Consider the following 457,063-nt stretch of genomic DNA (forward strand, 5'->3'; position numbering starts at 1 on the left):
AACCTGATAACGCACAAAAGGGATTTGGCATCTTTGCTTTGTAGTGCGAACTGTGTTATTGTTATGGGCCATCCAAAATGTGAGTCAGCCTGTGGGGATACGGCAGTACAACACACCAAGCAGCCAGAGCTGGTGTGGGCTGAAGCAGCTTGGTTCAGCTCTGCCTGCAGATGTGCTGCTCTCCCTGCAGATGTGCTCTCCTGCTGGCGCTGGCTGCGACTCTTGCCTTTCACTTGTCCTCCTCTTTCGGAAGGACAAGCCATTCAGAAATGGCATTTGTGCTGCTTTCAGAACGACATATACCCTGTTGTACAGCAATTGGTTAAAGTTATGTGGCATAACATAATGGTTTCATTCAGCTGATTTGGACTGTGCTGCAAAAGTCAGGCACACCCTGGCCTGACGGGAATCACGAATCCCCTTCTCAGCCAAAGACGCTCAAGCAAACATAAAACAGACTGGGAACCAAAAGGCCAATGGACTCTTCCTTTCAAAGCTCCCGAGACCCTTAATCCCCACGTATCCTTTTTCCAGATGCCCGATTGAAGCCCAAGTGATCGAACCCCAATTAGCAGAGGGAGGGGAACGTCCAAGCACTGAGATCAGGATGCCTGTTCGTGTCACACATGAAGTCATTCACATGGAAACAGCGAGTCAGGATCTTAAGAGCCCCTTGAACTGATATATCTACAGAAAGCAGAAGGGACAAGGCCAGCAAGAAAGCCCAGAGAAAAGCTGGTTGCACAGACAGACCAAAGGAGGAAGAAATGGAGAGGTTTTAAGAGAGAAGTTGGTTTGAAAGTGTCTCGACTTGGGGAGGTCTGGTCCGCTGGGGCTTCAGGACAGCTGTGGCGAATCTGGTGGAGTGTGTTTAACATGGACATTGTTTTACCAGTGGGACCCTATGTTGCAATGCTATTCTCTTTAGAACAGTTAAAAACGCCAGAAAAATAAGATTTTTACGGTGACATTTCTCAGGCAATTTCCCATGTCCTCAGAACGCGGCTGGAGACTGGACACCGGGTAGAGCCCATTTCCTCCGGCATCGCAGGGGGCATGGCTCATCTTACGTCAGGAAGCAGTGACGCTCCCCTGCTCCCATGGGGACAGGACCCACGTCTGGGTCTCACCAGAAATACACTCTGTAGGACGGCCTTTCTGACCTTTGCACAGTGAGGTTTTCCAGGGACATTATTCCGTAAGATGTGATCCCAACATTGACTCAACAGTGGATGCTCATCTGGGAGTCAGTCACTCAATAGCAATGTTTAAGTCACATTTACTTGGAAAACAGGCAGGAGAGAGGTGAAGGAAACAGCAGACTGCAAACACAGTTGCTGTATCTCCACTTACCTGACCTGTGAAGTCCTGGGCTAACTGGGACACTTCTGTGATTGACAGCCCTGCACCTTCACCACGCAGTCCCAGCGATGCCCATGAGCATTGCCAGGCAGGCGGTGCAGCCGGGACCCCCAGCAGGGTTGTTCCAATGGTGCAGGTGGGCAACACATGGGACCTCAAGCCTGGTGTCAGGGAACAGCCACACAGCCACTCAGCCCTCCTACCTGCCCCCTGCCCCTGCGCACGCAGGAGAGGACACCGAGCAAGACACACCAAAATTCATCGAAATGAAGACACGGCACAGAATTTTTAAATAATTTTATAATTTCCTGATGAACTTAGTCTGTGAATAAAAAAAGAAGAAAAAAAAATGAACAAAGTGTTTATATTATCAAGGCAAAGTTGAATATAACACATTTTCTTTGCAATTTCATTATTCTGTCAGTAACATGACTCCAGCAATAAAACACATACAAGTTGAAGGCAGCGTGCGCACTTGCATCACAGACATCAATGTCTCCCGCTGCTGTTATTTCAAAAAGGAATTCAAGTACACTAGATCCCATCCCCAAAGCCTGTCTGCCCCTCTGCTAAAGTGCAACATGTCTCTTCCAAAGCAAATGAGGGATCTGACTCTGTGGAGTGGATGGAGCAACCCACAGGCTTTTTTAACCCCACAAATGATTTGCGAACCGTGTGTGGCTCTCCTCATTTACTGACTTGGAGGGAAACGGCAGTTTTAGTTTAGTGGGCTTGGAGCAGCATGTTGAGCTAGCACAGAAATTATTCCCCTGTTTGTGGTCCCGTTTGATTCAACCTCTTTCAGCATCTGAACAGATAAAGGCATCTGCCACTAAAGCATCCCCAGATACACTGTAATGAGTGTGTCAGTAAGGGCCAAATGCAGCTGCCCCTGGGCAGGCAGGGAGGACAGAGACTTGGCCATGTCCACGGAGAGCTGGGAAGATGGGGTGGATTAAAGAAGCGATGTCTACCTGTAAAATCTGGCTCAAATTTGGCTTTTAGAGAACCACATTTTATAACAAATACGAGTACACATGACTGATAGAACCGTTTGTTGCCAGTTTCCAAATGGAAAAACAATGTTTTGAACAAAAAACCCCACCAAAACACCGAGAACCTAAGTGGAAATATCTGTTAAAAGCAAAACTAATTGGCTTGATTTTCAAGATCCAAACTAGAAGTGCAAAGCAGGGACAAACAGCGTATGATAAATTTAATATAATACATTCATTTAATGAAATTCTTTACCTAGTCTCATAGGTAAAGCGATTTGTGTGGGGTTTTTTGCTTATGTTACATGCCAGTTTAGCCTCATGTTGTTCCTCTGAAGCACTGCAAGCTGTTGATGCAACCGCAGCAGAAGGTGGCTGCTAGTTTTTTCCTGTACCACAACCTGCTGAGCTGTGTGACCGATACTGGACACAAAGAAATGAAACTTTAATAATGGAACTACACACAACTACCTGCACCAGCCGATCTGCACTTGCATGTGTCCCTGGTATTGACCAGTGTGACTGAGAAGACAGGGAAAATTTGGCCAAAGCATTTGGCCCATTTACATCAGTGGTTCCTGTCTTAAGGGACACCTGGTGTTGATAACTGTGACCAGAGAAGATTGATTTCCAAAATACTGTGTCATTCTGCCCATTTCTGTATTATACGTGTACAGTATAAACCTGGGAAAGCAGGAATTTATACAGGGTTTGTAACATTTCCTAAGAGGCCAAACTGCCTTGGACCTCAAAAGCCTGTGAAAGGCAACTGTTTATAAGCCCACAAATCCTTTTCCATACAATCCCGAGAGGAGGAGTCATGGCTTTGTTGCGCCTTTACTTGAATTCCTTTTGATGAAATTTATTTTTATATATTTTTTAAAACACATCTTTTTCAGTTCTACTACTATCTTTTTTAATCCGACGACAGACACACATCGTTGGTAACTGCCCCAGCCTTAGGACCACACAGACAATATCGACAAGCAGAAAACAAAACAGGAAAAAAACACCCCTGAAAAAGTCAGGAGAGATACTGATGACGGGGTTACAGCACTCACCACACACACTGGAAAAAGTCAGGATTTCTGTGTTTATGCTTTTGACACTAAAAAGTTTTGAAAGAGTTTTTCTTTTTTTTTTTTCTTTTTTTAAAAATAGTCAACAGACACAGCCATTTTGTTCAGAAGGATCTGCTGTTGTGTAAGGTTCCTTCCATTTATGTGGAAAAAACAATTAAAAACATTATTTCATTTAAACCCCCCCCCCCCAACACTCCTTTTCCTCGCTGTGCTGACAAGAGGGGCTGGCAGAGCTGGCCTCGCCAGGCGCGATGCCCCACGACGCCCCGTGCCCAGCCCTCCCCACCCCGCCAGCTTCGCTGGGGCAGTGTTAGTTATCCGCAGCCTTCTGCGCCCTCTCCAGCTCCCCTTTCAGTGCAGGCGTTGAGCTGAGTAAAGGCTTCCTTTAAATATCAGACGCCTTGATTGTACTATTTCCCTTTTACATTTCATCGCAGTCATTTGAGGAATACATGTGTTACTTACGTAGTGAAATTTTTGCTTTAAAATGGTATCAGTGCGTGACTGCTCTACATCCTTTGTAAAGATCCCACCAGTGGAAACGATTGGCAATTAGTACAGCAGTGGGGACTTAACCCTGTCAACCTTTATCAGATGTCAAAATTTCCCAACAAATGGAGCACTAGCAGCAGAATGGGTGGGAATTACAGGGCGAAAGAAAAGAGGTTCCCCTTTTGCTTCAAAAACCAGGGTTATGTCTACGAGATTTATGACATAACTGCTCCCTTGTGCAAAATACCGAGAGCCCCAAAGTACCAGAAAATTTGCTAGAGAAGGGATATTCCAGCCATGCAACCAGAAACGGCACACACAGTTTTGTGCATCACGTCAGACCTTCACCTTCTGTCCCCCGGACTTGGCAAAAATCAGATACTCCAAAGAGGGTTTGGCATTTTCTAGAGGGAAAACTGGTTAGAGGCAGTCAAAATGAGAGAGAACACTAGAAGCTTAGAGCTTCATTTGGGAGCATGCCAGGCAATTCTTCTTCCAATCACAAACAGTGTTCATGCCCTCGCCCTGCAATTTTAGTGTTGTAACATCCTTTTAGTGTTTTACATGAGGCTGGATTCAGAGGAAAATATATACTTGAACTCATGGATATCATGAACAAGCGTGGTTGGGGTGTCAGCTTTTACACTGTACATGGGCTTCAGGCTTCAGTTGGTTTTTAGCCCAAACCCAGCTAAAATGATCTATTTAATTTTCTACAGACAGCTCCTTAAGTCCTTACATCTTTCAGTTTCTCTACAGATGACAGCTTGAAAGAAAAAACTTTCACAGCTCCCATGGCAAACAGAACTTCATTCACCAGGAGAAGAAAAAGCAAGTTTCCCCGGGCTCTCTGGGAAGGGCCCCTGATTTCCGAGAGCTGCTGCATTGCAGGACCACTGTGCTAGGAAACTGCATCTGCCTGGCCGCTGACACTCGGGTATAAGGTTTTAAAAGAGCAGTGGTGGGTCAGGTGACTGGATGAGCATCGCAGTATGTGCACAGATACAGCCCTTCTGCCATGTGTCTGATAAACAATTTCATGATGGGTTATGATAGCAAAATGCCTTTGTTGCCCTAAGGCCCATGGTGCGGCACTCCATACAAGCAAAAAGAAAAAGCTTTCGCTGGTCGCGTTCAGCATTACGCTGTGGCCAGCAGCACCTCCCAAATCTCATAGTTCCTCCAGCTATTCACCACGACAAGACCTCGGTCGACACAGGATCAGCGATATTGCCTGCAACAGTTCAATGGAGATCAAGTCGGATCAAGTCTGTTCCTAAATGAGATCTGCTCTCTCCCTGAAAGCACTTTATTGAGGTCTAAGATTGATGTTTAAGATGGGAAGCCTAGAAGACCTAGAAGATAACAGCTGTTAACGAGAAAAATTGCAAAGGCCCAACAACCCAGATGGGAGGAACAGCAGGTGTGTGGCCGGGAGATAAAAGACCAAATGGCCAGCATGAAAACTAGCCAGGCTTCACAAATCCTCTCAGGGAAGAGGCCGGGAGATGTGTAAACAGGGAGATTCACCTGGCTGCTGACGCATGGATGCTGCACATGCTGTCATGACAGCACCGTGTCTTTGGCTGGGGCATTTTCCACTCTAGAAACGCAGCCACAGGCTGAGTTAAAGACAGAAGAACCAGCACTTTCCTGCCCTGTGTGGGCAATGCAGTAAACCAAGGGAACTGAAGTGATAGCCTGAAGTGGCCACTCCTCGTTCCCATCCCCTCCCCCTGCCTGCAGCAGAAACGCTATCAAGGAGCATCTCAGTGAGAGGTTTACAAGCAGGAGTCATTTGAACCATCGATAAGGGGAATTCCACAGCTTCTCACAGAGGAGGGATTGTTTTACAGCAGGGAACCAGGGCAGCTGGAGATTTGACCATATAAGTTAATGAGATAGTCAGGAGTGGTGGCAGTGGTGTGATGATGTTAGGCTGATGGCTCTGATGCTTTTACAGGTGGCATTAAATTCCTTGAGTGAGTAATTAGGGGTGATGAAGAAAAAGCAAGAGGAAAGATTTCAAAACAACAGCTCCTATCGAAATGTGCTGACTCAAATAATGGGACCAAAGGGGTGGTTCTGGGGTGAGGCACGGCTCAGTGGTACGTACAGTCACTGTCTACGCGCCTTCCGGCGTTCCCCCCTTGCACACATTCGGGTTCCCATTACTCTCCTCACCCATGACAAAAAAAGCTTCAGGCACAGACTGCTACCACAGCAAGAACTAAAGCTACATTTCCTGATTTGCAAAGCACTGGCAGTTCAAAACATGGAAAAGGCGTGAGTCACCTCTTCTTTGGAGACGTACATACTTCTTCCTAGTGATCGCCACGGTTATGGGTCTAGTTCATTCGGCTGAATCATTACGGTAGAATGAATTGGGATGTGATTTTTTTAAAAATCAGATCATTTTCAACAGTCTACAGGTATTTAAGGTTTCAGTTTTACCCCATTTTCAGTGCTTGTTTGAAAAAAAGATGGTACATTTCCCTTAAACTTTTGCTGATTTCCCTTCTACTGGAAGCAATTGGTCACTTCTAAAGATAAAAATAAGGCATGAAAGACCTACAGGGGAGCTGTGCTACAGATTTGAAAGGTGTAAGAAATGCAGTTTTCCTGAAAGTGCTTGGAACATTTTCCTTAGCATAACAGTTTAGGGACTGAGCTCAAAATGTAGTAAGTCACTGCAGGCTCTGAATGGGAGGTTTACTGAGAGAATTCATAATTAGCTAGTGACTAGAAAACTAAGTTTTCTTCCACTGCTGTGTTGATATTTGGTCTCCTTTCACCCTCCCCTCATCTCTTAAGTAATATGAGAAAGCTGAAGGGGAACAACTCCTTTAAGGAGCACATGGGGACGTGTTAAAGGGTTCTGTCCTGCAGATGCCCCCAGACACACATAACCAATGGTAGCCAGGAAAAAACGTGTCTCCCCATTAATGCATAGTCCAAGAACGAACACCCAAGTCCTACTCATAAAATAGGATTCTGACTTTCTACCACAACGACAAACTGACCTGCTATTTCAGGTCATACTACCTATCAGCAGGGGCTTTAACGAGTGTCAAAGATGGATGGGAATGAGACTAAGGCCTCTCATATACATGTAAGAATTGCACTGGTTTAACTAAAGCTGTGATTTTATACCTATCAACTCAGCTGGGTGCCAACTCCAGCAGAGATGCTCTCTTTATAAGAATGGGTTATTGCTCTCAACTCAAATTCATTCTTCGTCAACCTAAGCTAAACCAAAATAAATTAAATTATCATTATAGTAAGAACTATATTACCAATTTACCTAACAGCTTTAAAATCACACTTTCAAGCTAAATGATGCAATTTTTTCATTTACAAAATGGCTAAGACTACTCTGGTGGCAGCTAGTGTTCACGAAGCTATGGCTTGAAAAGTTGGCAATGGACAAGCTATACAAGTTAAAGCTGGAAGCTGACCTGTTGACCACACCTGCTCGAAGGGAGAGAGCTCTCTATAAAAATGAGAAACAGAACTATGATGAGAAACCTCAGCTAAAAAGTCCAAGAAACCAACAGATGAAAACAGTTACCTGAAAAAATGCTCCACTCAGCACTTCAGAGTCAGATCAGTGAACAATAAAAATCAAAGTAAACAGAAAGTACCAGTATGCCTACCTTGTTTCCCAGCTGCTAGATGAAGCGACAAACAGGAAGAAATAGGGAAACTTTCCCCTCTCTCTGTTATTTAAGAACGTAAGAAACATTGAGACAGATAGCAAGACCTGAGCTAGCTAGCTGATGCTGGCCAGGCATAAGTCATTATCAGAGCACACTCAAGTTTGCTTTTAGCACTATGAAATTCAGGATTTCAGCTTTGGGAGGTGGGGTGGGGAGAGAGAAAAAAGCAATAAATGAATGAAAGGCAAGGGCTACCCTACTGCAACCTCGTGGAGAACTAATGCTGCTTGTGTTCAGTGGATCCCCTCTTCTTTGCTCAGTAGACTTGGAAGAGCTCTGCTTAGCTGTATCCAAATGTCACCACCAACAAAGTCAATAGGGAATTGGATTCTAAAGTAAAAGGCAGTGAGAAATTGAATGAAAACATGACTGATTAATCATAGTCTGGAAGAACCTAGAGAGCATCTAGTTTTTAGAGGTTTTTTTTTTTTTTCTTTTGTTTTCTTTGTAAAAGGTGCACCAGAAATTTCTATTCCATTTTTTGTCTTTCACATTCCTCTCCCCTCTCATGGCTCCTTGGACTGACTGGGCTTGGCCACTGGTGGGCTGCTCCGGTGGGGCTAGTGGCCGAGGTCATGATGACTCCTCAAGTGCATTGACGACTTGCTCCAGGATGTCCGGGCAGTGATCTGCTATCTGCTGTAAGATGGCATTGGCAAACTCCTGCAGCTCTGCACTTTCCTTCTCGCCCTTTTCTAACTCATCACGAAGCTGCAAGAAACACACAGAGACATGGTCATTCTTTGCTATTAAATGTGTTCACTGTGTAACAAAGTCTGCCCAGCAGGCTCTGCGCTAAGATAAACCACCACTTTTTGAAAGGGAGTTTGCAGAGGTGAAACATGCTGGGCAGTTCCACGATCAGCACCTTCCCTTGGTGATTCCCTCACCAGAAACTGAATGCTCTCCTCTCTCTTTATTTCACTTCTTCATTCTACATGACCAGGCTTGTGACCTTCCCAGTCAAGGCCATGTCTACATGGGAAAACTAACTGGCTTACCTACTCCTGCATAAGTTGTTCTATGACAAATATAAGAAAAACTTCTGTAGAATGCTTTTCTGAAAGCAACTGTATTCCAGAAGCGCTACAGCATTTTGCCAGTATGTTAACTACTTTGACCTTTATTCATGAACAACAGGATGTTTCACAGGTCATTACTTCAGAATTATCTCCTATACAAAATCAGTAGGAATATTATATAATTATACATAATACACCCAGTGAACCAGAATTCTGATTTTTCTGTGGAATTATTAATTTTCAGAAACTGTGCTTCCTAACTCAGTCGTAAGATGACTATACACCATTATGGTGGAACCTACACAATTTTTGTTTACTAACTCTGCATTTCCTGTTGGATCATTCTTTGGTTAGATTACTATAATCGGCTCAGAACAGGACATGGAACTTCAAAACTTTATCTTATTCACTCTGTCTACAGTCTATTAACTGTTTTTCCAACAAGTGTTACAAACCATGCCACGCAACATTTTGGAGTGTATGTGAACATAGTCTTTAGGTCCAAGCCTAATGCCATTGCCAGAATTAGGGGCCCACTGAGTCTTAATGAAGACCAGGAAACATCTGCCTTCAGTAACCTGTTTATTCGTCCAGCAACCGATAAAATCCATGCTAGCCTGTGAACTGTGCAGAATCTCAAGTAAGGCTGTAATTTGTGCAAACATTTTAGGGATTACTGTACTCACAGTGGTCTAAAGAACTAACAGAACAAGAAGAAGCAGCATCTCTTACTAGACAGATGACATAGCTATGCAGATTGGATAAGCTTTCAAGCAGATAACTCTTTCACATACTATATAATCAAAAAACTCTTTCTGTTTTTCCAATGATATGATTTTCTTCAAATAAATTATATACCCTATGAATATGACAAGCATATCTGTAGCACGTACATACGCTTAGATGGATTCTGAAGTTTATTGCAAGCTTCTGCATCCAAAGTTCTTTGTCACTGTGAGCAGCTGTAGCAACTAGCTTATCTACACTCGAACCTTCTTCTAAATTTGGTTTTTTTTCCAGTATTATGTCAGTCCTGTAACATTTCTCATTCTTAAGTGATTAATATTTTTATTGGAACTCTACTGTGTTGATATATGATATGGAAAGAATGTCAAATTGGCATTTTTTGTCCCTGAAGAGATAACTGGTCATCACTATACACATTTCTTGATCTGTATTTCGTACTTCTGTAACACTGCTCGTTGTAGATTTTAAAAAGAGAGAACTGTCAGGCAGCTGGACAACAGGGATTATTTCACCACTGTAAGAGCACAGCACAGTGGGAAAGGTTATACTTCTACAATCAGAATTCTAATCAGATACAACAGTATGTCTCTGTTTAGTGATGGCATCAAGCAAAGCATAGGAGATTGTTACTGCAAGAAATACTGTGTAAAACCAAACAGCCCAAGAATCACTAAAGAATAAATATAAATGCTTTTTAAGGAAGTTATGGTACAGACTTCTGTAGACAAAAGTGAGAGAAAGGAAATTAAAAGGGTAAGCCTGCTACACTATTCCCTTTACTAGGCAGGGTAGCATATAGTAAATTATTTGGGCTTTGCGTGCTGAATGTTAGTTTAATGTGTTCTTATGTGCTTTGTTCCTACTGGCTGCCATACTCACAGAACAGCTATACGAATCTGAGAGGGGCTCATGCCAAGAATCACAATACAAAAGCAACCTGATCCTGCTCTGCGGAGCCGGGGAAGTGGGGAAAACGAGAGGGAGGGGAGCACTCCAGGCTCTGTAAGGGCTCTCGGGGGAGAAGGGGGGGAATTCAACAGTAACCCATAATGGTTCAGGAACAGCACGCTGTGGATAGGCGATTAGCCTGGTTCCAACAGCCTAGCAGAGTTATTAGTTGGAAACTTGCAATGGATGGATAAGCCTAAAGCAGGACTGAAAGAGTCAGCACAGCCAGCTAGGAGCAGTGCTGGATTAAAAACCAGGAGAGTGGGTTTCAGGGACTACTTCTGACTCTCCGGTTGCTCAGCCTAGCGAAACCCCAGCGGTTCAGGCAGCCTGCAAAGCCCCTAACCGCAGGTACATTCACAGGACTGGTTTAAGCATTGAATCCTGAGGCAGGGCTGCCTGGCTTCTCGGGCCAGCGCAAAGACTTCACGGTGCCGTTCATCAGAAGGGTGGGAGGTCGTGGGGGCCGGGAGAGACAGCACAGCAAGTAACGGGAGAAGAAGCCAACGATGTCATTCTGCTTTTCTTCATCCGGCTCCTGCAAGGGGCCGCGCTCCCGGCCCAGAGGAGAACCAGGAGAGGGCAGTGTTAGCAGGGAAAGCAGGGCCCGGCTCCCTGCCGGTCCCGCACCACCACCTGCCCGGCCAGCGTCCCTCCAACAGCATCCCTCCTCCCGGCGTTCCAGCCAAATGCTCCAGCTGAAGCTCCAGGAAAGGACAAAGCAATTAAATAATCCAACATAGAAGCAGCTCAAAGAGATTAATCTTCAAAACTGAAAGGAGGTTGGTGGACGAGGGAGAATCCTGCAGGATGTTGTCTTCAGCAGGGCAGTAATGCAAAGTCGGTGATGTCCCAGTTTCTCGCTGCACTACTCAGCATTTATGTATTTATAAGATTCCTTATAAAATCAAGGTAAGCCCAACAAAATAAGCCCATGCCAAAGCTAAAATAAATGACATGCAATCAAAGAAAAGTAGCCAACTTAACCAGATGAAGACAACATTTCCAAGAAATAAGTTTTTGACCATCAAGAGCCCAAAACGAGACAGCTCTGAATGCTGAAGGCCAGCAGTGCTTTGCAAATTAGTGCAGACAGAAAGTCTACACAGCTGGCTGGCAGATGTCTGTGATGAAATGTCTGAAAAAAAGTAGCAATGATAGCCTTGTGTTGAGTTTGCTAGCTTCAGAACATCTAGGTTTAATAATGTGATTTCTACTTAAACAAAGACATCTTAATTGACTATGTGGCTGGTTGCAGCATTTCTGTATCATGTATGTCATCTCCGTTCACGTCATTCCTTTCAGAAACAGCTGTGACCAGCATACGTCACTCCTCATTCAGACAAGCTCCTTAATGGGGAACATCCCGTTCACCATGGTTTAACTTGATTCACCTAGATGTTTGGCAGTCCAAATTTTAGGGAAGTTTCTTCAAAAGTATTACTATCAATTCTGCTCCTGGTTTCCCGTATTTTCTTCTTCTTAATGTAAATGAAAATGGTGTTATCTTCCCTGTGCCGTTTTTATAAAAAAATGGAGGAGTTTTAACAGTCCTTTTTTTGTTGGCACTTTCAGCTGAGGATATGAGGAGATTCATGCACTTGCCTCATAGAAATGACCAAAAAAGAGAAGGCAAGGCCAGATATATTTGCCTGGCCGATGACAAGTAAAAGCAGACAGCTCAGAAAGTAAAGGACAGTAAGGACCTCAGAAGTGCTTCATAGTATTCATACTTTATCTTTCAAAAGAAGAACAGAAAGGACCTTCAGCATCTCAGGGGAATGGAAGATTGCAGATAACCTGCAGTAGATTCAGACACCTTTCAACACTGCTGCCTTCCTTCCTGGGTTTAGAGTAAGTCACGATAGAAATACTTTTCCATTTATAGTTAAACTCCATCAGTGAAAAAAAATCTCAAGTGGTTCACCATGAAGGTAGCTGGCATTGTGCTTCTCTAGTCCAAGATATTCTAGAACTTATTTAAAGATTAATTGATGTTCAGAGGGAAGATAACTTCATTGTTAATAGGATGCTATGGTTTTATATGCACACTAGGTGAACTGTGGTGCTGTTCCACAGAAGCTTTGTGGCCTTTGCTTATGCCATAATGTAAACAAGGAAATATTAAGCTAAGATCCTTTAAAACTTATTTAAATGGAGGAGGCTTACTCCCCAAAGTGTTATTTTCCTGTCATTAACAATTCCACAAAAACAGTGATGAAAAAAGGCAAACAAAAATAAAGTAGTGTTTAATCTCAGGCTATGGACAGTAAAACTGAAAAAAGAATATGAGAGCAGCACCAAAAAAAAAGAAGTTAACTGCAGGACTTCTACAAGGCTACAACACTGGGATCTGGAATTACATTTTTACAAAGTTTAGGGGTTTCTGGATCAGGCTATGGTTAATCTGAAAAATACATTTAGTAACACAAATAAGCATCAAAAAAATTCATCTGATTTAATCTTAACCTTTGTTTTGTCTCAAGTTAAACTACACTGTATCTCAGGCAAATGGTTAAGAGCTTTTGCATCTTCCCAGACCAAGCAGCGTAAACGTGCGTTTTTGAAGTAGTGACAGCCAATTACATACAAACCTTTATTTCTAATTACAGACTTATAAAAGGTCCAAAAGAAAGGGTTAGGAATATGGAAATCCCAGTCTGCCAAGCTTCAAACAAACAAACAAAAATTATGTAGACCCTTAAATAGTTTTGCTCTATCTGGAAATTTTTGGTTTTATGTTAGCTTTTCCAAAATATTTAAAAACACATGCATTTAAAAATTAAAGTAAAATTTCAGATTAAACATTCTGTCTTGTCTTTTAAAATAATGTAAACTTTAAAAATATTTTAAAATATATTCAAATGCATTTGGATAGATTTTACAATCACTTTTGAAAAAACCCTGAAAAAAATTGTTGAGGGCTCTTGCACCATGTATTTGAAATAACTTTGCACATGGGATTTACCTGGCATTCCTGAGCATCTCTAAGCTTTGTGAATAGCAGAAATATTATTATTTCTTTGGTAATGAATGAACTTCAGAATTATATAAATGAGAGGAAGGAACAAAGTAAATGCCAGTAAGTTGTACTTTGCGTTTGAATGGAGATATTTTCCTGCAAATCCTGCACTTGCAGATAATATGTCCATCCTCCAGCAACAGCAGCAGTCATTTCAGTCAGAGGATGGTTTTCTGTTCATGTAAATTGTGGTGTACATTATACAATGAAAATTCATGCTGCTATAGTGTATGAAAGTTGTTATACTGTGGCTAAGCAGAACAAATAATAATCACTGGCTGTAACACAGGGCTACCTGCTAGGGCCAGGCCCCACTGACCTAAGCATGCACAATAATGGCAAACCCCACAACCCTAATCCATACCAACCCACAATTCTGCACCTGAAAGGGACTGTGAAAAAGAGTCAGGCAGCTACTTCTTCTAGTTTCAGCCGCAATGCATTAACCAAGGTGTCAGTTTACTCTCTCGAAGCCGGACTGCTAGATGCTGCCAGAATTACTCTGATGCACACCTCATGCTGGGCTTGTACGTTGCCCTTTGCTTTCTCTGCTGATGTACCAAACCTCTGTGTCCCCACAGGGACTCTGCCCGTTCAGTCAAGGCAGTACCCCATTGCCACAAACACAGGGAAAATTCACCTGTCTACAAGGCAAATCTTAAATACCTCCCTTACATGTCCTAGCTGATGAGTTTCAAAAATTTTAAACTGTTGGGACAGAGAGTAGGCAGGCAGCTGTGGTTTTGTACCTGCACAGCACAAAACAGAGAAGAAAGGCCAGCGCAGGAAGTACTTCAATGACGTGATGAAGTTACACGCATCCAGCTATTTCAAGATCAGAGCTGGAGCCCTGTCTACTCTTTCCACATTACTTACTTCTCTTCAAGAGAAATTTCTGTTAGTTTTCTTTATTACGAAGTCATGGAGAATCCTGTTAGTGCTGAAATTGCTGTCAGATATTCCAGGAAAGAAATTTCCATGGAATATTTTGGTAATAACTCAGGTTGGTACACCATCTGTTTGTAGGAACTGCTTGAAATGAGACATATCACACACACAAAATCCACTTGACCATGTCCTGAAAGCCATGTTTTCCCCTTTATATTGCTTTTCAAGTTAGGAATAGTTAGTATTACTGATTGATACTATACATTTTAATTAAAATTAGCAATTCCATGCACAAATAATAATGGATAGTTGCATTATGGATATGGTCAATTTATGGATAATGTTTGTGACCTCATCCAGTATTTAAAAACTATGACACTGATCCTAAGTTCTCATCTTCACCCAAAACATTAATTTAATATAAAAGTTTGATAAATTGTAATAATTTTAGAGAGTCCCTATATCCATTACTGTCTCAACTAAACTCAGGAAATACATTTGCACACGAAGGATATCAATTGTTGCAATCGTTATTTCTAATTTCTAACAGAGACCAGAAGTGGGCTGTTTAACTTTAAATACATTATGCATTCCCGTAAGATTACAAATTAAAAATAAATGACATAAATCAGGTGGGGAAGATAACAAGCTAATGGAAGAGCAGTCAGAGAAGGAAGACAGGGTAAACTCTGAAGTAATAGAGTAATTTAGAATGACTAAATGCAAAACATGGCAGAGAATTTCTTTACAGAAACTAAATGAGTAATTTCGCATAGATGATACAGAAGCGAGAGCACAAGTGGAATCTGAATAAAGTAGGACACAGGATGTTTATAAAATCACTATTTGTAATTTAGAGTAAACTTTATACCACTTACGGTATTGTTTGTATAACAAACCAAAATGTGTTTTTAATACTTTCAAAATTCAGCAAGCATATATGCAATTTTACAATGGAATTTGAAAGCTATATACATGTCCTTTCATACAAAAAGCTCAACATTAACTTTGCCGAGAGTAAAATGTGAATTATGTGTGATGTAAGTTATGCTCCTTGGAACCAAGCCATGACTATTTAGCTGATCCAGCAGGTTGGAGTGATACAGTGAAGCAACATTATCACCTTTTTCCTTCCTCTGCTGTGAGCAGTTGAGCAGAAGAAACATTCCTGGTTTCTTGGGAGAGGATTAGTAAGCAGGAATCCCTAGATGGCCTGTGCTTTGGCTGAAGCTGCTACACAGGGAGAGGGAAGACAACTTTTCTTTACTACAAAGGCTCTTCTATGACTATAAAGATTTTTCCAAAGCGCCTCTCTGTGTAACTCACAGCCAAAGCAGTCGAAGGTGCAACACTGTGTTAGCAGTGGGGTGAGACAACCTCCCACAGCAGGTGTTTTCTGAGAGAGTATCTCATGGAAATGTATCTGCCCAGGTCTCTAAGGCTGCTGTTGATGCCCAGGTCACAATGTAAATGTGGCTAGAAACACCTCTGGGGAAAAAGGAACTTATCAGCTGTGCGGGGAAAAAATGGTGCTTGCCAGCCAGCAGAACTGGCAGGACCCTCAGTAGCCTGGATGAAGCCAGGACATGCTGGACATGGCTGGGAAGAGCCACTGACAGCTGGGAGCCAGGGAGCAAAATGCCTTCTCCTCCTCCTCTGACGGTTAAGAAAATTATTTTAATCAGATAGGTCCTCTTCTGTTGGAAGAAATACTTTTTCAGAATGACTGTCACTGTAGGACCCATTGCAAATAAGAAGCTCTCCATAATATGAGGTTCTGCATATTTTAGAGCTGGATTTGAAGCAGTAAGAAACATTTGTAATAGTGCTTAAGCTATTAATGGAATGCTGTTGCCTACTACTAATATCTGGTTGTTCTGTTTTGTTGTCTTTTTTTTATTTTCTTGTATTGCTGCCTTCCAACCACACCACAGAACACCACTACCACCATACTTAAATGATTTTCAGCAAGTACCTGTTTCAACTCCATTTTTTCCTTTTGTAAAGGTAAGAGAAAAACAAAAACCAAACTATAAATAAATATGGGGACCATATCATTATGTTCTTAATGTCATTTCCTTTCATACAGAAATAAAATCCCTCACTGAAAGGCAACTATCTGAAATGTGAAATGTTGCAGTAGTTCTACAGAGCCCAAGAATATTAACATAATGATACGTTTAAGACAAAGTGAAAGAAAATATTGTATTTAATAGAAATTGCTAGGATAAGGCAGTTATTTGTGATGAATGAATGGAGTTTTTATTTCTCAGTGTTGAGACTTGGAACATTCTTCCTTCCTTCTGGTAACTTCAATTTTTTAATAAGAAAGGTTGAACAGGACATGAACCGGTCAAAGAAGGACAGTTCCAGAAACACTGCTGGTTAACTTCTTTGAGGACACTGGGTCAGAACTACTGACCCAAAAGAATATTTTCCACCACATGAATAACTTAATGACATGGTTCCAAGCACTGTAGATACTTTATTGTCCAAAACTTAAGTCTAGTATACTAGTTTAGATTAGGTTTTGAGATACCATATACTCATAGAATACTGGCTTCAGGCCTTCATTACAAATGGACCAAAATTTTATTACAGCAAGTCAGCTTCACAAAATGTCTTTGATAAAATGCCAGCAAAGAATGGTATAGCATCTTGGCCCCATATTCTGATTAAAATCAACTGAAGTCACTAAGGGCTATAGCTGAATTTAATGGTAGCATAAAGAAACTATTATACATGAGAGGTATCAATTATCAGTCAAACTCTGAGAGTCCACAAAATTATTTATGTGGCAATACATTCTCCTTAGAACCATGATGTTGATGCTGGCAGATGCTTTTCAAACAACTTGTACATTAGTTTCTGTCGGTCACTGTGGATGTGCTGGAAGAGTGAAAAGCTTACATTTACTTCATACACTAGTTTTACCTACCAGAAGAAGCCACAGAAAACTCCTACTATGTGCAACTGAGCCTCCCCAGCAGGTCTGAGACACCTACACAGTATATTTGCTATGATGAAACACAGCAGGATCAACCTTTGCCAGTAATAGTTGCTGCAGTGAGAAATCACAGCTCCAAAAGCAGCAGTATGAAAATGATTTCTCAACTATTTATCAAAAAACCCACCAAACCGAAGTAAATAATCTCATTGGTGAGAAATGGATACATTGGCATCATTCTTAAATATTATTGGTGTTCAGTGAAATGTATCCTCCCTAATCATGTTAGCACTTCTTAACACTCAAGAGGATTAATTTTTTCCCACTGAGGCTTGTGAAGCATTATCTACAGAAGATCATATTAGAAGGGACAGGAGTGAATTTAATGCACTGGATTTGAAGTAATTTACAAAACTCATTAAAATTCCAAAGATGCAAAATGAGTATTCTGTGATGGGCTTCTGCGAATCTGGAGTGCTGATTCCCACCCCCCATGGGAATCCTTTAAGCACAAAGGAAATTCCACAGTTAGAAACAGAAAAGCTCCACGACTTAAATGAAAAATCTGCTTTGTAAATTGAAATATATCATTAGTTTGTGTTTTCAACTGAAGCTTGCTAAATACAATCTAAGTGAGTATGGGAAAGCAGAAGAGACTGCTACATTTTATTTTAGCAGATGCTAGTTATGCATGGGAATCACAAATGGAGTAGCAAATTTAAAAAACTGTGGCGACAGCAATGCAGAATTAAGACAATAATGGGAGGGGATGGAAAAATACATTTTTTCCTCTTCTCCAGGACAACTTAGATAATACTTTTTGTCACAATTTATACTTAAATGCTTTCTTTACTCTGTAATCCATAAATGTTGCTAATGAACTAGCAAAGTTTGAATTAGCAATATTATATTTTTTTTAGACCAGTAAACAGAACTGGAAAAAACAGATGCTCTTTTGGGCTGATTGTCTATTCAGAAGAACCTGCCAAAGAAAGCCTTTTCTGTTTTCTTTACCTACATCTCTTGATAAAATAGAAGACATCACCTACCCTCACAGGTCCTGATTATATTCAAAGACCATCACAGCTATAACAAACCAGTTAGTTTATTTCAGGGATATCCAAGCTTTGTCCACATCCAGCCTCTACTTTTGTTTCCAGAGGTGCCTCCCATATGTACTACAGGGTTTGTCATCCACTGCTTCATCCCAATCTGACAAATATAGAGATCAACTGTCCTTTACCATCAAGGCCCTGTTACAGGCATATTTACCTCCAGAGGTCTGCTCTTCTTTCTGAATTGTTACACATGCTTCTGTTGGCTTCCAGTAATTTGGCTGCTGAGCTGCTCTCTCCAAGTTTTGGATTAAAATTGGCTCAAGACGGTGTTCACTGACCTGCAAATGCACTTTTAACTATATAGGCCTTAGACTAGTTTGTGTGCATGCTGGATAGAGTTTGGTATAGACATATGAAAGTGAATAATTCAGTGAAAGAATTGGCATTATAATCCAAAGTCAGGGTCAAAAAGACAAAGTCAGTCACATTTATTTCTGGTACAAGTTCCTTACAGTAGTGTAACTAAAAAAAAACAAGCTCAAAAGCATTCAATAATATAGGAGTAAAATTTAAAAAACCTGAAATGAGAAATAAGAAGAAATGAGAAAAAAAGGGTTGTGGGGAATGATGAATTATAGTCCAAAATCAAGAGATAAAAACAACCAGCAAAGGGAATAAGGAAGGCAGGACATCACTAGAGCTGGGAAAAAGGAAGATTATTTCAGTAGTTGTTCAGTGGCTAGATTAACGGTCTCTGTAGAGACTTTATCGGACAAGCTTTTATTAAACCTTTTCAATTCTGTATTCCAGATTTCCTGGAAATACAGTATTGGACTTCTGAAATCACTGTGTGTGTGTCTATGTGTGCATAAGCGTGGGGGTATTGCATCTAGTACACTGGGTCCAAATCTTGATTTAGGTATCCAGATAAGGTGGTAAGCAGAAAAAATTACTGGCAGAACTTACTGTAACAGAAGATAAGGACATCGTATTCATTTACATGAAGTCACTCATAAAAATGTGCTAATTAAAATATAAATGGTTACTGTCATTAAAAAAATATTTAAGACCTCTGTGACTACAGTAAGTTATAGAGAGCAGCTAAAATTTGTTAACAGGTAAAACATGGCAAAAGTGGTATCTTGCAGTTTGATTTCCCACGAGTGTGTAGATGCATGGCCTCAAATACAGCTAAAAGAACAGATCAGATTCCATAATAAGTGTCAGTGATACAAAAAATTACTGACTCCTCCGATCAGCTCAAGAGTGGAACATTGCTACCTGTTTTCACCACTTACAGAATGGTTTCCCAACGTTTCGGTGTGGCACATCAGTAAGACCTACATCAACAGTTCAGGCCCTTGTTCAGAACTTCAGATGACACACTCACCTGCTCTGGGGTCATCTTCTGCAGCTCTTTTTCCCAAGCTGCCCGGTCATCATCCAGGTGGTAGGAAGCAGGTGGGGTGAGTCCACGCAGAATCAGGGGATCACGGTCATGGCAGAGGGCTGTCAGATGTCCAATGTACAACTTCAACTTGCTGCGATTCTGATCAAGTTCTAAGAGGGGTTGAATTATCTGCAATAAGAGAACAGAAACAGTGAGGAACAGCCTGAGACCCAAGCATTGGTGAAGGCAAAGACCAGTCTCTAAATTACAATCTTGTTCAGCTTCATACTGGAAGGAACTTGAACACCCTCTCTCCCTCCCAGTACTGCCATCCCATGACCCAGCAACCATCTAGCTGAAGCAGAAAGAAACCAAGCACACTAGGGGAAGGAGGTGTGGTGATGACAGCTGTCCGATTAATATAGGAAATAATGATGATATGGGTGAAAAATGAAACAATATTAAATTGAATGCATTAACTCTTCTGACTATCCAGCAGTGCTTCAGTCAATTATTTCAACTCCCTGCTTTAGGGAAAATTAATTTTTCTGATAACAGGTGTCTGTCCACAACTAAGGCAATGGCAATGTAGATTTTAACTCATTTTGCCAACAAACATTTCATTGTAACTTAAGTATGCAATAAACATGTTCTTACTAAAGAGAATGGTTTAAAATGATGCCAAGATGTGGCACTTAGGGACATGGTTTTGTGGAGGACTTGGCAGTGCTGTGTTAATGGCTGGACTCCGTGATCTTAAAGGTCTTTTCAAATCTAAACAATTCTGTTATCCTATGATTCTACTTTCTAAGATGAATGTACCTCTACTGTAGAAATTGGATAGAGACATATCTTCACCAGAAAGTTAACATACAGTTTTCTATAATCTTTTCTAAAGTTAAGATATAGTCTTCTGTAATTTTGAAAAGGCGATGACCTTCATTTATTATACAAACCAGGTTCTATACAATAGACTACAAAACTAAAATCAAAGGACTTTAATAAGTACTATTTCATTTTCTTATACTTTACCCAATCCGCATCTAATCCTTGTTCAATGCTATCCAAACTGAAGTCATCCAGTTCTCATAAAAAGTGTCTGAAGAGCCATTTTTCATTTGTTTTACAAAAATACAGAGCTCAAGTGCATAAATACATACCAGGAATCCCTCACTATGCCCTCCCACAAGAATACTGCTTCATATTGTTCTAGGTGCTTGTGGGCATATATTCAAAACCGCAGTAATACAAATCTCAAGGGTTTACGGTTGATGAAAAATTAAGGAAGAATTGGGCTTAGTGCCTCTGTTCCATAAAATGAGGTGCTGAAGCCACAGGCACTGATGTGCACCAGCTAGGAGAGCTGGAAAGCGTTGCCACAATAGTGGCAACTTGTCTGTGTTCCTGGGCAGGGGCTGCACCTGCTGTTTGTTAGTGGGCCAGGGATATCTTTTCAATGGGACACCTCTGACCCTGCTAATGAATAAGGAGTGAGATAATCTCTGAGTCAACAGAAGCAGGGTGCTGGCGCTACTTTCAACAAAGACTCTGGCTTCGACCCCTTTTAATAAGGCTGTCAGGGCTCACTTATTTTGCTTCTAACACTGTTCTATGTAGATTCATTTCTGTAGAGTGAGAGGATCTGAGAGCCATGGCTAAGCAGCTAACTAATGTCAGGCTCCTTGTCCTCCACTCAGCAGCCTACAGCAGAACATCAGCGTGGCAGCAGCTACAAAAAGCCACATCAACATGGCAGCCACGGTAGAGGAGACAGACAAGAAACCTGCAGAGAGAGTGAGCTCATGGGCCTTATTAAAATCCCTGTTGCTATGTGCAGCCTTGGGGCAACATCTATTTGCAGATATAAATACACATATCAAAACAATGGTTCGATGTATGAAGATTGCAAACTGCAGAAGGGAAGAATAGCCTGCTCTCCTGCATACAGGGCAATAGGAAGGGATACTTCAGTAGCACCAACACACTAAGCACACTGTATTTAGCCTATTACATCCCAGCAGCTTTGGTTGTTTGCTGAATTGTGCTGTTTACCCCTATTTCTTATAATCTGAGTTACCTAGGTTACAATCTGAAAGTGAACCACCTGTGCAGGTGAAGAAAACTGGTGATTCTAATTTAACTGATGTCTTTCCTATCTGTCTTACTATTCAGTTTGGCCACAGAGGGTACAGTGATGTAATATCACATCTTAAAAAAATACTGTTTTGTAAAAATGTGAAAATTAAGGAGTCAACGTCTAATAACTAGCTGCCTGATCAATGCAGTAGCTGCCTTGTATTCTTTTCAGATACTGCAGTGTATCAAATATCCACCAGATGTGCAAATTCCAGTCTGAAAAGAATCTGACTTGCAAACCTTCCTGGTTATTCTTTGTGAACAGAAACCCTCCCCGATAAAGCAGCACTATCTAGCAAGAAACGATGGAAGATTTTCATATAACAGTGGAATTGGACTGCCCAGGGACAAGTCCCCTTTTGAAACACATTCCTCCTGTACCCTTCCCCCTTACCTCAAGCTGGAAACAGGCCAAATGAGGCGTGTGAAAGTTCTTAACTAGCAGCCTTCCCAAAGCTGTTCACAGAGCAATCATTCCTCTCACTTGGGATCCATTAAACCCTGCCAGTCAAGTAGGAAATGCCCTTATATCTGCGTTCCTGCCATATCTAATTTGAACTAGCCACTTAGCAAGGGGCACTGTGCTTCCCACACAGCAGAGCTGCCACTGCCTTATCTCAAGAGGGTGTAAGAGCATTTGCTAAGTGGAAAGGCAGGGCAGTGCTGGATTCATAAACCACATCGAGTTCTCATGATCAGCTCAGAGCTGCAGAGCTTTCTAGGAAAACAACGGGTAAGCAGACCAAATCCAGGAATATCTTCTAAAGCAGCCCTGATTCATTAATTGCCCTGATAGGTTTAGGTCATCCTCATCAATGCGTGGAATGAAGTCTGCTTAATGTACCCTCAAGTTCAGAATATTGTTAATGGCCAGCTAAGTTTGACAACGTGTTTCACTAAAAAAGGCAATCACTACAACTCTGAAGCAGAAACATGAAATGCCTGACAAATCTCTGATACAAACCCAAACCATCTCCACCAACTGATAAAGACATTTGGGAACATATTCCAAAACACATTCAACTTGGAAACAACATGTTCTGGTTTCTTGAGATTTCACAGATATATTTTTTTTTTATCTTTGAGCATGACAAACATGAATCTAATTGTAGTTTTGCAAGTCACTGGGGCAAAAAAATGCTTTAGAATGAAATCAATACTGCTTCTTCAGTGACAGCCCTGCTGTTGCTGTACAATGGTCAGCTGAAATATGAGTAACTGTATTTAGAAGTTTTTTTATGATAAAGAGTCGGCATTTAAATATGTATATATATGCTGCATAGATAAGAAAAGGTCCTTGTAATGGAATGCAGTTTCTATCTAAATGTTTGGTCACTTTCCCTGTGAAAGATGAATACACAGAGACGGTGGTGTCCAAAAGTTTGTCTGAGCAGTGTCTAATGTAAATACACAAAAACATGTAGGTGGTTATATGAAAAAGAAAACCAGCGAATGGGTGGTATAAGTGCAGCAGCGTTGATCTGAGACAAATGTAATATTGACTTTCCATAGATGTCTGCAGAATAAAGTATGGTTTTAATCAATGTGTAATAGGAGTCATTCACCACAACCACCAACTTTAAATTATGGGTTCTCCAGGCAGAAGGGCTCATGACCTGGTCACCTTTCTCCCTGCTAAAACTTCCTTCTTCTCTGAAGGAAGCAACCACTTTTCTTTTGCAGAATCAAATAATTAGCTTGACTTAGTTAATTTCTGAGAATACTTTCAAATTTCTATTTAGTAATAAAGCTGCAGCTCCCGTTTTGAAGAAAGTCTTACATGCACCCCTAAAAGCTAGTCTGTTTTTCCAGCTACATCAGCTGATCTTGTAAAAGTTAGCTTCTTACACAACTTGCCTTACTTATCAGAATCATGCATCAACATGCATGTTGATCGTGGATGAACAGCAGTGATCTTATTCTTACAGATAGGTGCCCGTGCTTTCTCTGAGCAAGCAAAAAAAAAGGAGAAAGAAGCATCTTCTTGACACAGCAATATAGATACAAAGTACCATATGTACACTTGGTACTGGCTTGACTGCTGTCATACTCTCCTATTAGCTTGACTGTCCTGCTGCACATATGCTGCATGTATATATTCACTACATAATGCTAAACAGCAGTCATGCAGATAAGTGGTCTTCATTCTGCAATCAAATAATTTAGTAGATTATCCTCAACTTACGCATAAATCTTTAAATATTTAAGAAAAATCCGTGAAAGAACAGTTACATCAAGAAGAAAATAAAAAAGAACTGACAAGTGGTGCTGGGGTCAAAGTAAATAATGAGGTCAAATTTTCACTGGTTTTGTATCAAAAGTGTTACAAAGAAATGTAATCTGAATGAATCTGAAAGCTTCCAAAGAATTATCTGATTTGGGAAATGCTCTAGCTTTCTAGACTGGTCTATGAACCTTGAGTGTTCTTTGTAGATCCTGCAAAGGCACAAAAAAAATTTACAGAATTCTGAAAAAAAACCCAACCAAAACCTGAAAACACCACCAAAGATCCCCTCAAAACTTCAGACTGGACATAATAAGTATGCCTGGAAAACAAGTTAAATGTTTATCTCCCATCAATCACATTTTCCATGTGAGTGTGGAAAATTACTTTCGAACTTCGTTACATACAGATGCAACTATGCTACCCAACAAAACCTACTTCCCAAACTACCACTGCATAGGAGAAGATTGGCTTGAAGTCTGGGCAAATATATAAGTTTTTTAAAAAGTAATTATTCCAAGGAGGACCTGACAAATCTAACAAAAGATGAAGTGGATCATAGTGGGTCCTCAGATGCCTCCCTGAATCTGGGTTTTACTACAGATGTTACTAGACAAGAAAATTTTGCCTATACAGCAAAATATCTTGTATCAGGAGATATGGAAATAAACTAAGATACCAAATGATACAGTCTGGAAGTATTTGCATGGCAAGTGAATTACGCCTTCTTGCTCGGACCATTTGTATGTGTTTGGCAACAAACACAAGGGTTCAACTACAATCATCTTGTAACCATTGAATGCAATGCAGTTTTATGAGGCATGAATTTGGCTCAGACAGTGCAAAGCTTTCCCAAATTCAGAACAATTTATCACTGATGTCTTCCCTTCATTATTTTAAATGGAAACAGAAGAAAGTTCTCAAAAAGACACAGCCTGACCTCAGTTCAGTTCAGCTCAGTTCACTTCTGCACAGAGATACTTGGTTTCTTCAGAAGACCACAACACAAAAGCTCAGGGACAGGCTCAGTTTCCTTTACATTTGTTTCAAAGACAAAAAATTGGATTTACATCTAACCTTTATCATTTTCTCCTCATAAACCAAACCAAAACAAAACAACATGCGTGAGGAGCTGAAAGAGATTCTGGCTGTTTTGACAGAGCTGTCTTACTCAGTTCATTTCTGACAGAATCAATTAGGAAATAATTTTTACATAGCAAATTCTTTTTGAATTTTTTATACACCATGAACAAATCCCTTGGATTAATCATTTCCAGAGTTCACCCTCTTCACCTTGGGAAAAATCCAGACCAGAAAAAAAAGAACAGAGAAAACACAAAACAGGGAAAGTAGTTTTGTCATTAGTTCCCTCTGTTTAAATAAAATCTTTTCCCCATAATGTAGATGAAGCAAAGAATTGCAGTGGGTTGGTAGGATTCCTAAAGCACTGAAAATAAGTGAGTAGTTAAAAAATATTTTTACACATAATGAATCCAGAAGTGCTTTTTCATGACACTGGCAACTTTTGCTTACATGGGCTGTGGAGCAAAAGCTTGCGGGGAAGCATGTGCGGAATAGCAGGGACTGCTGTAGCTGAGAACTGAAATACACTGGGGGGACTGTGAGAAGGCTGTAACTGGACCACGGGGGAATACAAACGTTCAGGAATGAGGTACCTCAGCACAGCTAAAGAGGGTTGTCTACATACAGCTTGAATTTTACCTGTTTCATCAATCCCTTACTTGCAAAAAACATAGCTAACTGCACTGTGCACGCATCGCATCATTTTATTCTGTAAGAGTCCGTCCATATGCCTCTCTCTTAGCTGAGGTGAAGGAGAGAAATCTGGCTTAACTGCAAGATGAGAATCAGAATATAAAACTGAAATGCTGTTTTATTTGCCTAAGTTTTCTTTTGTCTTCAAGACTCCTTGGGAATCCAGCAGTCCAGAAGCTTAGTTCTGGAGCAGAACAGGGTGGGGAAAGTAGGGTGAGGTCTACAGAGAACCTAAAACCTTCCACTTCAATATATTAAATCTCCTTCATTTAAGAATTTTGTTTCTGTAAGTTTTGTTAGTTATCAGGCTAACATTTTAAATAATAAATTATAGAAAACTATGAAACAGTGTAGTCAGACTTAGGATATTGAAAATTAGTGTATCATCAAGAAGAAAAAAATATCCCCACAGCAAGTGAAAATAGATTAACAACTGTCTGCAGCTTGTACATAACACTGTGGATTTAAATAGCATCCTCCTGATCAAACTTTTGTGTGATTAGGCAAGCTTTGATTTCACAGAATCCACCAGATTTTATGCTGCTTCCCTCTCTACAAGAACATAGCAGCTTGAGAATAAGAACAACCTGCTTATATTTTTAATCCATTCAAGCTTTCTAGCACTTGCTATCTATATAACAGCGAACAAGAGAGCACCCACACTCCTTGCTGTACTGTATTTTGTCTATTGCTTCTTCCTGTTACAAGGGATAAAAGGAAACGGTGGCTAATATGCTTATGTTTGAAAGCAGATCATTGCAGCACATATGCTGGGAGAGTGTGTCCATGGGAATGCTTATGTATCAGTGACTGCATTCTTCTGTCTCCCTGCTGTCTGTTCCATTGCTAATAGAAAACAGAAGGTATTTCTTAAGTAGTCTACCAGAGAACACAATCAGTGCTTTTCCTGTTCAGATGAACTATAACCTCCCTGTCTGCAGGTGACAGAAATCTTTCTCTCGTTGTTCTCTCACAGTGGGTCTTCGTTCTGCTGTTCTAGCTCTTTACCTGCTACATGAGACTTTCAAAGCAAAGCCACACAAAGCCACCAAATGCCTGGTTTATCTGTCTTTAGGAGTTCTCTGGAAAGTTGTTTGCTCTACATTCAAATGCAAGATCCTGTTAATAAACACACCTATTTATATATACATGTGTGTATCTATATATATATTAAAAAAAATATACAAATTCTTATCTATATGTCGCATTGAACAATCAGATGTAGCTGACTGCCTGTGGTGAGCCTACTATGGGTTGGAACTGTAAATCCTGACATCTCCATCAGAAATTATGAACTTTACCAGCCAGGAAAATACAGCATCTAGATTGGCTACGTGCCCTTATCAGTTTTTATTTTAGTCATATTTCTCTTGAGCTTATTTTCATAGTTAATATGTTGGAAAGGAGGTTTGGGCTTGATTCTTTCTCTACTCTAATGTTCATTTCTCCCCTCCCTCAGTTTCTTTGCTCCTAACTGACAACTAAAAGGTGCTGGCAGCGACACCCCAAGCCTGGCTGCAGCTATTCCTCTTCTGTCTCTATCCTGTGAGGGCCAGGTCTCAGCTCCCCTCTTCTTTATGCCACCAACAGGGTGTTCATAGTTTGCAGAAGCCTTTGGCCTTGCATGATTGCATTCTGAGGTGTGGATGAGTGCTGTAAGAAACCTAAATGGCAGAGCAATTGGGAGACAGTACAGACTATCATACAAGCTGTAAGGAACAACTCCCCTGGAAGTGGTCAGAAACAAAAATGTTTGCGTACAGAGTTCCTACTAGCTACAAAGATAAAGTCACTAGTACAAGATCACATTCAGCTGCACATCAAAAAAGAAAATAAGACACAGACCTAGAATAATCTCATTTGGTAGAAATGAATGATGGCCTTTTTGCAATTGTTTTGCTGAAAAGCACAAATCTCTACAAAAAGAAACTGGCCATCTGTTTTGAATGTTTTAAAATACAAGTATCTTCTTTGATCTGTAAGAATAATAGGAAGACAGTGATACGATCCAGTTACACCTCTGTTGTGAGTACTTAATTCATCCCAGAGCTCAGATTACAAAATTCCATCTGGAAATCTTAAGTCTTATCATTCTGGGATCAGAAAGAAGACCAACAGTGTATCAAGATCAGTTATTTTGTGCTCATAGATACAACATTCTTAGACAGAGAATATATTCTTCAAACACAACATAATTATGAAGATAGCAAAATAATAGATTTTTAAAAAACCCACCACAACAAAACCAAACTAAAAAACAAGTTATCAAGAGAACGCTTTGCAGAAACAGGGGAAGGACCAGGAGCAGAAGTTGACATAACTTTAAGGACAGCGTTCCTCTCTAGGCTGGCCCATCTCGGTCTAACAGTACTTACTGGATAAAAGATTACATGCCAGTATGGGTATAGAATAAGACAGAAGGTGGAAAGGCATGGTTTCAAATTGGAATGGTAGAAAATTAATCATAAAATAAAATATTAAGCATTACTTAAGTTGTTCACTCCACCGTAACAGATCCGTTACTTACGCTAAAGTGTGAAGGTCACTACAAAAGGCTCTCCATTATTCAGTTACTACAGCCAAAGGAGAAAAGGTTATTCTCTGAAAAAAGGCAAAGCTTGAAAAGGCTTGAAAAGAATGGGTAATTGTATGATAGCTAAAGATAACTGTATGGTAGCTAAACAAGGATTTTGAATTGCACTTCCTCAGAGCAGTAATTGTCAGTCCATGAACTCTGTGTCTTCTTGCCTGAACTTGACAGCACAGGAGTCTTTTAGTTTCGTAATTAACAACGACGCCCACATAAGCAGGGCTCCAGAAAAGCAGGATGGAAAGCAGGTCCTGTGTTTAACTGGGACAACTGTATTCAAAGTGCTGCCCTTGTAATGATTAATTAATTACATCACCTTACTTGAGTACACCACATTATGGTTCTTACTAAAGGACTACCCATCTGGAAAGTGGGAGTGAGGAGTCCTGACTGTCACCAGTATGACAAAACAAATCTGGCATCTTATCTCTCAGTCAGGCCAAGTGATAATGTTTAATTAAGTAAGATTATTTCATGTCGCTGCCTTCAAATTCTGCACAGGGTATGTCTTTAAGGCAGGCATAAGACATTCTTTCACAGTATTTTTACACATATGAATGAAGAACTGTAACAGACATATTATAACACATTATTATACTCTACACAACTAGGTTGTAGATATTTGGAGAGAGGAAGAAATGGCTCTTCCAGAGGACAAAAGATAACAGTGAAGAAGATGCAGCAGTCTAAAGCACTTCGTTCAGCATGCTGGAATGGCAGCTCCTTGAAATGTTTAACATATGGGTTATTTTCCCTTTTTTTGGAACGAATAGGATCTTGGAAGGAAAAACAAGACGTATTAATAAATTGAATCAAATACACATCTAACATAATTTTGGGAACAAATTCAAAATAGGTACTAGAATCACCATCATATCCCTGTAACAAAAATTTTAGAATACTGTGTAATAATATTACTTAGCACTTACATAGCACTTTTCCCAAGCAGAACTTCCACTTTACAAAAACTGCAGCTCATTTTACAATTAGAGAATTTGAGACAGGGAGAAAGAGAACAAGTGAGCGGTTGGAGATGATGCCAGGAAGGAATTTATCTTCTGAATCGTGATCTAGTACTGTGTCCAGCAAATTACATTGTAATATGAGCCAGGCATGAAAGCTGGGTGTTTTTGACCATTCTGCATGATCTAACAATTAAAAAGACCATATTGAAAATAAATTTATTTAAAAGGCTTATGAGGTCACAGTGTAATAAGTGACAATACTGAGCTAAAAGAAAATACTAGAAGTGTGATAGTAGGATGAGCAGCTCTCTACATGTTGCAAGCGTAAAATGTGTCTCACGGAAAGATCACATTCATGCAGTGAATGAATGCCCACATAATCATTTGAAAATGGAACTCACTGTGAATAAGATATTTACTTTACTAGAAGAAATCAGTGTATTAACCAAGCACTAAATAATGTAGGAAACCCCCCAATATTCTTCTCAAACTTCCCAAAGCATAGACACTTTTAGTTCTCTAGTGATCTTGATGAAAAGTTCATGGGGTCTGACAGCTGTGGCAAAGGTTAAATGAAGTCCTGAGATGTCCTGTCCTCAGTGTCATTATTTCTGTTCCTCTTAATCCACCATCACAGTAGTCACAGTTCTTCAGGCTGTTGCCTGTCACCTACTTCTGCAGCTTTCCTCTAAATCTCTTTGAATAGCTATTTATGCTGGCTGACCAGGTGTGCATTCATTGTGCATTTCTTTTTAGCCGTAAAATGGAATAATAAATACCCTCTCCACAACAAAAAGGAAATTGTGAATGCTCATCCTGGGCATTCCTAGGGGTGAGACAAAATTGCTCTGCAGATAGAAGTTAGAAACACATGGCTTACAAGCTTGAGCATTCAATTGGCTTTTGTGTATACCTCTACTAGAATTAACTTCTCTGTGAGTTTTAATTGTTTCTATCATTACTGTAATCCTGTTTAATATCTTTGTCCCAATAAATGTAATACAGAAATGTCATTTTAGTTCCATTACCCTTTAATAATCACAAATGGCTACTTAGAATGAGCCTGGTTTTGGGAATGATATATTAATTAAAGATGACCTTTAGAATATTACAAGCTCTTGATTAAAAACTACAGTTAAAAAATCCAAATGGAATTCATTAAACATTCCTCTTATTGACGACTTTCCCTTTGTTTCAGGTCTTAAGTTTAGATGACTCTTGTCCACCAAAAAAACTCTTGGCAAAGTCAAATTACAACATTAAAAATGTAGCCTTTGGTACACAATGCGTACTTGTAATCTGGTGATGTTGCAAATTACATTTTATACTGGTTTTGACAAGGAGTGTATGACATTTACTGGAATTGACTGTTTTTCAGTTCTTAAGAACGATTCAGGTATTTCCCTGTGATGACTTACTCCTTTTCCCACTACAGACATCACCTCTGAAATCTTAAGAGATGTGATAAATTATGCTAGTGTCTTCAGCAGTCAACTCACAATACTTGCTGCTTCTGTGTTAAAATTTGTCAAACTCAAGTATTAAAGAAAAATGTCACAAATAAGAGGCTTTTAGTCTTGCAATATTTTTATGGTAATAGGAACTTGCCAATATTTTTATAATTTTGAAAGATCCCCATTTTTATGCACTCTAGTTCAATGCTAGCTCTTTGACCATTCCACTGTTACTCTAACAAACATAAAATTAATTTTCAGATTCTGTTCCTGGAATTCAAGCACAGCAAAACCAAATGTCTTGCTCCTTAGCAGGCATATCTGTGATCGTTAATAGAAAATGCTTCCACGGAACGATTTCAAAAAGCTTGTCTAGTGCAAGCACCTGCTAGGCTCCAACTCCTACTGCAAGCCAGAGCCATGGAAGTTGGGCAGAAAAAGGCTCTACAACAGCATGTGTACTTCAAACACATACAGTATGTATAAATTACATACCAGGATAAATCTGTCAGTTCTCGGAGTTTTAGTTTTGCTCTTCCTCTGTTCTTGCCCTTAGCACTTTTATTCTGTCTTTGCTTTTCCCTGTGTCCTTGCACTCTTTCAACTGTTTTTTTGTGATCCTGTGCCCACTATACCCATTCAACAAAAGCAGTCCTCTTCATTTCTGATGGGCAGAGGTGACACAAGCAGATTTCTGAATCACACCTGCACTTTCTCACATTGTAGGTAGCATGGCTGTGCTTCACAAGAAAACTCTATGAATTGAGTTAGCTTGGAAAGTTTATGTATGGAAGCTTTGCTGCTTCTTTCCCTGGTATAGCACGTACATGGCACATATTTACAAGATACACACACACACAAATCCTTTCATACATACTGGGTATCATAAAGTGTAAATTCATATTATTTTTTATAAAAGTGGATAATAACTAATTAAGCCATTGGCCAGTCCATTTTAGTATTTGAGAAAGACAAAAGGACATCCTAATGAGAAAGGACATTGGAATACGCTTGGATAAAGAGGGGGATAAGAAATTCAGACAACAAGGAAACAAGCCCAGAGAAGAAGGCTAGGAAAGACTATTTCAGGATGAAAGATGGTATTTACATTGAACTGTAAACTGAAAATGTAAACTACCATTCCTGAAACTACAGGAAGGGCGCATATGTTTAGAAACAGTGCTCCATTTCAAGGGAGTTATATCTGATAATGCTGTCATATACAGAACTGGGATAATTAAATATTCAATTCAGTCAATTCCAGAATGCTGGAGGGGAAAAGCTTTAATCCCCAAAACATACAAATAAAATAATGCAGTTTGCTATTCTACATATTTTTTACATATTTTATCTTCGGTATTGATCAGAGGTGATTACATCCTCAGACCTAAAGGAACTTTAAAAAACAAAGTTATCGCCAAGTCCTATGCTATTAGTTGCTTTTTAATAATTGTAATACGTACATTTAATTTAACAAGCAGGTCAGGGACTCTGTGACTTACATCATCTTTACTTTTATCTTAATGTAACTGGAATATCATGCTAAAAACATGTACTTTGTTGGGAGTAACTGGCTTGGGAGGCATCAATCATCTTTATACTTTCCCTGTTGCTGTATGCAAGACAACCTTTAGGCTGACATGTTTCTCAGATGAAATGCATGTAAAGCAAGGATGCTGGCTGCCTCATTATTTTGTCTAGGATGTACTGTAACATGCTTTCCTGAAGAAAATGCCTCAAGTATGAAGTGGAGAGATAAGCTGTATTTAATGTGAACCGGCCATTAATTCAGTGAACTAAGAGAAACCAGACTCTTTGCAGAGTCGCACTCATAAATGTATCAGCAGATGGGAAAAAAAAAGCGAAAGATCTTTCTATTAGTGTTTTCTACGCAACCTCCATATTTGCTCTAGAATAAAAATCAGAATTATTCCTACCTTCATGGTGAGCATCTTCTTCCTTTTCATCCTTTACTTACCTGATCTTTCCTGTTTAATTGCTGTGCTTCAGCAGATCTTTACAAGCATTATCTCTAAAACTTTCAACATCATGTACTAACACACAACCATTGCAAGAGTGGTGATTCAAAAAGAATGTGAAATCAACAGTGAGTGTAAATTAATGAGGCACTTTATCAATTTTTCCACTAAAGAGATTTTCTCAGTTCAAACCCCAAGGCATGAAATTCAAGTTTGACACTGCCACAGTTGGATTAATTTTTTCAAATGGTTGACTTGAAAAGATGGATCTGCTCTACAGTCAGACAGACATGTAAGTCTGCAGTTAACTGAGCAAGTGTGAAGAGATCAGAGAGTAGCTTATTTTTTCAAGAATATTTTACAAATCTAATACAAAGTTATAATTTTCAGAAATGCAAGGCTTAAAAATTTCTGTAGAAATTTTCAGAAGAGTTTCCTTTCAAATAATTGATAGGGAAAAATCAAACTCACTGCAGAGAAACTAATGTGAAATTTTTTTCTTAAAAGGGTAAGTGAAGAAGGAGTTTCATATAAATTTTTAAAATACTGTCTCAAGGCTCCCGGTCCATAAAGGATATTTTCTTTGGTAGAGAACTGGCGGGAGGAGAAGGGCTCTGGCCTGTGTTCAGCCTACTCTTCCGGAAATGGGGGTTGTTGTGTAGACAATTTGATGGCAGAAAAGAGGAATTTGAGAATGCAGATGTAAGAGAAACAAAAGGTACTTCAAATGACAAACAGCTACCAATTTCTGCCCTATTGTTTTGAGAGAACGAGGGAGATAGAGGGGAGAAGGGAAGGTTAAGAGGATATTCCTTTTTTTTTATTTACAGAAAATTTCCATTCCTAGTCCATTATCAGGAATCATCTATTCTGAGCTGATAAATATCTGTGGCTAGTTAGGTCAGCATGCATGGCAGCAATCTTGGCAGCAGATCTCAGCACGCTTAAAACCTTCAGGAGGAACATTATCTCTGAGCAAATTCTTTACTAACTAGAATTGAAAAACCATACATAGATTTGGCTACAGTGCAAACTGCTTTGAAAGAGAATCCGACTGAAAACATTTCCTCCATGAAGTCAATGATAAATGATATGAGAGACATTTCCTCCTTTCTCACACATTAAGAGTTTGCTTTGCATAGAAACTCAATTACATGCCCTGGAAAGTTCTCCCCGCAACATCATGAAACAATGACATGATGGTTAGAAGAAGAAAATCACAAACTACACATAAACACACGAGAAACACCCTCATGCAGAGACTACGCAAGCAAGGGGGAAGGAGCACAACCAGGTTTCACAAAGCATATGAGAGCGAGACGTGAGAGTGACTGTTGGAAACTCTTCTACTGGCCAGAAAAGCTGATTCTCACCGTTCTGAACAAAATGGCTGAACTAAGAGCATCTGACTGGTTATGCCCAAATACCCTCCTCCTCATCCTAGCGGTGCAGAGGTGGCAATGGGAGAAAAGCCCCAGAGCAGCGTGGGAATGAAAGAAAGAGTTGGTTAGTATTTAAAAGCACATATGTAAGTACAAATAGTAGTATAAAGTGTTTAATTCCTTATGCGATATTCTGGGCCACCCTGAGGTACAGCTTTCTTTGCTGTCTTGTAGGCTTTGTCAGCTTTTAAAATGCCCCCAGGCAAAGGGAAAGCGCAATCAGACCCTCCTCCCAAACCCTCCTCCCTATTGCCCTCCTCTGTGAGTTTTTTGCAAAAATTTCCTTAAATGTTTAGATTTTATCTTTTCTTTACATTTTACCTTCTCATTTAATCTGTGAATGCTGTGCTGCATTCCTTTGCGTGTACTACAGTTACGTTCTGGAAATGGCTTCCTTTCTCTATACACCTGGGTGCAGAAACAACAGATATTCTAACATTTCCTCCAAACTTTAGGAAAGCCATGTAATTTGCAGTATTAACAACTGCACTCTCCTGAAGAAGGTAAGACCAACGTCTTCCAAAAACACTGCAGAAAATTCAAGCCAGTCAATTTACAGTGGAGTTGGGCATTAAAACAAGATGCGATAGGAAGTTGCTTTGAAAATGCTATTTTCTGTTTGTCTCTTTTTATATACCTCTTATTGTCTTCTGATACAGACATGAAAAGAGATTTTTAAAGTTCTGTTCTTATAAGGTGAATACGTAATTGCTTTTTGCCATTTTCCTCTTGTACCTTACTCATCATTTCTGCATATCACTAGGCTGGTGCTTAAAGGTGAGATGCCTTCCTTCAGATCTCAACAATTTCTAGATGAGCCAGAGGGCAAAGAGGAGTGCCAAACGTTCCTTCATTTTTTCAAGGCAGTGATTAATGATTGCTAATATTTTAATTAAACTGGAATGGATGAGATTACAACATGGGATATGCAATTATGTTGGCATTTTCTGTGCTACCCAAGGGACAGGTAATCTCTCTGATAGTTATCAAGCACATGACTGTGCTTTGTAAATGACACAGGAGGCTTCTCACTGCCTTGGAGATGGTAAATTGATTTTCCTTCAGTTCACGGCTCGCTGAGTTTGTGAAGGAGCAGTCTGTGCTCATTTGGCACAGAGGCTGGGATTTCCTCATGGGAAATGAAGGGAACTGCTCATATGTAAACCATAGATCAGAAAGCTGATCCTGGAGCATCATTTCATGCTACTGAAGACAAGAAACAGTCCTGGACACTCCACACACTCAAGCAGTAAACTTGAGTTACTATAATCTGAATATTCCAGACAGGACTCCAGTCTTGCATTTGAACAGAGTAACATTTCTTTCTTCCCTTTCATTGTCTGCCCCCTCTTCTTCACCCACTTAGTAACAGCTTGGTACCAGGAACTGTTTGTTCACATTTCAGGAGTTTTCAGTGAAGCTGACATAACCACAACATCCCTTTCTGGTTTATAACTGCACACCGGAATGCTATTTTTGTTTCATGGTACTGCAGGAATGTCAGGGAAAATTACACAAGACTCAAAATAATCAGCCTCCATAGTAAAAATTACTTTAAAACAAAAGAGACACACACATTACCTGGTCAGGGGAGGGCTTGTGGTTGGTTTGGTTGGAATGGGATGAGGATTTGAGGTGGTCATCCTCATAGTTGTCAGCCATCAGCTTCATACGGTTCTGAGTCTATTAAAAAAAAAAAGAAAGAATCTCAGTCTACCTTCTAATGTGATGATCACAGGGACTACAAGGAATAGGGTATTTATGCTATCCTGTGTATCCAAAATCTACACATGGAAAAAAATAGGACACACGCATGTAGAGAGATAAAAAAACCTGGGAGACACATTCCAACCACTTCACTTTGAGTTTTGTAATTAAGAGGCTCATCTGACTTGTACCTTACTATAACTTTGTACATGTGTGTACAAAGAAATAAATTTCTTCTTATAGACCCTCGGAGTTAAGGTTCAAACACCAACCTGGAGAGCAATTAAATGAAGATGTCCCCAAGTCAGTTAAAAAAAGCCAACAAAAGCAGAAATAAGTTTAAAAAACAAAAAGTAAACAGGCTGAAAATAGGTTATTACTTAAGAAGTCCATCCAGTTTCAATATGCCAATCAGTTTTCAACTGACATACCAAAGAGTAGGAAAATTCTGAGACTAGTCAGAAAAACGTGAATTATAGAAAAGCTTTCCTGTGAGGAAATGAAAACATTAATAAATAAGTCTTTGGGAAGAACAGGTGACATAATAAATATTTAGAAAATTAGAAACTGCTTACAGTCAAGCAAAGAAGAAGATACGAAACAAGTTTCTTAGCTTTTCTTCAACTTATCAGAAAAATTCAAGTTCCGGAGGATATTTAATGTTTAAAAACACAAAATATAAAATAAATTGTGTAAGAATAAATGGAATACCTTACCTTAACATTACCATTCTAGTTAAGCAATTGTGATGAATGTTAAAATACACTACTATATGCCTGTGTCTGCAAAGGACAGCGTTTGAGAGATCAAGACCTTTTAAAATACTATGCTGTAATGAGGTCCCCAGGCACCTACAAACACACACACACACACACACACACACACACACACACACGCACATGTGCATGCACACTAACAAGGAAAGAAGAAAGAAGTCCCCGTGGGCAAAACGTCCCACCTCCCAGCAGGGCTTGCAAAGACCATTCAGGCAGCAATGACACTCCAGCAGTAGCCTGGAGGGGACTACAAAACAGCTGGGTCTGGGGTCCTGCAGAGTGAACTGCTTTCCCGGAGTCAGCTGCTTCACTTCAGGTTATCTGGGAGCCACTTTCACTGGGCACCCACACCTGGAGCAGATCCCAAATGGAACGGCAGCATCTTTCCTCCCAGCTCATAAGGTAGACAAAGCCCTGTTTTGAGCTTTATGAAATCCAAAAAAAAAAAAAGGCTTAGGCAGACCTATGTTCGGTATGATAGACAGTAAATTATGCACAGCTAGATATATCAAATCATCAGAGGTGCACTAAACCAAAATGTCTTAAATGAAAGCTCTAAGCTCATTGTAGAAATGCCAGCTGTTGATTCAATCCCTTCACAACTGTGTGGTTTCTTACTGAAAACTCTAATTTTAATGAGCATCTCAAGGCTAGAGAATGCAGATTCTATTTGGCTGTACTCGAATCACTACAGAAAAAGTCCAGGGTTTGAATCTGGATTTAATTTTCTTTTGGATTAATTTAACAAAAGCTAATAGTAAATTGAGCTTAAGCAATAAGCAATTTAATCACACAAAATCTTTATATTGTTTGCTCTGTTTTGTCAAACAAGTTTTGAATTCCAAGTCTGACTCATCATTCATAAATCACTACTTGAAACAATGTGCATCAATACTTAAACAACCAGTTTACTGTAAAGGTGCTTTCTCCTCGTTTATTACTTTATTAAATTTAAGGTTGGCTCTTTAACAATTTCTTCTTTACAATGAGAGGTACTGATTTTAAATGATTTCATATTTCTTTGGAAATTTTTGGTTTTGATAAGAAATAATAACTTCTTACATACCTTTCAGCATGTATGTAGAAAAAAATCTATTAAACCCCAGATGTTTAGCAGAAGTTAGTACAGCACATTAACTTCTCTGAGAGACAAAGTAGCTCTTCCCAGAGAAAGGCAGCATGTTTTACAATACTGTATGAACCCCCCCCATGTTCGCACTAATACAGGAAGAGAAGAATATAAAGATCTAAACATTCAAAGCACAGTATCCCTCACAGAAAATTCTGAAGTGGAACTGAAGAAGTTGTGTACTTCTGTTACTTCAAGTAGAACAACCTACTATTACTGGGCAGGAGGTATGAAAAGAAGCTGAGAGAACTGGGCTGGTTTAGCCTGAAAAAGAGAAGGCTTCTTTAGTTACTTGATAAGAGGAAACAGAGAAGATGAAGACACACTCCTCCTGGAGAGGATGGGACAGGAGACAATGGATATAAATCAGAACACACAAAATTCTCATTAGAGATCAGGAATGTTTTTTTCGTAATGAGGCTGATCAAACACCAGAATGGGCTGCCAACAGGCTGTGGCATCTCCATCCTTCCAGAGAGCAAACCTGTGACTGGACAAGGCCTTGAGCAAACTGCTCTAGCCAGTGATGCTCTCAGCAGGTGGTTGGACGCAGAGGTCCACTCCAATCTAAAATATGCTGCAATACCCTATTATTTGGACCTTTAATCTTCAGATAATTTTCCAGCTATCAAGGCTGGAGTTTTCAAGAGGGAGCTAAGTTCTAAAATTCCTCCTACTTGTTAAATATGATTTAGCTGCTTAGCTTCATTACTACCTGTTGACCATTTTAACCCAGAACAATTTCTGCAGCATCCTGATGATTATAATCACACAGCATCAGTTCACCAAGAAGAACCTTTTCTGTGTTCCCCTTTTAATCCAGCCTGACCTTCCACTGCTTCTGCTGTTAATATAAGAGTGCATGTTTGTGATATACAAGCCTTGGCAAGAAACCCCCCAGATCAGTATTGTGATTTCACTACAGGAACTAATCTATGCATGTATCATTGGAATTATGCAAAAATCAAGAGATGGAAGAAAAGTAGTTTATTTCCTGACAATACCACCAAAAAATATTTTCCAACATTAAAATTCTAAGCAGTGTTGCAAATATAATATAGTATAATATTTTTCTAATTCTCTTTATGTCAAACAGAAATAAAAAGCTTCTACTTAGGACTGGAATACTAACTGATGAACTTCTAATTGGAAGTTTTTAAAATAACTGGAAATATATGAACTCAGTTTTTCTCCCACTGCTCCTCTCCAGAAAAAAATGTTCAAAAGGATGGAAATTTCTAGAGCATATGGCTGTTGCAATGATTTTAAAACAAACCGTTTACTTTACTGTGGGGAACCACTCCAACATCCTGCAGTCCTGAACTGCTTTGTCATGGCACTGTTATACAAACCTCTCCCACCTTATGAGGTTATGGCTCAGATCCTAGGGCAAACATTTCTACATCACTGTAAAAAGTATGAACAACAAAGTGGTTTAACCACAGTGTCCTATGAGAAAATAAATGAGCAGTGCAGACAAATCGGTTGTGTCAGGAGTGCTTTTGTCTAAAACCTCCAGAGCTTGTAAGCAGAACTAGTGATGATAAGAACTGGACATCAGATCCAAATTTTTGCTTAAAAAATAACATGCACCATTACAGGTACCTTCTCCATGCATGTGAAGATAAAATGCTATAACGCAAAAAGCAAGACAAAACTCCACAACTGAATAGTTTCTTGATTTTTTTTTTTCCCCAGAACGTTTCTTGTTGGTTGTTTTTTTTTAACAGAACAGATTTTGTAACCTTATTCCTTGCCCTCCAATCACTGCCCTCTCCCCTGCCGAACCCCCACACCTTGTCAAAGCCCTTAACAATGCTCTTAACAAGTCTCCCAATAATCACTGTGCAAAAGAACAGTCCCAAACCCTTCAGACTACTGTCAACTCTCAAAATTACTAAAGAGCCATCCCACACTCTCAAGCTCCTAACTGAAAGCCGGGAATGACTGTGGAGAACTTGCCACATAAGGTCTGTGAACCACAGGTCTAAAGCACAACATTTGCAAGGGCACTGTATCTAAAAAAACCCCAACTTTCTCTGGTTATATATTAGGCTATACTCCAGTGTTATCAGATCTTGCTCACCATCCCTCTTTTTCATCCCAGAACTTCTGCAATTGTCCTTTTGCCTCTCTGATATACTTATTCTTAATGCCCTTCTTGCTTCTTGTCATTATTCAACCCTGGCCTCTGCCCTATCCCTTGCTACAGCAGGCAGTTATATTAAAAGAAAAAAACACCAGAGAAAGTATGAGATAAACTTGTTTTAATCTTAAATGTGACTGGTCAGCATCAGCACTTCTTTTAAACATGCTCTCTTTTCTTTTGCTGTTTCATGGTCCTGCAGGGATTTCACAATATTTTCACCATGCTTTTTCTAGTTATCATACAGTTTATTTCTGCCTGTATTGTATAATCACTAAATGTTTGGGTAAACAAGGAAATTGCCATGGAGTAGACTATTTCTAACGCAACCAACACCTGAAAACCTTCATTCCAAACAACACATGTATAATATTTTAGCTGCCAAAACTGTAGCCATGGTGAATTTTGTTTAAGCAGCACTAAGTTCCTCCTTCATGGATGTACTCCTTCCAAGCACACTCTCACCTGTAGGTTCCTACAAGTACGTTATTTTATGTTCACTGCAGGCTATACCCGTACCTTGTTTGTGCACCTCCACCCTAAAGACCAAATTAATAGATCTTATCACACTTAAATTGCTACATAAGAAAAACCAGAACTGATACTGATCCACAAAGTGTAGGGGAAAGTCAGAGGCATAGTCTGGAATATAGCCGGTAAAACCTAGAGGAGTCCTGCCCAGGTCTGACAAACTCTTTAGAATGGAATTCCACATATAAATTTGAAACCCATGGATTTAACTACAGGCAATATTTATAATATATTTTAGAGAATGTTTTTATTTGAAAGCTTGCACTAAGGTGTATGTTATAATGAGAATACATACCTTTCTTAAGCATTTCTGCAGGATAGCTAGTATTCTGGTAACCGTTACCCTGGCAAGTTTTTGAAACTAAATTTTATTTGTAGGCATCACACATTTCTGTATCGCTTAGGCAAGCCCTCTAATAAACAGCAGACACTAGTTCATAAGCTGTGCATTTGCTATATTAATCTAGTCTGCTTCACCCTCTCATTACAGTAACTTACTCAAAGAGTTCACATCAAATCTGTTTCTCCCCCACGCAACACAGCAGAAACCATGACATCAGTGGCTACTTTCTCATTTTTTGTAAAATATTTGCGTAGGGTAATTTCTGGCTTTGCCAACCAGTCTAAACAAGCTGTATTAATCCTTTAATGTAGAGTTTAAAAAGACCCGCATTAAGTAAACATTAATATAATGATTGTACTTGTGACAAATGGATATGTGGTGGAGACAGTATGTCAGTAAGTTAAAGGAGTCATCCCATTTCAATCTGAGTTGAGTGTTTCACTGGACGCACACACATGCAAATGAAACAGTTTAGAAACCTTTTACCACTATTAACATAGAAATATAATGGAGAAACTCAGGCGATTTTGTTTTTCAAAGTCGCATGCCAAATTCAGTATCTCTGAAAATTACGTTCTTGCAAAGAAATTCAGGTAGTGCTTTTCTATTTGCTGAAAACACACAGTGAAGCCATACTCCCTGTAAATATCTAACCAGCTCCCTGCTGGAATCTGGCTGTCAGAAACACAGGAAGAATAATCCCTCCTGGCCTGTTATTAGAATGTGATGCCCTGCGTAACTACCTTGAGTATATCTATACCTACCTTGAATACACACCTAACCTGAGCTTCTACCTTGAGCACAGGGTCTCTGAAAGATTTAAAGTATTTTACTTGACACCCCCTTCCCATTCATGCTACCCGGAGACATTTTTCAAATTTGTGAAGGGATGGTACATGCTGCATTGTCATTTTTGTTTGTAAGGTTTAAAAGACCCATCATTAGTTTGGTCTGACTTTCCTTTTAGGAACTGAGATTCCTCTATCAGCAGCGAACAAACACAATGTTCAGTTGCATACAAATGAAAACCATTCCCATTACTACAGTTCTGAACATCCTGGAGCCGGTGTTTTTGTGAGCCAAACAAAGGGCGCATGCAATGCGCAGCTGCTGGGATTTGTCAAAGCCTGCAGGATTTAACACAGATTCTACCTGAGATACTGGCTTCTGCATGAACTGTTGGCAAAGTTACAGCAATATTACATTGTAAAGTGAAACACTTTATCAGTCCAGTTAATTTCTATGTTTAATGATTTCATTTTTCTGCTCATCTCCCCATGTGATAATTACAGAGAAAGTAATTCTGGGGAATTCATATTCAAAACCCCATGAACTACACTAAAAGAGGCATATAATGAATATATGGAATTCTTTCAAAGGCTTGAAATATGTAGGTATATGTGTATGGATTTAAAAACCTTAGGAGGTGAACAAATAGTTAACTATGGGTTTGCCTGATAACAAAGTTTATTGAAATCTATTGCTCTGATTCCTGTATAAAAAAACCCACAAACAACAACACAAAAGACAATCCAGATCTTGTGTTTGGGATTCCTTATTGTGTTACACCACATAAACATTACAGTATATGTTCCTGTAGCTCTCTTGTACTCTCTTCAGAGATACCTCAGGCTGCGTTTAAGATCGACCAATCAGTGGTAACAGAACTACCTTTCTCAATTATTTGCTTCATAACAGCTGGAATCTGCCCAGTCCCAGCTTTAAAAGAAAACTAAAAATCTTCTTCTCTCATGGTTAACTACTCGGGAGAAAAAACCAACTATGTTAGTTCTTTGGCATCCTTCCACTGCATGTAAGGCTCTTAGGCAGAAACATTATTAAGGTGTGTTTTCCTGTACCTCAAAGATATCTGAGCAAGGGCTGGAGTCTGACAAAGTTTACCACCATATTGTAAACCTAATTTATACTGACTCTGTGGCCTATGCATCAAAAAAACCTTTCAGGCAGGATCAAAAGGACAAATGGTGTCCTGTGACAACGTATTCAAAGAATCCTGGATCCCTCACACCACACAAAACTGACAAAATTATTTAATGAAATTTAATCAAATGATCTGAAGATAGAAACAGCAAGCAAAATGAGCTGCTGTTTTAATTCTTAGGATGAAATAAGAGAACTGGTTATATTCACATTCCAGTAGTGAGCATATAAAATTACATACTGTAGGTTTAAAGCAAGCAGGTAAGTATTTTTTTTTGTGTTACAAGCCTGCCCTATGGTGCAGTTTGTTAGGGCAAATCTGACCTCGGTTCCATGCCATGGCAAAGAAGGGCCTTACTGCAGAATTTCCTGCCAGAGAATATACGATCAGTATTCTTTGCTGCCACATGCCCTGAAAGCAGAAAAGACTCATTTATTTAAATTAGCTTAACAGCAACTGCTTTTTGCTAAATCATGCTGCTACATCCACTCTCCATCTATTGTGCTGCCTTCATTACTTCTTTAATCAATTAAGAACTGATTTCTTTGGCAGACAGCATGGCTACCCTTGAAGAGCATAGAAGTCCACTTTATTACCCACTTTATGCTGGCTAATGAAATCTGTGTGCTTTGGATTTGTATTCTACATCTAAGCATGGCCTTCAACCCTACAATAATTTCTTTCTCTAGCCTGCCTCCCCCATGGTGTCTCCAGGCAAGAGTCAGCTGGAACCAGTGCGAAAGTATGTCCTGAATGGCCAGCCATATGTGTATGCTACTGCCAAACAAAATATAGCACAGCTCAATTCTTCTTGCCTTTCTCTGTGTGGGAGCACTACTTCAGGTTTTTTCACCTCTACACAGCTGTGGATGTTAACTAACTTCCTGTAAGTTACACAGTCTTTGAGATTTCTTTCCCTCTGTAAAATTTGGTTGAAAATGGTCAATAAACTGAAAAGTCACTTGGTGGGAACTACAGCTCAACTAAGCAGGTGGCTAGCACTGTCCGTTAAACTCTTCTTTGGAAGACTCTAGGATAAAAGCTGGTCCAAACAAGCATGTTTTGTTCAAGTTGTAAGGGTTTGGATGCAGTCTCTCAATATATCCTTGCACTAAATGTCACATAGAAGTAGAATTTTCCGATACCATGCTCCATGCCTTTCTCTAAGATTCTGGGAGGCTGAATTGCTACAAATTCCCAAGTGAACAGCAACAAGTCTCTCATGTTTAGTCCATGTGTCTGCTAGAACGTTTAATATCTACAGTTTATCTAGTCTCTTTAACCTGCTTTAATACATACAACCAAAGATAACTCACTTGAACAAAAAAGTGAAATGTTACTTCTGTAATAACATGAAAGGAAGTACCAGTCTTTGTCATGGTCCTCATTACCCAAACTGGTGAAAATTCCTGACTACTTCTCCCCTTGCTCATTTTTCCCCTCTCATGGTGTGTTTGTGGATCCAAGCTAAAAATGTCATCTTATATTTTATCAATTGAGAGAAAACCAAAGACAAAAAACCAGCAAGGAAAAAAAAAGCTCAAATGTACTTTGGAGCATAAATACTCCCTAAAGACTTTGATAGGCTGGTGATACATGTGTTTTACAAAGCAAAACGTAAAAGATATCTCAGGTTATGTTAAGGTTGGAAATGCATTCCAACATAATAATGATCCTGTGATTACCTTAAACTTGTGCAGTTTAAGCACCAACAACACCAAGCATCGGAGGCAAGGTTAGTCTTATAAATATATAAATATCTGAAGGCAAAATCCCTAAATTACCTATGCTGTATCCCATTGAACAGACAAATACTTCTATCAAAAATAGAACAACCTTTGTTTGACATAAGTTGACAGGATTCCTGTTTTGTTATGACTACTTACTCAAAATTTCTCCTTCCCTTTTCACTTCAGGTTCACTCCACACCCTGCTCATCTTACTCTTGTCTACCTTACTCTGCTCCTCTTTCCTTTGTTATTCTATTTGGTTCTCCTTTCCAAAATCAATCCACTTGCATATGCTCAATTTCACAAACCTTCCTGTATAACACAACTGCCTTAGTCACTCTGCTTTTTCTTTTAGTCTTTCTCTTAGTCTGAAATCAGAAAGTTTCTCTGTTCACTCATACCTATGAAAACTGATTGGCAAAATCTCATCCAGGAATTTATATACAAGATGCATGCTACCGTAAAATCTTAAAACCTAATCATCATCCCCTGCTTTGACAAAAACATTTGCAGGCCATCTGCTCACGTGTATCTACATATTCTTTTCCTAGTTAAAGTAATCTGGAAGTTTTCAATACTTTGTCTGCTGTGACGGTGTCTTTAGAATAAACATAATAAAAACATTCCTTTATCCAGGTATTTTTACTTTTGGAAGGTATATACCAGTGTTTTTACCACAGGTCTTTTAGCCTTACCTATTTTTATTGTTAAATGACTTACCACTTCAACTGCATGTGCCTGCAGCTTCAAAGAGTTGTTAATAGTAGCCCCCCTCTATACATGCTGTTCTTAGCAAAAAAAGTAGTTATGTACAGATACAAATTCCTAGATGCTAAAGTGATGTGAGCTGCTCAGTATCATCTCAACACAGACTGTCTGTAACTGCCCAGAACCCAGCTCTGGGTGTATACATGAATGTGTCTGTGTCTACATGATATAAACAGTGTTGATAGCAACTTAAAAAAAACAACCCAACCCAAAAAACAAAACCACAATGAAACCTCAAGACTATTTATGCTTGTCCTGAAATTAATTTTAAAAGCTGTTGTGTAGAAAAGAAAAAGACACCCAATATTATTCTTTTTCTGCCTCACATTCATCTTTGAATCTAGGCAAAATCCTTCACGGTAACTGCTGGAGGGAAGAGTTGAAAGGGTATTTCCTTTGACAACCAAAAGAGCTTTGCTACCCCAAACTAAATTAAAGCTAAAGAACTTTCTCTGTACGGCCAATTATTAGGGTTGACATCCACGTAGAAGAGCCCTGCCTCATAAGTTCCATACAAACATGCAGACATTACATTCCTGTCTGTCCACACCATCTGCGCGTGTGGTCTGCAGACACAGGATTCCTGTCCATCCACACTGTCCCTGTGTTTGGTCCACAGAGGCAGGATTCCTGCCCAAGCACACAGCAACACATGTGCAGTACAGAGCTGGACAGATGATTCCTGTCCATTTGCCCTGCTCTTGCTCGCAGTACAGAAGCAAGGAGGATCATAATAAACCAACTTTTTTTTTCTTTTTCTTTCCGCAGAGGTTGATTTTTCCCATTAAGTCTGCATCAAAGCTTAGATAACAGCACTAGCTGGAAAGACTGAAGAAACATTCAGATTTTCTGCTGCATTTGTACCAAAATCAATCTTACCAAGGAAAGAAGTTCTTTTGCTTTCTACTAAATTCATGGCACACAATGGGTAGACATGTGTCAGTTTGGTCAGATGAATTTCTCTAAGGTGTCTGCATTTCAGACAGTATTCCCATCATTGCCTGCTCTATTCCTGATCTGTTGTCCTTTTGTGATTTACATTATATTACACCATTACACTTGAGTAGAGGCCCACCCAATGGGTACCATAAAGCACACTGTTAAACTTACAAAAAAATCTTAGAAAATTCCATCTCTGCTATAGAACCACCAAAGAAAAAGGTGTGTGGAACAAGATGAAAAAACAGCTAGTCATACCTCTGGTGTTTTCCCCTTAATCCTCTTACTGCAAAGTCATTAAACTTTGTAAATGACTTTGTAAACTTTGTAAAGACAGGTGATGCCACACATTAAAGAGCCCTGACAAAGCAGATGAAGAAATAGAGATGAATGAACAGCACAGGGGCAATCTCAACTGATTTATTTGCAACCAGCAGACTTAGAAGGAAACAAGGAAGCCTTCCTATTTTTTAAGCCCTCTTTGTATCATAAACCAGATTGTTGGCTGACAATGGAGAAGGACTAGCTACTCTGGGTAATCAGGAAGAGGGGGAAGAAAGGAGGAAGAGACATCAAGAAATCTTTTCATCGTCTGACAGTGATGAAAAGGATAGGGATGGACAATAAGCAACTAGTCTTAGTCTGCACTTCCCAGTCTGTAGATCCTTCCCTCAAAATCAGTGAATCCTCTTTCCAGTCCTGAAGAACATTCTGATACCTTGCCTGTGTCTCCATGAGATATGGAAGAGACTTGAAAGGTGCACAAAATGAAGATCTGTGTGTATAAATAAATATATTTTCCCTTAATAAAAAAGAAAAAAAGAAAAAACCTACAATGAGAAGGTACAGTAATTATTACTTCCACAAAACAAATAAACCCATGCAGTCTTCGAATTTTAAACAACTTAGGTATGTGTGTGTTCTTAAGGATCACTACATTGCTTTTATTATTTTTTCAACACCATTAATATCAGCAGTTGGCAGAAGTTTGGGTTGCTAGCTCTAATAAAGAAGGCGAAGCCAAGATTATATCTACTAGTGTTTTGGAGATGGAGGGCACATTGGCTTGGTATCAGAAATTACAGTTACATTTCAGGTTTATGTGAAAAAAGTGAGAAATGTAATTTCTTAAAGTATTAAAAGGATTAAGTGTGATACAGTGGTGAAATTGAATGTTTAAAAGAGTAAAGTTTCCCCCCTCCAAATAAAAATCCACTGTAAAAACAAGAAATACCTGGGTTATTCAGATCCTAAGAAGAACTTGGCTGGAGTCAGCTGTGAGAGCTCCCTTTTTTTTTTTGTTTACTCAACTACAGGAAATATTTGTATTCACACTAAGACAGACAGGAATTGGCAGTAAACAGAAAGAGAATAAAAGCCTAAGTTCTGTGACTGTAAAGTTGTGCTCAAAGAGAACAAACACCCTAATAAAATGGCTACTCCTTAACCTGGGCTGTATGTGACACAAAAGACAATTACTTCCCACAGGCACCAATACTGTGATCAGAGTTCAATACATATTTGGAGACTAAAGCTTTATGGTAGCTTTTCTATGGTACTATTCACCTATACTACTGGCAACCTAAAATTATGCAACATGTTCTTGCAAAGGTGAATTTACTCATATTGGAAACCAGCAAATTGATCTTATATCCACATGATAAATGTTTGATTATGCTAAGTAAAATCAATCAGCAATGTTTTGATAACTGAGTTTGAGACTTATTTTGTCTTTATGCACAATCTTGGGCTAATCCCTGAAAGCATTTCTTGGTACTGAAAAGACTCAAAACCTTTGGTACCACATTTAAGGCAAAGAATGGCAGACAGAAACAGATCCGTTCAGAGACAGCAGAACACAACTGCTCTAAAGATGATCTGCCAGATATCACTACCTCGTATTTGACGGCCTCATTTGCAGATCCCCGCTCAAGGGAGGGCCTGGAAGCAGGATCTCCATCAGTATCAACTTTCTCATCTTGTATCTTTCAGAGCTGGCAGCTGTTACCAGACTCCTCACAGCTTCCCAAGTTAGCAGCCAGCAGAAAAATAGCCACCCCCTTCCTACACACATTCACAAATACCAAGTGGCAAAAACATTACCTCTAGGGAAAAACTACACATTTTTTCTTTGGTTGTGAATATTTTCTCATCTTAGAAAAGGAGCGCAGAAAACAGCATGTACTTATCAAGGAGTAAAATGCATAATTTATTCAGCACCAAAACATGAATAGTAATTTTTTTAAGACTTGTATTCTTTAGAACACAACAACATGAATTTAACAGAACTGAAGGCAATCTGCAGCCATCAGCACCTGTCCATTGCAGAAGCTATCACAAGTAACTGATGCCTAATTTCATAAATCTATGTCTCCTTTTGATAAATGCAATATACTAGCCTATCAATTTCCACATCTTGATATGTAAATTACTGAAGGGTTAGTATCAAGAAACTAGTCCTAACTGACAGCACATATCTTGTATTTCCAACTGCAACATGAAACTTCTATTTTCCCCTGCATTACCTATTCATTAGCCTGAGATATGGTGTACTGGACTAGGCTTAATCAGACTGTTTCAAAAAGGGAAATTATTTTCAGAATTAGAAGGATCTTAATACAGTGGATGAGAAAAAAAGTATCTGTAGACTGAGAGGTATTTCAGTATATAAGCTCAAAAATACCTGAGACCACTGTTCATCAACAGCTCACTATTTACTGAAGCTGAAGTTCATTCTGTACAGTTAAGATTTAATTGTTTCATTATCCAGTTTTAAGATGGTGGGGATTAAAATTCTCTGTTGCAGAGACTGTATTTTTCTCTTCTCAAGCAAAGCAAGCACTGATTTATTATGTCATCCCCAAAATAACACAGTGAAATCCCAAACATGCAATACATTCTATCTTATATGTCATTAATTTTCATTACATATTTCTAGATGCACAATCCTTTCCATCATTGCTCCTACAAGTAAAGAACACATCACTGACATATTAAGTCATACAACTGTTCATCTGTAATCTACTTCAAACTTCCTACATATTTAGCTTATGAAACCATCAGTCACCTCATATCTCTGACTTCACCTTCTCCTTACATGTTTTTGGAACACACTTGCATCATATAACACCTTGCCAGTTACAGATCTTAACAAGTTAAAACCAACACTGAAGCTGGTTAAAATACCTTTCAGCTTTCTGCCACTACCTTTCTACTGACTATCAACGTGTGAATTGCTTTTTATGTAAGATATTTGTTAAAGTCACATGTTCTTTAGGCTTCTCATCCAAAGAGAAGTAACCATAAATAAAGTCTTACTTCATTGCTTCAGTGTGAAACTGTTCAGTGTCTTGTGTGTTCCCTGGGGAATAGTGCCAATAAATGTAGGAACAGATAAGCATAAAGTACCAAGTTGGCACATTTTGGATGGAGATGCGGTAAAGGGATATGTGTGTCTTCTAGACAATTGCCAGTTCCAGGTAAAACAGCCCAAACAAATGGGAATAATTTAATACAGAAAAAGTAGTATCCAATCAATGAAATATCAGTAAAGATGATTACACATTCATCTTGGAAAACCACAGTATTTTTACTGCATTCAAGGAAGTAATTCAAAATCTTCTTGCATCTGAAATTTCGATGTGAAATTCCTGTTTCTTCAAACAAAATATATTCACAGGTTTATCTCATCAAGATTACTTACATGTTTAAGTGGAATCCTCTCTGTCACCAAAACTTCAGAGTTCCCTGAACAATGTGTCTACATGACAAGATTAAATGTAATCATAAACTGACTGTATTTTCCGGTCAGCCTTCAAACATCATCAATTCAAATACCAAAAGAGTGATGCCAAACCAACCCAGCCACAAGAACCGATTGTCGTGAAGTCTCAAATATTTTACCCCTGAGGCACATCCTGCCACTGGACAACAAACAGGGAGTAGTCATGTACGGGTCCTTCCCAACCACCCCACAAACCGTAGAAGTTAAGCAAAAGAAGATGCACCCATAATTTTATTCTGTGAATGAACAGCTATTGGCAATCTTGAGCTCTTCTAAAATGTTCTTTCCGAGCTTTTGCATCTCTCTCACAAACTCACCAGCTAACACAAAGCTGTCAGAAACTGAGGATAAAATTTGGAGCACAGAACTCTTGCAGAAATAAATACCTAAATGCTCAGTTGGAGGTATGTATTAAAAAGACCTGTTTTAATATATTCTCTTTATTTAACTGAAAACCAGTGCCTGTCAGATCAGCAGTTTGTGCCACAATAAACTATGGAAAATCACCACCATGCAGTACAACTGTGATGTGAAATGACAGTGACTGTATTTACATTTCACTAATGTCCAGAAATACTATTCACAGACAAAGGAATTATTATTTTTTAGGCCCAAAATTAGATTTCCTAATGCAGCCTTCTGGAGAAACTCAAAATTACCCAGTGTACTTAACTCTTTAATGCCACTAACAAGCCTGGTCCTCCTAGTGTAGGCTTAACAATTATAACTGATATACCAAACACCAGCAGAGTGGTTGTCACTTACAGAAATGGGATATAGCGTCTCTTAACTGCTAACCTAGACTTGTCCAGCAATCCTGATTTTCTACTCAGGGACAACACTGCTTAAACATAGTATAGGGGTTCATAATCCTGAATGAGAGATACTGTAAATGTGTCAGTAGACGCTGTCAGCAACTATCCAATAATTTACATTTATTTGTGTCAAGTTTTAGTGAATCGCAAAGCTGTAAAACTGTAATATGAATATCTTAATATATTCAATAAATGGAGGAATATTTCTAATAGAATGAAACCGGTTTTTGAAAACTGAGATTGAACTTGGGAAGTAATAGTCCACAGAATACTTTTTAAAATGTAACAAATGCCTAGAAAGAAAAGGTAGGAGGTACTGTATTGTCATTTGAAGTCCAAAGTACTTTTATTAATCTTAAAGCTCAATCTCTCAGTGAGGCAAACAACCTTCCCCTTCAAGCAAACCTGCATAGCTGCCATTGCCATGTCCTGAAAACTACCAGCTGAGACATGAGTGAAGGCACAAAGAGAAAGCAGACGTGGCTGTCTACAGAAGGGCCAACAGGCAGTTCCCTTCTCTGGCACCGTGAGGCCAGTGACCGCAAGAGGCTCACTTGAACATACATTATTATTTAGTAATACAAGAGGCAGAGGGTAAAAAAGGTAAAAGGAGGAGGGAGAGGGGAATGAGAGTGTAAGTAATACCAAGGGAAGATGAAATGCTGCCCTAGAAAAGACTGTTGACGCTGCACCGAGTGCTGTTACTGTGGTAATCTATGATTAAAAATGATGGGAAAAAAGTCTGGAGAACATTACATGGAGAAGGTGATTTCTTTTAATCTGTGAGGGCTTCTTGTGCTGCGCTTCAGGAAGCAGTGTTCAAGGACATGACAAAGCCTGGCTTTTTCTGTGCCTGTTTGGCTGCTGTCAGGGTGCTGGGGTCTGCTCCTGGCAGAGATCCCCCTTTGACAGAAACAATTACTGAGGAGCAAAGCCTGGCAAAACAAGCAGCACTATGATTGATAATCTGGGTGGATTACAGGCCTTCGACAAAAGCCACGATGCTTAAATTTGACAGCTGGCAATGCTTGATGAGAGCCAATTAGTGGATATATATTCACTTCACTCAGAAACTTCTCCTGTTTCTAGTCCAATAGCTTCCTGAATAGGAACTGTACAGTGATTTCCCCCACTTCTGCCCGCTCACATTTATGCCAGCTAGACTGTCAGTATAGCTAAGAATATACTACAAAACCTATATATTTTGGCACCTTTGTATATTAAAGCCAGTAGATTCAAATTTCATAAATCTGCATTTGACCCTACAGGCAGTGATGGGTACAAGAACCTGAAAAAATAGGCCTCTGTACTGAGTCTACATACCACCAGTGTGTAAATGAGGCTGCGACTGCACTCTTTATGTAACAAGTCTACTACAGGTGACAATAGTTCTCCAAATGCTTCATTATTCCTTGAACATTTCCTGACAAAGTATGTTAATCTGTCTGTTGCTGTTTCAAATAAGTTAACCTGACATCCAGAGAATACCAGAATTCACAGAGCACCTTCTGTTCCGCCTAATACATGCAGGAACCTCTGATATTCAAGTCCCATTCAAACTCATCTGCCTGTTCTAAAATTTCTTATCACATAGGTTTTCTTTCCCCGCTTTTGCATCTATTTCCACTTTTGCTAGTGCAAGTATGTGGGTACTGTGGTGAAGGGATCAATAAACAAAGATGGATTCAAGTGTCTTGAATCTCATAATTTGTTTCAAACATTAACTTTTACTTTGCTTTCTCAGCTATAACGAAGACAACACCACCCCCCTCAGACAACTTAAATACATCTTCCTAGATTTCTTAGGTCCCCTTCAGACAGTGGTTTGAGAGGTATCTCTGCTTATTAAACTTCCGTGGGCACCATCACACTGCCGGGGCCTCTCAGATGCCTTCAGAGAACAACGGTAGCTCTGTCACAGAAACAGCACTACATCAGCAATTACCTGCCGTGATTGTTTCCATGTCACCTGAAGAGGAAATTCATTTGCTAATAGGGTAATCACTCTCATCAGACATGGTTTCAAATCAGGGCAGCTAAGGCAAAGCAAAGACTAACTGCATGCCTCACAGAATCTGTATTATTTCATCAGGCAGGGTGGTAATAAAAACTGCCAGAAGTGTGGTCATGCTGATACAGCTCTGCGGCAGTAAGAGGAAAATGCTTGCCTGTCAGTCTCCTTTGACCTGTTTTACATTCTCCTGTTACAAAGAGAAATGACTCCAACCAGTGGAACTTCACTTTGGAAAAGTTCACAGCAGAGGAGTGTCAGGTGTCAGTGTGCTGGGTTTCCAGGGAAACCAGTAACAGTGGAAAAATAGCATTTTCAGGGGGCGAAGCTATTCTGGAATCTAAAATTCTTTCCTTTTCCTCATGATCCTATGAACCACCACGTTTACTTGAGAAACACATCTCTGCAGTACCTTGAGCTCATAAGGAAAGCCAGCCAAAATCTTTGCAGGGAAGAAGCACGAAGTAGCACAGAGAAAACAGCTTTGGGACTTGCATCACTGGATGAAATACATATTAAATATTGCATAAATGCTAACTATTAATACTACTAGTCATCACCAAATAATTCCTCTCAATTTATGAGAATGGTGAATAACAGCCCCTCAAATTCATGCTGGCCCAAAGAGGAAGGAATGATCTTGATGAGGATATAGAGTAGAAGGGAATGACAGTTATTAAAGATTCCTCTGAATAGTAAGCAAGCTAACTCCATAACTCATACTTTCAGCGGCATGAGGTTTCTTATCTCCCTTCACTAAAATAGAAAGGAGCTCTTTTCACTAAGTTAAGTATAAGCAAATAGCAAGAGTGTATGTGGCAAGAACAGGAAAGGTGATGGAAGTACTAATGGAGAAAAAGTACACATTAGAATGAAAAGAAAGCTGAAGACAAAGGTTAATCTACTCAGTCAAAAGCGAAAGCCATCAAAAAATAAAGTCAAGAAGCTCAAAGTGCTCGTGTCTTTTCTGTGTCAAGTCTTCACTAAAAACTGTACTTTAGGTGACTAACAAAAATTATTTCCATTCCCAGAGAACATAATTTTAGGTCAGAAAAAGAAAAGAACAAATGAGATGGTACTCAAAAAAAATCAGATGTCTTCCAATTTTCTAGCTCTGACTACACTATACTATACTATACCATACTATACTATGCTATGCTATACCATACCATACTATACTAGGGAAGAGTTTATCTACTATAACGAAAGCTATTAATGGTTATTTTGGGGAACCTGTGGGAACTGGGCAGGTTTTAGAAGACTCCGTTAAGGTTCCTAACACTCTCACATGACATGTTCATGACAAGTTCGGCTAAGGAAAGGCCTCATTTTGAGCTTTGTCAGTTTCAGATATCACACAAATCAAATCAAATCTAATCTAAAAAAGAACAACTGGAATGATCAGATATCTAGAAAACAAGACACATGAAAACTAGAAGAACTGAGTCTACCCAGTTTAGAGAGTAACACATAGGAGATACCTCTGTGTAAACCAAAATGGCTGCTAAAAAGTGCAAAGAAATAGTCTATACCCACAACAGATAGAAAAAGTAGTAATGAGCTTAAATTGCAGTAAGGGATATTATAGATGCACAACGACATTATAAGGATAAAGACAGATGAGCCACAGAAAAGACTTCCCAAGACTGAAGGTCTCCTTCACTAACAGTCTTTCAGAACAGATTACAGGCATAGCTGAATAAATCAAGTGGGTTACATGGAACTCTGTCCTGAGCCCAGTACTATTCATTATTTTTCATTAAAAATCTGTGTGGTAGAAGAAAAGTATATTCGTGAAATATGTGGAGAAAGCTTATGCTGGGTGGTTCTGTGAGCATGCTGAAATGGAGGATCAAAACTCAACATGTTCTTAAAGACTGAGGAACCGATCTGTAAATTACTTTTATTTAGAACAAGACAGCATAATAACAACATGTCCAGTGTTAATCTAACCTAGAGTCACACCACTTCAAATAAAAATTTTGAGATCCCATCATCGGTAACACCGATTCAAGCTGGTTCCTGGTAACTTCTGCTATAGTATATTATAAAACAATCTAGAATAATTACAAAACATTACATAATAATACAAGAGAATACAGCAATCTACAAACTACTCAATTGAATAATACTCCAAAGTCTCAGAAAACGGACACCAATAAGGTTCAGAGCCTACTAAAAATTGCACCACTATTACTTAACATTTATGGCATAGTAGTGCCTAGGGATGTTGGTCAAGTCAGGCTCCCACTGTGTGAGACACTGTACAAACACAGAAAATGACAACCTTTCCTCCAAACAGCTCCTACTAGAAAACCCCAACCATTTAAGACTCAAAGCCCACAGACAGGAAAACCTCAGCCCATTCAGACATGCCTTCCCTTTGCAACTCGATGCTACAGATCAGCGCTTCACCCTGTTACAAAATAAATATATCCTGATGGTTAAAACTTGGCTTGACAAGGAAAGGCATAAATGGCAAACAGGCTACTTTCTAACAGATGAGCAGTGGACGTGCTGCCCCGATGCAGGCCAAAGCTCCTTGGGTCTCCGTCAATTCCAGTGTGACATACATCGTGGGGGCTTCTGTATGGTGCATAATGTGAGCACGCTGGCTGGCGCTCACCACGCTACATCTGGACTTTGTTAGCCACCCTTCAGCTCTGTTCTCTTGCATCAGCCCCGGCCCCCTCTGGTGAAGCAGCCTCCCAACCCACTGCTTCTCCATGAACTACTCACGGAGACAAAGTACTCTGGGAGGAAGTAAATTGGGACCACATTAGCTGGTGACCCTTGCCCTGCAATTGGCCTGCCTTTCCGATGACAGAGAAAATCCCTCATGCAAACTGACAAGCAATATGAAACAGGCAGCTCCATTTACTGGAAAGCTTGGTCAATGCCGAGTGCCTCATTAGGAAATGGCCTCTATATTGAGGCACATTCCTGCAATTCAGAGCCCAGAAACTCTAAATTAAAACAACATTGATGCCATATCCTCTTTCCGAAATGCCTCTCTTCATCCAAATTTTAATACACATACTTAAAGAAATTAAAGAACCAAAATGTCTTTGGCAGGACTCTTTCCCTCTCTTTCGCAGTAATACCCTTCCTGTGCGAGCGACCAGGAATGGGACAGTGTTGGGAAGGGAGAAAGGAGACTTAAAGCAAGGAATAACTGCAGAGTCCTCCAAAATCTATACCACCTTTCCTCAAGGAATCCATGTGTCTTCACCAATATTTTTAAATAAATAAAAATCACCTGAATTTGCAGGGCTGAAGAAGCTGATATTTATTTCTTTTTAAGAAGTAAATCAAGGCTCATCAGTAAAATGAGGTTTTGTTTTGTGAGTGAGTTTTATCTTTGTACACTCTAAGAAAGGTCAATTAACAGTAAGCCAGTTTGCTAACAGTGGTAACTACTGTAGCAACTCAACAGTAACCAGCACAAGCAATGAAAAGGCATAATCCGAATCCTGTCATACACACTTGGGTCCATTCACACACACTACTGCAGTGTAATCAAAAAGCTCCTTTCCCAAAGAGCTCTCTCTGTCAGAGGCTCTCTCCAGTTTGCAATGAGATTTAGCAATCAGGTCTATGGTACCCACCACAGCATGCATAACTCTTTGCACAAATCACCCCCTTCTGATATTGCTCAGCACTTCTTTTTGCATCCTACATACGTGGAAATGGAAATGTTTTAGTCAACTGTGCCTGCCGGTCAACTGAAAACGCTGTTTTCCCACCATGAAGGCTAGGCGTTTACTAGAAATGGGATGGACTGAAATACCACATACTTATCAGGAAGTTCAACAGCTCTGAAACAGTGTTAAAGGTGGAAGGAATTACTGAGGTCAGGATCCCAGCTTTGGATTTGAAGGGTTGAATTTACTTTTTAGGCTCCAGAAATGTTTTTGAAAGCCTTCTAGAAGATCTTGATTAACTGGCATCTTGAACAGCTGTGTTCAATACATCTGAGTCTCAAAGGTTTTTCAGCAACAGTTTCTACTGTAAATTCAGGAATTGCAGCTAAACTTTCAGAAAGTTCCTGAAATGCTATGTAGTTCTGTGGAGGCTGGCAAACACAGATGGACCTGTGTTCTCAAGATACAGAAAAGGGTCCACATAGAGAAAGCTTAAATTGATGAAGCAGCAGTTCTTGGAAAATACGAGGCTGGTGACCTGTAATAACTGAAGAGGACCGCAAGGGCCAAGCACAGAGATTATTTGCAAAGCATGCGGAAAAATGAGATTCCCTTTGACTATATTGGTAATGATCCTGTAAAATCTCATAGCCTTCTCTTCTGACCCATGTCTTATTTCCGGAGCTGTCACAGTTGGTATCATTTGAATTGATGCAGAAAAAGTAGATACCAAAACTATTGGTACTGAAAAAACATAAATGCTATTTCAGATCCCCTGCAACTTATAGAGGTGGTGAGTATTACTGTCCCATGACAAATAACTTTGAGAGCTTTCCTTCCAATGTGTTGAAAGCTGCACACAAAAAAGGATAAAAGATTAAACATCCTTAAGATGTATGATAGATTTTAGGGAGGATGTGTCAAATTTCTATTAGGTCAAATAAATATTTCTCAGGTATGGTTCAAATATAGTTTCGATTGTTTATATATAAACATATATTCTGCCTTGGGGATTTGGGATGCACTGGAGAATACCTTGAAGCCCTATTATCTGTGATTTTATATTTATACTTATACTACCTATATATAGCTTCTATTCATACTACTCATAGCACAGATACGTTGAAGAGATTACTTTCTGCTTTCTTCTTTTTTTTTTTTTTTTTTTGAGATGACAGTCTTAAACCATCTTAAAAAATGATAAGACTTTATAGCCGATGCCAGTTTTGGAACAAAAAACTTCAAAAGGCATTTGGATATGTCAATGAATCTTCTGAAAAAGGACTATTGCTCCAACATCAGCTCAGAACTGGTCTCACTTAATAGCAAGAAGAATTTCAAATTAATCTCCTTTGCGATTTTAGTGTATCTGGGAAATGAAGTATCCCACACCTATACAGAAAAGCACTTAGAATCCTTAAAGGAAATGGCCATGTCCTTTCAGGAACACACATGGTATTGTAAGACTTGCCAGTACTGAAAAATAATGATATGAACAACAACTTTGTTAAAAAAATGACCTAAATGAAACCTAAGGCATTACATATAATCACAACCTTAACACAGAATTGAATATACACAAATTCTCAGCAGAAAAAAACCCACCACAAAACACTAAAGATTGTTCCATCTGTCCACAAAGGATAATCAGAAGGAAACTGGGAAGGGCAAGGGGCATGAAAGTGCTAGATTTTAAACTCGGGACAACAAGAACTGACAATAAAGTTCCTATTTCTCTTGGAATGCATAGTAATATATATTAAGGCTGTTATACCTACAGCCAATTACATGAAGAAAATAAGTACTCTATACTGCTGTGACTGCTTCTGAATCCTGTTCTAGGGGGATGCCATCTGGCTGACGAGTAATTACTACTGTCGCTCAAAAGTAAATAATACAAAACTGTAAACTATACTTCTTGCTCATTTTGAATCTGGTGTAACAATAAAAATCACTGTTCTTAAATTAAACCTTAAATAATTGTTATCTTCAAAATACATGGCCAATAACCTACTTGTGCCTCCTAAGGAAGAAGGACTGAGAGAAATCCCTTATCGGAAAGCAGAACAGGTTTTGTCTTACTGTCTTTGACAGCAACAGAAATCACCTGGTTGACAGATGAAATGTTGCATGTAAAACTTTGTGAAGATGGAAACGGTGGCACTGAAGAAGTTGATACTGGATTGGCAGCAGCATATGTGCTATTACTATGTATGTGGCAAGGGAGTAACTCAGAAAAATCCACCAGAAGTGCTGAAGAAAAACCTACAGATTTTTCAGATCCTAAATCTGTTATTGCCAGAGATGCCTTTTGCTTCCTCTGTGTTTTAATGGCAGTGTATTTTTTGCATTGCATTCAATACTGAAACACAGTATTAAATGCTTGAATGGAAACACACTTTTTCTGATTGTTGTGTCAACACAAAAAGATCTTAGCAATGGGAGAGGCCAGAAACAGGAAAGGACCAATCTTCTCACAAGCACAAGGCTTCCCAAATTCTACTTTAGTAGCTGCTGTTTGCATATGGTCCTCCTGTCACAGATTAGAAATCACACAGTAGAGACTGTGTGGTGTAACACATTCATATTTGAGCAAGGAGAATTCTCTTCCATGTATGCTTCTTCCCCAACAAGGCAAATACAGACCATCAAGAGAGGTATCACTACATTTCCCTGAATCTGTGGTTATTTGTGACTGCAGAAAATAATAATCAATGTCCTTCTCATTCACAGCTTCCTATATATTCTATCAAACATTTACTACTCAGGCAGTGACACAAAAAAACTTCCTTCAGCATTGAGACTCCTTCTTTCCCCACCTCGTTTTGCAGGCTTCATGACTGGAAGCTGGTTTGAAATCATTATTTATGTACTTTCTATCCACATACAACAGGATTATACTTATTAGTTCCATAAACCAAGATAATAATCTCACACCAGTTTATTAACCAGCTTCCTTCATAGCCCTCCTCTACCCACCTGCTGCTTGAGCTGTTGCACAAGACGGTCTTTCTCTCGTTTCAGTGCAGCCACTTCATCTTGGGTCTTCTTCTTAGAGGATGAAAGTTCTAGCAGAGCAATATTGGCATCTTTTTCACTAATGGCAGCAAGAAGGGCTTCCTGTCTGAAAAAAACATTAATACATTATTAACCTGCAAAACTTAGAAGAAGCCTCTACAAAGCATTGAACCATAAATGCTGTAGCAGCATGCAGCTCTGAAGAGCAGCAATAAGTAGGTTTGTCACGGTCATATGTCTGCTGGTGGAGCAGGAAGCCAAGACCCACCTGCCTCCCCCTAAATGACTGTGCCGATACCATATTATTGCTTATAGGATAAGAAAAAAAAATTATAATGTGTTATAGTTCTGCACTCAGCTTCCTAGTTTTTAATAACTACCATTTATTGTTACTTTGGTGGAACATTTTCTTTATAATGTTTTAAACACTTCCAGAACAGAATTTTGATAATACATGCAAAAATACTGGACTAATCATAAGACTTCTGTGTTAAATTATATTACGTTATACTGCCTATTCATGCAGCTATTTTAGAAGGAAGGTGGCATGTGACAAGTTTATTGAAATCACTTGAACAATACAGTGTATTCCCAGAAGGGAATGATGACACAGACACTTTTGTGCTACACAACAGACGTTGAAACAGATGCCTTCAAGAATGCTTGAGCTATTCTTTGGCTTTTTTTGCGAGTAACCGATATAATGAGCTTGTTGGATGCATGTCCTGAGTAATTAAGACAAAGGTAAGCCTGCCTTCATCACAAACCTTTTGTAGCCTTGCAGAAATGGTGTAAGCAAGAATACGCTGTAGCAAGATCTTGAGGGCCAAGCACTATAATAACTAGATATAGAAACACAACCTTGCCATACTCTTTCCCACTAACAAAAAACAAATTGAGTTCGGAAGCATTTTATAGATACTAGGATGAGAGAAGACAAAGACAACAGCCCTGACCATAAAATGGTAGTTCTCAAATGAACTGAAAGGCCTGCTCTATGTTAGGGAAAACAACTATTTCTGTCCTTTGACCTTAATACTCACCTTAACTGGTGTGGCCAAATCAGGACATACAACAGAACATAAAAGAAAACTTTGGCCTTATTGCCCGATAGGGGTGGCTTGTCCCACCTCTCACCACCTTGCAAAGAATAAATAAAATGAGGTCCTAATCGTTTGTGGTGGTGTGGAAGATAGCATCATGTAGGAGTGATGATGAAATACAAACTCTGAATACTACAGATTTCCTAGCTACCTTTCATCTGAAAATTCAGTTACAAATGCAGCTAAAGTAGTAAAAATATCAAATTCCCAAATAATCCAAGATTTTACCTGTGCTAGTTTATAAAAAAAGGCATATTAATATTGCTGATTTCAGAGAATGATTTTTAAAAAAATATCAATGTGTTTAAACTATCCTGCTAATCAGTCAATAGTAATTATTACGCTATTGCTGTAACACTTATTTTACACCTTTCATTAAAGATATAAGAAAAGTTAGAGAAGCTTAATGCAAAGCATTAAGATTGCTTTTAATTATACCAATGTATCTTTCTGTTTGTTAACAAGATCTTTTTTAATAAAGACCCATCACAATCTGGTGACTTAGGACCACACTGGCAAACTGTTGAGCATAGCAGTGGCACTAAATCTGCTTTTTCTAATTCACCTGTTACCCCTCCTTGAGCAGACTTTATTTGTAGTAAAACATCTTTCTCTTTTTCTTCCACTATCTTCTTTCTAAACAACTAACTTAATCTTACAAATTTGTAATTGTGGCTACAGATACTTGCTGCAAAAAGTACTCTTTCAGCTCCATGTGAAAGAATACATGACTGAGAAAATTTGAGAACAGGACACATGGACAACACTTTTATTTAATATTGATGTTTTGAACATACACATCTAACATACTGGACTTTTAAACCAAAGTCTTCAAAAGGGAAATGACTGGTACTACCAGAGTACAGAAATTTTTACCTGTTAAAATACTGAAAATTTTATGACCTTGGTGAGCATGAAAAAGTGTATTTAATATACTAATGTTTCTGAGGACAGAGCATGAAATAGCTTCATCAGGTACTTCAGTGCTTAGATCAAGGGTGTGGGGAGATGCATACCTAAATATGTAGGATGTAGTCAGATAACTTGCATTGGCTGCAGCTCAGCAGCACAAAGAACTTACTGTCCTGGGTACTTACTTAGTCATCCCTTCTCCAATCTGTAAGAATAACTGCATATATATTTGCTTCTTGAACAATACTGTTTTGACTCTTAATAAAACCCCCTCAACACAGTATTTTAATAGAATGGGACCAGGAATGACTACGTGTGCAGTCCTGTTGACAGATCTGAGTAGATGGTAGCCTCTAAGCAGCAGGTCAGGGCTACAACATTTTAACCCAGCTTGGCAGTAGCCCGCACACCACTTTTGCTCACAGAGTTATGTGAAGGGCATGCTGTCTCCACAGCCCCGGAGCAGAAACCACCAGGTTCTGAGGTTGTTCCTTTTTGAGAGTTGTATGGGTGAGACAACACATTTAAAAAGCTCTTGTGATTTTTTCCAGGTGGGAAAAAACCAAAGAAACTGCTCTCACTTGAAAGGCGTGAAGTTTTGCTAAGACAATAGGTGGAAATTGATTCAGTGATGAACAAGTCCACAACCACTTTCAGATGAACGATAGCTGGGGTGGAAGAACAACTTTTTCTTACGTATTACAGGTTTAAGTGAGAAGAGGGCGACTCATTTATGACCTGGCTTCTTCTGGTCCCAGTCAGTGACAGAGCTCTTGGAAATATTTATGCCAGTGAAAGCTTAAGACTTCTACCACTGCACAGCAGAAGAAACTAGCACATAAAAAACCCACTGCTAAGATGTGATCTTTGTTCATCTCCTCAGTTACTCCAATGAATTCTAGAGTTTTGCTGAAGCTACCCATACACAGAAGTTTGCTCTTATAAGGATCTCAGCTGAAACCATATATACTGTATCAAAAAATGTGAAAGAAACATCTATTTCAAGAGGAAAAGGTGTGTTTCAATAGACAGAACTATTCACCATCTGACAGCAGAAGGGACTCACACAACAGACTTTCTGTGGGTCAAATTTATCTCTGGATTTATATGGTGTTTCTTGTACAAGTATGCAAGCTTCAAGTAAGTTTGCTTTAAGAGGACTATCAGCATATCAAAAATCTGACAGATCCAGTTTAGAGAGTACTTGGATCCTGCCTTGACCATATAGAGAAAAACTAGCACCTTAAATTATTCCTTGTCTTTCAAGACACAATACCACAAAGTTAGGCAATTTTTTTAGACACTGTAGGATAACAAAACAATACTCTAAATACATTTATACTATGAAGCAATATAAATATTCTCATGATTTAATGGAGCAGAAGAAAGGAAAAGATGCACATCAGGTTCTCAGTTGTAGCGTCAAAATGGCAGGTGTGGGAACGACCAATAATAGGTGCATTATTGTTGCCACATCGGTTCTGTTGCTTTTGCTTTATACAAAAGTATCCAATTTTGGATGTCTGCCTGAAACATGAAAAATATCAATAAGAGTGAAGTGACAGAACATGATCCATGACCTCTGCTTTTTTCTAGCTATCGGTATCCTGGGAAAGACAGGCTGGCTTAGAGCTCTGGTCATTTTCACTTGCTTTAGAGTAATCTGTTTTGATTCTAAAGAAACACTTATTCTTTTAATAGTAAACCCACAATCCTTGCTGATGATTCAGGACCAGAGCCAAGAATATCCCTGTAACAGTATCTATATAGCCGTTACTCTGGTATGGAAATTAGAGGTGCCTCAAACAGCATGTAAAGCATGCCTTCTGCAATCAAATCCTTTGTTGCCCACCTCTACTTCTTAAGTGAACAGTCCAGGACCAGGACAGTGAGATATGGGTAGCAGACCATTCCTTGTTTTTTTTCTGATTTAACTTCGCCACCATGCCTTAGAAAAAAATATCCCAATGGCCAAATCTTCAGTGCTACATTGTATGTGAGGCAGGGTGCTGGTCAAGAAGTGGTGTGAAAGGTGGTGTGGCTTTCTGACTGTTTTCTGGAACTGACCCAAAGTAAGAAAAAAATACGATGATGTGATACATTCGTTGTAGCTGCATTTTTGAATTCTGCAAGCTAAACGTATACTATTTCATAAGGGAGAAGTGCAGGTGTCACTGCCAACTCTGCTGGAAGGAGACATGTCTGCAATGGTGCACTACTGCTCTCAACAGAGCTTGGTATTGCTAAAATGATTCTAAAAGACGACAAAAAGCAAGTCTCACGAAGCAGAAGACAAAAATTGTGATTGAAGAGCACTACAAAACTGACTTGTTTCTCTTCTTGAGAGCTGTTATCCCCAGGGAGACCAGAAGAACATGCTGTAAGGCAGGTAAGGCGGCAAGAAGGAGAAAATGGGCTGCTGCATGAATGGTGCTGGTAGCACATGAACAAACCATCTGTCAGGAGAGCTGCAGTCAGTTGTAAAAGCACAGCTTCAGTTTAAGTAACAGTGACACAGGCTTAAGCTTCTTCAGAAAAACTGCATGTGTCTTCAGTTCATAACACTGGTGGTCCTGAAATATTCTGCTAGGCGGGCAAAGCATGTACTTGCTGCACAACCCAAGATGGCTGAGCTTTTACAATGCTAGCTAACGCCAGAGTTACTACAGAAACATAGCTCACTTAGTTCTGGTATTTCAGATACGGGCAGTGGTGTAGTTGTGGCAACAGCAGCTCAGCAGAGGGGAAACTGCCTATTTATCTCTCCATTTGGGGAGGTTCTATAGCCTGAACTGAGCTGTATGGCAGGTCACAAAAGGTAAGCAGATTTTAAACCAGACTGAATAATACCAAGAAAAACCTGAAGAGGCAATAGCGTAGAAAATCTAGTGAAAAGAGGGTTAGGATTAACTCTGAATTGGATAAAAAGAGGAAGATTTCTTTTCCCTTCTATTTATGCTGAAGCCTTTCACTGAATGTGGCTCATGATCACCACAGACCTGAGTGGTACCAAGACCAGTAGGTTCAATTCCTAACAGATGATAGCAGATATAATCTGAAGATCAAGATCAACATTATTTGCTCTGTTTGCAGTCTTAAAAAAAAAAATGCAAAGAAAGATGCGTGTACCTTTTTAAAAATAGATAGCTACAGAATAGAGTTAGAGCTGCCTTTAGAGTACTTGTGATTCATCCATGGTCTCCGTTCTGTTTGCAGTTCAGCTGGGACTGAGAGTTCGTATAGCCGATGCCAACGACACAGTGATAATGAGTGACTCCAACTCTGAGATACGGACAGATCCAGAGGACTGAAATGTCTTAGGAAGGGCAGCAAGGACTGCAGAGCCGAGAAGCCACTGAAAACAGCCATAACTGAATTCCCCTGACGCCAAATATCGTGAGCTTTTGAAGCATTCCTGATGAGGTTGTCCTGTTGCATTTACTGGCCATCCTAATACTTTTGTCAACACACAACAAAGAATAGTGTGCAAAGGCACATCTCCTTCAGACCTTGAATGGAAATGTCTGATTTTGGGAAGATAACTGGACAAGATGGCAACAGTTTAAACTGCAGTTTGGTTTTCAGTACAGGCCTTCAATCAAGGCAAAGCTTTAAGAATATCCCTCAGCCACAGAAACTGTTTGGTTTTTTTAAATGAAAGCTTAAAAATCAGAACAATGTACTATTATACTGCTACATATTACTAATAATACAAACTGTAGAAATAAAAGGCATCCAGCAAAGCAGTATTTTCTAAAAATCTTTCTCTAGCACACAGGGCTTAAAGAATTGTACATCATTTAACCTCAAATGCTAAACAATATTTTTCTTAGAAAATATTTCAGCTGCAGTGACTTTATTAAAAATGTCAGGTGCTAGTATCTCATACACATGCTTACAGAAGCCCTAGAAAAAGACATACACAGCACAGATGTGATTTCTTGTATAGACTTGGGGTGAAGATAAAGAAGTGATTTGGTAGTTTGAGTGACCAAGTATTGAATGAACCTAGAAAATAAGGAACTACAGCTCATATAGATTCAGTTACTAAGTCCCATTAGCACCAAAACACCCTAGTGTGCAGTGAAAACTGTAACACATCTCCCTGGAGTACTGCAGACATCAGTCTTGTTTCTTTCCTCTTTTTCCTCTTTGGTGAAACAGAGCATATTTTTGAAAATGGGGACATGAGATTTTCTAACTACTCAGTAACCCTCAGCACTGCAGGACTAATGTGCTGTAGCCCGGATAACAAGCTGTAGCAGGATAAGTCCAATAAGTAGTAATAAAAAAGGTTCATCCACAACACTAAGAATGTTTTAACTACCAGGGTTGCCAAGTTTGTCCTCTGGCTTACAAATACTAACAGAAACAAGATGTCTTTAAATGATTCTCTATAGTACTTGGTTTCACGAGACTGTAATTCTTTCACAGCTCCTTCCTATTAAAGGAGAGGAATCCTTCTGGTAAAGCATGAATTTTAAAAAGCACTTTAGTACTTTGCAGCACAGTTCTCAGGGTCATAGTGCTGGAATATTTATCAGCTGTATGATTAGAAAGAACAACAGGCTGCAAACAGTGCCAAATTAATGACGCTTTAAAACATAAAAAAAATACATAGTAAAAGAATATGCTTACATATGTCAGAAAGAACACAAATTACATATAGAAATGTTATAAATACATTGTTCTACATATTTTTTCTTCAAATTATGAGATTCCTTCCTATCTGAAGTGTTTCTGAAAGTGTGGATGAGAAAATACAAAAGCAATTTTGGGATCAGCAGCAGCTCTGACTTTAATGTCACTGAGGAACTGGGATAATTCCATCAGGCTTAGTTTCATTATAGGGATCAAATCTGCTTTCCTTCCAACTGGCATTGAACTACAACATTTAGGGGTCTGGACACAAATTTGGAGAGCTCAGGTAACTACAAGCTCTTAGCAATCCAGTCAGTTCCTTCAACAGAGACTGTTGCACTTCCATGAGAGATGACTGACCTGTCAGAGTTTTCAATCTCGCATATTAAGATAAACTGTAATTATGGATGTTATGCCTTTAATACACAAGGCTTCAAACTGGGGAGGTTCTGCTGTTTCATAGACTGCTTACTCTCACCAGTGGTAAGGGCATCAGTCACCACAGAAGGAAAGCGCTGCTCCTTGCTCAGTACTTGCTTCAGTTCTCTGATTTTTATCCACTGCGTTTAATCAAAGCCTACAGAAAATACTGATAAAAGCTTTTAATGCTTTTCTATCACAGACATTTGTAAGACTTACCATGGTGAATCACCGTTACAATAAGAACTGGATTATTTGCATGTGAATTAAAAAAAAACATCCCATGAAGTGACAACAACATAAAGAACTAGCAGGCAAAGAGACTCAGTGAAAGTATTGCAGTATTATGAGAGCTAGACAGACACTTCGGTGACAGCTTAGAACATAAGTGTGTTAGGACATGGTATTTAGTAATTTCATGAGTTTGGTAGAATGAAAATGTTTGGGTGGGTCACACGTGATGAACTCTCAAGAAGTAATTAGTAATGCAACACACCAAAGAGCTGATCCAATGGGACAGTTTCCCTGTCATCATAAACTGTGTCAACACATCTACAGTGGTAGTTCCAAACTTAGTATTTTTTTTCCTACTTTTTTTTTTTTTTTTTTTTTGCTGGTTATAGACCATCCATATAGAACATAGAAACTCTGAACTGTTTGAACTACATGAAGAGTAGATTTCTGTTTCTAACACCCTGAAATCCCAGCAGTTAACAGTCACCAGCCTGTCAGTGAACCTGCAGTACCTCACAGCGAGGAGGCAGTCCTTGCAGAGCTCTAGGCATCAGAATTTGGTTTCTAAAAGTAACTTCGAAAAATACTGGCAGTCAGACCAGAGAACATAATTTCAAGATGCCAACAGACCAGTGCCTCAATACACAAGTTGCCAAATTCTGCAGCAGCTACAATTTCTGCAGTAATTGAGATTCAGCTAAATGAAAAGCACAAAGTATCCTAAAGAGAGCAAAATATTTATACAAAAGAAACAGCAGCAAGCTCTCCCTGCAAGACGGTGGGGAAAAAAATGAACCTTGGCAATAAGTACTGCCTGCTCTTTCAAGTACAACTGGGAATAACAAAACCTCAGGCTGCAAATTAACTTTGCAAACACAGTCTTACACCCTCAGTCAAAAGGGGTAACACCACTCCTATTCCTGTACTTGCTTCCCGAATCAGCATGTTACCTTTGCCCTGTCTGGATGGTACATCAGCAGTCTTTCTCACCCCTGATCTACACTCTCACAGCTACCGAAAAAGGATTTGCAAATTCAAGCAAACCAAGTGAGAAGAAAATAAAAAGTTGTTTGTCATCAGTAAATTGAAGCCTCCTGAGTTTACACCTTTTCACTGTTCGTTTCAATGTCATTACATACAAGTGACCACAACTGGAAAGCAAGAGACAAAAATATAAATTCTTTGTGAATAGAGTTGTGTGGTCACAAAAAAGGTGTCCCTTTAATTTTCCACTGTATGAATGGTGTGATAATAATCAATGTTGATTTCAGACACAGGAAGCATTATCACTTGTGCTGTCCTTTTTTAAAAAATCCCAAACAGATACTGACAGCATATTTAGACCCTCCTATACACATTTTCTCTAACATCCTAAATGTCCAGAATCACAGAAGCATCATTTCTTACAAAGATTGATAAGCAATGCTTTTCAAAGTCCTTTCCCTCAACATATTTGATACAGTCACAAGTAATCCTATAAACATTTTATATTACCTTTCCCATCAATTTTTAGCCCTTCATTTACTTCAGCTTTCCATCTTAGTTTTACCACTTGAGGTAGAGTTTTGGCACTGCAGGCAAAGATTTGCAATTCCTAGTCCTTCTTATTTCTCAGCTCTGAGCACTCAGAATTGCAGTACAGCTCTAGATTGTGTCTGCCAGCATGTCCAGAAAAAAAAAATACCTAAAAAGCTTTTGCAGAAGGACTTTCCAACCCACAACTAATTTCCTGAACTATTTTTATTGATTAATTCCTCCAGTGAAAGAGTGGCTGCTGCATATCACAGCTGCTAAACTGATAGTCCATGGGCCTTACCTACCTGCCTGTAAAGAGTGGGAGTTCTTGAAGATGGCACAATTTAGAAGGAACCTTCAATCCTGGAACCTCATGTTACAGGAGATTTGTCCCTATAAGGAGGAGGGTTTGGGATTTTGTTAAGACAGCTTTCCTTGTTTTACCAGCCTTTGGTGCAGAAGCTGGATGAGAGACAGAAGTACTCACAAGGCTTTAAAGTTCCACGGAGCTGGCTTTCCTGAGCAGGAAGTCCTGAAATTTGCACTGTCTTTCTTCATCTGCAGTTTAACAGCAGTGCAAATAGAGCACAAACTTAAGGCATAATTTTCATCCAGGCAATACATGTCACCAGAATACATCCACCAGATTTTGAAAAATGACCTTATAAGAAAAGCAGCTCTAGTTTCTTTTCCTGAGACACCGCTGAGTACAAGTTGACCTTTAACTTAGCACGTGGTTTCAGAGTTGGCTTAAGCTGACACAAGACAGGGCTCTTGCTGAAAGAGATGGTTCTACCCACCCATTTTCAGGTTCCTGCCCCCTCCCCGGTGTCAGCACGTGTATCACTGCAGCCTGGCAATCCAGTTAAAACCTAGCACTGAATAGACACGAGGAACCCACATCTGTCCACAGGTTCCCTATCCCTAGAGGAACTGCAGTTCTTCAAGATGCTCTGACAATGTTAAACCTTTAGTTGTTAAAGCCAGCGCTGCCAAAACATAAGAATGGAAAGCAAATTACGGAATTCACATTGATTGTAACATATCAAACAACCACAACTACTAGTGTAAGAACAATCGTTCTTTAATTATACCTTCATGAATCAGACCTCAGGTGGAAGATGGTAGAAAGAAATTTCAGCCATATCAGTCAAACGATGACAGCAATATTGCAGTCTTCGTATGGTTTCTGATTATGTGAAAAACCAAAGTCATATTTTATAACATAACTGCTTTCAGGAAACTATCCAACCTTTAGACTGGAATCAAATATACAAACTGATAAGAGAACCCACCTCCTTGCCAAATGACTATCATGACATGTTATTTCTGGTTAGTATAATTCATCCCTCTTCTTTCTGCATCTATCTTCTTTCCAAGCTTGACATACTTATTCTGATAGGTCATCATACCTTCCTTCCTTTATATTTTATCTGTCTGCTCACTGAAAACCAAGGCAAATGCATTAATTTGATTTTGGGACCATATGCATACTATTGCTAATCTCAGCCCTGTCCTCAGTGCATTATGGTTCCACTTCTTTTCTCAATCTTTTTATATCTATGCCTATATAATGTTTTATTATTTGCTTTTATTTCCCTTGGAAGGTCTAATTCAGCAGGAGTTTTCACAGTTCTCAATTTATTCGTGTAATTTCTGCCTCCCAGAAACATCCCTCTCTCTTGACCAATATTTAAAACTGCTGCTAATTTCCTTTTGGATGCAGATATACAGCCACTTAAGTTTGTAACTGTTCCTTAAAGTTTTTCTTCTTTGTCTGGAATCAAAAGATCTCATAGTTTTGGACTTTAGATTGAAATAAATTCCCTGCTTCCTCTACACTAGAATCTCTGTGTGCTTCTGTCCAATTTACTTGCTACCTAATACTCTTTTAATTTTTCAGTTTACTACTTTGAAATTGAAAACTTTACTTGTATAGCATAGTTTTTTTTTAATTTAAACATGTGTACCCAATTTGTGGTCACTACAACTGAAGATGGTTTGTGTGATGATTTCTTGTCTAGTATCATCAACACCTATTACAATCCTAAAGTCTTAAACCAACATTACTTCTCGGTCATCTACTGAGTTAAAAAGTCCAGCAGTTTCTTTTATTTGTATCCAATAAATAGATGTCTCCCATAACAACACATTTCTCCACTGTTATTTACATATACCACAACTCTACACCTAAAATCCATAGCAGACTACCATCTACTCTCTTTGTATAACTCCTTTTATGGTCCTTACATTATTTCGACTCAAAGTAACGCTATTTAATTTATGCAATCACTTCTTTATTTCCTCAGAATCACCAGTATCATTAATATACACCACCTGTACTTTCCTGAACAACTTGTACCCACATTCCAGCTGTGAATATTATTCTATTTCCCATTAATTGCCATTATCCCTGTGACATTTGGTTTCACGTTACATACCAGATGTGCAGAGCTACTTCATTTTGTTGTTCTTTTACAAACACCTCAATTTTCTTCTGCATTTCAACAAATTTTCTCGCTAGTTACAGACTGCTTTCATTATTTATTGTCTTTCTGACTAGCAACCTGCATGTGTCTTACCTGACTTCCTTCTCCCTCTGGTCTGAGGGTTCTTTTGTATGATTGTGCACGCCTCTCTCCCAAAGCCCCCTTGTCTGATTTCTAAAGAGATGTATTTCCTATAAGGTCAGACAGTATATGTGACTGTTTGCATTAATTCTGCAAAGGATGGCTTAGGGTTTGGTTGAACAACAGCAGCACTAGTGCTGACATCTGTTCCAGCCTAATCCTAACACTTACTACCTGTATTTCAGTCTTTTCTGTTTGCTGCTGTTGCCCAGAAGATGGATTGAAAAGGGAGCACAAGAAACGCCAAGTGTCTGGATAAAGCCAGGAATAGCAGCCTCAGGGGAAAAAGAGGATGGAAGCAATTTCATTCAGCACTGAGGCATCACTTTGCTTCCTGCTCCTGGTAGCTTCAATGACCGCTGGTTAAGTAGTGGCAAAAAAGTGTTTCTAAGCAAACAGAAGTTGTTGAAAGGGTTGAGGACAGGAATGAAGCAGGTGTCAGGGGCTATGGATAAAATTTGGATATATTTAGTTCCACAATTGCAGCAGAAGGGGCCTGAGAGGTTTCATTTAATTTCCTTTTTCAGATCTGGGTCTGAAAGTAGGTGTAGCTACTTGCAGCCTCTTACTGCAGAGGACTGTTTGAATTGGCACTACAGTATATTCTGATGAGCTCTGAAGATAAACAGCTTTCCAGATGCTTAAAGCAACGGGCATTCTACAGTAAGCAGGGAGCATCCTACCATCTTCTTTTCTGTTATCTCCATGCAGTTCCTGTTCTTCATGGGAAGAAACTGGAACTGCATGCTGTAAAAACAGTTTAGGAGACTGAGCATGTACCGTGCTCCAGGACAAGCACTGTTAAGCCTGATCTAAACCATGGAAACAGACCCCTGAAAACCCTTCACTATCAGATCCCTGCTAAGCATAATGATGACTTCTGTTTCTTTTTTCATGCATAGATTCAGAGTTTTATATAAAAAAAAAATGGAGCTCAACAGTAAGCTGTAATGGATCTCAAAGTAAGCTGTTACCGCCCATTTTGTAATGAGACACAAATTAAGTGAACCTTAAGCAACATGTTGAGAAAGCAAGTCATTCATACGTGAGGGAACTGGAAGAACCTCATATTAGCATACTGCAGCTACCAACACCTTTTCAACTGAATAAATTTGAAGCTGTTTTTATCCTGTAGTTCAAACAAAACTTCCACCAACACTGCCATATTGAGGAAACATCACCACATGTTAATTTTCAGATATAACTCTAGTATCTTAGAAAAAGTAAAAAACTCTGATTTCAAGGATGTGAAATAGAAGAAACAAACTTAAAGCAGCTTGTATCACACAGAGAGACTGGCTCATGAAAACCTGTCCACACTACAGATAAATGCAAGTTCCCATACTTTCTTGTAAGTAACTTTTTGCTTCTTTTGATATAGTTGCCCTTGAATTGGTTGTACCACTGTTAAGAAGTATAATTTGGCATCTACTTAGGTATTGAGACTTGTGGCAAGATTAATTTATTGTGACAAAATTTCTTGGTAAATTTAAAGATGTTTAAACTTTACCTACTTTATGGAAAAACCATGCATGTTTTCCAAGGCAGACTTCAGGATGAGAACTTCAAGGCAGAAACTCAAGCGTGTTGCAAGGAAGAAGACTGCTTTATAGGTTACAGCTTCTTCATTCTAACAGTATTATTTACAAACTATTAGAGGAAAAATGGCTTCTTCTGTCAGTTCCCTGTAACATCTACACTATTGAAAACAATTAGATTAAAGGAGACAAATGGCAAGAATTTGTCTGTACTGTATGTCCATACTGAACTGTATGGAGATTCACATGGGATGGCGCAGAAAACTGTGAGGCAGGGGGAACTTGAGTGAACTGGACAACTTCTAATCCTGAAACTGTCCTTAAGAAACAGGTATTTTGCACGTCAACAAAAATTCTGAGCATTTTCTGAAGGGTACGTACCTATGAATTTACAGGAAAATATAAGGATGCTTCATGCAGAATAAACCTTTTTAAAAACTGAGACGGAAAGACCACCAACGAAGAAAAGCGCTAGATTTTTAATACTAACAACTGCTAACTGCAAAACTTGTAAAGAAACATAGTCAGTTGAAATAGAACCATGGCTAAGTGGAGCTCAGAGTCAGGATCTACTCTTGGTCCCTGTCACTTGTGGTTTGACTAAAAACATGTCATTTAACAACCTCTGTAAATGCAAATGCTATTTACTTAAGAGAAGAATTGTATGAGTACATCTGGTAAAGTGTGTAAATCAGTGACATCCTGAGCTGAAAACAGTCAGGTTTCTTTTTTAATTTTTTTTTTTTATTGTTAACTTAAAGGAAAAAGGGGATTACCAAAATCTTGCACACTGCATACTGCCTCATTTTTGCAAAGAGTACCACGATTGCACCAAGATTTTTCACTTCTTCACACAAGAAACTCAAGTTGCTACAAGGCCCCAAAACTATGAAGGAAACACCTGAGAAGCAAGAGGATTCCCCCACCACCAAACCCCCAGCAGACACACAGCAGAGAGCTCTTGGGCGAGACAAGTGTAACTGCCAGCTCTGAGCAAACCTGCATTTATGGATTTATGGCAGCCTCCCAGTTAAAGGCCCATCTGGGTTGGAGGGGGGGGCAAGCTGGGAAGACCATGCACCGGTTACATTTTTGCCATTCCTGCTGCGGTATGGCGTGAATAAATCACAGGGCTGAGGTCAGAACAGCCAGCCCATAAAGTGATTCATGGGCCCAGCAGCACATTCCCCCAGGACTATGTACTTTATTACAGTAAACCTCAGAACAAGATACAATTTCCTGTCTCAAGGAGCAGCCTCTAAATCAGGACACCTGGACAGCCCTGCAACCGCTTAGAGAAACAATAGGTCCCAGCCCCACTGCTGCTCGCCTCGCCGGCCCGCGCTGCCCGGGGCCCGCTGCCTTTCACGCCAAATACCACCTCTAGAAACGACCTCCTCCTGCAGCAGATTACTGTGGTGACAAGACCCTGCAGTCAACGTACTGATATAATCCTATTCTTCAGACATAGCTCCCCAACCAAAACATAAATATTCTCCGCCTGTCGTTTTTCATTCCATTTTAGCTTTTAGGTCTCTTCTGCACTGTAAAAATTTGATCCAAAACATTAAGGCAATCGAGGAACTGAAAGGTAACTCATTGGTTTCTCTGTTTGCAAGCAGATCCTTCACGAAGAGGTGGGGTTTTTTTGCAAGCTGAAGAACCTGCCACGCAATTTAGGTTATAATACAGATTTTTCACTGTGATCAACAACTGTGATCTGAGCTTCGGGTTTGGCATCTGGGAAGAAACTGAGGTGGTGACAAAGATGATGGTATTGTCAGACCCCTGCTCCTCAGCCACCGGTTACATTTTTAGGAGAAAGAATAGAAAACTCATTTTAAGCCATGAAACAAAGTGGTGGGTATTTTCTGCTCCAAATATTCTGGGGAGCCTTATCTCTAAACACTTAAATCACACAGACCTTCTGGGCTGCAAGGAGCAACCTGCCGTGAGTGCCTCATATTCTAGTTGTGCCTCAGATGAAGGTGAGGCATGTGCTGAACATACTTCTGCTGTTCTTCCTGGAAGCAAGAGGACACTTTTCAAATAGAGGCTCCCCGTGTTCACACAAAGTGGGACAGAAGAAAAACTTGCTTTGCCTCCTTCAGATACATAAAGGATCACTGGAATGAGAGTTTCATTCAGGTGTATCTTTTCACATCCATCATTCATCACATACATCATTCAACAATGAGGATCATGAATAAGAAAAGGGAAGGAAGCTTCCCTTTCAGCATTTATTGGCAAAAGGCAAGACCTTCCTGTGGTTTTGCTGACAGTAAGTCGTTCTGTACAATCACTATGCAAGCAGTGGAAGAGATCCTGATTATTTTCACTCTTCAAAGTTGTTTTGAATCTTAAAACTATAGACTTAACAAGGTAAAATGTCCCTGGGAAGCTGCTTCATGGAAAACATTGCTAGGTATAAAAGGCTTACATGTACTGAGACACACCTGAAAAACTTTCAGAGGACAAGAACATAAGAGAAAGTGATAGAGGAGGGGAAGTCTGGGGGAAATTTAGGAGAGAATTCATCAAACACTTAAAGTTAAGAATGCTACTGAACTGCTCAAAGTGAAAAACAAATCTAGGTAAGGAAAGAGGAAAAACGAAGGACTGATAAAACAGATGTAAGTAACGCTAAACCCATCAGATTTGTCCAAGACTGAACCCTCCTGAAGCTCTTTCTTTCATGATTACTTTTCCTACAAGCAAAAACGGTTATGTGGAAAACTAACTCTTCCACCTACTTATTTTGTTTTATCCTATTTAAAGGATCTACTTCACTTTTGTGGATTGTTTCAGAGCTTAGAGTAGGCAGAATCAAGGCTTATTCATTGATTTTATCCAGTCTGATTTCCTGTACAGAACAAATACTTGCATCATATCCAGTTGCTCGCATTGAAGCCAGTTACTTATTCTGGGGGGTAGGGAAAGGACATCCACTTGTGACTGAAAGCCATGAGGAACCGGCTGCTATCCTTGTGAGTTTGTCCCAGTGGTTAAGAAATTTCACTGTCAGAAAGTCGTAAGTCTTTCTAATCCTAATTTTTCTGTCAGTTTCTGGATAATGATCCTTGTTTCAGCTGTCTCTACTGGAATAAACAGTGGTTTAATATCACTGTTATTTAATTTTCTAGATATTAGAACTATACAGAGTATTGTGACAACTGTATCAACTATCCTTTAAAACAGAAGTAAAATCCTCATTCTGTTTGCTCATTAACCCCACTTTTATGTAGCCAAAGTCCTTCTGCCGCCAACATCACACTGCTCTTTTCCATAAAATTGCTGCATCTTTTCCAAGTCATTCCTTTCAAAATAATGTACAATAGACTCCATATTATTCTAATTTATATGTCTAATGTTCAGATGCACTTTGTGAAAATGAGTTCACACGAAGCAGCAATTTAAATTGCCCTACATGATTGTTCTCACCATTGGGTAACACTATGCCATTTTCTTTATCACTTGCATGTTCCACTGACTGTCATTTTATACTTACTTCCAGCTCAGTGATAAAATGATTATTAGCATCAAGCCTAGTACCAAAATCTATGAAGCTCAAATATAAATATCACTGTTCAGTTTAATTGTAATTGGTAAATGCTGACAGATAATGCTCCCTTTAAGCACATTGTCTATATAGCATTATTACATAATGTTGGGAATTAGTCATTTACAGACGTCTCCTATTTAATGCAGAAAAATATTCCTACTAAACAAGTTTTTTTTAAACAAAACTTTGGAGATAGTCAAGGCATCATATCACATTTTTTTGAGATTATATATCTTATACAAATTGAATTGACTGGTATTAATTAAAAGCCTATTCTTCAATTTTTACATTACCAGAATCTTTTATAAGCTTATTCATTACTTTGCTCACAAATTGTAACAGTTCATAGCAATTTAGTCATCCGGCCTGCTATTCTGCAAGACTTCCAGAACTTTAGCATTTCCATAACTTCTAGAATTTCAACAGAATTCCAGTATTTATTAAACTTTCAAGAAGCCAAAATTCCCTTCAGCCAACTTCTTGTAGTGTTCTGAGACACCAGAAATCTTGGCGTGACACGCCCAACACATGTATAACATCTTCAGCAGTTTCTTAGATTGAAAAGAAAGAGATACGGAATGCCACCGTGCCTTTTTAAGAAGAGAGGCAAAACCATTTCTGTTCAATTCCTGAGTGATTCAAATTAATAATGAAGGATGTCACACACTAGTAAAATAATACATTAGGCATACTGCAAATACCTCAAATGGCTTAATGAACTGAAGAAAAAAAAAAAAGGAATACATCTTTATTGACTTTGTTTTTTCAGTAAATCTAATTATGCTGGCTATTTTACTACTGACAGAAACCAGCAAATTTTTATAATTGAACAGGTTTTTAATAATTTCAATGCTGGCATTAAGAAAACCAGTAGCCATTTCATCACCACCACGGCAAATACAAATGGTGTCCTCTCTGAAACCAAAGATGAAATTCCCACTGACTTCATCTGAGAGCTGTATTAAGGGACCTGATTGCCTCTGCCTTCTAAATGGCTTTAAATATTCATTAAATATTCCTGAAAAAAACTTTCAGCATTTCATCTACCTATTTAAAAATACAGATAGAATCATAGTTAATCAAAAAAAAAAAGATTGCAAAGCAGAATTTGTGGAAGTTGAGAAATGTAATCATTATCTACTTGTGGGGATGCTTTATGCTGTCTTAGTCTTTTATTAAATGAACATATATATGTTTGACTAAATAACCTACACATCATTTCATCTTGAAAAGCTTATTTACACATGACAGTAATACATCCAGGGATAACGGCAGGAGAGCACCTCAAGCTGCTTGGCAAAATCACCTTCAGATAAAATAGAATTTAGCACCAGCAGATCCCTAAGAAGTGACATAGAGGATATGACTTCAAGAGTGGAGTGGAAGAGCAAGTTTTGATTTTTAGGTTTTACGTACAATGTGTAATCCCCCAATCCCATTTTCAAATACTCTGACAGGTAATGTTTTATTATTAATGTGATTTCAATGCAAAACAATGTAGAGAAGCAAAAGGAAATATAAGCTGTATTATTTTTTTCCCCCTCACACATATTGCTTTTTTACTTACTGGTGTGATAGGGACAAAGGGAAGATACTGGTAACTGAGTAGAATAAATAGTAGAAATGAGAATGATCTCTGTCCTCTCCACTTGATGGTGGTACTCTGTATAATCTTCTATTCAAATGTAACAACATCACTTCTGTGTCAATCAAGACATCTGTTTGTGGTGTTCAAACCTCAGAGCTAGTCTGTGCAACAATACCAAACATGCCAGAGATGCCATGAAAAGTTCAGTAATGTGCCAGACTCTCTAGGTTTTCCAGGTGATATTTTTAGGTTACAGCAAATAGCAAGGGAACATTCTTCTTCCTTCCCTCCAGATGAGCGTGTCCTATGAAAGGACCCGTGGTGTAGCAGGGTAACCAAAGTCTACCACAAGCCATGGCAAGGGGATTAACACTGCCAGCTTTGATGTGGCTCTAGAGCTGTCACTGCACCCCTTAGAGAGATCAGCGCCTTTTCGACTGGCTGCAAAGGGAACAGTGTGTTCAGGGATGTATGAAAGCCCCTCTTCCCCATCAGGATGCTGACTGAGGCCAGCAAATGTTCATAGCAGAGGTCACTCTGAGGGGAGGAAAGCAATAACAACCTGACTGGAACAGACACCTTCTTCACTGAAAAGTCAGCCATTTACGTTTTTGGTCTTGTACACCTCACTGCAAAAGATTTTGAAGCAGTTCATTTAAAAATAGTGCAGGGAGTCTGCTCTCAAAGCAGAAATAAAGTACACACACTAAATATAACCTATTCCAGCCTTCAGAAAATACTGCTGAGAGGAATGGCCCAAAAGATTCTCTGGGAAAAAGAATGTTTTAGAACAAGAAGGCTATCACACTGTAATAGCTTTACAACATTAAAGTTAATAGCAGTTTTTCATTAATACGGCTAGTCAGTATTATTTTGTTTAAATTAGCATTTCACCATTTTCTGATGTCTCAAGTTAGCTACCTAATTGTAGACATTTTCTCTTCCTTCTTCTCTAGTCGGGACTACTGAAAAGAGTGAAAGACTGCTACCTACAGCAGAATTCTTAATTTCTATTAAACCCTTTCAGAGTAAGGAGTGATGTAGGCATAAACCAAAGCAGTGGAAGAAAAAAAGGGCAGCTGAGGACTGCGACCTCAGACTGTGCATTGCTTCCTCTCAAAAAAATGCAATTTAGGACCAATGAGCAATTTAACCATGAGAAACAAGATCAGACAATTTGCTTCCCCAAAGGACACAGACCAAAGTTGTGTTTATATTAATTGACATCCTCTCCTTAATTTTCCATGCAGTTGGATCACTCCAAGCCCTCATACATTCTGCAGAGTTCTCACAATCATGAAAAAACGAATTCAAATCCATGAACGTAAAATGAGTGTATGTGACACCCACCCACACATGTACAGGACTTCAAACAAGCCCACCTGAGTAACAGTGACTCTCCCTAACTATAAATGTCGTCTTCTTACAAAGTCTGAGAACTTTCTCAGATTCAGAATACGTGATGGAGGAACGTCCATGCTACACTCGGTAATTTTGGGAGGGGAGGGTGTGGGTAGAGAAGAAGGGGTTTTTTCAGTGCAATTTGGTTAAAAAGCTTGTTTGCACAGGGCTCTGCTGGCCTCATGGTGACTATTCATAAGAGATCCCCTGAAGAGCTGTAAAGTCTGCCTATAGCCCAGGTGCTATAATTGCTGTCTGTCAAAACAGAGCTGTTTTCTCAGTAAACATTTAAGAATGCCCAATGGTAAGTTGATTAGTTTGGGGTTTTCTGGGGAGGAGTAGAAGGATGATGGCTGAGAGACAGAGTAAAATTGATGACTTGGAGAAAAAACTTTGATTTCATTAAAACACTCCAGAGAGCATTTAATTTTTCAGTTAAAAGACAATTCCTATCCTTGGAAAGGAAGGAGAGAGTAGGAGGGAGTTATTACCAATAACGTCCAATTCCCAACTGTAAGAAACATGGATCTGTTCAAGGACCAGAGAACTGTTATCAGTATAGAAACTGGCTCAGCTGCCCCTTCAGCGTAGCTGTTCATACAGCAAGATAATTCTCACGTCGCAGAGATGGCTCCCTTTCAGTACACACTGCAGCCAGTGCCAAGAGGTCTCTCTCTCGGTGAGTTTCTGAGGCTTCTCCTGTGCACAAAAGCTTTGAGAACCTCCATCTTCACAGCAAGCCTATTTCAAATCCAGCCTGCTCTGTGTTGGTAATATGGAGAGACAGACCCAGTTCCCTCAAGTGCCGGCAGCAGCACTGACCACACAGAGCCTATTCAAACCATTTCATGAGATCATCTGCTGGATTTGTACACAGGCTGAGCCTGTGCAGGTCCCAGACACCTGAGTATGTGAACTCTATAAAAAACACTTCTTGCATGAAGCCGCACACAGAAATGTCAGGGTGGGAAAGGGGGATAGCAAGCGGAGCTGGCACGAGGAAAAAAGGAAGGAAATTAGGAGCATATAACAGAGCAAGGCTTCAGCCATCTTTTGCAATTAAAGAAACTCTTCACAGACCCTTAAAGTGGCAGAAGGCATTAGCTGTGCATTTAGGCTGTGACTTACAACTTCCTACCTCTATAGCATGGTTAAGAAAGGCAACGCAGATATAAGTAATTGACAACCATAGCAGCCCCTTACAAACCCCTTTAGGAAGGAGTTGGTGAAGCAAATTCATAATGGCTCTTCCTGTACATTATCTGCACTTCTGTATTTTCCATCAGTAATCATTGCTCCTGAACATCCATAGTATTAAAGCGATTTCATTTGTACTGCTCAGGTTACATCAATGTCAACGCTTACTTGAAGTCCCAGGGTTTTAGGGGTTTGGAATTTTGCCATCAAAACTCATTCCAGGCTGAAACGTGGCAAAGTGGGGCTCTGTTCCTCCTCATTTCCCAGGCAGTTTCATGTAAGTCTTTTTTTTTACAAAAAACCCTCCACAAACACTTAAGATACTTTTGTTTTTCTCAAACTAGAAAGGTCTTAAATTATTACTATTATTATTGTATTTGACAAAAGTTAATTGTGACATCTCAAAATGTACATTAAAAGTTCTAACTAAAACCAAACACCTTGTTAAATGTGCAGCGTATGTTCTTACTCAATTGAAATACTTGATACATCTGAAGACTACAGAGGGTATGACAATGGGTAATTACAAGGGTAGCTCAAAAAGTACAGGCAATAAGTAATAACATTTTATGATTATTCAGAAAAAATATTGAACTGGTAACTGCTTAGGCATTGCAGTAATTTTAATAAAAATTCTAATAATGCAATGGACTGATTTAACAGTTTCTGCAATTTAATACTGATCAGCTAATTTAATGATTTTTAACAACACCCAGAGAAATACTAAGCTAATATTATTACTAGATTTTTTCCAAGCTAATGGTCATTATATAGCACTCTGGGAATGCACCTGTGAAGCAGACATCATGCCAAAGGCCTTCAGCAAGCTCTCTGGCCCACTTAAAAAGGCATTTATTTATGTTATCACTCTCAGCATTGCCTCAAACCAGGCACTTGAATTACAAGTAGAATTTACCACCCAGTATTACATGCACAGGCTCTATTTGCAGCTAATGAGGAAAGTCACGCACGTCATAGTAGAACTGATGTCATGCAACAAAACGGACGACTATGTTAATCAACTGGAGAGAGAGAATTTGTTTTGGTCCCAGTTTCAGGAATTAAACCTATAGCCATGGGGGGTTCTATCTGTAAAAGTGGGATGCACAGCCCACAAGTGCCCTGACGATACATGTCTAAAACAGGCATTTGCATACAACTGATTGCATCATTTACAGAATATAAGTGAGAACTGAATGATGACAGAGGAAGGACATGGTAGTGACCACATTATCTACAGCAATCTGTTTTTTATAACACTGCCCAGGAACTGTGAAATTTTCAGTCTCTGAAAGTTCAAACCCACACTGTAGGACAGCTGCTGGAATAACCAGGCAATATAATGTATTCTATGATGATTTTTCATTTCCTATGCAGAAGGAAATAGAAAACTGGGGATCATTACTGGCAATACTTAGTAAGGTTCCTTACTTCATATTCAGCTATTTTAAATAGTATTTTATTTTTTTTATTCTTTTGATGGTGCACTTACGATCTTTATACTGTTAAACAAGCTCATACCAGGTAAACAGCGTGTCCTCCTTAAGAAAGTATAGAAGACAGTTTTACATTTAAGAACGATAAAAGCACAGATGGACTTTGCAAAGTCTCCTTTGCATGTTCAACCAAAGGAGAAGTTTGAAAGTTAGCCCTCTGCACTCTGAAAACAAATGCATTACATATAAGGAATTGCCGCTGTTCCACCCAGCTCCAGAAGGATCACAATCGGCCTCTGAAATACCACACAGGTGAGTCTGGACTGCAATGATGTAGCAAACCAAGCACTGATGAAAGCTGGAGCCAATGCCACTAAAAAGATGAACGATCTGAAGAGTAGTCAAGTTGTCAGCCAGCACAGTAGACTTTATAAAATGCCAAAGAACATTTTTGCAACAGGATAGGAGATTCTTTATTGCAAATGCAACTCAATATGGAAAAAAGGATCCATTTATAAATACAGAATTGTATTAGATAAGATTTTAGGAAGTCTTGAAGAGCTATAGTCTAACATGCTGATTTCCATTCTAGAATTTGGTTTTCTTCTAGCTAACCTGCATGCAGACATTTCTCTTTTTGAATCAAGAAAAGGTTGGTGCCTGCAGCACCAACTAATTTTAGGTACTAAAACTGAATAAATTCAGGATTGGGCTCCAGTCAGTTCTGTAGCCCTTCTAGTATCATGGTTATAAATTCTCATGTTCTTACACTTCAGCAGATGAAAGGACCTCTGTGATAACCTTTCCCACCCTAAAGATGTTTTTTTAGATACAATTCAAATTGCTTTTTGTAAACACACGGACAGTAGCAAATGGGATATGGTGGGGAAAGTTCACCCTGCAAAAGCTGAGATGCCTCATTGCTGTAGCCATAAGACAATAAAAGAGACTGGTTGAGTTTTTTACAAGTTCTGACGGCCAATTCCACTACTGCTGGCTGGCTCATAGGATTTAAATATCTGCATCTCAAGTTTTATAACTTGCCTCCCTAAGGAATTACTAAGCTTCTTTCCAGAGTCTGTTTAGAAGGGAAACCATTCACTTTGGAAAAGACAGGACTAATGCCCGTACTCTGGGGGCTCTGGTTTTGGCTTAGTCCGCTCTGTTCCCTGTCAGACACAACAAGAGTGAACCTGATTGCTGTGAGTCAACAATTCTAATCCATAAAGTTCAAACATCAGGATGCCAAGGACCAGGCTTCACTCGCAAGCATTACCATGTCAGGCTCTTATTTCCTGAAATTAATGGAAAAATCTGAGGTAAAGCAAGATAAAGTTACAACAAGGAGGAATGAAAACAGAGATTGCAATTGTAGCAAAAAGGAATCAGATAGGTATTTCCATTATAGGAAAGCTAAAGCAAACATAATTTTTAGGTTAAAAAGAACCACTGTGTGATCAAACTGCTTAAAAACTATTTGTAGGCATTTCTGAAGAAACTCCAAATCTGCTTCCTCCAATCAAGTCTTGTTATTTTTTACTAATGATTAGGATAATTGAAGTGATCTCAACTCCAACTAACCACTTAGATCTGATCCACTTCGACACATGTTAATACACAGAAGCATTGCAGAAAGAGGCATTCTTAAGAGAAGCAGGATTAAAGCCATACGACAAAAAGATCTGAAGATTTTTAGTGTTATAGCACACTCACCTATGGCAGAAAAATAATCCTGCTGCTTGTCTTTTCAGGTAAAACCCCTTGATTTCCTCAGCATCTTCCTTAAACCATACCAGTGATTCCAAATTCATTTGGGCTCAACGCTGTCTCCTTAATTTCAGTACCTACAGGGATCTACTTCAGCTTTCCCACGAATTTGGTCTCTATTTGTTAACTTCACATGATGTAACACAAAAGTTACTTTCACCGTCTAAAATGTTGTTCTGACTAATTCAGGTCCTGCTCCTTAAACAGACTAATCTTCCCTCATTGCCTGCATCTCTGGTTCTCCTCCTATTTGCTATATTCCTCTTTAGATCTTTTTGGCATTCTTTATATTGGCATTAGTTAATCTGGGTACCAAAAAGAGAGACACATACAATGATTTTTTTTTTTTTCCACAAGCTTTTACAATCCCTCAGTGCTCTCCAGAATACTTGTAATTGCAGCTTTTCAGACCTCACCATCAGGCTTTTCTCTTGGTGGCACTTTCTCAGTTCTAATATAATCTAATGTAGCCTATTGGTCTATTCATCTCATATTCTACCCGCACTGAAAACGACAGTATTACGGACATTATAGAGCACATGCCTGACTAATTCATTCTAATATCCACTTACAGACCTATTGTCTATGAATCTGTCTAAGCCACGTTTGATCCTGCTAACACTGTCTCTACAGCTGTGTGTGGCCACAAAGCCTCATTACCTGATGCATAATTAAGTGCTTTTACATGTTTTAAAGTGATCTCTAGTTTCACCAAGGAAAGCCCAATTCTATTGCAATGAAATGCAGCGTCACCCATGAGAAAGATCATCTGAGCAGAAAACAGGCAATGCTCATCTTCCTCTCAGTCCTCCAATTAGCAGAAGAGTACAGCCTCCCCACAGCAGCCCTGTCCTCCTGTACAAGCAGCCTTATCTACATCCATGCAAGAGTTAAAAGTCCAACATGATAAATACATTCCTTCTTCCCATGAAGAAAACATTCTTTTTCACTCAGCAAGTGGCACAGTGCTGCATTAGCAAGCATTGTTATAGTGTCACAACTTCTCCTCTAAATAAAATTTAAAAAATCATTCGATACACTATTGGGTGTCCATGACGAGGTGTTAGCAGCAGCGGGATTGCAGGAGCCTGTGTAAGAAGCGACCAGGGCTGCCTTCTGCTGGACACAGCCGGTTCCTGATGGCTCCAAATGGACCCACTGCAGGGCACAGCTGAGCCCCTCAGCCAAGTTGGTGGCACCTCTGCGAAAACACATTTTAGAAAGGGCAAAACTGGCCACACAGGCAGAGAAAGGGAGTGGGGAGGCGAGAAGAGAGTAAGAAACAGCAGTGGGAACAGCAAGGTCAGAGGAGGAGGTGGAAGAGGTGCTCCAGGTGCCGAAGTACACACCTGCTGCAGCACTTGCTGGAGCAGATCCAGCTATCCAGATCTGCTGCAGTCCTCTGAGAGCCCATGCTGGAGCAGATTTTTTCCCAAATAACTGCAGCCCCATGGCAGAACCCGTGCTAGAGCAAGGGAAAAGTGTGAGAGGGAAGGAGCAGCAGAGAGAAACTATGTACTGATCACAGCCACCCCACGCCTCCACGCACCACTCAGAGTTGAGTAGAGGAGTCTGGAGTGATGGAGTGAAGTTGAGTATGGGAAACAGGGGAGAAAAGGTGGTTTATTGTTTGACTTTGTTTCTCACTACCCAAATCAATTCTAATTGGCAAGAATTTAATTTTCCCCACTTGAATTTGTTTTGCCCTTGACAGTAACTAGTAAGCAATCTCCCTGTCTTTATCATGATACATGAGCCTTCTTGTTCTATTTTCTCTCCCTATTGTGTTGAGGAGGGGGAGTGAGAGAGTGGCTGGGTGAGAGTTTGGCCCTTATTCAAAATTAACCTACCATAGACATATTTTTCTGTTCAAACACTACCTTTGAAACACACTTTTTAAATGACTTCTTATTGGAAGTAAGCTTGCACATTCACATTCCAGAGGTGGCTTTTAAAGCTGTAGACAAACTTCTAGCTACAAATCAAGGCTCAAAGTGGATGTGCTTAACTTTTCAGTCTAGAGGAGAAAAAGATGAGCTTTCATAAAAAGAGACCAATTGCAGTCATGGGTATCATGACTAGTGGACCCAGTCTTGGCAAGGACACTTGGCCTAGCGGAAGGTGTCCCTGCCCATGGCAGGGGGGTTAGAACTAGATCATCTTTAAGGTCCCTTCCAACCCAAACCATTCTATGATTCTATGATCATGGAATGTGAAGAAATGAAAGAACTGCTACCATGCACCCTGGCACGGAAAGAAAACTGCACTGGATCAAGCCAGATGCAGCTGAGCCAGTAGGAAACATCAGGGGCACCTGCTCTCCAAAATGAAACTCCCAAGAAGCAGTGAACCATAGCAGGGAAGTGCACTCAGTTTATTTTTTACCCAGTCTATGTATTCAGCAAGGAAACACTGTTCTTTAAATGCTGCCTCACCCAGAACTTCTGCCATGAAATGTACTAAAAATTACGGTGGTAAAAAATTAGCTTCATTTCTTATACGATTCAAAGATACAGCAATCAACTTTTCAGTCTTAACAAGGAGTCCTTTTTTTTTTCTGCCAAAACCATCTTCATGCTGTCTTTTCTCCTACTCAGCCAAAAGCAACAGTGATTTTGGCTCTCTGCCATCACTGTAATCAGTGATACCAAGAAACTTAATCACAATGGCAGCAATGTTAATAAAGCCCTGGAAGAAGTCGAAGAAGTTTCTGTACAGCCATATTCAAAAGGAAATGTTTCCTAGGCTAAAGTGCTTCTATTTCGCTCTACACAACACCATGAAACATGCTCTCACACTATTCACATACCTCCTGTGGACAAGCAGCCACCTTGGTTTATGAGGATGATCCTTCCAGGAGGAGAGAAACATCCATTAAACAGTAGTAAGAAACTAGAGCAGATTAGAATGATTACTGGGCAGTATCAGCAACTCTAACACAGCCTGACTTGTGAGTATAATCAACAAAAACAGGGGCTAAAAAAAAAAAGGGGGGTGGGGGAAGGAGTGAATGAAAAATCCTTTCTGGGCAGATAATTACTTGGTATTTTCTAACCCATAATCAAGTTTAAAAACAGCGCACTATGGTTTCCTTGACAGAAAAAAATATGGGAAGCTAAATATGAATGCACTGTGAAAACGTGGTGGTAGTCATCAATGTAAGTTGCTACCTAGAGCTCTAAGAAACACTTTTAATCAAGATACATCTGTTTTTCTACTTAATTTTTTGTTACAATATATAGCTCTTCTAATTCTTCCAAGAATTAGAACACCTTACCTGGAGGCTATAAACCCACAAAATACTGAAAACAGAAAGAGACATTAGCTAGAAGATAAAGCTGATTGCCTTTATACCCAAGTCCTGTATAGAAGAAATCTGGAGATGACTTCTGATTTTTTATGCAGGGGCTCCAGTTTCCAGAGTCCGTTTCCTCACAGACCTTGTTCAAAGAGAGAGGAAGGAGAAGACAAGACTCATAAAGTTAATGTGAACAAGAGGAGATCAGTGTAATTCTGAAGTGTACAGGAACAGCTGTTTTTCTATGGCAAAAAAATCTTTTGTATTCCCTGTATCAAAATGTTTTATATTTTAGGTATGAATAATAGGCACATACCACAACTGAACAAATGGTCATAACAGAAAATAAAACAATAAAAGAGCAGTGACGTGTCCTTACTATGTAATTATATATAACAGATGATAAGTTTTTAAGTCTGTTCAGACAGGAACATTTGAACCTGTTGCTCTAAATTATTTTGGGAGAAATTCTGACAAAACTCACCTGACATAAAAACAAAAAAAAGTCCTTTACTGTGCACGATTCAATAATGCAATTTGATTGCCTTCCATCCATTCTATTAGAAGAAAAGGAACACTTAAAGATAGTATGGCCAGAAGATTATTAGAAGCTCTACTCAACACCATTGCTGGCCTTATTTGAGGGAGACTCTTGAGAAAAGGTTGCAAGTACACAATACTTTCTAAGATTCATTAGTGGGCAGTTATCAACCATATCTCATTTTATCCTGACCCTTTATTTTGAACAAATACCCTGCCCCTCCAAAATACAAGAATAAGAAAACACATATATTAATTTAATTAATTTGAAAACTATGAACTACAACCTTAACAAGTATAAAAGGGACTGTTGTTTGGGGTTTTTTTGCTAGTCATATATCATAATCCATGATGCCAACTCCTTGCTACCTCTTCCAAATATACCAGGTTAAAAATAATTCCTTCCCCTTCTGAATCACAACATTCATGTTACAAATGAGGGATTGTGAAAAGAGGCATTCCTTTGGTAGCAATGAAAGTCGTTAGAGCCCTGACTGGATACCATATAACGTGAACTGGTACAGCTAACAAAGCAGAATAGTGCGCCAATTAAGAAAGGACAGATGTAGTCTGAAAGTTGTTAGTTGCTTTGACTGTATAAGCAGGACTGTTTTCCCTGTGTTTTCCCAACATTGCTGAAGGTCTACATGAACAAGGCTGATAATACAAGAATTTCTGAAATTCCTAAATTTCTTCCTGTGAATGGAAAGGGCATATAAAGACACCGAGTAAGTTGTACAAAAATATGTACTTCAATCTGTCTGACTGCTAACAATTAAATAAGCAAATGAGTTTTTTATAAGGTCTTTACATGTTTCCCAACATCCCTAACATCCAATACCACTCATTAGAGTTGCCTTTTCTCAAAGTTGAAGTTACTAATTTTTCTTTTTTGGACTGGTTTGTCCATACAAAATGTATCACTACAATTGACATATGCAACCCTATGAATGCAGACATTGTTATAGTCATATAGACATACATATGCACAGACAATTTGGGCCTACTGGCTTAGGAAAAGAAGCTATATCAATGTAAGTCATATTTATAATGACAAAATTGCATTCAGTCTAAGGGTTGTACTAACAATTGTGCTGAGTTAGCCCTTTCTGTTAGGACCAAAAAGGGGGGTAGGGGAAGAAACACCTTTTACCAAAATAGTTAAAATGCTATAAAAAAGTCTGTGTATGCAGCCCAGGTCTTATAAGGAAGTGTTCTTAAACATTTATTTCTCGAAACACAAGGTTTCAATCAACAGCCACCGGAGACACCGGGGTCATGATCTTCCCTGTACACAACCCCCTCAATGTTCTGCATAAAGGTCAGAGAGGTTTACCCCCTATGAATGAAGTTGCCTTCCAAACACTTTGACGATGGAATAAACAGTTTCTAACCCAGCTTACTAAACTCCGCATTGTTTTCTAAGAAAAAGACAAACCCTTCCTAGGATATTTCATATCCATACTCTGTAGACTTTACAGTTAAAGACCTGTAAAATCTTGAACCTTTATTAAGTCTGTCAGCAACAAGTAAGTTGAGAAGAACACCGTATGTTAATTTAAGAAGCCCATTGAGTGCCTACATTGTATTCCTCAGCTATTCGTCCACCTAAAGTGCTTCTTATACCTTGATATGCTAGTATATCCATACTGTGTTAGTATGTACATATAACGAACACTCATGCTTGGCATTAGCTGGACTTGTGTCAAAAGTAAAATACTGTGAGGTTACATGGAATCTGGAATATGTTCTGATGAAAGACAGAGGTTTAAAGAAGAAGTAAGAAAAATAACACTTTGTAGCTCCCATAGCAAGGATGCAAAACACAAAACAATGTCTTTAGGATGTATCTGCAAATCCTGATTTGAATACCTTAAGAATTAATTGATAGGGTTAAGATTTGTTAGTAAGTGCCACCAAAAGTCAGAACTTCCAACGCTACAGGCTTGGGGAAAAGTGGCTGGAAAACTGCTGGGCAGAGAAGGACCTTGGGGTGCTGATTGATGGCCAGCTGAACATGAGCCAGCAGTGTGCCCAGGTGGCCAAGAAGGCTGACAGCATCCTGGCTTGGATCAGAAATAGCGTGGCCAGCAGGACTAGGGCAGTGATCATCCCCCTGTGCTCAGCACTGGTGAGGCCACACTTCGAATACTGCGTTCAGTTTTGGGCTGCTTACTTCAAGAGGGATGCTGAGGTGCTGGAGTGTGTCCAGAGAAGGGCAACAAAGCTGGTGAAGGGTCTGGAGGACAAGGCTTATGAGGAGCAGCCGAGGGAACTGGGGTTGTTTAGCATGAAGAGGAGGAGACTCAGTGGGGACGTTATTGCTTTCTACAGCTGTCTGAAAGGAGGCTGTAGTGAGGTGGGTGTTGGTCTCTTCTCCCAGGTAACAAGCAACAGGACAAGAGGAAAATGCCTCAAGTTGCGCCAGGGGAGGTTTATATTGGATATTAGGAAAAATTTCTTCACAAAAGGGTGGTCAAGCATTGGAACAGGCTGCCCAGGGAGGTGCTGGAATCACCGTGCCTGGAGGTGTTTAAAAAACACATAGATGCAATGCTTAGGACATGGTTTAGTGATGGACTTGGCAGTCCTGGGTTAACATTTGGACTTGATGATCTCAAAAAGTCTTTTCAACCTAAATGATTCTGATTCTACTCTATGAAAACGGAAGAGTTACCTTCTGCAGAACTTCAGATGATGTTTTAAAATAAGTTATTTTGCATTTGATAAACTTTCTTGTTTCTGCCATTGCTCCTATTTGATCAGGCTGTCTGGTGCCTGAACCCAACAGAACTGCCATGCTACATATTTCTTTCATATCCACCAGTGATAAGTTACGTTTACTGAATTTTGTCCAGGAAAGTATACCTGTTAATTTTGCTTTGGATGGATTCTATTAAAATGTGAAAATCTTGGCAAGAACAGGGCTGAGACTTGCCCACTGTCTGGGTCCCTTTCCCACCCAGCCAACAGGGCAGACTTTTTAGTTCATTATCACCTCATCAGTGCTCCCTCAGCTGCCAGCAGCAGAAAGGACTAAGTCACTCACTAATTCCTGGCCCTCCCCCCTCCATTGAAGCAGCAGTAAATCCAGAACAGATGGATGCTCTTTAACCCTCTCAATCCAGACACCTACTTTAATCAGTCTAATCAACCCACTCAGCTCAGAACAAGGAATGACTGACAGAGGCAGAACGATGAAGGGACCAAAGTATTGCAGCTCAGAGCCTTAACAGAAAACACTGCTGCTGGTAAGGGAGGCAGCTGGCCAAAGGCAGCAGGGCTGTTAGGTCCAGAGTAGGATAGACCTTCTACTGAAGAGGAAGAAGCAGCAGAAGAAGGGATTATGAAGCAGGAGATTATGAAACATAAAGATCTCATCACAAGAAATCTCACCACGCTACACAAGCTATGAATGAAGACCAGAAGGCATGCACTCCATGCAGAGGTGGCTTGTGGTTTTGCAACCGAAGTTGCAGTTCAAGCCAATCTAACAGCTTGCTGTCACAGTCTTTTCTTTCCCAGGACACACGATGTAATTTTCAAACCTTGCCTTGTGTTGTCTGAGACTTACGGATTGCCATTTCAGTGCACTAAGCCAGCAGAAAGCTAACTTCAGAAAAATGTGAACATTTTATTGCTAGGTTAGTGTGCTGAATTAGTTCAGTGGAGTTTTGTGAGTGCCAGACACAGCGTAAAGGAGGAACGGGGAGGAGGGAGCAGGACCAGATGGGTCAGTATCTGCCTGCTGTGCAGTCAGAAGACAGCTGCTCATGTTCCCCAAAACATATTTTCAGTCCTTGCCTGTACACTGCAGAGCTCAGCTTCATTCATACAATAAGGTAGACTCAGAAATTGCATGTTAAGTTTAAAATGCTTCTTAAAGGGGATTTTACTGAATCGTAACACCAAGAGGAACTCTTCTGTTTATTTTCATACTTGTATACTTCAGCAAGGCCTAAACAACTGTGCAGAGAATATGGCTAATTATACTATGCAGAAAGAAACAATGATTTTATTTTTTTTAAATTCTTTGTATGATTTTGTTTTCCTTGACCAGCTGCAGAAGGCACGACTAAAGAAACAGTATTATAGTGCTCTAGCATCTCAAATAGCTTTACATACTTGAAGGCTTACAGAAAACCTTCACTGAGTTATGAGGAAAATGTAAGAGAAAAAGTAGTTGTATATTCATTTTAGAGCTCAGAAACTTTATAAAGTGACTTGGCTAAGGTAAAATTGCACAACTAGAAAAATTTATGAATGCTGTTTAGAACAACTACCTTTCAGTCTTGCCAATCTGGAGCATCTCATTTATAAAAAAGAAAGAACAAACAGGAACAAATTCAAAGAGCAGTAACAAAATGACAGTATATTTGTAAAACCAGTCTAAACCTGGGAAAAATTCCAGAGTGGTGGCTCTGAATACAGATCAGCACATGGCATGAATTATTAGGAGCATCAACACAACTTAATCATCCTCCCACTCAGGTTGCTTTTTAACCCCAGAACTCTTATGTGATTGCAGCTTCTCTCTTTCGTACCTTTTCTACGTGTATATGAAATCCTGTTGTAAGGAGCAAGATAATAAAGAGGAGAAATGGAAGAGTCAGTCAGCATCTCACCATTTACCATGAATTAATACCTCCTGTTTACCTAAGGGACTAACTGAAACCAGTTTGCTGAACCTAGGAGAGGTTGACAAGCATGATATGGAAGACAAAGCTTTAAAAAAAGTAAGAGAAAGATTTAATTTCACCACTTCTACAAATATTCTTGATTAAACAGTATAAAAACCATCCTGTTGCTGCATCTCTGATAAGAAAACTATGCCCTTCTCTTAGCATTTCAATTTTTCGATTGGAAGCCATGCACTCAAATTTTAAGCTAAATCTCTGTAAGTTTCTGCATTACTTTTATAATTGACAACTTCAAAAGTTATAGATGAGGAATATATATCACGACAGCCCATTTATTCACTATCACAGTGTATTTAGCGCACATCTTCATTCACAAAACTGTCTTTCCACGTACCATTTGTTAAAATACATAGTTCTGCTCCTTAGCTAACACTGACCAAAATCTACAGGATTAGAAGGTGGTTCTGGCCAGCCTTGAGTGAGCAGGAGAAAGACTGTTTTGGCAATTGGCCAATGAAACCAGAACTTTCCCCCAAATAGCTCTAAAGACAACTACAAAGCTTAGTAACTACAGAAAAATTCATTCAAAGCTAGCTTTTTCTTAAGGATGACTACAGTAACAACTAAAAAGACAAAAAGCATAGATGAGTTTTGTAACTATGAAAAAGAGTGGGAAAATACTTGTGTATGTGCTTGTCATAACTGAATTTTCACTGAAAAGACAATCAAGGACAGTAAAATTATCTAGCAAACCCAGAAAAAATGTAGAATGACATTAAGAATCTACTATTCTTTGTTAAATAATAATGTACTTAAATTCCAAAAGAACAAAGTTTCTGTGTTTTTTTAATTTTTTTTTATTTTTTTAATTTTTTTTTTTTTAAAGTAGCATAGTGCAGTCATGGAATGAGCTATCAAATACATTGCAGCATCTTCGAAGCTGAAGGTGAAAGTTAAGAGTCAGGTACTAGCAATGTTTCAGGAATAAATTATTCGTCCACAGTATGAAAAAGAAATAACTCATTAAAAGACCCTTTCAGCCTCAGTGATTATGACTAACCTATGGTGTGGAAGTGGCTTCACTGTGTGTGTTTTGGAACTAATCATTTCAAAGCTTTTAGGGAAGTATGTGATCTGAAATGTCATTGAGAACAATAACCCCTAATCCCAATGAGTCGGGGAAGCAATGTGGTCCTGAGTAAGAAGCACAGGACCTTGACTGAGAACACGACTCCTTAGAGTGGCCAAAAGACATGCTAGAAGTTCCACTGAAACGATGAGGTCTTGCAACACTGAGTATGTTTACAATGTCAAATTTAGGGATCTTAGGACATTCAGCATCACTTAAGATGACCCTGTCAGTGCTGAGAAGCTGTCTGACCAGACTGCAGCCTCGTCTCTAACCGATGCTGACAGGCATCATGATGATTCAGTTGTTCTTGGTACGCTGCCCAAATAATGGTGTCTAATGCCACGTTAGCTGTTCTAGCAATGTAACACAGATTATATGGAAGATCCATGCCTTTGGAGAGGCACCTGGAGGTCCAGTGGGATAATCTAGTGCACATGAAATGGCAACAGACTCCTAGATTCAGACAATGCAGTTGCTGTTCTCCTTAGAACCAACAACTAAGTGATCAATAGGTTTCTCAGAGCTAGAAATGGACTCCTTTCTCATCCTATGTATGCATATCTTGTGTGTAGAATGGCATAAATCTCGAAAAATATTTCTTGGAGTCAAACATAAATCAGAGATGGTCACGGGTAGGCAGAGAACGAGGGTCTGAAGGCCAACCAAACAAAGAGGAAAAAATGAAGACTTGAGGAAGAGAGAAGATGGGAAAGAACTTAGCTGCGTATCTCCTAGTCTCTGTCCTATCCAAAACAATTTTCTATCATGAACAAGAAAACTAATTTTAATATTGCCCTTTAATCAATACTTCAATAACTGTCCTTTATTAATTTGCAATGGAATATAAATGTATTTATGGCAAAATAAAAAAATAAATCGAATTCCCTAACAAAGATACAGTTACATGACTTCAGTGTGATCTGGAGGTCACTACTACAAGCAATCCAGACCATTTTTTCAGGCCATTTAAATTTTCCTGTGCTGACTTTTCCTTATCCCTAAATAAGGTAAATACTTATTTTTTCAAAGAGGTATTTTGAGAATTAACATACCATTTGTAACTGCTTTAACAATCACAGATGGAAAGTGCTACATAATGTGAAGTATCATGATGAGAACTGAATGCCACAGCATAAATTGAAATCATAGAAGGCTGCATAATTTAAAAAAAAAATCTATTCCTAGAAGTATTTTAAGGTCATGTGGAGACAAGGTATTGTGTCCCATTTTGAACAGTAAACTCCTCTTGCTTATTAAAGGTGTAGGTGTGTATTTCCAAGTCCCAGCCGACTGCCACCAAGTTCTGCTGGAAGAGCTGAGAAGTTAGATAATGAAATACTTCCACTAGACTATCCTAACTCTTACCTCAAATCAAAACACATAGTTAAGACATAAACTAGAGGACTGTGCAGTGCACGGACTGCAAACAGGAATGTGATTTTTTTTTTTGGTTCCTTCAGTTAATATTTTAAAAATACTTTTTCTAAGACTTGTAGGATTTCCTTGGGAACAGAGCAACTGAAAAAGGTAGATTTTGTCCTTCACAATGCATGTTCCAGACCAGCCATATCACTATTTAGAATGGGGGTGAAAGTTTAACTGAAAATCTGTAACTGTTGGTCATGAGGAGTCAAATTTTCCATCTTTTCCAAGCAGGCATTTCCTGATGATGGTCTGCTGATTAATGTGCAACTGCTTCAAAAATGACTTGGCAGTGGGAATAGGAGGTACGGCAGCTCTGAGAGAAGAGTTGAGGGTTTTATTCAATGCCTCAGATTATAACCTGATGGTTCTTAAGTATTCCTACCTTGTAAATATATTAAATTATCATTAAATCACTCACCTGCTAAGAAACTTAGAGTTCATCAGAAGCTACAAAAAGTTAACTGTATTTATTTATAAAATAAAAATGACCCATACTCTTGGCAGAAAGTAAACAGAAGCGATGCATGCACTTTACACACTTGTGAGTTTCAGCACCAGGAAAAAGTGTAACAGCAATTGAGCTATACTAGGTGTACACTAAAAAGCATGTATTTCATTGTTAGGACTCACTGGTGTGAATAAAGCATAACTTATTACACTATTTACATATTAATTCCACATTGCTATTTTATCAGTTAGCAAAACAGAAAATGAAACCAGAACAGATATCTATTAAAAGATAATGCATCTCTCATGTGTGGGTAAAGCTTTTATGTTATTCGTATCACTGAGATGAAAACCATACAATTGCCCAGTGTAACTTCTGTCTCTGTAAAATTATTTTCATTAAAGGTCTACAAGTTCTGTTTCAGAAAGAGGTAACAAAAGAAGAATTTCTTGCACTTGTATTTAAGTTGCAATAAGCGCATATTTGTTCATAAAATGGAACAAGAAATTCTGTAAATAATGTACTTGAGACAATGGAGATGTATCCATACACATCCCAAAGTCACCTGGAGCACTCCCCAGAATGAGGGCACAAAATGTATAAGGAAAGGTATTGTCAGCTACAGTGTCTCTAGGTCTCCCTGACTGCACTTTTCAACTTCCCAGACAGAGGAAGTGCTACTCACATGCTCCATGTTGTAAGGGAGGCAAAAGCTACAGCAGCTGAGACCACCGGAGTTGCCTTGGTGAGAAGTTGCTTGAAGCAGCTGTGCATGACTACAGTGCATGACTCCAGTCCACAAACTTCTTTTGTCTGGGCCAAATGCAACATCGACACACTCTGCAGCTCAGCACCAACACCTTTTCCATTCTCCAACAGTTTACTTGCATTTCTGCGTAAGTGCTGGTTTCTTTTGGCTCCAATGACAGCTTCACCTGCAGGGTTTCATTTTTCTGTTTGACACCTTGCTGTTGATTTTCCCTTACTACACAAAAGAACTTGCTCCTTTGCCTCTTCCCTTGTAGTAAATGAAAGCCTTAATAATTGCATTTTGAATGTAGAGCTGATTAATTTTGACTTTGTTCAATTTGTAACCTTTGCTGAGATATTTAGGGCTGGGAATTAGAAAGCACACTGTACCACTGTACTTTGGACATTGTGGGTTTGCCAATTTGTTGCGTGCCTCATTTGTCACAAAACCTATGAAACTGTCATCCAAAGTCAGCTTCATATTTTTCAAGGCAAGGCAAAAATGTATTTGGCTTTGTTTTAAATTAACATCTCCTGGCTAAATTCGCTTAGTTTTTCAAACTCCAAACCAAAGCCCTCACTAATAATGGGAATCTAGCAAGCAAGACGAATCAAATCAACTTAGCAAAAGTGAACAGATTGCTTCTCTCCAATTACAGCACTGAAGTGCTAAGATAAGCATACTCAATTTTAGGTATAGTCATAAAGAAAAAATGAGGATGTAGAAAGAATCTGTACGAGAACACACTAGAAGAGAGAAATAAATGAAGAAGTATGTACTTTACATGCCCATTTCCTACTAGATATTTGTGTTACAAATACTCAGATATTAAAAAACATACAAACTAGTATTTTCACATCTGAATTCCTGACATCACTGAAGTTCTGTGGCTATAGGTGAACAAGTCATTTCATGTTTATGTTTTCAGTTTACTCCTTTAAGGAACAACAATTTCTCCATTTCTGTGTTTTTATAAAAAGGAAGACTTTGACATGTAAGCTCTTTCAATGAAAAGAACTAAACTGCAAAGTACCACTATTAATACTTGCGTTACTGGTATTTTTGAAGAAAATGTGGCTAGTTGAGTTCACAAAGGCTTTCTCCAAATACCAGAAGATATCCTTGCTATCCTTTATAACCTAACCAGACCTGATCCTTTCAGATTTCCTGTCTACTTAGGAAAGCCAGCAAGAATTTTGCAGCTACCTTGAACCAAGAAACTGAATGATTAATTCTTTGAACAAAAAAAAAAAAGTTTCCTTGGCATGAAGAATACTCAAACTGGATTACCTACAAGTGCAAAATTTCTCTTTAGAAATTGAATCTGCAAGCTGAAGTCAGTATTAACAGAGAGAACTGAACCCCCATAATATGTAGAACAAGTTCACGCATATAATACATCTATTTTTACAAGATACATTTTTGATTCTTAAAGACATTCATTAAAGGAAGTACATGACCTGTGCTGAAGAATCACAAAACCTGCAAGATAACACCCTCTCTAGCCTCAGTTTAATCTAGACTACCCCCAAAGCACATTCAACTATATTTAAGATATTTGTGATATGTTGGTGTAATTTGTCTGTAAAAACCTCCAGGGAACAGTATTCTACATCCTCCCTAGAACCCCCCTCCGCTATATCAAGATAATTTTGAATCCTCATCTTGTTCTTCAAAATGCCTGAACACCCACTGTGGCATTTTAGCAAGAGTTGTCCTTTGGCTTGTCACGGACATTTTGAACATTTGTTAACGGACATTTTGAACAGTGCCAAACCTGGGAGAGACCTTTAAGGAAACCATGTAACCCAGTTTTCCATTTTGATAATGAAGTACTAATTATTCCTTTCCAGCCACTTATTATTCGCTTTATAGTAGTTTAATCAGGAATATAATCCCTACCTTGTTGATGAGAGAGCTCTGTTAGACAATGACAGAAATCCTCCTGAGATCAAAATAAATCACATCTACTCTATTACCAAAACTACAACTTGGCATATGGGGACACCTGGTTATCTGTCAGGATTTAGCCTCAGCAAATTTAGGTTCTCTGTTACCTAATACTCTACGATTTTCTAAACATTTACAAATAATATTTTTGATCACTTATTCTAGTAACTTCCTAGTAACTGAAGGTAGGCTGATGAAATCCTTGGCTGCTCCAAGCTACTTGCAGTAATTATCTTTTCACAAAAGTATCAGTGGCCTTAAATCTTTATTCATGAAACTAAACTAAATGATCAAACTAGTTGATTCTTAGATTGTATAGCAAATAACAGTTGCATTATTTAGTTTAACCTCGTATGCAAAGCCTGATTCCTAGATTTCATAGTGGAAATAAACCAGTGTGATTGTTCAGCTTTCAGTGTTTTCTTGACAACAGTTTTCAAGTTTTAAAATGCTAGCAGACTGAAAAAGAACTATAGGTTTACAGACAACTATAGCCATATCTATTTAGTGCTTGAGGAAAGGCTATAAAAGGACCTTTAGGGAAAACCAAGTATGACATTGTGTCAAATCCTTTTTCAGTCTTCCCTACAAACCTGTAGGCACTAGCTCCTAGTACCAGAAAAGACAGGTCTCTCTATCCTGTAATCTGCACACACTAACACTGGATATTGGACTGGGAAGTGACTCAACAGCAATGACAGCATTATACCTTGAAGAAAGACACTTTTATGGTGCTTAGTGTCATCTTTTAGGACTCCTAAATTAACAGTCTGGTCACTTTTCATGCTTTTAACTCCTGTTACATGTAGTCACTTGCACTGCAGACAAGACACCACCGGACAAATCAACAGCTCCCAAATCCTCTCACTATGGAGCTTACTCAGAAATTCCATAGACTTGCAGATGGTGTTTTGTATTTTGCCTGAAAGAACTCAAAAGTACTGTTTCAGAAGGGAGGAAACCAAAAAGATATATTGAATATTCCTCTACAGTACAAAAGATTGTAGGGACTGCCAACAACTTGACGTATTTCTCCAGTTTTTTTTTAACACAACTCCCACTTGTTGTCCTCCAGGATTGCAGGGAAGCAATTACTTGCTTCAGAGGTTATTTCTGTAATTAAAGCAAATTGACCTGACTTTCAAAAAAGGAATTTCTGTTTAAACTCCAGAAAACAGTCTGAAGTTAGACACTGCCTTACCTACACCCTGCAAAGCCACGCTGTTATTTTAAAAACAATAAAAGAGTGACTCGCATATGCACAGTGGCCATATGAGCGCATCTAACCTTTGAGATTTTCCTCCTTGTATTTTGAACTATGTTGATGGTGTCCGGATGGGATTTACAATAGCTCAAAGCTACTATTGTTCACACTACATTAAATCTACAATATATGCAATGAGATACCACAATATTTTCACTTGGAACTTCTATTAACCCACAACTTGACTGTATTTAATGAAATATGTAGTGCTCACAGAGTTGATTTATATGCATCACTATTTACAGTGCAGGTTTATAAAAGAGGAAAAAGCACCCCAAGGAACTCACAGTTCTTTTGACTTTAACAGAAAATAAAAAGTGCCTGATTTGGTTTAGCTCAGTAACACCCCTGGAAGCCCCAGAATCTTATAGCTGGATTAGGGATGGCGACAGGAATCACTGATGCAGCTGAAATAGCCAGCATAGGAAACGTACTATTGCTACTAATCCTGAGCCAAAACACTCCTGCATATTTTAAAACAAAAATCACAGTTCTATTTATAGTCTTATTTATGTTTGTTGTGTATAGAAGTATACAGAAACAATAAAAAAGTCACGCTGAAGACCTGGAAATCTGTTTTGGTCAATGTTGTTCTAGAAATGTCTAGTGGACAATTCATACACCCATGGGAAAATCACACAGATTCTCTTGAACAGATAAACCTTTACTTCTGACAGAACTTCTGAATGTATTTAATTATACAAGGCATACATTAGAAGTTAGAATATAGTAGAAGAGCAGTGTTTTGTACTGGAAAAGGCATACAGAATTAGCTAGCAGAAGGCAGTATATTGGTGCCCTTACAGCTATCTTACAAGCAACATGTTCTACAGGTTAGTAAAAATAAAACCATTGCTCTCTCCATTCCTCTACTAGTTTAACATTGGGTTAGCTGAGTAATTATTTCCAGAAAAAAAGCATAATTCTTGTTATTCTTTTAGATGAGATGATCTGCATGCAGGTTATGGTAAAAACAAGCTTTTCCCAAAGCAACATCCTCTGGGCAGTAAAGAACATGGTGCACTAATGACTTCCAAGAGATTATTTTGTGCTGCACCTGCTCTCTAAGTGTGTTCGCAATAATGAACTAGCAAGCTGAGAAAAGACAAGAAGGGCATTCATTCACTAGTGCTAGGATTGTGTAAGCCTGAAAAACTTACACATTTTAGTACTCTCTGTACGTACGCCAAGATGCCTACTGATGAGATCTTTCATGGCAATTCCTGTAAGAATGCTGGAATCTATTAATAGAAAAAAAAACCACCAAACAACCAACAACAAAACCTGTGCATTCTTAACACTGAAGCTATATGGTACATTTTTCACATTCTCCCTTGAAAGAGGTCTCATTTCCTTTTGTCATCTAGAAAACTATGTTCCAAGAACTACCAAAGGGATCACTTACACTAAACCCAGTCCCCGGAAAACATATCCAGAAGAAAAAAAAAATCTTCTGTGGAAAGGCATGGAAACAAGAGCACAGTGTAGCTAATTTCTCAGAAGTTAATGACTGGACCTCCTTTTCCCAACTCCTCCCTACAACATTAATAGTCTTAGAAATTACCAAGTGGAACAAAACCCTTTAACACCACCTGGTGTACTTTTCAGCAGTTGGTCTTGCTTCCAGGCCTGTCATGGCTCATTAAGATAGTATAGTACTTTCTCTCTGCAAGACTGTTCTTGGGGACCATAGAATTCAAGATAAAATGCGATATGGAGGTTATATCGCAAGACAGAAGAGGACTGTGACATATTGTGCCAAGATTTTATTATCTGAAAAAGCCACAGAAGAAAAAGTGTTTTGGAGGCAGGTGAAGAGCAAAACCAAACCAGTTACAAAAGATAAATGTAACTTCCCAATACTTAAACAGAGTAAACCACAACAATGTAATTCAGTGTATGCTCATATGGGGCTCCTTATTTATGTAGGCTTTGCTAAAGGTTACCTTCCTTGCTTTGCTGTTTGTCTTTCTGTGAAGCTTCAAGATTTGAGTTTAATAGCTCTCTCACTTGTGTGAATCATTTGACCAAACAGTCTTGCACTGCTGCCCGTAAACGGGTTAAGCTTTTCTCCTCATTTCCATGATTCAGGACATCTACTGTGGCTTGCACTGCAAAGGACACGGCAGGCTGTCTAATGCTGCCACAGCACTGAGGGTCTCCGAGTGCTCAAAGGCTCACGGATAACGCAGAAGGACAGAAAGGGTAACCGGCTTCATTCCTTAATTGCCAAGAGAAAAGAAGTGCAAGAGATGATGTTTTCTCTCAAGCTTTCACCTGAATTAAAAAATAACAGCAGAAGCCACTGAATTTGAAGGTATCCAAGATCTACAATTAGATTTATGAGAAGCCTAACGTTTCACTACAGTAAGGAGAAGTGTAGAGTTTAAAAAAAAAAAAATATTTCTGGCCTTTCAATAAACTTTAGCCTTAACAGACACAAAATACATCTGCATGCTGTATTTCAGCCTTCCTATCTGATTCTGTGTGATTCACTTGGAGATTAACGGCAGTTCCAGGGTTAGTTTATTTCCAGTTATTTAAATGTCACGTCTGTATTGTTCAGTAATTAGAAATGGATAATTTTTCACTTTTCAGACTACTACAACTGAACTTCTGATAACTTAAACTCAAAATGTAACTGGGGGACCATATATAATTAAAAGAAACATATATAATAATTATATATAATTTATACTTGAAAATTAAAAAGGAAAAAACAATGGTAATAGGATATTGTTGCGTTCATTTCCACTGTGTGCCCTGAATAAATATTTTAAAGAAAAAAACCACCCATAAGCTTATAGAAAAAAAAGAAAAAGTGACTGACACAGATGCACTTGTTCAGCTTTGCCCCAGACAGTAAATCATATGGACCTGGAGTGCCCCCTGTGGGATTTTAGCTTATTTAATTTCACACTGACTAATTATAAGAGGCATTTTGGTACCATTGTTGCAATCACATGACAGCCTGATACACCAAGTGGCCAACAGACATTATAGCCCAGTTCAATATGATGAAGAGTCTGCACTGGGCCTAGCAAGCCATACCTCGCAGGTGCAAGGTTAAGATGTTACTGCTTTGCAGCACTGACAACAAATGCAAAGTGACTTCAAACTACTGACACAGTTGTTTATACATGTAGAACATGTATGTACTTCTGCAGCTAGGAATCACTTCTCCTCTGGAGAACTGCTGTTAAACCACAGGCATAAACCATAATTTCTCTAATGACAAAAAAGAGAAAAAAAATTCTTTCATTTCCAACAGGACAATTTCTGATGAGCTGACAATTTATTATTGGATGGATATTGATAAGTGGTGGGTTTTTTGTGCGCTGGTTCTGTTCACCATGGGTACACATAACCTGAAATATTTTTGTTTGGTTGAACTTCGAAATTACTTCATACCTCATTTTGGACCAACTGAAATACTTTTCTGGCAAATAAACCGTGTGCCAATTAATCAGTTTCTTTTGGACTACTTTCAATTTCAACTCATACTCTACCTCCAGATAATACTGCTTTATTGCTGAGAGGATGAACTCTTAAAAGACAAACAACCTCAACTTCCACTGGCTTAATTTTTAGTTGTGAGTGTTCATGTGTATTTTTCTTATCTGATAGCCAGAAAATGAACATGTGGACTTATCAACCATCTACCAAATATTTTTAAGTGTCTTGCATATCATGCAGGAAAACTGTAGCAGAGATAAGGATGAACAGTCTTCCTGCACAAAACTGCCCAGGTTGGCATTTTATTTTGAATAGTAGCCCTCATGTAGCTCTCAGCAGGCCTTCCAAGTCTGAGATGAAATAAGGAAGGAATACAATAAACAGCTTCATTAAGTTACACAGGCCTGGTTCATCTCTGATCACCGCTTACACTCTGGTTCAAACAAAACAGTATCTGTGGGATGTATCCATGTAATTAGAGACTACTGTGATAAATATTCAAAAGACCACTCATGTAAAGTCACATAAGAAATCAAAAGAATTTTTTTGACAGCTTGATTTTGAATCATAAATTATGTTCTGTTATAACAATTCATTCGTCTGTAATATCCTTGATTACTTTTAAAGAAAAAAGACGATAGTAAATTATTCTCTGACAAGTAATAATCTTTCTGTTGTGTGCCAGCAGGATGAAGGATTCAACTCTGAAGCGCCAACTACATTATGTAAGTCTGCATCCCTTGAATTATAGGGCTAGCAGCAATTGCAATTAGCAAGAGAAGGCATAATTCAGGAAAGGGCTGTTGGACAGTTTTCCAGGTCTGAAAGAACAGATTGAGAAATGCTCCAACTGGGACTATTCAACGCCAAAGCAGATGACTAGGAAGAACCTTCTGGTCCTTCTGACCATAACAAAAGGCCTAGTAAAAAAAAAAAAGTAAAAGTAAAAACCATCTCTGCTCTACATGCAGACACAGTGTCTGTTCCCCTTCCCTATAAGTGCAGTGTCTGGTGCTACAGTTTTGGCAATTGCATGAGCTCGGCCCTAGATTAGACTGTTTGTGCTCAGTTATTTTCACACACTGCCAAAATTCGCTGACAACACCAGGAGAAAAAAAAAGGAAAGGAAAACTGGTGATTTTCAACAGTTTATAACTCAGCTCAGCCTAAGCAGGTTTTTATAGGACAAAGAACAGAGATTTCTCTGTAGACAGCACTTTATTCCTGCCTAATTTAAAAGATTTGCTGTGAATGATGGAAACATTAGAACTTCTTAAAAGAAAACATAACAAAACAAAAATCCTAGCAGTTCACTAGTACTTTTTTACAGTAGATCAGGTTTGGTGATATAAATAGAGAGACCATTATCTACCTCTCTCATAATTATTTACAACAAAGTGTTTTTTTAAAGAAAATGAAAATATTAGACTTAAAGGAAGAGGGCTTCAAAATTCATAGTATTTCTTTAAGGAGTAAAGTTTCTTCCTTGGAATAATTCACACTTGAGCTATTCTAGTGCCACAGTATTCCCTAAGGAGTGTGAAATGATCTTCTCAGGGTTACAGAGTCAGTAGTAAACATAAGTTCTACTCTAAGAAACAGTATTTTAAATACATACTTTCACTAACATGATATCTAACAACTTCCTATTAAAACCCAGAGTTAACTTTCTGGAGTCCTCTTGTTGCTTTAACACTTTCCTTCAGTCCATATCTAGGAACTCCTAACTCAGCATTTCCTAAGCTATTTTACCCGTATGCTCCCCCGCTCCATTAGCTGACTGCAGGGCCCAGGCTGTTAGACTTACACCTCTATCAAATCTCAAATTTGACCAGTGCTGCTCTTGAGTCCCTCAAATTTTTCCCAGTGAAGCATGCCCTAAAACTTGGGAAACAATACTGCTTTACTGTATCTTTGAACAGTATATGTACAACAGCTATTGTTTTCTGTTAATAATATCAAAACCTGCATCACAAAATTGACCACACATTCAATTAATGTTGTTTTTCAGTTCAACAGTAGGAAATGTTTTAACAACAGTTTTGCAAAACTAGAGAACAGATGACAAGAGTGCTTTTCATAAAAGGCATAGGCTGGAAAAGTAGGGCAACAGAGAATATACTGGAATTTCTGTACATAAATACAAGATATTTAATTGACTGGGAGTGCTCAGTAGAGACTTGTTTGCAACAGAGCCTCATGGTGACAGTGAGTTTTTGAAGTTTGGATGCCTTTGGCAGCTTTATAGAACTTTAAGACAGACCAACTATGACTAAAACATGCTCAGCTAGTTAACTATACGGATGTAATGTTTTTTCCATCTTTCTCCCCGTGTGCTGACAGCGTTACCATTCTCTCCAGTGTTCTTCTTCCTTCTGAAGTACAATGGCTCTACCAGTTTATGCAGTTCCTGATACTACATTTCAGTACAACAACTTTCCAACAATAACTTACTCAGCTAAGCGAGATCATCATTTAGAAGTGAGCAGTTACATTAAAGGCTCTAGAGCTACACAATTCCAAATATACTTCAGGATATACTGTACACTACGTGTATATTTTAATGAGAAGGCTTGGCAGAGCAGTTTGGCAGAAGAAAGCACTGCCAAGTGATTGGATATGGGATATATCTCCAGTTGCTTTGGATTCCCACATCACCTTAAGAGCTATTCTTCCCATCCCCCAATACACCAACTCTTAAGGCAGTCAAATTTATAGCTCAATAAAATTTTTTTATTAAAAATAAAAAGTGTGGCTTTTAAGTACTGCAGTCTTCCAACATCCTTATGCCAGGTCTAGATCAGACTGTTGTAGCTGAATATAAAGCTAGGGAGGCTTGGCCCACTTTATACAGCACGCCTAAGTTAGAGTTTCAAGATCTAAGCCACCTCTCTTTCCATTTTGTAACAGCTGTTTTTCTACCCTTTCATATAAAAAAAAAAAAAAAAAAAAGGAAAGAGACTAGTGTAGAAAAGTTAAATAAATAAATAATAGCTCACAAAACCACAGTGGAGGAACCACTGCTGGTCCTGCCAATAAAAATGTTCCTTCTCTTCAGGGCTGGCTAAACAACTGAAAGTGTTTCTAATGAACTGCTGGCAGCGCTATCCATCATTGCACTAAATGGATTCACGTCTTCCTAAACAAAGGATAACTATTTATCTATAATGTACGGTCAGAAATTAGGAAGTATTTAAGCCTCAGAAGTCTAATTCCTCACTTTTCCTCACCTCCTCAAAGCTGCTTTTTGTTCAGGCCTCCCTCCTTCAGCAAAGATGATGAGAGAAATCTGACTGATAGAGAACTTCAGACTCTGTTCCACTGTTAATGAATCATTTGCATAAGTTTGAAAAATACTTTAGCAGACGAGACATATGCAGTCTGACTTCAGCACTACAACCAACTGACGTTATGTTTATCTTGTCCCCCATTTTTTTTTTTTTGGTCATGTTACACCGACTTGTGTCTTACCTTAAGGTAGATAATAGACTACTCAAAGCAAGATGGCACATTCATAAGACAGGCAAAACAATGTCCCAGTAATTGTTAGGATCTTTGAAGATGCTATTGTGCAAATAATAGTAAGGAATCAGAAGGAAGAAATGTTGCTGAGTTCTAACAAAAGCATGAAAGTCATGTAGGTAATCCCTGGTCAGAAGTCACTTCTGAAGGTATATAGATATCTACCACCTGTAGAGATGTATTCAAGCAGTGGCTGTCTTCAGAACACCAGGGATCAGGGGCGAACTCAGAGATATCAATAAAACATGCCTACAAATAAGGTAAAGAAACACTTACTTCATTTCCAGAACTTCCTCCAAATGTTTCCTTCTTTCAGCTCGTAGGTTGGTCAAATGGGTTTCCTTCTCAGCCAAAGACTGTTGTGTAGAGGACAATTTTGCTTTCATTGACTCCAGCTCCTGCTTAACCTTCTCCATGGCCATCATCAGCTCTTCTACCTAAAACATTTGGGGGAAGACAGGAGGAGAGAAAAACAGTGTAATCAACTGGAACTTAATAAATGTCACAACTAAATTGGAGCACAAAGGTTACCAGTGTATGTACACTGCGTAACACTTCTGTAGACTGGAAACACCATCTAGTGCCGGGGACAGTACCTCAGTGCTTAATTGAAGTAACATTACAGTCTGTGAGTTATCATAAGTCTGGTCACTGGAACATTACCATTATAATACCAAATCAAAAATCTCCAACTCTTTGGTATTTCTATTTTAGAAAACGTACCACAAAGATAAAAGGATGGCCTGTATGTGTTAGAATTAGCCCACAAAAACACTAGGTATTAAAGAAAATACATTGATAATACACCAAATGGATAAAAAACTTTCTCTGTAAATGATGCCTAGTGAGAAACTACATAGGCACTTTAAGAATGAAGGCAAGCTTTCCAAAACAGGGAGAGGACTGGATTCCCATGAAGATGTAAGTAAGGTTACCTCCCTCAAAGTATCAGTTGAAAATACTTATAGGAATGTTTTGTGATTTAGAAACATAAAAGACATTCAAAGTGTTGCTGATGGCAGACAAGTACAGCAGAAAAATGCTCATATCTTTGGCAAATGGGAAAGGTTCAGAATTAACACGATTGTACATTCTAGTATAGATATTACACAGATGAACACGGTCATATTTTATTTTGCACTCAGAGCAGGTTCTGTATCAGTTAAAATTTATCACTAATTAACATGCAAAACCACAATGAATGCTCAAGTATAGCTACATGTAAAATACAAAAACCTCTGGGTATTAATTTAATAATTTTATAGTAATGCTCAATGGTACACATTACTTTTACTGACTTCTTCCATACAGATTTTGTCTTTCTATCACAATCAAGTGTTCATTAACAGCCTTATAATGTGCTTCAAATGGGAGAAACTCAGATGCTACTGTTGCCACAGATGCTACTGCTCAGATGCTACATAATCAAACATTTGTATAAATTTAGTATGAAAATACAGCACTGCATTGCATTTATATTCCTGCATAACAATCAACCTGTGTTTGACCCTGGAAATGAATTACTGAAATTATATTAAGCTCAATTTGTACTTAACATGATTTTACAAAAAGAGCTGGGTACATCACTCGCTATACAGGTGCTGGAGGATGGAAGGTATGGGACATACCACCCCTTGCTTTAATAAATCCTGTACTCCTAAAGGCAGAGCTAATGACTCAGGACAGAGATGGATAGTAAGATTGGTTTTCATCCTCAATCAGTGACAGAGCAAGAAACACTGCAATTCAGAATTAGCAGATTTATAAAAATCTAGCATAGTCATTATGCAGTGTTTACTGCAGAAATTCCATCTACCTCCACTGAAATGCAGCTGACAAGCACTCTTCTTATACCCAGCAAAGTAAGAAAAATTTTAAATATGTAATTATCAAAAGCTATTCAAAACATACAGCCAAGAATTCATCCAGTAATCAAAAAACCAAAGGAAAATCTCAGTGACACACAGGCCCAACTGGCTAGCTTGCATATAATCACCAAACTTTTCCTGTCTTATTAGTGTTTAGTGTGCAAAACAAGATCAGAAACCCTGTCAGCTATTAAAACAAAGAGAAAACTCCATAAAACGAAACAGAGAAATGTATCAGAAAAGAATGCAAAGAAAAACCTGCAGAAACAATGAATAGCAAAAAATACTACTAGGATGGGAACTGATCCCTAGAAAGAGAAAAAAAGCAACATGTTGGGGAAGTGAAGGTGTACTAGTGTATCAGCTTCCAGTATATCAGCTTCTACTTCCTTTAGGATCAGAATTACCTACATAAACATTTCCTTTATAACAGAATAAAAGAGGCACAACAACCACAAAAGCCCTTTGCTTATAACAGAAAACAACCTCAAATAAACAAGCCCTCAGCCAACTGCAACAATCAAAACAGCCTGCGTCAATCTGTCAGTTGCCAAGATAAAACCATCTTTGAAGCAACATTTTTCTATAATCAGGTTTGAAAAACTTTTGACATCCTTCATTCCATCCCCAGTCGCCAAGACTTGTGATGCTAACACTAAAGGACTGGTTTGCTTGATGCAGATCTGCAGCGTAACAGCTCCATGCTGTTTAGAAGACACGAGGCTAAAGGCCAAAGCTCCTAGTACTAGGTGGCCAGATCTAACTCTGCAGGAGAACTTTGTAGTAGCGTAGCAGTTACTGCCGGTACTTAACCTTCTTCTCATTGCTCTGTTTCCTAATTCTTTTAATTCTGAGGTTATGTTCTGTATTTTTCCAGGTTAACATAAAATTGATCTAATCATGGATTAGAATGGCTGGAATGCAAGTGGCTTTTAAACTGCGCCAACAACTTAGTTTACAGAATTATCATTACCTTCCATCCTCTCCAGCAAGTATCATTTGTCATGCAATTTACTAAAGACAAAATCCACCAAAACACTGATGACTGTATTCACAATAAAGACTTCATTGTTCAGATTCATCAAGTTATAGATATTCCATGGGATCATTTCAATTAAACTTCTACAAAAGAAAACATTTTATTTGGCAGTTGATGAATCTTAGTGCAGACCTGTCTGTGTATGTCCCAGTAGGCAGTCCCGTGAGAAATGATACAGGAATATTCACTGGAAGCAAACTGCTTGCAAAGCACATTTAAATTAGCCAATACAAAAAACTTCAAATCTACCCTTGATTTTTTTTCCCCTGAGAGCAGCTGATTACATAATAAAGAAAAAATATTTGCCAAGGACCTGAGTTGATGGCACACTGAGATGTTTACAGAGACATATTGTTGACATTTTCTGAGGTAAGCTTGTGCCCTGCCAGTTAAAACTACAAAGTTTCCATTTTAGAAGGTGTAGAGTTGCTTGCTTCTCTTCTGTCTCTGCTCAAATGGTAGTATAATAAAGCAGAGTGTATCTTTGACTATCCATGACTTACCCGTGATTCATTTTTCTGTAGGCAAACCTGAAAGATCTTCATGTATTCTAAGCAGGATGAATCTGCAGAGAACTTAAATGGAGACCATTTTTTTCATTGTTCTTAGGTCTTACGTGACCTGACCGGGTGACAGCTTATCTTTAAGGAATAACATAAAGCTGAATGAAGTTTCCATTCAAGGACAGAGCTCCTGAGAGATTGAACAAACTATGTGAAAGACTGTAAACTATGTCCATTAGATCAGTATGGAACTCACAGCAGCAGCAAAGGGTAATGTCAACATCGGACAAAGCTTTTACACAGCATGAACATCTCCTTAGAAATTATAAAAGCAAGGTGGCAATACAACTGGAATTCATCTACCATGTCAATGGCAGCCTGTAAAGAAATAGAAGAAATGACAATACCAAAAAAGTGAAGCCTTTTTCAGGAGCCTATCTAACATCTCTAATCTCCCTGCTCCTAAAAACTCTAATTTCAGGCTCCTCTGATGCAACTGTACATCAGAAACCAGGCTGTTGCACAGACATACAGGCATCACATTATCTCCAAGTATGTGGTGTTTCCAGTAAGCTTTTCTGGCCATTGGGTAATGTGAAGCCAGGGACTTCCAAAGAGCTTGGTCAAGTTCCCCAAAAGTCAGTGAAAATATGCAAAATATTAATGAGAATGGGGATCCTACTAACCTCCATACTAGCTCCTGAAAAGATTACTGATGATCAGGCTAGGTAAGCTCAAACTCCCACCTCTAACGTAAGGAGAACTGAAAATTTCTGAGACGTAGTAGATGTGGCATGCCAGGAAGAAGGCTACATCAACTGATGTGGTTAGCTTTCTCTTAAAATCAGCACCCAGGGACTCCAACACCTGAGGTCAATGCAGACAGGCAGGCTAAAGCAGCCTCAAAATCCCCATGTGCTTCAGTGTGTTAAAACAACAACGTAGTGGCAACTACCTTTTTCTTCCCATTGTGAACTTCTTCCTCAGTGACAAAGGATCACCTGAAGAGACCTTTTCTACTGCACAGAAAATTGAAAAAGGCCTCCATAATCCTCTCAAAAAGACAGTTCTGGAGCTTAATCTATTGCTTACACTTTTTCAGAGAAGCAGAGCAATTTTGGGTCATCATCCAAGCAACAAATGCATCATGAACGCTGGTAACATGATGTAATTCACTACAGTGGTACTATGCAAATGAAGAGAGGCAATGGACAAGTCATCAATATGGAAAAAAAAAAAAAAGGAAAATGCTATGCACTTGAAAAAACTCTTGCACGGGCAGAGGACCTACTCTGAAATGGTGACCAATGCAATCCATGTTTACGTGCTGTGTGCATATCAAGAACAAGGAAAAGGCTAAAGAACACCCTCCACAGACACTACAAAGGAAAATTTTCCAGTCTCAAGTGACAGGATATGAATCCATCCATAGTTCAAATGTATATGACTGGCTTAAATAATATTTATTAAGGATAGCAAATCACTGGTAAACTATATAAAAATATTTTATGTTATTGTTAGATAAGGCTTTTCCCTACCTGTAGATTAATAATCTTTGCAGAAGAGACTGCATTTCTCTCTGTTATTCATTTCTTCATAGAGTAGTTTGTGTTGGAAGGGATCTTAAAGATCACCTAGTTTCAGCTTCCCTGCCATGGCAGGGACACCTTCCACTAGACGAGGTTGCTCAGAGTCCCATCCAGCCTGGCCCTGAACACTTCCAACGATGGGGTATCCACAGCGTCTCAGAGGAACCTGTTCCTCACCATGCTCATTGTAAAGAATTTCTTTCTTATGTCCAGTCTAAACGTACCCCTCTTTCAGGTTAAAACCTTTGCCCCTTGTCCTGTCACTACAGGCCTTGGTAAAAAGTCTCTCTCTGTCCATCTTTTAAGTCCCCTTTATATACTGCAAGGTTGTAATAAAGTGTCTCCAGAGCCTTCTCTTCTCTGGGCTGAACAACTTAAATTCTCAGCATTTTGTCAGAGAAGAGGTGTTCCAGCCCTCTGGATCACTTTTGTGGCCCTCCTCTGGACCTGCTCTAACAGGTCCATGTCTTTCTTGTGCTGGGGACCCCAGAGCTGGATCCAGTGCTCCAGGTGGGGTCTCACCAGAGCAGGGTAGAGCGGGAGAATCACCTCCACACTGAATACAAAATGATGAGATTTTAGAAAATACAGATACAAATAGCAACACAAAAAAGTAATTTTCCATGATCACTATATAAATCAATCACTAGAGATTTTATTTTCAAAACCACCTCAGCAGGCTAACTTGTATATTTGAAATGATTGGCTTTCTAAACATAGACCCTTCTTGTATAAAAAAGAAATTACCATTACAAGACAAAATGTACTTGAAATCTGTACTTTTTTCTCAAAATGAATTAGGCCAGCAAAACAAAAGGTCTTGCAATTACAAGTCAGTAGTAAGAACAGTACAAGGACTGAAAAAAACACAATTAACATTTCTTAAAGTGTCACTCACTCTCTCAGAGGACAGTTTCCTACTTCTCTACAGCTCTTGAGTTTTTAAACTATTTTTCATTTCACTGTGTACATTACTGAAATGATAAAGGGTCTGCAAATTTCTGCATTAGCTTTTACTTAGTTGAACTGATTAGACCACAGGACAGAGAGAATGAAAAGAAAGAGACAGAAAAAAAAAAGACAAAGACAAGAGTTCTGGCTCCATGCAAACTTGTTTGGATCCCAGAAAAATTTCCCAGAACAGATGTTAAGACATGGAAAAAGCACAGGCCAGACTTGGGACTTAAGCATGTAATTTAACTGCCTCAAGTAACATATTACAGAGAGAAAGCATTGAGTCTGACATAACTTGGATTGCCAGCAGGACCAGATGGTTTGCTTAAATCACAAGCTAATAAACCTTTACACAAAATAAGAGGGAAATGAATTATGGTTTCATCATAGCCCCATTTTCGTTAAAGCAGTAGGGTGGCTTTAGGTACTCTTAAAGACTATATCCAAGACACTTAACTAAATTCTTGGCTATTCTGAATTAAGGGAACAAATTCTTGTAGATATTGGGAAAGCTGTTAGGCATAGCTTCTTGAGAGCTAAAAATATCAGAGAAACAAGTAAGCAGTAAGAAGAAACACCACCATCACCCCCACTCCCTGCCCCGATAAAATTAAAACGTAATTTCTGGTCTGTAAGGTAAGGACAGTTCTCAAGTAGAAAAGATGAAAGCTCTGCCACACTGACAGCAGCAGGGTATAAAGCAGAATGGCTCTGCCTCACCACACAGGCTGGAGGCTCTGGCTCCCGTTCAAGCCCCTCTTATTCACCACCGTGCATGAGTATGCATATGCCTGTAGGTGGACAGAGGAATCAGAGGAATGCATCATGGCTACTGGCTTCTCTACTACGACAATGTCACCACCACTAACCCTTTTGAAGGAGATATGTAAGGGGTTAAGATCCTTAACTTTTATTTTTATTCTGTAATTGTTGGCACTATAAAGATATACTAAGGTGAACAGATGTTCACCTGAAGAGACTGTTCTTCTGTACACCATACATATCAACCTATATAACTGCTTCACGTGTTCTGTGTGGCCACAGTTAATGAACATTGCCATAAGCTCCTATGCAGACAGATGAAAAATTCCTTCTTTCTCCACAAGCTGGAATTCCTTAGTTATAGATCCTATCTAAGGACACTTTGAAATAAACATAGCAGAATACTGCGCAACAATTTAGATATTTCTATACACCACATTTACCTCCATCTCAAAGACGATGCCAGATTTACAGTGCCCCTTTTGTGAAGGTCAACTGTGTATAATACTAGAGGACTATGGCAAACTGCACACAGAGGAGTTCTGTTTTGTTCACAATAAATAGGGGAGTTGGTGTCAAAGCTGTGAAAGTGGTGGATTATCAGTTCTCCAGCGAAAAAAGCAAGGTCTTCTGATCAGATCATCTGTAATATTCAGCAGTAATTTTAGGGATTAACTTTGTGCTTCTTTACATTAGTGTGTGATTTTCTTAAGCCTTGGTGCCTTTGTTTTTTAGGTTGTTAGGATTTTGTACATTCAGTATCCCTGACAGCATCCCGTGTTTTGGTGGCTTCATAGAACTGGCGCCACTGTCCCTTTCTTACAGTATTAATTGGGAAAAGGAGAGGATAAAGATAAAGTGAGAGAACAAAAGATTGGTCTGAAAAGCTGCAGGATACTGTAGTTGAATGTAAATTTTCTTACCACTGTGAAAGTGTGATACTTAGGCAGCTGCTGTCTCTTTGTTTCCATGAGTTGGTCTCTCATATAAAAAAAGCATCTGACAATGAAGAGGAGTTAATGCTCTGCATTGCTCCTTACTGTCTCCACTGATGGCTCCAGGCAATGAAGAGCATTAGTATTAGACTGATCAGATCTGACACTACCATGTTACTCCTGCAGAACCCACACGATAGAAATACAGGAGTCTTTGTCAGGGAGTACGTTACTTGAGTACCAATCAAGAGTGCTTTTTGCTCATAGAGCACTGAGCTTTTGTATGGAGGGGGAATCAACATCCACAGATGTTTAGGAAAGAGAAAACTCCTGAGCTGCCAGACTTCAGGACTGAGTAAGTCACAGCTGTGTCCTGTTAGGATGTTTGAAGGTAGCTTTGACAGTTTATCTCCTAAATGAGGGCCATAAGCCATATAAATAAGCAACAGCCTACTGCTGGGAGAAGAGCTCTTGAAAAGGAAGTAATAATTATCTCTGCTTAACACATACAAAATATTTGAGTCAGACCTGGAAAAAAAAAGTGAAAAACTGAATTCTGATTTCTACTGAGGACAGAAACCTGTTGTAGTCTCAGGTATCTGAAGATTATAACAAATTACAATTTTATTTCTGCATTTCCCTCAAGTGGAACCATTACCCAAGGAAATATTCTCATTATGGTTTTTAACCTTCGCAACCATGCCAATGGAAGCTGTCCTGTTTTACTTCACATGGATCTATAGTCTCAGGAAACTGTCTTGTGTTTATCTTCTGTGGCTAGCAATAAATCTCTCCAGCCTCTTGGGAACACAGCAGCCATCACCAGGGATAACAAACAATCTTGCAAAAATTACCTTCTAAAAATCTCTTCAGAGGCAGAGAGACTAAAATATTGCACATTTAGCATATTCTGCACAATTTTGCACACACTCATTTAGCACAGCTTATTACATGTAAACAAAAAGCTCTAGAACTATGCCTAATTCATGGTACTCCAGCCACAACTCTAACCATAGGTATCTTCAAAGTAACTCAAACTTTCTTAGGGTACATCTATGCTGTGATTGCTGCAAAGGCAGCAGTAGCAACTGGGCCAGAGGAAGCCTGTCAGCTCAGACTAATTGCCCTGGGATTTCAGCAGTTTTTCACAAGCCTTCTTTAGGCCATGCTGATTTCCATTTGCTGGATTTTAGACAGTTTCAGGTTACCTAGGATATGTCACATGGCAGGCAGTTTAGATACAACTAAATAATATTCATAGTAAATATTTAATACTGTGCTATGTATGTACCATAGCATAGATTGTCAATTTATATAGCACAAATTGATTTTCCAAAGAGGAGAGACTCTGGGATTATGTATTAACTCACTACAAGTAGTGAAAAAATGGTATGCTAATTCCACATACAACTTTAACACTCTTTTCCTAAAAGACATTAAGGATCATGGGCATAAATACATGAAAAAAACAGTTATTATGTGAAAGCACATGCATTGCCACATGAAGGTTGAACATGCGGCTAACTGAAGAAGTACAGTCTCACTGACAAGCTCGGGAAAGTTTCCACCCCTACCAACACGTGGAAGCAAATCTTCAGCATTGTAGTTAACAGAAAGCAAACAGCAGAACCTAACCACAATAATTAAAAAGGAATCCCACCATACTGAGCCAACTGAACTCAGGCTAAAATTCAGTGAAGGCTTTGAAGCAATCTGATGCTAAACAGCAGTACAGCAAAGTCTGGAAGCTTTTGTGTGAGTAGGAAACCTTTCAGAAGAGGCACCTTTAATTTAATGAGCCTCAAGTTCATACTCTTTTGTGTTCTATGTAGAAGAATGGTCTGGAAAGGAATACAATTTCTTTTCTTGCACTTCATCAGTTTCTGGGGAAAAATTACTTATGTCAGAGAAAAAGAGTATATATTTTTAAAATTATTAATCTAATGTACAAGTCTAATGAACTACTCTAATGCTCTAATGTAGATATTATTGGATCATACTTGCATCTAAGATGACAGTTAAAGAACACAACTGGAAAATGGAAAAGAAATTCCAAATGAAAAAAGCACAGGACTAAACAAATATTAATAGAAGTATTTGCTTGGGTCCTTACAATTCCAAGCAAACATTAATGTAATCAAATCTGTAAGACTGATTTTCTCTTGAGCCACAACAAATAAGATACTGTCTAGAGTATTTGAGAAAATAATATAACAGGTAGATACCAAGACAGAACTTTGTCTAGAATACTTGACTATAATAAAAGGCATAATGTGAAATCAGTATTTATCTGTTAAACAATAAAAAGGGATAACAATCCAGACAAAATGATCTTAAAATCAGCATTTGTACCAAATTTCTATATAACAGTTTCCATCGGTACTTCTCATTTCATTAAATGAAAAGCTGACTTATATGGGGAAATGCTCAATGTATATTTTGAACAGAGGTTAATTATGCTCTCTAATCCTCAGTTCTCCTAGAAGTCATCAAATTTTGCCCACTTTGCAATCTTAAATGAGTGCAATAAAAACAAACAAAACCAAAGTCACCATCCTTGGAGGTATTTAAAAGATGTGTAGATATGGTGCTTTGGGACATGGTTTAGTGGTGGACTTGGCAGTGCTAGTTTAATGGTTGGACTCCATGATCTTAAAGATCTTTTCCAGCCTAAACAATTCTATGATTCCAAAACATTTAGAAGTTTTTTTCCCCTATAATATTAGAAAAAGATCTCTGTCTCAAAGTCTTTGGGCATGATTTTCTATTCATCATTTTTTTTCCTATTCATTCTTCTTTACTGGAGGCAAAAAAAAGTCTCCCACACCCTCAACCTGGCACAGCTGAACACATCTAAGACAGAAAAGAGTAAAAATTCCACTGTTACACCTCTCCAATGGTATGTTACTGAATACAGAAATAATTATACACAACATGACCCTTCCCGTCCAAGCAGTGTGACTCAATACAAATCTGTGTATTTTTAAAGGAAGAGGCTACATAATCCATTTTGATACCTGGGAAGAAGTAGTAACTTTAGGAAGAAGCAGTGCTTCTAAAAATGGCTGGAAACATATTAATTGACAACGACACAGCGCACAGTCAATGTGCTTTAACTAGCCAAATGCTTTCTCTAACCAAAGGAACAGAATCACACCAAAGAATGAAAAATATATCTATCTTGAACAACAATAGGAAGACTATACTTCAGGCTGACAACTGACTTAGCTGTTAAAAAATTGTATCAGTAAAAGAAATTGAAATACAAGTTTTAGCACAGATTTTTTACTTGATATGAATTAAATACACAAATGACTTCGTACATGTATGTATAGACATACATTCAAAAATCAAAATGAGTTTGGCAGACTTTTATAGAAAGGAGCTTTGAAGAAAATATTCAAGAGATGTTCAGCCACAGAGAACATAAAGTGCTTAGAAAAATCAGTGAGAACCAATAAGACTACAGCACCTTCACCCCTGAACCATACCCTGGTGATCTTCATTCTCTTGGTTTATCAGACTTCTCATTAGGAGATACAGAAGAAGAGACAAAAATATTCATTAAAAGCAAACTGCCCAGCACCTGTTACAGAGCAGTCAGAATTCTGAGATTTCTATGGTGCTCAAAACACACCTATAGGTAGGTGGTTCAAAAGAAATTCCACTTTATATTTTCCATTTACAGGGACCTGTAGGAAGTAAATTAATGTGTCAGAATTTGTAAATACACTCAACATATTTTAAAAAATACTTTAGATCTATTACAGTAATAGAATGGTTACTGAAAAAATGGCATGTGTTTTAGTTTATTTTGCATTTTTAGAAGGTACTTCATAGAAAGGATCCAATATATCATAATTCTGTTGTAAATGTAGCTCCTACTTTATAGACAATGTAGCCTAAGTAAAGTAACCTAGAAAGTGAAAACAGGACCAGAATGGTGGTCTGATGAAAGTGCAAATGAGAGGTATCATTCAAAACTTGGCTAGAATTTCTGTACAGTAATTTACAGGTAAGAGACAAAAGGCTCTTTGAGGCTGTACTCTACATTCAAACCTCTGCAGACTCTGCACTTACAACAGGGAAATTCTGGTCAACAGGAGACGGGAAAAAGGAGAGGTGAAGGAGGTTCTAGTTGAATTATTAAGCTATTTCATATTTATTTCTCCTTAATAAACAGATACGTATTTTGAAGTAGGCATATGTGATAGAGATTCTCAGGAGTCTTGTTCGACTCATTTTACATGTAATATGTATCTGAGAGAATATTAAATCCTGCTGAAATAACTTATAAAGACAGTGGAAGAAAGGAATTAGTATTAAAAAATACATTTAAACAATACATTACTATTACAATATTCAGTCTTTTCTTTTTTTTCTAAAGTAAAGCAGAGAAAACTGCCCTGTGTAGGATAAAAAGACACAATGTATGAACATAGATATAGCTATTTACAGGTCTACATACTTAACCTCTTTAAAATTAAACAAACTTCTATTTCAGTTTATTCCACAACAAGGGCCTTATACTTTCATGAAGATCAAAACACATTTCCAGAATTGCCCTGGAATGGTGCTGGTTATGACTAAATTGATACAGAAGAAAACCTCCTGCCTCATGCTGCCGAAGAAGGGATGGTAAGATGCACCAGGACAGTGAAAGAACATTTGTGAGCAAGACTGGGCCTTCTGTCAAAGACCTCCAGCAGTTTTTTCCTAGGGAAGTAAAACTACCATTGCATTTTTGAGCAGGGAAAAACTATTATTTGATTTATTCCCCCCACCCCCCCGAGGAACATAACAATAGCTTTACTAAAGTAAACTCAGATTTGGTTAATTCAGAAAATGTGCCTGAATCCACATTTGGTTTTGCCATCTCTAATAGAAAGAATTTTGTGATAGAAGTGTTTATCTGAGAAATCCTAACTTCAGCTTTATGGAGAGTACTTAAAAAGAAGTCTCCATACACCTTCCGACCTTCTACTTAGAGGGCTGAACTAGTGGGATCAGCCACAGTAGTACATAACTCCACAGCTGTAAAGAATTTACAGTAATATTTACATACAAGATTCAGCAGGTGCACCAACAAAACCCGGTGAATATGTTAGAAAGAACGAACTTGAAGAACTTTGTAAGACTCCACAGTTAATATATGCTTCCAGGATATTTTGAAACATTGGGTTAAAGAGAGCAAAATTTCAATCTGAAACGGGTATCTGAGAACCATGAAATCCCGAGTAGCTTCATGGACACTGTAATTCAAATCTGAAGCCTGTAAAATAGCAGGAAACCATAAATCATGAGATGATGGAGGGCAGGATTACACAGCACAGGACTACGAAAACAACATTAAATACTGGGGCAGAGGTACACACAAATGAGATGTCCTCATACCTTGAACCACTTAAAGCCAAAATGGTTGACCTCATGCATTGATTCATTAAACAGCTTCAGACAGGCAGTGAAGTGGCAGAATGGTAGAAAAAAAGATAAACATAAGAGAGGAAAGAAAAAGCATGCAGTTAAAAGCAAATTATAATCAGTTTGGACTACATTAACATTTTAAAAATCACACATATCACTCATACGTGGTCTAAGAATGTTCCTAACCTGTCATTGTTTGTAGAAATCAAAGGATTGGCCGTTACTATTGTGTATAAAAGTGCCCCTTGCATTTTAAAACTCTAAAGCTATCTAAAGGTGTATTTCATAATTCTACAAAAAACCTCCACAGAACATAATAAAACAAAGACAGCATTCTTTTAAAGTGACTGAAGGAATATGAATGGAAAAACATTTGAAGGAAAGTCTCCTCCCTACCTTGGAAAAAAAGCGACTTGCCATTGCTCTATTACTTGACTGTATTTAATTGATACCAAAACAAAACCCTATTGGACAAAATGGGGCACAGCAGCTCTCCTAGTGCTGACTGGAAGAAGAGACTTCAGTTGCTTTTCCTTCATGCTGCCTTGTTGGTCGTATTTTAAAAACCATAACTGGTCAGAGCTGGCAGTCCTGTTGGAGTGGGACACTGCTGTCAATCAGTGATGGTATAGACTCTTCCCTCTTCTGATCCTGCTGTTTTCAATCTGTCCTTCTTTCTCCTCCTCACTTCTGTTCACACTACTACATCCAAATTAATTTCTTTTTCACAGTGCTGTTGCCCACCATATTCTACCATTTTCCCCCCACAAATTTTACTCCTCTTTATTCTCTTCCTCTCCTCTCAATCTCTCTCACTGGTCCTTATGGCTCACTGACCCTCAGGCTTCACATTTACATGCCTTGCTTCACCTTTCAGATTGTAGACTCAATTCCAACTCTCTGTTCACTGGCTATTTCCCTTTTTCACCAGGCTCTGACCAGCTGATCTCATTCTGTGCCTTTCATCAGGCTTTGCTGGTGAATCCTTTTTAAAAGCCTCTTTACTGCCATACCTGAAATTTGTGCATATTCCCAAAGCACTATTTTCTTTCCATATTCTTGTTTTAGGATGCCTTATGTATAAATAAAACCTCATTTCTATGACAACATTTTCCCATTTTACTAACCCAGACTTATCTCTTCTCCCCTCCACAATACACTTGCTGCCAACAGCTCACAGTGGAGAGTCATCTATGAGGAGTTCATGCTCAACACACTAAAAAAAAGTCTTCCTTCCCATCCTGTGACTGAAATCTTCCTTACTACTTACTTTGTTTTCATCTAGGACAGATCTTTCATGTTTTTGTTAGTCTTGACAGTATCTTTGACTCAATCCTCCATTAAAGTTTACTTTTAAAAACTTGCAGAAATTAATTTACAGAATATCTCTAATATAAGACTCTTCTGACTGCATCTATATAACTGAACTTCTCTGGTAGGATTTCTTCTGTGTCTGGATCTATGCAAAAGTCTTTCTTGTGCAGGTTGTGCCCATCTGTGCAGGAATTTTGTCTGTAGCTTTGGTCATGTTAATGCTACTAGCATGCCTCTTTGCTAGTGAATCAAATGTAAGCTACTCATCCTTTGGAAACTCTGCCCATCTTTCCATACTGAGATGGCCTGTGATCATCCTCTAATACAAGCCTTCATTATGTGTATAAAATTTGTAGATGCTCATCTCTGTGTTTACTTCCCTCACTTCAGATACTTCTAGCCCCTACAAAATTAACACACTCTACCTCCTTCTAAACCTTCCCTCAAAAAATTCAGTAAGCCTCATGCATTTTGTTCTACGTTTTGGCATCACAAAATGGTGAGTTCTGTGGGCTTCTAGGTGCTCAAAGAACATAAAAATTGTCACTGTGTCTTGTAACAAAGAAATCAAAACATTATGACATCCTAGGCATCAAATCACATACCATTTTATTTTCCTTTGCCTCTCAGCATAGAACCTGCTGCTTTCTGAGATACATATTTTCCTTTCAAGAAGGTCTAAACTTTGATGTGGTCTACACTACCTAGTTAACATTTCTATTTCATGCAATTTTTTTAAAGGCTACAAGATGTTTGGAAAGAAGGCATTCTTGAAAGTGAATTCCATAACAATGTCTAAGATCTTAGGGTACAGCACCCAGAATTATCCTCAATACATCTACCAGCAAACAGCTAAGCTTGACTCTAGCCTGAAGAGAAATAGTTGCTTTCTTCCTGAAAACCTGGATTATTACTAAGATACTTGCATGTTCTTTTTTGTTAAAGTATGCGACACAAGAACACATGTTGGAAAAAACCTCTTAAAACATTTTAAAGTGCACTCAGAACTTTTTTAAATAGTCAGAACTATTTTATTCAAATAACAAAGAGAAGGAGATCACTCCATTGCAATGCAACTGACCAAATGCTCCTGTTTGCTAATTACAGTTAAGTAAGGAACAGTGAAAAACACTGAAGAGGCTCACAAAAAGCACAGTAAGAATGCCAGGTTCAGCTTCTACTTCAACAGCTTTATCAAAATCTCATGGAATTTTATTCCCTATTTATGGTATGTTTTCTTGATGATCACTTACCTGAGTTAAAATCAGGCACACAGATGATTCTTCAGAGTATGTCAGTAGCACAGAATCAGTCCATGCACAGAAGTTTATCCTTGTGGCTTCAACACACAAGTGTGTATTTACTGTGTGTATGCCTGGCTCAGGCCAAGGGATTTGTCTCTTTGCCCAGTTGTTTTGCCAGTGCAATGAGACTGTTGCCTATAAACACAACTATCCTAATAACAATAATCATCTTTAAATATGTTCAATGAACAACACAGTGAACCTAAGTATGCTTACACATAGGAAGATAGCTTTGACAGGCAAGACAGATCAGAAGAGTTGCTACTTAATATTGTAAAGCTCAGGATACCTTGTATTTCTTTATAATTTCAAGAAGATCTTACCTATGAAATAATGTTGGAACAGAGATACAGGATCATCAAACAAAACCATCTGTGTTTCACAGTAAAGCAGGGAAAGTAGTACTTTACTGTCTGGTTACCTTCCTAAGAGGACTACCAGTGACTTTATAAGATTGCAGACCTGTTTCTCAGCATTGATCCTGGCTGACTCCTCTTGTGCTAGCACCATTTCCCGCTCTGCAGTTATCTGAACACTTTCTCTGAGTGCCTCTTCCAATTCTTCAATCCGATCATCCTTTTTACGTAGATTGTCCTGGAAAATGATGGGAGACTAGGTGAAGACCACTTGTTTGGAACTATAGCCTTTTAATCAACCAAGTTTTATGTCAACCAAAATGTGTTTCTCCCTCCCAAGGCACAACTGCAGGCAAATTCTCTTCACACAAAGGAAAGGAAGATGAAGTGGTGCAAGAGTAGGAGGAAGACTACAGTAAAGAGAAGGAGAGAGCAAGTAGAGCAGGACCTCAAAGCAAGAGTGCTTGCCCTCCAGGTTGGACATACCACAGTCCTGATTATACAGCATAGATAAGCAAGGGTTGCTGGTAAATAAAGATTAGTAAGCAGCTCCAAAGAAGCATAGAAGCCAGAACTGGTGGGAAGGTAGCAGGCATTCAGTGCTGCCCATTGGCTCACACGTTCACTAGCAGGTGTGGTAAGAACGGAAACAGTGCTGCAGTTTGGAATTTGCCATTTCCAGGTTAAGGGGGAGAGAAGCAAACATTAGCCCAACAGTTTTCCCACTGTTCAGATTAAGTCTTTAAGGAAGTTTTTAATCAAAAATTCTCTAGAAATTATGAAGGGTTCATCTGGGCTGTCTGAATCTCAGACATTCAAGTATCAAGACTCCCTTAGAATTTATTCTTCAATTCAGAGCATCTTCACAGTTGCAAGTTCAGGTGTCCAAAAATATTTTAAAGACCATTGAAGAAAACTGTATTGCTCCTCAGAAAATATAACATTTTATTGGTTTACACAAACACTGTAACTTAGAAAAAATATATACAAAATTAATGGTATTGTTATTTGTAAAGGACACCCTCCTTACTTTAATATTGCTAAGAAAATACATATGTATCTCCTGCTTCTGCTGCAGCAACTTGGACAAAAGACTGCAAAGCAGGCTGTCTTGAGAGGTTCATATTAATGTCTTGGACCATGTCTGCTTAACAAATCCATCAGAAGTTAGCAGCTTGATGGAAGACTTCTGCATTTCTTGTCTTGCAGATGGGTTTAAATTGAAGGGTTCAGATGAGATACTAATGCACATTTAAGTTACCACATGGGCTTTTTAGCCATCTCAGTAGCAGTGGAAGAATCAAAAATGTTTCCCTTTGTTTTTTTGCATCTTGCATTTTGTTAGATTTATTCCTTTGTCTTCTGTCCTTTTGTATTTCAGACTGAAATTTTCCACTGTTTCTCCAACAGTATTTCACACCATATAAAGAATAAGGAGATGACTGACTTGGAAAAAATTTGACCTTGCAAGCTTCATCATGCAAAAATTAGTCATTGGATTTTAAAGAATGAACCTGACTTATTCCTTAATTCCTTCTTTCTAGGACTTGGGATACATCACCAAGGATACTTGCTGTATGAACGCCATTTCTGGCAGTCCCAAAACTGCCGCTTTCAAAGACAGTGTTCCAGCAGAGATGCAAAGCTTTGTATCAGACCAGTGCAAGACCTCTGGCACCACTGCTCTTGTGTAGAGAAAGGCTAGTATTCAACCACTAGCTCAGGCAACAGTATTTGTTATGCTTTGCAGTGAAAGGAGCTTTCTGCTGATGGTTACTTTCCAAAATGGATTCACAGGGCAAGGAATTGCTGATTTCTAAAGAAGCAAATAGAGAGGTCTAAATTTCAAAAATAGGAGTTGCAGAACATGCTTTCATACTTTTTCGAATTTTTCTGAAACACTGATAATATCTTCCAAAACGACTTCATAGTTATGATTAGCCTAACTGAAGACTCATCAAAAAGATGAATAACAAGTTTACAAAAAACCTCAGTACAGAATATTAACCGTGCCAGACAGGAGAAGTATTTACTTGCCTATCTGCATTACACAATACATATTGACTGTACTTCTTGATATATTATTCATGGATAGCCAAGGAAGTGTGGAAGTATAGCTGTCCATTTCAAACAAGAGAAGTGGGAATGGTTCATTTGAACAGTTGCATGTAAAATGGAAACTGCTTTAAAATAAGAATGCAGAATAAAACACTCTCACACATAAGGTATGTCCACTCTTCATCCCAGGTAAACATTTAAGAAGTGAATTCAACACTGTATTAACCTTGACACCATGCAGTACTCTGAACTGTTGAGGGACAGGAGGAAGAGCAATTGGTGGTACCAAAACTGATAAGGCAGTGCCCCATTACCTGCACTTTGAAAATCTATATTCATATATATATAATTACTTTTCCTAAAATAATACACAACCTTTTGCATATATGCAAGAGTGTTGCATGTTAAAGAAGTCTGGTGTTGACTTAAACCAATTGCCTAGAAATGATCTTATTTAGTCTAATACTAATAACCCATCCAGCAACAAGAAATTAGTTACAAGTTTTCACTTTCTGTCTCAGACAGATCTAGTTAAAAGACATGCAAGTTTACTCTTGTAATGCTGTCACAATGTGTGTAACCACCTTACAAAACCACACGGATGCCTGGCAGGAGTAGCAGATTGTTGCTTAGCCAGAGAGCATCTCCACTACTGCAGAATAGTCTCAAGACACTTTTAAATAATAATTTCATTTCTAGCTCTTTGATTCATGACTAACTGATTAGCATTGGAATCATTATTTTTTAAAATACAAGCTGCTGTTTCAGACAAAACATACCAATAGAGAAAAAGTAAATAAAAGCAAACCAGCATTTGCCTTTTAACATACCGGCATGTACCGGCATGTTTTTCCAGTTGTTTGGCTCTAAATCTAAAACATGACAGGCTCATGCTGACCTTGAATCTGTGTTGCTGTTGCTGCTTTCCTCTTTTTAGATAAATGAAGTGTTCTATCTTTATTATGATAAGCATTAAAGTCTGGAGAAAAAATCGGTTAATTATAACTACAGATATAATTTTTTCCCTGCAGTGACTGATCTTCTGAAGCAGTGGACTAGAGTACAACTTGAGGTGGCGGTCTCCTTGCATGAAGCTTATACAGATGACTTCAGAAAAAAAGGTATTACTTACCTGTACATTAAGTGGACTCTTCAAGATGTATTATCTACCCAAATATGTCTGTGAGCCTCCCTCCCTCCCTCTCCTCCTATATCCCATGTCCATATCCATGAGATTGTGCAGCAGAGGTGGAATTAAACAGGGACAGAGGAGATAGCTCTGCCTTTATGCTCACTGGTGGCAGCACAAAGAAAATGAAAAACCCATTTGATACTGTGGCAATGCCAAGAGTTCAGGCAGAATAAAAATTTTTGCTACCTATACTATGATGCTGTAGCTGATTCCTATGAAAAACTCATTCCAATACATTTGTCTGAAAGGAAAAGGAGCTGTGACTGACTGATGCACATTTCTGGGCTTTTTCTTTCACTTCAGGAAGGAAGTGGTAGGATGTCCAAGTGTGCATGTTAAGAGGATGTATCAGTTTAATCCACCCTGCATTCATATGATGTGTAATCTCTCAAGAAGTTTTATGAAAGTGCATGAAACAGGATATATGTTTTCACCGAGGCATTTAGGTTCAATTAAATCTGAGGTATCCTGGCAAACTTCTTGGTAACTTTGTCTTGAACTAGACTCACAAAGGTCTTTATGGCCTAATTTCACTCTTTGAATTGGAATTAAGGTGGATTTCTCTAGTTAACTCTCAGGAGAGATTACTTAACAGTTTGAGAAGGCAATGAAATGCTTCTTTTAACTGTCAAAAACATTTTTAGGACTAGCCCGTCACCCAGGTATGGAGAAATCATGTTCATATAACCCTGTAATTAACATAATTAACATAATAGCACATTCTATCTGTGTGCTTTCATAGACCAGAAGGGAAGAACACAGTACTGTAAATGTTACAGTCTCAAACAGTGAAATTATTACCTCATTACAAAAACCTACTCCTGTGAACTATTCCTCTTTCTAATCACGTATTTCCTCAAGAAGCTATAACCTAGATAACGAACCCAATGATAATGATCTCAGTCCATTCTAGACTGAGGAAAACTCTCCCTAGAAAGAAAAATCCTCCTTTGGGAATTGACCTTCCACTAGATAAGTAGAACCTGGCAACTCCAGACTGTCAGCTGCCTCAAATACTACTTAAAGCTTCCCCCACGATACAAACTGGCATTTAGTTATTGATAGAACAAATTCTTCACCAGCATTTGGAGGCAGTAAATCTACAAACGTTAGGAATTGTTCAGTTAAAAAATATGAAGACCTGATTAACTGCAACTCTAAAGCGCATGCTAGTTGTTTAATATGAAAAATTGAAATCTTACTAAGTTTCTTCCATAAAGTTCCCTTGTATCCTGTCTTTGGTCACAACCAGTACCAAATGAGAAGAGGAAGAATTAGTTCTACTGTAGTCAGCCCTTTACTGAGGACTTCTGGTTTGCCATTTCAGGAGTCTACCAAAAGACTCTCACTAAATTATGGAAGGTGGATTTCTGCACTGCTGAACCCAGAAGGAAAGATGCTATCCCAAAATTGGAAGGCTACTCTTCAGAAGAGGACAAATGATGAAAATAAATCAATTTTTTAATGAATCTCTGCTTTTCTCTGAAAAATACTTGTAAAAACCTGCAGAAAAGGACAGTTACAGACACACAGGCCTACAAGGAATCGATTATTTCTATGAGAAACAGGCAATGTCTCTTCCTGATAGCTGCCATGCTTCTGACACTTCTTTCCTGCTACTCTAAGCTTGCCACTCCCAACACAGCAATCTGTTGGGTATGTTGCTTTTGTATAGGTGCTTTTCATTAGCAACAGCCTTAACTGATTGAAGTACTTTGCCAATACTAACAACCAGGTTTACCATTTAGCAGCTCACACAGTGTGCCAACAGCTTTAACATTTTGCTTCAGCTGTTGCAAATTACCCCATCTGTATTTTTTAAAACCTAGAGGGACTATGCTTCTATCTAACCACAGTGGGTCACAGCATGCACTATTGGAATGAGACTCAAGGGTGACAATACAGCTGTGAAAATGTTCTGAAGTGAGCAAAAAGCCATAGATACCTGTAATTGTTATGGGGGTTTATGTGTGTTTGTTTTGCTTGGTTTTTTGAGAGGCTAACTGGGGAAATGCTGCTGTAAAAAGATTTCTTTTTCACACATAAATCAATACTATGACTCAAGACTCCTAAATTGATATGAGATTACAGCAAAAAACAGAAGCAGTTTTAATTAGGTGCACTATTAATATGAACCTCAAACCCATATGTTATTCCCTTGGTACAGCCCTGTTCCTCTGAACTCTCCTTGCCAGTGCCAGTGCTGTAGCATCATCATTTTACGAATACATCACAGTAGTTGTAAGGCCTACCTTTCTTTGCTCATTTTCAATCATTCAGCAAAAAACAGAGCATCAGAAGCAGCACACATAGACAGCTAGCTATAGAAGTTCACTTCTCTTGTTTTCCCTGTTTTTCATAGCTGAACATATGACAAAACCTGCTAGTGATACACCACCACTGAGGAAATGTTTACTCAGCAGTTGATGCCACTGAATCTCTCCCACTCTCAATTTCAAAGGGAATTCCTGAAATCACCTCTGGTCTCATACATTCATTTTAATCTCTGATGTCTCTTTCTTGATTTTCATCATAGTAGAGTAGCTATTGTATTTGTGCTAGGAACTGTTTCCTTTAATGCAGCCATTAGTTCTGAGATAGGGTTAACAGTCTAGAGATGCTATTGCTAACCACTATTAATTTTACTTAATGTAAAAAATCCTCAACATTATTTCACGCCATACAGATGTTCTCCTAACTCCCCAACTTCAAACTAGAGACCATAAAAACAATTTCATGTCAGAATTAAATTATCACAATTTCTCACACTATCTGGGAACACCCAACCCACCCACAATTGCCCTGGAAGCCAGATGCGACAAGTGAAGCTAATTTCAAGGAAAATATCTGTCTTGGTTCAACCTACTAATTTCAAGCTACTAATGAAATACGTATAAGGAAATTTTTGCTTTAAATATTAAAATCTGGTTTCTGTTCTCAGTAACTTTACCAGCAAATGCACAGATCAGGTTTACCACTGTATCTAAAATCTAAGGATACATTCGAAGAAAAGAAATAAATATACTTATGACTTGGACACAATAACAGAAACTTTAAAAAATTTCAGCAGGAAAGGATCAGGAAGAACAGAAGGACTTAGGCATGCAGCAGCAGTCAATTCATATGTATGTATGGAACATGAAACCTATAACATACAATTAATAAGAACAGAATACTCAGAAAAAGTAAACATTGGACATTTAGCTACTAACACAATAAAAAATGAGTTTAAAAATATTGAAATGAAGTATTTGAAAAGAAAAGCTTCTTGTTGGTGTATTTTCAGTGTTACACTGGTACTATCATTTAAAACAGGCAACACAGCATTACAATATAAAAATTACAACTTAAATTCACTGGCATAAAACCCAAAAGGATGAGAAAGTGGAAACTCTTCACATTCTGAGAGATTCTCACTTTGTAGGAAATTCCAATTGTTTCTATAAAAGCTCAGATTAGTTCAGAGGAAAAATAGTTATTGTTTTCCTTTAGCCCTAAATATTCCAAAATGATCATCTATTGTTCTCAGCCTGCAAAGCTGGAAAAAGTACTCCCTGGCTCTTGTCTTCACTCATTTTTTCTTTTCATGTTCAAGTGTTAAAATTTATTTAGTATCTCTTTGAACAGAAATTTGTCCTTATGTTTAGTATTTTCTTCCCTTTCTTTACCTTTTCTACTTTTGCCATATCCTTTCTGTGGTGGATGGCCCACATCATTGCACATTATTCACAAGATGAATGCACTGCTGACGTATATCATGGCATAGTAGCATTTTCTGTTTTGGCATTTAATATTTCTCAACATTGTGTTTTTAATAGTTCTGCTAAGCAATAATGTTTTCATGAAACTATTTATTCTAATTCCAAGATTGTTGGCCTATGATAATATAGATAAATCAGAAACCATTGCTGGTAAGCATATTTAAGCTCATTTCTCCTGACATATATTAATGTCATACTGATTATCTGCTGTTTTATCCATGAGTTAGAGTTAGGAGATACCTGTAGAGCTATGCAGGCTATCTTTCCTTTAAATATCCTGAATAAATAAATAAATAAAATTCAGAAATTTAGAGAAATTTAGTCTCATTCACAAGAAATGTTACACTTGACATTTACCCAGACACATTACCTCACCATAAAACAGTATCTGTTCCACAGCACTGGAACGTCAAGTCATGTGCACTTATAATGCAAAAAAAGTTTATTGTTTAAGAATATTCAGTGGTTCTTCAAAAGGAGGAAAAGTACCTGGGTGGTGACTGGCATGGAGAAGAATGCTGTGCCCTAGAAGGGCATGGATAACTGTTGTTGGGACACTGAATTCCATTAGCTTTTATTCCCTTGCTTTTCACTCCTTGCTTTGGAAAATCAACTGACCTCAAAGATATCAAGACTGAGGTAGAATTCAAACACCAGCAACAAAAACAACACAATGTCCTAAACTGAATTTGTTGATGAATTTTGACTATAGACACCTTCTAGAATGTTAAGGAGACTGTCCTCCTTTAATTGTCAGTAAAAGACTAAGTGATGCCAATACAGTTACTTTTTTCCCAACACCTGCATTCAGATCAGAGTGTACCTCAAACAAAATTCAACAGCTGAAAGGACTGGTGCTGACTTTTGGTATTTTAGAACCTTCTGCCAGTTATGAATACATGATTTGCAGCCTAAGCCTCAATCCCAGCTAATATGTGCACATCACAGTAAGGGCAGTTCTGATAAAATCCTATGGGTGTGTAAATTTGAGCCAAAGAGCAAAATTTAATAGGAAAAGTGCTAATTAAAGATAGAATAGGCTTATTTCTATAGGGGGGGTGGGAATGGGGAAGTAGTTTAAGGGTGACAGCTATTTTGGCAGCTTAGTAAGCAAGATTAAGGAATAATAGTGAGTTAGAATTAAGTGAATTAGGTTTATTACTACTTGAAATGAATTAGAGGAAATTTTTAAAAGGAAATGCTGAAGAATTTGTTGCCACATGTACAGAACTAAAAAAAATTCCATGTGCATTATTTTTTAAAAATACTTTCTGAATTCTGTCTGTCTTAAGGTCCCTATCATCACCCCATCCCCTTTCCTCTTCTATCGGGCAAAACAAGAATAAGGCAGAATAGCAATTTTATTAAACAATGAGACTATGAAATGAGCCACAGCAACTGGGCATTTTTACTCTTGGAGAGAGATGAGTTAGGAACCATTTTCAACACAACAAGTTAAAAAAAAAAACAAACAACCTTGTGAGAGAGGGAAAAGGGAGGGGGGAGGGGAAATCCAAAGGAAAAAATGCAAATTTATTGCCATTTCTGAGGCTCATGAAATCAGACACCAAAATGAAAAGAGAACTGTTCCTCCCCTTGAATGTACTCCTATTGTTTTGCTTAAATCTGGCCTGCAATGTTTTCTGCTCTCAGGAGAGACCTCCTCACAGGAACCACACCATGTTGTCAACAGTGACATTAATCTCTCTGACAGTTTTTAGGAAAGGAGTTTGAACTCAGATACTAATCTTGGGAAAAAAAAAATCCATGCAAAAAACATCTAGCGGTTAAGGTTGTTGGCATGCATTCAGCTGTCCAGTCCTCACTGTACTTAGTTTCTGGCATATCATAAAGGGTACCAACCCTGCTCCCTGCCAAACAGGCAATAGAGTACAAATAGCAGGTTTCATCTTCCACTGACACCTAATGTTTCTGCAGAAAAGACTGGGTGAAAGTGTGTCTGGAGAATAATATTCCTGATGGATCACAGAGAAATTTTAGGATGTAGGGAGTCCTCTTTCCTCTATTAAAAACTCTCAAGCCATATAATGGCTTTCTCTCACTACAAATCTCAATTTGCAGTTAAGGAAATACTGGGATAATTGGGAGACTGCCTAATGCTAGTTGTAAATAGCGACTTTCACAAAATTTTTCCAGCTGTCTGTTCAAAACTGTATTTTTACATTATAAAAGAAGACAGAGTCAAATGGTTCATCTTTTTTAAAGATGTGAAGGCAGTGAATACATCTAACCTGAACATAATAAATGAATGGTAAACTGAACTGTAAAGTGAAAACAAATAGAGCAGATGGCTAAGTGTCTGTCCAGGGATATGCTTATCCATTCCAAATGTCAAGCCTCTTCAAGCTTAGTTTCCATACATATTATGGTTACAAGTATTCTGCAAGGAGTGCTCTCTTTTGGTCAGACACAGGAGAAAGTAATTCCTTAACAACGTATTTAATGTCATAAACATAGCTACATAGAATGACAGACTCTGTCTCTGTAAGAACTGCCATATCAAATCTAAACCCAAGGTCACATATTTATTCTGATATTCAGAAATGTATAGTATATTTTAGACAGAGAAAAAACCTGCATCTTCTTGATAACACAACTGAACAATTCATATAGTAACAGTAACCTGTTTCTGAGACAAATCATCTTCATGTCTAAAAGTATATTATTTTTGTTGTTGCTTCAACATGAAAAACTGCACACATGAACAATGAAGTTAGTCAGATCTTATAAACGTTCAGAAAAAATGGCCTTGCTAAAACTGGAGACAGGGCTGTCCCCACAGTTTGCTTGTGGCTCACAGCTCACATTGTAAGAATGTTAAAACACCAACATCTCACAAATCCAAGAAAACTAAGAAATGGGAGAGGTAAATTTACACTTTTCTAATGGTTGCTCATACTACTATATACTCTGATTGTATGCAGCTGTTTGGAGAAACAGGTATCAGATTTCTGTATGGAAAACTGGGAAAACGCATTAGAAAGAGACCCAGGTAAATACTCTAAAGGCTTAATGTGTACAACGGTTGTCTTGATGAGCTCCCTTTATGTAAATAGATAATTACTGTCTCACAAAGTCCATCAGATCCACATGTGAAAGGATAAGAGATGTAAATGACTAATATTCCTAAGAACAGGACCTCATGTGAGCAGATCCTACAGGGCTTGACGTCATTCCTTGTTGTCAAGATATTTTTCCTACCCTGTCATGTTTACTTTCTGGTGATCTGTTAGCAAGTCTTCATCCCCTTCCTCAAAATAAAGTTGTACTTTATGACTTCAACAGAGGAACAGAGAAGAAACCTTCATGGGCACCACTATCTTGCTGAGACAGAAATCCAACAGTGTTAATTTTTACATGAAAACATAATTTTTGTTCATATCATGCACTGATTTTAGGTACTGTGCAGTATTTCTCCACTGTTCAATGAACTAGCTTTTTTTCCAGCCCGGTTTCTGTGATGTTAAATGGTAAAAATTGTGACAGTATTAACACTGTGAAAATGCCCAAGTCTTCTTTCCATTAGAGAGCATTACAAATGAAGAAGAGTATTGTCCATAACTACTATATTGCTTCACACAGATATAACAACATATGAAGTGAGACTGTTTATTCATCATCATACATTGTCTGTCATAGAAGTAGATATATCCAGAAATGCTTAATTATGAGTTCCTGAAAAAAAGGCTGCAATTCAAATTAAGATCCCCTCCTTGAGAAACTGCCTTCACTGTAAGTCACAAAAAGCCTAGCTAAAAGGTAATCATTTTTGAAACTTCTCCCAGCCATCCACGAAGGTTAGGAAAAGCTCTCTTGACAGGGAGAGCTATGACATGATAAGAACAAGAACTAGTTTTTCTCAAAGTGTCTGCCAGCGTCAAATATTTGCTTGTGTTTACAGTGACTGCACACATCTGCTGAAAATCACAACCCTGCAAATAAGTATAGAATGTAACATTGGTGGAACACTGTATTTTCTGTAACATATTGTAAAAGTTGATGGAAATTAAAATTGCTACTGGAATATTACCTCACTAACAAATCATGATGCATATTAAAGTCTCTCCTGCATATGTACATCCTGTTTTCTAATGCACAGCCAGCTGTCACAGAATCTCTCAGAGAAAGGGTTGGAGGGTCAGATAATCCCAAAACCACCTACTGGCTATTACTGCATTTAGCACAAACAAAATAGGAGGAATCATTTGCACATATTTATTCCATTTTAAGACTTTTTTATGAGGTATGCTTGTTCTTTAGAGCCTGCACTTGTTCCTACCTGCTCCCTTTTCATTACCAAAAGTCCTATGTAATACTGACAGACAGACAGTACAAAAGTGATTCACATCATGTTTGAACTCAGAATCACATTTGGCGTAATTAACAAGATGTAACAATGTTAAGTTTCATCCCTTATGTGACTGACAAGAAAAACATAGCCCTTCAAAAAACGCTAACAAATTTCTTAAAAACTGACTGCAAAGTGAACACATATCCTTTCAGTGCTTTATGTCACGAGTTCTGTCCTAGATGACAGACAGATGGTGACCTAGAACTCAATAGTAGGGAAATTCACCATTTAGTGAAATTACAGCCACCTGCATAGGTGCTAATGGCATGTAGTCAGGCCCAAGGAACACTTAACACCTAAGCCTGAGCAGCACAGAGAACCACCCAGGGACAGGGAGGCCAAAACTACTCCCTGATGTAATTAATGTCTAAAAAGTACTGGGAGAGGAAGGGAGGGAAAAAGAACATTTTGATCTGTACAATTCCCAAAGATGTATCAGAGCTCAATGAGAAAATACAGGTCCGATATGTCAGATTGTTCCCTGGAACAAATCCTGCAGATGCAACACGGCAATCAAGAACAGATTTCTACCGGGCTGAAACAAAGTAGCTGACAGTTTCCTGGGCCTTAACATGTTGAGCTGTGCTATCCAAGGGGTAAAGAATGTACACTTCACTCAGCTGGCAGGCAAGTCTGGAATCTGATATGGAAGTGGTCTATATGGAAGAGAAATTAGCCGGAACTCAGCACGTGAAATTCACTTATCCCAGGAAAACAAGTGACACCATTTAACTAGCATAACCAATTCGCTTCAAAGCTGATGGTGCCTAGAAAGTTACAGAAGAAATTTTTTGACTTTCGAGTTTGGAAAGCTTTTCTTTAAATCTAACCATTTCTTCAGAAGCTTTGTACACACTGTCCCAAAAGCGAGTTCACAGATTAATTAGGGAAGCATGATCTCTTTTATTAACAGCTGGAAGATGACAAACCATCATTTTCATCATGGCATCGTATTACCATCAACAGACCAGAAAAAAAAAAAACCACCCCACCTTCAGCCACCCTACTCTCAGGATCCGATCATAGCATGTCAAGAGGAAATTCTTCAGTAATTTAAGATCACATATACTGGGTTTCACTTCGCCTTTCACATTTTTCGACATTGACATTGACTGCATGTACATGCTATGATGCCTCATAACAAATAGTTAATTAGAGTAGAATAGAATAGACTATTTCAGTTGGAAGGGACCTACAACGATCATCTAGTCCAACTGCCTGACCAATTCAGGGCTGACCAAAAGTTAAAGCATGTTGTTAAGGACATTGTCCAAATGCCTCTTAAACACTGACAGGCTTGGGACACTGAGACTGGTATTCAATGAATTTAGAAGGTTCATTTGATAAGAAGGTATTTGGCTACTTACCCATTTCATCAAGTTCTGACTGGACCCCAGTAAAAGCATTATTAAACAAAAACCTGCACATTTGTTTATGCTGAAGCTTCAGATCCTTCCTCTAGAAGGCTATTTTCCCTATTTAAAGCTAAATATGATTAAATAATCATATAATCACAAGAAACAAACAACATATACTTGCATATATAATTAATGTATTAGGAATTATACACTGAATTATCTAAACTTGGGTGTGGAAAAAGAAGAAAAACATCATGAAGTTTACTTAGGCTTACATTTGTTCATTAAAGCGTTCAAGTATGTTTTACATAGCTTCTGGACATACAGTTTGTCAGCAGCAGTTAAGAGACTGATGTATAATGGCTGCAATATAGATCCAATAGTCCACAACTCCATGCCACAAGATACACAGAAAATTCCTCCTAAAAACTCTGGAAGATGCTGGAGTGACAGAACAAGAAAACAATAAGCATACTACCTTCCAGATGTCAATTCCAAGTACCCATTGAAATATCATGAAATTTCAGTAAATGTTATCTTTCCAGGACAAGGCAGCGTATCAATTCCTTTTCACAAGGCAGTGTATCAATTCCTTTTCACAATAGCCAAGCTTTAGTTACTTGAAGCAAAAATTTTCTACTCCAGCCCAACAGCTTGTTTTTTTCATCCTGCTTATAGACCAGACACTCGTTAACCTCTCAGATCTCTGGAGAGTTGTGGTTTAAGGGAACCCAGGAGGAAAAGACAAATTTGGAAAGCCATTTATCCATCTCGCTAGAATTGAGACATTATGGTTTTCATTCTTCCCCCACTCCCCAAAACACAAAATTTCCGTCATCAGAGCTCTCTGAATAAACGAACATTTTGTTACTGGACTCAGGAAAAAAGAAACCACATGCCTGTAAGGAACAGAGAGAGGAGGAGTGGAGTATGTGCTTGGGAGAGTGTTTATTTGACTGGATTGCAGACAGTCAACCGAAGAACATGCAGATCATATATTTTTAAGCATTTCATAATGTCTTATTATTAATTCCAGCCAAAACCACCAAGACCAAAATTATCTGAAATTAGTGCTTCTGTGTCCTGACCCCAAAGCCAACAATGGTTGCATTAAAAAAGAAAAAAAAAACCAAACCAAAACAAAACAGAACAAAAATCTATGAGCCTCTCATGTTTAATTTTATTTTTTTGTTAATCGATTATAAGGCAGTGCCCTTTTGAGTCTATGGAGAAGACAGGTCTCCATAACTAAGTAATTGCAATGTGGTCCTGTGTAAATTTTACTTCCAGGAAACCAAAACGTTGCAGTCCTTGAGAGAGGGAGGCTACAAGCAGAGGGCTCTTCTAAAGGAAAGAGTTTTTATTGAACCTGTCACTTGTCATTAAACACTCCATATTTTACCTTAGCCTCATATTTTCATTAGAGCATACAGACCTTTTTCATCTCTGAATGAAAGCATTCCCTTCAGCCTTATGTTGAATACGGGGAAAGACTCTCTAAAATTGAGCCCACCCAAACAGGACAATTAGGTTCACAAAAGCAGGAAAGGCACTAGGGAAAATCAAATAATATTAGTACTATGGTAACTAACACATTTCAGTATTGACTACCATATCTCACTTCAATCTTAAATTCTTACATGCGTTTAATAATGTCTACTTTTAATCTTAGAAATGCTTGCATATAATTATATAGAAAGCAACAGACACCAGTGCACGATAAAACACAGCATAAGCAAAGTGGAAAAAAGTATGTACTGCTGTGTAGACATCTCTAATTGGAAAAGCTGAATGTAAAAGGGTAAAGACAATAAGATTGCACACTTTGATGACATCTTTGTTCCCAACTTTGGCTTTGTTAGACCACAAGCCTACAGCAAAGTAACACGGGAGAAAGAGAGAGAAATATCAAACAACTTGGCTTCTTCAAAAGAGACAACTGGTTATTGGCTTCTTGTTCCAAGATGTAAGTTGGTTAATTTGAAATTAAGAAAAGAGGAACTATTTAGAGCAAAATTATGCTAAATATGCTATTTATAGCTTTGTATCTATGACCTCTCTACTGCTATAACTTTGTAAGTGAAGAATTGGATAGGACATTGTAAGGACAGCTATACATTCTTAAAGAACTCCAATACAAAGCACCATTTTTTGCCACCTAATTTCTGAGTTGCCTCACTGCTGCCACCAAAGCTGCACAATCTTTTTGAAGTATCAGAAACTGGTACTAAATAGTTTTAACAGGATTTAAAACAAAAAAAAAAAGGGAGAGAGCAATTGTAGTATGCAAATAAGAGCTGAGAGAAAACGAATTTCAGGCATTCCATTTGTGTAAAAGTAAGAAAAATGAAAAGGGAAAGAATAGTTGAGCGGGAAAAAGCCAGAAAAGAAAGCCATACCTTTTAAAATCTGAAAGCGCTACACAAAAACAAAGATGATCTTGTGGAATGGTGTCATTTAATAAATATACCATGCATGTAATTGCAAAGCAAATGTCAAGTACCACTTATCTTTTCAACCTTAAACCACAGATTTACTCAAAACGCAGATTGGAAATCTAACCAAATATTGTATTAGTTTTAGGAATTTTTAGATATTTCACTAATACCAGGAGGATTGTGTTATTTAAACTTAAGCTGTCACATAACGAGAGCCTTGTGGATTGTCATAGCATTACAGCCACAAAACCCATTAGCAGATGTAGAAATCCCACATCCCCGCCTTTTATAAAATCTGCAGTCATGAAATCATTTTCATACACTTGGATCTTAACTATTTCAGTGCCCTGCACATACAGAAGTGGAATTGAGGGGGAAAACCACAAAATGGTGCATCTGAGAGCATTCCACATAGACACATGTTTCTGTGGTTCTTTCAAAAGTTCTTAAAGAGTTGAAACCTTCCCCCTGGAATTCCACAGAACAGAGTAGAGAAGTATCTGTTTAAATTAAGGAGGGGATATATCTTTGCTAGTGAACTATTAGGATTTATTCTGTGTCTTCATTGTAGGCATATTAAGATATATAGCTAGTAACAAGAAACAGGATTTAACCAAGGATAACAAAGAACACCTAGGAGAAGGCTTGCTTTCTAAAGATATAAAAAAAATAATTTTAAAGACCTCAAGGGTAGATTACTGTTCCCGTGTTTATTTTCACTCACCAAAAACAAAACTATTTTTGTAAATTAAAGAAATAACAGGCAAAATATCTATTATCTTTTCAACAAGCATCACGGTGTCTTTGCTTTACTTCATGGCAATAGTTTAACATTTTTATAACAGCACTTTAAAACTTAAGAGTCTGATAAACCATCTAAACCTAATATCAATATACAGCACATTGAAAAATACTTGACTTGCTTTCCTACTGGTGACTTTCATATGCCTAGGCACACCTGAGGTAACCAGATAAATCCATGAGTCAGCAGCATGTTATCATTTCAGAAATAAACAGACTAGTAAGCATACCGAGAATTCATGAGGTAGAGTAGGATTTCACTGTCAAACAAGGATGAGTAAACACAGAAAACATGGTCCTCCGGTTACTCCACAATAATTCAAATTTACTATAAGAATACTTACTTGGTTATCTTTCATTTACTGAAGAAAAGGCACCAATGTAAGGTAAAACCAGCAGGGAAAATACACAGAACAGCTAAAGAAAAAGGTGTTAGAAAAGCAGCAAAGAAAGAAATGCCACACCAATCACAGTACTGAAATAATAAAGTTATTTCAATGATGTACTTCATAACTGAGTTGACAGTTAAGATTATTCCTCCCTTTTATGAAAATGGAGTAAGCTCTGAAGGCAACTGAGAGAGGCTGCTTTCTTTGAAGTGCTCAGGGATAGATGTGTCCTTTTAAACAATCAATCACAAATTTCTTAAGTAGAAGCTATGAAAACGGATCAGGAGGTACAGCAGAGAGCGAGGTAGCTAAGCCTGGTTGCTTGGCCAAATCGCTTTAATTCAATTCCTGTGTTACCTGAAGCTGTTGGGAGCTGTCATTAAGATTATCCTCTCGTCTCCTGGCCTCCTCCAGCATCTGTGCACTCTTCTTTTTCTCCACTTGCTCTTTGTGCTTCAGATTTGCTACTTTCTTATTTTGATCTTTAACTTGCCTGTAAAGAAGAAGAGCAGTCAGAGCGCACTCCAGAGTACGCTTCCCGTCAGCCACAGCGCTGGGCAGCTGCACTGGGGAAGAGTGGAACCCTCACATACCAGCACTTCATTTGCAGAAGGTCACCAACATCAAACCTATCCTCAAACATTAATCTCACCTGTTAATTCAGCCAAAAGAATGCTTCATTTTGCTAATTACTATTAAACTAAATGTAGACATTTCTGGAACAAAAACCTTAATTATTATTTGGTATAAACTATTAATCAAAAGATGCACCTGCACTCTGCGACAGAAATATTTTCCTTGTTCACACACACTTGTACATGTAAAAAATGCAGACATCTAAAGGCCTGTTTTGTTTTGGGTACCACTGTATCTAATGTAAGATACATTAATGTAAGATACAGAAGGATCAAAAAGAAAACCTAATGAAACATGACTTGAACATAGAGGACTGCCTACAAGACCTAGACAATCTATTTCCAGAAGTAGAACTGTTTCTTTTCAACCTCAAGCTCTACTTGTTGAGTAGGTATTTTGAGGGATTTCCTATCCTTTCTTTTTTACAGAAACAAGAGAGATCATGTAAGAACAAAATATTTCAGAAAACGTGCATAATTTCCTTTTCACTTGCATCTATGAATTATTTTTGATGATCCTGGCAACTACCATTGCTTGCAGACAGGGTTTGGCCTTTCTGGGCATTAAGACACATAGAGTATTGAATCTAATTACAGAGCCTTTAATCTCAGTCTCCTGACCACAGAGAGCTTAAGTCTAAACTTTTAGTCCAATCAAAACAAAACAGGCTAGCTTTGCTTCCTCAGCCCTTTTCTCCATAATTATATCTGGAGTTTGGATTTTGGAATAAAAGACAGATTCTTTGGTCGCAAGAGCTCCCCAAAACATCATACAAGTAGTAGAGACAGCTCTTTAATTTACTGTTTAGAAAGCAGAATGATATACTAGCTTCATATCTGGTATGTTATCCACACAGAGAGGGAAGAATGTTTCTTCTGTATTTCAGAAATACTTTTAGAACAGATCACAAACAACTCTGACTGCTTCAATATTTTCTTGAGAACTCATAACAAAAGTATGATCAAGAACATGTCTCTGCAATATGTATGTTCAAATTATGTGGCATATGGCTAGTCAGTACTTTGAGTTCTTCCAAAAAAATGTAGGTTCAACACTGGGCTCTGCTTTTTGCAATGTAAGCCAACTGTAGCTGGGAAAATTGCAAAGACAGCAAATTTTCCTTGGTGCTAAACAGACCCCTATTACTGTGAAAAAGTGCTGATGGCCTCCAGAGACCAAGAAAAAAAGGAAAGTCCTTTTCTGATGATGTTAAAAAATTACTGGCATACTTAACTACCTTGTTCAAAATTACAGCTGATTTGAGTCAGGATGCTTTTTAAACACAACCAATATAATTGTTAAGTTATTCTAACCTAAGTGCTGCACACTGGCAATGGGCACATTGCCCAGTTTGAAAGCAGACTTGTTCAGTGATTAAACAACTTATTGGAAATATTATGTTGGCACCAACTCAACTTGCACAATACACTGTTCTATCTGTCCAATAAAATAAACATAGACAGTACAGCTAAGTTAATGCTGAAAATGAAAATATGTCAGCCCAACACATTAAATTCCATATAAGAATTCTTGTTCAACTTCTAAATTACTATTAGGGGAATTAATTTTTTTTATAAGCTTGCAAACCTAGATTCACCTGTTGAGAAAATGGTCTGTTACTGTAATCTCCTGGTTAGATAAGAGACAACAATATTAATAAACACAACTACCTCATCAAAGTATGTCTGAAGTAGATAATGTCCTGCATGGTCTGACACGTTTTCAAACAGAATATGTATTTCAAAGAAAGAAGTAATTTTAAGAATATATAGTATTGACATTCACTTTCTCATATCTCAACCAAAATTAATGTCTTTCTAATATATTAGATAGATATGTTGAGACAAAGGCAAACTTTCCTAAAGCAGTTTAGAAGATGGAAGTCTTGATATTACCTAGTGCTTGCAATACTCAGATCAATCATAACTGTCATACTTGTTTGGTAACTTGAATTCATAGAATCATAGATCCATAAAATGATTTGGGTTGAAAGGGACTTTAAAGACTATATAGTTCCACCCCCTCTGCCATGGGCAGGGGCACCTTCCACTAGAGCAGGTTGCTCAAAGCCCCATCCAGCCTGGCCCTGCATCACATGTAGGATACACTATCACTCTGTACCTCTGTTGTCAGAAAACAAGAAACGCTGGGCAATAAACCTTTCAAATTATACAGGTATCTATGGTATTACCTTAAATTTCCCCAACTGTTTAACTACATAAACTGAGGATGTCACATGAAACTCAAAATCTATAATCTAAAAGGCTTGCAATCATTTGATGCATGAAAACACAACTCATCTTATCTCAATGCCCATGGTATCAAATGATAATTCTCACTTTTACAATAATCCATGCAAATAATAATGTAAAAGCTTTAGCATATACAAGCCCAGAGTCCTTGAACATTTGCACCATGAAAGTTCTGTGAAACTGTAAGACTTCATACTGTTATTTTGTAAAGAATCCTCTTTCTTCTTCAGCAGATAACTTTCAGTCTTCAAAGCCAAAGTCAGAGAATTATGTTTTTATATATACAAACAATATTTTAAAAATATTAAAAAAAACACACACATATTTTTATTATCAATAGACCTCAAAGGCTTGATTAATAAGAATCACTCAGTTCACTGCTCAGTAAGACAGTTCCATTACTATTCTGAATACTGAAATATTTCTGATACTTGTTATATAACAAGTTCACCTTCACACCACCGCTGAACAATGTACAGAACTGGACCACATATTGAATCGAAACAATAAAATATAGAAAGTAGGGGGTCTTAAGTGAACACACTGCAACGGGTACATTCTATGAGGAGACAGTCAAGAGGAAAATAAAGATTTGTCATAATATATGTGCACAAGGAAACTAATTAGGACTGCAAAAAGAAACAAAGCTCTGGAATTCCCTCAGTTTGAGAGCTTCATTTTCAAGAACTTAGTGTTCTTTTAACGCCTTTGAATGCAATTACACATATATATAGCACATAACCCTGTCAAAGGGACAGTAAAGTTTAAAAGAAATCCTTCATCTGTTAAAAGTATTTCTATTAAAACTGAAAAAGAAAACCTGCACAAGATTAAAGATAGCAAGAAGAGAATGAAATAATTACAATGATGGCAACAGCTAAGAGGTTTATGAGTGTTTTCTAGAAAGCACGTAAAGCAACTGAGTAAACATCAATTTGCAATGTGTACGTGGAATTCTCATCATACAAGAAAGAGCACATGAATTTCTGAGAGATACAGAGTATTAAATATTACTATAAGTTCATAGACCTACTGAAACATCTTTTTAAAATGGGACACAGAGAGAAAAAGAATGCTGGTTCTTCTAATAAAAATTGGAGAGCCAGCTCATGTTCCGTGAGATAAAGCTTTAAAGAAGGATATCACAGGAATCAACAGAAACAATAACAAAACTAAAAAAAGCAAAACTACCTTACCTCAGAAGACATTTATTCTCAGTCACCCTCAAATCAAATAATAAAAAAAATGTTCTAGTCACATATAAAAGAAGAAAAACCTAATGAGAATGTTTATTATGTTGAATTACAGTGAAGAATCCCACTCATATTGGAAATAACAATTTATTTTGCACTTTTAATAGCAATTTTCAGATAATTACTTTTGTGAGGTACAATTCCTAGAAAATTTAGCACTAAAAAGTGAAAAAAAACTTCCATTGCTTAGAATTTTTCTCCATTCCATTTCTTCTCAAATATGTCATGTCAAGTACTATTACAATGGAATATATTAGAGAAAAGGAAGCAGAATCAAAATCAGGCTTCTGATTCAAAAAAATAAACCCTAAAATCTTTCAACTAAATACGAGCCAAGTTTTTCAGAATTAGTAATTTCACATCCTTTGATTTTGGGTGCCAAATTTAAGCAAAACGCCTGCTGGAAAAAAACCGTAAAATTTCTCAGTCTGGACACTGAAAATAACTATTTATTTTGATGAATGTATTCTTTTTTATATGAAACAAAGCTGCATCACTTTAAAAAAAATCACACCTTTCCACTTCTCTATGAAACTCTTGAATTTCCAGTGATAAGGTACAGCCGAACACCATGGGGAATTAATTAAAATAATGATAATAATCAAAAAAACCTTTCAAATGAGAAGATTTCACATTTTAAAATTATTTTAAAACAGGAAGACAAATATAAGCAATAGAAAATTAGTGGACTACCAAGCATTCCTGAAAAATTGTTATCTGTGAGTCCTTTGGAAGAGTTTTCCTCCCTACTAAAATCAATTGCTCTATAGACCCTATTATTTATTAAGACTTTGATGAAATTCATTTTTTCTGTCCTAATGTGAATATTTTTCCATTTTAATGCTAATCTTATTATCTTTTACTGTAATGCACATCAGCATACATAGCTGTCAATTCTTTCCTTATATGGATTTTCATGCTACATGTTATTGTAACGTAAGCTATGTTCCTCATCTGGTTATCTTTTCTGGCATAATTTCAGATGTTCTTGTAAAATAAAAGGTGACAAAATGTTAACTGAAAATATACATAAGTTAATTTGAATTTTATAATTATATTTTAGTATATTTTTCCTTCCTAGTTATGCACCTAACACACAACAGCGTTTTTATAGTAATCCAAGTGTAAGTATACATTTACAATGCTTCTGAACCACCACAGCTTACCCTCAATATAAAATGTAGACACACATACTGTATTTCACCTAATAAATACACACACTAGATAAAAATATACAGATCTTGTGCACAGCTACAGAAACAGCCTGTTTTATTCATTTGACTTAGGTGCTCAGAAAATATTTCTGTGTGTCAGTCAGCCATGTCAGAAAGATTGTTTTGTTCAAGCCTTCATGGACGTAGCATTACCACCACCCACAGGACAGTCCACTGTTGCTGCAGCTACTAATCCTGCTGGACAGATGGACTTAATTTGCTTTAAAGCACACTTTGCTCCTCAACATAAGCTAAACTAATGCAATAGTCAACACTACTGAAAAAAAACCCTGCAAGCTGTATGCCATGAAGTAATACATTATTTAGTTTAAAATTGCCAATGTGCCTTGTTCTATGAAATACTATATTCTACAATGTGTAATAGAGAAACATAAAATAGCTCAAGTTAGAAGTGACCTGTAATGATCATCAAGTCCAACCCCCTGCTCTTCGCAGGACTACTTAAAACCAAACCATATGACTAAGAGCGTCATCCAGACACTCCTTGAACTCTGACAGGCTTGGTGCCGTGATCACTTCCCCGGGGAGCCTGTTCCAGCGACCGATCACCCTGTCAGTGAAGAACCTTTTCCTAATGTCCAGTCTGAACTTCCTTTGATGCAGCTTCATTCCATTTCCTTGTGTCCTATCGCTGGTCACCAGAGAGAGGGGATCAGCACCTTCCCATCTGCTGCACCCCTTGAGGAATTTCGTATCATTGCATAAGACCTTGAAGGACTTTATAGTCGTTAAGAGACACAGAAAAGTACATTTATTCACTTGTGGAATGAAATGGAGCAGCCATATGAAAGACTATAATACTACAGCAATTTAGGTCAATGTGCAGAACACACTATATTGGGAAAAAATGCCAGAAGGAGATACTGGAAGGCAGGAAGCAATCAGCTAAGTTGTCCAGACCTTAATTAGCAGTCTTGTTCATTGATTAGATGGGGGAGAAAAAAAGGAAACTTCTACTGCAAAAAAAATCAACATCGACACAATGGGATGATAGTGATCTGAGTTGGATTGATTTAAAATTCACAGGAAAGTGTCAGATGATTTAAAATTTGCAGGAAAGTGTCCAATTTACTAAATTGGCACCACCATTTCCTTCATCACTTCTCTGTTTTTAAGGTCTGCCCCACCAAATATTTTAGCTGGCCATATCCTTAACCTTAACTTACTGATTTAAAAGATCACAAACACAGTGACATAACTGAGTTGTTGGGGTTTGTTGTAGTTTTGATACACAAAGAAAAGCATTTACATTCTGGGAAGTATAACAGAAGAAAGCCAAGGAAAAACTCTTCCCAAAGGTGCTACTTTGTTTTGAAAATAAGTAAAACCCCTCTTCTGAAAGGTTTTGCTTTAGCTTTTAGTTGCTCAAAACTCACTTCACCTTAACAGTGGTTGATCACAAAACCACGGAGAATAACGGCAGCGTTTGGAAAGCGTGATTGCTTAACCTCAAGAAAAAGAAAGTGATGCAAGGAAGCTACATAAGTGATGAAGGAAACAGGCTTGACCACATCACACAGTCCCATCACCACAACTGGATGTCTGATTGACAGTCAAAGGAAAGTTGCCAAAGGTTGAACAAAACTCCCTATCTTAACGCATTGAAAAATTAGGATCAGGGGAGTTACAATACTGCTGAAAATCTACATGGAATTTAGTATGGCTGGATATTTTTTTTTTAGAACAGTAAGCATTTTCTGGGCCTCTTCCTTTGCTTTGTTGGGCTGTACCTAGCAATCCCAGCTGCTTAAGTAGCTTGTCACTATTCTTACACTAAGGTCAAAAAATGGTGCATTAAATTACTAAGTGAAAAAACAATAATTTAATTATGCTTTTCAGACAGCTTGGTTTAATATTACTGCCTCTGTTGCACATTGCATCCAAGCTAAAAGGCCATCAACACACTTTCAGTGAGTTGCTCTTGTTTGGATGCACAGCTGGCAAGCTCCAGCACTCAGTTACCTCTTCTGTTTGTCAGCCTCCCCTCCCAGAATCTCTCATTATTTTGTTACACCGTTCCTCACTCTTCCATGCCATTTATATGACGAGGTAACATATGCCAATGAAAATATTAACAGACCTTGAATATTTAACAGGTCTGCTGTATGTGAGTCAAGTTGTCCTGCAATGGCTTTAAGAGATGGGGAGAGTGGACTTAAATTTCCTGAAACTAGGAAACTTTGATTTTCAAAAACAAAGTGTGTGTTCAGATCAGCACTGGAGGGGGCAAGGGATGAAAACTAGAAACGCTACGGGAAACCAGCTTGCCCCAAATTTTAGGAAGAGGAGCCTAACAGTGTCTGAATCAAGAGGTGTGCAAGTCAAAGACTAGAAGTAGATCTCAACTCTACACGGGTCACTGTCTTCAGTGTCAAGAATTATGTGCATGATGTCAATGTGCGCTTCCTGAGGCAGTTGGCATATCAGCCAGCACATCTCTCACTCTAGCTAAAACAACATTAAGATTTTCTTCCAGAAACAGCTGATGGGGAGATATGGGAAAGAGGAACACATGGCTTATGAATCTAGAAACTCAATACTAAAAAAAACTTAACCCAAACCCTCTTATCATTTAGAAACACCTCAGAAAGAAACCCCATCACCTGACCTGTTAGTAATACATAAAGCTTACAGATAACGTATTTCAAGTAGTAAGGTGACATGAGTTATTAATGCTACATGGTGTATTTCATGAGAGGGTATTAGCAAGTCCTAACCAGAAAAAGCCATCAGCCCTTACTACAGATAACTGCACTAATGTACTACCTTTAAACATAACTTCTTTAGGAGTACCTAAAGGTCTTCAAACTTAGGTCCAATCTTCTCTGAGGTAAAATAAGTCAACTGGCAAACACGACCACCTCCCACATTTGGCCACACAATATATAATAATAGGTAATACACTTTTTTAAAAGTTTTTCTCTTCTTATATTAACCTCTCTGATTCAGTCTAGATGAAGATCAAGAAATATAGTTTAAGCCACACACACAAAATCTGAATGCTACAGGTGCTTTCCCTGTGACATGCTATTTCTCAAGGATCAGTAGGGAACACACATTCACGGAAACAATTTTCTTCATGATAGAGTGAAATGATGCAACATCAACAGTCAGTGAGCTTAGCAGGGGTCCTCAAACTTTTTAACCAGGGGGCCGGCGCGCGGATGCAGTGGCAGGCAGTCATCTGCGGCTGCTTGGTTTCCCCCCCAACCCCCGGCGGGGGGGTCTGTAAATACCGGGGGCCGGATTGAGGACCCTGGGGGGCCGTTTCCAGCACATGGGCCATAGTTTGAGGACCCCTGGCTTAGAGAAAGGTTCATAATAAATACATTAACAGAAAGAAACACCTAACCAAGGATGAGAAGCACATGTCTCAAATGCGTACTGTAACACTATCACACTATACCTATTTCAGGGAAAATATACTTATTTTTTCCTTCAATCCCTTGATCAAACAAAACTAGAATAAACTCAGCTACTCTTCAGTCATGAGGCAGTAGCCCAGTTACACACAAACAATGGCGAAGTCAAATGCTGTTGTCTTAGTATTCTCATAAAAATTAGAAGAAAAAGGTGCCTTAACCAACTGGCTAAAATTGAGGGATTAACAGAAGTGCCTTTGTTTTAGTTCAGCAACAGGTGCATATAAAATTAAGCAAACCAAAGGTTCACTGTCAGACAGGGCCAGATACGACATACTAAAACCAAGAAACTCTAAAAACTTCAGGCAAACCTATAGCACCTCATGTCTTCACTAATCCATAATTCCAGTTTTGTAGCTATAATCCACAAGGCCCATTCGCCCCACTAATGTGTGGCTAAAAAAACCCTAATAAAACTAATGTGCAGCTTCCCAACTATTTAAATTCTCAGCATCCATTTACTAGGAAGCAAGTTTTGTGATGAAAATAATGAACATGTTAGCATAATTACATAAATGATGTCAAATTCAAAATCAGGTTTCAGAGATCAAATATCAGATTAATTATATGTCAAGTTCTTTAATTATTTTTGAAAGCTGATGGCAATTGAACTAGAAAAGAAACCTTTAAATTTAAAACTTTGCAACCTTTAGTTTTTAATGAAGCTAAGAGCATTGAAAATACAAAATCAAGGTGAACTCTGAAATAAATCTGTAAGAAAATGATATGGGTGCTCCTTTGTTAAGAATAATAGTAATGCTTTAAGGACCTTAATAAAAGCATTCAGTAGTTCAACAAATAAGTTTGTTCTGTTGTATTTTTTCTTCTGCTTTTGTTAATTAAACAAACAGATGCAAAGCCAAAGAAGACATTTATAAAATGGCTGATTAGGCCTCAATGTGGATTTCTTCTCCATGCAACATGCTGGGTTAGTTGGATTTGGCCCTAAGAGTGTGGGAAGAAGTCCCAAAGGTGCTGTTCTTTTTACCTTTACCTCCAGTGCACAAGCCAACTGCCCTGTGAACAGATCACACACAGCCAGTCACTCTCTGCTCAAGAGACCTGCACCGTTTGGCTGAAAGAAGTATTTTCTAAACAGCAATAAAATCTTCCTTATGAATGGCATCTTATTGAGGTTTCAGAGGGTATTTTTGTGATCCAAGATCACACATGTCTCGTTTAACTGCAGTCCCACTAGCCAGAAAAGAAAACAAAACACAATACAGCACTTGTTTTCTTCCATATGGGTATGTGATCTTTTCATTCCTTCTAGAATAATAACTGATACAACCAATAATTAACAGAAAAATTGAATGTAAAAATCAGCCATTGAAACAACACCAAAAATTGAATATAATGCAAGAACAAAATTTAAAAAAAAAACATTTAAGAACTATGCTAGAGTAGTTTATGTTTGCCTTACGGCATATACTGAACAAGCTATCAAGAAAGAAAAGTCCTCTTCTAAAAACTTGCAGAAATTTGGGATAACAGTTGAATATGATCCTCTCATTTTGAAATAGCGTATGTTAAAGAATCAAGATACGTCTTACACTTTCAAGCTGACAGCTACCCAAAATCTAGTCTTCAGCAAAATGTATTAAACTGAACAGTTGCCAAGGACAAAAAAGAAAGCACAGTGAATGTACCCACTCAGTGGAAGAGGATTTCTGATATAAAATAAAAACATGCATAAGAACATTCAGAGTCTTGCTCTAAGGAAAAGGATGGGAGGACAGTGATGCCAGCAGGACCATCCTGAAAAAACATAAACTGGTCCATTTCAGTGCTAAAAGCCCAGTAATTTTATGTCAGTCAGATGCTCAAATAAAAATCTTACATAACGTAGCTTATCTCCTTAAACCTAAGAATCTTTCAGACAGACCTCCTCTATTGATGTGAATGGAAAAGTGTTTATCCTGTCAGCTACAAAGAAGCTGTACCAAACCTGATCCAAAGTTGGCCATTCCCAGAGACTACACTGGGAAAAGTATGCAAACATATGGGGTTGACTGAAAAGCAACGTTATTATGCTGATCAAAGTGTACTTTGCCACATTGTCTTCATTATCATGAGAATCTGAGCTGGTAAGTATACAGTTCTGTTCTGGTATCTACTGGGTGAGATTCATTTCTGGTAACAAATGCAGACCACAGTGTCTCTCAGAATAGCATATTTGGCATATTTCTTTTGGGTGCTTAGCAAACAGATTGATTAAGAGGTATCTCTTCTTATGAAATACAGTCTGTAGCACTGGCTTTGACAGCTCACATCAGGTTAACACGAAGAATGCCTACCGGGATGATTTGTTACAGACTTCTGACTGTGTGGAAAACAGGGGAGAGCAGCATTATTTGTAATAAATATACCACACACAGAGCTGAACTGCCTATCTAAATAGTGCAGATGGCTTAGTTCCTCCTTCTCAGATATAGCTGTAATGCTGTCTTCTCAGTCTGTCAGCTGTAGGGCTCCAGAATACAGCTAGTAATACTTTGCAAGTTGAGTGAACATTGCTGGATTTCTGGAGAATTCTGTGAATATTGTAAGCAACATTTATGAGTGTATCTTCATTGGAGGTTTCTGTAATAGCCTTGGTAATGTGCATAGACAGGGTTAATGACTTCGGCATTTGAGGAGGGATTTCTACCATTTCACAGTAAGTGGAACGGCTACAGAACTAGTATGTCCATGAGTGTTCTGAATAAATACATTATTTTTTAATATATTAGGAAGGAGCATGGAAGAAAATATGTGGTGACAAGATGCGCCATGTTTCAGACATCTGAAATATACTCTGATATGCCCAGTGATCACAAAGTTTGTTAATTAAATTATCTCTAATTTGAACTATCTACTGAGGAAGATAAAGTCTTTATCTAGACAATTATATTACTCCAGTGAACTACTTTGTATATGGTGACCTTGAGACAAATGAGGCAAAATTAAGACTTTAATTGAGCTGATCCCTTTACCAGGGCAGCTGCCTTGATATAGCTGGTCCCCAAGATACCTTCTACCTGCCTTCAATGAATTTGTCTTCCTAGTAATTGGGGAACACTCATAATCATTAGGAAAGATCAACAAACAACTGCCTTTGCTGTCAAGAAAAATATTTTCTATAAATTATCTGTCTTTTTATATGAAGCCATACATTGCAGGTTGAGAGATACAAGCAGTGTTGAAAATCTAATAAAGAACTACTGAGGCTATGGTCATAACAGGATACAGAAAGACAAAAGGAGTTCCAGTCCCTCTCTACTTTGAAATAAAATTACCTATAATTCAAGAAGCATCTACTATTCCAAGATGCAGAAGAAAATGTACTCTTTCCTCTTTGGAATTTTTGAGAAATCAGCTGAAATTCATTTAAAGGTTTTGGCATTTTTTTTTCTGTTGTTCATTGCTTTCTGTTTGTGCAGACAGGTGTAAGGAAGAATGTAGCAGCATACAGATGCTTTAATTAAAAAAATTAAAAATCCATGTTGCTTTAATCAAACTCAGTATCTCTTGGCTTAAGATTAGATTAGATTTTTCTTGCAGATATGTGCAAACTAATACGATGTATTTCTGTCCATTTAAAAAAAATATATAAAAAGATAAAAATGGATCTGGGGAAGATTACATGCGTAATGGAAAAGTACTAGCAATTCATATGAGCTCCCAGAACTGTGTCAGTCCCTCTGAAGGAGAGAAGACAACCAAGCTGATCTGCCAAGAATATACCCCTGATGCACTCTTCCATGGTAAACTGCAGCTTTCCTCAGAGCTGGCCATCCAGGTCTTCACGCACAACCCACTCTTCCTGAATCTTTGGAGCAATAAAATGCAGATTGTTACTGAGCGAGGCAGGTCTAGAGAATGAACCAAACAACACTGAACACAGTATTGGTAAAAGAGAAAATGTGTGACAGGAGATGTCCCCATAAGAATGAATTTTCAAAGATACATCATTCCCACTGAAGCCTGCAGGGCTGACTCTTTACCCTTACATGTACTTGTAGGGTAAAGTTGTATTATGTCACCTCTCTTTTAGTTCCCAGCATGTGGGACTTCATCAAACATGGCATGAACAACTCAAGACATTAAAGAAGCAAGGGGAAGTTTGCAGGCAATCCGAGTTTTGCTGGAATTCAGAATGGAAACAATCTGGTCAGTGCTATTAGTGCCAGTGAGAATGATAAAGCTAAATTCTGGACTGATGCTGAAAGCGAAAGAAAAACATACACTTTTCAGACCTACCATCTGGTAGGCTACAGCAAGTCCATCACTTTAAGAAGTCACAAGTTTACATGCTAGGAGGGAGCTGAGCAACAGAGGACAGCACGAACTAGTGGGAAAGCAGCCTCCATTTTCTGTTGGATTGGCACCTTTTGCGATCTTTTGCCAAGGCTGGCACCGAGCACGTCAGCTTGGCAATGGCCAGCTGTTGGCAGCTGTAATCTCTAGGACCAGATGAGGCTCTTCTGGACTATCTACAGAGAGTATTTTGCAACTCAAGTTTCCAATTCTTTCTCACTCACTTGGTTTTTTAAAAAGGAGAGAGGTTACTTGTAATGATCAAGTTCATTCCCGAATGCTTGAAAGGAGGATGCTGGAACTGAATCACTCGAACCCCACTGTTACCACGAAACTACCATCATGCTTGATCACAATTTCTATCAAATCCATTCAGTATTGTAAATAGACATATCATAATATTCCACGTAAAAAACAGTTAACATGGAACTGAGTATGCTGGGCCACTAAAGGCATAGGTGGCACTTTACCCCTTAACGCTAGGGGTCAATTAGTCAGCCATGAACAGAAAGCGACAACTGGAAATATTTTGTTCTCCAAGGAAGTGAAAAAACATTTCTTTTAAAAAAGAAGAATGGCCTATCTGCTGGACAAGAAGAAAATTAAGTAAGTTTCTGAGAGCATGATTAAATCTGCCTGAATTACCCGGGGTACTTCAAGAAGACAACTGGCTAAAAAAGCTGACATATTCCAGCATGAAAGGGGCCCTCTACTGTTTGCAAATGAAGAACACGTTATGCAGCAGGACGGAATACTTGACTACAGCACCCATCACAACAATGAAATGGAAAAGAGCCATGGAAGAGAAAGGAAAAGGAGGGAAAAAAAAGCTTACCAATTTTATCTTAGCATAAGAACATTAAGAATGTTTTTATCTTGCAATATCTCTAATAGCCTACTAGGGATTTTATGGACACACAATTTTCATATTACAGTAATGTGATTAAGACTGATTCCAAATGAATTGGGTCATAGCAATAAAGTGTGCATTGACTCTATAAATTGTATGACTGTAATAAATATCTATGTTTATCTAGCATATCATCATAAAGATGAGAAATTATTTGAAGAGAACATGCATGGGCCAGTTAGGAAAACTGGTTTCATAGGAACCAGGATGAAAAAATATTAGCTAGTGACTAATGGTAATAACAAATGCTCTCAGCTGATGAGCAACTGAAAGGCACGTCTGAAACATAAGGGTTCCTATGCCCCCATCTGAGGCAGCAAAGTCACCTTGCATGCAGGTCAAAAATGGAACTTGGTCTTCACAAATACCACAAGAACAAAAGGTGTAATTTCAATTTAGTCACAGGTGCAGACAAAACACAAAAGGAGTAACTGCCTAGCCAGCTGAAAACCTCACAGCAGAAAAATGCTGTCTCAGCAAGCTGCTGAGACGATGCAGAGTCAACTGTGCTCTATTTCATGTGCCCACAAACTGAACAAGAGAAAGAATGTGACAAAAAGGGATGTGAATACTGCAAATGGAAAACGGTTCCCTCAACCCTAATGACAAGCACAACAGCATGCCTGGCATGATTCAGACTAGGAAACCCCCACGCTGAAAGATCTAAGGTCACTGTCCTAGTCTAAGCTCTCAGCCAGCAAGGAAAGGTTACAAAGAATGGATAAAAAACAGGGAGACAGATAACTTCCAATTTTATCTTCTCTGATTCCATTAACAGCAATAATGTTTGAGAGTATCTGTGTTTAGGGATGGGGAAGAAGGGGACAGAAGTAGGAAGACATTAGAAATCTTGAAAAAAATGTCTGGGTAAATTATTATTTATGAAAAGACAAGCCTATTAATACCACACTGACACATATCAAAGTGATGCATTATCCCACAAAGCAGCAATTCCTTGGGGCTTTTTAACATTGCTTAAAAACTGAGAATACGAGTAGAAATTTGAAAGAAATAAAACTGCAGTAGACTCCACCACCATATTTTTCTTACTTCTTTCTTTTCTTACAGCTATAGTGCTGTGAAATAACACGACAGTTATACTTCATCCTGCTTTTCAAGGTCAATATTATGCAGTAAATTCTCACCAAAACCACACAAAAATTGTAGAGTTTGTCCTAGAATACAAATTAACTTACCATGGTAAGTTAGAATCATGGAGTAATTTTGGTTGGAGGGGTGTCTGAAGGTCACCTGGTTTACACTCCTGCTCAAAACAAGGCCAGATTAGAGGAGGTTGCTTATAGCTTTGTTCCAATGAGTTTTTAGTATCTCTAGTGATGAAGACTCCTCAGCCTCTCTGAGCACTGGTTTCAGTATCTGACTCTGGCACTGTCAATTTTTTCTGCTGATTATGTCATTGGAACTTAGGTTGGAACATGCTGCAATTACTGTCTGTGACCTCTCAGCAGCCACCTGCTGCAGGAGGTCCTCCACCTGGGCACACCTTTTGCAGGCAGGTCTGCCGCCTGTCCCTGCCCAAAAGTCTTGGCACTTCCCACAGCCTGAGGTCTGCACTGCGGCCTCTCCCTTCAGCAGCTCCGTCTGGGTGGAGGCATCGGCCACCACTGGGGTAGATGGTGCCAAGCCCCCAGCCAGAGCTGCAGCCTTTGCTCTCAGATGGGTGCCCACCATTCTGCCTTGGGGGGCAGGTAGGATGAGTGTCCTTGACCTGTGCAGATGGTCACAGAACTGTGCCCGATCGCAGGGTTACGTGTACTCAAGTCTCTATGCTTACCCTGTGGAATGACCCTCCTTCGAAGGGGCAACCTCCCATGTGAAATGCCACACCATGCCCTGTTTGCCTGCTCGGTTCACAACACTCCCTAAGGCTCCCTTTTTCTTTTTTTGCTTCTGCTAACACAGCCCAGTATGCATTTGGCTTTCTTCACAGCGTGACACTGTTGACTCAAGTTCAACCTGTCTTCAGCCACCCCTTGGTCCTTCTCTTGAACCAGCCTTCTACCAGTCGGCCCTCAGCTGGTGCAGATGCAGCGGTTATTCAACCCCAGGTGCAGAGCTTTGCACTTGCCTTTATTGAACCTCATGAGGTTTCTGTCAGTTCATTTCTCCAGCCTGTCAAGGTCACCCCAAAAAGGAGCCCTGCCCTCCAGCATCTACTCCCCATAACCGCTCCCCTCAGTTTGCTATTATCCATGAAATTTTTGAAGGTGTATTGCATCTCATCATTGTGCTGGTTTTGTCTGGGATAAAGTTAATTTTCTTCATAGTAGCTAGCATGGGCTCCGTTAGATTTGTGCTAGAAACAGTGCTGATACCACAGGTGTGTTTTAGATACTGCTGCGCCGCGCTTGCACAGAGCCAAGGGCTCTTCTGCCTCTCACCCACCCTCCAGCGAGTGGGCTGGGGGGGCACAAGGAGCTGGGAGGGGACACAGCCGGGACAGCTGACCCCAAGTGACCAAAGGGATATTCCACACCACACAACGTCATGCTCAGCATATAAAGCTGGGGAAGAAGAAGGAAGGGGGGAAGTTCAGAGTGATGGCGATTTGTCTCCCCAAGTAACTGTCACACCTGATGGAGCCCTGCTTTCCTGGCGGTGGCTGAACACCTGCCTGCCCACGGGAAGCGGTGAATGAATTCCTTGCTTTGCTTTGCTTGTGTGTGCAGGTTTTGCTTTACTTATTAAACTACCTTTTATCTCAACCCACAGGTGTTCTCACTTTTACTCCTTGTATTCTCTCCTTCATCCCACTGTGGGGGAGTGAGCGAGCGACTGTGTGGTGCTTGGTTGCCGGCTGGGGTTAAACCCTGACAATCATCCACATCATTAAAAAGGTATTAAACAGGGCTGACTCCCCTCTGAGCCAGTCATATCACTGAAAACAATCAGGTTGGTCAGGCGTGATTAGCCCTTGTAAACCCATACTGCCTGTTCCCTATCACCTTCTTGTCCTTCAGGTGCTTGGAGTTGGCTTTCAGAAGGATCGCCTCGAAAAACTTCCCAGTGCATGAAGTTATACTGACTGCCCTGCAATCGCCCGGATCCTCCTCATCCTTCTTGAAGATGCGTGTGATGTTTGCCAGTCATGAGGAACTTTCCCTGACAACCACGAGCTTTTGAAGATGATAGAAAGAGTCCTCACCAGGACACCAGCTGGCTCCCTCAGCAACCTTGTATGTATCTGATCTGATTCAATTAACCTGCATATTTCTAATTTGTTTAAGTGGTCAGTAACCTGGTCTTCCACCTCTGTGGGTAATATTTCATTCCTGCAGACTCTGCCACCATGCTCAGTGATCTGAAAGGAGCCTTATCAGTAAAAAGGGGGGAAAAGAAGCTACTGAGCTCCTCATCCTTTTCTGTGACCTTTTAAAAAGGTCTCCCGACCAACTGAGTTCTCTGTAACTACCATATTATTGCTGAGTCCAGGGTCTGTTAAAGCTTTTGATACTGTCAGTTACGGAAATGTCTGCACCAAGACTGTTTTACAATAGAAACATAAATTCACTGTCTGTCCATATACTTACCTGGCTTTTCGTTTTAACAGAAATGAAAATCTTGCCACTTTTGGGGATAAATTTTTGCACTGAAGTTAGCCATTAAGGAAGAAAAATAACCTTCAGATTTTATTCCTTTGACTAAATGTGATGTGACACATATGGGTTAGGCAAAATGTTTAATGTTGCATGAAGTTTGACTGATAATTTCAGTTAATCTTCTGATGATGACATGTAATTTGTTAACTTTGGGATATATGAACATAAAGACACATTTTAAAGTGTCTTCTAAAAATAATGTTGTATTTTGATGTTTCAAATAGTACGGTAAAAAGCCATCTTTGTTGCTATATCTGAAAAAAAGCAAATAGTGAAGGATTCCTCTAATCTCTCAGAGCATTTGACTCTGAGCTCTTCAAAATTCACAGTGTACTGTTGACATACAAGCATCCTCCCTAGTGCCATATCCAGTCAAGTGTCTTTCTCATGCTGCCACAGCTCGAATCCCCACAGGAAAGCTGCAGGCTTTGTGAATACATGTGCTGAAAACAGAGCAGTAACACAAAAAGAAAACCAGCTCATTGGTGTTTCATATAATTAATTTCAGCAGGTAACAGGAGTGAAATCAGATCACGCAAGACTGCAGAAAAATGAGAATTCTGAAATGATGTACAATTGTGAATAATTTGCTTTGTGAATGATGTGAATGCAGTGAAATGAGGCAAGAAAAGAGGACATTCGACAGAAAAGCTACAGATTTGACTTCAAATGGAGGAAGAAAGCTCTGATAATCACTATACCTAAAGCAAATTCAAAAGACTATGCCAGTGACCTGTTTTAAGGAAAACCACAGTTCTATTCCATGACCCACTCATCACCACCCAACTTTCTCAGCCAAGAAGTCCAATGCCTTATTTCTTTCTTTTCCCCATTACCATCTGAGATGCCTTAGTTCTCCTCACTCACAAGGAACAGACATCTCTTACAAGCAAAGTACTTTTTAATGTGAAGAATTCCATAAAGCCATTTTTGCTTTAAATATAATTAAAGGAAACGTATTAAATAGAAAACAACTATTGGAGGTTGTTATTTCCTAGAAACAACCAAGGAAATTGAACAGAAGCTTCTCTGAACACAATGTATCTGGCTCTGCTGAGCTAAAACTAACTATTGCTGACTTGACATGCTTGAAATTTTTAATTCCCTGATGTGGTTAATGACCAGCATGGTGGCAGAATAAAAACCTGAATCTTCTGAAGGTATGAAACTGAAAAGCCAGCCACACTTCCAGTGAAATTTCTCCTGACTGTCCAGGCACATTCTCAGTACTCAGTTTCTGGGAGATACAATATATGACACAGTGTATAAAGGTATTTCCATCACAAAACCCACAGGTACCATATACTATATACCTGTAACTAAGGACTCTTGTCTTTTTTGTGTAACAATTGAGTAATATCCTGAGTTTCTTGTAATTGCTTTACTTTCTATGCAGTATTACCTGTCATTCTTTCAGAAGGATATTAAGTTTTATGTATTTCTTTGGTGGTTAAACATGTTCTGTTTAACATAAATTTAGGACTCTGGAAAAAGGACTGAAATAATCCCCTCATATTTTAGTATTTTGGTTTTATCCTTTGATTTTATAAGGCTACACTTGAGTTGCCACACTGACATTTAATTTTACATGGACACTCATAGCAGACTTTTATCTAGATTCATGCCACCAGCCTGTGTTCATCTAATCACCAAGTCACTTTGTTGTGTGGAAATAAGGATTACACTATTTTTTATTACTTGCTATTGCATCACATTCTCTTTGGTATAGCACAAAATCTAGGAAACCTCTATCAAGATCTGGATTACTTGCTTCGGAAGATGACACACAGTACAATTAACCATGTGATGTAAACTATTAGAAAATCTGACAGTAGAAAGCAGGATGCTAAAAGACAAGCTTTTCTCCTGTGGGAGACCTCCTGTCCTTCTGTTCCAGCTATTTTTCTATTCCAGTGCTATACTACAAAGATAAATCGTTGACGAATAGCATGCTCAATGTTATCCAGCAGACAAGATTAAAAAAAAAAAAACCTTAAAAAAAAATTGAAGCAGTTAAGCTGTTTGTTACCCAATTTGAAGCTAGAAATCTTGCCCTTGCTTTATCAACACAACTCATTCTTTCCTTGAAAAGTATGCACTTGCTCGTCATAGCATCTCATTTTCTCAGTTTTGTTAATCATTTTCCATCTCAACTTTCATGACATGTACATAAAAACCAATTATAAGAACTGTAACATGGGACTTCATGGTATTATTCTATTTTTTCCCTGCTGCAGCTAACGACACCGGAATAGTGTTATTTGGATTGTTACTCTTGAACTCAGCATTGGATAGCTCTTTACGTAAAGCTGTCATCAACAGAGATGCTTAGCAAAAACTCCTTATGGAAAACTGCTTTAATCCCCAAGCCTTCCAAGACAATTTTATTTACTGTGAATCCCTATGACATGCAGTCTAGGCCCTCAGACTTCAGAGCAGTAAGTACATGTCATAACAGCAACAGCAATGTGGATTATGCCATTATGTTCTGATTCACTGGCTTTATCAACAGGAGAGATGATGAAAGCTTAATAGATGGGAAAATTCAGAAGTTTTGCACTGATTACAGTAAGCAAAGCTGTTCTTGATAACAACAGATATAATTCAGAGTATTTCTTCCTGTTTCTAGAAGACAGATATACCTAACACATTTTTTTCACATATACAGTTCTTTTCCAGGAAGACACGTTTGCTTTGATGTCTGAAAAACGTAACTGTTTTACACCATTAAAAGAAAAATAAAGTTATGACTCCCACAGTAGCTTCCAGTGTAGAATGTAACTTCACAGAACAGCAATTTCTTCATATGTTGCACTTAATGGTAAAAAGGCAAACAGTGAAATGTACAGGAAAGAAAACTAGTGGTACTGCAACTCCTGTAATTTTCCTGCTTGTCCTTAGGAGAATCTTTTCATTGTATTTCTGGCCAGGAGGGATTTTGTAGTTTCAAGAGCAGTCCTTTCACTTATTCCCTTGTGCTCTTGATTTATTTAAAAAAATATATGAAGACCTCAGCAACTAGCCATCATAGTCAATTTTAAAAATGGAAGGAAAAAAATCCACCCAACAACAATGACTAAGAAACTATGAGGACAGAGTGGTAAATTGCTTTAACATCTTATCAGAAAACTCTTCTAAGATCCTAATGCTTGGCCACCTCAAACTGCAGTCATAGCTTCTCGAGCCAAATTTTACAATATGCTCCAAATGAGAGAAATAAACATTATAATTACATTGTTTGGGAAAAGAGAAATTATGCCAGGTCTCAGAAAAACCACACTCAAACCACACCTTAAAAATAGTTTCCCCTCTTGTTAATCACGCATTCCAGCATAAGTGCAGGTATTGATAAAAACCTATAGCCATATGGATTGAAGCAGAAGTATCTTTGACAGATGGATTCCATAACATTTAGGACTTTATTGGCCAAAGCACATCAAACTCCACTCACAGTGGCAACTGGCAAATGCAGACTACCCAACAGAAGTCCTGTTCATACAATAAATGACACTGTGTATTTCAGAGGAGAATGCTCACAGAGCAGAAAAGCTTCCTGACAGTTCTGTTCTTTAGGATCTGAAGAAAAGAGGGTCATCCAAGGACAGCTCTCCTCTCCCCCACAATTACAAGTATGCCACTACAACACACTGAATATGGAAGGTATTGATGGACGACAACATGATTAACTTCCAATCCTTTTCCAGTTTGTGGGAGGAAGGAAAATACGCAGCCAAGGCCACAAGCGCAACTTCTGTGCCAAACCAAGGTCAGAACACTGACACGATTTAAAGGCGGCAGCAGCACTGCAGCATCGTGGGATTCCACTCACCACCACATTTTTCACAGTGTTAATCAGAAATAGAAAAGTCAGATGTTGGTTGGTAACTCAGAACTTCAGTCATTAAGTAGTAGCATTCTGCACAAACACACTGTCTGATACAATTATAATCATTCTTTCATCAGAAGTCACGGACACTTTCTACCCAACAGGCTTTTTATCAGCAAAGATTAGAATCCAAAATGGTTTCAAAGGCAACTGGGGTTCATTAGATAATGTACTCTGACCTGTATTATGTAGGCCGCAGACTTTTACTCCTAGCTTCTCTATTGAAATCCCAAAATCTACGATTAGCAACTGCTTTGAAAATATAAAAATAAAAAATTGAGACAAGTCTGAAAGACTGCAAGACATATTGTTTCTTGGTAGGGATTTTTCAGTAGTTTATCACTTGGTGCCTTCAACAAACTTATACTTTTGCTAATTTACTTATCTTTAAACCCTCAGCCCTTCGTTCTTTCTGACAGCACAACACACTCAAAGTGCACCAAAACTAGTTCTGCAACATCACTGCAAGGTTTCAGACACAGATGCAATAATAAAAATCCAACAAGTGAAGTATGTATGACTAGTATTTTAAAAGAACCAGTTCTGCACTCAACAGCTTGTATCAGAAAATATGGCTAATGTTCAATCTTTTTTGTTCTTGAAGTAACAGATAAACCCAATAATATTTCAACTGTCTTGCTTCAGCTTCCTGTTCCTGTAGTTTTTCCCTTGAAAGGCTTCATTGGTATGTCTTCCCCCTTCTTCCCAGTGCACTAAAACGTTGATTTACAGTGGTTTGATACAAACTGTTCCCTTCAAGTACAAGCTTCTTCTAAACGTGCACCCTGTCCAACCCATCCTCCTACACAAACCTAACTAAATCTCTGGTCTTTTGTTTTGTAGATCATGTAATTTGATGTGCAATCTTCTGTGAGATCTCCATTGTAGCTGAATTTAGACAACAGTCTTATAAATACCCTTATTAAAAGTGAATACTGACCTTGAGGTGAGGCTGAAGGAAGCAGCAAATCCAGGAAGGAGATGCGAAAGAAAAAGAGTTAAGAGTTTGTGAAAACAGTGTCCAGAGATAGAGCAGCTGAAGAACACAGGACAAAACAAGCAGATCTAAACCAGGTAATGACACACAGACACACAATCCTTCACAAACACAGAGCGGCATGTTTTATAGACATCCAAGAAAAAAAAGAAAAAAAGAAAAAGAAAAAAAGAAAAAAGGACCTTTACATTAGATTACACCATTTCACTTAGAGGCAACTTTCTGTAGAGAAAACAGTCTCCAATATGTAACAGTTCTTGGAAAAGGGAAATAAGCCAACTATAGAAAAATGTGGATTTGCACCACATCACTAGCGAGTAGACTTCTTCCAGAATTCTAACTGATGTTTTGAAAATGTGGAGTTTCACTATCTGAGATGAACCCTAATGTGTTCTTTTATGCCATCTGCTAGGGGCTTATTTTCTCTCCATGAGCAAGACACATCTTTTCACTTTTCCTGGAGATCTCTCAGACTTGTCAAAAGGGAACAAATAAAAAGGAGAAAACCCCCAACCATGGAGCACAGTCTTCAAGATCTGAAGATCCGTCAAACTTAAAAGTTCATCTTTTTAATAAATTTTGACATTGAAGTCACCCTTCCAAAGACAAACAAAAAAGTGCATCTGCCCCTTCTTCCTACAGTGTTGCTGTCTTAATTCTCCCATATAAGGTGCAATCTAAAAACAATAATGACCAAACAGGCATATTCTTGACAGTTCTCTCCAACATTGTTCAACAGCAGGATTGACCAAGACAAAATGCTGGAGTCTTCTGTATAACATAAGGTCCCATAGGTTCATTATTGCTTTTTTTTTTTTTTTCCAAATATCTCCAGTATCTTTTCATAGGCATCTGCTGTCAATTTCACTGATAACAGCAAGGTAAGTCAACAGGGAGCTATAAATACAGACATTTTCCATCTGATTTTAAACTTTATTCTTTTTCAGTTAATAGAAGGGAGGAAAAGCAAATGTCCTGTCCAATGTGGCAATTTGGTTTCTACAACATACGTTGTACTCCTCCCATGGAAAAATTTCACTCCAAAAAGGCTGGATATGGAGAAAAAAATTTCTATAGGATAGGCTAACTGCTATATGCTTTATTACTCTTGGTATATGGAACCATGTAAATAAAATTTGAAGTCCTTATTTCTGGCATAAATTTTACAAACAACAATGTAGGATATTGAATTTGTACATGCAGTAGTTTCAGAGTGAGGTACAGCTGAGAAGTGTATTGTTTAGCTGGAACAGATAAACTAGTCTAAAGATACTTTTCTTTACCTTTTAAAGTAACACTCTTCAAATCAAGCTCTTCAAGGACAGCTATTGCAAAGGCTGTGTTATTTGGGAATTTTGGGAAAGGTTAAGACTTGCAAAATGCCAAATACCACATCTCAGCGCTCGATCTTGAAGTAAGTTACAACGTTCCAAAAGCCTCAGTTAATTCCTACAGAAAGGCATGTAAGTGACAATTCTGACTGAAATCCAAGAGTACACTCTTCAAGCTGAGCTGCAGAGCTATGACAGGTCAAACAAATTTAACAAAAGGGAGCAATAAAAGTGAAAATAAACACAGATGTGAATAAGGGGGGGGGGGAGCTTGACTTTTTAATGACTGTTATTGAATCTAGATTATGAAAGTTTAAGACTTCTCATTTTCTGTTTCAGGGACCCTTTGTAGCTCCTGGTCCAATTGTAAACATGTTGTGATATTGTTTCTTCAATTTAACAGCGAAAAAAAGTACAGGCTGGAGACTAGAATTCAGAATAGCCCTGTAAAGTTTGAATGAAATGTACTGTTTTGCCTACTGTTTATTAAAGGTAGCATATTTTGCTGTCACAAGATGCAGGCAAAACAGGTCACTTGCCATCTTCGTAAACTACAGAAGTACCATTTAGCCAGCTGCAGAGGATTTGAATGGAGCATAATTATTGCTATGTCTTCATTTTGTTATGGAATAAATTCTCTCTTCCACAGAAAAATACATTTTGTGTAATTGCTAGCCCCTTTTCCCACGCTTTTTTACAGGGTTTCAAAAATATTTTTTTAAATGTGGGTTTTTAGAATAACCATATTATTTATCAAAACAAAAATGAGGAATATGTCTGAAAGCACATTAAAATCAGGAAAAAACCTGCAACTGTGCTATCAGTCAAACTAAAAACAAGGCAGACACCTGAAATTGCCAGCTATTGGGAAGTCACTGGAGATCTCCTACAGATAAGGTGAAGCCTCAGTGCACGGGGCTACATCAGTGAAATTGAGCAGAGGAGCACAGCAAGCATCTGCCCCAGGAAGCAGCCTCAAGCAAGCAGGATCAGATAGATATCGAGACATGCTCATTACAGAGCAAAATAATAATTTTCAGTTCGTACTATTTCCCTTCGAGCAAGAACACGCACTTGCAACATTCCTTACAAGATCCAGCAGCAGCCCAGTTTCTGCTCAGCCCCATTAACTGTGTAGTCCAATGCAACAGTCACACAGGGAAACAAGACAACACCAAATGGTAGTCTCGGAGAAATCCATTTTCTTTTAAAATGCCATCTCATTGATTTTAAAGACATAGCTGACTTAAACCTGATCATTCAGTGCCAATCAAAAAAGTTGGTGAGGTGTGAACACTTTGTTATTTTAATTAAGAAATATATATATTTTAAATCTATTAGTCCAGCTATAATTTTTTCCACATACTTGTGTATTATAGGGACTGGAAAGAGTCTACCACATCAGTCTCAGATGTACTTAGTAAGAGGTTTATGTAATGATTTCTAGTCAACCTTTGGATTCTGCTTGTTTGACAGTGAGTGACTGTGTGTATTTACAATTTCGTCATTCCTTCAAAGCAGTCTGACAGGGAATAATATGCACTTGATCTTCCTTCTGTCAGTCCAAGCAGCAATGCTATTTACATTTACCACTTTTGACACCTTTTCTTGGTGAAAGAATAATGGCTGGTCTTTTCCTTTCTTTTTAGTTCATATTTTGAGGGATGGGGAAGAGATAGACCAACAGAGAGAGAGGTTTGTGTGTGCATCCATCTGCAGATGCATGCATGGGTCTAAGAGCACCAACATGACCACAGATGGCCATGGAGCACTAATATTGCTATTTCACTGGCTTACTGGTGATTACTGGATTTTCCTTTTGGTTCTTATGTACTCCAAGACAACGTAAGATCTGACACTTTTTAATGTATGGGTTCTATAAAAGGTGGGGTTTGGTGGTTTGTTTGGGGTTTTTTTACTCCTTACATACTAATTTATGAGTATGGGTACCCTCGTATCACTCAAAGACGTTGACTGAAACAAAACTACAAAACAGCTTTTAAAGAGACGTACTCAAGGCAGGTAACAACGAAACTCTGATATGCAAACTAGGCTCGTTATTTACACGATGTTCTTTCTCCTCTGGTTTTATAATTATTTTAATTATATCGTAGCTCTTACAGTCTACTGATCTAGCAGTTGGATTAGGAGACATTTGCTAAACAAAACCCATCGTTGCTGCAATGCAGGCAGTGTATAAATCATCATCAGATGACAACTCCTATATTCAGTTACAGATAATAGACTTTAGGTGTGAGAGGGAATGCCTGATAACCATTGTGACCTAATGATAAAAACAAACAGGACTTTAACTCTACAGGAAATCTGGCAGGAAAAGAAGCCTTGAAAAAAGTTCACAATCAGTGCTTCTCATTACTCGTAAGTATTTCTCTAGTGTAGGGTCCTTCTTGGAGAATCCAACATCAGATCCTTGGTCTTGGATTAGTGGACAAAATAAGCTTGCAGCCTGTCGCTGAATCTTACAACGGAGACAGTCTGCACTGAGTTCCATAGAGAAGAATCACCTTGTTTAATAATGTCCATCTGCCTGAACATGGAAATAATACTAGGGCAAACACCCAGGCTTAGATGGTTCCGTGATGGGATGACACAGCAAGCTCATTCAACCAAAGCCTGCACCAGCCCTGACCTCTTACTACATTAAGGGCTGGACTAATTGGGATGCTTTGACCTTGTTTTTTAGGACAGCTGTTTCTGCAATATCACAAAGTTTCAGTTTCTCCCAAAATGCAGGAAAAGGGAGAGAATGGGAAATAAAGGATAGCTAAATAAAGAACAAATGGGAAAAGGATATTCCATTACATGAAAAAGCTGAGGATGGATTGAGGAGACACTGTAGAATCACTATGATGGCTTTTTTATCTGGTGCTCTCTACAGATGGATTTGTAATTACTGGCAGTGTCTCTCTCTCTTGTCTTTTCTTAGATGTTGGTTTCAAAAGTGATTAGTGAGTCTGAGTGTTGATCTTCAGGCACTTTAACAACGGTTGAACGTCAGAGGGCAGACACTGGCCTTCTAAAAATCTGCGCACTTTCAAATGTCTGAAGTTAAGCACCTGTAAGTAAAGGTGCCTGTATCTTATATTCTTATCTATTTAGACCAGTAATGTTGATATAAAATGTGTTATTTTTCCTCTGTGAAACTTGATGTGAGTCTTCAGTTGTAATGTTCATTTTGTATGAAGATAAAGCAAGACTGAGAAGAAAGAAATTTCTCCTTAAATTTCCTAGCTTAGTGCTTCTGAGATGAAGCTGGACTAACTACAGGCCTGGCCACTTCTTTCCATTACAAAACCTGGTTCTCAGTTATTTGCCAAATGTTAACAAATTGTGCTGAAATTTTTAATGACAGGTGTCAGTCTCACCCAGGATTTTTTGGGGACAATTTCAACTACATCTTTCACACACCAAAGGCAGCATTCTTGTGGAAAAAAATTGTTCATATGATTAAAGACTGTATCACTTTACTGTGATACATAGGCTCATGTAAGATGTGAATTAAAATTACGTGACAATCTTCATTTTGTAATGTCCTATATTTTGAGTGATTAAGCTTAGAATCTTAATATTCACTTAAGCTATGGATTTTTGAGGGAAGTGGATGAGAAACACAACAACAAATTCCACCTTTCAGTAAGACCATGCAATCACGAGATAAATATATTTGATTTCCTTTTATGATTTATGGTACAAAAATGAATCAAAGTATTTTCAAGTAATATTGAATTACTTCAGGTTTTCCTATGCCTGAATCAGAGTTCAACTAATTTTTGCAGGACTTCAACGAGTTATGACAATACGGAATTACAGTCATACCACCTCGAGAGGTTAACTTTAATGGTGATGATTATGACTTCATAAACACCTTTTGTTCTCTAACTTGACAACGTCCCTTTTACTTTAAATTACTTATATGCCCCAATGTGGTTCTTGTTTAGAAATTCTCTAAAAAAATTATTTAAAACTTCACAGAAACAACCAACTTGAAAACCAAAGACCACTATTATAAGATATGAGTAGTGGTTTGAAAATACATATTTCCACTTCAAATTGTTGATGTAAGCTGAGGGCATAATTTACTAGTATAGTTTCCTTTACACTATTCTAGGAAACCATAAAGTTGATGGAATGTGCAGTTAATTTCTCTATGCATCCATCCTTCACAGACCACTACACAAACACACCACTGTCTTAAAGACATACAGAGTAAGATGCTTCCTTCTACTGCCTGTATTTTTTCAGCACTCCTTTGAGATCACCCTATGTTTTTTAATCTTTTATTTTTATTTACTGTTGAGAAGAAATATTTGAGATAGGAGTGTACCTTTTAGCTGCTACACATAGAAAGTCTGAAGGTTTCTTCTTGCAAAGGGAATCCTTGAAGTCTTTCTAGAAAAACTCCCTAAAATTTCTTTCTTAAAATCATCATGATTTCCAGCTGTCCTTAAAAGGACTGCTGGTATTCCAAAACTGAGTACTGTCTTCCTTTGTTCCCACATCAAAGTCAAGCTTTCTTCAGGAAAAAAATGGTATGTCCTTACAAGGACTACCTATCATATATAGTGAGCATGCTAAATTGAAGTCAAGTCTGTAACTGGAACCAGGACTTTCATATATATTCACTCTGTGCTTACTTCTGAGGCAACATACATGTACATATTTACTGCCACCTCTCCAGTACAAAGTCGGTTCTTATTTGCAGAACATATACACACAAATACGTCTGTGTGTAAACTACTCATCTGAAGGCTGTGATGGCCATGTCCCAGATGGTTAGTATTATTTATCTTTTCTTTTTTATTTTTTTCTTTTTCTTATTACAGGATAATAATCACAATAAAACTCAAGAATAAGTCAATGCTGATCTCTATCAATGACACATTTTAGAGCACTTGAGTTTTAGTTGGTTCAGGCAGAATTGATAGCAGAGATTAGAATCAAAGGTAACACACAGCAAGATAATTAGAATAAAAAGCAACAGCTTCTGACTAGTTTAAATCAGGGAGAACAGCAGCAAACCTCCTCTGGGCTGTGGTCATAACCATTGTGACATGAATTGAACAGAGACTGTTTGAGCTTGTAGTTGACATAACTAGTTCCTGTTTGACCTAAGAAAAAAAGCGTAATTGCAGCAGACCCAAACAGCAGCAGCAGCAGCCGGGCAGCCAGCAGTGACATTCCATCCCATAGGAAACAGAAGCCTTATAGAGCACTCACTTTCCCAGGAAGTCCCACACAAACCCCCCTACGTGTTGTGGTGCAGGGACCGACACCTGGTAGGGAGGGTGCAATTTGCGGGAGGCGTGCTTTCTGAGAAAAGGCATAGTCAAAAAAAACCCCGCACGTACAAAACAAAACAACTCGTGGAGCCAGGACGTTAAGAGTATTAATGGAAAGGAAAAGCAAGGAAGGAAACAAAACACAAAATGAAAAGTTACACAGAGACAGGAGGTTATGGAATGGCAATACAAAAAGCAAACAGTTAGTTATAAAGAAAGTGAATAACCAGACAGCTACAAAACCCTCTACACCGCCACAATCCAGGGACAGAAACAAAACTTATAGGGCTGTTCACCCACAGAAGAAACGCAGACTTATGGCCCACCTTCCTGTAAGAAAAAGCAAAATCCTGCCCACAGAGAATATAAATTAATGAGCTTGTAATTTTCATCTCATGTTGACTCTAGAATATTTTTTGAATTTTTGCATAGCATGCACCATATCTAACACACTGGGTTTTGTTATCTTTCCTCCCGTTCACAGCTGAAAAAAATGCCCCCCACCCAGTAATCGCAGCAGTTACTGAAGAGTGTGTGTTTCCCTCTTTAATCTGAGCTAAAGGCAGCTTTGCCATCATTGAAAAGGTTTAAGAGAACAGTTTTCTGCTTTTCATCTTCCTCTCCTCCTACCTTTTCTCTTTCTCTATTCCCCTATACATACCTCTCTAACAGGTGACTCATCTGTTCTATAGATGAAACAGCGTTACTATTTCTCTTCTCCTGATGAGGTATGGTCTAGCTGTCACATATAACTAGCATAAGGGAAAACTCCAAGGAGAGACTCTCTCTCTTGAAAAATCATGGGGTTTTAGTACAGTTATTCCCTGAATATGACTTTTTTCTTCTCATCTTGCTCTGCATTGATTTCCTGATAGGCAGAGCAATATTCACTTTCTTGCTTGCTGACAAATGCTTCTGCAAACACTACGGTTCTTCAAGTACAGCAGAGTTTGAACAGCTGTAGAAGCACTAGAAGTAAAGACAATTTCTAGCTTGCTCTGCATGGGCCACAGTTTAGGAGCGGCTTTTCCATGGTAAAATTATCTATTCTTTTCAGGAAACAAGACTCAGGCTCCAAAACATCCATGCAACATGTTTCGATATATTAGTTCAGCCATGAAAGAATACTTTACAAACAGGTGTAGCAGATAAAACCAGGACCAACCTATACATTTAATAGCCATGTTAAAATTTCTGCTTTCTGTAAATTCTCACAAGGAGGAAGCAAGTTTCTGGAGAACAGGGGTTTGGGGGAGCAGTTGAAAACTAAGGCCAAATTTCAAAAATTATTTAGAAAAAGAGAACGACTAGTCAAAACCTCACTACAAAGTATCTGAAACTTTGTGTCTTTTTCTCCAGCACTGTGATTATATTTCAGTTCCACCTGAAAACTCATTATTTCAGGTGTTGATACTTTGCTAATTCACCACACTAACAGTATGCATCTTATGTCTCTACATCTTGAAGACCTTTTCCATTACCACTTACAGTAGTTAGAGAATATGAATATTCTTATTTTTCCCCCTGTGATTTACACAGTTGCTGTGTAAACACATAATAAAAAAAAGCTGTCTTTTCTTTGACATAGCTGAAACACCTATTCTAATTACTAGAAGTAAAGGATGACATATTCTATGCTATCTCAGTACTGGCAGAAAAGGTGACAGCTTAAAAAGAGAAGAGGATCACTAATTTTTTATAAGAGCAAAGATCAGGTGGTAAGAAGGAATGGATAACGCTGAACAGTCAAAGTATCCACCAAATTGTTACAGAATGATGTCCAGTTATTTGAGGCTTTTATGCTTTCATTGGTACAGTAAGAGTTTGGTCTGTGACTGAAAAAGCGAGAAACTACCACTGTAACAAGAAAACCAATAACTCCTTTGCAGATCTCTAGAACAGTATCTTTTCAAAGAAAAAGTTCCTTTCTAACTCTTTGAAGATTGGGTGCCAATGCTTTTATCTATAAAAGAGAAGGAAGACCATCTCCATTTCTCCTTTTTATTAGTCTTGCTTTGTAGACTATAAACTCCTTTGATTATGGGACACTTGTATATGTTGATTGACAGTGCAAGTCCCAATCTTGATTAGAGTTTGAATGCTAATGTAATAAAAAAACCCTGACTTGCATTAAGAGCGTGCATAAGAAAATTCTCCTCCTGATATTCCAATCTCCTCTAGGAATCAAGCTGAGGAATGATGAATATTTCTGCCTTATTTTCCTGAACAGTAATTACTTATGCCCATGAAAAAAATTAAGGCACTATGAACATATTTCTTCCCCCTACCTTGCTTCTAATAGAAGCTTGCTGCTTACAGCCTGATCCTTAGTCAACCTGCTTGCCTTAAGATGATGACATGCTGAACTCATGCCTGAGATGGGCACCTCTAAGGGCTGAAGAATATCACACAGACAAATATGACTTCTAACTGCTATCTAGCTTTTTCACATCTATTCCTAGCGCACCTAACTCTATCAACCTATTGCCTAAATGTTCTGCTGAATACATCATGTATCAATGGGCTGAGTTATATCACTTAGAAAAAAGGGAAGACAGTTAAAAAGAACATATCATCACTTTTGAGAGTTCAAGCTTACACCACAAGTATAGATAATTCTAGTTAAAGACGACAACAACTTAAAGAAAAATAACAGGATGCTGTTTACAATCACAAAGAGAGAAGAAACCCAGCTGACAAGTCGGACTGTTTCAGAGCTCTATCATTTCAAGAAAACAAGAACGGACTTCTTAGAAAAAAGTTTTTCAAATCAGAGGGACTCATAATTTGACTACCATCAAGCGAATGAACAATAACCACTGCCATCATGCAGAACCTGAAATGCTGTCTACTCAGTTGCCCTAATCTTCCTGACACTAAAAGACAGTAAATGCAGAGAAGTTAAATAAGACAGAAATCAGAAAGTCTATTCTGGCACAAGGCAAATGGGAATAATCAAATTTCCATTTTGCTGTTCCATGTTAGTGATTCTTTATTGTTAACAGTAAACAAAATAACCCCAAGACAGGTGTTACTGCCTAGAAACTCCTTTTGGCCTCACCCACCCTCTTGTTAAAGTGCGAAAATGACAGAAACCAGATTCTGTTTGAGGTCTTTCTCGAGATCTGTTTGTCATTGCGATACAAATGTCATGGAATAATAATAAATTATAATTTTTGTTTGGGGTATTAAAGTCTAGAAAAAATATCTGGGCACCTTGGCTCCAACACAAACATGGGAAATACTGAAAAGCACTGAATCACATTTTGTTTATACAAAAGCAAATCTGTTCATTTGGCTTCACATGAGCCAAAGTTTACTCATGTCCCTACAGTACAAAGAGTTTCAATGCCACTTGTCAGAAGAACCTAAGTAACTAGTATCACAAGCTCTTAAAAGTAATTTTCCTTAATTGTTTTTTGGAGAGCCATGCCTGAGGAATTTATTAAATCAAAAGAACAAATTGTTCTCCAAACACACCACAGTGTCAGCAACTTTTCCTACCATCTCCATTCCCTTACAGCTCTACCTACCCTTCTAACTCTGTCAGCCCTATTTTTGAGCAGCCAGGAGACAGACATCTTTTTGTGTACAATCTACCAAATAAAGGACTGAAAGTAGAAAAACTCTAGGAGACTTTCCCAAAATAGACACTCTAAAGCTTTTAGGAAAAATGGACTGTTACCTCTAACTTTCATAACTCTTTTGCTCCTCCAGTAACTTTATACCATTCTCACCTTTCCAGTTCTGCTATCTTCTTATCTTTATCATTCTTCTCATTTTCCATCTCTTTCAAGATTTCCAGAAGACGATCCACTTCAGCTTGAGCCTTGCTAGATTCTTCCCGATACCGTGTTACCTCCCTTTCCAGTTGCTGCATACGATCACTCAGTTCTGGGCTAGCCCTAGCCTCCAGGGTTGCCTCATGAGCCTGTAAAAAAAAGGTTCAAGAAAAAACACTTCATTCACACATAGGCATTTTACAGATACTGCGATGACTGCAAGATGTATTTCAAAATGGCAAGATTAATTATTACACAGAAATAAATATACAGTGCATAGGCTACTTTTAAGTATGAGGAAATATTTTCTAGGAAAAGAAAAATCCAGAAACAGATTTGTTTAATTCAGTCTAAAAAAAATTTAAGTGATTTTTTGATCTGAAACAGAATCAACAGAAGGCAGTAGTAAAAATATGAAAAAAGTTTAAATTCTTTGAAAGGAAAGAAAAAGAAAAGTAAGGGTGAGTGGGTACACACTTCATAAAACAGTGATATGACTGCAGAATTAATTATCTGAGGTATTTTTAGCTTAGATAATCTAGAAAAACAAATCAAAGGTTAATAGCCTTCCATAACTACATCAGTATGCAAAATGTCAGATTTGCACAGATGGTGCAGATATACTGAAACCCTTGCTAGGTACCTGAGCCGTATAGACTAGGACTAGTATGATTATGGCTACCTACTGAAATTATCTTTGCCTAGCTCTCTAGGAAATGCAATTTTTCTAAATCGGGCTATGGGAACAAAGAGCATCAGAGGACTGAGGATTAAATGACCTCAACAAAATTGGGTTTTGGTTTTTTTTTTTCTTAAATGGCTTGGTTTGTTATAAAAATCACTAAACTACTAGTAAAACTCATCCAGCAGTTCCCAAGCATATTAAATACAAAGGAAAGGCATTAAACAAGCAGACTAAAGGCTCTTTCCATTCTCCCCTTCTGCTCTGCTCTTGGATCTTGAACTGCTATTTGATAACAATTAAAGTTTTTTCAGAATTGCTCAAATTTGCTTCAGTGAATAGCCAGTTTGGTAGAGCTATTTTGATGACCAAGATTGCCTGCAAAATCAAGGCCCTTCTCTGAGGCAAACATATAACAGAAAATGTCTATGGACTTTCTTCCCCGTGTGCAGCTGCGGAAAGTTGTTTTACAAGCTGCCAATGCTCTGCTCCAGAGCACAGTAAGTCCAAATCCAACAGTACAGGACTCTCTTGCTTTTAAAGGTAATTGGACAGAACTGCAGCAGCATAAAACTCAGGGTTAGAAGTTGCTGCTTCCAAAGAACCAAACAGCAAAAGTACACTTGGCTAAATCTGCGTAGTTATTCAGTAAAATAAGACTGGAGGAAAATATCTGTTCATTGACCCCAACATTTTTGCTTTCGAGTCTCTTGTTTTTAATTAGCTCTGTTAAAGCCAAGGCCCCATTCTATTGAAGTCCAGGAGAATCCTGGAAAAGAATATTCTAGGACTGAAGAACATCTTGATGCCTGTCTTTACTGGTTTATGACCTTGGAACAAATCTGGGTTTCCCAAACACTGGAATGCTTAATCTTCCAGGGCCTTGGCCCTGCACCTCCTGCCTGAGGGTCAATGCTAAACTGTTTTGGTTTCTTTTTTTTTAAAAAAAGCAGGAATTCCAGAAAGCTGGAAAACCTGCACAGTATTTTATCCTAGAACAAAATGCCTGGCAAACCGCAGGTCTCCCAGACAGATCTCAGCAGGAGTGGCCAACAACCATAGATCCTGGAAGAGCAGAATAATTTCCTGAGACAATGCATTTAGGAAGACTTAAAGGGCTCCCTACTGCCCAGTTGCTTTCAAGTAAACCCCCACCTGGTTCCAAGTGCACCCCTGGTAAGCCTGGAAGCTTCAAGAAGCCTTTTGGAGTTCAGGCTGTCAATGCTTCCAGATTCCTTCCTGCCTCACAAGCACTTCCAATTATAGACCCTTGGAAAGGGCTCCCTACAGCAAGTGGAAATCTAATGAACATGTTACCAAGATGATGCAGACTCCAGGAGGACATTGCAGCACTGAGACTGACAAGTGTGTCGGTTCCATGAACAGCCAGCTGCAAGCATCAGGGAACATACTTTGCTTTGGAAGGAGGGTGTTGGTGGGTGTTCCTGAAATGCCTTAGTGGGGTTTCCAGCCTGCAGGAAATCTGAAATACTTGATTTAATTTCCATTTCAACAATATCTAAATTTCAAACAAAACCTTCATTCTTCCCTCCTAAATACTGTTTTGCAGGAACTGGGAATACTGTTTTTGGGAGGCATCTATATATCTACTGGGGGGCATCCGTAAGTCTACTGGGGGCCACCTATATTCTCCTAAGAGACACTATGTATAGAGTTAAGTCTGGTTTTCACCAGACGCAGAGACTGAATTCTTCAGTACTGGATTTAGGTATGTTTCCAACATCTCAAATTGTTTAACAAATATTCCTCCAGGCTCTTCAGAGTAATCTAAAACACATAACTAGATAATCAAGAAACTGCTTAAAAAAACCATAGCTAGGCCGTTAGCCTGGATTACTAAACCCCCTAATTCAAAATAAGTTATAAAACCTAATGCAATTCTACTGTCCAGACAGTCCTGATTTATATTACTCTGTGCTAATAAAGGCATCTCCACAACAACCCATGAGACACTACTGAGAGGAGGAAATCAATATTTTTTTTCAGAAAATTAGCCAGCAAGTCAGCGTGTCTGGTTCTTATAGAACTAAAGGGCTATTTACATGACATAAATTATTAGTTAAGACACATAACACATGTTATTTGTACATAATGCACATAAGTATGGATACTTTCACCTAACACAAAGAGAATGTTACGTGATATGGTGTAAGCTGGAGACCACTTCCTGAGCTGTGAGTTACTGACTGAGTGACTTTGGTCCTTTTTGTGGGTTATGTACCAAGTAAGTGTTGCATGACCATATCTAAAATCCTACTGGATTCATTTACTGTGTAGGAGAGAAAACCAATGCATTTAGAGGTTTCCCACAAACTCAAACTCACATCAAGATCTGGAACAGATGAAATTGGCTACCTTCCTAATGCAACATTGTGCAAAATAATTCAGCAGTATTTTTTTTAACCGAAAAGAAAGTTAAACACAAATAATGAATTCCTATATTCACAGTAAAAAAACCACGTACAACTTCCCCCTCCCACCAAAGGTGCACAACATTCCAAAATAAGGCAGTAATTTCATTTTCAAAACAGAATCAACATATATTTAGACAAATGCACTAAGACAGTTTGTGCTGTATTAAGACACATTAAGAAGTGCATTTTGATAGATTCAACTTCCAGCTCTGTTTGAGACAGTATCCCTAAATCTGCAACCTCTTAATATAGTTAGAAAACAAATGTGAAAATGTACAAAAGTATGAGAAAAATTAAACAAATTGAAAAAGCAGTTTGCTTGGGGTGAAGGGAAGATTGCACTTTCTCCTCTGACAAAGGAGAAATAAGAAAAGGTAAGTCTATACAGGCCGCTGCGTTTACCTGATCCCAGGCTATTTTAAACCTCTTAACTGTTGCTACTGACCCTGTCATTAGCTCTCCATGTCTGTTCCAGTGTGGAGTCAAACAGGTGAATTTAAGCTACTTTCAAGAGCACAACGGAACTTGCATGTCTGATTCTGCATTGATCTGCCCAAGAAACACTGTCATACTTTAGCCAGAAAGCAGCACCTTCTTAAGCTATGTTTTTATTAGCAAAGCTCACCTGATCACTATTAATCCTTGCCAGTGTGAATTATAATTAAAAATCTAAGTGGTTCAGGACTAAGAATACTTCAAGCTTACTACTCTAGATATGCTCTCAAAGTTCTTAAGAGGGACTATAAACTAAGAAGTGGTTTAACAGCCTTCTGCTTTTCTGCTCTTAGCCATCATTTCCCATATGGAATGTAGTAAGTGATGGGGTGAGTGCTTCAGGTAACTGAAGAATAAAAGAAAGAGTGATTGTTCCTCAAATAAATGTGTTATAACTTCTATTGCTTCCACAGAAAATCAGCCGACAAAGCCAACTTCTTCAACTAAAACAAAGATGACTGATGTGTCACAGAAATAATGACTATTTACAGATGGGGAGGAGAGGAAGACAAAACACGCTAAAAATAATTTTCTAGGTTGATATTTCTCATCCCCAAAAAGGTTGTAATCTTACATAGCTTAAAGTGTGCCAGAGACAGGGAAGAAAACAATAGCACATATCTAATTTAAAAGTTCTAAAATTTAAATAAAAATTCCAAACATTATGACTAAGATTTCAAACAAATATTACTGAAAGATTAACTAAACCAAACAGCAAATAATTCACAGCAAACACTTTCTACTTTTACCTATGAATCGAGACAGTACATTCAGTTTAACATTTCACGTACAAACATTGCCAAGAACTTTTGACCACAAAGTAAAAGTTCCCAAGAATCCAAAATCCCATTTTAATCCACCCTCCTACCTCCAAGTGTGCCTCATGTCTCCTAAAAATAGTAAATGCAAACACAAATACAAAAATATATTATGACTATTTATTGCAAAATACACACACAGAACCATTTTCTTTATTTTTCCTATCAAGAAGGCAGCAATTCAGCTGACAAAACAAGTGTGCTGCCTTCTATCATGTCTTTATTAGTTTCAACAAAATTATAATTTGAAAAACGACCAGACTTGCTCCTCCTTTAGTTCTAATGCTCTAAACACCACGTAATGTAACACAGCTTTCAAAAAGGCTGTACTGGAAGTAAAAAGCTCAGTGAATTCACTGACATCCTATGTACCAGAAAACTCTGGTCTGTCACAAAGGTTTGTTTGTTATCTTATTACTGACAAAATCTTTTAAATGGTTGGTCTCTGTTAATGTGACTGTAAATTTTTAACACTGAATAAGCAAGTATTTGGTTGGAATAATTCCATAAAGAAGGCTGAATGTTTTAATAAGAGGAAGACGCTGTGAGACACCCCATTACTGAAAAAAGCAATCTCTTCAGAAAGATAGAAGTTCCCATAGTTGTTATTAAACATTAACAATTTGCTCTCTTTGGTATTTACACCAACACAAAAAGTGTACAAAGACGGAGGGAAATGCCCAGGTGACGGCTGTCTCTGTGAGCGTACTTCATCCCCCCTACCCATGCCTCCTCTGAACCAGGCTTTACTCACCTGACCGCAGGCTACTATTTTACAGAAACAGAGCTTCATTCAGTGAGCAGAAGGGATTCACTCAAGTAATGATCCTCCCATATTCAGTACTTTTTTTTCAAGTAATGATCCTCCCATATTCAGTACTTTTTTTTTTTTTTTTTTTTTTTGATATTCAGTGTATGGCTCTATGCCTTGTTTACTTTAAATTGCAAAATGACACTTGCGAATTATTTTTTTTCCATTTTTCTTTCTACCATGCTAATCATGACTGCAGGCTATTACTTGGAAAATAGTAACTAATCACTTCATAACACCACTAGTGGGAAATGAGGATGCATTATTGTACCTGTTGTGTAGATGAAAAACTGAGCTGCAAAAATATCCTGCCTTATTCACTCAACGCTCTCCTACTATTAAAAAAAAGTATTCTATCATCTAATTTCTCTACATGATTATCATCTTCCTTATATATCTCTGGCTCATTCTTGGGAGTATTTGTCACACAGTATTGAAGACAGCAAGAGTCTGGATACAGTAATTTAATCATAAAATGTTATAACAACTACCTCACAATGAAAAATGAGAAAGGCCCCACAACGTTGCATTGGCCACTTCCTATATTTTGGATATTTCATTTTTCAAAATGAATGGTACCTTAACAAGGTTTCTGGGAGGGGTAGAGTAGGTAACTTTAATTTTTTAGGTATAAGAAAATCAGGGAGAAAAAGCCTCCAACTTCCCATTGCGTAAGATGATGCTGACATTGTCATGAACCATCAATAGGAATAGAACTTTAAAAGCCACCACACAGCCTCTTGTACCTTATCCTGGATGTTGGCTATATATAACTGGGGAATAAAACACACAGTTTGTTCCCACATTTTGTATTTTCTGGCTTCAGAGATTCTCAGAAATTTTGCACGCTATTAAAGATTTATTAGAGAATATGCTCTCCTGGACACAAATTCTCCTGCCTATTTGCACCAATTACAATCCTTTTGTACTTTTATCTTATTTCCTCAACCTTTTATCAACTTTATTTAAATAAATTCCATTCCTCCTATCCAGGCAGATGCCACTAATCTACCAGTTCTTCATTCTTTCCCTACCGCTTTTGTTCAGGTTTGGGGGATTTTTCTGCACAGTTACTTCTATCCAACCCCACCTGTACTTCCAGGTCTTCTGCTCATACGCAACCCCCTCCCAATACCATGTCGTCCCTGAGTCCCAGGTTCAGTACAATTTTCCTGGTAATCCAAGGTACTCATTCCCTCAGCAAAATCCTATCTTTTTCCCCTCCCAATGGCTAGCTTTCAGCTGCCAATCCTAACAGATTTTCTGACCTGATTTGCTCTGCACACCGAGACGCCAGTTCTTGCTTCTGCTGTATTTGTATCAAGCAGCTGCTCGGAATTAGCACGGTATTTGGTGAGTAGCCTACTTAGTGTCACTGCCACCAGCTCAGATGACCAGACCTAGAAGAGGCTGTGGCAATGGAGAGAGACAATGGGGAGGTCTTCCTCTCTCTTCAGGATGGGGTATAACCAGTGCAGCTGAAATCTGTGGGCCATTTCATTGCTAAATCTATCCTTCTACGGAGCATGTACAAACAGACATTACAAAATGCATTGAACCTTTAACTAATTTAGAAAGATTTAAAAAGGGGCATCAAAAATATCTGGTACAAGGACAAAATCCTTTAATAAAAAAATCACTAGTGTTAAAAAAAGGTTGAAACCAATGTATCTCTATATTTTGTTCTTGAAAACAGTGAGCTGCTATGGCTGACAGCTTCTTTCAAAAACACACAAATCCAAATAAAATCTGAGACTGAATCAAACAACGTAAAAAAGTCTGCTAAAAGATTTAAAAATTTTCTCAAAACCATAAACAATTGATAAAGAATATACTTTATAGGATGCATTAAACAAGTTTAGTAGTAGACTGTACCTGTGTAATCTACGGGTTAGGAGGCTGGCAGATTATTTTAAAGTGGAGGAATGTATAAATTTACCAAAAAAGTCTTGAATCTGCTTTTCATACCTGAACAAACAAAACCTTTTTGGAAAAAGTATTTTTTGCTGTGAAACAGTAAATAATGAAATCCTTCAAATGTCACGTTCACTAATAAATAAAATTATGGGGTTTTTTTCCTAGTGTTTGTGCACCAAATACCTTAGAATATTTATTAATGACTGTTTTTACACATAATAAGTAATTCAAAAGGCAGTGTAGGAGTTTTTTATGCCCTAGTTGACTATTCATTGTTACTTCTGATAGTCTTAACAAAGTACTTTTCCGTATTACATACCATAAATATTTTCCTAAAACTAGCTCCATCAATGCACTGTATTATCTGTTCTATTAAAATAATTTCTAATACAGCCTCTCACAAAACCCGAACTATTAAAAGCACCAGCAATTCTCTGACTTTCAGACAATGATAGTCAGGATAGACAGCTACATTTACCCTGAACATTGTCAAGAGTAACACAGACATCAGCCTCTGAAAGTTTCGTAACACTTTTTTTTATGCACACAGTCACAAAAGAAATGTCTCATGAAAATCACCTTGGGTTATATAATTTTCGGTGTCAAGATATTATTATACAAACACCCCCTAAAAGGAGTGCTCTTTGACATCAAACAGAAGGTTGGTAATAGGATCCAAAATTAAACTGATACAGTACCAGTGAGCTTCATGGTTACACACGTTTTTAGGCAATCTTTTACTTGCTATAACTTTATTATTTCTAATTCATGTACATGGTGTTACAGAATACTTTCATGCAAGATGCTTGATTTGCATGGAAATTCTACATTCTTGCCCTGAAAACGCATAGACAATGGAGGCAAAAGAAAAGCTACAGGACACTTCAAGCAACTGCAGGAAAGGGAAACAAAACATTGGCACAATATTAAGCTGTCCAAACAAAAATGAAGTTAGACCAACACAGCCAAAAAGTAAAAGCAGCTTAGAAGGCTTTTTTGAGCAGGACTAGCCAGACGTACCATACATAGCATTTTGCTTGTATCCATACTATCCATATCCACTACTAAAGTAACTCACCAATATACTCTGTTGGCCCAAACATAAAAGCACAGGTGAATACACATGCAACACAGAAAATTAAATGGAGTTGGCAATAGCCTCTGATGTGCCAGGGAACTTACTGGCTTGGATGGATGAGTCAATAAAACTTCAGAGTGCTAAAGGGAGAAAGAAAATAGGAAAAAATGGGGAAAATTGGGGATAGGAACAGTGTGAAAGAGAAAAAGAAAAGATGCAACAAGAAAAGAATTTAAAATAACAGCTGCAACATTAATTTACTAAGACAACAGAATCTTAATTTGTGGTTTTAGCATGTGCTACTAACCAGCTTTTGAAACATAAGAAACATGGAGTTACCCTTGTGCACATTCCAAACTTGATCTTGATTTCTCAGTTTACCAGTTTTGTCCCATCCTCAAATACTTAACCTAATCTTGTGTTTGGGTTTACAGATGAGTTGTACAGGTTGAGAAAGACTTTAATTTCTAGTCCTTCACTTATATCAGTTCCAAGACAGCTATATGGTTTAGAAAACTAATTCTGTAACTGACACCACTTGAACGCTGAACATAGTTGCTGGCTTTTTACTTTCACAGGACATCCTTTTTTCCCTGGTAGCTTTTTTCTTTCCAACTTGCTACACTGAGTACACCATTTATTGTCCCTTCGTTGAAAATCATCGGCTGAGAACAAAAAATAGTATTTCTATCTTATATATCAATATAATCAGTAATTTTCAGTTGTGACAGGAAATTCATGATCACAAAAATAAAAAGCACCAGAGCCTGTATTAGACTAGCCAAGCTAAATCTTGAGGAACACAGAATTTGGGTTAACACTTCATTCAGTCTTTTTTCCCTGTCTTTTGAAAGACACTATCCTCCTGAACTTGAAGAAAGAACACCACAGCCGAAAAAAACCCGACCATCCTCTGAGTGAGCCTGTTGAATCTAGAGGTATTTTCCTGGCAGGGAATCACTGCTAACATTCTCTGATGAAAAGTTCCTAGAACTCACCAAGGGGAACTTTGTTAACATATGGGTTTGGACTCTTTCTTTGCTCTAAACCTGATCTCTTTCAAATAAGGAAAATATCTACAGGGAGAAAAACTATGCACTGGAAATGAAGACAGACAAAAATCTGCTCATCTTTGCTGGAACAAATTCTAATATGAGTTGGTCACTCCCACATTAGAAAAACAAAAGGAAACAAAGCATACTGGCTGGGAAACATAAGACAGAAAAGGCTAGGAAAAGAGCATCCTGAAAAAAAAACAAAACTAGACAAAAACTTTTTCACTGTAAAACTATTACATTAAAATAGATGTTGGAAAAATGAGTTTCCTAAGGAAAAAACCACCAGCCACACAGCATAAAACCACTTCACAGAAGAACAGGGAGACACCTCCTCTGTGTGATTTCTCTCTAATGATTCCATCTCAGCAAAAAAGGAGACTATTTGTGGCAGGACACCAGAAAATGTAAACTCAACAGGGATTTATGGCTTGCTTTCAGTATTCAGAATCTCCCATACTATCTCCTGCTGGCAGCAGGCTCACAATTGAGCACAGAATTAGAATATTAAGCACACAGATCTGTGTAATGGTATTGTTATTAAAAAAAAAATCCCAAATACGAAAAACCCTGCAGTTTTATTCACTAGAACAGGCATCAATATAAAATAGTCATTAGAAAGAAGAGGTATAATAACAATGAGAAGTGAACACCTTGAGTCAGAAACTGGATACTGCTTACATGGAAAGAAAAACAATACCAGCAACTTTTCAGCACCCCTGCACTCCACTTGGTTAATAATATTTCAGTTTAGTGTAGTTAAAACCCTTTTACTGAAAAAGTGTAAAGTTGCACTGTTCATGTTTTCTCCAAGGCTCACTTTTTAGAGATTAGCAAGAGTTTTTTCCAAGGGCTGGCCAAATCTCTTTTATGAAATGGCTTCACAGTAGCCCAATTCAGTCTCTGTCAGCTTCTTAACTTCTAAGGGTAATAGATTAACTGAAACTGCTCAAACTGTTCCGTGGAAGTAAGTGACAAGGAAAACAAGATTCATGTTAGACACATCTCTGTTCAAACTGTAAGGGAAACAGCCTAAAAGCAAAAGCATTTGCTGTTAAGAGCTACACAAGAGTCCTTCCTGTATGTGCCTTATGCAAAAGAGCACTAAGATGATGTAATAAAACTCAACATAATAAACCTCTAAACTAAATGTTCTTATGTAGCCATTCGTTTTAAGGATAATTGCGATGGTTATTTGCAATGGTTAACAACGCAGATGTGTAAAACTGAGTTTTTAGAAGCTTTACATTGGAGCTGAATTATCTGTCATAACTGTTTCAGGGATGACAAGGAACTAATACACCTTGACAATGTCAAACTGCCTGAATAAGTATCTACAATGCATTTTAAAAATGCAATTTTCTACTTCTCTGCAAGCAACAAAAAAAAGTGGCTAATTAAAAGCAGCTAGAAAAAAAGGTTATTAAAGAAATATCTAAACTTACTCATAAGCGTAAAACATTCAAGTCACTGTAACTGCATTTTCTGCAGTATCTAAGAGTAATTGTGACTTGGTTCTAGAAAGCAAGTAAGATCAGTGATAGAAGTAGGCTCTTCCGTACAGCTTGAGGAAAGCAAATGCACAGTTAATTACATGAAAGCCTACCTTGGTCCTAGAGCTTCAATTGATTCCTTTACAAAAAGCCACTGTAGACCGACTTCTTATCACCAAAAAATATCTTTCCATTTAATTTGAATTTTCCCTTGAATAAGAGAATGCAGTAGCCCGGCATGACACAGCATTTAAAAAAGGAACAAGATATTGATGATTTTGTCTCAGTAGGCCTTGAGAGTACTTTAGGGTCTCTGCACAGGAAACAAACGTCCAAATACCCTAGAAAGCGGTAATGCCTGAAGCACAGGAGCAGATATCCACAGTATTATGGAAGGGCTTTCTAGTGCACATACGTAATGACAGACTATCAATTTTCTTTGCTTGTAGAACTGAGACCATCTTGACTGAATGATTTAGGTAGCTTCTTTGTATGGGAAGATGTAAATCTATTTGTATTTAACATACAATATTCATTATTTTTCTCAGAACCAAATTAAGAATAGTTATTTGTCCCATAGCTGTCCTGTACAATTAACAGTGCTCATTACATTTGAGCTATTTTTCCATTTTACCCATCAGGAAAAGGATCACGGGAGAATGTGATCAATCACCCTCTTAAACAATTTCCTGAAAAAAAAGAGATTAGATTATAAAAGTATATGGTCTTATGAACTGGTTCAGTGTCCTTATGTAATTTTCCTGGATACCAGCTATTAAGCACCATTCTCTCTAAAATGGAATGAGCAGACGTAGGCCTAAAGGATTTATAATGAAGAGTTGTCATCACAGTGCAAATTAACTGCACGTTCATCTTTTAGCTAGCAGTGCTCCACTAGATTTTGGTCACCCTCCACACCTGCTTCTACTACTGATATGCTCACTGATAGTGAGGAAAGCAATCTCAGGAGAAGCAGTGAAAAGCAGTACATTTACAAATGCTAAATATACAGACACGTTCCCTAATTAATTGAATTTCCACAACTGGTTTTTCATAACTGAACTATTTTTTCTGTGCTCTCCCAGTTAGTTCCTTTTTTCTTTTTTCCTTGAGGTAATTGTAACACTGCTCTCCAGTGCAGCTGTCTACCTACAAACTTGTAACTATCATCCAATTGCTGCAACAACCTCTGGCAAATCTCAGCTACAATATATTCCTCATTACCAGCAACACACTGAACAAAGGGTGAAACTGCAGTTCATGACAGAGAATTCAAACGAAAGGGTCCTTCAGGCCTTCTGAAATACTCACCCACTATACGACACACTGAAATCTGCCTGTGAGACCAAATAAATGTGCACAACTATCTTTCCTTGCTATTGTGCTTTGTTGATGCTGAATAACAGAACTCTTTATTTTGTGTAACAGAGTTAAAAAGAAGGGCAAACATGTCTACATATGCAATATGAGGTTTCACTTACACAGAGTTCTCCGGTGCATTAACATCCACCTTGCACCCACACGACAGAAATCCTAAACAGGTCTTAACTGATGACTCAAAATTTGATCTCACATTTAGTTGAGGAACTATGATGGAGTTGCAAGCTACAGCATGGGCACTCCTCCTTTTCCTGGACAGATGTGAAAAAACAGCTAGAACTCCATAATCCAAGACTTAAATTTCTTTAAAAAAACGGGCTGCCTTTCGTCTTGTTCTAATTTTATAAATAGAAGTGTTATCACTATTTCAGTTAGTGTGTTTTGCACTTCTTCATCACCAGCTCTTTTAAAAGCTAATCAATGCTCCTTTAAACAGTGCAGTATGTATGCTACTCACAGCTAAAATAAAGAATGCTTGAAATGCAAACATAACCCAAAGATTCTGTTCAAATTAATTAGCTTGCTTGTAATAGAATATTATTCTTCCGAACAGTAAACTCCTACCAATGTATCGGCTGTGACTGGCAATGAGATTAAAACAAATGATCGCACACTTCACTAGTGATATATTCTTCAAAATTTTTTTTATGCATTCCTATGGGCCGAGCTAATTATGCAACTGAATTTATCACGTTAACACCTACAAAGCATTGATACTTGAAATGTTTAGCCATTAATTTTTTAGCTGTTACACCAGTTTAAGGGCACAATTGCTGCTATGAACTGTACCGAGGCAGACTAAATCTTTAATTCCTAGTACCTATTAAAAAAAGAAAATTCAACAGCACTGTTATTACATGTAAATTAAGTCCAAAATTAGCACCAGTGTCTGAAAGTTATTTTCTCATGGGCTTCGCTTGTAATATGGTTTGCATGGAAACAATTTCAGAGTGCTTGCTGAAAAGCAATTCACAGAATTCGAACTTAAGACCCAACGTTTTCTGTGTAGACATGGCTAATTTGTCTATCACTGAATGTTTACACCACATGTATAAATATGAAATCAGATTACCTTCTTCAATTGAGTTTCCATCTTCAAACATTCTTCCTTTTTCTGTTCCAATGCAATTTCCAGTGTCTTGAGTCTTGAATCTTTCTTCAGTCCTGATGAAGCTAAGGATGAAGCATGTTCCTTCAGATCCAGCAAGGATGACTAAAATAAAAGATGTGAAATAACTACCAAGTAAATACTCTTTATGTGCAATAGGTAGTTTCTTTTTGTCTTTATTTTCCTCCTATCCCTTCACACCATGTTCAGGATCCATCTTAGAATAACATCAGGATGTTTATGTTATTGATTTAAGACAGCTTGATTTAATTCAGGTTTTCAAGATCAAAATAAAACCTTGTCTAAATTAATTTTAAAATCATTTTTAAAGCTGGAGGAGTCTGTAAACTGGAACTTGTGCTCCAGTGACAGTCATGTTTAAGAAAAATTGGTTTTAAGTAAAATCCTGTTTAAAAACTGTAAGTGGTTAGCAGATTTGGCCACTGTATCTGAAACTGAGTGTGTTCAAAGCTTTTCTGTATACAGTTGATTCGTGCTACCTATCTCTAAGGCATCTCAACTTCTTGTTTTCCAAACCACTTTTTGTTGTTTTTTTTCCTGTCAAATGTGTGTTGACTTCCATGTAGACAAAATCTTAGCACTTCCTGGGTGCATATTCTTCAAATTGTTTTACTTTGAGTGATTTTTGAAAAAAGACTGTAAGTAGACTTGAATGTTATAATTCCTAAAGAAGAACAGAGACCCTTTATATTTCTCTAATATAATTATGTTAATTAGTCTAGCCAACTGGACCAACTCAATTATCAAAAAAGGACTCTTCAGAGTCAAAAGAACTAGCTGTAGTGTTTGCAAAAAGGAATAAACATTATCTACATGCTTTTGGCACCCACAGCTTTGATCAAACTCTGTCCTCTCCTCCATGTATTTAGACAGGAAGCCTATTCTCTGCCTTCAGTTGTCTATAAGCATAGCTCCAGAAAATGCTGTCATTGACCATCAGTCATTCACTACTAATACAATTAACTGCTGCAAATAAGGGGACTGCGTGCTAACCATGAAAAGATGGTTCTGAAACAATTTATGCTTTGAAAAATTCTCAAAGAATCTATTTTACTAAATAAACTTGTTGAAGGACCATTACCATAAAGGAACAGTTTTCTTCATCTCAAACGTAACACATACAACAAACAATTCATACATAACATAACAGATTCATTCTGATGGTCAACCTCTTTCTCTGTGAGATCTCCTTGTAAAATGCTGACTTTCTCTTTCAGATCCTTGATGTCTTTTTTGTAGTTGTCGATCTCTTCCTGTTTTTCTCGTTCGTCTCTGTCACGTTGCTCCTTTAGGCGCTCGATGGTCCTTTCCTGACAAAAGAAAGCACTCAGTGAAGAAAATGCCTCTTAGTTCAAATTCTGACACTTCTTATCGCAATGCTTCTTACAGTAGACAAGGAGGAGTAGTGTTGGATACTGCCATTTTCTTTTCTTCATGGCTGTAAAACAGATCCTCAAGAAGGAGGAAACCTGAGAAATCTATGGATTCATTGCTAAGAACTACCAGGCTTTCTGTATCTCTGAAAGTTCACAGCACTGTTACAACGCAACACAATGTAACCGGTTCTGATAGTCAAAATCAGCTTGGACCAGGATAGGTTACATACTGCTGCCTTACTTTAAGGATTTAGATTCCTAAATCTTATTGTTCTAAAATGTACAGTTAGGTCTGTGGTCCTTCAGAGAGGAAGGCGTGTAGTGCGTATATGACACCAGGGTTGATATACAGTAAGAAAAGCCAACAAAACAATTTTTTAGTACACCAGGTATCAATGGAGCATCAGTTATCTTGGAAGCTGGAGGGATACAAGCGAACTCCCCAACCTCATAGCTTGACATTTATATAACCTGACAGAGTGAAGGAGCTGGTTCTCTGGGAATCAAGGAAAAATATATAGTAATTCCAAAAAGTTGCCCCACTGAATCAGAACAGATAAGGCTGCTCCCTCAGTCAACTATGTCCTGAGAACTAGGCAAACATAAAAAAAATATGCTCGTTATCAGGGTAACTATTCATTTTGATTCAATATTGGGAAGTAAAATTTCATTTCACACTGAAAAACTTTAAAACTCAATTTCTTATTAAAATATCTCAGCAAAGAAGATGAAACAAGATATTAGCAGACTTTAAGAAAAAAGAAAAAGAACCAAAAAAGGGGGGGGGGGGGGGAAGTAGAAGAATCCACAGCTGAAAAGGTGTTCCACAGTCGTACCAAATGCACCAGGAAAGAGACGCCAACGTGAGAACAGCGATTTCCTTGGCGCAAGACGCGGGTGACAGCGCGTGGCTGAGCGGTGCCCTCACGCCCCGCCCCCCCCCCGCCCCGGCCGGCAGCGGTGCGACCCGCAGCGCCCTCTAGCGATCCGCGCCCCGGCTGCAGCCGCGCTCCCCGTCGCTCAGCGGCAAGGGCTGCACTGCGGCACAGCGGCGGAGGGGCCTGGGCACAGAGGCCAGGAAACACACGGGAAAGCCGACTTGAGAGCGGTTATTAGCAAAAGGACCTTCCGAAGGAAGGGGCTTAGGCTTTCCATACTCACTTTTTCTGCAAGTGCTTCTTCCAGCGTGGTCAAGGCAGTGTCAGTATTTGTGGTGTCAGCTTGCAAGGATTTCACTCGATCCTTTAAGCTGCTCATCTGCTTCTCCTTATCTCTTAACTGTTCTTGAAGATTTTCAATCTGAAAGAGGAGTAAACTTTAAGACAGCAGCAAGCAAAACCGTTCAAAATCATCTTAGAAGTATATTAAACTTTTAAAAATATTCTTACAGCAAAGTAAGCAGGCAAAGGTCAAGTTCCTATAATCCTACATCACAACATCAAGCAACTCAACTATCAAATATTAACAAAAAATCAGCAACATTCCCAATAACCGGGAAAGAAGTCAGACAAGAAAGTCTAAATAACATTTACAAGAACAACATAAAGGGCATTATTCCCAATTTCTGAGAATGTTGGGCACTGTGTGACTGAAGCATGATCAATGTATCAGCAACATGAAAGGAAAAAAGCTGAGAAAAACATTACTGCATATGTAAACCAAAAAAGGCACTTGATAATTGAGAAGCTGTTATTACTTCTTCAAAGTATTATTTTAAGTATTTCCTGTGGTACTATATTCTTTACTGTACTGGCATGTAGTTTTTTCATCTTACATAGTGGCTTGCTATATGATGGACTAACACAAAGCACTATTCCCTAGGCAGAAAACGTATCAGCCTTATTTTCTGCGGGTGCAGAATTCAATCATTTTATGATTTCTGAATATATCTTCTGACAGACTGAGATGACCTAATGCTAAACCCATTTTATGCATACATACACATCACAAGAAACAGACACATTAATATGATAACCTGTCGAAAACAAATTTATCAGCACAGGATTAAACTGGGTACAGACTTCTCAGGTGCCTCCTTTTTGCTTTTGCTGCTGACAAGTTCTTCTTGCATCAGCAAATGTACATCATGAACTGGTGAATGACATGTGGCATGTAAGGTACCTATCTCCAAAACACTGGTAGCAAAATATTCTTTCAAAGACATTTGTAAGAAATAATGCAACCAGACAACCCTGTAGTTGACAGGCTCCCAGATAAGCGATTAATGGGAGGGTCAGTCTATTATCTAACTTGAAATTCAGACAAAGTATGTAAAGATCTATAACAAAAACCAAGAAAAAAAATCTGAAAAAAGAGAACGTTACAAACACTTAACAAGAGATGGCCTTGGAAGAAGGGACAGACACCATGAATACCTCAAGCTAAGAAATAACAAGATGAGCTCAAGGAGAACCAAATGGTTAATGAGATCAAACAGAAAATTACTTGAACTGTGTGTGAACTATCCTAATTATCATACTAAAAGATCCACCCTTGACTAAAGAAAGCCCCCTACTGACAAAGCCCATTCTCCACAGAATACGCTTGGTGAAAAGAAAGAATATTATACCTCTAAATGGAGAGGAGGCCCATAAAAACCAATGAGAATTCAGTGTGACTAAACATAACTGTAAACAATTGTTCAAAGCGTATAAAATGTTTTATCATGTGTTAAGAGGTAAGCTAGCTCTGGGGATTTACCACCTAACACCCACCTCTGCGCAAACATGCAATAAATGAGCTCGCTGCTGTATGTGAGATTGACCCTGTGCACACCAGGTAACCAACTCCACCCGTGAGACACCCACCCCAAAGGCCATCTACTCCAGTACTTAGTAAACTCAGTAACTAACCTTTTGGCTTCACCTGTTGAGCAACAGTTTACAGCTCCTTGGTTAGTGGAAACACAGCAACTATCCCCAGGTTTTACTCTTCAACCCCCGAAAAACTGAGTTGCTGTGATTACAGAGCAAACGGCTATTACAACACGTCCACTACTACTTTGCTATCTCTAATAAAATTACATCTGGAACACAGTTTTAGAAAATGGTCTAGATCTGTAATGATAAATGCAAAAAATTTTGCAGGAGGCTAACCATTTAGTCACAAATAATGGCAGATGTGTTGAAAGTGGAAGCTAGGAAGAACAACCTAATTCAGGGAAACCCTTACGAATGTTCCTCTGCAACCCAGGGCCACAGGAGTCCTCTGGTATTAGATTCTTCATACCAGTTTTTGTTATTTCTCTTACGCAAACACATGTAGACTTATGATCCAGCTTTGTACACAATCTATGTATTACTGACAGCAGAAGAACTATGTATGTTTTGTTGTTGTTTACGGAATGGACTGAAATCGGTTTTGGTTTCTCTTTGACATTTGTTTCTATTAGAAAGAAGCATTAGGCCTCCAACATGCTCAAAATTTAAATTTGGGCACAACACAAATGACACTACAAAACAAATTTTAACGAGCATAAACCCCCATAACCAGTGATATATTGCGTGAGTCAGAAATAACTGTAAGAACTGAAAATTCCTTCTTTATACACTCATCTCTATTATTTCATGCCTCATTAGCATACACTTGTCGCCCATGGAGCTTCAGAAAGAACCCCACTAGTTCTGACTGAACAGTTCTCCCGGCACCCACACGTACAGCTGCTGAGGAGGTGGCATCCCCAGGAGTAGCCTACGTGGCTGCTTTTGACCTTAGGAGCTTTCAGTGTTCTCAGCTGTCTAGACAGGCTGGCTGTTTAGACAGCCAACCATTAAAATATACTACAAAGAAGGCTGAGCTATTCTTAGACTCATGTTTACTTCTGGAGGTGAAACACACTCTTAGAGGCTCCGACTGGCTGAAGAGGGGATAGTGCAGCGTGACTTTCTGCTGTGAGCAAACCACACACAAGAGACAGCTAAATAATACAGCTTCAGCATATATTACGATGCTTGCCAAGGCAGCACAAGCATTTGCACAAGCACAGTGCGCATTTTCATGTTTCAGTAACACTGTTTACTGTGACCAGAGTAAGACGACAGCTGTATGACAGAAGATGACTGCTGCATCTTCCCATTGCAACTGCATCCCCCTGTACACACAAGAATTAATAATAATGTAATGCGTAGAAAGCGCAAATCTGTCTATTCTTTCAGTCTACAAGCATACTTTCAGACCGGAGTAATGTGTGGTGGTTTTCGTTATCATCCAGGGAACAGCAGGTACACTGAAATATTCTAAGTCATACTGATACCTCTAGGCACCAATTCAAAACCCCACTGCCTACATCTGTGCCTTTTGCAGGGTCATATAACTGTTAGTCCCCACACAAGGACATGACCCTTAAACTCCAGAAAACTGGAACTGGCACAATGTGTCAATATGGAAACATTTGTATAAGAATAGATGCAAAATTTCCTTACAAAATCCCAGTCAACAAGAACATAACTATCTTTATTCCAATTTTCTTCCAAACCTGCATTACTGAAATAACTAAACCACAGGTTCTCCAAAATTAAATAATCTGAAGAAGAAAGCAAAGCATAGTCTACACTTTGCCCATACAGTTAATTATGAAGAATTTTGCACTTAAGTCTTTGCAAGTACTTTAGGATCCTTTTTTTTAAAAAAAGGTCATATTTGTTTTACCTTCCTTTTTGCCTACCCAACAGCAAAAGCAGCAATTCTGAACAAATTCTCAAATAACTGATAAAAACAAAACAGATAACCCAAATAGTGTCTTTCTTTTCTTCCTAACAAAAGATGAAATAAAATGCAATGGAATCTCCAAGCCCTCTGGAAAGCATGAAGGGACAAGGAGTGAACGAGTACTGTACAAAGCTAAGGAATGTGTGTGTGTGTGTATATATATTACTGTACCACCTTTCTAAAAAGGAAAAATAAAAAATATGCACTCTATTAGATTATTAATAATTTTATTCTTGCCATATATACTTATTTTGCAGGGTAAAGACAGCAATCTACAGATAAGTTAGCAACACTAAGCTTACTGTAAAGGTACACATACATACACTGGGATCATCTGCTCTGCCTACCAATTTCCTCATCAATAATATTTACTGAAATCTTTCTTTCCAACATTACCAGTTGTCAGGCACTATCATGTTTCAACCTGGGTGATTTATTCCTAGTTGTGTGGAACTAAGTATTTTGCCTTCCAGCCCTGAAGCACAGAGGCAAGATAAGTTTCCCCTGGCATTCTGTTTCAAAGGCAAGGAAGCATTCTACTTTTTGCAAATAGCAATCTTGCTGGAAACCCCAAGCAAATACAAATTAAGAACAGCCTAAGGATTTAAATGAGACATCTAGTTATATATCTATCAAGGCCACACATCAATTCCCAAATTTCTCTAGATAGAGGTTACTACTAGATCCTTCCCATCATGCTTCAACCAAGAAATCCTTCTGTAGAACCATCATCAGCCCTAGGGTATACGGAAATTGAACACTTGCAGAACAATTTCTATTGCACCAGTGACGTCTGAATTAGAATAAATGAAGTGGGTTTGTGAACTGGTCACTCAATTTCTTTTTTTTGCCCCACCATGTTACTGGAAAAGAACTTTTTTCCTTCTGCAGAGTATTTATTTTTAATCCAAGATCAACACTTTACAATGAAAACTTTTTTCATCACCTGGGCTGTATCAGAATTAACTGCATTTGCATTTCATTTCCCACTTTCAATTTTCTTCTGGCTATTCTGTGTGACTTGTAAAAGGAATAAAGTGATGAAAGAAAAAAATGCAAAGCTGTAAAAGCTCTTTAATTTAATTCATTCTGAGACAATGAAGAAGAAGAAACAATCTTCTTAGAAATAAAAAGATCCAGTAATGTTTGGAAATACTTTAAAAATGCAAACTATCTATTTTAAATTCAAATATTTTTCAACTTGAGAAAGTTCATTGCATATTCCACTGTTTGTGTGTGTTTCCAATATGTAGTGACTTGCTGTATTACTCACCTGCAGACAAATCTTTCATTGTACTTTTTTACATAAACAGGTGAAAATCCTTTGCTTATACTCTGCACTTGAATTCCCCAGTGCAGCTCTGCTTTGGTTTTCGTTTGGTTTGTTTGGTTTTTGCTTTTTGTTTCATTGGTAACATGACATCTTCACCGTGATACACACTGAATATACAGAGGACAATAAATTTAACATCTGATATTACTCCCTGATTGCATTAAAAAACCAGATGTACAAAAGAGTATCTCTGGGTACTGCTAAGCCTGCCACTTTTTCTGTTCCTAGCTTTCATCTGGTGGAAACAGTACTGCAAAAAGGATCTAAATAATCAGCTGAGTTCAGAGGTTTTCTATTGTATTCCTATGGCACAGCCATCCCAATAAACAAAAACTTGACATAAACTGTGAGCTTTCCAAACAGTTCTTGCTTGGTTTTGTAAAGGCCCTGTTGGTCACATCAGCTCCAGGGTCAATGACTACAAGAACATGACGGACTCTCAATGATCACAGGCAGAGGCAATTCTGTCATTGTCAGGAATATTAACATGAGGACAAAAAAAAGCTGTGGAAGAGAGAGTGGGTGAGTAAGCAAGTATGTGATGACAGAACAGCTACAATCCTGTCTAGTTGGAGACATATACCACTCCCTTCAATGTAAGAATACCAATATAATGAGAAAAATTTGATAGCCTGCAGTCATACTTGATTTTGCTGGAATCCCACAGCATTTGAGAAGCTGAGAAAGGTGGGCTTGCATCAAAATCAGGATGAGAACATAACAGTTACAACAGACATGATCACATTGTTGTGTCTGACATAATAAAAAAAATGTTGCTTCAGAAGTAGAGAAGTTTACTCTAGAAAATTGAGATGGATCTGAATTCAAGAAATTCAAAAACATATTAATGAGGTCACCTTAAGTCCTGAGAGGCTGTTGAAGAAAGCTACACTACTGGATTTGTAAATATTACTGTGTTTCTGAAACACATTGTTTGAAGACCACAATGAAAGCCTGTAAGCCGAAATTACCGGTCAATTTTGTAAGATTAAGCTCCCGTTTTACAAATGTCACACTGAAAACCTCATCATTATAACTGTCTTTCTATTGTAGATCTTGCAAAAGTACCACTACAACAGTCCTGCATGAACTGCAAAAATCTCTGTTTGTTTAGCACTAACAAATTCTGGGGATAGGGGTGGAGGTGTAGCTCACCACTTGCATGGATGGAAACAAAATTTGATCTTTTATACATGTGCTGGCTTCATGTGAACCTCCAACATAAGGTGCTGCTTTTAAAGTCTCCAGTGAAATAACGTCTGCCATGTTAGTGAATATCCTTCATATTGCTGTGCTGAATCAATTAGACTGAAAGTAATGTTCTTGCTATTAATTTTAAAGGTTAAATTCCCAAGACTTGCAGCAATGTGCTGAAGCTGAATGAATGCTGAAGCTTCAGGCATACCATGTCTTGTTGTGAGGGTGTGATTTTTAAGTTGTTCTGAAGTTCAGGATAGATCAAAATAATTTGCCTTTTTTCAGTGACATTTTGGCAAACACAAGTCAGAGTTCCTTCCGAAGTTCAGCTGCATTCAGTATGCTCTTCTTAGTTTACGATCCAACCAATTGATATAAATACAGTTAAGTTGTTGCTAAGTTATATTCAGAGATTCTTGTTCTTGCATCATCATACTAAAAATCACCTTCAAGTAGTTTGCCTATCAGTTAATTTTGTTAAGTTTGTTAAGTATAAAGCAAATTATAGACACCTTGAAATGCAAGATACCAGTGGTGGTCTGTCTCTCTCTTCTTTAAGAACTTTAAATTCTGGAGTCCCAGTTAACACTTCAGCATAGAGATGGTAAACCGTTCAGTTAAGTAGAAAACACTTGTTCCGTTCACATTAATTTTGCTACCCAGTGGAGACAGGTCTACTTTTTATTTTGCCTTCCAATAAAGCTTTTACTGCTGTTTTACTTCAATGCTTATCTGGAACATTACTGTCTTTGCAACATCGTAATGGAATACCATTGTGCACTTTGGAAATGCCCTGACGTTTGGAAATGAACCTAACATAGTAGGATTCTGTAATGCCTTGAACAGGTATGAATGATCTTACACCAGGAGATTCCTTCAGTGGCCGTGGGCTGCAGAGGAACATATATCCGGCTTAAGAAAGAGAACCGGGCTAGAGGGGGTGGGGAAATCATGGAGAAGGACAGGACAAAAAGAGAATGTGGGACGGGGAAACTCCAGCATAGTGGTACATTTTACACAGTCATACTTAGCTACTACTATTCAGGTCCAGTTAAAACTCAGAACAGCTCCCATGGCGGGGGGCGGGGAATCAACAGTTTCTTGCTTTTCCAGATGGTAAAATCTTTTTGTCATCTTTACTCTCATGATCTCCAATTTGCAAAAAGTCCTTTGAAATTAGCATGAAGTTCTACAGTGTTTAGTTCTACAAATAAAACATTGTTGCTATGCAAGTTAGAAAGCACAAATAATTATTTTTTGTGATTTCTACTTAAAGTAAAACCTTAAAATCGTCAAATAAATGTATGGACCACAAACAGGCACATTGCTTCTGCTTCAAGAGGAAGAAACTTGCATATGGAGAAAACAAAGCCTAAAAAAACCCCTAGAAATTGCAGAATACCTAAAGCAATTAATGCTTTATTCTTGACCTAACTTTGCATGCACACTAATTCAATAAAGTTGTCTTGAGAAAAGAACAGTATGCAGGAAGAAGTGCTGCTACAACAAAAATACAGTTAATTATTTTGCACCTTTGGTGAAGGAGCAACAAACAATTGACATCACTCCAGAAGACTATTCTCTTTCCATTGCTTTTTCATACAAAGGTGCTTTGCAAATAGATTTGGATCAGCCAGAAAAGTAGTTCATCTATGTTTACATAATAATCTCTAAGGACTTTTATTTCCATCCCATTGTTTCATTTCGTCCTTGTTTCTTTTGCATACCTAATCATCCTCTGGTAGCACCAGTTTGCTGACAGATCACTGCAAAGTAGAACAAGAACAGTCACCATAAACTGAAATGTGATTATAGTATCTTCCGAATACTAAATAATTTCTTCTGTACTGTCATATTCCCTACAACAAACAGTATTTAAACCACATTTCAAATCGTATTATCAGAACATTACTATCAAGTCTGCAGTTCTTCCGTCCTGCTAGCAAACAGCTTGAATTTCCTTCAAACCTACCACAATCATTCCACTAATGTTTGCTATTTCTGAAAATTGATACTGAAAGGCATTTTCCTTACAAGCTTTTCAGGAGACTCCAGCATAATTCAAATTAGGGGGTCTGGGAAGAAAAAGGGGGGAAAAAAGAAGAGAAATTAGGACCCCAAGACTGAAGACTGATTTTTGAGTTGGTGAATGACCTGAAATTTACATTTGCAGGGGAGCCGATGTAGATGTTCTTAAGTGTTGCCTCAATTCCAAAGCATTTGCCTAGAAAAAATTATGCATTAGCAATGACTCACATCCTTAGACAGCTGTAAAACAGTTAAATTTAGTTAAGAAATTGCTTCATTCTGAGGAGGTTCACTAATATCAATAGCCTAACCAAGTCAAAAGCAGAGTCTCTGAATTGCAAAGCCCTGTCATGGACACTAGCCGATACAAAAGAGGGTTTTGAAGCGAGAGGTGCGGGGGAAGCACTCTTTCCAAACCACTGATAGTGGTTATGTCTCAAAGGATACAGGTTTTAATATGAATGGATGATATTTATGTGAAAGGCAATTAAATAACAAAAATATAAAAGCTGGTCATAAGAGATTTGTTTCAGCAATATGTGAGAGAGTTGATTAAGTACATATGGTTAATTAAATAATCCATGAAACATCTCTACCATTAGTTTATCTTAAAAGCTTCACTGGGTGACTGCTGCAGCACAAACAAACCAATAGGCTGCCACAAGGCTTTACCATGGGCCAGATTCTACTGTCTGTGCTGTTTCCTCCTTCCTTCAGAGGCCAGACCACACTGCTCCTGCTCCATCCAACCCCTTCTCCCACCATCCTCAGGGCTATTTTAACCACTTAGCAGGAACAAGCTACACCTGCACATCATCCACGTCCATCAACCCACTGCCTTCGCGACAAGGCCACAGCTGCATATTATCAATGCTAATCAACGCCCTGCTTCATTCCTCTACAGGTGACCTCTTAGTTTCTGCTGGTATTCATCAGGGAAAAGAATGTATCCACTATCCACCACCAACAAGATTTCAGCCTGGATTGTTCATTAGGACAATCTGTTGGTTCCAACTTGAGCGCAATACTTTCATTCACCCAAGTAATTCAAAACAGAACACTGCTATCATAAATAGCAAACCAAATTAATTTAGACCGTGCTTTTCCTCTTCAATGAAACACTAAGTTTATATATTACTCATTTATTTCATAGATGTTAAAATGTCACTTATACTGAGAACCATAATTGAAATAATCTGGTAATTTATGTCACAATTTAATTATGAGTAACATTCGTTTTGTTGACACCCTGGACTAATCATGCAGAACAACATCATGATAATTCTCCTTTCAGCTATATCCTGACATTATGAAACAATCTCTGTGACTATGCATTCTAAAGTTTGACTCCTATGATCTACCAAATACAAATGGATTAAAACCCCCAACTATTTTGGGGACACTTGTTCACTTCTGTTCCAAATCCCAGAAAAGACTTTGACAATAAATGTGCACAGATTTTATTTAGGAAATTTCATTACAGAAAAAAATACAAATACTATAATTTGGAGTATTTTCATATTAATGGTTCCCAAATGTTCAAAATAAGGAAAACCAAATCTACTTCATTGTGGAAGGCTGATAAAACAAGGGGAAAAATGGGAACCAGTAAATGTTAACTTAGATCTTATATTCTGTTTTGTAAGAAGTGGAATAAAACTAAGAAGTTTTAACACCGCTTTCAGAATAACTCAAGCTTTATAGGGTTATGTAACATTTTTAAAATGTCAAGTGAAAAAATTACTATATTATGAATTAAAGTTCTTTACTAGGATATACCCAGTACATTGTTTCATTGGTTATTACTGTGAAACAAACATTCTTCATTCTATGGCAACTTGATCCCATATACTCGGGAATACTGACGCTGTTTTCCTGACCTGGTTTAGATTTTGATTTTGGTTCTACAAAGAGTAAGGGTACTGTAACTACTGACACATCCCTGCTTCAATACATATGCAGTACAGTGCTACATACGACACTCTCATTAAAGAAAAAGACTGAGGAGAAAAGGCATGAAGAAAGGAAAGGCTTAACTCATCCAGCACTGAGATATCCATGAATGGAAATCAGGAAACAGAAAAGACCAAACACTGAGGCAGACCACTGGACAGGAGGGGAACATGGGATTTAATGTTGACTATAAAGAAAATCCTCAGAGCAAACTAAAATCCATTTACATTATCATTTAGGATCACTCAAGCAGAAGGCTGTACAACTTCAACAAATATTTAAAATTAGATTTGGATTCAGACACTGAATTACTTTGTCGAAATCACTGATTTATTAAAATGATCAAAGAAATAACTACGAGGTAAAACTGCCCCAAACCAAAGGGGAGATGCCCAGTCAACTGTGATTGTCTCATTTCATTCCTCTAGAAAGGATATGGAGTGATGAATAGGAAGGGATTAGGAAGTCATACTGTAAATACTGCGGGGCGCAGAGGAGAGGGAGGGGAGTTCTTCAGTATTTAGCTATCACTGCTCGTACAGAATTACTTCAGAACACACACTGATAGGTGACAAAATATCAGACTCTCAAATAAAATTCTTTCATGGCTCATGCTCAAACAAAATATACAAATTTAAGTACCCAATATATTAAATTAGTACCATCATTTGGTTATATTCTTTCCCATTTTATACCACAGACTGCTTTAGGCAAATCAACGCTCCAATCTCTACTGAAAATAAAAGCTGGAAGGGACAGAGAGTGGTCCTGTTTATCCAGAAGTTGTGTTGAAAACCATCCTCCACCCATCTTTGCTGGAAGGTATCTAAGCCCTTCATCATGCAGAGGAGCATCCTAATTATCAAATGCATGTTATTCTGGGACAAAGTGATCTTAGTTTCTCCTGGTGATACTACTCCATACTGACCAGTTTTCTTATCCTTCAAATAAATGAAATCACAAGCTTGAAAGCTATTTGTATGCTTGTGCCTTATGACAATCCTAATGACTGCATATATATTGTGCAGACAGCCACCTTAGAACACTGTCTAGCCTAGTGGATTCAAAATTCACTCTTGAATCCAGGAAATTATTGATTTAAACTGAAAAAATTACTCCTCCTTTGTTCTAGTGAAGATCCCTGAGTTGGCTAATGCAATCGCTAATGTCTGTTCCAGACACAACTCAGACAATCCCTCCAGGGGCAGAAAACGCCTGGTGACCAAAGCATTGGAAATTGTGAGTCGTGCAACCCAGAGAGCAATGAAAAGCCATATGAGGAAGACCGATGTAAGCAACCTCAAAAATGGCATACGCCCTTGCTTTTCCTGCCTCTTCAATTACAGGGAACTTTGTATTTGTCTAGTATGACAGTGAATACACCAACATCGCTTATTAGCTTTATCTTGCCAGAAAAACTACACGTTTAATTTATAATGAAGCCAAGAGGCCCCACAGTTGGCTGTTTTCCCAGATCCCTTCAAGAAACTACGATTTGTCAGTCCCACTACCTATGACTAATGTTCTGTCTTGCCAGTCAAGAGGTTATCTCAAGGCGCAAGGACATAATATTAAAATGACTGCTCCTCTTTAAGGGTTACTAAAAAAAAAAAGATACCTTCCATATATGACAGATATGCTGAATTGCAGTTTCAGTTATCTGGAACACTAGAGCACAGATAATACCAGAAACTCCAACAGAGTTTTCTTGTAACTTTGCTATTCTTGTCAATCTCATGTGACACTATTACAGCAACATGTATCAGTTTAAAACCTGAGCCACCTACATTAGCCAGCTACAATAGCTGAACTACAGAACTAACATTGTTAACTCACAGTCCTGTTTTCCTTCTTTGTTTGAACCTACTTATCTAAAAGAAGTTGATATCCATTATTTCAGGCGGAAAAAAATATCACATACTTTAGTTAAAGGCAATAGCCAAGATCCTTTAAGAATATCAATACAAACTGAGAGAAGGTTCCTTACATTATTAGATCTCAAAGTAAGAAATTCGCTCGCTATCTTTCACACACATCAGAACTACATTTGATTTTTAAAAATACTACCATACATCTGGGAGTATAGGTACATATGCTACATATGATCCAGATGTTTTCAGTTGTACTGTGGTATCACAAAATGCTCCAAGCAAAAGAGGGGGTTATATAGAAACAAAGCAGCATATTCTCCATTTACAAATACCAATTTGTAATATAGGCAGGCATAAAAATTTATTTTGAATCCAGCAGGTTCCTCTAACCTAGGTGCTGCATTGGTAGCCACAACTGTGCGCTAAAAATTACTGTAAAAGCATAACATTTGTTTCATGTAAAATTAATTTTTCAAATTTAACTTAACTCCACTGGTTTAGATGTCCCACATAACTTACTAAACAATCTTCAAGTGCATGTTAGGCACTTTTGAGTAAATTCACTCACAGATTTCACTGCTCTGAAGTTATTCTTATGTAACCCGATTCAAAAGCTGTCTGGACATGGTTCTCAGCAACTGACTCTGGGTAGCCCTGCTGGAGCAAGGGGTTGGACACGATGACCTCCAGAGGTCTCTTCCAACTTCAACCATTCCATGTTTCTGTGAAGACAGTTTACCATAAAACCACAAAGACCCTTAGGACTAGAAAGTCTCGTGCTTCCTCTATTGATTTGCAATGCAAAAACATCTTACAGTGTTCTTTCAGTGATAGAAATCTGTGCTTAGGACAACTATACTAAGTCTCTGACTTCTGGTTTAATGAAAAAAAGCAATTCAAACTCTTCACTGTAGTGCCAAGAATGCCCAGGAGGTGATTTACTGTTTTCAATAAGTATAAAGTATCCAACAAACAAAAAGGAATTTCACCAATTAATACGCAAGTGATCATGTACTGTTTATTATATCCTAAACAAGATACCCGTTACTATAGACTGTGAACCCTAGAGCCACGAAATGCATGTTCCTTTGGAAACCAAAAGCCCTTACAATGAGAATGCTGGAGTGCACTTCAAGCTACAAGGCATCTGCCACAACTGATCCTGATCAGGCAATAAAATCAAAAGTATATTCCTTGGGTCAGTCCCTGGGGAACGTTGTCACCTCTACAAGCACCTGTGGGTGCTATGGACCATCTACCATTGAAAATACTGTCTGAAGCTAAGCTTGTAGACCTTTAAGGACCCATTCTCCAAATCAAAAAATGTATGCTATTATATGGCTCAGAAAGAATCAAAATAATGTCAGAGCTCACAAGCTAAAGCCTCTTCTGAGAGGGAAGGAATCTTGCTGACACCAAACCTGAAGCTACTGTAATAAACTCTCAGATGTCTATGGTAATCACTCACCTTTAAAACTAAACTAGCAAAGGACTGGAAAGTGATATGAAGAAAGTGAGGTATTCTCCAGCCCTAATAATGTCTTACTAGCCGTACAATCATAGAAGAAAAAAAAAAAAAAAGACACACCATACCATCTGAGCTGGGCTGCAATTACCCTAAAAAGGCTCAATGGATTCTCAGAGAATTGGTAAGTCAAAACAGAAGGGTAAGGATCCTATTTTCAAAGTGGTCATGGCTCACTGTAAAATGAAAATAAATTCTATGTTGCATCTTTATTTCTCATATGCAATTTAAACAACTAGTCTCCTTCCTGAATGGCAGAAATGAAAAAATCTCACAGGATAATTATGATGAATTTGAACTCACATAGTGAAACCTCTCCAATCTTCTTTGGCACTTTCATTGCTACCACAAGATTTTATCTAGTGGTATTTTGATAGAGATGAAAGATAAAAGCTTGCCTAATTTTTCCTATTATTACTCTAACTGAAGATAATACCTCTATCTAAAAATCCCATCCTACCTGGTAAAGTGATTCTGAGAGGATATTCCAGAAAAGAGAACAAACTCTAGTATCTTGGAGACAGAGGGTAACAAACTAGACAAACAGCTTCTGGAAATTTTTAAAAGACATAAATTTCAGCTCTGTTTTTATGTTCGGTGGTTGATCAGCCAGCCTATAACAGAAAGGCTTGAATGAAAGAAAAAGCAGCAGCAGAAGAGGTCTGATAACCCTTCAGGGACATGGAAGGACCAGTCCCCTGTGACCCTCCACTCCAGGACACATCTTTGAGGTCATGTCTGTCAGTTTCAATAAAGAAGCTAGCACAAGCCTGTGGGTATGTTAGATCTTTTTTTGTGGTGTTTGAGATCTCTGAACTGGGTTTGGAACCAGTTCAGTTGCATGCTTTGAGACCTGCAGTAAAAGAAGCAGAAGTATGGCTTTTTCTGAGAGGTATTTACAGAAAGTCTTGTATTTGCACTGCTTGTTAAGCCACAGAGTTCCTGAACAAAAGTAGCTATTTCATCAGCCAGTCCTAGCTGAGCAGAATGTCCAGCGTACCTTCTCTCTACCTCCCTGCAGAAGCTGCCTGATGAGCAGACTAATATAAACCTGGAGAACTGTAACGGTGCTCCTCTCCGTAAATGTCCATGATTCAAGCACAGAAAAAGCAGAGAAGAAACTCGCCCACAGGTATATTACAAAGGCAAAACATTATCCAGCCTTAAATGAGAGGGCATATAGTCACCAACTTTGTAAATACACATGCGGACCATCTGTGTGGGACAGTCGTACTTTGCTGTTTTCTGTACAGTCTGCACAACCAGAGACTCAGACACACGGGGCAGGTTTGAACAGGCCGTCACCCACAGTGTTAATACGGCAGGATTTTTAAACACTAAGTGTCATCTTAGAGAAACTCAAAGGAATATCTGAAAGTCCATCCTACCTTTTATTAATTCTTAGAAAACCATATAGTCATTCATCTGGTAGGCAAGTTCCAGGTCAAACCAGAGAAAATGAAGCTATAATAAAATGAACTAAATGTTTGAAAACGTAGTTCCTTCTCTGTGCTTCCTCATCTCTTCGGGGTTGGAGTAGAAGAGTGGCCTGAGGAGTTTAATCTACTTCATGGATAAGGGAATGGAAAGAAAATAATCTTTAAAAGTACAAACACTAAACTTTACAAGCTATGCATGCTAATCCAACACTGCTGTTCTAGTAACTATGACCGCTACTGATTTCAAACAACTGAGTTATAAATTGCATCTGCAGTCCCTCTCTCCTGCCACAGAGTAATTCTTATAATTAAGCATAAGATATTTATTTTGATTTCTAACTTTTAGAAAAGCAGAGAGTGTATTTATTTCCTCTGGAGAAGGGCAGGGCTTCTTATCCAAAAGACAGGAAAGATGCATTTGGAGTCTTCCCAAATACTTAGCTAAACAAGTCAGTACAGCCACAAAAAACCAACCAACCAGCAAACAACAAAACAAACCAAAAAACAACAACAAAACAAAACAATGAACACACATACAACTCACACCCCCAAAAAATACCCCCAAGCCCACCCACACACCCACAAAACCCCATGTTCTTCCTTTACTTCATTACAGGTCAATTATCACATACTGCACCGGGAGCTGCCAAAACCCACTGCTATGTTCAGAGACTGAAACTTGCGTTTTGCCTGCAGCTGCATTGCACAATGAAGGGAGTGTTAACCCCCCCTCACCAAGACAAAACATGACCACCACCCCAAGCAAAGGGTGATTGATTCACTGCTTTTTTGTTCTTTCAACTTATCTTTTGTCCCAAATGCTATTTCTCTAAAATGCCTTGATTGCAGAGTATCGATTTTTTTTTTCTATTCCTTTTCATCCTGGTCTACCAGCAGACAGACAGATGTGGCAAAGAGATTAATGAAGCACAATTTAATGTTTTTCAGGTTCACATTTCAAATTTGCCCAGCATGGTCCCTACTTTGTTTTCTGACATTCTCCCTTGCCTGGAGTTCTAAGAACTTAAAATAAGATTTTATGCAAGATTTATTTTCAATGAAATGAGAAAAAAAAATCCTGAAGTTCTATCAAACTAAGTTTTTTATATCGAATTTTCAGACATAAAGTTAAAACTAATTTCTGTAGTCTCCAAATTTCTAGCATTTGCCCTATTTCTGTTGTGTCAAATAAAGGTGCTACCAAGTACCATCACTGTAGGAGCTTAGAACTGGAAAGATTCCAGAATTTAAAATGTGAAGACTGTAGTTTCCTCAGCAACCTGGAAAATTTTGGTGCCTACTGGGCATCAGTAGTGATGCCGATTGTTATGTTAATTTTTCAGATCTTTGTTGCTCATAATCTTTTTCTGTGTCTTTTATTTGATCTCTAATCAGCCAATAAGCTCTCACTACTTTCTTCATCTGGATTTTAGAACAACAGAACTTTCTAGTTCACCACCTTTAATCAATATAACAATGATATTAACAGTTCATAAAACAAACTGTGCAGTGGCCTGCATCAATGAATCTGAAGAGATCAAATAGTAAAGGCTGCATTTTAAATAATTTCTGTTTCAATGACAGAAATTGCAGAAATTTACTATAGCACGGTTTTGGGCACCACACCAAACAACCTTGTGTAGTGTCATCAGATTAGGTGACTGCACATCTAAAACAGTCACAGAAAATACAATTTAAAAAAAATTATGAGCAGAAGTCCAAATGCCCAGCACAGCCCTGTATCATTTGGCTATGGCTACATTACTAGTAGAGGTGATCACTCCAAATTTCAAAAGAATGCAAACAAATTTTCCTAAACGAGTTAGTTATGCAAGTCAATGATTTTTCAATAAATTATCTTCTTTTCAACATCTTTATATTTCAGCTTTTGTTACAAATATTCTATTTACCTAGAATTAAAAAAAATTTGGTGTTCAAAATTTAGTTCATTAGGAGTAGCCACTTCAAAAATATCCTCAAATTTGAGTATATGCTGAGGGAACAGTACCCAGTAAAAACTGATTGAATAGTATCTATTCATCCAATTCTTAATTTGGTTAAATTCCTTCAACATGCCAACACCTGTACCTCATACCTCCTCATAACTGCAAGCAGCAGTTACATGCTGCTGCTGCTTTCAAATATCCATAAAAAGTATTTCTTAACACTGCACAAGAGGAAAAGCTCTTTTTGTGCTACACTTCTTTCATAGCCTTTCACTGTGCTCAATTAAAATACCTATCTACCACTTACATCATGTTGATAAACTTACAAGCATTTAAAAAAACCCCACAGCCTACTATCTGTGACTTCTGAAGATACTTTAAAGTGTCCCATCCAGATCTTCAGTTAGAATATATGTATTAAAAACTGATCTGTCTGAACATATCCAGTTTATAATCAGAGGGAGAAATTAAAAAAGACTGTTGTGCATGGAGGCAAAAGTTTAATGGATGCACTTTTTTTTTTTAATGACAATAAAATTCTGAACTGTCCTGGAAGGTGTGAAAGGCGGCACTTGGATAAAGCAGAAAACAGGCTGTGCACTTTGATATGAAGGTGCACTCTAGAAATGCAAAAATGAAAAAGCACATCACAGTTTACAAGCTTTAAAAGAAAAACATTTACATGAGAGGAGCTACAGATTTCTGAAGGTCCAGGCAGAGGGCAGAAACAGCTATCTGGCCAGTCAAAAAACAATAGGTGTATATATCAGATAAAAATGAGACTTCATAATTTTCTCTAGTACCTGAAACAGATTTTATTCAAGTTCTCATGACTTTCACAATATACAGTGAAAATCAGACCTGTCCTTACTTAGGTATTTTCTCAACCTCTGCTTTTCTGTGGAAAAATGCTGAAGAGAACACAAAAATGCAAAGCCCAGTCTATAGAAAATCCCAAACCTAGTCTTACATTCCAGGTCTGGAGAACCAATTAAAAAATTAATTAAAGACATCAATCCTAAAACTTTAAAGGACTGAATTTGTGCTCATTTATCCTATGCTATTAAAAAAACTAAAAAGAAATTCCATATTGCACCACAAAACTCAGATAAAAGTATTGTCAGCTGGATTCTCCATAAAAATGTTCCAGGTTTGCTAGTTATAGAAACTGAAAAAATAACCCTTGGATTTAAAAACCTCACAATTTAACTGTTTATGTTAAAGAAAATGGTTCCAACAACTTCAAGGCTGAAACAAATTCATATTTCTGCAATGTGATTCTAGTTAGCAGAAAACAGGTATTTTTCTACAGATAGATTTATTTTTTTTTAAAGAAGCTCAGAGACAGATTTACAAAACAACTCAAACTGCAGTTTATTATGGTAGTGTTATCCTCTGTTGAACTATCTAGCAGAACAAGACCTCAAAACCTTTACATCTAAAAGCCTGGGCCCTTATTTTCCAATCTGAAGAGACCAAGTACTTTTACTTGAAAGCAGCAGGCAAATGAACGTCAAAAAATTGGCTAGCCACAGGAAGAGACAAGATGAAACTGTCTTAATATGGATTACAGTGGTCTCAAGAAAAAACTTATAAAAAAATGAGTAAAAGGAGAACCTTTAGCACTGCCTATAAATGAACCAATGAAAGATGATTCTAAAGAGTTAAGTACAGCAAGTAAGAAAACATGCGAAAAAAGTGTAAGAGTCAATGGAAGCAAAACAACCTCACTGACATTTAACATTTATGCAAATATCAGATTCTCCGCTTCTTGGTTGAACATACAGCTAGGATCTCAATCAATGTCTGGAGTGTGCATGACTGATTTTGAAAACAAAATGCAAGCATAGTGTGAAAGTTAGAAATCTGTAAGTGTTTCTAAAGAGATGAACAGTCAAAAAATGAGACCATAAAGACTGGGAATCAGGGCTCTGTTCTAGAATTATTGGTTACTTACTTATGGCTAAGTTCCATGCCTGAACTTCCCTTCCTGCATGACGTTGGCTGTAACAGAACTGAACATGACCTAAACCCTCATGATTCATAGCTACATACGAGAAGAAAAGGCGTTGGCCAAGTGTCAGAAATCAATCAATATTCTGAGCTATCAAAATCACAGGAATTCCATAGAATTGCTTAAAGGTCTAGGAGAAAAAACCCAAAACCAAAACCACAAACACATTCACAGCCTAATACATAAAATACAAGGTCCAAGAGTAGCTTCTGGAAAGATACAGAGGGGAAAAATATTCTTTAAATTAAAATTTATTGTGATATATGCGTTTCTCTCTTTTTACCACGTATAGCAGTGATTTGGGATATATGTGCAATTTGCAAATGAGCATCCATAATAACATTCATTGCCTAGGATTCAATGGCCTTTGGGAAACCTCTCCAATTTCTCTGACAGGGTCTATTTTTTCTTATCCGGACCTCCCCCATTTCAGTGATAAGGTTTGCATTTTCTTACGCAGAAAGATACGCAGGATAGTCCGAACCCTGATTATCCTATTCTAGCAGTTCCCAAGAAATATCAAGTATGATAAAACAGCATTTCTAATGAAAATTATACAAAGTTCTTCCTGAACTTTTCTCAGAAAGTTACCCAGGAATCATCCTAATTGCTTCTACTGATAGAACCCCCCTCATTCATTTAGTCACATACAGAAGTCACAGCCACCCAGTGCCCCAAGTTTCAAATCAGCATTGCTTTGTTAAGGTGGTGGGTGTGAAAGGATTGATTTTTCAGATGATGTGCCCTCCTGCAAATATTTCGGTCATTCTTAACAGTGAAATGGAAGCAGAAGTAGCACATGCAGTCATTGCTTTGAATTCTGTTTTTTTCTTCAAAACACCAAAGTGAAATGTATCATTCACCACCTTCCCATTACATGAATGGACTCAATCATTGATCTCCAAAACGTAAATTCTAGTTGAGACTTTTTGACAGGCTTAGAAATCGAGATACATCAAAGATGTGTATCTGACTTAGACCTTAACAATCTTACCTTCTTCTGAAGAACGTTAACTTTGCGTTCCTTCACCTCTAACATGTCCTTGAGGTCATGGATCTCTCCCGCTTGAGTCCCCTTCTCCTCTGCCATCTCCTGAATCTGCTTTGTCTTCTTATTTAGCATAGTCTCCTTCTCTTCCAGACGTAATCGTAACGCATCCACCTAGATTCAGACATGCAGAACAGGGTTTGGTTAGCACCTAAAAGTGAGAAATTTTAGAAAAGTTAAACTACACTTCCACAAGGGAGTGAGTGCTGACAAATTACAAACAGATTCAGAAAAATAACATCCCTTACTTTAAGACTGCAACATATATAAGCTTGTGAAAAAACAGTCATTTCAACTGGTAGGAGACTAAACAGCAAAAATAATCAAATGTTTTATTCTGAAATGGTATGAGACTAATGTTCCTTCTTGGAAAATCTCAATTCATACTTCTGACGTAACTCAGTCTTCTAAGACACAAGTCTGGATTTTTTTTCCTCAAAGAAGAAGCCACCAAACACAATGTGTTGTTGAGAAGTTCTCTCATACGTAGGGTAGGTGACCTCTTTATTTGGGACATTATGAATGTTCAGAGATTGAAACACTGACTCTTTAGTACCAGTCATTTTATATTCTAGGTTTTAATCAGAGTATTAGCTAGGCCTGGAGGTAATGAAAGCAGAGGTCTTCGTGGCCACTGCAGATCAAAACATGGACAGTTACCTTAGGATGTCTGAGAATATTTTGGCTTACATATCAACATAATAGTTTAAATACAACACGTATTTTCAGCAGAATGCATTTTTATATTAACGATAAAAATGGAACAAATGACTCAGTACAGGATATTGTGGATGCAATTTGGACACATAAACATACTTGGAGCTCCCATGGCATCAGTAAATTTAGAAACACACTCTGGGAATTCTACAGTATCCTCAAACTTCGAAACTACATGTTGAGAAGCTTTTGCTTTTCCTTCTGCATTTCTCTTACACAAATGAAACAGAGCTTACAAGACAAAAGAAATGGAGAAGGAATCAGAGCTATCTGAATATAAATTTGATGAGAAGAATAAGGTCAACACAGAGCACAGACTAATCTCAAAGACCATTGTGGAATACGAAATCCAACACCACCAACCTGCTCAGATACCAAAAGAAACCCACTGACCCCTATCCACTCGGCATTCAGACAGAGCTCAAATCTGCCAGCATGGCTGCTAATCTTATTTGACAGTATCAGATGTGGTTCCTGTTAGCTGAATCCATTACAGGACATCAGTCACACAGAGTAAACAGGGTGATCAATGAATATCTTGGTCCTTCTGCACAGCATAGGCTAGCAGAGACATGAAGTGAAAAGATGATTTGGATGACTCCAGCTAGAGAAAGAATTTAGGTAGTCGCTATGCTTATGGAATTTTGAGCAACATTTAGTTTTAATGTGTTATTCTAATTCCACTTTATTTTGATTTACTAATGGAAAACTTGCCTCTAAGGCTCTACATTTACAGTATGCTACGCCCACAAAACCCTTTGCTGTTTTGTTTGATTCCTTTTACACAGAGCAATAAGCACTTGCCAGTGGGGAAAAGAACTGCCCCGCTCTCCCCATCAGCACTGTAGTCCCGCTGCCACCTCTACGTCTGGAGCCTTCTCACTTACACATACGTTATTAAAATCACATTCCTGACCTTTCACCCAGCAAGTGGGGCATGGAGTATATTCTGCAGTGATATTAGAGTACCAGGTACTACCCAAATATGATTTATAGTATTGCTAGCATTTGTAATGAAAAGTTTAGCAGGTGGATCAGGCTTTGTCTTCTTTTTAAAAACACACGGTTTTATAGATTGATTAGGTATGTTCTCTGGATATCTCTAATGTTAAAGCTACGAGTCACTTTTATTAATTCTTGCAGGGAAACTGAAAATCTCCCTCTCAAGAAAATCCATATACGCTCAACAGTTGTGTTGCAAAATACTTGAGACAGTCCAGATGCCTACAGCACAGTATTAAGTGAAAAGAGAACATCTGCAAACAGAAATTTATCCATGGAATGCTTTCCATTTTCTGATTGATTATTCTCTTTGAACTCTATATTAGCTTATGGTTTGGGGTAAATTGCGTTCCTGGTTTTATTTGTGCGAGGTCCCTGCCTAGGAAACCACCGAAAACACTTTCAAGAGTATTTTCAAAGACTGGCAGGACACACAATCATCACCTTAGCACTATTCCTGGCAGAACACTGCACTTGTTTATTCATGTCAACTCAGTTTATGTATGGCATCCTCCCACAGTGACAAGAATTGAGGTCTGTGGGAGTTAGGTGATGCCAACTTCAACAAAGTCAGCTTAAGATTTGCTCTGCACATGGAAACGACTAGGCAAACAGCTCCTGAGGTGCTGACGCCCCTTCTGACTTCTGCATCTTGGATGGTGTTATCTTAACCCTGGGTTAACCTAACTGCTTTTCACAGTAATAGACTGCCATGTCTTTAATTATGCATGGCAAGTAAAATCTTACAGTACAGCTCAGGCAATTGCTAGTCTTTCGTATAACAGTGGACTTGGTAAGTTGACCTGCACCTACAATCCAGTTTCTCATGAAGCTTTAGCAAAATAAACATATTTGTTGCCACCTTCAACACAACAGCCTTGCTAGGTACAGGTACAACAGGTACCTCTCTTCAGCTGGGTACCATACGTAAGACTTAAATTTCTTCACTGTACAGTGTATGAAAAACTGTGTTGGGAAACGAAACATTGATCTGTCTTTACAGAATTTTTCCAGGTGCAACAAGTAAAATTCTATGACTCTGTTCCTAACTATGTATAGCCATACGCTAAGCACATAAAATTCCAAATTTCTAAGAAAAAACAGTAAATTAGTAGCTCCGGTGACTACCAGAATAAATACAATTAATGACATAATAATTCATTTCAATTTATTCTTAAACCTTTTTTACAATCTTGGATTCTGTAATTAGCCTTAGCTTTCAGAATATTCCCAATTTACAGCTTAGGGAAACCACTGAAATTTTCAAAAGTGAGCTTCAGAACCGACTCAGTAGTATGAGTCAATAGAACTCAGGTTGCACATGTGGTTTTCTCTTTTTTACCATCACCTCCACTGTACAGTAGCAATCAGAGTGTTATGACACTGGTGATTCCTACTCAGGTTTAGGAAGATGTTAGTGATGCCTAGAAAAAACAGTCTTCTACTCTTTTCCTGGGACTAAGTAATTCTTCCCATGTACCTGCCACCTGTTCAAACCATGGCTGAACCGCTGGTTTAGATCAGTGAACCAAGCCATACTCCATTCAGTTATATCAGAAGGTACAATTTCTCCTATGTTATAACCAAGCCCAAATTTCTCTGTAATGGCAAAATTCAAAATTTTTGTTCTCTGTTGGTATGACTACATTAATGGCAGCAAAAGGAACAGACAGAATATCAGTCTTGAAATACGTGTTTAGAGCTTTCTATGGTTTCTAAAAAAGAGCCATCTACTTTTTAAAGTATAAGTTGAAGTAATTCTGAAGCACTCCAAATTCAAAGATAATTGAGAAATGCACAGAGGAATATGTAATTTTTAATACATGCTTTTACATATTTTTTAATACATGCTTTTAACCTACTGTAGATATTGCTGTGTTAAGTCTCCAAGCACCTGAAATAAGTACATTTTTAAAAGGATCAGTTTTTGTGACGTTCTATTACTATCTTGAAATCGTATAAACACAAAAAAAGAGTTAGACTGGCTAGTCTGTAATTAAGACTTAAAAGCTATGTCTAGTAACTGATTTTGAATGCAGTGGTAGTTCACAAGACTTAATTCTCTATTTTTGACATTGACTTTTCTTATTAATTATGTTTGAGTTGACTCTTCACCTTCTTGTACAAATTGCATCAACATCCAATAGAGTCTGTAGAAGAGGGTGAATTCTTTCTGAACATACAGCTCCCACTTAACTGGACATCTTGGATTACAGGATTATGCCGCGGAGCAGAGGCACAGACATCTGGCTTTGTGCAGAGCCTGTCTGGTTCTTGCTAGGGTTATAAACTCCATGCAGGACAGATGTGATGCTTCCAGGGCCTGGTCAGGTCACGAATCAGTTCACCTTTAGCATGAGATATTAAATATCTAAACACGGTGAACTCTGTTCTGTGAGCTGAGCTTAACGTTTGCAGGTATCTCACCTGCAATAGGTCTTCACGCAGCTGGTGCTAACAAGTCTTGTTAGAGACACCCAGCTTCCCTTTGCACATTCCTCACTAAAGGTGATCTGCTCACTGTCTCTGATTTAGAAGAGTCTACTATAGGTTCAAAATGCCAGTACAAGCCCCATAAAGACAGGCCCTTAGAGAATTTTATGTTCTACTGAGACATTCAGAGCAAACAAAATACTTCCAGAGGACTGGATTAATTTTTCTACTGACTGTTAATCTGAATTTACCATATGGAACAGACCAATTACAGAATCATGTCAGCTTGGGCAGTATACAAAAATAAAGGGGAATGTTCTCACCAATTTAACCTCCCACCAAGGCCACATACCTTCTGGCACTGACCTAAGCCAAAGGGCTCATTGGGCAAAACACACACTTTATATGGATGAAGTCTTATTTCCAAAATAAATACTGATTTTTTTGTTTGTTTACAAAGAGATCGTACATTTTTAGATCTATTTTTAAAAGTTCCTCCACAAATTGAAAAGTTAACCACAATATCCTCTCCACCCAATAGCCCTCAAGATAAACACCCCACAAACAGCTCACTGTTCTTTGTAGTTCTAGTGTGGCAGGTGGCAAATCCATTTTTGAGCTATTATACCAACACCTTTTCCCCACCTACCTGCAGTTTTCTTTAACAGAAGACTAAAAGGCAGAGGCCTATGAAGTTATTCTCTTTTCTCTCAAAATGTTTATTTAAATATGACTAAAATATCAATTCCCTATGAAGATGTCTGCCAATATCTGACAGAAAATGCACCTCTCTTCCTCCTCACAACTCTCTCTAGGTGTCTCAAGAGAAGCTAGTTATGTTTTAACATTGACCAGTGCTGTCAACAAATGAGGCTGAGCAGCATCTCACATTCCTACCCTATTCCTAGTGAAAATTCTTGTATAGAAAGATACCTTTTCCTAAAAATACCCAAATACATTGCAGGATGCAATGACAAACATTTCCATGCTGTGTTTTATCAACATGTTTCCATCTTGTACTTGAGAGGATCACTTGTGACAACAGAAGAAAGGTGACTGTGTACGATGATTTCATTGTTGAGCTTTCTGTCAAGAACATCAGCAAGGATGAAAAAGATGTTGTTTCAAAAAGTATAGATATATTCTTGGAATTACATAAAAATTATCAGGAACATCAACAGATCATTGAAAATACTTACTCTGACACAATGGAATAGCCTGATAATCAACAACACTTTGTGTGTGTTAAATTCATACCAGACTTCTACTTCTTACTGTGGAGAACATGCTAGACTGTATTGAATCCATCAAATCTATCATAAAATCATCATTCTAAAACAGTATTTTAATATTTTAGCTCCACAGCAATGCCTTACTGAAAGACAGACAGAAAATCATCTTTCATAGTTACTGTAGTTGTTAATTTTCACTTAGAATATGTGGAAGCAAACTAAGCGAATGACCTAAAAGCATTAAGCAGAAAAAAACCTCTCTTCCCCAGCCATTCAGCCACTTTTTTTTTTTAGTAAAATAGTTTGCATGTTTCAGAGGAAGAATCCAATTTGGTTTTGTATTGTGGTGCTACATAAGAATCTCATTTGGAAGAACCCACTGAAGAACAAATATTCTCAATAATTATTTAGTATTATTACAAGTTAGAGAGTAGAATAATTTTCTGTATTAAAAAACTACTTTGACCTTCAGCTAAAATAAAATCAAAATGTTCTGAATAACTATCAAGAGTATCTATCAGTGGTATATAACCTAGTCTTTTTTGTTTTCAAATATTTTATTTAAATTCCATACATCTTATTTGAATAAATATGTTCACCTACCATAACAGCTGAAATTATAACCATCTACTGAAGTCTTTTAACTTGTGAATGAACTAAATTATTTCAAGAACTTCATCTCTCATGGGCAGACAAGTACCACTTTTTATTATTTAAAAGTCAGAAGAGAAATGTGTTTCTAGCTTTGTAGGTTTGTCACAATACTGCACAGTAATTTAATATATCTATATTCTTTTCAATCATCATAATGGATCAAAACCTGCAATTTACATTATAATATGCTTATTTACCCAATACCTACTTCAAATTATATTTTAAAATGCAAATATTTTTTAAAGTAAACATGTACAAATTATGGTACATTCTTGACTAGTGAAAAAGAATGAGCAGAATTAACAAGAGGTTTGTGATTGTAAACTAGCACACTTTCACAGCTATACAGACTAATGCAATTTCAACTTCTACATAAATCTGAGAATAATCAGAAAAGCCATCTTAGAACATCAAAAGATATTTACTACGTAACTTGATTTCTGCATGTGGACAAGGCCATGTGCACGTATAGATTCACTGAACATGGCTAAAGGAAAGCTACATGAGGGTAAAAAGTCCAAATAAATTCTCTTACACTCTTGTAATACAGAATCTTCCTACCAGTATTATCTACAAATTTTCTGCATGCCTATTTCAAGGCTCCTTTGGCTTTTTCCTGTTTTAGCTGTAACAACACAAATATTTTTTGAGGCATGATCGCCATCTTTTGGACTTCTACTAACACTACAGTTTTCCAAGCCAGGGGATTGAAATGATGTCTTCACGCATTTCATGCTTATTCTTCAAGAAAGCCCAGAAGCAATAAATTTATGCTATACTTATTATCCATTTGATGTTCAGATACACAGTTGTGTCTTACATAATATGGGAATTTATTAAGTATTTGTTATCAAAACACAGTTTTGAAAATATTCTTCCTTTATCTTGGAATATGCATCATAAAACATGAAAGCCCATGTTTCGGATGTAAACACAGGCTTACATGCAAGAGTTCCCGTACATGCTGACAGTAGCAGTGAAGCCTCAGCGAGCTGTACACTACTGGAACGTTCCTCCTTTCTCTGCTCTCTTTTAGCTACAAGGTCTTTGAAAATAAATCCCCCCAGCTCAGGCACTGCAACTTCCAATTGAGTTGTGCCTAGGAAAACTAGTATTAGTGACCACATGTTAGTGGAGCATGTTGTACAAGTGTGTCTTCATCCACAGGAATATGTGTGCACTTATACACACGTACTTGTCTTTACGATCAATCACGGGCCCTAGAGAATCAAACATAAACAAAGATACAACATGCTCAGAACAAGCAGTATGGCATGGCTATGGGACTGTATAACCTAAGCAAGAAGAAATTAAACAACACTTTTTATCTTTTTCTCTATGAAAGTCAGTCAGTACAGAATTGCCCATTTCACCTCTGTCTGCAGGATGGCAGCTCTTTGCTCTTTAGCTGTAAGAGACTCTTTGAGAACTTCAATATGCTGCTTGCTGTCAGAGAACTGATTTGTGAGGGTCTCCAGCTTTGTCTGCAAGGCCAGCAACTCAGTGTCTTTGCGTGACAGCTCCTGTTTCACCTGACCAATCTGAAAAAGAAAGAAAAGATAGGCAAAGGAAAAAATAATTTATACCTTCCTTACAAAAATAACTATAAATTCACATAACTAACAACAAAAAGTACGGTACTCTAAACTTATCCCATGGAATTGTGAAGTATTCAGTTATCTTGAATGGAAGGCCAGCAAAAATTTGTGTCATGAGCAAAAGATAAAGGAAAAAGAGGGGGGAGCAATAGCATCAATTTTTGAAGAGAAGTTCTTTTTAACAGTCAGTCTGTTCTTAATGATCTTTCAAAGGGCTGAACAAACCCAGTTCCTTAGCAGGGATAAATTAATGAAGATGAAGCAGAACTGTAATGAGAAAGTACCCTTACCCTGTAATACCAGAAAAGATGAGATACCTATGTGTCTCTCTCAGAAGCATGATGTTTGCTTTGAAATGTCAAACCAGCGCGTTTCTGTTCATCTCTCCGTCTAAGAATCCAGACTCTTGCTTACAGAGTATGTAGAGACACCTTTACTTTTCCCACTATTTACAAAACCACTATTTCAATCTTGTAAGAAATACCTTTTCATTTATAGAAGCTTCTTAAAGCAGATGCAAACACACATCAAAATGACATGAAAAGTCTTCGTGGACTGCACTTTGTTGAGAGCAATTTCTTAGGTTTAATGTAGTGAATTAAATCAGTATGGAAATGCCAATTTACTTTAACAAATGTAGGCTGGATTATAATTTAAAAAGACAAACAATAAGAAATGTTAAAAGGAAAGCATTGAAATGGGATGAAATCTCATTCTAAGTGCAGTCATCACCCAGGACAATTTTGATGCAAATCTGAAGGAAAAAAAAAGTATTGTAATTAAAGAGGACAGGGAAGTCCAAATGTAGACTTCTGTCTGAGTTTATAACAACCTTCTGGTTTGCCTCCAATACATGTCACAGAATAAAATGGTAATATTTTACTTTTACATATTATATAGCAAAGGTGGGCATCCCTCTAAACACTAAACAGTTTTCCCATTTTTAACTTGAACAATTTTGTCTCTGACACTTAAAAATAAAATATCTGTCAAAAGTATGTTGTCCGATGCTTCAAAACATCATAAACTACAAAAAATATCCAGGTCATACTCCATTTTTGGGAATGTGTCTTAATGTGAGATAAGCTGTGATTTATAATTTTTTAATTTTTTATTTTTTAAATCGAAAAAATGCACATACTAGTAGAAATAACTGAGAGGAAAAGCTTGGGTAAACGTGGTTTTATCTTGACAACATTGTTTCAATAATGGGCAATTAAAGAAAGGAAACTCTTTACTGAGGAGTATTAAAATAGCATCAAAAGATGTCAGCAAGCACTCCTGTGTTCCAGTGTGAAACAGCACACATGAGGAGATAAGGAAGAAGGGGAGCAGAAGGAGGACATGTATCTCAAAAAACCTCACACAAACTGATTTTTAAAATTGAATAATAGGAAGGAGTGTAAAAAGAATTTAATTTATAGAATTATTCAATACTTTATTGCTCACTTAATTCAAACATACTAGGTTGTGGTTTTTTCGTATTTTTACTAAAAGCAACTATGTCCACAGAATGATTTCATCACCTATTTAAATTGGATACAAAACAATTGATGTTAGCAGCACTATTACTGCTGTCAGCTACTGGTCAATACAACCAGTTGCACAATACTGCTAGGCACAGCAGAATTGCTGGGAAGAGATGAACTATTTACTGCTAGTACTGTTTTTCTGAGGTACCTAAACTAAAAAGCCGCCTTAAAAATTCCAGACAACAAAAACTTTTTCAACTAGTAGGCAGCCTGTATTATAGCAAAGCTTTCTGAAACCAGTTTGGTCTCTCTCTGAACAGATAAATTCTCTTTGGGGTCATGTCAGAAGTGATGTTTACCCTAAATACTTGTGTTTTGGTGAAATGCTCTCATCTAAACATCTAAAATGCATTTAATTACATTAAAATTCCCAAGTGGCACACTAAGATCCTTCTCTCTAGAAGTCCCCATTTCAGAGATTTAAACCCACACTGCTAATGTGCTAAAGCTCTTTCAGGAAGAATGCAGCACATACCATTCCAAGTTGCAAGAGAAGACAAGACAGCATTAAGTGCTCACATCTCTTTTCTCGGTGAGACACTATGATCACTCAGCAAACGTACTAATTTCATGGCAAAGGAATTCATGCTGCTAAAATTAAACAATCAGTTTTAAAAAGCATTCAGCATCCAGCTTTTGTTATTTTTTGTGAAACAATATAAGGAGGGTTCAGCACATGTTTTCAAATTATTTTTCTTCTGCTAGGGAAAGCAAATCTCTTTGAAAGTCTGGCCCCAAAATGGGTGCTGAACACTTTTGAAAATCTGCTTCAATAGAGAAGAGTAAGTTACTGTTAAAACAGCTCATACCATTAAAAAAACAGTAAAAAAAGAAATAAAGATTTTCCGTTCAAGAGGGATGTTATGGACACCAAAACCGTGTGAAGGGAAAGGCAGCTACAAGGCTGAGCAGACTGTTAGTACTACTGTTAAGTCATAAAGAAGGCAAGAAAAAAATCTACCCCGAAAGTCAGAGAGCTAGCAAGCCCCAGTGAATGGCCACTGCACACAAAAGATAAATCTTACTGCAGAGACCTCGGCCTGGAGACCAGCCACTCTTTTTTTCAGGTCCTCCCCTTGAGCCTCTTTGGCACTCAGCTCTTCCTTCAGTTGCTCTACCTGTCACGACATTGTTATGTTTTTAAATATTTATTATTTGTCAGCTTCTAGTTAGTCTGTCTCAATCCAAGTAACTAAAAGTGACAAAGAACTCAACAGAAGGATCAACACTGGTCACTCATTTCCTCTTCCATTCTTCGTTAAGTCTTCTCAAAAGTTTCATGTCTCTGTAATTTCACATAGGCTGCCAGACAAGAATTTGATTATGAAACAAAAATGTATACTTATGGTTATGTTTATGTATGTCAAATATGGGGCACTTCACCCAGTGGTTTTGAAACTGCAATTTATGAGGAAATTAGGACAGGAAAAGGGACATTTTCCAGTTCAAGAGAAATAAAGTTAATTGTCAAGATACAGCCACAGATGAATATACAATACAATACTGAAAAAATACTTGTTGTGCAATTACAAAACAAGGTAGGACAGCAAGATATGAAGACTGTAGATGGCTACAAGTTGTGAGTGAATTGTTATCAAAAAGGACCAAATTTTCTGCAGGAAAATAAACAAGCAGACATAGTAGATGGAAAAGATCCAGAAACTGAGTAGCTAAACAGATCTATAGGCCCACAGAGGGAGAGGAGAAGGGGAAATTGAAGAGCTGCTAACAAGGGAAGAAGGAAAGAAGGCAGAAAGAAGAAAGGATGGAAGGAAGAGGTGCTAAAATCGTCTCTCTGTTTCTAATTTGAAGAGGGTATCCTTCCATTCCTAGAAGCAACTCGTGGGATAAAGGGCAGAAGTATAAAAGGACAGGTGTGGTTATCTCGAGGCAAATCAGTGAGCTCGTGTGAGGAAAGTGGAAGTAACATATACTTATTACACATCTCTACTTAAGAGCAAGTAACACATCTCCAAGAAACTTTCTCCAGCATTCTTTCTTCGACAAATAATTTAAATCAGGACAAATACAGTAGGTTACAATTGCTCAGGACCTAGTAGAGTAATTTTCAACCTCTGTTCCAGGAATTTGTACACTGCTTGCAGAGAGTACAAAAAAGCTAAGAAAAGCAGGACTGCTCACAATATACTTAAATGTGCTGTACAAGGTGGCCTGATTTTTCATTACAAAATATTAGGGCCCACTAAAAGACTGAGAAACACTTCTTTGGGAGAGACAAAGAATGAATTGACTTTTGGCTGTAGCCAATTCTGTAGTTGGTGTCCATCTTTATACCTGAGGATCAACATGTCTCACTGCTGTATTTGCCCTGTGTTCCCAACAAATCTACTCTCGTTCTGATGCCACTACTGGAAGCAGAGTATAATTCAAAGCCACTATAGTGACAGTTCATGCTCTTTTCAGCCATTACATAATAAAAGGACCTACTAGTTATAGTACAATGGTTGCAAAAAGAAACACTCCTTTTTCAATAGACTACATTTGAAAAGACTCTAGACCAAATAAAACCTAAATTTATAATAGATTAGCAATGGTCTAAAGACAAACACAAAACCCTTTTGAAATAAAAGAAAGTCAGATGTGACAGTAAAATCTAAATTTGGGCCGTTGAACTTACTGAACCATTATTATAGTATTTTTAAATTTCAATTCAAAATCCTCTTAAATATTTTAAAGTTATTTTAGTGGTTTCATGTCAGAATACAAATAAATTGTTTCCCAGCACGTGAATGGGAACCCAGACTGTAACTCCTAACTGAATTATGAACATTTCTCTCATCTGTTCTCTAAGCTCAGTTTATCTTATCACTGTTATTTGATTTCTCAATACCTTATTTTTCATGAATTTGGAGTGACTACGATACACCTCCATTTGCTTCATTTCTTCTTCACGTTCCTCTGTGCTCAGAGCTCCATTTGACTTCAACATCTGAATCTCCTCTTCCAAATCCCGGAGGCCACGCTCCATGGAAGAAATTTTTGAATCCTGAAAATTATTAGAAGAGACAGATAAAGATACGCAGTTAGATGATTTTTTAACATACCATTGGAGCAAAAAAAAAAAAGGAAATAATTTCTTGGACGTGTCCCTCTCCTTGAAATTTACTCCTGAAGTTCCTACAGAAATCAGCCTACACCTCTTTACATAGCATCTGGCTGAGTGCCCAAGTACTCATTTTTCATTTTTTTTTATCCCTTTCAAGGAAAGCAAGAGTTTAGTACTGAAAGAAAACATGGCTAGGGGCGAGGGACACTGTGTATGGTGAAGAAATAAAGGAATATGAAAAAAGGTTGCCTTGTAATGCAAAGCCAGCACGAACCAGAGAAATTTAATTCTAACCAAATGGAAGCAGCAAAATTTGACTGCAAGAATGGCAAAAACATGAGTTTGTGCTACTACTAAATTGAGTGGGGTCAGAAATAGAGGACATAAAAAACACCACAAGCAAGGAAAAGATGCAACAATCTAGTTTTGAGTGGACAATCTAGTTTTGAGTGGATAAAGCAGTTGGGGATCCCTAAAGTCTTCTGGCTCACATATACAACATAAAAAACATTTCATGGTTAAAAAATACACAGCTCAAAAAATAAAAATGTCCATCTACTATTATCCTCATAGTTTTACAGGTTTTCAATCTGCTTGATTTACTGTTTCTTTAGAAGTCTTATGTGTTAGAAACAGCAAGAACAGATTCATACAGCACACAGAGCTTCATGCATCCAAATAAACACAGGTATTATTTATGAATTGTAACCTCTTAAAACAGTCTATTTTTTTATTTAATCTCTCAAAAATATTTCGTCTTTCCTGAAATACAGGTAGGATTCGAAACTATCCACTCTTTCATAGAGCAATTCTTCATAACTGTTTTTGGTCTGATAATCAACGCACAACTGAAAAAAAGCATGAAACATTTTCACATACAGGTTTTCATTCATAAGAAGATTTTTTTCTGAAGGCCCATTATGAAGATCTAGTTGGCTCTCCTGCTTAGTTTTTGATGCTTAAGTTAAAATCAGTAAAGTGGATTTTTGCCACGAAAACTTAAGAGAAGTAGTAAGGTGAAGTGGTATGTTGTAATTTACAACAGTATTCAGTTTCAGTGCTTACATCATTTCCCAGAAATACCGGTGTTTCTCTTTTGATAGTAAAGACAGCTTATTGTTACCAGATGGTCAATTAGTTTTCATTACTATGGACCACAAAGATGACTAATAAAAGCAAGACGGTAAATTAAAGGCTCCAGAGTAGAAAGATGGAGAATTTCTATGGAAAATATTGAGAAGGAATGGAAAGAGTTGGAATAGGAAAAAAGGAAAATAAAAGAGAAAGGCACAGACAAAGAAGTAGGGAGAAAGATATGAAAATGGAAGAGTATAGTTTGCAAAGACAATTTCCGTTTTTTCTAATTGTATTTGTCCAAACCCTATCTGATATACTTTATGGACCATACAATATGAAATATGATTGCATAAAGCTGTGTAAACCACACACTCCACTTTGTGGCTCCTGAGTTCTTGGCAAATTGCCATAGTTCCATTATATTACTTGAGTTAATGGTTTAAGAATTCAATCACAAATTCATCTAAAAAAGTTAGGTTTATGATGGCATACAGACATCTTTCTAGCTATATGACCTATTATTTAAGTGGGTTTTGAGTTTGCAAATTGTAATTTTGTTGACACACAGAATGCAAAACAGTATTTCAAATGCTGATACTGTAAAAAGAAAATAACCCACATCATCATAAAAACCTACTAATCCATCATTTCCATCCTTGTAATACAACAGACTCTAGGTTAACCAAAAGAAATCTGTATATACTGCTGCAGGTAGACAGAAGGCAGGTTTCTATTGTGTCATGAGGCAGCTCTGTCTCTTCACTGATCAATAATAACAAATAAAGCAAAATAGATAATAGAATAGCATAAAATAAATATACTTATTTTAAATTAGAAGACTGAACAGAAGCGTATGGCATTTGGTAGTCACCTTTCATATGAAAACCCATTTTCCAGAGAACAAACTCTACTGCTGCCTATATGCAATCATTTACCTTCATCTCAATAACAGTTTGCAGAGCCTTTGTCTTGGCTGTGTCAGGAGCATTTTCAAATCGACGATGGATCTCCTGTAGCAGCAGCAAAGAAAGCAAGAGTTAGCATAATGTCATTTTGTCCCATCTATCAAATAAACAAAGTTACTAGAAGCTTCCCTTTCCAACACAGCATAATTCAGTGCTGCCTTCTGATGTTACCCGTTTATACACTTTGTTTTATCATTTATCATATGAAAGAAAGGACAGGGAAAAGTTCATTTAACAGAATCACAGCCTCAGTTAAAAAGGCACATAAGAAACTGCATCTTGCACTACCTACTTACTCAAAATAAACCACTGAAATGACAGCTGAGTACACCAAAAAACCCTATCATCTGGCTGCTAAACTAATCTAAACCATTACTAGTTTCTCATGGAAGACATACAAATAATTTATTTGACTAGATGCTTACTGAAAACAATAATGATGTGGTTTATGTTTCAACAAGCTATAGGGTGCAGCTGTACCGATCACACTTCTTTTCCAACTTTTTTTACACCCCAGAGTAGCAATGTTTAACTATGCGTGATGAAAATCGTTCTCCACTGGGCCTCAAATAAAGCTGAAAGCACGTGACTGGATAGTACATTGCTCTAGAAGCTCACAGTATGCAGACAGGAGGACAAAAGTCTGTGTGATATTTCTGTTGATGTGCATTCATGGAACTAGCATTCTTCAGACTGCTCACTAAGGAATAAAATGTTAGAATGCTGAAACAACTTGTTCTACCATATAACGTAGTTACGGGTTTCAAACCAACAAGTAGGAATACAGGAGAAACAATATAGTATCTACTCTGCTTTTTCATTATTTGTCTTACAATAATATTGGCCTTACACCACACACTAATGTTAAATGTAGGAATGTGAATACTGTTAGAATGTTAATATTATATGACATAAAAATACTTTGGTGCCCATAGAGTACGAACTGTGCTACCAGCTGACCTAACAACAAATAGCATATGTGCACACACAGTGTAGCCATGGCTCCCCTGAAACACCTAAAAGACAAATCAAAAAATCTATCCACAAACTCATACTTTCAACAGACATGGTGAAGACATAACATTTTGTATGGTAGCCATACATGCAACTTGCTCCATATGATTATTTGAATGAGAATGGTAGAGTTGTATAGTGCTTTTCAAAATACTGGAAACACTACTTATCTTGTAAGACTGTTAAGTGCTCTTACATAGCTGTGAAGTGAGCAAGATAGAAATGCGTAGTGATATGACAAGGGCCACAAGAAGAATTCTGCATATATTTGGCACAAGGCCATTTGCTTAAGTTGATGCCTATGAATGGTAGTAACCAGAAAACCCAGTAGAAGGTTCGTCTGTCTTTAAATACTACAGTTGTGTATTTCCCGAGAAGCTTTTTTTACATGTATGTTTGCAGAGTAGGGTGGTATTTTCTGGAGGAGAAAACAAAAAACCTCACCCGCCAACACTGAAAAAAAAACCAAACACAAAACCCAGAAAACCCCTTTAAATATATTTGCTTCTGTCATAGACAACAGGTAACTTTAGAGCTTCTGGTCATTTCTGGTCATGTATCACTGACACCACATAGACCAGAGTGGAACAATACCATTATTATTCTTCTACTTACCTGTACCTATATTCACATAATGGATTTACTCAAATCTAAGCAGCCTGACCAGACATTTATTTTGGCCCTAAGATGTCATCTATCTGCCTGTAATGTACATGCCCAAAGAAAGGGCAGCATGCATACTTCTCTGCTATTTTTGTCAACAGACATCTGAATCACACCATAATCAGTAATTTCTCATCCCCAGCCTTCCACACTGTTGGTCTCCAGCACTCTTCCACTTTTCCAGCTGCCTGCAGGGTTAGGAGCATGCTTCTTTTTTCTCTACAGGTATGGCTTCTACCTATTCAAGAGGTTTTATCAGTGAGGCAGCCACTTTACCTTGAATATGCTGGTATTAAATCTAAGGAGGGGAACATACTACACTAAGATGCTCTTTCCAGGGTGTTGTTGATAGGGCCCTCTAAAGACTGCAGGCATTATCTCTATGATCATCTCCTTAGAAGGGCCGTAAGCTTTTTCAAAGCAGTCAGCCCAACCAACTGAACCTGTATCTACTACCATTTCCTATGCCCACCCTCAGAAGAAGAAAAAAGAAGCTGTCAGCACACAGGACATCATCAGCACAAACTGGACCAACACCCTCATGTCACTTTTATTACCTACTCCATCCTCGGCATTTTTCTTGAGCCACATCAATTAAACTATTTTTCCAGTCTGTCTCCACTGCTTACTATTCCAGTTGCCACCTCTTCAGAGGTAGTATTTCAGAGATTCATTTGGTTATGCTGCCATACAAAATGTTAGAAAAGAAGCTCAGCATGAGGTTGAATTTGCTTTAAAAATGTCATTTCAACTAAGCATAGGACAGACTGCCATATAAGAAACTCAGAACTTATCTTACTACCCCCAATCAAGGATCAGAGACAAAAATCATAGTGCTTCATAGTCTTAATAAGAATAAGCTGTGACGAGCTTCTAACACTCAAGAACAGCATAAGCATTTAGAAATATGAAGGGAAGCAGATCCAACACCTCCACCTGTTTCTCAGTGCTCTTACCAGTACCTGTCATGGAAAACATGACTCTTTTTCAGTATCCTTGGTCTTCCTCCACAGGGAATGATCTCAGCTGCCCTCTTTAAGGTAGCTGTGGTATATTTTTCCCCTGTTTCCATCTCAGCCAGTTCTAATGTGCTGATTCAAGAACTGCACCTTAATTCCAAGATATTGTGGCTGTCAGTCCTTCTCATGAGCTCTGGACAGCAATGAGTTTCTGTCTTGCCACTGGCACAATGTTGTTACAGGCACCTTTTCAATATCTTAGTATGTATGACATTCTAGCTAGACTGGAGCCTTCAGAAATTTCCCAAGGAGGCTTTTGTACAACTCCAGCGGTAGGAGTGGCTTCCTTCTGAAAAATCTCCATATCTGAAGTTTGCAGAGTGGACTCTGGGAACTCCATTCATAGATTCACCGAGCAGCATATTGGTGGAGAGGCATCCAGGTACTTCACTGTTCTGGAACAGCAAGCCTGTATCTATTTGGCTGAAGTGAACCGCACTCCTTGTAGAAATACGCAAACATCTGAATAAGAAAGAAACATAACTTCTGACTATCCCTCTGGAGAGGCTCATATGCGCACCACATCCTCCAGTCCCTTCTCATTATTCTCATGTCTTTCCTGCAATTCCCAGGCTGAGAGGAACAGAGATGTTAAGGCACATACCATCCTTTTCGTAAATTCACACGGCACATTATGTGAGGTGGTATTTGAGAACGTTTATTGTACCACACATCATATACTGCTGTAATACCAAATTATTCTGTAATCTCTGCTTGGCTACAACAGCACCTACCAAGAATATACATATAAACAACAGAACTCCAATAATGTCATTTAACTCCTCTAAGAGCAAGCTAGGAAAAACAGTCCATAGTTAAAGGAAAGATGCCCCAATCACATGTTGGTGGCACGTTCAAATTCACATCCACTTATAAAAAGCTTATATGGTATAGGAAGAAAAGAGAGTTTGAATCCCCCAAAATTTCAGGATTAAAATAAAAAGTTGCTTCTCAAAACTTCAAAAGTCAGGGAAAAAAGGAATAATTCTGAAGATTAAATTTTGAGCTTAAAAAGGTAAAGAAAGATCCAAGAGTGAAAAGTATCCTATTCTGAATTGCGCGAGCTTTCACTAAATACAGAAAGTTGTATCTCCAGCTGTTCCTATCACATCAATTATACAACCATCCAAGGACTATTATTGTAGAATAAAATGAAACAGAGCTTAATAATAGAAAAGAAATTAAAACAAAATCTTGTAAAATTCTAGAAACCGAGAAAACAAAAGATAAAAGGTAAAAAAATAATAGGCCGAAAGCCTATTTTAAACGATTTACTATTTTTATTTTAGTAGTGCAATTACATACTAGATAATTTCCACTTGTGCAGAGATGTGGTCTCTGACCTGAGAACATAAAAGCAACTACTACTATAGAAATGGAATATATGGAATACACAGTAAGAGAACAGCATGTCACTAAAAGAGATGCTGACACACCAGTGTCTGCTATTTACATTGCACAGCGTTTCCACATATGGAAAATTCTTCTAAGCTTTTCTCTTTAGAAATGCCTGTACCTCCACAGTCTGAATTGATGCTTTGCACTTCAGCAAAGGAAATGTCCTACTGCTACCATCTTAAGTAATTTCCCTGTGATTCGGATGACATAACCTGCTGAAAACCACCTCCCACCTCTTGACTGCATAGTAAGGACTTAATTTTGGCAACATGCCTACTATTCTGAAAAGCCTAAAAGCAGGGCTACAGGCAGACTGAACCTCCCTAGAACACAGATTTAAGTGTGGCTGCTGAAGGAAGACACTGAGTAGATATCCTTCTTAATTGTGAAATACAGGTTACATACTTACCTTTCAGTGGCAGAATGGAGAAATGCTAATATATCATATCTCTGATGCATTCAGATTCTATTATGGACACACCCCACACAGATGAATGAAAATTAATATTTTTATCTTCAGAACAGGACTTTGCACAATAATTAAAAGCATAGGACCACACACACATATCAGGATCAGAAAGATACAAAACTTAATCCTTCAATCCTTGCAAGTTATCCATTCTGATAAAGTAATAAAGCATTACTCCATTGTTCTGCTTTCACACATAAAGAACTTAAAACATGTAACTGATACTGTTCCTTAATGGATTAGTAAACTTCAACTTCTGCTTAACTTTGAATGCAACTTAATATAACAAGGGGTGGCTCTTATATATATGCTTTATATTTTTAGGGTTTTTATACATTCAATGAATCCTTTATTTTAAAAAAGACAACAGAAAGGTTAAAAAAAAGCTAGTAGCTCTCAAATTATGTGCAACATGCATGCTTTTCATTGATAATTATTATTACTATTAAAAATATGCAACATATTTCTTTTTCAGTTTAACCAGTGGGAATGTCTAGCTACAAGGTATCTTGACAACATTCCCAAGAATATTGAAGAATGCTCAATTATACAATTTCTGTTCCAAGTTTCATGTTTAGTACCCCATTACTACAAGCTACTAGAGTTTTTACAATTACTTGACATAAACAAGAAAATCTTTAGGTGGAGGGTCACTTTATTACCTGCTTGGTGCTAGAGCTACCAGTACAGGTAGACCATGTCCACTTTGTGTGTCTACAACTTAGAAATGATATCGATATATTGACCAGAGTTCAAATAATGACTGCAGGAGCATAATTTGTCTTCAGGGGGAAAAAAATCAAAACAGAAGTTATAGTGCAAATTGATCACAACTTTAAAGTACCTTCACTGGCAACACAAATTCAGTACATATTGTTCTGTCTTAAAACCACTGGGATTCAATAACTAGAAACTGATGGCTAGAAATAGTCAGAAGTTTTAAACAGTGTGGCCATTTAACCAAAGTTGGGGTTGGTACTTCATCACTACCAATTTTTAGTTAATAATAGCTATCTTCCTTTAAAAAAAAATAAGAAAATCCACTTCAAAAAAGATATAAAATCAAGGTGCGCATCATAATACATCTACCAAATAGGTCTGCAAAGTACTACAGTACCCCTATGAGAAACAATACTGTAATTTTTCTGGTCAGCATAATGACATAGAACTGCTGATCAAATGTACTGAGAACATCGGATATGTAAATAGCTGTGATAAAGTGATTTTAATGCACCTTAAGGAATGACAGATTCTGCGGGGTTTTTTCTTGACAAGAAATGCCAAAATAATTGAAAATTCGAGAACATAGTTTAGAATTGAAGGAGTCCTCAACACTGAGCAATATTGGCACTATTTCTCAAAAATACTAAGAAATCATACACATGTACATAAAAATGAAGGGATTTAATCAGAACCTCTTCTTCCTTCAGAACCTGGCCATATCATGCACTGTTATTCCTTCAGTTACTCCTGCCTCTGATTTTGCATAGGATTTGGTAGAAATGTGAACGTGCACTTTTATGCAATGATGTTCTTATAGCGGAGTAGGCTTAAAAATACAGCAACTTATCTCTCAGTAGCACAAGATAAGCACTTTCCAAAGCAAAAAAGGACATGCCTTCCATTTCCTGCAGAACCTACAAAATCAGGCAGCAGGTACCACACAGAGAATAAGAAAAATATGCTCTCTCATACATTCCTTTTTTAAAAATTTGACAAAAAATATGATGTGGAATTAAAAAACACAGCTGTAATTCTGACTTTTTTTAATCTTAACTGGCCTACTCATGTCTTTATACAATCAAATATGATGTTCTGTGCAGGATCCTTGCATCATTCAGTGGACTGGACAGTTTTAATTAAATAAGAAATAATTGGTTTTATTCTCCAACAGGTAGTCCAGGCCTAAGTGAATGTTACACATTTTGTACTTAAAGTTTAGATGGCTTTTCTGTCAACCTTTCACGTCTAAACCTTTGAAAAATTTTAGCAACCTAGTTCCAATTAATTACAATGAAACACAAATGTTATACCCAAAGGAAAATTTCACGAACACTGATCAGTTCATTATTAACTATCATTGTTAATTTTAGAAATTATTTTATAGATCTGTAAGATCAAATAGATCTATAATTGTGTAGAAGGACAAATCAGTACCTAACCTGATTTTCTTCTACTATGAAGTAACTGGTGGTGTGGGTAAATGGTGAGAAATGGGTGTTGCATGTCTTGACTTAATGCCTTCAACACAGCCTTCAAAACATCCCTGTAGCCAAATTGGTGATGTATAGACTGGAGAAGCAGTTAACAAGGTGGCTGGAAAATCAGCTGGATTGTCAGGCTCAAAGCCTGGTGATTAGCAGTATGAAGCCCAATGGGTAGCTGCTTACTATTGACAACCCTCAGGGGGTGATACTGTGGCCAATACTGTTCAGTGCCTTTATTAATAATCTAAACAATGGGATAGACAGCCTTTTCAGCAAGTTTGCAGATTATATGAAATCTGGATAAAACAAGAATTGGGAGTAAGCAGTGTGCCCTTGCTGTAAAAATAAAAACAAACCAAAAAACCAACAAAACCAAAACCAAGGCCAACTACATCCTGGGCTGTATTAGCAAAAGTACACAACCAGGAGATGGGAAGCAGTTATTTCTCTCTATGCAGCTCTTGCAAGACCACTGCTGGAGTACTGTGCCAAATTTTTGGCTCCCGCAGTACAATGAAGACATTGAAAAGCTGAAGAGAGTCCGACAGACAGCCACCAAGGTGGTTGGGACTGGAACACACGATGTAAGAGGAGAGGATGAGAGAACTGGGTTTGTTCAGCTGAAGAGAAAAGAAGGCTTGGGGGGAATCTCGAAGCTCTCTAGAATTATCTAATTGGAAGCCATCAAGATGATGATGGAAACAAAAATATTTTCAGAAGCGCACAGGAGAAGGATATAGGCAACAGGCAAAAGTTGCAGCGCAGAAAATTCTGACTTGTTAATAAATAAAATATTTTACCAGATGAGCAACCAAACACTGGTTGCCCAGAGTGGTTGTGGAATCCCTGTGACTTGAAATTGCTGATTTGAGAAGGAAGTTGCATGAAATTACCTCTGGAAGAGCCCTTCAACCTGCATGACTCATTTATGAAAACATCATTACTAACTGGGACCAGAAGAGACTGGATAGTATTTTAATTGTTTAGTTCCAGGATTTTTATGAGTATTTTTCAGAAAGTGCTCAATACCAGTAATTTTAGCTACTATTTCTGCAACACAAAAAAAAACCAAACTGAAAAGAGAATGTGTAATAAGAGTCCTGTGTAATTTGTCTCATTACTATTAGAGTTTTGCTACTAAAAAGATACAGTTATTCAAATTTGGAACCAATAATCATGGTATTTTTTTTTTCAGAAATTATTTCTGTATTTTTCCATTTGTCATTTCCAGCATTTGCAAACACAATCAACATATTTCCCTAAAAAATAAATTGATTGTATTAATAAAGAGCTTAACTTTGAAAGATGTACTGAAAATTGCACACACATCGATAATGGAGAGAGCCGGTTGCTTTGAAGCTCAGTTACCTTGGTAAAGAAACTGATCTCTCTGTTTTGCAATTTTATGAATACATTCAGACAGTGATTTCTAAATCTGATGAAAACCTCAGATATTAGGACACTTAAGTTTGTCAACAAAAGCCTCATCTAAAGTGAAAATTAAAACTCAGCTTCCAGTTCATCTCAGTATTCCAATCAGCAAGAAACAAAAGCAAAATCCCTCAAAACTTCAGCATTACAGTAAAAGCAAGATAAATATGAGACCAATTCCAATCATCCTATTACTTTCAAGTAGCAAGCCATTGTGTTGAAAACTGACTACAGAAGCGTGAATTCAAAAGCTAAAGAAAAGTCAATTAAATATTAAAATCTTAATCATGTAGAACTTTATTCACATATGTACTATTAGTTCCTCATTTTTCCTTTCTTCCCTCTTATTTAAAGTGAAAATGCATATTTTTTTCCACTTAAATTAGCTTCCAACTTGTTAATGGCATTTTCAATTATTTTTTCTCTTCCACTGCAAAGTTCCACACTTGCGGAAACAAAAGTCCACAAATTTCATTTCTACTGAAGAAAAAGTGCAGGATAATATTAACATCTCCAAGGAAAAGTATACCTACGCTGTAATTTGTAACAAAGCAAACCATGTAATACATATTGACAAAGAAAATCATCTAATATAACAAAACCCCACCTAGAGGGGGATGGAGGTGCTAAAATGAACTAGTTAGGATTTTTCCCTTGTATGAATAAAAAGAAAGAAAAAAATGTCTCTGAAGACAAAAAAGCTCATTCATATAGAAAAAAAAAATTCAAAGTAAGTTAAAAATACTAAATCTCTATAGTTTTTGCCCCCATGCGAAAAAAAGCATAAGAATAAACCCACTGAAATTTTTTTCAGTTTGATGAGATCATAACTACAATAAAGAAAAAACACCCTGACAGATGACTGCAGTTCTGCTTTTTCCCGTTTACTTACTTCCTATGACCTATTAAATGGCCATATAAAAATCAGAATTTTTTTATACTAGAATCAGGTGGTGTTGATGATTTCTTTGTAGTCTGGAAATACGTGGAACAAGTATGTTATTTTACACACTGATTTTTCAACTTGCTAAGAACTATCAAGCTACACACCTCTGAACTGTGGAAAGATTAAAATAATTTTATATATGTTTACATATTTTCAACTGTCATTCTTTTCATAAAGTCACATATAAGACATTCCAAACTACAATGGTACCAAAAAAAGCAAAATGTATAAAGAATAAATTATGCATACTCTCAAGTTGCACTAGCCCATTTTTTCAAATTTTGATCTACAAAAGCTCTATGTGTTTCAGAAGTACTCGTAGACCAAACAAGTGATTCTAAGAAAGACATAATGATTTAAAATACCTTGATTGAAATCACTTCTCCCTGCTATCCTCTTCTAAAAGGTTAAAAGAATGAAGCAGCAATAGAAAAAGCAGAAACTTAATTTAACTCATCAGAAAGATCTTCCCTCATATGACAGTAGTAAGACTTCCAGTTATTGAATGTGTCTACTCCAGCAAACAAAAAATTCTCTCTGCAAGCGTGTTTTATTTACGTTGCAAAGTCTTGGAACAGGAAAAAGAAAGTGTTCTTTGAGATAACTCTAATTGCTCCAATTAAAATTTCTAAACCCTTCTCTGAGCCTGGAGCAGAAAAGGGTAAGAACTTTAACAAATGCCTGGAAAAAGAACTTCTTTGCAAAACTTGTCACAGTTAATTAAAAACTGGTCAGATAAGGCAAACAGCCTTTCTCTTCATTTATTTCAGCAGTGCTTCAATGGTATCTTTAGATGGCACATCCATCCTTTCTCACTCATCTCTCAGCTCCTTGCTGCTGCTGTTTGGCCATCACATCAAGTTTGATAATCTAAAGCGAAGTCAAGTATACATATGTTATAGCCTAGTGCGCCTGCTCGCTGCTCTGACAGGCACCTGCCCTAAGTGGAGGCATAATGAAGATGCTCACAGAAATTTAGTGTTACTTCCTAGAATAAAGTGAGCACTGTTAAGAGTCAAATAGCTACAAACAGGGATCAGCTCTTGTAATATCAGCTCTTGTAATAAGGCCATGCTAGATAGCTGTAAGACAGTTCACAAACAGGACTTTGTGGGGTCGCCGTTTCAGCAAACACTGAAGATGAAAAGAAATGATAGCTTTTTCTGCCATAGCCTCTTTCCTTAAGTTCACTGTCAATGAGTGCCCTTATGAATGACCCATTTCAGTGACTGCTTTACATACAAAGCTACCCTTTATTTGTTAAGTGCCCTAACTCCTTAATTCACTTGTGCACTCAGTTGTATTAAAAATTGACCTTGTCTGAATGGGCCCGATTATTATTTAAAAAAAAAAAATCAAAACTGTCATTTACTACCAAACACAGGTTTTGCGACACAAGTTACAAAGCTATCATTGGTTCCTTCGTTGTGCCACACCACTGTAACATGCAAACATTGAATCTAGAACTGACACCTGAAGAAACCTTCCAGATCAAAGAGCCTTCCCCCTGTTTCTGAATAAAAGGCTGTAGTCGGCCATCTGTCCCAGACCCGGGTTCACCGTTCAGGGAATAACTGTCCCGATTTTACCTATCAAATCAAATGGCTGTTTCATTCTTTATGATTAACTATGTTGACATTCTGTTACACCGATATTTCAATGAACACCTCACACCACCTTCAGTACCGGCTTAGCCTCGAAGTTTGAGATAATTGCTCCCTTTTCTCACGAGAATGCTACAGCTACAAGATCACAGTTTAACTTAGAGCTGGTTTTGACCTGCTGCCGAAGGTACTGACAACAGTTACAGCCGATCACAAACCACTTGCAGGACTTATGTAATCCTTCATTACAAATATGTGGTAAAACTGTTACAAAGGAAGAACAACTGGCACTGTGCATGACTTCTGCTGCATCTTTTCAGGAAAAGGCAATAGCTGGGGCCATGTATATTACCAGGACTCTCAATTTATGTTATACAAGGCAAGATGGGATTGATGGCTTCATAGGTGTATTCGGTAGATACCAGTAAGTACACTGGCCAATGAAAAGAAGGGAATACATTTGGGATCCTCCTTAGTTCTTATGATTTGAGACACCAAAGGATATCCCTACCTGAGCAAGAGAAAGCAGCGATATGCCAGTATATCTTGGAGACTACGATTAGTATATGCCATAGAGTGCTGTGAACAAAGGTGTATTTGGTTTGCAGAGTATGCATGTCCAGTAGCAACCCAGACATAAACAGGTCATCAGATTAACTACTGTTGTAAAGTCTGTGCTGATAGCACTTGTGAAGGAGTAAGAAAGTGGGACAACACTGCCAAAGTTGTTTGGCGAATATCTGACCATAACAGACGATGAGCAACTTCTTTTTGTTCCCCCTGGGTAGAGCCAATACAGAAAGCTTTGGTTTTATCCTTTCTTCTAGGCAGATGAGAAAGCTGGACTAAAATCTTTATCCAAAAACTTTCAAGAAGTTACCTCTTTACTGATTGTGATGCCAGAGGTGTATGATTTTAGTTTTCTTCAGATGTTTATTCCTGAAGACAGACAGTAATGAACAAACCAAAGAGAAAGGTTTAACCAAGTTTGTGTAATGATGTTGGACTGTCCTTATGAATCATAGTTTGTCCGTAGTACTCCAAGTGTCTAGAACACCAGATATGGACACATTCACATGATATTCTGCCATAAGTTGCACTGATATTTGGTCTAGTACTCTGTGTAGCTGAGAAAAATTTATTTCTATTCAGTGCATCTAGCATTTGGGGGGATGGGGGGGAGGGGAGCAGGGAGGTTTTCAAGAAGAGCACAGCAAGCTTTGTTATCTTTAGAGCTATCTGCTGTCACTGCCATCACTGATAATTCTGCAACAGGTGAGTCTCGAACAATGAGGTGGCAGTTAATGTAACTTGGGAGCTATTCTGGAAGCTGTAGCCCAGCTGCTGGATTTTGTCAAGTATTTCTTGCTGGTATGATAATAATTTTGTTTCTGAAAGTGAAGTCTAGAATACCAACAATAATATGAATAATTTTCACTAAGACTTAAGAAGGGATAGTCAAAACAGCAGCTATCTTTTTATAAACTATGAAGCTTAAGCTTGTTTTCTAGGGTAGAGGAATGTATGCAGCCACACTTTCATCTGCTGAAGTTAGGGCATCCAGATCCATCCCTGTGTTCAGATGTTCAATTAGACATTTAATTTTTCATTATTTTGTATTAATGAGAGACTGTCCTCTGTATTAGTGAGTTGCCAAATGCATCCTGTGCTAGATATAGGACCTTTCCTACACACTTGTATGGAAAAATCGCTTGAGTTCCCCAGAATTCAGGATATTAGGGAAAAGCCCAAGAAAGTCAAATTGCTTATGGAGATACGTCTCAATATCTGCAGGAACATGGGTATGGGAGACTGAGACAGTGCTCTGGGAGATGTTCAAAGATATGCAATATCTTCTATATGAGGAATAATTAAGCAGCATTGGACTTTTCAGCCTGGAAGAAGAGAGAACACAGAAGAGATATGACAAATCTGAAATTGTGAGTAGCAATCACTCATTCTCTGTATTTTCCAGTGCAAGAAGCTGCCAATGAGGCTACTGGGAGACAGGTTCAAACTCAAAAGAAATGAGACTGGTTCTTCCTGCAACAGATAGTAGGCCTACAGAACCACTTACCAAATGATGCTACAGCTGCAAAAGTTTACAGGGGCTCAAGAAGACAATGACCATGTACCTGGATGGCAGATCCATGGAGGATACTAAACTGACAAGACACCAAAAAAAAAAATCAAGAAAACCCTCATCTGCAAATAGTTGGGAAGATGGGACAGCATTACAGAGAAGCATCATGCTTATCTTGTTCTTACCCTTACCTGGGTGTCTGCACATGGCCATTATGTGGCCACTAAGAGGATGAAATGGATCGCTGGCCTGAACCAGTCAGCTATTCCTTGGTTATGATCTTATCAGAACCGTAAGTCTGAGCTCTCTAATAATTTCTTTTCCTTAGGAAATCAGTGCAATCTTCAGTACAATCACAGTACTAGCAATAGTTGAAGAAATCAATGAATTCGTATTTAATTTTCAAACTGCTGGCCACTGCACCTTCACTGTCAGGCCAAGAAACCATCTGATGACCCTGAGTTTCAACATCATGCTTTGAATTACATGTAGGCTTCAAAATTGAAAAATGGAGGGATACCTTTTTGCTTCAAGATGCAGGTCTTTATTATTATTCCCAGTAAAGATTTTTACCAGATGTCTGACACACTTGTGAAGTCAGAAGCAGTACTAGTGGGTTCTGACATCTCAGGAAGTGCTTCAGCTAAAATGGTCAAAACTGCTATTTAGGTTTTTCTCAGCTTTTCCAGTGTGTTAGAACAGGAAGTACAAATGCTGGCCTCCCAAGCTCATGCAAATCCCTTTGAGATACTAATGCCCCCTCTAACAGCAGCATTTAAAAAAGAATTTAGCATGCCTTTCCAGATCCTGGGAATGCTAGATACAGAACCATGAAGATAGTTGATTGACTTCTTCAAGGCAGCTCAAAAAGTTCATAGTTTGTACCTGGGGTAGCAAAGGGCTAAAATAACCCAAAGCTATGGAAATACAGACAAAGATGTAATAGAAGATTAGCTGAGGAGGGTGATGCAGACACACCTAAAATGTCCTGCACAGAGACAACTTCCAATGTAGAACAGTGGTAACAACTCTGAACCAGATCCTGCAGAGCAGAGCAACTTGATGCTCAGGAAGTCAGATACAACCAGCCAGAGTTCAGCGACATCCCCTGATTTTCTCCAGCTTCCAGGAGCCCCAAGGATGAGACCTGAGTTTCATGCAGACAAGCCTGATTCAATTAGCTCAGTCTAGCTCAGAGCTCAACGTGGGCACTTACACAAGGGTACTTAACAAAACCCTTCCTGATGTGACCCAGTTCCGCAAGGAGATAATTTGGCAACTCTGCATGTGGCACCATGTTCCCAAGGCTACTAGACTGGACCCCACATCGTATCAATGGCGTGAGCTACCAGTTACAGCACGCCCAGCTTACCCTTCTCAATGGATTAGAGCTGTGTAAGCAGCAAGGAGTCATTAATTTTAAAATATTAGATAAACAGCATTTGCGCTTTCAAAGTCAGTAACTCATCTCTACCTTCCCCAGGGAACCCTTTACCATAAAGGCTAGGATTTAAATGATTGATGATTTCCACATATGTGTGAATGAAACAAGAATTTTTATCCCTCGACGTCTACTCATCTATAGCTGAAAAAAATGTAACTGCATTCCTAAAAAATTACACAGCTCCTGCCAGCTTTTCATTTATGTTGCTGGACTTAAAGCAGCAACAAATGGAAGCCATTTGGGGCTCTTCCTGAAATAGATACAAGAATTGGAACACAGTTATCATTGGTTGCTAAATAAAGGAAAAAGCATGGTGTAGAAACTCTGGAATCATACTATCTTCACTCCAGACACTCAAGAGATTACTGCTCTATAAAAATAAATCTGGCATAAATCTGGCTTAGAAATGCAATGGGCTCTAGCTTTCTTATATAAATGCTTGCAAGAGCACAAGTACAATGGGTCAGGCCACAGAAAATATATGAATAAGAGGTATTAAGTAGAATTTGCTCAAACACACCTCAAAACCCTCTGTGCCAGACCTTGCTTCCCTGGCTTCTTAGACAGAGGGCTTCAATTTTGTCTGTGTGCCAGGCTTTCAAAAAAAAAAGCTAAACCACAAAGTAGACATACAATGCCCCGAACAGGTCATTAGATTCACATATATGTGTTACACATACCTGTATAGTTATCAATTCATGCATTCAGACTAGATATAGATGTAAATTAATCTTTACAGAAAAACTTAGCATTCGTGAATACACATATATACATACACACCTGAGTACGTACACAACACATGCTGAATTACTAGCCTTTCAGAACTTAATAATAGAATACTTTGGGAGGTTGGTTGACAAGAGGAAAATACATTTAACAATATAAAGAAATGTAATGACACTGGCTACAAAACAACTCATTTATTGTCCTTTATTTTTCCAAGATGCTTATACGGTTGGACATTATGATCTTAAAGGTTTTTTCCAACCTAAATGATTCTGTGGTTATACGTAGCCTGGATTTTATTATGACTAGTTTAGGATGATTAATAGTGAAGAATGCCTGCCATTGTACTCCTCTACAATACAGATATACAATACAGGTGCAATACAGATATAACAATGTTTTTTCTTTTCTGTTTTCAGAGGTATGGTGGGAAGGGGTTACTATGTGTATAGCAATGTCCCCTTTAAGTTATCTTTTTTTTGGCTGTGCATCCAGGGCACCCAATAGTTTTATCAAATACCCTTCACAGCAAGAGGAGTGTTTCCATGGAAACCGTAGAGCAATCATCCATTACTCCTGCAAAGATTTCTCTCAGCTGTCTCCTAAATACAGGTAGCTACTTTCTCTCACACTAAAATAGAATGGAAGAATGAATTTTACAATCTGTGAAAATTCACCTCCAGAGCTTCATATGGAGACTACAGTGAAAGTGGGGCCTAAAGCATAAAACCCCAGAAAGCACACACAAGGAAGCCATAAAGAAGTTTTAAAACAGGGACAAATTATGTCAAGTTTGCAATGTAAAAGATAACTTTTAGAGAGGATGGAAGATTCTCTCCTTAAAGCTGTGAAATGGAGGAGACAGAGAAGAGCTTAAGATTGGAGATGAACCCAAACTTGGTCACTTACCTCTCTCAGCATGTTGTTTTCTTTTTCCTTCTGTTCAAGAAGGCTTTCCAAGTGGTGCACATGCATCTCTGCCTCAGCCAACCGTCTTGTTCGCTCATGATCTTCCTCGGTGGCTTTTGCTGACAGACCTTTACTCTGCAGCATCTCCAGCAGCTTTTTGATGGACTCATCACGTGCATTTAAGGTCTGTTTCTGTGTCTCAATACGCAGTTCCATCTCTTCTAAGGTTTTACGTAGCAGGAAGAGTTCCTTGGCCTGGCGTTCATGCTCTGCATGAAGTCGTTGGAAATTTTCCTCTGTGAGCTCTGCCACAAAGGGCTCACTGGTTCTAGTGCTGCTGTCCTGCTGGAACAGCTGGTTCAGGTCCCGCTGGATCCGAAGCTCATCTTGGAGAGCCTGGATAGTCATCTGCATATGCTAAAAGAATAAATAAATAAAATCAGAGGATTCCCTCCACTGGAGAAAAAGAGAATAGTATGACCCATGCCTGTCCTCCTGAACTACCATGAGGAAACCAGAACACCAATAGACCTACATTTTTGAAAGCAGAATTGAGGTGGAACTGGATTATACTACAGAAATTTCAAGTCCCTCATTTTATACCTGGTAGAAGTTGCTTAACACTAGAAACCTCTTACTTGGGTGACTCTTCCACTTCCACCAACTCGACTGAGCCACTATTTCAAACAGGAAAACATCAGTAGGCATTTGTCAGTAAGCTGAGAGCTTAAAGTATTTTTTTTCCAGATGTTTGTGTACCCCATAGAAGAATTCTGCATAAGTCCCAGACTAGAATTACTATCTTGGCAAAGCAGAGGGACACCTGATTATTAGTATTTACATATCGTCTAATAAAATGTCATCAGCCATGAAGACTCCCAAGGTCTTTAGCACTAACACTACATACAGCACAGATTTCCCAGCTGACTTACAGAAGACACTTCAGCATGTCAGAAAGAACTATAACTATAGACAGCTGAATATATGCTGATGGGGGAGAAGGGTCACATCATACAATTTTATGTATGAGGATTTTAGTACAGAACAGAAATTGCCACCTTACAAGGAGGAACTGATCAATCAAATGATCAGCAGTAATTTGTAGTTCTGCAGGACACTAAATCCTGTGAATACAGTGGGATAATATGGGAGAAGCAGTTTACCTAGAAAAAAGTCCTCCCTTCATATTTAGATACACACGTGTTTTCTTGTCAGCAAGACAGAATTATCAAGACAATAACCGACAAGTACTAACACACAACAAAGATCTGATTACCAAGGATGACATACACACCAAGTGATACTCCTATACTCCCTTAAGAGCGGCAGACGTACTTACAGTTTAGTCTGTGAACAAGTCAGACGGACTGATCACTGGGGTCTACCTTTACACATTACAAAAATGTGTTTGCAATACAGCTACTTCCAATATTCACTAGGATTAAAGTACTAGTCAGAATTAGTTATAATCTATGATCAAGCTTGACGCAAGACACACACTGTTCAGGTCTATAATATAAAGATGGTGCCAAATGAGTATGTTTGACATAAATCCAGGTACTTCATTTCTCTCAAATATTTGTGAAAAGATGAAATGTAAAAGGATTTGAATTTAAGTACTACTTCAAGAATATATTTATACAATTCTTATGTAAAATTCCATGGAAATACTAAAAAACTGCCTGGAAATGGTCTTGGGCAACCAGCTCTAGACAGCACTGCTTGAGCAGGGAGGTTGGACCAGCTGACCTCCAGGGGTCTATTCCAACCTCAACCATCCTGCAATTCTATGAAAAGACAATACACAGAAGACAGTATTTGCAGCACAATCATCTATCTTTAACCTCTTTTACAAATGCTAATGGTTAGTTTGGCTGTATAGAATGGTGCATAAAGGCAATCCAATCCCACTTTCTTTACAAAGTTCAGTACTTCACAGAGTACTTCCCCTCCTTCTGTGTTCTGGCCTAGCTTTTCAAAACCGAAGGTGCTGTTCTACCATCAGCTCACTTAAGTCCACACTGCCGCTAAAAGGAATAATTCAGCTCTCTGTCCTTCCTTAGGTGGCTGGTACTGACAGCTGGACCAAAATGTCACCTGGTTAAAAATTCAGCCCCATCCAAACCACACAAAACGTCTTTCCAGCCAGATCGTTGATCCAGTTGATGGGAGTGACTACACTGATGCTGATCCTGGTGCGAAGTAGGGGTGGGAACATGCAGTCAAAGAGCTGGTGGAGAAGAAAATGGAACCATCATTTATGGTATCAGCATAAACTGAAATAAATTTAAATTTGTAGCTTCATGGTCCATTTGAGATGCTGTTATTGTCTTTTCTTCTATTTAAATAACACAATAGTTGGCAGATACTAATTCTGCTAATCTAAAACTACACTTTAGGTTACAAAATATGTGATAACATAGCAAAGGTGTATTAGGTGAGGGAATAACTAATTACTCTGTTCTAAAAAGTACATTGTGTTTATATATTGGTGGATGCTCAGATTTATTTCCAAGTCAGCTTTTAGCAGTTTAAGAGAAGAAAAGAACTATCTCAAGGGAATCTATGGATTTTGAAAATGTTTTTAGAAATCACTTTTTCCCTTTTTTTTAATTAAAGATTCCAATTTTCATTTCTTGTCATTTCTCCAAACCACAGTCAAAGTGAGAATGTCAGACAAACTCCAAGCCTTAAAATTGCAGTGCTACCACAAACATGCCAGCATGCAGGCAGGCAATCAAAACTACCACATCTCTTCAATTAATGTATGTTGATCAAGCTGTAAGAGAAAACTGACTGCACTCATGAAAAGGGTTGCCTCATCTGTACCTATAGAACACCAATAAAATCAGAAGCACTACAAAAGCAGTAGTGTGAGAACATCCTTAAATTTCATTAAACTTACACAATAACCTCACTAGACACAACTTTACAATTCCACATGAGTTAATTCCATTTGTATTTGAGAAGCTCTACTTACCCACAGCCCAGCTGTGTGTTGTTCCTAGCTAATAAACAAATTCCTACATGCTTCCACCTGCCTCTCCACATACTGCCACTTCAGCACTTCCTTTCTCCCAGGCAAGAAAAGAGCTGCTTCTGAAGAACCACATCATCTACTACATGAAATTACTTCCTCTACTCAGTGTTGTCTCCAAATGAAACTTGGGTTATTTATAAACATCAGTGGACTAAATCACCACAACCTAATTCCTGTATTTTTACCATTTGGTCTGTTGTGAAATCTCATTTCAGTTTACATAGGCAAAAACTGTGTCTCAGACCCACAGAAATTATCTCCCCCAAAGCTGGAAAAGCCTCCATGCAACTTTTGGGTCTGTCCTGGTTTTGGCTGGAATAGAGTTAATTTTCTTCCTCATAGCTGGTACAGTGCTGTATTTTGGATTTAGGATGAGCATAATGTTGATAACACACTGATCTTGTAGTTGTTGCTAAGTGGTGTCTACACAGAGCCAAGGTCTTTTCAGCTCCTCACCCCACCCCACCAGCGAGCGGGCTGGGGGGGCACAAGGAGCTGGGAGGGGACACAGCCGGGACAGCTGACCCCAAGTGACCAAAGGGATATTCCACACCACACAACGTCATGCTCAGCATATAAAGATGGGGGAAAAGCTGACCAGGGGCCACTTCTCGGGACCAAGCTTGGCATCGGTTGGTGGGTGGTGAGCAACTGCATTGTGCATCACTTGTTCTGTACATTCTAATTCTTTTATCATTATCATTATTATTTTCTGTTCCTTTTCTGTCCTATTAAACTGTCTTTATCTCAACCCATTAATTTTACTTTTTTTTTTCACCAATTGTCTCCCCCATCCCATGGAGAGCAGGGGGAGTGAGAAAACGGCTGTGCAGTGTTTAGGTACCTGCTGGGTTAAACCACAACAGTGTCAAAGAACCAAAATCTATCATACAATTCAGAAATGTGGTGTGAAAAAAAGAAATTAATCCCAGTGACAAACAGTATTTATTGATACCCAACAGCCTTAAGTAAGGACAAGAGAGTTTGGAACACCCAAATGAGTGGTCAGCAAGTGTCTTGAATTCAGTTTCCCAGGAAAAATGAAGAGGTGGGGGGAGAGGAAGGGTTAGCACCAAGCTTATGAATTACTATCACTGTTCTCTGAACTCCTCAGCTGAGAACAAACTTCATTATGTACAAAGTAACTGGAAAATTCACCATAGAAAATTATTCTATGCTTTTGACACCCACTCCTTTCCAACATGCAAGACGTATGCAAAATGGGTTCTTTTCTCTGATTTCCAAAATTTTGTTATGATGTTCAGAATAATGGAACAAAACTCTTTATTAGTTGGCATCATAAATAAACTACTTTTTCAGTTAACATAGCTCGTCTTCTATATAATTTCAAAGAAAATATCCTTTTTCCTCTGAAGGAGCAGGCAAGTCTTACTAGCTTCTCAACCATTTCTTAGACTTCACTTTTAAATCAGTGACTATCCCAGAAAGGCAAAATATTTTCCAAGTTCATGCAATACTAGCCACTGATGCTTAATCCTACTCTAGGACCTGACTAGAGACCTCGATCAAACTTGAAAAATATTGTTGAAACTTCTTATCTAGAAATAAACAAGTAAAAATACTTTGTAATACCACTGAGCTTCGTTAGACCATACTCTGCTGAGTAAGTACCAATCATGCTTTTCTTAAATAGTTTAATAAAGGTAACATTATTAAAGTCAAAGCAATTATGTTGAACCTGTACATTGCTTGAAGCTTATTGCTCTTATTTCAGACCTTAAGGATTCTGTTTTTTCAAGTAATGAAAATAGGTCTTCAAGCAAATTATAACTACACCTGCAAATCACAAAGCTACTTTTGTGAGTACAGTTCTGTAGGGCTGGTTATGCCCAATGTACTTTTCTTTTGACAGATCTAAGCCCCTTCAGGCCCACCTCAAATGTAAATCCTACAAGGGCAATGTGCAAACAACCTCTTACTGGGTGTTCCTCTGCTTGTATTACTTACATGGGGCAACTTAAAAGTTTGTTAACCAGGTTCTACAGAGAGACAGAGTTTACCTTTCATCCAGCAACACAAAATTTACATCTGTAAGTAGCAGAACATGATTCAGTCTTTGCCTCCACCTAACAGGATTCAAATCCACATTTCCCACACCTGGGAAGATTAGTTAGATAAGTTTCCAACCTACAGTATGACTGCAGCCAATGATAATAGAAGTTCTTTATGTTTGGTTCACAAAGCAGTCCTGCTGTTGCAGTCTCAGGATAAGGCAATGTACCCATTGCTAAACTGGCGAGTTTGAGAACCTTGCTGCAGGCAGCTATTTTCATCTCTCCCTGTTGAAGCTTTTCCATTTTGCATGAAATATTTAAAGATGCAGTAGGCCTGACAGAAAACACTAAAAAGAACACAGCTTCTTATTCTAATTAGTAGAACGCATAAGAACAGAAAGACCTGAATAGCAATACCTCCAATTAACTTAAATGTTTATCATCCTGCCATTCTAAAGGTAGTGGGGGATGTGCATTTTAACATACTCAGAGAGAGAAAGGAATTTTATACTCTACAGCCAAGACCTGTATTCTAACCCTAGACCTTAGATCAAAAGGAGGCAGCCATTGCTGCTAGCATGATTTTGAAAGAAAGGATTAAACTGTGACATGCTTTTTAAAGAAAGGATTTCCACACTCATCTTTGCAAAACAGAGTTTGACCTAGCAAGCCATGATGTTTAAGATTCCAATATGCATGTGTCTGTCTGGTTTTGGTTGCCTGATTTAGGCTATTCACACTGCAGATACTGTCTTTGTAACTACCGTAATCAGGTACATAATTAATCCCATACTTTATTCAAGAAGTCTAAATGCCTAAATTAGAACTGTGAGTTCTGCAATACAGGCAAGGCACCTAGGCACTCAACACATATGTGGTTAACTTCTCCTTAATCTCCTGGATTTAAATTCTAAGTAGGTTAATCATAGAAATTAAATTAATTTTTTGAATATCAAGACAAAATTTGGTATGTTCAAGAGATGCCTGTTAACAATCAACAAAAAGGAAGAGAAGAACCTACTCTCTCCCAGCAACAAGGGAAAACATAAAATGCAATTATGCGATACTGTGTCACAGAAAGGTGTCACAATGACGTGGGAAGCATCGTTACATTCTTCAAAACTCAACAACTTAAAAAAACCCCTCCTCTTCCACTGAAGAACACTGAAGACTCATATTCAGAAGCAAGAGAATACAGGGTGATGGGAAGGACAGGGAGAAACAGCGCAGTCTGGCTACAATAGTTAGTGTTGTGTTAGAAAAGCTTCAGCCTGGGAGATAAAGGTTCAAGCTCTTACTAATCATCTTCATACTTCCCAAATGAGACTCTAGTTAGTAGGCAATAAACTGTCCTTGGTTACATCTGTAACACCATACTCTTATAGAAGGGCCTGAGAGATTCTGCTTTGTACACGTATCTATCTGAATATTTACTCACTTTAGAATTTAAATCTACATCTCTCACATCATGGTGTCATAAAGGGAAGATGAATCTCAGCTCAAGGTCTTTGTCTGAATTAGCCAAGAAACCCCTTAGCATCTCCCACACTCTACTGAGCATCCCTGACCAAGTCTACTTCCTGCTCAGGGGTTGATTGCACCTCACCCTTCTCTGATTTTTAATCAGAAATTCCACTCTACAGGGAAGATTTTTTTTTTCCTAACAGAAGTTTTGCTGAAATTAGCAGATTCAATAAAAGTTTCTTATAAAAATATTATTGACAAACTTAGCTACTGAAAATTACCTGACAACTTCTACTGTTAACCCACAATGCCAGTACATTCTGTACTGAATGACAGCTTATGATGTACATGTATTTGGAAGTTTTCTACAAATCTGCTCAGTGATCCAAGCTGTTCTTCATGTAGAAAACAGTAACTGCTTGGAAAGATATAGGACAGGTTTGCATTTTTTTATTACATATCACATATTTCTGTATTTATCTTTCAGGATTCAACCCAGGGACAAAGAAAAAAAATTAAAAAGTAAACAGATGTAATTTGTTTACCAAATTACAAAACCAAAAATCTAGAATTCTGCAAGATGCCAGTTAACAGCTAATCTTATTCAGCCAACTATTTTTACAGCTGGGGGGAAAAAAGACAGGCTTTCAGCTACAAAAGCCCTTCCAGGTCTGAAACAGATGTACTTGTAGTACATACAAACACTGCCTTACTTTTGTCTGTAGATCATCATGACTACAACGCTACTAGTCTGGAAAGAAAAGATACAACAGTTATGACATATTTTATTTCAGAAGACAATTCAGTAAGGTCTGCCCTCAAATGTACATCACCAGAAAATGACAGAAATTAAATGTCCTCTTACTGCCAGCAAATCCGCAGACACAGTCATAAACTTTCGCATTATGATGATTCCTCTCGTGTTCTTTACAATGAAAGCACTTCAAACATTTTTAAGAGGACGAACCACATTCAGCTCAAAAGAGATCACATGGCAAACGCTAGAATAGGATTTGGTCACTATGGGAAATCATTCTTTCCCATTCTCAAAGAGTTAATGTTTTGGCGGCACTTCTGGGAAATAGATTCTGCTGAATGCACTGCAGAAGCAAAGGCCTGGCTGGCTGAGGGAGTCCCTGCTGACATTCAGCTGCAGCCCACGCAAAGAAACTGAAAAAAGGGCTAATGTCAGGTGTCCAGCAGGGCTGTGATGAAACAGAACTTGCTGATTCCAGAAATGCTACATACTCCCTGTAAGATGGATATGGGGCTTCAAAACCCTTATTTAAATGGAAATCATTGGGTGATTTTCATAATGTTTAGTTTAAGATACAAAATACAGCTATGATTTTAATAGGATTTAATTTGTGAGAGTCAAAGATAGAGACTTGTATTTTAAAGACAACCATACATTGCATTATCTCTGAGAAAGCAGAAGGGCAAGATGGTAAAAAAATGCTACAGGTAAAGAGCTTAATTTGTCAGTAACACATTTGTCAGCTGAACTAGACTAACGCAAATTGACTCATTTGGTTTAAGGGGGCAGCATGCAGCAGCCTAATTCCTTCGCCTCTGTCTGTAAAAAAAAAACCCAAACCACAAAAAACCCAAACCAAACACAAGCAAACCAGCAGGAATTAATTTAAACTCCTGAAGTAAGAAGGTCAGAAACTACCTAATAAACCTGTAGCCACAGAAGAACCAAAACCGCAATTCAATCACCTCATACCAAGTGTAGAGGTACATCCATAAAAAAAGCTGCAAGGTAAAACAGAATAAATGCAGTACACCAATTATTTAGTGGTAAATGTCCACGTGAAAGATTTTACCTATGATAAACATGAAGCAGTTTATGTTACAAAGAAAAAACGTAAGCTATTTCTATATTCAAGGAATAAAGCATGTATATGGGCAGTTTCTACAGAATACCTGATGCACAGTAGATACGTACCTTATTCTGAAGAAATTTCTTATTGCACATACCTGTGCAATAAGAATAAAAATTCTGATTAAGTATAGGCTAACCTAGTAAACTTCTGAAAAACATCAGTTTATCTATCAGTTTCTGAAATATGAATGTAATTCTGACAGTGCTCCCGCTTCCTAAGGGAATTTGAGCTCTGTGGCTGATACCACAATTGGTCTAGTAGGCTACAGAATTCAGAGGAAAATTATTTCTAAAGTCATACCAGTTAGTCCCAGCTACCATGTGGTTAAATTTCCAAAGGTACATCTACATTAGTAGTTTAGTGTGTTTCACAAGCTTTTTCTCAGGCAAATCTTCCTGCATCTACATTTCACATGCTTTGAGTGTCAGCGCGCTATGATTCTGGAGGCAGAAACTGGATTCTTTGAAGTGCCCCTCATCGTTCTTGAGAACAGGAATTTGGGGATTAGGGCAAATGTTTAGAATTTCTCATCAGAATCAAAAATTTCCATACGATTTTAACCTCTCTTTCCTGCTAGGCTGTCCAAATTGGGTTAGCATTACACTACTTAAATATCATGTTTTATTTATAAGCAGATATGAGCTTTGATTATTTGTTCTTATGCTGCTGGGGAAACAAGAGTCCTTGCATATACACAGTTTCACACACTGTAGTAAAATAGTTCTTTACAGTTTCTGAGTCCCCTGTCTGGCAAGCACAAACTTCTTTTGTTACAAACTGTGTTGATAAAATGGATCCTCATGCAAGAAGTTTCTATAAAAAAAGAAGCCAACACACAAACATCAGACTGATCTATACTCAGGCCAGCCACAACACAACTTCTAGAATTCAGTCCTACACTATTTTTCATGTGTATGCAAAACACCCGATTTAATCCACAGTATTGATTATTTCTAAACGTTGTGCCCATGAAATAGGTGCTTAGGTGCAAATTCAGCTTTTCTGAACCTCTCATCCCCTGAAAGTAAGTAGAAATCATTAGGATACTTAAGGGAAGGAGAATTTTAACATTTACATATGTATACATGTCTAATATTTTCAAATTAAGAGCATCTACATGAAACATGACTCATTTTGTTCATAGATCAGGAGCTTCTCTGCAAAAACATATTATTAGTCACCTCAATTAGGGAAGTCAGCAAATGTATCCTTCCATTAGCTGATGCAAAGAATCCATCCAAGATAAAAGGTGCTCTGCTACACAACCTTTGATCTTGTGTTCAGTATTTTCCAAGATACAAGCATACATCAACACTGTGCTCTAGTAAGGAAAAACAGCTGATGATTTATATTGGAAGAGTAGTATTCGAAAAATCGACGCACAAGAAGAAAGCCGTGACTACTTTATCCACATCACCCTCCCCTTGCCAACACCTCCGCAGTTTAAACCTTCTTCTATCCTAGTTGGTTCGGAGATATTACAGTATAAATCTCAGCAAGAATATCTTGACTGAAATATTTTGGATAATTGCATCTGCATGCATAAACCCTCTGTCTCTCATGTAAGGGGATAAAGCATGGAGCTGGCCTGACCTTTAAAGCTTTTTGAATACTTCAAGCTTGTGACTGCTGAGGACTAAAGAAACAGTTACAAGGTAGGCTGCGGTGTAATAAAACTGTAAGCTTTGCCAACTTCTGCTTGCCCAGCAACACAATAGTTTGTTCTTCCTTGTCAATCTGGAATGCAGCACAGTGGCACCCTTCACCTGCAAGCAGTAGTGGGAGATCTCCAGTGCCTAGAGACTACGGATTGATGACTACACCAGGAAGTGTTCTTTCCAAACTTGTGCCTCCAGAAATTGAGTTACTGTCCAGACAAGATATCAAAAGCCCAATATTCAGCTGCTAAGCTGAAGAAATGGAGTAGTTGCTAGCTCCATCAGACAGAACCATAAAATCTGGACAGTGGCTCACCAGCAAGCTGAAAACACTGAAATTAACTGGTGTTTTGTTTGTTGGCTTTTCAAAGACATTTTCTTGAGCAAGAAAAGCATCAGACAACCAGATATGGCCATAACTGTAAGAAGACTGCACTAAGGACTTGATCCTTAGTCAAATAATAGAACATACGACATTCAGGATTTCAAACAACATATGGCTGTTCCGTGACACATAGAAAGTTCTTGCCCATGGAGTCTTTGCACAATGTTCAACCAAGATAGGGAGATAACCAACTACTGCCTCTTGCTGCACAGACCATGTGTAGAATGAGACTTTGCCAGCCTGCTTATAATTTTCTTTGTGCTGATTAGATGCTAACCTTGCAAGGCAAAAGTCATCTTACAGAGATGACTACAGCGTGAAGAGGCCCTGCATGCCCAACATCTCATCCCACTGTTTCAGAAGATGATGGGACCAATTTGGCTATGTCACAGTCATACTTTCATTCTTGCTTTACTTGTTCATAGCCTCTCTAATATACCTTCCTAACTGCTTTCTATCCCATACATAATTGTAAGCATTGCATCTTCTCACATTTGCCATATCATCAGTTCTTCAGGGAAAGTAAAACAAGTTTCCTGGAAAAGCATTTGCACATGATTTTCTTGTATTAAGCCAAGTAAGAAATAACTGCAGACTTACATACTCAATTGGCCCCAAATCCAAAAGGCCTACAAAGACAGCTGCAACAAGAGCAGTACGCAGGTACATCATCAGTGACGTAGAGGACTATAGTTTGTGCATTGCTATATACAGACAAAACCCCCAAAACCTCATTCATTTTCCCTTATTTAAGTAAGTAGAGTAGGCTTTTTTAGAGTTATCAGTGGCACAGCAGTCAGCCACAATGGCAGGAATCACTTTAAGTCTATCTTGCAAGATTAGGGCTTGATGTTCTCACAAGCAAGGTAAGTTCTTCCCAAATGGAAGATATGCATCCCTTCCATCTTCATAACTTTGTTAATTTTCTTTGAAATGCAAGAAAGAATAAAATAGAAACCCATTTGTAACAAAATTTGCAATAGCAGCAATCATCAGTGAGACTCAACTAAGCCTTTTCAAACCTGTGGCTTTTCAACATTACACATGTTATCTTCTCAGCTCTCTGCCATAAAATATTGGCTGCACTCACAAAGGGACAGACTTGAAAACACTCTTTTCTGGATACATGAAGTCTCTTATGCCGAGTATAGTTTTGGGAAGACAGGCAGTTCAAATGCCTTACTAGTATTTCAGGATAAATTTAGAATATGACTGCAGTAATCACTGTCCCTGCGAAAGAACATGTAAAAAAACTCTGATCACAATGTTCTGACACTTACCCTCACGCTGAAATGACAGCAGCACCTCTGATAGCAAAGCAGAAAACAGCACATTACATTAAGTTCTAAAGGAGCTTTCTGTGACCTTGAGGAGGCAACACAATACCCCTTGAAGGAGTTCAAGAGATAAGTGACAGCAAAGCATGAAGAGGAACTTAGATAGTTCTAGAAATGAGGCGGCCTAGTACAACCTACCTGAACAGGAGGCATTCAAATTTCTGATAGACGTACCATGATAGTGACAGATACAAGGGTCACATGCTGCTTTGGAAATATTAAGTCAAGGATTTTCACTATGAAAACCTTTATTGGATACTAGAATGTGATGAAAATACTTAAACAGAAAAGTCCTTCCATTTAGAAGAGCGTTTCTTCCCCGCAGACATCTTTCTGCTAGGTACAAGAATTTTCAAAGCAAGAGGCAATTCCCTCTGGCAGCTCAAGCCATCAGGTGCGGAAAGTCGAGTTCTTAGTATGCCAGAGATACATCTGATCAGAATGTGAATCAGAGAAGCTAAAATGGGTAGTCTGCAATAGGACTGACAGCTAGAACTACTTTTGTCAGTGAAAAGTTTTAATACTGTGTCTTGCACATCACTCTAGGAATCAAGTGAATAGATAGAAGAACATAAAGCAGATCTGAGTCCACTGCAATAAGCATGAAAGTATCTAACACAGAATAGTCTTGCATTGTCCATGGATCAAAATTGACAGTCGCTGTAGACTGTGTTGGTAAAATCATTCAGGGTGAATCTCTTACTGAACGAATACTGCCTCTTAATAAACCTTTTCAGGAATTACTTACTCATGAATCACTACTACATGGTCATTAAAGCAATATGTCACGCTGTTAGGCTTCTTGCAGAGCAGTAACTGAACTCCCTTGCTTCTTTATATACCAGACTGACAATACATAACTGTCCAAGATCTGCAAAAATAGAGATAAAAAGAATAAAAATGCAGTACAATTCAGTATTTTGATTCTGGTTCAAGCGCATTTATGCAAATCACCTTGTAACCAAGTGATATGCATTTAAAAATTATTCAGAGAAGCATCTTAATCTTCTGATCGATCTGGATGAACAACTGTCAAGACAGAAAGGAGAACAAATTCCCTGTTGTGAGTTCGAGGTGTCAATCCACCAACTCTAGCAAGAGCTTAAGCATGGCACCAGTGTCTGAACACAGATGTTAATCTCAGAACTACATGTTTTATAAGAGTGTTAGTTCAAAACTAGAAGAAAAATTAAATTGAAAAGGGCTTGTAGCGTTGAAAATCTGGAAAGCTCATTTGTCTAGTGTTACACTTTTTATTTGAGGGAAACAGAACAAGGTGGGTTCTGAAGCCCCAGATTAGATTCTCCTCACCTGTTGGATATATTCTGGGACCTAGAAAGAATTAGGGAAAGGACTCCTTTCCTCAGAGAAGGAAGGAGAAGAGTCAGCAGAACTGCTACCCTGACTTTCAGGGGGCAGACTCTGGCCTGCTTGGGAGACTGGTTGACAAAAGTCCCTTGGGAGGGAGTCCTGAAGGGCAAAGGAGTCCAGGAAGGCTGGACATTCTTCAGGAAGGAACTCTTAAAGGTACAAGAGCAGGCTGTCCCCATGTGCTGAAAGATGAGGCAGCAGGGAAGATGACCAGCAGCCTGGCTGAACAGAGGGCTTTTGCTGGAACCCAGGAAAAAAAGGAGAGTTTATGACCTTTGGAAGAAGGAGTAGGCAACTCAGAAGGACTAGAAGGATGTCATGAGGTTATGTAACAAGAAAATTGGAAGGGCCAAAGTCCAACTAGAACTTAATCCAGCTACTGTCATAAAAGACAATAAAAAATGTTTTTCTAAATACATTAGCAATAAAAGGACAGCTAAGGAGACTCTCCATCCTTTATTGGATGCAGGGAAAAACACAGTGACAAAGGATGAGGAAAAGGCTGAGGTACTTAATGCCTTCTTTCCCTCAGTAAGACCAGCTTTCTCTGGGTACCCAGCCCCCTGAGCTTGAAAACAGGGATGGGAAGCAGAATGAAGGCCCCATAATGCAAGTTTTTGGGGTTTTTTTATCATTTTATCATTTTCAGCAGTCTTGGCTAACTGGAGAGGTCCAGTTGGCAGGAGGTTAGCAAATGTGATGCCCATATACAAGAAGGGCCAGAAGGAGAATCCAGGGAACTACAAGCCTGCCAGTCCAACCTCGGTGCCTGGAAAGGTTATGGAGCAGATAATCTTGAGTGCCGTCATGCTGCATGTACAGGACAACCAGGTGATCAGGCCCAGCCAGCATGGGTTTATGAAAGGCAGGTCCTGCTTGACTAAACTGATCTCCTTCTATGACAAGGCGACCTGCTTAGCAGATGAGAGAAAGGCTGTGGATGTTGTCTATCTGGACTTCACTAAAGCCTTCAACACCATTTCCCACAGCATCCTCCTGGAGAAACTGGCTGCTCATGGCTTGGAAGGGTGTACTCTACAATGGGTAAAAAATCTGAGTGGCTGAGCCCAAAGAGTGGTGGTAAATGAATGGTTAAATTCAGTTGGCAGCTGGTCACAAGTGGCGTTCCCCAGCGCTCAGTTATTGGAGCCAGTTCTAATATCTTATCATGATCTGGACAAGGAGATCAAATGCACCCTCAGTAAGTTTGCAGATGACACAGAGTTGGGCAGGAGTGTTGATCTGCTGGAGGGCAGGCAGGCTCTGCAGAGGGATCTGGACAGGATGGATGGATGGGCTGAGGCCAGCTGCATGAGGTTCAATAAGGCTCAGTGCTTTAATCTGCACTTGGGTCACAACAAATCCACACAACGCTACAGGTTTGGGGAAGAGTGGCTGGAATGCTGCTGGCAGAAAAGGACCTGGTGGTGCTGGCTGATGACCAGCTGAACATGAGCCAGCAGGTGGCTAAGAAGGCCAACAACATCCTGGCTTGTATCAGAACTAGTGTGGCCAGCACGACCAGGTCAGTGATCTTTCCCCTGTACTCAGCGCTGGTGAGGCCGCACCTCAAATGTTGTGCTGTTTTGGGCCCCTCACTTCAAGAAAGACACTGTGGTGCTGGAGCGTGTCCAGAGAAGAGCAACAAAGCTGGTGAAGGGTCTAGAAAGAAAGCTTTATGAGGAATGGCTGAGGGAACTGGGGTGGTTTAGCATGGAGAGGAGGAAGTTCATGGGGGACCTTATTCCTTTCTACAGCTGTCTGACAGGGGGCTGTAGGTAGGTGGGTGTTGGTCTCTTCTCCCAGGTTACAACCAATAGGACAAGAGGAAATGGCCTCAATTGCACTAGGGGAGGTTTAGATTGGATATTACAAAAAATTTCTTAACTGAAAGGGTTGTCAAGCATTGGAATAGGCTGCCCAGGGACGTGGTTGAGTCACCATCCCTGGAGGTATTTAAAAGATTTGTAGGTGTGGCACTTAGGGACATGGGTTTAGTAGTGGACTTGGCAGTGCTATGTTAACAGTTGGACTGAATGACCTTAAAGGTCTTTTCCAACCTAAATGATTTTATTCTACTCTATGATTGTCACAGAATCATAGAAAGGTTTGGGTTGGAAGGGACCTTAAAGATCATCTAGTTCCAAGCCACCTGCCATGGGCAGGGGCACCTTCCACTAAACCAGGTTGCTCAACACCCCATCCAACCTGGCCTTGTCAGCAGGCAATTTACAAATCAAAATGAAGTGCCCCAGATTCTTCAAGATTCATATGTGTTCCTTGTTTCTGATCATATCCCCAAGTTACCTAACCTAACCTACTAGAACAAGCCTGTCCCTACCTAGTAGGACAAACCTCAAGATTTCCTCACAGACCCATTAATGCAGCTGGAGTCCATACGTATAATTTCCAATAGCCATTTCTGACTAACGAGCCCTGACCAGATATGCACCTAAGCTTTCAGGGCTGTTGGTATTGGTGTTGGGGGAAAACTGTGTTTTGTTTTGTTCTTTTTAGAAACTTCTCTTTACAAACACTCTTCTTGGAGGACAAGATATTAGAGAACTACCTTTGGTTTGCTTTATGCCCTTTGCTACTGAAAGCAGACATCTATTTGCCACCTTGTTCTGCCACAGACTAATTGATTGCTGTTTGCATCTGTATCCCCAAATACAGAGTACCTTCCTCAACTGGTAACTGCATACATAATAGCATCAGTGACAAACTCCAACTGACAGGAAGGGGAAAAGCTAATCTACATAGTTTTAGGATTATCTTATGGTCAAGTCCCTAGTTATTACACAGAGGTAGGCAGAAAGCTGGATGGAAAAATCCTTCCTCAGAAAGCATGTTTCTATCCTCAGTTTCCAGAATAGCAGGGATAACGTTGTAGAGGAGGTAGTGTTGAACCTGGAAATTTTCACTTTGGTGTCTAGGATGAAATCCCAAGAATCTCAATCTCAGAAAAGAAGGAACTACACACTAGTCCAACAAATGGAAAGCAGAAATCCATCATGTCTTCAAATATGGCTCTGTGTTTCTAGTTATGCACACAAAATATTTCTATAATTTTATCTTTTTCTAACATGTGTTTCAATTTATCCAAGTTTCACAAAAGAACAGATCTTACATCTGTACTTCATATACCTTAGTCATATCATTCTTTTTAACCGATATGCATCCCTACATCATGAAGTAAAAGCCAGTTTTAAAGTTCAGCACTCCATTGCAGGCATGGTTTGGGGGTTGGGTTTTTTTGTTACAGTACTTTGTTGGGGTTTTTTTATTGTGATTCTGTTTTATGAGAAAAACTTCATTAAAAATCCTGATATACAACATTCAATAAATATAAAAGGATACCAGTAACATTATGTACTACCCTAAAAATAAAACCCTGTTATTTGATTAATTTTACAAGGAAAGGATAGAGCAGCTCCTCTTTGATTAACCTACCACGAACAGTTCAAGAAAAAAAGTGCCAATTTAACCATCTTAGTTTAAGTGACAGCAGTTGAAAAAATAGCCAGTCATTAAACGGGTTCAAAGGGTATATTATAGAGAATAGGTGAAAAAAAGCTTTTTTTTCTTTAAAAATAAAATCACTACTTGAACTACTGAAAACTAATTTATAAGCTCAAACTGCAGCTACTGTCAGAAGAATGCAATATATAATAGGGGACTATAATCATACAAGTGCAACCTTTCCTTTATTAAAATATAATAATTTTTGTAAAAGCTCTGGAGAACACCTAAGCAAGTGATGCAATCACATCTCTGAGAAAAAAAATCATGATTATACCACTTTCCCACCATTGCTTTCTCCAACCTAAATCAGCAATCCTTTGGGCAGTAATGGTCATTTTGATGTATGTGGTAGTGTAACAACCAGACTTTTAATAAAAATGGTTTTGTATTAAATCTTTTAAACTGTATAGAAGCACATAACAAATACAGTGAATTAATCTTGATTATGTACTTTAAAAATAGTATTTTATCTAGTAGCTCACAGGAGCTAGTTACTGTAATGAACTCCATAATATCCAGCCCCACTTACCTACAGCTACCAGCCAGATTTTTTTTCTACTGAAACTGAGTAGCATTACTCAGTGCAAAATTTCTAAATTTGTTCTCAACCGGGAAGTTGTTGCTTCTGTCCCTTTTCCTCCCATAAAAAAAAATAAAGGGGAGGGTTTGAGTCCAAAGTTTTGTTCGCTCTTCTCTTGGCTACATCATTTAATTTAGCAAGTTGTTTTTTTTTTCTCTACAATTTCTCTACAAGCCTTGCTGTGGTAATCAGCCTTTCTGTGGAGATGTTAGTGTCCCTGTCATCCCCTGCCCCGCCCCCCCCCCCCCCCCCAAAAAAAAAGGGGGGGAAGGTATTGTCATACAGATATTCAGAATATTTTATTGTACCCAAAAAAAGTTGTACTTTGGTAATACAGACATGAGTAGTACAACTTCATGACAATCTCTAGCATCTATTTTAAATATAACAGTTCAAGGCTGTTGCTAGTATGAGGTTTCTTTCCGAGTTCTTGTCTGAAAAATAATTTCCTTGAAATAAATCTGTGTATTACCGATATAATAATGGAAGTAACATTTAAGCATATGGCACCTAGACACTAAACATACCTTAATTTTCCTAGAAGATAATCTGATAGCCTTATTGGAACATTTGATAACTTATTTTGAGGAAGAATTTAACTCTCAAAATCTATGTGCATCGTTCCCTTTGCAGCAGAAGTATACATGACTCACTGCTGACACTAGGCAGTGGCATGATACAATAACCTTCCTGTGCTTCTCAACTGCTGGGACTGGCAGTGACTCACCAGCAATTTCTCTCAGGCCAAGATTTCCTGTGATGCAGGCTTCTGTGCGCACCACTTCAGCAGCCTTGCTTACGCACTCAGTTTCACACATCCAGCATCCACCGCCAGGTAGTAAAGCTGATACCCCATATCTTGTCTCTATCACATAAAAGCAATCCACACAAAAACTTTGGCTATATTCTAACACTACTAAAATAAATGGACAATGAGATTCAAATCTTCAAAAAGACTAAGACATTCATGGATTCTCTTATTTCTCTCCTTCCCCACAGCAAAATCTGTATTAGGGACCACAGTTCAAAAACAAACACTTGTCTTAACCAACTGCATTTAATGCTTTCAAAGAAAAGTTTCAAGGAGTTTCAACTTTTTATTTATCTGTCTGATCTAAAGATATTTTTAGTTATATATATCATGAACAATAAATCACTAAAAATAATAAACTGTGCTGCTACAGCATCTTAAATAAAAAAGCAAGTATTCTTAGTAAGCAACTTCGAGAGACAAAAACCCCAATAATTATTCAAAATTAGTCTGACAGAAGAATTCCCTTTATTTCTTATGAAAAAGTAACACAAGAACCTTGACTCCCTCACAACCAACAGATGGTTGATTTAATTATATAAACCAGATAAGTAACAGCTGAGTAACGAATCCAGAACTGAACCAATGACTCCATTGATCCACTGAATCTGTTTATTCACTTCCATAGCAGGGTTCAGAAGGCAACACTAAAATTTATGAAGAAAGCATCTCCTTTCCCAAAATACAAGTAATAAAACTAGAAATAACTTAAAAATAAGCCATTTTCTATCAATTACTGTTGAAAAAAGTTACACTTGCAAAGAAGTAAAAAAGAAGTTTTAAACATGTAAAATATTTAAAAGATGTGTTTGACAAAAATGTGCAACTTTGGAAGTAGTTGTATTACATGAGAAAAGGTCCTTCAATGTCCTCAGTTCCTGCTTACCTACCAAACCTTAAGAAACAAAAGTCCTACATACGTATGTTTCAGCCTCACCACATATTTTAGAAGCATTGGTAATATAAGCACACTGTCCATGTGTAAGTAGTACTCCTCATTGACAAGGCTGGTTATAACTCAAAGGAACAAAAAAGCATAGAAACCACCAAAGGTTTAGAAGCCAGTTTCTTAATTTCAGTATTACAATCAACTCTAGAAACCATAGATGAAGCTCCTTCAAGAACAGAAGGATTCTCTTACGGGAAGTACTGAAGGAATTTCCTACATAGATCCAGAAAGGATAAAAATAGTATTTCCAACTCACCTCTTTTTTTCAAGGATCTAGATTATACTAGAAAATCAACAAAATATTAGACCTCATATGGGACTTCCCAATACTGGCTGGTGTAGAAGCTTCCCTGAAGGAATCTCCTGAGCCTTAGTCCCTACCACTCTTGCACGGGAGATTACAGTAATCCCTTTTTTACTTGCGAGTCTAGTAACTACACAACATGGTCAGCAAGAAGAGACACAGCCATACCATACAATTTCATCTATTTACAGGAGACTGATCCAAAAAACCTGTCTACAGGCAGTTTAAGAGAAAAAACATCATAAATCTCAAAGCTGAACCTGCAGCTGGGTGTCTGATGAGACAATAAAGACATGATGAATTTAGAATTCCTCTACCTGATTGTCCTGGTTTCAGCTGGTATAATAGAGTTAATTTTGTTCTTAGTAGCTGGTGCAGTGCTGTGTTTTGGATTTGGTGTGAGAACAATGTTGGTAGCACACTGATGTTTTTGGTTGTTGCTGGATGATGTTTATACTAAGTCAAGGACTTCAGTTTCTTTGGCCCTGCCAGGGAAAGGGCTGGAGGGGCAGGGGAAATTGGGAGGGGACACAGCCGGGACAGGTGACCCGAAGTAACCACAGGGATATTCCATACCATATGACATCATGCTGAGTATATAACAGGGGGAAAAAAGAAGGAAGGGAAGGGACATTCAGTGTTACAGTATTTGTCTTCCGAAGTAACTGTTACACATGACTGATCCCTGCTTTCCTGGAGATGGCTGAACACCTGCCTATGGATGGGAAGTAGTAAATTAATTCCTTGTTTTGCTTTGCTTGCATGTGTGACTTTAGCTTTACCCATTAAACTATCTCAACCCATGAGTTTTCTCACTTCTACTCTTCCAATCTTCTCCCTCATCCTACTGCTGGGGGAGTGAGCGAGTGGCTGCATGCCGGCCAGGGTAAAACCGTAACATTGATTCCGTTTTGTCAAGGAAGCGATAAAGTCTAAAATACCCTGCCACTCCTTGCCAGGAAACCTGTATTAATAGTAAATTTTGTATTTAATAGCTATGCCTGTTACTAATGGGAACATCCTTATGCTCCTTGCCAACACAGCTCTGCATGTGAATTTAAGAGATGACAAATCACTATTAGCAATTTTTGCACTGAAGTACTGCCTAAAGCACTCAAAGCAGAGACTGTTAACCCTAACAGAATCTTGTAAGTACATGCTCAATCCCTCCATTTCCACCACTTGTTTTATGAAGGACCTCAACACTCACCCCAGCCACCACTTTCTCCTCAATCACATGGATATCCTATTTTAAAAAGATCCTGTAAAAATAAGGTAAGGGCTCCAGATCAGTAGGTAAGACACACAGGAGGTGAACATAAATACAGACTGAAATTTCAAATAATAATGTTCCTGTTTCCTTTAAATGATTGTCCATATGTATCATCACACTACAGGTGACTATATGCAATACATTCATATTGAATGGATTATCAGAAAACCCAAAGACTCTGGATAGTTAAAACTTTTCTGTTGGCTGGACACTTCAACCATTGACGTGCTTAATGAATGTATGAATAAAAGTCCACTTGCAGCTCTCTAGGTCTCCCAAAGGATAATTTCTCTGAAATGCTACAGACAGAGTTTGTTCCCAAACTAGAAATTTGGCCCTCTGCTCTGTTACAACACATCCTAGTGACCTAGAAGAACAAATTCTGAGGAGAAACTGTCAAACCCAAAATCTTCCCACGAGGGAAACAATAACCAAAAATAAAGGCATGTTTTCAAAAAGGCCAAGTTTACATATAGTAACGTGAAGCTTATTAGAAGGTAGCCTGTGTAATGCTGTCTCTGGTAAGGATGAATGGGTTATTTTGCAAACAGGCAAAAGACAATCCTCCACAGAAAATGCAACTCAAACCACGTGGGCTACTGGCTTCAGATATGCACAAAGTTCAACTGCACACTGAAGGAACGAGGCAGTGACAAAAAGAGGATCAGTCCTCAATTGCCTGAATTTCTACAGTCCTGCCTGCTGAGATAACAGCTATTGAGACATCCACTCCTGTGGACAGATAAAGATAGGAAGACCATAACCTCAAACTGCTACTCTATTGTTAATGCTTGTTTCATGATCCATTGTGGGTTTGTGTCACTGACTTGTGGTATCCACAAATTAATAGCACAAGATGACAGCTTCTTTAGAAGAAAAATACCAAAGGTTACTTTTTTACTCCAAGCCCTACTGGTATTTCAAAGCTGAATTCCATCTGGATGGCAATCAAGAGTCAGTAATCAGCTACATTAGTTTAGCACGATTTAGATATTTGTATCATATACATTTTCTAATTAACAGTTTGAATTAAAAAAATAAATAAATAAAGTTCAGGGCATGGAGACATTTACCAGGTGCTAAATCCCCAAAACACATGTAAGGAGAAGTACTTCTTAATGAGTCAATCAGTTGAACAACCAATCCAGAACAAGAGACAACATCTGGTCTAAAAAGCAGGACTCACATCCTCAGGGAAATGAATGGTGCTTATTTTAGTTAGAGCAGCAGAAACTCTAAAGAAGTTCTAAATAAATTTCTGAATGAAAAGACTCAGCAAAGGGAAAATTTCAATCTGTCTGGACAGCACAGACGACTTCAACAAGGCAATCAATTATAAGAACTAATGCTACACCAAGACAAATTTCCCATTAGTGCATGCAAACTAAGGTATCAGGTGTGCAGACACAAACTACCCAGTGAAACACATCTCACCAAGAGGTAGATCTCAACGCACCAGCTGCATGTCTTGACAACGGAGATGTGGGGTGGGAGAGCTTTGAGACTCAGTTTTGGCATAAACAGATTAAGGTTTCTCTTCTAATTCTGTGCATTGCTCTTTCATAAGCCACTTATAATGGTGTTATTTCATATTTATTCACAACATTTATTTACTTTTACAAAGCATTTTATAGATGTGTCTTAGAGGCAGCTTAGTTACAGAATATTCCTCACTTTAAGGCTGTAACAAATTCATGAACAGAACACTATTTTATGTAGGAACTGAAGCTGTGTTCAGCTCTTAGCACATTGCTCAGAGCATCCAAATGACAACTACTCTCACAGAATATGCATGGACAAGGTAGAAGGCTAAAAGAAAAACCTTCCAACAAGCAGGGAAAACAATGAAGGCTCTCCAGCATGCAACACAGCACTGAAGAACCTACCTAAACAGACACTGAAACTTCTTGAAAGCTGATCAGAAAAACTGTGAAATTAAAGAAAACTGAAGTCCTAAAATGGCTGTTAAAAGAACCTGTATGAATCTAACAGGTTAATGTTCTTAAGATTGACTTCAAAATCATATAGAGAAGGTCTTCCTGAATAACAGACCTCCAGAAACCCAAACATCATGTTCCTACTAACATATGTATGTTTTCCTGTCATTCAAAAAGAAGCTGCCTCTCTGGAATTCTGAGACAATCCTACTATTATCTTGGGTAAATACACAATGAGATGCAGATGTTCCACCTTTGGCCAGATTTCCTGCACATCAAGCTCCTGGAAAGGAAAACTGTTCATAAAAGCAGCAGTTGAGACATCCACATGAAGAGATAAAGGTTCCAAATCCATTGAGTACCTCAGTCATGCCAATACAGCTGAAATGACATCAGACACAACCTGTATTACCTTCTGCAACACCCTAGGGGCCTGCAGAAGATGAACACGTTAGCTGGTCAGTCCCACAGAACAGAGAAACTCCAGACAGCCCTGGAAATAGACTTGCTGTGAAACAGAAGAATCAGCAACATTCTCCCACATCTCAAAGAGGCTAATCTCAGGTTTTCCGTAAACGCCAAATGGAAAACCAGAAAAAACACCCAGTAACAGCATCTCGAATAACTCAGTCGCAATGTATCACCTAAAATGTCTTATACAACCAGGAGAGCCAGTTGCCAGCCACTAGTTCCAATTATAGATATGTCAGGAACTAGTGAACCCCCAAATGTTAGACGAGGGTGAATCTGAAGTCTCTATTTAATGAAACTGTTTTAGTCATGTGAAGTCATGACCTGCAGCTGATGCCTTATAACGAGACAAACCCATGGCATATTTTCCAAACTCCTTGTGCCTTGAGAACTTTTCTGCAAGACAAGCATCTTTGGCAGACCAGAAGCCCCAGTATGACTTGTCCTGGCAGGAGGTCAAATTGCCTGTTCTTTTGACACCAATAGAAAGTAAATGTGTCCTTTTACAGGATGTGCAATGTGATTCTGACTGTATGGTACTTCTGTAGACTAATAGGAGGGATCCACTAAAAGGGAGGGCAAGAAAAAAACCCAGGATGTCATATGCATGACTGTCAGTATCCAGCAGACAGGAGCCCAAGACAAAGGCGTATCAGCCAGAAACATGACTAACCAAAAGTGAGTACTGAAGAGGGCCAGAGATTGTGCAAAAATGAGTCATGCTTCTCAACGAACACTCAAAATACGCTGATGAGAGAACGCAAACTGAGGAAGTGACTGCGTTGTAACTGGTAGCCTGCATATAAGGAACATCAAAAGATGACATTTAGATAAACTGCAATGTCTGCCCAACATTTAAGAGGTTGAAGCAGGACACAAGGCTGATTTCTCTGTGCAGCAGGCTGCATAGCAATACCTGTCCCATCTAAAACTGCACCATGAGAGCAAGCCTTCAGCTTGGGCTTATTTATGAGAAGCTTTCTCAGCAGAGGAATCATTTAGGCATGCTTTGAGTTGGTTCAACTGAAAGCAGGTATAAACAGGTCTGAAAAGCTTCATATGTTTTACAGTCCTACACAGGATAATGCTAGAAGAGAAGGTTCCCCCTCCGCCCCTTACACATCACATCTTTTACGATCCACACTGGTAAGACTTGTAAACCTAATGAACTCCCTCTAATTTTACCATGCAACAAAATAATTCAAGGACAGATATGAAAAAAAAAATTTTGCTTCCATGTCAAGATTTAAACACACTGATGCACTCCAGGCTATATGGAAGCAAGAATATTCCACAGGGGAAAAGTCAGTTTCAGTATTGCCTGGTAAAGCACACAATTTAAAGAAAATATGCATAATAGGTCAGAGCAGTATGGAGGGAGCAGAAGGCAGGTTTCTGACTTCGATGTAACTAGAGTCCACTGACCACTTGCCACAACAGATCCATCAAATACTCTAAACAGTCATGACAGAGGATACAGGCATCCCCCAAGTCCAGGATACACAAGAAAAATGGTCTTTATCATTTAATATGGTCATCAATTCAGGTAGGAAAAGCTGACAGACACAGAGCAGTATTCTCTGATCCACCTCTTGGGCTTGCTCATGTACAGGAAGTGATATGAAAGTTCTCAACGACTGATGGGTGAAGCAGCAACCTCAGTACCTAAAGCATCAAGAACAGAATGGGAGAAGGTTCAGCCATTTGTAGAGGTCTACAACCAGGCAGTCATTTTCTACCTGCAATACCTGTATCACTTAATTCAAGACGACTAGAAGAAAAGATGTAAAAAGAGAATAAGAGAACTGGGTGACATATCTGCGTGATATATGTCTCTTGTAAAAGGAAAATCCCAGTGCTCCAGAGCAAAGGACAATTTAGAAATAGAAGTCAGATCCCATGCAATAGGAAGCCACTATCTGGCCAAGCAGCAGCTTTGTACTTCCTATCACCCTTCTTCATTAGCAGCCGTTAAGTGGAGCTTATGTCTTAAAGCTTAAGTCTTTCAAGATGAAAGGGATCTTCCCCTTATGCCCTAGAAGTGATCAAGTCTTTGGGAAAAAAAGACTGTATGGAGACACTGTCAAAGGACTAACTTCATGCTAGACTTCTTGTCCATGCGTTGGAAGATAAATCAGAGTTGAAAGTTTATGTAGATCTCAAACATTCAAGATCACTTCGATTCAAGGTCAAAGCTGATGGATGTGTCCAGCAAATAATTAAGCAGTCTCTCCTGCTTTCCTTGAATGGCATTAGACTTGAAGCCTTTGTAAATCAAATGTTTCTTCAGGGATCTAGTCCTCCAAGAAAACATGAGTATTTGGCACTCCTGCTGGGCGAGAGTGTAATGGATGCCATGTAAAATATGTCAGCTTCAGGAAATGAGACAGACACATGAAAGGAAGGCAAAGAGAAAGAATTACTTAAAACCAGCTAAAAGCCATAAAACCAAAGTCTATGCAATGCAAGCTGTTGCTCAGTCCTGTGCCACTGAAGACATTGTGTCAGCTGCGTGCTTGAGAGATGCACTACCTATTTCTTTTATACTTTGCAGATCCATAAAATACTTGGTCAGAAACTAGCCCAACCTCCCGCTTAAAGCAGGGCTAGTAGCAACACTGGATCAGGTCTGCTCCTCTCAAATATTTATCCTTGTGCCATAACCTGTGAATTAGCAACTTCATACATATTTCAAGCCTTGACATATGCTAATAGAATTTTCCTTTTAGCTTGTTCAAATAGGAAATAACTTGTATGGCATTTGTGCAAAAATCGACCAAAATTTCAGTCTTGCTCATATATACACGCAGTAATTCAAGCTAGAATTCCAAATCCTGTATGTACTGCATATATGTAATAATATTAACCACAGCATATCTCTGTTCAGTAAAAACTGTTCAAAGTAATTGTGATAAATTAAAGCTTCATCCTACAGATCAGTATTACAAAAGCTTACGACACAGCAGAACTGCCTCCATTTTACTAAAGCAAGAAGTCTCACAAGATCATAAGAGGACGAAAGTAGCAAAATGTACAAATACAGAGTATTTGGATTCAGTTACTTTTCTACCTCAGTGTTTTTCACAATTTATTAAAGTTAAATGAATGCAAGAAAAAGGAGCAAAGATACTGCATGTAAAAATGTTCATGAAAACCTATTAACAGCAGTATCCAAGTCCAAAAAAAACAGAAAAAAAAAATCACTTAATAAAGATCTATGCTCTCTAGACCACAACAATGCTGCCCTTTTCAACAAAGATCAATAGTATCACATCTTTCAGTGCACCATCTCCTACTTTCACAAGCGCCTCTGCACTCCCTCAGGCAACCTTACATCTGTTTGGAACAGGGCTAACTTCTGTGCAATAGAAAACAGAAACCAGTTTAGCAAAACACAGGTTTAACCAACCTAACTGGCAAGAACTGAAAGAAAAAAAAAATTAAAAATTATTAGCTTACTAGAATAACGATCAGCAATGTTGAGATTTGTAGGAATGTATGTGCCCATAAACAAGGTAGTGCAAAAGGAAATTTATACAACCTTCAACACAGAGTCAAAATTTTTCTGTTTTTTAAAAATTAAAAAATCTTTGCTTTTCTTCAACCAATATTTTAGGCTTCTTGTTAGGCACATTATATTAATCTGTAAGATGATGCTGCTCCCTCTCTTTCCTCCCAAACTGCTTTTCAAGAAATGTTTTCATACTGCCAGTGAACCAACTGGGTTTGTACTGTGGCATGGCAGACTAATTTAAACGAAATCTAGCAGACCAGGCTATGCGCAGCTATTTACAGCAGCTATTGAGGACAGCATACTTCATAGCACTAATATTTTTAAAAATTTGGCAGCCCAGACTAAGAGTACAAATGGGATGAAACTGTCTCAAGGCAGCTGCATACTAACCAAAGGTAAATATTCTCCCTGCATAAATCCCACCAGGAAGAAGCTGATTAATAAGCAATAAGCAATTAAACCCGCATACAAAATACTGTTCCATCCTGAGGATGGTGTGACTCCCACCATCACTGTGACCCTGAAGAAAAACATTGCTTTTTATATGTTCAGAACATTTTGTCTGAGACACTTCATACCCAAGGAAGCTGATACACCCAGTGAATGCACATTCATAGCAGTAATGGCTATAAGTAATGCCACGTATATAAGGCATTTGTTACTGCTTCCTTCGTATATTTACACCACCTATATTGCTTTTCCTATATAACCCTTTTAAGAGTTCTTTAACTCTCTACCCATTTCTCATACACATATGTAAGAACAAAATCCACATACATAAATGAATAAAAAACAAAAATAAAATGTATCCAGATTAACAGTAGTGTTAGAGAAAATTTATTTCTAAGAAAATGATGTTCCAAGACATATTAAATCTCCAGTGCTTCTATTAGGCAGATGTACCTCAGGCTTTTTTTCTAAGCTGAGATATGAACTGAAAACCTTAATTCCTCCTCACCTCATCCTGGCCAGGAGAGTGGTTGAGCCACCATCCCTCGAGGTATTTAAAAGAGTGTAGATGTGGCACTTAGGGACATGGTTTATTGAGGGACTTGGTAGTGCTGGGTTAATGGTTGGACTCTATGATCTTAAAGGTCTTTTCCAACCTACACAATTCTATGATTCTATGAGGCATGAAGATTTATTTCTTCCACAGTTTACGCAAAGGAAGTAGCTATTAAAGAAATATTCCATTTTTTCCACCAACGGCAATGACAAGAGGACTTCGCTGGGACTCATTTGCTTATAACCACTAACTTAGAATTACACCCTGCGGTATTTTTGAGTCAAGCTGATTCTGTGAGATTAAATATTCAGCTGATGGGATTTTTTTAGTATGATTATTTACATTTTAAATAAAACCTCATAGCTTCAATTCTAACCTCAGCAAGCTATTGCCTGCATTCTCCTCACCTAGAAACAGAAAAAAAGGACATTATTAGGCTTTTTGCATATAGATCTTCTGAAACATACAGTCACTGAGGCTGCCTGGGATTGCAGGTGCCAGCTGAAAAGCCTACCCCTCAGATTACTACTTAGCGGTAAACTAGGAAAACACCTGTATATTAAAAAGCAGAACAAAATTTAATTTGTTCATGAATTAAGTGTCATTCACAGCCAAATCACACAAACTCAGGGGAGACCACATGCCCTAAAGACCTCACTCAAAAGCCACACAACACATATCTCTGTTTCTCCCTGTTGTCTAAACAGGTTAGATACACACAAGTCAAGATATGAAGGAAAGCTTTTCATCGCTTGCCCATCAGCAGCTAATCTTTAACGTGGGGTCAGTTTAACTTACTGGAAAAAGAAGCTAACAGCTGAAAAGTTCAAAGATTTTGTTTAACATTTAGTTCTGTAACAGGAACTGAAGTGTCACATCACTAATGAGATTACACATTTATTTAAAATTCTCATGGATATTCTGAAATCTGTACAATCCACAAAGCATATCTAGTATGAAAACTAGGCTTCAGCATAAACAGTTACAATTACCTACATGTCCATTGATCATTAATTTTTTGCTGGTTTTTGTTAATTACCGCTGTTCATAAGCATGTCTTTTCTCTGATTTTCTACCATGTCAGCAGAGCAAGGGTGACATGAAAGAAACATCAACTTCTAGGTCACTCAGTTATATTTAGCAGTTAAAAGTAATGGTATGAACACAAAGAAATGAAAATAACAGTTAAGCCCCTGAAACACCAGTAAGACATAACTGTGTGCATCAATCCATTTTCAGTGGGTACTCACATTTATCAAGACCCAAAGAGCACTCTAACTCATCCCTATCTGTGGAACACACTTTGATGAAGTTGTTATGAAAACTTATATTCTACCACTCTACCACCGTGAGTTCCTCCCACAGAAAGATATTCATAAAGGTAAAAGGGGTTTTCTGCTAAAAATTCAGATAGAGCTTCAGCATGCAGCGTTATTTGACAGAAATGAAACATAATTCTAGAAGCAACTGCTGAAAGAAGCACTCCTTTTCAATTAAATTCCAGCATCAGGCTAACAGATCAATCTGTTTTCTAGACTGTAATGAACAAACACCCTTAGAAAAGCCTCTGCTCTGATTATGTGCTCACTGAAATTTTACTGTTGCTTTCTGAAGTAGCTGGTAAACACTTAGTGGCATTCAAAGCTCACGTTTACTTTTTCTGCCACTTTGAGTATAAATGACCACAATATTTTACCTCTTCCAAGGATGATGTCCTTATACAATAAATTGAGACACATAGGTCAGGAATTTTTTGTTGCTGGTAAACCTCCTAACATAGAAGATATTTCATTTTTAAATGTCTTGAACAGCAAAACTCATACCTAAAGAAATACAGGGTAAGTCAGCAGGAGCTAGACAAAGGGAAATTATATCCACAAAGTCACCTCTGATTGGCCTCCTTAGAAGTATCTGAGTAATATTCCAGACATAATAGAAGAGAGTATATACTTTTAGCCTCACATTTTTAATCATTACCTTGAATGCTATGAAACATTCAGTAAATAAGATATCGCTGTCATTTTTTAAGAACTTATACATGCCTCTGAGGAGATTAAGCAAGAAACTAAGTTCCCTGTACATTTGAGACTGAAACAATACCTGAAAATTATTTGCTATGTAAAGTTTTCTTCTAGCAATATAATTTTAAAGAACCAAAGCAATATTCAGTAGCATACCATTTATTTTCAGGGCAGTCAATTTCTACCAAGGAAATTTATTTTTTCTTTTAGAATTTCAGGTGTCTCTCTGAATTCAAACCACAAAGCTGCCCAAACTAGCTAAATCTATCATAAGATTTTATTTATACTGATAAAATGTCAAAACTGAAAGTAACTACAATATAACATCTAGATCACAAGATACTGTAGAGCATGTTCTCAATACAGATGTGCCATCCCTTAGAAAATGCTTAATTTTCCTCAGTTACAGACAGGTCAATTAACTGGTCACAAAGTAAATGTTTTCCTAGTGGGTACCATTAATTTATCAACGTTAATTTATCTGCAGTGGCTTCTCGAGTTTTTTTGTTTCTATATGGGCTCAATAAAATCACAAGTGGCATGGAGAAGACGCATCAAATAAAATTATTAGCTAGGAGGTTACAAAAAAGAACACCACCACAAGTCAGATAAAATAAAAGCTGTGGTACACATTGTCACAATATGACACCAGAAATTTACCCAAATTCTTATCTTAAGTAGATAAGAAATATCTACTTAAATACAAAATAGACAAAATGAAGATAAAATTGTCCAACTTTTTAAGCTACATATAAACATTTATATCTGTTGCCAGGGTTACTCACAACAGAACTTTATGAATAATAAACTACATTAGTAATAAGAAAGCAAGACTTTCTAAGATAAAATAACTCTAGTATACAGACAGTACCTGCCAGCCAGATGATCTAGGGCATTTTTTTTAATTTAAGGTTCATAATAAATCACCTAAATATTTAACAGCACATTAGAAGAAAAAAAACTAATGATGACAGTGGTTAAACGCTTTTCAGTTGTTGGAATATAGCCGTTATACTAAAATCAACTAAAGAAAAAGTATTAGTATAAAAAGAAGAAAGATATGGTTTGTTAAATCAGAAACCTTGATCAGTTTCTTACTAAAACATCAAAGGTTTCATTAAGCATGAACATGAAAGGCACACAGAAATCCAGATTAGGCTTAATATGACTTATTTCCATCTTTTTTTAATGTATTTATTTAAAACAAATATTTCCATTATATTCATTGATAACAAAGGAATTACTAGTTTATTTTCCAGAGCAGGGAGGTACTGGGCTGCTTTTCAGAGACTGATCTGTTATTCTTTATACAGGTCTAAATTCTGCCTTTTCACATTTGCTTGATCATATCACCTTATAACATGTTTCATTCCGATAATATCATTTGCAGTGAAATCACTCCTACGTAGCCTGAGTCAGGCAGACAAAAAGCATCAAAAGTATTGTAGAAATAGAACCTGTACAAGTTCAGCCAAAAGAAAAACAAGGAGCAGCAGAAAAACTGCTACCCCCTGACTCAGACGCCCTGCACCATTTGCCTTGCTGAAAGGACTGAGCATACCCCCGCGGTGGTAACAAGGGGGGAGGAGAGGTGTCTGAAGTGAAGCTGAGCCTGGGAAAGAAGAAGGGATGATTTTCCCCAAGTGTTTTAATGTTTGCTTTCTTTTGTTTCCCAGTAATTAAATATTTATGTTAATTTGCAATAAATTAAGTTAAATTCCCCGAGTCAAGTCTGCCTTACCCATGACAGTAATTGGTTAGCAATTTCCCTGTCTTTACTTCAACCCTGGAGCTTTCTCAATCCTGTTCTCCCTATTTGCTCCCCATCCCACTGGGGCAGGGACTGAGGGAGCAGCTGTGTGGGTGTCTGGCTGCTAGCCAGGGCCAACCTACCACAGGGACAGTATAACACCCTAATGGTAAAATGTGACACTAACATTGTCATATTTGACCCAATTTCCACATGGGCAAAACGCACTGTTGTTAAAATTGTGTTAATTTATTACCAGAAGTATTGCCATTAAAGACGAGATACTCTTCAGTGGGGAAACTGAATACCAGATAACCAGGCATGCTTGTACTCACTTAGTAAGAAATCTGTATTTCCCTGAGCCATGACTTCAAGGGGCTGAACATTTAAACTCTAACTCAACCAGTGACATAAATATACAGAAAAATACATTTCTGAATTTTTTTAATAGGTTTATGGTTTGTGAAATAAAAAGCCATAACTACACCTGAAGAAAATTCCAACAAACTAAAGTGTCACTTGTTTAATGTCTACATGGAGTACTATGAGTGTAAGGATGAATTCAACTTTTACATAAAGTTGAAGAAAAATACTGCTTAACACTAGTTTCTTTTGACAGAAGTGGTCTTTTATGTCCAGGCACACTGTGGGTATGCACGTATCACTAAAATTGGAAGTCAAGATTTAACAGATTGTACCTAGAAGGCACAGACGCATATTTTGCAAGTACAGATACGGAGAATCATAGAACAACACAGGCTGGAAGGGACACCTGGAATTTATCTAATCCAATATCCTGCTCAAACAAGGGCAATGAAATAAGTTTGCTCAGCACTGACACAATCAAGCTCTGATATCTCCAGAACTGGAGATGCTAATAAACCTCTTAGAATGTTTAATTACTCTTAATGGTGAAAATGTTGTTCATTGTGCATAATAAGAATGAACTTCCCTTGCTGCAGCCTGTGATCATTGCCCCCTTCTCTTCTACTGCCCACCTCTGAGAAGTTCACCTCCATCTTCTTCCCATGAGGTAGCCGAGGCCCACAATAACATGCCCTGAGCCTTATTTTCTCCAGACCAAGCAAAACCAGTTCTTTCAGCCTCTCCTCGTATGTCATATACTCCAGTCCCCTAATCATTTTGGCTACCTGCTAGACCCACTCCAGAACATCAGTGTCTGTCTTGTACTGCAAACCCAAAAACTGGATATGGTACTCTAGATGTAGTCTCAAGTGCTGAACAGAAGGAATGATTGCTCCCCTTAATCAGCTGACTACACTCTGGCTAATACACAACTCTATATAGTTGGCCTTCCTCACCACAAGGGCACACTGCTGATCCACATTCGCTTTGGTGCCCACCAGGACCCCTTATTGGAAAGCTGCTTAGTAGCCAGTCAACTCAAGCCTGAGTGGAGGGGGTTTTCCCATTCCATGTGCAGGACTTAGTGAGGTTCCCATCACCCCTTTTTTCCAGCCTGTTGAGGTCTCTGCAAATAGCTGTCCTCGCCTCTGGTGTATCAGTTATTCCCCACAACGTAGTATCTGCAGATCTGCTGAAAGTGAACTCCATCCTATTATCCAGGTCATTAATATAGACGTTGAACAACACTGACCCAATGCATGGCCCATGAAGAACACTGCTAGTAACCAGACATCAGGTAGATTTTGTGCTGTTGACCACCCTTCAAGCCTGGCACTCCAGCCATGAAAGTGCACTTATCTGGTGCATATTTTGCCAATTTGACAATAAGGATACTAGGGGAGACCATGTCGAAGGCCTCGCTAAAGTCCAGGTAAACATCCACAGCAGGCCCTTTATCCACTAGACCAGTCATCTCCTCATAGAAGAGGTGACCGTGTTGGTCAGGCATGATTTGCCCTTGGTAAAACTGTGCAAGGTGCTTCCAATCACCTTCTTCACATGCTTGTACGTGGGTTCCACAAAAATCTGCTATATAGCATAATCTCAGTCTCTTGAAAGGTTAACTGACCTACAGTTCCCTCTATCCTCTTTCTTGCCCATCTTGAAAATGGGTACGGTATTTGTCTTTTTTCATATACCCCTCAATTCTAAATCTCAGAATTTTAAGTCCTGAACCAAGATCAAAGGGAAGCCAATGCCTACAAACACATCATCTACTTACAGAGAAGTAAGCCTCTCTTCTGTTTTGAATGATAGCCCACACACATTCACAATGACTAAATAAGTATCAGTGTCAAAATATCCACTGGTGTCTTTCATGTGGTACTGACCCTTTCTTGTAGAACAATATACATCAAATAAGACATTCTGAAGTCTTGGAAGGTAGACAACTGACTTTAAAATATAATGTCAGAAAAACTAGTTCTCCACAGAGGAGACTGGGATTCCACACCTTGTTTGTTGACAAAAAAACATGGTGGCAGTGGTGTTTATGTCTAACATCTGACAGATCTACATACAGTAGTAGACAAGCACAAATGATGTGAAGAAGATTACTGATCCTATGTCACTGGCTTTTGATTGTGAGGCCCTGGAGAATAAAACAATAGCAAAGTAACAGAAAGGGCAGAATAAAATCAGTAGTTTGCCTTTTAGGAAGCCATCCCATTAAGGTTATCATCCCCTTCAAAGACAGGTTAGCAACTCAGCAATCCCAGTAAAGATACTTGTTGTTACGGAGTGGCTGGAGGAAAACACTTTGAATTGATTAAGTGGTAATCCTGAACAATGAATAAATGCAGATACTGTCTTAGCGTAACTTTGATCATTATGCAGGAATAAACATCCTGCAATCAGAGACATGAACCAATTCTTTCATTGGAGGGACTGTACTATCACTGGCAATATTATCATTATGAACTTGAAATAAAAGTGAGAGGTGCTCAGTCCTCTTAAAATGAGGATATAAATCCATCTTGGATTTTCTTTCCAGTATTGAACACTCCATAAATACCCCTTTTCTTAGAGCAGTTGTGGAGAAAGAAGTTTTAATTTCTCAAGCAATGGCTAAGGAACTGTACCTGTTGGATACATCAAACCCGCTTCTTTAACACAGAAAGTTTAAAGGACCAAGTGTTGCCACCACTAGAATCTCTGGCACTAAAAATTAAATCCTCAGCAGAAACAAGCAAAGTTCTTCAGTGTCAAAACCCAGTATGATCTCAGTACTGAAGGGAAGGAAGAAAGCAGGCTCTTCGAACAGATTGATTAAGCTGAAGTTAAGGAGGTGCAGGCAGGTACAGGCAATATACAGAGTGTGGGAGTGCAATTGCAACAAAGTGTTTGTACCAAAGCGCTAATGGTACGTGAGTACCAGCAACACGTAAGTGAGCTATCACTTTAACCAATGAAGGAGTATGAAAATAACGGGAAACCAGACATGCAAGAAAGAATAACAACACCCATATGAAGAAGCTGGTAAAGAAACTGAAACCGCTTACCTACAAACCAATTTCACCAACTTAGAGTGGAACTACGGAGTGGAACATCCAAAACTAGCAAGCCAGATAGCAATGAAAACATAACGACTGATTTAACAGACACATGCTAAATAGATTTTAAGTATTTAAAATAAATATATGTTTTTATATGTATACATATACACACAGACCGATAAACATATTTAATAGAAGATAAACAGAAAAGAATGTCCTGACACACCTCGAAGCAAAGTTTGAGAGTCAGACTCAGAAAGTTAAAAGGTAGAAGCAAATGCCTTTAACACCTGAAAATAAGACAGGTGGGAAAAAAAGATTATCAGCAGTTCCTGACCAACACCAGGATTTCCAGATCCAGCCGAATGCTAGATTTGGAAGCTAAAGATATCCTTATAAATAAACCAAAGTCGAGTGACCAGACAAAGATCTTTCACAGAATAAAATCAGGAAAGGTATAATACTTGCAAGGTACTTACACAAACTAACGTTTTACAAGACTGTCGTAAGGAAACTGAATCAATGCAGACTCCAAATTAGTGCTGTAAGATGCAAAAAAAATCAGATTGCTTACTGTATATTTACTTTACAAACTTTGAAAGTGTTTATGATACCATGAGTACTTTAATTACCTGGAACGTAACGGGAGACTGCTGAAATCTATAATGACCTATTAATGCACAAGTTTTCTGTAATAAACACTCAAAAGTGACATCACTCACTCTCAGGTATGCACAGGTGCTCAGGGTTTACATGGTAAGGTTTTGGCAGTGGGGGGCTGCAAGGGTGGCCTCTGTGAGAAGAAATCAGGAGTTGCACCCACTTCACACAGGTATAAGAGCCAGGAAGGAAGGAGTAAATTTGAGCCTGGGAAGAAGAGGGGCAGAAAGGTGTTTTTTAGTTTTGCCTTTGTTTCACCAGCCTACTCTATTTTTAACTGGCAAAATATTAAATTAATTTTCCCCAAGTTGAGTCTGTTTTGCCCATGACAGTAATTGGTAAGTGATCTCCCTGTCTTTATCATCTTGTTTTCTCTCACCTGTCCTATTGAGGAAGGGGAACGAGAGCAGTTGGTGAACATCTGGCAGCTGACCAAGGTCAGCCCACCACAAGAGGTCGTGAAAAAAGAGCTTCTTTCACTGTCCTTCTCTACTAGTATCAAGATGAAATGAGAAAAGTGGTTAGAACTTAAAGGCGAGTCAGACTCAGTGTGGTTTACCCTATTTGCTACGAGTTAAACAGTTCGTATCTGCCATGCTGCAGCAGAGGGAGGAAAAGACGAAGATGGCAAAGACTAAATGGGAAGGCTGTGAAATTAGAAAGAAGGAAATAAAATCTGCTGAAAATAAATGGGAAAATTAGATCATTTAGACAAGAATAAGTCTAAAGGCTACTGACTGTGGCATTGGACAAACCACTACCTTGGACACATTGTGTGTATTCAGGGGTGCTGAGAAATATTTATAAAAAGAACGTAGTGATAACTCAGCTAAATCAGTTTACTACAAAATATTTTTTTAAGAAAAAAAAGTTAAAATTTAGACTTTTTGCAAGAATTTTTTTTTATCATATAAGATTGATACCCAATAAAAAAAAAAAATCTAAAAAAACCCCATGTCTTTAACTTGTAAAATCTGGCCATAGGTGTGCATTTTATAAATTGGTTAAACACATAGTGCAAGAAAAACTACAAAGTGTAGACCAAAACAAAATGGCTAACTATACTCTGAAAAATTAAGCTGTAAGACTACAGAAAACCCTCAGGGAACTTGGACAGCAAGACTACTGCAAAAGCTAACGTGAAGATAGTCTGACCTGAATTGAAATTGAACAGTAAGCCAGAAGCAGAGCAGCTACGGAACTGTAATGCAGACCAAACACTCTTCTTGAAGTTAAAAAAAGATCAAGTGACAACATAAGGCTCACCACAAACTCTCATGCAGATATGCCTACATGTTGATTAATATTTTACATGTACCATTACCATCTGTAACATAACTTTCTCCCTCACAGACCTATTTAGAACTGATAGTCATGAGCATTAGTTCAGTGCTTCGAAACACAAATTTTTTTCACATAGGTGTTAACATTAAAATTATAAAGAATTTGAAAAAAATGCATCCAGTAAAGAAACTAATCAACAGTTAAAAATAAATCTGCAATAGAATCAAAGCTAGCGAAAAAGCGGGAGAATACAAATCAAAAAGATCCATGTCCCGAACCTAGGATTTAGAAAGATAACAGTTACACTTTTATAGATAACCTTGGATTTGTGGGAATACTGTCAAACGTAAGCCTTGAAATAATGCATCTGGAATACAACTCCTCCCTGGAAAGCCTGCATGCTTGATAAAGAAAATTAACACAGTGCAAGCAACAGTAGAACAGCAATTGCCATACCTTACACAGTTTCGTTTTAATTTTAACAGCCAAGGTGAGTATTGATGCCCTTGACTGTCAGGCCAGAGAACAGTCATCGCTGGCATGCAGAGGGCACACACCTGGGCAGCACTGGTATATCCAGCAAGAACACATCAGTAATATCAACAGAAACAAAAGCATACAGGTTCCAGTTTCAGCACTGCCAATGTACTCAGTATAGTATGTGGGGTTCAATGTGTTGATTGTCTGAAAGTCCACTCAGTACTACTATATTTTATGCAGTGTTTTTGCAGCTAAACATACACAGGAATCCCAATCACTATGGAAGAACAAAAGATTTTGGGTTTCTATCAAGGCTCAGACAACTGGAAAACTTAGGTCATGATTTAGGGTAGAAACCTAAGCACACATAATACATTACGCCAATTAGTGTTTCAAAACTGAATTATAATAGAATAATTCAGGCTAGAAAGGACAGCAGGAGGTTACCTAGTTTAACCACTTCCTCAAGGCATGGCCATCTTGTTGAGATTAAACCAATTTACTCAGGACTTTATCCAGTCAGATCTTGAAAACCTCCAAGGTTTTCCTTACATTCAATCAGAACCTCTTATTTCTGTTTATATCCATTATTTCTCACCCTCCCACCCTGCAGCATGCAAAGTCTGGTTCCTTTTCTCAATAACTGCCTCACCGTATGGGAAGACTGCTATCAGGTCCCCCCTAAAGACTCCTCCAGGATAAAAAAGGCCCATTCCCTCAGCCTCTTCTTACAGGGACTGTGCTTCAGCCCATTAACCACTTTGGTACCCCTCCCAGTAACTTGCTTACTTATTGATACCTTCTTTGTACTGGGCATCCGAAAGCTGGAGAGTGTTCTACACATGGTTTAACAAGTGCCAAGCCGAAGGATGTAATCACAATGAACTTCTCCACTGGCAGGCTACACCCCTGGCTTATGTTCAACTTGCCATCCACCAGGCCCCCCAAATCCTCTTCTGCAGAGCTGCTGCCCAACCAGTCAGACCCTAGCCTCTATTTTTCCAAGGGGCTCTTTATTCTCATTCATCCTTGTTGAACCTCATAAGCCTCCTGGCCTGCTCATTCCTGCAGACTCAGCCCCTCTGCACAGCAGCTTTGAGCATATGAACTGGTCCCCTTAGTTTGGTGTCCTCTGCCATCTGAATGTGGACCACGTCACTTCCCATCCAGGTCACTGCTAAAGATATCAAACAAGACTCAACTCGTTACAAGCAACTGGGTAAGTAATCACTACCCTCCGAGTCCGATCGTGCAACCAGCTTTTTACTCATCTGGCTGCTCAACCACTCAGACCATACCATTCTGACTAGAATGACAAGAATACTGCGGGAGACGGTGATGAAACTCTTACTAAAGGCAAGGTAAATGATATCCACTGCTCCCTTCCTCACTCACAAATCCAGACATTATCACAGAAGGCAATGAGATCTGGCATGATTTATCCTTGATAATCAGTCCATGCTGACTGTGCCCAGTCATCACCTTGTCACAGATGTGCACAGAAATGTATTACAAAAGGACCCACCCCACAATATTTCCAGGGACTGAAGTGAGGAGAAGCAGCCTGTAATTCCATGGTTTGTCACCTGGACTGTTTTGAAGATTGTGGAACATCTGCCTTTCCACAGTTTATTGAAACCCCTCCCCAATTTCTTTTGTCTTTTAAAGATGATAGAAATAAGCCTTCCAGTGGCACCAAACAGCAATCTCAGCACCCTCTAATTCATCCTGTGGTCTTGTATGGATCAAGTTCTTTCAAGTAATCCCTGACGGAACCCTCATTCAAATCACTGCTGGTAGTGCTTCCCCTTGAACCCTACCTCTGATGGCTGCGGTCTAAAAGAACTTCTTGAGTACCTGAGCAGATTGGCATAGCACAGAAAGATGGAACATTCTGTTCAGATGTGTGATCTCTCTATTTGCATACTGTGGGAGAATGTAGGAAGCCAAATGGGAGGGCTGAAGAAATTGAGTAATCTCTTAGGGGATCGACAACAGTCTGCACTTCACATTAAAAGTTCTTGAAGAAATCCCTCTGTTCCACAAGCAAGAGTTGAGAAAAACCTTCTTTATTCCTTTCCCTTATACTTGCCCAAGGATGGGAATCTTAAGAAACTGAAGCATATTTTTAGTGAGTTTATAAAATCAAAAGAAAATTCAATCCTCATTTACTACTTCTGTCCAAACTCTTCTGGAAACAGAGATTTTGAGCAGGAAATAAATGATTCTTAAGTGTCAACAAAAGCAAGATTTATTTCATTCTAGAGCTCATTACAAAATGTGTTTTACAGTAACAAAAATATCCATACAGTTCTAAGGTTTTATCTTTTAACCTTATTTCCCTCAGTGCTGCTGTTAAAGGAACAAAGTCATGTGAAAAATCAGCCTTTCTGCCAAGTCACTTTCTAATCAGAACAGTTCACTGACACTCCGCTCAATCGAAGAATTCACTCAGCTCTCTGAAACTAGTACCAGCAAAAGGGGACCAACAATGACAAGTTATGTAAGAGAAACAATAGTGGAAATACAGCATTTTAAAAGCAAATTTCATCCAAAAAAAAAAGTTTAGGACTTCCTAATATTTGGGTGGATTCATACTGAATTGATTCTGCTTCATTCACCATATGTTGAATATGTGCTCACATTATTACAATACCAAATGTGCCTCATTTGGTGCAGAGACTGATGGGTACTACTGGGGGGGGGAACCCCATAGTGATAGTAATTACTGATACTGCTCAATAGATCCGAAATTTTGTTGCAGAAATTAAAGATGCATCAAGAATCAGCAGAAAACAGATTAGTGGAAAAATACATTTAAGACAACAGCTTGTATGGTTTTTTCCAGAGAGTTTCTGTCAGGTGTTGATTGTCAAATTGGTTAAACATTTCCCTAGAATTTATGATGTCCACACTCTTCTGTTGTTGACCTGACTGTTGGCCATTCAGAAAATACACAAATCATTTGGAACTATCAAGTCAACACAAACTGTGCTTTGAACCATGACACATTGTAAGAAATCCATGAAAAACAGGATCCTTCTTATTTCCATGTTAGCCACATAAATGAGTAGCTTGGAAACATACATGTGTGTGCCTTAGGGCACAAACTGTTGCACAAAACTGTACTTGTGCAATTCAAATGATTCCAACATCGAAAGTGACATAAGAACAATTATGCTACTCATCTCCTAACAGCTAACCCAATGCTGAAGGGGGCAAAAGAAAGGAACTGTGCTTAAGGGAGAAGAAACCAGCCCAAAAGAACACAACTTAAGAAATAAAAGACTTTGGGAAGAAGAAAACATCCATTTTAGCTAACAACTGAAGTATTGTATATGAAGGTACTGTTAATAATTAGCAATCATTTACTTCTAATAAAAATACATCTCTGATGCTTTATATTTCATGTTTTACACAAATTCCTATTTTCTCAATTTAATGCTGTAGTGTTTAATAGAATCTTTTAATGGAAAAAAGCCTGATGTGATAGAGAAAAGTTATGAAAACAGAGATGTTAATTCAGAACGTGTTAAAACAAGTTAAAAGGGAAGAAGTTTCCTACTGGAAAAAAATCAAGAAAGTGACTTTCATAAATCAGAGGTGAGCTCTTTACCAGGCCTCTCATTGCTCAAAAAATGTGAAGATTTGTAAGAAATTGTTCACATAGTAAAAAGTTTATCACCTTTTCTGTTTGCAACATACATAAATATGAATAAATAAGTACATACTACTGATTTTTACGGCTTAAAAGAACAACAAAAGAAGCCTAACTGAATGGAAGATTAGGGGCAGAAATATTGTTCATCCCATGAGAATTAAAAAAAAAAAAAAAGAAAAATACAGCATATTCCCTCTTAAAATGAAAAAGCAGTGAAAATATAGAATCATTGAGTCAAAATTACCCATTTTCAAGGAAAAAGTATTTCTGTCGTTTTGTAGTAAAGTCTGCTATTCATGAAGTTCTAATTGAGCAGATTAGAAGTCCAGAAAACTGCAGCGCTCTGCAGCAAAACCTCATCTCATCGTTTCAGTTACATATAAACCTATATGGCATATTGATCCTTCTTGTTATGGGTGCACTACTAAAATTAGTACCTTCACTCACAGATGATTAACAAAATTAACCAACATAGTTGTTTAATAACAGAGAAATACATGTCAACTGTGCAGTACAGCTGAAGCTCAACACCTTTCAAGAAAAGGTGGCAAAAATGAAAGATATTTTGTTTCAAGCATAACTTAAGCATACTAGAGAACTCTTACGAATACATGTCTGAAAAGCTTACAGTACTTAAAATATACAATTACTTTTTGAAGTAGGAGGTGGTTTTGCTTTCTAATGGTTAACACAGGATAAAAATTCTCCAGTATCTCAAACTGCAGCAACCACTAACTGCATGATTTTGAATAATGACGTTATCTCTAACCCAATTTACTGGTTTGGAAACATTTTACAATATGCATTCACTGACAGAAATAACATGTACCTTCCTGAGTGTTTAAATGTTTATTTCATTAGTATTTAAACTCCTTCAGAGGTTCAACCATTAGAAGCTGTACAAACACGACTACATACCCAACAGCCTTTTATTTTGCAGCAGCAGCAGTGCTGTTTGGAAGATTCTCAGATAGTTCCTACTTGTCATGTGTTGGTTGGTTTCACAGAACAGTTTTGGTGTGTGTGAATTAAATAGAAATCAGAGGAAACTAAAACAGAAGCTCTGCTCCAGATGCACATCAAACACATCCCAATCCCTAATGGAGAAAAAGAAGTGAGTCAAGTCACTCCTTCGGATAGCATAAAACCACATGTGCAGGGGAATGTTTGGTTCAGTAGAGCAAAATAAATGCAGTCAAAGAGTTAAATAGCCAGTTTATATACAGCATATATGAAGGGGTTCCAGCAACTACCAGCTATCTATAATTGGGTCTTACTGCACCAAATAACCTGCCAACAAGTTCAACCTGTGAAGTACAGAGCTACTTTTTCCACATCAGTCTTCAAAGACTGTCTAGCATCCAGCAATTCACAAAGAAACATTAACAACTGTATAAAGCATAAAAGAAAGTGAATAAATCATTTCTTCCACAAGTTCCCAGTCTTTCAGATTAAAGAAGTGTGACATGAAACACTATCAAGAGTTAATTAACAAAAAAGTGATGCTAAATATGAATAAATGACAATTCTCACACAGAGACAGACCTCAGACCTCTTAAAGGCATACAGATTTGAGCTGATTCAGCCAAATGGAAAGGAGAGGAATAATTTCTGAATAAGTACACACTAAATTGATTCTGCTTTAAGAAAACAAAGCAGTTTTAGAAGGCTAGTCTTGAATGCATTCTCAGCCTTAAAAAAAGTAAAAGCTTTTCCTGGACAGAAACAATAACTTAGAACCTTCTTTAAATGGCAAACTTTGCATTTTTAATGTTATTTCTAGATGGGAGAGAGAGAACAGAGCAGCAGTGTGAACATACAGAAGTTGAACAAATTTCTAAGTGCAAAGCCCAATTTTAAAGTCAATTTGTAAACATACTTAGTGACTTAAAAGAAAACAGCTCAAGAAAAGAAAGATGGGTTTGTAATAGTAATTAGAAGTAGAATACTACTTCTGACTAAAATGGCTTATAAAGGATTAATCACAGAACTACTAGTAGGGTCTCATTAGCATGTCATACAACTGCAAAAAGTATTACAAATCATAACCTGAGCACACACAGTTGTACCCACACCTAACTTCAACTGTTTGGTCAAGCACATGCACAGAGCTTCTCATGAATCATCGCCAACGCATACTTATTAAAGCTCTTCTTACTGTCAAAAACATCTGCTAGTTCAAACCAAAAGTAATTCAGTATTAAGAAAACTTTGGATGAACTCATTTTATAGCAAGGTGGTTTTTTGCACGTACACCCCCTGCCAATACATTACTGCAGATAATTCCATTCTTTGGAACCTCTCAGACGTGGTGAAGTGATCAGAAGGTCCAAACACAAAATGGTTCAGTTTTTCATTTTTCTTCATCTGTAAAAAATGCTGTTGACTGCACACATACAGCACACTATTTACTCCTTCCTTAGAAAGGTCCCTCCTTTGAGTAACTAGGCTCACAGATCTATTAAAATGGTTACATATTAACAGGCTCACAACCATATGGCCAAACCTGACCCATCAGATATTGCTTGAGAGAGAAAGCCTTAAAAATTGTCATCCAAATCAAAGCTTCCATTGACAGAATAATTTGACTTAAATGATCTACAGGCTGGTGAAGACTGGGAAATTCTTCTACCCTCAAAAAAAACCAAGCAAGCACATCTGTTGTCATAGGCCTTTTGTACAAGTACTCTGGATAAACTGTTAATCTTCACAAGTAACTACATCTGTTGCTTTTAACATATGGACACACAAAAGGAAGATTTTAAAAAAGTACAATTATTTGTTATATATTTGTTATGCTAATCTAAACCACACAAAAATTGTTAGACTGGGTCAGATCAAAGAATTATCTAGATTTTTACCTCTGCCCTCTCCCATAGTTCTTTTCTCCTTCCTCAGCAAGATTACTGTGCAGCACGATCAGCAAAACACTGAAATTTTGGTGTTTAACTATGCTTCAACACTGTCATTTGTAGTCTAAAATGATCAGAGATTAATAACGAATCACTGAACAATCCGATTCTCCATACTTACCCAATCAAGGGAAATAAGGCAGTTACTTCCTGAGTCTCCAGTGCAGGGCACAGCATTTCCTAACAATTTAATTAAAAGCCTTTACTATGTTTGTCCTTTCTGCCCATTTCCTTTTTCTATGATTATTCTGGGATTCATTGTTTCACCTATTAGCACTAATCCTCAGCCTAAAGCTTTTCTCATCTTCCTCACGGATGTACTTCTCTCATCCAGCAAAGAAACACTGAAATCTCTTGCCACAGAAGCCAAAACCACTTTCAGGAACTTCATATGTACATTTTTAGTTGACGCGAAATCCAGACTGATACTTAAGTCTTACTGTGAGCTGAGGGATCTCTTGTGGATCAGATCAACAACCATGTCCCATAAGACTTCCATAAAACAAATCGTAACTTAAAAAGAGATAGGAGCAAATCTTATCCTACATGCTTCTTTGCTCTTTTTAAGTCTACAATACAACTAAGACCAGCTTTTTTGTACGTGGAAGAGAAAAACCTCACAGTTGCTTTCCATTTGTGTGCGTGAGAGGCATCTTCCATTGTGAAAAGCAGAAAAAGTAATTTAATTTTGTAGTACACTGGCAAGAAAGTGTTCAACATAGACATGATATAGAAACCTTCAGTCCTAACACCTAGCTCCACTGAAAGGATCTAGCCCAGGTTGTAGAAGTATGACCACTCAAAGACAACATCTTTTTCACCAGTCTACTGCTTCTTTAGATCAGATCCAAGGCATGAATTGACTATGGAGGATTAGCATCTTCTACAGTAAAGTTTTACTTTCCAAGAAGGTTGGTGTTTCTTAGCTGTCTTGCCTTTGACATTTTAACATTTCTATTAAGAATTTAAGAGCTTTGGTATACCCTGAATCTTTTAGCAAATCAAATGTTTAGTATTAAATGTTTCCATCTCTCAAAAGAGATGTAGCCATATGAATGAGCCTTGTGGATTCTTGGTGAGATTAGATGCTGGAATAGGCTGCATGGGTATCTTGCGTCCTTAATGAGGAAAACTCTAGTTTATCTCAATTTACTTTTGTTGCTTTATGTTTTATTTCTGTTCATCTGAGAACTGATATCCACTTATAATGTAGAAAGTTGACTCAATTATGCCAATATTAATTAAAAAAAAAAAAAGCAGCTTTGTTTCCTCACAGCAAGATAGGAGGTCTACTACAGGACACCACTGCCTTCAGTGTCAGGACTTCCTCCTGGTCAAAAATAACTCAAGTCTACCAATAGGTTAAGCCTGAGAAAAGCATTCTTGTGCTCATAGGTCCTCAAAGACAACATGGTCCAACACAAACATATGTTCAGAAAGCCTTTCCCTTGGCTAAGTCAAGAAAGTATTTCTCATCAGAGACATCATTCCACCAAAAACCAGACCATGCAAACAATTCCATGACTCCTGTAAGGAAAAAAGGCATTTTAGCCTCAGCACACTGCACTAAAGGAGGCAGGACCTGCATATTTTTTTTTTTTAATGCCAGGAACAATCAACTACTATGGAAGAACCAGATCCTGTACAAAGTACCTGAAGAAAAGAGTGCTTCTTCTCTGAATGGTAGTAGTTCACCTGCTGACTTGTTTTAATCTCTGAAACAAGTGACAAAAAGTATCAGAAGAAATGCATGGTCCTGTATTCTTTGGAATCCACATCAATATATAATTAGAAGGCCATCTGTTCTCAAAACTGAACAACCCAAGGTAGCAGGTACCTAATCATATATGACAAGAGGGATCAAAAATCCATAAATTGAATGTCAAGCATAACGCCCGCATCTGTGAAATGTTTAGACAGCAGAAGAGTATTGAGTGAAGTGCCCTACTCCTTGATAGTGCTGCTAACAAGAACATCATGATGAAGTAGTATGTATTGGCCAGGAAAAAATGCAATTATACTTAGCTTTGATACAGATAACAGTGAAGTTTAGTTAATTTTGGACTATCATTTACTACTTGCTTATTCTTCTAAACCTAGGCTGTCTCCTTGTTTCTCTCCCCAGCACACTGGAATGGGACGTGAAGGGAGAAGAAGGGAAGAAGCAGAAAAGAGTACCACTGCATAAACAGAAAGGCACAGCAACATGCTACAGAACCTGGTAACAATGCAGGTATCATACAGCAACAGGTGTTAAACAAAGCACTTTTTTAAAAAGCAGAATTTATTTTCTACCTTACGCATAAGATTCGAAAAGCTATCACCCCTATGATCTGGTCTTATTTTGTTTACTTGCAATGAACTGCCCCAGATCTTTAGGAAACCACATACTACCTTTAAATTCCTTTTGATGTGGTGCCAAATACTGGAAGAATCTAACTGCCTCCAAACAATTGCTCACCCTTGTTGCTTATAGTATTTGTTTTCCAAAACAGGGACAACAAGCTTAGATTTGAAACACAATCCATACAGGAACGGCAGGCAGCATAGAGCAGCCAGGACTAAATAATTTTTCTCTCTCTTTCAAGGAGATCCTGGACCAGTAACCCCTACCCAAGGAAGAGCAAAAGCAGCCCACTGCACACACTTGAGTCATTGAAATAACGGGAAAAATTAGTGAAAAAATAAAGCTTTTATATAGATGAATAAGCAGTTTAAATGCAACAGCCACCAAAATCTCAGGTTTACTGATGATAATACATTACTTAGCATTCCAGTTTATAAATGAAGTTGCTAAAATTACACTGAAGAGGCCAGTCACATGGTATTTATTCCTGTAACTGCTGTAAGTTTAACTCCTCTGACTTCTAATGCAATGATCACTAGGAGCACTCTTAATGGTGTTCTATTGCCAGTATTTTGGCATCTGATCGTGCTCATTTCAGTGAGCACATATGCAATAAAATGACTATTTTACGTTTTGGGGGTTTATTTTTTGGTGGGTTTTTGGGGAGGAACTTTGATGTGTGGTTTGGGTTTGGTTGGGTTTTTTGTTGGGTTTTTCTTGGCATGGTGGTAGTGGTTTGGTTTTGTTGTGTTGTTGGGGTTTTTTTTAAGAATTCAGTCTCTTCCTAGTGTGAATCCCTAAGATGAATTTCTTAACAGAGGTCAACTGAAAAAAAAATCAAATTTCCATGAGATCTCCTTCAATGGATAGTTTCTTTATGATTTAAATGTAAATACTGACTCTACAATTATAAAACATGATGCATATTGGTATAACCCAAATGTCTCCCAATCAGTACAGAAATTTTTGGTGTTTTGTCTAAGGTTGTAAGGGGGGGGGGGCAGAGGGGAGAGGAGTACAGGTACCTCAGGATAAAGGAAAACAGACTATTGACTATTTAATATTCTTTGGAAGCAAAACTGACTGTACAAAACAATACAGCAACAGGGCACAATTACGTTACAAAGCATTTCAACAGTAAATAAAAGGATCACTAAATCAAGGGTGGTTTTGGTGATTTGCTATGATCTTTAAGTTAGAATGGAGTTTTACAAAAGCTGATCATCGCTACCTGCTTCCCAAGGCTGCTAATATAACCAAAAAACCCATTTCTGCTTCACAGTCCAAGGTACTACTACTGCAAGAACTAAGCAAATCACTTAGATGTAACAAGTACTGACATAGCAGGAAGCTAATTACACTTTGTCTTTTTTTTTTTTTCCACTACAAAAAGTGACTCTGGTCTTTCTGAAAGGACCCAAAGGAAATCTGCAAATACTAAGTAAAAATATACTTATGTAGACCTTGTGGGTTATAAAACTAAGTTTTGCTGAAAAGACTTTCTTTTCAAGGTCTAATAATTTCTATCTTCAGACAAAAAAATGGAGATACAATTATGATCTGCTACATTTAGTGGATGAAGTTTTTTTTCCCCTCTGTTCATGAGATTATGCAAAAAAAATATTAAAAAAAACCCAAACAAACAACAGTATAAAGCATTATCCATGCAGGAAAAAAAATAATAAATTGTATAATCCCGAACAGCTACGCTTACCTGCTGACAAGCCACTGTAATCTGATTTCTGCTGAGGAGCTCAGACCACCACAAATCACTATTACTGATAACACTATTATTTTATTGTGTTCACTAAACACAAGTGTATATACAAAATGAATTCAAAGGAGTTGTACACTGGAACATATAGAGCACTACCACGTTTATTCCCTGTTTTCCCTCCTGCCAGCTGAGACTAAAGTAGTGTTTCACAATGTCTCTTTCTTCAATTACCAATTCAGATAGCTGGCATGACGGCTCTTCGTAAGTTATCCACCACAGTAATCACTTTCAGAGCACAGGGATGTCTCTTCTGGACTCTTTTGGTCTCTAGCTGTTATCTCAGAAAAAAAAATAATAATAAAAATATATATATATATAATGTATTTACCCTAAAGACAAAAGTTTCTCTTACTAATGCCTCAAGCGTTATACAGACTGTTTTACAGGATCTTATACTTTGCTGAAAAAGTAAATGCTCCTTCCAACTAACAATTTGGTCATGGCATGCCACTCTGCTGCATCATCTTCAAGTCTACGAGGCTTTCCAATATCACAAAATTGGAAAGAGTTTAAAAAAAGGCCTGATCTCAGTTTTTGGCCTTGGAGGTATACATGAAGACTGGCATACATATTAGGACAACTTCAATCCTTTTTCAATGGACTGGCAGTTCCATCAAAAGTGCTCCTCTACTTAATACCACATAGAGTAAGACAGACACATGAATACTGGATTTGGCACTAGAAAGCTATAATTTCCGTACAAGATCCCTGCTAAAATGAACTAGTAGGTAGGAGTACCTCTGTGCTATTGCTACTATCTATTATTGTTCAACTGTCCACTGAGTGACTAAAAGGAAGCCTGTCCCAAACCAGAGCCTTACACAGTTCCAAGCTACCTACTTCATACTTTAGAAAGTAAGAAGACTTAAGGGAAAAAGTTAGTAACCTAAACACCAGAATTACAGTAATGCTGAAAGAGACAATGGCATCTAGACAAATACAGTAACACAGACAAGACTTTTCAGGAATATACATACTGAATTGCAGAGCAATACACTGCAACCCTAGTTCGGAGTGCAATGCCTGACCAGTCTCAATACATAGCAGACAAAGAATTATAGCAGAGAGTCTGCTATTTAAAGTTCTGCAGAATTTAAAGTAATCCCTCCCCCAGCTTAACAGCAAAAAGCACAGTTAAACTACTAAGTTCAACAGCACCACTGACGTCATCTGTTTTATTACAAGCTCCTTTTAAGTTGGTAGTATTCCCCTTCTATGTTTAATGGATCAAGTAGAAACCAGCTGTTCAGCCTATGCTACAGTTCAAAGCAACTCACGGTTTTAGATTCTACCTCAATAGGAAACATGGGAGAAAAAGAGTGTTGGGGAAACCTAGATAAGCACAAAAAGTCTGATTTTTTTTCAGTAATATAAGTACTTCCTTATAGATTATAAATATACAAGATTTCCTTATAGAATTGCAGAAAGACTGAACACAGAAGGCCCATCTCTTGGGCAATTACATGACAATTTTTGAAGTCACCACAAAGCGCTGCAAATTGATAAATGCCTCAGATACCAAGCACACTTAAGGAGACAGTTTTGAGTTATTCTGAAAGATAATTAAGTTATAATTTAATGCTGCAACTGGAGCAAGACAAAGGGAACCTTAAAACTGTCAGCATTCTGGAGAGCCAACAGACATCTGTCATTGAAAGAATTTTTTAAGTGTAATGCTGCGGGATACAGATAATGCCTTTAAGCAATGACTATGGAACCACATATTGTGCAATTATACAATTATAATGGGAGAAAGTTTAGCCTTCTATCAACTAACAACCAACTCAGGAACGGTATTAGTATTAGAATGACACAGTACTAAGACAAATCAGAGCTCTATTTTATATATAATTTTAAAAAAACCCAAAAAATTACATCAATGCAGAAGTGAGAATTAATCCAATTTTCAGATCATGTACTCATTAGAAGCTCTGCCAGTCTCACAATAGCAGCACCCAATGCATTTAAGAGGCTAACACATGGCCAACTATACGTTAAAAAGTGAGATGCTCATTCCACGCTACTATGAAATGGAGGTTACTTCTGGCCCTCAAGAAGGCAGATGATGAAATGCTGCAGTACACCCATCACACTTCTCCATCACAATAAAGCAGATTATTCTTCAAGTGGTTACCCCAAGCAAGGTGAAATTCCTTTCAGAAATATTTTCTTGGTTAAACTCTCTCACTCAGACATCCAACGCCTCTAATCACAGAAAGACCACAGAAATACATCAAAGTAAAAAGATGTTTACAGCAGTACCACATCATTTCAGCTGAAACACATATAAGATCTTAAACATAGATCAGTCAAATGTGGGAGATTTCAATGCAGGGCGTTAGACATTTAATTTCCATTGCACTTTTTTTTTTTTTTTTTAAGGGACAATCACCTTGTTATAAGCAAGTTTCAACTGAGAGAAGTTCCTTTGTTCTTGAGTTCCACATAGTCCACTATGGTCCAGTTTTTAGGAAAATTATTTCTACCAAAGTGCAAAAAAACCTGTCTTTCCTTCCCTCTTCTGGCTTCTGATGAAGAGGTTTCCAGGGAAACCTTAAACCACACACACACTAAAAAAAAAATAAATAATTTATACTCAGAAAAATACAGTTCCTTCTAAAGCATGCTAAGGAAAGTGATACCATGACAAAAACAAGTTCCTGTTTATTGACTCCATCAGTCCCTCCTTGGATATGCACATGTTTGTTAACCTTTAGGAAATAATTAGCACTCTCCTTTTGGCTTCTTGCAAAGTATAATTGGTTAACTAATCCACATTACACTGAAAACTATTGTATTTTTCCAAGAATCTACGTTAACTACAGGAATACTTTCTGTGTTTAGTTTTGAGCTCTTCAAGATGAGATGACAATGACATCCCCCATTTATGAAAAGAAAGGATTTTCTGGCTCTTCAAGATCAGTTACAAAGGATGAAAATAAAGTTCAGCATATGCTACACTCCACAGCTGTTGTATTTGCACAGAGTAACTGATGAATACAGCTGTGCTGCACCACAGCTCGTGAAAACACCACAACTGAGCAAGACTAAAGCACTCTCAACCCAAGTGAAAGCTAAAGAGATGCATGTGCATGACACTCAGTTATTACATCCAACTGCGCTAAGGCAGCAACTGAACAAAAAGAGATGTGACTGTCTCAGGACAGGCAGCATGCTCTTTCCCTATTGATTCTCTGATCTTTATTGAATTCAGAAAATTTCCTGGAAATTAGTAATACATCAATAACAGTGATTTATTTGCACATGTTCCCAAGAAATAGGGAAGAAAACCCAAAGGTACCAGTGTATTTTTCACCGGAGGCTGAGGTAGCAATCAACTAGAGCATACATCGTCACATATTTTTAACAACTTCCAAAATCAAGAGGCAATTCAATCATTCAAAGCTGAGGTGACAAGAATAGCAATAAAAAAAAATACAATCAGGGACAATCAAGTGTGGTACAGGAATAAAGAACCAAAACCACAGCAAAGAGATGAGATATCAGATAATCGCATGAGTCAGTCAGCATCTTGGCTCTGAGTTGAGTCAATTTTTAACAATGTATTTGGTCTTAGCTAAACATAATATAAAGCACAAGTTCTGCAAATGTGAGAAGTCTTTATTAAAAGAGATGTGATGAAATACTTGCATTGAGATCTAAAACACAATTTCCTGCAATTATACTGGAACTCATTGTATGGGGAGGCTGGAGGGGTAATGAAAAGGGTTTTCTGATCCCCCAACAGATCAGAGAAATCCCTTGTTCAGTGTCTAAACAGAGAAGTCTGTTTAATTACAGTAAATCCTATTAAACTGATCTTCCTTATAAATGGCTGAAGTGACCAACTCCAAAAGGCTATAGAAGACACAATGAACGGAGTTTAATTAGGACACACTGTTAGCTAAGTATAATCTATTAATTAGCATTCTTAGTTTTTACAGCTCATTGCAATAATACCCTTTTACTTTTAAATTGCACCCTTCTTTTTTTGGACCAAAGTTATACAATTCTACCAGTGTGGTAGTAATTATAGTGATTGCCTAGAGAACAGTGGCCTGGAAATATCTGTAAATGCTTAATTAGGGGATAAACTTAAGACAAGAAAAAAAACAAACCTCAGATAGAAGAATCACTGTTCTTCAACCTATACATATTTGGTAACTGCTTAATCCATTCTAAACTATATACTCATGGCATTTTTCTTGCAAGATTTCCACAGCATCCTCAAATGTCAATATTTATTTCAGAAAAAATATATTCCGACATTCTCTTCAGTATGAAAACTGAACTTAAAAATGAAAATAAACTGAGAATTAAAATACTTGCCTGCATCTGAAATACAAAGAACATTACAAAGATGAGTGAATGGTATTCCATGTTTTCATTATACTGGTACTGCACCACTACATCCTAAACTAAAATTGTCACTGGATTACTCTTTCTAAGGAAATCCTACTTCGCTACTAAAAGCTGTTTAACTTTAGGTTTTCTTCACTCCAGGGAGGTGTATGAAAATGAATACGAAATGTCACACACATGAACAAATCCCATGTTTTGATACTTACCACTCAGTAAGAATACAGCTATACATGACAAGTTCATTAAATTATTTCATCCTGACTCAGGAAAAGCAACTTACTTTCTTCAACTCAGTTCTTTAAAAAGTGAAGGGGGAAAAAAGAAAAAAAAATCACACAGTTTCAGTGTAGCAGCAGTGTAGCAGATTATCACTAACAAAAGGAACCTACTATTTAAGACAGGTCGCCTGAAAGTAGCATATAACATGCCAAGTATAACCAGCACTACTTTCTTCCTCCAGCAGTATCTTCTCCCCTCCACCTTCTAAAGCAAATCTTAATAAAAGCACTGCCTAAAATAGCAAGTATACCTTAAGAGCTTCAAGAACATGACCATGCTTGAGTTATGGAAAATATTTCATTAAACTTTCTTGGATATTTAAAAAGCTCAATGGGGAAATTTGTCAATTTCAGGAAACTTTTGGAGTTGGATGCTGGGCCTGTTTTCACTAAGAGTGGTGAGGTTTCTTACTGGAAAGTCAAGAGAGATGCCTAACTTGCATTTGACCACAAACAACTGAACAGGAGGACACTAACTCAAAGACAAGTAATTACTTCACAATTAAGCTAGCAAGAAGGCCTAGGTGGGAAAATTTTTAAAAAACTTTTAATAAGTACAGCTGACTACAAAGAGAGCTCAATTTTAGTCAACCTCTCAGTTTTATTCTAATTTAGGCATGCTTTTGAGAGGGACAAGACAAAAGAACTAGATGCCCAAGTTTCTTTATTTTTCTGCCTACTCTCTAACTAGCTAGACCACTACAAAAAAAACGGGTAGGGTGCTTTATGATAGTTGCATAACAAGATATGCACTGCTTATGACAAAAGAGTAGATGAGCAGGTATTAAACAGTGTTAGTTAAATGTAGCCAAGAACACAATTTATATCTGTTTGTGAAAACATCAAGTCTGGAATTTTTAACTGGAGCTCTAAAATAAGACCAGTGTAACGTGAACTTTGTTTTACTGGCAATCCGTCAACATTCAGCAACAGTTCAGTTGTATTGGGAGTCAGCAGTCAGTATATTCTGCATCTCAGAGAATTCTTCAGGAGGTAAGCACTACAGAAATATTAATTATGAACAGAGTAGAATACTTCCAAAAGGAAACCGAGTGGTTAACATCAGTCCCAGGAAAAAAAACCAAGACACAAGGAGAAATGAGCATTCAAGAGGTGCATTACAAGTCTGACAAGAAGTATTTAAAAAGAGGCTTTCAAGTTGAAAACACATCTTAGTCATACCAATTACCTGGAAAAAGCACCAATATAATTTAGCTACTTAAATGTGACATGCAAGTTTAATAAACTCATTTAATCATGCTACTGTACTAACACAAAAGTGACATCAGATGACAAACCTGGTTTTCTTCTTGCAAAACTCTATATTGTTCCTTCCAAATGGTGATTTTTGAAGCTTCATCTTTCCTCAGAGCTCTCTCCTTTTTTAGCTCAGGACTCCAGAAGGTCTTGATGCTGTTCATGGAAGAACTCAGCTTGCTTTCTTTCACCTCCACATCCTTGCGAAGCAGATCATTTTCCCTTAATACTTCTTTGAGTTGTGTCTGCAGATCCATTATTGTGTTATCCCTGGCCTGGCGCAGTGAGTGAGGCACAGTGGATGCCATACTCACTGGAGGGAGATGGTGCTCTCCAAATGCAATAGTATCACTGGCAACTCCACTACTGGCAATGTTAGGGCTGCTACCCATTGCAGTCATCCTAACACCATAAGGCAGCCGCCCCCCTGATCGTCCCAAAGTCATGGTGCTTTTTGGGGTATCTGCACCCACGTTCTCATGGTCACTTAGGTACATAGGGCCGGACGTAGCATAGGCAGCATTTAAGGACTGAATATTTTCCATAGAAAGGGTTTTCCCACTGCCACCCCCAGTACTACTCCCAGAACTGCCTCCTGTGCTGTTGGTTCGACGATGGCCCAAGCGTGGTGACCGTGGCAGCCTTGGTGAACGCCCTGGACTCTGGTTGCTTGGCTCAACCTTACCAACTGACCGAGCACTTCCATACATGATTAAGCTGGTGGTGTGAGGCAATTAGATAGGCATAAATCAGGAACAAGAGAAATCCTGTTAAGTTCTTCAACGGTTTTAAGTCAGCTTAAGGCCAATCACAAGTTATAAGAGATCCAGTTGTCCATCTTTGAAGTCACGTACTCCCAATGTTCAGGACCATATCTGTACCAATAAGAACAACATGTTAAAATCTTTATCAATATAAGTAACATCTTAAATACCTAGTTCATCATCAAATATTTTGTTCCACATTAGAATAAAGTGTATTCTACTGCCTTTACACTTCTCCAGCATCTTTTTAATCCCACCCACAAAAAAGCAATCTCTTATTTGAACATTAATATTTAAACTCAAAAAGGAACTTCTATTCTTGCTTTTCTGCTGTTTTATTATCACAGCAAAGTGAGAGAAGAAAAAAAGAACGCATCAATTTTCAAGCCATAATTTTGTCGGTCATGATCTGGACTCTACAATAGTCACCTAACTTTTTTTCCTATTTCTAACTGGTCCTAACTCTTTACCTGTTACCTTTCTGAATAACAGAGACAATCAAAATTTAAAGCCCATTCAGTCATATTTTTTTTCTTCAAGCACTGCTAGCTTCTGTAGGACACAGTTTCTAAACCCTGTTGCTGTGAAATAATCCTGCAAATGGGAAGGCAGGATGTACTGAAGTTATTTCAATCATGACTTTGACTAGCAGGTCCCTTTAGTGTTGCTGTCAGCCCTCCTTCAAACTCTGAAGGCAGAACTGAAACTAAAAAGAATCATGAAATCATCACTGACCGCAAAGCTTACGCAAGTACAGATACAACTCCAAAAGAACAGCCATCACACAGCAATGGGACCAGTGAGGTTAAGAGGAACAAGAGAATCACACCTGCACTGAAAACTGGTTCCAGTCTCTTATTTTCTCTCAAACTGGGATTCTGTCCACATGACTTAAATCTATATTCAGGTTAAGCAAAGAATTCAATGAAAACATACTTCCCATTAACCATTAACCAGAGATTAATTCCATTAAATAATATCCTTCCAACAGCAGGGACGTCTTAAAACAGAACGGTAAGACATCATCATGTTGCAATTCCTTCTCTCCTCTACTTTTTCTTTAAACAAGAACTCTGGTAGCATGTGCAATAAAATTCCTTATTTTTGCACTGTAATATTATGCTGTTCCACAGACGTTAGTAGGTAACTCTTTAGTACAGGGGCAGTGGGCTGAGAGCACTGTTAGTAGTCAAGATCTAGTAGAGGAGCAAGAAACAGGGACGAAATCCACTCTTGTGACTAAACTACTGGACTGTAGAACCACTCCCACTGTACAGTTGTCACTTTTTTTCCTACTTCAAGTCACTATGGGGCTCAACTAAAATGAAAACTAGAACACTGAAACATTCCTTATCTGACCTCTCCCCATTAGACGAAAGAATACCAGAGAGCATCCAAAGAGCAGCAGCATCTTGCATATCCCAACATCCTTCCTTTCACACCAGCTTTCATCTAGCCTTACCTTCTGCTCTCAAGTTAGGTTTGCCAGATATTAGGAATTAATTTTTCCAAACTGCATGGCATATTTTTGAGATAATAAGTGGGCAAGCAGATGAAAGATTAGGCTTAAAAGAGGAACACACTTTAAAAAGAAATTGTAGAAACAGTAAAATGGGTGGAGGGGAAGAGACCGAAAAATAATATTGCAAAAAAATAATGGAAAAGGGTAGAATGAAAAAAAGCAAAAGCCTGATGAAGAAAAGATCCATAATGTTTTCCTTTCAGAAAAAAAGTTAGTATGGGGAAAGATACAACAAGAAATAATTTCAAAATGTTTGGTTTAACCCTAAGTTTTAATTGGAAAACAAGATCAGAGTAATCCAGCATTTTTTATTTTCACATTATTTTATAGAAGACACAATAGCATGACTAATTTTACAAAGCTTACAGAAGTTGATACTATTTTGTGAGCAGTCCTCAAGAAGTTCAAGTGCTCACTCTTCCTCTCGCTTTTTTTTTGACAACCAAAGCGAGCTACCAAAACACCACCTACAGATTATTTTTAATACAAACTACAGATAAGACATTTCTTCTATTTCAGCTACATATCCTTATGCAAAACAGTACAGAAATATAAGCTATGTAATAAAGTCTACAGCGTTCCACTGGAGTTACTTCAGTAAGTGAGACCCTGTGCCCCAGATCTGGAAGAAAAACACTTCTTCCAAATAGAAAAGCTATTTCAGACTAATCTCACTGTGTGACATATCAAAATGCTAAAAACGCTGCTGTGACACCACTTGAGCACTCAAAATAAGTCAGATATGATTTCTTAGACACTACATAAAGTACATTCAACTGAGAGCTTGCATTCATGAGAATTCTCTTGAAAATTAATCCAAATCACTGCATTTAATTTATTTGCTAGAAACTCACCACAGTAAATCAGTGCAAACACTCATTCACTTAAAAGCTTTAAATGAGTTTAACTTGAACCAAAAGATTAGATATGTTTTATTCTGTGTATTTTAGTTAAAACACTTTCCTCAAAAAATATTAAATTTAAATGTTGCTAGAAGTACATTACAGCTGCATGTGGAAGTAACATCTAGTAAAGAAAGAGAAATGCAGAAAATATTTCAGATCACTTCTAATAAGTTAATTACCCCCACAATGGAAAATTCATGGAATTACTTTCTCCTTGCTTTAGAAAACATTTTGGTAAACTATTAATAGCCTTTTCAAAGAATGAAAGTGACTGATGTCCTTGACAGAAAGTAGCTGAAAGGAGCTGGTACCACAGCAGGCACTGTGCAGTAAACATCATCTAGTGTACAAGGCAGGCTACTCAACTCTTGTCCACCTTAAGTGGAAACACCAGTCCTGTGCTAATTCAGCTCTAAGCTGTGTTTCACAGGTAGGCACCATCCCCTCTGTTACTCAAAAAAAATCAAATAATTCAAGCCATGTAAGCCAACTGCTAGAATTAGCTGTCAATGAGGGTTACAGAAAGGATTCCCAGAGTGGGCACACATGAAACCCAGGGAGAACGACTCTGCCATCACCAACACACACTACCTGCACTAACTTTTCAAAAGGAAAACCAACCAAAAGCAGCAGATTAAGAAAAGAAGTCTTTGGAAACAAGCAAACATAGCCCTCCAGGTATTTCTCTTGAAATGAGAACTTTCATTACACCATTGTCACACTTTAAAATTGTGCATATTATCAACTAAAGACACTCTTCCAGCCATCCAGCCAGGTTCAGTATATTCACTGACACAGAGATCTGTCATATTTCAAGAGAAAAAAGTTATAAGAAAAATCTTAACTTCTTTTTTATTTTTTTTTCTCTAGTACTATTTTATCACTGTCCATTTTACTTTGTTACTAATAGGAATCCATAAGCAGAAACAGATACTGAGACAATTCACACTAGCAAAAACATCTTCCATGCTGGACACAGCAAGTGAAGGACACGAGAGAAACATCTTTCCTCATTCGCACTACCAATTAACCAGGACGAAGAAAAGAGTTCTAGTTTCCCCCCAGGAGTCCAAGTAAAATTACTTGGAAGATTTATTTCAGACAGCAACATAACCAGAAAAGTTAACTTTTTCAGTATTCTGACTCATAGTAGCATTTTACCAGGAAGTTGAGCAGTACAGTCTCTTTATCTTCCATGAGGCCAACATGCAGCCTAAATTTAGTCCCAAATAAATCATCCGTTAACCTTACAGGATAGTTGTAACCACAAGGAACACTGTCCAACTGTGACATGAGTGCACTGACCGTTTTTCCTTTTCAAACATTCACGTTGGTTTCAAAAACCTTTGGTCCTTTTGCCAATACAGGAACCCTTACCTAAGATTACAAAGAGAGACTATAAACTGCAAGTGTTTAAAAAAAAAAAAAAAAAAGCCACACACAAAAAAACACTGAAGCCACTAAACCATTTTCCTCAAGGTAGCTTGAATAGTTTACATTTGTGAAACAAAACTCTCTTTTCCCTGCTCATCAAGAGAACCAAAACTTCCAAAGAGCATGCTATCTGCAAACCAAATTTTAAAAATCCAAAACAATTAGTGTCAGCCAAATTAAAAACTTCATAGTTATCTAGAGATTGGCATAGCATCTTTACAAGTACAGAGACATACGATTGACCTGCTTTAGTATTAGCTGAAAATTGCTATCTAGTGATTAAGAAAAAGCTTGAAAGAGGGACTATCAGAAACATAAGAACAACAGATAAGATTTACACAACATTGTAGAAAAAGGTTTGAAAAAAGGACAGTTAGAAACACATTTTCTGTATGAAAACAGTAAAGCAGATTAACAGTACATCCTGTCTGAAGTGCCACCTAAGAAAAACATCTTCTAAGATCACAGGTAACTGTCCAAAACCATTCAGAGACAGACATCATGCACTGTGAAAAAAGTTTATAATCTGACAGTAAACATTTAAATTGTGGCATTGTACTACCGTGCAACCTGTAGAAACTAAAATGAATGTTTCATTACAATAGCCAGTGAAAAGCAATGGAGAATCAAGCCTCCTTCAAAACAGCAAAGCAGCTACCGCTCCAAGTAGTGATACCCAGAACCATGCATCAATGAAACTGTAATTCAAAGAAGCACGAAAGCTGGTAACTCCTGCATCAGAACCTAGCATGCTGAAAGAATAGTAAAATGTAAGCCTCACAACTTCATGCTGATTTACTTGCAAGGCAGTTATGAAGTGAGAGCGGGCAGGAATAGGTACACTAGTCTTGTCAAAAGATCTGGTAGTTTTCAATATGAGTTGTATTCGGACATAGTAGAAACATAAATTCTGGAGGGATCACACTGACATCAACTTGAGGACAAAGAATCCAATAAAATGAGATGTGTTTACTAATGCTGTCACACTCAGCCCCTACTTCATGTGAAGCAATGGCTCAACAAGCAGACATTCCTGGCTACAGCTGACAGAAAATAGGATATTCATTAACACAAAGGTTTTTTAACCTCTGGAGGATATCTGTGTCATATAAATATATGATGCCTTTCATATCTCCTCCCACTCTAGGGCAAATACTCATACCATAGTAACTACTTCAAGGTAAGTAAGCAACGAAATACAGAAAAACCCCTGCTTACATTTGTTAAAACAGAATTTTGGAACAACTTCTGCAGCCTTCAGCAAGTAATATTTCCTCTGAATTTCTTCTCTGTAGTTTCTGTTCAGCACTGACACCAGCTGACAGACAGAAACATTTACAGAGTCAACCCCTTAACAGCATTGCTGCCTGATAGGAACGGGGCAGTTTGATCACGAACTAGGCAGGCAAACACATCTTACCGCACAGGGACTCCTACAATGCCTCCCTTCAGCATAATGGAAGCCATATACCCAGCTTCCAGAAGACTGAACTTCCTTGTAGCACCAACTCCTGTCCGCACAAGGAAAGCTTTGAATGCAAGTTTTATAATAGCAACAGAAGAGTCAACCTTTTCAAGAGCCATCTTAATCTGATAAAGCACTGTAGCAGACACATTAGACTTCGTCAGCAGAAGTAACACATTTTCATAGTTCACACCTGAATAGTTCATTGTAAGTATGACTAGATTTTAGAGTATGACCTGGACTCCAGAATAGAGCACAGTGGGGGGAGGGGTGGAATTCCAAAAAAGCTTATATTCCAATAAAACCGTGCCAAATATCTTTACCCTGGAATTCAAATAGTGAGTGTGATGAGGGAATAGACAAGATTCACAACAACTCAGAGGTGCGTTAACCAAGAGAAAAATTGAATTTCTGTTACTTTCTGGTGCACACCATAATTACAAAAGCTAGTTACTTCATATAAAAATGTGATGAAGCATCTACCTTAGGACTATGTTGTAAAGTTCAGGTTTGACTAGCTTTGACAGGTAAGAGAAAGCTCACTACATTTCATGTTAGATTAATGACTATTACACACAAAAATGACAGAAGAAAGTTTACTTTGGAAATTATTTGCAAGCCAGCCAATGCCAGACAAAAGGCATTGGAACCCATGGAATTCAGTTATTTATCCTTATCAAAGCAAGAAAGCAAAAGGGATGAATGAAATTAAGATAGAAGACAAAAAAGTAAGTGTACATATTATGGCTGCTCATTCCTAGAGAGCACGTGAATAGATGCCCAAGCAACAACATCTATTTATGTCCAGTCGTTTTTAAAAGTTTAAAAGCAATATTCATCAGCTTCCTCAATTATTTGTCTCCCACAAGTATACATTTCCTTTCATGAGATCTACTTATTCCACAAGGAAGACATAAGATGACAGAACATGCTCTACTCCATAGCAGCTGCTTTGCAAAAGCAGCTTTAAACTGACATCAGGTTTTGTTTCTTATAATTCCTGTATGTCTTGATATCAGAATAAATGGTATGCTTTCACCACCACAGCTTCATTCCTTCTTATCTTCCCCAAAAAACAAGACCACAAAAAGAAAAATGGTCACTATTACTATAAAAATGCATGAATTTCAGCTAAATCTTTATTTACTCATATTTATATACTCTTTGTGATAAACCATCTGCTTATAAGGATTTTTTCCTAAAGCTCTGGAGGTTGGCCTCAACTCAAGGCAAAACATGAGGTACTACTGATATTTCTAAAAATAAAAAATATTTATCAAAAAAGCCTTTACCTCATCGGATTTGTCAGACTAAAGTGGTTCTGCTCACGGTATATTAAAAGTTAACCTCATCACTAAATTTGGGTGCACATGCAAGTTCTTTCCCTTGGTCAGGTTGCTGTGTAACAACAGGTATTTTTCTGTCTTCCTCCAGAAACTGGGGCACGTATTTCTTAACACTATATGAACATCACACTGAAAGGCTTCCCAGGTACGGCAGAAGTCTTGGACATTCTTCCAGCATCTATTCTCTCCTACAGCTCTACGTATTTCACTGGCACCATCGAATTTGTTACAGGTTGGTTAGCACACAGTGCAGATACATTGTGGACCATCCTCAGCTGCTGGTTCTTGCCTAGGTTTACCCAGGATTGGACCTTAGCAACCCACACAGTCCCTTCCCTATCCTACGCTCTTAACACTGACACATGCAGGTAGGCTGGGCAGGTATATCAGGATTTGTTTCGTGCAATCACATGGAGCTAGTTATAAGTCTCTAAATTTAAAGCAGATAGGAGAAACAACAAAAATTACGTGTCTTTTTTATTTTTAAAGAAGTTCAAAACACAAAAATCAACAGGATTCAGAACACACACATAAATTTCATAGTGATGAACTGATTAAAATCATAGAATCATAAAATGGTTTGGGCTGGAAGGACCATAAAGATCAGTTAGTTCCAACTCCCCTGCCATGGGCAGGGACACCTTCCACTAGAGCAGGTTGCTCAAAGCCCCATCCAACCTGGCCTTGAGCACTTCCAGGGATGGGGCATCCACAGCTTCTCTGGGCAGCCTGTTCCAGTGCCTCACCACCCTCACGGGGAAGAATTTCTTCCTTAGCTAATCTAAATATACACTCTCTCAGCTTAAAGCCATTACCCCTTGTCCTATCACTACATGCCCTTGTAAAAAGTCCCTCCCCAGCTTTCTTGCAGGCTCTCTTTAGGTACTAGAAGCCTGCTATAAGGTCTCCCCAGAGCCTTCTCTTCTCCAGGTGGACAAACTTGAACTCTCTCAGTCTGTCTTCCCAGGAGAGAAGCTCCAGCCCTCTGATCATATTCACGGCCTTCCTCTGGACTCACTCCAACAGGTCCACATCCTTCCTATGCTGGGGACCCCAGAGCTGAACACAGTGCTCCAGGTCGAGTCTCATCAGAGCAGAGCAGCAGGGGAGAATCACCTCCCTTGACCTGCTGGTCATGCTTCTTTTGATGCAGCCAAGGATACGCTTGGCTTTCTGGGCTGCAAGTGCACATGGTGTTTCTCATAAACCAACAACCCCAAGTCTTGTTGAAAGTCATGAGGTTCACACAGGCCCACCCCTCAAGCCTGTCAAGGCCCCTCTGGATGGCATCCCTTCCCTCCAGTGTGTCAACTGCACCACACTACTTGGTGTCATCAGCAAACTTGCCGAGGGTGCACTCAATCCCACTGTACGTGACGCTGACAAAGATGTTAAACAGCGCTGGTCCCAATACCAACCCATCAGGAACACCACTCATCGCTGGTCTCCACTTGGACATCGAGCTGTTGACCACAATTCTTTGAGTGTGACCACCCAGCCAATTCCTTATCCAGCAAGTGGTCTATCCATTGAATCTATGTCTCTCCAGTTTAGAAACGAAAATGTCACGTGGGACAGTGTCAAATGCTTTACACAAGTCCAGGCAGATTACGTCAGTCGCTCTTCCCTTATCCACCAATGCTGTAATCCCCTCGTAGAAGGCCACCAAATTTGTCAGGCATGATTAGCCCTTAGTGAAGCCAAGCTGGCTGTTATTACCAATCACCTCCTTATTTTCCATGTGCCTTCTCATAGTTTCCAGGAGGATCTGGTCCATTATCTTGCTGGGCACAGAGGTGAGACTGACTGGCCTGTAGTTCCATGGGTCTTCCTTATTTCCCTTTTTAAAAATGGGGGTTATGCTTCCCCTTTTCCAGTCTGTGGAAACTTCACCAGACTGCCAGGACTTCTCAAATATGATGGATAGTGGCTTAGCCACCTCATCCACTAGTTCTCTTAGGACCCATGGATGCATCTCATCAGGTCCCATGGACTTGTGCCTATTCAAGTTCCTTAGATGTTCTCAAACCTGATCTCCTCCAACAGTGGGCAGTTCATTTTCTCAGTCCCTGCCTTTGCTTTCTGCTGCTTGTGTGGTGCGGCTGGAGCACTTGCCAGTGAAGACCCGAGGCAAAAAAGTCATAGAGTACTTCATCCTTCCCCATAACCCAGGCAACCAGGTCTCCCATTTCCTTCTGGAGAAGGCCCACATTTTCCCTAGTCCTCCTTTTATCATTGACATACCTATAGAAGCCTTCAACTCTAACTCTACTAATTCCCTAGAAGACTGAAGACCTGTAGATATTAATTTTTTGTCACTACAGCTAAAGAGTTTATAGCCTGATTTTTAGAGTATACAATCAGCAAATTTCATGCATTTGTATGCACGGTTGTTTCTCTTCCCCCCACCCCCCACCCCCCAGGTGGCATGCAACCAACAACCAACTTCCCAACAGTGGAAACAAAATGCTAAATGTGATAAAAGTACTCCAAAATCCCAGAAGTACTAGTGAATCCATGTAGACAGCTTCAGACCCTGAGGTCACCATGGGTAATATCACTGTGCAAAGCAAAGCAGAGTCCATCTACAGAATTTCCATCATGATTTTGTCCTAACAACAGAATTGTGTTAACGGTATCGACATAGCCCACATACCAGAAAACATCACTTTTCCTAAATCAGCATTGAATATTGTAGGGTCTCATGCTCTACCACTGCCACATGGCAGCCCACTGCATGCCACAGAGTTAAACTCATGGCTTAAACAGGCAGCAATTGACAGAATCCTCATTACTCAGACCGCTCTTACGGCAGGGCAGCCAGCAAGGTTCAAGAACATGTATTATTTTTTCTTAATTCTAGCAGTCTGATTATTTTAAAAGCTGCATGCATTCATCCATCCACATGGTTCTGCGCATACCATACTCAGATAAAACAAGCCAGACCTTCTAAACATACTACAATTTTCAGGTGGCTTAGTCAGGTTAAGTGTTGCAACAAACACCTCACACAAGAGAGAGGCCTTTGAGAAATAGGCATTAAAATAGTGAGGGGCAAGGGGGGGAGGGATAACAAGGGGAGAGTATCCCGCTTCACAGAATAAGGAATAACAGCAATGAACTCATGCACTGGTTGCAAAAGCAACCAGTGAAATACTTCTATTCATACAGTAACACAGATAACTGCTACCTCTCAACTCAAAGTAGCAGATCCAGCAAAAAAACCCCAACCTAGGTTTCTTCCATGACCAAGATACGCAATTCAATAAAAAGGTACAGGCTATGTATATATCAAATCTGCTTCTTTGCCAGTCAGGCCATTAGCCAGATATCAGAGATGAAAATTTATGCTAACAGAATCCCATAAAAGCTTGCAACAGGATCAAAGAAAAATGCTAAGACTTATGAAAAACATGATGCTTTAATATAGCCCAGACAGCAGAAACCCAAACTGAAGAAAACCTGCTAACATCCTTATAGTGATTTAATTACAGCTAAATTGGTTTCCCAGGAAAGTGGAAAAATCTCAAATTATATCAAATGTTATGATAACTCACATTCTGCTCAGCAGATCCCAAACTCTAAGTGCAGTCCCTCTTGCAGCTTGATGGATTGAAGACAATTCCAAATTTCTGGATGATACAGTCAAGTTATATACTAGACTATTCAGGGAACTGCTGTTCTATGGTAAAAGTTCTGAACTATGCTTCCAGAACCAAACTACATTCAGTACAGCTGTCTCAGTTATTAAATACCTAGTGGTTTTGTCCAAACATTTAATTACTGAAAAAATCAACTATTGTACTATCAGCTCTGCTCCCATTAGCATGGGCAAAGTGGTGATTTTTCTCTTCCAAACTTATTTGATATGGCTGTAAGGGTGCTAACTCATATGTGACCCTGAATTGGGGTACGCATCTGAGCTGCTCTAGTTTTCAACACAAAATAGAGTAATACATCAGGCTGTAGATCGCAGTAGCTCAGGAGGAGAGATGTATGTTCATCCACCTACTGCTAGAGATGCAGTAACCTCCGGGAGAAAAGGAGGGGCAGGCAGCCGGTGGAGGTTACTGCTGTAACCTCCGAGTCAGCCACTGTTTCAAGAATTACAACCCTGCAATCAAGCCAGACAACTTTTTTTGGTTACAGCCTGTTGAATTTAAGGTAACATACTATCCAGTTACAACTACCCCAGGTACATCAATGTGCCTCCCAAAACAAAAATGGATAAAATGTTAAAACACACGTTGTTCTTTGGAACGATTCTATTTCTCTGAATTTGCTTTCATTCTCTCGGCTTCTGTACTGCTTTCCACCACCACCACAGGTCCCTATATCTTTCCTTCATATCTCCTAGTCTCTCACATTTCCACTGGGGTTTTACTTTAAACGACTTCACACCACACTGGCACAAACCATAATGTGAACTTCCAGTGCTGCACACAACAGTCCGTGTAAAATAAACCGTACGCTTCATAACTCAGAGTTCACGTTACAAATGAGACAGATGTGGAAAGACAGCAATTCCTGACACATGCTTCAGGACGGCAGCAGATTCAGAAACAAAGCACGGTGTCAGCTGACGCTTACTTCGTAGTCGATGCAATAAAATAAATGAGATGTGACCATTCAGCGTTCGCAGGGAAAAGATAAGAAACCCATCACCACCGCAAGGTCTAGGTAGAAAGACACCGGTCACCATTACCTCAGATGATGTGACTAAGACAACAAAAGCGTGAGCTTCCCAAGGACAGACGAAGTCAGGGCGGAAAAATACCACCCGGAACGCGAATGGGAAGAGCGGGAAGGACCCAACGTACGAGGAAAACCAAACCCCACCCGGCGCCCAGCAGCCCGCCCCGGCGCACCACCACCATGAGCAATGCCCGGGAGGGCGCGGGCCCGCTCGCCTGCCGCCAGCCAGGCAGCGGGCACGGTGATGTGGCCGTCCCCGCCGCGGGCCGGCCGGCCGGGGCCGGGGGAGCGCTGCCACCGCCCAGCCCCCGGGCGGTGACAGCGTGCGCGGGGCCCGGCAGGGGCGAGGCCCCGCACCCCCCCGGCCGCCTCTCCCGGCCGCGCCCGGGCGCCCCCTCTCTCCGGCCGGCCGACAGGCCACGCAGCCCGCGGGGGAGCCGCCGCCGGACGCGGACCCACCTGAGCGGCAGCTCCCCGGTGCCAGGCCCCGCCGCCGCCTGCCCCCTGCCCCGCCGCCGCAGCCCCTGCCCAGCCCGGCGACTGCCCGCAGCTACCGGCTCCCGCAGGCCCCGCCCCGCCCCTGGCTCCCCCCAGCGGCCGGTAAGAAGCGTGATCACCGCCCCCCCCCCCCCCGACCCCCCGCGCCGAGCGAGGCCCCTCACCTGCCTGTCAGCCCGCGGGGAGCGGGTGCGCGACGGCGGGAGCGGGCGGCGGCGGCGCTCCAGCGAGGTCAGGCCGGCTCCGCGCCCGCCGCTCTCCGCCGCCTCCGTCTCTCCCCGCCGCCGCCTCTCGCGCGCGAGCTCCGCCGCTCCCTCCCGCGCCCCCGGCGCGAGACACACGAGCCCCGCCCCTGCCGCCGCCGAAGCGCGACGCCCCGTAGCCCCGCCCACGGCGCGCGCTCCCAAGCCGGGCTTCCCTCTGCCTCCCCGCGGGGGCGGGCTGCGCCGGGCACCGCCCCGCCTCCTGCGCCCCGCCTCCTGCCCCCCGCCGCGGGCGTGGCCTGCGGCAGCCCCGGCGCTGCGTCACCGGCCGGGCGCGGCCGTTGGAAGTCTGGCTCCTCTGCCGTGCCGTAGCGGCGGCTCCGGGCGTCCCTCCCGCCTCGCTCCGCCTCCCCGGGCGGGAACTGCGAACTGCCGCTGGAGGACAGAGGCGGCCCCTCTCGGCCCAGGTACCGCGACCAGCGGCCCGCCGCCGTGGGGCCGGAAACGCTCCCCCTCCCCTTCCCTCCCCTCCCCTGGCGGCGGTGGGGCCGCAGCTGCTGAGCGGAGCCGGCCCCTCCCGCAGACCCACCCGGCGGGCGAGGGGCGGCCGTTAGCGGTCGCGCGGGGGCGCGTGTTTCCTCAGGGGCCCGCGCGCCGGGAGAAACTGTTGGCGGCGCCGGCTCAGGGGCAGCGCCGGGGGCGGGCGGAGAAAGCTGCCGCCTCTTCGCTGCCCTCCGCCCTGCTCCGCTCCGCAGGGGCCCTCTCCAGTCTCCCGCCGGTGAGGCTGGAGGTTCCCCGGCCGCAGAGCTGCGGTGGGTCGGCGTTGGGAGCCCGGCCGAATGAGCGCGGTGGCGGAGCTGCGGGCGGCGGCGCGGCTCTCCTCGGGTGAAAGAACCTCTGCCTTAGCCTGTGGTATTCCCGCAAAGGCAGTCCCAAAGCTGGCATGCTCAGCCGCGCTGCTACCCAGTCACACTTACCTTGGGCAAACTTCGGTTTCCCTGAGGAACGCGCCTTCTAAAGAAGACTTCCAGCCTGCTGTAACTGCCTTGATCCAGGCAGACCTAGCAAATGACCTGTTCAGGAATCTTTCTGCTTCGATTTTTTGTGATTTCGAGGTCTAAGTAGGCAAAACCAACATGGACTTCCTTAGCCGTGATTCTTAGGGGATGCTAAAGTGAGAGGTTGTAGTAAACTGGACAGATCTGTAAGACTATACAAGGAATAACAGTTATTGACGTATAATTTATCACTATTTAAATTAATATCTTGTTGCAATAAATACACTAATTCAGGCCTCCCTCAGTGATGGTAGCTGATATACACTGAGGTCCCAAAAACCTGAACTTCTTTTCAACTGTAGAAGCACAGAACGCATTTTAAATTAATTTCTGAAGAATAATTCAGTGCAGATAAGTGCATGCTACAATATATAAGCCCTTCTGTCATCAAGAGTAAAGTATCCCAGGGATACTTCACATTGCTATCTAGGAAAGCAGGATGAAAGTAGACATAGGCTGGCCCATGCTTGTAGTATTCTGCCAATTTTAAATGTAAATGATTTTCCATTTAAAAATACAGTGTCAACCTGGAGCAAAACAGAAAAACAGAGAGCTTGAGAGGTTTAGATTTTTCATGGTAATTTAATTAGTGTGTCAGCTTATTATGGTCTTGCTGCCAGAAGTGTCATCTGTGCCTGGAATCGCAATGGTTTTTATGATCTGCAGTTTGACAGATCTCCCACAGCTCACAGAGTTCAGATGTTTTAGATTCCAGCCTGGATTAATTTCTTGTCCAGTAATTGCGTTTGGCAAAACTACAGACTTTCTACAGTTGCAATTGGACAGGCTGCTTTTCCCTTTAAACCCTAAACCATTAGTCTTCAGTTAAAAAGCCTGCTCTCTTTTCCTTGCAGTGGCTAAAGTGGCTTATACATAAATGATGTTGTTATAAATTAATCTGACAGGCTTTTAGAAAGAAGTACCCACATAAATAATTTACAATATTTGAGTAATATTTCTGCCAGGTCTGGTCTCCAGAACAAGGTCTTTCCTTCTATGGTATCTTTGTAAATGAAAAACTAGTTGTTCAAGAGTGAGTTGTTCACTTTTTGTAACTGTGAGGTGTTAGTCTTTCACACCTGGAAAAGAGCTTGTATGCCAAACAAGTTGTTTTCTTTTTTCCTTCAGTTCTACCCCTTGGTGCAATAAAACAAAGCACCTCTTACTACAAAACTAGTTCATTTTTTGTTGTTATAGTGATTATTATTTTTTTATAATATCATTGAAAGATTATATGTGAAGGGGTAGTGGTTAGTCTATACAGGACTGTGGATTAATGCAAAGAAATGAAGTAATGCAAGAAATAAAAAATTTCAAATTTAGAATGGCTTGGAATATCTGTTTCATAAGGCACTATTATGCGTTTTTAACTAATGAAACAGTGCACCCTTTGTAAGGAAAAAAGTGACAATGGTTGATGATGAGTTTTAAAACAGCGAACAGCACTGTGTAGGGCACAAGTAATTCACACATAACACTGCTATTAAGGAATGTGTTTGGAGGAGTAACCAGCAAAATTTGAAAAATGAGCAGTCTAAAACACAGCAACATATGTATTAAAGTAACCAGTTTGGACTGGAATGAGATTTGTAATTGCTGGGGAAGCAGGGTCTTAAGCTTCCAGTAGATTTATTGATGTTCAATGAATTCGTGACAAGTGTATAAAGGCTGTTATGACAGGAGACTCAGCATAATGAGTAAGGAGATGAGTTTCTCATCCTGTGTTCCAAAAATACAGGAACTGACCAGATAGGCTTCATTTCAGACGTTGGAGGTATTCAGACATACTTAAATAGAAAAACTCCCCCCAAATGCATAATGTTACTCTGCTAAGCTTGTATAAAGATAGGGAAGAAAGAGCTGTATGCTTTGTTCATTAAAGTGTTAATTAGTAAAAAGTGTAACAAATTAGTGTTTAGTGCAGGGAGTGTATCATCATCCTAGACATAACAAAAGTTAATGTAGTACTGCCTGGTAAATCTAAGGGTTAAATTATGGTTTTGGAATCACATGTATAGATTGCACTGAAATAGGCTATACTAAGTTATGTCAGATCTGACATGTGCTTAACTGAGGAGAAATTGTTATAGTGGGGTTCATATGCCTTGAAAACAAGTACATCTGAACTACTGCAGATAGTTCAAACTTTTCTGTATTATACCTTTTTATTCTCTTGCTACAGAATATGGCCTGAATCAATACCAGTAAGATGCTTTGATACAGTACTGGAAGCATCAGAGGCCACCATTAGTCTACAATAGACATCCAGTCTCATGATCTCCCTGTGCGTTTCATTGTTCAACCTATAACATGCTGAATATCTTTTTCTTCTGTTGAATTTAGCAGAACATTACCTCACTTTTCTCAAGTCATCAAGGTTGTTTGCCTAGAGATACTATCAGAAGTCAAAACTGGAGAGTTAAATTGTATGCACTTTTTTCACAGCAGTTTTGTAATCTGTTTTTCACTATTTAAACTGGTGTAGTTCAGGCCTGTCTTGATAGGAACATCTACCCCATTATACTTCAAAGAGGTACACCTCAGCTCAGTGTTAGGTAAGGCTACCTTTGCATAACAGGTTAATCAACTTACAAAATAGTTTGGAGTTCCCAGAGGAGAATACTCCACAGAAACATAAAATTTTTATAAAGTTTTTTGTATGTTTTGTAAGAGCAATATGAACCTTAGGTTAAATATGTGGTATTATCTTTAGTGCTTGCTAAATCACTCATTGCTGCATGCATAGCTGTTTGCTCTTGGTGGGCTCAGTGGAATTGCATTTATTGGAAGAATGTTAAAGATTTTTACTCAGCAAACCAAAACTTCACTATGAAGGAAGCTTACCATATAGAAAAGGATGAGATTGAATGAAAAGCCCTCTAAAGTCGTATCTTAGATTGCGTGATGCTACAGTTAATTTCTTGAAACAGCCATGTTCTCGCTGAGTGTTTCCCAAGTTGTGATACTTACACAATTCATGGTATGCAAACTATTTTGAAGTGATGCAAAACTGCCTGCTTCTACCTTATATGCAGAGAACTGGGAACTGACACTCCTGGCACAGGATTAAAGCACAGTGCATGGTTCAAAAACCTGGTTTGTCAAGACAGAGGGGAATTGCTAGGAAAAGAGGTAATTTAGGACCAAAATCTCTTTTTGGGGGTTAACGGACAATAGGGTAGGAAGGTGAGTGAGGATGTGTTCATTTAGAAAATTATAAGTTATGTGCATACTATCACGGAAGGTGAAGATGTTGCCACTGTAAACTACAGTAGTAGTTCAACAGATTACATTCAGTATTATCTGTTCTAGAAGACTGGTTTATTTCCTACATGGGAATTTGTGTACACACCCAGATTTTCTCAGCAGCTGCTCAGTTCACTACCACCACACAAATTAATTTTCAACAGCACTCTAAAAGCAGGTATTTGTATTTCATATCCAGTTTCCTAAAACAGCCATTTTTTCTGATTGTGTATCTAGTATGTTCAAATTTTAAGCTTTTGTGTTGTTGACTTTTTTTTAAAAAGCAAAATCAAAATATGGTAGTAAAAAGCTGTTAAGATTCTTTGCCTGTTGTAGTCTATCAAGGTAACATTTTGGAGCACAGTGCAACATCTGTAGTTTTGTGTGTGGTTTTTCTCAGTGATAAGAAAACTTCCTGAGAATATTACCAGGCAAACTGAAAAGAATTCCCTGTAAATAATAAGTAATGGTCGCAATCACACAAGTAATAAATTATAATTCCTAGGTGCTTTTAAGCTGATGATAAACAGCTTTTATCATCCTGCATACAGAGCAAGTATATTTGAACTTTAATTTTTGGTATTTCAAGATGGTTTGAAAATACGACTTTTTTTAACACCAGTTTATGAGTCAGGCAGTCTCCTAGCACTGTTCTGGCCCTGGAGAGAGTTTGAGGTTCTTTTGTACTCCAGTCAATAGCTTATTATCTGCTTCCGTATTAATGTTTCATGTGAGTTAAAACGAGGGTGAAGAAACAATACTGGAGAATGAAAGTGCCTTGCCTTCCTAACTTCTGGCTCTGATATTGAGGTAGATTTATAACTCCATTTGCAGAATTAACTTTTCTCCCTTCTGAACTCCTACTCTAATAATTTTGAAATTGAAGTTCTGTCGCTTTGAAATGCTCTGACAATTGCTTTGAGACATGAGGTTTTCTGTGCTGCATTTAACACATTGTTGTAATAGAATGTTTGGTTTAAACAAGGCTTACAGCTGAAGCAAATGGTTCTTACAGGCAAAGCCTGAAACTAAACTGGCATCATCTGTCTTCTCCATGGAAGCTGTAGAGTAATACATAATCTGAATACAAACCACTGACATGTTTTTTAACTGTTTACTGCAGAGAAGTATGTTGCTAATATACTCTAGCAGCATCTGATCTATTGTATTAAAACCATATATTGTGAAGCTGTTTTTAGCAGAATTCTGTACTCCTCATTCTCATTCAGAAGCAATTCCCACATCTTATTCCAAGCTTTACTAAAGGTGTATCTCTTTAGAGAATTTAGGCTGATAATGGTGCAGACCATATAAAAATTTAAAGGGCTTTTGGTTTCATTTAAAGCTATTTTGCTTCAAAATGCCACCCACCTACTGTGCATAAAGATTTATGGCAAACTGGTAACAGGGCTACGTAGGCAAATGCACATATTTCATACTTTGGTTTTTTTTTTCCCAAGGGCGTTATAATGATTAAGATCTGATTTAGGCTGCTGGGGGGGGGGGGGGGGGGGGGGGCGGGGAAGTGGTATTGTTCAAACTTGGATTCCCTCTGCCAGTCACCAAATACTCTAATTTTTTTCTCTCTAATTTTCTCCCTCACAACACAGTGAACTCTTCACTTAAATCACAAGTGTTTCTGCTGGTAATATAAATTTCTCTTCCAAAACCAAATGTATTTACCACAAATTGCAGCTAACTTTTGATTGAAACACATTCAAATGTATAAACACTGTACAATTATAAAACTTTTGGACCAAAGATGAATAACTATAGCCAACCAAAATTAAGGAGAATTTGAGCTACACCTGGCTTAATTACCAGTGCTCACAGCTGCCAAGGAAACAACTAGTATCCTTTTTCTGAAAACTGTTTGCCAAGTTCTTAGTAAATTTTGGCTTCCTTGTTTAGAGTAGAAAAGCAACTTGTTGTAAAAAGCGCTGAACCTGGAGTATGTTGACAAAGCATAATACTAGCCAGGTTCTGACTCTGTCAAATAATGCTGTCTACTGAGGATTTTAGACTCTCAAATTGTTTTGACATCTCAGCTGTCTTGTATGTATATTGATTCCATTTATGTTTGTATTGCATACTAAAGTCTTAGTGATAGACTACCAATTTTTCTCAGCATTTGTGCACATACAATAAAAGATTGTCTCTGCGGGCTTATGTAGAGGACTGCTGTAGCTCCTTTGCAGGCCTGTTTAATGAGCTCTCAGCAAGACCAACTCTCCAGCAGCAGGGTGGAGTGGAAATGCGGTACTGGGTAGGTGCTGGAAAAGGGTGCCATCTACTGAGTTACCGGTACAACTTCCTAAAATTCTTACAGGTTCTCTGTATTTTTTAACTCTGCGTAGTTTATATGATACCATCATAATAAAAGACAGTATGATTACAGTCAAAACAATATTCTTAAGTAAGACTGACAAGTCAGGGTATAGGCAAGTAAAATTTTAGAAAGTTGTCTCTGCTTTTTATCAGTCTAAGTATTCATGAACATTGAAAGTGACCTAGGAAGACAGTGCTGAAGAATCTGAAAGAGGGAATTATTTCGTTTTTCCTTACCTAGAATGGTACAATACATTCATATATACCTAAAAGGCAGGGGAGGAAAGATAGCATTTGTTACCAGTGTAATATTTAGAATAAAGACTCTAGACATTATTCATTTTTTGTTCTAGTCTCTGATCTCATGCAGGATCCAGAGGCTGTTGAATTTATTTGGGGGTTTTATTAGCAAGAATAATTTATTTGTTCTTTAAATAAAATAATTGTTTCACTATTATAATATAATTTAATTTAGGTTCACCCTTACTGGTTTCATGGAAGACCAGAACAGCAACTCTGCTTCTAGGATGAAACTAGCCATTTCTGCCTACATAGTATAGCATATTTAAGAAGAAAAGTTGTAACTGTTCTGAAACAACATCAGAAAACAAATTTGCAACTGGGGCTGCCAGCAGTTCCATGGAGTGAGAAGTATAGTATTACTGTTGTGTCCAACATGTCTGTGACAGAATACTGTAATACTTCATTGGGCAGTGGACTTGAACAGCTTTTTGGCATGTTCTGTTAGTTCTGTTATCTTCACTGTTTATATTTTTCTCTTATCTTTAGGGATGCCTGAAAGTCAAGGGAAAGACAGCGAAAGCTATATCAGCAGCAATAATTCCAGCACTAGCAATTCGGTTGCTTGCTTCGGACAGGTCAGTTCCTTTTGTCTGAGTGGGAAATAGAAGTTTTATGCTTGTACTTCTGGAAATCTGCTGTGCATGTTTACTCATTTTAAAGTTGGATACCGAAGGCTGGAGTCATATCCATTGTCCTAGCTATGCTATGCATAATTATACATTACATTTTCCTCCGTGATAGCCTTGGCATGCCTCAAGTTACAATAAATTGCTCTGGGTTCTTCACAAAAGGTTTTTAATTCTGTTCCTTAAAAAATGGGGCTTATATTACTCTCTTTTATTTCCAGATAGCCTGGGTCATGTGTACACACATTCTCAGTAGTGGTTCAGAAAAAGTCAGCTACTTTCAGCTATTAAAAAATAAGCTCAAAAAATAATTTGGAAAAAATAAAACTGTATCTGGATTGAGCAGACCTTTTGGTGGTGAATTCTCTTCTCCATAATAAGCATTTTTACATACTTCCTGTAAAAGTATGTGCCTTTTTTTCCTTATGCCATTTGGTTACAGGCTTGCATTCTAGTGTCAGAAAAAGACAGTTATTCCTTTAAATTTCAGTAGAACCAAATACAAATTAGAGTGGTTTGGCGAGCATTAGAATTTGTGCAGCATATAGTCTTACAGAATTCTGTGTTTGGCTGAATGATAGGGTACCAATACATGCATACACAATACTTAGAATTGAGGTGTTTAAATGTCTGTTCTGTCCTGCATCAGAGCATAGCAACACAAGCTTTTTAGGGCTTGAATCCTTAAACATGCTTTTAGGCTTCTCTAACCTTTATGGATTGTAAATGGTATGGCTACTAAGACAAGGAGCAAAAGTTACACCACTTTGGGCTTCCAGTGATGCTGGTGTTATCTAAGGATACCAGTGTTGTTGGAATTATCCAAAGGACCTTCCCTGCATGAGGGGAATTTGCTGAACACTCCTCAAGAAATTCCTATTTTGACTGCTTTCCTGAGCAGCTGTCCTCCCTGCCCCGATAGCGTATGGTGGTAACGTAAGGTCAAACTTTGGGTTTGTTGGAGTTTGTAAATACACTTTTCTTGTTGGTCACAGAGATACTATGTTTTATTTTTGAGAGGTAAAATACAAGCTTATATGTGTGTTCCTGGCAACCTTGACTAGGATTATGACTGCATTTAGATTTCAATACGATACTAATAGGCCTGGCTTATCTCAGTTTTTCTAATGTAAGTGACAGTTATGAGAAATGAAAAATAATTGCTACAATTCAATAATTAATGCTTTTATACCTGTACTTCAAGAGTAAGAGAAAAAAACCCAGTATAATGCACATACACACCCTAAGGTCTTTCCTTATCTGTCACATTCTGATTCTGAAAATGGATCATACACCTCTTGGAAGGACTGTATGTGGAAAAATGGGATTAAAAAAGTGATAATATAAGAAGGGGGGGAGCTAAAATAGGGAGAGTGAGAAAATCTGTCTTACCTTGTTTTTGTTCAAGTATCAATACACAGCAAGTGAATATCAAGCTATCCAGCATGCTCTTCGTCAAAGACTAGGTCCAGAATATATCAGCAGTCGGCACGCTGGAGGAGGACAAAAGGTATGAAAAAACATGCATAGATGTTTCAACTCACGGTTTTTTCCAAGAAAACTGGGGTTAAAAAAGTTACAGTAATCTTTATTTTTTTTAAGTTAATTTCCCACTAGTAGTTTAATATGCAGATATGAAAGGAAAGTCAGCATCACATAAATTCTGGCTTTTACTGAGCCACAGGTTCCTTTTACACCTTTAACTCTTCAGTGCTTCATCCTTTACAAGGGAATATTTATCTACTAGTGGAATATTGAGATGCTTTTCTTATTTTTTCCCAGAACTGAAATATACAGAGCATTACATAACACTGGGTGCATTTTACCGCTCTGTCTTCAGTTGATTAAGTCATATATGTTGTCATATTAACCCCCCATCACAGCTGCTGGAAGAGTGCGAACATAAAGCTGCATCATCATCCTTTTATTCACACTGTCTGAACCTTGAACTTTGCTGGGTTTCCTCAGTGTAAGATGATGTGTGCAGTCCCTCTTTAAAATGAAGTGTGTATAGATAGATGTGTGCACGTGTGTATGTCTTTTATATATAATATTTATGTATATATGCTTTTCTCTTCAGGTCTGTTACATTGAGGGTCACAAGGTAATCAGTCTGGCCAATGAGATGTTTGGCTTCAATGGCTGGGCTCACTCAGTCACTCAGCAGAACGTTGGTAAGTATCTCTGGAGGATAGAGAAGCCTTTACTCTTGTTTCACTGTGAGGCACTGAAGGATAAGTCTCTCAAATAAGGACCAGCGTATCTATCCTAGAACTTGGTCACTTCAAAGAACCTGGGGAGAGGCATGTGGAATTCCCAGGTGTCTCAGCAGTTGGTAAGAATGCAAGAAATTGAATAACAATGGAGCTTCTCTTTTTTTTTCTTTTTTTTTTTTTTTTTGATCTTGCACTGGAATACATCATAGTCATTTTTCTAAGTGTGTTTATGATTATTCTTGAGCTATTCTAATCAAGTTTTCTGATCTCTATGGGAGCACTCAGTCAAGAGTAATTACAATTAAACTATTTAACACCCAGCAGCCCTGAGCCAACTTTCATACTTGCCTGTAATTTTATATTCTAACAAGTTCATATTCTCAGTTAATATTCCCCTAATCTTTAGGGACCAATCTTTTTCTGTAGGTTCTTCTTCTAACCAGTACCTGGTTCTGAGATTTTTACAGTAGAGAGCTTTGGAAAAATTCTTCTTCTAGAAAATGGTATTCAGGTGATCTTAAAGCTTAAGCTTCTTCCATCTCTATAGCTGAAATAGTTCCTACCAGAGGAGTACTGTCCTTGTTTGCAGATCTGCTGTGTTTCGATTGAAGATTGGTTGTTGAAGGAGCTCAACAAAGCTGCTTAAGTGTACCTCCTTCCTTCCTCCTCACCTTCAGAAATCTTTTCTAACCTCAGGCTGGTAGATTCGAGACATAAAACAAGTTACTTCATTGCTTCTTATCTGTTCTGTACCACCGTCAGAAAGGACTGACATCCTTCAAACTTCAATCTTTTTCAAATAATGCCATTACAAATCATTCCTTTAGAAATTCAGAGACAGAGGATTTTGTTATGTTTGTTTTTAAATTCCCGAGTAGAAAAAGAGCTTGCACCTCCAGCCGGTTTATGAAACAAACAGACCAGATCAGTACAGAAGAACTTTCAAAGCCCAAAATACAGTTACTTGAACTTCAAAGCATTTCATTTCAGGCATGTGTCATGTTTCTATCAGACTTGCAAGATTGCTAACTAGAGTGCCCTATGTATATTACGTAGCATTGCTTTTGGTGTAAAGTAAGGTAGATCAGAGATTCTGGATTGAGAGTTGTATTGCAACCTGTTAAGCTCTTCAGGCACTCTGTCCTGGATAAAACCTCGTGCAAAATTTCACAAATTGGAGACTTCTAGTATATAGTAGAGAAGAAATTACTTTTATAGATGGCAGTTTCTTTTCCACTGCTGTTTTTATAAATTGATTTTTTTTTTTTTGTTAATTTAAATCTTTCCATCCTGCTGAAAAAAATGTTGTGCTTTGAACGTTTAGGAGATGTAGCTGAATGAGAAGTAACATTTATAACTCTTCTTTCTTTCATATGTTAAAGTCTATACACGTAGTAGAAGGGTGTGCATGTTTGGCAGCAATAGCCACTAATAACCAGAAAGTTATCACGTAACGTCCTCAGAGCCTATAGACAAGGTAGCATTCTCAGACTACGGTTAATATTTTGTAAGTCACGCTCCATTTTATAGAAGAGGATACAGTATCTTGGGCACATTCAATAAGTATGGTACAGGTTTATGAATGTCTTCAAAGGACAAAATAAGATCTAAATGTGGATCAGAAGTCTTGTATTATTTAGGATGTTATTTTTCCCTCCCCCAGACTTTGTTGACCTCATCAATGGCAGGTTCTATGTGGGGGTCTGTGCATTTGTGAAAGTTCAGCTTAAGGTAAGTGGATTTTTTTGTTTGTTCTGTCCATAATTGAGCAATTGCCTGAAGCTGTGAATGAAAGTTCATGCATAGGTCAGACTGTAGTTCTTGAGTACTGTACCATGCCAGAGAACCTAGTGTTGTCCAAAACATTGACCTTGCTATAGAACAACCAGCTAAGAGCGAGTAATCAGGCTTAGGAAAGCACACCCTCTAACAAGAAGTGCTGTATGTGCTGAAATTCTCTTACTCTTAGTATTTTAAAATTTTTACGGCAGGATGGATCATACCATGAAGACGTGGGGTATGGAGTCAGTGAAGGCCTAAAGTCTAAGGCCTTGTCCCTGGAAAAGGCAAGAAAGGAAGCAGTAACTGATGGACTGAAGCGGGCACTCAAGTAAGTGATGATCAGTACTTGTATGTTTTCAGAAGTTAAGTGAGAATTAAGTGTTATTTTCAGTCACAGTGAGCTGTTTTGTTTCTCAGGTGCTTTGGGAATGCTCTTGGGAACTGCATCCTAGACAAAGACTACCTACGAGCTGTGAATAAGCTTCCACGTCAGGTGCAGTACATGGGCTGTTAGAGCAGGGACTGCAAGACATCCACTGCTCCTAGTCCTTCATATTAAAAAGATTATAAATAATTATATCAATGCATCTCATCCCTGAATGTTTCCAACTATGAGACCAATAGCCTTTGCCCGATAGTTTGTGTGAACTGTTTGTTACAGTATTCTCCCTGACATTTTACTACAGCTACTCTAAACTTTGACTGTTTGCAGTAGGCAAGATCACTATGGTGAAGAAACAGTATCCTGCTCAAGACCTCATGTGACATTTATGGCCAGTTTATCTAAGCCTCTCTGTCAGTACCAGTAACACATACATCTGTGTTCGTAGCAGGTGAAATGTTACCACGGGAAACGCTAAACTCTTTAAAGTAGGTTGTTCTAGGCGCCATTTTCTCTATGTGCTGCAGTTCTTAAGACTTTAAGCTTTGTCAGCAACTCAGTTCATCACTGTCATCTAGCCACTTCTGCTTTAAATGTGTATGTATCAGCAATAATACCAGTGTCGAGTTACATATTCATCTCACAGGTGAAACAGAGGTCCTTGGGAGAACAGTTGTCGAGGTTGCATGCGTGTTTCTTTACTGTGTGCTTTTGCTCTGTATACGGCAAAGGCCAGAACACCTCTCTCAGTTTTTTCTCGTTGTCACTGGCAGCACAATCCAGTTTACGAGTTCTAATGAAAATCAAATGTACTTGTCGTATTCTTCTCATTACTGGACTTTTTCGGGAATAATAAAAAAAAAAAAATAGGAAATAACTGCATACAGGTACATAATTTCCGATTGCTGTAATAGGTCAGAAAACCAGAGACTGTGGGCAGAACAGAAGAGTAGGCAGACAGTGTATCTATTATCTGTGTAACCTACCCTAAAGCAGGTACAGCTCTCTGCATTCCCACAAAATGGGGACTATTTCATTTGGTCCTGAAGTCTCTCAGGCTGTCAGCATATAATGTCAGCCAGTTGGGAAGCAGGAAGAAGGAGCTCTGGCAGACTTCCTCCTTCAAATCAAGTTTTCCGTATGCGTAACCCAGGATATCCTAGAAACAATACCAGGTGGGTCACATACCAAAGCTGTTTGTTGGAGTTGGAACTTTACTTAATTTTTGGTGAAATCCATACAGTAGCAATGTCAATATATGCATTGATAGTTGCTTCATCCTTTTATTAACTGGTATTCAAACTCTACCAGGTGCTAATGCACATCACAGCTAGACTGGAAATACACTCAACGTGGTCCTTGAAACAAAATTTTACAGCGTGCCAGTATTTCACCCCTCATTGTTCTTGTTAGAATAATAGACAAGTTATTCTGTACCAGTGCTTTTCTACTGAGGTCTCAAGCAAAGGTAATTTCTAAAGCTGGTTTCAACTTCTAAGTTAACCAGATTGGATCCTTCACAAAAAAACACTGCAAACTACTTCATGCATCTGCGATAGAAAGGGTGAACCAAGCTATTGACCCACAACAACTTTTAGCGGTTGCCATTCGCTTCAAAGTCTTACCACAGAACAGCGAACAGTTTACACTATCTTGTTTTGCGACGTGTGGAGTGTGCAAATGGCCCTGCAGATGTCCTCTGCTTGACTTAAAAAATGTGTTGGTACCTGAGTTTTGCAACTGAATTATTAGAGTGGGATGTACTGGACTTGGCTGCTGGAGTTTGAGGAATAACATTAGGATGATCAACACTCCAATTTATTTGTCTTAAATACCTGAAATGATACTATGGCAAGCTGTCAGTCTTGAATGTAGGAAGAATTAGTGTGTATAACTGATGTGTACTTGAACACTTATTTTCCTTGATGTAAGTACGGTTCTGACTCTTCCTGAACCATAAGTGGCCAGGTTACATCTTGCTTTGCTTTTTCAACTCCTTACCTCCTTAAAGGTTCAGTTTGCAAGGGAAGAGCTGCAGTTGACTTTACTGTCTGTGAAACACTAGGTCAGTGAACCCTCTGAGGTAACCAACACCATCGAGAAATGCCTCTTTTGGGGGTCTTTGGTCCAGAGAAAGAGATAAGAAATGGTGATGTACATCTTCATCAGTGACAACCACACTTTAACCGCCTTCTTCCTGAGCTATCGCAGTTTATAAGAACGATGTGATATAACACAGTGGTCTTCATAGCATTAAAGTTGTCCCGGCTGTTGCACTTCAGTAACTGACATCAATCTTGTTAGGTCCCGATGTGTACCAGCTGGGGGCAGCAGGCTTCCAGGTGGTAACCTACCTTGCTGACTGAAGAAAAAGTAAGACTTTTACAGCTGTTGATCCGTGGAGTTTCACAGTAGAGTTGCTTTCATCATGCTAGGATTTACCAAGCTCTGCTAGCCAGCCTAGAGCTGAAAGGCAGTTCTGTCTAGCTAACTTAGACTGTAGGAGCAGATCCAAAGCAACATCTTGCCAGGATGGTGCAGATCTCTGCTTTGCCAGGATTATTTTCTATTAGTGGCGTTACCACCAATCTGTAAAATCACAGTGCCAAACCATCTCATCTTGAATAAAGAAAGAATGGTGTACCTTCCTCGGGGACCTCATGATTACAGAGCTGAGTAAAGGTTTCTCATGCCCTTTAATACAAGTATGAAAATGGAACTGGCAAAACTAACAGACTCAGCAACAGACTTGTGAGACTGAGATGCTGTAGAATTTTGCATCGATGATCTGCATTTGTTCCCCTTTGCAGAGACCAGAGTCGGGGGAGATATGGGCTATATCTGCCATGAAGCAGTGAACTATTAAACTAACAGAAAGTCGCATGAATTTGGTTACTAACTAGCTAAATAACTTCATACTGAAAATAGGTTTCATTTTTCTAACTTACTAACTCAGAGCAAACAGATTTTTTCAACGGTACCATGCAGAAAACCCCTGTGCCTATTTCATTAACTCAGTGAAGGAAATTTCTAAATATGTTTTCTTTTTTTCCTTTACTAGATACCGCCTGAGTTAGATTTGGTCAAAGCTAAAAGACAGGACTCTGAACCCGAAATAGAGAAAGCAAGATACAATAGCTGTTTGGAAAGGCAGAACGCAGGAGGGAGACAGCACTGTGAGATGACATCTGATTGTAAGCCTGGTCAGCCAGAAGCTGCTGTAGTGACAGTAGATCAGAAACAGCCAAATAGTTCTAGGTGAGACTGCTATTACAGATCTATTTTATAAGCTACAGTAGAAGTTACTGTACCTTTTAAAACACATGGACGACCCAATTTGGAAGATGCCATAGAATGCTATTTAGTGGATTTTTCTTGCTCTTATTTCTTTATGCATTTTTTTCTTCATAAAGTAAAATTGCTAAAATCCTGTTTAACTTTGTCCTTATTTGTGGGGAGGAGCAGAAATACAGGCTCCTTTGCTTTCGAGTGTGATGCCACTTACCAGCGGAAATTGCGACAAAAGCAGCTGCAGCAACAGTTCCGGGAACAGATGGAGAAAAAGAATCAGGTTCCCGTAGTTACTCCTAGCAGCAAACAGGGTAAGCCTTGGCATTAAAAAATGACAGTTTTAGTGATAGCTACTGGCAGGCATGTGTTACCCTCAATATAGGAGCCTGACCAGTTTAATTTCTTTTTGTACTCTATTGTCAATATACTGTTGAGGCCAAAGGAAGGAGGATTATCGTGTTTTCCCCCGTGTTCTTGAAGTGGCAGGAGTGCCAGCTCTCAAACTGTGTCATTAAATCTGCAAACTTTCCAACCACCCTAAAGCAGCTGTTCTCAGTACCACTAACATGCTGCACCCGAGCTGAGCCTGCAGCACTTTGCGGAGGTGGTTGCAGGCAAGTAGGCATTGCATTAGCCTCCTGATACATTGCTCTTCACTTGTGGGGAAGTCTGGACAGCTGTGTGACAAGCAGGAACTGGGGGATGGGGTAGTGTGGTTGCTCTTGTCAGCCGTCGTCATACAGAATCTTACCATTCTACATACTGCTATCAAAACATAACCAGCTCTAGGAAAAAAGAGGGTACCTGGTGGCAGCTGCTGCTTACCATTTCCGACTCACACTCCGTTAAGGTGCAAAAGGGTGCTTCTGTATTTCTAATATTCATCTCTTCTTGTGTTACCTCCCTCCAGCAACACCTGATCCTCCTGTAAAGCACAGCACCCCAGCAGAAGCACAACAGGAGCCAGCAATAGAAGAGTTCTTCGCAGGTCAGCCAGAAACTGATGAGTAATAGAGTGTTAAATCATTAGCATCTAAATCTGTTTTTTGGAGTACAGTGTAAAGGTAAGAGTTCTGAAGAGGCTGCAATAATGGAAGTGTGAGTATGAGTCTGATCTTAACAAGACAAACTTGGCTTGAGTGGCAGGGGAAATTATGTCCGTCACCATGAGGGGTTTCAGTAGAGTTGTTATACCTTTTTCCTGAAGCAATATTGTACAGAAACAGAACATTTAGCAGGGGAGACCATGACAGGGAGGTGTCATTTCTTAACATATCTATGGCTGTTTGGGTCACACAAGCAATGTCCAGGCACCGTGATGCACAAGTCCAGAGCACAAGGGGTAGTACCATTTCCCTGCTGATATAAAAGATGCTTTACAGTTTAACTTTTATAGTCATCACCACTTGTAGGAAAAGAGTGAGCTGGTCCTGGAGTTACTGTGATTCCTGTAGTGCAATCCTGTTGTCTTTGGTCGGAACACCTTTTCATTCGTTCTAGACGATCCTGAACTTTGGGACGTTTCCTTGGAGACCATTGATCTTAAGGTAATGGGTCACAAAATGGCAGACCCATCAGCAGGACAGTGGACACCTGAAACACCACGTGGACATCATGGAATGACTACTCGTAGCAGGACGCCTCACAGAATGAATTACCACAAAGCTTCTGCTAGACTTGCTCAGTTGCAGCCATCTGCTACAACCATGAGCAGCAACAGCAGCTGTGCCAACCAGCAGACCTCAGGTACGTTCTGTCTCAAAGCCAAGAGCCATTGTTAAAAGCAGCACTGTTAGATGAGTAAAGTGGAGTGGGAGAAACATTCCTCTTTTCTTGGACCTGGCTGCAGATGCTGTGATAGTGGGCTAGGAGAACTATCTGGTTTTTCTATCCAGCTGTCCTATCAAGGAGGAGCTAGAGAAAGAACTTTTAAAGCAGAAAAAAAGCTTTTAAGAAACTTCCATTTCTCACTATCTCCCTGTTTGGCAGAGTGCAGCCCCCACAGAAGTCAAAGCTTGAAGAAAAGGAGGCTACAACCTATATAAGACACCTGGTGCTATCGTTACATCCCTACTGGATTACATCAGATGGCTGCAGTTGGCTGTTCAAATTACGTGAGCAATTCTAGTGCATGAATGGACTTTCCTTTATATTATGGTGAAGCAACACAGAAGAGTTTCATACAGCCAGAAAGAACTCACTGTACTTTTAGGTTACTCTATGTTTCAGCTGCCTCTTTCTATAAACAAGCAATCATGTGTGCTTCTGCAGCACTAGACTTGGGGCTGTATTACAAGCTGACGTTACATGTGATTTGCCTGAAAGGGTAACAGAATTAATCTTTAAAATGAGATGCAATTCATAGCTTCTTTCTCTCTCAGCGTTGCATTTCAGCACGGAGAAAAACTGAGTAAAACAGGGAGAGGGCGGGTTATGGTCATATGAGAAAGCCTGCAAGCTGCGGTCACCTGTTCAGTGAGGCTGAGTGTGTGGAGCGGTGGCAGCATCCACCTCCCGTGCACAGCCCAGCCCTTTGTGGTCGCACGAACAGGGTCAGAGCCCATTCCTCTGCCTCAGCTTGTTCCTCAAGACGCTGGATTCCTGTGCAGCAGCTGCAGATGCAGCTGTGCCTGTGCAACAGGGCAGCGCAGGGGCCAGAGCGTGCTGCAGCTGCTGCCGGAGCTGCATGTAGCATCTTAGTGTTTGCTTGGGCCCTTTGTAAAATGAATGGGAGCTGCACTTCAGTTTTTAAATAAGCTTTCAACCCTTTCCAATATAAAAATAAATGTGAACACAAACCACACTTGGAGCTGTTCATGCCTCTATACCCTTCAAACCGTTACAGCTCAGTTCCTGCTTAACAAGCTCAAAGAAGTTAATGCATTCTGACTAGTTACAAGTAGGAAGCCAAAGAGACTTACCACTGGGTCTGTACAGCCTCACATTTGCCTTAAGACAGGTAAACAGAACTTCCAAGTGAGTTTTAAAGGTTAGAGCAAAGCAACAGCTGTTCGTTCTAGTAGGAAGGTCAAAGGAAGAATTCTTAGGTAGTATGTGGAAGATGCTTCCGTATCCATTTTGAGCAGCTCTGCTCTGGAAGGGGAGGAGCTCTCCTGGGCAGCTCTTCCTTCTCTCCCACCTGCAGCAAAGCGGGTCCGCTGCAGCTCCCGCTGCCTGGCAGGAACCTGGCACCACCACTGCAGGTTCCAGCTGGTGTCTGCTGACAGCGCTCTCCCTGGCAGGTGGTGGTTTCCGCTTCCCCAGGCATCGGGGCGGGGAGCCTGGCACCGCAACGCCTACCTGCAGTGCTGGAGACACAGAGGGTGACACCGCCTGACCGGGAGCCAGAGCTGGACCAGGAAAACGTCCACAAACTCTTTGGATTGGTCCAACCCTGAACTCAGTGTCAGACTTTAAACAGGACCTTGTCCCTGTACTTTGCCACCTCTGCTCTGTCCAGTCAAGTCTCTTAAAGCAGTCCAAGCGTAAATACCTTTGAAGGATTCAGCGTTAATTCCTGCTCCTCCTGCTTTACTTTCAGCACTTAATAGGTCTTTTTCCTTCAGCTGATCCTCTACTATCCACTTACCTCCTCAACAGTATAAAGAGCAAGGACTGACTTCAGTATGGAGAGATAGGACAAATTAACATTAACTGTAATAGATTACATCTAGAAAATAGTTTTGCATTTCACTGTGCTAGTTGCTGCCCGATTCAGTGCTGCTGTCAGAACAGCGCAGGGAAGAGGTACACACCGCGCCTCTGAGCCATGCACGCACTGCTGGAATCGCACACCTGTCAGGAGGGGAACGTGCAGCGCTCAGTCGCTGTATTCAAGGCCACTCTGAACTTCTACAGGGAAAAACTTAAGTCTCATATAAACACAACTGCATCAGCTTTCTTGACTCTGTGCAAACATTGCACCAATAGCCATGCCCCCTCCAAGAGAAGTCACCGCAACAAGCCTCTCTGGATCCATCCTTCTGAGAAGGGCAGTAAAACTTAGAGCTGGAGCTTCCCTGCCCCTCCCCCCAAGGCCTCGTGCAGCATGACTCACACCAGAAACTGTTCTTAAAATGGAAAAAAAATGCAGCAGCAATTAGTGTTTAGAAATGCCACAATTCCTGCAAGTCTGCAGTTGTTTGAGGATGACCCCATAAAATATACTGGTCCACTCCCACTCTTACCAGTATGGTTGCAGATTTGGGAATGGAATTCCTACCCTAGAGCTACACTAAAAAGTTTTTTTTCCCAGCACCGGTGCGCATCCCTGCTCCTTTCCACCCCGGGGAGGGGGGCAAGGGACCAGCAGGAGGAGAGTCGGACTCTCCTGTGCCCAGGAAGGGCGGCCCCAGCCCCTGCAGCACACCCTGCTCTGGCCTCGCTGCCCGCAGGGAGCGGAGAGCCACCACCAGTGCAGCCCCACCTGCGCTCGGCCCCGGAGAGCCGCCTTCTCCTCTCACATCTCTGCATGTTTCCCTGCTGCTTGGTAACTTCCCGACAGTCTCGGCCATGAAAGCAGTCGTACTGTACGATTCTCCTACGTACCACTTCTCCCTCCTGTCCCCCGAGGCCCCTCCTCTCAAAGATCTTTTCTATGAATTATTCTTTAAAGTACCATCTTCCAGCATATTCGAGTGAAAGGCCAGAGGCTCGTTACCGATCACTGCCTTTGAGAAGTTAAGGGTCTCATTAAAATGGGGTTTCTTGTACTTTCCTGTGATACAACTGGGAAGCTGGGTAACAGCAATCACTCCGGGAAGAGGACAGAGCTGATGGAACCTGCTGTTCAACAAGAAAACCCACAGCTCAACAAGAGCAGGTTTGGTTTATTTGAATGACTTCATTAAATATTCTACAAAGGTAACAAACGGCAGCACAAAGCGCAATCGTACTAGAAGCGCACGGCCTGGGTTTAGTGCAAAACATACAACTAACTATGGCCAGGGAAGCCCCAAGTTTCAATTCATTTTATTTTTTTATTTTTTTTATTTTTTTATTTTTTTACAGTGTACATTGTTAAATAATGTAAAGAAAACGCTTGAAATTCAGAAACAGATTTTATGTGGAAAAAGATACTCAAAGTGTAATATTAAACAAAATAATTTAACAGTTCAGTAGCATTAGTTTATTCCTCTAGACTTCAGTTATTCATCCACAGGAGGAGAGGGGAGGGGGAGGGGATATCAATGGTAAATAAAGCCAGTTCTTGCATAACATTAAGTGAAAAAACAACCTCAAACTTATTAGATCAAAATTAAATAACAATGTGCTGCATCCAGCCGACTGGTTCCCCCGTCAGGAACATTCCCCTTGTTTCATTACTGCCTCGGGTTTGTCACCGCTCCCGTTCCCAGAGCGCACCTCCCCCCTCGCACCGCACCGGGGTGCCTTCGGGAAACTTCCCTGCGTTCCCTGCTTCGCTCCAGCCACCGGGACCCCCGTTTTCTCCTTCCAGCACTCACGCACACCATGAGCCTTCTCTCTCCTTCTGTAGCTCCAGCCTGCACTTCAGTTACAAAGAATAAACTCCCCAACGTAAGGAACTCGGAGCCCAGCCACCCCAACGCTATAGCTGTCGCCCCTCAGGCGTCCATCTCCAGCCTGTACCTGCCCTTGCTGCCAAAACCGCTGTACAAAAAGTGACCAAAGAGGAACGGATCTTGCAGTTTCTTTGTAAAAAGAAAAAGTGACAACATACGCAAACAGAAAAACTCCCTGTTAAGGCTCCACAGGGGAAGAGCGCCCCTGGGGGGGGGGGAAATTCAGGCAAGTAACACCTCCGGGATGCGCCAGCCCCCAGGATACTGGTGCGCGACTCCCGAGCGCGAGGAAGCAGTGCTCTCTCCCCTCACTGCTTTTTGCAGCACTACGTAAATACTGGTTGGTATTGTTTTTAATTTGAAAGGGAAACCAGTATTTTTTAAATAGGAAAAGGGATAATGGCCAAAGCAGAAGGTACAGTACAGTTGCTAAGAGGTGACAGATAGTGACAGTCCTGGCACCAGCTTGAAATTTGTGAAGAGTCAACAAAATTGTAAATCCCCCAGCAAGACAGAGGAAGCTTCTCGATGCCGGCTGTTTCAAGTACATCCATTGCCGGCAATGGACGTTGCACCAGGACAGTATTCCTGGCTTAAATGGATTTTAACAAAAACAAAAACAAAAACAAATCAAACAAAAAAAAAAAAGGTAAGAAAAGCAATCCCAGCAGACCAGCCCATGCCAACGAGCAATGGCACCTCTCCCTCAAGTCACATCCTGACCAAACATCTTTACACTTCACAGGTGGAGTCAAACTGCATTTTAAGTTGCGCCTTTCCCAAAGACACACGTTCTCCCCATCCTCTCTCCATTTCCGATCCAGACCTCCTGCCTCCGTAGACACTACTGGTTAGTCTCGTTGTAGCTTCACCCGCGACCCTCCGTCCCACCCCCACCTGGCCCCTGTCACACCAGCAACTTCAGATCTGCCCACCTGGACAAGTTTCCCCAACACACAGAACGCTGGTCCAACCTGCTGCCTCAATGACTTCCCCCTCCTTACACCTACTCTAAACAGTAACGGTACCGCTAAATAACCGCGAACGTCCCAGTCGCTAGGTACAGATAACCCACCTCTGAACCTGCCCTCGCCTGCCCGGGGCTCTGCTGGGAAGATGATGCGAACTGCAGAAGCAATAGAAGTCCAAGGCACTAAAATATCCAGCAAGCATACTGGGAGAACAGACAAGTATTCAAGTACATTAATTTATACAATTTTACATTCACATTTATTTATCTAATACAATGAAAATACAAAGGAAAAAGTTAAAGTGTCTCCAATAAGTATAAGGATATAGCTAGCTTTTTTTCCCATTTTTTCTTTTTAACTTTTTTAACCCTCTATATTCCACTCATTTTTAAACTACTGTTGTCCAACAACATTTATATATCACAGTGTTTCCACATCAAAACTGATGGTAAGTACATGTCCGCAGGGAACTTTTAAATTTTTTTAAACAATTTAAATTGCTCTAATGCTGCAGTCAAAGCTGTTAATATCTTACTTAAAGCAGTAATGACCTATCAAGCACGGGCTGCACTGCAAGTCCATTCGTGTGCCCCATCATTTCGGAGCCAGATACAACTGACTGGGGAGAGGGAGAGGAGGGGGATTTGGACAGCTTTTCTCCTGGTCTTGGTTCTTCAGGGAGAGGTGAGAAGCGTACTAAAGCCTCATGCTAGGATTCAGCCCTCCCACCGCAACGCGTGTGGATTCAGCCTCAAACCAGAGAAAAATTTTACAGCAAGACTGCGTTAAACTGACCCCACGACTTCTCTTCACAGCTCTTGCTCCACACAAGAGCAGAACCCCTCGGTCAAAAGCACTGTCCCACCATAAGGATGCTGATCATCCTCCTCCCCCTTGAAAGTGTGTGGGGAAACTCCCCTTACAGAGAGCTGACAGCAATGGTTGGAAAAGAGAAATTCATTCCCAGTCTGGCAAGCTACCAGTTCATTGCAGCACTAAGAGTTGATACAGGGCCCCATCTCCCTCCCCACGTCCTGTCCCGAGGTCTAGCCAGCACGGTCTCCGAGCGCGGCTAAGTGGTCCGCAGGTTGGAGCCTGGAGGGTTGCTGATCGATTTTTGCAAATTGCTGATGTTGAAGCTTTGCAGAGAGGCGGCACCCACGGGCTGGAACTGGCCGAGCGGAGGCTGTGTCGGACCACCCGTCCCACTCCATGGAGCGGCAAAAGCTGCTGCTGGATAACCGTACTGCTGCGGAGGGCACATCGCCTTTGTGAAGGGACCTAAAGAGGTAGCTGATGCTGCAGAGATAGGCGTAGCACCCAGGGAAGATGTCATAGAGATACAGAGCTGACCCGGTGCCGAGAATTTTCTTGCCATGCCAGGGCCCTGAAAGAAAACCCAGCCCCCAAGAAAAGTTACACAGCTGTGCTTAAAAACCACAGGTTCACTCCCCCTCTGTCCACAAGCTGCTCCCAAGGGATATTTACAGGAACACACCTCATGGCCCTCTTTTAGCTATCCCCTTCCCCTCCCTGTACAGGATTGTACAGGTGAGACAATCCTGTACGTAAAAGGTAAGTAATTTTCTAGAGCAGTTGCCCAAGCTGCAGGGCAACTGCACCCCAGCTGTGATGGATACCCAGATGAGATGGCAGCGACACTGAAAGTTTCGTACCATCAGTGTTCACGGATTCCGCCTTACCTCATAGCTGCTATGTCCTTTGCCAACTTTCTTTCCAGACAGGTTCATGGCATCTCGGGCCCAGTTATCTACCAGCTTGTGCAGGTCATCTGTGAAAGTCCCTTTCCGGCTCGAGGCAATAGCAGGAGGCTGAGGCTGGGGCGCTTGGCTGTTCACTGTAGCCCCGACTGTATTAGTGCTGCTGGTCCCTACAAATAAAAAAACCAAGAATCAAAACTTCAGTTACAGATAACCTTTCCTCTAGTAGCTTTAATAATCATGGTAATGGTACATCAATAGAGAGCCAGTTAAATGCCATGCAGATTAATTCTAAGTTTCCTTCCAGGACAGACTGAAGTGGGAACTACAAGGACTCCTACAGGCATTTTCTCAGTTTAAGAGAATTTCACAGATACATTTACTTTTCAAGAAGCGCTGCAAGTAGTCAACTTAAGAGGGGAATGGTGGCAGCCTACAGGCCTTTGTAGAAGAAAAAGGAGATTAGATTTCAGCGCTGGATGACAGTACAGTCGCTGTCATTCTCTCATCCTACACCTTTTAACTAGCAGCAACCACTACTGGCACAGGTCAGTTCCACCTTGGAGGACACACGCTGGATGCTGGATAAGGAGCACTACAATCAGCATTGCCAGCTGCTCTGTAGCAAATTATCTCCACTTTGTAAAACGAAGATAAAAATTAACGGAGATTATGCAAAAAAGCCACAGCGAGAAACAGCAACTGTTGTTTCCAATAGCTGCCATACTTAGGTTCTTGAGGGTAACCAGATGGGACTGTCTTCATCCACCAAACAGCCAGGATCAGCAGAGGAAGTCTGCACTGCATTAAATTTTGCTTTTTGCCTCTGAAAGCATTTTTTTTGCCATTATGTTCAGATTTCTTAAGTCAGAAGAACAAGCATTTCAGATGCAAACCACCAATACGGCTTCAAGAAGGTAGAAATGAGAGTAGCTCCTTAGACACGCTTTGACAAGTTTTTCTGTTTACTGGGTTGACTGCACAAACACAAAAAGCCCTTCACATAAATACCATGATCCAGTTCTACTAGAAAGCTCACTGAACATTATCCTGTAGGGGGGGGGGGGGGGGGAATATCTAGAAGCTTTGTTTTGGACAGCCTCACTATCCCATTCACACTTATGAACAAGCAACTGCACTCAAATTTAGGTTTTGCAGAGGCAGACCTCATAACATACAACTTCTTTGCAATACTGCTGAAAATTCAGGGTATTTGATAACAGGAATCAAAGTACCCTCATCTACAGATGTGGAAGTGAGAATTAACCACTAGGGCAGACTTCTTCTGAAGGACATGGTAAGGGCAGAATAAATTTACATTTTTCAAATCCATTTAGTACCAAACAAAACAACAAAATCAGTATCTGGCAACAGCAGTGCTGTCCCTGCACTCCTTGTAAGGACACATCCTCACCTAATTTTTTCCTCAAAGTTCCTCAAACATTTCTACTTGCTCACTCTAAGAATGCAACTGGGAAATCCAAGAAAACCTGAGTTTATGGTAGACATTTCTGAAGAAAACTCATTAGAATTGGAGCATCAAAAAAGCCAGAAATGAAAATCATCTCTCTATTGCAAAGGCCAAAGGACGGAGTCGCTGTCTCTTGCCCGACAGCTGCTTCATCTGTTCCGCTTTCCCTGGCTATCAGCCACACTCCTTGCAACCACTGTATCAAAGAGCGAACTGGCTCCAAACCCCTGCAGGAATGTTTCATATTGAGGAGTGAATTAGGAAGGTGACATACTTACTATGCAGGACAAATAAGCAAAGTGTTACTGCCTCTGGTGGCGCTGAGGAGGGAAGGATACGCATCCCTCCCACCAGTTCCAGCTCAAGCATGGAAGTGGCTCCCGGTCCGGGTGCCCACAGGTGGGGCAGCAGTTGTTACGAGCAGGCAGGTGCATGCAACCGTACACGTGAAATAAACGAGTACGGCTCCCTGACCAGAGCGTGCAGCTGCAGCACAGATGAAGAGTAATATGAACACGCTAAGGTGGCAAGGAAAATCTACAGTGAAATAACAAGAACCTCAAGCATGCATCATGTGGAAAAGGCTCAAGATACAATTGTTTAATAAGAGCAATGATGTGAAAGGTGAAATTGAAGACAAATGAGGCAAAAGCAAGAAAGGGGTGCTCAGGAGAGCTGCCAAAACCAGTAATCATCACATTCCACCGTAAGGATTCATGCAGGGATCGACACACTTGCTCTCATCCTCTTCACGATGGCCACTATCTGCTTTGGATATTTCACATTTCCATTTTCATCAGTAAAGCACAATGGATCCTGGACCTATGCTAGAGAGCTTCCTCAGGCCACGGAAAAGAGAGAATCGATCAAGGTATGAAATATCGTTTAGGAAAGTTTAAGTGTTTCAAAAAGGACTGGACTGGCTCAGGGTGGGAACCTCAGGGAGGTTGCAAGAGCTTTGTCCACAAATATGATTTTGTTAGTGAGCTCTTATCTTGGATCACAGACAGACCAGCCTACACCACAACAGGGAGCTCTGCAATTACCAAAGCTCCCATGTAATGTCAATTTAAAAAAATTATTTCTCAGGAATTTCACGTTTTAGCTCCAACATAGTTACCACCTGCAGAAACTGCCATCCAGAAGAGTCTGAAAAGGAAGTGCTTCAACTTGTAGCATTCAATGGAAACAACCCCCCCACATTCCTGCTTGGTCACAGCAGCCGTCCCCAGTTCTGCTCTGACATGAAGGATCTGAAGTGAAACAGGCTTCTCTCTCTCCAGCCCGCTACCCGTAATGCCTTCATTCTGCCCTTTTATTCCCCTCCCCCCCCGCCCCATAAACCAGCAGTCAAAGACACCTGTAAAACAGTCTTGAGCAACATGAGCACACACAGGCTTTTCAAAACATCTCTCGCTTTGGGAGACACTGGAGATCTGACAGCTTGCTCTTAAAATGTCGAAGGAGTGTCCGCAATGGGATCCGGCACCGAGGTGCCAAGCCCCCTCAGATCTGTAAATGAACCAGCTGCTCAAAGGTCCAACTCTAGCACGTTACAGCGAGCAACTGACCTCGATGCTCAACTCGCTCTCGTTAGCGATGAGCCGAGTTCCACAGCGGAGGCGAGGTTCTGCCTGCCTCCACTCGCCTGCCAGAGCAATAGCCAAACTATTCGATATCCTAATGACTGAGCACACATTAGAGGGCATAACACAGACAGACAGATGCTGTGCTGGAGACAGAGTCAGGAAGGTAAGGCTTCAGTGACCAGAAAAAGCTGATGAATAACTTTACAATCAGGAATCGGAGATAACAGAAATAAGATAATTACTACAGAGCTGGTTGCAAGGACAGACTTTTTTCACCATCTTCCCTGAAGCACAAAGAGAGAGTAATTTGTTAAAGATAAGAGAAACAGTGAGAAATGTTTAGTATCAGGAAACGGTACAAAAAGCTTGGTGAGAAACAGAGGACACAGCATGGCAGGGCTCTTAGTCACTGCTAGGACACTCCAGGACAAACCCAAAGACTGCTCTGTGACAGTTTAACCAGTTGTACTTTCAGAAAGAGAAAAGGCCCAGCCTCCCACATTTCTTCTTCAGAATTTCCACGCCATAGTGAAGAATGTCAGGAGATATTACTGTCACAACTGGCTGTTATTGCAAAAGGAAAAGTACATCTTCCATTTTTGTCAGGACATAGGGAGCATTTTACACTATCAAAGTTCAAACAGTTTACAACAGGAGAGATGTATTCGATAGGTCAAGTGCTTTTAGTTTGTCACCTTATTTTCTCAATCCATGGAATAGTTCAGACATTCCCCGCCAAGCTGTACCACTCTGTTTCTCCAGCTGCACAGTTAAAAGCATCAATTACTGCACTGTTTCCTCAACGCCACTGGTTCTAACCCAGCGCCTTCTCCGGTTGTCACTCTCCACAACAGTCTGCAACAACATTTCAAGGACAAGACTCCAGGAAGCAAGCAACCTGCCGTAAGCCAAGTGCCAGGCCAAGCTGTGCCATGCCAAGGATTACCTGCTTTTACAGGACAGCTACAACACACTTGTCAAAAGGAATCCAGTTCCCCTAGCTCCAGTCCCATAAGCAAGAGGTATACATGCCAAAGTACTCTTAGCCAGATGATGGTCAATTTGCAGCAAGCCAAGGCCTTATAAGTAAATGATGCTCTCATATATTCAGTTCATTGTCGATTCTAGACACAGAATGGCTGTTCTTTATATTCCCTAGCCCCAAAAAGGACAGACAAGACTAAAGATTATCTCTAAGTTTGCTTTAGTAAGAATTTAACTGCTTCCAAGAAAGAAGCCATAATTCCTGAGACTGCAAATGTCCATTAGTGCATATCTGCACATTAATATACTAGCAAAAACATTTAAAGCTGCTCAATTTGAAAAATTAAATGCCATTAGCACTTATATTCCCCAAATCCAATGAAGTGAGATGGAGGTATCATTGCAAAACAGAACAGCCAGGCAAGAATTTCCCCTCCCTCCAACTCATTCCCTCTCCCAGAGGATGGAGCTGATTGCATTGCAGCTGTCTCTGCAGAAGGGCCAGGCCCAGTTCCCGCACACAACTCTCTGGCTCAGCTGAGCTATGGCCAACTGTAGTGAGACAGATGCTACAGATGTGTGGTACTGTCATGCAGTGCAGTGACTGAAGGTGTCTTTACAGCGCTTACAGCTTTCATGTATCAAAGACATTCCAGAGGGTGGGAAACAAATGTCAGGACATTTAAAGGGTCCAGCCTGCAGAAGCAGCATGGGAGATGTTGCAGCACTCCTAATAAAAAGCATCACATCAGCAGCCTCAGCTCAAGCGTATCATTACTTCAATCACATCAGAAGTTTGAGGCTCTCTCGTAAGTCTGGCCTAGCGTAAGTACAAACGAAAGGATTTTGACAAGAACTGCAAAGGTAACTCACGAGGGTTGAGAGAATGTCTAAAGATGTCTATCTACCACCTTTATAGCTATTTGTTGCACATTTAGTAGATCTCCAATTCACAGTATAAAATTCAAAAAGCGGGCCCATTAGTAGGTAAGGATCTTTTGAGTTTGCCTGAGAATATGATTTTAAAACCCTCAACACTTTATTCTTTAGCTATTGGCTAATGAACATACTGACTGCCTACATCAACGGTGGCATCAATGCTCTGCACCGTAACCAGCACTAGTGCTGAGAACATGCAATACCAAATCAAACCTGCGCAGCAAGCATATTGCTGGAGGAAGTGAGCGTACTCCCTCCCATCAGTTGCAGTAGCATCTAAAGGAGAAATTTGGAAAACAAAAGTCTTCCTCACTGTTCCACTAGAAAGACTACTTTTCTTCCAAGTCTCATGTTTAGTAACATATGCTGAAGCATAATTACTAAGGCAGGCCAAAAGAAAATGCTCTCCCCGGTTTCTATCATTTCACTGAACTGTCGTGAAGGTTTCCACCAAAAGCTTAAAGAAAATGAGTGCTTGTTATTATGAGTTTAAGAACAGAGAAACCTAACATGAGAACCCAAACTTCTAAAGGCGTGCTAAGAGCAGCTCAGCTGAGCCATGGGACTGGAGGGAATACAAGGTGGTAGATGAGAATGGGCTGCATGAAACAGATCCAAGCAGCAGAAAAAAAAAAAACAAAAACAAACAAACAAAAAGACGAAACAAAAAACAGACAAGGAAGGAGTAAAGGTGTTACACACAAAGAGCCAAGCAGGGCGTACTCAGAAATCGGGTCCTCCTGCCACCAGGCTTGAACGTCACTCTCTCAGATGCACAGTTAAACTTCGCACAGCCTGTGAGAAAACAAAAACGGGAAGAACAGAGAAAGGAGAGGAAGAGGGACAGAACACCACTACAAGATGTTAGAAACTTGAGGTTGGAAGGGTGAAATGCATTAACATGACACACAAGAATAAGCCTCAAAGTGTGGACCGAAGAGTATGTAGACAACATACGGAGTGAAGAGACTCCCTCTAACACCTCCAGACTTTAGGCCAAGTTTGCAGCGTTACTCTTCAGTACATAACCCAACAATAAGGTTGCAATCAAAATAAGAAAGCCAAATGCTGGCAAAACTACCCAATTATAAAACTGTACTGCACAACTCTAGATACAGGCAGATTATTCAAGAAGCTCCAAAATACTTTAAACAGTTCATTAAAAAAAACTGCATAGAAAATTCTTAAACATTTGTTCCCATTTTCTGTCTGTACTTCTCAAGTTTCAGCAAAATCATGCATCAGAGTTGATGCATTCAATCAGACTACGGCAAAATTTCTCAAAAAGTTGTTCAAGGGGGAAAAGAAAACCTAGAACAGCCAAATTCAGAGAAATAAAGGAATCCAGCTATCACCCCCTTAATGACTGGAAGCAAAGAAGTGCTCCCTATCAAATGATCACAGCTGTGTAAGTATCTGATTAAGATACTAACTAGTAACAAGCAATCCACAACCTGAGTAATGAGTAAATGAAAAATTGATTATTCCTACCTTTCCATCCTCCCACACTACCTGTTCCTTCCAAGGATAATTCTTTAACTCACAATTGCAGAGCAAGAGCCTTTTTGACCTTTTATTGTTAAAAATTCCATTGGCAGAAACAGCCAAAGCAGTCTGGAAGCCTAACAGACATTTCCTACCATTTCAATTATGTGTTAACATTGATCAAAGCTGGTCTGCCCCTTCCTTAGTCCCGCTTCACATTTCCAAACCCCCATTCTCACCTGCCTCCTCACCCTTTCAGCCAATACCTTTCCCCCAGCTCCGCAGAACACTGCTTGCCACACCATACTGCACTCTCTTGTATTCTCCTTGGTGCTTTCATCACAGCAGACAGGGCCATGCGCTATATGTTCATTACTTCAACAACCTCACGCTTCACTTATGTGAGAAGGAAGAAACCTCAGTTCAGAGAACACCCTTATCAGCCTCCGCACATAGGCTCGAGACTACCAATCTACTCCACACTGTGCATTAAAAATCAAGTGTCATCAAGTTGATTATTTGCTCATCAGTAACAAAAGCGCAAGACTCAACACTAATTCCACTTGAAGTCTTACCTTGGCCTGGTGCCGAAAGGCTTGGTACCGAAAGGGCACCATCACTGGTAAAGGCAGAGTAGAGATTTTCGCTGGAAGGTGAAGGTTTGAGGGGCTGTAACAAATGGTTCTGCCCAGTCTCTGGCACACTACCAGGAGGATGAAGTGTCTGCTGTGGGGGCAAGACTGACGGCGCACTCTGAGCTGACAGATTGCCTAAAAGAAGAAGGAAGGCAAAAAGCTGTTCAGTGTTTCCGTTCCCCAACCTCATTTTCAAAGCTTCTGTCATTGCTCCCAAGGGACAGGAGAAAAAACAGGAAGTTTGACTGGAACGTTTACTAGGGGGGGAAGTCACTACCAGGTAACTCAAATGATCAGTTTAGCTATCACACTAGTGATTCAGAAAAAAGTGCTGGGGGTGGGGATGTTACCAAAATGTCGGAATGAAGAACTTATCGACACCAATGTGATGTAGATAAGCAGACACTTCTTTATTAACGGCCGGGTGCGTGAGCGAGTCCTCTCACGATCAACGCACGCCAGGTCTCAAAATCAGATTCCATATATAGAACTTATTCATACATATTCATTAAATATTCATGCATAATCATAATGTTTCCCGTAAATCATTAACATACTCTCCTCCTATATCCGATTCTGCGCAGTAAAGCTTAGAAAGGTCTAGAAATGGGTCTGGGGTACGATTTGGGTAGGTGGTGTATGAGTCGGTGGTCGCGACCTCCCCCTGCCGGAATTACCTTTTACTAAAGTTCACAATTTCTTGGCAGGTAACCACAAGCTGTTCCAGTCGACTCTCCCCAGTTTCCATTAATCTCATACTCTGACATTTCAATACACCTCTACATACAGAAGACTGGTCAAATACAAAGAAACCTTTCAAACCCTAAAGTTACTACTTAAGTTTTAACAATGGTTCTAGCCCCTTCTTCTAGCCTTGGTACAGGATGTACAAAAGATCTCATAACAGCTTTTACTGTGCAACTATAAGTTTCATTTAAAATATTTCTTATCTTTCTATATTTTAAGTTTATAAAATGATTTTATAAAATCAATTAATCAATCAAATAAAGTCAATCAATCTTAACTTATTAACGAATCTATAACAGGGAGGGGACGATACCATCCTCTGGTCAAGCATGACAACCCAAGGAAGGGGGGAGGCGCCAAGGGGAGGGAACTACTCCTAGTTTCTGAGAAAGCAGTAAGACTATAAATATTCTTATTTACTTAAGTTTTAAGGCAACTCTGTGCTAGCTTACTGACACATAGCTCCCATACCATATAACTAATCAAAAGTGAGCAGCCAGTGTGACTGGACACAGAAAATACAGCATGACATGGAATTACCAAAGTGAACGTGCAGGTAGCAGTTAACAAGTTCGTCTGCTCGCAGTGCTGGCCCTCCAGTACTCTTTACTCAATGCTACAGGATGTGAGACATCTACAATTACCCAGCAAGCATCTGACATCCATGTCATTCAAAGTGTCAACAGTACTATTTATTTTTTAGTTCTGTTTATAATAAAAGTGGTTTTACTAAGACAGGAAGCCTTGACAATTGAAACTGTTTCTCAGTTTCTAAGCACCAAAAAACCTGCAACTCCATTTAAACAAACAAAACCAAAATCACTATTTGAACATCCATCAACTGTGACTAAGTTTCTGAAGTGTAAGGACTAGTAAGATCATGCTTCAGTGCTACTAAAGTAGAAAAAATATCTCTGAAGATGATTGACGTTATCAGCCCCATTCTTTAAAATCAGTTTCACGAGGCAACAAAAGCAATTTATCTTTTAAAAAAATAAACCAAAGTTTTCCTCCATACTGTAAACTTACGCTTTTTTTCCTGGTCAGAATTCTATAATTAATTGTCTAAAAAAATACAAATCACAACTCTAAAACTGCTCTTACAGAGCAACGTGACAGCATCTTTCAGTAGATCGCAAAAGTCACAAGCAAGACCACCAAACAGCAAAAGCAATTTCAATGATCTCGTAATCCGGGCAGCAGAGGAGTGGGGGAGAACACACATACCCCCTCCCAAAGACAAGACGGAGACACAGGCATAGATCTAAGAATGAGATATGGTACCTTGTCGGTTTCATCCACTCAAAAAATTGAAGAAAGTCTCACCTGATAGCTGAGGGCTTTTATTTCCCTGGGAGCTGCTACGACTGGACTTGCTGCTTTTTCCTTTAGTAGGTCGCCTCCTCCTCCCCGACAGGGGTGCAGCTGGGGGGATAATTACAGCAGGCGGCGCCTTTCCCAATTTCATGTATAGTGACTCAATCTCCTGCTTCTGGCGACTCTGCAGCTCCTGGATCTCTTTAAGGTGCCTAAGAAGGTACGAAGGAGTGTGATTTACCAAAATCCTATGTATATACATGCATGCATACAATCCCTCCCCTCCAGTCAAGCTCGCCCAGCTTCTTTGGTCAAATTCTCATTAACATTTAAGAAAGGAGGATACAAATCTTTTCCACAAATAACCACTGAACACATGGCAGAACACGTGCCATCTTCCACCGTGCACTAACCCTGGCTAGAATTCCAACACAAAGTTCCCAATGTTGTAATCATAAAACCCAGGGTAAATGGAAGTACAAACAAGAGCATACCCCTACTGTAGAAGATCAAATCATTCAGCTCTAAAATGCTACGGGAATAGCTAGATTATTCATTTTGAGATGTACGGCCTTGGAGACTTCTATATTTGTATTGCCTTAGGGGTGTGGTATTTTTTTCCAGAACACTTGCATACACAAGATTTTAAATTGCCAGCTACCCTAAAAAAAGTTCAACTTTCAGTATAAATAAATTAATAGGTCAGATTGCTTGACTTCCAAAATTTTTTTCTAAGTCAACAAGAATTCTTCAGGACAAGGGGAACCATTAGAAATGCCAGAAATGCATATTAGAAATGCAGTTGTGTGTTATTTTCAAATGAGACACCACTGTTCCCACTAAATACTAAGCTTCAGTGATATGCACAGGCTTCTATACATCTGCACTCTTACCCACATTACAGCAACCAATCTACATATAAACACACACAACAAGGTTACAGGTCAGAAAACTAAACTCAGCAAACCCGTATATACCTTTTTTGTTGTAATTGTGTACTACTTTCCCACTAAACCTTTCTCCCACATAAACACTGACAATGGGTCCTGACACTTAGCAAAGGCTGTCTTTTTAAAAGAAGTTTACTTTCGTTCTTTGTCAAAAGTACAGAAGAAATTCGTGTTAATCCCCTTATGCACATTTCATACGTGGCCACACAATGAAAAAAGCCTTACTTCTCCCGTAACCGACGGAGTTCCAATTTCAAGTCTTCATCTTCAATATCCGACTCGTTGTCACTGCTCATGTAGGAGGAGTTGAATGAGTTGCTAAGGCTCTGAACAGGGAGGCTGATCTTCGACCCCAGAAGCTGGAGCGAGTCTGGGCTCCCTGAGCCATCATCCAAATCCTTAGCCATCCCACTTAAGAAGGCAGCCTCTGGTTCAGAGGACGGACCATTCATGTGTGGGGACTGCCTTGACTCCAACTCTTTCTTCGGAGCTGCAGCTGAAGAAGCAACTTGTTCCAAGCCCACAGACAGAGGAAGAGTCATTGGCTCTTTCTCTGCACAGCTGACCTCGTCCTGAGTCTTTGACACTGAAAAGCGCCCCACTTGATCCGTTGTTGTTGTTACCTGAAAGCGCCCAACCTTAGTAGGCTGACCAACATCTACTGGCAACTGCAGCACTGGAACTGTCTGAGGAATGCCATCTACTGCATCCAAAGAAGAGTCAGCAATGGCCTCGCTTTTCCGACTGCCAACCTGCTTTACCAGTGTACTCTCTGGGCTACTGCCAGAAAGAGATGAAGAATCAGTGGAGGTGGTTTCAAATTGCACTGGCTTAGTTTCAGGTTTGTCACCCTCTTTTAGCACATCATCCACTGCCACGGATACCTAGAATAGAAATGTAATCATGCAGGCTTTCTTAGCTCTTCCTTAACATGATGCTTTTTTTTACCTTTGTAGTAAGATGCATCTGAGAGGGGAAAATAACTTGTTTCCTTGGTATCCCACAAAGCAAACTACTATTTCCCTCCAAGTAAACACATTGCCACACAAAGTAGTACTTTAAGCGATCTGGAGGATTAACTCCAAGAAACACAGCAGATTCAGGGGGGATTTCCTCCACAAACAGTTCATGACACAGCGAACATCCCAGCATTGTTAGCCCAAAAGCAACTAACATTAAGGACCAAAGCCAACGGCTACATAGCTGAGGCCTGACACGATGGAATGCTGTATTCACAATTCCAGACCTGCATAATCTAGTGCAATCTCTGCCCTGAATAAAAACAGCATCTGCACAAAGCACTGCATTCACAAGCTCAACACGGACATTTTCTTCCAACAGGAAAGCCCCCCATGAGGCTTGCTGAGCTGGGACTACACAGGAACTGCTCCAAGATCCTCTATCAACAACCAAATTAGTTTAACATCTCCTACCTGAAACCGTCCCATCTTAAGCACACCAGCTCCTGCTGTTGTAGCCATAGCACTGCTCTCTCCACCACATGATGCTGAAGCTAAGGAGAAGGAGATTAAGAAGAAAGTGAGCAATACATTTGAACTCCAACAATTTCTTTTTATCTACTTCAAACTCAGCTATCAGTTAACTCCTAGCAGGCCTTTGGATTCATGGAACCTGACCTCTTTTTTTCAACTGTACCATATAGACTATCAAAGAGCAATGTTAAAATGAAGTATTTTTGTATCAAGTTTCCCTCCATGGTATACTTGCTAAAAGCATACTTTCAGATAGCAGTAAAAAAGCACACCGATTTCAAACAGGGATGTGAAATAGCCAAAGGATAAAAACAGAACCAAAATTCATCTAAGAAAAAATTTATTCTAACTCAATACTCATATTGACTACCTAAGTTTCACACATGCTAGGGACGATTTACTAACAGAAAAATCTAAGTTGAAGAAATGTTACAAACCACATTTACTCAAAGCAGTCTCTCTGAAGCTTTCAGAGCTGGATTACTAGGTGTCAGCTCCTAATTTTGTTGCTGTATGCACTGGCGGTATAAGGTTACAAAGCTGAGAAATAATATTATATTTTTAAATCAGTTCTATTGGACAGCTTGCTGTGTGTATTAAACAACTTCCCAGTTTACTCTCACCTTCTAAACTTTAGCAGGCAAAACCCAACTGATTTCCTAGCACACAGATGAGTTCTACAGTATAGTTCACTAACAATATACCAAAATGGAAGTATTTTATTTTCCCACTGCTTTTATTAGCTTTTGACGGTTTGTCACCGAACTTCACAGGCACATGCAAGTTAAATAATGTTTACTAGATAGTTCAGAAATCATTTTAGTACCACAAACAATTTCTTTTAAAAAGAATGGAAGGGTTTTTTTTTTAAATTAAAATAACTAGGGGAAATACTAACAGGAAAGTCTCAGACTATTTTGCAAGTTGTGGGGTTCCCCCATCCCCCCAACAATTGAACTCATTTAGATCTGAACGTCATGAATCATTCAGACTTCAACTGTTGATCACCCAAGTCAACCTTCAGTTTTCTAAAGTAGCCAAGAAGGGAGCCTGATTTCCCTACTGCCTTTCTTAAATTTTTAGTAGTTTAACCTTCATTTATCCATTTAAATTGAAAGGAAACACTCTTACATTAGTAAGATGTATTCCTACATATAGAACACAGCGCAATGACACAAGATGAAAAGTCTTACTGTTGCTGCCAAGATCGTAGAAAACAGTTCCTTCAAAATCCTGAAGCTGTACCTCAGCTGCATACTGGAAATTCTTTGCAAGTCTTAATTTAGCATTTTGGAGAGCTTTACATCCTAAAGGAGTTACTGTAATATGCATATGTCATTCCCCTCCCCTGGTCTGCAGTGGAAAATTTCAGTCTAGTTACTAAGCACTAATACAATCCCTAAGGAATTGTCATTGTATGACTTACTAAAGAAAGGCTATATCCTTTGAAGTTGCTAGTCTGTTCGATGTTGGATTATATCGCCATGCTGAGAAACCATCTAAAATAATCGAGGCTGTCTTACCATCCTTCAGAGACTGCGGTGCTGAAGACACCAGCCCGGTAACCGTTGTAGATGCAACTGAGGGCACAGACTAAAGGTTCACAGGTGAAAACAAAACAAAATGAAAAGAATCAGTGGTTTGATTGAATGCCAACAAATCCACTATACTGCACAATACATAGCCTTTTATTTTCACCAGGGTCAAAGTATGACCGTGAGAAGACAAATGCAAGTTTTGAACCTCCAAAACAAGCATCATCACCAAGAGATTTTATACGCCTTACAACCCCCAAGGCTATCCCCATTTCGTATCAAAGTTTACTATTATAGTCTTTAAAAATTTCAGATCCACACTTTAAACATTCCCCTCTTAAATTAAGACTGACATACCACATACTGCTTGTTTAGTGCTCTTTCCCCTTATTCCATACTCACTTCTAGTTTGGTGACATCACCAGGAAAGCTGGATTAAGAACTAATACCCAAAGACATGATCTACTGCACCACACAGATTTTTCTTATTTTGGTTGACTCAGTCCCACAAACTGGAAGGTGACTTCATTTTTTTGGGAAAAAAAAAAAAAAAAAAAAAAAGCCTGAAGATTTGTGTAATGATATTTAAGGTAGCGACCTAAGAGCACAACCTTGAGAAAACACTGAAGTTTTTCATGACTACTAAACTGCCAACATTGCAAACATACACAGGCAGGAGCAGATGTCACTGGAACGGTCTCTGGACTAAGGGTTCTTCTCAGCTTAGCATCCAGATCTTCCAGTGGCTGTTGGGACTGAGAAAGGAAAGAGTAAACAGCTGTCCCAGCTCAGTAGAAATACATCACATTTGAGAAACAGCCAGATTTAATACTAAAATTTAAAGCAGCCAGTACAGCTCCCCTATTTCTACTAAGTTCTCTTCCTACATGTTTACGTTTAACATGTATAGCATAGTTAAGACTGGAAGCAAATTTAAGAAACATATTTGGTAAAAACCAGAAAAGAAGCATTAACTGGAACTTCTGTTTTTCCTGAAGTTAGCATGAAGTACAAATTTCCACTTAAGAACTGAGCAAAGATGCTGCAAGCCTCCAAATTCCACATTTTTTGTTTGGAGGATAATCCATAACACGAATGACCTCCATTATCTAAAATCTTGAAGAAAGTGAAGGGGGGGGGGGGGGGGGGGGGGGGGAGGGAATCACAGAAAAATTAAAAAAATATGCCTATAATTTCAAACGCAAACGTGGATAAAGCAAGACTGAGGATAACAATTTTTAAAACAACAATCAAACAAAACCCTCAAAGGAGCTATCTGGATGGACTGACTTGAAGAGGAAGAAGGGAGAGGGGCAGAATCTCTCACAAGTACGTTTATGACTTATATTTCAGCTGTTTGTGTTGGCATCTAAGACATTTTTCAAGCTTGGCCAATTGAATTGGGGAAAAGAAGAATTACCTAAAAATGTCTTATAGATAAGGAAAGTTCAGACTCACTCAAAATTATTAATTAGGGCCATACCCATAAGATATATATGGAAGAACAAACTTGGCAGATATCACTAAGTTGCAGTTCTGACCCTATGGAGTAGAAGTTTCCATCCAAACTTTAGCATCATTAATATTTTTACATCTTTTATATTAAAAAACTAGATCTGTTTTTAGAACTGAAGTTGAGGTCATGGCAACATAAAAACATTACCTTCCACCTTCAAGAAACTGAAAGTTAGAGGTACACAAGAGCATAAAGATGCTTTCAACAGGTTGCCAGGATGAAATTCTTCCCGAATTGTGGATTTCAAAACAACCAAAGCGCCTAACAATAAGGCCCATACCAAATCCATCCAAATTTAAAAAATAAAAAAGAAGCACAAGAAAATGCAGGCTTCTGTGACTACTTTTCAGAAATCCAAATTCTTAGCAGACAAGTGAGCTAATTCAATAATACTGTAAAATACAGGACATTTCACCTGAAATACTACGTAATTCTCATCACTTATGTTCACAGGAAGATATTTGATTCAAATAGACAAAGAGCTGAGATATCAGAACGATCAGGAAATAAAGATTTCCTTTTGGGACAAGGCTACCAAAATGAAGTTTGAAAATTAACCTAAATACCCTTTAAAAAGCCATTAAGGAATAAACAGAAAAGGTATTTAAGGAAGACATTGTCCAAAACTGGTTTTGAGATGACATGTACTTTGTCTGCAAATTAGGAGTCTGGTATTAAGGAAATTATTAAAAAAAAAGGTTGTGTAATGAGCTACTGACAGAAGCAACAAGGAAGGCAAGCCTATCTACTTTAAGACAAGCCAGTAATTTTCCAGGTAGTATTATGTGATAGCAGCAACTGCTCTTAATAGTCAATTAGATTTGATCCAGTTGGTCTCCTCCAATTTTGTCTGACTCCTAGACAGGCTTTAGAGTTCAAATGAGAGTTGAAATTAGGTAAGCTGTTTGCAAAGGACAAGAAGGAAAGGATTTGCGTTTATGCCTCTTCCATACCACAAATCCTGCCAGAAATACCTAAGACAGAGAAAGAAGCCTTCTGCAGTGGTCCAGTGGCTTGAGTCACATAAGTGGCTACAAGTGCTTTGAGTTTTGGGGAAAATGTTCTGAAATACTCAGTTCCAAGCAGTAACAATAAGAAGGACTATGAACTTAGGTGTGACTCATTTTAACCAGCTGCCTCCATATTCATTTGCTACCTGTGCATACAGTAAGATCACACCTAAGTATTAACAAGAAATTGTCTCCTCTTCAGCAAAATCATGCTTCAGAAGGAACTAGCTGAAAGGCATAAACCAGCTTCCGTCTCCAGAAGATGGGGGGGGAGTGTTACTTGATAAGACTACCATCTTACAGCTCTACTTCAGTCATTCAGCTTCTTGCTCATTTGGAGGCAGAAGATACCCATTTCCTGATGACTCACAGGGCAGGAATATGGCCCTCATTCAGCATGCTAGAAAGAAGCCACGTAAAACCAAATACAGCAGCACTCCTGACAGGTTTCAAGAGCCGTACATTCACTTTCATAGTTTTCTTACATAAAGAGCATGAACTTCTGCCTTTTCACAATGCACGATACTTTCCAAGTAGTGGGCTGATTCTTACTGCTTACAAAAGATTTAAACATGCTTTAATTAAAAAGAAGAGACAAACAAATAGTTCTGGACACAGAGGACATCTGCAAGGACTCCTTGATCAACACCACTGATTTACATTTGTTCCATCAGATGAAGACCACTGCGTTGGTAGAGAGCAAGGATAGACAGGATGAGATGTCAACTTTTGGCATGCCGTAACTTAGGTCCACTGGACTGCCTCCATTCTAATGCCCTGAACATACTCGATGCAAACGTAGGCTAAGAAAGATTCCTCAGAGACCACAAGATCACAACATTCACTGGGAGAACTGGAGAAACTGCTGAAGGCAGAGCTTCTGCATACAAAAGTACTGGAGGAAAAAAGCTGGAAAACCTAAAAACCCAGACTATTAATTTCATAACCAACATGAAACTACATGAAAGCAGCTGACATGCCCTGCTGCTCCACTCTACTCATGTCTTTAGAACTAGGCAGTATTATGGGTCTCACACTTGAAAAACTGAAATGGAAATACTATTCCAATGACATCTTTGAAGATTAGTACCCTAAAATACATGTAATTCAGTTTTTACAATTTCAGCTGTAGAACATGAGCCATGACAGCTTTTTAACCAAAAGTGCCTTAGCACAGTTTAAATGTGCAATTTTCTAACATTATTCCTTTGTATGACAGTCAGCTTAAATCCTTTCAGACGTAAGATCTCAACGATCTATTGTAAATCCCAAAAAAGGAACAGCTTGCAAAGAACTAAAGTGACCTTTAAAGTTTATTTTCAATTCCCTTCCACAGGTGAAACTTGAATTCAAGAGCTCCATTGCAAGACATGAGAGGGAGAACCTTAGGAGAGTGTCATGGAGAGGACTTCATCAAGGTTAGCTCAGTTTGCATTAAAATTCTCGGGGGTCCAAAAAACCAAAAAAGAAGTCAGGCCATAATGCCAGTAAGTACTGTACAAATTTTCATACTGTAGCTATTTTACTGGGATTGCTTTAAAATTATAGTTAAGACTTAAGTGAATAATTCTTTTCTATAAAAGGACAGACTCCAGGTGTAGGTTTTGGACACATACTCTAAGTCTATTCACTGTGGACTTAAGCCACAGGTAGAAGAGGTCAATACTGTAAGAAGCACATGCGCAGAGGAAACACTGGATTTCAGAAAAAATTACTGAGCCTTAAGCAGGCACCCCAATAAGGTACCCACCTGAATCACATCTTTACAGGTTTCAATATAAAACTGGTGTGAAAGCCATCTTTGTGCTTATTCACAAACTGCTTTCAAAAGTTGCACAATTCTACCTCATGGTCTCATGGGTTTGGTTCAGTTATTTTTTCAGCTTTTCTTTGCATATCTAAGTGCAATGTTCCCATGTTACATGTTATTACACACCATTCAGATGTTCCATAAAACAGCTTTGTCTTCATAAAGTTCTTTCAATTACAAGATATTTTTTCTGTTTTTTAAACAGAAATGAAAACTGATTTGTGTTTGTGGGTTTGAGCTGATTACCTGTCCCTTCACATACAAAATACTCAAGCTTACTATTGCATATAAGGACAGAATCAGAGCAAGGGAAGCCACGGTTACATCTCAACTCATGTTTATGATCAGGAGCTTCAAGTACCTTTTGCAAATCTGAAAGCCTAGTGAAATCAGAATGTAGTAATAATCACAAAAAAACAAAATAGGAATTTTCAAAGCCAGCAAATTTGCATTTTCTTCAGCACTGAACTACAGTATATACTGCTTTCTTAATGAGCTATAATTTTGCCTCTATACGCTTTTTCAAGAAGAAAACAGGTCCAAGTTTTATGCACACACTCACCCGTGTTATGTTTTAAAAAAACCTCTAATGTTCAGGTTAACACACCGAAGAACCCCAGGCCTGATTAATTGTTCCTGTACTTCAGACACCGAGTACAACATCCCAAAGGACAAGCTACATAGCCTGTGCTGAAGTGACTCTGGCTACTGCTACAGTTACACAAAAGGGGTTACTCAGTCAAAAGAAAAGAAAACCAAAGACATTAATAACATGCAATGGAGAGTTTAATCGAAACATGCTCTTTGAAAGGAAAAGCAGCAGATAAAACCTGCCAAGTCATGTAGCACCTGAGTTAGTGAAGGTCCTGGAAAAGGTGGCAGTGGCTCACTGGATGGAGTGCCAGCCGGAAGTTCAGAACCTATTGGTAGCACCTATGGATAACGAAGAGGAAATGCGAGTCCATCAGACATGGAACAACAGAAGGATCAGATACCAAGCTACAGTCAGTCACATCATATAACAGAAGCCTCAACATTTTTTTCTGTAGAGACTTCCTTCCTGGGGAGTTAGCATAGAGTCTGTAGGGATTTTTGCAACAAAGCTGGGGGAAGTTGTTTTGTTTGCTTCTGGTTTATTTTTTAATCCAGATTAAACTGGAAATTGTTGCTGTTTGAAGATAAACAAGCTTCTGCATCCAGGAGCAAAGCATCTTGGGGGTATTATTTTCAAGTCTGCAAGAAATGCTACAGTAGTTCTTCCAAAAATCAATTAAGTTTCCAAGAAGCTTAATTTATAAAAGGGTGCAAGAATGCACTCAATCTCCTTACAACAGATCTATGTTAACTGCCCATTAGCAACAGCAAGCTACGTGCTTCTGGCAAATTGTTTCAAGCAACTTGACTTGATAACACGAACTGTCGTGCCCAAGGATGTCTCCCACTCGTTGAGAAGCAGATTTATAGGCCTCTCACACCAATCTCTTCATCCATCACTTTTTTTTTTAACCTGAAGGGTGTTGATGACCCACAGAAGACGACTAGGCCATGCAACTGAGTAGGGGGAAGTCATCCAGGTTATGTGGAAGAGGTTAGAGAGACTGGAAAGGTTAGAAGGAGGCATCAAAGCCTCCCTGCCAGATCAGATAGCACATTCCAGTTAGTTACTTCCATTGTTAGGGAAGGGGGAAGTCCTAGGAATTAAGCCATCCATTACACAACTCACAATTCTTATTCTCAGCTGTAATCTTGAGGCTTGATAGCGACTGAAGTTTGAGAAACACATGATAGCCTTACAAGTTACAGGGTCAGTCAGCTGGCTTCCCTTGTATGACAGTAAGCTGTGCTGGATATGGATAATTGGCCCAGTCTGCTCTGGTCCTCGACAAGCAGAACCAGTTCCAGCTTGCAGTCACATTACCACAGCTTAACTAATGGTTCAAACTGCAGGAACAGCTGCCCGGGGAAGGCACACTCCATAGTTATCTATCCTCCCAAAAATGTTTCAGCAGGAACTGTGCCAAGCTGCATTACCTCAGCTTTTTTGTGCACTAGGAACATACATATGGACATCACCTCTTCCGAGGCATGATGAATTTTTAAGCTGTGGTAAGTTAATAATTTAAGTTTGTAAGTGAGAGAACATAACTTTAAATACTTTCTTAAGACAAGTCAAAACACATTTAAGTGTCTAGGTTAACAGGTTGGCCGTAAACAAAATAAAATGCACAGAGTTTAGTAAACCCCAGAAAAACTAAAGCAATAATCTCCTTAAAGCTGAAAAACAACACGAAGTGAAACTAAAAATAAGCTTTGAAAATCCAAACTAATTCATAAGTGAAAACTTCAGAGAAGAGGTAGTTTTTCCACAACAGAAAACCAAAAACCCCAAACATCTCTTATATTGAAACCCAAGCCTCTGTAATTACAGGTTTGCAATTAGCAGGTTCCCAACTGCTCCAACCGTTCCTGAACCAACACCAGGTTTTTTATTTTCTTATATTTCTTTTCTAATTCTCAACTTAATTTCAATACAAATGCATACCTCTGCATCTAGTTTTCCTTCCCAACTTCCCTGGCACATATTCCCGCTTCTCCACAGCGGCAGTTTTCTACTTTGTTAGAATACAAAAAGTACAAGGGAAAGACTAAATGAATGGGGACACTAGGAGCGTTAGCTCAATTTGAATGGCCTGAAACTGGTTGATAGCAAGGCTAGCTAAAGACAACCAACACAAGTGTTGGTGAGTGGAGAAGAACATTACAGAAACAAAAAGGAGTATTAAGGTTTGTGGTCTGTTAAACACCTGAAAGTTTCTTCAGCCTGTTTCCATTTAAGTTTGAAAAGGAAAGCATTACCAATTATTTAAAATATTGAAATGCACTGCCTCCCAATATGGGGAGCCATTTAAAAGAAAACAGGTAGTCCAATTCACAGATTGATACATCTGGTTAGCAAGCAGGTAACAACATCTCCAACACAAGTTGTTCCTGTAAGTCATGACACTCTCTTTATGAAAGCGTGTGTCTGAAGAGCACAATTCACTAAAAAAAGTCTGTTTTCAGATACCCAGATACCTTTCAAACTTCTAAAAATTCTGCTTTCACAAACCTAACATTTGGAAGGAAAGGAGTATCCAGGCACCACATAAACAGCAGGACTTAAAAAAAAAAAACCAACACACAAACAAAACCAACAGCAACAGCAACCCATCCCAAAGTTCCAGTCAAGTTCACCCTTGCCTTCAAGGAACAGGCTAATGACAAGCAGCAAAGCTAAGCTATCCTGACTACTTCATGAGACACACAACCATCCAGTCTCATTCTGATGATCATGTACAAGACCAAAAGCCATTTAAAGCAAGCCTTCCAAATTCTGTCTGAGAAAACAACAAAAAAAATCACAAAAAACCCAAGCCACAGTCACTTTACTCTTTGTAATTTAGGAGTAGAAAAAATTAAGTGACACTAGAGAGCTCTCTCAGAGGCACAATATAAGATTGGACCTTTTTCCCCCCAATATGGACAAAAAATCCACAGAAACCACCAGAGCATAAAACTTTCAATATTATATTAAATGAAGATACCTCTGCCTGAGTAAGTATTCTGCTTTATAAAAGGGATTCTGCTGGAGAAGGCTGCTTCCTACGATATTTTTAATATTCATGCAAACATTGCATTTCTTACCGGTACCCTGCTAAGAGGGGGCTTTGAAGGAGAGGTCCCTGGTTTCACTACTGCTGTTGCAATGCTGCTCGATGCTGAAATATAGCTGACTGGGGTGATCACTTGCCCAGGAGTGGCAACTGGTGTCAGTACTGGCAAACCAGTTGGTCCAAGAGGCAAACTGCTTGGAGGTATACAAGTGCTAATGGATGTCAGGGGTTTAGTTGGTGCAACAACAGTGGTTGGTATCCCAGGAATAACTGTAGTTTCCATTACCAATGATGTCTCCAGAGATACTGATGGATGTGCTGTTCCCACGTTACCATGTTCACTGAAGAGAGACCGTAGCTTTTCTTCCAGGGTCTTTATATCATCAATACCAGGAGCTTTAGACTGAGCATCAGCATCAGCCTCCAGACAGTGGATATGAGGCTGATTGGGTAACGGAGCTGGCTGCGGCTGGCTGTGTATCAACGTTTGCTGTACTGCAGGCAAGTTAGTGACTGGCTGTGGCAAGACACCAGGTAAGGGAACCTGGGGCAACATGGGCGTCGCACCTGGAATCTGGGGTAGGACAGGTGTTGATGTAATTCCTGATGGGACAAGTAAGGGATGTATCACAGGCTGAGTGACTGAGCCACATATGTTTGTTGCTGCTGAGGATGATAAAGGTGCAGAGATCGGAAGTGATAAGCCAGTGGCATTGCAGAGCTGTGATTTATCCATAGATTGCCCGCTCTCAGGTAGCGACTGTGGAGCACTTACAACTGTTGTTTCTGCCAGATTGGAGACAGAGCCACTACTACTAAGTTGAGGAAGCTGCAAAGCCACATTCTGAGCCAGAGACAGGGCAACAGACATCTGTGGTGCTGCCATACTACTTGCAATCTGAGGAGTAGACTGAGATGTCACAGCTGGTGCAACGACACCAAGACCAGTGACACCAGGAACCTGGGTAGATGATAGTGCCAAAGACGATGGTGTGCTGATACTGGGAGCAATGTCTCCAGTTACTGTTTGAGCAGGCTGGGATGTAGTAGGTAAGGAGAAAGAAGCAGGGGCGCTCACACTGGAAGTGACACCAGTCGATTGCTGTCCAGATTGTGAGACTGGAGGTGGAGAAATAGAGCTTGGCACACTTGCGCTTGGTGTGACACCAGCAGCTGCACTTTCTGAAGGCAAAGTAACAGATCCTGGAAGAGAAACACCTGTGCTGGAGGGAACAGATACTGAAGAAGCAGCCACAGATGCAGGAGGTGCACCACTACCCGCCATGGTAGAAAGTGCAGGTGGAAATGGTGGCATTGTTTGATTGAACACTGGAGGAGCTGTACTAGGTCCTTCTGTCATTTGAGCATGCCCCATCTCAGAGAAAGCCTGCTGCAAGCTCAGTGATGATGCCGAGTGGGACAGATTCATTCCAGGACCATGTAGCGGAGATGCAGCAACTGGAAGAACAGAAAAACGTCAGTCCACCTGGAAGAGTTCACTACTAAAAGGCCATAATGCTCTAGACTAAGATCACATTTACCTCTAAGCATAATAAAAATAATTACAAATCCAGGCTTACATTAGAATACAGAATTAACGTTTCAGAGTCTTGCAGACAGCCCATCAGCATTTCCCACCGAGCTGAGAATCCTGCATGGTATTGCCCAAATTACAGAATCACTTCTTACCAGCACAGACAGTTCCTTATTTTCCCTAGTATTTTAAGAGGTCTTTAGGAACAGTTTAGTTAACTAAATTTACATTGAAGAACATGTCTTAGCCATCAGATTCTAAGGGTTTAGATAACTTACCCATATCTGACGTTTCTTTTCCTCCAGGGACAGCAGATGGGGGAAAGCCCTGTTCTTTTAACAGACTCTCAGGGACAGGGCTGACAATAAACCGTCTTCCTGCAGAATGGACAACCTGGGTAAAGGAGCTAGGAGGAACCCCTAAACAGAAAGAAGATAGATGTTTAGTGATACGTGGTTGTAACTAAACACACAGCCTGCAATATGGAATGTGCACTCCATCATACAAAATAAAAACTTGGCTGCACCCATCCGCTGAAACAGAAAAAGGTAACTGTTGAAAAAAAAAAAAAATCACAAAAGACTTACCTATTCTTTGTGGCATGGAAGATGTAGGATCTGGCTGTTTGAACTCTAATTTCTGTAAAGTAAGATAAAATTTAAAGTTCTATTCTGAAACAGAAACCCACAAGATAGTTTAAATGCTAGCTTGTTGAAATGTGGGCATTTAAGGTAAGCAGTACCTTGGACCCAAACACCATTACCAAACTAGTGGAATTCTGCCCAGATAAATGTCAGCTACAGTCCTTTTAGAGCTTCTCAGCTTAGTGTCAGTAAGTCAATATAACAAATTGATCCAAACACTCTTTTGTTAACAGGCAGTCCAACTTATTTCCTTAAAGGTTTCACAGATAAATGGATGTTTCCAAGTAGTTCTGGGTGGAAATAAGGCAAATATTCAGGGAATCTCACCCCTTCTTATTCTCAGCAACCAGTTTCAAAACCTGTGTTTCCTAACCAAGCCATCCAATCTCTTAGTAGCTCGCTAGGTAGAGGGCCTGAGACCAGGCTCTCAGTATTTAGTAAGCAGCACAGGGCTAGGGGTTTTAGTGTCCTACCTCGCAATAAGCTCAAAGCCAAGCAGTCTCAGCATTTAAAATTGGCTGTTTAGTCAACTGTTAGGAGACTCAGCAGCTTCAGAGTTAGAATACATAAAAAAGCAAGAGGTCTATGCTATTTAGCTTTCTAAATGAATTTTAGGCTCTCACTCCGATACGACGCTTTCTCTGTTTGTCTTCATTCAATTATTAAGCTTTGATATTTCTCACGAAAGAGTTTCCGTTTCTAACTAGCTCTACTCACAAAACCATACCACCCAATATGGAAAATACAGAATAGCCAAGGCAATCTGTCCTTTACATACCTGTGACCCTGGAAAGAAGCCATCATCTTTTGTCCGCATACTCTCCAAACCCTGATCACCTTCTGGCTCCACACTTACATCCTCACTTAGCATTTCATCTGCTTTCTCAATAATCTCTCGTACCTGTTCTACAAATGAGTCTCTCTCAGTTGCTAAAATGAACTCATTCTGAACCTGTAAGGAGAACAGAGCAACAATGATTTTCCACAAATTGTTTCAAACAATATTGAATAACTGTTATTTACTATTGGTGTTACTGTTTGTCCTCCCTTCACTGTTCTTATACACAAGATAAAAATGATGACACTTTAAAGAAATAAAATTGTTTCTAAAATCCTCTGCAGCACAGAAGTATTCACCCCGATTTACGCAACATTCAGTCTCACTTCTTCATTAAACTGGCACCTCAGTCTTCGCTTAGCACAGTGAAATTTTGAATTAGCAGCCTTATCTTACTGCAGTTGTTCTTATCTAGTGCAATGTATATTGAGTCACACTTAAAGGAAACCGTATTTTTTTTAAAAAAAATTGAAAATTCTGTATTGCAGGATGTGTTCTGTGCTTCTCTCTTTCTGCACCATATAGAACTTCCACTCTATGCAGGCTGCACATCACTAACTCAAAGTCTGGCTGTAGTACATAAATGCAAGTATTAATTACGTTCCAAATACAAGGAGAGGAAGACTGCTCAGTCTATCTAGTTTCAATACATTATATTGCTTTATAAAAATACATTCTGCTGCTTATGTTGGAGGAAACAAGCTTAAACAAGTGTACTTGGATATAGATATTTAGAAAGACATTCTGAATTTGATCTAACTCATGAGAAAATTCTGTCTCCTGAAATAATGCATGGTAACACACTCAGACAGTCTGTGAAACAGAAGTAAAGCTGTCAGTCACAGTATCTCTGCTGGGAAAGGGAGAAAGTACCTTAAAGGTAAAGCCTGAGACATTGCTTTTATGTTAAGTTTGTGGGATGCTGGTTCAGAAAAAGGAAAGAAAGGTACGATGTGCTTGTATAGCCTTTGCAACACAGAATACTTACTTCAGTGCTTTAAACTGAGCAACGACAGACACCTATATGGGGTATGCCTAATAGTACCCTGATTAAAAGGAAACCAGAAAGTCTTACAAGCAGAAGTTTCCTCAATATTCAACAAGAAACTGATGAGCACAATCTTCCAGATTCAATTGTCTAAATTAGGTTGCACACTTTCAACTATGTGACTGCATTTTGGATGCACAATTCCATTTATATTGCTTCTCATCTTCAAATATTTGCATTTGTTGGTGGTGTTGGTAGGGGTGGGGATGTCAGTTTTGCTCTTTTTTTTTACTTGAACAATTTGCTTATTCCTTCAGAGGATCACTTTTAGGTATGAGGAGAAGTGAGTCCTCTGTGTACTCTCCATATTTCTTGGCACTTCAAGTTACTGACTTGTTTACACTGCCAATATGTGTACACAGTCAAGAATGACCTTTCTCATCTTGAAAAGCCATTAGTGGCAAAGAGATAATTTCTCTCATGTTCCTTCTCTCATGTTTCTTCATGTTCTTAGTTCCTTTTCACAGGTATAAATCCAGCACACACCATCTATTATTCTGCTCTCTCTAAGCGGAAAGACAAATGCTGCACAGGTACTCAAGAAGCTGGTTAACAGTATTGCTTTTTGTCATCCCCCTCACTTCAGTAATATTAAAACTATGTCAGTTTCATTCAGATGTACCAGCCCAAGAATATGAATTGTAATTTTTTTTTAAAAAGCGGGGGGGGAGGAATTCTAATCCATACTACACACTACTGATTTAAATGTATCTCTACAGGTTAAGTTTTCTATGCTTGACCATTATGCATTGAATGGCGAGGTTTTTACCTTTGAGAAAATCAAAAACAGCATCAGTCATTACTGATTTTTCAGAAACCAGAAAGTGATTACTTTAAGGGCAGAACCTTGCTGTTTCAGTTGAGAACAAATGGCAAAACACTCAAAGCTTAAGTGTAGAACTTAAAGATCTAGCAATATCTGCTCTTAGAAAAACAAACAGGCTATTTTCAACCTGGCACTTCCACAAAGTTGTTTGCAGCTCTTCAAAAAATTAAATTGCAAAAAACCAAAAGCAGATTTACTTGATCAAACCATAATTCTAAGGTAAAAGCTGACACAAATTTTCATGTGAACTGAGTATGCGATATTAACTGTGAATTTAGTATTCCACTGTGCCCAGAGTTTCTAGTTGTGCCTGCATACCAATAACATGAGCACACCATGCTACATGGAAGACCAATTCTGAAACATAGATGAGAAAAGACTGCTTATAGTACTACTGCAATTAAGACTGGTTTCAACTCTCCACCTCTAAAATATCTTACCATAATTGAAGCTATTTCCTCAGGGTTGTCACCATCCAAATCAAATTTGAAAGTAACCATTTTCCGATTGTGTGTCTCTAGCTGGCATTCCACTACCCGATCACCTTTATTTGAAACCTAAAGCAAATAAAACAATGGTTCAAACCAAAAGCATGAGAATGTTAGGACTTGTGCTTTAAAGCAGAGACAAATCAGTGGTACTGGTCTAATACAAACACATTCTCTCTTTCCAGTCTAATAAATGGTGCCATGTACAGCAGCATTTTTTTCTAAGGATACATCAAATATTCTGGAACAGCCTGTGGAATCATGACTAGCTAAGCAAGCCAGTTTGCCATATCCAATACTTCAAAAAGCTCTTATGAGATGAGGCTTGGAGCACTGACTCCAGAAGATGACGACACATTCCTCAAAGGAAAAGAAACTTTTATCTCAAAAGATGCTGTCACTACCAAACTGTCACTAAAATAAGAAACACTCACATTTAGAATCCTCAGTTTTGGCCTAGCAGTCTTCTCATGACGAGAGCGACTGCGGACAGACCTCCGCATATGACGTTTAGTAGTCCTCCCTTCATGCCTTCCGCTAGAAGCTGGAACATTCTCATTGCCATCACTCAATCCTGAAGCAACATCAGAATGCGCACTAAAAAAACCAAAAAGGCAACTTTACATTAGCATCCATGCACTCCATAACTGCAACAATAGACTCTACCAGATGGTATTCTCTTCCGGACAGCAGGAGTAGATGTCTGTTAATTGCAGAGTAAGGGAGAAGAGTCCTGTCAGTTAGGGTTGCCTGAATAGCAATTCTAATAGTAATTATTTAGCTATATCTCTCTTGTAAGCCAAGTTGTCGAAATGCATCTTCTGAATCTTTTCAAGCTATCTGGGGTTTGAATTCTGTTTAAAGTGCCAAAAAGACAGAAAAACATCCCTTATAATTCATTTGACATGAGAAATAAAAAAAGGATTAGAAGTTAAATCATTATACATACTCCTATTTACTCCTTCCGTACGCTGCTGTAAAGTCAAAACTTACTCTACCTCTCATAAGCCTGTGTTTCCTCTAGGAAGTTTATTTCCTCACATCCTCAAGACACTCTCAGTGGAAAAAAAAATATCCTTGGTGAAAAAAAGATACCTAAAGATCCCCCAAGGAAGAATAATCCAACAAACTGAATTTTAGTTTGGTGAGAAGAAAATAATGCTTACCTATCCATAGAGGAAGCCAAAGGGGTTGACTGAGCAGGCTGTGTTGCTGGAAGAGTCTCTGAAGGAGCAGTCTGTGAGACTCCCTGAGTACCCTATGGATAAAAACCTACATCAAGAACGGCCCCTGAGAATACCATTACTTTTCAAGTAACCCAGTTGTCTTCAGTGTTTCCTCCCAAACCAGTTGTAAAGCTAAAAGCACTACCCTTTCAGAACTTCAAACAGCTGGCATTTAGACAGCTCTTAATTACCAAAGATTCTAGAGCAAACTGCAGTGAAGCAAATCACCTAGGGAGGAGTGGGGAGAGGAAATCAGCCATCCTTTCTACTGCTGCATGTCACTACAGTTTGCCATGCAGCCACAGTCTTACCAACAGAATGTGCAAAAGGCAAGCCAATGCAGAAAACAAAGATAATTCAAATTCTCCCTAGCAAGAATAATGCTGCAGGGAATAGGCGTAACGACAGATTCTCAAAGGCTATAGGTTGCAGATTGTCTTTCATATGGCAAAATTGTTCTACAGTACTAGCAAGAAGTGAAGTGTTAACAGGTTTTTGCCTGCAGGATGCACACTCACTTCCCAACAGAACAGCCAGTGGCAACAAGGTCCCCACATTGGCATGACATTCTGCTGTAAGAAAAAGGTCATTTGAGTTATTAATTTCCAACTGAAGATAAGCATGGAAGGGATTAGCTCCCCACACATACACTGTTGCACAATTCAAATGCCCTAAATGCATTGTTATGTTATATTCAACATATTTACCTCCAAAACTGCCTGCTGCAAGGAGGCAGATGAGGTCTGTTGTGCTAAACTCACTGTAGGCTGGGGCACTTGAACTTGTCCTCCTAGGCCACCCATGGGAACTAGAACGTTCTGCTCCACATACGGCTGCACAACAGGAGCAAGGTAGCCTGGCTGAGCCATTGCATCTGCAGGTAAGGGAGGGGACAGCACGGCAGAAGGAATGCTAGCAGAGGCCACAGCAGAGGAAGGTGCAACATTAGAGTCCCCTGGGTACTGAGATGGCAGCCGAGATGGGAAGCCCTGTAACAGAAATGAGGGAGTCAAGTTAGTAAATGTCAGAGCTAATTATGAAACAAGAGTGAAAAAACCCAAAAGAATCAGTTTCACAGGCATCTTTCAAATATTCTGTACTTGTTCAAGCACTCCCAAAATCTTCCCAGAGAAGCAGAGCAAACCACTCACGTAGCCAAAGCTCAGTTTGTGAGTCACCATGATTTAATAAGCAAATTCCCACTCAAAGTTCCACTTCTTAGGCAAGATGATCTTCATCTCCCAATTCTCACAGTTACCTATTTGGCTTAATATTTTAAGGCTTGAGACTTGAGACGAGTTTGAAGAATTTCCAGGCTGAACAACTACTGCCCAGAAGATGTTATGCAAATGCTACCAATTCGAGACCGATAGCAAAAATGTTCTTGTCCTCTTGTGATAAGCTGAGCCTGGAACCAAGGAACATTCCTACACACTGTTTCTGTACTACAGCACTCCTTATAATCCCAGTGCAGATATTTCTACATCTATAAAACTTCCGTTCTAGAGTAACAATCATATGCTGAGCACTATTTTTGTCACTATTCGGATTGCCATTTTTACAGTGATTGCAAGAACTAGCTGAAGCAGTCTGTGCCCACCAGTCTAGCATTTCACGACTTGTGTCAGGTACTTACGTCACATTCAAGTTCCATCTGACATTTCTAGAAAATACATGTCCCATCCCTTCCTGGACTTGGAATGAAATAACAAAATTGCAGAATACGCTGCCATTGATTTTCTTTCCAACACAAATCTCCCATTTCTAAAATTACAGGGGGGGGTGATTTTTTTTTTTCCCTAAGTTGACAGGCTTCTTGGATATATATATATATATATATATGTGTGTCCTTCACACAGTGGTGGAACAAAGTTCCATGCACTATGATTCTGTCATTTCAGACAAACTCCATTTCCAAGTACGAAAACCTCAAAACACCAGGATGTCCAAGGACTTCATTTTTCCCTCCTCCTCAAAATGGTCCTTTACCACACAACAGAATTCATCTTGGTGGCTCAGCAATGCTCTCACGAGAAGTGAGTTGGCCAGGGCACACAGTTCAGATCTGGTACCTTAAGAGTAACAGGTGAAAATGTGGAGAAGCGCTCTGCTGGCTTGAAACAATACCTGGTAAAGAGCATCTCCAGCAGGAAGTGAAGCTTCAGCAGCTTGTCCAATGCTGACTGGCAATCCCACGGACTGGACAGCTGGCTGCAGGAGCTGTGGGAGAACCTGGCTGGGCAACTGAGCCACAGGCTGCATCACTGTGGGAAGCTGGCTAGGGACAATGGTTGATCCTACAGGGACAGTTGTTGCCGCAGCAGACGTTGCCAGTGTGAGCAGTGGCTGATTCATGCCAGCTGCCATTGAAATGGGCATCGACTGGAAACCTGGTTGAGCCACTGACACATGAGGAGCTGCTACGGGCAACTGAGAGACTGAGAACTGGGGAACCAAGGAAGTTGGCAAGGGCTGTCCCACAGGTAGAAAATGAGAGCCAATGGGGACTGATGGGGCAGCTGAAGGCTGAGGGAGAGAAGGTGCTGCAACAGGTAATTGAGGCTCGCCTTGGATGATCGACACTGGTTGGGAAACAGGAAGCTGGGGAGGTAAAGAAAATAGAGATAGATTTTTTTTTTAAAGCAGGGTTGCAGAAAGCAGAGTTTTTACACATTAGTCAAAGAAAGAATTATTCAAGTTACAGCACTCTGTTAAAGTGGCTGGGGAGCACAGTCAGCAGAGTGGCTAAGAAGCTGGCTGGAGTTCCAAAAGGTCCTCACTTTGCAAAACTTTCCTTTAAGAACTCAACAGGCTCTTGAAACAGACACCCACAGAAGATGAAAGAGCAACATTCAAATACCCTGAGGCACTGACTTGTACATAAACAGAATCTAATTCCGCTCAACTCTGTCCCCAAAGCCAAGCCTGCCTTCTTATAGGAAAGAAGTGCAAATCTTTTAACAAATTTGTCAGTTTTGAGTATGGTGACTAAAGCAACAGAGAATGAAAAGCCACTGTGCCAGCATTCAGAGAATGGCAGGGGATATGTCAATTAAAGCCAGCAAATGATGCAACTGGGAAGGCAGTTTAGATGAACAAGCAACAAAATAACAATTTGGAAAAAAAAAAACCAACAAAAAAACAACAAAAAACAAGGCTCACATGTTGAAGAGAGAGATATGAGCCAAAATGAAGTAATACTCAGTAACAGAAGCTTCTTGACCAGGGAGTAAAGGAGAAGAGCAGAGTAAGAAAGATGACAGAGTGGAGAAGGCAGTCTTTATGTTTTGCTACCTGTATCAGTAAACTTGTTTTACACATGTAACTGTGCCAAAGATAGACACTGTATGGGAAGCAGAGAAGTGAAGTGACAAACTCCTGAAAATCCATTCATAATATACCATTTATCAGTATGTCTCACAATATTTTTGACAATTTAAAGATCTTTGTGCATGGAAGTGCTGTCCCTCCCTCAAATTACTCACGACTGCCATGTGGTGAAAGAATGGGTTTCCAACACATTTTCTAACAAAATTGACAGTTGTAATAGACTAAGAATACTAATAACTGGATGAATGTTTTGGAACTATTAGAAGAGATGACAAAAGTGGAAGTAGCAGCGTGTTGAATTTGCCAGCTGTGAAGAAGAATCTTCTGCTGGAAAGAATTTTGTTTACCTGTGTCCCAGCTGCTGCCTGAGGCATTGGCATAATCTGTGAAGTTTGAGTTTGAGAAACAGTTTGTGTGGGAGTTGCACCAGCAGAAACTGATGGCTGCTGCAGCGGGTATTGTCCAGGCTGTTGGGAAGAGGCTGGCTGCTGTGCACTCTGTAGTAGGGAAAAGAAGAGGCAGAAGCTATTTTTTCCCCCCCCACAGAAGTTTTTAACACACATCCTATTTAAATTCTACTTTTCACTCCCTCAGTTAAGTGACATCACTGGTGGTTCTGAGTATGCTGAGTCAATTAAGCTTCAGCAGTTACTTATTAGCATTACTAATACAACTCCATTATCGGGACCAAATCTTTCAACAGAATTATTTCACCTGTGAAAACAAGAATGAAGATCATATAAAGGAAGAAAATGCAGATAAGATGAGGATGTTGCTGAAGACAGTATTTCCAGTTAGAAGAAATCATGACAGTGAAGTCTGCCTGTCTAGACAGTCTAAGTTGCAAATCCTGACATGCCCCCCTTGAATCGGACTACCACTGCAAGCTCAGGTGGAAATTGGGGAAGACAAGCATATGAAAACAAGCATTGACATGATTCTAAAAACAAATTTCAGAAAGCCAATTAAGTTAATCCCATAGAACTCAGACTGAGTGAGAACCAGAAGATTCCTTTGCTTTTGCCCAAAACTATGGGTTGAAAGGGGGACCGAGGTAGTCAACTGTTCTTAAGAATCATCAAAATCCTATACTAAAAGTATTTGAGTCCTAGGTTTAGGAACTGCGCTCTTACCTGCTGAGTGTGTTGGGTAGGCTGGGATGGCACCGATGCACTGCTTGAGGCTGGCTGGCCTTGCACCTGTGTCTGGAGGAGGGGGAAAAAAAAAAAAAGACAGAAAGTCAGCTTAAAAATACCCTACAGTTTCTGCAGCAGGCAGTTAAAATCATTTCTGCCTGGAATGATCTGGTTGGCACAGGTTTCTAGCTGTCCCTTTGGACAAATTCCACTACAACAACCAGAACAAAGTAGAACAATCTGGAAAAGCACTGAACTCCACTTTAAGTCTTTCAAAGCAACCAATACAGAAAGTCTTTGCAACCCACACAGCCCTCAACATGAGACAGATCAGCCTACCAGCTTCGTCTTCCACTGATGATGCTTTAAGAGCAGGATGCCTGGGTATGATAACTGGAAATAGAGGCTTTAAGTTTTACCTTTACATGTGTTCTAAACACAGCTAGGTGGGGGATAGAAGGAAGCTAGAACGAAATAAAACTATCTGTTAAAAAATATCAAAAGATACACAGAATTCTAGACCAATAACAAAGCACTCAGTACATGTACACGTCATGAGTTCCCTTTGAGAGGCATGTCAAAATACAAGCTAGAAATCATTTCCAGGCTCACTACCATTCAAAGGCTATCAAGAACTGGGAATTGAAGAATACAGGGGCTCACATCCTAGCTAAGACAGAATTTTTGAATAAGCAACGAAAAAAATGGATGAGTGGCATACAAATGAAGGTGGAAGATGCAGAGAAAAATGGAATGGATTTTCATTATTATTTTTGTGACAATTATACTTCTTTATCAGCTCCCGGGAGACAGCTAGACAAAGACTTCCAGATGAGTTCCCTGAGCATGCACCACTTCGTAAAATGAACTGCCTTTCCAAGAAACATATCTGGTGCATACGTATTGTATCAGAAATATCTACTATAATTCCTTAATGCTGTGATCATTCTGCTTGCAGAAGTCTATTAGGAACAAATTTAATAAGATTACATACTTTTTTAATTTAGAAACTTTGGGGAAAGCAGACTGCCAATGAGAAGAACCATTTTTTTCTTTGCTGTTTTTTAGAGCCTTGAGACCCTTATTGGCTGGCATCTAAACTTACGACTATATCCCACTGCTACAAACATCTGTTCACATTGACTCAGTTTGTGCTTCAAATTCTGATCTTTTAGTGCCTTAGAGATAAGAGATCCCAGAACTTATTTTACAGAATATAACCGTGATCCCTTACTGTCTTTTCCAGATGTATTTTAATCCCTCAGAAATCACTTCCTGAAGTTTAACAAAGATGGTTTATGGAAAAAACAATCCCCACAGTTTTCAAAGTTCTTGTATAGCAGCTTCACTCCACAAGTTCTCCTACAGCACAGAAATTACTATCTATTATACTAGTGATTAAAGCTGTTTCAGCTCTAATAAAATACCTTTATTATCCCACACAGAAAGCCTTAAGTACTTAGTTATTTATCTTACCAGAAAAAGCAAAATGATTCCCTTCCAGTACCTTCACATAAATCCCAAAGTTGCTAATACTCCAGTAACTGAAATGTCAGAGACCCTCTAATTCCAAGCACAGAAAGAATAGGGGAGATCTACTTAAAGTAAATCTTTCACAAGAAAATTCACTTACGAGAAGTTTCAGACTACAAGTGCAGACACGATGTATAAACACATACACCTCGGTCACAGCGTACAAACGAATTACTGACTATTGCAAGTGGAAATACCATTTTACATACTGATAAAACATGTGCTTCCAAATTAAGCTTCAGGCCTCAAATTTTGCTTTTTAAAAGGATGCCATATTCTAGGCTTATAAAGAAGCAGTACCTATTAGCAACAGTTGTTTCTGCCACTAATTTCCTGCTCAGCTTGTTTAGCTTCTTTAATGATCCTGCAAGCACGTTTCCAAATCCATGCACACATACCGCTCTTCCCACTTTCTTCCCCCAAGCCTAGAAATAGCTCTTGCATTTTGGAGAGTCACCAAATTAACCTTGTTATCTAATGTAACATTCATACGAAAGTTCAACTCTGAATAACTTACTCTCATTAAACTGCTAAGGAGCAGCAACAAAAACACAAAGGAAGTTTTACTATCACTGCTGACTCAAACTGTGGAGAAGATAAATTTCATTAAAATCAGTGTTTAAAAGCCAATTTGGTACTCCAGCTATCTCTTGCCAAAAGAACAACTAGTGCCAGCAGGAACACTGACCACTTGCTACCCTTAACACAAAAGCCCTACCAGGATTTCAGCTGAAGCTGAACACAGACCAGGTGGTTGCTGATGCCTCATTATTTCATTGTAACCTGGTAAGTTAAAGAGATCCTGGCATACCACTGACTTGGTGGAAAGACACCCCCATGAATGCCAATACTTCAAACCACATGGAGCAAGTCTGAGAGCAAGGCTCCTGTTTAAGTGCAAAGTATGACTCATAAAAAGCAGAGAAATTCTGGAAGGGTTTGCTCCTGTAACCTGAGGATAGAGTGCAGGTGGTCCTGATGGAAGCGAGGTGGACAAGGCCTGCTGAGTCGAGGCTCCCTGGGGGAAGCAGATGAAGAGCTGCGACTCTTGCAATACCTTCTGAGGCAGCTGAACAATGGGCAATGAGAAGTCTGAACCAAAAGCAGAAGATGACCCCCCTGTAGGGGGAGGAGACTGGAAATCGCCAGTGTCAGAGGAAGTCAGCTGTGAGGAATCACTGGAGTATTCTGGGCTTCCTTCCGGCCAGCTCCGCCTGGCAGAGCCTCCTCTGGGACCTGCTAACTCAGGACCAAGATAGTTACACTGCTCCTCTGTCACAGGCTGAAGCCGACCATGCGACCCTATGCCTTGAGTGGATTCCTCTTGACTGGTCTCCATAGAGCCCCGGCGACTTCTGTAGACCCGCTGGGGTAAAACTGCCCCTTCTGCTGAAGCAGAAGTCGGTGTGTGCACATGGAACTCAAAGACACAGCTCGCTCTGCCATCACCACTGTGAGAGAGCACAGCCGGGGCAGAGTGCGGAACAAATACCTGGTGGAATGTCATCTGAGCAGGATCTGCACTCAGAGGAGCTGAAACACTGGATAATGGAGAAAGGGGACCCATCCCAGAATCCAGCCTCAGGTTCTGAACATGTCTTGCCAGGTATGTTTGCCCCAATTGAAAGTCGAACACAGAGCTTTGTGGAGGACCACCTTGCCCATGGTTTGACTCAGAGACCTGCTTCATATGTTGTTCAGTCACATGAGAGTTATAAGCTACTTGATCATACTGCTCCGATACCTGTGATGGATAGTGCATGCCCACCAAATATACAGCTTCTGGATGCATTCTGTAGTGAGCATCCTCTGGAGGTGTTGGTCCAGATCTATAGTCACTGTGGACAGGAGCTGGCTCAAACACGGGATTAACTTGCACATGCAGAGGCTCTCCAGCGACTCTCTGAGCTGCTGTGCCCAGCATAACGAATGCCTCTGGTGTCCAATTGGTGGGACTACCACCAGGTGGAACTAAACTCTGGCCAGTCTTCAGCAATGGCTGGAAGTGGCAAGTTTGGGCTTCCAAAAATGAAGTGCTCTTGCGCCGCTGAGCAACTGCCACCTTCGGCGGGCAGACAGGTGGTGGTGAGAAAGACACCGGCCGTTCATGAACGGTTGGGAAAAATATCTGTGAATCTGGGAACGTTGGTGTTCCCCCACGCGGATGCTGAGGCTGTATTGACATGAACAAGACAAGTAATTCATACATTAAAAGTGAAAGCACGTCAACATGCACAGTTCACTAGGCAGTTCTGTGAAGTAACTTTATAGAATGACTACTCAATTCATGGTCAAAAACATACAATACTTAGGAAATTTAGGTGAGTCAAATATCCATTAAATACATCCATGGCAGGCGTAGCTACAAATGGAAATATTTGCTTGTGTTAGAGCTGCTTTTCCAGTCCAATTCCAATTATTAACAAAAAAAATCCCAGTTTTGCTCCCCACAATGGAATGAGATTTATTGTTACAGGCTATCCATTGTAATCAGTGCTTGAAATCCAATCAGACCCCTGAGGTTACTGCCATATGGGGAATATGAGAATTCAGAACTTGATAGCAGCAACAATGCTGAGCCTCTGGTTCGCACTTAGAAGATAAAACGACATTAAATCTTAGTATTATCCAACACAAAACCACAGTGCTAACGTCCTGTATGCTATCCAGTGAGCTAAAGAGAAACCTTTTATGGAGACAAAACTGAACCATTCCAGCCCACAGCTGTGGGGGAAGTATGGTAAAACTGCAAAGCCTCTGGATTCTGCTAGTTGATCATCTCTTTTGATCCCTTTGATCACTTCTGATCATACCTTTTCACACAGAAAATTAGCACTCGCTGAAACAAACCTAACTCTGACCTGGAGAATAAGAAATTCACAGGGTTAGTAACAGCAGTTCTTTGGCAATTCCACTCCATCTGATGTACTACTTCAGATGAGGGTCAACTTATTTAAGATTCATTGGGATAATATCACTAAAGAGAGTTCTGTGTAAGAATACCAAATAATTTAGTAATTCCGCATTTTTTCATCTCTGTCTACAGTATGCCAAGACAATGTACTATCTACCCTAAAGGGAAAAAAAATCTGCAAGTGTACTGTCTTTTAGATTGCATTTATGACTTTTTCAAGTTGCTGTTTCCACATTGTTCTTTCTCCTCAGCCCCTTTTTTCCAGAAAAGCAGCAGCAAATTTCCATATTGACCAATACTAGTAAGAAGGTCCTACAGGATTAAGAACTCTTCCTACATTCTGAAAACTGGTTCTACATACTTAATTTACAAAGAAATGTTTCTCAAAGTTTATTTTGTGTAAAACAAAGCCCAAAACTGAAAAGAAACTACCTGCTGTCTTGCAAGCTATCTTGCATCTAACTTTGAGAAACAAAACTATCACTTCTTCCCATCAAGAAGCAGTTGAAGTGGCATTTCCAATTAAAACTTACAGGAAAATCCTCAAAAGTATTTGTACTCTGAATTTCCAATATCACTAGTACAGCTAGCCATAGCTTTTAAAATAACCAGCCACAGTAACCAAGCTTTAAAAGCTGGCTGCTTTGTGCAAGGCTGGATTAACATTCAATGCGTGCTTTGAAGTTGGAAAATAAAAAGCTGGTCTTCTGACTTCAGGGGATGAGAACTAGTCTTCCCTTTACCTTCTGTGATACAACTGGGTAATTTACATTTATACTATCCTAAAATACAAAAAAAAAAAATATGGTCAGCCACTGTTTGATAATGTTCATGTGCACTGCTTCCAGAAAAACAGGAGGAAAAAAAAAAAAAAAAAAAAAATCAACATTCCAGCAGCACAGTGCAAGGAATAAGGAATCAACTCTTCATTTTCTCATTTTAAAAATGCCCAAAGCCTGGGATGTATTTAATGATAACTTATCTTACTGTGCCAGGAGGCAAATGGTAACACATACAGGACTGACAGAGAGGGAGGGCAGGCTGGAGCGTCGATGCTTGCGTGGAGAGGCAGAGTGCATGGGCAGGACACTTTCCAGGGCTTTAGAAAGCTTTTCTGCAAAGGTTTCTTCAGGGACAGTCCGAAGGTAGAAAGGAGAAAGAGGTGCAGACAGCGCTGGTGGTGGGGTGCAAGGAGCACTGAGAGGGATGCAGGACATAGAGGGAAGAGCAGGAAGGTGGGGGACACAAACTGACATGCTACGACCACGTTGAGGCTAAAGGAGGAAAACAAAAGTTAAGAATTGAACACTAAAAAATAAAAATGTGTAACCAAACCAGCAAAAACTATAATGAGGTAGAAAAGAAACACACACATAATGAGAGGCCAAATACTGACTCATACGAGTACAAGAAGATATGAGAATGCTGAATGAATGCCAACACACACTGGGAACAGGCTGTGTGCACCTCTGAGGACCCATTTGCCTTAGGTTACTGCTCAGTGTTGGATGTTCCCTAGTACCCTTACAAGAAGCACGTGGAAAGCACAACAGACAGGAGAGAGTTTTTTCTCTGGGGCCATGGTGCAGCCCATACTGTGTGTACCCACAGCATCTGTTAGTCTGACCAAAAAAAAAAAAAAAAAAAAAAACAAAAGCAGCCCTGAGTGGATACTGATGAGCTTTCAAACATTCATTCTTAGTTTAGTGACTGGGTATGTGTTTACACATATCACCTCACCAGTCTCTCTGCTTGGGCACCTCCCTGCCTGAATTAAGTGGACTAACTGTATGCAGCTGGCTTAATTAACCAAAACATTACCATAAAAATTTAAACATTACATATTCTACATGAGTTGTGGAAAAAAAAGGTTCTTTAACATGTGGAAAATACAGTAAAATTAGCCTTAGACAAGCATTTTCCAGATACTGGGCCAATAAAAGCATCAGGATTTTGTAATCTTGCCACAATCCAGAAGACCACAGGTCAAAATCCAACCGAACTGTAAGAATTAGAATTAGGTTTTGCAGTGGTTTTTTGAGGGTTGGTTGAAGGTTTTTTTGCTATTGCTTTTTTTGGTGTGGTGTGTTTTATTGTGGTTTTTCTAAGTGAATGGAAAGATGTTGTTTTAAAGAGGCAGTCTTCAACTGCAACTTTTCCTTCCCTAATGGTATAGGCCTCTTACAGATGTAATCCACAATTTGTTAATGAAATTAAAATCAAATACAGACTTCCAGGGAAAAAAACCACCAAGATATCCAGTAGAGATCTGGTTTTCAAGATTTCTCATGTGAGGAATCTTGCTAGACTGCTCAAAAAATTGGAAGAAGGGCATAAGGGAACTCAAAGGGTTAAATAAATACTTCACTCATAGCCTTTGCTGTTCCAAGGCAGAACTAGTTATACATGTCATTCATGATAAATTTATCTAAACTGTTTGGAAACATCTCCAGTGATGGAGACTGCAGTACTTAACTGTCCTTGTTAGTTAGGAAAAAAAACAAACCCTTTCCAAACAACAATTCCATGCTGCAAATTGGGCTGCTTATCTCTTATTCTATCTGACAACAGTGTTGTGATCTGATTAGCCTTCTCCTATTTTACAGCAGCCTTTAATGCTTTCTCTTGCCTCAAGCTCATCTTTCATAGGTTCAGCTTAACTATTTCAGTCTCCCTACATAAACCATGTTTTCTGTATTTCTGGTGGTGTTTCTTTTGGTCACTCTCCTCTGAATTGTCTTCCAGTTCACCCTCGAGTTTGCTCAAGCAGGGTGTCTAGGATAGACTTACCAATTGCCAAGAGCAGAAGAACTGTTTCACATAACATGATGTTTGCCTTTTTCAAAACAGTATGATGTTTTTGACCATGTCCAGCTTGTGGTCCAATGTAATCCCTGACTTTTTTTTTCCAGAATTGCTGCCTAGTCAGTTGTTGCTCATCCTGTACTCATGTAGCTGATTCCTGTCTAAGCACAAACTTTGTTCTTGTCCTGATTAAACTGCATTCTGTTTCTTTTTAAGGCCATCTCTCCAGTTGTCAATATCATTTTGACTTGTCATCCTGTCCTCCCACCTTTAGTAGTTCCTGTAGTGTTCTACTCCATTCTGTCAACCTCCTAGTACCACTGTCTTCATCATAGAGCATGAGCACATTTTAGCAGTGAATTAAGCAGCTTGACTGTACTTCTATCATATGCTTGTTCTCCCATCCCCTCTCAAAAGATTATGGTCTTTCAACCTGGAAGCTAGCCATCCCAAGACAGTGAAACGGCTTCTGGTCCAATATATGACCATACATGAAAATATGGCTTACCCAGCACAAGAGCTTATTTAGAGGGATCAAAAACCCATTTAATAAAGGACTAGCAGTACCACACGCTTCAGGTTAAGTGCCTTTGAAAAACATGGAGACGCTTTGCTTGTGAGTGAAATCAGCATGTTTTCCGAAAAGCTAGTAACACCAACAATTCTGTAATAAAGCCTACAAACCACCAGTACCGAAAAAAGTGAGGACTCTCAGTCTTAAGTGTCACATCTTCTCCCTTATGTTATTACTACATTATACCATAATGTCTCTCAGGTTTAGATTTTTATTTGTGTAAAAAACAAGTGACAAGGGGCACCACTGAAGACAATGTAACAGTAGCAGAAGTTCTACTCCAGAATTAGAATAGATTTCTGCATACTCTCATACTTAGATCTAAAAACATACCAAGGAAAAAAAACCATGACAAAATAAAAGGGCAATACAAATGAACACAGTAGGAAAAGTATTTGTGCCCAGTGCAGACTTTCCAGGGAAAAGGAATACACATGGCAACTGATGAGCAAATCAACACAAGCTAGAAATAAAACTGGGAACAAGGATGAGGGGTCTTTTCACTCCAGAGTTCTCACATGCAGCATTCTATAACAGTTAAAAAAAAAATCTTACCTGCAGAATCTGTAATCAAAGCCTCACAGAACACACACAATTCCATACTTATACAGTAGCTCAAATTATTCTAACCCCTTCTTCAAAACAAACCAACGGCTTCACCCCTAGGAACTTCATATACACATACACACACCTTCCCAAGTGAGATACGCTTACTTTCATGAGATAGTATTGTCATAACAAAACTACTTCCATCTACTAAAAAAACCCTAACCCATCACTCTAAGTGCACGCAAGATTAAATAAAAGTTTTAAAGACACATATGCCCTTGCACTTTCCTATCCCCACCTAGACTCAGTCACCTTGCAAAAACAGCCCCTGCACTACTCCCATGCAGAATTTGCATCACATGCAAAAGAAAACATACACAGAAGATTGCCTAGCAAACTTCCCGCTCACCTTTCAAAGGAAATACAAAATCAAATAATTTCATGCATTTGAAGTACTTTAGGTTTTGGCTTACCGCTGCAGGTGGCTGATATCCTCCATGCTGTTGTGACTGCACTTGGCCAACTGAAGCTCCATATCCCTGGGCTGCAGCTGTTGAGATTGACTGGTCATGCTGGGAACCATATGACACAGTCTGTTGACTGCTTACACATGATTCGGTATAAACAGATGATCCCTGGCCACTGTCAACTGTCCCATCAGCTGCAGAAGTTAAAGATTAAGATACACATTTCAAGAACTGCAGTCTGAATTCACAACTTTAAAGCTATAATAAAATATTAGATCGATGTTTGTGCCATGTAACATGGACCTTATCAGCATTTACCCTCTTGTAATATTTAAGTTTGGTTAGAAAAAAAAATTTTCCCCTTCCTCAATATAGTAATTCCTTACCAATATGTTTTCCCCTAGGCTCTGAGAAAAATCAGTGATTTCAGGAGTTCCTTGGGAAGATACTTAACAGTAAACTATGTTTCCTATAAAAGGCTAGACTAGAAATAAAAACTTAAATTTCACATTGTTACAAATGATCTTTCAGGGTTTTTTTAATTATTATGTTTATTCAGTTTTATACAGATGTATAAAACAGGTCTGTTGTGTTGGCTAGCAGATGCACCTGATGTAGGCATAGCTGAGAAACTAAAAACCTATTACCTAAAGAGTAGAAAGTAATTTGCTTTCTAAGTTCACCATTCTAATACAGAAGTTCTCATCTACCATCATTTTTCAAATACTGATTCAAATGTAGGGATGGCAGAGGAGGAAAAGTTAAAGACATGAGTTCTTTTTTTTTTTATATATAGTATGTGAAACAGAAAAATCAAACCTTTTTTCAGTAAGGAATTATGAGCTGAACTGCGTGTACATGAACCTCATTTCCACCTTAAACACAAGTTACCAAGGATTCAAACAAGTGTTCCTAACAGCTCTAACTGCACTGGTGCAAGAGTATCAGCCTTCTGCAGGGCCAAAGCATACTGTCCCTTATAGGAGGCCAGCAAAAACTAGGACATGTGTTCATGCTTCAGGTGCCTCTATTCATGTTCTGTATGAACTTAAAACAACGGAAAATTATTTTGTGCTAAGACACTGGACTATGAATTGTGCCAAGACTTGACTCAGCTAAGGCATAGGAATGCATCTTATTTTGCTGTGCTTTCTAGTGGGCTCATGTTCCTCAGCAGACAACAGCGGTAGACAGCAACACCTTAAGATACTTACTGCTATACCCATCAGAAGTTTAAAACTTTAAGGAGGAGAACTGTGTAAGTGCAAGAGTTTCTAAACAAATCAACTGACACTTACAAAGAACAGATATACTGGGCTGCTGGAACTGCAGTTGTTGGTGTTGATCAGCTTCTGGTTCTTCAGGCTCCACTTGTGTAGAAACCGATGCTGAAGTAGCGGGGACAGGAGTAGTACCAGTGACAGATGGCGGATGCTTTGACCCTGCATGGGAAGCACTTGACGGTTGCTGTAGCTCCAGCTGCTGCTTCTGACTACCTTCTTCCTGAAGCTTCTTCTCCTGTTCTTCTCGCACCAATTGACGCTGCTCTCGCTTTCGCTTTATCAAAGACACCCTGTCCTTGATAGCTTTCGCCATTGTCTTGTGATCCCCTTCACAGACATAGCCAGATTCCACCTGAAGGAGGATATATTCACAGAATTCAGACTGTCATAGACAGCCACTGTTGTAGTGCTACAATATAAGCTCCCACTCTGGCATTACCTTCTCATCTGCAAACTTCTGAAGCTGTTTTATTTCTAGACAGTAACAACTGCAAAGGCAGCAGCTGACAGACTACACTTCACCGTCAGAAAACACCAGTACTTCCGACGCTTTGTAAGACCACCCTCACCACTTACCATTTCTTGTGCTACATCCTCTGGGACATCTCTCTCCAAGTCAAAGGAAAACTCTATTGCCTCATTATCTTTATATTTGCCCTTGAGTTTTTTTATGTCTTCAATTCTCAGCCAGAGTTTAATGGCAATTTTTTCTCCATCATCTTCCTCTGCTAGTTCTACCCGTACTCCAGTCTCTTCTTGGAAGAAAGCATGATTCAAAAGGTCCTTAATAGCATATCTAGCATATTGGGAAAGAATGTAGAAAGCACACACAGTTATTAGGTTTTCCTAAAATATTAAGGCATGTTCTTGCCTCATGACCTCCTGAATTTATTCTCTACATTTCACACTTCTCCGAAAAATTACCTGACAGCCTATTATTCATATGTCTATTTAAAAGCATGATGGAGAAACAAAATGCAGCAGATGTACCAGAAAAACACCATCACACGTTGGTCAGCAGCAGTACCAACAGATTTAAGCCAGCTGAACAGGATATATATATGAACTAAAGCGATAAGAAACCTTGAAGAAACAGTTGGTTTTACTGAACATAAAGATCCACCACAACTCTTCATCCCTAAATCAGTACAGTAATCCAAGTATATATTTCACAATTTCAAGATCTTATCAAAAGCCTCATCTAGTAAATTCAGCACTTGATAAGCACCACATGATGCCTTTCATATTTGATACTATTTTGAACCACTTCAACTTGCGTTCTGTTTGGCATAGTTACCAGCTTTGTCCTAAAGGTACAAGAGATCTATGTGCATATATGCACAGCATTAGCAGTATTAGTCTAAAAGCTAACTGCTTGAACTAAATGGCAAGAAGTAAGTGATGTGCAGCCACAAAAGTAAAAATGGGGAAAAAATAAGAGATTGTTTAAAACCAAGAAAAAAACCCATAAATTAAAAATATACAGCAATGCCATCAGGTGTAGAACTTCAAGAATTAATAGAAGGGGATTAATAAACACCCATAAACTGACAAAAGTAGCTCTGAACAGAACAGCTGGAGGCTAAAGGAGGTTCAAAGGCTAAAGCATTCTCAAATTGGACATTCAGTAAGCAGTAACTATGTAAAATCTGAAAACAAAATAAACCCCACAAATAAGCCATCAAAGCAGTTACAGATCTCCTGTAATGGTATAAGTGAATCACTGAGTAGAAATGTAGATGAAAATGAGCAGCAAGAATGTGAAAAATAAAAAAGCCCTCAAAATAATCAGCCATAACACACCAACAAAAATCAAAGGGACAGGAAAAACAAAGGATTACAGAGTAACAAACCAACTAAGTAATCCAAATACCTGGGAACCCAGAAGGATTGTCTTCCACTGTTTTGCTGACTAGGTCAAAGTTTTATTAAAAGCAGTAGAATTTCTGAATAAACTGACATGGATGGTTACTACATCATTTGAACTTTTCCTGACATTTCATTCTCTAAAATAATCATTGAGTAAGAATCTACCACAGATTAGATGCTGCAGAAGTAATACTAGCTTTCCAACATAACACAGAAGATCCCAGGAACTGGATCTGGTACCATCACAGGTAAGACTCAGTCATACCTCTATCTGAAAAGGTAGTACTTACCTTTCACCTTTGTTTTGCCGAATGCATCCCTCAATAATCTCCTTCACTTCAGGGATTGCTACTTTATCGAAGCTGGCTGGCTTGACACCCTGAAATACATAAGTAACAACATAGAAACTGGAATCCCCAGCTGATTTAAGTTTTGGTTGTGTTTACAGGCTGTTTTTACTCAACAGGTAACTGGCCTGAATTCCCCACTAGTCCTACTTATTAAGAAATCTGACCCCAATCTTACTGTTCATCTGTTTGTTACTGACTTTTACAAACATCCCCCCTCAGCCCCATTTCTCAGCTACATTTCCACAAAAGAAGGCTTTAGCAGTTAGGGTCTCAGTTATGATAAGAGAACCATTTAGTTTCCACGGAAGGTATCCTGGTTAGAAGCAAGTACACAGACTGGACTAAGAATGGAAGAAAATGATTCCTATGTAACACTAACGCATGAACCTACACGATGCTGCTTCCCAGAATGTTTCCAACATGCCATTATATGCAGTAATTTTGGCATAGATTGATTTTACAGCAAGAACTTTAGCCCAGAATGATCTGACTAGATCATTAAATGTCCAATGTTTAAAAAAAATAAAGTTAAATTAAAAAGCACAACGTTTTCCTGTAGCTTAGCTCTCCCCAGAACACCTACTATATCCAAACCACACTCCTGCATCACTACTGTCGTGAGTTCAGGAAAATGAGCTTAGCAATACAGACCTTTACAAAAGCCCTTCAACAACACATGGCAATCCCTTCTCCAATACACACTAAAGCCATTGGGAGCGAGCAAAACAAAATTTAAGTATAATCAGCTACTCAGATCAGTAAAGCAAACAGGCTGTGAGGTATGACCACCTGGGAATTCTGCAACACTACAGGCAGAGCGCCAAGTTTCATCACTTAATCAAGGTCAGAATCTCTATTTTGGGGACAATTTGGCATTCAATTTTACTTGATTCAGCCTTTAGCTTCAAATTCTGTACTTAAGACCACAGACCAAGAGAGCGTAAAGACATCCTGTTCAAACTGCTACATTAGGAGTTTTCAAGCCAAACAAACCTGAAATCATACACTTGATACATCTGATCCTGTGCAACTGGTAAATCACAACTAAACAAAGTGAAAAACACAGGATCTGAAGTATAGAAATGAATGTAGTAGCAGTACAAGTATAATGATTCATGTCTAACCAGAAAGTATTCCTCCCAATACCCTACATAATACTGCTGCCCACCTAATGGGGACATCAAGACATGACACACACACACACCCCTTCCTCTATTGCCAGCAGAAAATAAGTCTTGAAACGCAAAAGTTCAAGTCTTTGAACCAGAGCCTTTGCAACCACAGACCTTCATTTAACTGAACACAGAGACTTTATACCATAATAATTTCCATCTACATTTAGATCATTTTCTCCCACTTGGCCAGACTTGGCAGTATATTGACTCCATATGTCCGCTACCTAAAATATTCTCTACCACACTCTTCCAGGAGAGGGCACAGTCAACGTCAACTTGTAACTGATGCAAACACAAGTCTGGGAGAAGCACTGAGTCTAGTCTTTCAGCAAAGAACAGAGGTATTTGTCACTACATTTTACATAGGTATTATATCACAAATTTTTAAAAGGACATAAATCCTGTAAGAAAAAAAAGTTTTCACTTTGAAAAAACCTTCCTGTTACAACACCATTCTGGTTATCTATTTCTTTTCTCTAAAATTTGCTCTTACGATATTCCAGCAGTTCAAATTCACAGAACTGAAGAGTGTATTGTGACTAGAATAAGCCCTGAAACACAGTCTGTCAGTTAACATTAGCTTAATGCTTTTAAAAGCTTCACTGAACATTAAGACTTCTGGAGATCAATGCCTCAGCTGCTAAGACACCAGATCAAAGTTTGGATGGGCAAGTTCAATATACTTTAACCAGGTCATATCACAAATCTCCAGCTTCCTAGCAGGACATCGCAGAGCCTCACATTCTATAGAGATTTATAAAACATGTTTTAGTGTTTATTACTGGCATCAAGTACCTGTTTGTATGTGTCTTTGCTCCTATAGCAGACTAGTCACAGACACTCACCTTTAATTATGACCAAGCTTAAAATATGGCCCCAGGAGCTGAGGTTCATACATGCAGAAATATATTCCTATACATAATTAAACGTTATGCTATATACACATACATATATAATCTAAGCAATAATTATTCAACTGCTTATTGTATATATTTGTATCCAAATTTGCTAAAGTTTAAAACATCTGCATCTCCTAAACAGCTCAAGCCCCAGACACAGCACAGCAGCTTGTGTGTATGTTCATTTACACTGTGCCAGCAGAAGGAAGATGTCAGATCTGTGGCAATCTCAGAAAAAGTAAAAGCTAGGATGAGTAAGACAACTGGTACAGCAAAATACTAACATAAAGCCAGAACATGAGTTTTCATGTTAACTATTCTATCACATGCTCTGTTCTTGCATTAAACCTGAACAGGTAAAGCTAAGAACAGTTTCTAAAAATCAGTAATTCAGTCTGCTACCCTGAAAGAAATTAAATACGTATTCAAAATCTTCAGGTCCTTCTATGAGGGCCATCTTACAGAGGCTCCCACCAGCCTCCTCCAGCATAGCTTCTATGTTCCTATCTGCTCCTCAGAAAATCTGAGAGAAGCTCACAGTAGGGCCTAAAGCCAACAGTACCCCTTACACTGAAGTCCAGGCCACCTAAGTACCATCAACTTTTAAAAAAAAATATTTTTTTTAGGTCCTCCAAACACTAGGGGAATATCAAACTATTTTACATAACAAGAGAGAGGATACTAGGAATGATAGAAATCAATAAATCAGTGAACCCTTTCCTAGGCATCCTAGGCAGAACTGAGGGTGCACCTTCGTTGGCCATCACAGAGAAACCAGTGAGGCCACGCCAGGCCCTGCAATTCACATAACCTTCATGTGTCCTTAAGATCAAATGAGCTGTGCAGCCAAGCATACATTCATTACTTTCTGCACCCAAAGCCACTCAAGTACATGCTAAGCCATTCAGGATTTCCTGGTTTTCACCACACTTACTGCAAGATGGGCACATTCTTATGTGCCTCTCCTGGTCCCCAAACTCCTTAGAAGAGTCAATCACAAGACAACTCATCTTTTAATTTACCAGTCCAATTCCCCCATGGCAGTTTAATAAGAGCTAAACACCTGAACCTCACTAGCAGTTCTTGAGTCTTCTAAAAAAAAAAAAAAAAATAAAAGGAAGAGCTCTTGCAGAGGAAAAAAAAAAGTGTAGACAGGTATAACAGGCAGGCATGCAAAGAAAGCATCAACATTTTCTCAAGCTACCACCTAAAATAGCCTGAACTGGCACGGCTGCTGAAAGCAAGTCTCCTGTTCTCCATCTCCCATTTCCACAGCCATGCCACTTCCTCCCTGTCGCCAGCACATACATTCATACAACTTCACAATGAACCAGATCATGGTGTTCATCAGGCTTGAAACAAATCCAACCAAAAAAGTCTGCTGCTACTTCCAGTGAGCTGAAGGTCCCCAGTCTGGCTCCCTACACTGCTGCACTAGCTCTCAGGCTTATAGAAAGAAAGCGATAGTACAATAGCTAACAAGGGCTGAACAGCTTCTTTTGAAAGAAGTGCCAACTTTAAACCCACTGAACACTTAAATTTTGAGAGCACCTCTAAAATGTGGGCATATATGTAGGTACCACCAAAGCGCAACTGATGCAAAACTAAATACTTATCTTAACAGTCTTCACGTTACACATAAGAAGAGCTGTCATATTTCACTTATCTTAGATACGGTGAAGTTTGTTATTTTATCAGAATTTCATCAGGTGAAAAAAGTGTGTTTTAAAATTCAACATCCACATTCATATGGTTATTTGATCCATTAAAGGCAAGTTAGGTATTCTTAAAAACACTAGGTTTTCAAGTTACTTTAAACACCAAAGTATAAGCTACCCAGAACTCCTCTTCACAATTTTTGCCTAAAAACATGTAGTATTTTGCATCAGTTAGATCACCAGACTACTGAGTCAGTGGTTTAACATCTTGTTCTAATGCAAGAGATAACAAAAGTAACATTTACTACATAAAGTACAATCAGTGTTGCGTAACTTTTACACCAAACCAAAATGAAGACAGAGGTGGTGTTACATACCCTCAATCTCAAATTTTAAAAAATAGTTAAATTTGGAGTAACACCACAGGTGGAAAATAGCAGAAGTAGCAAGTGCTCCAGCCTTGCTGTTCAGGATTTTAATCGACAGTTTGAAAACTACAGGGAAAAAAGTACAGTCAAGTTTAAAAGCTGAAGACCCAAGCTATGCAAGTGTAAAACAGTCCAACAGATTCTTCAAGAATTCTGATGCACCCCCAAAAATCCTTTGCTGTGGCTAAACACACTTTACAGAGCTGAAATTCTTACTTACCTCTTTAACACAATCCTTGTGAGAGCAGCAGCAGTGGGAACTAACAATTACAAATACAGGACAGATCTCTCTTTTTGTAAAATCCATCAGGAAAAGACACACGCACACACCAAAGAGTTAGTTAAGTGCTAGTTTCCGATGGGAATCCACTAGGCTGTGGACTTAACGCACAGCGGAAGGAAAGCAGACATCAATGTTAGAAGGGAGCATTGTTTTCTGTTTGACACCTCTTCTACTTTTCCAAGTCCAGTACATGAGGCTGCCGTGATCTGAGCTTAGTATCTGCTTTTGCCACTCAAATACTGAACAGAATTGAAAGAATCGGTAAAAGCCAAGAGGTAAGCGTGCCCTTTCGGGCCTGCCCAGCTAACTGCAAGGCGGGGGAAGAAGAGGCAGTGCAGGGATCCTTTCCTTCCCGCATGTCCCCGCCCCACACCCCGTCCCCTCCCCCTGGCTGCTCTGCCTATTCTCCACCCAGGTTTAAGCCTGCATGGAGGATCACCACCCAGTCCCCTCCTGCTGCTGAAGTACACTTCCAAGCAGAGGGGAACAGGCCTGTCGCCCTGTTGTTCTGACCCAAGGCTGCCGGTACTAGTTTTGTACAGGGGGTTAAATACAGCTGCCGTTTCTCCTCTTTCCATGGAGCTACAGAAATTATACATACAGCTGACTACAATTTAGTCCTAACAGAACACACAAGTCTGCACTGGGATAACATAATAGATTCCACCTCCCTCCTTCCTGGCAACTGCATTCTGCTACCATTGGCAACATCATCTGCTTTCCTTTTACTAGGTCCTTAATGTAAGGGAATAGGTATTTGAAGGTAATTTTCAAATTGTTCGACAAAGTTAGAAAACCACATTGCTGCTTGTTTTACACCACATGCACACAAATAATCTAGAGTTGTATTTTTGAATGTCTTTTGCTCGACTTTAAACCTAAACCTGAAGTCCAAGGTGGTTTCAACCCCCCCCCAGTATCTAGATTCAAACAGCCGTTATAAAACTTGCTTACTAAATGAAAATGACTTGTCCAATTCGGGGCTTTGTGTGTTTTTGGAAGGACATCAGGAACAATGCTAAGACAGACCACGTACACCATTCTGAAGTTTGAAATTATTTTTGACCAACTAGTGATGATAGACTGTGATAAAATTCAATTTCAAATCAAGATCACTTTTCAGCCAAAAAGAGCATACTTGGTTCCTCAAGTATACCACAGTTATCCTAGTGTTGTTATTATATCACATGACATCAATGTTGCAAAAGCAATACTTTTAGATCTTTTACTGAGCATTTTAGAAATCCTCTCCACCAGCTGTGAATCTCTAGAGGAGTCAAGGGAAAAGGGATCATTAAAGATCCTGCTATGTTGATTGGCCTTCCAACCACTTAGCTAGGACATTTTGTAACCCCAAAAAAGAAATAAACTGTTGATTAACATCTCCACAGACACACTGCAGTCAAAGCAAATCTACTTCAGTGGAATAAAAATCTTAACATTTTGCACTGGTAATTAAGGCTACACTTTTCTGGGGTACACCACATGACCTGCAAAGAACATTAAATGTTTCAGCTTTTAACAAGCACCGAGTCCACCTGTCCCAATCTAACCACAATTCTTGCTTGGTTCTTTCCAAAGGTGCTATAAAAGCAGAGCTTGAAAGAAATCTGCTGTAACTGATTAATCTTCTCAAACCAAATGTTCTAATGTTGCAGTCCAGAGGCTAATAGAATCAGTAGCAAAGTCAAATCACACAAACAAAGTAATTAAAGTCTCTACATTTTCTTTTTGCTAAGTTGTTACCATTCTAGTTTGTGCCAGTCCCAGGCTGCCACAAACCATTAATTCCAGGAATTTAGACAGAGCATATGATTCCAGTGGAAAACAAGCCAATGGTCCTACCTCCTTCCCCACAGTCTCAAAGAAGCCCCCCAGGCAATGGTACATATGGCATTTAAATTGGTTTACCCCATGATCTCCTAAATTTCACCACCTGCTATTAGTTAACTTACCCAGCTCTCAAAACCTACATGTTTAACCATTTCACCACCTTTTCCATCTCTATTCCTTCATCTTAATCCTGTTGCCTGTTCTAGAAACAATCTTTCAGATTTAGTCCTTAATTTCACACAGGGCGCACCCAGAACTAATCAATAATTCTCATTCCAGTCCAATCAAATACCTATTGTGAAAAGGAAGAATTCAGTTTAAGATCTACTCGGTTCAAGAGAGATATGGGCTGCTTACAGAAAATGGCTTTTATCTTTCTTGTTAAAAAGCAAGCTAGAGTAGTTGAGACTGCGGGGGGGGGGGGGGGGGGCAGGATTTAAAACAATGCAACACATCTAATACATAAAAATTTAGCTTCTCAGATTTCAGTATTTTCATAGCAATTTGAAAATTTAGCTTCTCTGATTTCAGTATTTTCATAGCAATTAATCCTGGACAATTGATAATTCTGCCAAGAATTAAATCAGTAAATCCTGCAGAATAAGCCCTGCACCAGATCACTATCCCAACAGAATAAATAGCATTACTGCAATACAAGCAGTAGGAGCAGATGAAAGCTTTCAGTGAGCTAGAGTTAGCTCATGAGGCACTATTTAGACTAGGACAGGCCTAGTTTTCATCTCATCAAAACCAGCAATTGCACCTTTTGAACTCAACTGAGATCAAAATTCATATCTCAGCTATTCGAGAGCTCTATGTCACTGAAATAGCTTAACCAGTTGGTCCTCACCCTCTGCAATGCAGGTGTGTAAGTAACTTAAGTCCCATCATTCTTAAATTTCTCCAGACCAGCTGTCTTCACAACTTGCAACACCACGTTTGCCTGGATTTCACAAATTGTAAAGGACAACAGAGGTACTGTAGTATTTATACAGGCCTGCTTGCTGCAGCCCAACTGATGACAACTTAGAAACTTTTCCTCCTCTATTTACCACGTACTCTCAATTTGAGCCATTAATAGAGGCCAGTCAAAACAGCAAATAAAAGCTCCCAAACATACATGATTAAAAGTTGTTATACACAGCACAGAAGGTATATTTGTGTTTTGAGCGACACATCCATACTAACTGCTTATTCCTAAAGTTTATGAGGTTGCTTAAATATGAGATAATCTTGGGTGAAAAGAATAAAACTGACTCCTCATTTGACTAGCCATCACTGCTCACTGTCACCTCCACATCTGTACTCTACAACTGGTCTCCAAGCCCAGGGAGTCACAAGACACCGACTGCTTAACCAACTTCTTTGCCAGTGTCTCAGTACTGCATTTTTACTTATTAAAGCCAAAGAATTTAAAGCATTACAAACCTTACAAGACCTGTATAGTAGGCTACAGTTCTGCTCCTGTTTCTACACAGTTAAGTTTGAACATGAACTAGCCATAACTCTTCCTAGAAATCGTTGGCTGTGATCCTTTCCAGCACTCTCAAGTAAAAGGCTATAACAAAGCAATAAACCCCCCACACACTGTTATCTGTGACAATATCAAAATACAGATTATGCTATGCACTACTGCTGAATACAGACCATGCCTTACAACTCACTCATTGACTTGCCCAGTACACCAGGCATCTTAAGTTTTTACTTTAGACATGACAGTTCACTGTACTTCAGCACCTTCAGGTAAATATCAACCTATTTCAGAAGTCCTAAGAATCTGGAGCCCTTACGACTAGCTAATTTTTCAGTTAAAAAGTAGATTAACGACTCTCAGCCTACTGTAACTGCACCAATTCTAATGAATAGAAGAAACTTCTCAAGCTCTAGAACAGGAAATTTTGTAACTACAAGGCAGGACACAGTTCCTTAGTGTTTAGCTGGCGAACAATTAGGATACTGGTGCACATTAACAGTGAAAAGGGCCTCGTTTAGAAACACACAGCATGAGGATGTAAGTTCGAAACAACAGTAAAGTCTGACTGATCAAGTGCACCGGGTGCTAACTTTTCAGTTTTTGCTCTTGCACAAGAGTGTAAAAGTAAGATTAGTTTAATCTGTTGTGCACTGTTCTCTAACCTCACGCTTAGGAGCAGGGATGCCACCTATATCATGCAAACAAGAATATGCAGGGGTGAACGTCCTGAACTAGCTGAATGATCTTCTGCTTTATTGAGACTTCAGCTTGGAAATGGCTTTAAAAAAAAAAAACAGACATGCTTGGACACACATTTCAGTGCTATAAATTTAGAAATGCTACAGGGACATAGTACTAAAAGTGTCTTCTATTTTCAGTATGGAAAATATATTTTTGAAAAAATCAAACTAGATTTGTTGCATTCTCTGCTTTAATCAGTTACCATTCTGATAGAAAACCATCATCTGGTATTCATCTTTAAATTCAAGTACAGCAACAGTAATTCAAAAGCCACACATCTAGTGGACTCTGAACTGAATTAAAAAGAATGATCCAACATGAACTACAAAATACATCTGGTACCAGAACTAGCCCTCAAAAGATGATACCTACTAAAAGGCCTAGGATAACATTGCAAACACCAAAAATAGCGCACAATTCAGACAACGACCAAAAGTCATCATTCCTTTTATGTTATGACTTATTCCAGTAGGACTTAAGGACTTCTATTTACATACCAAAAGGTTCAACAGTTTTGAAGTACGGTCTTAAAAAGTACCGCTCCTATGCAGAAAAGTTTATGATGGTGGTAATAGGTGGTAAGGTAGAAAAATGTCTCAGATGTTTATCTTAAAACAAAGACACAAGCTCATAGTGTTAGGAAGTTTCCAAATGCTTACACTAGACAAAAAAAAGCAACAGACTTTTCTCTTCAGCGGAAAAACATTATGCATAATAAGCAACAGAATTTCTTATACATGTATTTTACTCTATTGTGTGTTTCTACTTTTGGGAATAAGCTATATCTGCAAAATCACATTCAACTTTGGTGACCTCCACTCTTTCATACAGCAGCAAACAAAAGCGTTCAAACAGGCGTATGTGCCCCCATGTCACTGCCTGCTCTAGCAACAGCTCTGAGTAACTTGGAGGTAACTATAAAGGGTTTATGTAGATTTTGGTGGAGTCCTGGCCTATGAATCACATCATAACCTCAAAATAACTTATTATTACTCAACACCCCTGTGAGCTTCCACAAGACTAAAACTGTCTTGGACTTACCCCATTCCTAACCCTGTGCAATTGTAGCAGTACAGTTGGCAGGACAAGAAATAGTAGTCCACGCATTCCTAATGTCCGTATTTTTGACTAGTGGCACTACACTGACAAATAACATTAAACTACCAGTCTCCCCACAGTAACGTTTCAGTGATTTGTTAATAGTTCTTATCACACTTCAAAGCCAGGCATTATAAAAAACACTTAGCACCTCCCTGTTCCTAAGAAAAGTCACTTTCCCATCTCTTGTTAAATTAATCTCTGTTAATATAAGAGCTAAACAGATGTCAGTACAGGACATTATTAAATAGTATCACAGTTTTAAAAGGCCTGATCCTTAATGGATAATGAACTTTGAAATTTTTTAAACATACACTGTTAACTCAGTACTCTATGAACCTATTTAGGTTTCTAAAAACACATTGGAAACTGCAATACCACCAAATTTTAGAATTTCAGATTTTAAAAATACATCAGATCTTGATTTTATGCAACTCTACCAAAGCTCACACCCTTCCCTGGCTTTTAATTCCCAATAATTTTAAAATCATATCCAATTCAAAATTGCTAAGAGACACGTTCCAGGCTCCGCAGTAAACAATATAAATAAGAAAGATCTTCTTTCACTTCAGACCAAGTTTTTTTTACACCACCATTATTAACAACACAGTTTTAGTTGTCATCTAGAGGCTTTTGATGCTGAATAGTACGGATGCCTTTAAGAGCAACTCATAAGCTACTATTAGAAAGGAATTCAGTTGAATGAGCCTTTTTCCTTCCAACCTCAGGTACCATCTGCCCTAGCTGTGCAAACCATTCAGCATGTTACATCTCAGTGTTCAAGCTGATCCCCACTTTTTTCTACTTAGTCATTTCTTAAAGACGACTTCTAATCTAACATGCAAAGCTTCTTGAGATACTAATGCTTCAAGACCTCAAATTCCCATCTTCCATTTTTAAGGCTAAGATTTCTGTCACAGATTCATCAATTCAGAACCTCCACCCTGGAAGATTATTCACTCTTTAAGACATTCCAGCAAAATGCCTGCAACTGAGTTAACAGCTACAAGAGGCAAGTGGAAGAAGCTTAAGTATTCTTTAGTCCATTCAGCATGATGCAGAGGAACTGCATCTGAAGTGATTTTTTTTTTCCATTTGATACTTAAGTACATGAAGTTTCTTCTTTCAATGAACACAAGAGTTTGCCATGTTTTTCAATTAATCTGTTTCCTGTGCTTGGTTGAAGATTTGTGGTCTCAGTATCTGGTTTAACAAGACTGCTTATTCTGTTTGAGGGTTACCTCCCCCCCTACTTTTCCATTGACTTTTTTCTGCAATGCTTTTTCCACTTGAAAGCTTGATAGGAAGGGCATCTCTGTATCTATCTGAACCAGGCCAAGAAATCAAGTTATTCAAGGTAAAGAAACAGAGTTTTACATATGCCCAGAAGAAGTCACATACTGTTTTCAGAAAGCAAAACAGGACGTTCATCAATGTGCATTATGCACTTCCATTAAAATGAATCATAAGTCTAAAGGTTAAGCATTTATATTTGCTCCCTAGGACCCCTCAGGAATAAGGAAAAAAGAGCTGGGATATTTTGCCCATTGCATCTCTACTGAAAGTGAGGTAGTTGACAAGTCTAGACAATTATGATGTCTAAATTTTAAGACACTAAAAAAAAAAAGATTAATTTCATCTCAATTGACCAAACTACAGCATTTTGTAACTGCCTGGTTGCTAGCCAAAAGCATGACCTTCACACTAACCAGTGAGCTTCAGTTCCCACCAGTTAGGGAAATTAAGGATTTTTAAACCAGTTAGACACTGCCTAGTCAGGTTACTCATTATGTACCTTGTTCCCTTGGGCCTCTTTTTAAGCTCTGTAGATCAGAGAACAAAAATGTTGTGCCCACTCTGTAGAACATTTTAGTACATTTTTTTTTTTTTTTAAGTCAAAATGCAAAGTGGTTTTTTTTCCTCTTCTTATCATAAGGCCAGCTCACAAGGCAGACATTTAAGTTTTGCACTTGTCCTTGCTTTCACCAAAAGTTCAGTCTCTTCTCTGCAAACAACTTTGTCAAAGTAAACATGGAGAAAATTAAGTATAGAGCACAAGTTCATCAGGAGAACTTAGAAGGTAAGTTACGTAATGGGAGGGGGTGAAAGAAAAGAAAGTTACTGCTTATAGTCAGCTAATTACCTTTTAAGCTAAGGATGGTCTTACTGCTTTTGCAATGAACATGTTTGGATTTTCATGTTAGTAGTAGATATGCAAGAATGAGACAAAACTGCCTAATAAACCCATAAACTGTCTTTTTTACTAGTCCCTGAACGAGTCAATCACCTAGAAAATTTAAGACTTGGGACATCCAAGTATTAGAGATTGAATGATCAGGCTCTCTACACAGCTATAAAAATAATCTGTGCTTTAAAAAGAAAGCTTGAAGGAAATATAGTGTAAAAGTAATCAATATCTATACCACATCTGCGAGTGGTAACTGCAACATGAGCAAACAAAAAAAACCAAGCCAGCCTTCGAGGCAACTGCATGGGTTACACTGGTCTCACCAGAGGCTGAGATAAAGTGGCTGAAGATACTGCAGTTAGTTATGCCTTCACTGCATTGCTTTCCAGACAAACTAGATTATAGAACAGACATCTTAAATATGATTTCTTAAATATCTCTGTTTTCATTTCAATGCACATGTAAACCCATTTCAAATATTTCCTGTGACAAATTGTTTAATTGAAATATGCATGGAACAGGCCAAGGAAATACCAGTCTCCAGAGAGGAATGAAATCAGACGGGGAAATCTTCCTCAATTTTATCAAGATACTACACTCTTTTTTTTTGTGTGTGTGTGACTGAGTATGTAACAGAATTAAGTATCTTGATTATGTTTTGTATTGGAACTGTCTGTATTGCTCTGATACGGTGCAGAATTGGGGGAAAAATTTGGGGGGCAGGGAGATTCCCTAATCTAGTAGCATATCACACAGACAGTTGTGTCTGCACAAGAGGGCAGAGGAGGAAAAAACAAAAAAACAATAGGAACAGGCAAGACTACCTTAATAGTGCAGCTTATTTTCAATTATTTGCAGGCTTAGATGTTTTTCCCCAAGATCAAGTAGGCAGCAGTAAGTACCCACTGGATGCATTCAGTCCCAGCTGAAGAGATGAAGAGACATACCGCTTACTCAGAAGAGGTATTGTTGCCCCTAAATAAGGTAAAAATCCCAGGAACTGCAATTTCTTTAAGTACTAAGCACTAATTTATTTGAACCATTTCCAAAGAGCAACAGAGGATAGCTTCAAATGAAGTAAACTGGTTTGAGACAAAATTGCAACGTTACGATTTAATGAAAACAAAGAGGAAAGCTAGGCTCCTTTATGCAGTGACAAGACATGCAGATCTCATTTTCCTTTCTCAAGAAACTGCTGGTGAAAGGGTCTGGACCAAGCATGCCGGGGGATGCAAGTACAAACAAAGGTCAATACTCATGTCAAACTCCTGCCAGCTTCTTAGTTTTATAGTTCTGGTAAGTTCTGCGTAACACCTTGAGCCCTACAAATTGTAGACAGTTGGCTTTATAAACCAGGCATTTACTCAGATTCTTCTATTGAAAGAATTATTCTAGTTCAAGTGAGCCAGAAAGACAATTTAAATTACATTTCTGTTTCTTGGGCCAGGGAAAATTCAGGAACCCCAGCACTGCTTTAAGGAAAAACAAACTTCCTAGCAAGACAATGTAGATAATATAGACAAGCATCTTGCTAACAGCAGACTCATGCAGCAGTGCCATTATCCAAGATGTGAAGGAACAGTAACTGCCTGGGCCAAGAAGTCTAACCTTGTAAGAGGAACTGTAGCCTTTAGATCTGGTATCTAGATCTTTGCTCACTTAATTGTATTATTTAATTAGAAAACTGCTTCCAACCATGAGGGAAGACCCTGAACAGTAAGAGTAGAACACGTAACAGAGTACTCTGAGCAATCCTGGCAAAACACCCAACACAATGCTGCAGTATCTGGGCATCAGCTAGAGCAATTCTCATCACAAGAGGTCTAAGTCAAAACACAATGCAGCTGAAGGCCAGCCTAACAACAAAAAACCCCACAAGAAACCACCGATGCATAGCCAAAATTGGATAAAAGAATGTAAGCTAGTAGTACCAAGTCCAGACCTGAGAGGACACCCTGGGCATTAAGACACCTTTTACAGAGACTTTTATCCCAAGCAATATCAAGGCTTTAAGCCAATGGAGCAACTCTGCTTTCTAAACAGTTACTGCAGAGGGGGTGCAGGTAATTACTTGAATTTAGATACATACCACCTGCACTGAGTGGCTGCACACTTTAATCTTACTGCCTTTGGGGTTTCAGTGGTTTTTAAGCTCCCACATAGCATGATCTTCCAGGACTGTCAATAGAAGACCATTATTATTATTGTCTTTCCCTCTGGTCTCTGTGTAGGTATTCATCTAGGGAAAATAATCCTTTCATTTAAGGCACAGCAGGACTACAGCTGCAGCCTCAAAATATTCCTAAACATGCCTAGGAAAGCAGCAAACTAAGGGGTTGAAATTGAAATATTAAACATCTTCCACAAACCACATTTACCTTCCAACGTGCATTAGAAGGAAAGACACTGGTGAGTACTGTTGGAGTCACTTAAACAGAAAGTTTTCTGACTCCACTGTTATTGATGTTTCACACACTGTCCTTTTAGATACTGAATTTCTCAACTGGTTCAACCCTCACCCATAACTGCAGACATTATCTAAAGTCTCCTTTGAAATGAAAGAAAAATCTTACTTCAAGAGGGACAAGGGCAGAAAGTTTTATGTCTCTTTCACATTGGCTCACAGAGCTTTCACAGAATGCAAAGTATTTTATTTCACTTTCATAACATGGTTCTGCTTTCCTCATTATAGAGGAAACACTGAATTCCACATTATCAGTGAAGATAGGTTTGTGTTTTATTTTCAGATAACCTTGTCTTTCTTTACTGAAAGCCTTCCTTTTAAAGTTATTCAAGTTTAGTTTGTGGTTGGTTGTGGGTTGTTTTGTTTTAAACAACCTGCTTTGCAACTATAATGAAACAAACACACACAATTATACCAAAGCACGTAGCCTTTCATTCTCTGCCTAGAAGCAGATAAATATACATGTCATTTTATTCCTGTCCTTTGCTTCTTCTGAAAGAAAACAAGATTTCCTTGAATTCATATTAAGGTACATTTTAGAGCTCTCGAGCACTACATGAAACAGCGGGGGGGGGGGGGGGGGGGGGGGGAGCGGAAATCAACCTTTAAATTCAATCTATGAACCACCAGCAGCAGGGTAGAGTAGAAGGTGGTGTTGGACAAACCAAAAAATTACCAGTGTTTCTGATCCGCTTAGAATTTCAACACTCAACCAAAAATAGTGGGGGGGAAAAAGCTTCAGGCATAATAAACAAGTGCTAAGTTGAACCCTAGCAAGTCTCCAGATAAGTTTGTCCCCCCACAAGCCCCTACAAGGCTTTCCAATTATTAAGTACTTCACAGACCATGGAAAAGACAGCTTTTTAAGACCTGGGGATTTCCAAGCCTGAGCTTGTCTCAAAAGCTGATTCTCACCACAGTCCAGTTCCTAGTACTTTTTAAGGAATAGGCAGGGCAGTTAGATCCGGTATCTGTTCTGAGAAAAAGTGCCCATCCAAATTATGCTTCTTTAGCTCTGGCCAAGACACATACATAAGCACAGCAAAAGTTACCAAAACAGTTTTAGTGGTACAATACTTTAGTTTTCTTTCACCGATCCAAATAGCTTGCAGAACAGAATATGCTGTAAGCAAAGGCTAGACTTCACACTTGTTTTTCCTCTCCATTTAGAAAATTACAGATAAGCCCACCAGCATGCAAAAAAAAAAAAGACACCGTATACCTGTATATACGGATAAAAACTTAGCCTAACATCTGTTCAAAAAAAAAACACATTTATCCCTTCTTTCTTCCTCCTTCTGTGCCTCTCAAATATTCCACTTCAAACAACAGATAGTTTCATTTCACCAAGCCTTCCTTCAGAATTCATTGTTTTGACATGAAGACCCTTCCACATCTGCTACATCAGTAATTATATCTGCTTTTTATAGTGAGAGCCATCAGGAATGCAAGAAATTTATTTTTCCAAAGCAAAGCAAGTTGTTTAGTAAATCCTCAACTTCTCCAAGATATATACACAACAAGATGAACAGGAATTTATTCATCCATGGACCAAATAAAGAGGTAAGGTTTTTTTCTCTCCCTTTGCACATCCACATAGGTATTCTGAAAATAGCAAGTTTTCTACTTCCCCAAGTAGCCACCTCACTATTCGTTCTGAATATTTAGATCAGAATGTTGAACATGTGCAGTGTTTTACTGCACTGGTGTATGGTCTTCACAACATTGTTTTAGCGATCATGAAGTACATTTAGCCACAACCATTCTGAGCATTCCCAGTACTACAGTTCTACAGTTTCCACTTAGTCTAGTCAGATGGGCAAACTGAAATCTCTCTCTTGCCTTCTCAGCCTTATTTGGTTTCACTTCCAATGCCTCCACCACCACACTTACCAACACTTTTCAGAGTGGAATACCTTCCTGCTATTGATCAAGTATTTCCACTGCATAATTGTAAGAAGTGCACCCAACACAGCAGCCCAGGGCCATCTGGAATTCAGTAAACTGTTACCTTAAAATTGCTCTAGGTAACAATTTATTATTTGCCTTGGCAGGCAGCTAAGCCAAAGCGCTCTGAATTTGTGATCCAGCTTTATTTCAGAGAACAAAGTTACCAACTAATCTTCAAGATTAATACTTCCACCATCCCCCCAGTGGCTTAGAAAACAATCTGTTACCATTCTAATGTGTTTTGTTGTTTGGGTTTTTTTTTTTAAACCCTATGCAATACCTTCTTAGATACTGAAAGAAGAGTATGAACACATGCAAGATGTTATTTACATTCACATAGTTTACAGGCTACTCACTGCTTGGTAAGTTGAACCATCCTATAACTTTACACCCCTCCTCCAAAATCCTCTAATCAGCTTCTCTTCCCCTCACCACCCACACAATACCATGCTGCTCAGCTGTACTCTTTTGCTGCTAATACTAGTAGCTTCAGAATCAGTAGTGGGGAGGAACTTACACTGGTCACTCGACGGTAGATCTGCGCAGCATTTTGGCACTCAGAATAAGGATACTCAGACGTGGCCATCTCTAGCATACACATCCCAAAAGCATATACATCAACGGATTCATCATATTTCTCCTCATACATCTCGGGGGCCATGAACTCTGGGGTACCTTAAATTAAAAGAACGATTCAGACTCTAAATGTCTCAAAGCGAGCAGAGGCTGCTGGCGTTACTCACCGCAGGGGGAAGCGGATGGGCAGACCTGTGAGACAAGAGAAAGTGGGAGGCAAAAAGAAGAGGGAGGAAACCCTTAGTCACTCTGTTGCATCAACATACTTTGTGAGTCTCCCATTGCAAGGCCTTTATGGAATAAGAACAGCATGAAACAACTGATGCAATTCCTCCTTTATGTCTGTTAGTTAACTGAAATATCAGAACAGACTGGATCAGGCTGCAGTCAAATGGAAGGGAGGGGATAAGAAGAAGAAAACCATAGACTAGCCATAGGCTGCAAACCAAATACTAAGGAGAGTTAAGTCACTTACCTCTTCTCCCTGTAAGGAAGGAGGCACGTTAAACCTTGTTTCAAAAATTACCTGACTGCCCTCTGCTGCAAAAGAAGTAGTATTGGTAAGAGCCCACAGCTAGTCTCTGACCTGGTGCTCTCCATCTACTTTTTGAAGTAGAAAGGTTCAGGAAAGGCCTTGCAATGAAAAACTCTATTGCAAACAAAAATCTTCATAAAAAAAGGATAAAAAGTAATTTTCTGCAAAGGCCACTCACCACAGCCCTTTTTCTTCATATACTTACCTTCCCACCTGCAGTATATTTATAGGCCTACTGCAGATACAGGCATTAGTGAGGGACATCCTACAGTCAAAAATACTCAGAAATACAGAGAGATTGAGTTACAGGCATAGAGCGTGAGATTCAACAAGTCCCATTTAAATAGTGCGCAGAAAGTTATTGCCCAGAGAAGCATCACAGCGTCCCCCCTGTAACCAAAGGGACTTCACTGTATGAAATTTACTTAAAGCCAGAGGTGCAAGTTTGCTTTTTGTAAATTTAAGCACAGAATTACTTCCTGCAGACACCAGATTCAAGTTTACAGACCATTCTATAGCCACATTGTTTGTTTTCACCACACTAAATCAAAAAAAGATAATGTAATTGCAGTCTTTTATCCAAAGGCTAACCATTAACAGATAGCTAGATATGAAGTGATAATTTTCCAATGGAGAAGACTAGTATGCTTAAGAAAAATGTTTGGTGGTTTTGTTTGTGGTGGTTTGGGGTTTTGGTTTTTTTTTGGTTTTGGGGTTTTTTGTTTGGTTGGGTTTTTTTTTTGTTTACACTGTAAACTTTTCTTTCCTATTAATACTCTGGTTAAGCAGGAAATATTTCATCAACAGCTTGCAAGACAATTTACAGGTATACACCATTGATCTCATCCAGGAATCTAACACAGGACTGTTGAGTAATACTGCCTTTTAACAAACTCTAAAGACCAAGAATGAGAGCAACTTCATTCCCTGCAGTCTATTCACCCAACTATAAAAACAAAGCTGATAAAACCAACTCTTTCAAGAATTCACAATAAAGACTATACTAGTTCCATTAAGACAATTTCTGGAAAAGGTTTTTAGTGGATACACAAGAACAGAGTCAGTGTAAGGCAATACTTCCTCAACACATCCTCCCAACTTGCAGAAATCCACATTCTATAGACTCCCCAAGTAAGGCATTATACCACAGTCTAACTGCGATATAATATATATCTCTATATTGACTTTTTAATGTACCTTAGTTTCTGATTGCTCACAAAGTCTAAGAGATTTAATATTTAACACTGGTGACAACAACAAAGGTGGCTGTATAATTAATGCTACACTAAATATCAAAATTTTGTTTGGTCACCAAAATACATTTGTACATTACTGAAGAAGTATCATAATAAAGCTTGAGATTTTATGTAGTCAAGAGTGGTTTTATCAGCAATGTTGCACTAAACTGTCAGGCAGGGCAATGAACCTCTGTTCCAAAGTACTTAATATACAAATACCAAAAACACAACCAAAATTTCAACATGTAATCTTATCAAGGATGACAGAATGACCTCAACAGTCAAGAAAAAAAGCCTACGTATTTTCAGGCTTTGACCATGCACCTTTGAAAATGTATTTTCAAGAATAGCTCTTAGAAGACTCAAGTTCCCAAACAGATAGGCTGGCTCACCAGCCTCCAAAACAGGAGAGGCTCACCTATCACACTCTTGGCAAAAGAAGCTCGTTTCAGGGTTGCCAGACCAAGGTCTCCAATCTTGACTGATCCAGTGGGGCCAGTAATGAAGATGTTGTCACATTTTAAGTCTCTATGAATAATGGGAGGAGTACGCGTGTGTAGAAATTGTAAGCCTTTCAGTATCTGACGACACCAGCTTCGTAGTACTTTAATTTTCATCACTTTGAACCTTTTCAAATACCTAATGAAAAAAATAACAGTAGGTTAAACAGGTCTGCTAACAAGTAGTAGATTATGCTGTATCATTTGCTGTTCTCAAGTAAAAAAGCAGTAATTAAAGAGATGCACAAATTTCAACTTCACCTTCTATTTTAAAACCTACCTGTCATTTTAAGACTTCAGAGGAGCTAAAGATGATTCTCCCTCCTAAAACCTACTCCCTTTTTTCTAGCCAGGGGACTATAATGCTGAAAGATAATTATGAAATGCTTTATCTATAGCTAAGAATTTATCTGCATACAAAATAATCCTATGGTAATTAGGCAGTTGGCTTGCTTAGTTTCAAGGCACTGCTTCCCTGACAAAGAGTTAGAGGCTTATGTATTACAATTCTTTTATCTATTCATTTATTATGTTTTCTTCTCTTTTATCCTGAACCTGCTTAAATAGTTAGCACCTTTTCCTTGATTAAATATAACTAGGTAGGAAGGTAGGGCACCAGAGCCAAAACATCAATAACAACCACCTAAATACAGAGTTCTGCAAACTGTGTGAGAGCTCTGAATTCATTATACCTTAGTTATCAGTATTAGTCAAAGCACTCTGATCAAGTTTTCCAGGTTACACTTCAAATCTGCTTCAAGTTTACTTGTTGAGCTGTCAAGCAAATTAGAAATTCTCAAGAGATCACTTCCCTGGTGCAGGCAGGACAAGGCTTGATAACCTGGATCTGGCTGGTACTACTCACTACTTCAAAACTATGGACAAATAATTGATAATAAGTCAGTATCCTTTTGCAGGCAGAATGTGACCCAATCTTAATAGTTCTAACATTACTGCTTTTTAAAATCCCATGCCAGAAGAATCAAATTTCATACCAAAAGTATTTTCCAGTGCTTGTGACCTAAGATTATGATCTTACTCTACTCCATAACTTCAACAGATTAAAGATACCACAAGATGAATAGCCTATGACAGTATTCAAGTGCTTTCCAGCAGTGTATTCTGACAACCTCTCTTTGGGTAAAACAATTCGAGGTGAAGAGTTGTTGTTTCCTTCCCTTTGAAAAAGAATGGGCTAAAATACATTTGGAGAAAGGAACTAGCACGCTGTGTAGAACAAGAACTTTATTCTTATTCACTCTGTTGCCAGAGTCTCATATAAGGACCAGTTTCATGCTACTTCAAGACTGGTAGTAAATTCTGTGACCAGTATGGAGTCTAGCAACTACAATCTTAAAACAAAACCAAGTCATGTTCAATTATTCCATGGTAGTGTTCAGTCTCTTCTCATATCCACTTAGGAGAAAAAGTCTTGATGAAATCACTTGAATCAACGCCAACATAAAAAATGCAGTATATTAATCCCTTTTGCTTTAATTTCTCCAGTTCAAAAGAAGATCTGGAAAATAAAGTTGCTAGCAATAATCCTACTGGTGAAAACATCTGTAAAAGCAATCGGGACCCAGCTCCAGAGGAAAATTAAGTCTCAAAACAGAATGTAAAGACAGGCAGGGAAAAAGCCAAGCCAATGAAGGAGACTAACTGAAGGAAGTTCTGAATCACATCAGCTACCACTTGAATTCTCACTATTGACACAACCCTCATTCATGTCTCTTGAGCCTGTTCCAAAGATCACATGGCAGGGGCACTTCAGTTCAGCATTTGGAATCCCTAATTACATTCTTGGTTTCAAATATGCTAGTCTACTGCCAGCTTCTCACTGTTAAAGGATCTGGGTCCAACCATCACCCAGCATCCTGCAGTGTTGCTGTCATTTTTCCATAACACTTATGAACAAAGTCACATGTCACTTAAGGCAGAAACCATTTTAAAATGGAATTGTATATAAATACAAAAAAATACACAAACCACCCTATTAGCCAGTATGTTTTCAGCTTTCCTAGTATCATAGGAGAATTCAAGCTTTAAGAGACCTCAGGAGGTTTCTAATCTAAGTTTCTGGCCAAGGTAGGGTCAGCCATGAACTGAGTTACAGTTCCTCTGGGCTGTATCCAGCTAGGTTTCTACTATCTCCAAGGATGAAGCCTGCATAACATCTCTGAGCAACCTGTTCCACTGCCTATCACCACTGAAACAGCTTCTCCTTCCATCATTCTTAACCTTTTGTTTCAATTTATGCCTGTTGCCTCTAATCCTCTCACCATGAACCACTGCGAAGAGCCTGACTCCCTCATATGCCCTGGAAGGCTGCTGTTAGGTCCCCCCAAAGTGAGACATCATCTTCAGGATGACCAAGTCCAGTTGCCTCGGCTCCTTCTCACAGAGCAGGTACTCCAGCACCTGACTATCTTTGTGACCCTCCACTGAAACTGCTCCTGCTTAATCAGCATCACTCTTGTCTATTTTACAGGGTAGTAGTGAATTTAAAAAAAGGTATTTGATCCTTCTACAGAATACAAGCAAAGATAAGAACACAAAATCTCCTAATATTTAGCTTCAATGAAGAGAGAGAAACAGGAACTAGAGTTTGGCTTTCTGTTTCAAGGTTGTTGTTTGGGTTTTTTTGTTTTGTTTGGGTATTATTTTTTTCAAGCAGGAAGGCTGCTGACCTATAGCATCTCAGCTTGAGGAGCTATAGGAAACCCAACTAAGCTAGTGGAATAGTTAAAAAGGTATGTGTCCTACCAGATAGCTGACATATTCATTTAAAGTGTATTTGGAACACACAAGACAACAGCCTTAGGCAAAACTAATGGCTGAGACCTAGGTCAGAGTAAATTGCTGTCTTTATTAATCATGTAATTAAGACTTAAAATAGACAAGTCCATCCCCCCCCAATATTTTAATTCCATGATAGTATACGATATCATAAAGTAGTTTATTTCTTTACAACAATGAAGTTGTAAAACTTTTCCAGTGGTATGCAGAAGTTCAGGGACTTCTCTTCATGCAAAATTAAGAGATTTGCCCAGACAGCATTTGAAACAAACGAGTCTACAACATTTTAACATTGTGCATATATAAACTAAATGTAAACAAATATGAAAAAACATGAAGAAAATTTAAAGATACCACCACTTCCTTTTAACTTTTTTTTTTTTTACATCAAGTGACAACAATGTCTATGTCCCAAGTCTCCAAGAAAGGAATGTATCACCTGTATTAAATGCAGGTAATGTAAACATACTGAAAACACATATGGAAGTAATACTCAGTCAGCCAAATATCATAATCAAACAGTGTGCAGCATAGATCTAGGAATACAACACAGGTACATGAAATAATAACATTAAATTTTGCACAACGGAAATTTCCCATGTAGTTTACCTGTCCAGTCTCAAGTGAAGTGGAGAATAATAACCTAAATCATAACACAAATAATACGATGGGGGGGGGGGGGTGTGGGGTATGTGTGGAAATCCACTCAGAAGCCCACAGTTTAAAAGATCTTCAATTAAGCTGCCTATTAGTTCTTTATGGATAAAATAAAAAACCTTCATACTTCAGAGTACAAGTTAATCCTACAGCCAGCAAATCTGGGTTATTTCTTTCTACCAACACTATAACTGTCTATTATTACTTTATCATCTTGCTTATTCCACCACACAAACTCAAAAACTAAAATTTGTGAGAGGGAGGAAAAGAGTAAGAAAGGAAGAAAACAGTAAAATCTAACACTACATATTCTAGCATAAAATTAGGGAACCTTAAAGGCATCCGTACAAAGCTGTAACGCCTTTATTACTGCTTTGAAAACAGCACATGAAGCAACAGGTACATTATTTTGTCTGAAATACCTTAACAACCTCAGAAAAGTCTTCCGTGAACATATAGCTTAAAAAAAAAAAGTGGCCATATCTTTAGCCCTGCAGTTCAAAAGACAAACACTTCGCTGTAATTACAGCCCAGACTCCCCAAGAGCCATTTTTACCTTCTTTAAGTATGCCCATTTGTGGCTATTAATAATCATCATTCACAGGCTACTTTAACTAAATAGACTGCAAATTCTTTCCAGCTCCTACAGCCTGTTTACACATTTAGGGTTTGAATGCCTCTCCAAAACTTAAATGGGCACCGCATTAAGACAAGGACCCACAATCCCTGAATTTCAAATGCTGGTAGTTTTATTTCCAGTAGATTAACGATGACTGGGTGCTTGCAACAGGTTTCTGCAGTGCAAGGCAAAGGCGGGATTTCAATGTAACTCCCCCCAGGCTCCACACACCACCAGAGGGACCTCGCAGCAGTTTCATGTGCTGGTGTCTACTGTTAAGCCTGGCTTAAACATAGACCTAGTTTCACTTAACTACTTCACAGGTTGAAACTGCTCCCACCTGCATACTTCCAGATTTTTGCTAGGTACTACTTCATGAAGTTTCATTTGTACTGTAGTAACACCCAAAACCTCCCGAAAGAAGTGAATTAATTCATGCTTTGAACTTTACAAACCAGCTCCTGCTAAATGGAAACCAGCTGGAGAGGAAAATGAAAAATTCCGAGAAGCAAAAATAGAGTATTGTCTTTCTGAGCTCTCAAAATCTGCAACTTTTCTGTATGTGCTTACTAGGACATCACAAGGAAGAATCTGACAAGCTTGCTAACTTAAAGGATGTTTTACCATACCCTGCAGTGCTAGTAAGACTCTCTTTAAAGAGAAATTTCCCTTCAGAAAGTCTAGCCCTCAGCAAAAGGGCTCTGTTCTTATCTATTCTGAAATAAGATCTATTTCTAGTGCTCTGATTTTGTGCTGATTTTTATATGCTTTGACATGCCTCAATTTACTTACGTTTTCAGTGTTCCTGATGTCATGAGCTCTGTCACAAGAACAATACATTTTTTTCCTTTGACTGTAGACTCCCAGGAATCGTAGAACCTGACAATATTGGGATGCTGAAGCCCTTTCAGCATCCCAGCTTCCTCTTTAAATCTTTGTCGCTCTGACTTGGACAGCTTCCGATCCTAATGAAAAAGAAAAGGTACATAAGAAAGCTTTGCTTTATTTCTTATTCGGAGGAGCAGCAACTTGAAAAACAGCTGGGTACAGTCAGCAAACAAGTAAGAATGAGCAGTCTTAAACATCATTCTGGTTTGCAATTACCCTTAAATACTCTATTTAAAAGACAGTCTATTACAGTCTTTTTTATCATATTTTTCTCCTTACAATCCGATTGCTCTCAGAAGTAAGAATTGCAAGTCTTACCTTCCTGTTCCCTCCCCCCCCTACTCTAACACATTTGGTCATTGCCTGACTTGAGGTGGAAGGAGAACATAATGTCCTCAAACATTCAAGTGTCCAAGAGCAAACAAAATTGGATCATTGATTATGTTGTACATAATCTTGTCTGTTACCAGTGGTCAGGATTTTATACACATAGGAATAAAGATTATTAACACTCAGAGCATAAAACCTCTTAACATATAGTATGTACTTATTGCTGTAGAACAGTAATTGAATTGAGTTTTCTTTGATTAAAGGCATAACCTCTGACTGAGCAAGTTTCCTGTAATCTCGCATCAAGGAAAACAAAAACGTAACTCACACTAGACAGAAAGCAATCCTTAGGCCAGCCACAGATCATGAAAAAAGATTCCTGGACAATACCTTGGTATTATCTACCAACATCCAGCTATCAGATATCACCACTACTCTGAGTGGCTATTACCGGAATAAGCTGCACATCTCCAGAGAAAACTGTCTCCTTGTGGCATTCACTGTTCTCAGCTCACCAGTGCCTTACCAACACACCCGTCACACCAGTCAGATGGATCGACTGGCACAACTTGGATCCACAAGCAGTTTATATTAAAAAAACATTTCCAGATATACTTAAAGCCCAGAATTTCAGAATCATTGTTTCTAACAGTTACTTAGGAATAACCAGTAACCTTTGTCAAGCTTGAGCAAAAATTTTAAGTCACTTGATTTCATGCTTCTTTTTCAATTAAAAAGGAGGCAGTAAAAACATGCAGGGTTTACTTAATACTGTTCATAACCTCCTATTGTCCTCCAGGCATTAATTCCTCTTTCTGTTTACAAGTAATGTTTTCTCAATACGATTCAGCCACGCTAGTATCTAAGCCATCTGACAGTCACTTAAATCATTGACTTAAGAGGGTCACAGTATCTTCAAGCATGGAAAAAAATTAATTTCCAGATGAAGCTCCAATTTTCAGAAGTGTAAGAGTCTTCCAGGTGAAAGTTTGAAAACAGGTTTGAAATTACCTCAGGGATCAGTACCTTACCAGTGCCTATGAATATCAAACATACATACTTTCACAGTTCTTAGGAAGATGCCAAATTCTTAAGCCTCACAAGTTTATAGAGCTCAAAAGCATTCAATTCCACAACTATTTCACTCTGCAGGAATTAGTACTACCAACTCTTCTCACTCCTTTATAGGCATGCTTGCAGAAACCGAATTTCAATGTAACATTTTCATAAATCCACAAACATTTAAGTATTCACATCCGCTTAGGTGCTGGGTTTCCTTAATATGGAAGTAGTACTTCCATTTGAGCTATCTTACCCATCCAACAGCTTTCCTCTCATTGCAATTAACAGGGCAGCCAAAGTTCTGTTCCAAACCAGTTAATACTGACTGTTACAAACAGCTGTGATACAGAAAAGCAGTGAGCTGCAATAGGTACATCAGTCAACAGACCATACACACATGCTTCTAAAACACTGAATGCTTCACACAATACAAAAATCACAACAATCATTCTTACAGCAAAATAAATCATTCTTCTCAGCCTCTGCTGAGATTCTTGTTCCACAGTATCCACATTTCAAAACTGGTAGATGCAATTATTATATATAGTAATTATAGAAACAAGGCTGCAACAATTACTTTTAAATCACATTTAAATTTAGCTATGTAATATGAACACCTGCATTCATTTTTGTCCGAAATACCTAATTTTATACATACGTTTGGATTAAATTTCCTTTATTTTGTGCAGTCTAAAAAGTTACCTACCACAAACAGTACTAACCAGTTTTAGACTGCACTTGACATTAAATTCTCATCTTAATCTATGGAAATCTCATCTCCCTTAATGGCCTTATTCAGTTTTCCCCACCACCATACCACCAGCCCCAAACAGAAACTAACCGTGCTAATCACTTCTATCAATGAACAGACTCTTAATGGGCATGCATATGCATATTTTGACTCATTCCTCTTCCTGGTCACATCAATGGTAGAATTGAGTTCCTGCATAATATATCTGTGATGTTTAAAAGGGACACTCAACACTTCAGTGCTGATATTAAAAAAAAACAAAAAACAATACACAAGACAGGGACAACATACTAATAATTCAACACTTCTTTTAAAGTCACAGTGCCCTAATGATCTGGGACAAGTCTGGACACAAACACAGGCCAACAAATTTCACCCAGGGCAGACAGCTCTGTTTTTGCAACCAAGGAAATATCACACCCTTTGGTAGCGTACTGCAGCAGCAAAAGTGAACATTAAACAGAGCTGTAGGAAAGAGAGAGGCCACTTGTTTTGTAATAGTAGAGATTCATACTACCTTTAACTACCCTCATTTCCTTGCATACACAACTCATACACTCATCCATAACAGGGTTTTTATATTCTTTCCTGAAAGGAAAACTAACACTAGGTAACAGGAAAGGGTAAATATACTTTTAAGAAAAACCACAACCCTAGCATTCAGAGAAAAAATTACATCTCATGTACAATTATACCAACAAAATGAAACTGCATACACAATAGGTGGTTACACTTTTACAAACTATATTCTAACGCAACCTGCAAACAGCCTACAAACTAAAAGAGATTTAAAAATGACAATACACTTTTAAAATTTGAGTGTTACATACACCAGAGCCTTAAAGCATATTAGACAGCAAGATCTTCCAGACTGCACCTAGATGGACTAGAACAAAGCCCATCCCAAATACTACATTTTGGCTTCCTTTGAGCTGTTAGTATGGGCAAATGTGACCATCTTTCTTGTAAAAAAAAAAAAGGCAATTTAAGCAGCTGCAACTACTAAACTACTGTGATAAGCAAAAAAAATAAATAATAGAGTACCATATGTAATTTGGGAGAATGAGAAATGGTGTTACCAGCCACGGAGGTATGAATACTTGGGGAAAGGCAGGCGAATGTGAACATCTTGGTATCCCATGAAATACACACACACACAGTTGCTGTACAGCAGAGCTGTAGCAGAGAGAAAGAAGTCATCATCACATTAATGAGAATTTAAAAGAGCATTGCTGAAGAATTTGGGAGGGGGGTAGCTTTCACAGTTCTCTGTTATAAGTGTATACTCCAAGAGACTCAAGAGCCCAGGTGTGTCTTTCTAATGAGACAGCTACCTTGGGGCAATACTCAGATTCCACTGTGGCCTTTGAGCAGGAGTCTGCAGGAAATGCAAAACCCTCAGCATTCCCTCTACCTCTAAAGAGGTAGCAATAAGTTTGTGGCATATTCAAAATAAGAATTCCACTCAATTAAATCATTTCAAGGATGATTCAAGTAAGTAGATCCATTCCCTGCAGCCTTCTTCTTGTAACTCATGAACTAAATAGGTATATAGATGGATCATTTCTGTATGTATTTGCTGGTTTTACCTGGAAGCAAAACTTTTCCTCTGAGTTTTTGCAACTTAACATTCCAATATCACAAAGTATTAGACTGGTTAAACAAATGTAATGTTTTCTTTGAATTATATTTTTTTTTTTTTTTTTAAATCAAACAGCCAGAAACCAAACAATAGAAAGACACAAGATGCTTTTCTATAATCCTGGGAAACTTAAGTATTTTATAAAGTAGTGACAACTTTAAGAAGAGTTAATAACATACAGCTTGATATGCTATCCCTCAAAGACCAATTTGTTTTGAAATTCCTACTAATTTAAAAAAAATGGACACCCTCTCTCCTCCCTCAGCTGTTGGTTTTTGTTTTGTTTTGTTTTACCATAACGAAGCAGCCTTAGGCAGACAACACAAAGTCCTAAATCTAGAAGTTAGCAAATCAAATTCTTCTATCCCAGTTAACACATGCTGAGCTGATATAGCCCAAATAATTAAAAATATACAAAGCTGTCAAACTGTAGGAGAGCTTGCTTCCTAAAATGGATTTAACCATAAGATGGCCAGCATTGTTCTTCCTGAAACGATAGCTTCCCCAGAGGACTTTAGTGCCACATCCCAGTCACTGGGCTGCCCTTCGAACAAACTGAAACAGATGCATCAAGCCCACTCCGTTCATTTTATTCATTCCTTTCCACCTACATTAAATTGTTTTGACAAGCCAGGACAAACAGCGAGGCTTCCCAGCACATGACCTGCGGGTCTGCAGTGCCAGGGGCCTGAATGGAGACAGGCAGCAAATGAAACAATTGTTCAGCTCAGAATGATTCAGTAAGCTTTTCTTGCCCGTTTCCATTTATCAATGTACTTACCCTCTGATTTCTTTTGGTTGGGAAAGAGCTATCAGAGGGTTTTACATTATTTAATATAAAAAAAGGGATCTTGCTCATTCATGATAGAACAGGTATAGGCTTACTCTTTCACTAGGTACTTAATTTACAGGAGCATTAATTACACACAGAACTGTTACTATCCCCTTTCTATTCATGTACCTAGGTGCCTTACATAAATGCAAAAAAACCCAACCCAAAACCAAAACAACCCCCCACCCCCTGGATCAGCTATTGTACCAAGCCACAGAAAAAAAAAGCTCATCAGCAAAAAAATGCCTGCAGTCCTTTGGGTTTTTTTCCTCCAACCAAAGCTTATTATCTACTCAGCATCCTTAATAAGGAAAGCAAATACATTTCTGGCACTTAAATTAAGCTCAAATTTCAAGAGGGTCACTCACATAGCCGTTGAGCCTACTGAGTAATTTTTCATACCTTTTCATTTCTGACTTTCCACAGCCCTTCCGAGTTCTGTCCTATTAATATGGTGTCAAGTAATCACACATCTGCAAAGCACATCACACTACTCAAGTGGTCGCAGAGCCTGGCTCAGACACCTGAAGCTGCAGGAGAGCCATCTCAGCAAGGCATCGTACACTGCTCAGGCTGTTTGAGTCTGCTCTCCATTCAGACTGAGCTTAACTAAGGCTCTCACCTCCACTGTCCATTTTTACTAACGGACACCAAATGGCCTGAGCTAAGCTTTAGGACAATTTAACTGGCATTAGATTGATGTAGTTATGCAGAAGAGACACACCGCAAGACTGCACGCTCTCAAACACATGCTACAGGATACCAAGAAAGCAGATAACAAGAGAAGCACTCTACATGGAAGGAATTAGATCTGCTAACTCACACTATACATCCTCAAAGGTGATTTTCTGTTTCTTGATCTCAAGTACAGTTAACATCGCGAAAACGCCAGGGAACCTCTATGCACAACAGAAAAAACCCTAAACCGGAAATCTTCCTGTAATTTCCATCTTCTACAAGTAAGTAGAATCACAGGTGACAGGCCAACTTTAAACTGCAATATTTTTTTTAAATCAGCTCAATATGGGCTGCAACACAACTTAGAGCTGTTCCCTCTTCCACAATATTAGAAAGATCATCAATAAAAAGGGAACAAAGACTGAGCACTTTACATGCTACAGACAGGTTTTCCTAGCTTTCTACATATACTACTGCTCAATCCAGAAATTCTACATAGCTATATTGCAGGGACAGTTAGTGGCTTATGGTTTTGGTTTTTTAAACTGCACTAGAGCGACACTATGTAGCTTTATCCAAAGAGATGCACTAGAAAGCACACTAGAAAAATTAGGAGCAGTGAACTGCCTTCAAGCGGTGTGATCTGAAAACGTACAGCCATGACAGACTTCAAAGTGCTGTTAAAATATAGATAGTCTGAATAATAAACAAGGTAAATTTTCTATCCTTACTGAGGCTGCACCAAGCAACATTTTATCAAGCTTTCCAAATGTCTGAAAATTTGAGGGGAAGACACTGCTGCTCCCAGCCTATTATTCAGAGGAAGAAGTAGTATACAGAAGAGACAAATGTTCTTCTGTGTGCATTTCTGCAGCATATGAGAAAGGCTTTGCAAGCCTTTTAGGCAAGGTTAATGAGGGGTCATCAGAGGAGAAGCTAGCAAGACTGCACTCTGATATTCAGCACTGTTAATGGAACTGAGGCTTTGTGGGCTGCAATGTTCTCATCCTGAAAAAATCTAGCAGTTAAGAAAAAAAGAGCACAGTGACCGTTGAGCTAGATTAACAAAATATCAACAAAGAATCCACTAAGCTTAAAAATCATCCAGTATTACACAGTTGGTACCTACAAATGGAAGTCTCCATTGCATAAGAACTGCATCTACTTTTACGTGTCAATATATAAACCACTTCAGACGTTCCAGTGTTAAAGACTAGGCAGAGAGAAAAAAAGGGAGAGGGAAGAGACGGTTCAGAATGCATCCCTGTACAGCAACAGACGTGAAAATTGATCAAGGATCTGCACAGATCCTTCCACCATAAACCTTTCTACAAACCACTGAACACAAAAAACTGATCAAATGGAGCTGAACAGCTGCTGTTCCAGAAGTATGCATTCAGGCTAAACAACTCCAGTTCCCTCAGCCACTCCTCATAAGACTTCTAGTCCAGAGCCTTCACCAGCTTTATTGCTCTTCTTTGGATGTGCTCCAGCACCTCAATGTCTGTCTTGTAGTGAGGGGCCCAAAATTTTTCCATCCCTTTCCTCCTCATCTTAGTCTGTAGATGGAAGACAAAGCTCCTGAGGATGAGCAGCAGAATGAAAAGTAATACCAAGTTAATACTTCCTGAAAGTACAATTTCACATCACTGCTTGGCAAGTCTCCACGAGAAAATCAATTTTATATAAGCTACAGACAGTCTTTGTGGAGTATGCAAATAACCTTGAGAAAGGTAACACTAAAGTACAATATAGTCTAACACAATGGAAAAGAGTAGGCTTAAAACATTAATCCATTACACCTTTTAAAGTTCCTGATTAAGGGTAAATATTTTTTTCTAGGCTTCTTCTTATGCAAGGTATTAAAAATACTTTACATTTCAGGTTGATGACTTGTCTAATTTCTTAAATGAAATATTGAGGGATTATTCACATCAGTTGTACAGTTTCCTGGAGAAAAGCATCTACCTATACATTCTCTTCTGTATTTTAATTTCAGTGTACAATAGCAGCACAGCAGAAAATTCATTGGAAGATGCAGGCATTTTGTTAAAAAACACCAAAAAATACAATTGATTCTTCTAATATCTCTTACCATTCACAAATATAAGTGGTGCAGCAAATGTATGCAAGTTTCTTGCTGCTACTCCAAAGGTTAGCATTAGAGAATTAAGTTACACCTATCCTGACAAACATGATACTTGGGTAAACTAATGGCAGCAGGAAAAAAAAAAAAAAAAAAAGGAAGAAGAGGAGGGAAGGGAAAATCTCAGTGATCAGAAGGGGAACAGACAAAAGCCTTCTTCAGACTAAATTCTGACTGATGAAGTCAGTTATACATACCCTGAAAGGATGGATACTTCAGTAAGTCTCAGAAAATAAGAAATATGACTTTGTCTTAATAGTGAAGGGGGAGTATCTGCAACTAAAGCCTATGTATGTGACAAAGATCTTAGCACTGCTCCCCATTTTATCCTGCAATTGTTTGTCAGTTTCGAGGAAGCTATGATTCATCACCACAGGGGAAGGGGAGGACAACACCACCAATAATTATATTCCTCTGATGTGGTCACTTCCCACTTTTACATACATAGTAGCACCTGTGCCAGCTGTAGTAGTAGCAGCATTTAAGACACCTGGTGGCAGCAATGTCATAGATTTAACCTACGCTTGAACAGACATCCTCAATAAGTCTCCTGATAACAGAAAAGGCATCAGAACTGAAGTTTGTGCTTGCCTGCAGCAAGTACTAGCATGATTAAACACAACTGACCTGTAACTAGTCACAATTATGCAATTCTTCCAGGTCTTCAGCTAGAAAAAAAGAAAGCTGGCTAAATCCTTAAGTTTTCAGGATCCTATAATTCACGAGAACATTCAAAACAAATCTACTGCTAACGCTGTTACTGCTGTACAGGAAGCAAGCAGTAAGGAGTAACTAGGACAAAGAGAAACAAAGATGCTTTAAAAAAAGGAAGTTCTGAACACCGCATCAAAGATGATCTCACTAAGCTGATGAGATACAAAGCCATCCTGCCCCACTTCCTCACACTGAGGAAATGGCAGAAGTGGGATTAGAAGTGTGTAAGGGGCATGCAAATACAACATGCATTGTAAATACAGCAGCAGAAAAATGCTTTTGTTTCTCTACATGAAAACAGTAGATCAGGATGTTTCCTCTTTATGTAAGGCCATAAGAAATCCTGAAGTACAACTCCCAATGACAAAGTGTAACTTTTGCTGCAGTAGCACTGTGGGATTTTTATTTTCATCAATTCCAAAGATGACTACACTGCTACACTAGTGCACTTCAATATCATATGCAATACTAGATGGAATGCTCATGCTCAGTGCTCACCAGAGGCTGACAGATGCAAGCATACTGCTTAGACTGGGGCAGCCAGCTACACCTCAAGCCCTTCTTGGAAAGGTAATGACAGAGAATAGAACCTGTGCAACTCCAAAAAGGTTATAGAGTAGTCTGTCTACCTGCTTGACAGGCTTCCAAAGAATTCAGCCAGTGTAGATTTTTAGGTTACCACTAAAATTTTTAAGAAACTTGAGTATGATGTACCTGGCAGTAAAGCACCTCACTTCTCCCAGGAGAAAAAAAAAAAAAAAAAAAAAAAAATCAAACATCAGCAATATTGTACCACCTGGAAGTCTCTACTGGATTACTAGCTTGTTTTCCAGAGCTGTATGTGAACATACACATTAATACAAGTCTATACTACCTTTCTCCACAGTCTCTCACATCAGCACATTCACAGACAAAAACAAGTAGGCCGAACTGAACCAAATTCCACTTCTGCAGAAAACAATGACTAAAACTAATCAGTACATTGCCTAATCCCACAGTTTCCTTGGGGAAACTTGCACTCTTCGGAATACAGCCATGAAAACTACATAGCAGCTTCAGAGTACATTAATAACTATACACTCATACTTTATTAATTTTAGATTTTCCTTCCCTCTCCACATAACCACTAAGAGAAAAAGTTTTAACAGTAGATATGAAACCTATGGCTTCATCACAGCCTCCTCTGGAATCTCTCAGGTCCTCAGGAATCTGGACTAAGAATGGCAAGCAACTGTTTAGGCTTCAGTCACTTCTATTCTAGGGTTGTTCTAAGCAGCATTTGTGTTTCCTTACACAGAAGTCGGGGGAGGGGGGGGGGGGGAAGATGCCTATAAATTTTATTCAATTTATTCATCCTGAAGAGCTGAACATAAGGGACAGTAATCAAAATGGTGGGCTATACAAAAATAACCAGTATTAGAACAGAGAGCTGATCTATTTACTTTCACTTTAAAATTGCTGTTTGATCAATGGAAGATAAATGGATAAATCTGCTGTCTGATACCAGTTTTATTTATTACATACAGCTTATTATAGAACTGAAGTGTTAGCTGAACTGAATTCCTGATGAGCTATTAACCAGCTGGACCATCTTGTCACTTGGCTTAAATGCCTCATTAAAAGTTTTGAAGCTCACATCAACTCTCATTTTGCAGTGAATTGATTGCTTTGTCAGTGAGATGGAAGGTACATCCAGCCATCTCAGTTTAAGAAAACCCAGTTCTCCATTCAGGGGGTAACAATACTGCAGGAAAAAAAAAAAAAAAGCCTCCTCCACAATCCATTCTGGTTACCTTACAGATTTATTAACTCACTGCATAAAAAAAAAATAATCACCACACACACACACACACCCCTGCAGCTCTGTTTCACATACTTCTGTATGACCATACAAGTCCTTTGTGAGTAGGTACATGTCTACAACATTAGGGTGAGCCCTTAACCAATTCTGATAAAGGCAAATCAACTCAGTATCAAAAATGTGCTACAACTCTTCATCCTATATACTTTACAAAGCTATTGGCGAAGGGGAAGATTTAGCTAGATGCAATTTTTCAGCGTACTGAAAAGCAGATAAACATGCTGGTTTGAAACCATGCAGATGTGTCAAAATTATTCTAAAGATTTACAAGTAACAATCAGATTAGGCAGTACACAAGAACTAGTAATATTCCTGTGCCTCCAACTAGTTCCCTTGAAAAGAATCCCAGCATAAAGCCTAGAGACAATTAAAATTAAATTGCCTACGCAAGTATTTAAGCAGCAGTCTTTGAAAGGCTGCCCCCTGCACCCCTCCAGTTGTAAAATGAACTCACATCGGCCTACAGTACACATTATCACAAGTTTACATACAACACTGGTACATACATTGCATATGCAGCCTGATTACACTACAGGAGTTACTCTTCCCAGCTTTGCTTCTTTTTTTGCCAACACATCCAAAACCAGTACTTCATTTACTTCACAAAATTGTGGATTACTATCAGTTATGACAGGATGACATACGAAATGTAGGCAAAGTACTGGCAGCCAACAGAAAATCCTTACAATAATCACTAGAGAACTCCATACCAGACATCTTTCATTCAGAGACAGATCTCTCATTTAATGATCCTTCACAGATTTGTCATAAACCCCTCAAACAATTGCCAGGTGTTCTGCATGTTCTTGCAATCTGGACAAAAATCAAAAAGGGATCTCCTGTAGGGAAAGACTGAAGAGTTTTGGAAACAATGAGTTTTATAGGGTGACCAAAATATGCATTTGAGATGAGGTCTCAGGAATGTCCTGCATAAGTACTAGTATTAGTACTAGCATTTCACAAACACAGAGGCCCTAGAACACATCGGAGGAGCACTTTTTTTTTTTTTAAGCCTTACTGCATCAATGATGCAGTCTTCCTGTCATCTACCAGAATGCCCATCTTTATGAGAAGCCTGAGACGAAGGGAAGCAGTAGTAGTTTTCCCATGCTTTCTTGACAGGTTGACTTATGAAATCAGGTTCTTGCATCACTTGCATGTTTATTGTAGGCTTTCACACAATGATACCATATACATTAGAGACACCTATGTTTACAATGCACTGTGTACATCTTCCTTGGCAAACACCATACAAGATGTAGATCTAAAAAGCTACTCAAAGGCAGAAATATTTGACAGTATCAAATGTACCACTAATATGTAAGTTTAAAAATAGGCACATTATCTTACACAGAGCAAGGAATTTGAGCATAGCTGAGTCAGGAGAAAGAAAACACTCAAATATTTAACAGTAAGTGGCAGGATGAACAACTAGCACTATGGCACGATGAAGCATATTCTGCATCCAGAAGCATAACTGGCTTTACAGTTCAACCCTGAAAAAAATTAAGATTAGTTAAAATATGAGACAAAATATAGTGCAATTGAAACTCAGATGGAGGGACCAGTCAGCTCTTATTACCTAAAGCAACACATGATACAAAACAAAAACAGCAAGTGTTTTGCTGTATGATAAATCAAGGTAAAAATCATAGAATTGTTTAGGTTGGAATATGCACACCCCAGACATAGAAGAACTATCTTTAAAGAAGTTGGAAAAAAAGCAAACCCTTAAGTGTTGGATTGACATGCACAAAAAGGCTTTGACAACTAAAATTTAGTATTGTTAAGACAGCGGAGATGAAATATTATCAATGGAGTAATCTCCAAGGTGATTCAAAGCCTACATTAAATGGGTCATCACAACCTGTAAACATGCTTCCTTGCTTTCAATTTACCTCCTACTCTGTCACACCAAAGAACTCTACCTGCAGTTCAAAATTAATTTTAGTTGTGAACGAAACAGCATCATCCAAAAACGTTAAGATTCAAATACTCTTTGCATACAGTGAAATACCTAATGCTCTGTACATATACCAAAATTATTAATCACATTTAACACTGAAAATTTTTCCTTAGCCAAGAAGTTATCTGAAAACATTTTTAGAACCATGGCTCCACCTGAAACACACTTTTCCATGTTCAGCGAGTCTGCATACACAAGAAACCATGCAAGCTGGAATTCAAATATAAGTAGTTTGTCAGAAAAGCTGCACAAGTGTTCTGGTACTGCACCCTTTGCTTCAGTAGCAAATAAGATGATTTGAGACATTCCGTACTTCTGTTTTAAGTTCTTTGCCCTACCACATAACCCCAAACAACATCCTAGTAAAACAACTTTTATTAAGCTAAAGACAGTATCACAAAGATGATAGACACTCGGGCCTGGTCTTAAATCCACTAGTCACTACTTTAACTAGTACACAGGCCTACTCTTGCTAGAAGGGTCAAGAACTACCTTTCCACACTCGAGAGAACTGAGGCTATAACAAGACTCCTTTTTCACACAGAGACAGGACCCAGCTAGATCTCTGGACAGATATCTAATATAGCAGCGATACTTATTTTCAGAGTAAGAGCCTTCTGTCCAACTGCCTGGCAATAGGATGTGAGTAGAAGCAGAATGAAGTCCCTATAAGTAGCAGTCTGCAAGCACCTGAGAACCAGTTCCTTTGCCCATCCTCTGATGCCACTTACACATTTTCTTCAGTTAACTCAGAAACAATGCAAGTGCCAAGATAAATTTTACAAACAAAATTCTAATGTTTTAACATTTAGTATCTAGACATATTGATGAGAACTTCAATTCCTTCTGAAGATTTTCAGGTTTGTTTGGTTTTTTTTTTTCCTTAAGATCCTACCACTACAATATAAAATATTTTTTCCACAGGGGGACTATGATCCAGATAGAGACCTCCATACTTCCAAAAGACAGCTGTGTGAAATACTCTCTTGGGAGTCCAACTCTAAGACTTTTTTTGCTAGAGGATCAAAAGGTAGAAGTGTCATTAGATAAATCCCCAGAACACAAGAAAATTCTTAAGACCGTTTTGTTAAGACCACCGCAGGATTTTGTGCACTTAGAACTTCCAAGTTTTAGTTTGGGCCACAAAAATGAATTACCGCAAAAGAGGCAGAGAGGGAAGATCAGTACCTTTAAGAACTCCTCATTTTTTGTAAACAATTAGAAAACACCTGTTGCTGCAGCACCTCAGAAATACTGGACATCAGCTTCAGTAACCAGCAAAGCACAGAGCAGCAAGTTTTAAAACTCAATATTTATGCTTAACTGCATCAGCACGGATACTTAACGTCCTGCAATTGTGAAGAAGGGACAAGACCAACAGGCAATAAGCAGGAGCTGAACAGACAAATCACAGTTTCAGTCCTATCTTCAAAGCTGTTAGCAGGCTGAAAAGTTTATGATCAAGCTTCTTCAGCGTAAGTTGCAACATATCTGTCCATCAAAAACAGACGTTCCCCCTCATGACTTCACTTTGCAAGTAATAAAATCCAGACTGCATTGCAAACAAAGAACTGCAGTTCCTCCCTGCTTGCTCTTGCCCCAAGCACTTTGACAACAAAAAGCCACTAGTTTTTTGATGTTATTTTAATCTCTCCTATGCTTCCAACACATGCTGGTTCTCACAGAAACTTTATTGTAATTTCCTATTTCAAAGTATGCTTTCTAGATAGATCTGGTCCATACTTAGACACCTTCTGTTGAAGGTGCACATAACCAATCAGTTTGGCTCTGCATTTGCAGAGCAAATTAATGTTCAATACAAACCAAACTGAGACTTTCAATATGCTAAACTGCTGACTCAGTCCAAATGATTCCATTTTAGAATTAATCACCCATATAAGGCTGTAAGGTGGAAACTGAAATTTGTGCCACTATGAACTCTTCTTACGCCAACCAACTTCAGTATGCTTGCATCTAAATAAGGACTTCACAAGAGATCTATTAGCAGTAATCAGCTTTGTAGAAATAGGATCCTTTCCCCCAAATTTCCTGTTCTTTCCAAAGACAGAGAGTGAAATGGGATGGTATCGTAAGACCATGGTGAAATCTTAAGACCACAGAAGAGACTATAGCCACAAGTACCCAGAATTCTATTTTAGAAAATGGAGGGAACAATTTCCAGGCAATCCAAGAGATAACCGACTTCTACTATTACACATTCCTGCCAACCCTTCCTTCCAAAGCACTTTCAAGTTTCCACTTCACAGGAGGGGCAAACAGAGCTAACATGGACCTGAGCCTGAGCTAATGAAATTTTTTTTAAAAATACAAACATTTCTCTAAATCTGCATTTTTATAGGAGTAGTGTTTGCTGGTGGCCCTATTTCACTTAAAACCTGAACATCAAGAGTCCACTTTGATGTAAAAAAATCAAAAAGGTATTTAAAAGGCCAACCTGTAAACATAGAAACTCCTGTATTTTAAAATACATTAGACATAAAAGGACAAAAATAATTGCCAAATCTAGTAAAAAAATACATATATATATTCATTCCATTCTGCCCACGTAATTTTTCCCCTCAAGGCTTGTGGGAAAGCAGACAAATTTTGACACAATTTAAAACAATTTAAAAAATAATTTTGCAAGATCCTAATTTACTGTAACTAGAGCCCTTTGAGCAGTACATTTTCATAGAAGTTTCCATCAGACTAACTACAACATACCAGTGTACCAAAGTTAGTTCTCCATTATCTGAACACCGAGATTAACAGCTAGAAAGTCTGCTGCTTCTACAGAAGTGAAGGCTGCTGTTCCACAAGATATTCTGCTTGAAAACTGCAATTCCTTTTCCTCCAGAATAACTTAAATCCTGATGAAGCCAGCTATTTGTGAGGCTATTAAACTTTACTAGCTTAAACAGTTGCAACACAAAACACAGGAACTGAATTATATGGTGCAGCTTTCTATTTTGCATCCTGAGGGTTTGACTTGCACATACTGTACAGAAAGTAATTACACATTTGTAAAACAAAGTCAACACACACATTGAAAGTTGAACAAACTGCTTCATATGGCATCACATGGATGCTAACACAGGCTACTGGCAGGCTGGAATATGGAACAAGTCTTCAGAGTTTAAAAAAGAGAGTTTCCAAGTAAGTTTAATCTAGAAAATGTCACTTATTTCCAAGTAAATAGTTTTCAGGTAATAAAACTTTTAAATATTTCCTCAGCCTGAAGACAATCCGCCTGTCTTAACACTGCTTTTACGTCCCTGCTTCACAACTCTGTAGTAGTACAAAAGCTTAAGGTGTCAACAGATGCAACAGAGCAAGCACTTTTCCCTAAAGCATCTGTACCATCTTGGCTGGAGCTTAACAATCAAGCTCAAGACATACACTTGAAGCTGAAGACATACACTTGGCTTGAAAACTTGCAGCCCAGGTGGTTAAGGTATAGAGCAGCTGAATAACTGAAAGCAGGTTCTCATAACAGGAATCAAACAAGTGGTGCTACCTCATGTATTAGTCCCACATGCCCTAGTAAAGAATTTAGAAGTAGATGACCACTACGTAAATAGTGTAAATACAGAGCATTACCAATACTTTTCTTCTAAAGACAGCTTTCAAAGTTACAGACCATTACAGATCCAAACTCCAGCAGTTACATGCTTATGCTATAGAGCTGACCTGACCTCCCAATCTGCTTGGCTGACTGTGCAGTCCAAAAAGTACAGTAAAATGAGCTCAGTAAGCAGCTTCTTAACACTGGATGAGTGAACTGTATTCACCTTGTCAAGAGGAGAGAACACCTGACTGACATTCACATTATTAAGCACATGCATCACTCACACCACACTAACTCAGAGTATTACAACGACATATACAACTGATTTCTCAGTGCTGGGCCCTCAGACACAGACTCTTTTCATTTCATTATAGTCCACGTTAAAACCAAAAGGTTTCATGGCATAAAACAAGATTTATTTTAAGAGTATTTCAAGTGACTGGCAAGGATAGAGCTCATCTGGCAAAAGATACATGTTGTCCCTTAGATGAAGGGTCTGCAGTCCTACTGAAGAAATCCAGCCCATCATGAACATGAAAAACAAATATGCCAATTTTCATAATTTTGGAAGAAGCAAAATATGTATTAACTTGCACATTATGCCAACTGATGGGTGATAATGCAAAGAAATTCAGTTATATACAATTAATAATAATTTTAACCATCATCACCAAGCACAGCACTGAACATTCAAATACTAAAATGTTGCGGTAAGATTTTTGCCAGTAACACCCAGAGGGGCTGCAAAAGCAAACAAGACATTTCTTCACCCAAAGAACTCCCCAGAACAACTTCTTTTGCAGCTTCATCGCACTGCTACTATAATACTTGGGTTTTTAGTTATTCTGCACAAGAGCATACTTGTCCAATGCTTTCAGTAACTCTGCTCTAAAAAGAGCTAACGTCAATTAATGCTCCATTTGCAGATGCTTCTCTGAATTGCTCCACAAGGTTGTGTTTTCTAAAGCACAACACTCCAAACATAACACAAAGTTCAGACCCCTGAACTACAATTTAGTAATTCCAGAAGGTGTTCTCTATCCAAAGCTCCACAGCTGCAATATGCAGCTAGATCTCCCACAAGTAATCCAGTGGGGTAGATCCACTTCTTAGAAGAAAAGGAAACAGCAAGATAGGAGACTAGATGGTACACATCATCTCCTTAACCCTCAGGATCAAAGAAAATCACACTGGACATCTACAACCTATAAGGCACAATAACTTGATACTTCTCCACATCAGTAACAACTATGGGAAGTAGCTGCAGCGCCGCTTAAGTCTACTGGTAAGCCTTCTTCTGTCCTTTAAGTTTCCTCTGCATCATTTCTTTTAGGGAAAGCAGCATACTTGTCATGGAATAACCAGTTGGGTCTCTATAGTTACGCAGTATCACTGGCACTAGTCAGACATTGAACTAGAAGCAATATATAAGACAGATGAAACCAAGACTCCTCATCCAATCAGAAATTCTTTTCCATAGATGATACAGCAAGAATTACATGGGAACACTGAAGAATGGGAAAATCATAGGAGGTATTTCAATAGGAACCAAGTGGAAGGTGCTAGTATAACTTGGAGGCTCCAAATAATATCACCATACTCCTATTAGATATTCTGGGATAATGTAGGCATGTAGCTAGATACGAATAGCATCTGCACTTCCACCATTCAGGAGGAACTAAAAATCAAAACGACGCAATAGCCATAGATGCTTACAAAAAAGTGAAACTAAACTGATAAAAAGGCAAATTAATTCAGCTCGGTTTCCCCAATGAGACAATCCACCCCTCTTATCTTTGATGAATGTGTCCCAAGATGTGATAAAGTGCATAGCACCATGACCCTTGATCTCTGCTTGACAGAAGTAGTCATTCAAGGCCCAAGACATTTTGTTATCCTACCATGTCTAACAGACTGTTCAAAACCCACAAAAGACAGCCAGGCTAACAGCTATACTTGCTATTTCAAGAGCACACACTGATGACTCCCAGACCTTGAAACTGTAAACCTGCCACTAACTAGAAAATGACCATTCAGATGAGGTTCCAGATGAAAGACTTCATAGTGCTTTGACACCAAAGCAAAAGATCACACTTCCATATTCAGCTGAAAAAACAACATTTATCAGAATATGACCTATCCCAGATATCTTGTTTTACAGAAAGTCAGAGAACAAGGGGAACTGAAGTTCATCATGATTCTGCAACAAGGAAATTGCAGACTTCTTAAAATATGTATCAAAAAACACTATCAGTACATCAATGAAAAGCACACTCTCAGTTCCCATCAACTAGATGAACTGCACAGATTCAAACACAACAGAAATTTTCACTGAAGGACACATGCAATTCAAAGGCCACAAAACCCTCATTAAATGACTCCAAAACAGCTTCAGCCTCCCTAACTCCCACTAGATCCCCCAAATCTCTAGAGTTGCAAATCACCTCTCTCATACTAACTGCAAGGCCTTCTGTTGCACAGGCACTGCGTTAGTGAACTCTACAAGCCAGAAGAAAACCATTTCTGAAACACAAGGTAACTGCAGGCAAAAGTGAAATCTATGCAAACAAAGCAACTCAACCAATGTTCTGGGGGGTTGTAATTATTTTTTTGGGGGGGGGGGCATGTATTTGGGTTTTGGTTTTTTGGGGGGCGGGGGGGGCATTGTTTGGGGGTTTTTTTGAGGCCTGCAGAAACTAGGAGCTAATAACATGGTCAATTGCATTTATTGTTCCATTGTCTAAAAGTGTTAACCACAGACACTACAAATATCTTAAATACTCCTTTTAACTAGGCACAACTCCTCTGAAGGTTTCAGAAGCAGGTGGTTTGACTAAAACACAGCCAATTTTCCTGTTTAGGTGGGGTTTTTTAGCATAAGTCTGTAGTTATTGCAAATTTTTTCTTTTATTTCTAACTCAGTTTCAGTCCTGTACACTGCAGTCTTCACTAGTCAAGAGCTACAATCTCACTTTACATTAGTTTTCTGCAAAGAAGCTGTTTTAAGTTAATGACCATGCCCATTCTGCCATTAAAGTTTTTTTTCAATCATGTATTTAGCACTCACAGGTTTTTTTACAGCATTTTGTTTCACATTATGCTCAGCAGCCCATGCAACACATTGCATTTTGCAACCAAACAGCCAATGGCCATTGGCAGACTTCCATACACACACACCCCTTTCTCAATATTATTGGAATAAATCAAGGCTTATTTGCACATGGATGGCAGCAAAACCACTCTGCAACCCGCAAAGTCAAGTTAACCCCCTTAATTATCAGTGTCAAGTAGATTTATTATGACTCTCATTATACTTGATTCATTGTTAGCTAGGATCACATCAGGCATCTCTGCTTTTTTGCTAGAAATCCATATTGAAACAGACTGAGGATTATCAACTGGCTAAAAGACCACTGGGTAGGAGTCTGGATAAGTGTTCTTACCCAATAAAAGTACAAAAGGAAAAGACACAACACTACGATTTCAAAGCAATCCTTTTAGCTAGTTTAGGAACAGCATCAGTAAAATCTAGCACCAGTGGCCAAAACATTATCATCAGTGTAAGAGGACTTTTGTAATACTCTAGAAAAATAATAACTTCACCCAAAAAATGAATTTGCATTTAAGTGGTTCAACTTAATTTCTTCTTTCAGTGACTCTCAGACTGTTCCTAACAGTTTCATAAAGTGCAACTTTATTTCTAGTTAGAGCAATGCTTATGGATCTCTAATTTAACAATTTGGTCACCAACTTGCGATCCCAGTGACTCCTGATAAACTCACAGCTGTTGGACTAAGTATTTATACATGAAACAACTGACGTATTTCCATCTGGTCTTCATGACCAGAGGATGACTATATAGAATGGCAAATCACTACTGCTTCCAAACAAAACTCAGGGAAGAGGAAAGGGAAACTGCTGATCTGGACTGCCCTTGACCCACGACAAACAGACAAGTCAGCTGTCACTTATGTTTTCGTCATTTGAGAAGCAGCAGAGAGCATGTATGAAATGGGACACCCTATTCAGCTGAAGCTCAATCTAGTCCATTAATTATTTTTTTTTCCCTTCCTGGAAAGAGATTTGGCTTGAGAAGGGGGAAGGGAGAAGGCAAGAGTATAAGGCAAATTCCCAAGAGAACCGTAAGCACATTTCCATGGATAAGATTGATTTACCAGCTGAAAGATCTAAGTTTGGAAGAAGGCAGCTCCAGGAGTCAAAATGTAAATGCAGATTTTAACCATGTTCATTATTCTTTTACATAGAGTAGCTGAACACAGAGATACAAAACCTCCTTCATTCCAGAGTGCAAAGTGGGGGTGAGGAAAAAATCTTTTAAAATCCTTCTTTTGCCAGATGGCTTATACACAGACCACAGGAGGATTCAGGAAGGCCAAAGTTAGAAAAAAAAAAGCAAAAGCCGACATTGGCAATGACTGATAGCATGTTTTGTTAAGGGGGAGGAATGAGAATACTTCCTGAACAGGTAAGAAGCAAGAACAATTACCATTCCCACACAGGAACAAGAAAAACAAAAGATACCATTTCCCTGCATATTATTGCCAGAGAAGATAAGAACAGAAGTCAAAGGGAAAGTGGAAAATAGTTTTCTACAACATCATCAACCAACTCATTCTTTCCATTCTAAATTCCAATGCCAACTGCCTCAGATTTCACACTCCTCTTATACTTAAAACATCACTATTCTTACAGCCTCCTGCTTTTTAACTGCACTCATTCACACCAGCTTAGTTAACACGCCTATCAGTTGCATCATTACCTGTATCTACCAGTGGGTTTAGATAAAGTAGTTGCACGCCTTCAAATTTTACAAGTTTATCCAAACCATGTGTTTTGTTGCAAAAAGTTACCAGGATCAGTTGAGCAACATAGTCTTGGACGTGATAAAACAGTAAAAATCACACAACACAATATTGAATTTTCTAAAGTATGCTTATCTTATAAGCTGCCACATTAGAAGCCACAAGTGTTTTCTGACAAGAGGTCAAACCACTGAAGAACTTCAGTGAAGCAAACCTTCAGTTAAACAATTCAGAACACCAACCAGCAATTTGCAATAATAGTAAATAACAGAGGCTACCACAAGAAGAATTTGAGGAATTATTTTGCTGATGTTGAAAGTACAGCTAGCTGCTTTAGCACAGCTGATCCTGGCTTACTTCCTTTGGTTAGCCTGACCTAATCTAAAGCTACTTAAGCTTTCATCACAAAACTGCACCATTTCTTTTCTTCACCATTTTGAGATAATTACTGTTTGCATTAGTGTTCCTTTTCATATGTGAATAAAGGACTACTGGAGTTCTTGCAGATTCTTCTGAATATCAGAAACCGCTAATTCAAAACCCTATCACTTACATCGTTTAGAATCTAAGGATGGCTTCTCCCAGATGCCAAAGTACAATGGGATTTTTACAATATGGATTTATCAAGCAGAAACCATTTATAGTGTAGGTACATTTGGAGTTTTCCCAACATCTCTATATCTGGTGCAGCAATACTCTGAGAAGTGTTTCTTACCCTTATTCAACTCAACATTTCAGAGCTCTTCATCTATGTATCTTTGAAAGCAGATTCGGAAAACCTTCTGGAACAGCTAGTCATCTGTCACTAAGTAGGCCACAGATGCTGGCTTGGAATAGATGTCCCTCTGGTTCCAAAAATAACCTCTCACCTAAATTATGGTCACAAAGTTCTACCTTAAGAGACAAAATGTGCAGGTTCACAGTTTATTACAAAAAACTAAAAACCCCACAACAGCCAGCAACAAAATGTTCATCATTTGCAGCTGCTGCCCTTACACAGCTCCAGGTCTGAACACAGGCACAAAATTACTTCACATGTTCATGTAAGTTACAATAATTTAATCCACAAGTCAAAAAAATGAGAAACTGAGGTATGTCAACAGTAGGTAGCTTACTCGGTAAGATTACCAAAATAAAAATACAAAGGGAGGTATTTTGGCAAAAAGCAGTGTTTGTGGGTTTCTTCACTAGTATAAGTATAATATTAATGATACTTTCATGAACTAGCCATTCATAGCAATGGGAAATTTCAGAATTCATTGTTTTAAACTTGCCTGGTCCCAAAACTTCAACATTCATGTCACATATGTCCTAAGAAACAAGGGGGTTTGCTATTCCTCATCTTTGTCTTGTAAATGCCTTTGCAACTCTCAAAGTTCTTTAGAAGAAACTACTTAAGTCAACAGTAGTGAAGATTTAAGAGTCTCCAACACCAATAAACTAAGCTTCTATTCTGCTTATTTTTCTGGGATTTGATCAAGTTTGAGAAGTAAAATTTCATAGTGGATAGAAGGAAGAAAAACACTTTTTTTGAACCCTAGTCTTAAGCTATAGACAAGACAACTGGCTATTTCTCCTATTTGGATTAAGTACCATCATCTAGTCAAATTCAGTTGCACTGATACAGCACAAATTACAGTGCATTACTGTTGTGGCACTTTTTCTTTTAACCCTCCCACACAGTTCCTTGACAAGTCCTGTATCCCATTTGATACATCTATGCAAACACCTTGAAAACTCGAGGGACACCAACTATAAGAAAAATCAATCTGTCAAGAAAGCAAAAAAAGTAGTGAACAGTATAAGATATTAAGCTATATTTGTCTAACCTGACTGTACCAAGTTTTGCTTTATATGCATACTACCTCAATAAATCAAGAAATTCATTTGGACAAAAACATTACTAACACCCAGATAAAGGGGACAAATTACAAACTACAAGACCATTCTTAAATAGCTGCATTACTACCTAAAGCAACTGGAAAGCTTTGTTCTCCTACATAGAAAAAAATGCAGTCCTCAAACAACAGGATGTTAACTACTTACATTTTTCCATACGTGAAAGTTGCTTTAAGCACAAATGCAACCTGAACTAGAATTCTTTGGGATCTTTTCACTTTCTGCAACCACCAGATGACTACAACTTGAGACCCCAAAACTCCTTGTTCTTCCTCCTCGGATTTCTCATATTTTTTTTTTTTCTGATGCCACGACCACTGAAAAGCACTCAACATTCAAGCACATAGCCTACAAAAGCAGAGGGAGTCCATAGGAAACACATGCACATTTTCCTGGAGGAAGCTTTGAGTATTAATGACAGTTTTTTCTGACACATCTTCAGGTATAGGCCATGCACAATCTGTTAATGTACCACAGCATTTAGGTCTTCAGCAGCAACGCAGAGGCTCTCCACTTCTTGTTGTTGTTCCTGTGGGTAAATACGGAACCACTCGGATATGTTCAGGCTTGTATAATGAGATCAACAGAAGAAATCACACCATCACCTGAACTGGCTCACAGTTGCCATCAAGAGGCAAAAAAATACAAATTCAAGTGCCCTGTGTAACTTCCAGCCTGCTACCCCCACAAGGTACAGATAACCTGAAATGCATTCTGCTTTTGAGCCACTTGTCTGCAGAAAAAAGCTCAAACTGCATGTAAAGGAAGTAGAGAAAAACCACAGGAAAAACATTTTAAAACTCAACTTAGTCTTATTTTTGTATCAGACATTTCTGCAGCTTCTCCATTTTCAGCACACTGTTCCTGGCAAACATAACTCACTAAGCCTCAAATCACAATAAATGCAAATAAAAACCATGCCCTCAAAGGACATTCCACATACTGTCAAATCTCTACTTGTCTACATCCTACATCCGGAGAGGGCAGTATAAAAAAAAAAAAAACACCAAACTTGAATTGCTTTTGAGACAGTATTCCTTATGGTAAGATACTTGTCTGGATGGACCACTTCTACAGAACTCTCCAATTCAACTTCAGTCTCATTTAATATTTTTTTCTTTAGGGAAGACTCAAAGGCTCAGAGTCCAAATCAGCTGTAGTAAAACAGAGCACATTAAGTTAGCATCTTGCAATTTTATATAGATACACAACCTACTTTTACCAAATGAAAGCATACCGTAAGCAGCTGAAGAGAGGAGACAAACCAAAAATAGTTTTATGTTGGAAAATATCTCTAAGAATAAATCCCCACTTTAAAAAGCAGATTTGAAAACAGGCATGGTAATATTCTGTAAAATTTGAGCAAAACTAACAGTTCAGAAATTGCCATTAACAGATGCATATTACATAAGCATACACAGATTTACAGATATGTAGATAATCAGCCTGGATGGCTGAAGCTTTTAATAGCAATATTTGTGGGTTATTGTTTGTGTGTCATTAGTCTTTGCCAGGATAGAAGCATTCAGAATACATTCAGACTGGGGTCATAAACTTGCCAGCAACAGTCAGCAAAGCAGAAACAAGTCACAGTGTTACTCAGAGAACTGTCCAAGGAAAACTGGGTAACACCATCAATTGGGTCATGAGACTATCTTAACCAGCCAAAACCAGATAAAATGCACCAAAATAATTGTCGGTGTCAGCTTTGCACTATCTTCCATTTAGCTAAGCATTCCTACACAGTTGTTTCAGATTTACCTCAATTACATATAAAGAGAACAGTATTCCTATTCTTTTCAAATTCTTCTAAATTGGGGTATTGGACTCTCAATCACTTACATGAGTTTTTCCATTTGTAGCTTCTTGCTTGCTGTTGCTAGCCCCGAATCTGCAACCAGAACCCGCTACCTTCAACTACTGACACAAAGAAATAGGTATTGCTGAAACCATGCAGATGAAAAATATGATCCAGAACAGCTAAACAGAAACAACAAAGCTTCTCCCTCATGTAAGAGGTCTAATGAAGCTTATTTTCCATACCATGTGCTATCCTACAGTAGAAAAATAGCAATTCAGTGGATAGCTGTCAAAAATTTCTATCAATGACTGCTTATTAAGAGGTGAGAGCATCAGAACTATTCTGGACTATGGCTCAAATCACAGCAAGTTATCAGAGTTGCCAGAGCTTCCTCTTCGTTTTAGTCTCACTGGTAACATGGCTAGGAGAAGTCCTACTAGCCACTTGCAAAATTAGAAGACTTTAAAAGCACCACAGCGATCCTGTTCTGAGAACAGATATGCCAGAGAATCACTGCCCAGACTATTGCCAATAGGTGAACCTGATTATTTCAGAATCATGTTCTCTGGCACACCACGTACAAAAAGAAATGCCATCCCCTACATTAAAACACACAGCCCTGGGCAAAGCATTCGTCCAGTGCCATTGATACATCACTTAAAAGCTCATACATATTTTAGTTACAAGGTAAATGGCCATCAAGTATGTAAGTAGCATTCCCAAAGATCCTGCTTAGACCCAAAATGATAAATTCAAACTTTGCAAGTTCGTCCCTCTGAGTAACTCAGAATGAGTTATCACAAAAACAGCTTACTGCTTTAGATACATATTAATACCTAAATAGCTTATGGAAGAAAAAAAAAATCAGTCCAATTTTTAGCAGGTTGCAGCTTCCTTTGCTGAAAAATAAATCGATCACATATTTAGTTGCTTACGATCCAGGCAAAGTAACACACAGTGCTGGCTGGAATTACCCAAACAAATCTGAAAGTGCTTTAGAATTAAGCTGGGTATGTGCAATGCACCTGTCATCACCAGGTGAAAAACAATAACCCACAACTGGGACAATGTTTAGAAGTGCATCTGAGAACTGAATCTGAATTCTTCTGGTCACTGTATTGCATCCCAGTTATTTTACTCTGGCTTACTAGAAAAAAAAAAAAACCATGAGATTTGGCAGTATCTGTGAAGATCTTGTTGCAAGGATCTCCTTTTGGGTTAAAAGGATAGCATCATATAGCACAGAACATTACTGACACAAATTTATCATTTGCAACATGAATTTAAGGAGTATTCTGCAGGATGTGCCCATAAGACAAGAAGTATCTCCCTTTCTCAAGGATGACCTCAAGTGAGCTACAAATTCAGTCCTAGTCACCTCTTCACTTTCCTCAGCTCTCCCAAGGGGAATAATGAGGGCAACCAAAACCATACATTGAGAAGTGCTGGTATGATAATTTCTAAACAGGCTGAAGAAGGTGGAAATAAGGCAGGAAGAAGGATATCTGTAGTATCTTGACTAGAGACATTCTAACACTGTTTAAGGTTCAGTATATAGCCCAAATGATTCTCAAAATCAACCAGAATAAAGTCCTGGGGACTGTAAGCAGCTTTCACAAAAACACTTACGAAGCCAGTCTAAAATTTGAGTCTCATTTATTAGGATAAGCATTTTAACACCATATTTGAAAAGATTTTCAGATGGCTCACGTTAGCCTTCAACTACTCCAAGAAATCAATTTTCAAGCAGCACTACAAATTTTCCTATTTCGAATATGAATTGTTTCAAGTATACATTCCTCCAGGCATGCTATAGACATATGGTCAAGTTAAAACCACAGAATCATTATCTGAAGTTTTAAGAGTCAAAAATAGTAACTTTCTAGCATGTACTATTATAAACAAAAAAAACCACTCCCCAAAACCATGCTCTGCCAAGAGAAAGTCCTATGCCTAGCTGCAGAAGCACCACGAACTTGCATGTTATTTTTCTTACCGCCCAAATGTTACAGCCATTACGTAGACTAAAACAAGCTTGAAAATGTGAACTTAAAGACTAAAACAAAAAAACCAGTCAATTTATTTCAACTCAACCGTGATTTAGAAGAACTAATTAGCAATCTCAACAAAAAAAGGTAGCTAATCTTTACAGGAAATAAGAGTTTCTGAAGAGATGCATGACAGGAAGCATTAACACTGCCACTGCTTAGTACAAACTTCGTCACATGATGTATGGAAAACCTGGGTGACAGTCAGAGCTGTGATGTTTAAAAAGCTGCTGGTATGAAACAAAAAACCCACGACAAAATAAGAAAATACATGTGGCCCAGAGGGATGTTGCTAACAAAAGGTACTGAATCTACACTGCACCACAAACTGCATCCATGGAGACTACCACAGATCTATTACTGCTTGTTTTATTTATTATTCTGCTAGACAGCTCTCAAAGGATTCTATACAGGATGTCTCCAGGGAGTTTTATCAGGTGAATTTTCTCCCCCTCTATCAAAGAAAGATTATAGTCCCGATACTTTTCCTTAGCCCTCAATTGGTTCTGAAACTAGGTGTTTTTATTTTAAACCACAACAGCCCAAAACAAACCTCACCTAAAATATTTAACCCCGCAGCTCTCAAACCCACTGAAACTGATAAATAAAAACCTGTTTATTTCCATAAGAAATTACACATTTTCAGAATGTACTTACCTGATTACACTTATTGCCTACCAATCAGCCAGCTGCAAATTGAGCCACAGCCCTCTCCAAAAGTGGTATCCCTTTGAGGTAAGATTATTTTCCTAAGTAGAGGTCTCCTAACAGCTGCAGCTTCAGAATGTACTTTAAAGCTCCCTTCTCTCTTTCAGGGTCACCTTTGTAAAGTCTGAGGGAGCCTGACCACTGTTTATACTTCTGCAGGTAATTAGTCTGGCTCCTTTCCCATGTCATTTATCAAGTTGTCAATTGTGTCAATTACAGCACAAACACTCAGGAATATGGCTAGGTTTTGCTCTTCAGCCAAAGGAGAAATTTTCACATCAGAGATCTGAAGCCAGTTAATTTACTCTACCCTACAACACTGAAAACCAACAGAAAACGTAGACTTTTTCTGCCCAAGTCTTCACGCTCCCTATTTGCGCACATTGAAGACACTTGGAAATCCAGTGTAACCTGAAAGTGCTATAAACCAATTATACATGTACAGTTTTACAGCATTTTGGAATTTGTAATGCTGAGAACATAAAAATCGCTCATAAGAACAGAATGATGTTCACAGAGATTGTCACATACCTTTATTAATCTACATTTGTGACAATTATGCATCTGACCCACTAGTCATGAAGAGGCGGCACACGGCTGCAGTTACAGTGGCTGTAGCCACATACGACTACACTCACAGACCAGAAGAGTATCTGAAACACTGACATGAAGTACAGGGTAGGCATGGAAGCCACCATACTTCATTAGACTTCATCTTTCAGCAAAAGTTTTATAAAAAGTATTTTTAAATATTGAGAATTAAACCAGTTAGAGCTTTCAAAAAAAATATGTATTTGTTTCAGGACGTCGACCATTTCTCCAGAACTAGCAGAATGTAATCATTTTCCAACAGTGCTTGACAGACAGATGAATTCCAGGTCCACACTCCTCAGCTTCCTCACTGCACAAAGGTTTTGATCTGGCTTTCTGTTTTGTTTTAATGTAGCTATACAATTGTGCATCAGAACTAGCATCTTTGCAGTCAGGCCTCCTAGTGAGCAATATGCAACCAGCTTTTGGGAAAAAAAAAAAAAAAAAAAAGACTACAGGATGCCACAGTTATGTGATACAAAGCCTTTTTTGGTTGTCAGACTTGAATGTGCAGTTTCTGAAATGCTCCCAGCTCATCCAGTCCAAAAAGCAAAGAGAGTTTTAAGAATTATACTTTGACTTCAGTAAGCTGATATTTATCATGGTAAGCCTGCAGTGGAGTCTATACTCCAGAGCACAGAAACTACATTCCATTGTTGTCTGCTGACTTAAAAAAAAAAAATAATAATCAGTATTAAATAGAGCTTCAAGTCTACAAAATAGACAGGTATAGTTAAATCTAAAGTGTCACCAGAAGTGAAGATATACATCACATCCAAGCAATTCCCTACATTGCAAGTTTTAAATTAACTTCTATACATTGTTACACTCAGAAAAATTCTGACATACAGAAGTATTATTTAGCATCTCACTACCTCCTATAATGAAGTGACAACCATTTATACTGTCATTTTTACCAGAGCGCAGTACAGAATCTCATGGTTCGTTTTTGATTATGACATGATGTTTGTTCTCAACTGGTTTTTCATTGCTACTCTTGGTCTACAGTTCACAGTCCGCAACAGAATTGCATACACGTAACCTACACTAACTTATTGCTCAGATGATTTATAACTAAAGATAACCAAATTCACATTCTGCTTCTCCTCAGAAGCAGTAATGAGTAGAACATACACTTCCTACACCACTTTTACCTCTCGAACTCATTTCTTACCCCCAGAAGCTCTATCCCACTTTAGACGCAGCCCTCAACCTCCTTTTTCCCCTTCAGCATCCCACCTTAAGCACAACAACCTGACTAACGCTGCACTGAAGCCAGAGTAAGAATGGCAAAGTGTCTTAACAGCAAGACAACACATTTATGAACTGCAACTGCTGACTGACCAACCTACCCTTTCTGTCTAGGAAGTACAAGGACAGGAGTGATACAAGACAAGTGGTGTTGTTCCCCAATGCATGCAGTTTACAAGGAATGCTTTTCCAACTAAGATAAATATCTTTCCAATAACAGTTTCTAAATCATGCTTCCCTTAAAAGAAGGCACTGTCCAAACAAAAGACAATTAAGTCTTCAAATGCCTGCCAAATACACAGTTCAACAAAGAACCCAATTTACCTCCATATCAAGTACACTTTCATATTTGAAAAGTTACTAATTTGAATGACAGAACCCAGAGCAGTAATTCTAGGTAAGATTTTGCAGTCCAGCAAGTGACTGCACCACCCTGTATTGTTCTGTAAACCAGAAGTTAAATGACAGTCTTGATTTAAAGTCAACTAAAACTGAAACAGGGACTCAGACGATGAAACATTACCACCACTAAGATTTGGCTTTTACAGTCAACTGTGTGACTCTTGCCACCTTTGGCGTAAGAGTATTACTTTGTCTAGATAAACTTAATGCAACAGGAAAAGGCATCATATTTTAGTCACAAAGTTATCTGAACTGTACAGAGGTAGCAAAAGACTCACTGCTCAGAAATGTATTTTTAAAAGACTAACCAGTAACACAATTGTACAGGAAGAGTTATTTTAAATTAAAATAGAAAACAAAAGTCATTACTGCTGCTGTTATCTTCTACCTACTTAAAGACCATTAAAATTGGTAATTTTTAAAATTTGGCTTAGGTAGAACCTAACTCTTGCTTCATTCAATTTATGAGACATTCTAATGACAACAGTAGGAGGCACACTTGACTCGGAATAACTAGAGCCGAGATGAATATATACAATGGGAACCAAAGTATCTGAAGGCTAACACTGCATTAACAATTTCCTTGCAGCAACTGAAGCTGAGCACTGGTCCTCAGCAGTTGCTGCTGAGCTCTTCGCAGCTCCCCTATGCTCGCAGCACCACCATTCTTCACATTTAAATATCTGCATCCAATATTTAAGTTTGCTTCATATAGACAGGCCACAAAGTAAGCTACGATTGTCCATTAGTCACACCTTTGTTATGATTTTGTTACACATCTATAAGCAACCTTGAAATACTCAATTCCTTCAAATCTATCTTCCATCTTCCACAGATCAAGAAAAACTAGAGTCTTGGCCAGGACCTCCCTTGCTAGAGATCCTATGAACACCATTAGGTCACCCATAAGAATTTCAGCTCTTTCTCTCACTTCCTCCACTGTTCAGTAGATAAAGCATAAGGGGCATCACAAGGCAGTTTGAGATCCTTCTTAAGGATATGAAGTAATATTCTCCAGCATACCAGCAGCAGCTTGCGAACCCAAACTGTATTTGATAAACAGCCTCCAAACCCCCTTTGAAAGGAACCATAATGACATTCTCAGATTTTACACTTTATCACTACAGAGCATAAAAAATGAGTATAGTTGCATTATTCAGCATTTAAAAAGTCATTTTGACAGAGACCATGACAAAGTCTTCTGTATTGTCCTCGGTCCACAAGACTCCTACTACAGAATTTGCTACAATACCGAAACGCTGTAGTTTAACTGAACTGAAAGCTGCTGGCACCCTTGCTTCCTTCCAAACAAGAGATTTTAAAGAAATTGAAGCATTCTAGGTATGCTAGAAAAGCCTTACAAGAACACACATCCAAAGACTTTGCAGAAGTACAAAATGTTCTCACCTCATTTTGTCATACGTCTTGCAGTCAAGAACTGTGATAAACCTTTAACAACTTTGGACAACCCATGAGAGCAACAACTTCACATAATCATGCTAAGCAGCCTCATTCCAGCAGCACTACAGTAGCACTGCTCAGAAGACTCTAAAGAGGTGGGACACCTAGGATGCCTACACTTGCTAGCACGAACACAGAGAAGAAAAGCTCTGCCATTGCTAAGGGACATTATTTCAAGACCAAAGTAACCATCAGTTAGTTATGGTTAGTGTAATATAGCATGGAAGAAAATAATTCATATTTCTGTGATAAAATAATTATGCTTTGACACCAATCCTCAAACCATGGTATTTTGGAAAACCAATGGCATCTAAGTTTCAGTACATGTTTGTGAATCCAGATTGTATTTTGATACAAATCATGCAAGATGAGTATCACTAACCTGTCCACAATTACATTTTCCTAGAGAAAGAAGCGGATGTACCCATCACACCAATAAATATCAAGTTCCTCCTTTTATTTCTAGACAGAAACAATAAGACAGGATTTAACCTTAAAATATTCTACTAGCTGTAGAGCCCAGCTCCTTTATCAAATACTTTTAACAGCTATAAAATTTATATGTTTCAGACTTGTTGGTTTGGATGCAGTCTCCTTACAAAAGAAACTACAGCCTTCAGAACAATTTCACCCACGAAGCGCTCCTGTAACATAGTTCATCTCCAAGCAAAACATCAAATATTTCCCTCACAAATATTTCACTCATGCTTTCTGCAATCCGCCATTTTAAATACTACTCATTAAAATCTTCAATCAATTGAAAACTCAGCAACATGCCCTTTATAAATCAGCTTCTCTAAATTATCGCAAGGTGCTTCTTTAGACAGTTTGCCCACATGGTACTGACGACAAAACACTTCAACAGGGACAATGGTCATGAGAAGTGACTGAGACCAAGCTGACATTAGTTTCTGATCAGTAGGTAAAGCATGAAGATTAAAACAGATTTCCGGGATTAAAGTCAAGGAACTCCAAAATTCCAAATATTAACATTTCAAGTAAAAGTCATACCATTTCAGCAAATTATTAATCTCATCACAGTTCAAACTGCACATGAAAAGCTTAAGCAGAGCCCAACACTGGATCATTTCACATTTTTATTTAAAATTAATGCTCAAAGGACCACCACAGCAAGTAGAGAGCTAGCATGGAAGAGCAGGGCATGCTTAAGAGTCACAAAGAAAACTGGAAGCTTACTTCCCCAGTCAGTAAGCATAGAGTAACGGCAATAAAATGAACCAAGATGGTGGTAGAATGCTTAAGCAATCATCCAAAAGCAAGTATGAATACAAATCGAGAAGTCTCTTAATAAATTCTCTCAGTTTGACTGGCACAGATCTAAAATTGCTTTTGAGGGGAAGAAAGTCTTGGTGCAGTTACTGTAATCAGTCACTTGTGAGCAGCTGCCGCCTTAAAAACCCCACAAAGACTTCTGGGATTTTGACCCAATGCTCTTTTGTCTGCCCTAAATTGGATGGGAACAACACACAACAATTAAGCCATACTACATGAACCCCTCTACGAATTGCACCAAAACCCAACACTAAAAAACAAACACTGGCCTCTTAATTTAATGCTGAGGCTTTGAAAACAAACTAGTACACCAGGTATTTGTTCCTGGTACTCCAAGCTCTTCCCACTTCTTTTAAGATTGTTGCACAGCAACCTGCGTCTCTGTTATACAAGCTCCTACTCACATGGAACTACAGGCGTTCTTGCCATCGTTAGACCAGGCTTCTACAGAACTCTGGCTCTGCTCAGGTTAGAAACTTTGTAGAAGAGCAAGCAGTGTTTTAGTCCAGTTTAATCCACCAGTCATTTGGAAAGGTTAAACTTCCTAGGTTTGGGTTTTTTTGGTTTTGTGGTTGTTTTGGTTTTGTTGGGTTTTTTTTTTTCTTTAAAGCTCCAGAAAGGAGACAATTACTTTCTTCCTTTCCTTGTACCTGTATCAAGTACAAACCTAGAACTCTGAATGAAAAAAACAGCTTTGCAAAACTGAACGATGTGATGTAGAATCCACTGCCACAAACACATGAAAAGGTAACTTCACAGACGTTTTAGTAATCTTTTCTAAGAAAAACACCTAAACAAACTGTGAAATATTAAGGCTAGTTCAAGTTGACATTCACTTACACATCTTCCCTCAGCTTCCCTGAAGCTGCGTATAAGTACTGTTACAATCCCCCATGCTACCTTTTGGAGGCGTAAAATGCAAGATGTTATAAGAAACAGAACCGTAGTACATTTTCTGATGATAAAGCTAAAAAAATTCTTCAGAGAGCAGAGTACTTAAAAGAATTAAAAAACAAACACTATGAAAGCCTATGAAAGGCTGTACCTTTCCTCCAAAGGAGTGCCTCAGGTGAGGTCTGCAGGTTCCCTGTCTGAATAAAGCTGACCTCGAGTTGATGGATACTACCTCCTTCAAGCACACTGCCTAGCACCTGGGAGAGTGACTATGCTTTGGTAATTCACAATTTTTATTTACTTATTTTACCTGCAGCTCGCACCAGGCGACTTCCACAGTGGTATCCGTATCCAGTCCTTTATACACAGTTTTGAAAGAGCCTCTTCCAATCTCGATGTCAAACTTCAGAAAGCGGCCATCCGGGGAGATGCCCACTGCCTTGGTCTCAAGCTCTTCGATATCTTCCTGCTGCGTTCTTCGCTCCTCAAATTCCCGGCTGGCAGCTGTCACGCTGCCAGCAGCGCTGGTGGGGGGTAGCGCGGTTGCCTCGTCCTCCTCCTCCTTGGGCAGCAGCGGGACGGCATCCTTCGCGGCAGCGGGCTCCTGAGTAGACTGTCCTTCCAGGGGAAGCGGGGCAGGCGGCGGCGGCTGCTGCAGCAGCGAGGGAGCCTGGGCGGCGCTGACAGCGATGCACGAGGTCCGGCTGGCACACTCGGGAGGAGAGACCAAGGGAGCGGCGCTGCCGCCCGAGACAGGGGCCGAGGGCGCCGCGGGCTGCAAACTGGGTAGCTCCAAAGCCGTAGCGTTGGAGTCGCAGATCACGCTACGGCGGAAGAAGCGGTGCTCGGTGGCTGCCGCCCCTCGGCTGTCCTTGTCCATGGTGTGGCGGCGGCGCCGGTACTCCTCGCTACGGCCTCCGCTGCTCGCACCGCCGCCTGCTCCGCCGGCCCCGGAGGCTCCGTGGTCGGAGGCGGCGGCTCCCAGCTTCTCCCCGATGGAGCTGTCCGAGCTGGAACCGTTCTTGGGCGGCGGCGGCGGGGGAGCCAGGAAGCGAGGGGCCGGAGTGCCGCTGTCTGCGGCGCCCCCAGACATCGTGCCCCGGGGGAGCGCTGCTAGGGCGAGGCGGCGGCGGCGGGGAAAGGCGAGGGAAGGGGCCGGTCACTGAGCGGGGAGCGCGCCTGTCCGCGGCTGCCGTTGCAGCTGCAAGAGAGGGTCCCAAGGGCTCCTTACGGCGGAGCTGGGAGGCGGCTGCTGGGGAGGCTGGGCCGGCGGGGTGGGTCCCCGGTCAGTGTCTGCATCCATCCTGCAGCGGGGAGCCCGGCAGCGGGGCCGACATGGAGCTCCAGGAGCGGAGAACGGGGCGCGGGGATGGGGGCGGCGAGGGGAGGAAGAACCCAAGCGCCGGGCCCGGGCGGGGGGGGAGGCGCCCCGAGGCGGGCCCCCGGCCGGGGAGAAGCCGGTGCCTCGCCCGGCTGCTTTAAGGTGAGGGGCGTACGCTGAGGTTATTCCCCGGCGACGGGAGAGAAAGCGGGGAAGGGCCGGGTGCCCCCCGAAGCGAGGACCTAGGGGGAAGGGGCCGGGAAGCGATGCAGGGAGCGGGGGGCAGGCCCCGCACGCCGGCCGCGGAGAAAGCTGCCGCGCTCAGTTACTCGCACCGGGAGGGGGAGGCCCGGGCAGGCCCAGCGCCCTCACCCCAGCAAGGGGGCAGGGAAAGGGGGCCCGGGGGCTCAGCCCCGCCTCACAGGGGCGCCCATGGCGGCTGCGGCCTCCACCTCCCGGCAGGCAGCCACCGCCCGCGCGCGACCGGGCCGCGCTCCCTCCAACCGCGGCCGCCGCCGCCTCGCACGGCGCCGGAAACCCTCCTCCTGCCCCCCGCCCGCGGCTCGCCGCCGCTCCTCACCGGGGGCCGCCCGCCACCGCCACAGGTGCGCCGAGTCCGGGTGGCGCCCCGCGCCGCGGCGGGGAGGAGGGAGCGGGAGCCGCCGCGGCCGCCCTGGGGACGTCTCCGCGCTAAATGGCGACGGGAGCCCGAAACCGACACACAGGCGAGCGGGAGGAGGGGCAGCGGCGCCGGCCACGCCCCCTTCCGCGCCCGCCCTGCGCCCGCGCTGCGCCCGCGCTGGGGAGGCGGCTCACCCCTCCCCCCGCCGCAGCCTCGCGGAGCTGGCAGCTCCCGTCGTGCGCCGCGCCGCGCGCGTGGTGTCACGGGAGTTGTAGTTTGCGGCGCGGACGGGCGGCTCGGCGGGCCGGGAGCTGCCCGCGGCGGGGCCCCGCGGCGGGAGGGGCGGGAGGAGGCGCCCGGCAGCGCCCCGGGCCGGGGGCCGCTGTGGTGCGGGGCAGCGAGGCCGCCCCTCAACGCCGGCGCTTCCCAAACCGGGGCGGCGGGGCACGCTCCCGCCTCACCTGCACCCGCCCGGCCCTCAGGGTGGCCTGGGCCGCCGGAGGTTCCAAAGGCGCTGAGCCTGCGCCCGGTGCTTGTTTCTTCAAGTCCTGTGTTACACCTGTTTAATAGATAAAGCATTTAACTTCTTGTTTTCAAACGGCCTTTACAATTCTTTAAAACTGTGGGCAGTGATAACTCCATGTACACGAGTACTGTATGAACAAGTGAGGGTTTGGGGTTTCCTCAGTGTGGGTCATCTGAAGAGGCGTTAATTGGCCAGGCAACCTAAAATGCAAATAACTGCCATGTAGACGTGTGCTCTCCACTATTTAAAAGACATTAGATTTGCAGCCTTTGCCCTGAAAACAATCGTTATCCTATGGTCGCTTCAGTCATGACTGCAGCCGCTGCAGTTGAATCGAGGTTGTCCAGCAGCCAGAGAAGCAGCGAGAGCCCATGCGAACACCTACACAAATCGGGAACTTTCAGGTTAACAAAGCATCGGCACACACGAGTCATCTGGTTTATTTATATCATGTTCCTCTTTTGTGTTAGTAAACCAAAACCAAACACTTTCCTTCTTACAAGAGTGGTCTTTCAAAGTCCACGGGAATGTACCGAAGGAGGAGTGAATGATTTGGTACCATGCCTTACAGGCAACTACGAACCAAAAATTACGTTAAGGAAAAAAAGATTAGGAAATTTCCCTATGTAAACAATATGTTCCCCGCAAACACACTGGCATTTCAAATACTTTTTTAAAAGTTACTTTTAAACCCACAGTTTAGAGGAAGTTGGTGTGTTGCTGATGTGAGGCCTTAACTCCTTCTGCACAACATAACACAAATGGCCCTTTCCGAGCTCCACAGCCCCCAGCCACAAAACACCAGCCCAAGCAATTCTCACACACTTGTATCTCTCACGTACAAGATCTAATACCACAGAGTAATCAGAATACCATTGTTTTCTGTACATCTTTCTGTACTACTTGTCTTTGTAACAACAAACAAAAAAAGGATACAGTCTTCACAAAGACGACAAAACATACTTCATTGTACAACTCTTCAGTAAAGAATCCTGCATGGCTTAAGTCTTCTAGAGCTTGCCTTCACTGAAAAAGTTAATTTAGTTAGTATATTTGTTAGTGTGCCACTTGAACTGCATTGGCACAAGAGTAGACACTCTCCAAAACAGCGCTGAGCTGAACAGAGTAATGTGATTAACAGCAAAAAGTGACCAAATAAAAAATGCTTAATTCATACTTCAGTCTGCCACATCCCTGCTGTGCTGCCAGGACCAACGGCACCAGCAACTGACCATCGACACCTCCTGTAACACCAAGCAGGGTCAGCTTTACTCAATGGCTACAGGTATTTGTGCATCTCTCTAGGCACTAGAGTAAAGATTAATTTGTGGTATCAGCAGGCTTATCCATGCTAGCTTTATACTGTTAAGAGCAGTAGAGCATAGCAGCAGAACTCCAGCAAGGGCTGGTAACTAAGACCCCATTACCCACCCCAGTCTGTGCCACTCCATCTTCATTGCTGTTGTTGCATTCTGGAGCTACATTAAAGCAGAGATCTGCTTTCCTCCACTGCCCACTGCATTACTACTAACCCTTTGGATGGGATAAGTAGGAGTAGGTATCAAACCTTGCTCCAGCTTGATGCCTGATGTAACTTTATGAGCATATACCTAAAATAATACAGTGATAAATCATTCCTTGTGGTGTAAGCCTACAGAGCTGTTAGGTGAACTCTGCTTGCATCATCAGTAGTCTTTGGCAACCAGCTCCCAGGTCTGCACCCAGCCACGTATGATCTACTGCAAAAGGTAGACAGGCTGCAGCTAGGGAAACCCCACCCTGTGGTCTACACATGTGGTTTAAATGAGACCTTGTGTGTAGCCCCTCTCTTACTCAAGTGTCTTTCACCCATTGTCCTTAAATATATTTTCCCTTAGTTAATTAAGCAACAGCTTTGCGAAAGGGACCTGCAGCCCCTCAGCGCACAGCCACAGGAGGCCTGAGGCAGTCTTCTACTGAAAAAAATGTGGTAATTATGTAAAAGAGCACCTCCCCGGTGTCTGATCCAGCACATTCCTTAGTACCCTTGAAATTCAAGGTTCATCCTCTGAGCCCAACGTATTCAGTGCGAGGTCCCCAACAGCCGGCTCTTCTCACTGGCTCCTCTTCTGGGCGGAGGTAGCTATAGCAGACATCTCAGCGGGGATGATGAAAAAAAAACAAAAAAAACAAAAAAAACCCTGAGCAGCTGACTTGGAGGTGGGAATGATGGATTTTGTCGTCTTTGGCTCTGAAAAATGAAGTGGAATGATATTGGCAATTATATTTTATGTGGGTGTTGTTTTAATTTTGTCATTCTAAAAAAAGGCGAATGTAATAAAGTGTGGGCTTGCTTTCCCTTCAATTTTATTTCTTTTAATCTGTAAAACTGTGTTTAGGCTAAATGGAAAATTTCAGTATTGCAGCAAGATTTAATAAAGCATTAAAGTAAATTCTATATGTATTCTATGTTTAGAAACAAGTAATTAAAATAGTTTCGGTGCCAGAGTTCCTCAGCCAATTAAAAATATTTCTTTTGCCCATTGCTCTAAGAAGAATTCACAGAAATAGGGAGCCTGACAATACTTGAGAAATTACAGGCGAAGAGACTTAAATGATCTTTTGATTAAATCCAAAGGGCTGACACTTGACATAGTGAAAATATCCTTCTTCTGTCAAGCCTCTTTTAGTTACAGTCAACTTGCCTGGAACAATAATAGTTTGAAAAGTTACTCTGAATGAAGTGTGATTTTGAAGATGACTGAATCAGAAATTTTTTTTCTGTTTTGCTTTCTCCAGTGAAATTTCATTCACTGTTGGCAGTCATGACCTGCCCATGTGACAAACTATTAATGTGAAACAGCTATTCTCTATTTTCTCTTATGCAATACATTATGCAATACAGAAGGCTATGCCATAATTTTGATGCATGTGATTTTATTCCATAACCTAAGTGCTTTTCAAAGCAAACCATTCATCTCAGTTTTATTGCATGTTACCAGGATGCAGCTATAGTGCCATATAATGACAATAACAATCCAAATTTTTCTACCACATTTTCTTCTTTTTCTGCGACATTTCTCAAATCTAGGCTTCTGCCACAGTGTTTACTTTTGTTTCTTAATGCTGGAAGTCAGTGAAACAAAGTGTTTCAAGAACACATGCTTGAGAAATGAGAGTATTTAACTTTCCAGATACTCTGTTTTGCTTTGTCCACCCCCCGTCCACCCCCACCCCCAAAGATCAAATTTAATTGGAAATGTGTTCTAAAACTTTACATTTCTTTTATTCTTTTATCTTTAGTGAGGTTTTATACTTGCAAGTAGCTCTGAAAGTCAGGGCGATTATGAAATCACTGTCACCATCTCTAGGATCTTAAGTCTAGGGCAGCTTAAGTCTTCAGGCACTGTAGTAGATGATCTGTCAGCTGGTGTTGGATGATGAGTCCTGCCAAAATCTCTGAATGTGGGTAGTCTCTCCACAAGCAGAGACCATGAAAATTGAAAAAGAGCAAGAACTACAAGTTTTACAGGGTTCAAAAGCAAACATCCCTCTTTGTGATCTCCTGGCTTACAGAGTCTGCTAGTTCTGCAGGAAGACATGTCCATACAATGGCCAAGACACCTGAACAAAGTATGAGGTCTAACTAAAGAACTAGTGAAAGAGGCAGCCAGACTGTATAAGAAATACTGAATCCAGAGATGATGAATTTATGTGACATGTCTTATTTAATGCTTGAGAAAATACCAACAACCCCGCACCATAAAACTAGAGTGTAGCATGTGCTTCTTCATCAGATTGAAACCTACATTTCCCTTTCACCCACCCATCCACCCCCATCCTAGCTACTAGAATAGAAAGCATAACTCTTTTTATTTGCCTTCTTTCACCGTTCTTTTGAGCTACATTAACAAATTTGTTCTGCCCACGTGAAAGTAAACCATTGAGAGAACCAGTAGAACGATATCACACTGGTTTGTTACCTGTGTTTCTTACTGACCAAAGTACAATTTTCAGCTATATTTATAACCATTTTTAGTCAAGAGCTTCTTGTAGACTGTGCTGCTGGCTCTCTGTTTGTATCTGAACAACTATTGTATTTGTTGTTAGCATATCTATTTATCTACGTACATTCTCCCAACAGAAAACATTCAGATAAAGTCAAACAACAGGAACATGATAAAAGGATATTTTAAATAACTCAAACACTGATTTTTATCAGAGATGAGACTAACTGTTTCAAAGTGTATCGAGCCATAATGGCAGGTGGCCAAATTCAATGTCGCTCCTATTTGGGGGCAGGGGAAAATTATTGCTCACTTCATTCTTTATGTCATCTTCATGGCTATTCTTGCAATATTTCTTTACACAACAAGTTTGTGAAGTAGTCTAACAGTGAGTAAGTGTTGTGGAAGCATGGATATTTGCTGAAATCAGCACTGCGTTCTTCCTTTTTCTGTGTCTTTAGTCATTGCTTAAGATGCCTCATTTATCTTTTTTCTCTTTAAAGCTTTAGGGAATTCTGTGCTTCACAGCAGTGTCATAACTCTTCTAAAGCAAGCAGAGAAGCAGGGGCACTGCTTTAATGAAGAGGAGCTGTTTGATGAAGGTGGGTGGAGGAAAGTGTGAAAAAGATGAAGATGCTGTGTTTGTGACTGAATCTGTTAGTGATGCTGTGCAGCAGTCATCCTGCGCTGCTTGCTGTTCACTGCTCACAAACTGATGAAAATCAATCACTCTCACAGCAGGTCCAGTCCTGCTCCTCTCTACATCAAAGTACAAAAATAAAATACTACTCACTTCAGTCAAAGCACGAGCAGGCTTATAGTTCAGCATAAAGAACTTCCTCATGTCCTTCAAAAGCACAGTCTGGTCCAAATGCAAAGCATTAGTTTGTTAGTGTGTCGTTTGTCCCAGCTCCAGTACTGGAAGGTGCTCGTCATTTCTGAAAGTTGTCAAGCATTCCTGAAGGATAATGAGTGCTCTCCATGGCCTCTGATGGCAGGGAAAGTGAGAGCACTCAGCCCCTATGGTGAGGCTCAACACTTTGCAGAATCAAGCTCTTGATAAGGCAGGAGTCCTAATGAAAACAGGAACATGAGATCATTTGGCTGAAGGGAGCAATATAAATCTGGAGTAGCCTCCTCAGATCTGTTCTCTCCTTGCAAAATACTTAGTGCAAAGAGTGATTGTCATGTTGTGCACATTACAGAGCTGTCTGCTTGTGGAGCCAGTCAGCTGGCTCCTCTTGCAGTCTGTGGGGACCAGGAGTGCAGGTACAGAGTTGAAATATAACACACTGGCAATCTGCAGCTGATGCATGGTCTACTGTAGTTGTTTGTCAGTAGTAAAAGTATTTATTGATGGTATAAGCACACTGGTATTAAAAGTGACTTTAAACAAAGCTCCTTGCCTGTACGATCTCTGCTACACATGTGCGAAGTTTTCACACTCATGTAGTTTCAGTAGTGTAATTATAGTCTAATGAAAAAATACCCAGGGTAAACAAGCTCTTGGGTACCACTGCCAGATAACACAGGTCAGAGCAGCTCTCATGTTGCTCAAATCCATGTCCAAGGCTGGGCAGAGAATCAGGGAGCTGTAACTGCCTCACAGACAACACTAGATCTTCTGCTGTGCTTGATACTAAGTGAAATGCTCCAGGGAACCTACTTCATGTTTATCAGAGATCTCAGGAGGCTGATGAGTGTCTTAAAGCTCCAGGTGAGAAGGGAGAGGAAATCTGAGTGTATCTGAGAACTGATATAAACTAGAAAAGGTCTCCATTTCTTTCGCATCCATGTGATAGTACCTAAATGCAGACAACCCTGATAGGACTGTCACAAATGGCAGATGACTAACTCCATCACAAAATACTAGCCTCTCCAAACAGATGAGGTACACAAGAACTCATTAAGTAGGCTCAAATAAAGCAGAATGGAAATTAATAGTTCAACTGTCTTTGAGATGTGACAAAAATATTTTTAGAAGTATTTCAAATATACATATATATGACACCTCTATTTTAATGTCTTTCTCTGAGTAACAGTTTGCCCAATTTATCTGCCTCTGATACCAACACAGTGGTTCTGCTGTTTCAATCCTGAAACATCAGTCTCTTAAGATATTTCTGTTTCATATTCTTGTTCTCTGAAAACAACTTCCACTTCTTATACATCCTTCCACAAACTACTGACTGCCACTGAGATCTGGAAAGCAAAGATGTTGTCTTGTGGGGATAGTAGCAACATCACACTACAGAACAGACTATGAAGCACAGTAGGAGGTATGTTTAGATACAGCCATGGCTTCAAAACTTTCAGCTACACAAAAATTAAGTAGACAGATTGTCTACAACAACACCAGTGTAAAGGTCAAATTATTAAACCTTTTTGATGAGTCAGACTAATTTCCTGTAGTTCACTCCATCCTCTTTGGGATGCAGTGCTTAACTTCTCCTGGTGCCTGCAACCTGAACCATGAGCTGTTTTACTCATGGAATCCTGTACCCCCACCAGTAGCCTTGCCACTGTGGCTGGAGACAGGCACACAAATGGGCATTGTCAAGACACAAATCTGCAAACACTTCAGCTGGAAAGCAGTACTTAGTCCTACAAACAGTCCCATTGACATTTTACATTGCACACAGCAGTGAGTGTCCAAAGGATCAGGCTTTTATTATGTGATCACAGGTACAGCAGTTAAGGTCCAAAACAATGCAGGTCATGGAAATGCAAGTCATTTTGGTCTCTCCTAAAGTACTAAAAATTCCCAAATCAAACATCAGTACCTAAAATGAGATCCACAATCAAGAGATTACACAACATTCATTACAAGGTGTTCCAGGATTTTCAAGCAGAAAAGACCCAGAAGGAAATATAGATCCACTCATTAAGACTTCTAATATCACAGTGAGTAAAGTAAAATTACCTTTTTAAAACATCTTGCATTACAGGGAATATATAATCTCAGGGGAACCAAACAGTCTCTGAGCAGCTTACGCTTTTGGCAGCAGCACAAGATACCATGAGGCACAAATCACACAAATGTCTGAGTTTGTATAAATGTGCTCAACATCTGCACAAGCTTTCTTCCTAACTGTAAAAATATCTCAGCTGAGGCTTTGTTTCTTTACCCAAATTTCAAACATCATAGATGTTATATATGTTATCAGACAAATTATGGTTATTCCTTGAATCTGAATCTTTTGTGTCCCCTCACTCTACCAGATATGTTACATGGCACATGACAGATCATGTATTGACAGTCAATTGCAACATAAAACCAAGAAAAAGGAGGACAATTACAATGCTGTGATGATTTCTTCTTTATAAAGCCATTATTTACCTCCTTAAAAGGCCTGAAGTTCTGTTAAAATTTAAGTATTATTACAATGCAGTTATTATCAAGGACTAGAAATGTGATTATCTGGGCATTATAACAGTCTATAAATATTTAAAGCATTAAACCTGCAAGAAGGTTAATGTAATACAGAAAAGTAACATTAGAAACTCTAGAGTGAATTGTGGAATGGAAAACAGGGAAAGTTTGAATATATCTCAATGTGGAATAATCTCCCAGTAAAACAGAGCTGATACTGCATTATGTGACAACATTTCAGTGATGATCCCAAAAGAACATTCAAAATCTACTGAGTTAAACATGTAAGATGAGCCGCACTTTAGAACATGAAACTGATTACTTGCATAAACTGCTATGAACAGTCCATCACCCTGATACTAAGAGTTCATCATTTTCAGTAAACAGTATAGTTGAAAATATTTGGTTGAGAAGAAAAACCCACATCAGTTTACATCTCTTAATTTTCACGCCCTGAATATGGACACTTTCTTGGTCATCCACCCCTCCTGTTTCAAAATCAAGACATACACCCTCTCTAGTGCCTGTAAAACTGGAAACACCTGTACACCATGCCAAGATATCAAAACTGGTCATATCATTTTATTAATGGTGTTGAGATCTTTATACAGGAGAGAGAAGTAACTGCCACTGTGGTGTGGTTTCTGACCTGCTTGTTAGCAGCTCAGCTAACTCAGCTGGCTAGTTCATAGTTTTTAAAAATGCAAGCTGACAACAACATGCTTTAAATGATGGACTAAGCAGTTTCAGAGTGCATATTTAGCTTACTGTCTTGATTCCTTTTTTCTTTCAAGTTTGCTTGGTAAGAATGAAATTTTGCCTTAAAAATGCTGATTATAGACAGACAGACAGCATTTATCTAAACCTGTATATGCAGTTCAAGCTCTGCTTGTGTGGATGATGTACTCAGTCTGGACACATGATATTGGGAATGCTAGAATCCTAATATAATCCTAACTACTTTTTGCTTGAGTCTCATTAAGCCCTCCCCAAAAAAGCCAAAAATTATGGGAACTTTCCTTGTTAAATCCTGTTACCACTTAGAAATTTACTCTATGGATTTTCAGAACATTATACTTGCTCAGGATCTGTAGATGTCCCATAGCCCTAAATGCTTTGCTCCAAAGGGACTTATGTACATCCAGAATTTTGAGAGGACCAACACAAAGCCAGGTACAGTGTTCCAGGTGCTATAGCAAGAGTTGAGTAGGAAGTTCAAAAATGTCTGCCCAAGAGAAAAGTAGGTGAAAAGCAGCTCTCAGATTTCTCAGGCTCTGTGAATTCAGGAGCAGGAAGAAATATTGAGGCAGCAAGTGGGGGAGGGGGGCAGGGGGAAGGTTTACTGAAACCCTTAGAAAAGATTTTGTATTTTCTATTTAGAGAATGTGGTTTTCATAATATGAATAAATATCACCACTGACACTACATGGTAGATGAGATCTCTGTCAGAAGGACAGAAGATTGCCGGAGGCAGACCACTGCACATTTTCATGATGTCATGAGAAAGGAACAAGAAGACCTTAGCTAGGGACAAGTAACCCACATTTCCTGCAGCAGTGTCAGTTTTTAGCTTCCAGTCTAAAAACTATACCTTTTTGCTCTTCACACTTACCAGTGTGAAATTGTCCCACTAACACATTCAACCCTGTCTCTTCTCTGCGCTACTCAAGCAGTTCACATCATACCCAGATTGTTGAGACACCCGGTACTTCTTTCCTAGCCATCTATGGATTGTTTTCCTACCTGAATCCCAGATTGCACAATGGGTATGATTGCTGCTTGCCTCATGTTTGTTATAAAACCTGTAACAGCATTTTCCCCTCACTGCTCTACAAGAGGAAATAGCATTTTATTTGAAATGCTGTGCTGAGTGTCAACATGAGAGGTGTTTTAAAAGAGCTGAGAAGTATGCTGTCAGGAAAATGTTTCCAGGCCTACCTTCCCTCCCACATCCAACTGTGTTGAAATAATCAAATGCTATACCACTTACACTTGGGAAGAGGATGACTAACAGCAGCTAATTACTGCTCAGTCTGTTGCCTTCAGCAGCTATTGGTCTGAATCACACCTGCTGGCATGGAGGGGCACAGTTTGCACTGCAGTGCTCTGCAGGCAACCTAATTTTCAGGGTCTTCCCTGGGAGGCAGCGACTGGGACAATACTCCAGGTATTATAATCCTACCACAGAGGCTGCTACTGCCATATCTGCCTCAGCAGATGGCCTGAACACCATGGCTCTGAGCCTCTCTGAGTAAGCCCTGGCTGGCTGGGGGGGCCCTGGACCTGTCCATGTCATACTGCCTGGAAAGGAGAAGGTGGTTTCTAATTTATTTCTGCTCCATCCCTCTGCAGCAGAGACTGAACCTAGCCCAGTGGTACTGGATATTAGTTTCTGCTTTCCTCCCGGTTTGCTGCTGCAGTAGCAAAGAGTTGGCAGAGGGCCTTCTGTATCATATTTGATCTGTTGACACTTGCAGCAGAGCTGGCCTGTAACACTGTAGGAGTTTCCGTCTGAAGAAATATGGTAGCCCTTCCTGCCTCCTCATTCCACTCCCTACGGAAAACCTCCCTCTTGTTTTCCCAAATTCTGGGCCAAATAAAATATACCAAAATAACACTGGAAACAGAGAAGGAATCTCTTGCCTCAAACTTGGCCTCTGAGCAATGCATGCAACCATTACTCGTCTCACAAATGAAGTCACGTGGGTGGAATCCAGGCAGAGTTTCATCAGCAGGGACTGCAGGTTCACCCTGGGTGCTATGCAAACAGATATCCCCCTTGTTTTTGGTGGCCAGAATGACCACTTTTGTCTGTTTTCGTGCTAGGTTGAGTTCATGGGAGTCCAGGCATTATACTTTTCAGCCGGCTAACTTTAAACTTTCTAGGAAAGAAAGGGCTAGAAGGTCTTGAACTGTGGTGGCATAGCTGCCTGGCCAATGTGTTGTGACATTTCACCATTGCATGGAGAAAAGGTAGGAAAGCAATACTTTTATCAGAGTGCTTAGAGATCCTGCCTCACTTGTATAGCTTTTTATTACTTTAGGGATGTTCTCCTGAGTAATCACATAGTTCGGCTGCACCCATATAGTGTATTCAACACCCAACACATGAGCCAGAGGGTGGCTTCCTATAGGATAATCCACACCCCCTCAACCCACCCCCCCACCCCCAAGCAACCATTATTATCCTGTCTGTGCAGAGCACAGCTCTTTTATGGGAAGCCTCTTGCATGTGGGGCAGCAAGGCCCTGCACAGAGATACTACAGAGCTGCTTTCTTACTTACAGTTCCTCAGTGTCATTCCAGGCTTGAGCTATTACATCATCTCACCATCAAAGAAGCTGGGATTTGGCCCAGAGCTGATGATGTTGTATAGTACTGTTCTTTACTTAGAAGTAAGATAAGAATTATTATCAAGCTTCTGTCATCACTGTCTCACCTGGGACACCTTTAATGTGTCATACTTCTGCACAGTTAGATTAATGGTGTGGTCCCTTTAAGACAGACAGAGGAGGTTTCTCTAAAATGCAGCTTCTTTGTCTGTTTCTGCCGAGATGTGTGCTGAAAAAGCATATTACTCAATAAAACTCTGTTTAATTTACCCTATCTTATATGGATTTTCATCCCTGTGTGCAATCAGTATCAAGGCAATATGTTTGGTGATAATGATTAGCCCTGTACTGTGTGCTGTAACTTCAGGTCTTTCTAGGGAGTTTTAATTTCTTCCTGATTTCTGTTTGCCTGCTGTTCTAACAAAGGCCATATGGCTCTTCAGAGCCACCTATGTGTTGGTTAGGTGGGATGCGAGTGTTTGAAGCAGCACTGTTCTGAGGAATTTTCCATTTCAGGTATAGGTTGAGAACAGGGTTAATGACTAGTTGTGGACACGTCTAGGGTACGTGAACTTAAAGGCCAAAAGGGGTGATCACCACAGTCCGACTGGACACCCTGTTTTACCCAAGCTGTAGAATGACACCTATTCTTTCACTTCCATATGCTAAGCCTAACTGGTTGAACCACACTGGAATCACAGAACTGTTCAGTGTCTAAACAAAATCCTGAGGATGCCCTTCTGTCATTTGTCTCCAGCTTTCCATGGGTGTTGCCAAGTCAGCTAGTACAGACAACAAGCTAATTTATACCAGGTGAAGTGCTCAGCCTCCACTTTCTTCTCCTTACTTTCATATTCCTCTCTTCATCTGGTACTGGTCTACTGTTTTCAGTAGATGCAAATTGCTTGTAAAAATGTATATATCAAATTTGTTATCTTAGAAAGGATTTCTCCCTAATGGTCTAACAGCCTTTCAGTGGCAGCATTATTTGGCAGATATCCAGAAAAGAACTTCATGTTGCTAGCTAAGCTTTCACACTTGACTGTAATGTGCTCCCAACTTTATATGGAAACACTTAAGTGCTGATTGTGAGATCCCTACTCATGGATCTATCAGTTACAACAACCACCTCTAGATCACAATAATTCATAAAGTGCGCTCTGGGTAGCTACAGAGTATCCATTGCATGAATGTTCATAGGCTCATTGTTTAAGCAACAAGAAGAATAATGTTTTTTAAAAATCAAATAATAAAATGTGCAGGGAATCCAGCACTAGTCCACCTTTCCTGCTAAACAAGTCCTCCTTCTCTCACCTAACTTACTCCTGCGTGAACTTCAGGTTTCCTCAACTAATTCCTGACAAAACAGCCTTGCTCTGACTTTTGTATCTTATGCCCCACATTCTTTGGATTTTTTCCTATAGATGATATGGCTGAAATTTTTCACTTTTTTTCTTCTTTTTATCACATTCCCTTGCTTTTTCACCCAGCTCCTCCTAGTTAACTGGTTTTCTACCTCTGTTTGCCTTTCCATCCTGCCATTTCACCCTGGATGTCATCACCACCTGCCCTCTCCTCTGAGCCTCCAGAGCCTCTGTCAGTGGAGACCTTTAAAAGCAGGTTAGACACACACTTACCAGAAATAGCATAAGTACAGTTCATTCTGCCTTTGGGCAGGAAAAAAATTAAAGGACTTTCTGAGGCCCCTTCCAGGCCTGCATCATTCTGATTCTATTATTCTTTGCATTAGTGGGAGAGCAGTAATGGAGCCACACTTCTTGGCACAAATGTTTCCAAGCGATTGTTATCTTGGACTCTTGGGCTTGCAGCTGGAGCTCCCCTTTTGGCTGTCTGCAGGGTATCACAGGCTGCAGCTAGTGCCAGGGCTCAGGCTTGCCATTTCAGCTTCAGTGATGACTCAAACGTCTGAGCTTCTTCTCCCCATAATTTTATCCAATTACTTTCATTTTCAGTCATTCTATGGTTTCCAAGTACAATGACTGTAGATGCTTAGATGTGGTTTTTATACCTATATGTGTAAAATAAGAATTATAGTAAGGGTCTTTCCCTTGAACTTCCCTGTCAGTCATCAGCTATTCCCTTGCACTTTCATTTTAGATTTTTGAGGCAAACATCACTCCTTGTGCACTAAAACCATGCAACCCTGCAGAGATCAATTGGACTGTGGATCTGTAACTGAGAATAGTTTCATTTTTGTTGTGTTGCGTGGCATTTTTTCTCACTGTCATGCCATTCCCATTATATCTGTATTTGTCTTTTCTGGTAATTCTGCAGGTACACAGGCAGCATACAATACACCACACTACATCCTGCAACCATTTTGAGTGTAACTGCTCTTCCAATCAGCAGATGAATTTGCTGTCAGGTGTGCAGGTAGGATATCCCAGTTAAGGAATTCCTTAACTGCCCTTCCAAAATTAATTAATTTCCTCTTCTATCAAATTTCTTGATAAATAGGTTTATAAAGAGTAAAAAAATTAGGTTTATCCCATGTAAAAACATTCTAGAATGAATACGCCATTATACCCATCCAGCTGCAAATTGCTATTATCTGTTCAGAACAATTAGCCTTTATGCATCCTCTTAAAACCTGATACCAGCCCATCATCTTGGAGCCCAAAGTATAAAGCCATCCATTAACTTTCTCATACTTTGCATCAGCCCGCAAAAACAGCTTAGTGTTCCAGCATCCTTCGCAATAGGGTTGCTCATTATCAGCTATCAGGTTTTGTGCTAACAGTTCCACACTGAGTACTAAAAAGAAGCCAAGGGGTTCGCCTGTGGTTTTCTATTATTTTAAGTGCTCTGGACTGAACTTACATCAATATTGTTATTGGTGTACTTAAAATAATAGTCAAAAGAATAGATGACTGGAAAAAGGTGAGGTGGTTTGGGGAGGAGGAGGAAATGCCAATGCTGCTGGAAAAACAATTTTTAATAAAAACAAACCTGTTTCAGTGAGGCAGGTTTTACAACAGGCACCACTGACTTGTATGGAATGGTTCCTAAATTGTACTGAAAGAACTAAGGAGAGAGTAGAAATGTTATAGAGGCAGAAAACAGTTAAGGTGTATTAAAAATTTCAAACAAAAGGGATCTTTGAAACAATCAGAAGTTTTCAGAACTCTGGTACAGACAATGCAAAGCTCAAGAGGCTTTCAGGCTTGTGTAACCCTCTGAAGTAAATCCACACAACTCACTGGGCAGAGAACTCACAAATGGCATTTTCAAAACCAAAGGTCTGACTGCTGTGTGGTTTACGTTAGAAAATTAGGTTGTCACTGCACTGTTAGTTAGTCTTTATTTACCTTTAAAGTACAACACGATATGTACTTGTAGGTCATAGCAATTAATTTCTTTTCTTTTTGGCTATTCTTTGAAAGTACTCCTGGCTAGCCTTTAGTCTGAGAGGGAATTTATAAGTGTTAAATATCTGGGGGTTTAGTTGTACTCTATTTTATTTCCTTACATTTCTTTTCTGCAGTTCAGTCTTCTAATTGTTTTTATTGTCCATTGGATCTCTGTTATGCTAGAATGCAGGAGCACCTCAAATAGATAGATACATTTAGGCAGGGACAAAAAAACCTGAGAATAAAATCCTGTGATGTGAATGGAATTTATCTTTTTCTCCCCATCGCTTCCAAAGAAAAGCTAATTGTAGTCACACCCTGCACCACATGTGAGACACCACAAGCAGGTTGCCTATACCAATAAAGATGCTTCTCCATCTCACAGGGCTGCTGGAAGCACCATCCCTCTCTGGGTACAAAGTCCCCTTTCACATTTACTGTAGGACTATTGAAAGGTAAATTGCAAGTTTCTTTTTTAGGTAGGGACTGGCAGAAGGACTCACTGTCCTCCTCCTTCTGCTGCTCATAGCAGGGCATGCTGGCCCTCTGAGAAGCCGGCAGAAGCAGCTGGTCCAGCTCCATAATAAAAAATGTACAGGTGCTGGGAATTTAGCTGAGGCCATGATGCAAATAAGGATGAGTAGTTGCAATGCTTTGGTAGGGGATGGACACAGAGACTGATCCAACAGTCCAACACAAAGGCAGCTCTTCCCCTAGGGTATCCAATGGACACTTCTATTTGGGCAGAAGCATGACAGGGATTTTTCCTATTTAGTGCGTTGAATTGTTCCTTTCCTTTGATTTGTTACGGGGAAAAGGGCTTAAATTGAGACATTTTCAGGTGAGTGCCTATGGTGTTCGTTATCATAAGCTGGCAGGAGGCAAGACTGTCCTGTGATGGTTAAAAGCAGGAACCCTCCTCTATCAGCATCACTCCATCTAAGCTGCTTGTAAAGCTATTCTGCTTTCTTCCCTCCATTTTCTCCTTCCTGACAGAGAGTTGCATACTGCCAGCAGCCCTCAGTGATAAGGGAAAACATCTGGTTGTGATGTTTCAAATCGGTGAACAGGTAGTGAAGGCTCAGAGCCTGCAGGTGACCAGGATAAAGTGTCAGTTTCTAAGGATGCTGTTTCATTCAGATGGCTGGTGCTGTCTGATAGGAAAAATTTCTAAACCAGTTTTCAAGGAAGACAAACTGGTCCTGAAACCATAATTCTACTATAAAGAGGAGAAAAAAGCAGTGAATCAGGGTGAAGTTTGATAGTTATGAATAGTGGATGTTGGAAGTCCTGTTTCAGACATTTATAAGCAAGTTGGTTATCTTATCATGCTAATTTATAATCCCCAATATGTTTTGTGTTTTCTGTGGATTATATACTGGGAAAGACTATGATTCTCCTTTGCCTGTTTAGGTTGTGATGACCTTGTAACTCGTACGTGATGGGCAGTCACAGATACCTGATATAATCAGGTATCACAGTCAGCATTTCCACAAGACTGGTGATGTTTGTGAGAAATGCTTTTGTTATCATATTTCTTGGCTTCCACAGTCCAGGCTTTTTTTGTAAAAAATATAACAAAACAAAACAAATCACCCTTCATATTAGTTAATGGGCATATAAAAAAAACCCCAAAACTGTTTTCCTTTGGGAGCAATTTTTTTCTAGCGTAATGATAGATTTCACTAGGAAAAAAATCTGTTTGTTCCAAAATAAACTGTTAACATTCTAAGCCATTTCTGTGGGTTTCTATCTATTATAATCTAATCAGAACCATTTTTAGAACACTAGTGAATAATAATATAAGACAGCACTGATCACTGAGACAATTCGAGACTCCCAGTTGATTTTCTGCTAGAGAAGCATATCATAAAAGCACTGTCACAAATTTGCCCCTTTGTTACAGAGGCTGCCAGAGAGATCAAGGACATAGAGGGCCTGCCATTTGCAGTCTCCTCAGTCTGAAGATGTACTGTCAGGGATCAGTATGGAGAAGGCTTTTGTTCTGCTGCTGGAGTAAGCGTTTGTAGATGAAAGGAGAACACTTGCGCCTGGGCCATCAACCCAACACTTTTCAAGACACGAAATTCACTTAGAGCTATGCATAGGATGGTGAACTGAAAAATAACATGTTTAGTTTTCCTTCACTTTCTGCCTTGAGGAGCATCGCAATCACTTTGTAAAGGAACACTGATACATAATTAACGTACTGGAATGGAGAATTTACAGCATAAAGAGCAAACATTTGAATTGCACAAGCATGCTAGCAGAGTGAAAAGTTCTGGGGCTACATTATAGTCACTGGTATAGCATAGCACACAGCATTATCTTCAGTGTGTTTCAATCAAGTCCTTAAAACTTCTGGAGCGCAGGTATTTGGTCACCTGTCACCAAGATCCATGTCACAGAACCATCACCCTGGTAGACTTTTTTTAAACATGAACATAGGTATGGTCTTGTCTCACTCCTTGAGCGATCTCTTCAGATCCCAGATGAAATACACTGGGTAAGACAGTGGAAAGAGGAAGTATTTTCAAAGCCACATATAAGATTTTAGTTTGTTAATGTCTTCGACACCTTTTGCTTATGCAATAGAAAATCTTTTTTAAATGCACTTTCTTTTGTAATATTGCAAAATTGAGTATGAAAAGAGGAGAAAGGATGGGTCACTGTAAGGCTTCAGCTTATGTTGTAGATTCTCAGTGCTTCTGGCCTTCTCACTTTACCCATCATACTCCTGCCATATATACTCCTGCCAAGGAGTGACTGGTTTAGGCCGTATCCTGTCTGAAGATCTCCAAGCACGTAATGAAATTCACCACCTGATTATTTACTGTATACACAAAGAGCATTTTGCTCAACATAGCAATTCAGCCACCTCTGGGATGAAAGTCAGTGTTTTAGGCAGACAGCATGATCTAAGCATAAAGTTCTGAATATCATGTTCTTAATAAAACTAAGAGGGAATTTTAGACAGAAATTAATTAATTACCCATCAAGGATGTTACCTGGATAAGAGAGATTTACAAAGAAAGTAATAGAGGATTTTAACTGACAGAATTAATTAAGTCCCTGGTTTTACTGCTGAGCTGAAAGGCACCCCCATATAAAACACGGCCTGCTAAATAACATGTTGGGGATTGGCTCAGAGGAAAGTACGCCAACACTGTTTAACATTTTTTAGGAGAAGAGGGACTAACCCTGTCTGCATTTTGAGTACCTCATAAGAAGAACTTGTTCCTGGAGAAGCAGACATAATAAATGACCATAATAATATGGAGAAACAGACACAATAAATGACCATATTCCCACCGGTGGGTGTCTGCCACAAGGCCTCTGCTTTCTGCCAGAGGATCTGAGTCAATTATGGATCCCTGGGAAACAAGGCTAATGTCAAAGGTAGCACCTTTTTCCCTTCTCTTCTGTCTTGGCAGACCCCTGCTGCATTCATCAACAAGGATGGACACAGTCACTTGGAAATACCGATACTTTTATTCACACACATGCAGGGAAAGGTTGGATATTGTTCCTGTTGCTTGATTTCAGTGTGATTTAGTGGGTGCAGCAGAAAGTGGATACTCACTGGAGTAGATTCTGGCACCACTTGTACCACTGTTAATTTGAGGTAAATTTCTGACATCAAGCGATCAATTCCAAATATACTGTGGTATAAATGAGAACAAAACATAACTCTAAAATACTAAATTTACTGACTGTCAATGCTTTAAGAAGTGTTTCAAAACATTTGTCATCCCAAAAGACTAATTTAGCAACAACTCACCCTTACAAACTGAAAGTTAATTTCTGATGGGTTACACAGTAGGATGCTGTTGATGCTCTCTTGTTGATTTTTTTCTGTTCATTTGTTTCCCTTACCAACAGCCTGGTCTTCAGTGGCAATAGAGAGTGAATGACTTCAAGATGGGAGAAGACAATTCCCTGTAAATTTCATAATCAGTGAGGATGCCTCAGGCCTTTTAAACAGATGACTTTGTGAGTAGCTTGCTATAGCCTGGCTATAGTAGCCAGCTTTCAGGTCCAAGCACAAAATAATGTACGTGATCACACACAGCCTTGGCTTCCCTGTTCACACAGGGCTTGGCTGTGCAGGTTGAAGAGCAGACGGGTTGTTTGGTCACATTACTCATTCAACTAAAGCTCAGCACTTTGTTTAATGCTTTGCTGTTTAAGATTGGATGGCCAGCACTGCAGATTTGAACCTGTTCTTCCTACCACATCAAAGGAATCTGGATACTGGGGCAGATTTGGATCTCCCACCAGTTTTAACTGGTATAAACTATGTGATAACTGGTACGAACTATGCGTAATAACTATGTCACTTAAGGTCTCCAAGCACCTAATATGAGCACTAAGTGAGTTAATCTGTAGTGAAAGAGCAACAAAGCCCATAACGCTTTGAAACCACTAAGTAATATAGAATTGAAATATAATAAAAGTGATTGGAAAGCCCGAATTTGTACAAAACCTGTGGCCAATGTTGTATATTAAGCATCAGTCATTATACAAACTAATACTGAGCATAGCACATTGATTCTGTTAAGGAGCTACTGTAACAAAAGTACTTAGACTAGGAAGGATTTATAACTTCATTTTCTAATGGTAATTAGAAACAGTCCTGTAGAAATAAATGCAGTTATACTGGTGTAAAACCCCAGAATTCAGACTACCACGCAAAAGATCATGTGTTGTTTAGTGACTCCCTGCAATCTATTTTTCTGCCATATTCTCTCATCTCACAAGCACATCTGGTGTTTTAGGAACATTGTATTCAACAGTGGTAAAAGGACACTGGGGCCAAGAACAACAAATGAAAAATGAAAACAGTGGGGTCTAATGCTGATCTCATATGGGTGTAAATCAGAGGGATTCCAGCAAAGCCTTTGGAACCACACCAGTGAAATATTTGTGTTTGATTCAGAATCAAAACTAGAATCCAGTAATTTTTGTCAAGTAAGACTCACTGTCAGGCCTGAAATTCTCCCATCCCACTGGGAAATATTACTGCAAAAGACCTTGTAAGAGCTCCTCACAAGTATCACAAATGCTGAGGAAGTGACAAAGCTAAAGCAAAAATGCTTTGTGTCTGCACCACGTAATGTAAAATACCTGTCAAACCAGATTAAGCACAAGTTTTTGATTTGCAATTTGTAGCACAAAAAAAGGAGTTTGACAGCAAATAAATATGTATTTTACACGTAGTTACTGGATTCTGGTTGTTAAGCCCTTTAAAGACTGACTGCAGGGTGGATTGTCCTCAGTAAGATGACCTTCTGAATAATACACATAATATACTCTGTATTTCTGGTCTTGACCTGAAGCATTGCCATAACCACAACAGTTGTAATGCCTGGCAATTTAACTAAATAAACCGTCCTTGAAAGGTAAACAGATCTTAGCTGCTTGTTGATAAAATTGTTGAAGACCCCAGATACTAAAATCTCTTACTCCCCCTTTGTTGTAGGGAGATCCAAGCAGGGAGGAAAAATGTATCCATAAATATATGTACAGAAACCATTTTCTGAACCTGAAAATTCTGTTTTCCCTTGAAACACTGCAGCAAGAAAGCAAAAGCACATTCAGGACACCAATCCAATAACTGTGTTAAATTTCCTAATCCCACCTTACCTTCTACCATAAAAATCAATTATTTTGCCTTGTTACTGTTCACTTCTCAGAGCTAAATCACATCAAATTAGAAACATCATAAAAACATGAGTCTTCATCGTCCCAGAGACATGATGCCAAAACATAAGTAAATTTTGTATGATTGACAGGTGCTGTTGTTTTAATTTCACCCCACTGTACCTGTATTTTTACTTCCTGAAATAACTTCCCTCCTCCCTCCTGTTTCAAATATTGGTGGAATCTCCCCCTCCCCTGCTGTCTCCCTTCAGGGCTGCTGTAAAGCTAGCTGTAGACAAGAGGACTTTCTGTGGATTTAAAGGGGCCTTGTAAGAGGTGCTGAATTTAGCTATCCTGCACATATTTTGCTTTTAAAACACTTCTTTGCAAATTTTGCCTTTCACTGTCTTGCAGTCACTGCTGCTTGAGCTTTCTGCACTTCATCAGTACTCCGGGACAAAGCAGCCCACTAAGACTGATGCTCCAGGTCCTGCCATAAAAGTCTCTCCCTATTGTTCTCCACTGTCCTTTAGGTAAAGATGCCCTTTTAACGTCCACTTTACCAGAAGTCAGTGTGCTGCTTGCTTTGTAAACAGAGGAATAACCTACTCAGGCTTGCCCCTTGTTTGACTTTGTATTCAATGAACATCAAGCTAAACAGCAGCTATAATCCCTGACCTTAAAGACTGAAGTTCAGTAAGAAACGCTAAGATCTTGAGGCAAAGGGTCTCATATTACTGACTCCTGTGTCTTTCATTGATTAGATATTTTACAACTGATAGTGGGTTTCAAGGTTTATTTGGAAACTGTCAGGACGGCAGAGATGGGGGAAGGGAGAAAATAAGCAAGGCTGGGGTTTCTTTTATATATAGTGTGTGGTATTACAGTGGGAATAAACAGAGGTGGCAGAAGGGAATGCCATTAATGTAACATTTCCAGATTTACCCCTTGATTTATCACTGGGTCAGTTCTCTTCGGCAGTAGGTGGGGAGATGGGGTGGACATTGGAAGGAAGGAGGGTACAAGAGAGGGAAAATGGGACTTTTGCATTTGTTCACTTTCTGCAACATGTATTCAACTCCAGCTGAGGCAAATGAGAGTGATTTGAATATTATGAAGTAGTAAGTATGAGTAATCCACCATTGTGCTGGAACTTCAAATTGTAGGTCCTTGGGAAAATGTCATACAGGTGAAATGCTACACAGGGAACTTTACAGCATTTGTTCACAGCATGCAAAATGTGCCTGTGGCAAGATGTGCTGCCAGGGTCAGATTCAGGAAAGATTCAGTTCAAGCAGAGAGGAACACCAGGAAAAGTACCAATACAGAAAGGGGCAATAATGGAGATCCTTATTTTGCCCAGTTCCCAAGGGCCAGATTCAGAGAATAATTCCACAAGAAAAGCAAAGCAGCATGTAAGACAGAGTCTTAATTAGATGAGATTTCCAAGCTTTACCCTGGAAAATGGCTTTCTAGGCTGCCAGGCACAGCAAGGCTGGGAAACACTGCTGAGGCTAAAGTCAGATATGGATCAAAGCTGTAAGTGCTGAAGTGAATAGAATTACCCTACGTAGGAAATGTAGATATCAGCAAGTTTTTGGTTCAGAAGTACCACTGAAGATGTTTTGGTAATCACTAGAGGACTCAGGAAAAAAGTATTTAGTATGACTCTTTAAAAGACCTTGCAATGTTAACAACAATCATGTAATGGGGGAGTAGGGGGTGTGCCTGTGTGCCTGTGTGTCTGTGCGTGTGGGCACGCACATGCATGCCTCCTGACCCACTGGTGTTGAAAAAGTTTCAAGTATCAGTCTGTCTTGAACTAATGAGACAAAAAGAGAGCGTGAAGCAACCTGTAATTTCTGTAGGCTGTGGCTGAGGTGTTAAAGAGAGGGGGTGTATACTGGAATGCACATAACCCTTTTCTAACCTCTCACGCCTTCCCGTGTAGAAGATAAGGACTGACATGGGAGTTATTTGTCCACTCAAGCTCTCAAAGGGCTCAAGGAACTGCCAGTCAGGCTGCTGTCTGACTGAGCTCCCTGTCCCTTGAGTGAAATCTTCTGCCAGGCCTGTGGTTAATTAATGTTCTAACTTTCTGACTAAGGAAGACAAAATCCAGCAGTCTAGCACTCAGGAAAGAGCATTCAGGCTTCAAAAACTATTCCTCAAATAGGACATAGTTTCATCACTTTGAATCCTCCCTTTGAGATGGAGCAAGTATAGCCTGCTAGGATTTCTGGGAATTATCAGTAGCCGGTTACATGAGCTTCAGGAGGTGACCTTGGACTCCCTACAGCCTGATTCACCTTTACTGTATTCTCGCTCTGACTGTGGCTTACCGCAACATTCAAAAAAGTTGAAGAGTGCTAAAGGAATCTTTCTTGTCTAGCATCTGTTCTGGCCTTCTAGTGGGATGTAGTGATTTTCTCTCAAAGACAGAAAAAAAATCATGCTTAGTCAGACCCCACAAAATGACAGTCTGTTCTCCAGACTCCCATCATCAATCCAAATACACAGAAGATTATTCCTCTATTATTTCTCTCACTTGCACCTCTACGACCATTTTCACTTGTGCTAATGCAGACTACCAACAGTTCAAAACTCTCCAATAATTCAACAGGAAACAGTTCAGAGAGCAACAAGAGCGCTCAGGGATCTATGAAATATAATTTATGAGGAAACTGCAAAGGAATTTTTGTTTTCTTAAATGTAGAGAAGACTGAACAGAGACATGATAACAGTCCTTAAAAATGTAAACGACTGCAGCAAAGAAGAAGGAAATAATCTCTTCTCTCCCACATGGAGAGGATAAGAATAACAGGCTAAAATTGCAGCAGGGATTTTTTTTATTAGATACTAGCAAAACCATTCCTAGCTGTTAGGATGGTGTTACTGAAGCACTGGAATAGGCTGCCTTGGAAATCTCCACATCTGGAATGCTTTTGAAGCAGGCTGGAGCAATATCTGTGCTAACAGGGCAGGTACCACTGACCTGCTGTGCTCTTGGAGCAGGAGAAGGAATTGGTGACTCCTTAAAATCCCTTCTAGCCTTGCTTTCATATAATTTAATGATTCATTGGATAAGTACACGTTCATTTATCACCCTCTGGGAGAATATTGGAAGTATTACTTGCATCTTTGTGTTCTTTGTCTCCAGAGCCTTCCTTAAGGTTATTACTTTTCCAAACACTAGGCTATGCTCTGTGGTTCTCTCCTATAAAAAGTGAAGCTAGCCCTGCCAACCAGGGGCTATAACCCTACCTTTAATTGAAAGACAATGCGACTAATGCTGCTAAAAATAGTACAAAAAATGGGCCTTTGGCTACCTAGTCGCTTGCCTTCACTTATGCAGCGGCATGCACTACAACATTGCTGAGTTTTGCTTTTCAAAGACAACCACCAGCGAGACACAGAAAATAAGACCTGGGACAAGAATGGTTAGCAGGGTCAGTTGCTGGCTGTCACAGGCAGCTATTATCATGTTTTTGGTAAACTCAGCAAACTCCATCTCCAGTCCGGTTCGGTTGCTTGTCCTTGCTACTCTCACTGGCTGGCTTCTCCAGAACATCAGCACTTAGGCAGCCAAGAACCTTCCTCTAATTTCTAACCTAGCATTTTTTCTTGGCCAGTTTATTCATTAGTTCCTGTGCTAATGCTGCATTTCCATTTCCCCAGAGTTTTCCAGTTTAGTGGATATGTAGTTGGCATCAGTATCCCTCTTGGTTTTCATTTGGTAAGGCTAAACAGGTCAAACTCTATTCATATCCTCTCAGAGAATCAGGTGAATGCACCCACAATAGATCACTAGCGCACTTCTTTCCTGATACAATGAAAAGGTGGCCCAGCATTACAGGGTGGAGAAAGGGTGTCTCAAAACCAAAACCAAACCACTCTTGTAACACAAAATTGAGTCCTGGAAAGAGTTAAGAAGTGAAGTTGCCCTGTTATCTGCCCTGTTAGAAGCATAGTTGTCCTACAGAAACTCTTGTGGTCTTGGTTCTATCTCAAGTACCACAACAAATCTGAGAGTGGTGGGGAAGAGCAATTCTTGCATCAGTCTTCACACAGCATGGCCTACTCCCTGCTGCCAGCAGACTCTAAGGGCTAGCGCTGGAGCCCAAGAATTGCAGCTCTTCTTCCCATGTCCCCTTTGCAGAGGCCAGCCCCACTGGTGGCACCAGCACTGCAACACTGTGGTTACACATCCAGCAGCAATGCTGCTTGAACCGGCTTATCCCCACCCTTCTCCACCCCTAGCTGCTTTTTCCATTTCCCGCCAGACGCCCTCCCTGCTGCCAGCATAAGTGTTTGTGTAGTTGTGTGCTGAACCAGGTCAGGGATCTGATCCCAGCGAAAAAAATAGCCTGAAAACTTATTTTTTTTCCAGCTGGAAGAAGTTCTTCTGTCTGGTTTCTTGGGTGGCTGCACAAGCACATTGGCTGGCATTAAGGAAGGGAAGACGATGGGGGTGGAAACAAGCAACTTTGCCGTGTGTACTTCTCCAAAGTGAATGTGGCTGATCCACAGAGCCTCCCCTCTAATCTCAGTTAGTGTGGGCTTGCAAGGAAGATCACATACTTGTTCTTCATCATGTCCCAAATGCTCCCCACTCTCCTTTCAAGGAACACTGCTCTTTCCCCATCCGTCTCTAGTATGCATGACCAGGAACACTCTAATCAGTCAACATCCAGGTTTTGGAGGTCTCCCACTTGTCTCTTGTTATAGAAAAAGGACTGGAAGAGAGTTTAGGAGCTGTTGAGTCTAAAACTGGTGAGTGCTGCCACTCACATCACACCATTCCTTTTAGAAGTTGAGCAGCATTTTCTGTGCCTCAGTCTTTGGACAATTACAATAGTGCATTCTTGCATCATAATTAACAGTTACTAGAAAGATAGTTTGAAAAATGTAGTTCTTTGTAATTGCATTTAGTAGCAAGTAAATCTTAGTTATGTGTTCGTTGAGTCACTCCTTTCTTGGGCAGCTATTACAATTCAGGTTAAAATAAACCCACTCCCCTCCCTTCTCATGTTTTTTGGCTCTGAGCTTTGCTATTAATGACACAGACAAATAATTTCCAAGAGAAAATTTATTATTTGAAGCTTTCTCATTCTAATGTGTTTGGGTCCAGACACTTCAAGGGAGGCTGATAGAGCCATTACTACTAATATGCTTTGCAGAAAGACTCTTTCATGTTATCCTGGGAGAGGGCATTGAGAAGCTGGTTTGATTGAAGTGTCTAAAAGGACACAAGGGTTACTGTAAGTTTTGACTGGTTTCTGCAGATATTCTGAGGACACAGCGCAAGATTATTACCCTTTGCAATACCTCTCTGGAGAGTATTAAAAACCAAACAAACAAACAAAAGCAAGCCCCTAGCATAGCATTTAGATATACTAAAAAAATCAGTTTTAAAAAGGCACATTGTTACATATCATGCAGTCTTGTCTGAAATTTTTACATTGGTGATATTTGTTTATCTACTAAATAAAGTGACAGATACTTCATTCCTCTCTGACCACTAGAAGATATTTTAGGCTTGTTTTTATGCTTATGGCACATATAGGAACTCAAAAACTTTGGCCAGACTTCATGGGTCATTTGCTGGAAGCCTGTTCACAAAGGACCTGCACATCATTAAGTCCTTTTAACTCCCATGAGTGCCTCAACAAACACAATAGACACCTACCCAATGTAAATTAACTATTAATAAACAACATTTATTTATAAACTGATCAACTATAGCATCTTTTTATAAACTATGCTAAGAAAAGTAACCTAAAACAGGTAATTATCGTCTGTGCAATAATATACTTATAGGGAGTTTTTAGTTAACATACAGGTTCCATTAAGGAGAGCAAGTCAACAACAACAGATGACTGCATTTTGGGATAAATGCTGCTTACATTTAAGAAAAAAAAAAGAGAAAGGAAGAAAAAAAAGAAAAAGCCAACAGGTGCTGAAGAGCAGAAACAAGTAACCTCTTTCCTCTCACTTCTATTTCCCTATAGGATTCAAACAATCACTTTAGTGATAACAAGACACAGGGATCTTAATTTTCATTCAGAAGCAGGAACCATGAGGGTGGCTTTTGGTTGTAGAATCAGCCTCATGGTTCCTGATGGGCTTTCAGCCTTAGGACAAACCATAAGGATGAAATGAACTGCATCCTAGTATCCTGCTCTCCTGTGTTATATTAGCGCGGTCCCTAAACACATCTCTCTGCTTCAGTTCATACATCTGTAAGTTAAAAAAAAAAGCTGTTTGAGAGGAATGTAGAGAGGCTAAATTCATCAGCACTTTGAAATGAACTTGCAGTTCTGGTGTTTTCATTGCAAAATAAGGCCTTTTGCTGGGAAGCATCAATGCAACAGGATAGTCTACTGACAGACTTGTCAGCACTTTTAGTCAGGCTGGAGTACTAGAA

The 457,063-nt window shown here is 39.1% G+C and overlaps 3 protein-coding genes across 25 annotated transcripts; 1 reads left to right on the forward strand and 2 right to left on the reverse strand.

Annotated features, from left to right (window-relative positions):
• Positions 1 to 1,644: 1,644 nt before the first annotated feature.
• Positions 1,645 to 306,117, reverse strand: ERC1 (ELKS/RAB6-interacting/CAST family member 1). Of its 11 annotated transcripts, none has more exons than XM_055711653.1 (20): positions 303,685 to 303,863; positions 290,933 to 291,766; positions 237,152 to 237,568; positions 221,209 to 221,283; positions 218,981 to 219,136; positions 217,164 to 217,247; positions 214,373 to 214,540; positions 206,908 to 207,075; positions 187,062 to 187,199; positions 185,694 to 185,834; positions 184,468 to 184,608; positions 171,187 to 171,380; positions 138,666 to 138,801; positions 122,046 to 122,177; positions 118,936 to 118,989; positions 106,168 to 106,328; positions 59,483 to 59,627; positions 35,820 to 35,921; positions 19,673 to 19,861; positions 1,645 to 8,361 (listed from the first exon to the last, which is right to left on the reverse strand). In XM_055711653.1, exons 2-20 carry the CDS (start codon positions 291,599 to 291,601, stop codon positions 8,224 to 8,226), a joined length of 3,408 nt encoding a protein of 1,135 aa, XP_055567628.1. In that variant the 5' UTR covers positions 291,602 to 291,766; positions 303,685 to 303,863; the 3' UTR covers positions 1,645 to 8,223. The 11 variants fall into 11 exon arrangements, with proteins under 11 accessions (XP_055567628.1, XP_055567630.1, XP_055567632.1 ...); XM_055711651.1 differs by lacking the exon at positions 1,645 to 8,361 and adding an exon at positions 16,816 to 18,620; XM_055711652.1 differs by lacking the exons at positions 1,645 to 8,361; positions 303,685 to 303,863 and adding exons at positions 16,816 to 18,620; positions 303,482 to 303,569.
• Positions 304,058 to 321,758, forward strand: RAD52 (RAD52 homolog, DNA repair protein). 2 transcript variants are annotated; one of them, XM_055711663.1, is made up of 12 exons: positions 304,058 to 304,190; positions 311,145 to 311,233; positions 312,693 to 312,794; positions 313,365 to 313,458; positions 315,164 to 315,231; positions 315,492 to 315,610; positions 315,700 to 315,775; positions 318,726 to 318,922; positions 319,124 to 319,266; positions 319,866 to 319,943; positions 320,456 to 320,701; positions 320,945 to 321,758. In XM_055711663.1, exons 2-12 carry the CDS (start codon positions 311,147 to 311,149, stop codon positions 320,998 to 321,000), a joined length of 1,266 nt encoding a protein of 421 aa, XP_055567638.1. In that variant the 5' UTR covers positions 304,058 to 304,190; positions 311,145 to 311,146; the 3' UTR covers positions 321,001 to 321,758. The 2 variants fall into 2 exon arrangements, with proteins under 2 accessions (XP_055567638.1, XP_055567639.1); XM_055711664.1 differs by having other exon boundaries at positions 319,130 to 319,266.
• Positions 321,759 to 325,697: 3,939 nt separating this feature from the next.
• WNK1 (WNK lysine deficient protein kinase 1) lies at positions 325,698 to 430,521 on the reverse strand. Of its 12 annotated transcripts, none has more exons than XM_055711642.1 (30): positions 428,773 to 430,516; positions 395,646 to 395,818; positions 390,697 to 390,917; positions 388,447 to 388,604; positions 371,679 to 371,767; positions 370,096 to 370,315; positions 369,535 to 369,871; positions 368,243 to 368,430; positions 362,672 to 363,100; positions 359,392 to 359,463; positions 358,606 to 358,755; positions 357,056 to 357,529; positions 355,636 to 355,917; positions 354,869 to 354,960; positions 354,137 to 354,299; positions 353,655 to 353,771; positions 351,281 to 351,454; positions 350,446 to 350,497; positions 350,137 to 350,277; positions 348,611 to 349,782; positions 345,521 to 345,604; positions 341,004 to 341,090; positions 340,324 to 340,393; positions 338,741 to 338,820; positions 337,533 to 338,191; positions 336,367 to 336,569; positions 334,234 to 334,428; positions 332,876 to 332,968; positions 327,173 to 327,360; positions 325,698 to 326,856 (listed from the first exon to the last, which is right to left on the reverse strand). In XM_055711642.1, exons 1-30 carry the CDS (start codon positions 429,553 to 429,555, stop codon positions 326,542 to 326,544), a joined length of 7,461 nt encoding a protein of 2,486 aa, XP_055567617.1. In that variant the 5' UTR covers positions 429,556 to 430,516; the 3' UTR covers positions 325,698 to 326,541. The 12 variants fall into 12 exon arrangements, with proteins under 12 accessions (XP_055567617.1, XP_055567614.1, XP_055567612.1 ...); XM_055711639.1 differs by having other exon boundaries at positions 332,897 to 332,968; positions 348,356 to 349,782; XM_055711637.1 differs by having other exon boundaries at positions 348,356 to 349,782.
• Between the last annotated feature and the right edge of the window lie 26,542 nt (positions 430,522 to 457,063).

Source organism: Falco cherrug, chromosome 5 (assembly GCF_023634085.1).
Source record: "Falco cherrug isolate bFalChe1 chromosome 5, bFalChe1.pri, whole genome shotgun sequence".
NCBI lineage: Eukaryota > Metazoa > Chordata > Aves > Falconiformes > Falconidae > Falco > Falco cherrug.

Excerpts from the sequence above, each read along its gene's own strand:
- ERC1 (XM_055711651.1), bottom strand. The coding sequence starts at position 291,601 with ATGTATGGAAGTGCTCGGTCAGTTGGTAAGGTTGAGCCAAGCAACCAG. Across the intron at positions 221,284-237,151 it reads AAAACAACATGCTGAGAGAG|GAGATCCATCGTCGATTTGA; the intron begins GTAAGTGACCAA and ends CTGCTGCTACAG. Across the intron at positions 122,178-138,665 it reads ACAGCTCCCAACAGCTTCAG|GACAATCTACGTAAAAAGGA; the intron begins GTAACACAGGAA and ends ATCATTTTCCAG.
- RAD52 (XM_055711663.1), top strand. The coding sequence starts at position 311,147 with ATGCCTGAAAGTCAAGGGAAAGACAGCGAAAGCTATATCAGCAGCAAT. Across the intron at positions 312,795-313,364 it reads ACGCTGGAGGAGGACAAAAG|GTCTGTTACATTGAGGGTCA; the intron begins GTATGAAAAAAC and ends TTTTCTCTTCAG. Across the intron at positions 315,776-318,725 it reads TGAATAAGCTTCCACGTCAG|ATACCGCCTGAGTTAGATTT; the intron begins GTGCAGTACATG and ends TTCCTTTACTAG.
- WNK1 (XM_055711637.1), bottom strand. The coding sequence starts at position 429,555 with ATGTCTGGGGGCGCCGCAGACAGCGGCACTCCGGCCCCTCGCTTCCTG. Across the intron at positions 368,431-369,534 it reads GCCCAGTATATCTGTTCTTT|CTGATGGGACAGTTGACAGT; the intron begins GTAAGTGTCAGT and ends TAACTTCTGCAG. Across the intron at positions 336,570-337,532 it reads CTCCGTCGGTTACGGGAGAA|GCACCTTAAAGAGATCCAGG; the intron begins GTAAGGCTTTTT and ends GTACCTTCTTAG.